The 576,716-nt window shown below is 36.6% G+C and overlaps 8 protein-coding genes and 1 long non-coding RNA gene across 24 annotated transcripts; 6 read left to right on the top strand and 3 right to left on the bottom strand.

Moving 5' to 3' along the window:
* Positions 1–15,494: 15,494 nt before the first annotated feature.
* LOC148215158 (uncharacterized) lies at positions 15,495–19,390 on the bottom strand. Its single transcript, XM_088144461.1, has 4 exons — positions 19,004–19,390; positions 17,771–18,388; positions 16,338–16,946; positions 15,495–16,106 (listed from the first exon to the last, which is right to left on the bottom strand). The coding sequence occupies exons 1-4, from the start codon at positions 19,388–19,390 to the stop codon at positions 15,495–15,497; spliced, it is 2,226 nt and encodes a 741-aa protein (XP_088000587.1).
* A 103,238-nt stretch (positions 19,391–122,628) lies between these two features.
* TBL1X (transducin beta like 1 X-linked) lies at positions 122,629–253,580 on the top strand. Of its 6 annotated transcripts, none has more exons than XM_088144946.1 (17): positions 122,629–122,647; positions 124,134–124,265; positions 193,832–193,939; positions 215,617–215,724; positions 228,522–228,667; positions 237,958–238,237; positions 239,897–240,029; positions 240,319–240,460; positions 242,200–242,263; positions 242,375–242,472; positions 245,211–245,271; positions 246,911–247,032; positions 248,540–248,614; positions 249,347–249,474; positions 250,140–250,305; positions 252,243–252,344; positions 253,358–253,580. In XM_088144946.1, the coding sequence occupies exons 4-17, from the start codon at positions 215,667–215,669 to the stop codon at positions 253,382–253,384; spliced, it is 1,602 nt and encodes a 533-aa protein (XP_088001072.1). In that variant the 5' UTR covers positions 122,629–122,647; positions 124,134–124,265; positions 193,832–193,939; positions 215,617–215,666; the 3' UTR covers positions 253,385–253,580. The 6 variants fall into 6 exon arrangements, with proteins under 6 accessions (XP_088001072.1, XP_088001075.1, XP_088001073.1 ...); XM_088144947.1 differs by lacking the exon at positions 122,629–122,647 and adding an exon at positions 123,610–123,628; XM_088144948.1 differs by lacking the exon at positions 122,629–122,647 and adding an exon at positions 214,268–214,442 and having other exon boundaries at positions 123,798–124,265.
* Positions 253,581–258,052: 4,472 nt separating this feature from the next.
* Positions 258,053–275,164, bottom strand: GPR143 (G protein-coupled receptor 143). 5 transcript variants are annotated; one of them, XM_088144942.1, is made up of 9 exons: positions 274,076–275,079; positions 270,593–270,702; positions 267,796–267,890; positions 267,287–267,379; positions 265,660–265,769; positions 265,367–265,475; positions 264,159–264,276; positions 261,941–262,236; positions 258,054–261,188 (listed from the first exon to the last, which is right to left on the bottom strand). In XM_088144942.1, the coding sequence occupies exons 1-9, from the start codon at positions 274,317–274,319 to the stop codon at positions 261,098–261,100; spliced, it is 1,266 nt and encodes a 421-aa protein (XP_088001068.1). In that variant the 5' UTR covers positions 274,320–275,079; the 3' UTR covers positions 258,054–261,097. The 5 variants fall into 5 exon arrangements, 4 of the variants coding, with proteins under 4 accessions (XP_088001070.1, XP_088001068.1, XP_007433648.1 ...); XR_003085308.2 differs by having other exon boundaries at positions 261,031–261,188; positions 261,883–262,236; positions 274,076–275,072; XM_088144943.1 differs by having other exon boundaries at positions 261,034–261,188; positions 261,909–262,236; positions 274,076–275,074.
* A 4,263-nt stretch (positions 275,165–279,427) lies between these two features.
* Positions 279,428–397,802, top strand: SHROOM2 (shroom family member 2). 4 transcript variants are annotated; one of them, XM_025170100.2, is made up of 11 exons: positions 279,428–280,812; positions 333,823–333,974; positions 355,946–356,077; positions 357,339–359,985; positions 364,813–364,913; positions 382,250–382,327; positions 384,252–384,992; positions 388,546–389,097; positions 391,408–391,525; positions 394,135–394,407; positions 395,300–397,802. In XM_025170100.2, the coding sequence occupies exons 1-11, from the start codon at positions 280,588–280,590 to the stop codon at positions 395,564–395,566; spliced, it is 5,286 nt and encodes a 1,761-aa protein (XP_025025868.2). In that variant the 5' UTR covers positions 279,428–280,587; the 3' UTR covers positions 395,567–397,802. The 4 variants fall into 4 exon arrangements, with proteins under 4 accessions (XP_025025868.2, XP_025025867.2, XP_015744470.3 ...); XM_025170099.2 differs by having other exon boundaries at positions 391,348–391,525; XM_015888984.3 differs by lacking the exon at positions 382,250–382,327 and having other exon boundaries at positions 391,348–391,525.
* Positions 397,803–400,823: 3,021 nt separating this feature from the next.
* LOC112541293 (uncharacterized) lies at positions 400,824–407,274 on the top strand. The gene is made up of 3 exons (XM_025170102.1): positions 400,824–400,948; positions 405,746–405,823; positions 406,350–407,274. Exons 1-3 carry the CDS (start codon positions 400,824–400,826, stop codon positions 407,272–407,274), a joined length of 1,128 nt encoding a protein of 375 aa, XP_025025870.1.
* Positions 407,275–424,568: 17,294 nt separating this feature from the next.
* On the top strand, positions 424,569–427,241 carry LOC148215157 (claudin-34-like). Its single transcript, XM_088144460.1, is given in 2 exon segments — positions 424,569–425,165; positions 427,098–427,241. Coding segments are annotated over 2 exon segments (741 nt in total).
* A 374-nt stretch (positions 427,242–427,615) lies between these two features.
* Positions 427,616–436,079, bottom strand: LOC148215156 (uncharacterized). Of its 2 annotated transcripts, none has more exons than XR_015796840.1 (3): positions 435,613–436,079; positions 432,982–433,403; positions 427,616–430,733 (listed from the first exon to the last, which is right to left on the bottom strand). It is a non-coding gene; the product is annotated as an uncharacterized LOC148215156 (long non-coding RNA). The 2 variants fall into 2 exon arrangements; XR_015796839.1 differs by having other exon boundaries at positions 427,616–430,305; positions 430,409–433,403; positions 435,613–435,828.
* A 42-nt stretch (positions 436,080–436,121) lies between these two features.
* On the top strand, positions 436,122–511,607 carry WWC3 (WWC family member 3). Of its 2 annotated transcripts, none has more exons than XM_088144940.1 (23): positions 436,122–436,702; positions 450,761–450,870; positions 455,444–455,647; positions 466,192–466,268; positions 466,957–467,036; positions 467,503–467,632; positions 470,661–470,792; positions 480,245–480,318; positions 483,789–484,031; positions 487,329–487,418; positions 489,860–490,422; positions 494,925–494,973; positions 495,979–496,053; positions 496,572–496,658; positions 497,653–497,845; positions 498,194–498,361; positions 498,911–499,062; positions 499,926–500,082; positions 500,307–500,471; positions 501,418–501,510; positions 502,347–502,577; positions 506,816–506,943; positions 508,326–511,607. In XM_088144940.1, exons 1-23 carry the CDS (start codon positions 436,425–436,427, stop codon positions 508,390–508,392), a joined length of 3,546 nt encoding a protein of 1,181 aa, XP_088001066.1. In that variant the 5' UTR covers positions 436,122–436,424; the 3' UTR covers positions 508,393–511,607. The 2 variants fall into 2 exon arrangements, with proteins under 2 accessions (XP_088001066.1, XP_007434819.2); XM_007434757.3 differs by having other exon boundaries at positions 494,925–495,045.
* A 6,244-nt stretch (positions 511,608–517,851) lies between these two features.
* On the top strand, positions 517,852–551,504 carry CLCN4 (Cl-/H+ antiporter 4). 2 transcript variants are annotated; one of them, XM_007434756.4, is made up of 12 exons: positions 517,854–518,040; positions 521,641–521,792; positions 524,591–524,690; positions 526,240–526,427; positions 529,088–529,210; positions 529,507–529,713; positions 529,817–529,897; positions 532,084–532,629; positions 536,646–536,832; positions 540,268–540,660; positions 543,342–543,558; positions 546,526–551,504. In XM_007434756.4, exons 2-12 carry the CDS (start codon positions 521,649–521,651, stop codon positions 546,614–546,616), a joined length of 2,277 nt encoding a protein of 758 aa, XP_007434818.1. In that variant the 5' UTR covers positions 517,854–518,040; positions 521,641–521,648; the 3' UTR covers positions 546,617–551,504. The 2 variants fall into 2 exon arrangements, with proteins under 2 accessions (XP_088001065.1, XP_007434818.1); XM_088144939.1 differs by lacking the exons at positions 543,342–543,558; positions 546,526–551,504 and adding an exon at positions 542,309–543,306 and having other exon boundaries at positions 517,852–518,040.
* Positions 551,505–576,716: the final 25,212 nt, after the last annotated feature.

Raw genomic sequence — 576,716 nt, 5'->3', positions numbered from 1 at the left:
TAAAATGCAGTTGGAGTTGACCAAGCTATTCAGACTATTTCAACTACTGTTAGGATAGCAGGATGATATGGGAATGGGCATATTTTCATATGTTTAACAGAAAACCAATAGCTAATCAGAATATGTCCTTTTGGGATAATAGGTGAATACAGAGAACTACCAGACAACGATGCTTGGTTGTCAGATAGTTAACAAATACTGTCTCTTTACTAGCCATGCTGTCGCCTCATCACTTCAACATGGCAGGATCCAATAGAGTTAGAAGGTGGGGTGTTCCATCACATCTGCTCCCATCACAGCATAATTGCCATACACTTGCATATTTTCATTCAGTTCCTAGATCTGTGGCTGATCTAGGTTCAGTTAAATTATGAAAGCAATGCTCATATTATTGTTTTCAGAGAGATTTCATGGAATCGTCCCTCAACTTTTGCAAATATGGAATATGAGCTAATGAATAGTTCATGGATTAGATTCCTATGGAAACATACTTGCTCCATGCCTAATGAATTTCACATATAAGTCTCTCACTAAGCTAATAATCAGGAGTCTGGTAGCACCTTTTCCGACTGACAAATTTTATTAAAAGGCATAAGCTTTTGTGAACTGCAGCTCAGTTCATCAGATACATAGAATGGCTAGTCTGAGGTAGGATTTAAACTCCTCCCATTTCTCCTCCCACCTCACCCCAGTTTAAATCCAACCTCAGAGTAGCCACTCTATGCATTATATATTAGTTGCTATAATTCAAGCTAGATAACTAGAGTGTTTTTGGTGAAAATCAAATGTTTTTGCTTTTGCATCATTTTATTGAGCCTGTTTAAGCTAATTTTAACAAAGAATTGCATTAAAAACCTCAAAAGATGACAGAAACTATCTATCTTCTTTACCACAACTGTTTTACCTATTAAAAAATGTACTAAACTAGTTATGCCTTCCCTGTAATAAGTATATCCAAAGAAGTTCTCTTGAAAGAATCTCATTGCAACTCACTTACTCCATCATCAATATAATAAACCTTATATATTTTCCATTCATCCATTTGCATCAAACAGGATAAAAATGCTGCAGCAGGGAAATACCATCTGTTACAAGCCTTGAAGGGCCCAAAGATCCAATGTATTAGTGGTATCACTGATGTATAAAGTTGATTATGTTGACAATCATGAATTATATTGAAGGGCATTAAATTTATAATTCATATTGATTAATGGAATCCATTGGGAATACCACAACTCTTTCTAAAGTATTAATTTTTAAACTAGTTTCTTCCAAGATTCACAAGATATTCCTGTGAAGTATCTAGCAGTTCTGCTTAGCCTTACTAGTAGAGTAAATACTAGTAGCAATTTATTAGCCAAATTTCCAAAATTGGATGTATTCTTAGGCACTGAGGCTTTATCCAAAGCTTTTTATTTAGAAGCTACAAGTGCTAAGCTAATTAGGAAATAACAGGTATTGAATTCACCATTCTACTTAGAGCCATGCAAAGGAACACAACCACAGAATTTAGATCAACGCTACCAGGATTTCATTTATGCACTTTCCAAAATAAAGCAATATTATCTGCCCACCACTGCAAAATTAAAGTCTTGGAAAAGCTTTGTTGTTACTGCACTTAGTTTTGCTGACTTACTGCTAATCAGTCCAAGTCCATAAATATTACTCAAGTACAGAAAAGTCAGATCTTTTAGGATGAATTTGTAGGATGCAAGCTACATAAGACTTTAAGAAAAAACTCTATTAAAAGCATTGCTGACAATGGTTTTGTTCCACTGATAGACAGATAAACAGATTCACAAAAAAATGGATCCATAGAAACAAAACACAATTAGAATGAATTATATAAATTTACGAATAGATCTGGTCCCTTAATGTTTATTATCATAAACGTGTAGCATACTATTGACAACTTTTTCATATGTGTATTCTGATTATGAAACTTTACCTCTTTTTTTCCAATAGAGTGCTGAGGGCTAAGCAATTTTTTGCCTATTCTTATAAACTGATACATAGGACAAAAAAGTATGCCTAAAATCAGGTCCAGTTTACTACAGTGCAGGAACAGAATTAGATTAGTATGACACATAGCAGAAAAGTACTGAGTTTTAACTTTACATTGAATTATTTGCCTGATTTTGATTTAGCAAGTTGTGTGAACTCAACCATTTTTGTTCATGAACCTTTTGCTTAGCATCTTATTTGAACCCCACCAATTCAATAAGCTATGGTTAACCAAGTGTTTGAAGGGCCTAACAAATCTCTTTTGACTGCCACATTGTGGAATAGTATGAAGCAGCCCTAAAATATATATACTGTATGTTGATACCAATGTGGTTCTTATAAGAAATCTTACCCACATTTTAAAATGTGTAACAAGGGTTAACAATGAAGAGCAATACAAATAACTGTGACTTCATTATATTCTGCAGTGGCTCTGGCTAAAGTAGTTGTGGAAATATTGCATGAAAGCCTACCCTTCCATGTATTGTTCTCACAGAGTTTTTCCAGATGGACAATTCTAATCTTTCCAATTAAAGAAAAAGTTATACAGTATTCTGCCTCTCTCTTCTTAATGGTTTTGTAAGAAAAAAAGTTGAAAGAACCAGTGGCAAAAGATAGAAGGCTTATAAATGGAAGATGGCAGTTTTCTGGATCCACTCCAGAAAAGGGGAAGGAAGGATAAACTGCCTAAATAATAGAGGGAACCTGGGCTGCATAAATCCTGATAATGTTATGCAGCCATATCCGATAAGCTTATACATATAGCAAATAGTTCCTTGCCACACCAGCACATCACAGGAAAGGTGGTATGTGCATGCTGCTAGATATGCATATAGAGGAACTGCACATAAAGAAGAATCTTAACAGAGACATTTTCTTCTCTACAGTCATGTCATGCTATATGTAGAAACATCCCCCAAACTCTAAACAGCATGGATGCCGGAGAAGTGTTCCTGTTGTGATCAGCAGCAGAGGCATGGCCAGGACACCAAAAACTGAAAAAGAGTTTCACTGGCTGGATGATGATGCAGAGTGGAAGGGGGTCTTTGGGGTGTATCATCAGGGCCATTTTCCTCTGTTTTCTCAATGAATTCTGGGATCTGGGGTGATTTAAAACAAAAATACTTAACTTCTCTTGAGGCTCTCACTACAGTTGTCGTGCCTATTCAATCCAGGGAAAGACTGGCAAGCTATGCCGTTGTTTACTGGCAGTTTTTGGTGGATGGGATTCTGAGAGTCCTAAAATCCTTGCCCAATGCTGGTTGAGAAGTGGGCATAAACAATGCTTGACCAAGCAATACCGCTAATATCAGCAAACTCCATAATCTAAAAGGCTCTTGGTGACCAATGTTAGTCGTATATTGGTTTCCCAAAACATGTTGCTTTAATTGCTCTTTAGATGCAAGGGGAAAGATTTTTTTATCACATCAAATATTGCCAGATTTCATGGTTGAATTCATCTTGACTCTAGAGGCAAAACCTTTGCATAAACAGTAAGACATCCAAACTTAGTACAGTATTTGTAATCTAGTTCTGGGCCCTTCAAAAGAGAGAGAGGAAAAAAAGATGTCTTATCCTATAATGATGCTCAAATAATAAATATTAAAAAAAAAGAAGAGTGTCTGCATATGGAAAAGATTTTCACTAAAGCATTTTGTTTACCTCCTGTGCTCAGCATCAGTTACTTCACAGAGCAAAGTTATCCATACCACCTCTGCATGACTGTCATTTCCAGCTGTTAAATTTTATCCAGCTATTAGCAGTATTGTTTCCTTCTTCCAGAAAATGATTTTTAACCTTACTTCTTTAGAGTGGATGAAGTGGAGATCACTAACACCTCCCCTCACCCCAAAAAATTTCATTGAAGATCAATGCCTGTCATATGCTAGTCATATGCTGGTCACAGCAAAATTCTCATTCATCTTCAGCAAAAGAGCATGTACAGGTAGTCCTCACTTACGGACTGCAACTGGGACTAAGCGACCTGTTCATAAATAAAAAAATCACTTGACCACGTCAACTTACTACTGTAAATATGGATACCTCCCCTGTTTTTCATCCACTGCAGATGTGGCATTTTTCTTTAGCCAGTCTGATCCATCAGTACCCAGGACCCAGCGTGACAGCACAGACTTAACCCAGCACTTACAAACATCTCAGCTAGGATTTTCTCGTCAGTTATGCTGCATCCGGTAGTCGCAGAAGCTCTCCACAGCAGCTCTCTGTACGTGCATAGGTAACAAGGTCTCCAGTGACTAAACCAGGAGTCCTGAAGATAGGAAAAATTGAGAAAATAAAGTTGGCCAAATGCAATAGGTAGGACTTAAGTGCAGACATCTGGAGCTCTACTCTGTAGAATGACAGGGAAACGCCATCCACAATCTAACTGTACTAATCAGTAAAGCAACCGTGACTTTTTCCAGGCCCACACTGCAGCTTCAGAAGCTGCTGTCAGCTGCCTCTCCCTGGGTGTACATCCAGCCACTTCACTTCAAAGTACAGTGGACTTCTGCGCGTTCCAAGGCACCATTTCCGAAGGATTTGTACAGTCCTAATGCAAACTACCTGCATTACATGAAATTTCCATTCTAAAACTGTTTTGCCTGAGTGTTTATCTCAAGCTTTATTTTATTTTATTTTATTTTATTTTTTAGCTTTAGGGAATGGCCTTCGTAAACTGGATTTTCATTAATTGGGTCGGGAATTATTTTCCATGAACAAGACCACATCTCTCCCTCTTCACCCCAAGTTTGCTCTGTTTTGAAAGTGGGAATCAAAGAGTCTGGTAGTGTGATGGACTGGAATGGAGGAAGGGGGGTGAAAACGGTGCTCTCGTCTCCAGAGCAAAACTCTGGAGATAAGCGGAGAAAGCTGGCGCATCCCTAAACATTCCAGAAGATAGTAGAGAGTTGTGCCTGGGAACTACTGGTCAGTCTGAAAAGATTCTGTAAATAAGCGCTAGCTAATAAACCTTGCTGATTGAACCTACACAGTCTCCAGGAGTTCCTTGGGCTAGGCCTGACAGGTAGCTACCTCAGTCTTGCCACTCTGTGCCTCTGATGAGCTGAGCTGCAGGTCACAAAAGCTTATGCCTTTTCATAAAATACAGTATGTCAGTCAGAAAAGGTGCTCCCAGATGCCTGAGTTCCATTTTTAGAAGAGAGCATGCAAAATGTGGTCCTTCAGTGATATGTTGGGAGCTGCGTTCCAAGTAGAAGTGTAGGCCAGGGCAAAACAGTGGGGTTTTGCTTGCTTCAGCTTGCTTTAATTGTGTTAATTATCTAAATTAAATATGGTTAAAATGATTGCTTTCTGTATGTGCAATACATTTCCCCTTCACACAGAAAACTCCTCTCAGAAGTGTGTGTGTGTTCTTTGGCACCTTGCCAACGCTCTTTTATGTAATCGAATGTAAGAGATTCGGCTGTTTGGTGAAAAAACAATAACCAACATTCTGTTAATTATCATTGTACTTCTTGTACTTCTGTAGCAGTCTGTCCTGTCACAAATGCACAACAAAAGCCTACCAGATCTCTTCATGGAATTGCCTCTTCTCCCACCCCCTCGACCGGAGCGCCGGGGATTCTCTCGGAGAAAGAATTCCACCCAGCCAACTAGTTCAGCTGCCACCACCTGTTCTTGGGTGGGAAGCTGCCCCCTCTTTCACCTGCAATCTGGGTGTAGCAAAACAGAAGATTCCCCTTCTCCAGGACGAACCTCTTAAATAAATTGTTCCAGTTTTCCCTTTTACCCAGCCCAAGAGTGAGTGATGCTAATACAAACCGAATGCTAGAGTAACAAAGGATAAATGTTTATTTTTTTAAAAAAATGAGTAAAGGCAACAGAGTCAGGACTTGAGAAACAAGATAGCTGCACCAAGTCGTAGGAAGCTTAGATCCAAATCTCAAAGCTAGCAATCACAAAGTTGCAACCAGACAAAGAAAACAAAGAGATGACAGGACAGAGAAGTGAAGCAACAATAAAGCTACACAACTAAACAGAGCAGCATTGAGAAGAAATAAAGTACCCTCAACCCTTCAGCCTATACTTTGCTTTCCTGACTTAATTCTTCCAGGATTTTTGGGTAGAGTACCTGAATTCTAGGTCCAGTCAGGAAATGTGCTGTTATAGATTATTTGGAGATTGCCTAGAAAGTGATAAAGTGATAGAGAGAGCATTGTCTGAATTTCCCAAAGAAAGTCTTTGCCTTTTTTATTCTACTTTATTTGACACTCTGTTTTCAGTGGTGCAGATGATCTTCTTCTTCTTCTTCTTCTTCTTCTTCTTCTTCTTCTTCTTCTTCTTCTTCTTCTTCTTCTTCCTCCTCCTCCGCCGCCACTGCCGCCGCCGCCGCCGCTGCTGCTGCTGCTGCTGCCACCACCACCTTAGTGTTTATCTCATAATCTGACAAAGTTCATAATTTTTTTTGTGCATTGATAAGAAAAAGCCTGTCAGAGAAGGCATAGGTAAATATATGAAGACTGGAGTATATAAACTGCCTGTCAGTCCCTGGAACAAGGGAGTTCCTAAACCCATAGATTTCAGAATTGGAATTATAGCTCAGTTCTGGAAATATAAAGTTCCAGGAAAATGGAAAAATAATGGAAAGAGAAAAAAGAGTTCACCCCTCCAAGGCTGTATGCATATTTATTAAAGTACTCAGTTTGCATTTTTGCATTAATGTATGTACAAGCATGAATGCAGAACGCATGGACATTTTTCTGCAGTCTAATTAATGTTGCAGAATGAATTTTGTAACTGAAGTTAAATATGCAAAACTAAAAGTCAAAATACCTTTTTTTCAATCTGAGAGTTTAAAACAATTTTACCAATACCAGTTGGGACTGAAAAGCTTAAATCTTTACCCTAAGAACGCTAAAGATATCGTTCAGCTTCTCAAGTTGTCAGGCTAAATATTTGCTGAAGAGGATCATAAAGGTATAACTAAATGCATATAAAAATAAGGTTCAGCTAGTTAAGCTCTGCTTTGAAACTCGGTGCTATTACTCAGCCAAATAAGATCGCTTGTCAACTCAGTTGTGTTTTTAACGCAAGAAATGCATGTGGTTGACATTACTCTCTAAGCCAAATTGCCCTTCTTAAACCTCTCCCCATTTTCTTCCCCACACCCATATGATTAGGATCTAGACTCTCCCAAAATTCTACCACCTTTTGCAAATATTAGCTATCAAGTGGCTAAGTTTAAAGACCTGCTGATTTTAGTGATAAATTTTAGTACACTCTCAGATCTCTCCCAAAGAACATGAGGCTCAAAGTGCTTAGACTTGGTAACATCTTGGTAGCTTCCTAATTTATTAGGAAGAGTTTGATTTGCTAATTATTTTGCTGGGTTGTTTTTTCTTGCCATGAGTTTGTTGGGGTTTTTTTGGTATGTTTTATAGGCTTTTTTGTGCAGACTTCACAAAAGTAGATATTTTAGTGGGTAGGTGTTTTGGGGTTATATAGCCTGTGCCTTTATATGATAGGCAAGCTGAGTAGTCAGTACTAGGTAGGGGAAGGCATTGAAACAGGAAAGGCACAGGAGACTACAAGAGATGATTTTACCAGTCCCTCAGTCTGGTCCAATTCCCATGGCTTCTTCTAGAACTGATGGAATTTCAGAATTTGTTAGTGAGTAGGCTTATGATTCATCAAGCACCTCATGGTGAGAGACTGAAATCACCAGATGTCCCAGACCCTTTTTTGGCTCCCAAGCCCACAGATCTTCTAGTTTACTGGAGAAAAGTGGGCAGAGAATTGCACTGGGAGATGTCCAGAATGGCGGTGATAGAAGTCAAAAAGTAAGTACGATTGAGCACATACTGTTCGAAAGTTAATTGGAAAACCTACGTGAAGGACTGAAGGTGGAAGAAAAAAAAATCTCTGCCTCCATTGCATTTGCAGAAAATCATCCAAGGAAGTTGTTTGGAGTGATTTGAGAACTAACAGTAGGTCCTTCAAGGTAGACATGATCAGGAAACAAGAGTTGCTAGAAGTCTTGGAATATACTTTAATGCAGTTGCATATTATAAAGGCTTTTGAAAGCTTGTCAAAGCCCCTCTCTATGTCAATTTACACCTAACACAATCAACACGGAGTTTCTCACACTTTCTACTTTCCTTCAGATATCAAGACTCAAGTATCTTTTTGGTAATGGCTCAGCCATTCTCCTTTTCTGAGTCAAACTGACATTCCATCACATTATCACAGCCCATTAGAGTTGTGAAAGGCCTCCTTGAATCCTCAGCTGCAAATTTTGAACGCATTGTGGAATTTTAAATGTTTTTATCTGCTGCCAGAATGACCATTCATTTGGTGCTGGTCTCAGCTTTGTTTTGTTTTATCAGTTTCAGTTTGTACTCTTGAGGATACAAAATGCTTGGATGAGTTTGAGCCACGATGTGTCCTTTAGATACAGTTCCATTGTGGCTGGTATTGGGTGGAAACAATCAAGCAAAGGAGGCACTGGGTTTGATTATTTATGTCTTCCTCAGCAGGGAGGATGTTCATCTCCTCTTGAACAAACCCACTTCAGATAAATGTAGGAAGATTCAGAACCTACAGAAGGAATTCTTTTAATGAAAGTGCAGAGTTAAACTTTAGAATTCACTGTCAGCAGCTGTGGAAGCAGCAGGCAATTTGTATGGTTTTAAAATATGACAGGACAGGTCCATAAAGGATGCTTGTTTACTCCTCCTGAAGCACAGACAGCATGTTTTATTGCTGGAAAAAGAGCTTTCTCCTTTCAGTGCAGACATACAAGCTTCCCAAATGCATTCAGTTGGCCACTGTGTAACACAGAATGCTGGATATGAGTCTGTAGTAGGATTCATCAAGGCTTAACTTATGTTCTTAAGAAAGGAGGCCTTAAAAAATTGCAAAAAGAAAAAAGTTCTGATAGTTTGTAGGCAAACTGATCTGGGAGCAAAACTGCACCTTCTAGACAGAGTTGTATCCCCCTGAAGAGCAGCTTCACGGTACTTCCAGATCTGGCCTGGCCATGCAAACTGGAAATTACGAACTTTGGGGAGTTTGCAAAGAATCAGATTGGGGGTGGATGCCTTTGGTGAAACTGGCTGGCACTGAACTTTATGCATAGAAAACATGCGCTATGCCTCTATTCCTTGGGTCTTTGTTAATTAAAACAAAGCTTGCCTCCATCATCCTCAGCATAGATTATTTGTCTGCTGCCCTTGAATAAGAACAAGAGAATGTCATGATTAATACCTATCTTGCCGGCAGAAAATATTGCTAACTTTGTTACTAATAAGAGCAGATTCATCTTACAGTTAGTGCTAATGTAATTTATTTAACAACTGTTTTGAAAAAGATTCTGCCTGGCATTCATTCAAGATCAGATTAAAGCAAGCCTGCCGGTCTTGAAAAAGATCCCACAGCACCTATGCTGAGGGTAGCATTGATTATATCTGGCATTCTCAGCTCATCCAGCTGTGATGGATGCCAAGATGACTAAATTCAGCAGTGGCTGTGCTGCCCTCACCAGTTGGTTTCCTCTCTTCCAGAACTATAAACAAACAACTTTAGCAGATTAGTTATGGAAGTCTTGTGAACATTTGATGGATGCATTTTCTGAGGGTTAAGCTAGGCTTCCTGGAAAGATTTCATTTAAGCAGAACACTAAATCAGAGTTATAGCACTGCAATATCATTCCCAGAAATGCCAGCATGCAAGATGGTAATTCTAGGAAGTGAAGCAAGAGAACGTGTCTGTAACTCAGTTGTTGTGTAACAAATTACACCTAGATTTAACTACTGGATAGAAAACATCAGAATTAATTGGCAGTTGTCATTGCTGAAGTTAGGCAGGGGCTATGAATTTAATGTATTCCCTACCAAATGTTCTCCCTAACCCCTAGGCAAATGCCCAAGAACGGTTGCAATTCTGAGATTTTTATCCAGTTCTACAATAGTTGCTTAAAGGCACACGTCACGTGCTATGTTTTTACCTAGCAGAGAGGAATTGTTATCTTTAACACACATATGGCATGTCTGAAATGGAAAGAAATTGTCCTTTCTCTACTAGGAGTATGTGTGGACAAAGAAATTGTCATTTGTTGGAACCCATGAACGATGAAGACCCCAGGAATGGGACGCTATTGCTAGGTTTTCTAATTGGCTGGAACCCAATTAAAATAGAGATGTTTTACAAGCTATTTTTATGGCATCTATCATCCAGCAATGCAGTCTCTCCTGACCAAGCAGTTCCTTCACCATTTATTCACAAGTAATCCCATTTAGCAATGGCTCCCCGTAATGTTCATTAAAGGTTTCCTCCTTTTGGTATAGCCTGTTTTATTCCTTATTGCTGAGTACATCCAATAAATTAGAGATTACAGCCTACTTAAACCTTGAAAAAAATATTAATTACTCTGCCCAGTTTCAATTTTGTAGAAGGGCTTTAATCCATTTGCTGTGGTGGTGGTAGTTGCTAATGCCTTTTTTGTACTGAAATAAATCTATTTATGTGTTTTTTTAAAAAGTGGAAATATTATGAATACTATAAAAGAAAAACCATAATAGCCTCAATACGTTTGCAAGAGTAAAACTGGGCATTGCGGCACCCGAGTGAACTATTCAAGGACAATTAAACTGTTTATTCAACCTTAAACTTACCCTTATCAGGAAGCACTAAACAGGCTAAACATGATAGGAGTGGTAAATTAAAATACATTAATTCTATGAGCGGCAGAGATTTAATCAGTATGCATTGCACGCCAATATGCGTTGCATACCCAAATATTATTATTTAATCTAAACACAGATACCAGACAGTCACATCTGCTTGTTTGCACGGTTTTGTGGATTTATATATCTGTTTGACTGCTTTTGAGAACCAGTTTGGTGTAGTGGTAAAGGCACCAGGCCAGAACTAGTAGACTGTGAATTCTAGTCCCACCTTAGGCAAAAGCTAGCTGGGTGACCTTGGGCAAGTCACTCTCTCTCAGCTCTGGGAAGCAGGCAGTGGCAAACCTTGCCAAGAAAACTGAAGGGACTTCTCCAGGCAGTCACCAGGAGTCGAAAACTGACTCGAAGGTACACACACAAATAAATGATTTACAATGTGTTCAGTACAGTGGATTCTTTTTCCAAGCTGGTTTGATTACAGTAAGGGTGATGGTTACCTACGTAGCTAACTTATGGAAATAACAGCTTATTCACACACACACACACACACACACACACAGAGTCTTGTCCTTTCCAGGGGGACTCTGTGGGGCACAAATAGGACCTAAGACTATAGATTTCCAACCCTTGATAGGGCCCTGCATGTGCTGTCTGTACCACAAGTATACTGATAGCCACATCTTGATGAGAAAAGAAGCAGTAAGTGGGGGGGGGGGGGGGAGTCTGTGAAGTACATCAAGTAGATTATAATTTTAACATTTATAAAGAGCTTTTGCACATATTTAAAAATATTATTTATTTGTTAAATTTAGAAGCCCACCCAATTCTAGAAGACCTGGATGACATACAGCATTAAAAACAATAGAAACCAAAAGAATGAAAAAAGAACAATGTACATCCCAGAAGAAAACATTCAGATAAGATAAGATATGATTGATTGATTGATTGATTGATGCAATTGATATCTTGCCTGATTCAAGGCAGCTCATACTAGAATAAAAAATGTATCTTAAAAACATAAAAACAGTCAGTTAAAAGCATCTTGCACCTTTAAAACCACACCACATAAGGAATCGTAAGCCCCTAATGCCCATAGAAACAGCCCTATCTTTGCTGTTCTCCTACATTTGAAGAGTATGAAGGCCATCTGACTCATAAGGTATCAGAGTGACAGGCCTGCCATGGACAAAGCTTGCCTCTAAGCCTTGCTTCCTGGGTCACAGAATAGGACAGGCAGAATCTATTTGAAGGAGATGGTTCTAGAAGAAACATGGACCCAAGCCATAAAGGTTAAAGTCAGCACTTTGAATTGTACTAGGAAGCCTACTGACAACCAATCCAGCACCCTCAGTGCAGGTGTAGCCTGCTTAAACAGCACCACGCACCAGAATGCAGGCTGCTGTGTTCCATACCAGCAACAGTTTCAGGATAGGCTACCAAGGCACGTGTGGCAGTAATCTAGTCTCAGTTTCAAGAGGGCACTGCTTGCCACTCCAAAACAGGGCACAATTGGTGCATCAGCCAATGCCAGTGGGGGCCTCTGCCTGCTGCTCGAGCAGAAAACACGTGTCCAGGAGAATCCCCAAATTTTGGGCCTGTTCTTTCAAGGGGACTGTAATCCCAACCAAAATCAGAGTAGGGAGTTCAGTTTCAACTTGTTACAACCCCTCTCTGCTTCCAGATAAAAAGATTAACCACATCTTCTGTCTCTGCCAGAGTGGAGGTACTGTTGGAAGAAAAGGTTATCTTACCAAGTCCATTTCTGAGCCGGGAGCAAAGACACTGACGAATTGCATGAAGTTAGGAGATTTATTCTTCACCCAAGTGCAGAAGCAATGACAGCAAGCAGTTAGGTGGGCGGCCGCGCTGGGCCCCCGCCGTACAGCATATTATATACCTTTCGTTACAGTCAGACCTACATTAAGATGTCATGACCCTCTGATCCAATCAAAGCCAGTTACCTTGATCCATACTCCTCCCTTTACCCAGGGCCCCTTTCTCTGGTCCTGATTAAGATTCTCCCTTCTTGTATGTAAACTAATTTCTATCACCTTGATTGTTTACAGCCATATATAAAGTATCCTTTATCACTCTGCTTGTTCACCGAGCGAGCGCTGTCCTGATCTACATCCCTAAGAAACAAGGTCAGGACCGCTTATCTCTCTTTGTGAAGGGTCATCTGAACAGGAAAGAACTATCAAGTCAAGACAGTTTATCTGCTCACATGAAGTGTCTTCTTTCCAGTCAGGAAGAAACAAACCATGAGACCAATTATCACATTCTTGAGATATTGAGAAGTTTTGAAGGTCACACCCTTAAGAATGCAACCTTTTGATAATTTAAATAAGGTCAATTACTGTGAGGTCAACCATACATAGTTGGTATGGGAATATTGGCATATTGCTGGGCCTGCTTTTACTTCATGTTACACAAGCAGGTAAAGGCAAGGGTTTAAAACATCTAAATAGCCAAATATCCAAAATGTCTACAAAATATCTAAAATGTATATATATGTCCCAACCTTCTAACAGTACATAGCCGGATATCATCAGCATGTTGATGACACCTTAACCCAAACTGAGAGATGAGTTCACTTAGCAGGTACATGTAACAACCTGCATTCTGCAAGCCAAGATCAGTCCCTCTGATCCATTTTTATACCCCTTACAGAGGCTTCTTGTGATCATAGCCCTGAACTTATGCATGAAGGATGATTTCATTTTCATGAATTAATATGTGAAATATGTGATACATCTAGTTCGGTACACCCCAATCCTACAACCTCAACAAATGTGCCAACATTTACAGTTCTGCCTGGTCCAATGATAACACTGTGGCACTGTCACTCCCCCACTGTCCTTGGAGGTGAAAAATAATTTTAAAACAAGATGTGGCTCCCTGCCACAAAAAGTTACTTCCCTCTACATTATATCTTAGTTTGCTTAAGCCACGGTTAGTTGAACAAACTATAGTTAGGCTGATTCACACATAACAATAAGCCATAAAATACAATAGCTGGGCTCATGCACTGAACAAAGTCAAAACCAAACATTTATTTGTATTTATTACTAGGATTTATATGCTGGTCCAATCAATATGACAATAAATGGTACATGCTCCCCAATTCATTAAATTAATACAATTAATAATTTAGTGCAGTAAGCGGGCTCATCCCATGATTTAGGTAGTACTATATATGATAATACAGTACATTAAGTAATAAGAATACATTAAGAAACTATATACAGTATGATAATACATTAAGTAATAAGAAATTGACTGTGAGGATGTCATTTGTAGTACCTAAGCAGAAGAATATCTACTCAAATATTAGTGCCTGGAAAAGCTAAAATGAATACAGCCCTCAAACGACAGTAGCATTTTGATCAATACTGCCAATCTTCAGCTATTAAATGACTGAAAATCCTTTGGAACAGGAAGATAACATGATGAGCTATTTAAGCAGTTTCAGCCCATTAGCATTCCCCTTTCACATGCCCACAGAGCTGATGTGTCATCACTTTATTCTCCTATTCTGCAACCGTCCTAAATTATGGAACTGAAAGTCCATGGCCACAAAGAAGCCTGACCACCTCTCCAGGGCTACAAAACAAGCCCTAAGTGGCTTTGCCTTGGGAGATCTAGGCCCATCCTTTGCTATTGTATTTCATAGTCCATCTGCACTGCCTGTTTCAGATATCACAGGGCACCACAAACATATTGTCATTATCAATTATCTTGCAAACGTGGGAGTAAATAATGGGCCATTTGTGGAATTCAGAGAGATCTCCATGGTAACACTTAATCACTGACATTTAAGCTTGGCAGTGTTACTGAGTGCGGGCTGACTGACCTGTTCTAATAGTCTATCAAGGTAAAAAAATAAAAACAGAGGCAGGAGGGAGAAGAAGAAAGCGAGCGAGCGAGCGGCTGCAACCTAGTACTATATCATTTTTTCCTTCTCTCATCACAAATGACCTTGAATTCTTTAATCAATCCCTTTATCCCCTTTTGTTTACTAGCATTACTCCTTACAGTGTTGGGCTCGGAAGAGAACTCTGAAAGATCAGGCTGCTGTTGAACAAAAATTTGCAGAACTGTAACATTACAAAGCAACTTATATCATTCATAAATTATAACACGTGCTTCCTGGCAAACAGTTTCTAGCACTATTCTCTCTATCCACCTACTCATAGGATTTATAATGGTAAAAGGGGAAAAAATTATAGAAGCACTTGATAAACATTCAAGGGTTACAAATGGGCCCCAGTGTGGTCTGCCATTCCTGCTTCCCTTCTGATAAACTTCCATGGTGGTTGCAGAATAAATACTGGCGACTTGAAGGGTTCCAAATGTAGCAGTCGTAAACAAATGCTGTGCTAAAAGTGATCACGGAGTTCTGCATGTGCTCTCTGTTTTCCAACATCATGGAAGACAGAGTTTTAAATAAATAAATTGCTTTATTTGAAACAAATAAAAGAGTTCAACTAACTTTGTTGAATACTTGTTTAGTTGCTATTTAAAAATGAAGGGTTGAAAGAGGGGAAGATGGACAGCTTGGAATCCGGTCAGTCCATATGTAGAACACAAGATATATATCCTTTCTCTCTGTGGGATTATATTTATTTATTTATTTATTTATTTATTTATTTATTTTTCAAATATGTATGCCGCCCATCTCCCCCAATGGGTGACTCTGGGCAGCTCACAATAATAATAAAAAACACAGGACTCTCCAGCCATAGACATAATCTATAAATAGTTAAAAACATATATAAAATGGCCTAAAAACCTCCTATAATTTGGCCCTAAAAAACCTGTAAGATGCTGGGGGGGGACAACCCCTCACCCCACCAGCCATCTCCATAGGTGTGGGCCCCCCTCTGGCCCCCAAGCCTTCTGGCAAAGCCAGGATTTGATCTCCTTCCTGAAGGCCATGAGGGAGGGGGCACACCGCACCTCAGGCAGCAAGATGTTCCATAGGGCAGGCGCTACAGCAGAAAAGGCTCTCTGCCTAGACCCCACCAATCGAAATTCCTTGACGGGTGGGGTCTGCAATCTGCCCCTTCTGCTGGACCGAGTGGGGTGGGCTGAGATGACCGGGGTGAGGCGGTTCCTCCGATAACCTGGTCCCATGCCATGAAGAGCTTTAAAGGTGATGACCAACACCTTGAATTGGACCCGGAAACAAACTGGCAACCAATGCAGCTCACGCAACAGCGGTGTTATATGTGCCCTCCTAGGGGCATTAAGAACTGTCCGCGCCACTGCATTCTGTACCAGCTGTAGCTTCCGGATACTCTTCAAGGGTAGCCCCATGTAGAGCGCATTACAGTAGTCCAACCCAGAGGTGACCAGGGCATGAGTGACTGTGCGGAGGCCCTCCTGATCCAGGAAGGGGCGTAACTGTCGCACAACACGAAGTCGTGCAAAGGCCCTCCTAGCCACGACTGCCACCTGCTCTTCGAGTAGGAGTTATGAGTCCAGAAGAACCCCCAGATTACGCACTGGATGTGTCTGGGGCAGTGCAACCCCGTCAAGAACCAAAGATGACAAACTCCTAGATCCTGAGGCTCCCCATATCCACAGCCACTCCGTCTTACCAGGGTTCAGCTGAAGCCTATTGTCCCCCATCCAGGCCCCCACAGCCTCCAGGCACCACGAGAGGGCAGTCACAGTGTCACTTAAGGCACCTGGGATGGAGATATATATTTGGGTATCATCCGCATACTGATGATACCTCACCCCATGGTGCTGGATGATCTCACCCAGCGGTTTCATGTAGATATTAAATAGGAGCGGTGAAAGTACTGACCCCTGTGGCACCCCACAAAGTAGGGGCCGGGGGCCAGACCTCTCGCTCCCTATCAACACCGATTGGGTTCGGCCTTGGAGAAAGGAGCTGAACCAGCGCAACATTGTGCCACCCAGCCCCAACTCCTGCAGCCGACCCAAAAGGATACCATGGTCGATGGTATCGAAAGCCGCTGAGAGGTCAAGAAGAGCAAGGATGGATGCACTACCCCTATCCCGCTCTCGCCAGAGATCATCTAAAAGTGCGACCAATGCTGTTTCTATCCCATAACCGGGCCTGAATCCTGACTGATAGGGGTCCAGATAATCCGTTTCCTCCAGTATCCTCAGAAGCTGCCGCGCGACCACCTTTTCTACCACCTTTCCTAAAAAGGGAAGGTGGGAGACTGGACAAAAATTGTCCAGGAGGGTGGGGTCTAGCAATGGTTTCTTGAGGAGTGGGCAGACCAAAGCCTCTTTAAAAGGCTTCGGAAACATCCCCTCCTGCAAGGATGAATTAACCACCTCCAGAACCCACCCTAAAGTCACCTCCTTGGTAGCTTTAACTAACCAGGAGGGACAAGGATCTAAGCCACAGGTGGTCGCACTGACAGCCCCGAGGATGCTGTCCACTTCCTCAGGGGCAACAGGATCAAACCTTTCCCAGATAACTGGGCAAGAACGCTCTCCGGGCAACTCCACTGGACCTACTCCACGCTTGGCTTCCAACTGAGAACGGATCTGAGCTATTTTATCCATCAGATGTTCAGCAAATTCCTCTGCACGACCCTGCAAGTGGTCCTCCGCCCCCCCTTTTCCCAGGAAGGCCCGGGTGACCCTAAACAGGGCTGCAGGGTGACACTCTGAGGATGCAATAAGCGCGGAGAAATGCTGACATTTCGCCGCCCTTACCGTCACTAGGTAGGCCTTAACAGCAGCTCTAACCCGTGTTCGGTCTGATTCGTCCTGAGTTTTCCGCCAGCGGCGCTCTAGACGTCTCTTAGCCCTTTCAACTCCCTCAGCTCCTCCGTGAACCACGGGGAGCGCCGGGGGTGATGGGCCAAGAGAGGACGCACAGGCACGATCCTGTCCAAGGCCCCAGCCACCTCCTTATTCCAGGCTGTGGCCAGAGCCTCCGCTGGACCATGCAGCAAGGCCTCAGGAACAACCCCCAGCTCCCTTTGGAACCCATCCGGGTCCATCAGTCGCCGGGGGTGGACCGTTCGATTAGGTCCCACCTCCCTGCGGAGGGGGGCAGCATAGGAGAATCCCACCACCACCAGGGAGTGATCTGACCATGACAGGGGGGATAATATAAAATCCCCCACCAGATCACGCTGCCACTGCTCCGACAAGAAAACCATATCTGGGGTGTGACCACTGTCCCGGGTCGGGCCATCAATGACCTGGGATAGGTCCATGGCTGCCATGGTAGCCATGAACTCCCGAGCCGCCTCTGAGGCCAACCCCAGGGACGGCAGATTAAAGTCCCCCAAGACCATAAGTCTGGGGAACTCCATTGCCAACCCCGAGATGGCCTCCAGCAGCTCAGGCAGGGAGGCTGCTATGCAGCAGGGAAGCTGGTACAATAGTAGCACTCCCAACTGATTCCGTGTGCCCATCCTCAGAAACAGGGTCTCACATCCAGTAACTTGCAGAGCAGGGCCCCTGAAGGCCAATAGGGATTCCCTGATGACTACTCCCCCTCCCCTGCCCTGGGGTCTCGGCTGGTGCCACACCCTAAACCCGGCTGGACATAATTCCGAGAGGGCTACTCCCCCCTCTGGTGCCAGCCAGGTCTCGGTGATGCATGCCAGGTCAGCCTGCTCCTCCCCAATAAGATCGTGAATAAGGGGGGCCTTATTATTGACTGACCTGGCGTTCAGTAGCAGGAGTCGAAAGCCCAGGCCTCTGTAGGCCTGCTGACCAGGGTCTGGGCTTGAGTTCTGAGGGCCGGAACACGCCACCGGTATAACGCATCGGGGGCGTCTTCCCTTGAAACAGCCTGCCCTCTGGCTCCCGCCATACCACCCCATGCCCATCACCACTTGAATGCCTGCCCTAAACCGCCCGAGGTCCTCCTCCCCCCCTCCAGGCCTCTCACTTAAGGGGCCCGCCATACCAGTCACCACCCAAGGGAGAGGAGACAAAAAAGGAGTGGGGGAGTGCGCCCCTGTGGCACTTCAGCCGACTGCTCTCAGCACCAATAGGGGCTCAACACCCCGATTCCCAACCAAGCACTCACCCTCTCTCCACCTACTTCTCCCACTGGTCGGGGAGAGAAGGGCCCCACTCACTCCTACCCTCTGCCCGTCTCCCACCCAGGCAGAGAGCAGCACATTCACCTCTCCCAACCACAACAAACACTCTCACACACCCACTCACTCGAGTCCCCCAGCGTCTTCTCTAGGGGGAGGGGGCACCCCTTGCCACATAGGGGCTCATCCCCCAACCCCCAAGGTCTCAATGCCACTGTGGGCCACTGTGGGCCGCCAGGCTCTGGTCTCCACTCCACTTCAGCCTCACAGCCCCCGTCCCACCATCAGCGCCGGTGCTCTCACCGCTAGCGCTCCCACCGCCGAGGCCAGCTGTGCCGTGCCGGGCCTGGGCCATCGCCCTGCTGGCACTCCCAGCCCCGCAAGGCCCGCTCTTGGCTCCGGCGCCGTTCCCCTCGAGCCCAGGTAATGTTCTTGACTCAGCAAGCTTCGCCACGGCAGCCACCAACGCTCTCCCGACGCCGCCTCCATCGGCCCTCTGGGTCTGAGCGCCACCCGCTGCCACACCTGCCCCTGGCCTCTCCTCTCTGTGCTTACTCCACCTGCCGCCGCCGCCGCAACTCCTCTCCCCACGGCCACGGACCGCCTCGGACGAAGGTAACACCGGGGGTTCTCCTCATTCACCCTCCATTCATGCGAATATCCCACGCTTCCGACTCTCCTCAACCCCATATTGGTTCTGGTAAAGGCCAAAGGAGGTTATGGCTGGGAGCTCCGCACTAGGCGTCCGCCCCCGCCACCATCTTGGAGAGTTTTATGACTCTTTACATCAAATTCTTTTCCCAATGACAAGGATTGAATTTTTATTCCTTGCTTATACATCCTCAACTATACTCACTGACTAAGGGAAGGTAGGATTCACACATTTATCCTTGTAGATTCATGTGTTTAATGACTATCTTATCAAGATAAGAGGCCAGCTTGCAATGCAGGAAATTTGCCTCCAAACTATAGGATGTCTTCTTTCCCGTCAGCTGTTTAATTCTTCTCATTTTTTTCTCTGTTGCCTTCCCCAGTTGCTAATTTTCCTTCCAAAACAACTCTAAAATAATGAGCAGCATCTTTGAATTCAGCTGTTTATTGCTTACCATGGGTACTTCATTTTAGTCCACCTAGAAACTAACGGCAACTCAGCTTTTACTTGTCATCATAGCAACAAAAGATAATAAAAATCTAGGAAATGAAGTGTCCTACAATATATGGATCCCAACCCTTAAAGGATTGATAGGATAAAGTTCTGGCAGGATCTGGCTGGTTAACCAATGCAGTTGTCTCAATGCAATCTATGTAAGTTTACATTTCTCAGTATTTGCCAGGAAGCAAACAGTAACAGTATGCATCAGCTGCAAATTTTGGCGTGTCCTTGAAAGAGGTTTCACATAAAGCACATCATTAGAACCAGTCCTATAGCTGATAAAAGCATGGACTAGCACGACAGGTACAGAGTAAAAAATTCTGTGCAGACATTCATGGAACTAGATGTTCACATTTTGTTCATCAGTGAACTTGCAACAGTAGGGATCTGGAAGTTGATACTGGAATCTGCTCATGGTGATTTCCAATTTTTCACAGTAACTGATTTTTCAAAGTAAGTATCAAGTAATATGAATGTAATTATTGTGAAATTTTATTTTATTTCTTTATTTACTGGATTTTCTACCCACTCTGATCAGAAGACTCTCAACAGTTTACATTGTAGTCATCAAGTACACTAAAATGTCCATGCTATAATAAAAATATACTGTAACTTTAAAACTAAAACTAAAAAAATATATAAAAACATAATAAAATGGAAACTGCTTGAATTTCAAAGGTGGGAGGAGTAGTTCAGAGTGAGGTGCAGCAATAGAGAAGTGAGTCTCCAACACACTTATCTAATTTTTCCCAAAATTGGAAAACAGCAGCAGGCTCTCCCAGAATGTATGTCTTGGGTGGGTCAAAACTAATTGAAGAAGCCAGTCCTGGAGACACCTTTTCACTACTCAATAGATGCAGCACAAAAAGTGAAGAAAAAAAAATCAGGTAAATAATTTCCATAGAGAGCCAGTTTGGTGTTGTGGTGAAGACACCAGGCTAGAAACTGGGAGACCATGAGTTCTAGTCCCGCCGTAGGCACAGAACCAGTTGTGTGACCTTGGGCCAGTTGCTCTCTCTCAGCTCTAGGAAGCAGGCAATGGCAACCATTTCTGAAAATCTTGCAGGGAGTTGTCCAGGCATTGCCAAGAGTCAACATTGACTCAAAGCCTCACCACCACCAAAAAATGCCATTTCTGCCCTGTTGTGAAACAATTTACAGAAACTATATTGCAAGATCTAAAAGCGAACTGAGGACTAGAAATATAATTGCCAATTACACTTCATGAACAAAATAAAAACACAGTAATATTTATGAATCTGGAACATGATAAAGTGAGAAGGGTCTGCCATCCCCTAATGGAGAAGCAACCTGTCTTCAGGAGGTACATTGGCCATATAAAGATGATGCTGATCACAGCTTCTACTTATTTACCTGTAAAACATATATCTGTTGCTCTGGTGTCTGAATATAAAATATTTGTAAGATTTTTATAAAAATTAAGACAGCTAGAAACAAATTTTTACTTTGAAAGCAAATGCATGATTCTTTGAAATAGCAGGTTCTAAATTAGTTAGAAGAAACTTAACCCAGCTTCAAACATTTAAATTTAAATCCCTGTTTCTGAGTTAATTAAGTAGATAATCATTCCAGTATTTGTTTCTTTCTTTCTTTTTTTTCCTGGTGGTAACATCTGCTTTTCTTTAGGTATTACATTTTCACATTTCACCAGTCTGACTCAAGCTGGTGAAAAACATGGGTTGTATGCCTTATTACAGGAGAGTTTTTAATCAGCATAATGTGCTTTTCCTCTTTTACTGGTGTCACAATGAAAAAAAGAAAAAAAACTACAAAAAAACAGGGACAGAAAGATAAATGAAGGATAAACTTTGCATCCTGCCACCTTTCAGTGTTGAGCTGTGCATTACAAACAGAAAGCATATTTGTGCAGACTTCCAGCTATTATTAATTCTAAAGTGGAGAGATTTTGGAACATTCTGTTTTAATCTTCTGTTAATATAAATATACTTTGCATTCTTCCCATCAAGATAAAGTAAAATCTCTGCCTTATAGTTTAGCTATATATTAAATCAGACCTTTCCATATTATTCAAAGTACAAACCCTTTTCCTTTATCTCTTGGATTTGGGGAACATTTGTCTGTACAGAATGTTCCAATACCCAATGTCACAGCACTAATACTATTTAGCCAACAGCTAAAGAATAATGCATGTTACGAAGAACAGTTTATCTTGTTTTGTTATTGACTAATTAAACAGAGACTGCCACTGATTATTTACCTTGTCTCTGCAGACACATCTACATGGTTGATGAGAGAGAAATAAAGCCATAGTAGAATACACATTCATTCTAAAGCTATATGCATGGTTGCTTAGAAATGAAAATTTGTTTAGCTTTTGCCATTTGCTTTGTCTTCATTCAACAATTAATATGAAGTAAAACCTTTCTGGATTCTCAGCTGGAAAATGCAAGTAACCATTTGCCGCCAACATGAGTGCTGAATTTATTTTCCATACTTGTTGCAAGGACTTTATTCTATTTTATTGTAAGAACCGTAATGACCACCCAACTCACAAATAGCAACTTGAAGCAGAAAAGATATATCCTCTGAGTATTCCATCTAGGCATCTACATACCTAACTTCAACTGAAGAGCACAGTTATTTGCCTTGCATTAAGCAATCATTGCTACTATCACTGGAAAAAATGAATGGCTTGTGAAACAACATTACTAAGAAACTCCTAATGAAAAGTTGCAGTTATCTCTCTCAAAAAAAATTCAGCAATAAACAGAAAGAGTTGGATGCAGTCCTACTTGAGTTGTTGCACTGCTAGAGACCTAAGTTCAATGTATTTGTTTTTTTGTTCAATTTATACAGTATAGTTGCTTATTTGCCAAACAACTCTGGAAAGCTAACAATGACTAAAAAAATCAGCTACAAAGGGAAATGATAAAACAATGAAATATAATAAAATAAAACATACTCCGCCAGGGTCCAGACACACACAAACGTATATAGCATTGTGGCCCATTGCCTGGGAGAAGAACAGCCAAATTTAGGGCGGGGGGACATTACCCCATAGGCCAGACACTGTGACAGAAAAGATATGCCTCCTGGGTCCTATAATGTTTAATTAATAGAACCTAGAGAATGCCAACCCGCTTGGTTTTTATAAAATAGGCAGGGATAACTGGAAACCAATGGTCTTGCAAATATCTAGGCCCTATACACTAGATCAGTATTTCTTAAAGTGTGGTCCTAGGACCCCCGGGTGTCCTCAAAGACCCTCTCAGGGGTCCACAAAAATCAAAATTATTTGCCAGCCTATGTTGAAAAATAATACAGTATTAAAATCCCATTGAACAATTGTGAGAAGTTGTAGCTGCAGTGACTGCATCAATTTAAATTTCTTTAATACAGTAAATATCAATAAATATAACTCATACAAACAAAAGCTCTTGTGGGGTCCTCCATAATTTTTAAAAGTGGGAAGGGACTCTTAAAAAAGTTTAAGAAACACTGTTCAAAAGCCATCCCTTACTGAAATTACTACTTCAACAAGAATAAATGTCTTGCTTTTTAAAGATAGGCTAATGTGAAGTTATTTTTAACATCTAGTCACATATTTATTTTTAGGGCCTCTTCCAATGTTCTTACTAACACATGAGTAAATTGCAGTTTTGCCTATGTTAAAAAAATCTTATAAGAATATATCTCTGATAGAAACTGCATCCCATTTGTAGAGCAATAATAGTATTAGTAAGAAAATCTTACTTTTAGAGTAAATGCAGCTGAAATCACAGCAGGAGACATGGAAACCTTAAATTTTTGCTCTTTCCCTGCAGTCCTGCAATTTGTATAGTAAAATAATTTACAAAAATGTAAAGGTAATAGTAATTGCAAGAGAACAGCATTAAATTAACATTATTTGACACATTAAGGCCCTGATCTGAAACATATCCACTGATCTTACATAGGGGATCAGGGGAAAAAATATCATGGCCAATAATTTTGACTTTAAAGCAACATGTAATTTTGTTCCTAATCATCTTTTTTTTTTTCTATCATGTTTACACCTTATTTTTCCTTAATAAGTGTAAGTTTATCTAATTTAATTTTTATAACAGGCCTGCAAATTTGGTGAGGCTTAATAATAATGATTTTCCCAAGACCTTTCAGTAAGCTTTGCCTTGTAGACAATCCTACTCAGGTGCAAGAGAAGATGCCTGTATGAAAAAAACCAATGAAGTTTTTGAATTAAGATTTTTATCCCCTAGATGAAATAATTCCAGAATATAGGCTATGTAACTTATGCTAACAGTTTAGCATTCAGCCTATGAAAAAAGAAAAGATCTTTTAAAAAGTTCTCAAATAAGGAAGATAGCTCCAAGGCTCCAAGAAAAAGCTAATGCCTGATAAGAGAAGGGAAGATGCTAACATAATTTAAAAAGAATATTTATATTTTAAATAATAACCACGATATTTATGTGGATTAAAAGAGAGTCTAGACAGTCTAGCCACATCAGAATGAAATTCTATTGTGGCTTCCGGGTGAGGTGTTATGGCCAGTTAGACATCTCTGTGAGTGGCTTTGCAAGTGGAGACAGCACAGCAGTGGAATCACCAGCCAGGAGACAGTTCTGGCTGACAGAAATTTCTCCTCAGGAAGGAGAAATTGGGGGATTACCCACTTGCGCTCTGGAAGAGCTGCTCCTCACAAGGAGACTGCAGGAATTTAGTTTCTTCTGGTCAATTGTGGATTGAGCAGCTTGGGAGTTGAGGGATTTACAACATACCCTAAACTGCTGTGTAGCCTTTATGGACATTTGACTGGCAAAAGTCTCACCTTCTTAATCGCTTTACAATTTAATTACTTTACAACTTAGGAGCGATATTCCAAACAGCAGTGAAGATTAAAAATTTATGGTGAATGCCTTCTTTTTGAAATTAAGAAAGGGGGGGGGGATGCTATCTTAAAGAATTTTAATTTAAAACCAAAAAGCTTAACAAGATTGTGATCTAAGAAAGTTTTAAACAGAAAAAGGGGGACAGTGATTTTAAAAAGCAGAAGAAACAATTCTTTCTGACAAAAGTACCTTTGAAAATAGTAAAATTAACTAGACTAACAGACTAGACATTCATGGGAATGTTGACTGTTTATTTTTAAGGATAGTAGTAATTGGTGTTTTTTACAAAATAAGAAGATAAGGATAATATGAGCTAAGTTGTAAGACTGTAACTACAGAGAGCTAATTGGAACTAAACTATTTAAGAAAGAGAGAAACAAACCAGAAAAAAAAAAGAAGTCTACCTTTTACTTTCACCGTAGTAACTGACACACTTTCACTTTTTCACCATGACAGCCACAAGGAAAGCTGTCAGACTGGGAGAAGGATTCAGGGGTCCACTAAAACAAATTACAGATAAGGGCATTTCACAAGATTTATTGCAGAAAATCTTTGAAGAATTTGGCAAAAAGATGACTCAACAGTTAAGAAGAAAATGAAAGAAGGATTTGAAAGAAGTTAAGAAAATTGAAGAATCTGTAGAGCAACTGGATGCAGACTTAAAACAAATTACTGAGAAAGTGAAAGTTTTGGAAAGTAAGTCAGAAGTTATAAACAGAGAGATGGAGAAGGATTTGGACAATTTGGCATTATTGGAACTGAGAGAAAAAGAATTCTGGTTAAGATTTAAAGAAATTCCAGAACATGGAGAAGACATCAGAGAAAAGATTATTAAGTCTCTGTCTGATTTCCTGGATTGGGAGGAAGATGACGCTGCTATAGAGATTGATAAGGCCTATAGGATCAATACACATTTTGCAAATTAAGAAATGTTCCAAGGGATGTCCTTGTGCACTTTGTCAGGAAGAAGACAAGAGACCAAGTTCCACAGCAGCATTTTAATACTAGATTGAGGATTGATAATACATATGTAATTGTACTTAAGGAAATTCCAGTTCGAATATTACGCAAGAGAAAAGAGTACAGTGGTACCTCTAGTTACGAACGCCCCTACTTACGAATTTTTCGAGATACGATCAGCTCCGGCCCCAAAAATTTACCTCGACTTGCGAACTTGCCTCGACTTGCGAACAGGATCCGCGGCCATTTTCCGCCCGTTCCATGTGGTCCATGGCCATTTTCCGCCCGTTCCACATGGTCTGCGGCCATTTTTCCGCCCATGCCACGTGGTCCGTGGCCATTTTTCCGCCCGTTCCATGTAGTCTTGGCCATTTTTCCGCCCATGCCACGTGGTCCGCGGCCATTTTCCGCCCATTCCACGTGGTCCATGGCCATTTCCCCTCCCATTCCATGTGGTCCACGGCCATTTTTACGCCCTGCCACGCGGTCCATGGCCATTTTCCACCCGACACGTGGTCCGCGGCCATTTTTCCGCCCCTGACACGTGGTCCACGGCCATTTTTCCACCCTGCTGCGTGGTCTGCGGCCGTTTTTCCGCCCCTGATGCGTGGTCCACGGATGCCGGAACGGATTAACGGTAATTACATTGAACCTTATGGGAAAATTTGCCTCGTGTTGCGACCAATTCGAGTTGCAACCAGAGTCACAGAACGGATTAAATTCGTAACTTGAGGTTCTACTGTATTTTTTTTCTGATAGAAAAACAGAAGAAAATTCCACTTAGATGGGTTAAGTTGGAAGGGGTGATTTTTACTTTTAAACAACAGAGATTTAGTTTGAATTCTGTACAGAAAACAAGAGCTATTTGAAAAAAAAATAAAGAATTGGAGGAAACACAAAGGGAAGAGAGAATGACAGATGAGACTAAACAAATGCTACAACAGACACGAGATATGGAAGAGTATTCCACATTGGGCCCTGCAGGTATTGACATTTCCAAAATCTTGGCCTAAATATGGATTATTAGGCAACCTGTAACTCAATGGGTCATCATTTCAGAGATATTTCCTTATCCAAACAGAGAAACAGAATGACCAAAGGCAAAAAAGCAGTGGACGACTTGCTGTCAGCTTCCCCATTGACTTTGCTTGTGGGAAACTGGCAGGGAGCATCAAAAATCTTCCTTCCTTCCTTTTCCTTTTCCTTTCTTCCTTTTCCTTTCTCCCTCCCTTCCTCCTTTCCTCCTTCCCTCCCTACTCTTTCTTTCTTTCCTTCCTTCTTTCCTCCCTTCCTTTCCACATCCCACGAGTATAATATAGGCTTGTGCCATTTGCCCTCCCCTCACAACTCTCAGGAGAACCCTAGTAAAGCCTCCTCCTCCTCCTCAGCTGACCCACGGAATTTCCTGTCACCTTGTTGAGGGGAGCTGGAATAAAGGGAGGAAAAGGGCTCACCCATTGACTGCCAGCACCCTCCAGCCAGCCCTACCTCACCAGCAGGCATCTAGGTCTCTCCCTCATCCTTCCCTCAACACCCATTGCTATTCAGAGATTTCATATTTCTGCCTCATTTCCAAAGCAGCCATCTGCCACTCACCTGTTGGGCCTTGCCACCAGTCAACTGGGTGCAGAGACCAGAAGGGAGGTGGGAAAGAGATCGGCAATATGCCCATGATGATCACATGAGCTGGGCTGACTACAGCAGTGCATCAGCACAGCAGTGCTGAAGCGGCCACAAATTTCCTAAATTTCAATCCCACCAGAGTAATGGGTCCCGGATTTTGGATGCATTCTGTAAATTAGCCCATTTGAGGTACCTTCGTTCAAAAATGGTTGCCCTATGAGACCATTTCACCCAGCTGAAGGTTATAGACATGAGAGTTTAAGTAATATATAGATTGATTCTTAGTGTGGAATATAAATGGGGCAAATGCCTCTCAAAAGAGGGGGGGAAATTCATTATTTGAAAAAGTTAAAACAAGATGTGATTTGCATACAAGAAACACATATTAGGGAAAAAAGATATAAAATATTTAAGTATGAAAAATCTGGGAGAGGAATTTATTTCAGCAGGATTGAAAAAAGAAAAATGGAGTTGTTTTGTATATAAATTCCCAGCTATATCCAAAACTTATATTGACTGATGATTATGGTAGATATGTTGGAGTGGAAGTTAATCTACAGGGAGCTAAGAGTTTGATACTGGGAATTTATGTCTCAGATAAAGATAAAACAGCATTTTGCAAAGGACTCACGAATAAACTATTGAATTTTACACATGAAAATTGTTGTCTCCTGGGGGATTGGAATGGAGTGGTTTCTCCACAAAAGCTAGAACGTCTGAGAAAAATATGAAAACAACACAGGGTAAATTACCAACATTTTTTTTTTTTAATTTAATGGATAATTTGGAGCTTGTTGATACATGGAGACATAAAAATTGTATTTATTTTTCTGAAAGAGACAGATCTTTTTCAAGAATAGATATGATTTGGATTTCTAGGATTTTGGCTAATAACATCTGTAAAGCGGAGACATTACCAAAGACATTTTCAGATCATAATCCAGTAACTTTAACTTTAAAAGGAAAAATGGATCTATTAGGTAGAGATTGAATGAGATGTTATTACAAAAAGAAATGGTGTTGAGGATTGTAAAAAGAAATTAAAGGAATTTTTTGAGAATAATCTTAATAAAGGCACAGAGATTTTTTTTGTTTAGTGTTCTGGAATATATGAACCTTGGAGATAATTTTATTAAATGGGTAAGATCAATTTATACTTCTCAGAAAGCATAAATAATTGTTAATGGGGACTTAAATCCTTGTGAAATTCAAAAAGGGACAAGACATGGATATCCACTGTCTCCACTTTTGTTCATTTTGGTCTTAAGTTATTGAATAGAGACATAAGACAAGATGAGAGAATTATGAGAGTTAAGATTAAAAAAGAAACTTATAAATTAAGGGCATTTGCAAATGATTTGGTGTTAATTTTAGAAAATCCACAAAAAGGAGTAGAAACAATGGGAAAATTAAAGGACTTTGGTACGTTAGCAGGTTTTCAGGTTAATATTCAGAAGACAAAGATAATAACAATAATATGACATTAGAAGATCAGATAGAACTGATGGAGAAAACTGGTTTTAAGATTGAGGGGAAAAGGGGAAAATACTTGGGTATTACTATGAGAAATATGGATTTTATTTACTTATTTATATTTCAAATTTAGATACTGCCCATCTCATGAAGAAGTGACTCTGGGCGGTTCACAATAAAACAACAATAAATATTAATTAAAATACAATAAAAACAGTATAAAAATACAGTAAAAATAGAATAAAACCAAACTCATACACAAATAATGATATCTTCCAAGATGTTGATGATCAATAAGATGTTAACATATGGAAGCTGTATGTTATTTCAAAATAATTATATAAAGACATGGAATGAAATTAAGAAGGACATGTTAAGATGGGAGAAATTAGAATTGTCATTGTTGGGGAGAATCTCTGTGATTAAAATGAATGTGTTGCCAGGAATGATGTTTTTGTTTCAGACAATACCTGCTTTGGCAACTGATGTATCATGTAACAATGGCAAAAATATATATCTAAATTTATATGGCAAGGGAAAAAAACACAAGTTAAATATAAAGTCTTACAAAATGCAAAGGAAAGAGGAGGACTAGGTTTACTAGATTTGAAACTGTATTTTGCTGTTTGTTGTTTGGTCAGGATAAAAGAATGGATGTTGCTGAGAAACAAGAGACTTTTACAGTTAGAAGGTCACGATTTAAGGTTCAGATAGATTGAATAAATTATAGAAAGAAGGGTAATATGATGTAATTTTAGATATGAGTACGAATATATTTTAACCTAACTGCTGTGAAGAATATCTGAAGCTGCTTTATATATTTTCTTTCTTTTCTATTTTTCTTCAACTTTTTTTTTCTTTTCTTGCACTTTTTGTTTTGATTTCTTTCTTTTTCTTTCTCTTCCCTACTTTTTATTAGTTTGTGTTACTTCTTATCTTCTTGTTTAAAAGTTTTAATAAAAAATATATTAAAAAGTAGCTGGCATTGTGTACAGGAATATCTGTACAGCGTATGGGCAGATGGGAGATTACACAGAAGGTCGTGGAGAATAACAGGGCTAAGGTCCTGTGGGACTTCCAGATCCAGACAGACAGACAGGTACTGGCCAATCAACCAGACATTGTGGTAGTAGACAAAGACCAGAAGACAGCAGTGGTGATAGATGTAGCGGTGCCAAGTGACAACAACATCAGGAAGGAGTATGAGAAGCTGGAGAAGTACCAGGGCCAGAAGGAGGAACTAAAGAAGATGTGGAAAGTAAAGGCCAAAGTGGTCCCAGTGGTGGTAGGAGCACTTGGGGCTGTGACTCTTAAGCTGGGAGAGTGGCTCCAACAGATCCCAGGAGCAACATCAGAGCTCTCTGTCCAGAAGAGTGCAGTGCTAGGAACAGCTAAGACACTGCACAGAACCCTCAAAGTCCCAGGCCTCTGGTAGAGGACCCGAGATTGAGGAAGACACATACCACCCATAGGGGTGAGAAGGGAATTTATTATATATAATGAAATTCTGTTGTTAATATTGTTTTCCTGTGTTCCTGCTGAATTTTGATTTAACTGCCCAGTGGCAAAATGGAGACATTTGGAACACTTTATCTGCAGACCTCCATGAATTTCAGAGCATGGGTGCATAGACAGAAGCCCTCCAGATGTTTTGGACTTTGCTCCAGAGGTTCCTTTTTGAAATCTATTAACTCTTTTGCTTGTGCAACATGCATTACTGTGGATAAACCTTTGACATTTGTAGTGTGGCAGTACACAACAGGCATAAGAATCATACAGCTGTTTCATACTACTGGAGAAATTGAAATCTTCCCCCAGTTAAAACTAAAGTTGTGGGTATAACATTCTGCACAATGGAACAGAAATCCTGCCTTAATGCATACAGTTGAAAATACAACTGGAAGATAGAATTGCTCCATAATGGAGTAAACTACACCAAGATGTAAACACCCCCAAATGTATGGGTATTAAACAATGGTTTCAATCATTTCTTCAACTCATCATTTTCAAATATCTCCTAAGAAATGCATTAGTGCTTGAATCTCTTGGGCATAACTAACTGGCACTTAGGAAGGAAATTAGTATATAATGTATTCCTCCCACACTATATCTTCAAAGGAAAGAAAAAAACAAAACATGTTTTTCTCCCACATACCATTTCAATTCTACAGTCATTCAACATTTTACTGGCTTTTTCAGAGCTTCGGATTAGAAAGTAATGTGCAGAAAATGACTTATAGAGGAGGAAACTAATTACAATTGCTGAACTCTACCAAATGGAGATTTCTCCCAAGATGCTTTGGTAAAGCTTCATCCTTACATGTACACAAACCACAGAGCAAGACAGCGGCTGGAAGATGAAAGCTTGATTAACTTTGCTTCAGAATAAATATATCTCATAATGAGTTTCTGCTGAATACACATCATAAAACTAGACCCACTATACATTGAGACTAATCTAGAATCTCTTTTCAAAGAATACGTAAACAAGAATAATCGCCTTTTCCTACAAGTGCAAAAAGAGAATCTATGACTGGCTTAATATAGAGACTTCTTCCAGGAGAAATGCTTGTAGTATGCAATACTCACTGTCTGTTTTGTTACCACTGATTGTTTGTTTTAATATAAGCTACAATCAGGCCACATTATGTACATTATGTTTTAATATAAGCTACAATCAAGCCACATTATGTACATCTATTATATGCATGCAAGGTGGATGAACTCAATTACAGTGGCACATAACTGATGGGTGCACGTTTGGAAGTCCTGAAGATTGGGTTGGGAACAGATCCTCCTGGAGAAAAATCTAACTATGTGGTCACTAAGAGTCAACACTGATTTGATTGCATATAATTAATCCATTAATTATATGCATGATTTGGGGACTTCATTGGCTGAGAGTTCTGGAAATTGTAGTCCAACTTGTGTGGAAAGCATCAGGTTGGATATGTTTGGGGTATATAATCTCTCTATTCTATCCATACCATTAAAAAAAGATACTATTGAGTAGGCAAAGACAGGATATTCCTTCCTTCTTTTTTCCTTGGTAGGAACTGGCATTCCCAGCCACTTAATTCATTGCTTCTTTTACTAGTTCTTTTACTGAGAAATGAGGTCTTTGACATCAGCACAGAAAGTGGCCACTTTGCAGTTTTCGTATTCAGCTGGGTGCTGTTTCAGTGAATATAAGTTACTACATTTCTGATGAAACAGACCTGTATGGATTAATTGCCTTATTCCTAAATAACAGATCTTATACTACATAAAATAGTTTTGAGACCTGATGGTGGACAATAGGAGAATCAGATTTTATTGATCAATTATAGGAGTTCTCCTTCCCTGCACGGTTGACGGACAGTAAATTTGCTCTGGTCTGAATCTCTTCTTATTGTTAGCAGCATACTTTTCACGCTTTTCAACACAATTCCCCAGCTCTGACATGTAAAGACTGCATTCACAAACACTCTTAACCATATTACTGAATTAACTCTTTTTCTGCACTCCACAATGCATTGAAGCAGACACTAACCAAATAGATGGGTTTAGCCAACATACCAAATCTCTCTTACACACAAACCAAAATTTAAACTGTAAGCAATATTAACAATAGCTGTGCAAATATAGCTAGTTGGTCTTTAGCTGCCCTGGTTGTGCGAACACAGCCAAAGTGAGCCAAGCGGGGGGGGGGGAGGGAAAGCAGGTATGTTTTCCCTTCTTTAAAAATAAATCCTCTGATATTCTTACATTGCTACAAAGGAGCATTCTGCTGATCTCTCCCTTGCCTAATGGCATGGGACCCTCCAGCAATCAACCTAAATTTAACTTGAAGTGCAGTGAGGTAATGCTCAGAACTGAGAAAATTCCCTTTCCCTTCACCAAAGATCTCTCTTCTGAAAAGCTTGGAATCTTGGAATTCCAATAACCACACAGAGATCATGAATATATGTTTGTAATCATCAGATAGATAGATGATAGATAGATAGATAGATAGATAGATAGATAGATAGATAGATAGATAGATAGATACATACATACATACATACATACATACATACATAGATACATAGATACATAGATAGATACATAGATAGATACATAGATAGATACATAGATAGATACATAGATAGATACATAGATACATAGATAGATGATAGATAGAGGTGGTAGCATTATGTTATGTCATGTCTTGCTACTAAAAATAAATGTTAGGCATATTATTTTATTTGACTTTGTAGGAAAGGCAAAAGTAGGAGTTATGAATCTTATGTAATCATTTGCTACTGTCTATATGTGTGTGCGCATGTGAATATCCTGGGTTCAATCCAGATGGGACAGACTTTTTTGGTTCATGGGATACCAAGCACTACCTGAGAGTAATTGGCAGAGACTCTGTATTTCCCCAAATGGTAGCTTTTGAAAACAATCTGTAATGGGAGAAACCACTGGTAGGACATATTACTAAGTTAGTGGCTAACTGGGTGAATACCCCAAAATCTGGGAGTCTTGAATTTGATTACTGGTATTATTAAAACATTAAAACACAATTTTACTTAATTGTGATACATTTGATTACATTATATAACATTTTATCCATTTTCATTAGGTTTGTGCTGGTTCAAGAATAATTGAGAAGAGGTGAAACAGAAGTATGAGTGAACACCTTCATTTAAGCTTGTTATATGGAAGCCTGACAAATGATTTGGCTGCTTTAAAAAGCCACACATGTTCTTCCACATTTTCCATATCACATTTTCTTGATTATTTTCAAAGCAGCAAAGCCCTATTTTTGTAACTGTCTTACAGCAGAAGGATCACTGAAAGGTATGTGAGGCAGCATAATTGAGTAGTTTTTGATGCTCTCATAGCATAACTGATGCGTGGAATTAGTGCATGACTATGCCTGATTGGGGCTAAATTTAACATCCTGTGGCTTACTTGACAGAGCCAATTAGCCCCTTTTATTGTTTGTTTTATTTATTATTTGCCTGCTCTTAGTAGGCATGATCATGTACAGATCTAAGCCAATGAATAAATGTTATAAATACAAGTAGCACAAGGCAGAGTGATGCATATTGATCTCTATAATGTTATCCATGCCTGTTGGCATCTATATTTTATATAATTGGCTTAAACATGTCTTTATATTCATTTAGTCACAGGACCCAGTAAGGCTTATAATTGCATCAGAACCCTGTTGCTCAATTGAAAAAAATATTTTGATAACATTCATAGCTTGCAGTCATTTAGATGTAACCTGAATTAGAAAATATAATTGCCAAATATGTGCAAATCATTAAGATATCTCTTAATTAATTTAAGCTACAAGCCCATGTGAATGTAGATGACCATAGATGTAAGCCATGTGAATGTAAGAGGTTTTACTTTTACCAATGTATTGAAAGGAGAAATGCAAAATCATTTACATTGCTTTTTTTAAATTATACACAAACTCCCAAACACACACATTCCACTTACCAGAAAAACCATTATTACTATTATAGTTTGCAAGTTGCATATACGCTGTTGAAAGATGTGATTGAAGGCTCTTCCTATCTGAAGTACAAATTGAAGATTCCAAAACATTGTCATAGAGAATTTCAAAGAAGCTTCATGCACCAGCAATATTTAGAACTAGAATTCCTCCATGAATGAATGGTAGATCTTTACTTTGAACATATCATTTGGTCATTAAAAAGGGGAAAAAAATCCTGACATTACAATTTAATATATTTTCAGAAATTCATAGTTCAATCCTATACATTTTCAGAAGTAAGCCCGCTTCAGGAATAGGTAAGTGTGCATAGAATTACAGCCTCATATAATGATACCAGTTATTCTCACCAATTTCCAAATTAACTTGGGATGTATTCTCAGAGATTAATGTATTTTATCCATTTGTATCTTTAAATCTCTGAGCTGGATTGATTAGAGAATACCATCTTGTATGTGGATGCCTGCCTCTGAAAGTGTAAGTGTTAGAAATAAAGAATGCAATCTATTCTCTGGCTGATTCAAAGGAAAGAAGTCAGAACCTATTTCCACTTCAACCTTAATGATTATAATACTAGAATTTAGCAGTAGAAGAGCTAACATTACTGGTTCAGAATTCCAATCTAAACTAAGTCACTGTATCTGTTGAGTACATGTTAGCCAAAGTCAAATGTAAAATTGATTGATCATGTGCCATCAAGTCGGTTTTGACTTTTAGCAACCATCTAGATAGATTTTCCTCCATGACAAATGTAAAAGGCTGTCATACAGGATGTTTACCTCTTTATATCCTGGCATATTTCTTTTGTTAGATGAAGTTTAAGGCTTTTTTTTTTAAGGAAAAAAGGGATACTATTTTTATAGTTCTTAATTCCTGAGGTAAAGATATGACCTTGAGAATGTGCCCTCAGGTGAAGACTCAAGCAGTTATTATGGTAATTAGGTGAGATTGAGAGGAAAATGCATTATTGAACAAGGGAAAGCAGCTGGGTTTTGCTTCAGATATAATTTTTTTCCCCATGCTTCCAATGTATGGAACTAATTTGCCAGCATAGAAAGCATAGAAGAGAAAAAGTAAAGCAAAACAAATTAAAAACACACACATAGACTCACACTCACAGACTCACACACACACACACACACACCCCTTAACTGTGAGAGATACCAAACTGGTCATTGCGACACAATATAAATCAGTGACCTAATTCAGGCTGTTTTCAAATAAGTGTTTATTGTGTAATTGCCATGGCTCACATTATTCATGCAGTGTCATCATTCATAATAATTTATTCAGCAATTCCTTCCATTTTTTTTCATAATCCAAGAAAATATATTAATAATGGGGACAGAAGAATAATAGCACAAGTACTTTACCCCCATTCTGTATTTTGTTATTCAATGTGCAAATGGTTTAACTTTGAAGATGCCTCTCCCTACCACATTGTTTGACAGGCATTTCTGTTGTTAGCTATTTTATGTTCTCCAACACAGCTCTTCTATCTGAAGTTGGACTTACAATTCGTATATCCAAAGGTAGATGCACCACCTCAAAGTTCCTGCTGAATTGTAACTTATAATATAATAGAAGAGTAAAAATATTAAATCCATATAAAAAGTAGTGGTCTTTATTCTAATTAAATATTACTGAAATTAAATCACATTTAGATTTTGTCCTGACACCAACAACTTTTTGGAATGAAGCCTCCCATAGACCAGTGATAATAGTCAGCTCAAAAATGCTGAGTGCCCTGATTTTTTAAAAAGAATCTAGGAATTTGACTCTGTGAACCAGCATTACTAGCTTAATTTTTTTCTTTATGGCTTTAATCCCAGAATTAATTAATTAATTAATTAATTCATTCATTCATTCATTCATTCATTTATTTATTAGAGTTATATTCATGCTCAGGAGATGCGGTGGCGCAGCGGTTTAATGACACTGAAAGTTGCCGGCCAGAAATGGTCGACACTTCAGCGGTTCGAGTCCAGCGTTCGCGTTAACAGGGTGAGCTCCTGCTTCCTCCTCCAGTTCCTGTCAACCCAACAGTTCGAAAACTCACGTGAGTAGATAAATGGGTACTCTCACTCCGGTGGGAGGAAAAATGCTGGCGGCGCCTTGCAAAAGGAGTCAGGAGCAGTTGCCAGTAAGCGTGAAAAACCGTGCGTGCCCGAAAAGGGTGCGAAGCAACAGAAAGCCCGCCTCCTGTGCTCGCCAGCTGGGCTCTGCTCTAGGAAGGAGGCCCTGGCAAACCACTTCCGAAACACCTTGCCTTGAAAACTGCAAGGACTCATCTAAGCAGTCACTGCAGAGTCGGTAACGGGTTACGCTTTCGGGTTACGACCAGCTCCGGCCGCAAAAATTTACCTCGATGTGCGAACTCCGCCTCCGGGTATGGTCATTTTTCCGCCCTAACACGTGGTCCACAGCTGTTTTCCTGCTGTGCCGTGCCGCGCAGCGCGCGGCCGTTCTCCCGCCACCCCGCGCCCGGCTGTTCTCCTGCCACGCCACGCCACACCGCGCCCGGCCGTTCTTCCGCCACGCCACGCCACACCGCGCCCGGCCGTTCTCCCGCCACGCCACGCGGCGCGGCACCCGGCCTTTCTCCTGCCGCGCCGCGCCCGGCCTTTCTCCCGCCGCGCCGCGTGGCGCCCAGCCTTTTTCCCACTGCGCCGCATGGCGCCCGGCCGTTCTCCCGCCTCTGACGTGTGGTCTGCGCACGCCAGAACGGATTAACGGTAATTACATTGAACCTTATGGGAAAATTTGCTTCGGGGTGCGACCAAATTTGGAGGGCGGAACGGATTAACCGGATTTACATTGAACCCTATGGGGAAATTTGCGTCGGGTTACGACCAACTCGGGATACGCCCAGAGTCACAGAACGCATTAAGTTCGTATCCTGAGGTACCACTGTACTGTACACTTTAATTCATTCTTATACATTATAAGCATAGCAGACATTACTGTCCCTGCTTCACCTGGTTCTTTTCACAGTCACATTTTATGTGATTTCCACTGAAGTGTAAATAACGTCATTAATGATTTGTTTTAAAAAAGTTTACTTGATACACACATCTGTTTTAAACTGAATGTCATGATTTTTGGGGTCCATTGTACTAGCCTTCTGTTTCCTTTTGCCAGCAAAAACAGTAAAAAAATCCCCGTTTCTTTAGAATGTACATGTATACTTGATAGAATATGTTTGTAACAAGGTAGTACTATGCCAAGTGCATTTTATATTGAAGAATAAATACACCAAAGGAACATGATCAAAATATTTCCCAGCTACTGCTAATGAAGGCCCCTTTGATTCAGCTATCAAGACTTCAAACCATTGATAATGCTGCTGTCCAATTTATTATTTTCCTTTTAAACTATATAAATTGGTTACTATCACAATATATGATGCAAACTCCAGAAATAAACTCTTGTTTACCTAGGTCTTTTTTGCTGTACAGCACCTGTTAAGCTTCACTTCTGTCCACTTCTAAACATGGACTTCTGGTCTGCAACAGAAAACTATTGCAGTAATGCTTGCTCACAGTCTGCTGGTTATATTTATGCAGTTTGGTGATCCACATTTGTTTTGCTAGTAAATTCATGCATGTGTGATTCCATCCTTTTCATATACTCCACACAAAGGATTAAATATAGTTTTTTTAAAAAGACATATAAATAAATAAAAAAACATATAAAACATCAACAATTCCTCCCTCAAAAAATTTGCAGTAAAAAATATGCAAAAGCACATTGACCTTCCCAAATGAATTCCAATTAGTCTAAAATGAAGTGGAAAGTGGAAAGACTCTCTTTAAACATGTAATCAGGATGAGAAAATAAAATTATGCCAAGGAAGGGAGCTTCCTCTTTTGGAAGGCAATTTCATGTTTATATTACGACTTTAATTTTTATTTTTATGTTGTGTTTGAACCTTGGTGTCCTTTATGAATTGACAGTTTTTCTTCCATTGCCTTAATCCTGATAGATACTGAGTTTCAGCAATACCACAACAGAATCAGTCTCCCTACAATAAATACTTTCCTCCTAAAAGATGACAGCACCTCATGTTAAAAGGGGTAAACAAGTTTCCCCCCCTCCCCCAGGCAGCTGTACAAGTGGTGAATTACTTCATTTGGAAAATGAACACATCCAGTTTTATTTCTGCAGAATAAAACATTTAAAAGCCCATCTGCCTCTTGTAACTTTGGTGGGGGGAGAAACCAATGGATACTCTATGCGAATTTTGCAGATTATTTCAGGTTTAAGAGCTACAGCACTAAATAGCTTGCAAAGATATGTCAACATTCTTTGAATGTGCAACGGATTCTCTAATGTAAGAAGGTAAGACATATTTACAACAGTGATTCTGCAACAATTTAAAATTGTATTTCTGGGAAACCACATAATGTTAACCTTTTGCAATACCAGATGTTTTTTGTTGATGGTCTCTGTTTTTCAGAATTCCTGTAGTTGCAAAAAGAACCAGAAGTACAGCAATATTAAATATGTTTTCTGTTAAATATGGGGAAAGTTTACTATATGAGTTACTTTATCTAAGTGTGCTCATGTATGGAGTAAACGAACCCCTGCATACATAAGTCAAGATATGCAGAAGCATAACCTTAAGGCCATATCCACATAGCTACTGTACTGTGTTTTCCTCCCATCTAGAACCAGCAGGAAATCAGGAAATCCTAAATATTGAGGGCCCCAACAACATGCTCCCTGTGCACCGGAGTAAGTCCAAGCTTTTCTGCTCTTTACCATGCACCATTCCAAGGGGCCTCACTGGTAGTTCCCTGGGCTAAATTCAAATCCTATCCAACATCATCCACCATATTCAAAGCCTTCTTCAACTGGCCACAACATTACTGGCATGGAGCATGTTATTTAAGGCCACTACTCCAAAATACATTAATGCATACTCCATTGCCACAATAGCATCTTGAAGCAGGATATTGGGGAAAACACTATTTCCAGAGCATAGCACCTTAAGATGTCCTCAGACTGCTCATCTGCAGGAGGACTCTGAGATATAGGTGGAAACAGGTGGACATGTCCTCAGGAAACAGTTGGTGGCCCTTTTTACAGCGAGTGAGAAGGTTGTGTGGTCCACTCCGTATCACAAATGATAGCAGCCCATATGCAAGGCATTCCCTTTCAGAATCTCACTGACTCTAACACAGGTTCTGTCTGGATGACTGGGAGGAATATTGAAAAGAAACCGTAAGCTAGATAATAGCTTCCTGAATTTACAGACTAGAGCCTTTCTTTTTACCAGCACATAAGTCATGTACTAATGGTAAAGACTCTAGCATAAAATCCTTCAACATTTTGCTTCATCATTTTTGTCCCAGGTAAACTGTGAGAAGATGCAAAGAGTTTGCCACTGCCATACTAAAGCATCCACACATTTAGGAATGCAAGTATTCAAACATCGTTCTGATTAAATTTGTAGTGGCTACTCACTGAAAGGTAAATGCAGTCAAAGGGAACATAGTCACCCCTAGTTACTCCTCTATTCAGCAGATATAGCAATAAGAGATAAGCAAGGCTTAGTATGAACAGATAAAAGAGATAAAAAGATCGAATAGATCACGCAAAGGAAAAACACTCCCCAACTCCCCTGAGCAAGCCACATGGTGACATCAATCGATCTGCTTTACTATTTTTGTGACACTAGTTAAAGTAATCCAACTATATGACAGGAATAACCCCTTTCATTTCTTTGATACTCAGTTTGGCATTGCTTAATGCCATATTATGAACCCTATCCCCAAACCTTAAAGTATTACAAAAAGTAGAAAATAAATGGAAAACCATTGCATTTCATCAAACGTCTGCACTGTTTTGAGCTAGTTGTTTGTTGCATCCTTTGCTGGCCACACACAAGACCCCCCCCCCATCTAAAGTTGCTACTGACTAGATAGTTGTGTTATATCAACATTAATTTCATCATTGTTGGGCTCCACCCAGGGTGGCACATCTGAACTTGGAGAACTAAATGTTCTGAATGGCTAACCCAGATGTCTGAGTAATTGCTTTGTCGAGTCAGACCATTGCCTTATACAATTCCTCACTGTCTATATTGATTGATAACAGATCTCTAAGTTTCATACAGCAATCTTCCCAGCTCTTTTTAATGGAACCTAAGATATCAATGTGTGTGTGTGTGTGTGTGTGTGTGTATAATTAGGGTTATGCATGCTTTGCAAATGTTTCAGAAGAGGTGCTTCAGAAAGCACAAGAGCACATGCAGAGCACCTGTTTAAAGCAGCTGCTTTACTTAGTGAAGTCATATACATAAAGGATCTTCCTATAAAACCTGTAATTATGTTTACTGATTCAAGTTAGTAACTGGATATCAAATATCAAATCATTGTTGTTATATCAGCAATATCAGATTAGCTCTACAAGTTTAAGGAACACCTTTTATATTCAAAAGCCATTTGTTAAATGTATTGTTTAAGATTTTTAAAAAAACCTGTTAAGGTAATTAAAATTAATTGAAGCTGAAGATAAAATATCATGCCTACTCTGTAATTCAGCAACAGCAAATATATGGATCCTTCATGAATCACAGCACAGTAAGTAAGAATTGCAGTAGATGAATTAATAAATGAAAGCTGTGTAATTTAGTGTCCTGCAGATATTTCTCAGTGAAGGCATTAAATGGGCAAATGGAAACTAATAGAAAGTAAGAAAATGAAAGGTCAGTCTTACAAGTAAAAACTACTTCGTTTAGCTGCTAAGTAATATTTTGATAGTTGAAATTTCAAAGCCTCGGGTAAACAAGAAATATGGATGGCAACACTACACGATTTTGTGTGTGTGTGTGTGTGTTTCACAGAATAATACCAATATAATGGCTACCCACAATCATTTTGGGCTACCCAATTCTTCCTCAGTTAATCCAGTTTTGAGTTGCCTGAAGAAGCTAATCCTTGGGAATCCAGAGGAATAGCCTTCAGATCTTTCAGAAGATCGGCTAAATCAGAACCAAGCCACCCTGCATTTTCCTGCCAACTATCAAGACTGACTTCATAGCACAAAATTATTATTTACTCTGCAGGTAGATAAAGCCTATGTCTTTCTAACAACAGCTAGCAGCAATTCTCATGAGTTCCTTGTCTCCTATTTCCATTTGCTGTTTAAATGGTAATAATGGCTATATTATTGTTATTTTAAATTTTTTATCCCACCTTTATTATTTTTATAAATAACTCAAGTCAGCGAATATACCTAATACTCCTTCCTCCTCCTATTTTCCTCATAACAACAACAACCCCGTGATGTGAGTTGGATTGAGAGAGTGACTGGCCCAAGATCACCCAGCCGGCTTTCATGCCTAAGGCAGGACTAGAACTCACAGTCTCCTGGTTTCTAGCCTGGAGCCTTAATCACTAGACCCAACTGGCTATTCTAATTAATTATTAGAACTAGTTATTCTAATACCTGTAAGTTACAGAGAGAAGGAAAGAAGGTAGAAAGGCAGAGAAATTGCAACCTGCCTAAGAAACTTGGTAGGCACTAGACTCAGTCCCTCTTTTCCTCAATCACATGTGTACACAATATAAACACTAATTTCATGGCTTAGCTACACACATTCTATAAGCTGCTACAACTGGCCCAACTAAATTATAATGCCTTACATGAAAACCATTTTAAGGAAGGCATTAAAATACCCTTTAAAATGTCATTAAAGCTTTTAGTGTAAATCAGAGGGGACTGGTTTATATATCTAAAGCCCAGTATGAATATTGGCAGGATTCTCAAAGACATCTTTTATAATCTTTGCAAGATGGGCTTGTAATAAGAGCGAGACTCATGGCCATCCTCTTATGCTGGAGAACAAAAATATTCATATCACATCACCCAGCCTCCCTAAATTTACTTATTACCTTAAGTGCAGAAGATTCCACTGCCCCAGCGAAAGTAAATGGGGTACCATTTACCTTGCCTCAGGCAGCAAAAATTCTTGGAGCTGCAACGTTTTATCTTTTGCTTCTGATAGCAAAAATTTTCCTTGAAACCCAGGTCAGTAAAGTATATCCATTTCAAATCATTTATGATTTTTTAAAGCTCTTTATTTCTGTGTAGGTAACATCCTCGCTTAACTGGAAAGAGAAAATAACTTCACACACTGAAAATGAGAGAGATAATGGATTTCTCTTATTTTGCCAATCCTTAATAAATGAGGTTATTTTTCTTTTTTCCCCTCAGGCTCTTGGAATTAGATGTGACACAACACCCTCATAAAATCAGATTGTTCAGAGACCCTGAAATTAGGGAGCCCATCAGCTTTCAGAGATAAAGAATTCATTATCTACCTGCTAATTACTCAGCACAACAGAAACAGGAGTCCTGTGTGCACAGAGTCTTAGATTTTAAATATGCTGTTAAAGTACCTTGGTGACTGACTGGGAACACAGTGGTTCATGAAAGGTGATAATTAATGACATTTAAAGTATCTCTGCAGGAAAAAAAAATGAATTATGGCTGATTTTCTGCTATGGGGAATTAAGTTTAGCTTGGAAATAAGCTTCTGGATTTCTCCGTGATTGGTACCTTTACAGATCTTTGACAATAGTGTTTAGAGGAGGTCTATGTCAGTAAAAATACAGATGTCACGTTCAGCTGTGGACTCCATTCAACTGTTCTGTCCCCTAGTGAATAGAATGGATGGTTCACAGGCTCCATACAGCTGTGTAGGCCTTCCATATGAGTTCTATGTGTTGGTGTCTGCATCACCTAGCTGCTAATGTCCCACAGAAGGGAGAAGAGGCACACAGTCTTGGGGGGTGGGTGGAGGCAGAAGGGGCACAACAATGCTAACAATATTCCTTCTAGACTAGACTAGTCTTCTATTTGGCACCCTGGGACAAGAGCAATCTTTGTCCTTTTGGTTGAAAAGGGTCTGACACTCTTTTTACTTGGTAACCCTCACTGGAATGGCTCTCGCATTCAGAGCTATCTCAGTCTAAGAAGGGCAGCAGTGTCCACAGGGAGAGGGTCAAAAAAGCCAGGGTGGAGGTCACATCTATATGACTGAAGCTTCATCCCTTTGGATAGGTAAGTGACACCAGCAGTGCTTGAAGCAAAAAGTCACAACTGCCATCTTGACTTTTTTTTTTTACCCTTCTGCAGAAAGGGAAAGAGAGGTACGGATACTAAGAAGAGGAAGGAGACTGTGAAGACATCAATGTGCATATGAAGAAAAGTATATCAATTAGAAAGTGAAGAGATGAAGAAATATGGTGTGTGTGCATGTCTGCATATGTATGTCCAGCATATACATACATATATAGTAATGGCATGAGAATACATATTGCTCTTATAATAGTCAATGAAAATAGGATCAGAGCTATTTTTTCTTCAGTTTGGTTAGAGTGGCATGCTAGACCTATGGCTGATATAATTCTTAGTCATGGGTGCCCTTCTAAAAAACGTATGATTTAATAAAGAGGTGTGCTCTGTTTAGCTTATCGGTGGGACAGATAAGGCATATATAAAGAGTTACTTTCTTTTAAAAGCAGACAAACAGAGATCATTAGAACAGCTCTTCTTTTCCAAATCAGGAATCCCAGCAGCACAATGAAACACTCAGATACTAGTTCCAGCCTTAGGAAGTGGGGCAAAATTATGTGGACTTATGGGGGGTAACAGAGATGGGGGAGATCGTGATTATCTTGCCTGTCAGTTCCTATGAAGAGTTCTGGTAGACAAGTTAGGATTGTCTCTTCACAACCACAATCTCCCTCAAAATGCTGATTGGTCAAACCCTATCAATGATAATGAGTTGATTTGCTTTTGGTTTACTGAGATGTGCAGGGCATAATTAGTTTATAGTTTCATGTTTATTCCTGATTTGGTTTAATGTCTCACCCAAGCTTCTAACCAATTCACAGAGTTGCAAGGCAAGGCAAGGGAAAAGCTTATCAAAAAGAAGATTAAACACACTTTTGCTCACAACATATTTAGCTATAATGCGATATGTTTGGGATTAATGTGTCGGGTGAACCCAGTCATTGTGGTTTGCAAACTATGGCTGATGACTTTGAAAAATATGAATCCGGCCAATTATGGTTTATTCAATTCAATTCAAACCATGCTTAAACAAACCATTATTTGGCACACTCCATCTTACTTATTCAACAAATGAATTATGGCTTATTGTGGTGCATGATGCAGATACCGTATTTTTCCGACTATAAGACGATACTTTTTTCTAAAATCATTACCCTAAAAACTGAAGGGCGTCTTATTCAAGGAAGTCAGACGAGAATTGCGGTTGCAAAACTGCCAAACTTTGTTTCTGCAGAGAGGCTTCTTCCTATTGCTAGCCTCCAATCACGAGTGAAATAGCTTGTCTCCCAAACAGACTTCCTCCAATCACAAGCCTGATGTAACTGACATCAGCTGATGCTGAACAAACTAATTAGAGGAAGGCTGTTTGCAGAGACAAGCTATCAGCAGTTTCACTCGTGCTTGAATGTAATCAGTTATGCAAAAGAGCCTGGAAATAGAGCTGCAGAGAGACGGTTTGAATCTCCTCCCACCAAGTGTATCAGGTAAATGTTAACTAATTACTAAATAAAAATGTGTTCTGCACTATCTTTAAAATACTGATTTTTAAATTTTGGGCTAGAAAAGTGGGGGGCGTCTTGTACATGGGGGCATCTTGTTGTCGGAAAAATATGGTATATACTCATGCAGAGGTTTATTACTGAACAGCAGGTGGGCCAAGTCTGGTTTACATGTCATTTATAGATATGGTAGCTATAGTGGGTTAGGTTTTTCTGTTGCACTAGCAAGTCAAAAGTTTTGTGTGTCTTTAACGGCAATATCAAAGCTCTGCTTGAGTTTTAAAAGGTCTAGATGTAATAGATCATACAAAGCACACCTCAAGGTTAAGAGAAATTCTAAAGAGAGCTACTACTGTCCTACAAACTTAATAGCTCACAGTTCTTCATAGGTCGATACTGACAAAGCCTAAGAATAGTGACATCCATCAAGTCTGATGGGTAAGACTGTTTCTCTCTGAACGAGTGGGCAGAAACAGCTGGTATAAATATTGCTTATGGCAGTAAATAACATGAAGGAAAGTACAAAGCACCTTGACTCATCTACTTGTGTTCTTCGCAGTCCCAGACAGCAGCAACTGAAGACAGTTCAGCACCAACTGTATAAAATCTTCCATTGTCACTAGATAAAATTTCAGTCATCATTTGGTATAAAAAAAAGAAGTCTCTTAATGAAATCTGCAAGTCCCCTCGATTATTAGCTAAATTTGCCCACTAGTAGCTTTGTAAAATAAATAGTTTCGTCAAACAGCATAAAATGTAAGGAGGGTCATGGCCCTCCTCTAATCTCCCACTTTATCTATAATTAGACTGCTGATGTTAGTCATTTTAATTTCCAATATGCATGTCAATATTTGGGGATTCTAGCATTTTAAGCAATTCCAAATGATCATTGGCATCCATGGGAAGTTCAGAATGGCAAGAAAGTGGATGCAGCACTCCAGTCCAAGATCCCCTATTTGGAGAACGCTTGTGTTAATGTTACATGCGTGTACAGGGATCTGTATTTGCCTATAAGGTACTCAGGCCATTTAGGCATCTGAAAAATACATCTGTTCTGATGCCCCCTTTATCATTTAACAGTGAGATGTTATCTGCAGAGAGAGGTGAAAAAATATTTCTGTTTACTTTTTCAGTATCTTAACTTTACACATCTCTATCAAGCCTTTCCTTTGTTTATATTAAAAGGCCTAATCCCCCCCCCCCCCGCTTTATAGGCCAGCTGCTCCAGTTCCTGCACCATTCTGGTTTATTCTTATCTGATTTCTCTAGCTGCTTTCTACAACATCCTTAAGGACTGATTACCATAGCTATTTAAAGTTCAACATCTTCTAAATCATAATTATGAAAGCATTGTCAAATTTATTTTTTCATTACTTTCCTGTGATGCCCAACGTGCAATTCTCACTCCTCCATCGCTTACTGTTAATGTACATTATTAAGAAATCCCATCTGATTATTGTTATATTTTCCCACAATGAATGGATATTAAGTTAGTACTTGATTTTGAACAATGACAACTTTTGTTAAGTTTTAATTGATTGGCAGGCAACACTTTCTTTCTTATTAAATTATCTTTAGTCCCATTTTTTTCCCTAAAATTTGTTTTAAATGCATTTGCAAATGCTTCAGATTTCAACCTGCTTCTACAAGAGGGCATGTGCTGACTGACTTACACAAAGAGATTTTCTCAACAAATGGTCCTCAACAGGAGGGCAGAGAAAATGAGTGAAGAAAGGTATAATCCTCCAAAATCTAATTAAATTGCCCGATTCTAAGGACTGGTTCATGCTTGAGGCAACTGAAGAGCCTGCAGTTATTTTACTTCCGTACAAGCCTAGGGAAAGCAACTTCCGATGCTTATAAAGGCAACAGGCTGTTTTAGAGGTGCCCAGCTCTGGTATCTAACACTTCACCAACCTCCCTCCATAATCATCATCTGTAAAAATAGAGTCCTCAGTTGGCCAATGACAGAAAGAATAGTTATTGCATCATACCTGCTACCATGTTTCAATTGTTTGGTTATTCACCATTAGCTATTTCTCCACTGTTTAGAACTAATGTTTTATTGGCCTCTTCAGTATATTACGAATGGCTTCTATTGACACATTTGTTTAGGTTGGTCTAAGCTGTTCAAGTAAAGCTGTTCATGTAAAGCAGAAAATATACCATCTTTCAGCATGCACACTATTTAGTTGGTGCATCTGTAACTTCCCTGCATGGTTTATTGGATATAAGCATTAAACTGAAAATATTTAAATACCAAGACTTGAAATCTGAACATGTAAGTGAAAGCACTAATTATATAGCTCACATATTTTAGCAGCTACAGCCCTTGGAAAAAATGAATCATTTAGTGAAATCAACTCAACACAAGCAAGGGACAATGTTGTTGCTGTTGTTGTTGTTAATATTTGGTGACTACAATCCAGATCACTAATGTTGAGTATAATAATCCTCAATAGCACATGCTTTTTTATTCTGTGCAGATTGCTGGGGAGAATAGTATCAGTTCCAGTTCTGCAGCTGCAATGAACTGTATATAGAGGCACTTCATTTGTTTTAACTGCAAATGAGATTTGAAGTGAAGAGTAAGAATTTTATGACATAGGAGAATACATCTATTGCTCATGTCAGAGAGAGATGTGTGTGTGTGTGTGTGTGTATCTCTGATATAAACTTCTCTGTAATTAGTTATCTGGAGTCCAACCCATCTGGACTCCAGTTTCTGAAGGGTTCCATCAGGGCCAACCTGAAGAGAGACAGAAAATCAGAGTAAATACAAGGGAAGCACTACTATTTAGGGGAAAGTAAACACTTAAGCACTGGACATGAAGCACAAGGGAACTTTCCCAATGAGCTACGTTCTGATTAATATTATCCCAACCCCACATTTAATTGTTGGATTCATACAGAACACTAACCATAATCTGTGTTGCTTCTGATTTAGTGTGATATGTGAAATCATCAATTGTGGCTTGTAAACTCAATATCTCAAATTTGTTCATGTGCATGTAGGAGGTGAATGGCTATGTTCAATACACATACTCTCTGTCCTGTTAATGTCATTTTCTTTAATTCATATATTTGAATTCACACTATTTAAATAACAAATTATAATGCAGGTCTCCAACAAAATGCCTGGGTCCCAGTATTTCACAAACACTCTCCTTGGTTCCTACCATGTTCCCAGCCCTTCTTCACTGTCATGGGAAACACAACCAATTATAAACACTAATTATCATAATGTTACTTGCCAACCCCTCTACTTTTTACAATTAAAAAAACCCCTTAATTTAGAAAGGGAAGCCAACAAAATAGGGAGGTACTGCACTTGAGTGAAGGAAATGCTGACAGTACACCCATGTTTGCTCCAGAACTCCATGTTTTTCTGTGTGAGTGCCTCCTTAACTTAATTGTGTATTGTCCTGGGGTCTCATGTGAGCCTAGGAGAAGATGTAACTTCTTTAAGGAAGTGTGATGTGCATGTCCACTCCATGACTTTTGACTTCAGTTCCAAGTGCAGCACATCCCTACCACAAAGCAAAGTACTACCTTTAGTATTAATATAATATTAATATTTTTAATATTATTTTCTTTTTTTAATATACTTTGAAAATAAAATTGATGGACAGTTGCAATCAGTTCTTGAGTTGGAGACACATCCAATTACAAAGCACTGATTGTCTTCATGTTATTTGCCATGTCTTCTCATTCTTCTTTCCTTCAGGATGTTCTGTACTATCCCTATTTATCTTTACCTTTTTTAATGAACAATAACTGCATTACCAACAGTTGTTATGTATTATGATTTTTATAAATAATTGTAAACTATGCTTTTCAACAGTAATGTAGAGCTGGTGAAAACAAGAACTAACTTGTCCTTCATCTTCACAATTACTTAAATAAAAAATTACTATTTTTTGTACCTGTTTATGAAGGCTGCCCAGCTGATCACGCTTCTGTTTTCCATTACTAAAAATTTTTAAAAAGCAACACTTTGTATTTTTACAAAAGATCAAAAACAACTGGACTTCCTTTAGCAGTTGGAAGTCCAGTTTAAAAAATGAGAGACTGACAATGATTTGCCTGTTTGTTTGTTTTTAACAAGCTGGGGATAATTCTTGGTACAATTTTTTACAGCTTCTGGATTCAAGAGGACAGTCTGGTGTCTGCCATTCTCCCAACAATCCATATGGATATGGTTTAAATATCAGCCATAATTTTTCTTTACCCTTCATACACATTTTATGAATAATTTTAGCCCAATATGTGAGTTCCTTTTCAAGCCATTACTATTTTGGAATATCTTCACAAAAGTTATGTAATGAAAGGTTAAAAAGGTGTTGATTTTTAAATTGTGCATCCTGAGTGCATTTTCATATATTTTTGACACACACTTTATTCTACCAACAAAACCACAACAATTATATTTGTCCTGATCTGATGAACTCACGTGAGCATCAGCTTGAGTAGTTGAATGCTGTGAAATAGTTTTACAGATGATGCTATAAAAAGTTTAGGATCGTTAATACTTGGTCATATATTTGTGTATATTTAATTCATTATTACTTGTTTAAGTATCTACACATATACCGTAGTTTTCCAACTATAAGACGATACTTTTTTCTAAAATCCTTACGCTAAAAATTAAAGGGGGTCTTATTCAAAGAAGTAAGCCGAGGAGAGAACCACGCAGTTGCAAAACTGCCCATACTTTGTCTCTGCAAACAGGCTTCCTCCAATCACGAGCCTCCAATCACAAGTGAAACTGCCCATACTGTCTCTGCAAACAGACTTCCTCCAGTCATAAGCCTTATGTAACTGATGTCAGCTGATGCTGAACAAACCAATTGGAGGAAGTCTGTTTGCAAAGACAAGCTATTGGCAGTTTCACTTGTGATTGAATGTAAATCAGTTATGCAAAAGAGCATGGAAATAGAGCCGCAGAGAGATGGTTTGGACCTCCCCCCACCGAGTGTATCAGGTAAATGTTAACTAATTACGAAATAAAAATGTGTTCTGCACTATCTTTAAAATATTGATTTCTTAATTTTGGGTTGGAAAAGTGGGGGGCGTCTTGTACATGGGGGCGTCTTATTGATGGAAAAATACGATATGTCAAAAGGCATCCCAAGGGTGCATCTGGTTGAATGTCCCAATACAGGGGAGCATACTCTTAACTAAAATGCAACTGTTGAATGTAAACTGTACTGAATATTGTTGCCAACTGCCTTTTCTTGGATCCAAGTTATGCAGCAAATTTGGTGTATGATCAAATACATTCCTATCTATTTCTATCACATGCTCTGTTGAGTTCAAGAACCCAGCAAACTGCCATTCTTTTCACAAGCAGATGAAAGCGTGAACTTTGAGACTGTTTGGCTCTTAAAATAAAAGCATTGGACATTTCTAGTAGCTGTGTAAAAATAAATGCTTGTTCATAAATTATAAATCAGGAAAAATAACTAGTTGGACACAAACTGAACACACTTGGACAACTGTTTTCTTCAATTCATTCTTTGCTTTTTTTTAATTTTTAGCCCTTCTCAAATTTGTGTTTTCTTTTCTGTCTCCAATAACTAACTTGGATCCTTTTGAAGAATCAGTATGCATTCTGGTTTGTATATTATGCAGTTAAAGAACTTTTTCCATCCATTGGAATGATTTGCAAGCATACTTAAGTGGTAAGTCATCTTGGATTGTTCCCAACCATTTTACATTGTGGACTGATGAATCTGACCTCCCTATGACAGCATTAGGGAGTGAGAGCATCTGGCTTATCTAGCAGTGACATTAAAAACTGACTGCACACATTTGTATAACTTGGTTACTGTTACAAATATATTTCATTCATAGTGAGATGTACAAAAGCTTCCAAATATATTTCATTTCAGTAATGAGATGTCACCACTTAATCTGTTCCTCAAAAGATTCCTCAAAATGCTTTTGAAAGACTGTGTATGTCCCTAAATATAATCTGTACACAACCTATGCTTAATGACATGTTACGTTCTATGTGCACAAAATTTTTGCTTCATTTCCAGGATCAGAACAATTATTTATAACTTCTTGAAATTAGCCAAGCATTTGTTCCTGTTTTTCAATGCATTTCTGCTTTTTCTACCATGACGAGTTTTTGTTGTCGTTGTTGTTGTTTTATTAACTCCATAATAAAATAAAGTAGCAAGGAATCACTATTTTTGGAAAAGTATCAATTAAATAGTTGTAACATTTTAAAATATATGAATGCATATGAATGCATTATAAACACATGGCACAACAGAACAACAATTAAGTACATAATGTGATAATGTATATAATTAGATTGGGAAACACAATAGATTGGGGAAAATGGCATGGTTGTTATTATTATTAAATATTATAATTGCTAACATCTATGAAAAGGGTGGTGTTAACATTGTGTAATGCTATGTTTAGGCTACACATTCAATACATTTTGTAACTATCAATGCTTGAGTGTATTTTGGAAATTAAGTAAGTTGTGCCAGCTTCTGACTCATTAGCTACTGGATTGCACAGGGATGGGATGATCTTATTGAATCCAACTCTTAAGTATCCACATTAAAAAAGAAAAATATAATTAGCCAGCCTAGTAATAGTTTACAGGGCACTTGATAAATTACACCTTCCATTTTGAAGCATCCTAATTTGAGAAAAGCAAGAAATACTTTCCAAAACAAGTCTGACTATAATGAGATAGGGATGGCATATTTAAATAATGTTTAGCTAGAAATGGATCATCTTTTGGTCAAGAGATTTCCTTTATAGTGACTAACATAATAGGCAAGATATTACTTTATTTGTCAAAGAAGATTTAGTTAGTATCTTTACACTGATAATGAAAATGAACAGTAAGTGCAACTTCTATTATATGAAAGAAAATGAAACACACACTGGAGAATTTTAATTCACCCTAAAATATGAGTTAATTCTATATTATTAGCCCATTGCTATCAACAGTAATAAACATTTTTATCAATGAAGGAAAAAACATTCAGATTTATTTAAAAAATTGAAATAGAAACAATACTTTCAAAACTCTTACATGTAAAAAAAAAAAAAAAAACTATATCAAAAGTTTATCTTATTTTTGTTCTTCAGATATTCCTAACTGTAAAATTCTTTTGGTTCATGTAAGTATAATGCATGATCCCTCATCATAATACTATAAACTTCAGTTCACTAATTTCATGGGTGATATAAATACACACTGACATATTCTATATATTGACATATCTTTTACGTTCCCTTTGAAATACAAACTATAAAAGCTTAATCTGTAACACAGCTCACCACTTTAAATATTGTCCCCAAGTTTTTCTTATTACTACTCCATGCTAAGTATAGATGGAAACAGGAGCTGCCACTAGAGGCTACCCCAACCTTAACCCTGTTAAAGAAATTTAAAACTACTTCTCCTAGCAGAGAAGCTGTTGGTCATAGAGAAGACTGTTAAAAGACACGTGTTCTGTTAGGTTTCCAAACCGAAAACAAAGTTCAGGGCAGATTACAATGTAATCATAAGAACCATACAATTATGTAAAAAAGTATATTTTCCCTTTCAGGTTTTCTGAGGTTGTACACATATTTGTCACTGAACATTATCCAAAATGTATGCAGATCCTGCTGATATATAAAGGGTGTCTGAATAAATAGCACCAATATTTGGAGTTTTTCATTTATTTTATCAACAAAGTAGTCTAACATGCAATGTAACAGTAATCATCCAAGAGTTATCTTCAATCAATTCAATTAAAGGGATAGCTAGGGCAGGTTATATTACTACTTCATTAAACTGTCAGAGCCAGTTTGGCTCTCCCTGGCCCTATATAAGTGCCACTAACCTTATCACAGTTTAGTTCTCAGATGCTGGAAACACATGTATCTCCATAAAAAAGTCATTGATCCCTTTCAGGAAGGTCAGAACTAAAGAACAACCTGTTCGCTTTTTGCTTTGATTATCACAGCATCAGAGCAATGATGCTACAATAAGAGGAGAAAAGAAAGAGAAAGGCTGTGCATTAGTGTCAAAGGAGATTGTGGGAAAGGGATGTAAAGACATTCATTTGTGCAAACTTCTGGGGAAGCAAAAGAAAGGCATGGGGACTACTGAAGTGGGAGCAAACCGTAAGAGGCACTGATAGACCAGTTCAGACAGAAGTCAGATGGCAAATCTTGCCCACCCTGCATAGATGGGAAGGGCAAGAAGGAAGAGAATGACCATTCAGGTCTTGCAGTTGCCATAGTCTGAATCCCCAACAGCATGGTCAGGAGGTCAAGCACCCAACCACCACTGTGCACCCTTTTGCTATCCATTCTTTCCAGCCCTTTTTGGAAGTCCCCGTAGTATAATTTTTCCCCTGGTTTCTTTTTTAGCTTTTGCTTAGCATTTTTAAAACATTATTCTAAACTATTTAATTCTATGATTTCAATGTTTCTTTTCTTTTTATTTATGGTTTATCATGATTTTTTAGTGATTCTTTTTAGTGATTCAAAAAGTACTACAATCCTTTTCTTTTTCCTTGACCTATAAAAATACTGATTTTTCTATATGCAACTTATGGAATGTAAAAGGCCTTATATTTCCTTCTAAGGAGATAGATACTTACTAAACTAGGAGTTTAAAACTTGGTTGGTTGGTTGCTTTCATAAGAAACTTATATATTTTCACATGAGAAAGATCTATTATCTAGAATATGTTGGTCAAATATATATCAGTGGGAATTTAAAACTTGCTAGAACATATTAAGTTTAATTAACAAGCCTTTGAAATTTGTAATAAAACAAGAAATAAGTTTTTCAGAAAGATATTTTTTTAATACTGGTGATTAAAGGTTTTAATAATTATATTGCATTTATTAATTATGATGCCTCTACTAAGACATTTTACATAGGTATTTTGAATGTCTTTTTAACTATAACCTGTGGATAAGTATGCCTAAAAATTTTAATCAAGTTTTAGCTAAATTTAATTTTTTTACATGGAAAATGGTACATATTTAAATGATTAGGTTGGATCTGGATATAAAATCTTTGAAATTCTTCAAAGCAAGTAAGTGGAAAGATTGGATAAATTCACTGAAAGAAGCAGCAATAAAGTATAATTTCTCTATTACAGCTGTATATGACCAGGTTCTTTATTAATCCAAAACAGCTAACTAGAATGGGAAGCTGCTCCAGAGACATGTTCATTTCAGCTTCAGTGAAGCCGTGCTTTACACTTAGCCCTAATTCTTGGTTCATTTCTTGAAGCAACTTTTTTATTTCACCTGATTCTATAGGTCGGCCCTATGGAATTGGCTAGCCTACTGGTTGGCCTAGGAGAACCAAATCTTGTTTCCTTGTGACTGCCTCCATGCAGTTTTCCTGGCAGTGTAATAGAAATAGTTTGCATTACTTTCTTCCAGGATGGTGGTCTCCCCCTTGCCCACCCACAATTCTCCAATTTAGCTTACCGTTCTCAAATTCCTAGATTGCCCTGTACTCCCACATTCAAATATCAGTTAGGGCCAATCTTCCATAACTTCCAAGGTCAGCAAAGGCTGGCTAAGTAAATCAGGTAGGTAGATATGGTAGATAAATATTTAGGTTATATAAATATCCAGGGCTAAAAGTGATAGATAAGTGGGGTATAACCAGAATAGACAATCAAAGATGTTTTCACAGTGACACGTTACAAGGTGACCACAGCATCTGTGCACATATCATTTCTAGGTAAACAAAATTATAACTTTTACCCACGTTTGCATAGATCAAGTCATTAGAATAACGTAGGTGGATATGCCCCAAGATAGCTAGCAATCCGTGTACGGAAATGTCAACATTTAATACCTATTCTCACAAAGGGTGTTAACAACATTTGTCATGGCTAAGCATGTGTGCTTTCTCAGCTGGTTATGATGCAGAAAGTAATAAGGTAGAAAATTTAATCCAAGAGGCCAATAAACATTAACCACTGTTGTAGAGTATATAAGTGCAAGAGCAATTTTGACAGGCAGCTCAGTTTCCTAATGCCTATTTACTATTATTTTTAACCCTCTTTTTAAATAGTCGCAGAATTCTTGATACCTTATCCAATTATAGATGGAAGCTAGTCAAAAACATCCAGTCCTTTGAGGCTTCTCAACAAATTCATCATTAAACAGGAATCCAAAAGTGTTGAGTGTGGGATAATAATAAAATCTGTTTGAAATTTCCAGGCAGTTCATATGGCAAGGAAGTGTTGAAACTAAAAAATGTTTGGACTCTATCCTCGATTGCCAAGCTTGACTTAAGGGGACGCTTGGACTTTTGAATTATTTTTTACAACAGAGAGAACACTGGCTTTAATTCTTCTTGGTTTACTTTGCGTGTAAGAGAACAGCTGTATAAAGTAAAAGTAAAATTTCTGCTGCAATTATTTTAGTACAGGAAAATGTTGCCAGATTCATCAACAATGACATTGTAAAGCTGTTTTCTTTCTTTCTTAACAAAAATGTAATGAAACCTGAAAATGACTGCAGTTTTCAAATGATATTACTTTCTTCCCTAATATCCTTAGACAAATTGGTTACCTAAACCTCAAATATGTTGCTACATTCCCTATCCCCACTCCCAGTTGTGATAAAGAAGGTTTATTGTTTATATAACTTTTACTTCTACATGTAGCTTTAGAAGGACACATTCAGAGGTCTTACAAATAGTTTGTTATCCATATGTAATACATAGTCAGTTTCACAGACTCACTGTACTTTTGCAACTGTTGTGTACGGGTAATTCTTTTTGTACTAGAATGTGTACAATTTTTTTTAAAAAAGCAACTCCTTTGCCAAAGAACACTTTCCATTATGGGTTGGCTCCTTTCCCATAAGTGGAGCTGTTCAACCCAGACTCAGAATTTGAACTGCCTGCAGAACTTGAACTGATATTATTTAGCCCTCTAGCTCTGAGTTCCTAATATAATTTCCAATGTAATAAGTAATGGATCAGATCTTCCCCTTGTGAATTATCACAAATACATAAATGGTGTGTAATTGGTAATCCTTTATATCTTCCATTCAAATAGGCTGTTGATATTGTCTGAAAATGAGGTTCTGTGAAAGCTTGTCTCAGGAAGTGGCATGCAAGAGACTGTAAATAAGATGACATTCCTTTTCCATCTTTCAGATATTGGTACCACTTGGCCAACTTAAGCTTGTATACATGTTCTTTATCTTGTCTACAATATTTAAAAATAAATAGTCCCTCAATAATGTATTGTAATTTATGTCATTCAACAGTTCCTGATCTAGTGAAAATTGTGAAAATAGTTGTAGACACAAATTCGCCCATCCACTACTATTAAATTGCTCATGGAGACATTGTTTTACCAAATAAGTACTGAGTATGAGAACTAGTCTCCTATAACAGGGGTGTCCAACTGGTGGCCTTTGGCGTTCCACAAATTTATTATGAAAATGTAAACATTACAGGACCTGGCTAGCATTGTTTTACATCAGACCTGCATGCCTTGTGTCCCTGGTCAGGCTTTGTGGTGGCATGGGACAAGGCCATGTGGGTTGCCCAGTGCTTACCTGTTGCTCCATGTTGCTGGATGGAGGTTTGTCTGCCAAGGGCCGATGGCAGTGGCTGGACAGTGGGACCACTGGGTGTGTGGATCAGCCGCTGCACAGTTTTCGTGCTGAGCAGCATTCGGTGGCATGGCGGCAGGAATGAGGCTGGCAGTGTTGGAGATGTCAAGGGAGGTCCTCTGTTGGTTTGGGCAGAGGAAGACAGCCTTTCTATCTTTTTCTTCCTTTTGGAGAGGTTGTTTTCAGTTTAGGATCAGGTTGCTTTCAGACACCTATGATAAGAATCACATTAAACTTTTCCTCCACTATGCTAATACTTAAGTGTGTGTGTGTGTGTGTGTTAAAAAAAGTCCTCAGCTACAGGCTGGGTTAGCATACCTCTTAGGATTCTGCCACTTCATTGTGCTGCATATGAAGACAAAGCTTTGAAGAAAACCAGCTTGATCTTGGCACCAGAAAGGTGGAAGGAAGTAAAAGAAGGGGACAACTAGAAGCAAGGTGGATGAACCCCATCAGATTGGCAATGAGTTCATCATTACTTCACCATTGTCACCTTTTCTCATTTTTATGTAATTCAGCAAAAACTGGTTGATTTAAATGCAGTCCACCACTTGACCCATCAACACAGTTGTGGCCTTTGGGCCCTTTGGACACCCCTGTCATATAATATAAAATTATTGCCTTCTTTACCCTTATATAAATTGATGGAAGGCCCACTTCTAATCTCACCATCACTGCTGGTGTACAAGGGAGTAAAGATAGAATTGATATCATGAATTTGTTTGGACTACCTCCAATTCTTCTAGTTTACTTAAACCCCAAATTGGGGCCCCATTTGGGGTCAACTGTGAGATTGTTTTTCCCTGGAAGATCTTGAGAGCAGGCTGTGCTAACTGGCTTCCTTTTTAATAAAAAAAGAAGCAAATGGCTCTCATTGATCTCATAGCCGTTGTTCTTGCTGATGTTATATGTGCTTTTTATTATAATGTTTCAGTAAAATGGACACCCAAACACTTGAATAACCTCACTTGTTCTATCTCCTTACCATCTAGGGTCCATCTATGTCTCTTTAACTTTTTGGCAAATACTATTATCTTGGTTTTGGAATAATTTCTCTGTAGGTATTCTTTCCTAGAATAAATTCCAAATTGTGTCAGAGGTCTTCTCATTCCTATTACAGTAATATTGTTGACATAAGTACCATTTCCTTGGCATACAATAATATAGGGATCTTCCTATTTCCAACTGATGGAACATAAAAGGAAGGATTATTAAGCTCATCTACAGTGTTGTTTATATTAAAGCCAAAGTGGAAAGAAAGCAATATGCAACCCTGGTAGACACCTTTTGTTGTTTTAATCTATTTTGTTAGGGTGCCATTCTGATTTTTCACACTTGCATATATAAATTTATATATTAGGTAAAATAATCTATCTATATCAGTGGCTAAAAACTTCTCTCATAATCTTCCTCTATTTATTGTACCAAAGGCAGATGATAATCTGCCTTTCCAATTTGGTCTGGCAGGATGAGCAGGCTCTCGCCCTGTCAACCAATGAATGTTGGCTGTCAGGGACCAGGAGACATGCCTTTTCTGCAGTAGCACTTGCCCCCTGGAACATCCTCCCTCCTGAGATTAAGATGACCCCAACTTTGTTGGCCTTTCAGAAGGCCTTGAAGACCTGGTTATACACCCAGGCCTAGGGTCCCAAGTGTGTGAAGGGCCCCATTTCCTGGTTATGCTAACACCTATGGATTATAATATTTCTCGGCAGCTATATGTATTTAATTTTTTTTGTATTGTGTTTTTAATTGGTTTAATTGATGTTATGATTGTTTGCTGCCTAAAGTCACTTGTTTGAGATGAGCAGCTATACAAACTGTATAAACAAACAAATAAATAAATCTATGAATCAGTTTCATTTATGGCCAAAAGGCCCAAATAAATCTATGAATGCTGCAGACAGGCATTTTCAGGGGCCATTCATTGATTAGAGGATCAGATGTTGTAAAGTGAAACACTGATTTATAGTGCTATGTCCCTTTCTGAAACCTGCCTGTTCTTCTGCTATTATCTGCCTAGTATCTGCCCAATCATTCAATCTATTTAAAAGATACTTTGTATATAACTTACACCCTATGTCAATAAGACTTATGGGGTGAAAGTTAGCAGGTTTGTGGAATTACTATACTATTTTTCCAACCTACAGGGATTTGCCCATTGGCCCAATGGATTATCTTTGGAGATTAACAGAGGGAATGTGACTCTTGATTCTTCTACATTTCTCAGTGACTTTTGATAAACTGATTGTGGCATCCTTCCAGATCACCTAGGAGTGATTTGATTCCTATCTCCCAGGTATATTACAGATTATGTTTCTTGGAGATAGCTGTTTCTCAAAACAAAAATTATGTGGGGCCCTTTGGAGCTCCATTCTGTCTCCAGTGGTTTTCATCAGCTACATGAATCCATTAGGGACATAATTAGGAGATTTGGAGTGGTGTGCTATCAGTAAGTTGATGAAACACATATATATTTATTTGTAACATATTAAGGTTACGGTGTGGGTCTGCTGAATATTGCCTGCAAAACAGTAATGGGATAGATGAAAGATAATAAGTTGTAGCTGAGTCCAGACAAAACAGAGGTGTTCATTGTGAAGGATCAAAGTTCCAGAGGGGTGAGTGAATTGCCTGCTCTAAATGGTTATTCTCTCCCAGAAGGAGTAGGGGCACAGTTATGGGTCCACATCTCTGTTCTTTTAGATGCAATAGCCAGAAGCACCTATTTTTATTAATCATTACAATGAAAAATATAAAAATTAATATCTAAACTAAAAAAAAATAAAATAGTAAAAAAGAGAAATAGAAAGTGCAGGAAAGAAAAAATAGAAAAGAAAAAAATAAGAATACAGTAAAGAAAAAGAAGGGAAATACAGTATATAAAGAAATTATTTCCCCCTTCATCACAAGTATAAACAATTTTGATAACTTATCACCTTCTCTTAAAATAAATGTTCTCTCCCATATCCCATCTCTTATCTATAAACAAATCCTTAAAGATTTTATTTTCGTCCTGATCAGCAAAAGTCCATTAAGGGTTACCAGAGATAACAACGTATCTATTTTAACCTTGATCCAATAAACCAACTTAATAGTCCTTCCTTTTACTTTTAATAATCTTGATTTTTAATCCCTCAAATAATGGCACAGAATTCACCGTCTGGTTACCAGTCTCTGCTGCAGTGCTGTCCCCACTCCTTAAGGGAAGTCTAGTTCACCATGAATCCTCAATGGAAGTCCAGATTTTGTTACCATCTTCAATAACTTTAAAATAGTGTTCATAAGACTTATGAACTTATATGACCAGTTAATCTTGCAGATTGAACCACAACTGACTTCTTCTCTGACTTATTGACCACTCTTCTACATATCTCTTTGACCATAATTAACCCTTTCTGGAATTAAACTGTTGTTGTTCTCAATTCCTATACAGGATAGGATACTTATGTGTATGCAAATGCATACACTAAGGAGAAGACCAATGCTTAAATACAATGTTTAGCTCATCAATATTAATAAGCAGCAACATTTACATAAATCACAAAAAATGGGGTAAATCCATGGACAAGCCATAGTGCAGACAGCAGAATTTAGATTTCTTGAGTTACAATATTCAGTTTTCTCAAATCATAAGATTATTAAGTCAGAAGTCTGACAATCATAGATGTTTTTCCTCACTCATTGCAATGAAGAATGAAAGAGCAGTTCTAAATAAAATAAACTAAGTAAAAGGCAGTTGTCTGGGAGATGGTGTGCATATATTCAAAGCCATTTAAGTTTCACTGTCCCCAGTCTTCTATGAGTATGTTTCAGTTTTACATAGGAAAGATAAGATTGGGGAAAGGACAAAAATTCAGGACACAAGGAAAAAAAAACAGGAGGAAAGAATAAAATTGTTAAAATGGAACCTATGCTATTTCATTACCTTTGTAATACTGAAGATACAAGACAGTTTTGTTTATTTATGGAACATGTTTCTGCCCTCTGAATTCTGTTCCACCTGCTGTTTGTTGGATTGGAACTAATATATTATAGAGAAAATTAAGGTGATTTTGGCCAGCACCCTCTAGTTCATTCATGCATTCTGGATGTATTTAGCAGAACATACTTTGTGTAATTAAAATCAAGAGAAATATGCATCTTAATAAAATTACTAATAAAATTAGGTAATCCAGTAGAAAGGCCTTCACCTGAGCTTTCAGTATGAAAGTGGAGAAAAGGAAAAGGAAGAAATCTTCTTCTAGGAACAGTCTGAAGGAGAGAGCCTAAAAACATCAGAATCAATATTTTAATCAGGGAAGAGTTGAACAAAGACAAAGTGAGTCTTCTTTGTTTAATACCACTATTCATACCTCTAGTGGGTCACAGGATAAAAGATCCTGTGCAGGAGTTTCATTTTCAGTATTCATAACTTCAAGCTCTCTCTTTTCAGACAGTGAGAGAAGGCAATTAAGAGGTGATGATGGCATGGCTCTTGGCATGTGTGTGGTTTTCATGAAATGATCCTCTCCTCTTTTTTCCTTCCTTCCTTCCTTCCTTCCTTCCTTCCTTCCTTCCTTCCTTCCTTCCTTCCTTCCTTCCTTCCTTCCTTCCTTCCTTCCTTCCTTTCTCTTATCAAACTCTACAGACATTGAAGTTCCCTTCAGTCTCTGTCCCATAATTACATGTTTCTGCTTTTTAATCTACAGGTACATTACTATTCAGGGCCCAGGTTTAGAGGGTATAATAAGGATACTCTTGAATCACTCTTGACCCTTGGTGGATATATGAACACAATCGCATCATTTTCTTGGCAACAGAACAGAAGTGGTTCATGATTGCTATCTTCACAGGGTTTTTTTCAACCTCTTGTCTAGCTGAGTACCCCGTACTGCCTTGCAGCCACCCATCCTAACCAGACCTGACTCTGCTTAGCTTACAAGCCAGAATGAGCCAGATACTCTACCTGCTGAGACCTTCAAAGACATAAAGGGATAGACATTAATCCACCAATTATGATACATTAAAAAAAAAACCTGGAGAAAAAGTTATTCCATAGTTCAGTGCAATCATGTCACAAATTTATGTAGTGTGATTTCAAGTCCATATTTTTAACTAAACAGCACAGTTTCAAAGGATTATCACTTTGCTCATCTGTGGGTGTGAGGGAAATTTTGAAAAGGTGTTGGTAGCAAAGCACTAAAGTCCATAGCACTGATTACAGAAGGGATAGTCCGGTCACATGAAAATAATGAGATCAGTCTAAAGTATCACCTTCCCAAGTGTATGTAATCTACAAGGTATTTTGAAAAAAATTATTCTCAAAGTCCATGTGGCATGTGCCACTCATAAACATCTTTGTTAATGTTTCTGAAAAACTAGAACTTTGTCATTTTTGTGGCCAATGGCAAAATTTCCGCTACATAAGCATTTCATTGTCTGCAATATATTTTTCGGTTTCTCAGAAATGCAAAGCAAGATCAAAGAAAAGTATGGCTTCTGTGTATCAGTGTTCATCTGAAGAAAAAAGCAAAACCACTCAATTTCCCAATTTTGACACATGTATGTCACATAATGCCAAGCTTTCCTCTTTTTCAAAGAGAGGGGGAAGTCACCTAATTAATCTTGATGTTTGTATTAAGCATTTAAACCACAGCTTTTTCCCAAGTAAAAAACCCCAAACAGCATGTTTTACAGATGTTCATGCCAAATGACCCACCTTCCCCTTCAGTACAATGCTGCACTGATTCCTGCTTTAATTCCTACTACATAGTGCCAGATGAAATAAACTGCTTTACTCTGTTGTACAGCAGAGCTACAGTACCTCTAACTTTGACAGCAATTTTAACTCATTTTAAGGATGAGTACAATAAGTGTAAATTACTTCATTAGTTGAAGAAAAGCCTTTTCCTCTAAAACTTTTCTCTGACAGGAAATCAAAATTCAGTGGTATTTACCAAAGTAAACTTTTAATGCAGTCAATTAACCAGCTAAATCACACACATCCTTCCCAGATCTGATGCTCTTCATATACAGATGGGGATGATGGGAGTAATAATCAACACATTTGGAGGACAGCCTATTTGGAAGACTGCAGAACAGTTAATGCGGATGTTCAAGGCATCGTGGATGTATCTAGTAATTATTGCATTAGGATAAAATAAGAGACAAAACCAAAGAAGAATGTTGTTTGATGAAGAAAGAGCAAACATACAATTTTAAAAATGCCAACAGAATGCTCATTGACTGAGTTCAGATATCACTGAGCTATGGTTTGTTTTAACAATGGTATATTGAATGCTTTCTTTATAAAGAAAGCCAAAGAATAAATCATAATTTATAAATCATGAATGGTTGAGACAAACCTGAACAAGCTATATGATGGCTTGATTTAAAATATACCATAACTTACTATAACATGAACTTAATTGATTCAGATTAATGTAAGAAGTACCATTGGTATGAACTGTGCCTGTATAATAATTCCCCCAAGACATATTAGTTAATAAAGAACAATGTTATTGAGAGGATTGGGGTAGGTGGCATTGGTTTTGAGAGAGTTAGGAAGTATGTTTGATGGAAAACTGGTAGAAACACTCATTCAGAAACAGACCACTTCCTTTTTCTGAATTTTACAGAAATCATCTCTCCTGTCTCTTCAGTTTATCTTCAAGGCAATCTATTAATCTTAGGCCTTCATTATTTTCATGCTCTGTGACTTCTGTTTCAAGTGTACTTAGTTATTCTTAAATCTACCCCAAAACCTTTACCCTTATTCAGCCTATTTTTAATGACTAAAAATGCAGTCAAACATCATTTCCAAAATTAGAGGTGAAAAGGTAAGGGAAGCCAAACCAACTCCAGGATTTCAAATGAAAGGATTATGCAAGCAAAGGTCCAAAAATGATCCTAGAAATCAAGCCAAAAAAGTTCAGGAAGTCCAGGTATTCAAGTCTACAATAAGACTGAACAACAAAACCACATCTTTGCTTTTTTCAGTCCTGTGGAATGAGAAAGTAAGCATTTACATGCTTACACAGATGATAATAATTTACAAGGCTGAAGTAGTTCCTGGTCTTGCAAAACTTGCAAAAAATCTCTTTAACTGTATGTTCAAATTAACATTCATTTAATTTATCTTCAGCAAGTACATTTTCTGCTTCAGTTGGCATTATCTTTAACTAAATAAGCTAGAGATTCCTCCTTGGCCACTTTGCTTTCCCCTTCAGATAAGATTCCTTGAGAGGTATGACTGGTTACTATATCTGAGCTCCAAAAATCCAATAAATAACTAAGTAGCAGAAAACAGTTATTTATTTCTCAATTGTGTATGTGAATGTAATAACACATCATATTCCTATTGGTTAACATCATGATATATTAAACGTAAGAAAACATGAAAATTAGCAATAAGCATTAAAAAAAATAAAATAAAATAACAACCTAACCAACCAAAATCAAAAATATTTATTCTAATATTCTCTGAAAGCTACCTTGCACAGTTCTGTCTTAAGTAACTTTCAGAATACCACCTGATTCAATGCTAACTTGGTTTCTGGAGGAAGGCTATTTCATAGCTCAGGGGCCATCATTGAAAAACAATGATTCCAGGCCCCTGATTCCATCACCTACCAGAAATATTATTATAAGGAAAATATTGGATGGATTGATTCTACTAGGAAGAGGTGATACTTGAGTTACCTGTGAACCAAGCCATTTAGGAATGTTCATATTTTGAATTGCACCCCACAACCCACTGAGTCATTTGCAAGAGGGCCCCTGCATTTTCACAAATTGCAGTTTCTTAGTCTTCAAGAGGTAGCCTAATGTACTGCAGTAGTTGAGATGTATGAATATGAGACCAGAGTTACCATTGCCAAAACCTCTAACATAGTTGACTTGTATTTCTTTCCTGACATCTTGCAATTGTCCAGATTTTTTCAGCCAAGATCTGGTACCTGTACTAGTGCAAGGAGAAGAGGAGATGAAAAGACCAATGGAGAAGGCAATGCTGGGAAACTAGCAAGAAGCAACCTCAAGAACTGATGAGCATCAGTTGTGAATGGGCAAAAAACATTTGTGGAGAACCGAAGGATTGGTGGTCCAGAAAGGTGGGCTTGAAAGTTGAGTTCTTACAATTAATTATAATGGACATTTTTAGGAAAAGGAATTATATCTGTTGTTGGTTATCTGGATTTTTGCAGCCAAATTATAGCAGCCTTGGGATGACAGCACTGGTCAGACATTTTCTGTTCCTTATTTCAATAATACTTCCCATAGAACCACAGTAATCAGTTCTATTTTCTAATCAGTCAGCTGTCCTTCATTTAGCCAGTTTTCATTATCATCAATATATTTTCCTTCAACCATTTGAATATTAGTTTATAGCTCTGTTCTCTTACTTACATGATTTCTGGTTTATTTCTCATAGTTCTCATTCTACTTCTTCGCATGTCATGGATATGAATGTAAATGAAGATTCTTTCTTCACATTTTTTTCCCATTTCCTCTCTCTCTCTCTCCCTCTCTCTCCAGCATATATATATATTCGTTATTATTAATAATTGATTGATAACTCATTCTTCTAATACAAGTACCTAGAGTCCAATATAAGATAACCATTTACAACTCTTCAGTACTCTGCAGGCTTCCAATAATCTATAAGCACATAAGCCTGCTGGTAGTGCTACCAGAACTGGGATGAAAAAAAAATCACTAAATGGCAGCAAACAGAATTTCCAGTATCCTTTGGTTGCCATCAAACAGTAAACTGTTTTGTTTTGTTTTGGTCAGTCCAGATCTGGTAGTCGTATTATAGGAACTGTTTGGATTGGTGGCCAAGAATTAGTGAATTGGTTATCTAAGCCGTCTGCATTCAATTTTGTAACTGTCAGAAGGAAATGTAAACAATCATTTTATATTAATGGATATAAAGGAACTTGAAATCGTGCTGATAACCATGGCAAATAACTCTCCATTTTCCTAAAGGCTACTTTGGAAACACTATTGCTTCTCTTTCCAGATATTATAAAAGCCATTTTGCAAGAAAACAAAACAAATTTAATGAAAATGGACTTAGAGAAAATTTCTATTATCATGTCTATTTGGCAATGGTATTTTCCACTGCCAATGAGGTCCTCTAATTAAGCATTATCTCCACTGAAACTTAGGCAAGTTTTAATAATAAATAGTAGGTTATGTAGTTATCAGAATATATTTTATACCCTCTCAATGGGAGTGAAATTTCTTGCATCAATTGATTTTATAAAACTGCATAATTAGCAGATGGATGTCCCTAGTCTGGGAGTGAATAGGAAATTCTGAAACTGCCTTCCCTCTTACTATATTTCTACTAATGAATAGGCAGTTCCACCAGATCACTTAATCCTTGAGCATAGAGGATGCACCCTTTATTTATCCACTAAACTGATGGCTGTCAATTCTCACCAGGATCTATAAATTATTAAGGGAATTTGAAATTGTAATTACCATCCTGTGAGAAATTTAGAGGCATTTTAGTATGACTAAAAGTTCTAAACCGCAGTATAATTTTGGCTCTTTTAATCAAGTATATAGCTGTTCTTCCTGGAGATCTGAAAAGTAATATTGCATTTCTGATTTCTATCGAGTAGCTCCATCTTGTTGGCAGATAAAAAGTTTCCATGCCAAACATTTAATACGTTGATTTTTGAACAGCATAAAAGGAGTTTATTTTTATACTTTTGAAATGTTTTTCAGATTCATAGTTGAATCATGCTTTGTTTCCAGAGAGATGGTTCTGTAAGTCTGTTGAAACCAGAACAATGAAGAGTCTTGTAGTATCTGAAAGACCAGATTTCCTATCTGCTATTCATCATGACTTTTCTTAAAGTGGTTCTTTGTAGCTTTCATTTAAATCCTGACTTTTATTTCAGCTGTTATATTCAGAGTCTCATTTTCATTCAGTTATATGGACATCAACAAGCTATAATCTGATCAAAGATTTTAATTTCAAGTTGCTCAGAAAAACACAATAAATATATTTCAGCACAGAGGAAAAGGAGGAAAAGATTCTTTCTCAGTAAACTAAAAAGCCAAACAAAACATTTTTGTTTCATGGAAATGTCTGAACAAATCTAACACATAGTTGCAGAAGCCTAATCTTAATCCTAAAAAAAAAATTGTGAAAAGAGGAATCTAAAGAAAGTAGAATTAAACTTTATTAAATGTATCTAGTGGTTATTATTTGTCTTACATTTCCGTAACTTCATTTTCTCTATCGGTGAGTTGAGGAGTCCCTCTTAACAACTATACAGAGATAATGGATAACCAGATACAACATTTCCAGAGATAATTCTCTCCCTTTGTTATCATTATAGTATCATTGTTTTCTCTCTTGTCTCTCTGTCTCTTAACTAAATCACATTTTCTTATACCAAAAATATTTCTCAATTCTTCATGCATATGTTCTCTGCCAAGTGCAGCGCTATAATTTTTGTCCTCTAAAACCCACAGCACAAACAGTCTTTGTATTTTAACCATAATCTTGCTAAACCCTGATAGCCATGTCTCATTCAAAAATTGATAAAAAGTGTGCCATATAGATCAGTTAATACTTATTATAGTAAATTAATGGGGGGGGGGGGAGAGAGGGTAGATGGGTGGTAAAAAAAAGGTAATAAAGTTAACCAGAGGTGAATTTGTCTTTTTTTAAACATATGTGTTTTATGTCTTTAAAGTTCAGTTTTCTTTTACTGCAAGAAAGCAAATTTATAGAACTTTTATTATAAATTCAATAAATAAATAAATAAATAAATAAATAAATATAAATATTATCAATTCCTATCCTTGGGAAAGAGCTAAATATACATCTCATTGTATGCATACTAATTAGCTTTCTTTTGAAGAGTAGAATTACTTACAAAATAGAATGATAAGATTATCCTTTTTGAACACAATTTTGCTGAAGAGCAAATGCATATATATGACTAAACTCCCAGCTTCTGCCATGGACCCATCACTTTCTATTCCCCTCTCTAACTTCAGTTTCAGAAGGTCTTGTTAACAGGAAACCAAATATTCACAATAGCTGCAGGGCTGTTATGCTGTAAAACAAATTCTCAGTGCTCACTTTCAAGAAGAGTAATAGAAGGTACTAAGCTCAAAGTGTTTTGGAAACACTATTGTATGTTCTAAAAACAGAGAGAAAAATGACTGTGCTCTCAAGATATTTTCTCACTGCTTTAAAAATGTATTCTTCATGACTCTACCTGTGGCTTTTGGACTATATAGGAGAAACACACCTAAGGGACAGGAAAAAGAAAAAAATATTTTTAAAAATTGTCCAAGTTCAAAATAATTCTTGCTTTCTTGTTTGTGTATCTATGGTACTGCGTATCACATTTGATTTCATCTCAAAAGCTCATCTTGGCTTTCTTTTGAAATGATGTTATATTATACATCTCGTTCTCATTCTTTTTCAATTCTTAAGGCTGTTGGAAAGCCAGACCATATGAGATGACATATTCAGTTTAAAGTTTTGATTACATTCATTCATAGCCTTGGTTATTAAACTATCATTGCATGTCACTTTTCTTCAAAATAGGCTAAAACCTGTAAGAAAAGTCAACAGTTCTGAAGGTTTGAAATGTGCCAAATTTCTAAGAAGTCAAAGCAAAAGTTTTCAAGAAACAGCCTTTTAGCTGTAAATTCTACTTGCTCAGGCTACTTCTGCAGTACTCTCAATAATCCTTTGCCAGTGGGGTTTGACCCACCATCATCAGTCCCTTCAGTGTCACATCCTAATATGGTAACATACAGTATAGCCAAAATGGATACTGCTTCTATGAGCCAATAACCAAGAAGATACACAGGAATATATTATTTACAATAATTTCTATACAGTTAAAAAATAGACTCTTTTACAGAGTTCTGGGAGACAACAAACTCATAAAATCTTTCTTCTGGGAAATAAAATATTAGAATATCTCTGAGATATGAGATGGGTAAGTAGAGGAATGAGAAGCTGGATAAACAAGGTAATTGAAGGAGTATCAGCTGAGAATGGGATTGAGGATTAAGGATGATTTTTTAAAAAATTGGTTGTTTCATAGAGAGTGCTTATTATACATGGAACCATATGAAAAGATACCCTAGGTACAGCTTTGATGTAGTGACCGTGAAAATGCATCAAACTTTCTTGCCATCCATCAAAAAGATTCCAATTGGGGAACCAATTTCAAGGGTTACTCTGAGTTGAGGATAAGACTATCAATTGTAGATCCAATAATGCCTTTCCCCACCGAGGATTATGTGAGCAAGAATCAAAAGGTGCTTAAAAAAAATAAAACATGTGGTATTTGCATTTTTAGCAGACTAAGTTTCTGGATGGTACAGAAGAGGCAGAGCTCCTCTTAGAATTCTGAATCAGAGATAGGATAAGACAGACACCTCTGTCCCACCACAAGAGAATTAAAAATAAGTCTGAAGCTCAGCATTCCATGTTCACTGCAGGGTGAAGCACAGCCATTCAACTACAGAGCAGCAGAGAACATAGCAGACCAAATGCTTGCTTAAATGAAGAGATTTTAGCTTGCTAGCAGACAGTAGCAACTAAGAAGCTAGATAAAATTCCCTTGGCAGAAAGTTCCAAAGTCAGGGATTAAACATTTCTTGCTCACATTCCTTCCAAACAAACATCAAATGGTAAGGCAGAAAGAAAAGCATACTTGGAAGATCTCAACACCTTACAGAAGGAGACAATCCTTCAGGTAATCTGATTCCAAGCCACTTAAGGATTTATAGATTTTAAGCAACTCTTTGAATTGTTCCTGAAAACAGACTGGCATATAGGATAAGTGTTGCAATTTAGGAATTACATTCTGCCTATAACAGCTCCATCAACTATCTGCTGAACCTGCTGAAGTTTCTAAAGAGTCTTCAAAACAGTCCTATGTAGAGGGTGAGGCAGTAATCTGAACAAGGATCAAAATAAACATCATGATCAGACAGGAATTTCTAAGAATGAACATACTATTCCCACTGATAGCTTTAGCTTTACTGTGTTTGGGGTGAGGGGATGCTCCTTTTATATTAAGTTTATTGTATACTTGTAAAGGCAAATGGCCTTGAACTATGGAACTTTTGCCTAAATATGGATTTTAAGACTGGTTGCTGAATTTGATAAGAACACTATATGATGGAAGGAAATAGGTATGAGAATAAATGGAGTGCTTAGCAATGATTCAACACGGAAAAGAAACAAAGACAACTGTGTGATGTCCCTTGGTTGTTTAATATGATTATGGATAAATGCATAAATTATGTTTGTGATGATGTAAACAATATGTTGGTTAGGGATATGAACATTGCATGTACTTTTGCATGCAAATGGTGTCATATTGTTGACATCAACATGTGAAAAAAGAGTTAATGGGTTGAGAGGAACAGAAAAAAAATGAAAGTTGTGGTTGGATGGCACACATGAGGTCCTGAAAAAGAAAGTGATGAGGTATCTAAAGAACAAAAGACAATGCATAAATATGTGCATAATAGAAGCAATGATGGTATGCAAGAATAGAAAGGTACGGAGGGGTATAGTGGATGACATTGGTATAGTCTAGATTTAGCTATATTTCCTTTGCTTCTAATAATGACATAATATCTTGATTTCTTACTATATAATGTCACCAGATGAAGTCATCTGTGAGTTTTGGGTTAGGTATCATTAGTACGCTGATGATATCCAGTTATACATTTCAACCCTTGCCTTCTAGGCAATGAAGCTGAAGTTCCATCTTGGTATCTGGAGGTTATAGAGATATGGATGGGGAAAAGGAGCTCAAATTCAACCTTACCAAGACTTAATTGCTGTGAATTTGTGGACATGCAGGGAATTTCTACCTTTGATTCTGGATGGAGTTGTGCTATGCCAGATAGACTCACTATGCAATTTGAGGGTCTTCCTGCACTCATGGCTCCTGCTTAAAGAAACAATGGCAGCCATGGGTCAGAGAGCCTTTGCACAAATCTATTGTCTGTGCCAATTGTAGCCATTCTTGGATCAGGAGGCTTGTTTGTAGTCATTCAGGCATTAGTCATCTCTTATCTGGAATATTGAAATGCACTCTACAGGTATCTAAATTTCTTAAAGACAATTAGGAATCTACAGCTGGTCCAGAATGTAGCAGCCTGAGTAGTTATGGCTTCACATCAATGCATCACTGTAATACCACTACTCCACAAACTGCACTGGCTATCAGTATCCTTACGGGTTCCATTCAAGGTGCTGGTTGTGATCTGTAAAGTTCTTCCTGGTATGGGGCTCAGTTATTTGTAGGACCATCCGTCTCTGATTATTTCTGCTCATCCAATAGACTATGACAGGTTGGGCATGCTCCACGTCTCATCACTTAAACAGTGTGTCATCTCCTGGAACCCAGGAGATGTGCCTTCTCTGATGCCATATCTGCCCTGTGGAACAGCATTCACTTTGAGATTTGAATGGCCCTGTCCCTACCTGCCTTTCAGAAGGCTTTTAAGATCTGGATTTTCCTCCACGCCTTCAGTCAGGAGGGTATTTTGTCCATTGATAATATTGATTGTTTTGGGCTGAATGAGGTTGCTTTGTGTGCAATATGTATTACTGCTTTTTCAATTTTTTGAAGTTGTTGTTGTTTTTATCTTTGTAGCCACCCTGAGTTTCATGTTGATTGGGCAGGTATATAAATAAAGTAAAGTAAAATAAAATAAAATAAAATAAATTCTTTAACATATATGCAATGGATAAATATATTTATTAACAATGTATTTTAATGATTATGAGCCATATCAACCACCTTCACAGAATACTTTTGGAGTAGAAGAAATATATCATAAAGGTATAAACAGCTAAGAAATTAGATATATAATAAACTTTAGCAGACTTCAAAGTTTTCATTCAAATTCCAGTCCCATTATCCATTAAATTGAGATTTTATTGCAAATGATTCCATTTACATCAATGATGTAATAATTCAAATGACATAAATTTATGTGAATGACATAAATTTGGAATTAACACACATTCTGATTCAACAAATCTCCCTCAAATGGTCTGTAACAGTTTTGTGAGGTTTTACTCACACAAACTCTGTGTTTCTGTGTGTTGGAGTTACATCTCACTCTGATAGGACTGGCATTTATTAAAACAGTGAACAGATGGAGACTACCCCTTCTTCATAAAAGAGAAGAGCATCTAGCCTTCTGCACAGTTAGGGCAGGAGGAAATACAGGAATTTTGCCAGCCTGAATTATCTATATAAAGGTGTCTCATTTAAAGTAGAGTGTTTGCTGGAATTCTTGGGTTGCAACTTTCACTTTCCTTCTAATCTACTAAGCATAGATTTTGTATTCCCAAACCCTTGATAAAGCAACAGAGAAAGACTGATAAGACAGTGACAGAGAAAAGAGATATACAAACATATATTTATGTATACATAAACATATCTATTTCTACCTCTGTCTCTAATTCTATGGATTTTATCTTCATAAAAACAAATTAATAGAAATAGAATTTTTCAAAGGTATAATTAAAAGGGCTCAACAACACTTAAAAGTCTGTTGCAAAAAGATGCTTTGGAGGATGCAAAGGACAAAAATATATCCTTAAAGTTGCTGCAGACAGGGACTAAGTTCCTGGCACTATGCTCACCAAAGCTCATTTTTAAAATTAGCATGGCTAGTAATTAATATTTTATTATGTATAATTTCATATATTATGCACTGGCAAATTTTACAGGTTATTCAGTGACGTAGCAGTAAGGTTGGAGGAGTGGGCAAGATGTTGTTAGTGGATCATCTCTCCACGAATTTTCTATTCCTGCTGTCAGCTCACTTCCCATGTGCCTCTTGGCCCAGACACAAGGGCATCCACTTGTCTGCTCAGGGAAGGCAGAGCAACCTGTTGAGACAGCAAGGAGGAGGAAAGTAGTCGTAGGTTACCCCAGAAGAGTGGACCTTCTCACCTTGCAGATCAGCCCTCCCTACACCTCTCATTGCAGCCACTTATAGATCTAGCTTATGTACATCTTCAGAAACACACATTTTAACACATATTTGGCACAGCCTTACCTGACATTTCTATTTTAAAAATTCCATGCAAAGCTAAAAAGAAGACTGTTTCCATTTTAACATTTGCAAAAGTCAATTAGATGTAACATATTGTGACTGTAGGAAAAATATAGTATGAGACTCTTTGGTTCATAATAATCAGAATCTGATCATAAGCAAAGTATGACTGATGCGGTTGTCCACACATTCTTTCCTTTCCTGTTTCATGCTGTCTGGAAGCTTTAGACTGGAGGCTTACAGACACTGCTGGTTCTGTAATACAGATGACCTCATCTGCATACCACACAGCTGCAGGAACAAGCTGTGTGCACTCAGCTTGAAACAACAGATTTCTGGGGGTTTTATTTGTTCACACATGAACAGTAAATCAGCATTCAGGATGCCTCGGTGTGTGTGTGCGTGTGTGCATGTGTGTTAATTTTGTGGGAAATGCCTAAGCATTAAGTTTCTATTTTTCTGTTCAGAGTTGGGTGTGGGGATGTAAAAAGATACAGAATCTGGCTGAGATAAACAGTGGAGGAATAGCCAAAAGTAAGCTATTCTTTCTGTGAACCCAATCTTTTGCATCTTTTCTTGGTGAATCTCACTTAAAATTGCAAACATCAGCAATCCCCAAATGCTAAAACAATCCCATCTGTTAAAAACGCAATAAAATATGTAAACGTCTAAAGTAAAATGCTTCCAAGCACTATGGTATCAGTGGAATCCATGTTATTTGCTACCTAATTTCACATAGAATTTCTGATTCCTAGACTGCAATTTGAGGTCTAGTTACTCAAAGGGCATGCTCAGTTGTACAGAATGTGACTACTTCTTACTAAGAATCCATAGCATAGCATTATTTATATGTCACATTTATATAGCATTTATTTTTATAAATGTATAAATAAATTTTATATGTATGTATGTATGTATCCCCTTCATGGATCACTGCCTTGTCGTGGCGAAGGGGCTTGCGTAACTCAGTGAAGCCATGAGCTATACCGTGCAGGGCCACCCAAGACGGACAGGTCATGACAGAGAGTTCTGACAAAATGTGGTCCACTGGAGAAGGAAATGGCAACCCACTCCAGTATCCTTGCCAAGAAAACCCCATGGACAATGTTAAAAGGCTAAAAGATATGACGCCGGAAGATGAGCCCCTCAGGTCGGAAGGTGTCCAATATGCTACTGGGGAAGAGCGGAGGGCAATTCCAAGTAGCTCCAGAAAGAGTGAAGCGGCTGGGCCAAAGCCGAAAGGACGTTCAGCTGTGGATGTATCTGGAAGCGAAAAGAAGGTCCGATGCTGTAAAGAACAATATTGTATAGGTACCTGGAATGTAAGATCTATGAACCAAGGCAAGCTGGATGTGGTCAAACATGAGGTGACAAGATTGAACGTCGACATCTTGGGAATCAGCGAACTGAAATGGACGGGAATGGGTGAATTTAATTCGGGTGACCATTATATCTACTACTGTGGGCAAGAAACCCTTAGAAGAAATGGAGTTGCACTCATAGTGAATAAGAGAGTGGGAAAGGCAGTAATGGGGTACAACCTCAAAAACGACAGAATGATCTCAGTGCGTATCCAAGGCAAACCATTCAATATCACAATCATCCAAGTCTATGCCCCAACCACTGATGCTGAAGAAGCTGAAGTTGACCGCTTCTATGAAGACCTACAACACCTTCTAGAACTAGCACCAAAAAAAGATGTCCTTTTCATCATAGGGGATTGGAATGCTAAAGTAGGAAGTCAAGGAGTAATCGGAATAACAGGCAAATTTGGCCTTGGAGTACAAAATGAAGCAGGGCAAAGGCTAATAGAGTTCTGTCAAGAGAACAAGCTAGTCATAGCAAACACTCTTTTCCAACAACACAAGAGACGACTCTACACATGGACATCACCAGATGGTCAATACCGAAACCAGATTGATTATATACTTTGCAGCCAAAGATGGAGAAGCTCTATACAGACAGCAAAAACAAGACCAGGAGCTGACTGTGGCTCAGATCATGAGCTTCTTACTGCAAAATTTAGGCTTAAATTGAAGAATGTAGGGAAAACCACTAGACCACTCAGGTATGACTTAGATCATATTCCTTGTGAGTACACAGTGAAGGTGATGAATAGATTTAGAGGATTAGATTTGGTAGACAGAGTGCCTGAAGAACTATGGACGGAGGTCCGTAACATTGTACAGGAGGCAGCAACTAAAACCATCCCAAAGAAAAAGAAATGCAAGAAAGCAAAATGGCTGTCTGATGAGGCTTTACAAATAGCTGTGGAAAGAAGGAATGCAAAAAGCAAGGGTGAAAGGGAAAGATATAAGCAACTGAATGCAGATTTCCAGAGAATAGCCAGGAGAGATAAGAAGGCCTTCTTAAATGAACAATGCAAAGAAATTGAGGAAAACAATAGAATGGGGAAGACTAGAGATCTCTACAAGAAAATTGGAGATATGAAAGGAACGTTTAGTGCAAAGATGGGCATGATAAAGGACAAAAAGGCAGGGACCTAACAGAAGCAGAAGAGATTAAGAAGAGGTGGCAAGAATACACAGAAGAACTATACAAGAAAGATCTTAATGTCCCTGATGTCCACGCTGGTGTGATCACTGACCTTGAGCCAGACATCCTAGAGAGTGAAGTCAAGTGGGCCTTAGGAAGCATTGCTAACAACAAAGCTAGTGGAGATGACAGTATTCCAGCTGAGTTATTTAAAATACTAAAAGATGATGGTGTTAAAGTGCTGCACTCAATATGCCAGCAAGTTTGGAAAACGCAACAGTGGCCACGGGATTGGAAAAGGTCAGTTTACGTTCCAATTCCAAAGAAGGGCAACGCCAAAGAATGCTCAAACTATCACACAATTGCACTCATTTCACATGCTAGCAAGGTTATGCTCAAAATCCTACAAGCTAGGCTTCAGCAATACATGAACCGAGAACTACCGGATGTACAAGCTGGGTTTTGAAGAGGCAGAGGAACTAGAGATCAAATCGCCAACATTCGCTGGATCATGGAAAAAGCACGAGAGTTCCAGAAAAATATCTACTTCTGCTTCATTTACTATGCAAAAGCCTTTGATTGTGTGGATCACAACAAACTGTGGCAAATTCTTAAAGAGATGGGAATACCAGACCACCTTACCTGTCTCCTGAGAAATCTGTATGCGGGCCAAGAAGCAACAGTTAGAACCGGTCATGGAACAACCGATTGGTTCAAAATAGGGAAAGGTGTACGACAAGGCTGTATACTGTCACCCTGCTTATTTAACCTATATGCAGAGTACATCATGAGAAATGCCAGGCTGGAAGAATCACAAGCCGGAATTAAGATTGCAGGGAGAATCATCAACAACCTCAGATATGCGGACGATACCACCCTAATGGCAGAAAGTGAAGAAGAACTAAAGAGCCTCTTGATGAGGGTGAAAGAGGAGAGTGCAAAAGCTGGCTTGAAACTCAACATTAAAAAAACTAAGATCATGGCATCTGGACCCATCAATTCCTGGCAAATAGAAGGGGTAGAAATGGAAGCAGTAATAGACTTCATTTATTTGGGCTCCAAGATCACCGCAGACGGAGACTGCAGCCATGAAATTAAAAGACGCTTGTTCCTTGGGAGGAAAGCTATGGCAAGCCTAGATAGCATATTAAAAAGCAGAAACGTCACCTTGCCGACAAAGATCCGCATAGTCAAAGCTATGGTTTTTCCAGTAGTAATGTATGGCTGTGAGAGCTGGACCATAAAAAAGGCCGAGCGCCGAAGAATTGATGCCTTTGAACTGTGGTGCTGGAGAAGACTCTTGAGAGTCCCCTGGACTGCTAGGAGGTCAAACCAGTCAATCTTAAAGGAAATCAACCCTGATTGCTCATTGGAAGGATCGATAATGAAGCTCAAGCTCAGATATTTTGGTCACCTAATGCGAAGAGAGATCTCTTTGGAGAAGACCCTGATGCTGGGAAAGATTGAAGGCAAAAGGAGAAGAGGACGGCAGAGGATGAGATGGTTAGATAGCATCACTGAAGCAATGAGCATGAAACTGAGCAAACTCAGGGAGGCAGTGAAGGACAGGAAGGCCTGGCGCAATATGGTTCATGGGGTCACGAAGAGTCGGACATGACTTAACGACTAAACAACAACAAATGTATGTATATATGTGTGTGTGTGTGTGTATACACACACACACACACACACACACAATGAAATTATATACTATCAATCTACATACATCCCAACTTGATTAAATTATCAGACTCAGAAAGTAGCAGCATCTGGCTGAACTTCTCTAGGTTTGGAAGCCAAGCAAGGTCAATGGATGTGAGACCAACAAATAATTCCAGACCTATAGACCATACTGAGAAGTGAAAAGAAATGCTCAGAGAAGACAATGACAAACCACTTCAATATTGTTGCCAAGAAAACAGCTTATATATTTCCATGAAGTTATTAAAAAGTCAAGATAAACTTAAAGGAAATTCTACTTTTAAGCTATAAGAATGGATGGTCTACTTCTTCAGCTGAATGTCTTTTCTGAAATCCCTACTCTGCAGAAACATAATATGCCATGATGTTGAGGATGATTTCCATCCTACTTTCCATATAGATTAGTTTTAAGTGGATTCTGATACGAATTGGAGACCAATTATGGATAGCAATAACTGTTATATATTCTACTCAGATATTATGAAAAACAATTACTATTAAATAGTAGTATTTAATATGGGCTTAATATAGATTATTGTAATGTGTATGCAAACCTAAAGCAGAAAATTCTGAAGAATTTCTGTTAATGTCCATGCCCTAGATTATATTTATATATGGTTTATTATATATAGAAATCAGATCTAATTATTGTACAAATGACCTTTTATGCAAATAGACAAAATTATTTTCAGCTTCATTTCATATGAATAATATGTTTTTATAGTAACAAAGAGTAGCATTTAAAAGTGTGAATTTTGAGATTTGGTGAGTTTGTATAAAGCAGTACTCGATCTTAGTATTTTTCCATAAATTTGGTGACATCAGGATAAACAAACAAAATAACTGACTGAAATGTAACCCATAAACCATGACTTGAGTGGAGTTGCAAACCCCTGTTTTCTTTATTTTTTTAGGCATTCAGATCAAAGTGCGCTCAGAGATACTGCTAGTACTTACAAGGAATGCTTCCCCCCCCTCCATCTGTAATGTTGTTTACAATTTCTAGGTTGGTATTTAAATGTAAATGACTTTATTTTTCAAACCCATAATTAGGTAGTACTATTATTAGGACCATCTAAAATATAAAAAACAAAGAAAAAATGAGCAAGCTTTCAAGTTGTCCAAAACTGTTATCATCCTGAATGTTACACATAACAGGAGATGGGAATGGGGGTGGGAGGTGGGAGGGACAACTACTAAAACACTCAAAATAGAATAAATGTTATTGTCAAAAGGGTAGATATCTGATATCTCAGATATCAGGAACTTTCCAGGAGTCTTTTGAAATCCAATATCAAAATAATCCATCACTGACCATTTTCATGATGCAGAAGTTTATTCTGTATCTAACCTCATGTATGTGCATCTCTACCTCATCTTTTTCACAGTGGGAAAAGGTCATTGGGAGGGATTTATTACTAACCCCTCCAGGATCCTATAAATAAATAAATATTTATTCAATAAATCTTCACCTAGCCTCATAAAAGAAGTTTAGCAATTTGTTCATGGAGTGTTAAGGACACTCAGCTATTCACCAACTTGCAGATAGCAAAGGGAAACCTTGATTAGCTGATATAGTAAGGTATCAAAACATAATAGCCATGATTTTACTTTATGGATACTAACAGTTATGAAAAAGGTAAAGAAAGTGCCCAAGCATTCTGGCTTCTTTTAAAAGTGTATTATAAAGGTTTGATAACCCTTACACTGCTTAGGGTAAATGACTTTGAGTGCATTAAAATAATTTAGCTGGCAGAAAAGTATACTGCCCCATAACCAAGCCTCATTCTGCCTTAGTAATGAGGCCACTGAATGGTGCCCTTAGTTTAATGCGAGAAAAGTTAAGAAAAGCAATGGATGGGTTATTGCAGTTTCATTTCCTCTCCTCCCACCTTGCACCCATTCCTGGCAAAAAAGTCAACTACCTCTTTAACATGTTGGGGCAAGGCTGGAAGATTGATCATATCCTTGAGGCTCTGGGTTTAGACACCTGTCAAGTTGTCCAAATAACAGGTCACAGGCCTGTTTAAAAGAGTACTAGACCCATATTCAGAAATAATTCAGCTGACAGGTCGAAGGCAGAGAAGAAGGGTATAGAGTGAGGCAGAAAGCAGTTCTCTCTATGGATCCAGAGAGCCTTTACTCTGTACTATGACCTGTCATTCAGGCTAACAGATATGGAGGAATAGTGCAGGGTGAAGGAGAAGAGAATAATCAATAAGAAACACACTCCATACTCATCTAGTGATGCAAGGAAATACCAGTGCTGACAGCAAATGTGGTATGTGGCCAGAGTGCACAGAAATACATCACAAAGTAGACACAATGGTGTAGGAGTAGGCAATATGGCATCCCTTCCAGAGTAATAAAAACAGTAAAAACTATGGCTACATGAAATGCCTTCTTGGGAAAAGCAGAATTAAAACTGAAGCAATCTGATCAATGACAGAATGAATAACACACATTTGGCAGAACCCATCTTTTTTTCCTGGTGGTCCCAGGAAAAAGCAAACAGTAGTGTGTATTTCTCCAATAGTGTATCTGACAATGAACTATCATAAAAATCATGAGTTTTCATAGTATTATATAACTGATATTTGGCTAGTCACTCAATAAAAAAATACTGTCCTTTATTAATCTGACTTGTGGAAATAGGCTTGAGAGAAATACAGCTACATGTGTATCATTTTGGGGATTTTTTAAAAAAACTGCATATAATCTTGTACTGATTTAAGTACTGCTGCCTAGCTGAATATTAAATATCCAGACATTATGGTCTTTACCAGACCTACTTCCTGAGATCCATTTCATTTACATGGTGCTCTCTTTTGATGATGTAAAGGGATGTTGGTTTGTTGTTAAATTCAGCAGTGCAATTTGATAACAAAATTAGAAGGACCAAGCTGTCCTTTTTCAATGTTTTTAAACATTTAATTTTTTGGAAATGTTAAATTTTGGCATTAAAGATAATGTTTCCTCCCTGCAGACTTTTGTGATCCTTCTATTTTTGTAATCTTCTATTTTTGTGATCCACTCATTTTTCTGATATGATCCTATCTACATTTTTCAGTGCATACTGCCTATGGTGGAGTGTGGTCATTTATCCCTGATTTAAATTGAAATGAGCAAAATAAATAAATAAATAAATAAATAAATAAATAAATAAATATTACTTGGTTCTTGGTTTATTGAATAATTCTTCAGCTGCTGTTTGCAGTGAAACTATATGAAATATTTAATATATTTAAGAGATAATATTTATATTTATATTTATATTTTCTATTGTTGTTGCTATTAACATCATAGCAAACTCCATGAGTAGGAAGCCAGATGTTTGGGAACTGTCATTGACTCAGGTCAGTTGTACTTTGGGCCAGAACTTACTTAAGGAGCCATTTAGCTATGATCAAAATGGAGGAGAAAAGAATTCACTCCTTCTTTTGTGTGTATTTGCATTGTCAAAAATGTCTTCTTTGTGTGCATATGTGTGTGTCACAAATAATTACATATATATAAATAGATTCTATTTAAGCATGATTTACAGATTAAAATATGTAACAGGGAGAAGTGTTATCCAGAATGGTAACATATGATAAATAATAAATAAATAACATTTATTGTATTTATCAAAGAAGTTCTTCATATACAAGTGAAATAATCATCCAGATTCCATTTACTGTAACAGATTACTCATCATTTTATGATGAAACCTCAGGTCTTAACATGCATCTGGTGCATTCACATTTTTATTGGACAATACACAAAACTGAGTTATCTGCAGAAAATCTCTACATTACCCCACTTGCTCCAACAATGCACACACATATTTTTGTTAACCAATAATTATATGAAAATGGATTGGGGGGGTTGTGTTTGTTTGTTTTGAACTGTAAACTTAGATACCTTTTTGTTTTCTACTTAAGAAAAACTCATAACTTAGAAAACATCATGAAACACAACTAAATCATATGAGCAATCAACCAAAACAGAATTATTTGTGCTCAGTGAATTAATTTCAGTGGGTCTCAGTGTACCTAATTCTGTCTTAGTGATAATTCACTGGGATTTGTCTTTATCTCTCTATTATGCAATTATCTATTGCACTTATGCTTAGTATCTGTGCTAAATTTATTTGTGCCCTGCCAGATTTTCTATTAGAAACAGGCAACTAATAACCTCTGTTGCTTTATACTAGAATTCCAATGAATATCTTGATTATTGATCAAGTTACTGGGATCTATGGGAGCTATAGATATCTGGAAATTACCAGGTTGTCTATATCAACTAACTGTTGTATTATATAAACTGTGTGTACCACACTGGAGAAAATAATAGCTTCATTGCTTTTAGGTACATTTTCTCTCTGAATACCCTGATTTACAGTTTTTATCTGTATATTGTAATTCTTAAGCATTTTTGTAAGCAAAAACAGAAGACAAATAAAGAAATGGGTATCTGATTAGATAAATCCGGCTATATTCTGATCCTGTTTATTGCATATAGATGATTAAATTCCACTTTTATTAATCAGGTAAATGAATAATGTTTTACAACATACAATGTACAGCATACAACACCTAATTTACCAAATAAACTTTTGATTCATATCAACATTATCTTTATCCTACAGTTATTTGTTTAGCTATTTGCCAAGCAAGACTATTACTTATAGATAAACTATAGTTCAGCATCACATTCACAGTTAATTCATTGGTACACACACAATATAAAAGGTAATTAAGGTAACCATATATTACTGCAAACATATCAATTTGATTCAATTTCTCAGACTGATACACACATACACATACAGAAGATATTCAGTACTTGTCACCAGCTATTAGTAATTGTGCCCTCCAGTCTGGATTCTTCTGAATAGTGAGATTTAATTCTAAAGCAAAGCATTTTATTTCATTAGAATTTCTTTCTTCTTCATCCTCCCTCCCTCCCTCCCTCCCTCCCTCTCTCTCTCTCTTGGTATTGGGGAATTAACATAAAGAAAGGTCTTTAAAATAAATCTTGTGTTCTTTTGTAGAAACTTAAAAAAATATTGCTGCTAAAATATGGATTAAGTATGGATTTCAATGTAGATTAAAATGTGGATGGTAAAGAACTACAGTCATCCAGAGAAGCTCCAGTCATGTGAAGAGGGAATCCCCTCTTTTGACCATGTACGGTAATAAACCGGCAGTAGAAAGATGAGCCTCCCACAAAATCAGCCTGCCAGAAAGAGCTGTGACAGGAAAGATTTACAATATGTACTGGATAAATTCCAGGGGGATTTCAAGCACAGGTGGGGAATGAGAATTTCTTTGACCTAACCACCAGATGCCTTTTTTTTTTCTTTTTGTAAACAAAAGAAGACATAATCACAGGCAGACATTAAAACTATATTTGTATCTGACAAAACAGAAATATTTGCACAGGAGATTAGGAACACTGGCTATGTTCATTAAAAAGAGCATCAAGAAAATAAGTCTCAGTAGATAAAGCACAATGGTTGGCATGTGTTTCCAGCTAGCTTAATGTTAGTTGAGCTCAGAAATTTGTAATGAGAGATGGCCGAAGGAGAAATAGATAGAATTGCTATTTGTGACTATAGGGCAGCATGCAAGTGCACCCTATTTTGCTTTAGTTAACCCAGAAGCAATAAAGGAAGCTCTCTTGGTTGCTGAGTGACCACAGATATATTCACTTTCCATGTGAAGACGTATTGTATAATTCCAGTATGAATGAAATGGACATAAAAGCTATAACCACAGACTGAAAGTAGTAGCAGAATTACAAACAGCAAGATAGGTTCCCATATAACTCATTGCAGGGGCAATGCAGGGCACAAATGATTTGGAAGAGATGAACCTGTGTTCTTCAATATGCTTGCCATAATTTTCAGTACCTTATCATGCGAACAGGATAGAATGTATGATTGCCTGTGTGTAAGAATGATACTTGTTGGATCCTGGCAGCTGCTAAGTCTCATTGTGATCTTTCCTTTTGCCATTAAAAGAAATGAAAAGAAACTCTCTGTTGGTATTATATTTTTCTATATAGTTGGCTTTCTAGTTTTTATAATATGGAACTGTGTGTGATTCTATAATCCTCCTTTTATGTGTGTCGTCTTTAGACAGCCAAATATGGACAGAAAAAAAAGTGAGAGAAAAATCTAGAGGATGAAAGTTATTAAGACATGTAAGCTGTGTGCCGTATTAAATTACATTGAAAGAAACCTGAGTAAATAATTTTTATGCTCAAGCCCTAAGCATTTTGCAGTCAGTCAGAAACTCAGCTGTAAAAAAGCAAGAAATGACAAACTGTTGTTTTCTGTAAAAGTAAGAAACAGCTTAGAATTTATTTCCCCTGGTACCTACCTTGCCAGATCACCACTTAATTTATTTTCAAAGCTGGCTTGTTTGAACATACCCACAGGTCTCATAGTGGTTTAAAGTTAGTAATACATGTACTCTAGTTTCACAAGAACATGCACATTTTCCAGTTTTGAAGCTCTCTTAGAGGTACATTGCTTTGGAAGAAAAGATAAATAACTTTTCCTGTGGCAGAACATTGCTTTTCCATGAATAACAAATGTTTTACGGTGAGAGCCAGGGTGGAGCAGTGGTTAAGATGCTGGACTGGGAGCGGGGAAACCCAGGTTCTAGTCCTCCCTTAGGCCCAGAAGGCAGCTGGGTGGCCCTCCCACTCAGCCTTAATCAGCCCTGTGACAAGCCAGTTGATAAACAAGCCCCTTCCTTGCATAAGGCATTGATAGCTTCAGTCTAAGAGCCACTTTACTGTCTTGGTACCACCTAAAACAGGTTAACATTACTGCTAGCTATGAAAAGAAGGTCTGATAGATGCAAACCAAAATAAAACAAATGAATGTCAGTCTAATTTTTGCTGCAAAGGAAACGTGCAGGTTTTCCCTCAGAACACATTGGGGCAGAGATTTTTCTAAAGAGTATATAAGTGAATGTTGGTATTCCCAAAATGTTTACACTTTTATGAATGCATAAAAACTCACGGATAATATTAATGAATGTTGACAGATACTATGATGTGACTGTCTCTCTCTCTCTCTGGGTATATAAGTATATGGATCTGTATGTGTGTGTGTGTATATACGTGCGCGCACACACACATAGAGGCAATAAAGAGGATAATCATAAATTTTAGACATGCCATTCTGGATAGTTCTGCACTTATCCCATGGAGGAACAGTATTATTTATTTGGGGGGGGGGGTCTTTGAAAATAAGCTTTTCATATATAAAGAATTATTGAATATATGATGACAGCAATAAGTGATTGCAAAAGCTATCTTGGCTCCTAAGCTAATATGTGTTTTGTTTTGTTTTGTTTTTTTTCTATCCCACCATCCCCTCAAGAATTTATTCCCACAGAAAATGCATAAGTGCCTTCCAATAGTAGATACAGTCAAGTGGTTCTTACCAAATGGCTGAGGGAGTAGCAACCATCCAATAATTAATGTAACCAGATGGACCATCCACTAGCTAAATGTGCTTATTCATGCCACGACTTAAAAAAAAATCCTTTCCAAAGCTTACTCTAAATTATTTTTACAATTTCCCTATATGCTTGCCAGAATTAACCTTACCCATCAATAACAGTGCCTGTTTTCTTGGTTTCCTTCATACTGACATTTCACACTAGAAATCCAGCCAATATTTCTCAACCCAGTTACCTAAAACTTCTGTTCAACTATTAGAAATATGTAATAAAATTTTTAAAAATTATTGTTGTTGTCAGGAGACTTTCAGCAGCAAAGTATGTTCGTTACTAATCTCCCATACAGCACTGAAGATTGCTCTAGACGTCTAGACCATACATATACTTACAGAAACTCTGATATGATGACAGCTTTAATGGGGGGGAGGGTATTCTTTTCCTACTACACTCTTGAAAGAAACTATAGACACAACCCAGTTTTCTTTGTGCAGTTGACATTTACTAAAATTTGTGTTTACATCTTGCCAAATTGGCCAAGGGTTGTTAGTCCTAGCACAAGGACAAATGGGGTATAAAATATCAGAGATAAAGTAGCAACCCCCACACACACACCCCGCTTTGCAAAAATGATTTTTTAGACCATCTGATCACTCTTTTATTTGTGTTTACTCTTTTATGGGTCATAAAATCTTTAGAAGGCTTATCTTGGTCCAGGCCAAAGCCAATTTGTTGTGAATTACATAGCTTTCATTTGCTGTTTCATTATCCTAGTCATCTTATATTTAAAAAATATGTTAGAAGACAAACATGGAAGTGTGATCATTCCAGTCCTGCTCATGTTATGTTTTGCGCACAGAAAATTTGAAATGTACTACTGCAACATCAGTTGTGTAGTATGGGAATATTTTATTTAAATGTGTCAACCAGAAGGTTGTGCTTAAACTTCTATGTGTTTTCAAAACAACACAGCAAATAATGCACTTCACAACTAATGTATAATAATACATATATTTTCTAAACAGGTACCAACCAGTATCCAAATGTTCCTAGTAAGCTGCAACAGGTGTGGTGCAAATAGTACTTCCTTAAAGTAAGAACTAAAATTACATATTGTGAGAAGGATAAATTGCAGTCATTTTGGTTACATAAGGACTTTTAAAATTTACTGCATTTGTACTTTATGGCATCAGTTTTAATTTAGAATATTAATGGTGCTTGAACCATATCCAGGATTTTTAATGGCTTCTCAAGAAACTCTAGCAGTCTTTCCATCTGGATGTATTCCATGATAGGTCTTGCTGTTCCACCCTTTACCTGTTAAATCAAAAATCTGCTTTTATATAACAGGTTTAGTAATATTTTTTTCCCAAAAACTGCAGTGAAAAAGGTGAACTGAAAAAAAAATTGAATGAAGCATATTAATTATTCTAACAGTTGAATAAAATATTACTATGCAGATTAGAGAGTTTCATGTGATTAACTGAAATAAAAAATTTATAGTGTTCATTACAGTTTCTGGAAAAAATTACTGAGACACATATTCCTATGGAAAATTTAAACTGAGCTTGGTCCTTTATCTGGTCCATTTTGTTTCTTTTATTTTGTTTCTCAAGAACATTTTTTAATTCTACAGTGATCTAAATTGGAATGAAATTTATTCCATAATCTATTCCATAATGTATTTCTATCTTCCTGTCACAAACTTTGGCATTCTATGGAAGCCTTAGGCCTCTATTTCAGTCTAATCATCCTGCATGGCTGCTCCATGAGATACCTTTCCTCCTTGGTTTCTTTGTCCAAAATGCAATGAGGCAGACGGGCTTTTGAAATGGGAGGTCATCTGCCCCACAATTTCTGCCCCTCCTTCATGATTTTTATGTAAATCCAAGAGGAAAGTACATCTTAATCTAATCTAGATGCAGAGCCAGGTGCGAGAATACAGGTTGTCTGTTAGTTAGCCCACTAACAGGCCAAATGGCATTTTGAAGTTTAAAATAAATTTTAAAAAGTATTTATCCTCCCAATTTTATGGTTTATATTTCTCTAGCTTGCTTATTATTTCATGTTAAGTAATTTTGTTTAATCATTTAATATTTTGTTTGACAATATAATTATACACACACACATATAAACATAATAGAATTCCACAGTTGATGGACAGGGATATAGATTAAGGCTAGTAGGCTGTCGAAAATTATAGTAGCTAATTGCTGTTTGTATTACATATCTAAAGTAAAAATTCCGCACGTAAGATTCATGGAAAAGTGAATCTTAGTGGGGGAGGGGAGATTTCTTTATTTTGTGTACACACATCTTTCCTCTTCTTTTTTTTTTTTTTTTACATAAGCCCTTAATGAGGCCTCTATAACCACCGCCTACTTTTCATCTGCAGTCCAAAAAAACATAATGTGTGTTAACGTTGTCTGCCTGAGCTGGAAAGGAAACTGTAAATTTTATACAGTCTGGTAAAAATATTTGGCATTTGGATCTTAATAAGTCTGTGGAATGAAGCTAGTCTGAGTTGTTCCTTCCCCCTCTGCTTTCCCAACTGAGGTTTCAGAACAGCACTGTAGCCTCTGTGTGTCTGTGTCTGTGTCTGTGTACGTGTGTGTGTGTGTGTGTGTGAGAGAGAGAGAGAGAGAGAGAGAGAGAGAGAGATGCATGCTTGTCCCTTCCCCCACCAGCAGATTATCATCCAAATTCTGTGCTGTCTAGAAAGGTCATGTGACCCTCATCAGTCTCCTGGGGTGGAGGAGGGGAAGCAGATTGAACCTGTTCTTTGTTAAGAGGTCAACGCCAGCTCCTGGAGTAGGAAGAATTACCAACAGATTTCGAATAGCTGCGCACTTTCCTTCTCCTCCTCCTCCAGCTGTGACTGCTGATGAAGACTTATGTAGCTCTCCACATCCCTCTTAGACACAATGCAATTTGCACCAAGCTCTTTTCTAACCCCAAAGAAATCTACAGTTTAACTGCCAGCAAGGAAATGCAAAATTCTCAGCAGCTCAGTCAATATTGTTTCATGCCTAGGTATGCAATGTAGCCAGTATCAAGCTCAAGCTAATAAAGGGAATATTGAGTTTACACAGGGAAGGAAAAAGGTGGGCAGCTTCTATGTATAATAATAACAACAACAGCAATGACAGCAACAATAACAGTATCACATCAATAGCCACTCTACCTTGCCTCATCTGTTCTTGAACACAGAATTTTGCAATTTATGAGAGATACAAAAGATACAAAATTCATTAGAAATACAGTCGCTGATTGCTTGTTTATATAAAGTACCTTAACTTCTTAACAGTGCTGTAACCAATGTTCTGTTGAGAATAAATCAGAATTCAGTAAAATTCTACAGTTTCAATGTTAAATGCCATAAGGCTTCTAGGGAAAATATGGTATAACAATGTTGTTTGCATCATCGTCATCCCTTCATCACATCTGAGCTGTAAAAAAAAAAAAGGTAAGCAGTAGATGGCAACAGAGAAATGTTTTTCTCTTGGCTGCCATCTAATGATCATCCAGTTTTTTGCAAACCAGATCTGGCAGCTGTAATTGATATTATTTTGGTCTAATACAATACAATACAATACAATACAATACAATACAATACAATACAATACAATACAATACAATACAATACAATACAAATAATTTAATGACCAAGTATAAAATATATATAATAATGATACAAATGCTCCAGTTGCATTGCTGTTATTGTGAAAACTCATGGAATGGGGAAGTTAGGAATATTCAAAATGGATTTCATTCATTCATTCATTCATTCATTCATTCATTCATTCATTCATTCAAATTGAGTTACAGGCCTAGGTATTTTCTTCAATCTATGCTGAAGTAGCCTGGCCACTTGACATTTTCCTTACCTGACATGGTTGGATATAGATCATGCAAATGCCTTATCAGGATCCGTATATATATTCTTCACCTTCTGACAAATGCACAGAGGTCAGAGACCTTCAGAGCATTGTGACTGGTACTCTTCAGGCCCACCCACCCCCTCCACTCTTCAAGCAATGCTTTTGAAGAAGTAAATGCTATTTGGAGTTATACAATGTTTGCAGTGCAATGCTGGGGTAGAATTTCCCTTACCAGGGTAATAAATACTTTTCTAAAATCTACAACCAGGAATAATTGGATCAGGGTGTATTAATGCTAGCAGTATTTTATAAGGGTTATATTCACTAAGGGAATTATAAACTTGTATTATAAACCTATCCAATTTCCTATTGTTTTACAAATGGCAATGCAAGGTTCATTTGGGGGAAAGGATTATTGTTGATTCCACTGTATCCAATAAAATGGTTGGCTTAGCTTGTGGCAGGATGGAAACATAGGGTAAAGAACACAGAAAGCATTTTCCAAGACTGTGATGCTTGGGGCAAAATTCATTCAAGTGAATCCATAATATAAAAGTTCTGCAAAGCATAGGATAAGGGCAATGACTCTGGCTCTCTTGAAATTGTCTTTTCTCAACCAGCATAGATTTAACCAGCATAGATCAGATCCCAGATTTAAAAGCTATGTTCAAAATCCAGATTTCTCCTTGAATGTCATAATGCAAAACATCTCGGGATTCCCACTAGTAATGAGACCTTTATATTTATTTTTCCCTCTTGTGATTTAAAATAACCTTAAGAATGTCCTCCTGTCATCTATGTGTATTTCTCCAACAGAAGGTCCAATGGCAGACCACATTTTAGGGCAGAGACAAGTCCACAGTTAGCATTTTCTCCTTTCTATAATGCTATGCTCTTTCAGATTTCCCATAATGCAATAGCTAATCCATTGCATTCCACTGATATCCTTTTTTTCTAATCCAATGCCTTGCCTATTTTTGGAGCTGCTTCTGTACAAATGTTTCTAGTAAGCATAAGTGGTATGACAGGCTATTGCTACACCTAAATAGCAGGTATAAACTATCCAGCAGAACAAGGCTAACGAGTTTCCTGTACCACATTCACCTTTGGCATATATACCATTTCCTCTCTCCTCGCTTCCCCTCCCCCCCTCCCCCCACATGAACACAGCTACCTCACCTTTGGCAATCTTTTCTTTTTCTTTTCCTTTTCTTTTTCTTCTGAATTTGTATTTTCCAGAATAATTTTTGCTCTGAATTTTGTCAAAGTGAAGAGGTGTTTCAAGGGCACGTATGCAGCAACAGCACATGCTGAATGAATATCTTATTTCTAATTAATTATGTACCCACAGAGCTTTCTAAATAACTACTTTTTTCCCTGTAGTAAATATCTGGTGCAAATAGGCATTATTGTGGGACAAGTTAGGTATGTGTTTTTGACAGATGGTAAAACTAGTGTGCTGATCTAGCCAAAACAATTAATTGCCATCAGATCCAAAAGAAGTATCTATAAACAAGTTTATTTATAATTGTAAATAAAATGTATAGAGATTTCCATGTTCTAAAACTTTGTGATGTCACAAAGAACAGTAAAATATAATAAGCTTTTATCATTCCTACCTGAGTTCTGATGTATCTTACTCAAGATCTTGCCCTAAATATCACAGGATCTCACCAAAATCATACTGGATTTGCGTGACTATCTTGATAGGGGAGACCTGTTTCATGAGGCCCTCCAAAAGTTGATAACCTCTGCTATATGTCATTACTGATATTGCCTCTGCATAGGTGGCCAACCATAAAGAGCTACAATGCCTGAAGTATGTCTGAATATAGCATACATAATATTACAGATAGTACTTCGTTTCTCATGTACTGCCCAGTTCAACATTGCATATTGTTAAACTTTGTTCAGTGCCCACTAGGATAATAGGGTAATATTGATATGAAAAAAGAGAATAGTATTACCTTTGTACCAGATTCCTTTCCCCAGAAATAATTTTACTACATTACATGAGATACAACCTTACACAAGACTGCTGTTTTCTGGGCAAGTACATATTTCTACAAATATCTGTTGCAAGGTAACATAAATAAACTTTTAATTTTTAACTAGGATAACTGCTTATTTCATTAGAAAGACAATAGGAAGCTCTCAAAATAGACCCATTATTTCAATATTTTGGCAATCAGTGGAGTATAGAAATATAGAATCGATCAAAAAGACCTTGTGAGTATTGAAATAAGTTAATAATAATACTATTATCTGGGAAGAAAGAATTCTGGATTCTCATTGTGTTCTGTAGCAAGAATGTTTGCCTAATATTTGGGATATAAAGGAAAGAATTACTGTATGTCACTTGCTTGCTGCAGTCAGAATCATGTTGAAATCCTGAATCTTTCCATTGAGAAGAATCAAAAACTGGGCAAACTATGTGTCTCTGTTAAAACTGTGGTTTACAGCAATCCAGACATGGTATCTTAAGGAGTCAAGGGAGAAGGGGGGAAACGAACATGAGAAGACATCAGCCTGATCAGAACATTACAAACATGGAGCATCCTGAAGGGGGGGGGGGAATTATATTGTGGGGGAGGGATGTGTTCCATACAGTTTTTGTTTTTTTTAATCCATAACTTGTGTTAGATGGAAAAGAAAAAGGATATATTTCCCTAAGCTTGTGTGTTCAGTGTTGTTTGGACACTGTTACATTTGGAACTATTCAAGAGTTGCCAACTTGGTCAAGATGACCAGAACTATTTCCTACTATTATTTAGTAACAAAATGCTTAGATCAAGAATGTTCATTTTAAAATTACTCATTTTCCTCAATCTTCTCCCTGAGAAGCAATACTCCCAAGATTAAGCAATTCTGCTTGCACCCTGGGTCCAGCCAAAAGTAGAACTGAGTAATGCTGTTCCTAAGGAGTAAGAAAGTATTGCAACGTTGCAGATTCCACTTCTTTTTCTGTGACTAGTAGCATTCTGTTATTTTCCCCCAGTTATCAGTTCGTTTATTTATTTACAGGTCAGCCTTGAAGACCAGAAATGCTTAGCAGAAGGAAAAGAATTTTTTAAAAAATGCTTTCTCTCATTATTTTCTGCACACATTATTCTGATTTATTTCTTTTATCTTCATTGTCACTGTATTCTGATTATCCTATTCAGAGCTGAATAAAGATTTTGATTCCTTCACTATTCCTCTTCAGTATCGCTTCCTCATGGCAAACACAGACATTTACTTTTGACTACTTTGGTTAACTTATCTCCCCTTTTCTACCTTTTCTAGTATACTGAAATCTTGAAGCTGTAAGAAGAAGAAGGGAAAGAAGATATGATACAGTAGCTGTTTTGTTAGCTTTGTCCTGAGTTTAGAAAGGTCAAAGAAAAAAAAATGGTGAAATTTCTTTTTTTGCTTGGATTTTATGACAATAAACTCATGTTAGGAATTTAGAATATCACTTTGAATGAGTTTTTAACCTTTTTCAGAACTGCACTTGACACCATAGTTGGTGAAAGGATTTTAATAATATTTTTCTTACAGAGCCAGAAGTTCCTCCAATTGTTCTTTCACAAAATGGTATTCAGTGAAAATGTACTTAAAACCTATAAAAATTGCCAGATGGATCGACCTGTTAGACTACTTCAGTAAGACAACTGAAACCCCTTTCTGTCATCAAGACCAAAAAACTAATGTATGCCTTTATAGGCTCTATCAAATACATGAAGCATTACTTTGAAAGGGGAAGAAGGGATAATATAAAAAGGAGACATCAGAGGAAAATTAAATGTAGGCAATCAAAATTACATTAAGTAATATATAGTAGCCGTTTAATAAAACAGTTAGTGATCATGATGTTGACATTTTTACACTGAAACTTGCTTTCTTTTACCTTATTAGTGTAAAATGTTTATGCCCCATCCAATAACTAGTTTGTAGACCACAGTAATCCATAGATATATTCACCATCTCATATATTTCATTTTTTTCTTACTTTCTTTTAGTATTCTTGTTCATTCTCACTTTTGTCAGTGATGGATATATACAAAATACCCTCTTCAGAAAATCTGATAAAAGAAGTAAACTACACAAAAGCTATACTGTATTACAACTATTAAAGTACTACAGATACCTGGCTTTTTAAAAATCCAGTAATTGATGCAGAGAAGAGAGAATTATCAGCTCTCATATTTTATCTAAGATTTTCTGCCATTACTATAAAGATGTTAGCTTCTTCCTTAAGGAGCCTCTTTTATGATTACTATGGAGAATCTAATAATTAGAAATTTGATACAACACAAGAATTCATTTTAAAATACATCCTGTGTTTCTCCTTTAAGAAAGTTAGCCTGTTGATTTGCAAGTGCATATAGTCCCCAGTTAACTACTGTAAATAGGACCAGAACTCCATCGTTAAGCAATGAGATTGTAAAGCAAAACTTCACATGACCACACTGACTTACAACAGCAGTTCTAGTTGTTAAGCAAATCACATGTGGTCTTTAAGTGTGACATCACGAGGCTGTGACTTCCTGCTAGCTTCCCCATTGACTTTACTTGTTGGAAGCTGGCGGTAAAGGTTGCAAATGGCGATTGTGTGACCACGGGATGCTGAGACCATTGAACTTGCTCACTGGTTGCTTATGCTAATAAGTCCACTCTCTTCTTATGCAGTAAAGCTGGCAATATATAAAGAACTGTTGAGCAATAGAAATAATAAGTAGTATTAAAGAACCAGTAAACATTTTTAGCCAATTACACATTAAACAGAAACAGATTTATTTGCTTCCAAATTGTTGGATGATTTTTTTTTTAATTTGCAGTAATCGTACAAGATAACAATATACAAATACTTGGATTTAGGTGGAATGTGTTGTTATTAAATCTCTCTGGAAAACAATTTATCTGGTCTCTTGCTTGTTCTCATATTAATAACAATAGCAGAAACCATCCAAAGAGTGAAGATGCACATTTTCAAAGTAATTCTTTTTAAAATTAAAAGTAGCAATAAATCATTACAAATAAGAAAAAAAATGTTGCCAGACAGTATGCTGATCCTAGAAGAGTATCATTATTCAGAAGGAGACTACTATACATAAGTCCCCCAGCATCATGTCTTCTAAATCATGCTCCTAGGTCTGTTGATTGGGAGATTAGCGAACATTATGTCTGTATCAGGACATATTTGAAATATCTCAATAATAAACAAAATGACATCAGTTTCAGTAGTGGCAAGAAATTGAGCCGCTTCTTAATCATTTCTTTAAAATGTCTATGTCAGCAATTTTAAACACATTTACTGGAGAGTAAGGCTCATTGGGACTAAGATAAAGTATAAGTTGGCAAAGGAGTGTGACAAGGCTGCATACTCTCCCTTTATTTATTCAACCCATATGCTGAATATATATTAAGGGAAGCTGGATTGGACGAAGATGAGCATGATTCTAAATTGGAGGAAGAAACATCAATAAACTTCACTATGCTGATGACACTACCCTGATAGCTGAAAATGCAAAGGATCTGCAAGCCCTAGTACTAAAAGTCAGAGCATGGTGAAAAAATGGGATTAGAATTAAATATAAAGAAGGGCAAACTAATGACAACAGGTAGAACAACCACCCTTAAAACTGACAGTGAAGATATCAAAATGGTGGATAGCTTCTGCCTTTTAGGATCAACCATCCACAGTAAAGGAACAAGCAGTCCAGAAATATGCCACAGACTAGCACTTGGTAGGGCAGCCATGAAGGCCTTGGAAAAGATATTAAAATGCCATGATGTGTCTATACCTACAAAAATCAAATCATGCAAGCCATGCCCTGTGACACTCCATGGGAGCAAAAGTTGGACTTTAAACAAGCAGGACAGGAAGAGTATTGTTAGCCTTACCAGGTAGACCAGTTAGGAAACACGACCAGATGAGCTAATTCTACTTTACTGTAAAGCTACTTTAACAGAATACTGCAAGTCTGACAGTATATCTCTTCCCCCATCTCCTTTACAACCCATGAAATTAGGGATGATCTCTTCTGAGCCTCTTGCCCTGCCCACATTTCTGCTCTGGGCTCAGCTGTCTTTTATCTGACCATTCCCTTGATTCTGTATCTTTGCCTGTCTCCCAAAGTCATTCCCACATACCATTACAGGTATTGATGCCTTTGAACTTTGGTGTTGGAGAAGATTCCTGAGAATACCATGACAGCCAAGAAAACAAACCGATGGATCATTGAACAAATCAACTCAGAGTTCTCACTCAAGGTACAAATGACCAGGCTCAAGTTATCCTACTTCAGACACATTATGTGAAGACCCAGCTCTCTGGAAAAGGCTCTAATGCTGGGAAAGATGGAAGGAAAGAGAAGAAGAGGACAACCAGCCACAAAGTGGCTGGACTCAGTTACAGTGGAAATGAATGCATCATTGGGAGACTTGAAAGAACAGGTTAGGGATAGATCATCATCTATCTAAGTGGTCGCAAGGAGTTAAAAATGACTTGATGGCACATAATATATCAAACAGTAAATTATTACTAAATAAGGAGATCTGTTAAGCTTGTTCCAATTGCTCCCTTCTGCTCACAAAAGCCATTAGGATATAATGGAAGTTTCAATGAATGTGAATAAAGGAAAAAAATAATATTCACCTATTCAGGCTAGCCCTCTTTGCTCCTGACAACTTCCAATTTTATTCTTGGAATATTATAGCACACAGCATGTTGGCTTCCTTCAGGGAGAGGCAAATGGCAAAGATTTTTCTATTTGTCTTCATGAAAACCTTCATTGCATCAACTTCCTTATCTGAGCTGAAGCACTGTTGATTTTCTGTCATTAGGGCAAATAAGCATAATTACTTAGGAATAAATATTAATGAATTCTGTGCAGTGCTTATGAGCAAACAAGTGTAGAATACAACTACTTATCCTCTTTAATTGGAGGAATGTCAATTGTTTTACTGCCTTTAAAAAAATTTTTTTTTTAAATTTCTTAAGTTTTACAGAAAAAAAAATAGAAAAATTACAAAATATAAACCAAACCAAACAGGAAAGAAATACCTGAAAAACCACAAAACAAAACAAAACAAAAAAATAGGAAAGGAGAAAACTATTGATACATGTCACATATTAATCAAATGCCAAACAGAAGTTTAAGTCTACCTTAGGAAACAATAATAATAATAATTAACAGTTATTTTACTGCCTAATGTTGAAACGTTTTTAGTATCAGTAGATTTCAGATACAAAATGTTAAAGTGTTCAAAGAGGTCAGGGAACAAGTTTCACATTTTATTTGCACAACCACATACTGGGACACAACACTGAAAAACAATTTGCTACTTAAGAAGTTTCTCATATAAATCTTAGCTTACAACAATGTGCTGGAAGCTGGTTTTTCAGTTATAACTAACAGATGTCTTCTGAGACCCAACTAAAAAAATAATTGCAAAATTAGATCTGTCCTCTGTTATGTTCTCATGAGGATAGTTAACAAAAGAGGAAACTATTAATGATGCAATTCTCTAGAAAGACAGAAGTATTCTGAAAATTCTTTACTTTTATCTAAATTATAAGATTTTTTATTATTTTGTATAAAACAATTATATATCTGTAAGGAAGTATTATCTATCTATCCTCATTTTTATCACTATACTCCATTTTTATATCAATGAAGTGAACTATTGTAAATAGTTTTTCAAAGAGCCACAAGGCTTTGGTTTCCTTTATTCATCCATGATAGCATCCATGATCGTTAGGTGACTCAAAGCAACTTTTTTCATTGCTTCTTTATGGTGGTATAGTTCCAAGAATATCATTTATAAATTGGATTTTTTGAAGGTTGAATGATCTCCGGTCAACTCAAGACATAAGGCAAGAAAAATGAGTAAGATAGAAACAAAATTACATATTACATTATATAAGTAGTTTCATTTAATGTGTTTAGCAGGTATATTTAAAAGTGTAGGTGTAGATGAAAGAACAGGACTGCAGTTTATGGGAACATGAACTTTTCTCTTATGATATAGTCTCTCCAATGTCACGCTATTTACCATACAAGAGAAGCTGCCATGGATGTGAACATTAAATAATATTCAAGCCAGTTTATGTATACAAGGCAATTAAACCTACTGTTAAACTGAAATTTCTTCTGAGTATGGCATCATTTGGAACTACATTATGCGAATGGCATAGAACTTCCAACCCAAATCTGGCAGCCCTAAGGATAAATTTATGCATCTCTGATACTGTTTGTCCTGTCTTACTTGCCTTTTCCAGTCTATATAAATTGCTACAACCTCTTATTTAGGGATTACCAGATGCGGGCTACAAAAATCCAGATGACCAGGAGATGGCAGCAAAGAGACAGAGAAAACTTACTTTTCGTTTCCATGGAATTTTGCCTTTTTCACACTGGCTGTATTATGGTGGATTCATATATTAACCTAAATGAAAAAATGATTTGTTTGTTTTTTGTTTAATTATGTAAAACTAGTCAGTAATGGTTTATTCGACTAAACATTGCTAAAGAAAACACACCTTTACATAATGTATGAATCCGGTTTCTTTATTATTGCTTATATTAACCTGTGCCCCAATTATTAGGCAGATTAATATCATAAAAAAGACAAAATATTTATGAAAGCTACAGTATGTCTTGACATGAGGCAAGTCAAGTAAGAATAGTCATACCCTGCTAACAAAGCCAGAGGCTGGATTCATACACATGCTAAGCTAAAAAATGGTTTGTTTGGTTCTGTGAACCAAGTGATTATGGTTAGTAAATTATGGTTTAGGCAAACATGTTGCATGAAGGCATCTATTTGAACAAACTGATTAAAACAATGTGTAAACCTTTCATAGCACCTTTCTCCTCAAATCATTCTTGGTAGATGGTACAAGATGTTTATAATTTCACATCTCAATGTTCTAGTGATGTCAAAAACTGTATCCAGTTAATTATCCTTTATACAGATTTTAACAGGAAACTTTCCACAGCTTTACGTGATTGACACAATCAAAGGCTTTTCTATAATCAATGAAGCATATATGACTTGTTTTTGATATTCTTTGGCTTTCTCAATTATCCAGCAGGCATCAGCAATGACATTTCATGTTCCTCGGCCTTTTCTAAAGCCAGCTTGAATATCTGGCATATCTTTTTCTATGTAGGGCTCTGCATTGGATGATCCTAAGCATTATTTTGCTAACATGTGAAATTAAGGATATTGTACCATAGTTTGCACAACTCTGTTAAGTCTCCTTGTTTTGTTATTGGAATATAGACTGACCTCTTCCAATTGGTTTGCCACTGTGTCATTCTCCAGATTTGCTGGCGTAGCTCAGTTAGAACCCTGATGATTCTTCTTCTGTTGCTTGCCATATTTCAGTGGGTATTACATCAGTTCCTGTAGCCTTCCAACTTCATAATGACTGGAGTACTGATACAATTTCATCTTCTAGTACTAGAAGTTCTTGTAAGTAAGGAATATCTTCTAAGGTATCTTGGATGTTGACCTTTCTAGTGTTTCAGTATACTCCTTCCATCTTCCTTTGATCTCCTTTGAATTGGCTACTATCTGTCCATTGGCATCCTTTAGCATACCAATTTGAGGTTGAGACCTCCTTCTGAGTTCAGAGATCTTTTGAAAGACTTTCCTTGTTTTTCCATGTCTGTTTCCATCTTCAACATTTTTACAGATGTTATTGTAATACTGCTTCTTGTCTCTTCTAACAGCTGTCTGAAACTCTTTGTTAAGTTCCTTTCTGAGACCTTTGCCTTTCTTAGTTTTGGATTCTATTCTCTTCTTGGCAATTTCCACAGTTTGTTATGACATCCAGTTTGCTTTCTTCTCTTTCTTAATTTTTGGCAGTCTCATTTCACATTTATCCTCAATTATTTCTTTAAGTTCATTTCATAATTCTTCGGGTTCCCTATCAATGAAGTCCAGGATTTCAACAAAATTCCTGATGATCTCCTTGAAAATAGTGGGTATATGTTCAAGATCATATTCTGGAAACTGTTTCTTCTTCTTCTTCTTTAGCTTAACTTGGAGCTTGCATGTCTGTTCCACCATCAGCACCTGGCTATGTCTTTGATGTTATTAACTCTTCCACCTCCTTTTAGCAATAATATAGTCAATTTGATTTCTCAATACTCCATCTGGTGATGTCCATATATAGAGGCATCATTCTAGTTGTTTGAAGACAATGTTAGCTATGAATAAATCATTAGAGTGGCAAAAATTTATAAATTGGTCTCCTTCTCATTCGGTTTCCTAAACCATACAATCCAACTACATTTTCTTCTTTCATGCCAACTTTGGCATTCCAATCTCCAGTCACACGCACCACATCTTGCTTGCATGTTCTGTCGAATTCAAATTGGATTTGATCATAAAATTCATCAACCTCCTCTTCTTCTGCATCAGTGGCTGGAGCATAAACTTGAATGATCATCAGATTAAAGGGTTGTCCATGAAATCTAATCAATATTATTCAGTCATTGATTGCATTGTAGCCAAGTACTGTTCTTGCTATAACCTTCCTAACTATAAAAGTAACCCCATTTCTTCTTTGTTCTTCATGTCATGAGTAATAGTGTGATCTTCTGACTGAAATTGTTTTAGCGTATTTATTATATTTACTGTACTACTGTAAATTCCTGTAAATTGAATCATGAGGTACATATCCTCAATAACTTTGAAAGAGAATGTGAGTCTGAAACTCATTCTCAGATTGTATCTTACAATAATTAAGAGTTAAGTCTTCATGTTTTCTGTATACAAAGTTCCTGGTGTGCTACTGAAACACTAAGAGGAAAACAAATTATTTTTAGGGTTATAGGAATATGATTATTATATAGTGGCTTGAAGACATACTGAAAGGAATTAGGTAAGTTTTCCAATCACTGTTTACAGACTTTATAATTTCACATGAATGTATGGTTAATATGTTGACCATATGACCTTTGTCAAAATGTTGAAACAAAAGAAAACTTCACTAGAAAGTATTGAACCTATAAGACCAGCTGATATTTCTTCCACCACAAAAATTTTGCTGGCCCAATAATTAATTTCTGTTTCTTTGCATAAAGCCAAATATTGGCCATGTTAAATATAAATGCATTAATGTGGGAGGCTGGAGATTAACTCTTCTATTGAATATGACTTAAGGAACCTGTAATGGCTGAAGCCCTGGCAACTCAGAAGACAAATTCATCCTCTAGGGGCTCAGGAACACCAGTACCATCAACTCAGTATTAATATTTCATTCATTTCGCACTGGCAGTTCTGACCTTGAAGTCGTTTTCCACCCTAACAGTGACCATTTTCCATTACTTAGGGTGTTTGATATAATTACTCTAACATGTGAGTTCCAAATTCTTTGGTTTGCAGAATGCAGGTATATAATCCCCAAGTAGCCTAATGTGAATGCCCCCACTGAAGTTTCTAAAAGATCAATTTAAGCTTAGGTCTACCTTTTTGCAAGGTAATTTAAACATGAAGTTCTCAAAACCATAAAGAATGCATCCTAGTTAAGACTAACTTAGTAGATGCATTTAAGACTGACAAACACAAACATTATCAGTGTTTATATGAGGTCTTTCACATCCTGAAAGCAGAATGTAGGGCTTTCTTTGGGGAGAAATAACTGCTGTTTCAGAGAGTAGACTGGAAGTGATTGCTGCAAGCAGCCCGAGAGAGCATGGAACAAGCTGGCTTTAGGCCAGGTTTCTTGACTTTTGCTCAAGATATCACCTTTCAATGTTTGGCTACAAAATATTCAAGCTACCCCCATGGAATCCTTTACATCAGTTTTATTGACTGGAAGGTGGGTTTTTATTAGATCTGTCATGAACAGTTATGACAGATACTGGAAAGTTATTCTATCACCCACCCTTTCTTGTGACTGTTTATAAAGCTTCATGAAGATATCTCAACAGTTGAAGGTGACACCAAGGGCACCCTCCCAACTGCAATCCCCATTCAAAAGAGTGTTAAGCAAGAATGTATCCTTCTTCCCCTTTGGTTCAGTTCTTACATTAAAGAAATTGGGCAAGCTCTGTCTAAGCATGAATTTCATCCTGTCTTGCTAAATCAGCTTAACCTTCTTTTTTTTCTAAACTGATGACATTGTTATTTTCTATCAATCCAAGCTAGCTTTCTGCATAGCCTCTGAGCATTAGGTGAATACTTCCATGCTGAGGGACTGGAAATAAGCTACTTGAAAATGAAGATTTGACTTCTTATGAAGAAATGCTGCCCATACAAATAGAAAGTTAATGACTTCTCAATAGAGCAGGTAAAGGTGTTTAAATACTTACACTTTAATGTTCAATTCTTCCTTCAGTTCATAAACCCATGAAGTTACTGTCTGGGTTCAAAAGGCTGCCAATGCAATTATCAGATTTGCCAGATGCAATGGGAACACTTTGGTTTCTGCTGCTATTAAGCTATTTAATGTTAAAGTACTAAGTTTTCTGCCTCTTGGGACTTAGTTTTATGCTTACTCTGAGTCATTGTACTTAAAAACCATTCACTCAAAATTCATTAGAAATTGATTGTGATTTCCTTGCTCTATTTAGACTGCCCTCCTTTGGCTGGGACAGACTGAAAATTTTGGTTAAGACAAATGTTTTGGGGTGAGTTGCTAGCTCACTGGGAAGTTCATCTCCTCTTGGAAAAGAATCATAGTCAATGACTTCTTGTGTGTGTGTGTGTGTGTGTGGCTCCTCTGCCCCATTTTTAATATTGGTTGCCCTGATAGAGCTGTGCAAAACGTTAAAGAAACTGTCCTTTATCTGGACATACAGTACAATAGATTCAATAAGTTCAAAATTGTTTTAAAAATCCCTTTTATAACTCTTTTGAGACTCCTAAAAATCTTTAGCATAACCTCTGCCAAAGAGAAAATAACACCAGGTTAGTGAGGCCAATGACCTACCTTCAGTGTCAATGAAGGGAAGATTTAATAGTACCCTTATGTAAACCATTTCTGTATTTGCTGAAAGGCAGTAGAATACATTTTATTTTACTGCCTACTTTATTATGGATGACATTTAGAGCTTACAGTATATCCCCATGTCTCACCTGCTGCACAGGTTCATCAGAATTGGAAGTTGTTTGCTTCCCACTTGTGCAATTTCCAACAATGATTTCCAGGAATATAGCAAAGTTTTGCTCCATTTCTACTGCCATTACAAGGCTTGGGGCCTGATCTTTATTCTGGTGCTGGGTGTCTGATTATTTTAATGGCTTGACATTATTACTACTATTACTACTATTTACTCAGTTACCTATCCTTCGTTATATATTGTACTGATGTTTTTTTTTTTGTTTTGTTTTCAGTCTCTGTAAATGGATATAACAGAATCTGTTCAACCTGCAAGTTCAGCTGACTGGCATATTTGTTCCCACTAAAAAGATCTTAGCTGGTGAAATAGCTTCTGTGATCTCTGCACAAAGCCACCATTCGCTTCTTTTCATCAGAAGTATCATTGCAACCTGATAAGTTGCAAGGCGGACTCTTGAGACTTTTCCAAATAGCAGGAAAGAAAACAAGATACGCTCGAGTCTCCTGTAAGTAGAAAAACAAAAGATAATTCTGAATTTCCTCTGTTAGGTTAATGAAATTGTCAATGTTAGAGTTCTTTGCATGGGGATGGTTTGAGGTGTCAGATTTTACCCCATCTGGAATCTTACTGTCCCTAAAATATATATATTTTGTAAATACTAGCTACAATCAATAAAATTCTATTACCCTTTATGACTTAATTTACATGAAAGTTCTTCCACATACTTTTATATTAAAAGATATTGAATATATTAACCAAGGCATGGTATTATCCTTTTCTCTCCTCCATTAATGCATTTGAAAAAGTAATAATAAAAAATAAAATGGGATGGGTTATGTATAAAGCACCTTTCCTTTGCCATTGAGCAATCCGAGCCAGACTTCACACAAAGACTAGACAATCAGTATGCTTTCAAGCAAGTCTGAGAATCTGTATTCCTTTTAGAAATAAGCACAGTTCTTACTCCACCTGGATCACACTCATTCCTAATGTCACAGATAAAGAGCCTTTTCATCTAAGATTAATCTCATTCTCAGTGTTCAGCAGCCTAACATCAGAGTATGCTTAATAACAAAACACTTCAGGCTCATCTAGATTCAATGTCCTGTTGTTTAATAAACTCACCCAAGATGTACTTTAAATTCAGCGAAGAGTTTCATCATTAATCTGATATCTCTATCAGGCCTTCCTCAGAACAACACAAATGGAAAATATCTGAGAATACAACTTCCTTCCCTCCCCCTTACTTTTCCAGAACAGAGTGCAATTGTTTCTGGCAGGCTTTAAAGGAATATTATTGATATCTATGATTTGTTAAATGTTGTAAAGAAAAGGCAGCACAAGATTGGTGAAAGTTAACCATTAATAAAGAGCTGTCTAGCTAACATTGATAAAAGTCTACCTCACCTGATATGAAGCCTGATATTCTCCTCCTTTCCCCACACCAGGAATAGCTGTAATATCAGTGTGCTTTCACATCAAATACTGAATGTAAAAGTCAATCATTTATACCAATTAATAGGCTGGCTCATCTTATGAGCCAATCCATGATTAATTTTTGAGATAATAAGACTCTAACATTATATTATTTCACCACTCCAGTTTTACATGCAGTGTGACATAAAGGAGTAAGCTGCTGTCTGTCCCCATCAGGTTTACAGGACCAGAATTAAGAGAAGGCAGAATCAAAATGTTACAAATCATTCCCATTTCCAATAAAATTTTCATTCTTTTATTTTGGAAAAATGAAATCTTCTAATAGTTTTTTTTCTTCTTTGCCTTTACTTGCCTGCACTAAATGTGTATAACTTCCAAGATATCATTTCCAATTCCCAAATCATTCCCCCCACCTTTTAATTATTTTAATACATATAAAATCTCCTTAGAGTCAAGCTCAGCTCTTGGTGGCTTCATGTATAGGCCCATGCAATTTTCTTGGTAACAATACAAAGTGATTCATATTTACATTCTTATGTTTTCTTAATTTTCTAGTCTACTACACAGCTGGGCTATTTCCTGGTGGTTTCCAATCCAAATACTAAATAAACCCAATCCTGATTTCAATTCCAGACACAGATAGTATCTCTAATTTTTTGGTAAGAATTCAAGTAACTGAATTTTATCCAAGTCCAGAAACTGAATTGGATAAAAAAAAAAAAGCCTAGACTCTATTCAGGCATGTCTACACGGAACTTGGTCAAAAAAGTCACATGATACACATAAAAAGGGTGGGGCTTTATTTGCATGGACATAGCTGCCATCTTGACTCAGGCAGTGCCATGCTGATATCATGTCTGGCCTTGATAGTGATTGGCTGCCCTGACTCTCACTGCCGTCCCACTTGGCACACAAAATATATATCCTCATTATTGGTGGGAAACAATATTAGAAGATGGTGATAAGTATTAAAGAGCCAATGAAATGATTTTCCAACCCCATGCCGAAAATACAGATACCTTCCCTCGGAATCTACCACTGAGTAATTGAGGCAACTTTGAACTCCCCCTTAAACTACAGTTGGAATATGAAGTAAAGTTTCCACGCTTAAGACCTGTCCCTAATCCTAACACCACAGTCGTGTCCTGACAAATGGAATCTTTTCCACTGGTTACACAATATTGTCCTAATGTCATCCTCATCCCAGGAGTGAAACAGCCTGAAATGGTCGCTCACACATTCTCCTCAGAGCCACATTCATGTGCTTTTCTCCTATCTGTGACTTGAAAGGAAGGAATGTCAATTAAAAAGTGCTGCCCCACAGCCTTCCTTTACTTTGCTTCCTCCACAAGGCTGAGCAGAATGTTTACCCTCATACAATGTATAATTGAGTAGCTTTGAGCGAGCAATTGGGAGATTGCCTATGATCCTTTTCCCTGCTACCCAGCTTCACTTACCTGGGAAAACCAACAATCAATCATTCTTCTGAATATATGGCAAGGCTTGGTTGGGCATTCCAGTTATCACTTTATCTATTTGGCCTTCTTTTTGCATTATTTACTGCGTAATTCTCATGGTGAAAATGCAGACTACCAGAGTGGTCTGTTTGGGAAGGTTTAGGAGGCATAAGCACCCCCGGCCCCACCCCGTTCTCTGTCATTTCCCATTTCTCTCCCAGCATTTGCTGTCATGGTTAACACTTTTTCTCTCAAGTTCCTTTCATACTCCTCATCTACCCTTCCTTTCTTACACATTCTTACACAAGTTCTTCAAGTTTTCTGAAATAGCAACATGAGGACCTTAATCTTTAGATGCAGCAGCCTACTTTTCCCTTTTGCAGTGTTCAAAAACTAATGAGGGATATTGAATTGGGCTTGTGCTGGTTATTTGCCAGTTTTGCTCTGTTAGTTTTCCTCTGTCAGTCATTTCTCTCCCTCCTACCCTGAAGTAAGAAAGTTGCCTAGCAGTTCATCAGTTTCATTTTGGTCCTTTAGTTAGTTGCCCAGTCATGGCAGAGTCTACTTCCTTCTACTTTGAAACCATTTCAGCACTCGTATTTTCCCATATGTTTCTTTATTTTATGTTTTTTAAACTTGGGAGGTGCCCAAATGGGGCTGAGGGAGGTAGGCAGTCAGACCAGCTTAGAGAGGTCCACACAGGGTCCTTAAGTCAGATCCTCCCCAGTCATGCTATGATACCTTGATTTGTGGAAGTTCCACTACCCTACCCCACCCCCTTCCTTGGAGCTGGTGATATGCTGCAAAGCCATGGAAGAGAACCAGTTAACTGACTGGCACACTCACAGATTAGGACAAGACCCAGTAGAGGCAGGATAGGACTGGTAACAAGGATAAGAAAGTTTATGTTGGTATGCTGCATTAAGGGAGAATGAAGACAGACAGAATTAGAAGAAGAGGGTGGGAAAGGCAGGAAGCAAGGGCCATAGGGTGCAACAGCCCCTAACAATTAGTGTGTAACGAAAAAATACTGATCTAGATGGTCTATTGAATTGGAATGAAGTAAAAAATTGTTATAAGTGGGGAAGTGTGTGTGCGCGTTTGTAGAGATACTTAAAAAAAAGCGAAACAGCCATGCTACTTGTTTATTGTTAATGATTTTCTGATGGCAAAGCTGAGCTACTGAGGTATAGTTTGTTGATAGAGAATATGAAATTGGACTAAAGATGAAAGAAAGAAAGAAAATTATATGACTTAAAAATCCTGACTCAGTCAAGTTTAATTCACTGTCTTTTCTTGCTTTGTCATCTGTCCACCATGTGGCAATCCTCTGTTAGGCAACATATGACACCTAAGCTACTCTTCTTGGGTGTTTTTCTACATATTTAGTTTTCCTCACTTCTCCTAAATATCTTTTAAATGTTCAAGTTCTAATGCACTGGAATACTGACATGAAACTGAAAATTCAAATCTTTCCACATAGCACTTATTTATTGCAAGTCAGATATGTAAAGCACCTTAATGATTAATAAATCTTTCTCCATATGAAAGCCTGAAAAACAGTTCAAAACAATCTGAAAAATTCTTCACCAAATGAAAATTGCACCACAGATTAACTAACTACTACATATGTTTTCTAACTTTTATTTTCTTTAATTACACAGGACTTTTGAAGTCTAGAACTGATGAATAGTTGTGAAATTGTAAACACTATATGAGTCTTTCAGCATGTCTGCTTTCTTGGCCTATTCAGTAATTGCACATTCCACTATAAACTGTAAACAGATTTACAATTATCATGGGCATACATCTCATATATTTCCACTCCAGGAGGTGTGGCTGTACTGAAATGCATTTATTTATTCATCAAATTTCTAAGCTGCCTAACTATAGAAAGATTCTGAGCAGCTTCACAATTAAAACAGGTAAGAAACAAAATCATATAGGAAAAGAACAGTTGCCTGAAGAGAGAAAATCAAAAGACTATTTGCTCCATCCCCCAACTTAAAGGGTCTCACCCCCAAGGCCTGGGGGAATAGCCAGGTTTTGAAATCTTGTTTAAAGGAGGGGAAGGCATATGAATTTCCAGGGCACTCCTGTTCCAAAGGGAGGTGCAGTAACAGAGAAGGCTTGTTTTCTGGTTTCTGGTACATGGCACTACTTATTTGACAGGAGCTGAAGCGAACCAATTCTGTTCAATTTTATGGGATGAGCAGACACTATAGGAGATACAGTAGATGGTCCCTCAGGTCCTATGTCATGTAACCACCAGCACTTCAAATTGCACCTGGAAGCTTATTGGTAACTAGTGCAGCTCATGGAGCAGGGCTTTTACACAGGCACAGCAAGGCTTGCCAATCAATGTGCCACTGCATTTTGAACCAGCTGTAGCTTCCAAGTGCTCTTCAAGGGCAGCCTCATGTAGAGCACAATGCAACAGTCTACCTGCAAGATAACCAAAGCATGAGTATTTGTAAAGAGAACCTCCCAGTCCAGACATGGGCGCAACTGATACACAAGCTGAACCTGGGCAAAGGCCTTTCTGGTCATCGAGCAGGAACTGAGAATCCAGAAAGATCCCCAGATTGTGTACCAGTCCCAAATGGGGTAGTGCAACCTCAGTCATAACCAGAGGTGGAAGATCTTTCAAACTGGATGGTAGAAGAACCCACAATCACTCAATCTTGATAGGGTTGAGCTTGAGCCTGTTCTTCCCCATCTAGACCCCAAAAGCCTTCAGGCACTAGGACAAGACCTTGCCTGCACTGTTTGGCCAGCCAGGGGTCAACAGGTACAAGTATCATGTACTGATGATACCTGAAGTCTGAATCAAAAGATGACTTCCCCTACTGGACCCTTGTACATGCTAAGCAAATGGGTGAGAGTGTTCAGTCCTGTGTCAATCCACACATCAGGAGATTTGGACTCAGCCTCTCATCTCCCACCAACACCAAGAGGAACAGGCGTAACACCAGCTCTCCTCACAGCCACTCCAGGAGTATACTGTGACTGATGATATCAAAAGCTGAGAGGAGAACCAGAACCGTTCATTTTATTAGATTTTATTTGGCCATGAAAGAGTTACATTTCTTGCAGATTGTAATCAAAATGAGAAATTGCATTTCTCAAACAGAATTCCCAACTCTATGAACAGATCAGCTTATATCAGTAGCATGTTTTACCATTAGTCTGTTATGTTATTTTGATGTATATTGGGCCTATATGGGTTCTATATATATTTATGTGTTTATATGTATTTTTCAAATACATAGATTTTGGTACACACTTCTAATAAGTGCTTCGTAAAGAATTTCTGAGCCCCAGAATATTTCAAGGCAGATGTTAATGACTCTGCAATGTACATCTACCTTTGTTCGACAGATTCCATTTTGTTAAATCTCACAATTTTGCTTTAAATATATAATGTATGTTTCCAACTTCCTTTAGATATCTGTGTATAAGGAGAGTCTAATTCTAAAGAATATAGAATCAAAATCTTGCTTGAAATCTTTCTTTCTCTACTATACAAATATGAATGTCACAAATTGTATTTTGCTAGTTTATTTTAAGTCTCCAATTGTGGTGGAATAAAATAACAAAATGAATAGCAGAAATGCTATAATAATATATCAAATTATGTGACATATTCCTAGAGGTCATGAATTTACATTACAGTAAAAGGCAGGCACTAGTTTCAGAACTATTATTCAAAGCTGTTATTATCATCTCAGCCACAGGTATACCTAGTCAGAAAAATACCTTTGTTCACTCTTCAGATCTGAATGAACACTTGCTGGTTTTAGAACCTTTACAGTGGGTGCAATTAATACAAAGGACATGCATATATATATTAAAAGGAGTTTGCGAAAACATGCTTTCAAGAGAGAACTATATGCAGCAATGAAGAGGAATATTGTATTGTTTTGTGCTCTTCAGTTAAACACAAAAACTCACATGGAAAAGCTGAAAATTAATTGGACTATAAAATACAAATTCTATTTAAATAAAATGTTAAAAGAAAATGGCTTATTACTGTGCAAAAGGATAGAACAGAGGTTATTAAGAATTTCACACCATGAATCTTTTAAAACAACTGCTTTTCTGTACAAATACAAACATAGCTATCTGAGGAAAACTGACATTTCTGAACAGATATTTAAGATCAAGTCTTTGGAAAGGATAGTTGAGAATCTCTGCTTTCAGTATTAATAAAATGCAATGACTTCATGAGTTAGTTTAAACAGATGCCATATCATGAATTGACTGTATAGGTGCTAAACTATGATGTACATCAGCTGTTCTCATCCTGCATTTTGGAAGGGATGTTGAAATCTAGTGTTTGGAAACCAGAGTGGACAACCACATCTGAACTGCAAAAATCCAGCACCCACTAGATGGCAACAATGGGCTATTTTTTTGCTATAATCTAGCAGTTGTCTGGATTTTTGCAAACCATATTTCATAGTCCTAATATTTGCAGAGAGCACAGAATATTTGCAGAGAGCACATTTTCTCTAGCAACTAATAAATAACCATGTGCTCTACACATTCTCATACATAATCAATACAATTAAAACAGTTTGGAGGGTTTTCTTCCCCCATCACTGCAGGTATGGCAAACAAATAAGAGTGATTCATACTTATTGCTGATACAGATATTATTCTAATTTACTGATGTTAAGAAATCAAGTACCCCCAATTATCAGCAGCATTGCCAGATCGATCCAGAAAACTGATAAGCAGCATGTGACAGAAACAATCTTTTTTTATTCATCCTATCATGTTTTGTATTAAAGTACACTGCTTCTAAGCAACTAGTAAGTTGTGTTCCAATTTCTGTGTTGAAAACAATATTCTGTAATTGCTACTTTCACAAATAGAAGTCTTTGGGGGAAAAACAGAGCAAAACTCTTCATCCATGATAAATCTATATAATAGGCCATTCCTAAGCAGACAATTGATCTGGTTTAGCATGAAGCATGTGGGAAATCTATTTTTGGTAAATTTAGAATGAAATCATTTTATATCTTCAACTATTTTTGTCTCTTGTTCTCATTTTACTTCCTTATTTGATATGAAAGTGTAGTCTCTTGGTTTATCTCTTGGTTGCCCTTGTTATTAACACTGAATGGAAATTATTCCAGAAGAGACATCAGTGTTGCTTATTCAGAATATAAGCCTCATCAATTTTATTTGTCTTGATCTATCACGAGGGTCCAACCTGCAGCAAATGGAGACCACATGGTAACTTTCTCACACTGAAGAAAAGCTGTAACAGCTACCATTATAGAAGAAAGAATAGAAATTGGAAAAGTTAAATTATCTTCACAGACTATTTACATTTAGACAAAAAAGATTTTTAAAAACTGAAAAGCTTATTGAAAAAAATGTTTGATGCAGTTTGGTGGTAAATTATTAGAGCAAAAATGACATACATGTGGTATCAATAATGTTCTCAGCATGGGGCAATTTTGAAAATGTCACTATATATATATTTTTATAGCTTAATGGTTTTACATCACTTTCATACTCACCCAGAGGCAGGTAGAAATAACATTTGGCTAGGTTGCCTTTCCAGAACAATTATGCATAATTATTGGGTTCTGCTTGTAGCATATTAGCATAATAGGAGGAACTCATGAAAGATAAAGAGCCAATAAAACATAGGGAAACAATGCTGATTATTATTTCCAGAATGTTTTTTTTTTAATTATGGTTAGGTTTGTTTGTTTGTTTTTTGAGCCAGGAATAAAAGAGTAAAAGTGATTTTGTTAGATATTGTTGGTTTTATTCAAATGGTAGAAATTCTGGATGCTGTAGGCTACAGTTTCAGATTCGCAATACAGATAAACTTTACCTTCTTTTTCTCTCTGTCATAGCTGGATTTTTGGTTCAATAAATCTGAAAGCTGGCACTATTTCAGGGTAAATTACAGTTTAATAAGTCCAGTTTAATACTCTATTCCTATGTTCTCATTTTTTTACCATCTTCTCATATATCCAGTCTGATGCTTTGAAGATAAGTACTTTCTTTTCATTGACTGCCTATTTTATACAGGATTTTTGAATAGGACTTCCAGAAGAAGGGAGAATGATTTGTGTTCATTTGTGACATTCTGTCTCTGGCTTGTTTAGAATTTAATACACCTTTGTTGCCTTAATTCCATTTTTTTTTTTTTTTTTTGCTGAAACAGTGGTTATATCAGGACTAATTTAAGAAAGCTTAGCCGGAAAAAAAAAAAAAAGGCACAATTCAAGATATTTTTCAAGAAAGTTAATTCCTACTTTGAAATTAGTGCAACTTTCTGTGATAAAGATGTGCCATAACTTATCCACGCATTTGTTTTCAGCATTTTCAGTGCTTTCTCATGTCCCAAGTCTCTTTTAATCATCATCAAATGGGTCTACAATATCATATTGCGGAGTATGACCTCCACTTAACACTGCAGACCTTGTGTTTACCCTGCAATTGAATAAAGCAGTATCAAATTCTACAAATTGAAACAAGTATAAAAAGTTAACTGTGAAACACATACCTAAAGTAATTTATTGTAACACATTATCTCTTACCAAAGTATTAATTTTGTTTCTCTCTAACAGAGACAAATCTGCAATAAGATATATAAAAATATTTTAGGGATGACATTTTATCTATTTAGATATAAGGCTTTGTTTACAGAAAATTCTATTTCTGTGCAAGACTTTCTGTTCTTATATAATATAACATTTAGCAGGCATTGATTATATAGGACACCTGCTTAAGTAAACACAGTTCTTGTGACTATTAGATATTGAGGACATTACATCTTCTTAGGTGAGGATTGGGGAAAAGCAGTCAATTTAAATGTAGCTAAATTATTCATTCCTAAATAGTGTTCTGAAATACTATCTATTGCTTGTCATTGATTAAATCTATTAGAGTAACACTCTGCATACTTAATAGAAATTCTATTATGTTTGATGAACTTATTTCCAGTTACTTGGGCATATTAATACAACTTCAAAGTGCCATACTATGTTTGTATATTTGTAAAGACCTATAAGAAATAAATCTAGATTGTCAGCTCTTTGCAGTTATTCAGATCAGGAAACAGACTGTACAAGAAGCCTAGAACTATACTTTATTGAGATAGGTATAATAACAGAATCTTGCAAGTCTGATTATGTTTTCCCTTCCTCCCTTAATCTCTTTCTAATATGTTCTCTTTCCCCAAGTCTCAAAGAGTGCTTCTGCATGTTTTGTTTTTGTAACAGTTTGCGAATCATTTCTCCAAGGTAATATCCATAGCGATTGTGCCCATTTTCATGTACTGATTCCACCTGCAAGTAAATATAGCTAACAAACTATTCATGGCTTGGTTATATACAGTAAATTCAATGAATAATGGACTCTGATATAGTCTGTTTAAAAGAAAGTTGCAAATGAAGCCACTGTTGTTATTTGTTATTATGTTATCCTTCCTCTGTCCCTCCTTCTCTCCTTCTTTCCTTGGCCAAAGGCAGAATTCACTAGTCACACAGCAGTTTTGTGAACCAAGCAACTCACAACTTGCTAAATGAACCTACACATGGGTAGGAATAGTGAGCACATGCAGACATTATTGCTTAATGTAATATGCAAACTAAATCAAAATTATATATGAATAATTATATAGTTGCATCTAAATCTACAGTGTTTCTTGATTTTTTTAACGCCTCAGACTAAGAGTTTAACATCACATATATGTGTCTTCTCAGAAATAAGGCCTCTGAGTAGAATGAGACTTTCTTTTGCATGTGTAAGGGACTTAAGCATGAAAGTTCAATCCACAGTATTTGGATTTCATATGCCTTAGGATGAAAGAAAACATATGATTTAGGATTGGTTCATACAACTCACTAAATCAGAAGCAAACCACATAAAGACTTAGCATGTTGTGAGAACCGAGCCCTCGTGCCTTTTAAATAGTGGCATCTGGCTTAGGACAATATATGAACTAAGCCAACTGTAGTTTATTCAATGTGGTATTTATTTTCTAGCGCAGTGTTAAAAAATCCATGGATGATGGCCCTTGGGAACATCAAAATCCACACAGCAGTTGGCCTTGTCAATGCCAGCTCAAAAGAGTATAGTCTCCATGACAATTATCAAGCTGTCTTAGTATGCCATCGATGCAACTCATGAAACAAGGCTTTGATCTGTTTTTTTGCACCAAGATGAAGCAGATGGTCTGAAAGTGAAGAGGTTTGTCATCACTCCATTATCATGGTCTGACCATGTCTTAGTGAGGGTTTGATTGAAACCTATCTTGCCTGACTATGGAGTTGTTCCATTCCTAGAGAGTTACAGAATCCAAAAGATTCCTAAATCTTTTCTATTTGATTTTTCAGATGAGTGGGCTACTGTTCTGTCAACATGATATAAAATGATAAGACAGACCACTGACATAATTGCTCCATTGACAAAATTACAGTTTTGGGCCATTATAAGAATGGAAATCAAACACTTTGTTTAAGGAAGGAATAGCCTTCTTTAAATAGCCTTACCCTAAAGGGTTAAATGAGGATATATAATACTTATTACTGATTTAAGTAGCAATCTTTCCTCATAAGAATGAGAACTCCATCTTTTATACAACAACATATACTTCATTCATACACTGTAACAGCTATTCTCAGTCCTGGCCAAACTGTTTAGCAACACCAGTTGACCAGTTTGTTTGTTTGTTTATTTTACAGCCAAAAGGCCTGAAAAGTTGACCAGTATACAGGCCACACTTCAATACTTTGTCCAGGGCATAGAAGTCTGGGTTCCGGGCTGGTTATGGGTCTGAATCAGCTTTGGTCACCCTGATATCTGATCTCTATTGGAAAAAAGGAGAGAATGCGATCTTCCTTGATGGTTCTTCCTCTCTTGGTAACTGTTGAAACTGTTAGGTATTCTTCTGGATCAGCATTGTGAGATGGGAATTGGAAACACATTTTGATTCTGCTTCTATCTGCAGGGTACTGGGTTCCATTACATCTCCACATTTGTTTAGGGCTATTGGTGGTAGCCATTAGAAATTTTGAAGTGAGGTTTAAATAGTGTGCAAGTAATACCCAACTACACAGAAGCCATGAAAGCCCTGATCAGTGCCTAGAACAATGGTGGCCTGGATAACTACTAATAAGCTGAGACTAAGCATTGACAATGTGGAGGTGAATAGGTCATTTCTTTGTCCAGGAATTAGGAGGTTTCCTGACTTAATTGGAATTGCACTTCTCCTGAAGAATCAGATGCTTATTCTGCACCATCTTTATTAATGAAACCACAAGTGGCTTCCATGGCAAGAAATGACATTTTACAGCTCTGGATGGTTTGGCAGCTATGGCTGTTTCTGGACAGGAATAGTGTGGTCACAGTGATCCATGCTGGGAAACTTTAACAGTGGATTACTACAATGTACTGAATGTGGGATTATATCTGAGATCAGCCTTGAAGCTGTAGCTATTACAAAATGCTGCCTCTAAATTGCTAAGGGAGGTATGTTGCTATGATTTATTACACCTGTTCTGAAGGTATTGCATTGGCTGGAAGTTTGCTCACAAGTTCCATTCAAGGTATCTGTAATAATATATAAAGACCTATAAGGCACATGAGCTGGATATCTAAAAGAATGCCTGCTCCTTATGTACCTGCCAATCAAGTAAACTAAGAGGATAATGCCCTTTTGCCACATGTGCCAACAATTCACTATACAGTGACTGAATTGTCAGCATGACTGAGAATTCCACACCCTGATTGTGAGATTCCTTCTCTGTCCTAGTTTCTTTTCAAACTGTATAAATCTTTTCCTGTTCATATATTGTTGGCACAAAGCCTTTAGCCTTTCTGCATGAGCTTAAAACATATCTATTTACTTGAGCTTTCATTTAAACTGATGTGGCTGTGTCTTCTGATCTAGTTCAGTGGTGTCCAATATCTTAATGTTTAATTTATGATTGTAAGCATATTATTTTTAGAGCTAGGGAATTATTTGCTTTTTTGTTGCTTTTAATTTATGGTAAACTGCTTTTATTTTTTCCAGGGATTTTATTTTTAAGACTGAAAAACAGATTTAAAATATTAAATAATAATAAATAATAAATAGTAATATTCTGTGGTTAAACGAAACATAGCTGCTATTGCAATTTATGTACAGGGTGCAGTGAATAACAGGTAGATTCATAGTTTATTCATAATCATACTCAGTCCTTTTCTCCCTTAAATGTTCCTTCATTTTTTTTTTGTTTCTTTGTTTTCCAATTGATAAGATTCTGTTCCACTACTGCCTACAGTGCATTTCACAACCCTGAGAATGTACATGGATCACTATTTTGGAATGAACTAGAGTGATACCAATACTAATACAGTATTGTTACCTGCACTATCATCATTTTTCCCCTCTTTGAAAGCACACAAAATATTTTTGCCGTTTTGTTAACACCATTGGTGTCAGCTGGTAGAATATATGGATATCAGATGTGGTAGCCCATAATTTTGTTGGTCATTTTGGCTGAGAATTATGAGAATAGAAGTTCAGCATATCTGAACAGCGTAAGTTGGAAAAAGCATGATGGACAATATACAGCTAGGTATATTATTACATCACTGAACATATCCCATATAACCAAGAAAGAATATTTAGAATGAGACAGAATTACCTACAGTTTTAGAAGTAGCAAGTTAAAATAATTAAATGTTAAGAGATACTCCCTTATCAACAAGCAGCCTTAAGAGATTGTGAAATCATTCTTTAAAGAAAGACTAGACAAGAATCTGTCAGGAATGTATCATACATATTATAGAAATGACCTTTAGACTAAATAAGTTTTAAGGCTGGCCCCAACTCTGGTTTTATCAACTTTTCTTCATAATTTAACCATTTAAATGAAAAACAAAAGATCCTTTTTCTTAATGTTGGATTTTTAAATTAAATGTTCTGAACAGTAAAAAGCAAAACTGAGAAACATCATGTCTTAAAACTAAGCTGTGAAAATGCATCTCCCACACAATACATTTATGAGTAATAACAATTATCTTGTTAGTTTTTTCCAGACATGAGCTGGGTGATCTATGTCGAACTATAATCACTTTCTGCCTTTGTAGTTGTTTCACTTTCATAATAATAACACGAACCATTTAGCTTCACAGTTGTCTTTGTATTTTCCTTGGGCCTCTGAGAATGGTTTACCAATCGAATTGCTGCTTCAGTAACAAAATCACAATGAGGAAATGCAGGAATCTTTGAAAGCCAATGTTACATGGAGTATATGAAGAGCTGGATTTGGACTAGAGTTGGGCTCAGATTGCCACCTAGCATTAAGTTTAATACTAAAATCATCCCAACCTATTTCATAGGATTGTTGTAATTTCAGTATTTTGATTCTGAGCTACATGGAAGTAGAATGGAATTACAACATAAGAAAACACATGCAGGATGGAATAACAAGAACAGACATGCCAAATGCATATGGGATGCCTACAAAATTTGAGTGCAATTCAACCCTCTCTTCCTATTTCCCAGAACTGGTAATATTTCTCACAACCTTTGATCATGACTATAATACATAATGTTCATGACTAATAGCCATTGATACAATATAAATCAAGAAATTCTGGTTTTTACTGGGATAGAACTAATATTATCAAGAAACAGTACTCTGGTCCATTTCTGTCTTCTGAATACATATAGCAATGGAATATTACCACACTTCCAATTCCTATCACATATAGTCTCATATAACAGTATTTAAAATAAATGCATTTCCTTTCAGAATATCAGTCCACCCTGAAAATCAGTTGTGTCTCAGCAGATCCTTTGATATTCCTTAGCTTACTTTTATACAGCAAAACAACAAGCACAGCTCTACTTGAATAGTTTGTAGCAAAGTGCAATTATAGATTTCTCTATAGTTTCTCTTTTATCACAGACATGTGTTTTCCATTGTGGCCTTGTACTGTCCAGACACTAGTTGCTTTCACTAGTCAATCCTGTAAGCCACGGGTGGGGGAAGGTAGATCAGGGATAATTCCAATTACCAAATAATACCTGCTAAGAAGTTTTTTTCCCTAAATTAGGGTGCTGAAAAAAATTCTAGGAAAAAAAATAAAAGAGAAGATTTTCTAAGAAAGGAAAATTTGGTTCTGGTACTTCTTGTGAATGGCCCAGTTGATATCCTGTTCCTTAATTCTTGCTAGTTAACTTGCCTACCTCACTATCTTGGTTTGCATATATTAGGCTAAAGTGTAGTCAGCTAGTGCATGGCACAGAGTATTGTGTGAACCCAGCCAATAAAGTGAATTCATTAAATCATGGTTAATTGAACTATGGATTAGGATGTTATAGAAACTCAGACACACATTATACTGGTTTGGTGGACTCAGAGTTTTGATAAAAACTAAACTTGATCCTGCAACATATCTACCCATTTGTGCTTAAAGCCAGGGGTTCCCAACCTGGGGTGCCTGCACCCCAGGAGGTGTGAGATGGAATTTCAGAGGATGCAGCAAAGAGTGGCTTGTGTCCCTTAGTGACCAGTCATTACTCAGCCAGCTGCCAGTATGCCTTCAGCATCTCATCTTCAAATGTGATATTACGTTTGTAGGGGGTGTGAACATTAATCCAACATTTCCAAGGAGTGTGGAGCACAGAACCACTGCCCTATAGGATCCTAAGGGCCTTTCCCCATGGCTGAATTAAAGTGCTGTCCACTTTTTTTTTGAGTTGACAGAAAAGTAGATTGGCATGAAATTTGCTGCCTTCTGCCTGACTGCATGATGCTCCAAGTCATCACCTAATGGTCCTGTCCTTATTACAGATATATAGTATGTGATAAACAAAGCAATTTATTGATTGCTATGACTTTGCTACCCTCCTTCTTTAGTACATCACTAGCCAGCATTTACCAATCATGGCACTTTAGCCAGAATCCGCCAGGCTTGAGTGCAGGACTCTAGCCATAATTTCTAGGCTCCTTGTTGGTCCCTTCCTCCTATAGCCCACTCTGTCATAATCTGAGCAGAATAAGCTATTTTTAAAAACCAACTACCTGTCAAAGTCGCAATCTGGTTACAAGTAGCACTTACTGTATATTTAGGATTTATATGCCCTCCTTTTTCTATGTTAGCAACATGTTTTATATGAGAGACAATTGTGTTTGGAGAGAGATCAGCCCCATCATTCCACTCTTATGCTTTTTCAGCCATATGCTAAATTGCTAGGGTCACAGAGTTTAAAAGGACCATTAAGAAATCTCTCTCCTATTCTATTAAAAGGACAGGAACATTTGAAGCAGCTATCATTGTTTTGGTGCTGTTGTTATCGTTTACTCTTTGCTATGGGGAGATAGATATATTCCTTCTTGAACTTTCATAAAGAATTTTTTTCTTACCACTCAAGCCTTTATCCAGTAAGATAGCTTTGCTACTAAACAATCTATTCTAAAACTCTTCCAGGAGATCTGAAACATTTTTCCTTTTCTTTCTCTCTCTTCCTCTAGGAAATTGAAGAGAAAATATGGATCTTTTTAAAAAAAATCACTAATTACCAATTGGTTTGCCTGATTGCTTTGAACATAGCAAATTAAGGAGTTACTTTAATATAATAATTCTTCAGAACACATCAAGTACCAACATCATATCTTGAATCAGCCTTCTCCTAGTGTCATCTATATTTATTAGTCATAGAGGTTGGGAACTATGGAATTTGCAGTTTTAATGCAGCCAAAGGGCATTAGAACAGGGAAGCCTACTTCAGATCATACTTTGTAGATGAGTTGAGACATCACATAATACTATAATGTAGGCTGTTTTGTTTTGACTTACTGTATTGTACAACCATTACAATTTATAGTTCCTGGCTAAGTACATGAATCAGCCAATTGTGATGTATTCATTAAACCATGGTTAAACTAACCATGCCTTGGTGAAATATAAACATAAACTTAGTGACCTCTAGTGAATGCTACTTTTTATGGCAATCAGTGGTATGTTTACTCCTATAAATCTGTTTTAATTATCTGACCTGCATTGTATATTTCTGCTCCATGGCAACCCCATCAACACCCCAAAAATGCTAGAGAAGAGATGGTAGGGTACTGATGAATGGGACAGATTACAGTTCAAAGGTAAGGGGATTTACCAAAACAGATTCTGTGGGTGAGTGGAAAGGTCAGAGAATTAGACTTCTGCCAGCCCATTTGTGTATACCTAAATGGAACTTTCTATATTTAGTTCATTTGGCTGAGGCTCAAATTTATTTAGTTTCTATTCTTACTCTCTTTATTTTATTCATATATATATATATATGTGTGTGTGTGTGTGTGTGTGTGTGTGTGTTTTTAAAATTTAATTTTGTTTAATTTTCACTGAGAATACACAGACTACTTGATGACAAATAGTAATTATTATTGCCATGTATAGACAGCAGAAAAGTTGATTAAATTTTCCTGTTTTCTGTAGAGCCAATTGAATAAGACATAATTTATACATATAAGAATAATGGAATCATGGGTTCTATTTAATATATCACCACTAAAATTACACTGATTCTGTAATTTTAAGCTACTTCACTTTTTTAAATCAAGGGTTTCCTGTATCTTAATCAGCTACTGTCACTTAATATAGCAAAAACATTAAAAAGGAACTACTTATCGTATATCTAGCACATGTTTCCCTTTTTGTTTTTCTAGATATTTTAATAAAAACTCCTGCATGGAAAAGTTTATTTTGAAAGAAATCTCCAGTGGGAGGTCAGTTGTAGTCTGGCAAAAGGGTACAGGTGTATATTTATTTTAATATATATATTAGAAACATATGGTTAGGCATGATAATAAGAGATTAAGTTATTCCCACAAGTATCCTTGCCACCCTCTTGGTAAAGGGCTTTTTAATGTGCCTGTTAATTTCACCATATAGGTACTGTTTTTTTCAAATAATTCCTGACAAGTTTGGCTTCAGAGCTCAAGACTGCTTCTGTGTTATGTCATGAGATTTGTTACTAGGAGTATGTTCACAAGCTGCCATTTCTCCATATTTCTTGGTGCTCTTTTGTAAATGCAGTTTGCTATCCTGAAGCATGTGATACTCCTTCTTCTCTGCTTATAATTTCCTATAAGCCACAAGGCATATTTTCAATGTTAAGTTGATTCACTTTTAAAAAGCTTGTGTGGACATCATGTAGACATAGCTAAGATCAAGTTTCTACTTAAGCATATAAAGAACCACTTTTAAGGCTTTGAAGGATCTAATTTTAAATAATGAGGGTGTCACAAATTCCACTGTTCACACCATATGTTATAGACTCACATTGCTGCCAACCATATGTCAAAAACTGTCACAGATTTTTGCCCTGGAGGTTCTGAGCAGAAATTAATGCTATGACCAGAAGCATTTCTTTGAAGTAATCATTCTAGAAGCCTAGAGAAACTTTGGGTTGGTTCATACATCAAAAGTGCATCATGGAATCAACTTTATTATAGCTTAATTTCACAATGCTCCAAATTATATGAATGCAGAAATCATATGAGGCAGAAGAATCCCATGAGAATGATCAGTGCTACACCTTTCTGGAACCCTTTCTCAGTGTTGTCATTCCAATAATAGTAGGCTTCTTTCTGCATATAAGAATCAAGTTAAAGCCTATTTGAGCCTATAATTTGCTAATGTGTTCGATGAGGATATATGCAAAGGACAGCCTATATAAAAACTTCACCCATATTCAGGAACTCTACACCACTTAGATTCCAAATATAATCCATGAGTATAGGGTCTTTGTTAAATATATCCAAGTTTTAAGTTTTACCTTTAAGGTAGGTTCAGAGGCATTACCATTCCACAACCACTTTTTAGTTAATACATTATACAAATTAATGGTGCTGTAACCAACATGGACAAGATAGATAATGTGAGAAAGTCCCAAACTGGTATCATGATTCTTTAGAGTGATATGTTGCTAAAAACATAAGATTTGTGGTGGGTTAGACCAAAGGCTGTATAGATCCACATTCTGTCAGAATGAATAAAAATGTATGTGTTTTTAAGACATGAATGCAATATCACACATTAACTGGTATTGAGGGGCATGTCTCAGATATTAAAGGTTACACATAGGCATCTTGATAAGTCGCTATTGACAACCTTAATCTGTCTAATCCTTTTCAAACTTGTCCTCCTCAACAGCCTTTATTACTTCTTATCTCTAATTCTATTGTTCAATTATGGTCTGTGTTAAAATCTATTTACTGAATATAGATTCATGGAAAGTTCCCAGATTCTAGTGTTCAGAGACGGGGGAAAAAAACTTTTCCTTATCCACATGCTTAATTTTATGTCTTCCTGCCATGTCCTTTTTAAAATTTCATTTGTTCTGTTTCCTTTCTCTCTGCTAAAAAGGCCCCAAACTGGCAGCTTTTTCTAACAGGGAAATCGTTACAGCCTCTTGATCAGATTGACTGTGCTTTTATCAACTCTGCAATGTCCTTTTTGATATGGAAACTTGGTTATAGTTCATTCATTGCTGAAATACAGTCTGAACTAGGGACTTCCTCTTTCCATCTTTCTGTCATTTCCTTTCATATAGAAGTGCTATGTTTCTTTGTTTAAAAAGCTGGTTCATGTATCTGCTCACTGGCTCACTGGCCAGCACTTTTGAGATTGTTTAACTGCTATAGAAGGATTATCTAGAAGGATATCAAGACTTAAAAGCCTACCAAGAACTATTCTGCATTAGTAAGGGAACCATTTTCTTATGATAAATGTACAAAATAATGTTTTTCTGGAAGATTGATTGCCCTATTCTACCTCTTACTGCAAGTGCTCTATCACAGAGATGAGGCCTTTCTGCACTTGTGTTTAAGTCACCGTGGACAGATGGTCCATCACACTACTTTCTAGTATGCAAACTCTGTCTAAAATCAAAACAGTACCCCTCATATCTACAATACAAGAGTTCCCAGATTCATTCCCTTGCATCTCAAGGCAGAGCTGGAATCAATGCTGTCTGACTTCTGGAGTAATGTTGTCAATGATTTTATTCACACATTATAAATGCCATATTTTATTAAATCATGGCAAGCTGGATTTGCATATAATGCCAAACTAAAATTCAGCAAGCAAGAATTCTAAGCTAAATGGACCAAATTATCTGACTCAGTAGAAAGTCTACATGTGGCTATGTAACATGTGTAGAATGTTTAAAATAAAAAAGGATATATAGATATAGATATATAGCAAGCCTGCATACCTAATGCTGTTGATCTACCAAAGGTACATAAGTTGCTTTGGTGGATATAATGTACAAGTATATACCTACTTATATCTCTTATCCCACAAGAGTTACAAAGTATGTTTGTATACTACAAAGGAAGCTTCAATGAACTTATTGGGACTTCGGAGTATTCATACTTAGGAATAGTAATGTGTGTGATTTACAGATGTATTCCTGTAAGCATAACATATAGAAGTAGTTTTCACACCATACAGAAATGGTCTGTGCTCATATTGTGCCTCCTTGAATGTTTGCATTCAGGTCAAACTTCACATGGGGAGACTGTGCAAGGATGCAATTGGTTACCTATATCATACTTTAGCAATATTTTCTGAAGGCATGGAAATAAGAAAATAATATACTGTAAGAAATAAAATGGGCTAGAGCAAACAAGAAAAGTTTCTGATTAAGTGTTGCAGAAGTGTCTGAGGTTTTCTGTTTTTATTCACTTGACTGTAACTCTGTTAAGAATTGCAGTAGTATTGTACTGTATTTTTTAATGTCAAAACTTTCTCATGTGAAGTCATGATCTTGGAGCATAGATGAACCAGGAGGATACATCAGTATTCCATTGATTATTTATGAACTAGAATGTAGGCAAATGTTTTGGACTCATCTACCCAAGGCAGCATGACAAGTAGCAATAGAATACAGGAGTTCTTATCCAAAATATATGGGCACCAGGTTGCTTACCAATACATGAGAGCAACTGTGTGATCCCATTAACTAATATGGCTACAACCAGAAGATTGTTTCATATCAGAGGCTTTAGTATGAATTAATCAGGCCAAAGGGACCTGGTAATACTGACATATTTTCCTGACTTGTATGTCAATTAAACCGCTATACGATAATGTTTGCTTATTTGGAACCAAACTTTACTGAGTTCCATGAACTTACTTTCAAGTAAACATATTCAGGGCTTGCTGAATAAAAATAGTAACATTTATGTACGATTGTACATATATATTTCTATGTTTAATTGAATTTCAGTGAAATTTGCTTCCAAGATCTTATATACATGATAGTGTATGTTCTTTTTAATTTTGAATGTAATTACTTGATACATTTTTGTGCCTTTTCGCCCACACAAGTTTATTTAAGCATAAATTCTCTGCTCAAACTGATCAAGTGACTCTTTTCTTTCTTTCTGCGCAGCTAATAGGGAGTGCTTGGTAGCACAGGGATGTGTCACAGTAATGCAGAGAGCTGTAATGATGTCAGCTTGTTATTTACTTTCCAAATCTGAATGACTGAGCAAGGCGAAAGGAGAATCAATCAGCCACAATGTGACCCTGCAGGCGGAAAAAACACAGCACTCTCACCAGTAAGAGGTTGGGGGATGGGAGGCACATGTAACCAGGGTAATGTTGCATCATGTATTTGCGCTGCTTTTTGTACTGCTTCCTTTTTCTTTTTCTGTGGATTGAATGTTGTAATTCAGAATGAAGCTCTGCCAGCCTAGAGAAAAATAAGAAAAGGAGGATTAATTCAAGACAAAAGAACATTGAGATCTATTTCTAAGGCTAAGTGTAATAAAACCTATTCTGCTGAATAACAGTTATAGAGATGGTGTAAATCCATATTTTAATGCATTATAATTATTGCATAGCAGCACTGGTTTTCATAAAGTATACAGGGTATATAAATATTATGGGCTGTGCCCCCTTTTTTACTAGATGAATTTCCAACTATAAAATATCGAATCTGGAAAAGCATTAATTGTCTTCTGATGACCATTATTAGGTTACATTTTATTTGACACAAAATTAATTCTGGACTTTCAGGTTCAGCTCAGAGGAAATAACCTTTTAGAAATGGGATATAATTAAAAACAGAAGATTGTTCATAGGAATTCAGCTGCTTAAAAAAGCAGTCTTAAACAATATGTTATACCTGCACACATACACACCATCAAATAGTGTGTGTATTAGTTACATGTATTCCTATTCATCTAAGAAAAACCTGATAATATTTTAGTAATACAGACATAATATAAATCAGCATTATTACTGCCTCCATCCTATGCTACACCTTCCTATATGAAAAGAGAGAGTGAAAATATGGTTGATAAGTAAAAATAGGTCCAAGAGATTGTGTGATGAAGTAAAAGTAGGTTTTTCTACCCTTAGATCCATTTTTGCTGACTCCACAGGGTTAACAATTCGTTTGAACGCAGAATGGGTGGGTGGGGTGGGCAAGAGTTCCTTTTTACTGGAACAAAACAACATTTCAATTACCCCTGAAAGTGACTAAGGAGTTATTTCAGGACACCACAATTGGAGGAGAAATTAATTTGATGGTCAGGGTAGGTGTTGATGTTTTTATTTGCTGCAAATCATAAAGGCAGAGCTGCTGATCAACCAACCAACCAACCCTGCCCCCCGCCCCCCCCCGGGTTTCTTCCTTTAAGATCAATATGCTGATTTCCACCACCAACCCCGGAGACCACTTAGCCAGCCAGGTTCTGCCAGCCTTTGCCTGCTTCGTTCTCTCGTGGAGTTGCAGCAGGGAGAGGCTGTCCCTTGACTTCCACATGCACTTCGCTCTCGAGCACGCTAACTGCCAATGAAGTAATGAGCGTGAGCAGGAGCAGCGCCTCCTGACCGCCATTCTGCACCCCAAAACTTTCCGTTTTCCTGCCCGCCACTCTCTCGGACTTCCTTTTGATCCCCTCCGCCACCAGAGTGGATGTGGTGGTGGAGGTAGAGAAGGAGAAGGAGAAGGAGGAGGAGGAGGAGGAGGGGGGGAGAGAAGAGCGTGCGAGGGCTGCTCGAGATTTACAATCTGCCTTCACGCTCTTGGGACCTCAGGTTTGAAAAGAAGAGTTCCACCATGGGCTGCAAGTGAAAGGAACTTGGGTTACTCGGTGCTTTGGCAGAAGTTGAGACTTTCTTCGGGGGCTTCCCGGAGGGCGAGCTGTGCCTTTCTACGCGCGGAGGGAGGTGAGTTTTTCCGGCCGGCCGGCCTTTCGGGGACTCCCTGAGAGAAACTGACAAATGCAGGTTGGCGGCGCCGAGAATACCTTGGGAGTGCCATATTTTCCAGCGCGATTTCAACTTCCTCATGTCCCCCCTGCCGCACTTGATGTGCGGCTTACTATTGTTTATACGGGTGGACGTTTGCGCCTCACGTTTCGGTGGCTTTCGAGTTGGGTTGGCCCTAGGATTCCCCCGCTCCCCCTTCTTTCCCAGCTTCATGGGCTACGTTTCCCTGTGGCAACCCCCGAGCCCCTGAAGTGGGTCGGGAAAAGTCTTTGGGCCCTGCTTTGTTTGAAAGGAGAGCCTTGAGGGGGTGGCCACTTGCCCTCTCGGACCCCTATTTCTACTGGAGGGGGGGTCAGGTTGATACTTATTTCGTTACCTCGGATTTAAGCAGTATGGCTGCAGAGTGGGGGAAGGGAAGGGAGCTCTCGCGCTTTTCTGGCCGTTTGCCTTGGCTAATGCTGAGGGAGGGGGGCTGCGGCCAAAGGGGTTGCTGAACTTGGACCCGGGGGACGGGGGGTGTCTTTTAAGTTGAAATGAGGGGTGGGGGAGGGGACGTGAGCGCGGAAAATGTTGTCGCGTTTGTGTAACCCCGGCGTGGGGGGAAGGGAGTCCCCTCCTTCTCTGGGCTGCTTGAATCCGTCTGTCTCTGGAGGCCGTTCCTGAAGTTTTCCAGGGGCGATTTGGCTAAGAAGCTCTTGGGTGCTTCCTACGTGAAGGGCGACGTTTTACAACAGGCGCTCGCAGGCTTTTCAGGCTACAGCCTTAAGACCTGTTGCATGCTAGTTCAGAAAGATGGAGAGCCCTCTTTATTAGGACCTAACTGGGTCACCCCTGCAAATAACTCTTCCGCACATTGGCTTTGTCTTTTTTCTCTTCCATTTCCCCATCCCGTGTTTTGTTTTGTTCCAGTGTCATTATGGTCAGCCTACTTATTTTAATTTGAGTTGGGTATGGGAGAGTGCACATTATTCTTGCCTCTGTGGACCCTTGGCCTACTTATTTACATGCTGGTTACTCATAGAAACAAAAATAATCAGCACCTCTCCCCCACTTTCTGCCAAGCTTTCCTTGAGCTTAGCTTTAAAGCTTTATCAGGTAGCCCTTATATAGTTTAATATGTGTGCACGTGTGTGATCTAAAAGCTACTTTTACAAGGTATATTTGCATAGACATTGATTGTACATAAGCTTTATAAAGAAGGGCTTTTGGTATCAGATACTTAGGAAACTAAATACTAAGTGTGAATGAGCAGGGTTCAGTATGGAAGTTTTAGTTTGATACTTTTCATGATTGTTTTTCCCAAAGGAATAATAGGAGTAAAATGCTTTCAGAGCTGTCTCTGTGCTAGATTCAATATTATAGCTTTTTACTTTGATTACTTATTAGTTGATCTTAAACCAGACCTTTTTGCAGAGCAGAGACAAAGTTAATGCAAAAAACCGTTGTTGCTATATCTCTGCAAGGTAGATGTACTTCTTTTTTAGGCCAGTTGTAAATAATTAATGGGGTGTCACATTTTTAAAAACTGAATTATAATCCCAACTTTTTGCCATCCCACGTGGTATGAGGCCTTGTGCAGGAAGCTTGTTTATGAAGTCCAGGAATATAATTAGAGTTTACTTATTTGGTTACTTTTTCCAAAACAGCAAGTCTACTTCTACTTTGTTTACATGTTTGGTGATTCCCAATGGCCTTCTAGGCTCAGCTGCTTGCTGATTATTTTGGGTCACTGCTACTCCTTGATGTGAATGATTGATCAAACTCCATCCAGTCAAACTATCATCATACTGTTTATATAGGCTCATATCCTGAAGAAGCAATACTTTAATTCATTTTAAAGTACAATGTAATGTGTACAAATGTAAATGTAAAATGTACATTTTACATTTGAATTAGTACAATTAAGAGGCTGACATGTTGCTGTGGGCAGTTTATAGTTGATAAGGAATTTTTGTTCATTTCAAAGTACTATGGTATTAAATAAGTACTTAACATTAAACAGTATCATAAATATGTTACTTAACTTCCAACATAACTCTTACTCAGATAAATACATCCTCCTGTAAAAGTTTGTAACCATAAATCACTTCCAGAGAATCTCCAAAGCAGTACGAGTATTCTAACAAAACAGATTTTTTGTCCCCATTAAGAACCAACTAGTTTATTATGACATAAGATTTAAAAAAAAATAACCTGAAAAAGTGGACTGTTGTCTGTGAAAACTTATGTATAACCTTATGCATTCTTAGTCTTAAAATGACACAAGTTTTATTTTTAAACCAGAGAATAAGTTCCATTCAACCTAATAGAAATTGCTTTCAAGAGAACATCCATTAGATTGTGCTGCATGTGAATTGGATACATTATCTCAAGATAGTGTGTGTGTGTGTGTGTGTGTGTGCACGCTGCTTTTTGATGAGTGGCAATTCTGCTAAGCTACTGATTCTGTAAGAAAATTGAAATAAGTCTTAACTGAATATTTACAGTGCTGAATCTTTTTTGACTATGTGCAATATTGTAATATAGGTTTATATAAAGTATTTGTTTAAATTAAAATAATTTGGAGAGTGAGCTTTACCATAACACTAGATTACTGCTCTATGGTTAATCTTCAAAGCTACTTGTCTGTTTTTGGAAAGTAACTGAAATATATATATATATATATATATATATATATATATATATTGCAAAAATCTGAAATGCCTCTATCAGTATGGAAAAAGACTGTAGTTACTCTTTTTATGTTCTGTATTCCGTCATTCTTTTGATGTATCTTTATAGGAGAAGTGGTAGAACATGGCATTGGCAGTTAGACTGCCACCTGTTCAAGTTTAATACTGATGTTATTAAGGAATGTTATGTTTATTAAGACTTATGGATATCTGCATTTCATTTAGCATTTGGATCCATGTTTATCCGTATGATTCTTGTATTTAGTATCAAATATGGTATATATATATGCAAGAACTTGCCCATTAAAATATATTTGTTTAATAAAATACTAAGTATTGGTTGTACAGTTTCACTTTTGTGGACAGAAATTTTATTTAAATCTGTGGGAGACTTCCAATCCAGCATAGCATCTCTACTAGTGGAACAGAGAAAAGTGGAAACTTTTATTAATGCAAAGGCTCCCCATCTCTAAAAAAGAAATGTGCCCAGAATATTGTGGGACACTGTTAATAACATGAAAATGATACTGGAGCTTCAGAATGAAAACAAGAGCTGTACTAGAAATCATGAGTTCTAGTCCATCCTTAGACATGGAAGTCAGCTGGCTGATATTGGGCCAGTTGCTCTACCTCAGCTCAACCTTACCTCAAATGGTGGTTATCATGGAGAAAATAGGTGGAAGGATGACTGTATATGCCACCTTGAGTTGAACAAAAAGAGGTGGTATATAAATTAAAAATGAATACAACAAAATAAAAATGGTTCCCCCAACTTCTGGATAGAGCATCTTAAATGAACTCTGCTTGACAAATGTCCCTACAGGAAGAAGGGAATTCTGGATCCAAACTATTTTATTTGATGGAACAGAGAAGGGCTGATCTGGGTCCACAAAAGCATAGTTTGTGTATTTCAATTTTTCTTCATATTGCATTATTTATTACTCTTAGGATAGGGTTGAGAAATATTCCCAGTTTTCCTGAACTGCTACTTCCTTTCTGTAAAAAAAATTTATATTGAGTTTTCTTTATATATAAAAACAGCATCTTGTGAAGGAAATACTTGATAAACGAAATAATTCAGATTCTACAACTGCAGTTTGTCTTCTTGTTTCACAACCAAGTGATCAGTACAGTCAAGAACAATGTGAATAGGTCTCTGTATTATGTACTAGAGTTTGTTTTATGTGAACTCTCCTAAGGCTGCCTTCATTCTGATTGAGATAGTGAGATACCTGACATGTTACATGAGAGCTGGCTTAGCTTCCAATTAGCTTCTGAGAAAATTCAGCGCTCTAATTTTTAACGTCTAAAGTGCTTTTCAATAATGATAAAATGTTAAGAGAGATCTCTCTGCATTAAGATCTGATAAAAATATTTTCTGACTGCATTTAATTCTGTGTTTCATCTGTGGACTGATGGAAACTCAAACATTTTTTTTGAGATCCTGATATTAATAGCAGCTTGCTCACAGCTAAGATTTTGGGGCTTTGGCGTAACATTTATTTTGGTTTTGCTGATGATTAAAGGAAAGAGGAGGTGATTGTTTTTTACATCTAGTAATAATGTTACTTTGGTAGTTTTATTCTGTACTTGGATGTTTTCATTGTTTATCTTGTTTTATATGATTAAGTTTGATAATACATTATAGTTGAATAGTGGTATTTGAGCAGGAACTGATCAATTTGGCAATGATACCCTGACCTGAAAAATATTACCAGTCTGTCTTCTAAACATGAAACAGTATATTACCAGCCAATTTCTATTTCCAAAGCAAATTTCTGTGATTCAAGTTAATCTTCAGGGAACAATTCAGGGTAAAAAGGTGGCTGGAGAAACTATGCTTAACCCTTTTTTCACCCTTTACATTGTCATTGGTGAGTCCTCTGGGAGATTTTTTTTTTCTGCTTTCCAGGTTCTGGCCAATCTCTAGAAGATGTTGCTTAATAATGTTTTTTCTCCTTTGGTCTATATATAGGATTCTTTTTTTTTTTTTTAATATGAAAGGGGAAAAAAACCCCAGCATCTTCCATGGCCACTGTAGCAAATCATGTTTGTCCGTTGTCTATAAGACTTTTATTTTGTCATCTATTATATAGATGATATTCCTGAAATTATGTCATCTTTCTTTGGGGATATTCATATATCAAAGGGACTTCTATAAAGGATATAGGTTAAGCTGTTTGGTATATGCTATCTTTTTAGTCCATCATGGCAACTGCTGTCTAATAAATTAAAACTGAGAACAAAACACATGCTTAGTCCACTAATTTATTTATCAGATTTATATTCTGCGTTTAAGAGCTTAAGAACTTAAGGCATATACAACACACCTTCCTCTATATTTTCCCCCATAACAACAGCCCCATGAAATAGATTGAGTAGAGAGAGAGGGACTGGCCCAGAGTCACCCAGTGAGCTTCTGTGATTGAGGATGGACTTAAACCTCTATACTGGCTTTCAAGTCCAGAGCACACAGTATTTCTAGGCAATCTCCTATCCAGAAACTAACCAGATATGATTTTGCTTAGTGTCTGAGATCCAGCACTTTCAGAGTAGTATTCTAAGTAACCTTCATACTGCCTCACTTTATTCCATAGAATCATAAGGTTGGAAGGTCCCTTGAAGATCTTCAACCTTGTACCCAGGGTTGGAATCCTCATATCATCCCAGACAAATGGTATGAGATGAACTTTGTTTGAAAGCCTCCAGTGATAGAGCACCCACAACTCCAGAGTCAGCTTGTTTCACTGCTTAACAGCTCTCATGGTAAGAAATTCCTCCTTATTTCAAGTTTGGATCTCTCTTTGGTTCTTGTCCTGCCCTCTGCAGCTATGGACATTAAAGCTACACTATGTGATAGCTCTTCAAGTATTTGAACACTATTATATCTTCCCTTAGGCTTCTCTGTTTTAGGCTAAATGTACCCATTTTCTTTAAAAATTTCTTCACAGGATTTAGCTTCTGAGCCATTCACCATCTTTTGTTGCTCTTCCCTGCACTCCTTCCAATTCCTCGGTGTCCTTGTGTTAGGGCAACCAGAACTGGACATGGGATTCTAGGTACAGCCTGGTCAGTGCAGCATAGAGCAGAACTATCACTTTCATGATCTTTATTCTATAGCTGTTTAGATGCAGCCCAGGATTGCACAAGCTTTCTTGACAGCTGCAGCACACTGCTGGCTCATGCTTAATCTCTGATCTATTAGGATTCCTAGATCTTTCTCACAAGTACTACTGCCAAGCCAGGTGCTACCTATTTTGTATCTGTGTGTCTGTTATTTCCTAAATGCAGAACCCCACATTTGTTAACTGCATGTTGTTATATAAGATCCAGTGTTCAAGTCTATCAATATTCTTTTGAACTTTATTTGTGGGACTGTTTATAAAAATATCCCCTTAATAATCAGTTGTTGCCAAGATTGTTCTCACTACAAAAGGGATAATTTTGTGGCTGCTTGACTCCAGTATATATTGGCTACTTTGCATTTTCATTACTGCTTTGATATAAGCTCCAGTTATGTTTGTGTGTTGTTCAAGATATGGGGGAGTGGAAATCTCCCTCAAATTCTTGTGAGGTTAATTTTTTTCCATATTTTTTATAATTAGGCAAGATAAAAACTCCTTTTGAGCTGCTAAATTAAGTATCTCCACCCCCCCCTTCACTATTTTTAGTCAAAAGGAAATACTGGCCTCTTTAACTATAAGAACTCAGTTCCCATGGGTGTAATTTATAGGTTTCTATTAAATGGCCTACTTAGACAACTTGATTGAACTAGAACTAAAGCAGCAATAGGACTGGTAATCTCTTGAGACAATAACAATCTAGTCCACAAATTCAAGATATGATATCTTAATTTCTTGTGTGCTGACCAGAATATAGGCTGACTGAGTATTTACATGTTAAAAATGCCCTTGTTCTGAGTACAGTATCTTATAGAAGTAGCTAATATATGTGTTATAAATAAAATGTCCTTAGTATTTTCCTCCAGCCTCTCTACACATGCCTGTAAACTTAAGGTAAGTAAAGGAAATTCACAGAAATAAAATTTCACAGCCTTTCCTCTTCCCCATAACTGCATTGCCACTCAGAGCCTTTCTCCCAGGTAGGAAGATGAAGAAGAGGATAAGGGTTCTCCTAAATGCTCTGGGACAGAGTGCTGGGAATGCTGTGGAAACAATTTCCACCCCCTCTTTCGTTCATTTTACTGTTGTTCATGATGACTCCCAGCTCTCTGATAAGACTTTGAGAGGAATATAGGTAGCTCCAGGAAGAAAGAAAAGATTGGGAACTTTTATTCTGAACTTTTTTGCAATTACTTAAGATGCAAGGGGAGGGTGTTTCGGGGGGGGTCATTCTGTGACAGGTCATATTTCATGGCTTGTATCTGGCCATTTATTTCTCTACTTTTGGTGGATTTGCCAAGTAATACAATTCTCCACTGCCTGATTTTGTTGGAAGGATAGTTTGAAATGTTAATAGGCATCTTTTTTATGAATGTCAGACTCAGTGTCAGCATATGACACCTCTAGACAACAGCTTTGGCCTTGTCTATTTGTCTTAAATCTACAGTACATCTTTTGGCTGATTTGGGAACAGCAGGAGCCTGTTTTTTTTTTTTGGTTCATGGATGCTGGCCATATGAATAGGAGTATATAGTCAGATTATTTTTAATGCAAGAAACAAAGAGAATACCCTACCCAAGCATATTGGTTTTTATTACTTTTATGAAATATAGTTCACTCCTGAATACTGCACAACTAAAGCATGCTCCATGTGGCATTTCAAAGGCCTTCTTCCTCACACACCAGGGTCTGGCAAATGTGCCTTCCATTGGGTGTAATACAGTGAATGCTCTTCCATGCCTCCCCTAGTAATGTCACAAACACCACCATACTATTTATGTGATTTGGTTTGGATTTAAAGTTCCTTCAAGCCTAACTAATACTAGTGATATATTACGAGCATACTGAAGGGCGAACTGCAGAAAAGTCTTCAATTTCAGGAAATGGTAACACATACTCTTGTGAATTTTGCTGAACCACAAGAGGAAAATAACTTCATGATATCTAATGGGAAATGGTTCTTGTGCACAAAAAACTGTATGCATGACAGGTGATAGATAAGTCTGCTGCTAATTTTCATAAATTAAAATACAGTTATCATTATACGTTTCCAAACAGTAGCTTAATTGTTACCTAGATGGGTCATTTTTTACCTCTGCCTCAGTGCCAACATTTCCATAAAGTCAAATTAATGTATGTAATGAAAATCATCTAGTTTAGTATACAAAACATGACAATTCCTACTGGTGCCAAAGAAACTGAATCATGTTGATTGATTAAAAGAACTGATCTTGATAAACAGACCAGTGTATTTTAATCTTCCCATGGAATGGGCATGTTGATTAAAATTAACAGTAATTTTATGGAGAAAAAAATTAAAAGTATGGTTATTTTAAGGCTGTTCTATACCCCAACCAGGCTAGCTGCATTAAATGTCAGTCACATGCATGTTTCTGGGGCTGGAAGCTATGTGAACAGTTTATGAAACAGGAAACAGGAAACAGTTCTAAGCAGAAGATTTCTATTTTTTATTGAAAATAAAAAAAATTGTTCAGGAAGGAAACAAAGCAAACTACAATATATTTTTATCACTGTTTTGTGTTCTGGTTTGCAGTGTGGCCTTATCAGCAATTCGTTGATCCTGCCCACAGAACAGTACTCTGCATACAGTACAGAGAATTGTACCATAGTTCAACATTAAAATCCAAGCTTTTACAGATCAGCGTTTGGGAAATGAGTAATTTTGTGCTTTGATAGTACTGATGAAAGGGAGCTATTGTGATATCTTGATTAGTCCATGTACAACTCTTATGTAAGATTCATGCTTGGAAAAAATGCTGTGATAAATTCATACTGTTTTTCACATTCAAGTAGCCTATAGCACACTGATTCACAAAGTCCTGCCCAAAACAATAAGCTTCAGAGTATAGTTAAATGTAAACAGTGGATTTTGTTTTTGAGCATAGAAACATGGCCTTAATTGTTGATAGTAAATATGTACTATTTTTATTAACAATTTGGCAGCTGTTTTGTTTCTTTTTTTCCAAATATCTTTTACTTGACTTTGTTTAAGGATGATTCCTAGTGATTCCCAGTGTGTAGTCCCTAGTGACTCCTAGCATGTAGCCTTGGGTTGTCTAATACCAAGAGTTGAGTTGCAAACATTAATACACCAAACCATGCCCAAAGTTTGTCTAACTTAATTTCAGTGAGCCCATTCTTGGCAGAGTATGCACAATAGGTTAGCAAAAAAAAAAAAAAAAAAAAACTTGCACAGCATAAATTTACCAATGGGTCATGTATGCATACTCCACCAAATAAGTGGTGTGGATGACACACAGGCCAAGTGCTGAATCACTGTTGTGAGAGAGAGTTTTCTTCGTAAAGCTGTAAGAATTACTTATTGTGGTCAGACCAGTGTGCCGTTTTGTAAGATGCTTGGCAAGGCAACTCCCAGTGAGCTGTCTTAACCTGGAAGAGGCAAGACATGCATACAGTTATTTCATCTTTCACTTTTATGTTATGAAATTACCTGATGAAGCCCCAAGGAAGATATTGGCTCTTAATGTTCCTTGCAGCTTCATCAAATACATTGTTACCCCTTGGACCTGGATCTTTATTTTCTATGCTTTTTTCTCAGTTACTTTGTGATGTTTGTTGGCTAGAAGTGATTGGTAGTACAAGCAATACCAGTAGTGCTAATTTATTCATTTTAATATAATTTGTGTATAAAGAACCACAATTCTGAAGAATAAATCTGGGCGTACTTGAATATATTTGGTTTGTGCAGAAGAGACACAAATCTTTAGTCCTTCCGTTTTGCCTATACACAGAATGTGTTCCATTACATTAAAATTTATTTTGACAGTGGAAACAATTCAGCTGTTCTGATCAATCCAGCCCTAAAGAGTGGGAGGTGTGTAATAGCATGCCAGTACAATTGAGAACTGCATATGTGGATCTGATTGAGGTAAATTGTAGAGGTGACACAGAACTACGATTTGCATTTTCTTTTACATATGTCTTTTATTCTGTTTTCTAATTCTATGGTCTTATTACTGTTCTGTATGTTTGTTTTGTATTCTGGTATGGCCTAATGGCTAATCAATAAAGTATTATCTAATAGCAAGCAAAACTATCCAGTTGGAAAACACAAAATTCCATCCAAAGTTTAAAACAAATGTTGACTTGATATATACCTGTAAAGCAACTGCTGAGAAAAGAAGAGCCTGTTAGATCATACCAAACACTGTTTCCTTTAATGATCAGCTAAATATTATAGTAAACCCACAGACAAAGGCCAAGGTTTGATAGAGTGGGTATGAAGATTAAACAAATCTAATTGGGCAACAAGTCAGGCAGTGCAGTTAAAGCAGTCTAAGACATTTACCTAGAGTAAGAAAGATAATGTGTAGCTTCCTTATGTTTTTAAACTGAAATACTCACAGGCCTGGTCAACATAGCCTGGTCTACCAACATAGTGGTATAGTATCATTGGTGTTACAGTAACATGTCTGTCACAGTGTGTACACCGGGCACAGAACATCTGTTTTCAAAAAGGTGGATAGTATTACTCTCCATCGCCCACTCATATAGCCCATTGGTGGTACTTTTTTTTTTAATTTCCCTTGTTTATTGTTTTTTTTTTTTTGTGGGAAAGTGAATGTATTTATTATAGCCAAAGCATTGGATTTGTGGATAATTTTAAAAAATAATTTAAAAACCATGTGAGATAGCAAGCCTTTTTCATGGAAGTGCCCATGGGCACATTGATGGTTATCTACAATACATAACACTTAAGATGACGTTTAGTATTGATAAATATCTTGATTATAAATGGTCACTTGCACTCTACATTAAAGACAAAGAATTTCAGAGAATAAAGATAACAGATGCAAAGGTAGGACAGAATTCCTTGCCTTTAATAGTTGTATGGGAGATGTTCTGATACTTCTACATTACAAGATATATATGACTTATATATAAAGGCCTTACCTTTCTTTATTATCACAGAAAGTCACTGGTTTCACTGGTTACATCCAGAGGATTACTGGAGCTGTAGTTAATAATATTTAGATAGTGCTGTTGGGTCATCTTGTTTACATAATCTTTAAAATATGGTTATGCATATGGATGGAGATGTGAATGCTACAAAATCAATTCCTCCAATAAAAAAGTAGACTCATGTCTGCAAAGGAAATGTTATTTTATCTTAAATATAAAGTTGTTACTTTATTAATCCATCTAGACTAATATTGTCCATTCTTATTGGCATTAACTCCTGAGATTTTCTTGACTACCGTATTTTTCCGACTATAAGACGATACTTTTTTCTAAAATCCTTACCCTAAAAACTGAAGGGCGTCTTATTCAAGGAAGTCAGCTGAGAATCGCGGTTGCAAAACTGCCAAACTTTGTTTCTGCAGAGAGGCTTCCTCCTATTGCTAGCCTCCAATCACGAGTGAAATAGCTTGTCTCCCAAACAGACTTCCTCCAATCACGAGCCTGATATAACTGACGTCAGCTGATGCTGAATAAACCAATTAGAGGAAGGCTGTTTGCAGAGACAAGCTATCGGCAGTTTCACTCGTGCTTGAATGTAATCAGTTATGCAAAAGAGCCTGGAAATAGAGCTGCAGAGAGACGGTTTGGACCTCCTCCCACCGAGTGTATCAGGTAAATGTTAACTAATTACTAAATAAAAATGTGTTCTGCACTATCTTTAAAATACTGATTTTTTAATTTTGGGCTGGAAAAGTGGGGGGGCGTCTTGTACATGGGGGCGTCTTATTGTCGGAAAAATACAGTATCTTTTTATATGACAACATTATATTTGCATTTGAGATTTTATTCCCAATCTTGGGATTTGCCATTCCACACACACATTTACTAATGCAAGACATTTATAGATAGATAACAGAAAATTGTGTTGTGGAGCTAATAATTTCATACTGTTCCAGAATTTAATCATCTAACTTGGTTGGCTTAAAATAAAACTGAATAGCTCTATATAAAAGAACAGGTACAACACCATATAATCTTTGCAAGACAATTAGTAGGGTTCTAGTTTTGACAACTTGGTAATTATAGAGGCATTTCAATTATTTTCCTATCCACCTTTCTTACAGGAGTACTAAGATCATTAATTAATGTTTGGGAAGTCTTTTAGAAAGTGTTGATTAGTGTTGATGTTATTTAGTAAATGGAAAATATTAATACTAAATAATAGATGTAAACAAACATTCAAGCCTTTTCTCTGCAGATGAGTTTAATTAGTAGCACTAATTTTGGCTCTGATTTTACACTTTGCAATAAGGCTTGAGTATCTTCTTATATAATATCTTTCTAAATTTTCAAAAAGTGAAATATGGGATATCTATTTTATATAAGCTTCAGTTAGTGTGTTCCCTCAGTTTTCTGGAAGGGCCTGAAGACTGAACTGTGTTGTAGAGCTTTTAGTGGTTGATGAGGAAGACACTGTTACTTTGGGATGGGGATGGTTTTATTTATATATTAATCAGATGTACATAGCTGCCCAATTTGCAGAAACATGAAATCAAGGAATTAAAAATACAATACAGTGCAATGCAGTATAAGATAACATTTGGAACAGGAAAAAAAAAACATCAGGCTAACAGGATAACAGAAATAACAGGAGGAAAGGAATTATCTCATTCAAGATCTTTCATTCTATATGGGTCCATCTCATGTTGGCTCAATGCCCAGGAGAAGAATTAGTTTTTCAAGGTTTTATGGAAGGACAGAAGGGTTAGGGCCATCTGAAAGTTAGGAGAACGTTGTTCCACATGACAGACAAGACATACCTCCTGGGTCCCAGTAGGTGACATTGTTTCATAAAAGAACCCAAGGCCATGGATCTCATGAGATAAGCAGAGATAATTGAAGATCCCATAAATAATCCGGCTCTGTCCCATGAAATGTTTTGTAGGTAATACTTAGCACCTTAAATTGTACCCAGAAGCTTGTAAGAATCCAGTGCAGCTTACAAAATAGTGGTGTAACATGGACAACTACTCATGTTGCTGCACTCTGGACAAATTGCAGTTTCCAGGTGGTTTTCAAGATCAGCCCAATGCAGAGTACATTGGAGTAGTCCAAACAGCAGGTGACCAGGACAAGAGTAGACATGAGTAAAGGTTCTCCTCAGTTCAGGGATAAGCACAGATGGTGTACAAGATGGATTTGTGAAAAGGCCTGCTCTTTCAGTAGGAACAAAGAGCCCAAATTATGTTTCTGACTAAGGAACCCCCCATCCAGGACCAAAGATAGAGAGTCCCTAAGATCAGGGACACCCCCCCTCCAAAAAAAGCACTCAGTCACTTGGTCTTGACATGGTTGAACCAAAGCCTGGCTTTCCCCATCCAGACTCCCAGTCTCCAGACACTGGAAAGAACCTTGATGGCATCACTTGGCATAGGATGGCATAACATGGGGATGTACAATTGGGAATCCCCTGACTCTGTACCAATGGATGACCTTGCCTAGCTATTTTTAGATGTTTAAAAAGAGTCAAGAGAAAAAAAATAGCCTTGAGGGACACCAAATCTGAGAGGTCTAGGTCTAGACCTGTCTGTTTCCCCCTGTTGTCTCTGCATCAACTGGAAATGTCCTTAAAGGAAGATGAAAAACCAACATAACACTATACCTCCCACTCCTAAACCTCAAAGCCAGTCCAGAGGAATGCCATCCACTCCTATCCCTGTCCTGCCAGAGATCATCTATAAGGGTGATCAATACTGTTTTTAAGTAATTTAAGTAATTAAGATTTATATGCTAGCGTGCTTTACCTTTATAAATGGGTGCCCCCAAATAAAATGGCTACTCTGTACATATGTCTGATCAGGGTTTGTTGGTTTGTTTTTGTTTTTGTTTTTGTTTTTTTGATCCCTTCAAGTAATTGTTGACTCTAGCAACAGCCTGGATTGGTCCCTGCAGTTTTCTTGGCAAAATTTTTGGAAGTGGTTTGCCCTTGCCTTCTTCCTAGGGCTTCCAAGAGAATCACTGGCCCAAAATCACCCAGCTGGCTTCGTGCCTAAGGCGTAACTAGAACTCACAGTTTGCCAGTTTCTAGCCCGGTGCTTTAACCACTACACCAAGCTGGCTTTCATATGTGGTCAGTAAACCGGCTGATTTCACTGATAAGATCCTTTGTTGTTGGTTTGGATGATACAGCCTACCACATTCAGCACAGAAGGTTGCACACCTTAGAGATATATGATGTTTTGCAATACGTACGGGTTTCATACTGTTAGGAACAGTTCTAGAGCTGGTGCTGTTTTGTGATTGTGGGCCTGAAACACCACACTGAATCAGTTGCTTCATGTATTGATACACTGCTTTCATGTCGTCATTAAGGCTCAAATGATAAAAGGTAACATAGGAAGGCCTTCAGAATGCCTTTGACAGATGATTTGAGCAGCAGGTTCACTGCTAAATCTAGCTTCCCTTGTAGATTTATTGTAACTTCTAGATTTATTGTATCTTCCTTCTCCCCACTTCTCCATGACAAATACTTGATTTAGCAATAAGTGTGCCCAGCCATTGCACATAACAGCATATAAACATCTGAATGGAAGGGCATATAAATTTGGATAAATGGACAATTAAAAGATAAAAAGAAGTATTTCCTTTTTTAATCTCCAAGTTCCCAATTATTTGTATGCACCAATTCAATATATAATGAATATATGTGTGTACGTATATATTCAAAAGTATTTTGAAAATATTGGGAAATGTAGTCAAGTTGTACCTGTAAATCTGCTAACTTTGGTCATAACATTTATAAGCTTTAGTCAGCCTCTTCTACTCAGCTGGCTTTTTAGACAATCAGTAGATTCCTATATTGCAATAAACTTATTTTTATCATTAAAAAAGAAGTAACCGAACCATATTGGCCAAACCATATGACCTAAGAATTATTTTTAACTTCTGTAATCTGTTGCTTTGTTGTTGTTTTAATAATTTTTAAAGTTTTTTTGTCCTGTAATAAACTGACTTTAAAAAATACTTCTTTTGTCCAGTATTCTATATAATAAATAGATAACATTCCTAGTGAATTATGCATACATAAATTATAAGCAAACCCTTCCATTATAACAGTTTATGAAAATATGTAGTTATTACTAGCTTTACATCTCCAGATAGAGAAACCAAGGATGCTTTCTTACATTAAATCAAGTCAAAGAGCATTTTAGATCAGTACTATGTACACCAATTTTTTCCAACCAGGAGCTCTCTAGAAGTAGTTGACTACAACTCCCATGAATCCAGTTTCAAATTTAATTATAGCTTTTCAGGTATGTGTGGGGAGTGTCTTTTTCACCTCTAACTGCAAATGCTAGAGATTAAACCTGGATGCTTTTTGAGTGCTAAGCATGCATTTCTATTTATTATTGAACTATATCCCCTCCAGGTATAAGCATAGAGGGGACTGCATGCATGCATCAATCGTTTTTAATCCTTTGTGGTTTAAATTCTTAGGGTTTTATAGGCACAAAATATATACCCGAGTATACTGAATAAACCTCTATATGCCTACAGTTTATCCTTCTCTGCATTGATTATTTCTTGCTATCTGTCAAATCATCTGCATCTTCACTACTCTTCTTCAAATTTGTTCATGCAGATGTATTAATATAGCCACAAGGTATAAACTTGACCTGTGTAAGTCTCTGTTTTACTGTTTGAAAATGAGATTTGTATACATGGATTATACCTTACCTATATGAGTCACTTGCTTTCTCTGTTAGTTTATCATATGCCTTACATTGCTATTTGAATAAATTCCAAGTTCTATTAGGTTATTTTTGAATGTAATATAATAATGTAGAATGAATGGGCTGAAGAGTAAAAACATAGGCACAAGAATATTAACATTTTTATGCCATTCATTCTTTTTGTATGAAACACTGTAAAACTTAATACAATGTGTGTGTGTGTACGTGTTTTAAAGTTACAAAACAAACTTTAAAGAAAATCTATTTAAGCATAAAACCAGAATGGGCTTTGTGTTTTGGTAGGTTTGCTGAGGTCTCAGTTTTACATGTGAAAGAGATTCACAATATTACAAAACCAGCTGATTCATGACATTACATCTAGAAGAAAGGTATGCTAGTTACAGACTTTCATGTATTGTTCCCTTAACCTTTGATGTCCCAAGGCAACACCTCAGAGGATTACAATAGAGAAAAATACAACGGCAGGTGAAGGGGTCTTGCAACGTACCAACTCTGCAAGCGCATCCTCCAATGACTACAATAGAAGGGGCATCTGGATTACTGTAAATGTGGTGTTGGGATAATTATGCAGAGATGGAGCGGAAGCAACAGCATATCTTGCACCAGGGTCTGTGGAATACTATAAGACTTGGGCACCAGGATGGCTCCATAGGTGTTCAGCTGTCCATTGGGGCTATAAACTGGCAGTGGAGCCTGCAAAAGCATCTTGCTATTTATGGCGTCCTGCACGGAGAGGGCAAAGCAGTGGGGGCTTCTCCGGAGCCTTGCACAGACTGGAAGGGAGAAGAAACTGTGAGGCTGCAACTTTCTCCACTGGCCAGCTGGGGTGCTAAGAGACGGAAGGGTTGCTTTGCCCCAATATGGTTCCATGCAGTCAGCAGCAGTCTTTCCGCATGGGCCATGAAAGGAGCAGCAGGGTGCAGGGAAAACTCTGAGACAGTAGGAGTTCGGTGCAGAGAGCCAGCCACACAGCCCTTTGTGCCTTTGGGCAGTGGCATTTCAGACCAGTCACAAGATTGGCACTCATGTGATTCTGTGGTTGCCTCCAACCTAAATTGATGCTTAAGGTTTAAAAGTATGTACATTTTGATCGAAGTATAGTCTACATTAGTTCCATGCAACCAAACATTTTTTAATTTTATTTAACAACAGTGGAATCCAGAATTGAAATGTATGAATGTCTGCTAATTAAAGGAGGGCAAAACAACAAATCTTGGGTGTATCTTAAGTTATTCTGGTTGTGTTACATATATTTTGGAAATTACATAGTTAAAATTGTACCCAGAAATTAGCTTGACAGCTAGTGACTTTGCATGACATAATGAAAACTTGATACAATATCGTATTAAGTTAAAAAGTATCTATTAGTTAATTCATCTGAAAGCATTTTTTAAAAGGCACACATTGCAGTTTTTTTACTCATATTTTCACAAGTAACTCTAGGTGTTTTACTCACATTTTCACAAGTCCCTCCCAGGTGTTTAGATCCAATTATCATTTCTACAATCTCTATATATAGAAAATAGCCTGCATCCTATAGCAACACCTTCTTTGTTCTTCTGTTAAATAAAAAATCAAGGAGAGGAAATAAGTAATGTGTAAAGCAAAGAAAGGTAACAGAAGCAAAGAAGTGATATAAAATTATTTAATATATGATAATAATAAGTGATACAAATTAACTGAAATGTCCACCATATCTAAAACTATAAAATAAATTACTTCAAGATCACAGTTACAGTAAGCGGGAGGTGGTTTGTAACTACAGTATTAAGAGTCAGCCCACGGTATTGCCTTGATATAATAGAACATTCTGGGGGAATGTTAATATTCATTCAATCTAAATTTACATAATATACATTTCAATTGTGGAGATTTAAACTTTTTTTTTGATGTAAGTTTTTTTTACAGAGTAAGTTGCATCAATTGCCCAGACTGTTTCAAAATCAATAAGACTTACTTGGGATAAAGTCTGAACTAAAATTTTGTTTGTTTTGTCTGAGGTTTTATTGTACACAAAATGTGACAAATTTTACATTTACAATTTTATGATAAACTTTAGACACCACTACCCAAATTATGTTTCACTGAAAGCCTAAAAGAACATAACTGGTACAAAGTTAAATATTTTTAAAAAATGTGTATGTGTATCCATTAGTTACCCAGAGCTGCTTACAGAAAATTCCACATAGGAAAATAGTGAATGTGGCAGTGCAAAAGTATGGACACTCTATTAGTCAGAATACCACCTTTAGCAGAAATATGTGTTTCAGATGTTTCCTGTAGCTAAAACTCTTTCTATTATTTTGGGTTTTTTCCCACTCTTCCCTGCAGAATTCTTCTAGCTCAAAAAGATCACCTTGCATGCCCTGCATGTTTGAGATCTCCCATAGATTTTCAATAATATTCAAGTCTGGTGACAGGAAAACCAATTCTAAAACCTTGCTATTCCATATCTTAAGGTCATTCACAATAGAATTGGAAGTATGTTTTGGATCATAGTTTTGCTGAAATAGCTCATCTTTTTTCAGCTACAATTTCTTTAGATCCTTCCAAAATTTTGGTAGGACCATAGAAGTGGAATTACAAGAGAATCTTGTAAAAGTGCCCTTCAGGATTTTGATCAGATTAGTTTCAAATATCAGTGGTAGAGGTTTGTTTGTTTTTTAATTTAAAGAATAGAAGAAAATTTAGATTTTTTAAAGTTATTTTCTGTTCAGAACATCAAAAATCTTACATGATTTCCTCATTCTTGAATTACTATGCTTTAAGAAACTGTTCAGTTGTGAATGAAGCTATTTTTGTTTTACAAAACATGATATTGAAGTAATGGCTGTTTGCCATTCCAGAGTTTTTATAAATTAGGTTTATTCTGTTACTCTGTGGGAACGAGAGGACAAAGTGCTATCAACAGATGGCAGTTCCTACAGTGAGGACTGTTTTGATTTATTTCTAAATTTAGAAAATTCCAATAACCAACATCACAGCATTCAGTTGTTAAAGGAAAAAGGATAGCTATAGTAATGGTTTTTACTTACACATACACAAACCCAAAATCTAGATTTTTGAATTTGGTTCCCATTGGCCTTGATGTTCTAAACTATTGGCTTATGCTTTTTAGAAAATACACTTCCCAAATGTATTTGTAATAACATTCCTACGCATTATAGATCATTCTTGAAGAGAAATGTCTTAAAATGAAGGCAACATAATATTGTTGCAGAAGTTACAGCATGCTTCATAAATTGCTTGTTTGGTTCTTCCTTAAGAACTTGTCACTGAAAGTAGGAAAAGAATTTTGAATAAGTACATGGTCAGTTTGCTCCTCTATTTTAATCATTAATTCCAGTGAGAAGCACTGTCCCAGTTGGGCATCAGTGTTACTCTATGAATTGATACAGTACTCTGGAATCCATACAGTGCTTTTCTCCCTACAGAAAAGTACTGTCACTGCTTCAAAGGCTTATATGCTCTTAATAATCTTTGTATTGAGGAACGTCTCATAAGCTCCTATGAACTTCAGAGTTTCTTGTAACTGGAATACCTCAGATCTAAATTAGTAATGAGATTTTTTTTAAGGAGGAGCATGTTAAACTATACTGTTAGGTTACATAAAAAAAGTTTTCAGTTTTGAATCCAGTGGTTTAAAGGAATGGTAGGGAACTGTAGTCTCAAAATCCTGCACAATTACAACCCTCATTAGCTTAAGTCAGCAGGCTACGGAATAGCGTGAATTCAACAACTCCAAAGGATCACAAGTCCTCATAACGTGTCTCAGAGACTGGTTATTTATGGAACTGCCTTCTCCAATTGTCTCTGCCCATGCCATAAGGTAGGCATGTTCTGGGCTCATTCAGTAAACAATACCCTCTTGTGGAATCCTAGAGGCGAGCTTTCTCAATTACTGTTCCTCCCCTCTGGAATACTATTCTCCCAAGGTCCGTTTGGCTCCATCTCTACACTTCTTTAGAAAAACATTAAAAACTTGGCTTTCAATGATAATGAATGGTTGAAACTCTGTTTTATGTACATCCCCAAAGCATTTTCTGTATTGATTGTTTCTATGGAGTTTTTAGTTGTAAGTGCTTTGGGTTTCTCCAATTATGTGGTCAAATCAAATAAATAATAAAACTTATTAAAATATTTATTTATTTATTTATTATTAAACTTGTATGCTGCCCGACTCTCAACAACTCTGAGCGGTTTATTATCTGCAAAAGGTTTATTTATCTATTTGTCTTTATTTATATTTCAAATTTGTCACTGCCCATCTCACTGTAGAGTGATGGATTAAGAATGGTTTTATCTGGAACTGGTCATAAAAGTGTAGCACAGTATGTGGGGTTATGAAGTAAAGTCTGTTTACAAAGTCTTATTCACAAAATATTTTTGAATAATTGCATTTAGCTGCCATACCTATTTGTTCTACTGATGGGATGGAATAAATTGGTCAATGTGATGCAGATAAATTATTTTGAGTTCATTTATGAGGGTGGAGATTGACAACAAACCTGTCTCAAAAATTCATCAGTCCATTCACATGTTAGTAAAAGTAGTTTTAGCTTATTAAAACATACCTTCATTTTATTTATTTATTTAAACAACTTACACAGCTGTCCAAGTCACAGCAGGAACTCTGGCAGTGGTTAAAACCAAAAACAACACAAAATACAAAATGTAAACACCAAAATAATATAATAATATAACATAAACCTGAGGTCTAAAAATTATCCCACTTCCAGTCAACAAAGGCTAGAATTAATCAGATCAACCAGCAGGGCTGCCTTACCCTCCGGGTCCAAATTCCTGAAACAGCATCCAGGTCCTCAGTACCTTAAAAAAGGCTGCAGGGCCAGGGCCATCTGGATTTCTAGGAGGTGAGGCTGTTCTATAGGGCAAGCACTGCAACAGAGAAGGCTCAACTCCTCAGTCCCACAAGATGACACTGCCCAATAGAGGGGACCCAGAGCATGCCAGCCCTGCCTACTCTGGTGGGACAAGCAGAGATAGGCAAGCAGAGACAGTGACAGGTGATCCTGCAAATAACCTGGCCCCATGCCATGTGGGGCTTAACCAGCACCTTGAACTGCACCTGTAAGCCCACTAAAAGCCAGTGCAGCTCATAAAGCAGGGTTTTTCTATGAGCAGATCATTAAATATCTGTGCTGCCTGTGTTTCTGCATTCTAAACTAGCTGCAGCTTTCAAATGCTCTTCAAGGGCAGCCCCATGTAGAACACATTACAGTAATCCAATTGACAGGTGACAAAGGTGAGACTTATTGGGAGCAGGGCTGAGCAAGGCACACAAGATATACCTGTGCAAAGGCTCTCCTTAGCCACAGCTGCCATCTGTTCTTCAAGCAGAAGTCATTAGTCTAAAAGGACCTCCAAATTGTGCACCAGCCCACTCTGCTCACCAAGCCAGTACAACCTCATTCAGAGCTAAAGATAGTCACTGAATCGGGGGGAGGGCTCAACACCCATACATTTTCACACTTGTTACGATTGAGCTTAAATCTGCTTTTCCACTACAGCCTTCAGACACTGGGAAAGAACCTTGATGGCGTCAATTGGGTGGCCTAGGGCAGAGATATATGATTGGGTATGATCAGCATACCTATGATACCTGCTCTCTGTTGGTGGATTACTTCCCACAGCAGCTTGTGGTGTTAAATAGGAGTGGGAAGAGTGTAGGGTCCTGAGAAACCCCACAAAGAAGGGTCTTGGGCTTGATCACTCCCTTCTTACTAACACTGACAAACCAGCACCAGAGAAAAGAGAACCATGGAGCCAATCCATGTTTCCATGATTGATGATATAGAAAGTTGCTGGGAGATCAAGGAAGGCCAGGATGGATGTACTACTACCATCCTGCACCTGTCAAAGGTCATCAATAAGATCAGTGCCATCTCAGTGTTATAACCAGGTCTGAATCCTGACTGAAAAAGGTCCAGATAATTTGCTTCCTTTGGGGCCTTCTGGAGCTTCAAGCCAGCCACCTTCTCAAGAAGATGGAGACTGGGCAAGAGCTGTCTAGTTCTGTTGAGTACTGCAAAAGCCTCTTGAGGAGAAGGCAGATCTCAGCAATAGCCTCTTGAGGAGAAGGCACAGACAAACCACCTCTTCCAAAGCAGGTGGCACTATCCGCATCCCCTCCCTCAAAGTGTTAACCACAGCATGGAACCAGCCACATGTCATCTTCAAGGAGTGCTTAACAATCAAGAGGGATGTGGATCAGAAATACAGGTATCCAAGATCATAGCTCCAAGGATTTCACTTCATTTTACTGTTCACTTCATCAGGACCAAGAAGTTCAAACTCTTCCCAGATATCTGGGCATGACTGCATTTCAGTCACCTCTACAGGTATACGACCTGTCCAACTAGAGTCCAATCATGAGCAAATGTGAATGGCTTTATCTGACATATATCTAGAATAATCTTGACTCCTGTAGGTTTTTACCTGAATCCTCTTACTCATGAAGGATTGGGTTACGTTAAGTAGGGCTGCTAGCTGGTGGCTGGCTTTCTGATCAAATAGGTCCTGTTTCCCTGCGGTAGAGTGCAGCCTCATAACACTCTAAAGCCAACAAGGAGTGATCTGTTCATGACAAGAAACTGATGGTAATATCCTCCAACTCCACATCACCACTGGTCCAAGATAAAAATCATATCTAACGTGACGCCTATTGTGGGTCATGCTGTAGATGACCAGAGTCAGGGCCATAGTTGAACTGCTGAATAGTCTGCATCCTGAATAGTCTGCAGTTTAGTTGGGTGGCATACAAGTTTAATCAGCATCAGCATCACTCAGAACCTTATGCCTGGGGAATTCCACTGCCAACCTGGCCACAGACTGAAGCAACTCAGGTAGGGAGGTTGGTGTGCAGCATGAAAGCATGGTATACCAGCATAATCCCTTCTGATTCATATAACCCAACTTCACAAACAGGGCCACACAACCACCTATTTGTGGAGCAACACCTCTGAAAACCACCAGGGTTTCTTGGATAACAATGGCTGTATCTCCATCCAGGCTTGTGGCTGATACCACACAAAAAACCTTGCAGGGCACATCTCCAAGAGGGAAGCAGCAGAGAAGCACAATATTTATCAGTTTTGTTGCCATTGCTGCATGTAACTAAAGTTTTATTCTAGGGACCCTTGCAGTAGAGAGGGTCTATAGATCTATACTATAGATGCTAGCAACAGATATTAAGGAGGCTGCCATCATCTCTCTCTGGAGAAAGTCTAAAGTAAGTCCAGTGAATAAAACTGCATCACTTACAGATGTCAGAATACTCCATTATGAACTTTGCTATTCACAAGCATATGTTATCTCTGGTTCATTGCTATTGTGTAATCCAATTAGTTTTTATTGACTGAAAAAACCTTAATAGGTTTCATTTATGTATTTTGGGTTTATTGCAGTTTAACGTTTTAAAATCCACACAAGCTTTCCAAAATAACAAAGATGTTATTAACGTGATGTTACTCTGGGTACTTTGAGATAGGATTAGCAAGTAACTAAGTTATTATTCAGAACTCATGACAATAATGGATCCAGCTTTGTCCAACAGTTCATTTCTCTTACACTGCAATTTGTATTGAATTATTTGTTCTGTTTTTATGGGAACAATAACGTTACAATTGAGTATGTTTTAATAAATAAACTAAATTATGTACATGTTCTTCATTGAGATAATTTCCTTAAGCAAAAATGATTTTTATTCTTAGAGAGTGAAAAATACATTTTTCACATACTTATTTGGGAGTGCATGTTCACGTTTTATGCAAAACAAATTACTTTAAAGATGGGCACACTCTATAAGATTGGTGTCGTTTAATTGCAGTTTAAAAAAAACACTATTGGATAAATTAATGGAGAAGAAAATAAGTAATATGATCATCCTTTAACACTAATTACATCCTTAACTCTGCATCAAGCTAAAGAATTGCATGGGTAGTCTTGGGAAAGAATAGTGATTATTCTCTGAATGGAGCCTAATGCTTAAATAGGCAAGAATATTAGACTTTAATTTTGAATCTATAGCCGAAAGAGTAAAAAGAGTGAAAATAATAAATTGAGTTAGTGCAGGAATACATTCCAGCATGGAGCAACTTCACTCATAATTGTTGGATTAGGAGTAGAAATTAAGATTTCTAAAAATTTGAAACAATGAAAATTAGGAAATATATGCCATAGCAGGGTTACTGTTCCTTCACATGTTAATTTATCATTTAATTGTGATATTCCAAATATGGAATCATTTATTTCTATACTAAATATTTCTTTATTTATATACTTAACCTATGTATGTATTATTTAAAATGAAAATACTATTTTTCTAGTTTTTCAGGGAAAACAAAACCCCTCCCTCCCATTTTCAATTTTTTTCTTCCAATTTACATTTTTCCCTCATTTTGCTTAGGAGAAATGTATGCGAAGCAGCTTTGAGGACATCAGTTGGCAAAAAGTTCTGGTTTAAGCTTTGGAAATTAACTAATGTTACTTGAACACATGGGAGTCATCTGAAAATCATTACTATTTGTTTTCTGTCCACCCTCTGTTTCCTTTCAGTAAGAGATGTGAAGAGAAAACAGGCATTACCTAGTTTTCTTTCAGTTTTTACCCCGTGAACCTATTTCTTATCAATTACATTTCTTTCTTTTCACTGTACAGTATGCGGAGAGAATAAAGGAGTGTGTGCAGGAAAGATTATGGAGCTTGTTTGGATCACATCCAGATAAATCTGTGACTAAGAGAGGAAAGCAAGGGTCTTTGTATCATTTTTCTGTATCAGGAGAAGAAACGCCACTGAATTATTTGCTGTTCTTAATTACTTAGGTTTCTTGGAAGTTTTCAGTATTCGTGAGATATGTTGATGGTCTTTAACCTGGGGGTATGGGAGCCATTTGGAGGGTTTGGTGACCCTGATCAAGAGTCTTGAGTCTAAACAGGACTTGTCTACACACTCTAGTCTTCATGGAGCTATCCAAGTTGACAAGCAAGTGTTTTAAGGTTCCTCTTTTTCCAAAGGGCAAATAAATGTGTTCAGATATTAGTAATCCATGATGAACCATAGAATTGGCAGGGGCCAGTTAAATTAACAAATACAACTCCCTGCTTAGTATAGGAATCCAGATTAAAACATCTCCAATGGCTACATCTACAGCTTGTGCTTGAATACATTCAAAGAAAGGCATAACCTTTCTGAATAATTGTTCTGCTGTCCACATTAGTATTTTTTTTAATGTTCACTCAATCTGCTCTCTTGTAATTTAAATCCATTATTCGGTGTCCTATAATCTGGAATGGTAGAGAACAAGTAGTCTTCTAACATCTTTTAAGGCATTTGAGGGATGCTTTTGTATCTCTCCTCTCTTTTCAAGGCTAACTTTCCCAATTCTTTCAGTCTCTCATAATAGGACTTAGTTTCTAGTCCTCTGATCATTCATGCTGCTCATATTTCAACCTATTCCTCTTTGTTCAAATCTTTTAAAAGTGATGCACAGAATTGGACACAGTATATGATATGGGGACTGGTCAGGGCCGATGGGTACATTCATTTTGTACCCAATTACTATTCCATTTTTTTTCGCTGTACTTTTGCAGAGGTCCTGCACCTGTGTTTTTCCTATATTTCCTAAATCTCTAACCTTTCAAGATTGTTTCAAACTTTATTTTCATGTTCCGTGGTATTATTTGGCCAGTTTTTTGTAATCGGTAAATTTGGTAAGTATTGCTGCAACCTCTTCATCCCAGTCATTAATAGAAGTGTCGGACTCAGGACCGAACCTTTATTGTTTGTTTATTTATACAGTTTATAGGCTGCCTTACTACCAATGACTCTGGGTGGCTTACAGTTAAAAAATTTTTAAAAATTAAAAAGACTCTTCCCCCTCAAAAAAACCTCAGGAGCAGCCAAATCAACATGTAACACTGCCTCCCCCCTTCAACAGGGTCGCAACCTTCATCCTCCTCCAAAGCCTGGTATAATAGTCAGGTTTTTACTAGCTTCCTGAATGTCATCAAAGTGGGAGCCATCTGGACGTCATCTGATTTGATAACTCATTCCGGTTTGATGAAAGAATCACTAATGAGCACCCTTTGAGAAGTCAGCTATAGATACTGTTAATTTTCATACTATTAAGCTTATGCCAATCAGAATGTCATGAGTACTATATTCTTTGCTGACTCAAGATATATTACATATACTGCATTCTCACAATCTACTAAGTAAGTTACGTGATCAAAAAATGAGATGGAGTTAGTCAGGAAACCTGTTATGCCATGCTAACATTTTGTAATTACTGCATTGTTTAAAGGTATTTGAATCTCTGTATGATTTCTCTAGAATCTTGTACATAATGAATGCTAGACTAACTGGTCTATGGTTCCCTGGTTCTTGTCTCTTCCCTTTTTTGAAGATACAAATAGTGTTTGCTCTTCTCCATATTTTAGGGAGGTGCAAACTACAAAGACCCAAATCAAATTTGAAATTAATTTGAATTTGCAATTCAGCTTAATAAAAGTATTCATCCACAAAAATCCATCAAATATTTGAGTTAATTTAAAGGCATTTGATGTGATGCATCTGTAATGGAAGGTATCTGCGAGGAGGAGACTGGTATGGGAGATCAAGGCTGTCTAGACGGTATAAGCAAATAAAGGAACTGTACTGGACTGAACTGTTTCATCGTCGTTCTTGGGCTGAGCCTGACAGCATCATACCAATTGAATTGATTTGAAAGTGTGATCAAATTGTCATTGAATCTTCAGACTGTAGATTTGTTATATCATTTGCATTTTATTATTGTTTGTAGTTAAACTGTCAAATATATTTTTCAAAACTGCACTATAATATATCATAACCTCAGATAATAGTACTGTATCTTCAAATCTCACTCATTTAGAACTACTTTTTTTGGAAATAAAGATAACTAAAAGTAAGCATTTTGTTGTGTAATGTTTCCTCCCTATTTCCTTTTTTTTTTTAATGTTCTAAAAATATAAGTCAGGTGAAACAGAAAACTTGGAGATGTGCCTGTGGACACCAAATTTATTTATTTAATTTAATTTAATTTAATTTAATTTAATTTAATTTAATTTAATTTAATTTAATTTAATTTAATTTAATTTAATTTAATTTGTATGCCACCCATGTCCCCCCAACAGGTGACTCTGGGCGGCTCACAGTTAAGATCAAAAACCCCATCAACAATTAAAAATACCCCATAAAAATTAAAATAAATTAATCCATTAAAAATCAAGTATAAAAACAAACCCTGTACATAAATACTAAAAACATTCAAGATGACCGGGTGGGGGGCAAGGTCAATCATCCCACAAGCCATCTCCACTGGTGTGAGCCCCCCAGGCCTTCTGGCACAGCCAGGATTTCACCCCTTTCTTGAAGGTCATGAGAGTGGGGGCACACTGGATCTCGGGAGGCAGATTGTTCCATAGAGCGGGGGCCACAGCAGAAAAGGCCCTCTGCCTAGACCCCACCAGTCGAAATTCCTTGACTGGTGGGGTCTGCAACATGCCCCTTCTGCTGGACTAAGTGCTAATTGCTAATTGCTGACCTTTCAGAAGTTTTAAACAATGGAAGTGCAATGAGATAATTGTTCACTGCATTCCCCCAGTGCTATTAGATAAAAATCAAAACTATTATTAATTTAAAATGGGGGGGGGGAAGGAAGTTCCAGTTCTAGATGTTTGTTTTGTATTTTTAGAGGTTCTAAAAAGGATTGACTGCCTCAGTGGCTGGTTCCTCAACTCTAGAAGTAGCCTAGAGTTCTTCAGTCAGTCTGGCAGTAGATGAGGAGACTGAGGCCCAACTGTTAACATTAGCACATAAACACATGCACATTCACACACAGTGTTACCCTTTAGGAGTATGTACAGTATGTGTATGTTTGAATTGGGGGTGGGGGGAGGAGAATTATTTCTTTCTTCTGTTGCCTAACTAAGAAAATTGTCTGGGCTGAGCCAGTACCTGATATCTAGTTCCTGCCAGTCACCCAGCATAAAAAGACATCTGTACAGATAAACACAGCTTAATCTTTTTTTCCCAGCCCCTTCCACTTAAAGAGAAGCAAATAGGTTTGTTGTACAGAAGAATGAAGGGAGGGTGACATTCTCCCTGAATCTCTAGTGTGATTAAGCAGAAGCAAACACCCGTTTTTGTCCATGCCATTCACTTTACAGTTTTAGTGCACATTCAGAAGGCTGAAATGGGTATGTAACAATGAACTGGTTCCAAGGATCTTTCTGATTTGAGGAGACACTTACTGTCATATATCCAATAATCCAACCCACATTTTTCCCCTTCTTGGTGCGCCATACCACCCTTTGCAGAGTAGCAGCGGCCCCATACTAAAGCTTAAAGAAAGATTTTCAATCAGCGACAAAGAGAGTTAAAGATCTTTTTTCTACCTTGGTGAAATTTAAAACTATACACAGTTTTGCATGGGTTCTGCTTCATCTCCAGTCAAAGCCTAGTGCAAGGGATTATGTTTTTTTTTATTTAAGTTTTGCCTGCCACTTATTGATTAAAAGGAGGATGCTTAATTATTAGAACATGTGAATACTGTATAGTAGTATTATAATGATATATGTATATGGTAGTAATCTAGTGATATAGCCCCAAAATATGCATATAGTAGTGATATAACCCCCAAATAAAGTGTTCTGTGTAGTTTAATGTACAATGAGGAAAATCATGCATACAACTGTGATTACTCATAGTTCATAAGGGCTGGAAATTTAGTAAAGCATCTTTTTGTTTGCTTGCTTGTTTTAGATGTGAGATGGTATATTCTGAATTGCTGCTTTTTTATAGCAGAACCAAAGTATCTTGTATTATATCTTATTGATGCCATTGGAAGAGATATGTAAGATTCATTTACAGCTTCTACGTCAGTAGCCATCTGGCAAAGCAAGCAATTCTTGTGTAATTCGTTTTGTTGCTAGATTGGCCTTTGTGGAAACAGGATTTAAGAATGGCCCATCAGATCAGTTTATAGGATCTTATGATGTCATTTGCACCTGTGTAGACTGTACATCCTGTAAATCTTTAGTGGCAGGTATAGCACAAATAATCCCCCCATTAACCTTACTGACATACAGTATGTAAGTCATCATATGTAAATTAATACTGTTACTTACATTCTAGGCAATTTGGAAATGTATTCATGTAGTAAATATTTCTGCATATGTGCATATATATGTTTTAGTTATCAGAGGCAAATTTTCCTAGGAGGGAAAAAAAATCCAAGTTTCTCAAATTTGATAGTTAATTGCAGTTCAGTTACAATGTGGTGGCAGCCATTAATTATATTGCACAGATTCTTGTACAGGAAAATTCGCAGACTCTCAAGTGAATAGCAAAAATTGATATGTGAGTATCAATTGGTGCAATGTATTGTCTTGAGACAGAAGTTGTAATTGGGTGATAGTCCAAATATTAGCACAACTTGTATGAGTCCTGTGATGTTTGGATTTCCTTTCTTTCAGATACTTTGAAACTCCAGGAACCTGAGGATAAATTTCTGATGGTTAGCTTTTCTCCTGAAATACTTCATCAAAATTGTAATGAATAACAACATTAAAGCTATTTTTTCTCCGTTTATTGTTTCTTCAAAATAGATAGGACACTTGTTCACATGGAAAATTGTGTTTTTCTTAAATGAAAAACACAGCATTTATTCCTTCACAGCAAATATTAAACCCTTTTTTTTAAAACTTGGGACTTTATATGTGTTTATTGTATTTTAGGAGTATCAGAACACTATTGCATTTACCCAACAGGAACACACACTAGCACCCCCCCCCCAAGAGTCAAAGCGAAAAGCATAGATATAAAAACCCTGTTAAATGACCACCTTCATACCATTATCAGTCTAGTTGCCAACTTGAACTGAAAACTGTCTTGGAGATTTTCCCAATAAAATTGTACATGCTTGTATATGAATACTCCATATATAAAACTAATTGATCTTCCATTTGTATATACCAGCCATTTTCTTTCTCACATTCAAACAGAAACACTCAAATACCCAACCACATATAACATTCCCCTCCTTCCTTCTAGCACAAAGAGCAAAAAAGGAAGGAAAAGGATGGAGATGCAGTGAATCGAAGGCCTATCTAATCTAGGAAAGGAAAGAACGGTAAAGAAAAGGAGAAATGAAATGTATAGAGGTAAAACATGGGGGAAAGGTAACAGGACAGGAAAAGAAAACAAGAAGTTTTCTTGGCAACATTTTTGGAAGTGGTTTGCTTATGCCTCTTTCCTAGGGCTGAGAGAGAGTGACTGGCCCAAAGTCACCTAGCAGGCTTCATGTCTAAAGTGGGACTAGAATTCAAATCTCCTAGTCTAGTACCTTAATCCCTAGACCAAAATGACTCAAAGTAAACATAGTGTTTCTCAATACATGACTAAAGGCTGTTTCAAAAAAAAAAAAAATCTTCTGCAGTAAATTATTCAGCTAGGCAGATGTGCTTATTGATGTCTATGTTTAAAAAGGACTGGATGTCAGCTTCATTGTACTGGATTAGAAAATGATACAGAGACCCTGTATACATATATGGGCATGCCCCCAGTATTGTCCCTTTTTGGTTTAACATCCATAAATTTGTTAATATGGTTTGAAGAAGAGTAATATGGTTTCAGTCAGAATGTGATTTCAAATTATAGAGTTCATACATATCCATAACTGTTCAATAATCAGAGCTGTCTAGGTCCATCTTAGTTGCCAGCCACTACTTATACTCTTTCTTCTCCTTTCAGTTTCTCTGATAATTTGAGGGTCTGCCAGCCCAGCATTTGCACCCTGCTTCCTGTGTGATACTTCCTGTGAGAAGTTAAATTATGTTCCTGATATCAGTTTCTCTTATCAGCTAGCTAGCACAAAATGGGGTTTCATGAGTATACTTGAGCATCTAGCAGGAAGCCATGGCTGAATGCAGTCTGTCACATTGCCCATTTTAGGAGATCTGATGCTAGAGGGAAAAAACTCTTCCTTGTTCATTTCAGTAAAGGATTTTGGCACCTTGATATAGCTTGCTAAAGCTTTTTCATGTTATCTGACTTTTCCAAAACAACAGATATAAAAAGCCTATATTTTGTCCAGGTGGAAAAATGGGTTTTCAAATACAATCAAACAATAAAATGGTATCAAGCCTTTTGGCTTGAGATACTAACCTCCCAGGAAAAAAAAGAAAAGAAAATGAATATGCATTATTAATTTCTTGCCTAATTTTCATTAATAATGTGTGTTTAAACATGTTTTTCACTGATCAGTATATGATGATGAAATGGAGGGTACTGGCGCATGCGAGAGAGTGAAGGGGGAAGGAGGGTGCAGTGCATGCATGCAAGTGAAGGAGAGGAGGAGGGTGTGGTGCGTGCTAGCAAAGAAAGGCCGGGGTGGGTGGGGGAGACTTACCTGAGTGACTTGCAACCTCCCCTGCCGGCTTCCCCATTGACTTTGCTTGTGGGAAGCGGGCAGGGAAGGTTGCAAATGGCGAACACATAATCACGGGGTGCTTGGCAACAAGTCATAAGCACAAATGGGTTGCCAAGAACCCAGATTGCAATCACATGACTGAGGGGGCCCTGCAATGGCTGTAACTTTGGGGTCATCGTCATCCATTTTTTCAGCACAGTCATAACTTTGAACGCTTGCTGAACGAATGGTTGTAACTTGTGGACTACCTGTATTTTGCATGACTATCTAGACAATATCATGGGCAGTAGTAAAAGAATAGGAAAAATAGCTTGGGGATTGTTCAAGATAAGTTGCTGTAGAAATGATATGATCTATCAGGAAATTTTCTGATTCCACTTATGTATGCAAATGTTATGATTAACATAGATTTTTAGTATTAAATTGAACACTTTTGGACATTATCATTGGAAAGTACATAAATGTAATGTGTGTTTTTGCTATGAACTTGGACATTAGATGATGGATTTACTTGCCAGCTGGGTATAAGTTCATCATAGATGTAGACAGAAAGGAAACCTTACCTGATGAGAATAAAACAAGATCTGTTTTTTAAAAAGCCATTATTTCCATGATATTACAATTATTATCCCATCCTTGCTGACACATGCTCTGAAAAGGAGAATGTGATCTATAAATTTTCTATTAGACTACAGTATTTATTGAGTGTTGAAAATATAGCTTTGATTCTTGGCTGAGGTTAGCATGTCATAATATTCACAGGAATTTATTCCTGCCAAGGTTAAAGTAATAGATTTTTTGGAACACATGAAGGATTTGGTTTCTGTAGTATCCCTGCCCTGATGTTATCCCATCACACACGTTTTCCCATAAAATGAAATTAACCTGAATGGAATGCCATGCTCTTAATAAGGCAAGTGAAAACATCGCCCTGATTTGTAGTTAAAAATATTCTGATTTGCGTATGTGGGCACATGTTCTTTGGCAAGACATGAAAAGTTCCTCTGAAGCCTGTAATTATTATATCATTGCTTAATAAACTGCACTTTTTAAAGAGTTCATTCTAACAAATCTCTGAGAATTAAACTTTTTAAAATTCCTGTAATTTTATAGAACTGTGAACAAGAGAATTAGATGTTTTAGTAATTTAATTTATTTTTATTTAAAAAAAAAACCTGTAGAATGTTTTATAATTATAAAACAGGTGCCAGAATTCAACAAAATAAATAGTGAATGGTAACTACAAAGATCTCTCTTTCTTTCTCCATCTCTTCCTCTCTGTTATTTGGCATGCCTGAATATATGATGATTTTTCTGTTTATTTACACAGTCAATATTTTTCTTGCTTAGAGCAGTCTTTAAAATGTTATATCCCTCTCACTTTTTTTTTTCTGGCATAAGTGCAATAGGCATTAGAAGAAGCCAAGAACATCAGCTCACACAGGAGCATTCCTGTCTCATTTTAATTCTAGATCTGTTTCCTATATTGGAAAAAGAGAAATGTAAGCATGGCTGCTCACACAGTTCAACATGAAATGACTTTTAGTATGCAGATTTGATTGAGCATCCTTGCTAACCCAGAAACCTTGTTCAACAGGGAACCTAGCTTAAGGCTTACTTTCTGATAGAATATAGATACACACATAGAGGTAGTCCTCAGTTAATGACCACTCATTCAGCAACTGTTCGAAGTTATGATGGTGCTGAATGAATGGTATTTATGGCCAGTCTTTGAAGTTCCAGCCATCCCAGCACTCCACTGTTACATGATTGTGATCCAGATGCTTGGCAACCATCTCACACTTATGATAGTTGCAGCATTCTGCGTCATAGGTTCGCCATTTGTGACTTCCCTGCCAGCTTTCCAGCAGCAAAGTCACTGGGGAAGCTAGCAGGAAAGGTCACAATCACTCCTGTAAGTCACTTCTGCTCCTGCGCTTTTTCTCCTGAGGACCCCGGCTATGGGATACAAGATCCTGAGGATCTTGTATTCTGTAGTGTGTACCCACCTGCAGCACTCTCCTGCCGCAGTCTGTAGCGCATGCCCCACTGCGCTCATGCCACAACAGCCACCTGCGTGCCCTTCCACACCCAGCTGCAGCCACCTCTGCCTGGCCATGCTGTGGTAGCCACCTGCGTGCCCTCCTGTGTCCTGCAGAAGCCACCACTGCCCAGCTGCACTTGCGCTGCAGCAGCCGCATGCGTACCTTTCCACCCCTGGCATCAGCCACCTACATGCCCTCTCACACTGAGCAGCAACCAACCCCCACCTGGCTGCACTTGTGACTTACCCATCCGCTGGCCTGCTTGCGAGCCGCCTGAGACTCACAACTTCCTGCCAGCTTCCCCATTGACTTTGCTTGAAGCCACCAGGAAGTCACGAGGAGGTCCTTGCTTAATGACCCGCAATTCTCGCTTAACAACGGCAATGGGGCCTGTTAGGATTGCCATCACTAAGTGATGTGGTCACTTGACATCATGCTTTATGACTGCATCGTTTAGCAATAGAAGTTCCACTCCCATTTACCGTAATTAAGTATCTGTAGTTTCATTGTATCTTTGCATGTGTAATGGCTTTTGTTTGACCATTTTCTTTTATGGCTTAAAAAGTTACAAAGTTCAGTCCTAGGTCTGCTGAGGTACTTCTATATCTGTGCTCTTTTTGTTTTAGGAAGCAAAATATAGATTGTCTCAAGTTGTCCAGCAGAGTACCATAACAAGAATGCTTATCCAGAATGGACTACCATGGACCTGTCCTTTTATGTGAATATCGGAGACAAGATTTATAAACCTAAGTGAACCATTGCTGGGTATATCACTATTTGGATTTTTTTCCTGATGCTACCCTATCTCTACCCATAGCTTCCATATCTCATAAAATGATAAGTATATGAATGGAAGCCAAAATCTTATTCAAATGATAAATGTTTGTTTATTTTTAATGCCCCTTAAACTGGGAATATCTAAGCAGCATACAAATATAATGAAACATAACAAAAAAAGCAATACTTCTATTAAAAACATAATACTCATTTCAATTCATTAAGATATAATAAATAAGTGTCATACGTATGAGTACAATTTGTAGTTAAGGTTCCTTTGTGTATATGGCTAGCTAATACTTCAATTTAGGACCGCCTGAAGGCCACTAATAAGAAAATACAGCTGCCTAATTGAAGCGGTTTTTAGGTAATCTGTGCAAACACACTACAATCACTATAAAATGATACAGAGACAAAAAAGGCCTTGTTATACTTTGGAAAGAATCTCTGCAGAGGTTATTGCCCTGCCCTTACTCCAGAATTCACCAAGGTAATCTTGGAGAATTGCTGGCACTGTTTCCTTGACATTGAAAGCTATAGAGCAAATTCCATATCAGAGCTGCTCAGGCAGGGAACCCAAACAACTACTTAAAGATCAACTACTACAGATAAACAGTCTTCTTCCATTTATGTATGCTTGGAATTCAGATCTGAAAAACAAATCAGGCTCCCCTGTTTTTTGTTTTTGTTTTTTCACATGAGGCCCTTCCTGCCACAATTGTTAGATATATTTTGTCCATAAAAGCTCACATTTTGAAATATTTTCCTGGAATCTTTATCTAAAGGTATATGAAACATGAAGCATACATGGTAGTAATTTAGAATATTCATCTTTGCCAAGTTATACTTTTTACAAAGGGGCTCATATGAATAGAATTAACAAATCCTATGTTACCAGAATTTGGCTAAGAAACAAAGATGTACTACTATTCATGCCAAACCAATTAAACTGCAAGTGTGTACCTGCCAAGAGATATTCCAGGGCACTCTTGTTTCCATCTTCACAACTCAGTGGGTGTGGTGATCCAAACTATGTTAACAAATACTTAAGAATGGGGAACTAACTTTAATTCAGGCTGTCTTTTGATTCTTTAGCTATTAAGTGTTCCATGGTTCAACAGTTATGTTAAATAATGTAATAAATTGTTAATGCATTATGAATGTGCAGTTTGACATTCAGTTCTAATATCTCAGACAGTGTTACACTGCCTTTATGCTAAAATTTGATTCAGGCAACTTTTAAAATATATAAATTTGCACATCATAACTACACAGACATGTCTAAGACCAGGAATCTTAAATCTGTAACTAGAAGTTATCCTTTGACATCATCTCAGGAGATCATGATCCTTTCCTAGCTGTTCTACTGTTCTGTTGTCCTTGAGGGTCATCTTCAGTGCTAGAAGTGCCAGTGTTTTTCAACTTCTAATTCCTGGACCATTCAACTTCAGCAACTATCATTGCTCAGCTGCTACCCCCAGAAGCAGCAGAAGTATGTTATGATCATAGAATGCAGTGGCAGGCTACCAAGTAAGCTAGAGGTGTAACTTTGTTTACAACTTTATTTGAAAACTCTTTAGCTTTAGTGTGATGTGCTGAGAGCAGGAGTGGACATTTGCCCTTTAGAGAATGTTTCCTTATCAATATGCTGCTCTAAGAAAAATGAGTTGCTGACAATAGATATGGTTCATGAAACAGGAAAGGTGAATGGATATGCCATTGAAGTAGATCATGTTATGTATTTTGCTTAAAATGCAGTAGCTGTTGGGGTTAAACGGGAGCAACCTTTCTTACCTTGGCATGTTCAGATATGTTGGGACTGGAACTTCCAAACTTCTCAATCAGCATAGCCAAAGAACATGCTGCCTAAGAATATTGAGAATTGAATCCCAACACACATGGAAGAAACACAAGTCAGTGAAAACCTAAGCTAGAGATTAGAAGAATGTGAGTCTCTTCTTATAAAAATTTCACTAGTGTGTCTTTCATTTTTAGGTGCAGTTAAAAGGAACAGTTGCTAATAAAATAATCTTCCTTAATTTAGAATCTAAAGGACCTTCTCCTGTATGAATCTGCTTATTTATTAGAGCTATGCAAACACTAATTTGGAAATGTGCTTCAGGAAATACCTTCTATGCCTGAACATGCCTGACCAGAAAACATTAGGAGAACTCAAGGTAGAAATCACAAGCCTTGATGTGGTGGATCCTACCTCACTAAATGAGCTGTTCAGGCATACAACTGAACAGTATAACTAAATGAGAAAAATCAATTCACCAGAAAGAAATCTGGTACTGTAAAGTGAAAATTTGCCTTGGTTTTTCAGAATGCAATTTTTATCAAACTGTTTCTTGCAGAGAGGGCTTTGATCAAGAAAATCAAATTTATCACTGTCTTTTACTTTGATTTGGTATATATTAAATAAGCATTATTTAAATTAAACTATTTAATTTAGTGCGATGCAATAAGGACAGAAAGTAGGATATTTTTCTACATATAGTGTGATATGGCTTATTTTCAATTTAAAATACAATTAGAATATCAGAACATTTAAACGTAAGGATCTATATAAATCACATTATTCTATCTACAGTATGTTTCATACTAAACATCTGAACTAATTGGCTAGAGAATTTCTGAATCTGTTAGTGAGTGTAGGTTGGTGACACTAATTCAGAAATTAGTAGATATATGCTCTATTCTTTTTAAAGGCTGAGACAAAATGCAACAGGCATTTTTTAAATATTATTTTTGCAAAAATGCTGATTTGAATTTAATAGGAAAGGTAATTGTTGCTAATTGAATTATATACATCAAATATCATTTGGGGAATTCTGTTTTGGCAATTTTATCCCAAGATCTCATGTAAGAGTTTTGCAATCTTGCAAGAATCTTGTGAGAAGATTGAGCCATTTTTCAATTTGTAATTTAAAAACTAATGTTGGTATTTCACAGGTGCTATCTGGAGTGATGACCTGTGCCATACAGTCCTTCTTGCAGAATTCCTAATGAATGACACTGTCTTTCATAAGTACCTTTGTACATGTGTGTTTGTGTGTGTGTAAGATGTGTATGATTTTTTTTTCCTCCAGCTTGGCTGACTCTGATTGAGCTTAGTGTTTGTAAAAATAGAGTTTTATAGCTGTAGAATTGAGATAAATATTCCAAACCTGATACTTGGGAGTAAAAGAGGTGGAGCAAAAATTTATGAGTGCAGAATTATGTCTAAAATCCTTTTCTTCACCAATCCTGAAGTTATGCCTTTTCCACAGGCTCTGCAACTACAGAAATAGTTAGTTCCAAAGAGCGGAGCAATTAAATGTTATTTCCTATTTTCCTGTACACTGCTATAGTGATACCAAGAGCATGATGGTAGAAACTAAACTTACTGTTTAAAGGGGAATGCGTCCCTGTTTTGCTTATCTGTAACCAACACAAATGTCACTGATGCAGTTCACTTGAAGCCATGAATCTTGCTTTGTTAAAACTGTAGTGTGAGTAGGCTGCATGCTAGTGACCACTGCCGAGTCATACAATCTTGGCTTGTTTAGTCACAGTAGACCCAGTTTTAGGTTTTCATGTAATACTAAGCTATCTGCATCACTTTTGTTCATTCATTCAAATTACTTATGTAGAAAAACCAGAAACAACAGGGCTGCAGGTAGTATTTCACAGATCACAATCTGGGTGCTTGGCAACTGGCTCACACTTACGACAGTTGCAGCATCCAGCAGTCACATGATCACCATTTGCGATCTTCCCTGCTGGCTTCCCACAAAGTCAATGAGGAAGCAACGGGGAGTGCCGGGATTGTTGTCACTAAGCCATGTGGTCACATGAGATCACGCTTTACTTCCTCATTGTTTAACAGTGGAAATTTCAGTCCCAATTATCGTCGTTAACTGATGACTACCTGTATATAAATTGGCAAGAATACATTTTTCTAATATAAATAGTAACAATTGTAATAAGAAGCAGTTATTTCCTGTTCTTGTCAAGAGAAAGCAGCTGTTTATGGTGAATATGTAAAATGGTTCAGTGATGACTTCTGATTTTTTCTTTCCCAAATAATACTGAATCTGCATCCACATGTGTGATTATGTGCAAAGCTACACTTGATATCTATGTCTCTATATCATGATCAGAAAAGTATTAATGTAGAAGCCATTTGCAAGGCACAATCAACTGTGCATAGGACGTGCTATAAAATCTAGTTATAAAAGCACAATATATCCATAGCTTCTGTATCATGTAACACAACCTTTTCTGACCTAGTGCTCTCCACATATTTTGGGATTAGAGTTCTAGAATTCCCAGCCAGTATGACTCTTGACTCAACTGGCCCTCTCTAAATTAGGAGCTAAACTGGAATGATGGCAGAAAAGTGGAGCTCCATAGAGCCTACACAAAGTGTCTCAGGACTCAAAAATTAAGCAGTTGTTTCTTTAGCCTGCAAAGAAGTTTTTTAAAGTCTCACAATGTACCTGCATCCATGTCACATTATAAACACATAAGCTATATCTAAGGCCAATACTTCTTTTATTTTACACTTTTTAAATAATAAAAGGACCCACTGGCTATGTTCAGATGTAACAATTGTTTATGAGAAAAATTTTGGTGTAGCATGCTGCATCTTTCCATTCTCCGTCCTCTCAAATTCATGCATGCAAATGAAACAAGTGTTTGTGGAAACTATGTAGGTTTTATATTTCTATATATGGAGCGGAAAACCAAACATAAAATTCCTTCTCATGTCATGTACATTCTCACATTACCAAAGAGGATTTTTGCATTATATTTGTGCTATGTTCCCTGCTATTGCTGAATATTTCAACAGAAAAAAATAATATGCAGAAATGTGAAACTTTAAACTTAGCAAAGATAATGAGTAGCTGTTCTCCTTCATTATATTCTTGGAGAGTATAAAGTTAATTTTATTCTGTTGATCTTTAAAGTAGCCTGAGTGATTTATATAAAACCATTCCTATTTTTATGTGTTGGCCAGGGGATCTAAAAATAGAAAACAGTCTTGAAGTTAAATTGGGGAAAGCTGGAGAATTGGCACTAGCCCTCCTCTTTTAGAGTAAATGAATTACTGAAATGATATATCTGTTGCATAATTCCACAGGCATTGTGGTTGAAGTCTGTAGAGTTTAAAACAGTTTAATTCTCCAAAAAAAGGCACACAGTTTTCTATGCTTGAGTGTGTGAAAGTAGATTTACTTACACTTTGGGAGATACAGAGTGAATCTGAAGTTTAATGAAATAAAACTTTGCAGCTATTTTATCTCATGAAATGGTGTTTATTGGGTTTTAATTATAAAGCTGAAATATGAATCTTGTATTTGTTTTGTCTCACATATAAAGTGGAAAACTGGTTTGCACAATCTTCTGATCTATAATTGCAAATTATATAGCTTAATAAATATGCTTCCTTTTAATATATGCATGATTTTTAATTGGAATACAAATTGCATTCACTTCAGAGTGAATCAAGACAATATTTCAGTATTATTGTTCTGTTTACCAACTTTACTTGACTGTAATAAAATTGCAGGGTTCCTGTGATGTATATAGTACTCCTAAATTATGGCTCTGCAGATGGATTAGACTATACCTTCCCATTAGCTATGCTTAACACAGCCATTTATGTGGAAGAACTAGGTTGGGGAAATGTTCCCATATGCACTGAAACATATCTCAGGAAAGCTGATTCTGTGTTGTAAAACAAAGCAATAATCCCCCAATTTTTGAATAGTTGTGTTCTTCTAAGAATTAAAGCCTACGTTACTTTGTCATATCTTTTAGTAATTTAAGATTTAAAATACATAGAAAATCTTGTTTCCATTAAGACCTATATTCCTTTAGAGTCTGTTGGGAATAACGTCCAGTGGATTGCAGATCCAAATCTGTGGAACATCCCGCTTTCCTCTTCCTTCCTCCCTGGAAGGATGCAGAAAAAAAAGAACACCATGCTCTTGCTGGAAGTGTGAATAGATTATTTACATATGCCTTCTGAATATAGTCCAGATGGGTTTTCCATCGCTAATTTAAATCAATAGGTTCTATGTGTGGAATAAATATAACATTATTGCATGAATAATCTATTTTGGAAATATTTTTAATTGACTTCAAATAAGGCATTTGACTTATATGTAATCAGTTGACTACACTGACTTCAATGTAGTCAATTGATTATTTACTGTAGTAAGCAAACAAATTAAAATACTAATTCCAGAAAAACCTTGACTTAAAGCATTATATTTCACTGAATCTTTAGAGATGGGATATTTTTTTAAATAAATGAACACTGCTGCTTAACAAACTTATAACTAATTGACAGTGACCACTGCTGAAACATTTGAAATAACCATCTCTTTTAAAAGCTCATTTTGATGTTGATGTTGTTCAAATTCTTTTTGACAATGCTATGCCTGTGAAAAATATTCCTGTATATCTGTGAATCTTGCTTGGCTCCAGTAAAAGCTGTAGATACATAATCTTTGTTTTGAAGAGCAGGTGCATTTTTTTCTCTGTTCCGTGACTAAACACTAGAAAAGAACTTGAGGTGAAGCGTATTGCATAGAGTGCATCCTATCCAGATGAGTGGAAAAGGCTTGTACCTGAATGAGGCCAGGCCAAATGCATACATCTGATATTTAAAAAATGTCTCTACTTGCTTGTTTCTAACAAAATCAGTTTCAGCAGTAGTTGACAAAACAAGAAACAGAACAGTATGTTCAGGAGGAAATCTGGGGTTCCAGTGTTAGTGCAAAGGTTAAAATCTCTGAACTGGAATCCATTGCTCCCCCCCCCGCAAAAAGTACTGTGTGCCAATGTATTTTGTTGCCTCAGTTGACAGCAGCTTGATTTCAGGCACATATTTAGTAATGTTTATACATTTAGGGATGAGAAATATTCAGAACTTCAATATTCAGAGAAGGAGAATCAAAACGTGCAGGTAGAAAGGAACACTGAGTGCGGGAGAAGAGAAATAGTGACAGTACATAAGCATTGCTGTGCATCAATAAAACAAGTGTCCTACAGTGCTGGAATATAAATGGGCTGTTTGTAGCAGGATACAGCAAAGACATTTTGCAAAGAAGGAGAGGAGAGCTTCTGGTGTAACATAATTGAATTGACCATTTCTCTAAAGAGCCAGCAAATTGTTTGTTGTAGCATTTATCATCTTAGGCAGGCCAGTTTGCCAAATATATTTCTAATAAACAGAAAGAAAAGCCCATGATTCTTGCCCTAACGCGCAAATATGTGATTTCTTTTGCTGTGACTGCAGCACTTAACTGATCATTATTTAACCTTTATATTGCATGCCCAATAGTTTTTTGAAATATGCTTTAGTGAAAGACTGTTCAAACAATTATTAGCCCATAATATCATCTGTTACAATTGCATGGAGGCTTATCAAGTAACTTGTATTTTGCCACCCAAAAGATCCCTTGACTGTTCTGTTTCCTTAGTGTAATAGGTGTATTAATGTAACCATAAAGGAGAACAACTAAGAAGCTTTTGAGGTTAATGTTTTATGTACAAAATCAATAAACTCAGAGTTAAATGTCAGCTGGTTGGCTAAATGCACAAATGGCATTTTCATAGTCTGCCCAATTACCAATTTTTCACTGAATGTTTACTGCTGCAGGGGCTCTTGTTCCCACCAAGAAGACAGTTTCAGGATTGTTTTGCAACTTTTGCAAACTTTTAAAAAATTAATTAAATAAAAACTCTGATATCTGATGCCTTTCTATTTTTGTTTAACTTCCACTTAAACCTCTTTTCTTCCAGCACCCAGTTCCTTGTTTTAATTTGTTGTACTTTGACAGATGATGCCAAAACCAGCAGCCTCTCTGAAATACTCCATGAAACGCTTCACTTCAGTATATGGGGAAAACTCTTTCAAGCCAAGCCCATAATATCAAATAGAAATTTTATTCAGATAAATACCCTGGGCTGTGCAGTGATATCTTTAGCAAAGAAAAGTAGTTAGCTTTCAGATTGGCACGTGTAGAAGACAGGCATTTTGATTTCTTGCACTGCTACATTCCTGATGTGGCTGGAAATTTGAATGACTAAATTGGAAATGACTTTACATTGACTAAAGTGATTCACAGAAAAAAAGCCAACTTAATTTAGGAGGGAGGGAATGCCTTTGTATTCAAAATAGAACATACTCTTCCCCCTACACACACACACACACACATTTTAATGACGAAGATGATAATGATTATCATGCTAATTGCAGAGCAAGTTATGGACATACCAGTAATTTCTTCCTTGATTGAAAGATATGTGGAGTAAAAGGTAACAAATACATTTTAAATTTGTCTGTTCAGATACCATTACACATAGATACAAGTCCGCAGGCATGCACAGACCTCTTATAGTTCACACATATACAAACACAGGTATTGTACTCTTATCTCTGTGTCTGTTTTGTATATGTATACACACGTACACAAGGAAATTTCTTCTTTCCCTTTCTGAAATGTCATTGAAAGTCTCACCTTCCCAGCACCAGGAAGCTTTAAAGATGTTTAAATTGGGTCGTTTTTATAACTTTGCTAAGAAACATGAGGGAATCTTGATCTTTCAGTTTTTCACTGCCCTATCACAGGCACATTTCTTACTGTCAGCCCTCTGACCGTGGTCATGACAATGCCATAAGAAAATACAGCTACTAGAGCATTGTTCTCCATTCAAATTGGCAGTGTAAATCAGCTGTGATAACAGAATTGTAAAGGGTCAATATGCCAGAGAATAGTTTCTCTGCAGGGGTCCTGTTCACAAATTATGATTATATTCCTTGCTCAAACAATGCTTTGTAGTCTGGCTTATTAACAAACTATAGTTTACATAGCTTGCCCAGTTCTGATACAGCCATAAACTTAATTGGAAAAGTAAGAATGGACAGAACAGATGTGATAAATGCATAGGACTCAGTTATTTAATGTTAAACTATGGTTTTGTACATCTCTACCACCAACCAATTTACTTAAAACCCACACAATATACATGTAATATGTGTATACATGTATTACATACATTTAAAGTATAGGATTTATATTAGGATTGTAATATATACTGGATCATTTTCAGAAAGTGGAAATATGAACTTCAAGAGATACACATGACCACTACAATTCTGCATTATTAAAAGCTGCAATGTTCCAACAGATTTCAAGGTCACATCTTTAGATTCACAACCCTTTCAGGTGTTGATCTTATGATATTTTAGCAATTTCAACCTATGAACCTATGTGAGAATTCTACAATCTTGTAAGAATTTTCTAAGTTGATTCAAACATTTTTGAACTTGTAATTTGAAGATTAATATTAGCGTTCCATGGTCAGTCAGTCATTTTATTTTGATCATTGACCAGCAAAGTGTTCCACAGATGCCATCTGGAATGTTGTCTTTGGCCATATATAATTCTTTGCACAATCTCCAATGAGGTACACGCCCATGGAATTCAGGAAGTTTTGGGCAAACTACCAAGTGAATGAACCAAATCCGTGTTATGGAAACGATAATATATTAGAATTTTAAACACCATTTAAACAATTTAAAATCATTGCTATTACTTTTACCTTATGAAGGGTGCCCAAAACTGTACATCTTAGTCTTTATGTAAGGTCCAGCCCAAGAATAATGGCGAAACAGTCCAGCTAAATAAAGTTCCTTTATTTACTTACACCTTATAGACAGAATCTTGCCAGACTAAATCTATACTACTACAACAAGTGGATATACCCTGAGAGATTCTAGGGAGTGGCTATCCTGAACTTCTTACATTTCCCACATTCCCCTGTGGACGGTATTGTCTTTTATCTCCTTTCCCCTCCTAGAATGCACCCCCTCTTTCCTAATAGCCTTGATCTCTAACATCACCCCCCTCTTCTTAGATACATTCCCCCATACTTTAATCATACAGCTGCATTTAAAATTACCGCTTACATGATCCATCCTAGCAATTTGAAATCTACAACTGAAACCATGCTGTAAATTTAATCTTTCTGGAGCAAACTGATTTATTTTTACTATACCTGTTCTCAAGGAAGTGGTTTAATTCTGCATGCTGTGTGTATGTTTTTTCAGAGGTATGTAGTATCTTACTTTGTTATGTTATCTTTGAGCTGAACAAGTGGTGAATGGTTTGGCTAACATTTTCTGAACTGGTAATTTTTACTCAATAATTTTTACTTTCTGTATTTTTTTTGTTTTATGTATTTTTTATCTCTTCATATCATTATTACTATTATATAAAGCAATATAGAAAACTGAAATGGATAAATGGAGACCCATTTTGGTGTAGTGGTTAAGATGCTGGCCTAGAAACCAGGAGAGAAGGGGCAAAAAAGAAATGAAATCAAGTTCTATGACATTACTTGAATGGACTAAAGATTAAGGTTGTTAGAAGTAAAAGGAGGAATATAAAGTTAGTTTATTTGATCAAAGTTAAAATAGATATGTTGTTATTTCTGGCAACCCTTAATGGACTTTTGCTGATACCAGGACTGAAATGACGATGCTTTATGGATTTGTTTATAGATTATAGATGGGGCATGGGATGAAGATATCATTGGTTGCAAATTAAGAGGAAGTGAAAAGTACTAAAATTGTTTATACTTGTGATGAAGGTTGGAAGTCACTTCTTTATATATTTCTTTTTCTTTATTGTTTTTCTTTCTTTTTTCTTTTTTTACATTTTTTCTTTTCTTTGCACTTTTTATTCTTTCTTTCTACTCTTCCTTTCTTTTAGTTTGCATTAGTTTTTACTATTGCAATTATAATCTTTAATAAAATTATTATTTTTGAAAAAATAAAAATAAAGATAAGAAAATAATGCAGTTTCCCACATTTCTTTCCAATACTGTCCTGCAGTTTAAATTGTTAATTCCTGAAGAACATTAAATTCTTGTGCATTATATTGATTAAGAATATATCACAACGTCACGCAGAATAGTCTTTCTAAAACTTTTCAAGACCCCACAAATTATCCCACAGTGTATATTTTATCCTTTCAATGTACTCATGATGAAAGAGTGCTAAGATGCTTCTAACTTTTAGAATATTCTGTTGATATTTCCCTTTAGATATGAATGATATTAATGGCTTGCCAGTTTTCCCATGGTATAATTTTATTAAGGTGGATTTGGAGCTTCTAGTAATTCACATATTTTGAAATGGACAATTACCAGTGTAAACATCTCTGCATTCTCATTGTTTATTCACAGATATAGAAATTTGGAAGAACATGAATCTCTAAGTGGAAAAAGGTATATTTGAACTTTGGCCAAACATGGAAACTTAGCCAGAGAGATGAATTGGTCATTCCAGTTTGAAGCATCTTTGCATGAGTAAAAATGTATGCAGACTTTCACTATAGGCCCAACTTCACCTAGGATTACCAGACATCTGAATAAGGCAGAGGAGGACATGGAAAATTGGAAAGGAGGACAAATGGGAGGAAAATGAGGACACACTGTTTAACTTTCTTAGCATCCACAACAAAAACTACAATGAAAAACTGCCCCCCAAAAACTACTTAGGCCTACATGTATGTGAAATTACTTTTTCCAGCATCAGAAAGACTGGTTTTTCAATCAAAGGAATGTGCTAGAGCTGGTTAGAAGGCAAGAGCCTTCAGCATGTAACTGATTAAACTCTTGTCAATTTCAGGCAGCAGCAAAACCAGTAGGAAGGTACTAATCAACTAATTAAGGTCACAGAGCAGAGCTTGTTAAATTATGTTTAACACTTATTAGGGAGTGTTTCCATAGAGGAAAGCTGCTCAGGAAGAGATAGCTAGTACAGGTAGTCCTCAATGACCACAATAGGGACTGGAAAATTGGTGGTTAAGTGGAGCAGTCGTTAAGTAAGACACCATGTGACTGGACCCAATTTTATGACCATTTTTATGACTCCTGTTAAGTGAATCACATGGTTGTTAAGCTTTTTTGCTGGAATTCGCTTAACCATGTGATTCGCATAATGACCATTCTAAAAATCACGATCACATGACTGTGGGGGTGGTGCAACAGTTTGCGATGTGCAAGTTCGTAAAGCACTTTTTCCGAGGTTGTTGTAACTTCAAACCATTATTAAACGGTTGTTAAGTGAAGACTACCTGTAGATACTCAAAAGCTAGACAATATTTGAATTTAAGGCTATGCCTGCTGGACAAAGTACATGAGGACAAAAAGGAGAACATGTCCTTTTGCCAGACATCTGGTAACCCTAACATCATCCAAATTATTCAATACAAAACTAAAGCTACCCTTTAGTTTGTAAAGAGCGTATTTTGGCATAGTTAAAATATGTAGAATTATCTTCATGGAGTATCTAAGTATCTACTGGTATATTTATGTAGTAATGTTGTAAATTTTAATAACAATAACAGCAACAATATAATAATAATAGACTATAAGCTTCCTGGGGCAAGGAACTGTCTTTTTGTGTTTCATAAAACTATTGCACACTATTGGCAATTTAATGATAGGCTTGATAGACAGTTTATAGTCTCCTTTGAAAGAACGCCCACAGGATGATCAAGGAGGAAAACCATGTTTCTAATTAACTGTATGTTTGCAGTAACCTGAAGTCTTTGATAGTGTAATTTATTGTTTTAGAGTGAGTAATTCTGTGAGCAGGCCTAGGATTGTACTAATCCTAACTCTTTCCTGTAATGCAGGGATGCATAACTTGAAGCCCTCAAGGTGCATGTACCGCCAGAGTTTCTCCTCATATTGACTCCAACATGATTTTTTTTAATGTGATAGGAGAGGAAGATTCTTAACTATATGGGAAGTAATCACATTTATCTGTTTTGGATTAAATTTTGAACTGAATTGAATTGAGCTGAATTGAATTAAATTTGCTTTGGCTCTACTCACTTCTTCATCAAGGCCTTACCTACTGTATTTCATCTGGCCTCAGTATGCACATACAGTCCTCAGCTCTGTTGTCACATACATGACATAGCCTTCTGCACGAGGGAAGGTCATTTTTAATTTTTGTATAATTAATCTTTGTAGGGAAAGGGATGGTTATGTCATAGTTCTGGAGGAGGACTATATCATATACACAGTTTCATAGGAAGAGGCTATTCTGCATATTAACAAAAACACTAAAGGAAGACTTATTTTGACATTATTGTCTCCATCTGGAAATTTCAAAAATATATCCTTGGATTTTTTAAAGTAAGTTCCCTGTTACACTGTTGGCATGAAAAGAAATAGCCCTAATCATGTAGTGAGCTTTGCAGTTGTGTGATTACAGCACCTATTTGGGACTTTTAAGTAGCACCTATCCTTTGTGTGAATTTAAATTTTCTAAATTTTCTGTCCTAAGAAATAAGCAGTCCTTGCATATATACCCACACAGAGACACGCAAGCACTGATATACTGTAATCTTGTAATCTTTTTCTTCCCATTTCCGCATCCCTGTCTGTTGCTAACTTGTGTGAGTCACGCCAGGGAAAGTATGAAAATGGATGTGGTTGCTACCTGTTTTCAGTTGCTTAGTTGCTCTCCCGCTCCAAATGCTGCAGGCATGGAACAGAACAGCCACCTTATCAGTCACTTCAATCTGGTTTGCTGAGCATAACAGTGTAAGAGGGAAAAAATGGTTGCCTTGTTGTTTTCAGAGCTGACACAGCAAGAAAAAATGATGATGAGAAATTGTTTCCTGGCCTGTTGAGTCTCTGTAAATACTCCATGAAAGGTCATTTTTTAAAAAAAATCTTGTGCTCTCTGAGTTTCTGCATGACTGAGGTTTGCTCATCAAAACAGTGATTCCAGCCAAGCTTGTAAAAAGTACATCTGATTTAAACAAGGAAGCGACTTGAAATGTTTTCAAAAATAGTATCAGAAGTATTGTTTTGAGATGTGTGTCTTCATATATAATCTGTAATCTGTATATTGTATAGCCAATCCTCTGCACACATTTTTCCCACATTCCAAGAGCCAGCATATTTGTTAACCATGTGAGATTATGGGATTGGAACACTTGGAGGTCACAAGGCTGGGAAAACTCTTTTAGTAAAGTAGCACATGCCTGTATTGGTAATTGTTCACAAAGTCTGTTAAGTGTTATTTTACAGTAAGACAAGAATAAAGCTAGGTGTTATCTCTGTAACTCCTATTTGAATCAATATTTATAAACAACTGAAAAGATAAGATTTCCTTCAGTGATAACTTGCTTTATTCCTAACATTTTCTAGTTCTGTAGCATATTGTATCCACTTACTTAAGTCTAATGCCTTGAGTCTTGTTTCTGAAAGGGAAAGGTATATGCGTAATAATAATAATAATAATAATAATAATAATAATAATAATAATACAACAGCCCAGACTTAACAATTGTTGATAAGAAAGACAAAAAAGTCTGGATAGTGGACTTTGCAATACCTGGAGACAGCAGAATAGAAGAGAAAGAACTGGAGAAAAATCACAAAATATAAAGACTGCAAATAGAAGTAGAACAACTATGGCAAAAGAAAGCAAAGACAGTACCAATAGTTACAGGTGCCTTAGGTGCAATCCCAAAACATCTGGACACCACTTGAACACTGTTGGCATTGACAAAATCACCATCAGTCAGTTGCAAAAGGCAGTTTTACTTGGAGCAGCTGATATCCTGCAACAATACCTTTAACACCACCAAACAACATCTGCCCATCTCAGGTCCTTGGGAAGGACTCAATAGGTGGATAAAAATGCCAAATCCAGTCTAAACATCTGTCTGACTGTGTGACCAATCATTATATAATAATTTATATGCTGCTTAACTCTCAGCAACTTTGGGCAGTTTACCAATTGTTAAAAACATTAAAAATGTTTAAAAACAAATAACAATACAAAAAACAAACAAACAAGATGACAAAGAAAACAAACTCAGATGGGCACAAAGGAAAGGAAGAAAAGGGGCAGTACAAATGTTCTACTGTACTGCCTGAGAGTTCAGAGAAGGCTTCCAAATAATTTCCTTAATCTTCTCATGCTGTTTCCATATTCAATACATTTCGCTCTAGTCAGCATGTTTACAATATTGTGGTGGGTGCAACTTAGGAGAAAACTTTGCATGTTAGAACGAACAACTCTATGGGCTGCATCTGCCTTTCTTCATTCAGATATAAGGAAAGTTTGCACTCTGAGCCGTAGTTTGCATTTAAGAACACCATACTGCTTGAAAAAGTAGTGATGTCTACACAAAATGCTTCTTTCCACTAAAAATCATAGGATTTTAGTTTAAGACTTTTTGCAGAAATGGAATTAAGGCTTTAAAAATCATAAAGACATTCACCCAAGAAAAAAGAAATAGAATTAGTTGCAGTTCTGAAAAAAATAGAGGTGGGGGAATTATCAGATGAATTCTTACTGCTCCAGTTGTTTATTTAGAGAAAAATACTGATATTGAATAGTGTTGGTACAACTGTTCTGGTTCTCCTTAACCTCTCAGTGGTCTTCAATACCATTAATCATGGTATCCTTCTATGGATTTCCTTTTTTTTTTTTTCCAGTGGGGAAGAGGTAGAATCTGAGGCACCAGTTGTTTGGGGCGCCACAGGCCTCAACCCTCTCACCCCTTATTTACTTGAAGCCTCTGTATGAGGTCATCCATTGGCACAAGGACAGGTGTCATCAATATGCTGATGATACATCTTGATCCCAGGTTGACCAAGTGGTTGTTGATGTCTTATCCCAATGACTTTAGGTTGTTGGGCTCTAATAGGTTTAATCCCTACTCTGGCAAGATGAAGTAGGTATATATTTCAGTTCTATCATTAACAAGGACTTTCCATCTTTAGTTCTGAATGGAGTAGTACTCCCATGGGCAGAACTAGTGCCTAATTTAGGTGCCTTCCTAGACTCATGGCTCCTGCTCAAAGAGCAACGGGCAGCTGTGGCCAGGGTATCTTTGTCCACGCTTAAGTCACCTCACACGTGGATTATTGCCTATGTAAGGTTGTTTTTTAAGATCTTTCAGAAGTTGAAGCTGATCCAGAATATGTCCGTCTAAGCAGCTATGGCCGCAACTTGTTATTGTATATGGTGGGAATGTGTTGTTGTGGAAATTTTATTAATGTGCTTGGACATTAATCTCTGAATTATCACTATCTTTTGTCTGCATTGTAGTGAATTGTTTTTATCTTGTACATTGCTGAGAGTCACTATGATTTGTGCAGACTATAAATTAAATAGATAGATCATTCATGGCGATGCCATTATGCTAATTACATAATTTTACACATTTTACATATGATATCATTATGCAAATGATGCAAATTAATGCAAATTACATAATTTGTGTCAATTACACAAATGATACAAAATAGTGTAAATACAATGGGAGTCCTGTCCGTTGCTTTGAGACCTGCTAAATCAGTTTCACTGTACTATTTATATTCTGCTTTCTACTTTCATTGTGTCTCTTTGAATCTTAAGTAGGAGGAATGTGGATTGATTACAAAAGTGAGTGGCCAGCACAAAAGTAGTACATTGAGTTGGTTTTGTCATCAAGAGAGAATAATGGGGATTGAATTGCAAAACGAATATATGGAGCAGAAGTCAATGGGTCAAGAGAAAGATTGTGAGAGAAGAGGCAAGGCAGTGAAACTTCCTGAAACCTTTTCTCATACAGCCATGTATGTGTTCTGCACATATGCCTTTACCTTTCTGGCATTTTACCTTGATAATGCCCTTTATTAAAGGCACTATCTCATGACGGTTTGGTTTTGCTTTGTTCTTGTGCTGCTGCAGTACTTGCAGTTTGTCAGTGGGGAAAAGCTATACCGGTAATCACATAGGATGGTGACTGATGAAAGAAAGGAGAGAATGGCAAGATCATAGCCACATTAGTACAGGAACTGGCAGCAGTGGTGGTAAGCAGTGGCAGACTCTTTGCAGTCTGAAAGGGGTAACCAAGTCTAGGCAGTGTCAGTGTCAGCAACGAGGAGTAATAAGCCAGGTATGTCAGCAAAAGCAGCATTGGGCGAAGAAAGCAACATTTGGCAGTGAGGGGTCAGCAACCAGCGGCAATAACATTAGGAGTGGCTCCAACATTGGATGATTTGGTGCCAAAGGGTACAGTCGAAGCCACCAGGGAGCTCCAGACTGGTCTGGGGTCAGAGATCCCAGCAGCAGTGCCAGGGACTGAGGGACCTTGGTGAAAGCTCAAAACCCCAGTAGTGGCATGGAAACCCCCTACCTCCAACTTAGAAGAAAGGACTGAGTGGAGGGAGGGAAAGAACTTGGATTTCTCATGCTACAGCTGGAAGAATTTATCAGGCTGTTTAAGCTCTGATCCTTGCCATCCGGTACCTGTAAGATCTGACTGGGAGAGAAAAGGGGAAGAATAATAATTGTTTACAGAAAGAAGAAACACCTAGAAATAAAATTAATAAGTAAGAGTAGAATAAAGCAGACTTATTATGTAATTAGATAATATAGAAAAAATCTATACAAATAAGTAATAAGAATTGTAGCATCTTAGGAATTCAATAGAAGATTTTATTTATATATTTATATATTTATATTTATTAGCAGCCCAACTCCAATGGACTTTTAAAAGATAAAAGTGTTTCACTTTTTCCATTTCCACATTTCCATTTCCATAGTTTACCAACAGACTCTTTTAGAAGATTTTTTTAAAAATACTCATTTAAAAGATAAAAGCAAAACAATAAGTTGGAGTATAAAAAAGAAAAACCATATCACTGTAAATAAGAGGTCACATACTCTACAAGGATCAGTCCTGGATCTTGATATGTATATTAACAACATGGAGTGGCTGCTTATCAAATTTGCAAATGACCCAAAATTGGAAGGATAGCTTATACTATAAAAGGCTGGAATAATATTCAAAATGATCTTTCTAGGTTGGATAAATGAGCTGAATGTAACAATCCAATTTATCAGAGACAAGTATAAAGTTGTTCAGTTAGAAAACAAAAATCAAATTCTCAGATGCAGTATAGAATGGTGGATACCTGATTTATGGTACTTGCAAAAAATATGTTATAATAGTAATTCATTGCAAACTTTATAACAGCCAGCAGTGTGAAGTGACTCCAAAAAATAGGAAAATGCAATTTTAAGTTGCTTCAATGGAAATATAAGTTCCAAATGAAATAATCATTCTACATTATTCTGCTTTGGTCAGATTCTCCTTCAAATATTGTGTCCAATTTTGGGTACCACAATTTATGAAGGATTCAGAGAAATCAGAACATGTTCACAGAAGGGCAACAAGGATGATCAGGGGAGTAGAAATAGAGTTCTGTGGAAGAAAGAAACTGAATATGTTTAGCTTTGAGAAAAAACATCTGATATTTATAGCAGCATGTTCCAAATACCTGAAGGAATACCATATGGAAGACCTATTTTTTCACTTTCCAGAGTGTAGGACACAGAATAATGGATTTTAGTTACAGGAGGCAAATGCTGATTGAATAGCAGGAAAAAAAATCTAACAGTAAGAATAGTTTGACAATAGAACAGAAAGATGGTAGGTTGCATAAGTGGAAGCCAGATAGCTGTATTTGTAGGATGCTTCAATCTGGAGTCCTAAAATGAGCAAGTGACTGGACTTGAAGGATTAAATGACCCACTTCCCACTCTATAATTCTATGATTTTATGAAAAACTTGAAATTTAAACAGTATGGTAAAGAATAAAGTGTTCTATTCTACTTTCAGTTATTGTGTTTCAATCCCAAATTAATAAGTATTGCAGATATTTTGTTTTTGCACTGATAGGTTTGCTCCCCTCCCTCCCTCCCTCCCTCCCTCCCTCACACTCACACACACACACACACTTTAATCTTCAAGAACTAGAATGGAGTATCCTTGTTAAAATTTCATGAAGGGTTGTATTTCTCCTTTGTGAATTTGACAGATTGAATGATTTTGGCAGCTCTTTTCAGGGGAATATTAAATCAAAATAATATTTGTGAAATATTATTTACATGAGAGGATCCTTGCAATGTAGTAGTTAAACCTTGGTCTTGGAATTTCCTCCCCCATTGGTAGTGATTACATGTGACAAACACAATGGGTGTAACATTTGAAAATCTCCAAATGATTAAATATTCTAAATTTGGAGGCCCCAGCCCCATCTAATTATTGTACTTAACTCATCTCCTGGTGGAAATCAGTTATTGATGAAATGCTTTGACATAATTAAGGGAACATGTCCATTCTGATAGCTTTCTTGAAAATAAAAACAAGCTACTTTAGCAGAAAAGGCTAATAAATTAAGTGCTTAATGTACTTCAGTGCTCACAAGTAACAAATTTTTCAATCTCTCTAAGGCCAGGACTGGAAAAAAGAAATATAGTTAATGTTTCCCATCTTAGATAGCAACATATGATCCCATTATGTCTTTATCATGTGAAAATGGGGCTTGCTCCCTGGATCGCAGCATGTGTGAAAATGCAGTACTGCCCCAGTTACACAGAATTTGGAAATCCTATTAATGTTCCAAAGATAGGGCAAAAACAGGGTCCCTTCATAATGGGAGCTTTAGCCAAGAAACTTTCCATTGTTTATCACAAGAACAACTCATTTATAAACATTATCTTTCATGGCTAGCATAATTTGTTCGTATTACAGTACATTCCATTCCTGGTTGTCTGTTTGTTTGTTTACTTACAAATGTTAATTGATAGCTGAGCACTCATTCAAAAATACCAAGTGAGCTCAAATGAAATTGGTTCAAAATATGTATATGTATCAGAATTAGCAGAAAATACCATAGTTTTTCTTAGAACACAAGGATCATAATCACCAGTTGCCCTTTTTAATATCAGTTGGGCAACTAGCAAATTCCACTTCATGCAAAACATTTCTTTCTTTAGGACTTGGCATTTTAGAGTTACAAAAGGTAAATTCACTTACCAGGGAAAATAGGATATCTGGAGCCAATTTTGGACTCTATAACTGGTCAATTTCAGCAACTTTTTGATCTTTTCTTAAAAGAATCCCATCCATCAACTTGAAATTGTTGCTACTTTTTTTTTTTCCTTCTTCTTAAAGTTCCATTCTTTGAAGTATAAAATAAATATTTGCACTCATTTATTTCCTAGAAAGTCTTACAACTAAGTGATCTAAGTGCTTGCTTGGAGAGCTTGAAACTTAGATATTTAGAACCAAATAATGCAATGGAAAGTGCTTATTCACCTGATGAATGAAACTAAGAACTCCTTAGAGCCAGAATGTAATGTACTTTCAGCAAATCAGCAGAACAGAGAAGTCAGAACTAATTCAAATATGCATGTACAAATGCATATAGACCTCCGATGCGATGTATTTACCTTTCCATATGGAAGAAGCATTTGATAAGGGTTATTTGGTTAATGGCCATTTAAATGTTGCCTACAAGGAGTACAATAAAGTGAAGCTAAGGCCGTAATCATATGCATAAAAGCAAACAGATCAAGAAATTTTTCTTCATGTGAAGAATGTATTGCCCTTGAAAGAGGAATCCATATGTCTATTCTCTCTGTGAAGACTTCTCCTAAACTTTTTTTTTTAACATCCAGAAGTGAACAGAACAGAAAGAGCAAACAATTGGTGCTCATCTTGAAAGTATAGAGACATGCTGGATGAATAACAGCTATAACTTTATTGATAACATTTCAAAACTCTCCATACATCTAAGATACACAGTTATTAAATTCTTACTGAATTCAGCCAAAGATCCACATGTATATCAGATCAACACTGAGTAAAAAAGGAATTATTTCTCATTTAGATGAATGCTGCCACTTCTGCTGTTCAGGAATCTGTCTTTTTAAGGAGTCTTTTTAACAACCAAGTATGTATGCAGTAAAGTCATGGTAGAATTCGTTCTGGCATGTGTCACTTTTGACTGGAGAGATGTAGACTTGACATAATTTCCCAACCCTTAGGTGTGGCCCTTAGTCTTTCCAAAAGTTGCCAATCAATTGTTATTTTAATTGAGACCAAAATGTGAAATTACCAAATACATGGATAATAATCATGCTAATTGTACTTAGTTTAATTTTAAGTAAATTTAAATCAAATCAAATCTACCTTGTCTTGTCCCAAATTGCCTGTCTTGTTGTAGTGCAGCCTTGGGCCAGAAAATACTTATATTCCTAGTGTAGAGCATTAAGAATACAAATGTTAATAGAAACATGGCAGAGTGATGCAGCGTTTTAGGAAGAAACAATCTTTATTTTATATGGTAGAGTCTACTTAAAATTATGTAAGGCTAGCTCAGAAATCATGCTATTGAAATGAAGGAAGGTGTGATACAGTAATCAGAAATAGAGGTTGGTGTAATGGAACCTTGACCTCTCTTCAGTTTTGATACTCAAATTCTTGATCACCAAATTACTTAATCTGTGTACCTTTTGTCTTGTATTTATATATCTCTTAATGCAAGTTAAGGGAGATAGTTTTTTTACTTGAATATCATTGCATTTCTTATAAACTTCATTCATTATTGCATTAGGAAGCGAAATCACAAGTGTGTGTGTGTGTGAGTCCCTCAAATCTCTTTTTATGATCCTCAGAGCACTTCAAACACTGGTGTTAAGACCGTTGATGTTTCCTGCCATTAAATAAAGGTTCTCCAAAATCCTGGTGTGGGGAACCCAGAAAACTGACTTCTTTTTCTTCATTGGCCTGTCACCATGGCCTTTGTCCTCCATAGAAATGCTGAGTATGGCCAAACTTGCCCACCATGGCAAAACTTTAATAGGCCTACTTGACCAGGTACTTGGGATATTCCTCAGGAAAGATTATCAGATATATACACAACTGCTATGTACATATGGAAGGTTGCAGGAGTTTTGATAAATTATTATCTGCTGACTGTTGCAGTCTTATATTCTTATAGACTGTATTCTTTCTGTAATAAAAATAAAAAGCAAAAATTGGTTGGTTTTGTTTTTAAAGGTGAACTAGGACAGGGAGAACCAGGTCCAAATGTGCTCTCGAACCATGGAAACTCAGTGAGTGCATTTGGACTAGTCACTATCAGTTAGTCCAATCTCATCCACCCAATTACTGTTGTGAGAAAAATTGGATGAGAGAGTGCTTATGTAAGCTGCCTTGAGTCGCTGGAAAAATAGTGATATAATCCAATGAATAAACAATTGAATATTACTGTGGCCAACTCAAAAATCACAACCCATTGGCAAGGAATGGGAAAAGCGAAATAACAATGTTAAAGTAATTAAGTGTATAGGGTCAGAGTACTAGGAATGAGAAATTGCTTCTGATTAACTTCTGATTTTTCTGGTCAGTTTCATAATTAGCAAACAGAATTGTAAAATCTTGTAAAATCTTTTTTTTCCACCCCATCTCAACATTTGAAGGGCTTTGTTTCAAAAGACTGTTTATTGAAAGCTGTGTATTAGTTTCAATGACTCTTTTTAAAATAGTTATATAAATAAATAGGCTGCTCTTCTGCAATTTAAGAGTGCATTTATTCTAACATAATAGTAATAATAATTATTATTATTACTATTATTATTGATGAGCACTCTTAAGAAGATTCAGTTATGTATTATTATGTACTTGTTGACTCAGTATTTACGTTTTCAGCTGAATATCCCTTTACTTTGAAAATTAAGAAAATCTGTGGGAAACAGAAATAACTAGCTTTTTGTGTAAAGGTTTCCCTGCCACTTTGGACACATTATGGACATTATAGGCAGACTCTAAACACATTTGGACACATGCTTTGGACACTTTTTGTGAAGACCTAACTCTCTGAAGAAGTCTATAATTATGGGAAAAGTGGAAAAAAGAGAAGATGATGACAACCAGCAGCAAGGTTGATGGACTCAATTACAGTGGCAACGGGTGCACTATTGGAAGACCTGAGTGGTAGGTTGGGAGGTTTTCCTGGAAAAAAACTCTCTACAGGTAGTCCTCAACTTACAACCACAATTGGGACTGGAACTTCCATCGCTAAGCAGTGCAGTCATTAAGTGAGTTGTGCCTGATTTTATGACCTTTTTTGCTGTGGTCGTTAAGCCAATCATGCAGTTAGTTGTTAAGCATATCCAGCTTCCCCCGCTGACTTTGCTTGTCGGAAGCCCCCTGGGAAGATTGCAAATGGCAACCACAGGACCCTGGGATGCCGCAACCATCATAAATACATGTCAGTTGCCAAGTGCCTGAATTTTGATCATGTGACTGTGGGGACACTGCGATGGTCATAAGTGCAAGGACCGGTTGCAAATCACTTTTTTCAGCACTGTTGTAACTTTGAACAGTTAAACGAATAGTTGTAAGTCAAGCACTACCTGTATGTGGTCCCTAAGAGTTCAAGTTAATCGCACATAATCAATAGATCAGTGTTATGCCACTGGAAATAAATGCATAGCTGTAACTGATAAATTTTTAAATCACCTTTTTTAAAACATAGTTCCACATTTGCTGAAAAAAAATACTGCTATTCTCTTTCCCTCCTTAATAGATTTTATTTATTGGTAGTTGGAAATCAGGTTGAGGCAGTAATGGAGAAAATACAGGCTAATTACAAGTAGATCACAATCCTCTGTAAATTCCATGATTGAAGCTGGGTAACTGCACAATAGAAGCCTACTATGGGAGCATAATGGCTACAATTGCCTTGAAATTTGCTCTGTTAGGTAAACTTATAGTAGGCTACACATTTTAATAATTTCCAACATCTCTCCAATTAGAGATAGATCAATCTATCTTATAGTTTTGAACTATAAGAAATGTACTTTGAATGTTAATTTGGTGCTAAACATCACTTCTGATTGCCTAGACAGTGATGGTGAACCTTTTGGGATCAGTGTATCAAAAATTTGGAAAATGCCTAACTTGACCCTGCTGGCATGCCATCCCCCCCCCGAACAAAAGAGAAACAATTCTTCCCATATTCATTTATTTAAAAAAAAAATACAGTCCAATCGTGTGTGGTGCTATGTACTATTATAACAGAATACTAACTCCGCAGTAATAATTGTTTACCATAAAAGTTTCAAACAATATTCTGAGAAATAGAAGAGGTCAGTACTGATACTGTGTTACAAAATAATTTTGTGGAGTAGCTCATTGTGACCCTGGTTGGGGTGTAAGCCAGCCATTTTGGCTGGGGAGTTAGGGGATTCTGGGAATTGTCTAAATCTCTAGAAGCCACCAGTTTGAGGACATCTGCTCTTGAGAATTACAGATCTTGACATTGGGAGTCTTGTCTGTACTGATTACAAAATCAAAAAAGGTTCCAGATTTAACCATCTATATTACTGCATTTTGTGGATCACTTTGGATACTGTACGTAGCACAGCTGGCCATGTTATTCAAAAGGTATAGTTCACAATAGACAAAGTGTGCTGTGTATTGTGTGTACATCCTATCTTATCTGTTGTGTATGAAGCACTTCTTTCTGAATCAGTAAAGCAGCCATATTTTTCCAGGCTTATGTGCAACTTTTGAAGCTGTACTTGGCTATCTCTACATGCATGTGCTTTGATTCTCTGGAGGAAAAAAGCATACTTTCCCCCCATAGGTGATGACACCTATGAAGTTATTTAGATGTTAACATACATAGCCTGACAATTGCTTCCAGTTGTTTGACCCTAATTTGCACTGGCAATAATTTACTCTGCACAATCTCACCAGCATTGCATGGAATTAACAAAGTACAAAAACGTGCTGCAAAGGCAATGTATGATTCAGGTCTTGTAATTGCATCATGCCGTAGCCGTACATTTAGTGAAAACTGATTATTTGTAATGACTTATTGCATAGTAAAACAGATGTCACTTTTATATGGATTAGTGTGTGGAATAGCCAAGGTACACATTCAAGAAAAATAAGAGGAAGATGAATTATAGCTGGACTGTAGCAAATCCACTCACTGGCTTGCCAGAGATAAATGTTCTGGAAAACAAAAATTTTAGCACTGCACAAATACCTGTTATATTTTCAAAAGCAGGAAAGAAATACCAGTTCTTTTTGAGCAAAAAAAAAGTTTGCTCTTGTTTCTTACCTTTTTCATACCCTGTGCAACTAAGAAAGGACCCTGCTTTTCTTGCAAGCCCTCCAGGTGCCTTGTGTAAAATACATTATGGGTATGGGAGTGGGATGTATGTATGAAAGAGAGAGAGATTTGTAATTATGCATTATGCTGGCTACCTGTGTAAGTCCACAGTTAATGAATCCGTCTCTGGACAAGGCTTGTTGTTCAAACAATGAGGCAGTAATTTGCATAAATTAAATGAATAAATAAGTATTGTAACAGCTATTGTTGTAGTACAGACATTAGGGAGAATTTTTTTCTTTTTTCTTTCTATTTTTGTTTTCCTTCTTTTTTTTACATCCATGTTAGTTTGTCAGTTTGTCTGACTTGTATTTTATATATTCTCGTGTAATTGGTTGACTTGTATTCACAGGCTTTCATAATTGTTTTATTTTCATTTGTAGTTTTCAATAATTATGATTTTAAAAAATGAAGTATGTGCAAAGATGAACTTTCTTCATAAACAGGCACATAATCTGGATAAGTGTAATTGCCCCAAGTGAGTACATTTGTGTAAAATATGCTCTATTGAAACTTTTTGTTTGGAATAAAGTGCTCACATTCTCACATTTCAAGATTTATTATTCATATCGTCAAAGGCTAAGCCGCTCAGCCAGCGTATGAAATGATTTGCAAGCTGAATATAAATTGAATCTAAAGTTAAACTATTAAAATACTTATTTAATCTAAATTTTGGTTAACAAAATGAAATCAAGTAAAATATTTTATTTCTACTCCAGCTTGGCTAAAATATTATTTTGTTTGAGGTTCAATTTCAGTTGTTGTCTTAAATCTGTCTCAGTCTAGGTTTCTAGTTGATTATTATTATTAATTCAGTTAGGCATTCCCCTACTCCCCCCACCCCAGATAAAATATCACACAGAGGAAAAAAATTGCCCAGAAACTATTCCCCCAGTTTTGTAGATGTTCTTTTAAAACACAAAACTGCCAAGTTATTGTCTGTTTACTCAATACTTTTTACATGTGATAAAATACATAAGAACGTGGAAGGATCTCAAGGAGAAAACCATCTTGGAAAAATTAACATATGCAGCTATAACATGGCAGCAAATATCTGCTTAAAATTAAAATATCATAGAACCCATGCTATGGTGCTTTATAATTTTTCTTTAAAAAATAAACTATTTTCCTAAAAGTTTGTGACTATTGAAAAGTTAGTTTCTGGTGTAAGATACTTTGGGTTTTTTTTTCAAAGCTTAAGTACAATAAAAATACAGAAGTTGTCATAAACTCTATGTGGTACAAAATTAAACACAGCAGTTGTTGTTCTTAGCGTTTATCACATATGATTGCAGGATCTGCTTGCTTTTGCATTGCGCTTGCTTAGGTCTTACAATGAAGTTATCAATGCATGATGTGATGAGGGATTTTGTTTATCAGCCAAGTTGTCATAGACCGAAACACTCAAAATCGCCTAGCTGGCTTCTATGCCTAAGAGAAAACAGAACCTCCCCACTCCTGGTCTGGCATCTTAACCACTATATCACACTGGCACTTTAAAGTTAAACAGAACATTTTAATGCAAATCTGAATGCATACTACCATTTGTGTGCTGTTGATTACAAATTCAAAATAAGAAAACATGTTTTCACAATAAAATAGGAATGCAGTAAGTGCAAAAGTTTGGACACTTTTTAGAGAATGTCAGTAAACTTTGTAACATATCCTCTGACAGACGTAAAGCTTCCAGACGTTTCCTGAAGCCAGGTTAGAATTTTTCTGTTTTGATTTATGGCTTTTTATTGTTCCTTGCAGAAATCTGAGAAACATTCTTAGGTCTCTTTGCACTGAATTTTTGAGATCTCTCCACAGTTTTCAATAATATTCAAGTTTAGGGGTTGTGAACACCATTCCAAAATTTTTATCTTTTCTTCTGTAAGTGAAATTGACGTTAATGATAAATAAAAGGTTAGATATTTATACAAAGTTTTGTCCATGCAGTGGTGTTGGCTTCCTTGAAGGAGGGGTTGATTCCTCCAGCCATAAGGGAGGCAGTGGTGCACCCTCTCCTTCGCTGGACCAATGATACTGGACGGGTTTTTGTCCAGTGTCCAAGCTTCCCTTTTTAGGGAGGTTGTTGAGAAGGTGATTGGGCAACAGCTTCAGAAGATTTTCTAGGAATGAATCCTCTGGGGATGAAAGTAGGACCGATTTCAGTCAGGTTTCCATACTGCAATACAGTATTGATTGTGTTTGTTGATGACCTTTGGCAAAACCAGGATGGAATGAAGCAAGCATGCTATGTTACTTGATTTCAGTGATTTTCAGTACCATAAACTATGGTATCCTCCTGGACCAACTGCTGAAATTGGGAGTGAGGGGCACCATGTTATGGTGGTTCTCCTTTTTCTGTGGTTGGTTCTAGTCAGTATTGATGGTGGGGAAGAGGTTGAGCTTTCAGTCCCTTACTTATGGGTACCTCAGAGCAAAACACCCTCAACTGTCCTGTTTAATATTTACATGAAACCACTGAGTAAGGTCATCTGTCAATAAGGGTTACAGTATCATCAGCATATTATCAGCATACTGATAATACACAATTGTACATCTTGACCCCAGGCCATCCAAATGATGGTGTGATGTCCTCTCCCAGGGTCTGGAAGCTGTGTGGTCTGAATGGGAAAGAACAGACTCAGGTTCAACCCTAACAAGACCAAGTGGCTGTGGCTGGGTATTTGCCCCCCATCACCTGGTCCTGGGGACTTTCCATCTATAGTCCTGGATGGAGTAGCACTTCTCCATTTGAGACTGGTACACATTCTGGGAGTCTTCTTGGACTTATAGCTCCTGCTTGAAGAGGAGGTGGCAGCTGTGGCCAAGAAGACCTTTGCTCAGATTCATCTAGTCTGCCTATTCCTGAATCAGGAGACCCTCCAGTTGGTCACTCATGCCTTAAGTCACCTTACAATGGACTGTGCTGTACATGGGCTGTCCTCAAAGATCTCTTGGAAGCTACATCTGGTCCAGAACACAGTACCAGAGACAGTAATGGATATGCCACAGTATACCGATAGGACACCACTGGTCTGCAAACCTCAGTGGTTACCACTTGGTTTACAAGTGTAATTCAAGATACTGGTTGCCACCTTTAAAGCCCATAGGCCCTGGCTATTTGAGGTAAACCCTATCTCTGATAGTTTCTGCCCATCCTCTATGATCAGGCAGAGTGGACACATTCCTTCAATTAAGAGTGTAATCTATTGAGACCTAGGGAGTGTGCCTTTTCTGTCACAGTGATCACCCTCTAGAACAGTATCCCACCAGAGATTAATGGTTCTCACCCTGATGATGCTCAGAAAGTTGCTGAAAACTTGGCTATTTTCCCAGGTCTTGGGGTAGGGTAGGTGTGGGTTAGGTGGGTGTCAAGACCCATGGGACTTTTGTTATCTGTTATTGATTGTTTTCTTCTGGATGTTTATGATCTGTGTTCAATTATTATTATTTCCTGCTTTTAAAGATATACACTTTCCAGAGTCTTGTGGACTAAGGCAGCTTCTAAATGTATAAATAAGTAAATAATTTTTTTAAAAAAGGCATTCATTGAAACATACAGTTTGACTAGGAAGGTTTAAACATTTTACAACTACCATCTTTAAGTGTGTCCAGTAGGACTCCTCCTAGATTCATTTTCCCTGAGTTTTGGGTTTGTTATAAAACCAGTAAGAAAGGTGGTGGCTATAAACTGATTAAATAAAATCAGGACTCTTGGTTTAAAACAAATTTTAATATGTTAACCTGGCAAAATGGGGTTTGTTCTTTTAACAGTTGGTAGAACAGGATCTGTGATTGTGTAGCAATTGAACATGGTTTATAAATGGGTTTTAGGCCAGGATATGGGACAGAAACGACATTGGTCACACTTTTAGATGATCTCTGGTGGGAGCAGGATGGGGGTAGTTCATCTATCCTGGCTCTTCTTGACCTCTCAGTGGCTTTCAATACCATTGACCATGGTATCCTTTTGAGTCAGCTATGGGAGTTGGGGGTGGGGGGCACAATTTTGTGCTGGTTCACCTTCTTATTCCAAGGCTGGTCCCAATCAGTGTTGATAGAAAGCGAGAGGTACAGCCTGTGGCCCCTGCTTTGTGGGGTGCCGCAGGGTTCAGTGCTCTCTCCACTCCTTTTTAACATTTGCATGAAGCCACTGGTTGAGATCATCCATCACCACGGGATGAGGTATCATCAGTATGTGGATGATACTCAATTGTACATCTCTGTCCTGGGTGAACTAAGTGATGCTGTGGATATTCTTTTGCAGTGCTTGCAGGCTGTGGGGGTCTGGATGGGGAACAGGCTTCAACTGAACTCTGGTAAAACGGAGTGGCTGTGGGTACGGGGCTCTTCTGTACATGAGGGCTTACCATCTTTGGTCCTGGATGGAGTTGCAGTGCCCAGACAGACCCAGTGCATAAACTCCTCCTCCTGAACTCATGACTCCTGCTTGAGGATCAGGTGGTGGTTGTGGCTAGGAGGACCTTTGCTCAATTCCATGTTGTGTGCCAGTTGTGTCCTTTCCTGGATCAGGAAGCCCTTCTCTCAGTCACTCATGCCCTGATCATCTCCTGTATGGACTATTGCAATGTGCTTTACATGGCTACCCTTGAAAAGTTTCCGGAAGCTACAGCTGGTACAGGCAATTATGGGTGCCTCTAGTTCTCTGCATGTAACATCTCTGCTGCATGAGCTGCATTGGGTGCCGGTTTGCTTCTGGGTCCAATTCAGGGTGTTGGTTACGACCTTTAAAGCCCTTCATGGCATGGGCCCAGGTTCCTGAGGAACTGTCTTGTCCTGATTACATCAACCCGCCCTACCCAGTCCAGCAGGAAGGACATGTTATGGACCCTGTTGGCTAAAGAATTTCGACTGGAGGGGTTTAGGAGAAGAGCATTTTCTGCTGTTGCCCTGGCCCTGTGGGACATCTTGCCTCCTGAGGTGAGATTGGCCCCCACTCTTCTGGCCCACTGGAAGAACGATAAGACCTGGCTCTGTCAACTAGCATGGGGGTCCAATAGGGGTTCACAGCACCGTGGGTGGTTGGTGGTTTGAGGATACTTTCTCTGTATTTTGACTTTGTATATTTTTGCAAAGATTTTTTATAGCTTTCTTTTTACTTGTAAGCCTCCTAGAGTCACTTATACAGTGAGATGGGCGGTGTATAAATTTTATTAAATAAATAAATAAATATTGAGAATCTCAGAGTCCAGTGTTAAAAAGTGGTGAAATTTGCTACGATTTTCCCTCATAAGTATAGTATAGTACAGTATAAAGTTTGTAATTTTGAATTTGCAGAATTTTTGGCACGTAAACCTAAATATGTTGTGTTTATGTTCATTGCTATGAGAGGACAGACCACTTTAGATAATAGTTTCTACTTCCCCCTTTGCACAGCAATAGGGCCAGAAATGTTTTATCTAATCTTGGACAATAAAATAGGGATAAAATATTAAACTTTGAGAAATTTTACTTTTGGTAAGAAAATTGAGATACATCTCTTAGGCTTATAATGTATTATAAATATAAACTCCATTATCTTCCAGACATTTTTGCTAATGTCTGATGATGATGACAAGAGTTGTAGCTCAAAGACATCTGGAGCAATGGCTGCTATTGATTAACTCTAAGAGCTACTACAGCTTTCCTCAAGCTCATGGCATTTCTAGGAAATTACTAACAGTATCTTGCAATGGTTCCATAAACAGAAGTTTATTCCTCCTGCTGCTTTCTTTCTGTACTGGTGACATTTTCATTTATTAATATTGCCAACTGAAAATCTAAATGACATTTTTATTGCATGAAAAATCTTGTGCTATCAAAATATGTACTAAGGTTATGCATGCTTCAGTTATAATTAGGAAGAATTGCTTTGAATCAGCACCTCTGCTATTCATTAAAGTAGCCGCGCTTTTCCCAGGTTTTTGTGAGCTTGAAAATAAGATGGCACTGCTGTAAGGAAACTATTCATTAAGGTTAATGCTATTCTTCAAGAAGTGTCATTTTTTTTCAGGCTCATGCAAAACTCTCAAAAAAGGGGTCTGGTTACTTCAATGAGCAGAGAGACGCGGTGCCCATATAAAGTCCAAAGCATGTTTTCTGTGAAGCATGCACGAGCCTAATATGTATGCATTTCCCTAGTACTTATACATTTCATGAAATCAAAATCTGAAAAATAAGTCACCTTAGCATTTGCAGGAGTCTGATCCCCACATCCTATTCTGAGGCAAATAGAGGTTATGAATAGGATAGGGAATGTGGATGAAAACAGAATTAGTAATTGAGTAAATGGGCAGTTATTCCTGAAAAAAACCTGTTTTTGAAGATTTCCTTTGATGGAAAATGCATACAACAAAACAGATCATAAAGTGATTTCTTTCACTAAAGAGAATTAGCATGCTGTAAACAAACAATTCTTTCCTAGTCCACATTTCTAAAATGATTATATTGTGGGACAGACATACAGTCAAGAGGAGAAAAAAATGTGTGTGTGTCTTTTTGTTTTGTTTACCAGTTATAAATGATGCAATTGTCAAAAAGCTATTAAAGGATACTTGGGATTTTGACCACAACAGTATTAATGGTATAGACCTCATATTACCGATGATTCAGTCAGCTGTCAGCCAGATAAATGGATTAGTGTAAGAGTGTATTCGAGTGGAGAAATGTAGCCCGTAGAGCTTCCAGCTAATTATATTTAAGTTGTTTAGTACTGCTGGGAAGCAGAATCCAGGCAAATGCTGAAAGCTTTCATGCAACATGTCCCATTAGAGTTTGTGTTCAGAAACTCATTATCCTTTCAGGCTTACATTGGATGGATTCTAGGAAGCTGACGTGAAATGGAAAGAAGCAATAAATAGTCAAGAAGACATTTTAATTTAGCTTCTAATCATTTCCTGAATCAGCAACTATTGGTCTGCATGATTTATCTGCCATTCCTGCAGTTAAAAGATAATTGTGCTTTAATTTGATTTGTTATCGCTACAGATCTGTTTCTGCTATCAGGTATCTAAAGAAGAATATGATTTGATCATTCTAAATTAAAAGTAAGAACAGAAGAGTGGTGTATGATCCCACCATTGCCAAATTGACACTTAGAGAACATTTGCGTAATTGTTTTATTACTGCCTTTCTTACATTATCTGAGTTTGATAACTTTATTGTAATTGTTTGCGAAACATCAGAAAGCGGCTCTGCTTCCTGACTTCAGAACTGGACTAACTGTAGTATTAACTGTAGTATTGTCCTAGCACAATTGCCGCACCCACAACTGATTACAGTCAATTGTGGATGCGGCAACTAGTGGTAGATGTAGGAACATATGTGAATAGTTGACTGATGTCAAAGTTTTCTTTTTGCTATTGTCATTACATTCCATCAGTGCATTTACCTGTACCGGTTTGTTTCCTTTTGCATGGTTCGTACTCATAAGCTATAATATGTTTGTTTGTTTTGGGCTTTGTATGATGTGTAAACCCAGCATTTTGATTTAGCATTGTTTGTGAACTAGTCCACGAGGTTTATTCAACAAACAATTATTAAAAATGGCTGGATAGCATACTGCATCATTGTATGCCACCCAGAATCCTTTAGGGTTGAGGGTTGTAACTATCAGCAAATAAGATAGACAGACAGACAGATGATGAATTTTGTCTAGTGCAGCTTTTGTAACCAGTTGCCTTCAAGATAAATTGAGAATATGGCTCCCAGAATTTCCAATCAACATATTATGTCTTTCATTCTCACATCTTCTTATTGATTCTTTGCTATACTTGGAAGAGGTGTATATGAAGAAAGATTGATATGTTTTGCACAGTTAACATCCTTGAAAACTCTGGACAGGACTGAGAATTCTTTAACTTCCTAGTTTCCTCCATATCCCTTTGCTGCTATTTCTTTCTGTTTATGGTTTGTGTTACCACTGGCTTACTTCTTAACAGAAAGCACTAAACTTGTATTTTCAATTTTAATAAAAGCTTCTGAGGTAGCTCCAGTGATATGAATTTTTTCTCTACTCCCCCTTCTCTGCCATGGTAAAAATTCTGCCAAGCTCTGGCTTGATTCTTCATTTGAAAGTATGGCAAAATAGCTTTTCAAATTTCAACCTTTGGATAAATCATGGGTTATTGTCACAAATTTTAATAGCTTTTATTATTATATCTTATTGAGATATTAAATATTTATTGTAAAAGTATATTTTTACTTCCCCTTTCAAAAAGGAGAAGCTTAGATATATAAATTTGATTCTTATATCTGCATTTGAGGCTACCAAATCAGACTGATTTGTGATTACCTTATAACTCTGCATAAGGTGACCTCAGTAGTAAAAAAATCTAACATACTGCCATGATAATTCCTGAATATTTTAATTCTCATAAAAGTTAATCAATCCACCAAAGCTTTTCTGTTCATTAACATGGTGCCAAGGCTATCTCTGTTCACCAGATCCTTAGAAAAATGGCCCAAGTCATAGAAGATTTAAGAAGCCTCTTTTGTAGATCCAATAAGAAAACATTTTCCAGGTCATTCTCTTGGTTTATCTTTTGTATTTCCCTTTTAATTTGTAAAACTTCAGCCAGTTTCTTCTGTATATCCAGTAAAACATCCTTTTCCAAATAATTCTCTTAGCCTGTCATTTATAGTTCCATTTTCTATACTTTCTCTGTCTCGTCAGATTAAATTTGTTCCACATCTATAATTCCCTCATTAACATCTTTTAGATATAGTCTATCCATAGAAGCAGACATCATTACTGACACTGTTGTTGTAATTACTAATTTCTGGGTCCATTCTTCAAAGATCTCCTTTAATATTTCTGATGTTACAACGTTTTGTGTCATTTTGTAAGCCCCAGTATTAACAAACTTTAAGAACATTAAAATATTTAGTCCCCTCTAGTGTCCAGTTTCTAAAATCATCATTTATCTTTTGTTATGATTTGCAATAGCCAGGATAGCCAAAATAAGTCTGTTTCCCATAAGAAGCTGTTTATTTTTTATCGTCAATTCCAAAACCTTATAGTGAAAGTCAATACTCCAAATTTATCTGCACCCTTAATTGGTTTATAACTTTCTAAGATCAAAATCTTATTTAGCTTTTTGCTGTTTATTTCAAATTCTTTAAGTTCTTACGCTTATGATTAACTTTTATTTTGTTCAGAATTGAAGATAAACTCACCCAATGATGACTTTTCAAACTTGTCATTCCGAAGGTCTCTATTAGCTTTAAGATGGTTAATAGGCAATTTCTGAAAGTGATTAGAAAGTGAGATTTGCTAACTTAGTGTCCTTTAAAGGGTCCACCGCGATTGCAAGCGAGATGACTAATCCTGTTATCTCCTGGTGCTCAGACCCACAGAAAATCACTGTTCTGCAGTCTCCTCATGATGAGCAGCCACATGTGGGGGATTCCTTATCCAGAGAGGTTCCAAGGAACTGTTCTACTCTGTTTTTGCAGAGCTGTCTTCAGTTTTCCATACCTCCCCTGGAAGTCCACTTACTTCATAATTCTTTGTAATAACTGAAGTTTTGGGTCAACACTTTTGCTGTAATTCCTTTCTTCCATTTTTCTCCTACTGACATTTTCTGTTCATCTTGTTTTATTATCTTTTTTCCCACTATATTTTAATCTATTCTTGTGTTCTAGTTTTTTTCCTGGCCCGGTCCTCCTTATTTCCATATTCCTCTCCCATTTGGAATTGGGCAACAGTGGCATGTCTCTCCAGAATCATATTAACCTTATACTGAGAATCTCAGCTTCCAAACAGCCTCACAGAAACACAGTAAGCTGTCTAGCACCAAATCAGATCTTAATCCATGCAGCCAAATATCACCCACCTGATTTTGCATACAGGTGGTCTTCATTTAACAAGCACAATTGGGACTGGCAACTGTGCCGGTAAGTGATGAGATCATTAAGCAAGACATCACATGACTGCGATGGATTTACAACTTCACTTCTGCTGCAGTTGTTAAGTGAGACATTATGTGACTGCAACTTGAGATTTTACCGCTAGCTTCTCCATTGATTTTGCTTGTCAGAAGCTGGCTGTGAAGTGTGCAAATGGTGATCTTGTGACCACAGGACACTGTGACTGTTATAAACATCTGCTGGTTGCAAAGCACCCAAATCTTGATTACATGACCATGGGGATGCTGCGTTGGTTGTAAGTGTGAGGACCAGTTGCAAAGTTACTTTTTCAGCACCATCGTAACTTCAAACAATCACTAAACAGGGCAGTCATTAAGTGAGGACTACCTGTATTGCACTAAGCTATGCCTTGTTTCAACTATGTTTCTGTAAAGCTTAGTAACCTGTTATGCTGAACCTGGTGACCTGTTATGTTGAGTCATAAGCCAAGGTTCAAAACCAAGAAAGTTATATACTTAGTGTGATGTGTGAACCAAATGATTGATTGGTAACAGATCTATGGGCTTTTTACTGCCTTACCAGAGGTATTGGATATTGAGCTTTGGACTGAGTTTAAGTACTTATCCATTTGGATTTTTTTTTTTAAAAAAAGGTGAGCATTTAACTGTCCAAATTTATCTTGATTCCATTTGATTACACAGTAAGTTGTTTGCTGGTACTGGAAAATAAACTGGAGGAACTGGACATATGGTACATTTGTTTTCATTCTAAGGTTCACCTGACAAAATAATTCATTGTATCATTCCAGATTTCTCCACTGTTGAATGTAAAGATCTCCATGGTAACTCAAACCCCCAGCCTCTTCGTAGCAGCCTGCAAGAAGCAGTTTTCAACAGCTCAAAGGTCTTACGGCCAGGTAAGCAGAACAATCTGGGAACAGCCTTCCTTTTGGAATGTGAAGCTTTTACATCTATAACATCAAAAACATAGAATCTTATTTACCTTACACTGCAGAGTAAACTATTCTATTTTTTTAGTTGAGCCACCATTGGATATTGAATGGAAAAATACCCAAAGGAAGAATGTGATTGAAGCTGGATGTTCTTTTTTTTAAATAATCTGTCCAATGGTAGGTCAATATTCATAAGATCCTGGTCAGTGGATTTATGTTTAGTCTTTTTGATGTGTTTCAGCACATTCTTCCAAACAATCCTATAATGTTTACGTATCTATATATTATTTGTGAACTGTCTGATGCCTGGAGCATATTATTAGATAATATTTCTCCATGCCCTTATTTCCTAAATGTGAAATCCTTCCATTGATTGCCATTATTATTCAGAAAAAATCCAAGCCTTTTACAGAGAACCACTATGCTTCTTGTAGTAAACTTATAAAAGGTCAGCAGTGCAAGATCAGTCTGACCCTCAGAACTCTCCTATGTGATAGCTTATAGAACAGGAGACTCAAGGAAAGACTTCTCATCTCACATAATGTCACACAATGCATATTGTCCCTTATGGTGAAACATGTAATTGCAGCCTTGTCATAATTTTTCTGATCCTTTCTGGTTCTTCGTGTTGTGAAGGACTTTCTTTTCCTCATGTGAGCAGTTTGGTTATGCATGATTCTGTTCTGATTCATATTTTTAAAAATATAATTTTGATTATTATTTTGGTACTGGATCTTAGTTTTTGCCTCTGACTCCTTCCAGATTGTTGATCACAGTCCAGTCCTATAATGCAAGTGAGTCAGAAACTGTATTCTGCTTTTATAGAAGCTCTGTGGCATTTCCTGTTCACTGTGAAAATCACATGCTTTGATTTTACTGCATAGGTTAGAAGATTTTGTAGGGTACATTTTCTTCAGTATATCAAAAATGTTACTGAAGATTATAAAGGGCAATCATTTTTCAAAAAGTATGTGTACATGAGTGATTGATATTTTTATATTTCAAGTTATCTACTTTAGAGAATCAATGAATAAGTATTTATTTAAATTTTATATCTTTACTGTTGATGTTGCAGTACACAAAGTGTTTTATACACAAGTTACTAAATGTCTATATTATCTAATACTGAGATCAAGACTTAATTTGTAATAGTCTTGTAGTCTTAAATCTTGTAGTCTTAAATCTGAGATCAAGACTTAATTTGTAATAGGATATAATAGTCAAATTCAAATTGGAGGCATGTCCACAAGTACACATACAAATATCTTCAAAGTATGACATACAAAATCTTCAAAATCTAACTCTAAACAATGAGTATAAACAGAAGTAATTGTGACATTAAAAAACAGCAGCAGTAGACAAAACGCACTAATCCAGCTAACATCATAAAACACACACACGAAATTAAAAGCAGGAGTATTGAAATAACTAAAGTAGTATAAAGTCGTAGAATCATAAAATGTCAAGACAGTTTTAAGCTTCAAGACAGTTTTAAGCTTTGTCAAAATGTTGGTATTAGATGCTTTCCTCAGTTATCCAGAAAATCAAAGATTTATTGCTAAAGACGTTCTTCTCTCGTGACATTTGCCTTAGTTTATTACAGCCTCAGTTCACACAGACTTACTGTAAAGAAAAACAAAATCAAGGATAGTTAGCTTCTCTGAGCTTCCAATCACAAGGAAAGGAGGTTAACATTTAAATAGCAGTAGTTTTAATATATAAAAATAAAAATTTTGAATCATAATTGCATGTTTTTAACCTTCAATAGTTATTTTTGTTTTTTTAAAAAAATATTAAAGTTCTTGTGATTTGTATCTTTTGCTCTTTCATTACTTAAAGTGCTTATTTATCTAGTACACTTGTATTCAGATAGGTACACAAACCATAAATAATGTTTGCGTCCCTGTGTAATTGCTATCTGAATTAAATACATTCAGCATGATTTCAAAAATGATAATAATAAATGCAGATACATTACTGTGCCTAAACGTCTATATTATCTGTAATCAGATCAAGAGTTAATTGAATATAATAGTCAAATTCAAATTGGAGGTATGTCCACAAGTTATTGAGCATTTACAGGTAGTTCTTGAATTATGACCATTCGTTCAGTAACTATTCGAAGTTACCATGGTGCTGAATGAAGGGACTTATGACCAATCTTCAAATTTCCGGCCATTGCAGCACCCCCACAGTCACATGAATAAAATTCAGGCTTGCACTTATCAGTTGCAGTATCCTTCAGTCACATGATTGCAATTTGTGCCCTTCCCTGCTGGCTTCCCCCAAGCAAAGTCAATGGGAAGCCAGCAAGGAAGGTTGCAAATCATTGGGGTAAATCTCCCACCCACCCCTGCTCTTTCTTCGCTTGCATGCACTGTGCCCTCCTTCCCCCTTTGCTTGCACACACTCCACGCCCTCTTTCCCTGGCATCCCTGTGATCGTACATACACATGCATGTACCACATGCTATCTTTCCACAGCCTCCCTGAGATTGCACACTCCCTGCATCCTCTTTCTTCGCCTCCCTGCGATCGCACATGCACACACCCCGTGTCCTTTTTCCACATCCTCCCTGTGATCGCACACATTCACACATGTACTCTGTGCTTTCTTTCCATGGCCTCCCTGAGATCACAAACACACATCCAAGTACCCCACGCCCTCTTTTCTCAGCCTCCCTGTGCTTGCACACACATGTATGCACCCCATGCCCTCTTTCCGTGGTTTCCCTGTAATTGCATGCACCCTGCAGTCTTTTTCAATAACCTCCCTGCAATCACACACACTCTGTGCCCTCTTTCCTTGGCCTCCCTGTGCTTGCACATATGTACCCCATTCTCTCTTTCCCCGGCCTCCCTGTGACTGCATGCATCCTGCGCCCTCATTCCCCAGCCTTTCTGAGCTCACGCTGCACCAAGCACACCCTCCCCTGACTCCTACGTGGCCTGTGCCAAGCCCCCCAGGGCTCCCCCACTCCCTGTAGCACCCCCACACTCCTTACCAGGGACTCCCTCCACTTCCTGCTGAATGACCCATGCATCTTGGGTTAGGGTAATAACTTGGACTGCCTGGATTGCTGTTGCTAAGCAATGTAGTCCTGTGACATCGCGCTTTATGACCGCATCGTTTGCCAGCAATGGCAATCCTGGTCACAATTGCAGTCGTAACTCAAGAACTACTTGTACTCTGGGGCAGATTTGCTTTACTTTGGAATCGGTATCATCTGTTGTTTCCGGTTTAACATTCTGGTATTGAATGTTGACTGTCATGCAGATTCCCTGTGCTAAGTACTTGGGTAAGTTATTTTCAAACATAATTTTGAGGGTGAAACTTTTTAAGAAGGAGCCACTGTTGGTAAAGCTCTGCTTCCTGCCTTGTGTGGAATATGAATCTATATAGATAGTCCTCAACTTCTGAACATTTGTTTGGTGACCAAAGTTACAGCGACGCTGAATGGAGGGACTTACAACCAGTCCCCAAAGTTACAGTAATTGCAGTGCCCCTATAGTCATGTGATCAAAATTCGGGCACTTGGCAGCCTGCCTGCACTTACAATCACAGGGGCGCTTCAACTCCCTTCCATCTATTCCCTCCCCCCATTGGCTCCCTGCACTCCCAGCCCCTGCTGCCCTAGCTGACCTTTGCCATCTTCTTGCTCCTGCTGCTGACCAAGCATGCCCAGCCTGGCCCTTTGCGAGCAGCTTCCTTCCCCAGGTCATGCACAGTGGTTTCCTCATGGGATCTGGGGAAGATGGCCTCATGTGTCCAGCAGCTCCCTCGTGAAGGGCCAGGCTGGGCATGCCTTGTCAGCAGTGGGACCAAGAAGACAGTGAAGGTCAGCTGAAGCACTGGAGTGCAGGGCAGCAGGAGCCTCAGAGTGCAGGGTGGTGAGGATAACTGCGGCTGGGCCTGGGCTGGGTCTTCGCATAGCAAAGGGTTTTGCGCTGCACTGCGGCTCAAGAGCTTTTTGCAGCCACAGAGTCACAGCTGCTGGGCCAGGCTGGGCTTCAGGCTGCGAAGGGCTTTGCACTGCGACTCAGGGCCCTCTTGCAGCCCCAGAGCTGCGGCGTGCCAAGCTCCTTTGTGCTGGGCTGGGACTGGGCTTTGCACTGCGAAGGGCTTCCTGCTGCACTGTGGCTCAGGGGCCTTCTTGCAGCCCCTGTGTGCTGTGCTGCTGGGCTGGGCTGGGCTGGAGCTTGCCTTTGTGCTGCAGGTCAGGAGTTTTTTGCAGCCCCAGAGCCATGGCGTGCCAGGAAGCTCCTTTAAGACATGGGCCATGCTGGGGTGGCTGAGGCTTCCAGGGGAAGCTGCGGCTTTTTGCTGCACTGCGGCCCAGGGGAATATTGCAGTCCCAGAGCCGTGGTGTGCCAAGAAGGCCCTGAGCTGTAGCGTAGCATGCAGCCCCAGAGTCGTGTGGTTCTAGGACTGCTTGCCACCCTGCAAGGCAGGGTACAGGGTGGCCAAAAGGGCAGAGATGGGGGAAGGTAGGCAGGTGGGGGAGTTGGAGGCAGTCTCTTACCTTACCAAGGCTCAGGGCGGGAGGGACCAAGCCCGAAATGGCTTGGATTGGGATGGGTCCTTGGCTAAAGACCGGTAGAATTCAGTTAATGACGCCACTAGGGAGTGTCCAAATTGCCATCACTAAGCAATGCGGTCACGTTATGTCGCATTTTACAATCGCATTGCTTAGTGACAGAAATTCTGGTCCCAATTGTGGTCGTAAATTGAGGACTACCTGTAATGAATATTCCGATAGAATGGCACTGACAAGCTTTGCCTGACAAACTTCAACATCAAATTGCTTAATACTCACTAAAATATTTTCTGGGCCCTAGAATTTACAATGAATTCACTGAAAATATCCCAGGGCTTCAGAGTCCTCTTCACAATGTTTTTTTTTCCTTTAAATATGTCATTAATGGGAAGGGTAGGGGGAGGAGGAAGTAACAGTAATATATTTCATTACTAAATGGCCTCATTTCCATCAGAACAGCTAAAGCAGTATTTTTCAAACCTGGTGTATGTGCAATCATACACCAATTAAAAAACTTACTGTCTGTCTGACCTGCATAATTGCTCCCCAGGGAGTGTAATTATGAACTCTTGAGTTGATGCAGAAATATTGGGTGATACTCAGCAGGTTGTAAATGCATGGCAGTATGCTTGTTTACCAAATTAGCAGGGTGCAATCATGCTCTGTATTAAGAATGAAGTGATTTTTTTCTATTTCATTCTGAACATTCAATTACATTTACTGCTCATAAAATAAAAGCTGAATACTTTGGAAAAGTGAAAGTTGGTACACATGAAATCTTGGTATGCATTTTTAAAAGTGTACCAAATGTACCAAGTTTGATGACGTTTGGATGAAATGTTGCATAATCCATGTTTACAAGCAGGAAAAATTACATTTACAAAAGAAGTTACGACAGCACTGAACCAATGGTGGTTATGAGCAGTCCTCGGAGTTCCAGCTGTCCCAGCACCCCTACAGTCACATGATCGCAATCTGGGCGTTGGTAACTGGTTTGCATTTATGACGGTTGTAGCATCCCACGGTCACGTGATCACCATTTGCAACCTTCCTTGCCATCTTCCCCAGAAAGTCAATGGGGAAGCTGGCAGGGAAGGTCACAAGTCACTGGGGTAAGTCTCCCCCACCCACACATCCTCCCTCAGCCTATCTGTACTCATGCCACACCAGCCACTCACACATCCCCTTGCACCCTCACTCACCCTTCCCAACTATCCCTGACCCTTGCATCCTTGTGTACCCTTCCTGAACCATATTGCACTTCTTGCACACCCCCTTGCACCCTTTCTCACTCTTCCCAATCTGTGCCGCCCCTCTCATGCACCCCCTTGCATCCTTGCATCCCCTTCCTGGATCATGCTGTACCTCTTGCACACACCCTTGCACCCTCACTCACTTTTTCTGACTTGTCCTGTGTCTTTTGGACACCCTCGTGTACCATCCTGACCACCATGCCTCTGGCACATCCAATCATCCCCTCGTTCACCCTCGTGTACCCTCACACACCCTTCCTGGCCCACACTATGCCTCTTGCACACCCCTTGCACCCTTGCGCACCCTCCCTAACCTGTGCCATGCCGCTTGTGTGCCCTCATGCACCCTCCCTGATCTTTACCATGCCTCTGGCTCACACCCTCGCACCCTCACACACCCTTCCTGACCCACATCCCACATCTTGCACACCCCCTTGCACCTTCATGCACCCTCCCTGATGTGCTGCACCTCTTGTGTACCCCTTGCACCCTTGTGCATCCTCCCTGACCTGCGCCATGCCTCTCGTGCACTCCCTCACCTCCTCACATACCCTCCCCTACCCATGTCTTGCCTCTTGCACGCCTCATGCACTCTCCCCAACCCACACCGTGCCTCTCATGCACCGCCTTGCACCCTCGTGCATTCTCCCTGACCCAAGCCACACTTTTTGTGCACCCTGTGCACCCTTGCACACCCTGCACACTCCCTTGCTCCCTCCCCCACCCAGCAACTTCCTTTGGTTGTGGGAAGCTGGCAGCAAGTTGCCTCATCTAATGACCATGGGATTCAACAGTGACCAGGATTTCAGGGATTGCTGTCACTAAGCAATGCAGTCACGCTTTATGACCGCATCACTTAGCAACAGAAATTCCGATCCCAATTGTGGTCATAAGTTGAGGACTACCAGTATAGCATATATAGCTCAGCTGTGTTTACAGATTACATTGCATGAATATCAAATGTTCATTTTCCAGTTTGCTGGGATTTTGAAGTGGCAGTGGAACCTGGAATGCTTTTAAGATTTATGCCTGAAACTAAAGGCTTTTTCATTATGGAATACATACATAATGCTAAGATACCAACATTCCACATTCTTTTCCTCCGATCAGGAATTTTACCTGTTATCTTGCTTTTCAGTTGAAATATTTACAATATGTCTCATTGCAATGGTTTGAGCATTTTGTGGAGGCATATTTTAGCAATAGCAAACCATGGTGACGCTTAGGCTTATGCATTCTAATCGGTCAGAAGTTTGTATGTTGGGACATATTATGAATAGTATTTCCTATGATTTCTATTTCTTTCTCTTCTGGCTTGGCTTCAGGGATTGAGCTGGAAGCTTTTGTTTGCTTGTTTGTTCAATCAAAGCTAGGTCTACTTATTGCCAATTGTGGTTATGTTAATTATGGCTTGTTTAAAAGAGTTTAAAGGAATAGGGTGTCAATCGTCTTTCTTTTGATACTATGAGAGATAGACAAATAGATACTCTAAAGAAAGTATATTTTCTGTGGTAGTGTTTTAGTTCTGAACTGTTTCCCAAATGACATATTTTTTAAACACTGCATAAATTGAAGACACTTTTAGTACAAAGGACTTTTAATTTGTAACACCTAGGACATTTATTCTGTCTGACTTCTGTTTTGTTTTGTTGCTGAGTGTTCATTATATATGTTTTGTTATCACTTTCAAAAATTTATCATATTTGTAGTCTTTTCTTGATGATAAACTATCAGGATGTAGTATACTTAAAAACATTGAAATCCGTGAGACTGAAGTTAGATTCATGGATATTTGAAACAAGCTCAAGAGATAGCTTAGTTGTCTATATAAAGTTTTACATCCTACATTCTCTCATAAATATTAGTTATATTATGGAATATAAAAAGAGAATTATATGACTGTAAGCACAATCATTACCTAGCTAAGAAGAGGCTGCTTTTAAAAAGGAAATACTATTTGGAAGAACCCTGGTGGTCCTGAAGCTGTTGAGGGTATAAATAGATTTTTAATTAATTTAGCTGCTATCTTGTGCCTAAGTGTAAGTCTCACTGAATTTAATGGGATTCCTTTCTAAATAGACATGTATGGAATTCTAGTGTAAGTGACTCTGTGATTTAAACACAAATGGTTGGAATTGAGTGCAGCATATTTTTTCTAATTTTTTAATGTGTGATTGAAAATAATTATTCAGTTCAAAATTGTAAGTGCTGCGTTATTACTCACATTGTGTCTTACTACTACTACTGTACTTAATTAGGTGTTAGGTACAGTTCCTGCCTTTCATTCTGAATCCTGTTAAGACACTTGCATTTTTTTCCTCCTGCCTTTAGCATGTCTGTAGTCCTCCATTTGGTAGAGGGGCTGATTCAGGGATCAATGAGTTTGATTATATAGTTCTTCCTTTTGCCCAACACAGATCTGTCACCTGCAGTAATAATTAACAGATGACAAGGATAAGATTAAAAGGCAGTAGCTGCAGTGGCATCAGTGCCCTTCTTCATTCCACAGCTGTCATGAAAAGACAGACAAGATTCCTCATGGCGCTGTGGCAGTTTGAAAAGATGGAGGATAGTAAGCATAAATTGTGCCAGTGACTAATGCTTCTAATTGCTTCAAATGATATCTGAGTTAGTAGACTATTTTAAAAGCTGTGTTTGCATACTATTATTGGCAAATGATATTACTATATGTTGTGCTTTCTTGACATATGATGAATCCATAAAGATTGGAGCAGTCTTTGGTTTGATGAGACTAAAATGATGTTGCACTTAAACACTAATGATGAAAAGATAATAAGAGCTTTCATCCTATTCAACATATGCTTTATGTTTTAGGTACAGCTGCTTTGCATTTGCTTTTTTTTCAAGGGGAGACAATGCTTTAATTTTTAACTGGCCCATTAACTAATGCATTGAAGTCTAATATGAACCTGACAGTCTCTCATCTCTAAAGAAAATAAATACTGCTGTTAAAACAGTGCTCTGGAGGAGGAGGAAGGTGTGTTTTCTGTGTGTGTGTTTCTCTGTGTGTGAAAAGAAAGATTATTAGAAATGTGATCCTTTCAATGAATCAGTTTTAACTTTCGTTTCCCATAAATGCCCCGCATGTAACAATTATGCAATATTTTATTTTATTTTATTTAAATATCAGCATTTATGTATTATTTTCTTCCATAGAAATTCATATGTGCAAGCAAAAGTACAGGTAGTTCTCAGTTAATTGCCATTTGTTTAGCAACCATTCAAAGTTAATGACAGCGCTTAAAAAGCTACTTACGACCAGTCCTCCACTTACAGCTGTCACAGTGCCCCGGTGGACATGTGATCCTGATTTAGGCACTTGGCAACCAGCTCACACTTACAACAGTTGCAACATCCTGGGGTCACATGATCACCATTTGCGACCTTCCCAGCCGGCTTCCAGCAAGCAAAATCAGTCAGGATTTGCTTAACAACTGTGGGATTCACTTAATGACCGCCACAAAAAATGTAAAATTGGGTGCAGTCATGTGATGCCTCGCTCAATGACCACCCCACTTAACAATGAATTTTCTGGTCCCTGTAGTGGTCATTAAGCGAGGACTATGTGTATTACATTTCAAACATTTCTAAATCTCTGTCTGATCAGGATGTGCGTTTCAACTTATAGTTTAAAGATTATGTAGATCTAACTTCTTGGATGTTACATAACCTGTTTTATTATTATTGAAAAATAAATGTTAGTGTATTGGGTAAACTATATATTTTTTTTATTGCCAATTTGGTTTGCCCCCCTCCCCAAGTCCTAATATGTGCTCCATGGTAATGGTGGTGGGGTGCTCTTGGGAGGGAGGAGTGAAGAATACCAAGAATCTGTGCCAAGAGTATATACTCCCAGCAGGATCTAAGGAATGAAGGTTATCCCTGCTGCCCAGATATAGCAAGCAGGCACCTCTATCAAGCAGCACCAATATAGAAAGATCTGGAGGTGGACAATTTGTTGTTGTTCAGTTATTAAGTTGTGTCCGACTCTTTGTGACCCCATGAACTATATCGCGCCAGGCCTTCCTGTCCTTCACTGCCTCCCAGAGTTTGCTCAGTTTCATGTTCATTGCTTCAGTGATGCTATCTAACCATCTCATCCTCTGCTGTCCCCTTCTCCTTTTACCTTCAATCTTTCCCAGCATTAGGGTCTTTTCCAAAGAGTCCTCTCTTCGCATTAGGTGACCAAAATATCTGAGCTTGAGCTTCATTATCAATCCTTCCAATGAGCAGTCAGGGTTGATTTCCTTTAAGATTGATTGGTTTGACCTCCTAGCAGTCCAGGGGACTCTCAAGAGTCTTCTCCAGCACCACAGTTCAAAGGCATCAATTCTTTGGCGCTCAGCCTTCTTTATGGTCCAGCTCTCACAGCCATACATTACTACTGGAAAAACCATAGCTTTTCTGCGGATCTTTGTCGGCAAGGTGATGTCTCTCCTTTTTAATATGCTGTCTAGGTTTGCCATAGCTTTCCCCCCAAGGAGCAAGCGTCTTTTAATTTCATGGCTGCACTCTCCATTTGCAGTGAGCTTGGAGCCCAAATAAATGAAGTCTATTACTGCTTCCATTTCTACCCCTTCTATTTGCCAGGAATTGATGGGTCCAGATGCCATGATCTTAGTTTTTTTTAATGTTGAGTTTCAAGCCAGCTTTTGCACTCTCCTCTTTCACCCTCATCAAGAGGCTCTTTAGTTCTTCTTCACTTTCTGCCATTAGGGTGGTATCGTCTGCATATCTGAAGTTGTTGATGTTTCCCCTTGCAATCTTAATTTCGGTTTGTGATTCTTCCAGCCTGGCATTTCTCATGATGTACTCTGCATATAAGCAGGATGACAGTATACAGCCTTGTCGTACTCCTTTTCCTATTTTGAACCAATTGGTTGTTCCATGACCGGTTCTAACTGTTGCTTCTTGGCCCACATACGGATTTCTCAGGAGACAGGTAAGTTGGTCTGGTACTCCCATCTCTTTAAGAATTTGCCACAGTTTGTTGTGATTGGCACAATCAAAGGCTTTTGCATAGTCAATGAAGCAGAAGGAGATGTTTTTCTGGAACTCTCGTGCTTTCTCCATGATCCAGCGAATGTTGGCAATCTGATCCCAGCTTGTACATCCGGTAGTTCTCAGTTCACATACTCCTGAAGCCTAGCTTGTAGGATTTTGAGCATAACCTTGCTAGCATGTGAAATGAGTGGAATTGTGCAGTAGTTTGAACATTCTTTGGCATTGCCCTTCTTTGGAATTGGAACGTAAACTGACCTTTTCCAATCCTATGGCCACTGTTGCGTTTTCCAAACTTGTTGGCATATTGAGTGCAGCACTTTAACAGGATCATTTTTTAGTATTTTAATAGCTGGAATACTGTCATCTCCACTAGCTTTGTTGTTAGTAATGCTTCCTAAGGGCCACTTGATTTCGCTCTCTAGGATGTCCGGCTCAAGGTCAGTGACCACACCACCATGGACATCAGGAACATTAAGCTCTTTCTTGTATATTTCTTCTGTGTATTCTTGCCACCTCTTCTTAATCTCTTCTTCTTCTGTTAGGTCCCTGCCTTTTTTGTCCTTTATCATACCCATCTTTGTACTAAACGTTCCTTTGATATCTCCAATTTTCTTGAAGAGTTCTCTAGTCTTTCCCATTCTATTGTTTTCCTCGATTTCTTTCCATTGTTCATTTAAGAAGCCCTTCTTATCTCTCCTTGCTATTCTCTGGAAATCTGCATTCAGTTGGTTATATCTTTCCCTTTCACCCTTGCTTTTCGCATTCCTTCTTTCCACAGCTATTTGTAAAGCCTCATCAGACAGCCATTTTGCTTTCTTGCATTTCTTTTTCTTATGAATGGTTTTAGTTGCTTCCTCCTGTACAGTGTTACGGACCTCTGTCCATAGTTCTTCAGGCACTCTGTCTACCAAATCTAATCCCCTAAACCTATTCATCACCTTCACTGTGTACTCACAAGGAATATGATCTAAGTCACATCTGAGTAGTCTAGTGATTTTCCCTACATTCTTCAATTTAAGCCTAAATTTTGCAGTAAGAAGCTCATGATCTGAGCCACAGTCAGCTCCTGGTCTTGTTTTTGCTGTCTGTATAGAGCTTCTCCATCTTTGGCTGCAAAGTATATAATCAATCTGGTTTTGGTATTGACCATCTGGTGATGTCTATGTGTAGAGTCGTCTCTTGTGTTGTTGGAAAAGAGTGTTTGCTATGACCAGCTTGTTCTCTTGACAGAACTCTATTAGCCTTTACCCTGCTTCATTTTGTACTCCAAGGCCAAACTTGCCTGTTATTGCGATTATTTCTTGACTTCCTATTTAGCATTCCAATCCCCTATGATGAAAAGGACATCTTTTTTTGGTGCTAGTTCTAGAAGATGTTGTAGGTCTTCATAGAAGCAGTCAACTTCAGCTTTTTCAGCATCAGTGGTTGGGGCATAGACTTGGATTACTGTGATGTTGAATGGTTTGCCTTGGATTCGCACTGAGATCATTCTGTCATTTTTGAGGTTGTACCCCATTACTGCTTTTCCCACTCTCTTATTGACTATGAGTGCTACTCCATTTCTTCTCAGGGTTTCTTGCCTACAGGAGTAGATATAATGGTCACCTGAATTAAATTCACCCATTCCCGTCCATTTTAATTTGCTGTTTCCCAAGATGTCGACGTTCAACCTTGTTATTTCATGTTTGACCACATCCAGCTTGCCTTGGTTCATAGATCTTACATTCCAGGTTCCTATACAATATTGTTCTTTACAGCATCGGACCTTCTTTTCACTTCCGGATACATCCACAGCTGAATGTCCTTTCGGCTTTGGCCCAACCGCGTCACTCTTTCTGGAGCTACTTGGAATTGCCCTCCGCTCTTCCCCAGTAGCATATTGGACACCTTCCGACCTGAGGGGCTCATCTTCCAGCATCATATCTTTTAGCCTTTAGCCCCCCCTGTCCATAGGGTTTTCTTGGCAAGGATACTAGAGTGGGTTGCCATTTCCTTCTCCAGTGGTCTATGTTTTGTCAGAACTCTCTGTCATGACCCATCCATCTTGGGTGGCCCTGCATGGCGTAGCTCATGGCTTCACTGAGTATCATTTCATACTGCATGGGAGAAGGCAATGGTAAACCACTCCTGTATTTGACCAAGGAACTATGTGGATAAACAATATAAACTGATAGACAATATAGTACAAAATGATAGGCCCCTCAGGTGGGATGGCACTCAACATGCTACTGTTGATCAGCTGAGGATCTTTTAGAGTACTTATGGTGTTTATGACAACTAGATTAAATATGCGTAGTTTCTACTATTGCCATGTAAAAAAATAAAATAAAATCTGAAGCTGCAAAGACAAAATTACAATGGGAACATGGAACATAGGAATCAAGAACATGGGAAAGTTCAACACAGTGAAAGATTAAATGAATTGACTACAGATTGACATGCTAGGCATCAGCAAATTAAAATGGAGTGGAATTGGACATTTTAGTTAAAAGATCATACTGTTACTACTCAGGACACCTCCCCCCCCCAAAGAATGAACAGCATTGCTTTCATAGTCAGAAAAAATACAGCAAAGACAGTATTTGGTACATTGCAGTCAATAATTAAATAATATCAGTTAGACTCTTCAGACAAGTCTTAATATGATGAATATCCAAGTTTATGCTCCAACTACTGATGCAGAACAAAATGCAGTTGACAAGTTTTATGGTTAAATCAACCATCTGAAATCAACAGAACATGCAAGCAAAAGGTACTGATTATAGTTGTAGAACATTGGAATGCCAAAGTTGGAAATAGTAAGGAGGAAAACATAGACTGTATGGCTTAGGAAAATGAAATGAAGCAGGAGAACAACCTGTCGGTTTCTGACAATCCCTTTATTTTCATTGTTACGATATTCTTCAAAAAACCCAAACAACAAGAGCATCATCAGATGGAGTACACAGAAATCACATTAATCATATTACTGGTTCAAGGAAGTGGAAGACCTTAGTTATTACAGTCAAGTTGTGCCCAAGGGTTGACTGTAGAACAGATCATGGATTGCTCATGTGGTAATTCCAAGTCAAGCTTAAGTGGAAGAAGAAAACTAATCAGATTCCACAATGTGATCTTGAGCATGGATACACCATGTTCAAGGAGAACATCAGGAATATCCTGAATCTCATTGACAGGGAACAAGAGGAATTGTGGAATGAAATCAAAGAAGTTGTTAAGGATAAATGTGAAAAAGATGGCTAAGACCAAGAAGCAGAACAAAGTAAATTGGATGTCAGAAAAAACAATGGGAATTGCCAAGAAGAGAAGACAAAGCTAGGGAAGACAAAGATCTCAGGAAGGAACATGATAAAGAATTTCAGTGAGCGGCTAGAAGAGACAAGGAGCAGAATTACAGTAACATTTGTACAGATGGTCCTTGTTTAATGACCACTCGCTCAGTAACTGTTTGAATTTGTGACAGCTTCGAACGAGTGGTAGTTATGACCAGTCCTCAAAGTTCTGGCCAGTGCAGCGCCCATGTGGTCACGTGATAATGATTCAGGTGCTCGACAACTGGCCTGGATTTTTGACTGTCATAGAGTCCTGTGTGATCATGATTTGCAACCTACCAACTTCCCATAAGCAAAGTCATTGGGGTAGCCGGCAGGAAATAGGAAGTCGCAATCACATGAGATCCTCACTTAATGACCTGCATAGTCCTCGTTTAATGACAGTAACCGGGGACTGCCAGAATTGCCATCACTTAGCAGTGTGGTCACATGACCTCATGCGTCACAATCTCATTGCTTAGTGACAGAAATTCTGATCCCAATTACCATCATTAACCGAAGACTAAGACATCAAAGATGGAAACAGTTATGGAAAAAAGTCTTCTGAACATCTCTGAACTGAGAAGGAGGTTCCGACTTCAAATGGTATTGCTAAGGATGCCAATAAACAATAGTAACTGATTCCAAGCAGATCAAACTAAAATGGAAGGAATATACTGAAATTCTGTACAGTATCAATATCAATATCAATTAGCAATATCCAAGACATCTTAGAAGACATTCCCTATTACAAGAACTTCTAGTACTAGAAGATGAAGTTATATCAGCACTTCAGTCATTATCAAGTCAGAAGGCTACAGGAATTGATAGGATATCTAGAGAAACATGGCAAAAAACAGAAGAAGGATCATTAAAGACTAACCAAACTATGCCAGCAAATCTGGAGAAGGACAAAGCGCCCAACAGATTGGAAGAGTCAGTCAACATACTAAAACCAAAGAAAGAAGACTTAACAGAATGCACAAACTATCATACAATAGCCTTACACAAATAAGCAAAATCAGTTTAGTGGAGTGGTATGTGCTTTATTAACTACCTTAACTACCTAAACATTCTTATAAATAGAGATAATTAATTTGTAAATGTAAATTTTCTGTCAAGCTTCTCTAGTAGCAAACTATGAGATTTTGTGAATCTTTAATAATAAGGAATAATAAATCTTGGCAAAGGATTTTTTTTAATGTTCCTTCAAAATATGGCACATGCTTATTACTCACATATAATTTCTTTCTTTCTTTGAGAATATTGCAGATAATTTGAGAACACTACAGATAATCTGTTTGATTTCACTGAGCTAGATTTTATGACTGAGCCAGTTTAGAGTGATGTATTTCATCTATCTATCTATCTATCTATCTATCTATCTATCTATCTATCTATCTATCTATCTATCTATCTATCTAATTATGCCACTTCATCCTTCCCTAGTTTTTCCATCAATGCCTTATTCAGTGCTTCCGTTGCTCTGTCCTGCCATATTATGCTACAAAGTTTTGAGCAGGCTCAGTAGAAGGAGAAATGCCTAGGGTACATTTTCAAAGAACAAATGAGATTAAGCATTTCCTCTTCCTGCATTTGATACTTCGTTATTAAGTATACACTTGCGCTCCTATCATCTCCACTGAATATTTCTGAATAAATTTACCATATTAACATCAAATTATGTGGACTGGAATTTGTTTTTCTTGCTTTGCTAATCAAGAACTTAATTGACATTATGTCAAATGCTTCCAGTTGGATGTATCTTTAAAAAGAAAAAATCCCATCAACAATATTTGCCTATTTAGATGAATACTACATGAAGATTTCATAGATAGTGTCACATACTCTTATCTCTGCCATTATTTTGCTATGTATTATCATAGGCTGATTCAGGAAGTCATTAATACTAATATCAAGTTTGATGGTTTGACACATAAACTAGATAGTTGGTTCTCCCATAAAGTAGTTTGCATATATTTTTCCCACTGCTAGAACATTATCTAAAACCAAATATGTTACTATATATTCTTACTGTTACTAGCCTTTCTAGCTTCTTTTAACTTCAGTAGTGTGATCCATATTCTTCAGGCCTTCCCTTGATTGCATAGGCTAATAAATTAATAGTTTTTTAAGCTCAAGGTGTTTTATATTTCAGAAAGACTAACCAAAGTTCTTACATTTCAGAAGTAGGTCATGAAGTAGAATATAAAACAATCTCACTAATTAAGAGGTTTGATTTTTTTTTCCAGTGAAGTGCTAAGAACAAAAGATCAATACAGTGAAAGCCCTTTTCACTGTGGAGAAGAGGGAATTGGAAAAGATCCATTTCTACTTTCAGATTTTAAATGCTAGAGGCTGCTGTCATTGAAAAACCCAGCTGCGAACTGAAAAATAAACCAAGCAAACAGGGTTTAAATGCTAAAAAAAAGGTCTCTATCCAGTAATCGCTGAAATGGTTGTGAAGTTTTAGACTTTATGGCAGAGATACATTAGTTTCTGAAATAAATTTAATTTGGAAATAAAACCCATTTAACCCATAGGTATTTTTCACTTTTCTGTTGAAAATACTCATTTCCAGGCTATAGTTTTGTTTTGTTTTTTTTCCTTTTGTCTGAGGAACAGTCATTGTATGAAGCATTGAAGCCCCTACTTTTTCTCTTGGTGTTTTTTCTGTCTATTTTTTTCCCTCTAACTCCTATTGTTTTCAACCATATTTATGAGTCACCTAGTGGTATTTCTTACATGAAACCACACGTCACCACTAGTTGATAGAAAGCAGTGATTTTCAAATTGTCTACTTGAAATAATATTCCTAACTTATATACTTTCGTGTCAGCCTGTCTATGGAATTCAGACAAACATCCCTACATTTTCTAAAGCCCATGAAGTTGGTCACTGTGATATTTTATGACAGAGAAATAAGCTGACATTCAAAGCAGTATTTAGGACTACAGAGTAACACTAGAAACACACATTTGTAATGTACAATATTTGTTTTATTCAGGGTTCTACTTTAATAGAGAATGTTTCATTTCCCATTAGCCTTGGGGTCAGTGGTATGGAAAACAATCTGAGAGTATTTTATACTATCTAGCATGGTTGGTCCTTATTTTAGAATAGTTCCTTTTTCCCTGGTTTTTTTCTTTATGAAATATTTTTAAATATTTCTGAAAACCTAGGCATTCTCTAAAGTCTATTGATACCATTCTCTTATATACAGTGATGCTTAAAAGTTGCTTAATCCTTTTGAATTTTCAATATTTCTACATAAATATGACATAAAACACGAACTGTTCTCTACCCAAGCCTTAAAACTAGATAAAGAGAACCCAATTAAACAAATGAGTCAAAAACTTTTTCATTTATTTATCGAGGGAAGGATCCAAAGCTACATAATTCACAAACTTTTAAGCACCACTGTGAGAATGTATAATAAAATGAAAATGTTTTAAATTGTTTTGTAAATAAAGTTTTTTTGTAAATAAATACTTTTTATGAATAAATTGTAAATATATGTAATAGTGACATGTTAAAATATTTACATATTTATTAGTTAAAGTATAGAAACTAGAAAGTATAGTAGTATGTCACATACATCACTTGTTGTGCCTTCAAGTGATTTTGGACTCCTGACCACTGCGGTCTGAGCTTTTCTTAGCAGCAATTTTCAGAAGTGACTGGGCAGTTTGAGTTCTTCCTAGAGAAAGAAGTCACCGGCCCAAGGTCACCTAGCTGGCTTTCTGTCCAAGGCAGGGCTAGAATTCAAAGTCTCCTGGTTTCTGGTCGGACACTTTAACCATTACAGCAAACTGGCTTCACACATACATGCTTACAGATTATAATATAAACTCACTAGTCACTGATAACTGCAATCAATATTTTGTAAGCATTTAAATTTTTCTTTTTTTTTTTTAGAATTTGAGGTTGTAATGGAAGAAAAACTTAAAAGAAAAAAAGCATCACACAAAAAGCAATTAGATTTTCTATCCTCTTTAATTTTTTCCCCATTCTTTCCTTTTTCTCTGGATGTATTCTGAACTTATTTAAATTTCAATTATTTATTATTATTAAAATTGATAAATTTAAATAATCTATCAATTATTTAAAATTTTATTATTTTAAAATTGAAATTTTTATAAAGTTAACAATGATCATGGACCTTGTGCAGTCTCAAACTCAATATTAATTAAATCTTTTTTGGAGGAAGAAGAGAAATGAATTAAATCTGTTCTGGAGAGAGGAGAGAAATTAAACCTCCCTTGGAGGGAGAAGAGAAATGAAGGCAAACTGTTCTGGAGCGAGGAGGGAAATTCAACCTTTTTGAAGGGAAGAGAGAAATTAATTCAACCTGTTTTGGAGAGAGGTGCTCCTTTGTGCACTGGAGGCATTGGGGTCTGGAGCAGGTCAGCTACCAGTGCAAGGTTGGCTGGCTGCCTGCTGAAAAGGGAAAAGCACAAGCTCATTGCCTCAGCTTAATTGCAGCAGCAAGGTTGCTTGGCATTGCTGCAGCTCAGACTGAGAGGGAACTCCTGCTGCATGGTCCTCCTGCTCCACCTGCGCTGGGGCAGCACCTAGCAATCTTTGCTGCTGCAATTAAGCTCAGGAAGTGAGCTTGTGCAGGACTTCTCATGAGTCACAAGCCTTGAGTTTTGACAACTGGTGACTAAATTTATTATTATTTAGTTTTAGAATGTAATATTGTTTTGTTGTATTTTTATTTTATTTTATTTAACTTTACTCAATTACATTTTCATCTGGTTTGGGCCCCATTCGGGAGTGTTGTGGGCCACATATGGCTTACAGGCCAGGTGTCTGACACCTCTGGCTACAGCAGTGTCTTTGCACAATATTTGGTGCTCAGTTTGTTTACCTGTAAAACACCAGCCTGAAATGCCAACAATTTTACTGGCACAATTGAATCTTATACTTTATTTATAAGTTAGCCAGCTGTTGCTTATTATCTAAATCATTTTTAGAGTTTTTTTTCTAAAAGCATATTTATATATTGGCTTTGCAGAATTTTACATAAAAGAACACTTTGATTTTATAAAGCTTGCTTTAAAGTTTAGTATACAGTATGGTTGACAAAATGTGTGAGGGAAGGGGATGACTGAGAATGAAAGTAGCCTCGAGAGTTTTCAACAATATAGAAAGTTTGTGCTGGGGTGATTATAGACTTTTCAGCAATGCAGATGTTTTATGTTGTTTCAAACAATAAAAGTTATCCATACTTCCTGTAAAGTTTAAAAAAACCTCTATTTCTCAATCCCTGCTTTTTTTGGCATTCTGATAAAAATGGCCTTCTTAAGTAGAAAGAGACCACTCATAGATTTTGGGAACTTGAATGGGGACAGCAAGGAATGGCAGCACATTGTTGACACAGAGATGTAGTGCAGTAGAAGAGTGGAGAAAGATAATGCAGAAAGAGATTCTGTGATGGTGGTGGTTCAGAAAAGCAGGCAGAGAAAGAGAACTCTCACAAAGAAAAAACAAAGATGCCCTAAGAATCCTGAAAATGTTGAGATAAATTAAATTTTAAATAGTAACTTGAATTCTTTTTCAAAAATATCAATGAGTCTGTCACTGCAGAAAGGTGGTTGTATCTAAAATTTTTTTCCAAATGCTGGTATATATTTGTGTCCTATTTGTGCCTCAGTCCCCCACCCACTAATACTGATTATTGATCCAAAGGTGTGAGTAGGCCAAGGTCAATAATTTATTTTGTTGCCTGCAGCTGTATTGGTTGGCACCAATAGCAATAGTATAATAGTATAATAGTAAAACAACAATAGCAGCAGCAGCAGCAGCAAATGGTTATTTCAGACATGGAGATAACGTATATGAAGATACAATTTATATGTTAATTGGTATTATTTATTAGGCTTGCAAATGGTTCATTGTGATGAGAGTTCTTTCCAATGAAATATTTATTTTGGTGTGATGTAATTGTGTGATATTGATACTGTAACAGCTGTAGTGATTATTCCTAATGTCATTGATACATTTGCTATCAGAGCTGAAAAAGGCATTTTTTTATATTGTTCTGCATATTCAAAACAAACAAGCAAACAAACAAAGCTATGGCTGTGGATAATGGATAATGTACCAATTTTTATCAGTCATGCCACTGAATACAAATCATTTATGTCTTTCCATATTATAGATTTCTCTACAGTTGGATATTTTTCATGGGCTTTTTAATCATTTTTTTAAAGATTGTGCCTTTCCAAAGAACCTTTTTACTGAAGATGAGATGAAATATTTTTCTGTTAGGAAATACAATAGAAGGAAATAAAAGGAAATTACTATCTCTATTGTATGAAGTACAAATTACTGCAGTAAGTATAATTAATACCTAGGAAGAAGAGTTCTAATTTACCATGATTGTAAAACTGCAGGGGGAAATCAATCTGTATGGATGATAGATTATATGAGAACACTGGAATAAAGGGACCAAATAGTTCCAAAGAACAGCTCACATAAATAATGCAGAGACATCTGTTAGACTAATGTCTGACCTTCAGCTTCGAGGAAACCTGTAGACTAGTATAGCTGACTTAAAGTAACAGATGCCACTTAAAGCAGAGGGAATTGCTGAACAGTTTGAATGAATAAATGTTTCCTAAGTGCCAGAAAGGAGAGAGATTCCACATATAAGTAAAGAATTTGTAAAGAATCTATTCTGTTGTCTAACATTGTTATGTAATTTGCAGTAGTCAGAGAGTGCAACATAGATATTGGAACAATTAGACTATATATTTTAAAGGCCATCTGATATACTTTTTATTCATAGTCATATATTTAAAAATTGTAATGTAAAATATTTAAAAGATATATAGGCTGCAGAATTGCCAACCTTGTAGTCTCAGATAATCTATTTTATATATTATTATATTAGTAAATTTTTCAAGATTGCTGAAGTTCTTAAACAGGCTTCTATCTTGCAATATTTGGTTCTTTTCTGGTATAGGGATTCATTTTACTGGGTCAACCATGTAAATTTGGGAATAGTTTCAAAATAAAAGATGAAAAAGTCATTCAAAACTGTAAGTTTATTCTTGCTGCTCTTATTTTACCCAACAATTAACGCCAGCTGGGTGACTTTGGGCCAGTCACTCTTTCTCAGCCCAACTCACCTCACAAGGTTGTTGTTGTGGGGAAAATAGAAGGAGGAAGGAGTGTTAGGTATTTTTGCCTCCTTGACTTATTTATAAAAATAATAAGAGTAGGATTAAAAAAAAATCTTTATATATATATGTATAAATTATTCAAGTATTTACTTAATACTTGAGTATATATAAAGTATTCAAGTAATTATATATATATATATATATATATATATATATATATAAAATTTCTTGAATTCTTAAGTTTATTTCATTTAGATGCACTTCAGCTGTAATTCAGAATGTGGCATGGCTATCCTTTAAAGGAATTTAAAATTCTAAATTATATTAAAAATTAAATAATTGCAGTCAAAATATGTTTTTCTCATTATTCCTCTTTGAACAGAGCGTGGATCACACTTCTTGCAAGCCTCATTGTTTTGAGGTGGGGCTAAGATGAGCATAACCAGCGATGAAGTGAATTTCTTGGTATATCGTTACCTCCAGGAATCAGGTAATTTCCGTTCTTTTAACAATATAATGTATTTCTCAAACACAAAATACCTTAGAGGTATCAAAATCATCTAATCATCTAAGATAAGTTAAAATAAATATTATGTTAATTGTTTTGTTGAAAAGTATCATTTATACCCAGTATAGCTTAACCAGTTTTTGTTTTCTAACCTACAAAGGCACTAACTTCCAATTGGGTTAAAGAAATTTGCAGAATTGCTAATAGGATTTAATCCTCACAGTGAAATGTAACAGAAGTATAAAAAACATAGTAAAACTTTTACACAGTAAAAGAATGCAACATCATTCTGAATCATAACTTCAGAAGGTTCTGTGGATGGAAAGGCTCTATTAAATAATATATTTAATTGGTGAAACAATATTGTTCTGTATGGGCTTTAACAAATACTTGTAAAGAGGACAGGGCAACAAATAACTGTTGTCCCTACATTTTGGTTGATGATTAAATGAGAAGCAGCATCTTTCCAAAGAACCAGAGATGGAGTGATCATGCAGGAAATCGTTTCTTGGTAGGTACAGTGATTCTGAACTGTTTAAAGTTTTAAAAATAATTATCATGTTGAATTGGTCTTGGAAGGAATCTAAAAGCCAATTTATTGGAGCAATAGAAGAATCAAATATTCTACCAAGCTCATTTGAAACTCTCAGTGGTGGTTTCTGTTTCAGCCATTCCTGAGCATTTTTTGAAGGCAGCACCACAACAAGCATCGTGTAGTAATTATACATGTCTTCTGTGGTTCTAAATTGCCTATATGTACTTGTGTACATATTAGAACCAAACTGTCATCATCATAATGCAGTAAAATTTTAATTTTCAAGACAAATCATAGTCTATGGAATGGAGTTGAAGGCTGTATGAAAAAATTGTCCATTGTATCTGAGGTCCATTAAACCAAGGTACCACTGAAATAATAAAATAGAGTTACAATGTTAATCCACACTGTGAAAAATAAAGTTCAACTCATACCATTTTATTCTTGTTTTTATAACCTTTTGGTTATTTCATCACATTCTTCCTTGGCATAACTTGTATTAATGTTGAAAAATGTTCTTTTGAGCAAAGAAAGCAGAAATCATGGACTAGCTTTATAAAATATATCCTGTTGGATTATCTCATACTGACCCAACCCATCTCGTCTGCATATAACTGTAGATTGTTTGTTCACATCCAGTGTCTTACTGCTTAGAAATGTTGCTGAAGAACTTTCAATGCTTTTTCTGAGAACAATGAAAATGAGATTTCATCTGCCTATAGATGTCATACAGTTTCAAACTTCCACAAACCATGATCCTCCTCAGCTGTTTCTTTCACGTTTCATTGAACATAGAACTGTATATTGATTGTTTATACACTGAGACAAGCAAAAGCAACAAGTGCAGGTACTAGAAATGGTTATAAAATTAAGATTTTTCCTTGAAAACTCAATAGAAATTACACATTTTAGAAAGCAGTGGTTGGTTTGAATGATACTGTGGATAAATGATATGCTGTAATGTAATTTAGAAATACAAAACAACCTTTCATATTTATTTTTACATTTTGAGAGAAGATCTGTTAAGAAGAGTAAAATATGGAAAACATTATGCTTATTGTCTATGTTGTTTGTTAAGTATACTGAGAGACTGAACTTGGTGGAGAACATCTTCATTGTGTAATTTACATTACACAGGAATTCTGCTTGTACATGTGTTTAAATTGTGGTGCAGTATGCAGGCATGCACACAAATCATAGAATGTAGGTGTCGGAAAGGACCTTGGAGATTACCTATTAAAACTTCTTAGCCAGTGCAGGAATCTACTACTAAATATTCCTGATAGATAGTCATCCATCGTTTGTTTGCACACCTCCAGAGGCAGGGAAGGCATGTCTCTTGAAGCATTGTTGAATGGCTAGTACAGTTAGGATTTGTTCCTGATGTCTGATTAATATCTAATTGTTACGTGGGCTCTCTTATGGAAGAACTTTGAATAATTTTGCCCGTGTTCTTATACCCTGCAAGTCTGTGTTACTGAAGAAAACTATATTTAGCTGAAGATCTTCAAGGAACTAGAAGCATGTCTACCTTTGGTCATGGATCCCTGAAAGTTGGAACTCTGATTATTGATTGGCACTGCAGATCTTTTGCACTAATCACATGAAGATACACTTAGACATTGAATATGCTGTAACAAGGCTTATGTGCATGCTCCTTTTCCCATTATAGACTTTAGCACTATGTATGTGCTATGTAAAGAGTTATAAAGTTCATTTGTATACATAATACGCATTGGATGAATGTGTATAGGATTTAACCATTAAACTTCTGCAAATATGCCACGTTTTATGATGCATAATCATTAAAACTAAAGCCTGTTCTTATACTGTATATATTTGCATTATATAACAGAGTCTGGGCAGACACTATTAAAATGTCAGGGTCCTGATATTCCTAATTGTTCAAATCAACAATTAATCAAATTTGTATTGTCAAAGGCTTTCATGGCCGGAATACGATGGCTGGTGTGGGTCTTCTGGGCTATGTGGCCGTGTTCTGGAAGTTTTGTTTCCTAATGTTTCGCTAGCATCTGTGACCCGCATCTTCAGAGGGCAGGAGCACAGACAGGAGCAGTTCTCTCTGTGCCCAGCATGATGTGACCCTGTTGTGGGTATTTATAGAGATCAGCGAGGGTGCCTGAAGGGGGGGGGGTTGGGTTAATGAGTGGCTGCTTGTTTTGGTGTCAGTATATGTATGTAACTTCCTGGGGGTTAGGCAGGGTTTTTTCTTCTATTGAATAGTTAACGAGGGGCTGCTGAGGGTGATTAGCATGTTCATTGTGTGAATTGTTCACATGTCTTGGTGGTTGAGCTGAGTTCATTGACCTTTTGCAGGCTGTATTTTTCAGGATTGGTAGCCAGGTTTTGTTGATTTTTGTTGCTGGTGTTTGTGAATCTCAAGGCTTCCCGGTATAGCCTGGTATAGTGGCTGTTGGTGTTGTCCAGTATCTCTGTGTTTTCAAATAGGATTTTGTGTCCAGTGTGCTTGAGAGCATGTTCAGCTACTGCAGATTTTTCTGTTTGCTGTAGTCTGCAGTGTCTTTCGTGTTCTTTTATCCTGGTATGGATGCTGCGTTTTGTGGTCCCGATGTATACTTGTCCACAGCTGCATGGTATGAGGTATACTCCTGTGGCGGTGAGGGGATCCCTTTTGTCTTTTGCTGATTTTAGCATTTGTTGCATTTTTCTGGTGGGTCTGAAGATTGTTTGGAAGTTGTGTTTTTCCATCCGTTTTCTCATGCAGTCTGTGACTTCTTTGATGTAGGGCAGAAATACTTGTGTTGGTGGGTGGTTGTTTTTCTTCTTCAGTCGCATGTTGTTTTCTTCGTTTGATGGCTCTTTTTATTTCATTCTTGGAGTAGCCATTCGCTTGTAGGACCCAATTAAGATGGTTAAGTTCAAAGTTTAGAAATTGTGTTTCGCAGATCTGATTGGCACAATCCATCAGGGTTTTGATAATGCCTCTTTTCTGATGTGGGTGGTGGTTGGAGTTTTTGTGTAGGTACCGGTCTGTGTGGGTGGATTTTCTGTAAACTTTGTGTCCTAATTTGAGGTCTGGTTTGCATATGACCAACGTGTCTAGAAATGGAAGTTTGCCGTCCATTTCTTTTTCCATGGTGAATTGTATATTGGGGTGGATGCTGTTTAGGTGGTTCAGAAAGTTTCATTAACCCAACCCCCCCAACCCTCCCCCCCCCCCTTCAGGCACCCTTACTGATCTCTATAAATACTCACAACAGGGTCACATCATCCTGGGCACAGAGAGAACTGCTCCTGTCTGTTCTCCTGCTCTCTGAAGATGCTGGTCACAGATGCTGGAGAAACGTTAGGAAACAAAACTTCCAGAACACGGCCACACAGCCTGGAAGACCCACACCAGTCACCAATTAATCAAATTGTTTGGGGAACTTTGGCAAATTAAGAGAGTACCTTCCTAATTCTCCATTGCTACTTCCTGGAATAGCATGGTAATAGGGAACAAGAATTTTGGAGGGAGGACCAAATCAGACTTTGCTAACCCCTCACTCCTGAAGCTGGCTTGAATGGAATTTGTACAATTCTACATTTAATAGGGATTGTGCGCTTTCCATAGAATTAGATTTGTTTGTTGCTATTTATAATTTTTTCATCAATCTTTTTTTTTCAGTCTATAATCTGAAATAATAGCAGTCAAATGGCAGGTAATTTCCTGAAATTAGCTATTCTGGAAACTTTATAAGGTAACTTTACCTGCACCAGACAAGGACAACTTTAAACAAAAGTCTGCTGTCTTAGCAATGCAAGAAATTCTTGTGGCTGCCTGTGGAAAATGCCAGTTTTTAAAAGCCTTGCTAGCTCATTTATGTCAACATTGATCGTCTATTCATTCTTCATGGTTACAGGTGGTTATTATGATTAAATGTAGAGTACAGCTTAGGCAAAATCTACTAAGAATAATTTCCCTTGTCATGAAATGACCCTGGTTATTGTTTCTATTACTTCCCTTAAGGGGTTTTCTTACAATAATTTTCATCTATTATGTAAAAGGATCTGTTTCGGGCCCTAGCCATATTGGAAAATTTATAGGTCTTATGGATTAGCATATAGTAAGTAGCTCCAGTGAGTGGTATTTTTGCTGCAAATAGTTTTACTTTATGAAGAAAAAGATTTTTTCCCCAGAAAATATAACATAAATAAAAAGGTTTAGAATGGTTTTAAATAATGCTAGTGTAAAACTTACTTTAGTTTATTAATTTTTTATTTTTTTTAACTTAAAAAACATTATAATTAACATTTTTTAAAACTTCAGTACTTTGTTGTAGTATATATAAAGTAAATAGTAATATAAATATGTTACTCTTATATAAATATTATATATTTTACAAAAGAAACCTAAACTGTTATATACTGAAGAGAAAAAAAAAAGTAGATAAAAAAACCATACTAAACTACCTAGGAAATAGGGAAAAATACTATAAGAAACTACATAAAACTAAGAACTAAAAAAAAACCCCAAAATAATATCTAATTCTAAATAAATGTATACAGACAGATACTTAAACAATATCTATTAAAATTATATATTTTTAATATTGTTCAATGTTATTATTCATTTTTAACAATGAATTAATTATAGACCATACTGTACATATTATAGGCATATGCTATACACACTGTAGTTATATTGTATATTCTTACATCTCTTTCAGAACAAAGCTGATTGAAAGGTTGAAAGTTAATAAATTTCATTAATCAACATTTAGAATCTGAAGCACAAGCATTTTTCTGTTATCACTTTTTTTGCAATCTAAGCTCAGTAAATACAAAGTTCTTCATCGGTAGAAAGATTTCTGATTTTGGAAATGTAATTTCTTTCAGATTAACATCTTTAACCCCTAATTGTCTTTGAAGAACATGGTTCACCCTAGTAATAATGTCTAATCAATATGCCCATGCAAGTGGGCATGCTCCTAATGTATGCACCAAAGTTCTTTCAAATTTATTGCATCTGCAGCATAGAAAGGATGAGAGCCAACCTTTTAAAATTCATATTTAGGCAGCAGTCCGATACTTACTTGATTGAGAATGAACTTTGGTGATCTCAATGGAACTTCCTTGGAGTAGATGCATAGTAAATTACTGTATTAGTATGCCGCATAGAGTTTTAAAATTAATATTTTATTATATTACACTTTCAACATTGTTTGCTTATTAATGCTGTTGAATAAGGGTTTTTCAGTTTAAAATGTGTGTGTTCATTCAATTTATATGACTGTCCCTCTTTCATAAAATGACTCTGGGAGATCAATGCAATAAAGCATCAATGCAAAAACAAAATGCCAAAAAGAAAAATGGCCACCAAGAATAAACCAGTCAGCAACAAATTCATTCAATTCATGGGCTCACCCCCATGAATTTGAAAAAATCTGACCCCCATCCCTGAAAAAAAAGCCAGGTCTTAAGGGCTTTACAAAAGTCCAGCACATCTGAGGCTAATCTAATCTTGGAAGCAATGGTGTTCTAGAGGGCAGGTGCTGCTACAGAGAAGGTATCCTTCCTTGGTCCTGACAGGTGACACTCTTTAATCAACGGGACTGGAATGTACCTCTTCTGTCAGATATGGTGGAGCAAGTAGAGACAATTGGAGAGAGCCAGTTGCTCAAATGCAGTGGGCATTGTTCCAGGGGAACAAAATATTGATGAACTGAGTAATGATGTTTCTCTTTTTTTATACCCACTTGACTGGCATTATGAATGCACTCATACATTTCTTTTGTATCTGATTTCAAGTAGCAGCTGCTCAGGCAGACATGCTGAGTGATCTTTTATAGGTATGTCTATGTTTGCTCCTCTATTTAATACATCATATGTTGAAGACAAACAGAATTTCTAAAGATAAATGTATGTGCCTGTCCTAAATAAAGTTGGTTCAAAAAACATTAGCTGGTGAAATGAGGAAGGGCTTATTTTATAAACCTCCAGCTACAGTAGATCTAAGTGAAAAAAAAGTGGCTGAAATACAGGTTTGAAGAAATTATTCAAAGGATTTCATTATTCTGTCTCCCCCCACTTTCCCCAAAGGCAGTCTCAAAATCAAGGTGTTCCCTTGCTGTCAGAACACCAGAGAACTTCAGAGGTATTTCTAACTTTGATGAAATTATTTTAACTGTTAATTGTACAGCAATTTTGTTAATTTGATTTATCATTAAGCTAATTTGCCTCTTGTGGACATCTTTTTACTCCTTGGTTCTCTTATGATTTCCCCCTTTTTTGGTCTGTATGCTTTGGTCTGTAAAATCAGCTAAAAAAATGAAGATGTTTTCTGCTTGACAAGATAGCAGCAAACACGTCAAGCTAATCTGGGCTACAGATAAAGTTACGATACTGATGAGATTTTTACCTTGCTCAAGTTCTACAGAACAAAAGTGTAATTAAAACAATGATTAAATAGGTTTCATCTGTCTCTGTAATTTCTTCATCCAGTTCCATGTGTGAACTTGATTCTAGAATTTATCAGATAGCTTTCTAATATTGCAAATTACTAATTGTACCCACCAAAAATAAATTGAATGTAGGGGCTAAAATTGAATGAATGAGTGAATGAATACATAAATAAATATGTCCCTTAACATTTTTCAGAACACCCACACACACACATTCTTAAAAGTATAAATGATGGTTGTTTATTTTTACCTTGAAACAGGTAATAATGTATGTTCAAAATGCACAGCTACGAAATTAGGTAATTTTAATTTTATTTTCTAAGATAACATTCACTTTGCATAGTTTTTCCTGCCCGATTTTGTTAATTAGAGTTATGCAATCTGTGTTCAAAGCAAGTTGTCCTCAATGTGCCCTAGAGCACTGATTATACCTATCCCCTCTTGTCCGCCTCCAGTAGTACCGTTGCAGTTGCCAGCTCCAAGTTCCAAGTCATTATGATATGCTGGCACTCATTGCAGTTTATTGCAGAGACAGCATTGGATAAACTTACAAAAACTACAAACTGCAAGTGGAATTACTTTATGTAGAGTTGTGGCATAGACTAAAACTCTCAACTAAGCCTACTGATAAGTACCTTCAGGATCACCTCTTCCAACCAGAAACAACCATCTGATTCATTCATCTTTCTATAGAAGCTGTTGTTAGTTTTCTATTAATGCACAGTACAAGGGGCTGAAACCTGGAAATGCTGTTTTTCATTAGGAGCATCCATCATCTCAAACAGCTTCCCCTTGGAGTTCTGACTTCCCTGCATTCTGCTGTCTCTCTTTATATTATTGAAAACAGCTCTTCCAGTGCCTGGAGAGTGAGATTATGCTTTCTGTAATGTGGATTACAATTATATTTTACTTTTTGAATTATTTTTTGTTTTATTTTATCATAGCTATTTTTGTTAAATTATCGTGGACATCTTGATTATGCCCTTAAGAAAACTGCATGGATTTGGCAACAAATTTTGAAGTGGTTTGACATTGCTCACTTCCTAAGGTTGAGAAAGAGCAACTGGCCCAAGATCATGACTTATGCAGGACTACAGCTTAGTTTTTCTGTTCCTAGTCCAGCACCTTACCCACTAGACCAAACTGGCTCTCATGTTATCATAACAGAAGAGAATATATGCAATTACAAAACTTATCACCTATCCTTTTGAAAAGAGAGAAAAAAAATCTTGGGAATTCAAACTGATCTTCTTCAGGATATTTTAAACAGGCATGTATTAATTTTACATCTCTATATTATACTCCAATATATAAAAAGAAATATAGAACAACAGCGTATTTTTAGCCTTCCAAATGTTTTTAAAAACCGAACAGTTTCAAAGAACTTGTGGCAATTAATATGATGCCCTAGTTTTATTGATTATTATTATTGTTTGCTTTTTTGTTTTAGATGTTTTAGACTTTTTTTTTTTAACCAAGGTCATGTTATTTAGATTATTGCTGCTTCTATTTTGTTGTGAACTCCAAAAATTCAGTTCACTGAGGAGATACAAATGGATCAAACCAATCACCAACCAACTATGGTGACTTAATAGGGATCCCTTGCTAAGCATTTTCTTTACATTAGGTGTTGGCAAACGTATTTGCCAAGGATGTACTTCCCAGATAAAAATAAATATAAAGTTGTCAGGATGCAACTATGATGAAGAGCATGCTTGAAGTGACTTCTGCATGGCAGCCATTCCATTCCGTGAACTACTTGAGTATGCCAGATTAAAGGACGGCCAACCAGGATTCATAGCCAGATCCTCAACTGTGGAAGCAGCCCAACCAGCTTTGCTTCAGTCTGGAACTTACTAGCCTGACACAAATAAGAATAAAGTGGTGTACCACCCTACCACTATCTAACACATGGGGAAAATACGTAGCTGTAACATTTGTTTAATGTGAACAGGATGAAATCTGCATGACAGATGGAATATTTTAAGTGAAGAAAGCAAGCCACGTCATAGAAATTGTTGCTGCGTTCTTTCTGCTATTTGTCCTTTTTTTTAAAGCCCATAACATATTTGTTTTTCATCAGGACAGAATAAAATACAAGAAAACTAGATTGCTATTAACAGCTGAAGCATTGCAAATATAATAGAAATCAGCCATTGATTTTAAAATTATGCACCTGATCTGTTTCCAGATCTGTGTTTTAAAATCATCATAAAATAGTTTTAAATCCTGAAGTTGAAAATCAATTTCCATGCAAGTGCCATGAATAGAAATATCACAAAAGTCTAAAAATACTGAAAAGGGAAACATTGTGTTTCAATGGAAAGAGAGAAATATGCTTGTGACATGCTAGCCAAAATGTGTAAAAGCTGCTTGGTACTCTGTTTACTACTAGTGAGAAGTGCTGCATGGGTACAACTAAGCCTGGTAATCTAGTATACAGTTTGTCAGTACTACTAAAACAGTGTTATGCAAAAGCCTTGATTCAGGGGTGGTGGTGGTCAGTATCCATGCACCCACCTGATGATCATGGTTTAGTCTATGTTTTTAATTTCTTTACCTTACTCCTTTTCTGCACTTCACATGACACTGCTTACAATGAAACGGTCTAGCTTCATGAGTATGTGATATACATAGATGAGGTTGTCAGCAATATATAACAGTTATTTCAATATTAAGTAACAGGTATGAGCTCTTTGAAGTTCCATTCATTCTGATAAAACTGACATTTTTCCTTTCATATGAAAAAATATTTTCCTACTTACCATTTCTGAAAAATATAGAACCTTCGTAGATAATATAAGGAAATTATTATATAAGTCTGCTGACTTAATTATAATGAAAACATGCACTTTGATAAAAAAATATATATAGCTGACAGTATAAGAAGCTGCTCTGACTCTTAAAATAAGCATAGTTTGTAAACTAACTAAGCTCTTGGTAAATAGAAGCAGTTTCATTTGATACTTTTTTATCTCTCATTTAGTAGACAGTATGCTATTTGTAGTACAGGTTACAGTGTTACTCCTATGTTTACATAAATTAAAATTTCTCTGGTAATAATATGACAGTGATTGTAGTTCAGTAGATTTGTGACTAGTGGTTAAGGCACCAGGCCAGAAAGCAGGAGACTTTCTAGGAGAAAGTTCTAGTCCTGCCTTAGGCATGAAAGCCGGCTGGGTGACTTTGGGCCAGTCACTCTCTCTCAGCCCAACTCACCTCACAGGGTTCTTGTTGTGAAGATGAAGGAGTATTAGGTATTAGGTACTATACAGTATATATAAATTGAGTTATGTATAAAAATGAAAATAAAGTTGGAATTTAAAAAATCTTTTAAAAAAGTCTAAATCTAAAATTAGCCAACTACACAATGATTTTCAAAAGATTATTCTTAGGATGACTTTTAAAAATGAATGTTTAGAATTTAATCTGTTATATTAAATTACTACTACAAAATTGTCTTGTATTTTATCCAGATTATGATGATGATAATTTCAATTTAGAGGCCGCCCAACACTAAATGACTCTGGGAAGCTGACAATTAAAATAGAGATTGTACTGTACTTTTGTTTTGAAATTTTGATATAGCACATTTTTGCAGTGTTTGCAGTGTTTTCTATAATCACAAAGAATCAAATACTGCTGTGATAAAATACACAAAGAAATGCTGGTTCATATGACAGATACCATATTGCTCATGATTGCATAAAAATTAATTAGTAGATTTTTTAAAAATTAAATTATTAGCAAAATAGGAAATGCCTGTAGAACACTTACCATTAAATTGAGGGGCAATGTTAGTTATTTGGCATGAATAGCTTAATGCAAATATGTCCTGGCAATCTCTTAATCACATCTATAGCATGACATTTTTACTGTAAATTGCTGCTGGCAGTTTTATGATTGATGCATGTAGAAATACAATACATAAATATATTTATCATTGATTGCATTTCTTTGATAACTGTAATACAAGGTTATTTGGTAGCAGCGTATGTCCAGCCCCCTCTAATGTAGCATCTATATAGTATCTTCTAAATTAAAGCCATATGAGTCATCAGTTCTTACACTGGTCTGTTACTCTTATTTGCTTCTGTGTCTTACAAAAACTGTTAGCAATACTGTATTGCCATTCTAGAAATATCGTTATATATTTTATTATCCTCTCTCTATATTTAACTAGGCCAGGGGTGCCTAATTTCCATTATTTAGATGGCTGTACTAGACTTTGCATGCCTGTCCTTGGCAATGAGGTTCCCCTGGAGTCTGTGTGGCCTCCATGCTGTTGGAATTCCAGAAAGCTTAAAACCTTTCCTGTTTTTCCAGGCCTTGAGCTGAGGTAGTTGGGTGGGAAGGATGCTCTGTTGGATATGTTGGGTGTGTGGGTGCTGTTGGCAGATCTCCAACTTGTTCTCTTTTTATCTTGTATTTTTAAAATCTTGTATTGTTTTATTGGAAGCTGCTCAGAGTCAGTTTGGAGTATTTTTGAAAACAAATCTGAAGTGCTACACAATCCTATTAACTAATTATAAACTATCGAATAATATATAGTAGTTAGTCCTTCTCAAAAGTTAAAAAAAGTCAAAACAATAAATTGCAGCAAAATATATTTGCCAGCGTAAAACCACTATAGTAGCAGAGCATAAAAAGTAACACATTACAAACCTGAGATTTTCAGTTTTTAAAATGAAAATTTAAAATGTGTGTGAATTTACCTGGCATTAAGAAAACCAAAACGTGCATCATTCAAGCTTTTAGAGGATAGATGAATGATAGTGACAGAACCTTTGGATTTTAGGTAGATGTATTTGAGTGAAGGCAGGTAATCAGTCTCTTATATGTTTTAAAGTTTAAGACCAGTAAATTAAATTATGTCCAATAATTGACTGGATGCAGCTACAGATTTTTTGTGAAATATGTTAGGAATGCCCAGTTCCTAATTTGGATTAAGAACAGTTTTTATTAGAGTAGTTTGAACAGCAGTCCCATATACATTGAATAACAACTGCCTAGTGGAGCTTACAAAAGCACAGGTAACTTGGCTCAACTGTCTTCAGTTATGGTCTCTGTTGGCACAACAGCCAAATGGGGATACAAGATACTTCACAGAGAAAGACCTCTTGAGACTTTGGTAATAACATGGGATCAGTAATGTCTCAGATTGCATACCAGATCTTTCAGTGAGAGTATAATCTCTTTCAGAATTGGCTGAACAACATTCATTTTATGTTCCCTCAGATACTAAAAACACTCGGCTCATTACTGTCTAATGTGTCACTTAAGCGTTATGCTTTAATCACCAAATATGTAGAGTAGAAATCATCATCAAACTGACAGATGTGTGGAAATGTATGCCCTACTAAAGTATATTATTGATGGTGTTTCATTTTTGTTCTGGTTTATTAATTAAACTTGCATGTCAGATTGGCTGGTAATTACTGTGTTCAAGAGCTAAAAAGGTACATTCCTTTTCTATATGTGGGCAGCGACTCCTGTATGATCCCTGCAATGTGACTTTGTCTTTAGCATTTCATTTCCTATGTAATAAAAATAGCTTATGTCATTTTGTTTGTTTTTTAAGCCCACAATGTCTTGCTTGGCACTAATGATTTTTTTTTCCCCAAATGCTCATTCTTTGAGAGAGAGGTTTGCAAATGAAATGTTAGGAGGGAGACCATCATAGTCTTTTTCTCCTTCAGACGTAATCTGGACATTTCTCTCATTGGTTGGGTTGGCTCAGGATTCAGCTGTGTTGTATTTAGTATATGTGTCACATTGCAGAGAGCTTAGATTTCATATCATGGCTTCCTTTTTCTCAGGTTTCTCCCATTCCGCCTTTACGTTTGGAATAGAGAGTCATATTAGCCAATCCAACATCAATGGAACACTAGTGCCACCTGCTGCCCTTATCTCTATACTTCAGAAAGGCCTACAGTACGTGGAAGCAGAGATAAGCATCAATGAGGCAAGTATCACCCCTTCCTTAGGTGGAAAATGCTTAGATCTTGATCAACCTAAGGAAGCTAGCTTGGGTTGGTGCTAATTTTGAAGGACAGAAGAACAAGAAACAGATCTGAGTTATTTGTTACCATTGGTTTTAATTAAAATGGAAGTGCCTGTTTTTCTCACTGGTGTCTCTTTTATTATTCTGTGCCTCTGAAAAATGGAATAGTTTTCATATTTAATCCGGTAGACTGCTTTTAATTTCCAGTGTAACTTGGAAGTGTGAATAAAATATAAGTTACATAATTTTAATTTTTCTAGAGTGCTTTGATACATTGCAGTTTTGAATTGAGGATCATACTGATTAGATGCCTTCCAATTGCTTTGGAGAAATTCTAAGCTGATTTGGAAATTTGGTGGACTTTCAAACAATCACAAACATTATTGAAACAGTTCTTTCATATATAAACAAAGCTAAAAAGGGATTGAGTGGGGTATTCAGCTCTCTGATACTGATGTGAGTGGCCCGTGAGTTTTACTACCTCCCAAAACACACTTATCAGAGCATGTGGAACAGTGTTGCTCTGTTAGTTGCATCACTCTTTTATTAGAATTTATTTAGTTTGCCCGGGAGTGGGAGAGAGAGGGAGAAAAATAAAATAAAATCAGATTTATTCTGCTACTCTTTTTTCTGTGGTTTATTCTTTATTGTGTTTTCCTCTACTTTTTTCCATGTTTATTTTTTTTTATTGTTTTCCTCCCTCATCTCTTAATCTACTTGTCTGATTAGGTCCCTTTCATGTTCTTCCCAAAATAATCAAACAGAACAAAATCTGTTCTTTACTCATCTGCCTCTGTCTGGTCTTGTACTGAACGAGTATGTTTCTTTATACCCTACTGACATATGTAGTAGCGATAATACACACTGCTAAGCCTTAAAAACACAATTGTTGCCCAAGCAGCTCATAATGTGCCATCCTGGAAATAATCTTGCCAATAAGCCATGCCAACAAGCCTGACAATCCTGAAAAGCAAGTGGTCAGAGCGTGATAGATTGTTCAAGTTTAAATATTTTTTGCAAGGCTTTATTTTTAATCTTATTATTTTTATAATAAACAATTGAAAGATGCTGTGTTAGACTTCCTTCACTCTAGTATCTCTTAAAAGAGATATTTTGAATATTTTGAACATTTACTGAATGAAATCCTTAATACTCCCAAGCAGAAACTTTGTAGAATTAATGTCTTCTAAAGCAGGGTTTTTCAAACTGGCTTCCACAGAACTTGTATGGATTCCATAGGACAAATAGGAAAAAGCCTCTCTATAAGCCTTAAACCTAAGGTTTTTTTCTCCCTTGGACAGAGGTTCTCCCCCACCCCAAGTGACTGAGGTACAGTGGAAAGGGTGGGGTTTGTCAGCTGTCACTCAGAAGCTCTACCCCTCTCGATCAGACGTTCTGGGAATTTTTGTGAAAAAACAGGTTGCCTTTTGAAAAAAAAATTGAAAACCTCTGCTGTAAAGTGTAAAAAATTCTTACTGTTTTCATTCCATTCTTCCAAAAAATGAATAAATGACATGCATTTTGGTGCTTTCCTATTGTAATCTAAATTGAATTTTACTAGATCAAGTTTCAAATTATTTCAAATCTAATGTCTGAATTCTATTTTAATCAATTTGAATAGACTTGCCACCTCACCGACTGAATTCAGATCTGATCTTGGCTGATTCACATGCCCCTACATTTTACATTTAATATGAATGCATTGAAAAGCTTTTGCTTCCTTATATTGTTGCCACATCAAAAACTGTTCAGAATTAACAGAGTTGCTGGTGGTCGGGTGGCATATAAATTTAATAAATTATTAGGTTGGTTGCACAGTCAGCCAGATGTTTAGAGTGGATTTGGCATTTTTGTCTACATATCAAGTCCTTCCCAAGGACCTGGGATAGGCAGATGTTGTTGTTTAATAATATTAAAGGTATCGTCACAAGATATAAGCTGTTCCAAGTAAATCTGTCTTTTGCAATTGACTGATGGTGATTTTGTCATTGCTATTGGTGTTCAAGTGGTGCTCCAGGTGTTTTGGGATTGCACCCAAGGAGCCTATTACTATTGGTACTATCTTTGCTTTCTTTTCCCACAGTCATTCTACTGTTTGCAGTTCTTTATATTTTGTGATTTTCTCTAGTTCTTTCTCTTCTATTCTGTTGCCTGCAGACACTGCAATGTCCACCATCCCAACTTTTTTATCTTTCTTATCAACAGTTGTTAAGTCTGGGGTATTGTGTAGCAGATGCTTGTCTGTTTGAATTCTAAAGTCCCAGAGCACTTTAGCTTCTTCATTTTCTATTGCTTTGGCTATTTTGTGGTCCCACCAGTTCTTGCTTGCAGGCAAGTGGTATTTCTTGCAGATATTCCAGTGCACCATTGTTGTACTTTGTCATGCTGTTGTTTCTAATCAATCTGTGCGATCTTGCAGCAGCTAACTAGGTGATCCACCACTGTTTCTTTAGCTTCTTTGCAAAGATGGCATTTGCTGTCTGTTGCTGTCTTCTCAATTCTGGCTTCATTTGCATTTGTTCTTAAGGCTTGGTCTTCTGAAACCAGAATTAGCCCCTCTGTCTCTTTCTTGAACTTTCCTGTTCTTAACCATTGCCAGGTCTTGTTGTTACCTGCTTTGCCTGCTAGTTTTTTTATGTCTTGACCATGTAATACATTGCCTTGCCATGTCTCTTTTCTATTCTTAATTTGGTCTTTCTTATAGGCCAGTTTGGTTTCTTTGGTATTCAGTAAGCCTTCATGAGGTACTAACTTCAGTGCATCTTCTTCACTGTCCTTCAGATATTCTTCCAATGCCCTTTTTTCTTCTTCAATTCTCTGGTGTATTTGTAACATTCCACACCCACCTATGCTTTTTAAAATTATTATTATTATTATTATTATTATTATTATTATTATTATTATTATTATTCCCCGTTCTAAGAATGTAAATTCTTATTGTTATCACTTTTATAGATAAAAATCTATTCAATCTGTAATATACTGGGTTATACTGAATCAAATATTATAAATAGATTTATCTCTCCCTGAACTCACTTATTTTAGATAGCTATGTTTGTAATACTCACATTCTACATTTAGCATGGCTCTTGGGGGAAGTTTTGATACCAGCTATTTATTTAGATTGCAAACAAAAGTTTGCATGTAATAATCTAACTATTCACAATGGACTTCTGGTATTGTTTGACTTCTGGAGTTAGCTGTGCTAAACAGAAATCATTGTTAAGAAGTATTTCTTGCCAAGGTTCATTTATTTGAAACCATTATTTTGTACTGCACTTAGAAGATAATTCATTTTCTTTCAATGTCATGTATTTGGCTTGGTTTTACTTGCACTATGTTACATAAACTATCATAAGTAAATTACTGTATTGTCAATTGAAAAATATTTAAATAGCAGAAGATTATACCTATTAAAATATCTGAGTGTTTAAGGCATGGGATGTTGCATATGCTGTTTGCTTTACTAATCATAATGAAATGTGATAGGTTAATTAAAAATAATAATTTTGTCAGGTCAAGGTCAGAGCTAGGATGGAACTGGCATTCCAAAGTCTTTGTTGGATAAATTCTGATTGTTCTTAGTTTTCCATGCCTTGAAAAGGGTGACTTAAGATTGTATTGATGTTCTTCATTCATCTCCAGAGTAAATTCAAAGGCAGGAAACCACAGGATGCTATTTTTTGAAGGAATCACTACAGAACCACAACAGTTAAATAAAAAGTATGATATGTTTAAATCATCAAGTTATATTAAACACTGGACAGATTTCATTAACAGTTGAAGGAAAGTATCTGGCACAGATAATTATCTCAGTAATTCTACATTAATTGGCCAGAGAGTAATTTTCCTTATGAAAAATTGGATAAAATTGCCTTATGTCTTCACTATAAATGAACCAAATATGTGAAAACAAATAAATGTGAAGACAAGCTATAGGCTTCTTGAGATCTTCCTGTAAGTGGCCCTGAAACAATGTGATACTCTTTATTAATATTCTGTACTTTCAGAATTAATTGGTACAGGGATTTGGGGCCAGAAGGATATTCTCCCATCACTAAATTTCTTAGATTCCCTAGAAATGAGAAATTGCACGTATTCAGATTAGTTAAATTAGATAAAAGATAAAGATAGTTTAGTTTCAAGCTCAAATCCTGGTGACTGTATTCATGCATTTTTCTTGGATTGCTATTGCTGTCTTCCAAGCATTCTTTTAAATTTCTCAATCTATCTAATAGTTTTGGAATTTCCAAGTGGTTCCCCACTCAAATACTAACAATAATTGTCTCTGCTTAGCTTCTAAAATTAACCAAAATAAACTAGATGCTGCCACCTGCAGAAACCCATTTAGCTAAATTAACCTTCATCCTAAGCAAACATAAGTCATTAAATTGGATTTGCTTTCAATAAACACACTTAGAACATATAATGGATCTGAATTATTCTTATAAAAATAGGCATTTTAATTATATATTTTTACTTCTTTTAATCTTTCAAGCATTTCGTTTATTGTAGATTTAAATGATGCTTTCCCAAATTGTAGTTTTTTACTCCTTTATTTAGCAACTGTCATCTAGTCCAAAGTGCAGTTTTGCTTATTAGAATTAGCATGGTAAGTTCATGAACATGCTAAGTTCAGGGCTGCTTATTTAGCAGTGGTGAAATTGTTTAAGTTTTAGTTATTTTTATCCTAACCTAGATTTTTATATCGGTCTCCTACCAAGAAAACCACCTTGGCTAGAATTATTAGTAATAGATAAAGCCTTTTGCTTTCTGTCATCCAGTCAGCCCTAACCTGTTTAGAGTTTAATAGTTAATGACAATTCCTTAAATTATTAAACAAAAATACAGAAATGAAGACATTGCATAAAATTCAAGACTCCTTCCTAAAATATTCCCACTTATCATACATCTTTACAAGATTCACATCAAACTGAAATCAAGTGTTTTCCAGTGGGTTCTTGATTTTTAATGAACTATATAAAACCAATTTGAAGATCCTATATTTTATGCTCTACGTCCACAAATGTTTCCATTAAGATAATTTCTAATTTAGAATATGAAAGATCCAACATAAGGATACAAGAACGAAATAGAAAGAAAGGAAAAGGAAAAGGCTTTTGGTCATCTAAACGACAGTTACAAGTACATTTATATTTTACCCTCAAACTTTAAGGTTACAACTTAACTTCCTTCTTTCCATAGTTTAACCTTTCTAATCATCAAACCCATAAATCTCAAGTTCATTTTTTTTCTTTTTTCAGCAAAAAGTCCATAAGGAGTTTCCAGTCACCAATAAATGTAGTTATTGTCCTTTCTCTAATTAAACAAGTCAATTTTGCTATCTCTGCTAATTCTGTCATTTTCATCAGCCATTCCCTGTTGTGGATATTTCATAGTCATTCCATTTTTGTGCATATAATAGTCTCGCAGCAGTTATCATATATAAAGACAAACTTCCATAATTATTTTCTAATTGTCTATCCACTAGTCCCAATAAGGAGAGTTCTGATTTCAACTGAATATTAATCTTTAAAATTCTTTGTATCACTGTATGTATTTGAACCCAAAATTTTCTGGCTTTTTTGCAAGTCTACCAGACAAAATTAGGTCCTATTTATTTCTGAAAAGACTGCTCTCCAAACTGTTGGATATTTGAGTAATTCAACCAAATATGTTGGTATGTTCCAACATTGCAACATTTTTTCCAGCATTTCTGAGATGTGTTTTTTGAAAATTTTGCTAGTAAATTGGGGTATAATACCAGTGAAAAATTCATATCAATTAATTTTCTCAATTCTGTTAAGAACATACCTTAATAATTTCTGATTCCACAAAGAATTCAATTTTTTATTTTCAAAAATTAAATCAAGATTCTTTTCTTGATATCTAAGGAATGTTATCCTTAGATTACTGTATATTAAGCCTTGGTATATTGCATATAGCATAAAAAGTAACCCATTACACCATCAAACAGAACAAACATAGTTATAGTCCTTACTGAGACATGGAAAGACTTTATACTTTTCATCAACCAAAAAAACTTTGATAAACTGTCTACTTGTCACTCTCAGATAATGGAAGTTATGTGTACTTTATAAAAAATCCAAAAGTTGGTAGGTAATAGTTTATATTAGAAATATTTATAACTATAAGTAATATTTTAAGCTAGATGTTCTTAATGGATGAACATTTTTGTATTAGGTGCTGTGAAGCTATTTCATTATATACTCTTTTTAAATAAAGAAAATGATCCTGTTCTTGGTTACTCTAAACTCTGAGTTTGCCTAAAAGGGATTTTTTAAATCTCTTCTCGCCTTTTTAAATATATTAAATAACATATTTAATTCCCTGATTAAATAACATATTTAATATTTCTTGAGTAAAATAAAGGCTATTTTTAAAGTTATTCCAAAGTATAATGATGTGAAGATGCCTAATTCGGTTCCAAACAGCTGTCTCTTAATAAATCCATATAAATTCAAATTAATGTAATTATGTTTTATGGAGTTTACTAGTTGATAATATAAATATATGAGTTCCTTGGTTAAATAATAAAATAGGCATATAATTTGAAATAGCCACACAATTTCTCCTTGGTTTTGGGATGACAATTATTCTAGATTCAACCCAAGAATGACAAATTATTCTCCCTTGTAAAATAGAATTATAGAAATTATATAAGTCCAACATTAATTGTATGTTAAATGTCTTATGAAACACACTGGAAAACTCATTGGGAACCAGAGTTTTGTTTGCTTTAAGCCTTTTGCTAATATCCTCAAGTTCCATCAATGATTCATATAATTCCTATGTTGCTCAGAAATAACAAATTATGTTAATAAATCAAATTAATGGTTTTTATTGAGATGCCCTGCACTTAGAAGGGATTTTAATTCTTCCTTCTCTAACTGGGAGCTGTACTGCAAAGCTTAGAAAGGACCCCACAACTGTAAAGGAGGCAGAGGAAAAACTGAAATATTTATATTATAACATAATATGCAATTAACCATGAAATAAACTATCAACAAGCTGCATGTAAGCAGTAAACAGTAAAATGTAGTATTGGTTATACATGTTGGTGGGAGCAACTTATTTATTTATTGCATTTTAATCTACTCAATTATATACAAGAATTTAACAATATAGTTTGCTGTTATAAACTGCAGATGTATGTGAGCTTTTAAAGGATTAGAGGAATTCATGGAGGCTTAAGCTATAAATAACTATTAAGCCTCAACGCAGTGTTTCTTCAAGATTGAGAGTAACATGATTTTTAATACTAATTACTGTTAAAAAGTTACATTGCGTTTTAATAGACCACATAGCTATCTGGGATTTTGTTTCAATTTTAAATTTTATTAAGTTTTCCACAAAAGTTAAAATACAGAAAAAATAAAAAGCGGGGGGAGAAAAGAATAAAAGAGTAGCTTCTGACTTTCCTTGGTACAGGTATAGATAGAGAATGTATTCGCCTCTTACTCTAATATCTAAAAATTTACATAATAAAAAATAGTTTTTAATCTAATATTCAGAAGGATTCCTAAAAATTGCATATAATTGCATATATGAATAATGCATATAATTTGTACAAGATATTTCTATAACATCAATCAGCAAATCCCAAAATCAAGGTTGGATTTTTTTGAGAATCAAGCAAGAAGTCTAAGAATGGTTTCAATTAGAGACAAGTTAGGCAATGCCCTCTCTTTGAGCAAAGCAGTAAGTTTCGCCATCTCAGCCAGTGCCCTTAATTTCAATGTCCATTCTTCAGCAGTAGGTATTTGTATATCTTTCCATTTTTGCACATATAGGAGTCTCGCTGCAGTTATCATATAAAGAAATAAATTTCCATGTTGTCTTTCCATTTGTTTATCCATCATACTTAAAAGAAAAGTCTCTGATTTCAGTTGCAAATCTGTTGTCAAAATCTTTTGAATCAAAGTGCATATCATATTCCAATATTTCTTAGCTTTTTCGCAAGTCCACCATAAGTGATAGAATGTACCTTCACATTGATTACTTTTCCAACAGACATTTGAGATACCTTTATACGTCTTTGACAATTTATCTGGTGTCAAATACCAATGGTACATCATTTTATAAAAAATGTCTTTTAGCCTATAATTAAGAGTAAATGTTAACCCTTTATTCCACATATTTTCCCACTGGTCTAACATTATATTATATCCAAAGTTTTTTGCCCATTTAACCATACAGTCTTTAACATATTCATCTTCCAAATTCATCTTTAACAAAAATTTATACATTTTAGCAATAAGATATTCATCATTAGTACACAAACATGTTCAAATGCAGTTTTCTCAGTGGTAAATTCATAATTTTTGTAGTTTAAATCTTTCCAGCAATTGTGCATACGTAAACCATTGGGGAGCAAAACCTTCTAATTCTAGGTCTTCTCTCCTCTTCAGGTTAGGTTCTCCTTCAGAAAATAATAAGAGAGTTGCATATGTCAACCATGGTTGCTTAACCATCATTTCTCTTCTGTCGAAAGCTTCTTGAGGTGACAACCACAGAGGAATTTTTGGAGACAGTCTTACCTTATATTTATTCCAAATTCTCAATATAGAACATCTAATAACATGATTCTTAAAATCAATATTAGCTTTGACTTTATCATACCAGAAATATCCATGCCATCCAAATCTTAACTCATGTCCTTCTAATTCCAATAGCCTCTTGTTTTGTAAAGTCATCCATTCTTTCATCCATATGAGACAACAAGCATCAAAGTATAACTTTAAATCTGGGAGACTTAACCCACCACATAGCTATCTGGTTGATCTGATGTTGGACTAGAAATACTTTTGCTGATCTAGAAAGGGATTTTCTTATGTTATTGTTTGATCTTCATTAGAATAAAGAAATGGAATGAATTTTCTGAACCTTCCAAAATGCAACCTTTGTAAAATCAAGATTCTGGATCAAAAGGTTTTGAATCAAGTCTTACTTTTGTTAGTATAATTTTATGTGATACTCTGAGCAATATCTTCTGAGGATAACTTAGAATATTTTTCTCTTGTTCCTATGTGTCTGTCAGTTTCTCTTTCATAAATTATTTTCTTGTTAATCATTCAAACCTTTTGTTCGTGGCTGTGTAGTAGTTGAGCAAGTTAGTGATGAAAATTCTATAGATTCAATTATAGAACATGATTGCAGATTACCTGATAACTGTATTCTGTTTATCAGGAAAGGCCTGGCTTAATTCTTTTTCTTTTCCTCTCTCCTAGGATGGTACAGTGTTTGATGGCAGACCTATAGAGTCACTATCGTTGATAGATGCAGTAATGCCTGATGTAGTACAGACCCGGCAGCAGGCTTTCAGGGAGAAATTAGCACAGCAGCAAGCTAGTGCAGCAACAGCTATAGCTACAGCCGCAACAGCAACAGCAACAGCAGTCACAACTACTACAACAGCCACAGCAACTACTACTGCTGTCCCACAGCAAAATACACCAAAGACTGGAGAAGCCACTGTGAATGGAGAGGAGAATGGGGCACATGCAATAAGTAAGTTAAACTATGTTTTCTAATGGGTATGGTTACATCAAATGGAAATTTATGCAACAGACCTGTAATTTGTAATTAACACCATAAAAAAAGAAAAAGAAACGTACAATTTCTGTTCCTGAAGAAAGGCATGAATGACTGTTTCCTGAATTTCTGACGCTCAGGGATAATGGGAAAATAACATTGGATGGTCCCATATTTGCACATTGTTTCCTTGAACAAAATATGGTAATAAATGTGATTTTCCCCAGCCTCATTTCTGTACTATTTCCAAATCTCCACTTTTTTTTTTTGGATTAAGGGTCCTATTGTGAAATATCCCAATATAATAACAAATGTTCCATATGTAAATAGCATTTAACAGTCAAATCATATAATGTCTTTCACTACAGCATCCTTTGCAATTAGCAGCACAATTTTGAATGCATTAATGAGAACAAAAATCAACTAACCTAAAGAGTATAAATGTCATCCTATTAGCAATTATATTGGTACCTACCATGGTGAGAAATGACTTGCTTAAAACTTGTTCTTAAATGCAGCATGTTAAGTTTTACTATTTTACTAATGTGACTAAAGAATATTTATACAGATAGTCTCCTACTTATGAACTTTTGAGTTGTGAACTTTTGCTGATACAAATAAGATGATCCTGGAAGTTGGGAGAAGGAGGGAAAGGGTTAGTTGCCAGTGCACTGCAAACTAACCCTTTCCCACTTTCTCCCACCTTCCAGGAGGTTGGAGGTTTCCGTTGGAATTGGAGTTCCTGAAAAGGGTTAGTTTACACAGCATGTTCTGTCACTGGGTGAGGCAGGAGAGGCAATGGTGGCTCCCTGGGCAAAGGGATGAGCCGGTGGGGCGTGGCTCACTCCTTGCATTGGCAACAGAAGTCCTCTGCCCACACCGCTGCCTTGCCTCTTGCCGCCTCCTCTTTTTTTACTTTTTACTTTTTACTTGGTTGTGAACAAAACAGACTTTTGAACAGCTTCTTGGAATGTAACCTGTTCGTAAGTAGGGGCTGTCTGTATTTATGCAACCACCATCAGCTAATTACACTAGGTGCATAATATCTGAATTCAGTGGTATTTACTCTGCATGCTCAAAAATAATAATTGAGAAAAGGAAAAGTGAGTAATGATAATGTGATGCTGATTTTTTTTTTTTTCGAAATCCTCTTCCTCAAGATGGCATGGTCATCTTTCATGGTCAGAAGTTAAGTTCTGTGGAAGCCTGCCTTCCATGCATAGGTTTCTTTGAACTCTAGACATTCTAAGATTTTTCTCAGCTCCAAGACCGAAAGCACAGACACTTTGCCCTCACCTTAGCCTTAAATGTTACTTGATGCCTTTTCACTATTCTGTTTTCTGTTCAAATTACTACAAGTTTATTACCAAATAAGCATGCTGAAAATGTATTGGCATGTTTAAGCACCGCAGGTTCTTGTGGTCCTCATATACTGAGAATAGAAAGTTGGCTTAAAGTGCTTCAATGTCAGTGGATAAAGGTCTTGTCCTCTTGAGAAAAATTTAACATTTCCAGTTAATATTTTATGATTAATCCAATTTTCCTATTAGTGTTGTTACTTTTGTTTGAATTTCATTGCCGCTGTTATCACTGTGCCTAGTATTATTTTACATAAGATTTATGCATGTTTTGCAGATAATCACTCAAAACCAATGGAAATTGATGGGGATGTTGAAATTCCTTCTAATAAAGCAACAGTTCTTCGGGGTCATGAATCAGAGGTGTTCATCTGTGCCTGGAATCCTGTCAGTGATCTACTAGCATCAGGGTAAATTAAGGATTAGAACATATATTACCGGTTCTGTAATTTGATGGCCAGTGTTCATATACAAAACATTAAAAACTGGTTTATATTAGGTCAGGTATTTTTCATTCTTGCCCAACTCTAACAACAACAGTCAATAGAATTTGGCAGATAGTCTTCCTTCTTGGAAGGAAGGCATGTGCACATAAGGAGGAGTGGATGTTCTACTAATATCTAATAATATTTTTTCAAAACAATATTTTGGGGGGGGGAATCTTTCTCTCTGCATAATGTATGTACTCATTCTTTTTAGATCTGGTGATTCCACTGCCAGAATATGGAATCTTAATGAAAACAGCAATGGTAGTTCCACACAACTAGTTTTGAGGCACTGCATAAGAGAAGGAGGGCATGATGTCCCCAGCAATAAAGATGTAACATCACTGGACTGGAATGTAAGTTGACAGATAAAACTCTTGTAGGTTGTGTATAAAATATAGTTTTATTATATTATTTTATTATATTATATTGGCTTGTATATATAAAGCTCTTCCAATTTTTCCTTACAAGCCTGATAGTATTTTACATTAGCACAAGTATAGGCAATCTGGTGTCTTCTAGGTGTTTTGGAGAATGGTTCAATAGTTCCCACTAGCATCATCAGTGATCTTAAACGTGCATGCTAACAGTCTCCTTATAATCAGAATCAGGCTAGTGTGCTTCTGGAACAAACTCAAACTTCACAATATTTTCTGCAGGAACGGTTTATTTTGGGAATATTGTAGATGGAAACCATTCTTTTATATATTCAAAAATAAATACATATGTAATATTAAAATTCATATAAGTAGTAAATCAAATAATATATTTCTAAAGATCCAGAAGAAATCTGTCCTGTAGTCTTGTATTTTTCAATGTTATAATGTTTGGAATTTGTAGTTTAGAAAAAAGTGAGTAAGAAAATACATAAAAAAGAAATACTTTCATTTGGTCAATGACCAGCAAATAGAAAGATAAAATTAAAATTAAACTACAATAAAGCATCCATGTGAATGTTAATAAAGTAAATAATATTATGAACATTACATCCATAAAATTTGTGAAACAAACCTATAACCTATTATTCTATGAAAATAAAAAGCAAATATTCAGTTATTCTGGAGTATTAACACTTATACTAAGATACAAAAAATACAGCATATCTAGTAGGTATGAAATACAAGAGCACAGATTTTATGCTCTTGCAGACAAGCAGTTATCCCTTTTCAGTATTTGTAGGCAATGTAGCAGTATTTAGAGATTTTCAAGGCAACAGTAAAATTTTATCAGATGGTCAATATCAAAAGAATGAAATTTTTCATGTAAAGAAATGAATTTTTCCAGATGTTGGCTTTCACTTACTACATTATCATATTGCCTATTATAGTTATATGCATTTTGATCCATCAACTCTTGTTGAGGAAAGGGAGTTCATAAAGTTCTTATTAGGAGTATTGGGAAGAAGAGGGAGGGAGAACCTGAGTATGTTGAGATAAAATTTGGAGAGTAAACCCTCTCAGTTCAGCTAAAAGACCTCATTAAAATAATTACCATATTTTTCCAACTATAAGATGATACTCTAGCCTCCAATCACGAGCGAAATAGCTTGAGTCTGCAAACAGACTTCCTCCAATCACGAGCCTTATGTAACTGACGTCAGCTGATGCTGAACAAACCAATTAGAGGAAGTCTGTTTGCAGAGACAAGCTATCGGCAGTTTCACTCGTGATTGAATGTAATCAGTTATGCAAAAGAGCATGGAAATAGAGCTGCAGAGAGACGGTTTGTACCTCCTCCCACCGAGTGTATCAGGTAAATGTTAACTAATTACTAAATAAAAAAGTGTTCTGCACTATCTTTAAAATATTGATTTCTTAATTTTGGGTTGGAAAAGTGGGGGTCGTCTTGTACATGGGGGCATCTTATTGATGGAAAAATACGGTATGTATTAGCTAAGTTATTCTGATAACAGGCTTGTTTCCACGGAGTTGTCAAATGTAGCTTGTTAATTTTTGGCATAACCTGGTAATGAAATTTACTCTTTGTCATGAAAGCATTTGCTTTTGCTTATTGAAAGACAGACTTTAATTACTGGATCATAACTGACTTGTGCCTCATGTAAAAAATCTGCTCATTCCTTTTATGCACATTACAGAGTGATGGAACACTCTTGGCTACAGGATCATATGATGGCTTCGCAAGAATATGGACAGAAGATGGTAAGACCAAACAAATGACATTTTCCAGATTATTAGATTTTTTGTGATCCTAAATTTGTTTCTATTCTCAAATTATTTAAAACATTAACTTTATTTTTTAATTCATCACAGGAAATCTTGCAAGCACCTTAGGGCAACATAAAGGGCCCATCTTTGCTCTGAAGTGGAACAAAAAGGGAAATTACATTTTAAGTGCAGGTGTTGATAAAGTGAGTGTTGAATTCTATAACTTGCAAGTAGCAATTATCTAATTATCTGGTAGTTTTTGCATGCTTCTGTTTCAGTTCTTGAAACAGTTGCTATTAGAAATTAAGTGGTATTTCTGTTTATTCATCTGAGGGATATTTTCAAAATGGTCTGAATTTCCTAAACTAAACGATTACTCTCTTAATGTTTGGTAAACGTTTACCATGTGCAACCTGTCTTGAACCCTCCTTTATTTGCTGAATGGAATAATGAGTTTCTTAGTTGTTTTCGTTTTTTAAATGTGTTATTAATTGTATAAATGTATATGCAAGTAGACATTTATTTTTTAGTGACTGAAAAACAACATTTAGTTTATTGATTAGTCATTTGACCATACAAGTCAAGAAACCATACAAGTGGTAGTAAGAAAAGAGTAGGATAAAGTCATTATATATTGTTGCCCCTGTAATCAATCCTAATTTGTTCTAGGTGGTCAGTTCTCTTCTGGATAGTCTTTGATATAAGAGATGCAGTCCTAGTAATGTCCCCTGTAAAAAGTATAACAATTTATTCTGAGTATCCCTGTATATCTTAGATTTTAAGAAAGGATCAGATTTTGCTACAGAGTATAGTTTATAATCAAGCAGGATATGTCCAATGTGTTCAACAGCTGGAGCACCACATATAAACAGTCTTTCTGCAACTTAGTGAAACCTCCTGTAACTTACCACAGAATTGGGTTGTTCATACTGTGCTTTAGAAAAATCTCTTCCAAAGTGTTCAGGCATGGAAGCTTTTTGGCCTTTTGGCTAAGATAAAGTGTACTAAAAAGTAAATCTCATCAGAAAAATTTACTTCTAGATGATAATCCTATAGTCTCAGGGGCAGTATCCAAGTTAGCTATTGTTTAATCCACCTTGTTACAGTTCATTTCCACCCACCATCAGTTCCCAATTATCTGCTAGCTTCTGCTGCTAGTGCTTTCTGACCTTGGGAAATTCTGATCAAAGGAAAGGCTGCAGGAGGAGTCTCTTCCTAGTATCTGCCCAGTCCCAAACCAAACAGGAAAATGTAAGTTAACAAAAGTACAAAGACAGTAAGATTGGCACAGTGCAAAGCCTCTAAGGAGAAAGTAAAACAAAAACAAAACTGGGGGATCAGCATTATAAAAAGCCTGCTATTGCATAGCTCTCTCCATTTAATGTTGTTTGGGGAAGAAAGTGTTGGGAATGTACATATTCAAACTATGTAAATTAGCTTAAATTATTAGAATTATCTTTCAGTAAAGAAAAAGTAAATCAGTAAGTTATATTTAAAGTAGAATTGGTCACTGGTTATTTCAGAAATGGATATATTTTAGAACCACAGAATAAATTTCTAACACTACCATACTTGACAGTTTAAAACTTGAGTGTACTATAACGATCATTTTGGTGGATCACACATTATGTTAACCCACAATGTGTTTTCTTTTAGCTTAGTGTAATGTGTGAATAGGATCAGCACGTTATTTATTTGGGAATGACACATGGTTTATTTGGGAATAGTATAATTTAATCTGAAACCATGTTTCATTGTTGACTTGCTGATTTAAATGTGGTTTAGTGTGATGTGTCAAGTGCAATCAATACATGCTTATTTGGGTTGGTTTGTTTTTTTAAGCTTGGTCCTAATTCACTTTTCTGCACACCAATCTACCAATCCTAGTCCAAATAGGTACAAGGCAAGAATTATTTAAAAAGGAGAGAAAAACAAATCAGGAGTTTTCCAGATAAACCATGCACACTTTACTCACATGCAAGACTGATTCTGACTTACAGTATTCAACAAAACATCCTTAAAACATACAGTAGCTTTATATGAGATTTCTGCTTTCAAACTGTATTATTCTTTAAAAATTACTGCATATTATTTTATTAACAATATGTTGAGGTTCACAAATGTGAGTAGGACAGCTATTGCCCCCTCTCACTTTGTCTCTCCAGAAATTTAGCATGCTATGTATGATTAGGCAGCAGTTGTCAAGACTAGCAATAGCCACAAAAGAAAATTTTCAGCTTTTGAAACCATTTAAATTGATGGCTATCTCCACATTAAAGGCAACAAATCTGCACTTTAGTTGTCTAAAGAAATATTGTATTTTATTGGTCCTAAAACTCCCTACATTTAATTTTAGTGAATTAACTTGAAGTCTAATAACATAAGGAGAAAACATTTCTCTATATTTTCTGTAACATGCTTGATTTCATGTATCTCTTGTCATGATTCCCCTTATTTCTTTTTGTTTCAAGTTAAAAAGCCCTAAATTACTATGTACTTTCCTAGACCTCATAATCATTTTGGTTGCCCTTTTTTTTTTTAACCTGTTCCAGTTCTGCATTATCATTCCTAAATGCATACCCTTCCTGAATCTTGCACTTTCCAGCCATATTGAAAATGCAGTGTTTGAAATTCTCTATTTGGATGTGACTTATATAAGCTATTGTGTCTGAAGCTTCTAATACATTATCTGGCAGAACTATTATGCTTTTTCTGTTGAAAGTATTAATCAGATGGTGGCGCCATCACAATCTTCTTTTCTGGATATGTACAATACTATTGTGACCAACTTTTGTCCAGTTTACAGATGGCCACGTTTGTTATGTGACGAAGACCCCATATTATCTAGTGTTATAACTATTGTGGATTGTTTTGACTTTAAAACTGATAATGCTGACTGACATCTTTTTTTCTTTCCATTTGTCCTTCCTTCTCTACCTAGACAACAATAATTTGGGATGCTCATACAGGTGAAGCTAAACAACAATTCCCTTTCCACTCAGGTAATTAACCTTCAGCTGTTTTATAAAAAAATGTTTTATTCTTGCTATATTTAACAAATGGCAAAAACAGTTTACCCTGTCATAATAAATTACAAGTCACAGGCGACTATTAAACAGATTTAGATTATTACATCCTAGTTTGCTTAATTATATTTGTCTGATAAGAAGAACAGAAGTTCTAATCTTTGTTAGACAGCTTTGAGATTACAATTTTGGATATTACCATATAATGAAATGTCGATAGACCAGATCACTGGGAATTATGTTATTCCCAATTATCTGTTAAAGAGGAGATTATATTATTGTAGTGATTTATGCCAGTCACATGATTATATCACTATACCAGTGACATAAATATACACAAATGATGCTATTTGTGTAGCAACATCATCATGTAAATTGCATAAATTATTCCATTTGCATCTTACATTATGCAAACTATATAAATTGCCATGGATGTTTGGTACACAGAAATTTAAAATGCAAAGTCCATTGTCAATGTAGATATTTCATCTTGAATGATTTCAGTATAGAGTATAGCACCACAACTTTTAGTACAGACTGATGGTGTTCTAAAACTCTATCCTATGGTTTCCCAAAAGCTTTATTCTGTGAATATATTTCACAGAATGTATTTTTATATATATTAATATTATTATTACTACATTATTATCTAATTTCATAGTGCTTTAAAGCTTACTGTATATTTTCAAGGTTACAGAAAATATGTTTGCGGGAATGTTTTTAGGATTGTTTGTTTGTTTGTTCCGTTCCTTATAATTCTAGTCCTCTAAGGCATAGTTGAGAGGAATCCTCTTAGGATAACTTTCCTGATGGGGTTTAGCTAAAATCTGGAAGCCAGGAAGGTTGCAGAAAAGACTGCACTAGGAAAGACAAAATAATGATACACATTCCTCAGCCACCAAATAGCTGAACAGACAAAAAATATCATATTCTTTCTATGGGAAATTCAGTAAAATTCTCTTTTCTTCGAGGCAAGGGAGAACCAGATGAAAACAGTTTCATTTTTCAAAGCATTGGATGAGTATGGTTGTAAAAAATTCTGAATAAATATTGGCCCTGGCATGCATTGGAATACAATTTTTATAATATATGTCATTTTTATAATCTTAGCAAACCCTAATTTCAGTTTATTCCTGGGCGATTCATCTTTGGCTCCAAGATGCGGCTGTTCCATGAAACATTTCATGCAGGCAATAAGTAATTGAAAAGATGATAGGAAGAACTCTCATTTCTTGGGAACTTTGCTATTAGTGTGTTTTATGAGTGCAAGCACAGTTAAACCTCATTTTCCAGACTAATTTGGGAGAGGTATCCATTATTCGGGAACGTCTGTTGAATCAAAACCCAGAGCATTGCAGGGATTTATGCTTTAATGTATGCCATTTGCATGATAATGTCATTAGAGTGGAAATTAGATCCACCGCATGTCAAGTCAGTGGCATCAGGGTCTGATAAATAAAGGTTTCACTGTGCTGTATAAGAATAATGTTGGTCATGCTATCAGAATAATACAGCGTTGGGATACTATATGTAATAAAATCAAATTAACAATTGCAATGGTAATTTGCTTCTTGGTCAAATTTCCTAATGGTCCCTTTCTGTCCCCCTTTCACAGCCCCAGCCCTGGATGTAGATTGGCAGAACAATACTACCTTTGCTTCTTGCAGCACTGATATGTGCATACACGTATGCAGACTTGGCTGTGATCGTCCAGTCAAAACCTTTCAAGGCCATACGGTAAAATTAAGCAATAATCTTAATACATTGCCGTTAAGTCATAGATTTTATCATTATTTCAGGAATGCTATATGAATGGTATTCTTAAAACAACAGCTTTCTAATTTCTTTGGCTGGTGGGCACATATTGAGTTTTGAGAATATATGTATGTGTTCATGGAAAATAGTAAGCATGTTGCTGGGGAGTGGGAGTTTCCTCATTCACAAATTGGCTGCCAAGGTGGTCATGTCCAGTCACAGGAAGCCAAGAGAGAGTGCTCCATTACTACCCCAGCTTATTTTGCCTTCTTTCGGGGCAGTATCCATACTTCAAAATTAGATAATAGATTGGGGATTTCAGTCTTACATTTAATCCTGTGTACTCCTGGCAGCAAATTTATTGACATTAATAGGAATGTACTGAAATAAATTCTTACTGGTTTTTTATAGCTTTACTTTCCTGCTCAATAGGAGAAAGGCTGTTTTTATTAGAACATTAAATAGAATTCATGATAGTCAGATGAGATCATAGGATATTAATAAAGCACAAGCTTTATCAATAAATGGTATTGATAAACACTCGTATCTTAGATGCCTGGAAAGGCTGACTGGTCAGCCTGGGCAATGTTAAGATAGTGAGCCAATGGCCTGAATTAGTATGCAACAGTTTCCCCTGAGATGATTTAAAACAGGGTACAGAGGTAATTATTTTTTTTTCCTTTGAAGAAAACTGCAAAAAAAGATAGCTAACGTAATATTGGGAGAATGCAAGAGAATTTCCCAGTGAAATAGCAAATCCAATAAATTTAAATGTTATAATTTTATTGTTTTTTTAAAAATAATGTTTATTATTATAATTATTATAATATTATGTTTATTATAATAATTATTATAAAGTCTCTTTACATTACATTACACACAACAGCAGATATAACAGCTTCTGCAATCTTATATTAGGCAATTTCAATTTTGGTTTAAATTTTCTGTGCATCCTGATAGCTATTCATTTATAAAACATATAAAATCCTACTAATCCCCATAAAGTGGTAATGTGCTAATAATAATATGTTAATATTTTGCTTCACTGACATTTAACCTCTATGAGCATCTCACACAAAATTATGAACTCTGGATGGATTGTAATAAAAAAGGAACTTCCCTCCATCTGCAGTGAGAATGTAATAAAGTCTTGACATTTTAAAGGGAGGTCTAACAAAATGATAGCAATAACCAAGCAAAAGATTGAATTTTCTCCAAATTTAGGCTTATTATGTTATTTGACAGCAGCAAAATTAGTCATCTACCAATGGAAATATCTTAATAAACTTTTGCTTGAAAAATGGTTCAATAACATTTGGTCTATTGCCCTGTTTGAGAAACTCTCTGATAAAATTTACAAGTTTAAAAAACAGAATATTTTTACTTGATGCTCCAATAAATTCAATTTAAGTAGGTTGATTGTTTGTTAAAAGTAAAGTCCTGTTTATAGAGAATACACACTAATTTAAAAATAAACCCTTTATTTCAGAATGAGGTCAATGCAATCAAATGGGATCCTTCTGGTATGCTTCTAGCATCCTGCTCAGATGATATGACATTAAAGGTATGATCTGAAATCCTAGCACAGTACAGTGATACCTCGGGTTACGAACGCCTCTGCTAACGAACTTTTCGGGTTGCGACCAGCTCCCGCTGCAAAAATTTACCTCGGGTTACGAACCAGATCCGCGGCCATTTTCTGCTGTGACACGTGGTCCGTGGCCATTTTCCGCCCGTTCCATGTGGTCTGCGGCCATTTTTCTGCCCGTGCCACATGGTCCGTGGCCATTTTCCGCCCGTCCCACGTGGTCCACGGCCATTTTTCCGCCCGTGCCGCATGGTCCGCGGCCGTTTTCCGCCCGTTCCACGTGGTCCGCGGCCATTTTTCCGCCCTGCAGCGTGGTCCGCGGCCGTTTTTCCGCCCTGCCACGTGGTCCGCGGCCGTTTTTCCGCCCCTGATGCGTGGTCCACGGACGCCGGAACGGATTAACGGTAATTACATTGAACCTTATGGGAAAATTTGCTTCGGGTTGCGACCAAATCGGGTTGCGACCAGAGTCCCAGAACGGATTAAGATCGTAACCCGAGGTACCACTGTATTTATAAGAATTCAATTGAAGTGTATAAAATATTAGTTGTAATGTTTTCAAAGTATTTGCAATGTCATTAAAACCATCTGAAAACAGAAATGACTAGTTTTCTTCATGTGTTTTTTCTTAGTGACCTGCATCATAGGTGAGAAAATATTTCTAAATACAGATTTTATTTATCCCCATTCATTTGATCCTTTATACAGATTTGGAGTATGAAGCAAGACACTTGTGTACATGACCTTCAGGCACATAACAAAGAGATTTACACTATCAAATGGAGCCCAACGGGACCAGGTACCAGCAACCCAAACTGCAACATTATGTTGGCAAGGTAAAAACAAAACAATGATATGCCTTCGATTCTTATACCAAGCACACTTTGAAACACAGCTTTTCTTCCCAGTCCCTTGGCATTCTGTATTCTGAGTTATATTTAACTAAGCATAGTTGAGCAACTAAGCAAAACATAGGTATTGATTTCATTATATTCTTCATAGGATATTAGAAGCATAAGCATGTCTTGTAAAAATGTTCTCAGCATTGTCAGCTAAGAACTGGCAGAGGAGGAACAAAGACCTCCATTTTTGTGCTGAGCACAAAATGACTTTCTTCCTCTAGCAGCCTTTGTAATTTCTGCGATGCAGACTCTGCTTGATCCCTCTCCTCCAAGCCTACTTATTTATCTGTTTTGAGTTTCATGGCTCACCTAAATGCTGTTTGTGGTTACTTATAACTACTGAGTACTTATAACTACTGAGCTAATAAGGGGCTGTTACTCTGATAACCATAGGTCACCCAATGAGCTTGTTACATTGGGAAATCTCAATTTCAGCAGTGGAATGGGGAGATAAGACCAAGCATATATTTGCCTAGGAAGCCAGAGAACCTTGCATAAGACATGATCAATGGATTATTTTAACTTTGATAGAAATGTTTTAAACACTCACATGAGCAATATCCTCAATGAAAAAAATTGTTTTTATATCTTTACTTCAGTGCTTCATTTGATTCTACTGTTCGGTTGTGGGATGTAGAAAGAGGTATCTGTACTCACACGTTAACAAAACATCAAGAACCTGTCTACAGTGTAGCTTTTAGTCCTGATGGAAAATATTTAGCCAGTGGGTCCTTTGACAAATGCGTTCATATATGGAATACCCAGGTATGGCACCGCAGCAGTAAGATATGGGTTTAAAAATGCTCTTTAAATTGGAATAAACCTGTTTGTAATTGTATGTCCTACACAATATAAATATTCTTGATATATAAAAAAATGTGGCAGAAGCCTATAAATGTAATAGACTAATAAAATAATATTTCTGGCACTAGTAGTCTTGCAGCACTAGTATACTTCTGTCTAGGAGAGGGAATGTATATAGTATACTGTAGAAAGATACTGAATTATAAAGTATATGTCCAGGATTCCTACTCTCTCATTCCTAATGATTTTCAGCAATAAAACTATAAAATTTCATTAAGGCATACCCTTTAAAACTAGCCACATCAACATTAAAGCAAAGAATATAAGACAGTGGATGCCATAATAAAACTGCTATTAAGATTGCGATCATAGCCCCAAAATAACAATTGAAAAACAGCTTATTCCTTTTCCTAAAATCCAGCAGTGCGATCCATGCTGTAGCACTGGGTAGCGCAGAAAAGAAATAAGTCCTTTCCTTTAGCTTTCATGTTTTCATTAATTGAAAGAGGTTATAAACAATGCTCTTTCAAAGAGCTTAATTAGAAGTAGGCAACCTAGTGCTTTCCAGGTGTTTTAAACTCCAGCTGACACCAAATTCAGAATGTATAATATATATTATATAATGTAACATAGCAACAGAATGTGGGGTTTATGGTCCAAAACATGTAATAGGCTGCTTGTTGGAAAATAAATGAAAAACAATTTCATATGGAGACAGTTAATCTCTTTAATGTGCATGTTTAATGTGCATGCCTTTGGACATGGTAGACTACATGTCAAAGATTTTGAATTTAGTCCAAAAACTAACCAAGTATAACGTTCTTGCCTCTTTTTATCTGCCAGAAGGACTGTTCTTAAGTTGATTCTCAGTCAAATTCTCAAAGGCAACTTTGATGGTAATGAGATTGGCTGCATTCCTTCCTAGTTCACTCAAGATAAGTGAACTTTCAGTTAAGAAATGATATCAGTCCAGAAAAATTGCTCAGAATGCAAAGGTAGTCTGTTACAGGTGTGACTCGCCCAATGTTGCTGAATTCTTGGCAAGCCTCAACATTTTTATACTGGCTGAAACTGCTATCATTTGTAGGTTGGAACTCTTGCGATAGGGTCACATTCTTATAAACTAGAGGCAAAATTACATTTTAAGAGTAGTTCAGTTCTTCTTAGTGATTTTTTTTATTTCAGTTTTTGGTTTTATCTACATTCCATCTTAGTTTCTACTCACCTAGTACTCACCTTTAGGTAAAGGCCAAGGTACTTTGTATAGTAAGTTAATAGTTAATAAATCTCTTTGTTATCAAGATTAATGACATCAACATATAGTTATCCATTTGGAGCATTGATGAGCAACACATGGCTTAAATATCCTCTTGTCATCCCCAAACCTATTTTTACATCAGTTCTTTCAACTGAACTGCTGAATTATGATAGTGGAAGTGCTAAAAATGAGCAGTGCTGTTTATTGCCATTTAGAAGTGGAATGCACAAAAATGGAAGTGGCAGTCCTAAAAAAGCAAATAAGCTTCCCCAAATACAACCTAGCCTGATTTAAGAATAATAATTATTGTTCTCTTCCTTGCTTTCCTTCCCATTGTCTACTGACTTGGGCATAGGAGATTTTGGCTTGTTGTAAGCCAAAATTATTTATTATAACGGTAACAGCAAACAATAGCTTAAAATGAAGCCAGGAGTGAAATATCTGGATGACCAAGATTCTAGGTATAAATAATGACCTTCGGAAATGCAAATGATCAAATTGTTGCTCCATAAGATAGAGGCAAAAGTAATACAAGCATCACTTACACAAATGAATGTGTTATTTAAGATATCTGTATTAAAATTACAAACAAAATAATATAAATTTGCCCCTTGAATGAAGATGTTTTATTAATTTATAGAGTGGAACTCTAGTACATAGCTACAGAGGCACCGGTGGGATATTTGAAGTCTGCTGGAATGCTAGAGGAGACAAAGTGGGAGCCAGTGCTTCAGATGGATCGGTATGGTTTTTTCAGATTGTTTTTAGTTACTCACAAATGAGTGATTTCAACATTGCAAGTATTTCTTCTTGTGATACATTAGTGATCTCACTGTTAGAAGGCATAATTCAGACAAATGGACATTTACTCAAATATGTTGGAAATCTGAAATAAAATCCAGTCTGAAGCTAGTGAGTCTGAAGCCACCATTCTCAGCCTAGATAGAATCATTAAGTAATCATGGAACAGGTGTCTCCAACATTAAGGATGACCAAGAGTTATTTGCCTTGAAAAGGCAGGAGGAAAAGGCCTGAGATTTAAATCTTGGATGGGGGGGGGGGAGGAGGAGAGAGAGCACAAGAGAGAGAGAGCACATGCACACTGTGGTTTATTAGTTTGTTCTGTACTACATAGATTCCATCCATCCATCCTTTTTCTTCTCTGCAATGAAATAATATATCTATGTTAAGATTCTGATATTAGTTGGTTACAGAATACAGAACAGAATTTCAGACAGCTGAGATTTATTATCTCTGACCCCGTGGGATTCTTAAGATTCCAATTTTTAACATCTGATAGTTTTTCTTTACTTGAGAGCTTTTGACAAATCAGTGAAGTTTCCTTTATTGCCTTTGGATAAGTTTAGTGGTATTTCATAAGAGATGGCAAAAGATCTGATGTTAAAAAATATGTTACTCTCATGCATATTTTCTCCAAACACCCAGTAGTCTTTGAATGGCATCTGATGGCCGAGTTCAAATAAAGATATTCCTTGCATGCATTGTAGGCTTTTGCATACATACAAAATCTGAGTAAGGATTTGATTTTGGGCAGCCCTTACACTTCAGTTAGCCTTTCTTTCATCAGAGTGTTTACAATACTCAGAATTTAAAACTGAGTGTGAACATTTTATGAAAATGCAAATGTGATCTTGATCATTATTATGATAGAGTTGAATGCAATACAATTATCAAACATCATTAAGAGTTTAGAATCACATATTTGGTGCCCAGTTCACTTTTTCTGTTTTCCAGGTGTGTGTTCTAGACCTGCGAAAGTAAATGTTTTAGAAGAAACTGCAAATGGACCAGCATTGAATGTGGAGGTAGAAGCACTCTTCAAATGTACTTTTAACATCTCTAGAATGGCAAAGACTGGGGGAAACCAACAGAAGCAGAACTCAAACAAATAGTGCAATTCTCCCAGGCTAAAAGAGCTTGCAATGTTTTGTCCATCAACCTTCACCAACAGAATCACTTAGGGAGGGGGGATTTTTCCACTAGGAACCTACAGCCTTTGGAGGCAAGCAAGGAGGTGGCCATCAACAGCTAAACCTGCTGTTTGCTTGAGGTCAGGTCTCTGAGACCTCATTTTGATGGCTGCTAAAGAGAAGAGGAAAAGCTGTGCCAAAAACAATAACAGTTAAAAGGAAAACAAAACCTATGAAGCAAAATGCTTTGATAAACCAAAATGGGAAAAAAAAATCTCCTCCATGTGGTATTGCATTGTTTTTCTTTCTAGTTCGGACACTACAATTGCTCTCCCAAAGGACATTCAAAACCAGTTTGTATTGATGATACACTCAAATTTGTAATCCCAACACTTTCTATTTTCTAGACTACTGTTATTTGTTCAGTGATTTTTTTTTCTTATCAGCTGGAATGTTACAGCCTTGAGGATAACAGGCATAGGTTCAAACTGAACGTCTGTCTGTCTTTCCGTCTTTCTTTCTTTCCATCTTTCTTTCCATCTTTCTTTTTCTTTCTTTCTTTCTTTCTTTCTTTCTTTCTTTCTTTCTTTCTTTCTTTCTTTCTTTCTTTCTTTCTTTCTTTCTCTCTCTCTCTCTCTCTCTCTTTCTTTTTCTTCTCTTCACCAACTTTTTTTGCTTGTCCTTTCCATTTGTGCCTAGAGTTAATGCAGCAGGCAGATGGGCATCATTAGTAACTGCTTCTATTTTCCTTTTCTTTTTCTTCTCTTCCCCACCCCCCGTCTTTTCTCTTCTCTTTACCCTCTGATTCTGCTACTTCTTTAAATGTTTCCATGCTTCAGATCTTAAAATCTGAAGGGCACTTTCAATAAATTGTGTATTAAGTGCTTTAGGTGCCGGGAAAGCTTTTTACAGGAGAAAGATTACTTTTTAAAAAAAGAAAGAGCCCAGTGTATTTTTGGAATAAGAAATAAAAGTTGTAGTATTTTTATGTTAAACACAATTTTGGAAACTTAAAATATCTACCAGATGTTGATTGGATTGTGTTCCATCTTTAAAAGAACAATTCAGATGAATCCCTATTTAAAGATGCAGTATCCTTTTAATCTTCATGAAAAGCAGTTTGCTAAATAACTGTTTGCAGGTGCTTATTTTAAAAAGATTCTTTAAATTAATCATGTTATGCAAGTGGGGAAATATTCCATGGCATAAACTCATTAGCAGATATTATGACTTGATAGAATACTAAAACATAATTTCAGAATTATAGACTTCAAAACATACATTTCATTAATTTTTTCTTTAAAAATCATGACTTTTTAAAGGAAAAATATTATCATTGGTGTACCATGATTCTGCTTTTAAGTATAGTTTTGACTTCTATTTGAAATTATGAAAGAATTAATCTTAACATTTGTATATAGAAATACTATTGTTTGTTAGCCATATTTATTTACAAATTATGCTAGAGACAGGTTTGACAGGTAGAGCAGATATTTCAGCATTATTTTTTTCAAATAGTATTCCACCACAAGATACTAAGCTTGAGTGCATTAAACTCAATGGAACTCACTTCTAAGTAGACATGCATAACTTCACTGTTTAAGACAATAATTTAAATTTGGCTTCAAATCAACAAGCAGCTATCATAATATTACTACAATAATTATTGCATTATTCCATCTTTTCCATAACCAGTTCTGGGACAGAATTCTGAACATTCTATTTGGATTCAGACTTAATTGAGATACATTTGAACTGACAGGATACTACATCTTTAATATGGTAAACAGGGGTTCCTGTATGGGGAATCACAATGCCTGATATTCCTAGGATTCCACAAAGATTTGTTCTTAATACATAAGAGATTGCATTTTTATTTTTTATTTTAAAACTGTAATTTTGGACCTGAGTGATGTGCACTTTGTTGTTTTCATTTTAACAGCTTTCTTTTCTTTTTTTCTTTTTCTTCCTTCTTTCCTTCCTTTCCAAATTGTACTTTTGGCCATTCTCTGACAGTCTAAATTCTGGCTTCTGAAGTTTTATTGTCTGTGTCAGACTTGAAGCCAGGCTTGGTTCTCATTTCAGCATTTCACAGATTCTGTTCAAGCATCTCCCCTTGCCCATTTTCTCTCTATACCCTGTCCCCTCTTATACACACACACACAAAAAACCACACTCACTTTCTTTCAACAAATCACCCTGTGTGTTGTAATTCATTTGTTCCAAGAAGAAATTAAAGAGATCATATTCAGTGTCTTGAATAAATTGCTATATTTTGATATTAGAACAATTCCGTGTGAGTTATTCATTCTTTCTATGCTATTGGCATTTTCTTTTTGTCTTTGGTTCTTATGATTTTAATATTACTAAGGTCTCATGTTGAAAAAATGTGTAATTCTGTTTGTGCTGGATGTGGAAACATCTTACATCTTAGTTATTAGAAATCCTTTAAGTACAGTAATATATTACATATAAACAGGCATACTTCTGAGATTTCATGAGACACTATCTACCTGCTCATTTTTTCAGAGTAGAAGACTAGAAACTTACAGAGTAGTTTTACTGGGGTTTTTTTTAGGTCTGGATTCTTAAATTCTGGATCAGCTATCAAATCCCATTCTTGCATGTGTGATCAAAGCAGTTGAGAAATAGTTCTCAAGATGTCTTTTTTGTTCCAAAAGGAAAAATATTACTTATTAGAACTGTATAGCTAAAATTACTGTTGAATTATGTGAAAATTTATCAATGGAACTTACAATCTTTAATAGTAGTGTTTATAATGATGAAAGGAAAGCTACTACTGTACTATGGTGTTTCCTCAGAAATAGCCGCCAATGTAAGCAGACCATTTTTTGATTTATTAGTCATCAAGTACTATGTATATTTGTAGTCTCCAGATAATGGGTAATTCTTTTTGAAGGTAAGATATTTTATGAATATCCCATAAGCAAAAGTAAACTTTTTTTACTTAAGAAATCACAAAAAGCATTGGTATGTGGCAGGATTGTGCTTCTGGTCATTTTTTTACTTGTTCTAATTAGATCTTGGCTAGCATTGTGTTTAGAATTTTTTTAAGCACCTTGCCCAGCACAATTAGAGTGTGGAAAAGAAAAAAGAAAAGAATGCACTTTGAACCAAAAACAACTTTGTTCTGTGAATCTGGGGGAGTGGTGGTTTATCCCTCATAATTAGAATAAAGCAAAGAACAGCAAGTTGTGATCAGTGCAGTCAAAAGAGTAAAATAAGGAAGTGTTTACAGGGCTGGATATGCTTTGAAAATTATTTGAAAGAAATATTTCAGTCTATGTGTTACTTCAATATCTCTCTGTTGTTCATTAACACAGCCTGAGTTTTTACAGGCTGAAAAAAAGATGCAGCTACTTGAAGAGTCCATTAACTTTAAAGAGTGGATTTCTTTAAATTGTGGCATCTCTTTTTCAGGTTTGTACAGAAGCCTGAGAAAAGTCAGGATGCTTTAAACCATTGGTTCTCAACGGGGGCGATACCGCCCCCCGGGGGGCGGTGGAAGGATGCTGAGGGGCGGTGAACTTGTTTTGGGCGGTGGGGCGGTGGGCATGTTTTGGGCAGTAGAGGGGCGATGAGCATGTTTTGGCATTTGAACTTAATTTTAAAACTCCCCAAAAAATTTATTAAATCGATTATCTGGTTTACACCATTTGTACCAGCAATAAAACAAACTTACGCGACGGTTGCCCTCACACACTTCTAAGAATGGTGAGACGAATTTGTATTCTAGGTAGGATGACCTTGAAGAACTCGACACTACGATTCTTCTCCGATCCCAACCAGCACAGCGCATGCGTCAGCTGTCTTCCCGCGCGATTAATCGCAGTGCGTGCATTGAGCGTCCTTTCAATATGAATGTTTGATTTGACCCGTGTTTCTTCAGTTGCTTTTCGTTCGCTTCATTTTTTTTGCATTAGTCATTTTAATTTTAATAAAAGGAATGCAATTACCTTCCAGGGCAAAAGTATTGAGTTAAATCGAACAAATTTGGTGTGTAAGTCTACTGAAAAAAATTACTTAAAATTTTTGCCTTTTATAATTCAGTAACTCCCCCCCCCCCCAAAGGGTGGCGTTGAAAAATTTTCCACTCCTTAGGAGGGCGGCAGCTTCAAAAAGGTTGAGAATCATTGCTTTAAACGAATAGCCAAGAAGTGTTGCGCTTGTTTGAGATCCAAAATATTATTTTCAAAGCATGCACAGCCTATATTTTCTGCCCAAAGGTTGCAGGAAGACTCACAGGCAATCAACATTTCAGTAGATGAAGATTAACAAGCCACTTTCCAAAGGTCATTTTAAAGGTTTTGAGCTCATTATTTAGTATAAAACCAATTCATGGATTCTACTTGAAATGCAGAGTTCAACTGTAATAGAATCAGTACCTAGCAAAACTAATAAGAGAGATCTTTAAGTTCAGAGAAATGTAGAATACTCATGTCTCTGTTGGTTTTTTTAAGGGAGAAAACTATATAGCATAGGTGCACATTAAACTTATTATAGGAGGAATTTTATTATACAAATTTACAAAGTCACAATAATAGTTGAGATGTTGAAAACCCAAAACTTTGGTGCCTTGCCTCATTTTCCATCTCCTAGCATAGATGGAAAAACCGCAGTGGAAAAACTCAATTTCATAATACTGATGGGAAAACAGCTGAAAGCAGCTACAATGCTATTTGGAGTTGGAAATATGACTCTCAGTCATCAAAGTTGCATAGTTTGTCTTTCCCTCCCTCTCCAAGTCTCTTTAAAACAACAACAACAACAAATAAAAGAGGCTAAAGCCTTTGAGTTTAAATTATGTGACAATTCAGGCTTCTTTTATTTTTCATTAAAATACTAAATTTACTTGAACTGTCAGGCCTGAAAGTATTCCTTAATTAAAAACAAACAGACAAAACATAGATGTTAATGTACTGTTTTCTTTGCCATGCTAATAAGTTAAATTCTACACATTTTCTCAACCATTTTGAATGTCCCCCCCCCCTGCTGACTGTTGAATTGACCCCATCTTTTATGATAGAAATAGAATAAGATTACAGCAAGTAGCTTTTTAATGATTTTTAAAATACTATCTAAAAAGTCAGTGAAACAAACCTTCAGTTCTTGATCCCAGAGTGAGAACTGTTATCTAAGATTATAAGAACTCTAATTCCTTTCCTCTCTACAGTTACAGTATAACTGTGCATTATTGCATTAATAATTAAATGAATTAATTATATGAATAACCTCCTGTTTGGCATCTTAAGTCCAGGTCTAATAGATCAGATGGAAACTTGCTTTGGTTTAACAAGCAATTATTACCATATCTGTTCAATTGATTTTCTTGGGTGCAGGGAGGGGGAACCTGAACACAATATCCATTTTGACAGCTGATACATAATACTTGTTCTTTTTCCTAATGCAGAGAGCTTTGATAAATCTGAAAACTCCAACTCAACCTGGACATCTGGTAAACATTAAACTGGATGTTTAATTATAGATGTGTGCCTTATACGGTATATCCAAGCCTGTAATGCCCCCCGCCCCCAAAGACTCTGTTACCCAGAATTGTTTCCTAATTCTTTAAAAATCAGCCTTTATAAATTTCAGATTAGCTTTCAATACTAGGAAATATTACTTCAATACTTGTTTTGGTTAGGTTGTTCCACCTGTTAGACCAGATTTCCCAGCCTGATAGTAATTTTCTTAAGTTTTGGACTACAGTATGCCACTTTAAGGTTTATGAGAGTTGAAAGTACCAGAAGGTTGGGAAAGGCTGCTGTAGTAAACTTTAGTGTTTAAATGGTGGTAACTCATAAAGAATTTCTAAAACTCTGCTGTTGCTTTAAGGTTTATCAAATCACTTTATAATATTACACACAGGGTCACAGTAGTAGTGCCAGAATCAGAATCAACGTAAGAAAATTGGAGTCAAAAGGTTACCCCTTTTCCTGTTTCACCATCCCCAGATATTACACTCATGTCAAGTCTAGAAACAAATAGTTTGTGATGTGTGTGTGCACTGTCTTTGCACCTTTTGGTTTCTCTGCTTATTTAAATATTAGGTCTTTCATTGTTCATTTGGTTGTCAAATAGCTGATAGGCCAGGTAGTTCCTTCTCAAGGTTTCCTCCCCACAACCCCACCACCTACAAGTCAGACTCTTGCCTCCATAACTATATTCTAATATATCCCTGATCTAGTTAGAGACTAGAACTTCTTATTTAAAACAGTCGGATGTTGTCCTGGGGAGAATGATCAAAACAGATTTCTAATGCTTTGAACATATACAATGTTATAATCTAAATGTTAATGACAAATATTGAATAAGAGGATTATCAGCAAAGTACTTGATACATATTAAGCAGACCATAACTATTACAGTACAGTTATGTCTCCTGTCAAGATTCTGACATGTCTTTTTGTTGTATTCCTGCTGTATTAGATCAATTTAACTACAAAAGTCAGAGGTGGCATTTTGGGCCTACATGAGATCTATCACTGTTATGGCACCTTGCTTTGCGTTCTGTGTCACAAGCATCAATGCATATGCAGTATCCCTTTAATATGACACACTCCCATCCTTTTCTTCCTGCAATAAAGATGATGAATCATTTGTTCTACCATAGTATTTCCATATGTCGTAACAAAGAGTGCAATTTTAAACTAGCTTATAGGTATTCTAGGCTGATAAATTGTGCTTTTAAGACAAAAGCAGCCACTGGGCTCAGTCATAACAATGCACAGGATTTTATATTTTCTACACAGAAGATAATACATCAACAATATATGAGACTGATTTTTTTTTAAAGGTTTTTTTAATCCTGCCTTTATTATTTTTATAAAAAACTCAAGGCAGTGAACATTCCTAACAGTCCTTCCTCTTGCTATTTTCCTCACAACAACAATCCTGTGAGGTGAGTTGGGCTGAGAGAGAGAGACTGGCCCAACTCAAGTCACCCAGCCAGCTTTCATGCCTAAGGCAGGACTAGAACTCACAGCCTCCTACTGTCTAGATTTAACTAGAAACGAACTGGATTTAAATTGACAGAATGTGTAGGCAAAAGTTAACTAGAGAACTCTTTATAAAAATTGTGTATTATGTAAGCAATAAAATATGAATACAGGTCAAAAATTAATTTGATAGTTTATAAATATGCTAAGCTATAATTTCCTTTAACTATTATTTGTTGAACAAAATCTATGGTTTGGTTTCATAGAACAGGAAATTACGGCTAACAACGATGCATAAATCATTAAGGCGTATGTTAAATCTAGATATTGGAGATTGCTATTCTGGATGCCATAGTTATCTTCCATGAAACTGCGTAATTTGTATCACTACATCTTGCATTAGGGGTTCATGTCTTTTTTATGTAGTACCTTAACAGAAATCACTCCATCACAATAGGATTTGTAGCTAGCAAGATGCAGGAATGATTAACACAATACAAAGCAACCCACCCACCCCCCACTCCAAAAGACAACTTTCACAACTGTTTAATTGGTCAGTGCAGAAACAGAATGCAGAACTCAATCTTAACCAGCACGTGCTTTGGCTATAGCTGCTGGCTTGAAGGTAGGCCGAATAAAGAAGTCAGCATCATCAGAGCAGTGATGGAATTTCCAGCATAAACACATTCCTGCATGCTAGGAAAGAAAGAGAAGAAGAGAGAGAAGCAGCTGTGACAAAGATTGTGGGACAAAAGCAAGCAAACAAGAAAAGGAAACAGTAAAAGTAAGTGATGTAATACTTGGTATATTATATACTATAATACAGTGACATGTTTAATTTTCAATTATCAGTAGTCTCCAGTTTAAGAACGCGTTCCGTTCCCAAGGACTGTCCTTAAGTTGAATTTGTGCATAAGCTGGAACAGTATTAAGTTGTATTGTGTAATGAACTCAAACCATTGTGTACTTAACTCGAATTACTCTACAATAGGCTTCGTTCTTAACTATGGGTCGTCTTTAAACCGCATTCTTAAACCAGGCCTTGAAGAAGGCAAATCATTAGAATTATAAGATTCCATAATATATTTTATTATGTAAAATTGTTTTTTACTGGCAATGTAAGTTACAGAAGACATAAAATGAAGTATGTTAAAGAAGTTACTGATAGGTCATTCTGTCACGCTCAGAATTTATTGGTATTATCTTTGCCTCAACAGCCATTTATATTTTCTTTGATTTTTTTTAACAAATGAACGAAAAGTCCAATTTAAAAAAGGATGTATGGACTGGTATAAATATTAAGTGAAACATTTCTTCAAGGCCTGGATCATGTACTCATGTATCCATTCAATTTTCTGCACTGGCCTGGTAACTGAATAAATAAACTAACAGTATTTAAAGCAGATCAAATCTTGCCAGTGAATGTGTGGATGAATCCTGAAGTTTACCAGCCTTGATAGACAGGAGAGTTCTTAATTAATCCATTGTTGGTGCCTAAATTTCCTTCAGATAGTATACTTAAAGTTTCATCTGTCTGATGGCTGGGCATTGCTGGTGTCTTCTTTGAGTCATGGAAGTTCACAGAGTTTCCACTTGGCAAGGCATAGCCATTTGCAGCAGCAGTTGACGTGGACAGAGAGTCCCATGGAATCTGGCTCTTCTGCCACTGAAAGTCCAGATTCCAGCCAGTCCATCCATAAAAAGCCAAGGTGAAAAGAAAGCCTTGCATGGGGTTCAGCACTCCCTAGGAAGGAAGGAAGGAAGTTATTTGAGGGCCAAGTGCAAACTATTACACTTTTCGCTGAGGACTTTGACAATAAAGCAGCCTAGCTTTTAATTATTTTATTAAATTAATTTTTATTATTTTTATTACATTAATTTAAATAATTTATTAATTTTATTTTTATTATCTCTTATTTCAGAATAAAGAATCAGCCCAATAGCATACAGACCATCCACTATAAAAATGCAAACAACAAAATGCAGGAATAAAATATATTTTAATGAATGCTAGCTTCCTTATGTTCCTGCCTATCACTCAAGATAGAGTAGGGATGCATCCTTCAAGGTGTCACCAGAAATTTGTTGTGTGGTGACTTGAGATAAATCATTTGAACAAATCGATCTGGCTGAGGAAGTACTTTCTCTTTTAGATCTGATTGATGCCATCTTAAGATGTATCCGTCTGCCCACCATGTAGTTAAATAGGTGCTCCAGCCCACTCTGATTTTACTTAGTAATGGCCGTTGTTTATGGTTTTTAAACATAATACTTCAAGTATTTTATTGACTTGTGTTTTGATTTTATGGTAACAGTTCCCTTTTTAGGATCTTTTTAATATTGAAAAATAAATTATAACATTTATGAATACAAGTATGAGCCCCACCCCCCAAAATGATGTAAGTTCCATCAGGCCAGTATGTTAAATTCTAACTGTGGAAGGGAAACAAACTGCCCTTTGAGTCTCTCTTCCCTACCAATCTTGAAATAGGCCATCACTGCATTTGACTACATGTATATCAAGCCATACATGTAAATTACAAATTCTACTCACTCCCTCGTGAGATTCACACAGGCATCTAACAATCTAATACAGGAACAGCATACAGGACTTTTTGGTCATGTCTAACAAGGCAATTCTTAACATTTTTGATAGAGTTGCTGGCAAGTAGGAAGGCAGAAGGAGTAAAGTAACATTGAGGTAGGAATAAGATTTCCAGCAAAGTAAAATCCTTGCTAAGGAAGGGAAGTGAAGAATAGAAAAAAACAGTCATGACTGATTCCAGCTATAAAAGCAAATAAAAAAAGGGAGAGAACCAAGGAATGTGGAAGAGGAATCACCCAGGAGGAAATAAATGGCACAGAAAGCACTTAGAGATAACATACTAGCAAAGTCATAGAAGGTCTATTGTCAGAGAGGAAAGAGTGGGAGTAGGAGGCAGATGACAGGAAGAACAAACTTGGTGCACAGTTGCTACAGTGTAGGAGAAAAAAAAGGGAAACTGGCAAATAAATGATTAGGATCCAGGTTTGCTATGACTCAACTGGTATCAATACATTATTACAGCTACAGTGGTGCTTAAAAGTTTGTGAACCCTTTTGAATTTTCATTATTTCTGCAAAAATATGACCCAAAAGATACGTTTAGATGCTTTTGCCACACACAAATATGTAGCTCTGGATCATTTTATTCAATAAATGAACAAGTATAATGTTTTTGAATCATTTGTTTAGCTGGGTTCTCTTTATCTAGTTTTAGGAAAACAGAGAACTAAAATTCACATTTTAGTTATATTTATGCAGAAATATTGAAAATTCAAAGGGTTCACAAACTTTTAAGCACCACTGTCTATATGTAAAGTTTTTAAAATAGTTTAGAACATGTTTTCCCCTTAGCCTCCTTAATAAACTTTTAATTAAATGAATCTTAATACATTTATTCATGGCTGGACTCATATGACATCCAAAGCCATCATATAGATTGGCTTAATGATGTTATACAAACTCAGCAATCACAGATTGTTCAGTAAGTTACTGTTAATCAAGCCATAGTTATGTATGAAGTGTGAACCCAGTCAATTTACTTAACACTTCCATATGGACAAAAGGAGGCCTGAAATACACTGGCAGCTTTCCCAATGACCAGTGTGCTAGAATAGCCCGTACCATTATCATCCAAGTGATCAGTGCAGCAGTTCTGACATTTTTCAAGGAGTTTCCACTGATATCTGGCTGCATTTCCAGGTAGAACAGAAGGCCCTCATTCATGATATTTGATGACCAGCTTTTATGGGTGTAAAAGGTATGGATAAAAACAAGACAAATGGCTTTATGCTTATTTGATATTTTCAAAGCAGAATCAAAACAACCTTTCTACCAATGTTAATCTTTTCATTTCAGTGAAAATAAAGACTAATGGAAGAGTACAAGTAATTATTTTGTTAGAATTCCTCGAAGAACAAACTTACCTTTAATTCCGAAAAATATCTATCGATGAGTCTAAATCAAAACCTGAGAAGGGTCTATACTAGAGCTAGGTTCGAATTACTGGACTCCATGGTCAAATATGGTCGTTTCCACTGTGTCCCTTATGATGAGAGGCTATGTCTCTGTGGGGACCCAGCTATAGAAGATATTGGCCATGTTTTGTTCGACTGCAAACTTTATGACTCACTCAGGCTTAATCATCTGTCCCCTCTGTTGGAAAGAACAGTCCATTGGGACTCTAAATACAGATTATCCTATTTTCTCTTGGGCACAAATATCTTTATTGTGAGTAGGACTGCCAAGTTTGTGGATAAGGCAGCTCAGTTGAGAGCCCGATATATAGAACAGATTGGAGTATCACGTAGGGGGGACGGTCTCACATGAATCTGGCTTATGATATTAGTGATACATAACTATTTTTAAACTCAGTGCTATCTCATTTTATTATTCTATATTTTAACCTATCATGGATTTTGTGTATTAGATATTTGTTTTGCTTTTGCTGATGTTTCTCCTCCGGGTTGATATGGTTGTAAGACTAATCAATAAAGCTGATTGATTGATTGTTAGAATTCCTTCAAAGAGACAGAAGCAAAGAAAAATGATCAAATAATAACATGTTAACTCTACAGTTATAAAATGAATTGATTTTTTTTTTACTTCTTAGTGTTCATACCAAGCTGTGCTGTTGTATATGAGAAGTAAAATATTGTTGTCAAAGGCAACATTAAAAAATAGTTTTGAGTTACAATACAGACTAAGGAATAATACTACATTAAAATTACATTAAACTTGCCTATCAAGAAAACACGCATACTTCAGCTACAAAACCAACATATGGATTTGCCTGCTTTTGAAGTTTTCCTTAAGATTTTTTTTAATCTTACCAAATAAAGATAATCAGCATAATTTTGAAAAAGCGATTTTTAATCTCTGTCCCCAGCCGTCTTTCATTTTCTGTGTAGATTCCTTGCCTTCCCTTCAGTAAAGATGCAACTGAGAAGCAGAGATGAAGTATGTTCAATATATTATTAAATTAAAAAGTTGATCCTGCCAGGCTGGAGCAAGCCTGCCAAGTTTTGAATTCAATACACCACAGATCTGCCTCCCACTTTCCTAGAATTGCTCTGTTAATCTTCATTTTCCCTATTAAAAATCCAATTGCCATTTGGAATCTTACCAGCAGTCACAGTTCTACTGAAAAGAATTGGGTTTGCCACCAAAACGAGCACCAATGGAACATACGTGGTGACATAATGAGGAATTGCATGCTCCAATCCATTTTCACAACTGAAAAACAGGGAGAACAGATTATAATTCTGATTTATTTGTCCCCAAGCTGAGAAAGCTCCCTGCTTAATCAAGGAAGGTTTCTTGTGGTTTGCTTACAGTGTGACTAGGAATACCTTGAATAGGCTTCTCCAACACAACAGCATCCAGACGCTGGTTAGACAGAGAACCGTATTTGTATGAACATTCAGAGATAGTATAGTGATGGACAGCCTGTTTTTGAAACTAAGATGGTTATGTTGATAGATGCCATGAAGATGGAAGCCTTCAAGAATCCACTTAATTAATTCAATTTATATAAAAATAGGAAAAGGGACTGACATGCATTTGAAAAATGGCCTAATGCAAGAAATCAACACTAACTGAATTGACACAAAAAAGGCTAAGTATGAACATATCCTAATGTTCTATGTGGTTAAGAAAGAAATGGTTCCATAACTTGATTTTGGGGAAGTAAATGAGTTTGTGTCATTCACATAAAATGTCTCTAAATGTGGTCAGTGGCAGGCAAACTGTAGCTAACAATATTTAAAAACTAAAGCTGAAGGTTGCACCTTTTTGCATACATTATGCAGAAGAGACGAGCAAGACAACGTCCAAAACTGGTGAGGTCACTCATTCTCTCTTTCTTATACCCTTCCCTCCTATTTCACCTCCCTCATTTCTCTCTCATGTCCTCCTTTCTCATCACACAGCAAGCTGATGGAAAAAGAATAGATCATTTCTGTTACAGTTATGAACTGAAATTAGACTTAGGGTCAGTCACAATTCTATAGCAATGTGTTTCTTAATGGGTTAATTGGTTATATAAAGACAGCTTAGGTTGTCAGTTACATGGCCCATTTGATGAAATAACTGAGAACTTGAGAACACTGGCAGAAAAAAAACCAAATGAAAAGGACATTACTTACTCCACATACAATAATTCTGTCCTACAAATTTAACTTCTCACTGGTTTAACAACTCCCCATCTCCCACAGACCTCCAAATACTAGAGTACTTTTGTGGAATTAAAATTCTCTGGAAGAATGGTCATTTGCAGTTAAATAAAAAAAAACTAGCAGTGGGAAGGAAGATCCAAACATTAACACACATTCATGTCCTCCTAAACTGGATCTTGTCAATGTCCACATTAGCACTATATTATGAATAGAGCTTTCACTGCAGCGTTTTCCTTAAAACATTTCATTAGACTCTAAGACTTATTCGAGTAAATATTAAGTCAGGTCTTTTAATTACTTTTGACATGTATATATTTTTTTATTTTTTTCTCCACGATGCATGTTCCCATGCTGTCATGAGACACTGACAAGTTCCACACTTCAGAAAAGTATCTCCTTCAGACTGAGCAACATAACATGGTCAGAAATTAATTGTATACCATGGCGGTGAAGCTGCCTTTCAAATAGTTAGATTCCCCTTCTTTTAATAAATATGGGCATAACCAATATCCTTTGGTGTCCTTTGATTTAAACAAATCATTGAAATGCTTAAAATTCAGGCAATGTTAGGCTTACCTAGAAACTGAAGGATAGTAGAGCATAGCAACTCCCTCCACGCACAGCAAAATTGCCAAGCCCCATGTCATCATATGGTATAACACAATAGTGCTGGAATGACATTTCACAGAAAAACAAGATGTGAATATTGCTTCTTGTCTACCTCAAAAATTACATGAGTTCCTCTCATTTAATGACAAGGCAAGTTGAACTGATGGAGAAAAAGAATACAACGATAAGCTTTTGAAAAGAGTTTCAGTTTACCTCTCTCAAAGCAATACAATATAACAACTGGAAAATACCAGCATGAAAATATACATTCTGCAGCAAACCTAAGCAGAATAAAAGCCAACTGAATTTTGATAGAGAATATTAAGTAGAAAGGAGATATATTAGTTATTAGGCAAGCCATTATCCAAAAAGTTATTCATCCATGAAAATAAAGCAAATAAATGTGCACATAACCATGAAAATCTGGGTCATCCTGAAAATATCCCATTTTTCATATGCGATGTTATTTGTGATACCTCACTCCTGCTGATCTTCTAACTACCAAGTACGAATCCACAGCATAGCAAAACAGCCACCAAAAGACAGCACTGTACAAAAGTTGGATCCACATCTGAGAAACAAACAGAAAATCCTGTGTGTCATAGGAACGCAGGACATCAGGATTATTGAAATATTGTTACTTTTAAGTTTGAAATGTTATGTCCAGCTGTATTCAGTATACTACATAGAACAGAACACCAAAGTTAACAGGGTCACATGATCTCTATGTATAGTACTCATGACTACCATGTTGTTCTTAAATGCAGATATACTGTATATCATAGGTTTGTTCAGAGCTTCAGAAGTAATTTGGTAAAAGTGCTTTAGAGCATGCCAGAGCATGAATGTAGCACCATTCTGCAGCTCTTTAAAATATCTGTATTTTTCCCAGAATTATGTCACTGATGTCATCAACAGCCATGTGAGTGTAGGAAAACACACAGCTGCTTTAAAGAGATGCAGGCAGGTTCTTGGAATCTGTGATTTTTTAGAATCAAACCAAAAATCCTACATTATTCAAATATACAGTGTATTTGACTACAGAATTCTCTCTTTTTAGCCCAAAATAAAAAGTATAGCAAGATATTAAAAAGTTATTTAAGCACTGCATACTTGTGAGAACTCCAACTAAAGCAAGCCAAGAGTGGTTCTCATAATCTTGGTTACACAGGACTAGTGACTGTACTCCATGGCAAAATTATTAAATCACATTTTAAACTTGGTTGCACATATTGCTCATGAAAATCTGATGGAAATTTGAATATGCACTTTTCAATCAGACTAAATTCTATGGCATTTATGTGTACATAATTAACATGTTTTGCTTTAGATCATTTCTCAGTTCTCAACGGTATTTATAAGTCTAGCATTCTTGTTCATAGGAGTTGGGTTTTCACTGCACATTTCCCCCCATATACTGGTCTGAAACTTTTATTTCAGTCTGACTTCTGCTTCCTTTAATTCTTTATTTTTACTTAACTTACTTTTGTCTTATATTTTTTAGTCGTTATTGCCAAAGGTGACTATATAGTTTACCTGTGGAAAGCCAACACTGAAAGTCAAACTTTTTTTCTCAAAGAAAAAAATGAAATTAATTTTCATTATTCAGCTTTAAAAAAAAAGTTATTGAAAGCAAAACTGCTGCAAAAATTAACAGAGAATTAAATGAAGAATAAAAGTTAAGTACATTCATGATGATTATTACTTAATAAATGGGCATAGGATTTGATGCTTTTGACTATCACCTTTTTTATTTATATAAAAATCCTATTTTTGCAAAAGTCACAACATTGTTATTATTAGCAAAAAAAAAAAAAAAAAAAATCTGCATGAGAACTAGTATAAAGGGTATTTACCAAATCCTATAACCTATCAGCTGGAATTTAATCTGACTGGATTTGGCCTTCAGGGGCAAAACCATTCTGAAAAGATCTAAAGGCTCATATTGCGAAATACTGTAGAACTTTGGTTCAGAATATTTAGAAGCTGTACTGGGAGAAAGTCCATACCTTCAGGAAATGGTTACTGATCAGTTCTGAATGTGGTTGGAGAAGTAAAGAGCTTTCTATTGAACCAGTCTAACATTACTTCTTTATCTGATTTATTATAAAATAAACATATTCATTAGCCCTTTGCAATAGCCCAGACAAGAAGCACAACCATAAGTACAGTACTAATTCTATCTTTATTGTAAGGATACATTAACAGAACCGAAAGTACTCCTCCCATCCCTTACTTTTACTCTTCCAAAAACTAGGGAGGGTCCCTCCTGAGATACTTTCCCCACCCCCTCCACTTGTGTAACAGACTGTTGTCTAGGCTATGGCTCTTTCTCCTGCCTCCCAAGGTGATTTCCACATGCCATTACAATATCTGAAAAGAATGCTTCTCTATTCCCTGTTCTTTTGTCTATAGGAATTGGCAGTATAATACATCCTTCTGTTACCTTATCCAAGACACGGTGGAATCTACAATATTCATCATCCCCAGATACTGTAGCCGTGGTTATGGGACTCCTGAACAAGTGCTGGATATTAAATAGAGGAAGATTGCACTAACATTTTTATCCATATATAGATGTGCCATATATGGATTCGCCTCATGCACCCTTTTGCACGTAAATTAGCATTAAAAAATATGAATAGTTCATGAGATCTTACATACTCATTCCATTCTGCTATAAAGCTCAAACTCTGAACCATTTTACAAGATGGCCAATATAAAACAGGTAATAAAAGCACGAGGCATGTCTTCTGGAATTCTTTATAATCCTTTTACCAGCAGTGGCCATATGTTTGTATGTGTGTGTGTGCACTTGGAAGTCTAAACGGACCAGGCCACATATGCTCTGTTTGGGATCACATGACCAGACCGGAGGAAGGCTGAGAATGGAGCAGTCACCAACACTGCCCAACAGGGATACAGGAATGTAAGTTGCAACGTTACTGTGGGTAATGTCCATTTTAGTTTGCATACAGCACACACTACAACACTACTTTTTCTCTACAGCCAATGGCCTTATCAGGCCCATTTCTAAGCTTGATATTTCTTTAATCTGCTTCTGCCCCCATACCAAATGTGATCCTGTCCTTTCCCCGTGTAAACAGACAGGCAGAATCCCTGTATCTTTAGATAATTTCTTTCCAATATTCCACTGGGTTAAAAAGAATGAGAGCACATCCATGCATGCTATCCTGACCTTTTCAAAGGAGGAAGATATCCGTACAACCTAGCAGCAATTCAGTTTCATTTATTTATTTCATTTATACCTACCGCACTTCCTATACAGAACGTAGCAGGCCATATATCAGTTTGATTCACTAAAGATATATTTGCCACAAAGTCTGGGAACCCTAACCAGACAATAGATCTGAAGATTATACCTGTAAGGAAGAGAATAAATCCATGTTAATAAGCTATGACTCTGGCCAGTTTTATATTCATTTTTTTTATACTAGTTACTTCCAAGAGTATTAAAAAGAAAAATAAAGATTTCCTTCAGCTTTCTATGATGGTGTAATAACTGTGTTAATCTTCTAGGCAAATGAAAGAGTAATTTACTCCTAAGAGGGAATGGTAGGCCGTTTCATGAATACCACATCCTAAGCAAGAGCCCCCAAACCATCTCCTACCCCACCCTCTGGGTCAACCTCCTTGCTGACTAATTGTATGCAAACACTTATATCCAGCAAATCACACCAGATGTAAATCTCAATGGGATGGGGCTACATAGTACTTTGGATCCGAAGACAAAAAGATGCCTCAGAGGCCCCACGGTTCAAACACAAGAACTGTCTACACCTTGTAAAAGCACCCTCCCCCCCCCCTCTCCTGGGGTTGCACAGTTGCCCCCTCCAGCTACTGCACAGTTCCAGAAAAAGTTGTGTCTGCTTTAAGGAGTCGCAGGCAGCTGCTATATTCATACCCCATGCACATCTTTGCCTTCAGATCCAAAATGCTGCATAGCCCTATAACGGTTTTACAATCATGTTCTGAAAACATTCAAATATATTCCACATGTCTCAAATTCAAACAAAAGAAATATCACATTATAGATACAAGAAAACAGATTATTTATATATATACATATATATAAAATCATGGTATGAGTTTGTTGAACTCAGGTATCAAAAACATGAATGTGACTATAATTAGCCCAGGAAAAGTTATCTCCATGGAACATGAACATTCTTAAAACATAGCATATATGAATGAAAATAAAAGTGAAAACAGACTCCTGCAAAGACAGAATAAGGTACAGACTTGTTTTTACCTTTTATAACTTGAGGCTATTCTATTTTAGACTTTTACTGAATTATTTTGAATCTCTCCAAGGAGAATTCCCCATTTTTAGAAATATTGTTATATTCCATCTATGTTGCAAGTCTTTCTAACATCCTTTTATGTCTGGTTTCTGCTTTCAGGTATCCTTGAGAGGCAAAATCATTTTCTAAAGCATGTATTCCAAACATTTTTGTTGTTGCTGTTTATTTCAGTGCCTGCTCTCCCTCCCTTTTCTTTCTTCAAATACAGATAGCCAATAACATTGCAAGCAGCAGCTGTCTAGAAGAAGGGTAGATGATGGACAAGGATTTGATTCTGCTGCTCTGTTTTCTAAGGCTTGTTTCCCAGGTAAGCTACACTGTGGATGACAGGGATGTGCCCTGAGAGATTGGGATATGTTCTTTTTATCTGCTTTTTCTCCTCCCTAATCTTATATCCCCTATGGGGCTAGAAGGGGTTGAGGACACCCATCCCCTTTGCTATTGCTTTTATCTTTCATTAAAGCTCTGTTTTTTATTACAAGGTGAGTGTGTTTTCCTCCTTAAGTGGTAGTTTGGTAAAGGCCCTGGCCTGACAGTCAAAGGGTCGGTGATCCCTCTGGCAACTTGTTTTCTATGGCTGTGTTGGGAAGAGAAAAGATGCAGGCAGCGCAAACTGGGGAAAAGAGGTTGCTGGACAGAAGAATAACAGCACCAAAAGGCAGTCAGAGCAAGTACAGTAGAAGCTGTACATTTTGGTATGAATCAGGGTTAGAAGTATTACAAGTTTACTGCCTCTCACATACATACACTTCTCCTTTCATCTTTCTGGTCCACAGCTGTCTGCCTGGCCAATAAAGAAAGGATCACCACGTAAGGAGCTCCTGTCAGTCCTCCAAACTCAAAGCCTTGCAGAATCCTAGTCATTTTCTTGAAAGAAGGGTGAATGGTCTGCATTCTCCGTGACTTTTGACACAGTTGGTAACTAAGATTGCATGTCGCAAGAATCACTGGCAAGGAGATGTGACTGGTTAGAGACTGACTGGATTAAGGGCTTGTCTTCTATGGCTGCGTTGTGAGAGAAGGGCCAGTAAACCATATGCTTGCCTGCAGATCCAGCTTGCAAACTGTCACCACCATCATGTGAATGCCTAGAGCTGAAAGGATGGGTTTCATTCATCAACTGAGACATGTAAGGGATTAAAACAGTTTTAGTCAAATCCTTCAGAGCAAATGTGGCAGTGAAAGGAAATACGTCATTGAGCTCTCTTTCTTTCTCTTTTTGGAGCCCATTCTGCTTTGTTTCCTCCCTTTCATGACACATAGGGGAAAAGAGAGTTTGTTCAATGGGAATTTTTAAAAAACTGTATTACAAATACCAATACAGCAAAATCTAAATCTAAACATCATGTTTGAAAACAGATATGAAGCAGCAGATTCAATTTCCTTCATATTCCATCTGAGTCACTTTTAACAGATTAATCAGTCTTTCATTGTAGATTATGGGTTAAATTGGGGAATAACTAACATTCACTGCTTATTTCCTCTAAGTATTAATTTATCTTTAAAAATTTTGAATTTCTGTTAGCACACACCAAGTCTAAACTGCATATGGATTAAAAAGTAATTCCTATCATAAAGATATTTCTATGGTCATTTAGAACAGCAAGTTTAAGAACAATTCTGGTCATTGGAGGCTCTTCTGTTTGGCTTCAGACTTATCAATTTATGGGCCCCGAGTATTAAGTATGTGGGAAGGGGATCAAGAATGCTTACATTCAAGTAGAAAAATCAACTTCCCAACAGAACAGCTGGGTTTTCATATAATGCTAAATTGAACTGACAGCAACAGCAATTGCAATTCAAGTCACAGGTACAAACCACAAACCATCCCTTGTTTTGGACTGACAAATGATGGTTTGCTGCATTTTAGAAAGTCCAGGAGTAAATTTCAACATGCTGTACCAGATCTTGTTGCCCTTATTTGCCTATTATTTTACTTTGTCTATGACAGAGGAGTTAATTTACTGGTATTGTTATCCTAGGATAACATACATTCTGTATTAAAATTTCATATTCTAAGTGTTGTTTGCTGTACTAGTTCCATTAGCCCAACTGCTAGCAGAACAACAACACTTCTTACATTTTTCCCATTCATGTAACTCTGTAGACAACCTGGCTTGCTCAGTCCTTATGAAATGTCATAATAAGCCTTTTCATTCTCTCTAGAAACACTGAAGTTAATGAACAGAAATGGGACTCTTAAACATCTGAAATTCCATGCCTCCTGACCTACCAGTAAATCCACTTGAAATCATTGGGCTTACTTCAAAAAGAAACCAGGCTGCGATGCTAGCGAAGCCCTATTGCTTTCCAGATGTGTATTGTCAAAGTTGCTTATCGTTTCTCCATCACCTCAATCTCACATTAGACTATCCTAGAACGAGGAATCTCTCTCTCTCTCTGCTTTTAGGCGGGGTCCCCCAAACCTTACCCACAGAGCCCAGCATGTCACAGGCGGAGATGAGGAGGAGGATGGTGGCGGAGGAGGAAGCCCTGGAAACCGTCCGGGAGCCTCGGCCCTTCTTCGGGAAGAGCTGCAGGGCGCTCAGGAGGGCGCCGGTGGAGGCGCTGCCAAGGCAGACTCCGCAAAACACCTCCGGCTGGAAAGACACCACAAGCTCCGTGGCGACGTCCCGATTGGGGCAACAGAAGGTTTCCAGCCTCGGAGAGGCCATGGAAAGTTTGGGCGAGACTGGCAGGTCGGGGTGGGACGCAGGGCCGCGCACTTTCTCCCGCTCCGAGCAGCCTTTCCTTTGTACAGAATTCCTCCTTCGGCTTAGAGATGGGGGTCACGCGGCGGCCGGATCATGTGGCGAAGTGGCGGCTAAAGCCCCCGACTGGCGTTCCCGGCTCCGTTTTCTTTTTTCTTCCCGCCAGGCGGAAATCCTACTAGGGCAGCGAGACGCGGGGGGAGAGCGGGGGGGCGAACCGCGTGTCTTTCATTCCCCTTGCTTCGAGGCGTTGGCAGGGCTTCACTCAAACCGAATTGGCTTCTCGCTGGAGCGGGTGGATCGGAGCCCTCTTGGGGCGCGGCGCGCCAGAGAAAAGGAGCAGCTCTTCCGAGTTCTGAAAAGGCGCAGTCTGAAAAGGACTCCCTGCATAGGGTCAACCTCCGCGTTTTGTAAATTGGGGACAGAGGATTACCGTTTCTCATCAATTGTGCCTATGTGTTTTCTTAGCATGACTTGCTGGGGCATAAATCCTCCTCCCTGCACGTGGTTCTGTTACCGCTCTGAGATTTGTTTCCTGAACTCCTGACTGCCCTAAAACAGCTTTTCCCACGCCGGCGGGTAGCTGTGCCGGCACTCCTGAAAAACTTCAGAGGCCTGAGCGGTGAGATCATCGGACCCCCATGCCCACTAATTACTGCTCAAAGATGTTATTGCGTCTCTGAGAAGATGATGAAGTAGAAGGAAGAGAAAGTAAGGCATGGATCCAGTGCATCTTGAATTACCTTTGGACTACCATACCACATCTGGGCTCAGAAATCCAGATGACTGCTAGATGATGGCAGTGATATAGAGTTTTCTGTATTGCTGCAGCTGTCTAGTGGTGTCTGCTGGACTTTTGCAGCCCAGGTTCAGTAACCCTTTTTTACACCTGACCAGTGTTTTTAAAACTTGGCAACTTTAAGAAGTGTGGACTTCAACTCCCAGAATTCTGAGAGTTGAAGTCTACACATTTTAAAGTTGCTAAGTTTTAAAAACACTGCACTAGACTCAGGTTAGTAGACCAGAGAGTTGTCTCTTTTTTTAAAAGAAAGAACTAAAGGGCAGAAGTTTCCCCAGCATTTGGGCATTTCTTTTTAATGTAATTTCTCACTCTGTTCATGTCCATTTTGATTTTCATCTTAACGGTACATTCAGTCATACATACCGAAGTCCAATTCAGCTGATAAGACTTATTTCTAAGTAAATTAGTATTATGATCATTATCAGCCCAAATCAGTCCACTATAGGATTAAGGCCTCTCCAGCTGACTGCAAGTTGCAAGGTGTTTCCAGTTAACACCTTTGAATTGAGTCAAGTTATCTGTCCAGCATTTATTTGGGTGTTTTCTGGGTCTTTTAAGGTCAAGTATCCAATCAAGGATTGTTGTTGTCCAACACTGATCTGTTTGTCAGCCAGCCCATTATCATTTCTGTGAGGCTACTCACTTCATTATGCTATATATCCTTGTCTGTTGATGGATCCATATTTTTCTTGTCACATCTTGTCAAATGTTAAGCATTTATATATTTGTCAACTTCTGTACCACTTTTGCATTTAATATCCAAGTTTTGAAACTATATGGCAGTACAGGTAGTAAGTATACACTGATTAAACTATTAAATTCCTGAAGTAGGTTGCTATGTTCCTTTTGAATACATGAAATGCTCTCCAAGCTACTTTCTTCTATGATATCATTGTCCATGATCATCTTTTTACTGACATAAATGTAACTGTCAATCTTCTCAAGTTCATAATTTTCTATTTTTTTATTGGCAAAGGCTGTGAATAATTATAATCATGATTTCTGTCTTCAAGTTCATTTTCAAGCCATGGATTGGTCACATTTTCATCTTGTTAAATAAGCAATTAGGTCACAAATTCTATTTTACTGCCTTCATTGAGTGGGGTTTTTGTTTTGTATGTATATAGGCATCACAGTGACAGACACACATAAGTAAATTCTTAATTTCTAAATAAGCATGTAGCTGATTGCAAACTTAATTTGATGTCATGATAAAGGAGGAGGGACATTCTTCAGAGTTTCTGAAAGGGCAGGATTTTATTTTAGTGTATGAAATGCATGCCTCTATGTTAGACACACAGAAAAGCCTATTAGCCAACAAAAGCAAGTCTTCTTTTGTTTAACCATGTGGCACCATACTCTTAACTTTAAATGTCTGTTAAGATTTCTTTGAAATCACTCATGTTTTACACATTTAGAACTGTGATTTTTAAAACTATTTTGAAAAAGTTTGCTTTCTCTATTCCTTTGCATCTACATAAGAAAGAAACAGGATGCTTTGAAATGGAGGCAGCATAATAGCAATATGGCATGTGATGTAATGCCCCATTATAAAATTGAAATGAGGTCAAAGAATTTGAAGTGTTATTCTTGCAACAATAAAAAGTGTTTTAAAGGGGGAGGAGAATATAGCCAGAAGTGCCCTTTTCTTTCCTTGCTTTACATTAACTAGCAGCAGCAGCTTTGAAGTTACATTGTTCAGAGGTTTTCAAAGAGTAAAGGTTAACGAATATAAAGTGAAGAATGATTTCTCTAATTGCTTTCCAATGGATCCAGTGTCATGATTTCAAAAACAAGGAAATTAAACATATCCTGGAAAAAAAAGTCCAACTTTATTCATTTACAGGACTCATTTACAGCTCTGTTATCTGCTTTTGGAAAATTTTGATACCTTCAAGAGTAAAAGACAGATGCATGTCTTACTATGCACTTCCTTTACACTGGATGTGTTATTTTTTTATGGCTTATAATTGGATAGTATTAACATTAGACTTTCTGTTAATACAAAGTTAGGCTTTGTCATGCATAACTGACAGAGTTTAAGAAGACTATCTTTCACAACTTCCATTGGCTTCTGGCACAAACAGCAATAGCAAGCAAGCAAGCAAACAAAAATGACACAATATGTGTTGCAACATCATGACATAAACCCCAGCCTTTCATGCTTACATCCCAATGTCTGATTGAAGTCATGTGTTTCTTCATTCCCTTGCCTCCAGCCCCACCCCATGAAACTCAGTCCACCATGTTGTTCACGCAGGATATAACCACCATTGGTGCTTCTGAGTGATTTCTTTGCAAATTCCCATGCATGTGAGCTCACCACAGAACTGTATGTATCTGTTGAACTGCCATCTCCAAGCGCATGGAGATCTTGGTCCTTTGCGCTGGGTGTCACAGCAATTACGAGAACAATCTTCCTCTTCCTCCTCCTCCTCCTCCAGTCAGGCCCAGTCACTCCCTTACTAATAGTGGCATCCAGCACAATGGTGGCTGCAGCAAGTCCACTGGAGATTGGTTCTCTGCTGAGGGTTGGTCAAGGTCCATTTGAACTGTTGTTAGCACTTACCCTATGGGGTAGTAGCTGAAGCAGGTGGCAGTGTGACTCCTTGATTTTTTTTTTTTTTTTAATCTGCGCTCAGTCGTTACCGACTCTGCAGTGACTGCTTGGACGAGTCCTTGCAGTTTTCAAGACAATTGTTTCGGAAGTGGTTTGCCAGAGCCTCCTTCCTAGAGCAGAGCCCAGCTGGCAAGGACAGGAGGCAGGGTTTCCGTTGCTTCGCGCCCTTTTCAGGCGCGTGCGGTTTTTCGTGCTTACCGGCAACTGCTCCCAACTCCTTTTTTGCAAGGCGCCGCCAGCATTTTTCCTCCCACCGGAGTGAGAGTACCCATTTATCTACTCACGTGAGTTTTCGAACTGTTGGGTTTACAGGAACTGGGGAGGAAACAGGAAACTCACATACATTTGTGGTCTTGTATGGTACATGTTTTCTCAGCAATGCTGAACAGTATCAACATGACAATTGCATGACAAGACCAGGCCAACAGATATACTAATAGAATGGCTGGTCTCTAGCAGTGGCCGGGACCCAGATCTTGTTGCCCACAGGCGTGGCAGTTGCCAAGTGGTTGCAGGCAAGATGGGGATGGGCATCTCAGTGCAGTGTTAACATGCATCCCACATACTTAAGTTGTGTAATGGCCCCGCATTTTCTATCTGGAATCTTTACATATATAAAAATCCCCTCTCACCCCTATGAGTGATATGTGTCTTCCTCAATCTTGGGTCCTCTGCCAGAGGCCTGGGAGTTTGAGGGTTCTGCACAGTATCTTAGCTGTTCTTAGCACTGCACTCTTCTGGACAGAGCTGCGATGTTGTTCCTGGGATCTGTTGGAGCCACTCTTCCAGCTTAGCAGTCACAGCCCTGAGTGCTCCTACCACCAGTGGGACCACTTTCATCTTTTCACATCATGTCTAGTTCCTCCTTCCGGGCTTGTTACTTCTCCAACTTCTCATACTCTTTCTTCCTGATGTTGCTATCACTTGGCACTGCTACATCTATTACCACTACTGTCTTCTGGTCCAAATATATATTTGGTGCCCTCAAGTCAGTCGTGACTCCTGATGAGTCTTTGCAGTTTTTCTGGCAAGATTTCAGAAATGGTTTGCCATTGCCTTCTTCCTAGGGCTGAGAAAGAGTGCCAGGCCCAAGGTCCCCCAGCTGGCTTCATGCCCAAGGCAGGACTAGAACTCACGGTCTCCCAGTTTCTAGCCTGATGCCAAGGTTGAGAAACACTGGGTTAAGGCAACTTTAAGATGCGTGGACTTCAACTCCCAGAATTCCCCAGCCAGGATGACTCGCTGGGAAATCCTGGAAGTTGAACTCCACGCATCTTAAAAGTTGCCAAGGTTGAGGACCGCTGCAACTGCTACACCAACCTGGTTCTATCAGTATAATAAATACATGGGTTTTAAAAAAAGATACGAACTTAGCATAAAGCACCAAAGAATTCGAACTCCGTTTAGAGCTTTTCCACATCTGCTCCTTTGCCGTTCGGGAAATTGCCGCCTACGGTTCCTGTCAAACCCGGCTTTCGACCAGGCTGCCTAGGCGGCCGCACCGCTCTGACGGCTTCGAAGTCGACGCGGCTCCCCCCGCTCTTCTCCACAGCCGCCGCTAGAGGGGCTCGGACGATAAACTGCCGCCTCAGGTAGTCTGGAGGCGGGCACCTCAGGCCCGCCCACGCGCGCGCCTGTCTGCCCCTCCGCTCTGGCCCCCCGCAAGGAAAGCGCCGGAACCGCTTCGCGCCGCAAGATCCTTCGGGCGGCGGGTCCTGCCTTCCTCCCGGCCGCCGAAGCGCCCGCCTCGCGGGGCCTCTTGCAAGGCCGCTGAGCTAACTCCTCACCGGGCTCCGTCACAAAAGCCTTCTTTGCCCAGCGGGAGAAGGCGCCTGTTGTGCGTACGTAAACCCTGCGGCCAAGGAGCCGGAAGGAGCTGGCGCTGCCTGCTTTTTAAGAAAACCTGGAAGGGGAAGAGGGAGGGTTTTTTTTTTTCCTGCCGAGGTCCAGCCTCTCCTTTTCTCGACGCCTCGGGACCGTCGAGGTTTCTGTTTGCGGCTCCTTTCCTGGCATGAAGCCCCGCTGGCTCCAGTAGGACCTCTTTCAAATATTCCGGGCACAAAACTGCGCCCAAAGGAGCGGCTTCCTGAAAGGTAGCCATGACCCCCTGTGCAAAGGCGTTACCCCCGCTGCATAGACGAGGTCGCTCGGAGGTTCCCCCTCAGCGTTGGAGAAAACTTTTCGCTACTCTCCTTCACGGCTCATTGGGCGAAGGGCAATTCTCCGGGTCGAATTTCCCCTGGTTTTTTTAACCCCCCACATGGTTCAAACCACCCTCTTTCCTGCTGGGGAGAGTCGAGCTCTCCACCCACCCCCATCCGAAACGGAAACTCGGATCACCTTCTGGAGAAAGTGGAAAATGCCCCCGGTCGCTTCGCTTCCTTCGTTTCTCTTCGGGCTCTGCGTTCGCGTTTCCCTTGGGGAAAACTGCCGCCGTTTGTTTCCGTGAATATATTAACAGGCTCGCGCAGGCAACTAAGCCCACGGCCATGAAAGCGTGAATAAATATCTTATGCTTTGATCGAGCTGTACCTGGTTCAGGTCAGGCGACTCTAATTTCCTAGGGTCGCTTCCTCGCCTTGCTTGCTTTCCCCCCTCTGGCTGATTTAGGCTTCTGTTTCAAAGAAAGAAAGAAAGAGGAAAAGAGAGGCTGAACTCTGGAGGAGGAGCCAGGGTTGGAAGGGGTTTACAACCCCCCTCCCTTCCCATAGGGGAGCAGGCTGAAAACCGCTGTTAGGTATGTGGTTCCTAGGTCAGCGGCGCGTTGGATCAAACTAGGAAGGAGCTCCTGGGGGCAGTTTCGAGAGACCATGGAGAATGTGGACTTCAGAGGCGGACAGGAAAGGGGTCCTGATAAAGATCCGAGATTGAATCCAGGGTTTATGGATCAGGCACACCCCCACCAGCTGGCGATAGGAGACCAGAGAGGAGCTGATCTGTACAAGCTGGTGGAAGTACAATTAAGTGGCGGAGCTCCCTGGGGATTCACGTTAAAAGGAGGAAGAGAACATGGAGAACCTCTCATCATCACTAAGGTAAGGGGCGATGTGTGCGCGCCCGATGTGTACCTTGTCGAAGCGGAAGGGGTGTCCCTGGGTGAGGGGAGTTTCTCAGCTGCTTTTGTTGACGCGGTCCGCCCGGAGAACAAGATTATCGAGACTGAGTGAACAATTGAGCGAGTGTGCAGAGGGTTCCCGTGGGGGCGGCGGGGAGCGGAAGAAAGGTAATGGTGATGGCTGCGATCTACCTCAACAGGACGCTGGTGAGGTTCTTGGCAGTGGCCGGATTTCTTTGCTTTTGGGCTAGAGATCGCCAGTAAGGAAGGGATTGGTAGCAAGCCTTTTAGCGTGGGTCATAAAACTGCTTGGTCACTGCTTCGTGGTGGTGATTTGGGGAGTTACAGAAAGGGCATGAACAGTGCAATCAAGAACCAAACATTTTAGTTGTGAGCATTGGCCATGCCCTAATACAGTAATTATACCTGGAGATGTTTTTATTATACTCAATATACACTGAAGTCCCAGTAATTAAAAGTAATTTAATTTAAAAATATATTAAAGCTTTAGCTTATTGTTTACTTAGGAGCAAGCCCCATTCATCAGTGACTAAACATTTATAGGCTTGCATTGCTGAAGTTAATACCCCCCAAAGCCTCATTAATTAATTCAAAATAACATTTCAAGTTAATTCATCAGCCATCACACAGTCATTGAACTGGACTGCCACTGGGAGGAAAGTTCACCTTTGCACTTGTGTACAATATTTAGGGGGGTAGAAAAAGGTAATTCAAGTGTGTTGGGAGAAAATAATCAACATAACTTGTCTTTTTGAATTTTGTGAATGATGTGCTTTTGTGAAGTAGTGCTTGATTAAAAATGGCCATTTGTTCCTTGTGGAAGCAATACAGTTTCCTCCTTTTTCAACTTACAGAACAGTGTCTTCCTTTTCAGTCATTGTTTGGCACCTGTACTAAATAAACAATAACTCATTGTGAGTTAGACTACAGGCATTGAATAAATCATATATGCCAAACCACATTTCTTAACTTATGACTTTTTTGCAGTATCTTTCTTACTTGAGATAGAAAAATGCCCTGCCAGAAAAGGGGGGCCGGGTCCTTATTTAATGGTTAAAATAGAGTATATAATTTTATTTTTTTCAGAAAGGTTCCTCCTTTTACTACTTTCAAGAATATGTGGGTAAGGTCAGCAGTCCTGATGCTGATGCCCTCCATATGAGTTAGACTACAAAGGAGCTGAGAATTATGACAACTGTAACCTGATATGTTGGTGGGGGACTAGGTTGAGAAGGCTGTAGAAGATCATATGTGATAAGCTATGCGTGCTTCAAAAATGATTTACAAAAAGTACTTTGAATCTCATATGAGCATAGCACCTTTCTAATTTTCATTAAAGCAGCCCCTCTATTTTCAGAGGCTGCTTTAATGTTTACCAGAGAGATACTGTGCTTATGTGGGTTACAGAGCACTACTTCTGAACTGTTTCATGGCATTTATAGCCCTACTGGGTGTAATTTTTGTATAAAATACATACAGACTGCTAAGCCATGATTAACTCAACCTTAATGAATTAACCCAGATGCCAGACCTCTTATAATACATACACTGAGTTTCACATTAGCCAATTAGTTTTAGCCCAGCATTTATGCAAACTCACCTTGTATCTGTTTATATGTTAGTGGGTCACAGATATAACTTGCACAGAAGAACAAGATTAAATTATCCAAAACTTTTATTTTCCCTATTGCTTCCCACAGGACACAAGGTAGATTTTAGCAAAGGTTCTTATTCAAAATAGTTGAACAATAACAAGTAAGCAAAATAAAAAAAATGTCGTCTTTATGCTAGCTTCTTATATGTCAAGGATACAAGGATGCCTTAAATCATTGTGTGTGTGTGTAACAGAAATATTTGCAGCTTCAGGGTTGTGTGGTTCCTCCATGTAGGTATGTTCTTTCCCTGTGCATTGTACTTGGGTCTGTTTAGTGGATCTCAGGTTCTCAAATAAGATCCTGAGAGATTGTTCCCTATGGTTTCCAGCACTTTGCTAAATTTGTCTGTTTCTGGATGAAGTGATTAATGTATTTTTTCCTTCACTTAAAAAAATATTGTTACACATCCTTTTTAAATATTCTAATAGCAATTGGAAGTTTGTTGCTGAAAGAACGAATTAATATATGAACTGAAAAGAAATGTAAGTTTAATTGGTGCTATAAAATTGTTAAAAACCTTTATAGAAAACAATCGTGAAGGGAAGGCTGACAGAAGAAAAAGCTGTGCATGGCTGCCCTATGTTTTCTCAGATATGATATCTATGTACAAGTACATTACTATGATAGCGGCTCTTGTCTGGGCTCCAACAAGGAGATGGGAGACTTCTAGGGAATCCTAGGACTTTAGGCTAGACTGAGAAGCTGAAGAAGGCAATAACAAACCACTTCCGATGCCAAGAAGAACATGCGAGCATATCAAACAATTCACTAGGAAATGAGCTTGAAGGAGATGCTACCTTTTTTAATAAGAGACAAGTATTAAGTCATATGATCCTCCCCTCTTCCAAAGTAGTACCAGCTACAAGCCGCACAATAGACATTGCCAACTGTTACAGCATCTAGCTCAGTATAATCTAATACTGCTGTTCAGTCAAAGCTACTTACTGGACTTACCTACCTATCTTGTTTTCTGGTAGGACGTTTTCTGTAGCTGAGTACTGAGAATCCTTTATTAATAGTAATTTAGTACAGTATATTCAGATATTCTTCATACACCATTTGATTTTATTATTGAAAGGGTTCATATTCAGCCTTGCTTTCCCAGATTACTGATAAAATGGAAATGTTTATGGGAATTTACTACAAGATTTTTCATGGCTTGGTGCAGCTGGACATGGCAAGAGGTTATCACTTAGTAAATGCTAGTTGTTTTCACCTTGTGTCCTAATGATTGGCTGGAGATGGAGATATTTAACAAAAAATATGGTTCTCTGCCTTTAACAGTAGAAAAATGTGATGGTAATCTGTTATATTAAACATTTGCCAACAGAATTTTAAAAAGAAACCAAGTGTTGTGTGACTCTTTCTGTCAATGTACAGTTATTCAAAATAGAAGTAACAATCATTTGTCTGTGTCAGCTTTTCTTCAAAGAAAATTTGGAGGAAAATAACTAAATATTTGCTGCTTGAGGGTTTAAAGAAATCTTGAGTATATCATTCCCTGATTGTCTTTACTGTTTTGTTCTTGGAGTGGATGTTTGGATTTTATTACAGACTTGATACCCAGAAGCAAACACTGCATTCTTATTTTTATATGTAATTAAGCTAGTTTATGCTAGTTAAGGAAATAAAAATTAAGATTTGATTTCAGTATATCCTAACTACAATGTGTATGTTTTGAGGGCAGCCATTTGCATCTTTAAAATGCACCTCCATTTGTTTTTGTTTTTGTTTAAAAAAGACTAATCAGAACTACCCTTTTCCCTGAGGTAACATGGTCTTGCAAAAGTTTATATATTATATATTGTTTTGTACAGTAAAGATCAAATGCTAAAGGAAGAAAGAATATTAATAAAGTATATAATCTTTTGATCATTAATCAGTACCTTCTAGCAAAATCTCTAATTAGGAAATGAAGATATCCCTTTCATACACACACAAGAGTACATCTGTAGAAAGAGATACTAGAAAATGGGCTTCTTCCAGAAATGTGGTACAAACTAGCATATTTAGATACTCTATTTCAAGTAATAGGTAATAGCTGCTTTTAAAGAGGGAATAATTAGCTTGCCTATTGTTACAGACAATTTTTAGCATGAGCAGGTCACAAAACAGAAAACGGGAAACGCTCATGTTAATTCACGATTACCCGATTGAGTTTTTATTAATTAAATACTACAAAAGCCATGCTGTGGAACCAAGTATCAATATGCAAACCATGAAAGTATCACCAGCGATACTTTGTCTAGTGATCTGCACGCATTTGTTGCCTGGATGCTGACAGGCATTTGCATGAACTAGCAGTTCTCTGTGATAAATTACTGCATAATCTTCCAATAAAGGAAACTTATAACATATTAAGTTTCCCTTTTTTAATGGAATTAAATGGATTTTTGAGACAATAAAAGAATAATATTAACAGAAAAATACAGTAGCTGAGCTCCATTTTTTTATTGGCTTGTTTAAAAAGTTTATATAGTAGTTGCACTTAGCATTAAACTGGGCTGAAAAGAATATAAATATATTGCATAACAATGTACAACAAATATATTGTATAAATACATAAATGAAGTTATCTCTTGTCTTTGCCACTTCAGACTTACCTAATTCTTCCCCATTATTCAGAAGACAACTCACATTCCTTATAGCTGAAATTTAAGAATACTTTTAAGGCCATTTGTGAATCTTTTCTTTTTCTTTTTAGAAATAGCTAACAAAGTAATAATGGCTCTGCAGTGCATATAGAAATCGCTGTATTTTCTATTTCACCTTCAAACATATAGGCCATTTTGCTTTTGGAAGAAATGTATGTGACAGGGGAGAAGACTAAGATTTTCTTTACCCTATCTATCTAAATTCCACTGTATGTGTTTCTGATTTTTAACTTGGCAGATGTAAAAATTGCAATCTGCCAATAAATTCAGAATGCAAAAGCAAATTATTCAGTAGTTCAGTTGCTTCCTATTCTTTATGGACTGATGGACCTAATTTCATCAGGATTCTTTGTCAGTAACTGTTTCTGTGAGTTCCTGTAAGCTTATGCAGATGTCATCAATGATAGTTAACTAGTCAACTTATATTCTGTAGATCTATTTCTCAATTTATTTTTTATTTTTCCAAGTATCAGAATATTGTCCAGTCTTACCTACACATTATGTATCCAAAATATCTAAGCTGTAGCTTCTTTATTAGTGCTTCATTGAGCAGTCTGGTTTTACTTTATCTAATATTGAATCGTTTGTTCTTTTTGCAGTCCCAGGTGTTCTCCCAACAATTTTCACCACAATTCAAAGCCATCAGTTTTTCTTTGTTCCACATTTCTAATGATTCAGCTTTCACAACTGGGAAAATCACACACTTTTGTTGTTGGCATGGTATCTCTGCACTTTTGCCTAGATTTATTGTATTTCTCCCAAATAGCATACATCTCTTTATTTCATGGATATTGTCCCCATCCCTGTAAACTTTTGAACCTAGAAAGATGAAGTCTGTTATGTCTCTGATTTCTTCTCCACTTATGTACAATAGGGTGGTATTGCCTGTTGATACAATCTTAGAATTCTGTTTTTCTTTAATATTGAACAGCATACTGTTTTTTGTCTCCTCTTTCAGCTTCAACAAGGAAGCTCTTGTTGAAGCTGAAAGAAGAGAGTGCAAAAACCTGTTTGCTACTTAATATTTCTTAAAAAAAAAAAGCTACACACAAGAGCATACAGCAGTATAATCACTGTATGTACAGTCAAGATTGGAACTTTCCTCTAGAAGAAAAAAAAATCTGTCCTTTTGATATTGGAATGCTGGGTGTAGAAAATGTTGTGTTTTTGTAGACATCCTTGAGTCACATTTTTACTATTCTGTTATTAGGAAAATAACCCAAAGAGTGAGTGGTTAAGTTGGCTCGATTCTGTTGTGAGCAGAGTACCTAAAAACATATATAAACAAGTGAAAAGGATAATACATTTTTAATTGTATACTATAATTACATCATGAGGATTCACTTCTGTCATGAAGAGATAACATTGTCATGCTACTGAATGTGGACGTTCTGTTCTTTGGCATAATAGTGTTTCCTTCCCAGTTATCATTCTTACAATTTTTGTGACTGCAAGGTAGAATGAGATTTCAAAGCAACCAGTTGGACAACAGCTGTGATAAAAGTGACAAATATATTGGAAATTGCCAGCTATTAAAATTGTATATTTAGAAGCTGCAGTTGCAGTCATGTTCACGTATGAAGAATCCCTCTGAAGTCAGTGAGGCTTATTTCAAAGCAGAAGTCTGACCCTTTGAATGTTTTATCATTACAACAGTACAGTAGAGAAGCCACAGTCACCTTTGTTTTTGTAAAATATATTTTATAAAGTTACCTGGTCTTCCTCTTGAATACTAGGGCACATATTGTTTCAGATATATTTTGTGAAGAGATTAACAGAGATATGGTGATACCTTCTCATTTCTTTTGCACTTATACTTTTGCCATAGAATTAGTAATTATAGGGCTGTGGATTCACTTGTTGCCTGAATAAGTTCTGACTATATAATACAAAGAAGTTTTTGGCTGAACTTTCTTACCTAGTTTTAGTAGTTACAAAACAAAATCTTTTCTACTTCTGTTATTGCAATGCATTTCTTTAAGAAGAATAATGCTGTTGCTATGTGAATGATGACAAAATTAAATACATGAGTTATTCATGGAAAACTATGAAATTATTTGTATTTTTATAATGAAATTGCCTCATAGATGGGTAATGAATCTAATGGACATTCCATTTAAATATACCTTAGCAGTTGCAAGATGACTCCTGACTATTTTCAGAAATGGTTGCAGGAGAATTCTTAGAACTTAAGTCTAGACATCTGGAGGCACTCTGAATGCACATTTGCCTATGCGTTACTTCCATTATGCTTGGAAATATTTTGGTAGATGTGTAGAATTTTCTGCAGAGTTCCATTTCACAATTGAGTTTAGTAATATGACACACCAAAATATCCTTTGAAAATTTAAATCTTTGCTATGTAATACATTTTTTTAAGAATGTGTACTCCATTAAGTTATCCAGACCCCTTCTAAAGCCATCAAAATTAGTAGCCATCAACACATCTTATGGTAATGAGTTCAGAGGTTAATTATTGATTTGAGAGGGTGGGTGTACGTATCTACATGAGAGAGGAGGTGGGAAGAGAATTTTTAAAGCATGTTTCAAATACATTTGAATTTGAGAAAGAGGTAATTATCATTGGAAATATATATTGGTACAACTAGCAGAATAGAAACTTTTTATGATACTATAATAAATCATTCCTAGTAGTATGACCTAACGCATATATTTTGATCTTGCTTTTTTCAAGCAAAAGCTACTAAACGTTCAAATTAAGCATGCAAAAGGAAAGTAGTGATGCACAAGACATGACTATATTACTTAATGAACTGTATCGTTAAACTATGGAATACATAATGGAAACCAGTTTACAATGGTTTTGAAATGTATTAAATACATTCATGAAAGATTAACTGCACTTTATCAATAATTACTAGGCATAATAGTTTTACAGTCTTTTGATTGTAAATCATCCTGTGCAAATACCACTGTCTAAGGAGAAAACTGTTAACCTTCAATTGTGACTGTCCTGAGGGAAAGAAGAATTAAAATTTGTTAGGTTGTGGTCTGATCTAGTTGGCTTCCTCTTTTGTTTTCAAATTTGCACTGACTTATTGATATCTCTTCTATTTCTCTGCATCTTTTTTTTTCCCTTTTCTCATTTGCTTTTCTCTTAAAGTTGTAATTATCAAACTTTTTGCAGTTGTGGACTACTAAATATTCAGATAAATGCAGAAAGCATCCAACTGGACACATCTCCATGCAGTTTCTGCCAAAAAAAGTTAATTTTTTGGCAAATAATATAGTAATTACAGCTGTATTTGTGTATACCTTCCCATCAACCCCTTTTTAAAGAAATGTTAAAATTAAAAATTTCCCCCAAAATGTATCCAAAATTTAATATCTATTTACCATTTAATTATTTTATGTACTTTATGTAATAATAAAACTATTTACATGAAGTTTTTGGTCAAGAATGTTCTTAAATACAAATCTCTGATTATGAAAGGATTAAGGTTAAGTGGGTTTTCAGCCCATTAAAATCCTATTCTTAGATATTGTCTTATCTCCTATTCACACTTTCCTTGTGCAAGATCACAATTTGAGTTAAGTATGGCACATATGAACTCATAGTCAATAACTGTCCTTTAGAACTTGTTAGTTATCTGAATTTTATCACTCATGATATTACTTCTATTATCAGTTGTATGCTTAAATTAACTAGTTTTGAGCCCCAATCCATTTTTGGAAACCAGCTGATTGGCAGTGAATATGGTGTGGGGGAGGCTGAGTCAGGGAAGCTGTGGTCTGGCCTGCTGACTATTGACAATGAACGTGGAAGTGTGGAGCTGAGGTGATGTGTAGGTTCTGGCAGGGAATGTAGGGAAGCTGCAGCAGACCACTTGGTAGAACTCTGTGGACCACTGGTGATTTTGAGATCACAGTTTGAGAATCACTCTTTTTTAGGGTTTCTTTTTATTAGAATGTATTTTTTACTTCTATATCATTTACTGTATTTTAAAAGTATTTACCTTGTTTTTCTACTTCAAAAGCACTCAAAGTAGCTTTATTATTATTAGATTTAGTGTATTTGAGTGTTTGTATTACTAGAGTTCAGTCAATTTTTACTGCAAAATACCTGGAAATTCTGTTTCATATTTTTTTCCCTTTTACTTCAGTAAATCTTCTGCACTTGCATAGGACAGAAAGGGGGCATGAATAATTTTCTGATGAATGTATGATATAGCTGTGAACTGTAACTGTTGCTGAAATTAGAATACAAGTGTGGATCAGTTTCAACAATTTGCATTTGCATTTATTCATCCCTATTTCCGTGTGCTTCAGTCTATTCCAACAGGAGCCATAATGTATAAGTTGCATAAGGTAAGAAATATAGACAGCCCAGTCATCTCCTGAAACTTTGAAACCATGTAACACAAGATGACATCATATACTTTTATTTCTACCTAGCTCATTGTTTTTTTGAAATATTCCACACCTGTTTCATTAGAACTGCTGATTAATTCTGAAAATTAATCAGTTCTATTTAAATTGTGGAAAGAGTTTTGCCACACCCCTGGCCCAAGTTCCAGTTCTTATCCAAGAATTTGAATAGATTCCGGTGAGTTGAGGTAAAAATCTAATACAGGTAGTCCCCAGTTTAAGAACAAGTTCCGTTCCCAAGGTCTGTCCTTAAGTCGAATTTGTATGTAAGTTGGAACAGTATTATTGTATAATACTATATATGTAGCGTTGTGTAATGAACTTGAACCATTGTGTATTTAATTCTAATCATTGTGTATTTAACTTGAATTTTGCAACAATAGGCTCCCTTCTTAACTATGGTCGTCCATAAACTGGGCATTCTTAACCCAGAGAGACTATCTGTAATAATAATAATAAGAAGAAGAAGAAGAAGAAGAAGAAGAAGTTTTAATTGAAGTTTTCCAAATGTGAACTTCTTGCTTAGTCTCTGCTCTTCCCTGAAGCTTGTTTGGATCTATATTAGAGTGGGGAACCTGATACGGTACAGTCTAGATGTTTAGGTTTCAACATTGGTAAGTCTTAAGCAGCATAGCCAGTGTTTAGAAATTGTGGGAGTTCTAGCCTAAAATATCAGAAAATCAGATAGATGACATACTACTGGTTCATGCACTTCAGTTGATTGTTAACTGTCTTTAAGACAGATAAGCAAAATACTGCTTTAGGACATTTAAGCTTAAATACTACTATACTAAAGGCTTATCAATGAAAGAAATCCAAAATAAGGATTTATTCCAATTACTTCAGTTTGTTCTTTAAATTATATTAAAAAAATCAGTTTTACCCTTTAAATGGCATTCACTTCCACTTCTGAATGAGGATGAAAGAAGAATTCCTGTTTAGAATTTAGGCCAGCTGATTCTTAAACTACATGTAACCACTTTGCAGTCCAAATTAACCTTATGATAATCGACTTTGGAACATGAAATAAACATTGAGTATACTTGGAACTTTCAGATTTATTGTTAAATGGTTTCTGAAACCCTGTCATAAAATTGCCTGTTCCTATCAGTTGTAAATGAGTTATGTTAGGTTTGATTGATTGTTGGGTGTTGAATTTTCAAATGAGATGTGGTTTTATTAACCACATTAATAAAATCTATTAAAATTGTCTATTTAATAGAGAATTAATGAATATAGATGTAGATCCTTCAAAATATATTGATAATGAAATTCAGTTTCATATCCTTGAAGTCTTTGTCTTCAATTACAATTGCAAAAGGAGAAAAAAAAACTTTTGAAATTCCTAGATGCTCATGTCAAATTACTTCAGTAAAAACAGTTGTCTGTGTTAAGGGCAGCTTTCTATAGCTATTTAAAATTCAACACTTTTGGAATTACCCTCTCTGGTAGTAAAACTATACATGATAATTTAAGGAGGGCATGTTCCTGAGTTCCTTAAGTATCAGTTGACAGTTCTACTGGTCTCTTCAAAACTATGCTATGACATTTATTGTTGAGTTTTGATCACATTTAAGACTAGCTCAACAAATACATATATATGATATACCTTGATTATTTTATACTTTCTATAAATGTTCAATAACATAGTAACAGATTTTATAATTTTATGGAATAATTACATATATTGATGCCCAGTGCAGATGAAGCTGATATCTTGGAAACGGCTGAATGATAAATTTTGTCTTTTGTCTCATTTGAACTAAGCAGTCTTCAGCTGAATCATTTAGGTTAGTTTAAGTAAACTCATCTTGAGAAACTGATTCTGCAGTAGAACATAATGTTTTGTGAGCCACCACATATCTGGTAGGAGTTGATAACATAAAAATTTAAGAATTATATTCATTATCATTAAACCATTATAGTTTAGTTAAGTGACCAAAAGGCTCATGTATGTCTAGCATTAAGGACACAACTATGAACATATGGATTTCATACATCCTGGCATAAATGAATGGTGTGTGATGATTTATCTGGGCAAAGATTGCAAACCTGCGGCCTTCCAAATATTGCTGAATTATAACTCCTAGCAGAATAGCCAGTTGTAAGAGATGCTAGGAATTGTTCAAGAGCTTCTGGTGGGCTACAAGGTATCTCCCATTGATTTAGGATTATTCAAAATAATGTATTTTAATTTTACCTTGCTAATTTACAATTTAATTAAGATAGAGACATAGATCTCACTATATCAATCACTATTTTAAAAAATTCATGTGCAGCATACTTAGTCAATAATTTTGCAAATTAAAGTCATGATAAGATTTAGTTGTATGCTATACTTTAATGTTAATAGCAATGTACTCATAAGTCTTGCATAAAATTAAGTTTTTCAATATTTATTCCCTGCTTTCCCTTGCAATATTTATTTAATATTTATTCCCTGCTTTCTTCTATTCTTATCTAAAGCAATTTTGTATGGAACCAGTATGATCTATACAACACTGATAGAACAATAAGGAATTTTTTTCTGCATCTCTTTTTCCATCATTTCTCAATGACATTTTTTAAAGGCAAATGGCCTTTCAGTTGGCAATGGAAATTATCATACTTTATTCTGTGGATGCCTTCAAGGACAGTCTGGATAGCAGGGTTATTTGACCACAGAATATAAAATTGGATTTTGAAAGCATTTTTTATTTAAAAGTCTGATTCTTCAATCTTAATTTTAGAATGCACTGGTTGTTTGACTTAGCAGTCGTATAGAGTTGTAGTCCAATACGTCTGGAAAATACAGTAGGACCATCTTTTTTTTTTAATAAAATCATAAATTAAATTAACAGTTAGGAAAACAGTCACTTGACATGATTGATTTATTCTTAAGTATGTTGCTCATATTTGTCTTATGTCTCCCCATGCCCTTTTGATAACAAAAAGCTTTTAAATATGAATATTTTAGAAGCTAGAAATTTAATTTATAAAAGTTTTCACTTTTAAATAAATGCATATGTATATTATTTTAAAGCTAGCAGTAGTTTGTGTGCTTTGATTATTTTTTTTTACATAATATTCTGTCCAATCTATCCCATTTATGTGTATTCTCTCCATTCTTTTTGTATTTTCAACTTTGAAACTATGAAAAATTATTAAGAATACTATTATACATGGTATATTTCTTTATATTAATGATTCAGGAAAAGGAGTCATTGTGGCATGCCTTAAAATCTGTGAATGACTTTTTCTGGCAAATTCAGTTACAAATGTCCATATGCTACACTAAACATTGTTCAGATAGTTGTATATCTCTATATAATATTAGACTGTTCATCCCTTAGATCAGTGATTCTCAACCTTTTTGAAGCTGCCTAAGGAGCAGAAAATTTTTCAACGCCCCCCTTTGTGAAAATCCTGCAATTTAGGGTATGGGGGGGGAGTTACTGAATTATAAAAGGCAAAAATTTTAAGTAATTTTTTTCAGTAGACTTACACACCAAATATGTTCGATTTAACTCGATACTTTTGCCCTGGAAGGTAATTACATTCCTTTTATTAAAATTAAAATGACTAATGCAAAAAAAATTGCTTAAATACTCTTTTATGTAAATACGTTTATTTCAAAATGCTGTAAATACGTTTATTTTTTTTATGCTTGTTTTTTTAATTTTTTTAATTTTTAATTTTATTTTTTAAATTTTTTTTGAAAATGCTTTTTTAATGTTTAAAAATCCTTTATTCTTAATTAGATAATTAAAAAAACAGCAAAAAAATATGCTAAAATTTTTTTTGATGATAGTCCACAGTCCTGGGTAGAGGCGATTGATGTTACTTTGAAGCCAAAATTCTGTGAGACGATCACCATTCTGGAAGCTGGCTTTCAAAGTTTCATTAGTTTCTCAAAATTAATAATTCACGACCACAATAAAGAACTAATAAGCGCACTTACCTAGCCGATTGGCCAAATAAACAATGAAAGTAAATCGAAACTGAGGGGAAAAAACAGAAATGAAGCGAACGAAAAGCAACTCAAGAAACAGGGGTCCAATCAAACATTCATATTGAAAGGACGCTCAACGCACGCACTGCGATTAATCGCGCGGGAAGACAGCCGATGCACGTGCTGCGATTAATCGCGCGGGAAGACAGCTGACGCACGCGCTGCGATTAATCGCGCGGGAAGACAGCTGATGCATGCGCTGTGCTGGTTGGGATCGGAGAAGAATCATAGTGTCAAGTTCTTCAAGGTCAGCCTACCTAGAATACAAATTCGTCTCACCATTCTTAGAAGTGCGTGAGGGCGGCCGTCGTGTAAGTTTGTTTTATTGCTGGTATAAATGGTGTAAACCGGATAATCGATTTAATAAATTTTGGGGGGAGTTTTAAAATTAAGTTTGAATGCCAAAACATGCTCATCGCCCCTCTACCGCCCAAAACATGCCCACCCCCCCACCGCCCAAAACAAGTTCACCGCCCCCCGGGGGGCAGTACCGCACCCATTGAGAACCAATGCCTTAGATTAAAGCAGTAAGAGGATATGAACATGGGTTCAGTTCTCATCCCAGGTTCTCACTCAGTTGCTTGAAAAGACTTTCACATGATTAGAATGAAGATCTGCAAGGGAGATATTTGACTGAACATTATTAGAACTCTATCCATAGTTTGGGACCTTAGTAAAAGAAACAAGGACTTAAAGACACTTATTGAACGTATGGTCATGCCAAGGAATCCTGTTGTAGGTTTAACATTACCTTCCTCCAAGTTTCTGTATGCATAGTATGAGCATCTGTAGGAATCCTTTATGCACACAACTACAACTGTATGTGCAAAGACTCCTTCCCCATTGATGTCCGATTTATATGCTCAAACGTTAAAAGATAGATGTCATATAGCAACGTTGGAAACAGTTACCATGTCGGTTCATATTTCATTTACTTACTTGTCTGATTTTTTTCCTACAATAGCAACCAGGTGAGGTAGGTTGAACTGAGAATGAGTGTTACAAAGTCACACAGGAAGCTTCTGTGGCTCCGTAGGACTTGAAACTAAGTTCCTCTGTTACCAGTCCAAGCACTACATCATAATGGCTCTCCTATAGGTCATTGGTAGTTTGATCACATATGAAGACAATGTGTACAAGTCATCAGTCTGCTTATGATGCATATATATTAACATGTTTAATATTATGCACAAATAATTACATGTATTAACTATCTCTGTATGCATGTTCACCCACTATGAGTTGCATATACAGTGCATTCGGAAAGTATTCAGACCCCCTTCACTTTTACATTGCAGCCTGATACTACAATCATTCAAATTCATTTTTTTTTCTCATTAATCTACACTCAGTACTCCACAATGACAAAGTGAAAACAGAGTTTTAGAAATGTCTGTAAATTTATTAAAAAGACAAAACTGAAATATCACATGTACTTAAGTATTCAGACCTTTACTCAGTACTTTTTTGAAGCACCTTTGGCAGCAATTACAGCCTCAAGTCTTTTTCAATATGATGCAACAAGCTTTGCACACCTGGATTGGGGGATTTTCTGCTATTCTTCTTTGCAAATCCTCTCAAGCTCACTCAGGTTGGATGGGGTCCGTCAGTGGACAGCCATTTTCAGGTCTCTCCAGAGACGTTCAGTAGGGTTCAAGTCAGGGCTCTTTCTGGGCCACTCTAGGACATTCACAGAGTTGTCCCTAAGCCATTCCTGTGTGGTCTTGGCTGTGTGCTTAGGATTGTTGTCATATTGGAGGGTGAAACTTCGGCCCAGTCTAAGGTCCTGAGTGCTGTGGAACAGGTTTTCATTGAAGATATCTTTGCTCCATTCAGCTTTCCCTCAACCTTGACCAGTCTCCCAGTCCCTGCTGCTGAAAAACACCCCCACAGCATGATGCTGCCACCACCATGCTTCACTGTTGGGATGGTATTGGGCAGGTGATGAGCGGTGCCTTGTTTCCTCCAGTCATAATGTTTAGAATTGAGGCGGGCGACCGGCTCTTGGAAGAGTCCTGGTTGTGCCAAACTGCTTCCATTTGAGAATTATGGAGGCCACTGTGCTCTTGGGAACCTTCAGTGCAGCAGAACTTTTTTTGTAGCCTTCCCCAGATCTGTGCCTTGCAATAATCCTGTCTCTAAGCTCTGCAGGCAGTTCCTTTGACCTCATGGCTTTTGCTCTGATACAGTATGCATTATCAGCTGTGAGGCCTTCTATAGAGAGGTGTGTGCCTTTCCAAATCATGTGCAATCAATTTACCACAGGTGGACTCCAATCAAGGTGTAGAAACAGCTCAGCAACGATCAAGAGAAATGGGAGGCACCTGAGCTAAATTTCAAGTGCTGTTGCAAAGGATCTGAATACTTATGCTAATGTGATATTTCAGTTTTGTCTTTTTAATAAATTTACAGACATTTCTAAAATTCTGTTTTCACTTTGTCATTATGGGGTACTGAGTGTAGATCAATGAGAAAAAAAATGAATTTGAACGATTGTAGTATCAGGCTGCAACATAACAAAAATGAAAAAAGTGAAGGAGTCTGAATACTTTCCGAATGCACTGTAGCATACAAGCAGCTGTAATATTAAAACATAACATTTCTAAAACTGAAACTCGAAATACTTTCATCTTTTTAATTAGTTGTGATAAGAATATCTGCTACAAGCACAACTCTTGCTATACACACACACACACACATATGCATAAAGAGTTTTGCTTGCAACAGGTATGACTCAGCCTCTACAATGAACATGTCCGCAACTCTTATATATGTATGAAAAGTAATAATCAGTTGTAAGGGAATATTATATGGAAGAAGGAAAAATCAGTGAGAAACTGAATCACTTCCTTTTGTTAATGGTATTAAATTATGCACTGTTTTTCATTTAATTTATAGTAACTGGGCATGTTTTCAAGGTAGTGAATGAAAAATCACATTAGTTTCTTGGAAAGATTAGCAGGCCAAGTAGAAAAGCATTATTCCAATTTCTTAATCTCTGCCTAAGATCTGAAATGTGAGAATGCACAAATAAATGTGTACTATCCCATCTCTGAAATTAGATATCACCAATAAAAAAAGTAGTGATTTTTCTCTAATGATGAATTGTAAAAAGAATGACATTAACAGAATAAGGAGTGGAGATAATTAGAGAACTTGTTACATCCAAAATTTGATGTTTATCTTGTATTGCTCCATCCATTCAAGGGTGGATTAGAAAGAGATATATGAGTGTTTTAGTTGCTCAAGCTTGCTGAACAAATTAAAATGATCAGCAATAAAGAAACCACTGTGGAAGTAAATCTGAAATAATTTTCTGGGAAGAGTGAATATTTGGGACAGAGGTAGTGGAGGTGTTTGAATGCATTGACTTCCCATATGAGCAATTACTTAGGACTACTTTCAGGTTAATAAGCACCCTTTATTTTCTGATAAATTACACTTTTTATGTATTGTTTGTCTGTGAGTGTCTTTACGTTTACACAGAGTTCCAGTAAGTGACCTAGAGAGCTTTTAGTCAGCTTCATTTCCTGGACAGGGATGATCTAGCGGGTCTGATAGTTACCTATTTAAATTACTATAGTTCACTTTAGTAACTTAGAAGCTGCAAGTAATGCAGAATATAGCAGTTAGATGACCATCAGAAGCAGAATACAGAAACCATACAACAGATTGAAAAAGAATGATTATGCTTAAAGCTGTAAAACTTTGGGCATGATAACTTGAAGAAGTGTCCCTTCCTATGTATATCTGCTGAAGCACTGTGATCTTCTTTCTCAGTGAATAACTATTTCTCCACATAATTAAGATTATGCAAGATAAACCTTTCTTAGTAATGGTGCCTCATTTATGGACTGAAATTGGCCAACACTGATAATGCTTTTATTTTGGCATCAAGTTGGCCACAGTTTTTAGTTTAATTAATTGTAAATTAATTGTTTTATTAATACATTAGTACTTGTTCTATATTAATATACATTTAATGAATTTTATATTGCTTGTATGGTTTTATTAGTTTACAATAACACATTTGTTTTTGTTATTTCTCAGCCAGTAGATTCTTGAAGTGATGAAAAATGAAGGTTTTTAGGCACAAGATACCAGATATTTTAAAACATTTCAATAAAGAAATACACATTTAAACTAATACCACACAAAGATAGAGAAGAGAACCATGTAATTGATCATGTAGTATTTTGTAGACTCAATTAACAGGAAAAGCTAAACCAAATAAAAATGTTTGCTGCGTACTGAAAGGTGAACAGGGAAGAAGATAGTGTGAAGGCAGGGATCTTTATCTGCCACAAAACAGGCCCTGTCCTGTGTTTGCATAACTCGAATCAACGTACATTTTGAGGCATAAATGGATATGGACAGGCAGGCTTTAAAATGTCATTGAGATGTTCAGCTTTGGTTTTAGAAATAAGTGAGAAATAACTTTAATCTATTTTATGTAGCCTAAGTTAGAAATAGCATAATAAATAACTATTGTGAAAAATCATTAAGGGGTTCTCCAAAGTTAGGTTAATATGGGCCTACAGCTCACAAATGGCCAACATGGTGGTAAACCTGCTTGGAATTCACTACCTCGTATTGCTTATGACAGCCCCTATAATTGGTGTACTGTTTAAGAAAAGTCCCTGTACAAAAAAATTAAATACTCATGAGAATATTTATACATTCACCTTTTCTTCAACATAACAGTTTTCTTTGTATAAGGAGTTTTATTTCCTGTGTATGGAGGAGCATCAGTATGCACTATACAGCCTTTAATTGCAATGTGAAAGGTAACAACAAATCTTGCTGCTTATAAATTAGACACAAAGTACAAAATGCTCCTTCATGGTGCAACTGACAAGCAAGCTAGATGACACATTAGAAAATCTTATTCTTCTCCCAACTATATTGCTGTTCTTGTAGTTTTGTTGTTGTTTAATTCCAAATAGCAATCTTATTCATACTTACATGAGAATGAATTCCACAGAGAACAATGGAACTTTTAAAAAAGAGATACAGCTTCCCACTAGTTATATATTAAAATATAAATAATCTCATTATAAATATAGTATCTCACTGACTTTATGCCATTACAGTTATAGTAATAAGGGCGGCATTTCAGTTTTGAAACAATCTACAAATGACTAGATATTGACAAATGATAATATACCACATTGTGAGGGCTATAGTTCATAGTTTTTATGCTACAAAACATTCGAACATAGTTTATGAAAGCAGTAAGACTGCATAAACATTAATTGTACTACTAGCTTTGTTTATAACATTTATGAATTTATGAGCGCAGGATGAAGTAATTCCTTTAAAGAACTACCATTAGTTCTGAAGACTTTAGATTTTTCCCATTGCCAAGCCCTCATTCTTCTCTGTGTGTTGAAATTGATTTTGAAACCAAATGTGGTTTCAACAGTCTCTGATATTAGAGGGAGTGACTTAATTCCTAATAATAATAACATGATAATTGTTTTGTAATTTCAACACATTTTAGCTATTTTCAGTACATAGTTGCTGTTAGTGAGCCAAAAGTTTTTTTTTACCTTAGATTTATGAAATATATAATCTCAAATATGTGTTTTGAAATTTTCAGGATAACTGAAGAAATGAGTGTGCTTATATTTTGAAAGTATTTAACATTTTTTCTGACATCCTTCCAGCTTCACTAGATTTTGCCTTTGTGTCTTTTAGAGTTTTAGAAGAATTGTATATCAGTTTGTATTTCTGACTGTTCTTTTTAAATCTGAGAATTACAAACTCTTTGAATACTTACACTATTGAGTTGTTTTTATCTCATTTGAAATCTTTGGACAAACATGAAAGTCTGTGTAGTTGTGTGTGTGTGGTGGATGTGTGTGTGTGTGTGTGGAGTTTAATCTTTTCCCACCTTCATCAAAGTTTTTGTTGCATCCATTTCATTTTTCTCTCACATTCTCTGCATCTCATTTTTGAAAGAAAAAGATTTTGAATTTTATTATTTATGTCATTTATGGAAGGTAATTGATCCTTTCTGATGGTTGCTTTTGACTCACTAATTTGGTTGCTCAGGATGGTTGCTCTTGACTCACTAATCCTTGTCCCTCTTGGTTGGTTAAAGCCAATAGAGGGGTGACATTAGGGTGGGTACTAGCAGTGGTTAATTCATTCTTGCAGGAAGGGAAAGGGGCCCTGGTCCGCTCCCTCCTCAAGAAGCCATTGCTACATCCCACCTTCTGGACAATTTTTATCCGGTTTCCCATCTTTCCTTTTTAGGAAAGGTTGTAGAAAAGGTCACGTGACAGCTTCAGAGGATCCTGGAGGAAACAGATTGTCTGGACTCCTTTCAGCCAGGTTTCAGGCCTGGTTATGGGACAGAAACAGCATCGGTCGCACTTTTGGATGATCTCTGGTGAGAGCGGGATGGGGGTAGTACGTCCATCCTTGCTCTTCTTGACCTCTCGGCAGCTTTCGATACCATCAACCATGGTATTCTTTTGGGTCGGCTGCGAGAGTAGCACAGTTTTGTGCTGGTTCAGCTCCTTCCTCCAAGGCCAATCCCAATCAGTGTCGATAGGGAGAGGTTGAACCCGCAGCCCCTACTTTGTGGGGTGCCTCAGAGTTCAGTGCTCTCACCACTCCTATTTAACATCTACATGAAACTGTTGGGTGAAATCATCCAGCACCATGGAATAAGGTGGTATCAGTATGCTAATGATACTCAACTATATACATTCATCCCAGATGGCCTAAGTGATGCTGTGGCTGTCCTTTTGTGGCGCCTCGAGGCTGTAGGGGCCTGGATGGGGGACAACAGGCTTCAACTGAACCCTGGTACAATGGAGTGGCTATGGGTACAGGGAGCCTCAAGATCTAGGAGCTTATCCTTTGTTCTGGGTGAGGTTGCACTACCCCAGACAGATCCAGTGCATAATCTGGGGGTCCTCCTAGACTCACGATTTATGTTCGAAGAGCAGGTGGCAGTTATGGCTAGGAGGGCCTTTGCACAACTTCATGTTGCACATGAGTTATGCCCCTTTTGGGATCAAGAGGCCCTCCGCGTGGCCATTCATCCCCTGGTCACCTCCCATTTGGATTAGTGCAATGCACTCTACATGGGGGTACCCTTGAAAAGTATTTGGAAGCTACAGCTGGTGCAAAATGCAGTGGCACGGACAGTTTTGAACACTCCTAGGGTGGCACACATAACACCTCTGTTACGTAAGCTGCATTGGTTACCAGTTTGCTTCCAGGTCCAATTCAAACTGTTGGTTATTACCTTCAAAGCCCTTCATGGCACAGGACCAAGTTATCTGAGGAGCCATCTCACCCTTATTATATCCACCTACCCACTCAGTCTGGCAGAAGGGGCATGTTGCGGACCCCACCAGCTGGAACTTCAGCTGGCAGGGTCTAGGAAGAGGGCCTTTTCTGTCATAGCCCCTGCCCTGTGGAACAGTTTATCATCTGAGGTGCCGGCCGACCCCACTTTCTTGGCATTCCAAAAAAAGTGTGAAAACTTGGCTATGCCAGATGGCCTGGGGGCCTGATGGGGGCTCACATTGTTGGAATTGGCTGGTGGGGTGAGCAGTACTGCTCCACACATCATCTTGAATTGTATATAGTGGGTTTTTTTATGTATATAGAATTGTTATTAGTTAATTTTAATATGGATATTTATATTTTTATGTTTTTACTGTTTTGGATTTTAATTGTGAGCTGCCCAGAGTTGCTGCATTCTGTTGTATATTAAGAATAAGGTTCAAAATGAGAATACTAAAGAGATTTACACAGTGAAATGATTTGGAAGTAGTAAAAGAGACAAGAAGGAAATGAGGACTGAAATAATGTACGTCTTAGCATATTGATAAAGCCAGGACTATTGTAAATACATTTAATGTTAAGTATCCATGGAAATGTAATTAAAAGATTTTAATGAACCTTATATATATAAGAGCAGTGCTTTTGCAGAAAAGAAAAGCAAGCTAATATGAATTAACGTCGTTTTGCATCTATGGGATTAACAACACCCCCAATTTATAGTTGTGTGGAAAGCATTCACATAAGATCTGTGTGCCAAGGCACAGCAATCAGTCTCTGTCTAGAAATGCAATCAGCACTCAGAAGCTTACAGGAGTCAAGGACAAGGCTCAGATACATACACTGCTTTTATGGCAGACACAAGAAGTCCTATGCAATTTACTACTGAACCTCATAATTCAGGCTGCAAAGTACAACAACCCCAAGGATTAAATATTATGTCTCTTTCTTCCATTCTTACTTGGTAATGTTCTTGCTGCTCTGTTCTCAGCCTTGGATGTGGCGGGCACCTTGATAATGGTCCTGTCTGCTCTCAGGCTACAGTAATTTCTCACACTGATAAGAAGTCTAGCAGCAGTTACCAAAATAATCAACAAATGCAGATTGCCCCATCTTCACAAAAGAAACACGCCTTCTCCCATTTATACTGAAAAGAAACAAGTACACAAACCAGAGTTTTACTGTGTTAGATTACCCGTATGTAAATTCTCATTCGGATATAGAGTGTTCACTGGGATTCTTGTGTTGCAACCTTATTCTTACTTCTAATCAGAGTTCTATGAAACTTGTTATTTAGAATAACTGTTTCAAGTCCAGATTTGAAGGACAAAAGTTTGACACTTTGCTTCTGAACTCTGCACCTTTGGCCATCACACAATGTCAGAAATAGGAAGTTTTAGAAGTGGAATATAAAATATTCTAGTAGTTCAAGAGGTTTATGGGAATAAAATTTCCTCTACTGTAAAATGAAACAAGACTTCACCACATCAAGCATGTGGGTGGGTGGTTGACTTTATTTTGAAACTAATTTCATTGACCTTAAATATATTGCTATTTTATTTTGAATGTAATACTGTTTTGATGCAGATAATTCACAAATGTTTATCTTGGATGAGGCTGTAAATGTCAGTTGATGCCAGCAACTTAAGTACTGTAACAAAATTCATCAATCTCTCTCCTTGAATTATGAATGGGAGAATATCCAATTTGTCCTTTTAAAAGTATATAAATTAATGAGTTTAACATTAAGGTTGCGGGAAATAAGGAACATAATCATGGAGCCTTATGAGGAAATGGAGGGCTTTGAATCTACAACTATTCCAGCTCTCTGAAAGGGGTTGACCATCACTAGTAATGCCAGCTGTGTTTTCCCACTGATTTTTTTTCCTCCTCCATAAGGATAAGGTGGGGGAGTCCTATGCCTCATCCTAAACTGAGTATTTTAAGATTGCACTGCAATTCATCAATAGTTAAAGATCAGTATAGCTAAAAATCAGAATGAATATTACTGATTTGTAATAATTAATGCATATTATATTAAAAAAACAAATTATTTACAGCTAAATTCATATTTGCATTTCATAGATTCAGATTCCACAAATGCATACTTAAAACACACAACACATCTTAAAACTAATATATTTATCCAAAACAAAACAATCAATTGATATCCCCTTCCTTAAATTGATTTATAACTCCCCTTCCCCCAATTAGTTAGACACTATGACCAATAAGATAATTATGTTTTTTCTCTCTCTTTAGGTTATTATCTTTTATTATTTTCCACTCAATATCCTTCATTAATTTAATTATTGTTACTTTAATGACAGAGTTCCAGAATCTAGTTGTATTTTCACTGAATGTGCCATTTAAAACGATGGAGTAAAAAGTGAAGCTTTGTGGATTTACTACTGTCAAAAGATAAATGTATTTCAGATATTCTGGTCCAAAATTTTGTAAGCTGCTTTATGTTATAACCAGGACTTTGAATTGTGACCATAAATTGACTACATAACTTATACCTTATAAACTGCCCAGATCAGTGGCCTTGCTGCAGCATTCTGGAACACCTAAAGTTTCCAAATACTCTTATATGGTAGCCCCAAGTAAAACACACCACACCAATCCAAGGAAGACACAATGAACACACCTGTTACGGATGTGGCATATCCAGGAATTACCATGAGACATTAACATTCAGGATTTAAACCGTTCAAATGGATGGAATGCTTATTCTCTGATTGACCTGTTGACTGAGAGGTTTCTGTATAAGTTTCAGTGTGTTTTCCCTCAGTTCTAATGACTAGGGTTACACAAAACATTTGAAGGTGCAGTTCACAAACTCCCCTTTTCAACGGGTTGAGGCAGGCACATCCTCCAAAGGGCTGCTTTGAAAGCTTCCCCAGATCATCTCTGCATATCTGTTCATGCAATACCACTTCACTTTCTTGGCAGTGGTAGCAGAAGTGTTGGTTGTACATACATCCAGACAACCTGGGAAATCCTTCAAAGCAGCTGTGCTAAACATTCTGGGAGATGCAGCTACCTCAGTGCTCTGTGGTGAGGCATTTAATTTTCAACAAATTCACAAAGCACTCCTTCAAATGCTTTGCACAGACCTAATAATTACACTGATTTAGAAATTGAATAGCATTAGTGTTTTTAGATAAAAATAAAGGACAAAAAGATGAAATGGCAGCAATCATTTCCCTTTTATATTGACTTGGTTATTAGAGCTGTGCAAAGCATTCAGAAAAGGTGCTTCGCAAGCAGGTTGGCAACAATAAAGCCCTAGGGATGTGTACATTATTGTACTCCAAGAATGAAACGTTCCAGAAAACTCTGGAATTTTCTCCAGATCAGTCTCAGCTAGCTAGAAGTGGTCCAGAAGGGTTTCACATGTAAATCTTTCAGGACTGAAAGTGGTTTGTGGTTTTTCAGATGTGGCCTGAGCCCAAATTGGTCTACTCCACACACTGGAAAGTTATTGTAGGGCCAGCCAGTAGGGCCGGCCGGCCGGCTGGCCTGCCTGCCTGCCTGCCTGCCTTTTATATTTCCAGAACACTAGACTACTCCTAGGACAGCTAAGTAGGTATGATCCTTAGTAAAAATGAGATATATTCTTTGTTCCCTGGAACTTTCAGGCCGTGAAGCAGAACATGTTGCACGTCCCTATGAAACATTGTCTTCAACATGTTCAAGCCATCATGTTCTTCAAAAGGTTCAGCATCGCTGCCCCAAAGACTTATCCCTTCAAAGGGCACAGCTGGTTTACAACTTTAAGGAAATTGTTTCATTTGTGTCATGTTGGTTGCAAAAAACTTCTTTCAAATACTTTGAATTGCCATACAGTTTTTATTAATAATAAAAGCAAATTATTGTTTATTCTAAAATATATATATACTGTCTATTTTGAACTGGATTTCTAAGATGCGGTATGAAATTACTGGAACATTTACTGATAGGTAAGATATGCATGTCTGTTCTCAATTGGTATCGGTTAGAACTAAACAGTAAGAATAAGCAAGGGAGAAATTGAGTAAGAAATAGTTTTGAGAATGAAGTTTCAGTGGGAGTTATAGATTCAAATGAATACAGTTATCTTTTTATCTCTTTTCTCTTTTAGTTTCAAAACGTTCTCTGTGTTAATTTTGCATTTGCTTAATATTAGATTTGGATTTAAGTATTACCTGTGCTGACAAATGCTGTGTGTACATTCCTGATATCCTTTATCATAGTCATGAAATAATGCTTTCTGTGAATTTGAATTACTGTTTTCAGAGTATGAAGCTGGAGTGCTGGCTGGTTGCCATGGTGGTGCTACACGGGGAAGGATTTCTGTTTTTCCTGGCTATTTTGTTGTGTGTATGTGTGTGTGTTTGTGTAATACTGCAGCACTTAGACATGATTGGTCAGTATATTTTCTACCTCAACCCCCACTCTGACACTAGAACAGCAGAAGGTCAAATATCTGGTGGTTAAGGGAAACTGTTTTGTTTTGTAGGACTGTGTTAAGATTAATGGAGCTTAACGGAACCATTATAAAGTTGCTGACTTGTTAAATGAGCATGCGCACAACAATTCACACCTTTCAGCAGATTAATTTGTTTTCAACTTTGCATGCATAGAAACCACTACATAACATATACATACTGGACATAGTTGCAAATGATGTAGGGCCCAGAGAAATCTGATGTTCCTAGATTAGCCAATTTCATTACAGTTTATAAGTGTATTTTAAAAGATTCAAAATATGTTATAATTAGATGTAATATGTATTTAGTACTAGTGTATGTGCATAAGATTATAAGTGAAAATGCATAAAATGGTAACTGGAATAGTCATTGATAATATATATGAAAATGTATTAAATATTTTCAGTTTAGACTGAAAAAGTATATCAATCCTGCCTTCTATCTATATTTACATATAGCCCAATTCTCTCATGGTTTGTTGGTTAGGAAGATAGCCAAGTTTGGGTGACATGGCATGCCAATGGAGTGGATATATACTGTAGGTGGAAACTGAAAATTGTACTTAAATTTTAAATTTAAAGACTACTCATCAATGGTTCCTCATTAGATAGGAGAGAGATCTTAAGTGGGATGCTGCAAGGTTCAGTCCTGGGTCCTGTACATTTCAACATTTTTTATTAATGATTTGATGAACAGGTAGGGGGATGCTGGTCAAATATGCAGATCACACAAAATTGGTGAAATAACTCCAGAACAATTCTCAGCTTGTGAGTTGCAACCCTTAGGGGATTGTGAGAAAATTTGAGGGGCATTGAAAATATTTTTTGGCTTGTCCTTGCAAAGCAGAATTGCTATGAGAAAGTGTCCCACCCTGCTTGGACAAACCAGCAGCCTGCTTGTCCAGGCTGAGTGGGACCAGGTTTTTGCAAGGTTCTGACTTTTCATGCATAAAGCTGTTGGCCTGGAAATGCCGGTAGACATGGACACTACCTTGCCCAGTTTGGCGCATGGATTCTGTGACACTGCACCAGTCTTGCACAGGGAGCAGCCAGCTCACCAGCAGCAAGCAGATCAAGTCACTGAGGCTGGAAAGAGAAGAATTGTTTTGTCTTTTTCCTCTTGGCTGAGTGAAACAGAAAGAAAGGTGAAACACATGAGCAACATTACAGTGGATGGGTATATGCTGGTATATATGGAGAACATGTATGTTGTGGTTTCTTACTGCCAGCTGCAGTTTTGAGGGTATTTTGCTATATTGACTGTCTCGTTATGTGTGGCACAATCTGTAGCTATTCCATATATTGACAAAAAATCTGTCACTTGAAGTTGTTTGCCATACTGATATTAATGTCAGGCTCTTGGCATTTTCCTAAAACTGCAAGTAATTTCTTTTCAAAGCACAATTGTCACAAAGTCTTGTTAGCAATATTTATTCAAAAGAAAGAGATGAGGTTACAAGAATTCTGGCAATTGAACTGTTTCCCATCTATAATCGGTATGCATCCTTAATAGTGAGAAGAATCTTCCTCATTTTTTTTTTCACTGCCTTTGTGTAAAATGAGTGCACAAACTGGTGGGTCTCTTCACTGATAATGAAGGAATTTGCAGGTGGTTGTTTACGAAACTCTTTCTTGAATCCTTATCTGTCTAGGAACTGGTTATTACAGTTAAGCTGTAAACTTGTATGATTGGAAGGTGAGGTACCTATGTGTGGAGTCTTTGGTATCTTTCACCCACTCCAATTGGTAGTCTGTGATTATGGTAAAGTCACAACACCACAGGTACATTTGTAGACTTTCAATAGTCCACTTAAGGATATGTGCTTCTTTCTCAACCATGCTGTTAATCTTCTTGCAGGGCAAGGATTGCTGTTTTGTTTTGAGAAATTCATGCTCACCACCTTCCTACAGTTACATCAAGACCAATCCCAGGCTCACATGACATGTATCAACATATAGCAGGCATGGTAGATGAGTGTTCTTTTAAAACTGGGTTCATGCACAGGACAGTTGTCAACTCGTGAAAAATTTTCTGGCATGTCCAACAAACTTTAGTGAGCTGCTCTTAGTGAGGTCTGTGAGGTTTGTATTTTAGGAGATGTGAGAAATATAATGTCTCTAATAGCCCCCAGCCCCCAGAAATAATTGCATCACCTTCTTGGTGACAGGAGATGCGCCTTCCTGTACGGTATGGACTTTTTGTACTTCTGCCTTGACTTCCTGGTGACCTACTATCTAGGCAAGATATTTGAGCTTGGTAAAGTTGACATTCGGCTGGTTGATAAAGTAGTCAAGCCAGCATTCCAGAAACTGGTTATGACAGTCCTAAGATACTGTAAATATGCCTCGCAAGTGTAGATAATGACACTGTTGAGGTAGGCTTCACAAAACATCCCTCAGCCAGGGATGATTTGATGCATTAGTCTCTGGAAGATCATGTGGGCCTCATGGAATCCAAATGACCTCCATACAAAATGGAAAGTTCTTATCAGATGGTGAAGGAAATCTTCTCCTTGAAATGGCTTTTAAAAGGTTTCACGTTTCATCAGATACCAGACCATTCTTAGCTGGGTAGTTATAATCACCAGATAAGACTGACCCATCATGTTCAGCAGGGACTGTTCAATAATTTTGTAGGGTTGCTTACAATGTGCCTTTCAGAATTTTACTCAGGCTAGTCTGAGCCAAGTACCTGGATTTTCCATACCTGTTCTGCCCTAGCCCTCTGGCTGACCTTTGCTTGATCTGGGTTCTAATTTTTCCTGTCTGGCCCTACTTTACTAAACTGTTTTTTTGGATCTCTGATCTTCCTCCTAGTGGAAATTCTTCCCTTTCAGTCACTCCTTCCTTGGCCAGTTAGACTCAGCAGTAGTTACTAATTCTATGAGTCACTGGATGATGATCTGCTAACTCTCCCATCCTTCCTGTTTCTGGGTGATATTTCAGAGGGATGGTTAGCTGTCCTTTATTAGATGTGTTCAAGCAAAAACTAGACAAGTGTTTGTCTGAGAAGCTTTAGTTGGAATTCCTGCACTCATCCAAGGGCCTGAATGGCACCTATTATACATTAAAATTCATATAATACTGTATCACAAGCGTTAGAAGCTAAATAGATTTTATAGAAAGGAAAGTTTTCTGAGGTTAGAATTTCATTTATGGATTTTTAAATTATTTTTCAAACTGGTGTGATTTTATCAGGTCATGGAATACGTCAGTCTGTACTCTGTATTTTGATGCCCATGATCTATTATGAGCACAGATCAGCAGTTCACATTTTACTTTAATACTACCGTTAGTTCCACTCACTGTTTAATGTGGCTTCATATTCTTCATATTCTGAACTACGGGCTGAGTTCTTTTTAATCATTGCCATTGAATCTTTCAAGGAACAGGGCACTTTACTTTCTACAAAAGCAACATTGCTATGTGTTAAAAGTGTTGAATATTTAGGGTATAGTTACTGGGTATAGTTACCTGGGTTCATGTAACAGTAATAGAAGGTAAACAGTAAAATATAATATGCTTTCTTAAGCTTATTTATAACCAGCTCAGTTTAGGCACCAGGCTAGAAACCAGGCGGCCATGAGTTCTAGTCCCACCTTAGGCACAAAACCAGCTGGGTGACCTTGGGCCAGTCACTCACTCTCAGCGCTAGGAAGAAGGCAGTCACAAATCACTTCTGAAATCTTGCCAAGAAAACTACGGAGACTAGTCCAGGCAGTTGCCAGGAGTCAAGACTGATTCAAAGGCATGCACACACGCACGCACACAGACACACACACACAAAGCTTATTTACTGTCAACTTGTTATATTGCCAATTCGGAAATCTCTTAGAAGTTAATAATAAAAATATTTAAAAAAAAACAAAACTGAAACAGTCAATAATTAAAAGCCTGTTTTAAAAGATATTTATTTTAGAACCCTTTTAACTCCTCCCCACCTAAGTTTATCCTCTCAGTTTGGCAGTCAGTACATTCCAGAGACCCAGAAGAAATTACAGAGAAGGCTCAATCCTAGGAAGTTGCAACATGAGCCTGCAGGAACTGCAGACAAACTTCCTCTGATACGCTTAATAACCTGATTTAATGTACGTTTTTTCATTATATCTTTATCTTGTTTTTCTTCTGATTCTTCTCCAAATGCAGTTCTTAAATGCTGACTAAGTTCAGTATGTTATGGACTTCATTAAGATGTTGCTAGTTATATCTCAGAAGTTAGGAAATGGACAACATACTTGCTGATTTGGACTATTTGCTTCATGAGGATTTTTTGATATTCAGCAAATAGTGGTGAGAAGTGAGCTATGTTGTTATTTCAGACTTACGTGAAAGTGTTTGTATTGACTTGACATGAATTGCAATTTTGCAGTAAATGCAGTATTTAAATATGTAACATGACCTAAAAGTCCAGTAGCTAAGATTTAGAAGGAAGATTAATATTTTGTTCCTAAAATTACAACTAATCCTTGTTCTAGTTTTCATGTCCATTTTCACACACAAAAGCAATGGAAACTAGAAATTTATGCATGGAGGTCTTATTCACACAAATCAAATACTGACTACATTGATCAGCCACATGGTTGTAACTCCCTTTTTCTTTTTAAAAAAAAAACAAACTGCATATTTCAAGCTTTCATTTTCCATACATTGGCAATTAACAAAAATGATTTCTGTGAATGAACAACAATATGTCGGAAGTGGGACACATTTATTATCCTTAGATATCTTTTGCCATTTTTTCCATATGAACCAGTGGTCAAGAGATAGACATTTCATTTGAAATGTATACATTCTATATGAAAACATAAATATTAGGAATAATAATTTCTGGCAGTGATATTAAGATAACTTAACAAATTATTGGAAATTCCCTTGTCTGTTTAAAAAGGATTTCATATCTTTTACTGGAAAAGTTAATGGTATATTTCAAGATTTGGTTACTCTTCCAAGAACTCTGAGAAGAATTCTGCCTTTGTGCCAGAAAGAGGATGCTGTTGTTTCCTTTGCAGAAAACAGTGATGAAGCATGCTAGAGAGGGAATAGGCTCTGAGGCAAAAAACAGTGCAACATTCAAAGTCTTCTCTTCCCCCTCCCCAAAGTTACAGACTACTGCACCAAATTAAATGAAGCCTTTAATACAAGAATGTGCTCCTACATTCCACATGCTGAGATATTTTTATCACAGGGGGTCAGGAATGTATTTTCTTTCTTTTTAACAACTTGGTGTGAGAAAAGGAGTATATTTCTCAGTTTTTGTAAAGATGAGTGCCGGGAATTCCTGTATGATCTTGAAGGAAGGCATCATATTGTGGCCTAGCTCAGTCCTCCAGACACATAGCCTCTGCCATATGGCTTTTTCTTGGTTTATTTAAAGTGCATGTAGCACTTTTTTTAAAGTCCAGAACATTTCCCCAGTCTTATAAAAAAGTTGGATTTTTCTACTGACCTATTAATTGTTTTTGAAGTACTTATTGACTTGTCCTTTGTTAAAAGTTTTGAGATTCATTAAGTTTAGATTATCTAATTGCATGGTCCTGGTGAATTCAGTATGGCATCTTCCCAGGAAAGTAACTCTAGTCTTCTAACAAAAAAAAGAAAGAAAGAAAGGAACACTCTTTGATGGGGGTGGCCAACTTTACTCTGTTTAAGTGATCTCAACATACAAAGATAAGTGAGCAGCTGAGTCACACTGATGTTATTAAAGAGGCACACTGTAGTTCACAAGAACTGAAATCTGATGATACCTATGAATGACCAGCTGTTTACTGATATCAGAACACACCTTAGAGAGAAGCAGATCTACTCACTGTTGTAGTTGGTTATTACAAATGGAATTATTCCTTCATCTATAAAGATATTTCACAAAACTCATCAACTCCTCTCATAATTTATTTAATATTGGAACCATGAGGTTGTCTCATTACACAAATGGGGAATATTTTGAGTTGAACTGTAGCTGGTTTGAACACAACTACTTTTATATACTGATAATACGCTTTACTATTTATTTATTTATTTATTTATTTATTTATTTATTTATTTATTTATGATCTGTCCAAAACTTACTGATATAGGGCAAAGGTTTGAGAAATTTTCAAGTTGTTCAGTTAACTGGAGTAAGTTTCATATGTTTCCTTTAAGCTGTGAAGTTTCTATAGACATTTATAAAAAATGGAGTTTAACATATGTAAACTCCTTTAAATATCTGGAAATAATTATTCCAAGGAAACTTTATCTGTGGATATAATCGCTTATCTGCGATTAACATTGATATGAATAGATTGTTTAAAAACATTCCATGGAGTTTATGGAGCAAAATAAATGTAAAATCAATGTTACTTCATGATTAATATAGTTACTTATAAATGTCTAAGTAAAGGGATTACCAAAAATATTCTAAGCACATTGATAAGATAGGCCAGTAGCCTGGCTTCATTTTTAGCAATATATTGCACTTCATCAAAGGCTGCAATATTGGAATTTGGAAGATTTTGTGACAGAAATATAACTTTGATCCCTGTTCACATGATAAATTTTCATTCTGAGATCATTCTAGTCTGAAAATTGTAGGTAAATCCTCTTCTTGGAAGTCATGGGCAAATAAGGGGATTAAGGGTATCAGCTTTGTGCTAATTAAAGCTTTAAACACTTGATTTCATAATTCTGTCCAGATGTGTTTGAAAATTCCTGATTTATTCTCAATATCAGTATGTGTGTTGGGTGATATTAAATATACAGGTTTTTTTTCCAAATAAAGAATTTAGGTGTTATTTGTAAGAAATATGGACTAAAATGTTGAAATATACCATATTAAGAAATAAATGGAAAAGGATTTTAAGGAATATAAAGCATGTTTCCTTTGAGATGACTTCAACAAATGATTTTTAATGTTTACTGGACATCTCAAAAGAATATATAAAAGAGCCTCACTAAAATGGATAAGCAAAAATCCTTATGTTGCCCACTTTGATTTAATACCATGAATGTGCTGATATGGTGTTACAAATACCAGTTAAGCTTAATGATATGAATATACAGTTGAATTGTATACAGGTACTCCCCAGTTTGTTGTGATCCACACAATCAAAGGCTTTTGCATAGTCAATGAAGCAGAAGTAAATGTTTTTCTGGAACTCTCGTGCTTTCTCCATGATCCAGTGAATGTTGGCAGTTTGATCTCGAGTTCCGCTGCCTCTTTGAAACCTACTTTGTACATCCGGTAATTCTCGGTTCACATACTGCTGAAGCCTAGCTTGTAGGATTTTGAGCATAACCTTGCTAGCATCTGAAATGAGCGCAATTGCATGATAGTTTGAGCATTCTTTGGCATTGCCCTTCTTAACGACTGAACAACAACAAAAGTCCCCAGTTTAAGAATGAGTTGCATTCCCAAGGTCTGTTCTTAAGTCGAATTTGTATGTAAGCTGGAGCTGTATCATTGTGTATTTGACTCAAATTTTGCTACAGTAGGCTCTGTTCTTAACTATGGGTCATCCTTAAAGTGGGTGTTCTTAACCCGAGGACTACCTGTACCCAAAATTTGGAATTTATCTTCGTAAAAATAGTTACAGATTTACTGGACACGGGCTACAGCAGAAATAATTATACTTTGAAGTTGGAAAGACAGTATGGCCCCAGGCTTACAACCACAGAATCAATCATATACAGTCAGGTCCAGAAATATTGGGACATCGACACAATTCTAACATCTTTGGCTCTATACACCACCACAATGGATTTGGAATGAAACAAACACAATGTGCCTTAACTGCAGACTGTCAGCTTTAATTTGAGGGTATGTACATCCAACTCAGGTGAACGGTGTAGGAATTACAACAGTTTGCATATGTGGCCCCCACTTGTTAAGGGACCAAAAGTAATGGGACAGAATAATAATCATAACTCAAACTTTCCCTTTTTAATACTTGGTTGCAAATCCGTTGCAGTCAATCACAGCCTGAAGCCTGGAACGCATAGATATCACCAGACGCTGGGTTTCGTCCCTGGTGATGCTCTGCCAGGCCTCTACTGCAACTGTCTTCAGTTCCTGCTTGTTCTTGGGGCATTTTCCCTTCAGTTTTGTCTTCAACAAGTGAAATGCATGCTCAATGGGATACAGGTCAGGTGATTGACTTGGCCATTGCATAACATTCCACTTCTGTCCCTTCAAAAACTCTTTGGTTGCTTTTGCAGTATGCTTTGGGTCATTGTCCATCTGTACTGTGAAGCGCCGTCCAATGAGTTCTGCAGCATTTGGCTGAATGTGAGCAGATAATATTGCCCCAAACACTGCAGAATTCATCCTGCTGCTTTTGTCAGCAGTCACATCATCAATAAATACAAGAGAACCAGTTCCATTGGCAGCCATACATGCCCATGCAATGACACTACCACCACCATGCTTCACTGATGAGGTGGTATGCTTAGGATCATGAGCAGTTCCTTTCCTTCTCCATACTCTTCTCTTCCCATCACTCTGGTGGTACAAGTTGATCTTGGTCTCATCTGTCCATAGGATGTTGTTCCAGAACTGTGAAGGCTTTTTTAGATGTCGTTTGGCAAACTCTAATCTGGCCTTCCTGTTTTTGAGGCTCACCAATGGTTTACATCTTGTGGTGAACCCTCTGTATTCACTCTGGTGAAGTCTTCTTTTGATTGTTGACTTTGACACACATACACTTATCTCCTGGAGAGTGTTCTTGATCTGGCCAACTGTTGTGAAGGGTATTTTCTTCACCAGGGAAAGGATTCTTCGGTCATCCACCACAGTTGTTTTCCGTTGTCTCCCGGGTCTTTTGGTGTTGCTGAGCTCACCGATGCGTTCCTTCTTTTTGAGAATGTTCCAAACAGTTGTTTTGGCCACGCCTAATGTTCTTGCTATCCCTCTGATGGGTTTGTTTTGTTTCTTCAGCCTAATGATGGCTTGCTTCACTGATAGTGACAGCTCTTTGGATCTTATCTTGAGAGTTGACAGCAACAGATTCCAAATGCAAATAGCACACTTGAAATGAACTCTGGGCCTTTCATCTGCACATTGTAATTGGGGTACTGAGGGAATATCACACAACTGGCCATGGAACAGCTGAGAAGCCAATTGTCCCATTACTTTTGGTCCCTTAACAAGTGGGGGGCACATATGCAAACTGTTGTAATTCCTACACCGTTCACCTGAGTTGGATGTACATACCCTCAAATTAAAGCTGACAGTCTGCAGTTAAGGCACATTGTGTTTGTTTCATTCCAAATCCATTGTGGTGGTGTATAGAGCCAAAGATGTTAGAATTGTGTCGATGTCCCAATATTTCTGGACCTGACTGTATATCCTTTTTCTGCCTACAAATAGGTTCTTTATTGGTAAATAGAAAGACTGCTCAATATTATTCTATGTGGTTAGAGTTTAATGATGTGTTTAAAAATTGAGCGGAATGACTTCATTTGTAATAAAAATGTATTGTCACATGTTTCTTTTTGTTATGTTTGTTTTGTAGTTTTTTGTGGGGAGGATAGTGTGTGTGTGTGTGTAAGAACAAACAGATGTGAAACTAAGTATTTAGCCATATCTCATTGGTATAGTTTGTTCATAAAATTATATGGAAACCATTTACAAGTTCATTGTAGGATTCTAAGAAATTATCTTTCCTCCAATTCCTTATGAAATAATTTATGTGCAGGCCTAGTATGTAAAAAACTATATACAATTTTTTGTAATGTTGAATATGGTGGCATAGCTCCATAAACATTAAATTCAAAGGTAGGCAGTGTGATGCCCATGCTCACAAGCACCTCCTTTGAAACCAGCCAGCCCTGCACTTTATTTGACCAGGAAAAGTCGAAGGTGAGCTGATTTGGTAAAAACATCCTGGAGGCGGTAGAGTCTAACAGAAAGCTCTCTCATAGAATTTGTGATGTTTAGTGTTTGTGGGAGTGTGTGAAAGATACAGAGAAGCGAGAAGGGCTAGCCATGTTCATCAAAGCAAACATTTTGTGAATAATTTAGCATGTGAAACTTATTTTATGGGAATAACTGCTTTTAATTAATCAATTTTAGAATGTGATACCCAACACTCCAAAGGGTGTTCTACCTGAAATTCTGCTAATGAGTGGTCATGCTAGTGAATCTTTGAATGATTGAGTACTTTAATCTCTTCCCTTTTGGAGACATGACAGAAAACTGATTGGGAGGAGGTATGGCTGGAGCACTGTGTCATCCAGAAATGCCATTGTTTGCCCTTTCAGATTATTAAGAACTTTTAATGACATATTTAATTCATTTACAGTACAGTAGTGCTTTATCTGGTATACTTTTTTGAGATAATTATCAGTTTGAGAAAATAAACAGGGCATTTAAGATACATGTTCTTTGGACTCTGTTTCTTTTTTATTAGTTTCTAAAACTTGAATAATTTGTAAAGTTAGCTGAGGGCAGCTTTCTGTTTTGAATATTATTGTATTTAAAATCTCTTGAAGCCCTGGATCTTCACAATAATCTACATGTCCCCAGTGAAGACAAAACAATGACAATTCTTGAGGATAGTATGCATAATATTCACAGGATTGTAATTTAATCAGTAGGAGATTTTCAGTAAAGCAGAACAAAGGTCCAAAGTTTGGATCACAAAGTTTGTAGCCTGTGAGTTCGTTGACTCAGGTCAGAAGATTCTGGATTATCAAGATGAGCCTAAGGCAAAAACATTTCTTTCATTCTTTTCTCTGGGTAAAAGAAAGAGTTTCACTCAAGCAGCTCTTTCATGTGTGACTCATGTAGTGGGCTTGAATAAAGCAGCTAAGCCAGAGGATCAGTGCTGCTGAATTGGAGATCATTTTAATACGGTCATAGTTAACGAAGACAGATCAATATTTTGTCAGCATTAAATCTATTTTAGAGAGTCTGAAATCTCTAGTAGCTCAACAGGAAATGATATTCCTAGACCAGGAGTGGTCAATTTATATTGCTCCAAGGACCACACCAGATTCTGTGGAATGCCAAAGATGCACTCCCAAAATTGGGAGGCCAATTTTGGGAGGGGGCAAGTTCAGGAATATTAAGGATGAAATGGGTGCCTTAAGCATCTGCAAAACGTAAGGTACCCATTTTGACTCTTAACCCCATTGCTGTTCAGGTTACAGACGACCCATACTTAAGAATAGAGCCTATTGCGGCAAAATTTGAGTTAAATACATAATGATTCAAGTTAAATACACAATGGTTCAAGTTCATTACACAATACTACTAATACAATAATATACCGTTCCAGCTTACATACAAATCTGACTTAAGGTCATACCTTGGGAACGGAACTTGCTCTTGAACTGGGGACTACCTGTGTAGAAGAGTGGGATATGATAATGGTGGTAGTATTGTACATTTTCATAAGATAGATATCTATAAAGTACAGATGTGACTGTATTGAAAAAAACAATAGAAACCAAAGCAAAAATAACTGAAGCTTTTGAAATGGATATTCTCATGTGGTGCCTGTGTGGTAAGGAATGAATTTTTAAGATCACATCTTTAAATAAATGTTTACTTCCTAAGTGCTTAATTCCTTATTATCCCTCCCAGGCATTGGTTACACTATCAGACTGTGAGATTCCAGCTTTCTATCTTTCTGTAACTTAAGACAAATTTAATTGTTCTGGAATGACAGAAAACCGGTATTAGGGCTCTCCCCAATACCAAGTTTTAAACCAACCCATCCTTAAGTCTGCAGAAATGAAATGTGTAATGCTTATTGCCATTCCCTATCCAGCCTATATAGCCTCTATTTTTAGTCATTGACAATAACCTGATTTCCCTGCAAAATAATGGGTCCCATATTGAGGCAGCCCTGACAATATCAGAATAAGGAAGAAAATATTATACCAGTTCAGCCAAGGATTTCTTAAGCCTTTCTCAATCAAGGGCTGGGAATGAGGTAAAGGCAGTATCTTGGGGGGGAAAAATCTTGCCACGGCAAGTAGGGACACATCCTTAATCTTTTTCTGTGTGACATGTTTTTAGTATTTAAAAAAATGCTATCATATTAAAATTAACTTATCTATTTCCCTCAGTCTCTCCTCATAAGATTTGCTTCACAATCCATTAATTGTGCTTTTTAAAATCTATTTTGCACTTGTTTTAGTTTATCTGAATCCTTTTTAAAGCCTTTTGCTCAAAACAGTTCACAGTATTTGACTATGACTCTGCTATACCTGTACAGTTTTGTTTTTTCCTAAGTGAAGAATGTTCTTTCTTTCTTATTTCATCATCTTTTAGTCCATTTCTTTAACCTATAAAAAATTACTGTCAGTGATGTTTCTGTCTTCTAGAGCATTAGCTATCACAGCAAGGTTTGTGTAAGCTGTTTCACTTTTTTGCCTAACATACTAGTAAAATATGAAAGTTACAGTCCCATGGGTGAATCTTGTGGGATTCCATCTGATACCCCGATTTGATTTGTAGAATCTTCGCAAGTATCAGTGTTATACCTACTATCTGTAGCTCTCCAAATCCTCCCTTCTACCTTTAAAAAAAAAAAAAAAATCCTTCTCTAGTCATATATTTCACACAGCAGGTATTTCTCAAAGATAATAGTGGTTTGGCCATACCTCCAGAACTTTGGGATGTGCTCCATCTGGCCCTGGAGGCTGAACTAATTCAAAGTCAGTTGGTATTTCATGGACATATTTATATCAGTGAAGCTTCAGTTATGCTTCTTCAACCAAGTATCCATGGTTGCTCACTAGATGCACTGGTCAGGGCCAAAACCAGTTTCTGGAGGAGGATCTGGGTTTTTAAGAGGCGAACAGTGTGACTTAAGTCTCTGTCATGTTTAAGGCATACAGTTTTTCAAAGTTCCAATGAGTACTGAAATGGTCTCCTATATTTTGGCCACTCCCACTTGGTGGGCCACAAAAGGGAGACTGGTGAGCCACAAATTATCATGTTCCTTATTTTCTGCATCCTTAATTTAAGGAGATAGCTAACAGGGCTATGAATATTTTGAATAATAAAGAATCTTGCACAAGGATTCCATTTTTCTGCACTTAGCTTCAGCTTATAAATGAGAATTATCAACATATTAGGGATAGTTAATTGATTATCACTCATTCATGTTTCAATTAGTGATAGTTAATCAAAACATATGAATGATCCTTCCTAAACAGCTTCATGTAGATGTTGCATAATATGGAACAAAAGACAGAATCTTGCACACCACTGCTGAGAACAGTTCCAGGTATCAAACAGAGCTCCCCCAGCTACTACCTTCTAGTAATGTCTAGAAATATAGGAAAGTCTCTTCCAACCACAGATATTTAGTGCTCCAACAAGATCAAGAGTATCTAAAGCTGCCGAGACAGCTAGTAGTATCATTTCCTTGTCCAGATTCCTGGTAAAGATTTTCTGTAGGCAGGTCAAGGCTGTCTCTGTGCCAAGTCCAAATCTGAACCCAGATTGGAAAGCATCCAGTCAAACTTTTGGAGCTTGTTACAGGTTCTTTTTAAACAATACCCAATTGAATTAGCTCAGACTCAGAAGATCCACCAAAAGTACTAGACCCTAGAAACCTGGATTTTTATATCTCTAATAAGGGTTGGGGAGATATTTTACTTTGAAAAAAACTATCCAAGATATAAAAGTGAAATATACAAACATATATATGTACATTCTTTCTATGGCTATTATCTTATCCTACACACTATTGCTATTACTAATGACGCTATATAATTTTTTCTATACTATATTCTACTACTTTTACTATACTACACTCTATACTGTTGTTGTTGTTGTTGTTTAGTCGTTAAGTTGTGTCCGACTCTTCGTGACCCCATGAACCATATTGCGCCAGGCCTTCCTGTCCTTCACTGCCTCCCTGAGTTTGCTCAGTTTCATGCTCATTGCTTCAGTTAGATGCTATCTAACCATCTCATCCTCTGCCGTCCTCTTCTCCTTTTGCCTTCAATCTTTCCCAGCATCAGGGTCTTCTCCAAAGAGATCTCTCTTCGCATTAGGTGACCAAAGTATCTGAGCTTGAGCTTCATTATCAATCCTTCCAATGAGCAATCAGGGTTGATTTCCTTTAAGATTGACTGGTTTGACCTCCTAGCAGTCCAGGGGACTCTCAAGAGTCTTCTCCAGCACCACAGTTCAAAGGCATCAATTCTACGGCGCTCAGCCTTTTTTATGGTCCAGCTCTCACAGCCATACATTACTACTGGAAAAACCATAGCTTTGACTATGCGGATCTTTGTCGGCAAGGTGACGTCTCTGCTTTTTAATATGCTATCTAGGCTTGCCATAGCTTTCCTCCCAAGGAAAATACTATTACTTCTATGCTATATTATACTAGTATATTATTACTATTGCTATTATACTACTACAGTTACTAGTATACAACTAGTATACTGTTCTACTCTTTCAAACCCTGGTCTGTCTTTAAATCCTCTCTCTCTGATTTATTCTTCTTTTTTTCTTTATTAATAGGTAACATGTAAAGCACTTGCACGTTCCCATTGTTGGACTTGGCTTGGCCATGCTTCTTTTTCCTCTGGACCCTTCAGTCTCTGTGAAGAAAAACACCTTTTATTTGGCTGCTTTTTCTGTTTTTGTTGTTTTTCTGTTGTTGTTGCTGCTACAGAGCTTCCAAAACACACACACTTCTCCTCCCATCTTCTCCCCCACCTGTTTCAAGGTTGCAGCTTTTATAAGCAACTCTGCTGTGCTGATGCTGGGGAGAAGGCTCAAATAGGAGGGGCAGGAGATGGCACAGGTGCCTGCAATTGTTCTTCTACAGCCTGCTCTTCCATGGAGCTAGAGTGCCACCACCCTTTTCATCAGGCCAGCTAAATATGGAATATTGGACATAGGCTAACAATAGCTATAATTGCCTGGATTCAAAGATCTTCATGCAAAGCCGTCACAACTGTCTGCTTTAAGGTGGCAAGGAGCTTTACCTGAAAAATGAAGATACTAATTATTCAATAGAATGGAGTCCTTGGAGTTCCTTATAAGCCAACCTATGGAAGGATTTAATATGCCACCAGTGGCATCAATAGTTTGAAGAACCTTATCAACTTCCACAGCAGAGATGCAACAAAATAACACAGATGTTACTAGATGATGTAGTAGATGTCCTAGATATGATGTTAGAGTTATATTAAGTCTGATATAAAATCAAGAAGTCGTCTATGAAGGACTGCTTGAATTTTTCATGATGGCTTCAAGATGCCAGTTGTGTCATCCTTCAACAGGCCTAAAGATATCCTCCCTCACTGCTATAGCTTTATAATTATTTTTTCCATTTTATCAGATCAGATTTATCTCTGGACTTGTGAGATACTGGGTCTGCATTCCTACAGTTATTTTGGTCATTAAGGTGGCAAATAAATCTGCAGAAACCACGTGTCCTCATATGTCATTGCCTACAATTGCTATGTATACCAGGGAGTGCTATGACACAGAAGGAATTAAGAATCATCATATCAAGCATTTAAGAGACTTCACAATTCCACACCTTAGTCAAGTTACCAATAGGTGGTGATAAGGTTCAAGAACATGTCTTCCAGAGTTGCCAAGAATCCAGCAGGTTCTGTCAGCTATTAGAAGAAGAGTAGAACAGGTTAATCTGATCCAGTTGTGGGAGAGATAGTGATCTATTTGTTGCAATGTCATTCCATCTGGTGGGCTGTATGCAGACCATTCAGGCTGCTTTTTCATGGGATATATTTATGAAAGGTTGGTAATCAAGGTATTTGAATAATGTACATTTCACATTCTAGTTTGCTTTTCTGTATCTGCATAGATAAATGTACTTCCAAGAAACTCAGAAAATACTGTTATTGATAGTTGAATAGAAACTTTACATATACACTCACAAAGCATTTCTACCTTTGCTTATGTACCTTTTTTTTTCCTTCAAATTGCATGGTGTAGTGATTAAGTGTTGAACCAAGACTTCCTCAGCCAAGGAAGTTCACTGAGTGTTTTCAGGCTTGGTTAGCCTGATTTCCAGGGTAGTTCCCTAGAAAAAATGGAAGTGAGGCTGCTGTCTGAGCTACCTTGAGCTTGTGGAGATACACATAATAATAAATAGTGTTTTGGTGGAAGTAAGGCTTATTGGAAGTCTATCAGCTTTACATTGGGCAGATCACTCATGTTCTCAGATGAATCCACTTTATAAGGTTGTTTTGAAGCTGCAAATCTGTCCTCAATCCTTACTGGAAGAATAGGGCCTATTTAAGTTGTGTGTGTGTGTACCTCTCTTCTCCAAGGCTTTAAGATGCAGAACATTGCTATTTTTTGGAACTTTATCCTGAATTACAAGAAAGCACTGCATTACCTCCACACTTTTTTTATCAATATTATTAACAACAACAAGACAATTTGAATGGAACTGACTATCTCTATCACAGATATGTTTTCAGTAATGTAAAGATGCTTTTCTGGTTAGGCTGCTCTCTCTAGTGAGCTCAAACTTTCCAAAGCTGCTTTCATTTGTGCAGCTGTTACATTCAAGGTTATTTCTTTCAGATGACAGTGTGACCTGACTACACCTAGATTCTAACAAGTTGTTTATAGAAGGAGATGCCTTAAGTGTAATTAGCTTTCAGCTGTTCATAATGAAAAAAAATCTGCTCTGAAAATAATTTGTTTTCCACATGACTAAAATCCTATAGTATACATTTTCTTCAGGGTAACATCCTGTTGCATCCAGCAGGTTTCTGAGTAGATGTGGATCATATTACACTATTACTATTTAAATAAAGCTTAGCTTGAACTTATGCCAAGTGAAATGTTTGCACTGTATTAACCTTCTCCCACTGTAATACATCTATGCTATTTTGTTAGTCTCTTTGTTTTATGAAAATCTGATAGTATGTTCATGTTTCAAACATTCCTTTGAATTACTGTCATACATACTTTCCTCTCTGTTTAATTATTATAATAGTGCTGAATATCATGAAAAGGACATACATACTTTCTTTTCGTGCTGTTCTCTTTTGGGGTAAGCAGTGTTATATGGAGTGCAGAAAAGGAGTAATGTTAAGTCAAATAGAAAAAGAAAAAGAAGCATAGCTAATTTATACCAGCACTATTCACTGTATCTCTTCATAACTTTCATCCCTACTTCTCACCTCTTGCATTTTGCGAATGTCATCACTCGGTCCACCTAGAACTTTTTTAGCCTTCCCCTTCTCAGTCCATTCACTCTTCCTTCATATATTTGTTTTGTAGTTTGATTCTCATTGATTCTTTCTATGTGACCAAACCATCTCATGGTGTTTCAAAGGCAGTAGCAAAATTTTTATAGCCTTAGCTTATAGAAACCATTAGGTACCTCCAATGAATTGATAATTTTATAGGATTCTTCCTCTTACATATGCATATGTAAGTATTAGTGGTGTGCTGTATTTTAAATTTTGTGACTTGGTCTTGGACCATAAATAAAAAAACAAATCTTTTTTTTAAATTAAACATTATTTTGCTAATTAAATGTGGTGATACCAAGAGTAGACAGCCAGTATTCTTCCATATTTAAAATATATGAGTAGAAAGACATTTTGTTAAAAAAAATTAATTTCATAATCCAAATCTGTTATGCATATTTTATAGATATACTGATGAAATATTGTTAGAGAAGACACTTTTTTTTGCAAAACCAAAGTTGACCTATTTCTTCTATTTCAAAACAATATGTATTTGTTTAGTTAAGTGATTCAGTGTCAGATAAATTTCCCAGCTAAGCAAATTAACTGCTCCTACCTCATATATAATTGAGAAGCTTTGTCCATTAATTTCTAATCTAGTTAATTATCCTAAAAGGCACATGGGGGCGGAGAATATCCTGTTTCCTCAGAGAAAATGCCTGAGTGTAACACTGCCAAGGAGATTAATATTATAAATTAATGACTCAAATTTAGACAGTAGCTTGTGTTCCGACAGAGAAGTATAGCTCGCTATTTGGGCCTACAGCATTAAAAATTTGCAACAATTTCTTCATAGTATCTGTTGTCTAGGCTGTTGTCTAAGTTAACTTTTCAATTAGAACTTTTGTTTAAATGATATTTCTCCTCCAAGGCCATTTATCTTCTGTTTGTCCTGTAAATGGTATATTTACAGAAGCATGGAATTAAAACATTTGGACATATTATAGATATAGTTGGATAAGTTCTCCATTTCCACACACACACACATGCACGCATCCTCTATGCAAAATTCAGTGCAGGATGCAGCTATAACATCAGGATCTGCAAAATGTTCACTGCACAGACATTCTGCAGCTGGAGTAGCCAGTTTCAAGTGGTCCATATTCAAATCAAAATAAGTCTCTGGACATGGACGCAAAACATGTATATTCTGAGGTTTTGGTGTCTTTGTGATTGGGAAGAGTGGGAAAAAAGCAAGTTCATAATCAGACACTAAATGAAAATACAGAACAGAAGATGCTGAGAAGATTAGTTGGGTCAGACAGTTGAATATTGTGAGTTTGTATTCAAGAATTGGGATGATTGAGGGGAAGTCGTGAAAGGAAGGTGCTGGGAAGATGGGTGAGTGGGCTGCTGCACTAGCCATGCAGAGGAGGAGAAAGAGGAGCATTAGCCTTGCCTGACTAGCCTGTAACATTCCTCTGGAATTTATTTAGAAAGTAACCAGAACAACCAAGAAGTTCCATATTTTCATTCAGCTAAACTGCAACACCGTCCCAGATCTGTTCAGCCAAAATTTTGAGTCACAATATGTTTGTTTATGGTCCAAAATAAAACACATTTTTCATTTTCTCCACATGCCTAGCATGCTGATATAATGATCATGACAGATGATTAGCCAGCTTCTGTTTAAACCTTTTAAATCAGTCTGTTTCACTAATGTTTATCAAAATATGTCTCCCTGTTGTTTCCATCCAGAATTTTGTCCACTGGTGATACAGGGAACAGATCTGTTCCACCTTTTATTTGGCAGCCTTTCAGATATCTTGCCATTTAAATGACTTTGTTTAAGCACCTTTTTTTTTTAGTAATCATATCCAGCTCTTTAACCCTTTCTCACAGGACTTGATTTTCATATGCCATGCCACCTGTTTCTACTTCTGCTAAATCCAGCAGAATCATGAGATCCACCAAATGCTGATCTTGCATTCCATAGGAAATAATACAACCCACTCATAGCATTTGGTTTATTTTGGAAAGGTTCGGTTTGGAAGTCATTTCATTAAGGCTATGCAAATCAACCAAGGCCCAATTGAGATTTGCGATTCAGTCAGATTCAGTAAAAGTGAAGTGCAGTAACCAGAACTTTATTGAATGTCTATATACATCTACTGATTAAGCTGAAGGAGTGATTAAACAGGATTGCCTTTGAATCAAAGCTTCAAGCTTAATCTTCCCACAGCCTAATTTGTTATAGTACTTGGTTCCTATTTTGTTTTTAATTTTACTATTAGAATAGAAATAAATAAGTCAGATGGTTCAAGGTATGTAATAATACTCTGTTTTAGAATTGTAACAGTGGTTAGAACTACTATTTTCCTGAAATAGATCATAAGAAATATAAATCTCCATCATGAAGTATGAAGTTAGCACAAGTGAAAAAGTTGTGGTTAAAATGCCTGCTTGTACAAATCAGAAACATTAACCACAATATGAAACTATGTTTTGCTCAGACTTTTTGACATTAAAAGTTAGAAGGAAAACGTGGAAACAAAATTAAATATTGGATTTCATAAATAGTTTTCATAAGGTTTCAGCTTTTACAACCTGGGTGGCAAGCTTGATCTTTAATAAGAAAAAAAAAACATTTTAATGTTTCTTGGAAAGTTCATGAGCATTCTTTAAAACATGAGAGGATAAAAAAGTAGCAGGGATAATTTTTCACATGGTGTTTTGAACTGTAAATTCCTTAAAAATGAATGTTTGAACCGTTGTTTGACATAGATTTAGTATGATTGATTTTATTGATTTTACCTTCAATTTTTGCTTACTAACTTTTCCTTTCTTTTGCCAGTCCTCCAGATTTTATCAAGATTAGAATTTTATATATGTTTCTTTGGCAAGTAGCATTAGAAAAGTTTGTACGCATAGATAGCTCCATAACTCTTCCTCAACCAGAGAGATCTACTGTATTCACTGTTCTCTCAAATATATGCTGTATATCTCCACTACACTTACTTAGTCTAAGAGTAGAATCATACACAATCTCCAAAGAAGCAAGATAGTATAGCTAACATACTTGAAAAAAAACAAGTGGGTGTGTCCATTATATACATTTGAGGGTATTGCCTGTAGTATGGCAGCTAGAATAGCAAGGATGGCTAAATGGCTCTCTTAATATGTTTTTCATTTCATACATATGTTGTCAGAAATTAATTTGGATATAACTTTTTTATTTATTTGCATTCTATTTATGTTGCATGCTAGATCAGTTTGTTCTTTAATAAACAACATAAATTTAATAAACAAATTAAATATATCGTTTTGGCCTATGAACTCCTCAGATCATCTTAGTCTCTATTATGTTGTTATAACATATAACTGTTATAACTCCACTGTATTTGTGTCCCACAATAATAATATTTCTGTTTTAACTGTTTAGCTGCTCTACCGCTGTATAGATGCATAAAATTAAAAAAATAAAATGCTAAAAAAAATGTATGTGCTTCTATATGTACAGATTGTAAGCTTAAAGACAATCTTGCTCTTAAGTTGTAAAACAAAAACTTTGAAACAGAAAGCCATTCAGATATTGTGGTTTGCTATATCAACTTTTGTCTGAAAGAAGAAAAATTGAAATTGCACTGACCTTGCTTGTATTCTCTATTTAAAATGAGCAGGGATTTCCAAAGAAATGGAATGGTGCAGCAAGCCATATTTGCTTTTCTTAGACAAATGTTGGGTTTTTTTTCCTCTTAAGCCAAATTCATAGGCAGATTAGTAAGCATATGTTTTTGAAATGGTATTCCACTCTTGCTCCAGGTACTACAAGTATGAAGCTTTTGTTGTTGTTGTTGTTAAAGACATCAACTGCCTCAACTGCATACACATGAGGCTTTAACAGAAAAGTGTATTTTTTGTTTTGTACAATTTACAATGTGCCTTAATTACAGTATCCGTCTTGTTAGTATGCCACCCAACTATGCCATCAGTTCACACAAGGCGATAATAATGATTTTAAAGTAAGCTCTCCTCTTCCTGATATTTGAATGTGTTAGGATGTATCCTCAAAATTCCCAGCTACATGGTCAAAGCCAATTCTGAAAACTGGTGCCCATCAGAAAAGGAGCAAATGGGAAGAACAATCTAGATTTTGTCCATTGAAACAAATAAATATCAGACACTAAAGTTTAGGCCAGATGTCCTAAATCTATTTTTAGTTGGTAAGAAATATTAGGGAAGGGGAGATGAGGTCATTTATGTCTGATAACAAAAATGCTAAACTAAACAACTAAAGCTATTTTTCCTGTATAAGATATTATTGAAAAGAAATGAAAATGTTAATTCTCCAAGGACAATAACCTGATACAAAGTCATCATTCCACATGACACCAGATAATGTGTGACACAGCCTGCTTGTTTATACAGGTGTCTTTAAAGGAATGTGGACATTTTTGCTAACCAATCAAAGCTGATAAGCTAATGGATCTTTTTCTGTCTTTCGAGACTGCAGCATCTCTATCAGTCTTTCATCTGTTTAATTCTGCAGACATAGTTCCCTTTCCTCCCATTTCTTGTGTGTTATCATCTCTAGAAAATGGATTTGTAACTATTCTTGGAATGTCCTACACTGTTCTTTAATGACGTTTTTTTTTCTGGAGGGGGGATTACCCAAAAAAAAAACAAAAAAACACCAGTATGTTTAAGGGGTTACAGTGCTTTGATACTGTTCTGTTTCATAAATCAGCTTTCCTGGTGCATAGCATGTCATATTTAGCCTGATGAGTGGTTAAAAGCTTTAGGTCAGTGTTAGCCATTTTAATAAATAGCAGTGGAACTCTCATATATGGACTGAAGTGAGTTCATATTAGAATTCTGAGTATGACAAGGTTTTCAATGTACAGTCTTGTATAAAATGGTAAATTCAATAGTGACTTAAGGAAATAGTGTAATGTTGGATAAGACTAAACATGTGAAATACAGATACATAAATCATGACCAAGCTTGTAGACAGCTTTGTGCAAATAAGGCAGCATTCATTTGATCAATAACTAATGGTCACTGGTCATATCTCACAGGGTGTCTATCAGTAAATCTAACTAAGCATGAATGTATGCTGGGAATTTCCATGTTGAAGAATAAGTTTTATATGTGAGATCTATTACAGTTTTTCAAAATGTTTCTTTGAAATATTTGTCTCTCAACTTAAATTTTCTTGATAATAGGTTTGCCTACTCTTTGTTGCATCCATCCTAACATATTATCAGTGTCTTGTCAGTTCATTCATATATTGTATTGTCAGTTTATTAGCCATTGATTTAGAAATCTAATCCTCTTTTTTATCGCTTTGGCTGGGACACAGCATAGTAAAAATTAATATTTATTTGCAACATGATCTTTTAGAACTACCACTAGTGGGTAGTTATGTATTTACAGAAAGCTGACATTTTTATAGTAATTTTATTAAAGTACAACAATAAAAACTAATACAAACTAAAAAAAAGAATAAAAAGAAAAAATACAAGGTGCAGAAAAGAAAAAAAAAATAGAAAGGAAAGAAAAGAAAAGAAAAGAAAAAAATAAGCATATAGTAAAGAAAAAAAGAAATATATAAAAAATGGCTTCCCCCTTCATCACAGCAAGTATGAACAATTTTAATAACTTCTTCTCTTAAAATATAACAAGTAATTGCTTCTTCCCATATCCCATCTCTTATCTATAAACGAATCCTTAAAGCCTCGTCATTTCAGTCCTGATGGCAGTAAAGGTCTATAAGGGTTACCAGAGATAGACATATCTATTTTAACCTTGATCAAATAAACCAACTTTATATTCCTTTCTTTTACTTCTAACAATCTTGATCTTTAGTCCCTTCAAATTATGTCCTAGAACTTGATTTCTTTTCATTTTTTCTTTGTTCCTTCTCACAAAATTCTTCAAAGCTTTAAGAAGCCTCTCTGTAAATCTGATATAGGAAAGTTATCCAAGTCATCCTTTTGGTTTGTTATTTGTATATTCCTTTTAATTATTAAGACATCAGCCAGCTTCATTTGTATATACAGAGTAGCATTTTTTTTCCATATCATTCTTGTAGCCTGTCATTTTTAAATCCACTTTCAAATCAGTCTCTGTCTTCTCAGGTAAACCTTGTTCCATAATATCTTTTAAACACAGCCTATATAGAGAGGTAGACACTCTTAAAATTAACTTCTGGGTCCATTGTTCAAAAGTATCCTTCAGTATGTCCAGTGTTAAAATCTTTTGCTTAATTCTGTATTTATCAGTCAAATTTAAGTGTTCTTCTCCTTTAATTGTAATGTTTAGTTCCTTCTAGTGTCCAATTTTTAAAATCTTATTATTTTTTTAAGAAAAGAATTCAAAACAAAAGCATTTTCCCATGGGAAAGATTCATATAATTAATTCCAAAATCTTATTTCAAATTTATCTGTACCCTTAGTTCATTTGTAACTTTCTAAAATCAAAGTTTTATTCTCTCTTTTGCTGTTTGTTCAAAAAAAAAAATTAAGTCCTTAAACTTGTATTTAAAACTTCTTTCACTAAGGATTGAAAGAAATTCACCCAGTGATGTAAAACTTGTCATTCCAAAGTTTCCTAATAGCTGAAAAGTAGTTATCAAGCAATTTCTGAAAGTGATTAGAAAAGGAAATATGCGAACCAAGTGCCCTTTTGAAAGGCGCTAACTGAAGTTTGAGCAAGATCGCTATTCCCTTGTCTCCCAGAGTTCTAAGCCCACCAGAAACTGCTGTCTTGTGGTCTCCTCACAAGGAGCAACTGTCTGGAGCACTTGTGGGTGATCTCAAGTCCTCTCTTTGCCTAGAGAGGAATTACAAAGAATCGGACTACTTGCCGCCTCTTTATTCCACTGCAGTCATCGGCTCCCCTTTTCTCAGAGCCATCTTCAGTCTGCCATTTCTTCTTTGGAAGTCCAGAAAGCTGACATTTTTCTTTGATTTTAAAACTACATTCTGTAATATTTGGGGGTGGTTATATGGTTTGTGCTTAGTCAAAAAAGGGCAATGGTTTTTGTTGCATGGATTGTTTTTTTTCTCCAAATGAATAATTCAGTTTTGTGCACGTGAAGGTCAGGATGTTGATCAATTAGAAAGGATTTGGAGAAGAACTGTGAAGGACCCTTCACTTTAAGAATATCAAATTTTCAGTCCTAAGTATATGTCAATACGTGTTGAAATTGTTAATCATATTGAGATCTCAAAAGGCCCTTATAAGGCCTACAGCAAATGTCTCAGACTCCAAGATTAAATAGATAATTAATTAATTGAGTTCTTGTTTGTGCTTGCTAATATTTTCAGGTATCATTAGTGTAGGTAGTTGCTTTGAAATCCTAGAAGAAAAATTGAGATATAAGTGTTTTAAAATATAACAACTAAAGTATAGATAGGGCAGAGAGGTAAACTGTATTATAACTTAATTTTCTTAAATGCATTATATAAATATGGATTAATCTTTTAAGCTGATGGATGCCATTATGTCACCTTGAAGATCTCAGACAGTCTCATGTGAGAATGCTGAAATCTTGTGAAATGTGTTAATTTCTCAATAATTTAAAGATATCATGAGCTTCTCACAGATCATGAGGACAGTACCGCTAACAGTTCTAAAGTAAATTTCTATGAATAGTGGAAAGTGATATAAAAATCTTGTTTATTGATTGATTGACTTGTTAAATTTATTAATTACACTTTGCATATATGATAATATTTTGCAATCACAATTAAATATAGTAATTTATTTTGCATCCTGTTTTTAGCAATTGTATTTCAGAATTTTAACTGTGTAGAATGTTGACAAGCATGCAAGTTTTCAGTATTATGAGCAGATTTCTCTTTTAAGAGCCATGTAACTTAGCTCTTGTACTCCTTAACCATTCTCTGAGTTTAGTGAATTTTCTTCCATATTATGTGCATAGATTGGTCATAGAATTTTTTTTTTTTTTACCTAAGTCATTTCTACAGTGGATGATTTAAGAAAATGTTAAACTTAGAGTTTAGGTGAAATGTTTGAAAGTGTAACCAGTCAAATGTACACATTAATTTATAATTGCTGGCTCTGTCTAAAAGGGTATACTATAGTTCTTCATGTTTTCATATAAGCTTACTGAAATTCCACTTTCTGTTCTATTAAATAAAAAGAGGTTCTAGCGGTGACTTTTTTGTTTGTTTTTTGCTTTTGTTTTGATTTCTTTTTTCCTTCAGAAGTTCTTTCTTGGTGTGTTTGGTAAATATTAAGAAGGAACATATTTTATTTCACCTGAAGTTTTATATTTACTGTTAAATTCCAAAAGACAATTGTGTAATAGCCTTTGAGGAGGGTATGTTGTCCATAATGCTGCCATAGGTTCCTACTGTGCTATGTGGAATACGTTGAGTCCCTGCCTGGGGCTGGAGCAGGATGGTCCAAGAGGGTAGCTAACCACTGCTTTATAATCAGTGTATTGCCAATTTAAAAAGCAAAAAATATAGCTAAATATTTCTTGAAGGCCTAGGAAATGGATTCCTTTTAAAGCAAGATTGTATAGTCTCTAAGGTTTGATTCCAAATATACAGGTAGTCCTCACTTAATTAGTGCAGCGACCATTTGAAATTATGATGGTGCTGAAAAAATGAACTTATGACCCATGCCCGAGGATACAGCCGTTGCAACTCCCCTAGGGTCACGTAATCAAAATTTGGGCACTTGGCAGCCTGCCCACACTTATGACTACAGGGGTACTGCAACTACCCCCACCCGCCTATCTCCCCCCCATCTATGCACAGTGGCACTCGGCAGCACCACCAGGACTGGGGCTGAAGTAAAGGCCCGAGGCCTTCAGCAATCTCAGCCAGCTGCCACCACCCCCAGTCCTCCACTTCAGCTCCAGTGCTGCCACTGTCACTGAGAAATGCCACCTCAAGCTCCATGCCTCTGGCCTTCACCACCTCACACCAGTCCCCAAGCCGCACCTCTCATTCCTTCCCTAAAGCCGGTGTCCCGTTGTCCTGTTCCTTCCTGAAGCTGCGTGTCCCATACCTTCTGCAAGCCGGTGTCCCATTCTTTCCCTAAGCCGCGCCTCTTGTTCCTTCCCTAAAGCCGTCCTATTCCTTCCAGAAGCCGTGGATCCCATACCTTCTGCAAGCTGGTGTCCCATTCTCGCGATCCTTCGGAAACCTTCTGGTCTTCCCCAGGTCTCACAAGAATGGAACGCCAGCTTTAGGGAAGGAACGAGAGGCACAGCTTGCAGAAGGAATGGGACTATCCCAGAAATGCCAGTAGTTGTTCTGCCTTTTATAGCATTTTCATTTTGCAATGAAACTTGCAGTTGATCTATATTTGTCAAATACAGATTTTCTAATCACTATGTCCTTGGAAAGTCTGTGTCGCAAAATAATAAACTACTATTCAGTTTTTCTTCCTCTGTAATACATTCCCAGTTCTTGCTTTCTTAGGAGTTCAGAAATCCATTTTATTCCCAGACCCCTTTTATCTCAAAACTCAATTCTGGCACCTCAGAAACTCTTAAGATGTTTTAAAGAAATACATTTAAAGCATTTTCTTTTAAGGAAATAAATGCAGTTTCCTCCACTTCGAACTCTGGGTGTGTGTGTGTGTGTGTGTGTGTGTGTGTGTGTGTCAGGATTCAGCTTCTCCAAGATTTTTACATTTTTTTCAGCCTTGGATGATTAAAGGACTAGGCTGCTGTTTATAGGTACTCATGCTACAATTTTACCATGCCATTTTGCTTCCCTCTATCCATCTTGATATGTAGATAGCCATATTCAAAAGAAATAAAAACTGGGGGGAAGGGTAAGAAATTGCATAATAAAAATATTGCAACAAAGAAAGTAAACCAAACAGAAACATAAAACAACAAAATGCAGTCATATACCCAGGAACTTAACCAGTGTAAAAACAACACAAGGTTCAAGAGAAAATATAAAAGGAATAGCTGCTCCCAACACAGCAACCTCCCATTTCATTTCATTTATTTCATTTATTTCATTTCATTCCCCATCCCCATCCCTATTCCCAGTCCATTATATTGAAATACGTACTATCTGGGAATTCTTGGAATTGCAGTCCTACCAATTTGGTGGGTTCAAAATTAGGGAAGTGTGTCTTACTTCAGGTCATAGGCTTGCTACAGAGCCATGTCTGAGTTTAATGCTAGGATACAGCATATTTCATAGGGATGTCATTCAGCCCATTGATGAAAACAAAACAAAACCTAGGGCTAATTTGATTTCCGATCAATAGGTGTTTTCTTATTGGCCATTTTGTGAGAAGACAAATAGGGAGTGTGCCCACTCATTGCTCTCAAAATCCAAAATATACCCTTATCTGAAAAACTTGCTTGGCATATTGGAAAAAGTATGTAACAGTTGTTACTACTACTACTACTAATAATAATAATAATATAGTTTATTACAATAAACTATAATAAACTGGGTTTCTTTGTCAACACCAGTGCTGTCTCTGGATGTGCAAGCATTCCAGGTAGTCCCTGGGTTAAGAACAGATGACCTATAAAAATGGAGTCTATTGTAGCAAAATTCGAGTGAAATATACAATGATTCAAGTTAATTACACAGTACTACTTACAAAGTATTATACAATAATATTACTCCGGCTTACATACAATTTGATTTAAGAACAGATCTTGGGAATGGAAGTTGTTCTTCGACTGGGGACTATCTGTACCTGTTAAGGAGTAGGTTCCAGTGGGGGGTCCTTCTAGACTCACGGCTCCTGCTTAAAGAGCAGGTGGAAGCCATGGCTAGAGGGGCCTTTGCCCAGATCTGGCTGGTGTAGCAATTGCCGAGTTAACCTAATGAACGAGGACTTGACTTCAGTAATTCATGCTCTTGTTACACAGAACTTCACCATTTTGATACTAATGATGGACAGGGTTACAGTATTGTGATCAGTTAGTGATCAGATTGATGCTTAATTCCAATAAGATGAGTGCAGTGTGGTTTTTGGGAATATTTATTTTGGGATGAATGTCTGTCTTTCTGTGTAGAAGTGGAGATTTGTAGTATTTTAAGTTTAGAATTGCTACCTAATATCAGATGGATATAGTAAGTGGATCTGAGTTTTACCCATCTTAAAATGGTGTTACAAGGGACCATCTCCTGGACAAGAAAATTTAACCACCGTGCCTTGGTAACTTCCAGATGAGCTGTTTGGATGCCTTTTCTTCCTTCTTTATTTTGTTTTTAAATGTTTCTTTTACGCTGCTGTCAAGTCAGCCTATGGATTTCTATAAGATGGACAGGCAGAATATAAGTGCTTTTAAATAAAATATGTAAACAGGGTTGCCAGTTATTTTTTTTTTTCCCTCATTTATATTTTTCAGATTGAAGAAGGTAGCAAAGCTGCAGCTGTTGATAAATTACTGGCTGGAGATGAGATTGTCAGCATCAATGACATTAACCTCTCTGGCTTCAGGCAAGAGGCAATCTGCTTGGTGAAAGGCTCGCACAAGTTTCTGAAGCTTGTGGTAAAAAGGTAAGATCACAATATATAGTAGCAAAATCTGAAATCAAGTTTTGTTTTGATGTAGTTAATTTAGTAACAATAAATTCTTTTCACCCAAATACCTTTTTTTTTCACTACACAAATTTCTGTGTGCATTTTCTAAATTAACTCAGTTAAGTCTAACTCAATTTCAATATGTTTTATTTTTAAATTGCTTCAGAAAGCTACTGTAGTCTATGTTGTCATTCATTCTAGGGAAGAGATTACTATGACAGTAGGTTGGGGGCACTTTTAGGATTTGTTCTGTAGTATTTCTAAACCTAAGAAACTGCAGGGTAAAAATCTGGCTTGTACATATTTTAAGTCTCATCAGTTATGATTGTGACACTTTTTGGGAAAGGCACCACATAAGTAAGAATGATGCTTTATCTTATATTGCGGGTTTAGTCATTGAATGTTTGTGGGAAACATTCCTTCCCAAACATTGTAAGATTATAAAGTGTGATATTCATATCTCCATTGCAGTTCTTAACTGTATAGATTCCTGGTTATAAGTCAGCTTTCTCCAACTTGGAAAAGTCTCCATGTATTCAATCTGCAATTCCTAATATTATTGGTAACTTCAGAAGTCTGGGATTTGCTGCCCCAGTACATATTCAGGGTATTGTATTGGTATAGTTACCATAGGCCAATATGGCTATATGTAAGGAAGTTGGCAAGGGAGGAAGCAGTGGTTCTCACCCTAAAGAGAATCATTATGTCAACATAGATCAGGTATGTTCCAAGACTATAAAGAGAATAGGCAAGTATAACTTAACTGATAAATATGGAAAGAAAAAGACTAGTGTATGATGGCTTTAATTTCTGTTCAGTGCACAGATTTTCTGTACAGTAACTAGACTAATCTATCAATAGCATCTAGTGAAATATCTTCAATTGGTCTTTACCTTCATTATCTAGAGAGCAGTCTTGCGTGATATAGCATGTTAAGAAATTGTTGAAGAATTATAACAGAGAATCATGAGCAGCAGGTTCTCCATGTGTAATGCTTTTCCATAGCCTTTAAAGAAAACAGAATTGGATATTCAACGAATCAGGTTTTTGGCACTGCTTTTGGGAAGCAATCAAATGTTGCAAAGGAGAGGAGGAGGAGGAGGAGGAGGAGGAGGAGGAGGAGGAGGAGGAGGAGGGGAGGAGGAGGGGGTAGGAAAATTAGAAGTCAGCAGGGAATGGAGTATATTCTCTTATATTGTATAGAATGTTAGGTTGCTTATAGCTGGGGTTTATGTTCACAGCAGTGAGTTCCTGCTCTCAAGGAGCAATTCTATTTCCTTGAAACCAAAACTATTGAACTGGAAATGTTCAGTCAGAGAGATATGAAGACAAAATCTTCTAGAAGATGCATCCCACTCCCAGTAGGACTGCTTCTTTGCTGTCAAAGAGATCAAGAGCTTTAAGATGGGAACATTATTTCAAAGATAAGGGAGATGTTCCCAAGTATTTGGAAAATGAACCCATATCCTCTTGTACAAGAATACTTGTAAGGAGTGTGGAGGGATTTTCTTGTGAGTGATTTGATAATTAGAAACACAGACAAATGGACCTGTAATGGATATATAGATTGCTTGGTGACTTGCCTGCCTGGTACAAAGGTTGTGTACATCCCATTGCTTTCAAAAAATCTCCTAAATAGTGCTAGGGAGGTGGCAGCACTATGGTCCATGTTGGCACCAATGAGATTTGGAAATATAGTCAGCCAGACCTTAGCAGAGCAAAATCCATGACTGCCAAAGTAGCATTCTTAGAAATGTTATCTGTTCCATGTGCAGACACAGATTTGATAGGAATTGAGGACAAGCTGAACCTGTACAAGATAACTAGTTTCCACTTAAATCAAAATGGAACCAGATTGCTGGCACATAACATCATAAAGGTGGATGAGCACCTTTTAAACTGATCCCTGAGAGAAACCTGAGAGGTGCTAGGAAGCATCCAATTTGTAGATGCTTCCTGGCATAGGAAGGTGTAGATATTTTAGGAAATATTACATGGGATAGGACTAATGTTGGAAGTTGATTAATTGATGGTTCAAGCCTTAATATTAGTTACCTATTTAGCCATACTTTTTACTCTTTACTATATGCACTTCTTAGAGACTATGAAACAATTTCATGGGTGCTATTTTTAGGAAGTCCATTAAAACATGGCTTTTTCATCAGGCCTTGGGGACTTGAATGGTATAATTTGTTCTCTCCAGCGATAGGAGGTATCTTGAGTTTGATGGTTGTTGAATGGAATCATTTCCAGAGCTATATGTTGCTATATATGTCTCTTTTTAATGAATTGTGATTGCTACTGTTTTAGGGTAATATCTATTGTATATATGTAACCCAGTTTGCAATGGTTGGGATGTATACCATTCAGAATAAGCTTTGATTGAAGTGGCTTATAAACATAGTAATCTAAATAAATACTCAATCTAGACATCAGCTAATTGCAGAGAGAACAGTAGTCCTGTCAGATAAATAGAAGGTCATTTTTCCACTTCTTGTAGTGGAAGAATTGCTCACAGTCATTCATGCCTTAGCTATCTTCCATTTGGATTATTGCAACACACTGTATGTGGGCCTGCCGTTGAAGACCATCCTGAATCTGCAACCAGTCCAGAATGCAGCAGCACACACAGTTTTGGATGCCCCACAGTTCACCTGGGTAACACCACTGCTACATGAGCTATACTGGCTCCCAGTTGCTTTCTGGGTACAATTTAAGGTGCTGGTTATCACTTTTAAAAACTTACATGGCACAGGGCCAGGTTATTTGCAGGACCATCTCTCCCTGAAGGTATCTGCCTGTCCTACTAGATTAGTAGGGTAAGTGTAGTCCAGGTCCCCTCCCTTACACGTTGTCATCTCCCAAGCACTTAGCTAGGATGGGGGTTGAGCTGGGAGGTTGTTTGGTCTGGTGCCTGGGGGAAAGGATACTTCTGTTTTTATCTTTGTTTTTATGGATTGTTGTGAGTTGTATAGAATCATTATATGAGATAGGTGGCCATATAAGTCCTGAAATAAATAAATCAGTCAGTCAGTCAGTCAGTCCATAACTAACTAACTAACTGAAATAAATAAATAAATCAGTCAGTCAGTCAGTCCATAACTAACTAACTAACTAACTAACAAATAAATAAATAAATAAATGTTTTTAAAATTCAAATAACCCTGAACCTGAGATGTTCTTTCTGAATCTCTCTTTTTTGCCTCTATCCTGAAGTTACTTTTCTCTGCAAATCTTTTTGTCATTTTGGTTTGGAGCCTCTCTTCCCTTCCATCCACCTACACTTTTGCATCTGTAGATCTGTATTTATAACATTTGTGTACTTTACCATCTTCCAACGCATAATTAACATATGAATCTTCCAAAGCCTTTAAAGGGGCAGATACTTTTTCGGTTTATTTTAATTTACAAACAGGAATATATCAGTCTCCTAGAAGATCTGCATTAAGTCTTCCAGGAGATCACTATTTCCATGTCCAAACCTCAAATAAAAGAAGAAATAAGCTATGTAAGCAAGGAGTTAGTCTCTCTCACAGGCACAGCTAAAATGGTCATGGGCATTTGATGCCCAGTAACAAGACAGGAAGGTGCAGTCCGACAGCAGACCTGCTAGACCAATTATAACTGAATAGGTCATCAGTCCTGACTGCTTCATTTCCAAGATTCCTCCTCCATGTATACTAGATTGTCTGCTTGGGAAGGTTTGTGGCAGAATAAGAGAGAATACCTTTATCACATTTATGCTAGAAAACCTTTAACCAACTTTATGCTGCCTCACCAGCAGTTAACAATGAGATGATAGCAATGTTGTGAAGAGATATCATCTATAAATGGTTGGTACTTCCAGAGGGAGAATGGCAGGCTGAAGACGGCTCCACAAAAAGTAGAGCCAACAACTGTGGCAAAGAATGAAGACTCAGTGAGTAGACCAGCTTTTCAAACTCTGGACAAAGGAGAGGAGGAGAGATCACTGGCAAGTGCTCCAGACAGTTGCTTCTTGTGAGGAGACTGCAAGACAGTGGTCTCTGGTGGGTTTTGAGTCCTGGAGACAAGGGAACAATCATCTTGCTCAAACCGCAGTTGGCACCTTTGGAAGGACAGTAAGTTCGCATACTTCCTTTTTTAATCACTTTCAGGAAATTGCTTGTTAACTACCTTTCAGCAATTAGAAACCTTTGGATCAGCAAGTTTGAAAGCACTGGATGAGTTTGCCTTCAATCCTTAATGAAAGAAAGTTTTAGCTACAAGTTTAAGAACTTAAAAAACATTTTTTAAAAAAATAAACAGCAAAAGGTTAATAAAAATTTTGATTTTAGAAAGTTACGAACGAACTAAGGGTACAGATAAATTTGAAATAAGGTTTTGGAATTAATTATAAAGAATCCTTCCCATTGGAAAATGCTTTTGTTTTGAATTAAAGGAAAAAATACATAAGGGTAACATTTTAAAAATTGGACACTGGGGAACTAAAGATTTTAATTAAAGGAGAAGAACACTTAAACATGACTAATAGTTACAGAATCATGCAAAATATTCTAACACTGGAAATATTGAAGGACACTTTTGAAAAATTGAGTAAGAAGTTAATATTAACAATATCAACAGCAATATCTGCCTCTATGGATGGACTATGTCTAAAAGATGTTGTGGAAGAAACACAAGTTTTACCTCACAAGATAGGGACTGAGTTGAAAGTGGATTTACAAATGACAGGCTACAAGAATGACATGGAAAAAGATGTTGCACTAGACATACAAAAGAAACTGGCTAATAATTAAATAATTAAAAGGGACATACAGACAATAAACCAAGAGAGTAACCTGAATAATTTTTCTATATTGGACATACAAAAGAGACTTGTTAAAGCTTTGAAGAAACTTGTGAGAAGGGACAAAGAAGAAATGAAATCCAGTTTTACGACATTACTTGACTAAACTAAAGATTAAGATTATTAGAAGTAAAAGGAAGGAATATAAGGTTGGTTTATTTGACCAAGGTTAAAATAGATATGTTGTTATTTCTGGTAACCCTTAATGGACTTTTGACACCAGGAATGAAATGACAATGCTTTATGGATTTGTTTATAGATAAGAAATGGAATATCAGGAGAAGAGATTATTTGTTGTAACTGAAGAGGAAGTGAAAAGTTACTAAAATTGTATATACTTGTGATGAAGGTTGGGAGTCACTTCTTTATATATTTTTTCTTTTTCTTTACTATATTCTTACTTTTCTTTTTTCTTTCTATCCTTACGTTTTTCCTTTTTTTCCTCTTTGCACCTTCTTTCTATTCCTCTATCTTTCTTTTAGTTTGTATTAGTTTTTACTATAATTTGTAATTATAATCTTCAATAAAATTACTTGAAAAAAATATGAATGGTTGGAAGGGCATCCTCATGCCACAGCAAATAGGTCATGTAGGTGGGCCCATAGAGTGTAGGTTTTCATGGTTTGAATTTACTGGTAAAATGACTTCCAAGTAATGCCACACATGAGACAAGAATTTTTTAATTTTTTTTATGTTTATATAAAGGCAAAAAATGCTAAAATTTTGTTTTACCCATGTGTAATAGAGAGGTAGGAGATAATAGGAATGGGAAATCAGGGAAGCACCAAAGAGATGGCACAATAACAGCAAATATGAGTGGTTTCTGGGAGTCCTACCAAAAGTTATATATACAAAGAACCAATAGTTTATAACAAAATCCCATCTGGACTGAATTATAATTATATCTGTTTGATGCTATCTTGGCTTCTAGTTTGGAAAAAAGAGAACAGTTAAAATATCACCTACATTCTAAGCTGCTCAGAATGTTTCATTATATATTTATTTCAGGCCCTTTCAACATTCTACGGGATAACTCATTGCTTTACTCAAACATAATGATACTTCTTCTCCATGTAGTTATGACTGTTTGCCATTTCTGAATGGTTACATGAATCTGCATCTAGGTACTGGCTCTGTTTTTGTTGCTTTGCTAGCAAATATATTATCTAGACATTTTAGCAACCTCTCTTGCTGTGCTACAGGATTCAGTGGTGGAGTTGTTGACAGGCTGAAAATGACTGCCAGTATAATTATGCCCTCATTTATATCTGTTTTGTAGCTTCACTCACCACATTCCAAATGAGATGATTTTAAAGGTGAAAGAGGTGCAGAAATAAACAGTGTACATGATGAAAAGTTAAAACATTTGGGACTTTTTAGCCTACAGAGAAGTCGCTTAGGACATTAGAGGTCATGGAGTAGAAAATGTGAACACTTTTTTTTCCCTCACACACAATGTTAGAAGTTGGGGTCTTCCATTAACACTAAAGACGGAGAGGTTCTGGGCTCATTTTTTTTTAAAAAATCCTTACACAACACATGAACATCAATGGAATTTGCTGCTGTTGGGTGTTGTAATGGCCACCAATTTAGATGATTTTTAAAGGGGACTGGATAAATTCATGGAAGGTCCACACTTTCAGTGGTTAGTGATCTTGAAAACAATAAGTTACAACCAAAATCATAGGGAGCATACCTTAAGTATTTGCTGCTCGGGAGTGCAGTGGAAGAAGCTATCATCCTTTCTGTGCTATTCTGTTCCTTAAACCAGGGTAGATTTGTCACAACATGAACTTCATTTACTTTTAAATAGAACAGCATTAGATTTTCTTAGGCTACTTGGCCAATTAATTTGATGCTGCAGTCAAGCAAATTGTCAAATGACAGCAGAAACAAACCTGATCCAAGTCAGAAGATGCCACAGAGTTCCTTTCTTTTTCCTCATTGTGCTGGTATTGAGAATTCCTTCCAAACGATTGAATGCTTGAAGGAGAGAGGGAACCAAATAAGATATTGGTCTTTATTATCCAGGGTGTTTCCGGGTGGCAAAATGCTTTTTCTTTTGGACGTTCTGAATATTAGTCAGAAGACCTTCTACATAAACTTTTAAAATGTAATTTGTATTCAACCATACAGTTCACCTTGGGTATAGAGAGATACTGTAACAGTGAAGATATTAGTTTTCCTGCTATAGTGCTTTGTTTAAACTAACTCCCAAGAAAAGTGAGTTTTAAGTCTCCTGTGTTAAAAATACTTTCAGTAGAATCCTTAGAATCTTAGATCTGGAATTTATCATCTCTTCCTGCATGCAGCACTTCCCAGATATTGACTCTCAAAGCCCATTGATAGTCTGCATTCAGGCACTTAGGAGGCATGTTGACTTTATATTAAATAAGTGCATCAATGAATAAAATGAAAATTTCAAGTGGTGTTGAACTTCCCTTTAACACTTCGTTTGGATGCTAATGAAATAGTACATTTGAGAAACAAATGCACAGTATAAACACAACTCTTTAATTTATTGTTTCGGCCCTGCTGGAACAAGTATGTTGTTTGTTCTTTTGAAAACATTGTAAGAAATGCAATTCATCTAAAAAGTATGTAACCTTCCTCTCCCTCCACACACACTTTTGGAGACTTTCCACATATTCAGTGTGGGTGTTCCATGTATGTTTTGTGTTTTTAATTGAATTAAAAGAACACCAAAATAAGCTAACAATGTGTGTAATTGCAGGCTGCATTAATTGTCAAAACAGCTAACTTGATGTGTATATTTTGGTGCAGCAGATCCTGATTTAGTGCTTATTAAATGAACTTGACAGCCCTTGCGGGTTTGTTTTTTAAGATAATATACTTTTATCAGTTGAATTTATGTGTTGATCAACATATACTTCCATTATGGAAAAAAAACACACACCAAACCCCCTAGATTTCCTACCTCATCTCTGACAGAAAAGTGGCATACTGTATCAGTCTTTTTAGGGTTGCTGAAGGAACCATATATCTATTCCTTCTTAATGTTTTATGGGTAGTGTTATATCTTTTCTAGTGCTGTTGTACTGACTTCAGCATTTCATTATTGTTGTTTTAAATATGAACCTACATAAAGGATATGTCACATAAAGCAAGCTGCAGTGATGACAGGACCAGTTATGGGGTAGCTCTCAAGGATAGAGGCAATTGCTATGATGGGAGATTTCTTCATTTAAAATCCTAGTACACAAATATGCACAATTGGATTTTTTCTAAATAAAGACATTGCTGCAAGATTCCCATTATAAATAGATAGGTAGGTAGGTAGGTAGGTAAGGAAGGAAGGAAGGAAGGGAAGGAAGGAAGGAAGGAAGGAAGGAAGGAAGGAAGGAAGGAAGGAAGGAAGGAAGGAAGGAAGGAAGGAAGGAAGGAAGGAAGGAAGGAAGGAAGGAAGGTTTGCACTGATTTGAAGACCTGAAGAAGATTTTATCTGGGAATTAATATTCCTTATGCTTGTGGAGGTTTGGGGGAGCAAAACATATTTGTGACTGGGATGATGTGTATGTATTAATGTATTGTTTTATTAAACTGAGAAATGTGACACTGGAATGCACATTTATTTGAGTAACCATCTATTAAATGTGGTTAAGTCATGCTTGCTCAGAGGAAGTTAATGAGAAAGTCAAGATTAGTCAATACAAAAATACGCTTAATTCTGGCTTCTCAGAGGTTGCCTTTTATCTGGCAGTGTTTTTCAGCATGAATGTGTGTTCTGGGGTGTGTATACGCATGCATCTTAGATGAGTAAAATAATGCACTTTTATTATAGAAAACAATCTGCAAGGTCAGGAACCATATTTCCTTTATTTGTTTGATAGCTTTTCCCCCTGTGTTTCAGTCACTATTGTATTCTGAAAGCAGTTCACATCAGTTGAAAGACAGGCTTACGATCTAAAAAGACAAAACATATATACTATTTGTGGATTATTTGCTTGTTAACCGTTTGATCATTTAAATTATGTAAAATAAATAAACATCAGGTAAATATGATTTTCTTGGAAGAGAAAAGTATATTCCTTACGCTAGGGCAGGGGATGCAGGGAAATGGTTCCAGCAGATACAGATTCAGTTGTCTAAGGAGTTGACGTGATATTTTGATTCCAAGAAATTCCCTTTTCAGGCACTTACAATCTCCTGTGTCTTCCATATCTTCAGTAATTAATTGCGATAGTCTAATTGCAGGGAAGTGAAGGTTCATTTTTACTCATAAAACTAGAGATTATTTACCAGGTATTCAGGTAAGCATGGCTTTAGTGTCATATCTTCAGTTAGGGTGACACATTATTAAGGAAGGAAAATAAGGAACAAGACAGTTTGTTTTACCCAATAATTGATATAAGTTCATGTTGCAACAGTAGATCAGTTTTACCATCTAAATTAAATGATGCAATGGACTCAGTGATGTCTCTGTGGTTATATTCAGACCTCACTGAATAGTATAGTGGTTCAAGTGCCAAGGTATGTCTAAGATCCAATCCCATTAAGCTCATTGGTGATCTTACCAGTCACACCCTCAAAATTTTGACAGAACTATTATGAATTAAATTCCCTGGTCAGATACAGGGGATTTCCTTTTGAAATTTCCTGAAATTAGATGAGATATACATTTAATAAATAAACTAGGTAAATAAAAAGTATTCAGAAGTTTGCCAGCAGGAAGATTTCTACAAAGAATATCAAAATACTTAGGGAGATCTCTGCATTATTATCTTTCCATGGATTCATTCACTTTTCTGTTTTCTCTCCATGTGTAGTTCCTATGCAGTGAATAAATGTGATAACTAGATAGCAAAATATTTGCATAGTACTGTCACTTTTCTGAAGGAATAATAAAAGTAGACTGTGTTTGTCCTTCCTTCAAATAGCGATAATGCCTTGCTTAAGATCTTATGAGCCAGATGGACCAAGCTATGGATTTTGCAGTCCTGTTAGGAACCATTTTTTTCCTTATAACAAGCTTTTTCCTAGATGTTAGCTGTACTAGTTGTGCTTAACATCTTTAAAAAGGCATGATAAATGTAAAAATAAATAATAATTACATTAATAAATATTAGAATTTATTTTCACATAAGGAAGGGGAAAGAACTATCTTTTTATGATATTTGACTCATGTGATGCATAAAAATATATAAACATTTCAAACAAGAAAGCCTTATTTCATGGTTAATGACCAGTCTTGAAGGTTTGCAAAATATTGGATTTTGCTATTTTAATTTTTTTTTTTTTGATGTTACAGTTATTCCTCAGTGGTACAATTCTTCAAGTACCTTTTCTTATTTTATATCTATTGTATGTAATTTATATTTACTTTGATTAGTACATAAAAATGCCAAATATTTGGAATTTAAGTTTTGCAAATAGTGCTTCTCTCCATCTTTCATTATTTTTATTTTTTATTGAATATTTTGCAGTCCTTGATATTTTATAGTAGATTGTTTAAATGACAAAATTGCCTACAAATGAGTTGCAGATTTAAAGTAAAATATTTTTCAGGTGTAATGTGTTAAATTGAAAAGTGGATTTTAAGAACTTGGTCCTTTGCTTTAGGGGCCCTCTAGTGGATTTTCTTTTCTTTGTTCTGATTTAAGTGTTGTTCTAGATTAGGGAATTAAATTTGGATTCAACAATGTATCCACTGTTATCTAATGCAATAGTATAGGTAACCAGAATTTTTTTTAAAATTGTAGATGACATTAATGCAATAGAAATGAAGCAATAGGAATGGGGATTTACACATTTATTAGGCTTTATTGCTGTGTACATCCTGACAATGTGTCAACAAATCTTCTTAGCCAGAAATGGGATTGATTTGTTTTCTCCAAAAAATGAAAGAACACACTTACTTGGTATCACAGGGGTGATAGGAGGACTTAAGCTAATTCTTAATTATCGTAATCAGAGTTGTGATTTTACACTATTTATATTGTATGAGTATCATCTCAGTTACCATTGGCATGACTTCAATGTATTTACACTAACCTTCCATAACTTGGAGTGCTACAGATGTGTTGGACTTCAACTCCCATAATACCCAAGTAGTATAACCTTTGGAAATTCCCAAATCCCGATGTAAGAAAAACATGATTTAGATGGGATCATTCAGATGAACTCATTTTTGCAGTTTAGAAAACTATTTTACAGTACAATACAGGATTATACATAAATGCATTATCCCAGAGAAAGGGTGGCCCTATTTGATATTGTACAGTATGGGATAGACTTCAGGTTCACAACCAGAAGTTTCCTTTAGATAGTTGCAGTGCAGGGCATCATGCCCCCGCTCATGACACCCATGTAGGAAAACCTATAAGAAAAGGAAAAATGAGTAAAGCTGGATTTGCTAAGCATTTAAAAGCACTCATCTACAAGTCATTCATTCATTCATTCATTCACACAAACACACCCATGGGATAATAATAATATGCAGTTATATGTAATTTATAGAATAAAAACACAAAAATAGGATCAGTGGGCAAAATTCAGGTTATAAGGATTTAAAAAGAACCCATTAACAATAGTTTTTAAAAATTGCAATTAAAATCAAGGGAAATTAGATTTATGTAGGGAGTAAAGAACAGGTTTACATCACTGATGTAATCTACAAGAGCAATATTTTTTTTCTTTTGATACCTTCTTTTTTTCTACATAATTGTAGTTGAAAATATTAAAATATAGATGCTATAACACTGATAACATTTTCTGCATCAGTACATATAACAAAACCTGTTTCAGGTTTATATGAAACACTAGTTAAGTGAACTAATGCCCTTGTGCAGAGAAGAAAGTATCACTACAAAAACTAATGTCAGAGAGAAAAAGAGAGAGGTTTTCTATATATAAAAAAGGGACTGATAGTGATCTTTATGCAGTTTAGTAATTTGGACAAGTGTGAATAAAAGAATTGGCAGAGAAATCTAGAAGATGGAGAGGGAAAAGTAGTTTGTGATCACCTAGAGCTTACACACCACAGCTGTGAAGCAACCAGCAAGGCTTGCAGCAGGCCATCCATAAAGAATCCCTATTTCCTATCTGGACCACGGAGTATTTTGTCTAGGTCAGTAGGGCCAAATATATATGTATATGTATAAATAAATTCAGGAAATACATACAGCATTTTTAGCATTAGTTATGTAGAATTTTAAAAAAATCTGGAAACAATTTTCCAGACATAACTCTTATTTCCTTGATTGATTCAGCAGCCATGATTTATTGAGATACTGCTCTACAGAATCATGAGTAATCAAAACTGTAGATGCAATAATATTATGCAATAATAAGACTTATTTGTGTCTCTAATTATAGGCATTAAGCTCACTGAAGGGCAGGGAACAGATTAATCAGAAAGGGGACAGGTGTTAATGTTCCAGAGATTTAGTTCTCTTGTGATGCAATGCAACTGGTTTTGGTATTATCAAGTACTTATTATAAGAATCTCTGAGGCTGTTATGATAAAAGATGTAAGTTTCAATGAAAATCTATTTGTAAATTTCTCATGGTTCTAAATGTACTTTTGCACAGTTAAGGATCTTAGTTTGTGTACACATGACCCCCCTCCCAGATTAGTCCTTTTGGAATATTCCATTAACAGCACAGACCCATAGTTGGCAGACCTGATTAGTGCTCATGTTCATGACAGTTCTGTAAAATCTTTAGGCAAAGTGAAGCTGAAAAATGTGTTAAGCAATTTCTGATGTTGCATACATTTTCTCCCAGGCCTAACTCAGATTCTATTAGAAACTGTATATACTCACTCTTCTTATGGGAAAGCACTCATGCTGGGAGAGATTGTGAGTTATGAAAGTAAATGTAAAGACTTCAAATAGGGATGAAGCATACTATGAATTATACATTTATACACTTGGTGTTTTAATGCCCATCTTGAAAAAGTTCCTTTTTTTAAAAAAAAATGAAGTTTTCACAGTTATTTCTTTCTGTTCATGTCTTTTTAATGGATAATAATGTCTTGGTTTAGACTTCTGGATTCCTTCTATATCTTCCTTCTATTGATATTTAATGAATTAGCAAGTTGGGGGGGGGAGAAAAGGAAGTCCCTAAAACTACTTGGGAAAGAAGCTGTTTTTATGTTGAATTGGCTTTGGTGTTCTCATATCGTCTTTCATCTTGACACACAGGATGATTCAAGTCTTGGTAGGAAGGAAGAAGTGGTGTCTTGCCCTACTTGATACCTGTTGAGTTCAAAAGAAATTCCCTGTAGTTTGTTTTGTAATGTTCCTGCTATTCTCTTAACTTTGTCTGTTAGCTGTAATATTTCAGCTGTGTCCGGTGAAAACCAAAATAAAGATTATGTTATGAAAATAGATTCCTAAATTCCCTGAAGTTGGTCTGTCTCCCGCTGGCTTGATATAAAAGAGGGTGAATTTTTATTGTTGTTGTTGTTGGCTTTTTTTGGTGAGCTGCTCAGTGCCCTGAGGGGTTAAAGCCAAACAATAAGCTGGAGCACTATCAGGAGGCTGCTGCTAATTGCTATATAGCTGATGATTTAAACATTTGTTACTTAAAATAATCACATCCTTTAAGTGGATATTAAATATAAAACTAATAAAACCGTTAAAACATTTGTGGAATAGCTATTTATTTTTTTATTTTTATTAACATTGTAAGGATGCCCAATTCTCTAGCAATTCTGGGTGGCGTAAAATAAAATCAATATTAAAGTACAAATAACAATTTATTTATACTGATTTAGTAGCAATTATAATATATAGATCCTCTGGGAAATTATTGTTATTATTTTATAAATAAAACAATCTCCCTCAAATGAGAATGCTAATCTTTCTCTAATTGCTGTCATAGATTCTTAATATTACTGAAGGCATACTCTAAATGCTCCATACTTCTGTTATTTAAAAAGTAGGAAAATTATCTAGGCCTTATATTTAAGAATCAAACATTTCTTTGTTGTGCAAATTGGTACTGGGAAATACAAGTTAGATTAAAGCAATGCAATCTGTATGCATAAAATAATGATATATAGTGTGATTGCCATTTTCTTCCCCAGCACATAATGGACTCAGTGATCATATCTAGGTGTACCTTAGTCTTTCCACTGAGGTTAGAGTTAGGCGATGCTGTCCAGAAAAGTGCACAGGTATATTCCTCAATTCAGTGACGCTCAATTCAGTGATGACTTTACAATTGCTTTTCTGTAATTTTGCTTAATTTTGAATCATAAAACCAGCTGTTCTGTCTTTTTTGCTTCTTGTCTACAGTTAAAGTACATTTATGTTCTAGTTCCTTGACTTATTCATTTTATTGTGTTGGAAAAGTTTCCCTTCCAACTTGATATCACCTTCAGCTTGATATCATAAATCACTTTAGCTTAGCTCAAAGACTAAGATTATACTGTATTTCTAGACTGCAAATGACTAGAGGAGAAAGCACTATCTGTTTATTTTTTTCATAGTAGTGTACTACTACCTTATTGTGAATTCAGTTATATAAATCAATAAATCAATAAATAACACTAAGCGTTCCATTATATTTGTTTGCTACCCCATTTCTAGTCAACTCAAAGAGGCACAAACTTCATAGAAGGATAAAGTTGCACGTGTGTGGGTGTGTATGCAAGAGAAGTTAAGTTCCAATGAATTCCATGGCTTATAGTATTCCTCAGGAAAGATATATATGATTCTTAGTAGAAGTAATTTTATCAGGACAGTGACTTTCTCATGTTGCTTCAAGCTAAAGGAGTTTATTTAAATATTAGAGCTTGCAGTTTCACATTCCAATAGACATTTAAAGAAACTTGTCTTTAAATAATGTAAATGTTAGGTTTAAGTCACAAAATAAAAGTCTCCTTATTCTAAAAACCCCTGCCTTGATGGTGCTGAGTTAAATTAAATTTGATCCTGTGAACATAGCCATGAATATCCTTTCTGCTTCACTGTGAAGTTTTAGAGACCAATAATAGCTTGGTGAATACATTTGCCCTTACAGTGATGGGCAGTTGCAAATTAGTCTAACGATATAGGAATTAAATTTTCACTTTGATTGACTTTCGTTTGTTGAATGCATGCAGTCACAGAATAGCATCTGTTGTGGAAATATGTGATTTTGGGCTTCTGAATGCATTCAGGAACATGTTATAGACTTAAGTGAAAAGATTTTTTTCCCTGGTAAAGTGGTGAAGGGAGCATGATAGATCAGAATGTAGTAGGTTATTTCCTGCCATAATTTTTAATTTTTTTTGAAATTGCTTAATATAAGAAAGAAAGAACCACAAAACCAATAAATTGATTGAAGGTTATAACGGGGGGGGAGGGGTCATATAACTTACCAACATTAAGGAGTAATCTTTTTCAATGGTATGGAATATTCTAACTTTTTATTCCACAGTTCTTGCAAATAACGAATAGCTATCTTAATGTTTTTCAGTTGTTTATTTTTTTTTTAAAAAACTGTAAAATTATGATAATCAAATACTGATACTAGTTCAGGACTTTTATATACCTCTAATGCATCTAGGGAAATTGTGAAATCAAGATTGTTTACTGAAATATACTGTCATTTTGCAATTTTGTGCAATTCAGATTCTTCACGGATTATAGGAATTTGTAGCCCCATGGCAACCATAAATCTAATCAAGTTATTGAGGGCTCAACATGCACATGAGGTCACACACTAGATCTGTTTAAAAAAAAAAAAAAATTTCAGGGCAGTTGTAACATGATCTGAATGTAGAAGACATTACTAGCAGTGCTTTATCATGGTCAGATCACTCTGGTTTCTTTTCAGCTTGCTGGTGTTGCCCAACCCAGTAGAGATGCAAGACCTATTCAGTCAATCTGACCAAGGCAACTGATGGATCTGAATTCGTTTAAGAGGAAACTTGGGGTTTTTCCTTGTGATTTGATAAGCAGTTTGACAGAGGCCTTAGGCTGTGCCTCGAAAGGTTTGCATTTGACAAGCAGCTTAGATTGTGAACCGGGCCAAGCACATGTAGAAGTCCATTTTAAGGATAACATCATAAGCAGTGATAAGAACAGCAAAGCACAGGGACAGGTCACAAGAATATCTTCAGGACCACTGTGAGGAATACTCTAGCCATCTAGTAGACAAAATTGCTTGGATTTGCTCAGAATTAGACTTCAACAGAGCATCTCCTTGCAAATTGGCCAAGGCACAATCTTGTTCTATTACTTGGAATGTGTTTGATCCTGTGACTCCTGAGAAAGTGGACAGGATTCTCACAACTGTTAGTCTGATCCCCTGTTTATTAGATTTAAATCCCTCCTGGTTGGTTAAAGCCTCCGGGGAAATGATACTTAGTTAGATCCATGTGGTGGTAAATTCATCCTTGAGAGAAAGGAGAGATTCCCCCTACTTGAAGGAAGCAGTGGTTCATCCCTTCCACAAGAAGCCATTGCTGGACCCTGCAGTTTGGGACAATTTTTCTCCAGTCTCCAACCTTCTCCTTTTGGGTAAGGTAGGAGCAGATTAGGTAGGAGTAGGAAGCAAATTATTTGTAGCCTTTTCAGGCCAGTGCATAATATGGAAACAGCATTGATCACACTTTGCCAGAGCCACAATGGGAGTGGGGCAACCATCCTGGCTCTTTTTAATCTCTCAGCAATCTTTCCGGACTGGCTATAGAATTTGAGAGTGGGAAAAATCATTTGTCAACTTGGGGTCAGATATCAGTACACTGATATTTCACGGTGTATCTCAACCCCTGGTTTCAGTTAGGTATGCCTGGTCTTATTCTTGTTACAGTTATGTTGTGTTACTTTTTGTTTTGTTTTTAGGTATTTTAGCTGTTTTTAATTTTTAGTTATTTTTAATCCTACTTAGAATCAGTGTTGACTTGGGCAACCCTTTATATCTAAATTATAAATAATTAAATAAATGGCCAGCAGAGGGAGAAGTTTCCCTCTAAACTTGGATACCAAGCATCTCCAATGGTTCCCCCTCCCCCAAACAGGGAAAAATTTGTTGAATAATAGAAACATAAACTTATATTGAAACTTTTGGATTTCATACTTCAGAAGAATTGTTTATTTGTGGAGTCCATGGTGCTCTCTGGGCTTAGCTGTTTCATTACCCAACTAGGTAACATCTTCAGTGCAAGTGAGCGTGGGGTTTGCTCCCTGTTTATATACAGTAGCTTGGCCTGCCAGTGTTGGTGGAGGTGTGATTTTCCCCCTGGTAATTCCTTGATTAGGGCATTGTTTTCTGTTTGATTGTTTCTCTGGTGTTAATCCCTGCTTATCTGGGTGTTGGTTGCTGGAGAGGATCTGTTCTGGTCTTTTTGTTTCCTTCTTAGCTTTTTTATTGTCTCTTTTGAATGATGTGTAAATGTGGTTTATCTCTATGTGTCTTTTGATGGCTGATTTGTCTGAATGCAAAGCTTTCAGGAATTCACTAGCATTTTTGGATTTAGCTTGATCTAGGATGCTCACAATTTCCCAGTTGAAACTATAGTTGAGTCTGTCCATATGTTGTGAGATTAAGGAGTTATCATTGTGTCTTCTGATTGCTAGTTGGTGTTTATGGATGCGCTCTGCTAGTCTTCTGCTGTATGTCGTACATAGTGGCAGTTATAGTCCTTATACTGTATGTTGTACAGTAGATTACTCATTTTTAATTTGGGGGCTACTGGGTGTTTTGGTTTACTTAAGTGGTGTTGAAGGGCTTTAGTTGGTTTGTGTGCTACAGTGATGCCATGTGGTTGTAATAGTCCATTGGATGTTTTTGATCTATGGCAGTGTTATCCTTTTTATAGCTTGTGTTGGTTGTGCGGGCACTTTTTGATGAAGTTGCATGGTATCTATTTTGTTGGAAGATGTTGTATAGGCATCTCTTTCCTTTCTCTGGTGTTCTGGGTTGCTGCAGTGTGTTTGTACTTGTCTGAATAATGTTCTTATACAGCTCCTCTTGAGGGAGGTTGGGTTGTTACTTTGGTGATGGAACACTTGGTTAGTGTCGATTGTTTTTCGATAGACTTGCATTTCTAATTTGCCATTGTTTCCTCTGCTGATGAGGATATCCAAGAAGGGTAGTGTTTTGCTGTTTTCTTCTTAATTTTATTCCTTTGAAGTTTTTGTTGATAGTTTAATGTGTCCTCTCTAGTTGTTCCTTTTTTTATTATGATAAAGGTATTGTCTACATACCAGATCCATACTTTTGGTGGTATGTGTGGGAGTGCCATGGTTTCTAAATGCTGCTTTACAGTCTCTTGGTATAAGTCCTGAGAGTGGTGATCCTATGGGTGATCCTTTGATTTGTTGGTATATTTGTCCATCAAACTGAAAGTAGATAATGAGGCAGAGGTTGATGAGGTCCATGATTCTGGGTGTTTTGATCTAAGTGTATTTGGTTAGGTCAGGTGTGTTGTGTAGTACTGCTGCCATGGATTCTTTTGCTGGTTCTGGATCTATGGACGTAAAGAGTCCTGTGACATCAAATTAAACCATAATTTCATCTTCTTCTGTTTTTAGGTCTTTGATTTTCTGGCAGCACTGTAGTGGGGAGTTGATAGAATATTTGCTCCCCATTGTGTGATGTCCAAGCTTTTTTGTAAGTTTATTTTTCAGTTTATTTCTTTTTCAGAATTGTTTTTCAGTTTATTTGTAAGGGTTTTTTTGGTAAATCTTCAGTTCAGTTTATTTGTTCAGTTTATTTGTAAATGTTTTTCAGTTTATTTGTAAGTTTGTTTTTCAGAATTGTTTATCTGTTGTTCAGTTCTGCCAGTTTTCAGTACTTGCTGAATTTGCTACATAAGCTACACCATTTAGAAGAGAGGAAAATCTTGCCAGATGATACACATACACATATAACACATACTTAATCTATTATATGACAATAGATAACATTTATGTGTGTGTGCGTGTGTGTGTACATTATAAAACATAGTCTACTTAGTATAAAAATAAGCTGTAATGTTTACTCTTGTTCTTTTATCATCTCAAATCTTATTTTTCTTAATTGCAACAAAATGCATATAGTTATCATATGTGTATGCTCCATTACAAACATTAAGAGGAAAGGTTTACTTTCAGATGTGTTATTTCTTTTAATGACAGATTCCTTGTGAGCTCTTCAGTTTTCATTCTCTCATATTTAGTGTAACAGAAAACTATAATCTTACTTGTAGTGGCCTGCAAAATAGTTCCACATTGCTTTACAATATTTTTAATGCCTTGCTATTTCTCTGTTAGTTTTCAGATATTTTCAATTAGTGTTTATTTTGGATAGCTTATATATGATGGTCTTAGGCATCAGAAAATATTGCCCAAAGGATTGACTAATAGAATAATCTTAAAAAAAAAAAAAAAAAGGAATGCTGGGTTTTTTCCTGTTTATACTTACCAGCAGTGTTGAGTAAATTATTTGAATAATACAGTAAAATATAAGCCAGTCCTCTTGCACATAATTATGTTTAGTAAAGATGTTATTTCAGAAACACACACATTTTTGAAATTTTTAAAAGGCATCCACAGAGTCATGTAAGAACCCTAATCATTCTCTCCTTTGTTTCTGATCCTATGGTTTGTTTCTAAGTCTGGGGTTTCACACATGTTCAGGCAAATTCCTTTTAATGTGGGCTTTAAGCTACATTCATGTTTCTATACAAGTTGGCATGTCCATGTTATCAATCTTTCTCTGTTATTTTTGCTCAGGGGACAAAAATACTGTTAGTCAAATCATGTAGCAGTCTTGCCTGACTGTTCAGGAAGATTATTGTAGTGGTGGATATTCTAAAATATAAAACATCATTTCAAAATGATTTTACATGGCCATGAGTTACATTGTGAAGGTTTTAAGTAGCTCCATGAGATATGGTGTTGGCTACAATTATAGTATTCTCCCTTCCTTCTGATGCAGAAGTTCTTAGCTCTTCTCAGTGATCCAGAAATATATTCTAAAATCCCACCTTACTTTCCTTCTTGTGTGATGAATATATGCTATGTAGTTGTTCTGTAATCTCATGTTTCACTTACATTACATATAGTTCACTCTGCTTTTACTAAGGGCTGGGGTACTTGAGATCTCAGGGCTCCATTCAGCTCCTAAACTGCTTTTCTGTATTCATCAGAACCTCTCCTAACTACAAAGTAGTACTATGGTTTCCTGCTATTTTGTAATAGAAAACATGTACTATAGTTTTTGTAAGCCCTACAATAAGTTTAAATTCATTTTAAAAAAATAGAGAAACTACCCCCCCCCGGTGCAAAACCAGGAGAGACAGGGAAAAAAATCCTACCATAGTCTTGACCACTTTGCATCAGTTCTTCCCTCCCCTGGCACCCATTGTTCAAAAAGAACGACTTACAGCCACCAAAAGTTGCCTACTGTACCTTATACTGTACCAATTATAATGCTTCAGTCAAATAAGAAACTGCCACTTGGTGAATCAAGCCTTTCATAGCATCTGACCCCAAATAATTTATAGTCAGTTGCCTCAGTGTTTCAGTTTATGGCCTTACCTGAGATGTAAGTGTTTAACCTGAGTCCATCCAGAAATAAAGTATCTATAACTGGGCTACATCGCATTCATAGAGTTATTGTGATGTAGTGGTTAACTGTAGATCGAGGGCCAGGGAGACACAGGTTCTAGTCTACTCTTAACCATGGAAACTGACTTGTAATGTTGGGCTAATCACTTTCTTTCAGCCTATCCTACTTCACAAGGCTGTTGTTCTGAAAATAAAATGGAGATTCCTATATAAGACACCATGAGCTCTGGGGGAAAAAAAGGTTATAAATTAAACAAATAAAAAATAAGCAAACATAAAAGTTAACCTTTTTAGTAAAAGTCTGCAGTTCTACCTGTGCTCATGAAGAAATAAATCCTATGAATTGTATGTAATCATCTGTAGGGATTGTACTATAAATGTAATAGTTCTCTGTATTATTTATCCTTTACATTAGATAGCCCCATCGTGCATCAGTTGATCATGAAGTGATCAGCACAGTAATTGTTGTTAGGTTGGTGGAATTAGGTTTATTCAAACAGCAGACAGCATCATGCGGGAAGTTAAGTGGGATTTGAGGATCTTTGGGAGATGGGAATATTGTTTTAGATTAACAGCACAGACTATTTCTTCACATGCACTTTCTGCTATAACCTCTATCCATTCCAGGTTATGCAAAATTTTGAAGCAGCCAGGTTTCATTCCTTTTATCTAGAATGGCAAACTCTTGGTATAGTAAATAACATACCAGCTGTTAATGGTGTCAGCTTTGCAATCATTGATTAAGAAAAGCTGTGAATAAAGGCATGATGCAACAGCACTCATACCAAAACTCTCAGTTACCCATGTTAACGTTCACTTCTCTGCTTGCACATTATCCTCTCAATACAGCTGCTGCTGTTTTCTCTTCCAACTTGGGTATTCTAGGACTACTCTTCAGCCAAGTGCCTGTACCTGGTGCACTAGTGGCAGCTTTAGATTTTGGAAAGTCCTTGAGCTGATTAAGAACTAGCCCTTAATAGGATTAATAACCATTTGCTTGCTTCTTCACCCTGGGCCCACTGTGGAGCAAGAAAAGTCAAGAAGGCATAAAAGGCCCCTTCATGCTTGTGGCATTTTTTGTATGCTTGAAGAAGAAAGTTAAATGAGCTATAAAAGCAGAAAGAGAAGCTTCTGGTTTTCAGCTATGGTGCTTTTTTGATGTACAACTGTAGAATGTGGGGTGAATTCTCTTTTTCAAGGTGGTGCTTTCTTCTATAAACAGCAGGCATTTGCATCTGGATCAAAGTTCAGCCTTTCCTATAGCTAACAAACCACACCTATTCTATTCTGAGATTAAAACAAGAGGAATGTCTAAGCCCTGATCAAGCTCAAAGTACATCTTTTCTGTACTTCCTTGCTTGTGTACAAGGCTTAATTGTTTTGAATTTGATTTACCTGCTCTTTAACAAAATGCTCCTGTTTGCTGTCACTGACTCTTCAACTGTTTGGAGTGTCATTTAAAACAAAAGCTGGATTCTTCTCAGAGGTAATTTAAAAAAAGAATGTTCTGTAATGTGATCCTTATTATTGCATCTGTTAATTAGGTTGTTTTCCACACAGTGTGACTTCCATATGCAATAAATGTATTTGCTTTACTCTTCTCATTTCAGAAAAAACGATCTAGCCTGCAGGCCCCATTCCTGGCATGCAACCAAATTCACTGAGAATCAGCCTGAAACAGCCTCGTCACGACTCTCCTCGACCAATGTCTGTGCTTCATGGCCCTCTCAGTATCATTCCAGGTGAGTTCCTGTTGAAACTTAACAAGCAGCAAGCTCAAATGGTAAGAAAATTGTTGCTTGCCTTATTTTGTTCTTATCTTTAAACTGCCAGCAATATACCATTTTATCTTGTTGGGCTTAATGTGGGAAGCCAGTTCTATTATAAAAATATCAATAAATTATATACTCAGTGTTATTAATTCACAATGTTTTGCATTATGAAGGGTGAAAAATAATAACTGCAGGTTTGGGTGGCAAGTGATTTTTTTCTTCCATCCAACTGGTACTGAATGCATTATCTTTTCAAATCCAAGCAGATATTTCTATCAAATAACTTCCTCCAGCAGTATTTGATGGAAGAAATAGAAATTGCTCGCAGCTTCTTAAAATTAACACATGTATATTCTTCTCTGGTGTCTTTTTAAACAATGACTATGCAATTACTTTTCTAACTACTGTGTAACTTCCTTGCTGAGAAATAGGTATGGCATGCCATTGCCTTTTTGATAATTGAAAACTCCACAGTAATAACTATTTCTGTGAAAATTCCTCCAGGACTTCAAAAATAAATATCTTAATTAAGGTATAATTTTTTTTCAGTCATTCATAATACTATGATTTAGTTACAAGTCACATAAAATCCCTTAATGTAAAATCTTCAAATTTATAATGAACTTAGAAATGCATTTACCATTATTGACACTACAATGGTGGTTGGTTGAGTTTATATACTATTAAATAATATATTCTATTTCCTATTTTACATTTTGAAAATTAACTAAGGCTACAATCAAATAGCAGTTTAGCTAGAAATAAACTGCTAGGAATTCTATAGGATTTTATTTTTTTTTAGTATATGGCTACTGCTTTACTGTTGTATTGCATTTTTTTCAGGAATACTATGTAAGTCTTTCTGAATAAAACTAATTCACTTGGATGTTCTGTCTGCGCTGATTCTGTATAAGACAGAAGTGAGAGAAAACTTCTAAAAACAATGTATTATCTGACATACTAAGAACAAATCGAAGCTACCTTGAGACAGTGGTCAATCAAGCAGACAGTTGATGGATATCACCATGGGTTCACTGTAGTCTTGGCCGAAGCCTTTTTCACACTTTGCAATTTTTTAAAAGTAACAATGTGGTTTTTAATATGCAGTTTTTATAGGTAACTTTATCTAAGTGCAGGTAATTGCAATAATAGGTAACTGTAATAATAAATAGTTTTGTGTTTGTATTTAGTATATTAATGGAGGTCTGTTTATTTCTTTTATTTGTTTCAGTTCCTTTGATCTTTCAAATTCATGGGATCAGTCAAATCTACATCGTACCTCAGGCCAGTTCAGCTCTGCTGGAAGCATGGATGTCTGGGATCACACACCCCAAACATATCAGTACGGACAGATTTCCTCTGCGAAGTCCAATAGCAGCATTGATCATCTGGGGAATCCCAGCAAAAGGGATTCTGCATATGGTTCTTTTTCTACTAGTTCCAGTACACCAGACCACACATTGTCAAATGTAGATGCTGCGTCAACTGAGAATGTGATGTGTAAAGTGGGTCACTGGGAAATTCCAAAACAAGGGAATAGCAAGACTGCTTCATTGCTGAGTGATAATGCAAGATTTGAAGAAAAAATCAACTCCTTTCCAAGTCCACCACAATATGAAAACAACCTAAATCCACGACTGGAAGACCAATCTGATTCAATCTATTCTGGGGCTGGAAGATCTAATTTTGTACCTGTATGGTATGTCCCCGAGGGAAAAAAGTCTCCTTCCCCTCCACCTCCACTACCCCCTCTCCGTAGTGATAGCTTTGCTGCTACCAAAGGTCACGACAGAGATCATGCACCTCTTCTGTATTCAGAGGGCATTCATAGCTCCCAACATTCTGAAGTCCTGCATAGAACACCAGTCAGAAATGACTGGAGCGCTGAAACTGCTGAACAGCAAAAGCGAGTGACCAGGGCAACTGAGAAGGCCTCAGAGAGGAGGCGGGGTAGCAGCCCAATACAAAGGCCTGATTTTATTCCAGATTATGGTTTATCTTCTCCAGGTGACAGGATAAACAATAATATGGGAAATGCTAACAGGCTGCATTCTTCTCTGTCTAGTACTGATGTTCGATTGGCACAGTCTGCTTATGAGTCTCAGCATCATCAACATCAGCGTCAGTATAGTGATGAAAATACTTTCTTTCGCAATGCAAAAGCCTCTGCATCATCCAAAGAGCAACAAAGGCTCTCTTCTTATAATGACATTAGGGAAAGGCCTCCTGACAAGCATAACTGTCACCTAAACCAAACCAGGATACTTAGTAATACCACCACTGCAGTTTCTGACATGTTTTCTGAAGAAAACTCTGGACTAAATCGTTATTACTGTGTGAAGGTAAAGCAGCAACCTGCTCAGGGGACCTCAAAACCATTACAGCTCAAAGATGAATGTAGGAATTCTGGAACAGGAGATCTTGCTGCTTCTGGATCAAGTGAAGATCCTGCCATAACCATAATGAGCCAAAATCTTAAATATTCTCTACCTCAGCAATTTATCGAGACTTCTCTGGATATGTGTGAAAAGAGAGCTCATTGTGTAGCTAATAAAGGAGAGGATATTAAAGTTGTTGTAATGGAAGATTCCAGGAAGCTAAGTTACTCTGGAAAATCAGAACAGAACAAGACATTTGAAGAAAATCTCAGTGGTCATCATGAGTACAAATACGGGCAGGAGCATTTCCAGGAATCTGATACTAAAATAGCCCAAAAAGATTTCAAATGGAATCAGGAGAAGAATTATCACATTTCTCCTCAAAAGACCCCAATGTTGCATTCTTTAGCTCAGGAAGAGAAAAAACAGATGAACGTTGCTGCCGAAATTGGGATTAATAAACAGGCAGGATTTGATGTTCACCTAAGCAAAAATGCACGAAGGAGTGATCGTTTTGCTACCACACTGAGAAATGAAATCCAAATGAAGAGAGCAAAGCTTCAAAAAAGCAAAAGCACAGCTGCCTTAGTAGAGCCAACTGAGGAAGAAGACTGTACTGAGAACTGGAAGCCTGATCCTCAAGAAAAGATAGCCTCTTCATCGGAAAGTTGTTATTCTCACATGTACAAGGATAATCTGAAAGAGGCCCAAGCTAGAGTCTTGAAGGCCACTTCTTTTCAGCGCCGAGACTTGGAACCCAATTCTGCAGATTATCTTCCAGACCGAAAGGCAAATATATATAATACTTCTCCATCAGCATTTGTTTCTGAAGATGAATTAGGCTTCCTTGAACTTAGGCAGTCTTCTAAACAGATATCACTGGGTAATGGTGCTCACCATCTTTCACGTATTGGTGCTAGGAAGAGATTCACTGCAGAACAAAAACTAAAGTCTTATTCTGAGCCTGAGAAAATAAATGAAGTGGGTATGTCAGATGATAACTGCCACACACACCATCGTCCAACCACTTCTGAGGAAACTTTGGAAACTTTTGCAGATAAACGGAAGTTTTTTGAAGAAACTAGTAAGCCAGTCTGTCAAAAATCTTCACAGAGAGGTGCACCGTACTTTCGTCCAGAAGCAGAGCCTGCTGCTCCTCGTAGAAACTCTAATGAAATTGAATCTGGAGGATCATGGTACAAAAAGAGAATGCGGTCAGCTTCTTTGGGAGTTGAAAATGTGCTTTGTGCTTCTGATAGACTCAGTGAAAGTGTCCATTACAGTGACCACATCACAAAATCCAGACAACCTCAGAGATTAGAAACATTTGCAGAATACCAGGCTTCTTGGAAAGAACAGAAGAAACCTACAGAAAGCCGTAGTTCTGGAAAGTACCATTCAGCTGATAACATCCTTGATGCAGGCCTTGAACAACTTGAGAAATCTCAGTATAAACATGAACGGTCCAGATCATCTCCTTCTACTGATTTTTACAAGCAGGTACACACATTTTTATTATTTTATTACAAAGCAATGAAAAATCAGTGTGTGTACACATACATATACTGATCAGTGTATATATATATACACACACATACATACATACACACAACTGATAGATACTGATAAAAGCAAGGTTCTTAAGCATATAGTTGTATACAGAATTTTAGGCATCCCTGTTAAATTGTACATTTCAATGAGTCCTTAAGTGAACAAAAAACTAACTCAGTCTCTGCATGGTACACAGTTAAATATACTTTTCTACAAATTTGAATGCATACTTAGTATTCACGTGCAGTTGTTTACAGTTTCCAATTTAAAAATCGTAAATATGACAGATGCTGAATATGGACACCTTTTCAGTCAGTACTTTGCAATGTGTCTTTTGGTAAAAATAATGGGTTCCAAACATTTCTTGTAGTCAGCTAAGAATTTTTCTGTTTTTGTTTTTAGATTTCCCCCTATCTTTCTTATAGAAGCTTAGAAATTTTCTTAGGTTTCCTTGCATGCACTGCATGTTTGAGATCTTCCCATAGATGTTCAGTAATCTTATAGCCTGAGGATATAAGGGCCATTCCAAAATCTTTGACCTTTCTTTCCTATAATTGATTATGGGTATGTTTTGTATACTGTCTTGATGAACTATCCAACCTCTTTTCAGTTTTAATTGCTTTATTAACTGTAGGACATTAGTTTGAAAATCAAGAAAAATCTCCACTAGAATTGTCCCCGAACTGGTCAGGTCTGCAAAACAGAACTCATAGATCACTGCAAATGACCTTCTAAAGAGTTTAGCTGACATTGTTCAAACCCCTGGTAAAGCACTGCTTATTATACAGCAGTGATCTACATCTATAGAGTTATCAGAAGGAAACCTTTTCTATGTCTCATTACAAAAGTCATTGTTTAAACCTTGATAAGTCTGAAAGGTTTGAAGTACAGTATTATGCAAAAGTTTTAGGCAAGTGTGAAAAAATGCTGTAAAGTAAGAATGCTTTCAAAAATATATATTGTAATTGTTTATCAATTTACAAAATCCAAAGTAAGCAAACAGAAGAAAAATCCAAATCAATATTTGGTGTGACTACCCTTTGCTTTCAAACTAGCATCAGTTCTTACACTTGAACACTTTGTACACTTTCACAAAGTCAGGGATCTTGTAGGATTAGAGTCAGGTGCATGATTAACCAGTTATACCAAGCAGGTGCTAATGATCATCAATTTCATATGTAGGTTGAAACACAGTCATTAACTGAAACAGAAACAGCTGTGTAGGAAGCTTAAACCTGCGTGAGGAACAGCCAAACTCTGCTACTAAAGTGAGGTTGTGGAAGACAGTTTCATGTCACAGGTCATACACCATGGGAAGACTGAGCACAGCAACAAGACACAAGGTAGTTTATACTGCATCAGCAAGGTCTCTCTCAGGCAAAAATTTCAAAGCAGACTGGGGTTTCAAGATGTGCTGTTCAAGCTCTTTTGAAGAACCACAAAGAAATGGGCAACATTGAGGACCATAGATGCAGTGGTTGGCCAAGGAAACTTAATGCAGCAGATGGAAGACACATCATGCTTACTGTCCTTTGACATCAGAAGATGTCCAGCAGTGCCATCAGCACAGAACAGGCAGAAATCAGTGGGACCCAGGTACACCCATCTACTGTGCGGAGAAGTCTGGCCAGAAGTGGTCTTCATGGAAGAATTGCGGCCAAAAAGCCATACCTCCGACGTGGAAACAAGGCTAAGCAATTCAACTGTATGAAAACATAGGAACTGGGGTGCAGAAAAATGGCAGCAGGTGTTCTTACGAGTCAAAATTTGAAAGATTTGGCTGTAGCAGGAGGCAGTTTGTTTGCTGAAGGGCTGGAGAGTGGTACAATAATGAGTGTCTGCAGGCAACAGTGAAGTATGGTGGAGGTCCCTTGCAAGTTTGGGGCTGCATTTCTGCAAATGGAGTTGGAGATTTGGTCAGGATCAGTGGTGTCCTCAACACTGAGAAATACAGGCAGATCCTTATCCCTCATGCCATACCATCAGTGCAAGTGTACCTAGAAGAATTGATCTGTTTTGAAGGCAAACGGTGGTCACAGCAAATATTGATTTGATTTGGGTTTTTCTTCTGTTTGCTCACTTGCATTTTGTAAATTGACACATAAACAATTACAATATATATTTTCGAAAGCATTCTTACTTTACAGCATTTTTTTCATACCTGCGTAAAACCTTTGCACAGTACTGTACATTGTACTGATGAAATAAAAATCAAACTTGTCAATCCCAACATTTGGAGAAAAACAGTGATATATTTGAAGAAAAGAATACCTTGCCAGCTGGTAAGCATAGAGAGGGTTCAGTTACACTTTGTGGTTGTGTGACAGACAGTATCACAGAAATATTGTATGGGTGAAAGGAAGAATGGATTTGACTAAATACCAATAAACCCTGCTGTTATTTTAAAAGGCCTTGAAGATCTGGCTTCAAGGTGAAGTGAAGCCCCCTTTGGATTGTGTGGGTTTATCCTAACAGCTAACACCCAGTCAGTGGAGAAACTGAATCTGAAAAGGGAGTGGATATTTCAGCAAGATAATGATCCAAAACATAATTTGTATCTCATATACCTGTTTAAAATGCCAGTTACAGATATCCTGCATCATATGTGGTTTGCCTCACAGTCTCTACTGTTGTTACTTTGTATCATAAACATATATTTAGCCTTTACCATGTCTACATCATTCATTTCTTCCATCACTATTATTTCTTCCGTAACTCAGGCTGCTCCAGTACCAACTCCAGCATAGATGCTGTCTCTTAATTAAGAATGCAATTTCTTATTTAATTGCTGATTTTTTTTAAAAAAATGAACAAACTTTGAAAATACCCTCCAACATTCATTTGGATGTTGGGTTGATTCATGAAATCTGTCTATCTTACAAGGAACTCCAGGGCCTTCATACATGTCCCAGAAAAACAAAAATAGGAACCCATGGAGGAGAATTTTCCCAACTCTAATTGTGAAGAGCTTTATGGATATGATCTGAGAACTTATGTTGGAAGCAAGAACAGGTTAAGCCTAATATGACTATAATGTCCCAGTTAAAAATGCCATCTTTTATAAGGCATGTTAGTATTAGTATTCCCTTTTCTAACATAATTAAAAACCATTTATTTTTTACTGGACATGGTAAGTATATTACCTTGTCATTATTTAAGTTAATGCCTTAAAGGCTTCACATATTTGGGGTAAAAAATTATGGAGAAGTTGGTATGGCAATATGTTGCAGGAAAAGCAACAGACATCTTAAAATCATAAGAATGGAGTAACACTTTATCAGATACATGAACCCTTATCAGGTGACACATTTGAATGTGTTCTTATGGGTGGATGTAGAATGGAGAATAAGAAAAAAAGATCAGGTAACAATGAAATGTAATAATTCTGTGTAAAGTTAAACATAAGCTAAATATCCATTCATAACAACAGTAATGGGGCATCTGGAATGGCAGCATTGTTCTGTAAATGAAATTTTAAAGCAAATTTAGAATATATCAAGAAGTTGATTCTGCCCACTGCAAATTAATCATAACTGATAACTGGGGATATAATAAAAAGTACTCAGTAATCCCACAGTGTTGTGCTGTTGTTTTCACAAGCCTATAGATTCACAATGCAACAATTCCTTTGCAATTTATTTGTAAACAAGCACTGTGCTTGATGTCAGTTTTGTGTGCATTTATTGTTGGGCCATTGAGAAAGCAGAAGGGCATTCTGATGGCGTGCGCTGTCACACTGGAAATGACCCTATGAATTAATCTGTCATGCTGTGAGTGATATAGTGTAAAGGAAATTCTCATAGAACCACAATGTACTGGATGGCGCTTGCATCTCTCTCAAGGTACATTTCCTTATGTTTGGAGGTCAGTTATGTGATCGGTTGTTGTTTATTAGTTGCTGTTTCAAATTGCAATTAGTTATTTTCTATTTATTTAAAGGGAGATAGTGGCTGCCTGTGAGTAGGGACAAGCTTTCCACTTTCAGCACTTGTAAGAAAAAAGCGTAATTGTCTTCATGAGGATGCTATATTAGCTGGAAGTTACAGGTGAAAAGTGATGAATAATCACTTTTTATTCTGGATACGTCCTGTAATAAATAAATGCGTACCATTTCAGTTTATTTTGTCAATACCTTAACTGCATCAGTGATGTAATTTAAGCAATATGTGATACAAATCTTTCAGGTGTCGATCCAGTCAAGGTATTGCAGCTACATCTTAGGTCTTGACTCTAGAGAATATATCAACCATCCTCAGCCTAATGCTTCCAGATGTATTAAGATTTCAACTTCTATAATCCCCAGCTACTCTTTATGCTGCCTGAGAAAGTATGGAACTTGTAAATGAAAACATGTACATACGGATAGTTAGCATTATCTTCACGGTATAAGATGATTCTTTCATTGGTATAAATAATTATATTTTAAAAGCTCCACTTTTTTTTTTTGTAAAAACAATGTTATTTATGTTGCATGCCAAATACATTTGAGCAGAATAATATTCAGTTTTTCAGTATCCTCATTCAAGTTTTGCCCAAACAGAATTGCAAATGATTGTAGCTTCTTCCTCTTAACTGGTCAGATGAATTAGTAACTTGAATGCAAAGTTTGTGAAACTAACTAAGATGTTACATTTGTTTTAAGCTAAATCAGCAGAAGGCAGGATATATTGTGGACTTCAAGCAAATCCACAAATGAAGGGTTGCGTAATAATATGGTTCAGGAAACTGAAACTTGATGATTTGTTGCTTTACCATGTTATAAAACTGTGTTTTCAGGGAGCATCAACAGAAGCAAAGAGACAAACTGAAAAATCTAGGAAAGATGAAGAGCTTATTTCCTCTGTTGCAAAATCAGATGAAAGCAGCTACAATTTGAGGTAAACAAGTGGATTTTTGTTCAAGTTTTAATAGTATATACTGTGGAAAATGCTTAGTCAAATGTTTCCCAGGAAGAAGCTGTTAGTCTGTTTTTAATATTCCTCATTTTTGTAAAATATGTGCTTCCAATAGAAAAGAAATATTCAAAATTAAATATATACATTTTATTCTGATACTATAGAAATATTTGGGTTCTTAGTAATAGAGGAAACATTTAAAGTATTTGATGTTTTAACAAATAAGCAAATTGTTTTTCTTACTAAAATTAAGTTGAATAATTTTTGTCAAAAATAATATTAATCACTCTCAAATCTTTTTTTTTTTTAATGGAGAAGTTAAGCACATGCTGGAAATCAGTGGCATTTAAAAGTATATTTTCTGAGGAGCCCCCTTTTAGGCAGTAATATATTTCAAAGTTGTTATTCCTGCTGCTTGATATGAAAACTATTTTAAATAAACCAGAGAATTATGTTTGTGTTTGGATAGTATGTTAAATTTCTGTTAGCTAAAAACAGAAGTGAAAGCTTTCAATCTTCTCCTTGTGGCCTGCCAGAGAGGGAGAAAGAACTAGGGTTGTGCAGAGTGACACGGCTGAGATTTATCCATCCAAATGAGGCCTCTGTGTCTTTGAATTTCCTACCAAGTATTCTGTGTCTATGTGAACATTGTTAGCATAGGATGAAAAAAGAAGCATGCCATTGTGTATTGCGTTACTTTTGTAAAGCCTAAACATCAAACATGACAAACAAGTTAACATGCAGTGAAAGGTTTTGAGAATGGATTACCAAATTATAAGGAGAAAATTATATAATTGAAGGTTCCACTGCATTAAAATAAACATACAACTGCATGCATGAAAGTAGGATAGGATCTCACTGATACCTCTTTTACATGTATCATGGTAATTGTTTTTTGTGCAATTCATAATCAATAGGCATAAACGTGTATTTTTTTTAAGTTGTGAGCATGAGGCATGTGCTGTATAGCACTGTAGGTGGGAGATAAGCAGGTGATATTTAAAAAGTATTTATTTATTTATTTCAATATCTCACAGTTGAATTGTGGGCTCCACTGATGCTGTGTTGTAGAGGTCATTGCTGTTGAGATAAATCCATTAATTATTAATGATTTTAGAAATTAATTGTTCCTGACCATTCAAGGTTAGCATTTCTTTCTTCTATTTTGATTTTCCCTCTCACCTAGCAGTATCCTTCTCTTCCATAGTACTTCCATAGTGACAGTAATACGTGCAAAATGCAATAAACTCTGTTAGTGTTTTGTATGAAACAATATTCCTAATAGAACTATGGAGAATTGCTGGAGGAGGTACTCATCTTCCTTGTATAACTGTTTTCCCTCGAATAAGAGCCATATTTATATAACTGCAAAACAGATTGCTCTATAGCAAGCTTATGTTTCAACAATAGTTCCTGTTATTGATGAACAGCCTTAAAGTATGCTTTAAAGATTTTTTCCTCTTCCATAATCCATTTGTTACAAAATGTTGCTGTCTTAATTATAGTTACCTTATGACTGATGTAGCTTGTGGCTATAATTTATTTGTAGGAAAAAAGTGGTTTATAGTACTGTTGGGTTATGCTGTTTCTAAAGCTGCAACTAGGAAGAGGCCAATTTGGGATAGGTGTGTTCTATCTGATCTAATAGTTGAAAGGGTTAGTGTTAGGTGTTATGTAATACATGCAATACCAATGACACAAAGTCACAATGTATGTAAAAGCTTATTTTCTATTTTTGATAGATTTAAATTTCACCCTAATATTAGAATGGTACTAATGAACAATCACAATAACTTGTAAGCAAACACAAATCTTTAATCATTGGCCATGCTAACAGGGATTGTAATTGTTGGCAGATGCATTTTATTAGCATTATTTGTTATCTAAGTAATACTAATTCAAGTGTGAACCACTTGCACACTTTGCAAAAGTTAAAAGTTTTCCTTTTCCATGTAATTAAAAAATGTAGCAGTGCCTAATCTGAGCAGAAAAAACATTATAACAAATCAGCCTTATGGAAGTACATTTTAATTGTAATTTATGATTCCACCAATATGAAGAGATATTTTATTTTATGTAGAAATACTGATAATTTTAAATTTTGACAGTAAGGACAGTTAAGAATAGGCAAACACTCTGTACAAATTACTTTTTTAAAAAAAGATAAATATTACAATACAGTAATTCTTTTTCATATGACATATATTCTCTGCCTCCCTGTTCTGATCACAGTATGGTCTCTGGTCAAGCAAGTTTTACCTATGCACAAAATAGCTTCTGTTGTTCTTTTTAACCAAAACTTCATGGCTGACTGTGTATAGGCCCTGAATGTAGTTGTTAAAGATTCCTTATGCTTCTATTAAAACCTGTAGATTGGGCATATATTAATATGTTTAGTTGCTAGTTTAATATTTACAAAATATAATTGTTTATGACATTGGGATAAAAATATTTCATTTAAAATCCAGAATATATTTATGGAACTGGGGTTTTCGAGAGGTTTAAAGAACAACACCAACCTTCAGAATCTAAAACTATATCTCCCCAAGGTCAAGAATTTCTGATGACATAAAAGTAATGCAAGAACTTTTTCCTGTTGAGGTTAAGGTTGGCAATACTTGTATGAACTTCTCAGACACGCAAGAAAGCAAAAGCAAGCCAGTTGTTAGGGGCATGAAAACCAAAACCATCTGTATGTCAGGCAGTGAGACAGAGCCTGGAGCAGATTTCATTTTTCTGCTTGCTGGGTTGCGTTTACAAAGATGGAGTCTTCATGAAACAAAGTGAATAGTGGCTAATGTTTTTATATTCCAGTAACTTAACACAATTTGGTAAATGGAGATTTCTCTGGTGGGAGTCTTGGTTTTATTTGCTGTCAGTGAAAATAGGTCTCCTTTATACAATATTCCTTTAATTCTTATGCTTGCAATACCGATTATGGCTTTGTGCAGATACATCACTCTGAAATTACTGAAACTTGTCTGTATGCAACACAGGTGGTGTTGCAGCTCTTGTAGTGGGTAAAGCACTGAATGATACAATACTTGATTAATCTTTTGATTCTTCATTTGTTTTCTGGATTTTATGGGTAGTGTGATTCATTTCTGTGGCTACAAGCCTGGCTTTAGATTTTGGCATGAGTTTTCCATGCATACAGATTCCTAAGCAGAATTACTGCTGTAATTCAAGTTCAGATGGAGATCGGTATTTGTTTGTTTGTTTGTTTGTTCACTTATTTATTTGACATGTTTGGAGATAAGTGTTTTGGAATATTGAAATAGTGGTTGAGGTTTGTGAAAGACATTGATGAGTAAAAAGCCGAGTCTGAGAAAAAAAAATTACTGAAAGTGTGATTCATTGGTTCTCAACGGGGGCGGTACCACCCCCCGGGGGGCGGTGGGAGGATGCTGAGGGGCGGTGAACTTGTTTTGGGCGGTAGGGGGGCGGTGGGCATGTTTTGGGCGGTAGAGGGGCGATGAGCATGTTTTGGCGTTCGAACTTAATTTTAAAACTCCCAAAAAAATTTATTAAATCGATTATCCGGTTTACACTATTTGTATCAGCAATAAAACAAACTTACGTGATGGCTGCCCTCACGCACTTCTAAGAATGGTGAGACGAATTTGTATTCTAGGTAGGCTGACCTTGAAGAACTCGACACTACGATTCTTCTCCGATCCCAACAGCACAGCGCATGCGTCAGCTGTCTTCCCGCGCGATTAATCGCAGTACGTGCGTTGAGCGTCCTTTCAGTATGAATGTTAGATTTGACCCATGTTTCTTGAGTTGCTTTTCGTTCGCTTCATTTCTGTTTTTTCCCCTCAGTTTCGATTTACTTTCATTGTTTATTTGGCCAGTCGGCTAGGTAAGTGCGCTTATTAGTTCTTTATTGTGGTCGTGAATTATTAATTTTGAGAAATAGTTATCTTTCCCTCATCATATTTTTAATTGCCTTCCCTTCCTCCTACCTTGTCGAGCGAGGATTCAGTGCTGTGACTGATCTAATTACAAAAAAGAGAAGTCGACTCCAAATCGTGGAAAGAGGGGACTTGCGCCTTCATCTCTCTAACAATATTAAACCAAACGTTCAGAAAATGGCTCTGAACCATCAAGCACAACCATCCCACTGACATAATCAAGCATGTTTCATTGATATTACTCTTTTAGCGTATTTTTTGCTGTTTTTTTTAATTATCTAATTAAGAATAAAGAATTTTTAAACATTAAAAAAGCATTTGCAAAAAAAATTAAATTAAAAATGAAAAAAAATTAAAAAATGAGCATCAAAAAAATAAATAAACGTATTTACAGCATTTTGAAATAAACGTATTTACATAAAAGAGCATTTAAGCATATTTTTTTTTGCATTAGTCATTTTAATTTTAATAAAAGGAATGCAATTACCTTCCAGGGGAAAAGTATCGAGTTAAATCGAACAAATTTGGTGTGTAAGTCTACTGAAAAAAATTACTTAAAATTTTTGCCTTTTATAATTCAGTAACTCCCCCACCCCCATACCCTAAATTACAGGATTTTCACAAAGGGTAGCGTTGAAAAATTTTCCGCTCCTTAGGGGGGCGGCAGCTTCAAAAAGGTTGAGAATCACTGGTGTGACTGTTTTGTTAACAGATAAAAATAGGTCAAAGGTAGGGAGATCTGGATGGATTTATTTATGCTTATTTATTACTCTCAAAGAAAATTGATAGTGAAACATTTATTTATTTTCCTTCTACATTATTGTTTACTTGTGCATCAGTGCTATATTTTTTTTAGATTTTCTTTCTTTTTTGTATAACAAACTAGTGGTAAGATATTTTTGTGGTTGCTACAAAAAAGTGGATAATGAGATAAATCTTGTTAATGAAGGTTATACAAACAATTTTTCTTGTAATATTTCAATGCCAGCAATGCTGAGTATTCCTTCTTTTGTTCCTATGGTAGTTACTGTTTATAAAATGTGATTCAATGTCTTTATATGGGCTATCTTTTTGTAGATAGTTTAGAATCTTCTGTAATACTATGGCATGTATTGCCATGGCTTAATTCACTAGGATAAAATCCTGTATAAACCATATTTTGAGTAAGATATCAGTTTCTGAAACACAAAGTGAATACTGAAGAGTAAACATATAATTTGTCATAAATGTAATTAATAAATAGAACAGGGGAACTTTGTGTAATCTGGAAGTATGGTGGCCGGCATCAAAGATCCCATTCCTTCATTGTGCTTGAAATCTTCTTTTACTAACGTTGGCATCTAGAGTATAAACAAAAAAGCTATACATTCTGACACACAAATGAACACAGATGAGAATTTTATAAAGCATATTGGTTCAATGGATATTTATTCAGAAATATTTCTACAGAATTCATTTGGAGTAAATATTATTATAGAACCTGAAAAACAGAAATGTGTAGAATTTGTTTGTAAGGTTGGTAACATATATCATTACTGCAAGGATAAAGTCATTTCTTTATATGTATATGTGATACAGTGATTGTATGTTTTATTGTTGAATTTTACTGTATAATTTTAATTTCATAAATTAATTTAGGAACATATGTCAAAGAACAGCACATATATTCTCTAAAATCAGTTGTCCATATTGAATTTGAGTGATGGCTCTAATGCAATTAAATTTTCTGTGTAGTGGATTTTGATAACATAAATTACATGTGCTCTTGGCTTCATGTTGTTATTCCAGATAATATATATTTTTCATGGCCTTCAAAGGCATAATATGCATGGGTGATACAGTGTTATTCATATAGTCTCATTGGTCAGTATATTAGATGGCTGTCTCTGTTTTCATATGTATACAATGTACTAAAAGATGTTTTGCTTGTTTTTTGAGCATATGTATTTCCCACCATATTGATAAATATGTAACTGCACTGTTCTTTGGCAAGGAAGAAAGCTTTCTTATTTTTGCCGAAATGGACATGCCATTTATGACTTACCTTCTCAAATAATCATCATGAGCCTGTCAACAAGGCTTAGAAATTCAATTCTATTCTTACTTTGTTACACGCGCACGCACACACACACACAAATAAATAAAATTTGGTGCCTGAAATTATTGCAAGGATTGTAGATTTACTGTTTTTAACTGCACATTATTAATTTTATTTTGGGAAAGTTCAACATCCATGCTTCCAGAGCTGAGGATGGGAAATATCAAGAGTTCATGGCTTCCCAGATAATTTCTGGCCCAAAACAAACTGAAAGTCATATGGTAGATCACAGTTTGTTTCAGAGCTTGTTTTGCCAATTGTCAAAGCGCTGGCCAGGTGCAAGACAAGTGGTTCTTTTAGTTATTTTAGATCCAGAGACAACACACCAGCAGGTGAGGAGATTTTAACCTTTATTGTTAACTCTAGCAAACAGATTTAAACAGAAATACAAAAGCATAGTATAAAAGCATAACATACCAAGCAAGATGATAAACTCTTCCTCTACTATCAGGAGCTACCACAAGGTGACAGCGAGAGACCCCAGGATGACAGATAACACTCATATCTAACTGCTAAGATAGCTCCTAGTACCAAAGCCTGTGTCCATGCTCCAAAACTAAAAGGTCAGTGCCAGGGTTTTTATCAAAGTCTGGCACTGCAATCCCATGACTCACTTTCCATGGAGTCAGGGGCTATGAGAATGACCTTGACCAGATAGTTCTCAAGATCTGAGAACTACAGTGGGGCAAAAAAGTATTTAGTCAGCCACCAATTGTGCAAGTTCTCCCACTTAAAAAGATGAGAGAGGCCTGTAATTTTCATCATAGGTATACCTCAACTATGAGAGACAAAATGAGAAAAAAAAATCCAGAAAATCACATTGTCTGATTTTTAAAGAATTTATTTGCAAATCATGGTGGAAAATAAGTATTTGGTCACCTACAAACAAGCAAGATGTCTGGCTCTCACAGACCTGTAACTACTACTTTAAGAGGCTCCTCTGTCCTCCACTCGTTACCTGTAGTAATGGCACCTGTTTGACCTTGTTATCAGTATAAAAGACACCTGTCCACAACCTCAAACAGTCACACTCCAAACTCTACTATGGCTGAGACCAGAGAGCTGTCGAAGGACACCAGAAACAAAATTGTAGACCTGCACCAGGCTGGGAAGACTGAATCTGCAATAGGCAAGCAGCTTGGTGTGAAGAAATCAACTGTGGGAGCAATAATTAGAAAATGGAAGACATACAAGACCACTGATAATCTCCCTTGATCTGGGGCTCCACACAAGATCTCACCCTGTGGGGTCAAAATGATCACAAGAACAGTGAGCAAAAATCCCAGAACCACATGGGGGAACCTAGTGAATGACCTGCAGAGAGCTGGGACCCAAGTAACAAAGGCTACCATCAATAACACACTACGCCACCAGGGACTCAAATCCTGCAATGCCAGATGTGTCCCCCTGCTTAAGCCAGTACATGTCCGGGCCTGTCTGAAGTTTGCTAGAGAGCATTTGGATGATCCAGAAGAGGATTGGGAGAATCTCATATGGTCAGATGAAACCAAAGTAGAACGTTTTGGTCTAAACTCAACTCGTCGTGTTTGGAGGAGAGAGGATGCTGAGTTGCATCCAAAGAACACCATACCTACTGTGAAGCATGGGGGTGGAAACATCATGCTTTGGGGCTGTTTTTCTGCAAAGGGACCAGGACGACTGATCCGTGTAAAGGAAAGAATGAATGGGGCCATGTATCGTGAGATTTTGAGTGAACACCTCCTTCCACCAGCAAGGGCACTGAAGATGAAACGTGGCTGGGTCTTTCAGCATGACAATGATCCCAAACACTGCCCGGGTAATGAAGGAGTGGCTTCGTAAGAAGCATTTCAAGGTCCTGGAGTGGCCTAGCCAGTCTCCAGATCTCAACCCCATGGAAAACCTTTAGAGGGAGTTGAAAGTCCATGTTGCCCAGCGACAGCCCCAAAACATCACTGCTCTAGAGGAGATCTGCATGGAGGAATGGGCCAAAATACCAGCAACAGTGTGTGAAAACCTTGTGAAGACTTACAGAAAACGTTTGACCTCTGTCATTGCCAACAAAGGATATATAACAAAGTATTGAGATGAACTTTTGATATTGACCAAATACTTATTTTCCACCATGATTTACAAATAAATTCTTTAAAAATCAGACAATGTGATTTTCTGGATTTTTTTTCCCATTTTGTCTCATAGTTGAGGTATACCTATGATGAAAATTACAGGCCTCACTCATTTTTTAAGTGGGAGAACTTGCACAATTGGTGGCTGACTAAATACTTTTTTGCTCCACTGTATACGGATAAACTAGTACTTAACCTAAACAATCCTGAGGGTTTCCTCCCCCACCACCTCTAAGTAAAAGTAAAAAACAAGCCAGCTAAACATTATTACAACTCAGAGTGAACTTTTTTTAATGTGCAGGAGAAATCAAAATATGGCACCTAAACTTAAAATAACAGTGGTCTTCCATGTTGCTAATACAGAGCTATTGGTTAATGATCTGGATATTGGAGGGTCCTTTGCAATTGTCAGATCATTTCCTGATCCAGATAACATTGTCACTCATGACCTCCAGGCAAAGAAGCCTATTGAAATTATTTGTCTAAGTGTCTCATAGATTCAGAGAGGTTCCAACAGACACTTCGTGAATTTGCCAGTGATCTGGCAGGTAGTGCCATTCATTGCCTGGTTAGCTGCTGACAACAAGAGACAAACTCAGTTGCTATTGAGCAGCCTTACTCTGTTAATATCAGTTGGTACTTTGGTTTACTGAGGAGTTCCTGGAGATCAAGCAACAGAAGTGATTCCTGGAAGGCCAGTAGATTAAGACAAAAAATAAAGTTAACTGAGCACGGCTGTGAGCTCAAATTTGAGCCTACACCATGGAGGCAAAGAAACAGAAAGGACATGGTTGGCTGGATCTGAAAGGTGGTCAACATCTTGCTTTGGGTGGGTTTCCTTCAGGCATGAAGGAGGCTGGAATAGGCCTCATCCTTAAGAAGCCCTCTTTGTATCCAGCCATAATTGAGAACACCATTCCCAACCTTCTCTTTTTAGGAAAGTTTGTTGAGACTATGGTGGAGAGTAAACTACAGAGTGTCCTGGAGGAAGCAGACCCATTTCAATCCAGGATTAAGGCTCAGGCGTGTGATAGAAAGTCATCGGTCATACTGCTCAGTGATTGATGTTATGAAGTGTGCCCCTTCTGGTACTTTTAGACTGCTTGGCAGCTTTTTATACTATTGATCAAGGTATCCTTCTGAAGTATTTGCAGGGGTTGGGAATTGGGGGCATTGTTCTACAGTGGTTCTACTCCTTCTTCAGCAGTTGGTTCCAGTTGGCATTTGTGGGGGGAATGATTGACCTAGTGGCCTCTCACTTGTAGAGTGGGGTTTGGTTTTATATTGCCTACTTTTCAAAATCTGTATAAAGCCACTGAGAGTTAATGCATCAGTTTGATTTGCAGTATCATCAATACGTGATGATATATTATATATTGCTACCTTAATGGCAATATTATCAAAGTCTTTCCTTGATGTTCAAAGTGTAAAAGGGTGGATAAAAAGAAACATGCATTTTGAACCCAAACAATATGTAGTTGCTGTTTGTTCATCAAGAATGTCTGTCAGCTTCAATATCTAAGGGGTGGTACTGCCCTGAGGGAGCGAGTCCATGACTTAGATGTCCTCCTAGACCTTGGCTGCTATTGGGAAGGGCAGGTGGAGGCTGTTGATGATGATGATCATGATTTCCTACTGTTATATGGACATTTTATATTTTTATTACGGTGGATGTTTTCTTGTATATCACAAGCAACTTATGATTTCAGAGGCATACAAGTTTAATTAAGTATTTAATAAATATTTGTGCATATTGTGATTTAGAAATGAAATGTGCAGAATTCATTTATGATTGTAGGAAAGCATTAATATATTTAATTTGTAAGAATTTATTTGCTACTAGATTTATATCCCACTTTTATTTTGTACAACTCAAGGCAGTCTACATGATGCTTTTTGTCCCTGTGAGGTAGGTTGGGCTGAGAGAGAGAGTAACTGGGCCAAAGTCACCCCATTGACTAAGGAAGGACGAACTCACAGTATTCTGGTTTCTGGTTGAACACACAAAGTATTCTTTGTTATCTGTTTCTACTATTAGGCATGGCATTGTCTGGAACTGTGTATTCTTGATCCTGCAGTTCTGGATCAGTTCATCAAAACTATTTGATTGTCTGAAAAGAAGAGCATAGGCATCATCCATGCTAGTGAACCCATTAAATTCTTGGACACTCAAATTCCTATCCCCGGAACCATGGAGCTCACTGACTGACTTAGCCAAATTGTTTCCCTTGGCCCAACCTGCCTTACGAAGTGGTTGTTGTGAGCCTGATTTCCTGTATGCTTTCTTGAGCTCTTCAGAGATAGGTGAGATGGAAATATAATAAATGCACAAGTATCATTTCCCTGGGTCTATGATGGCAAATTCTTTGAAAAAATTAATTGGTAGGGTTTTAGTTCAGTTTATTTAAGGCCCTTTCCAGCAGACCTGCAACAAAATTATGTTCAGAATGCTGCCCAGCCAATTCACTTTCACTGGTATCCCATGCTGTTCCATTGCATTTGCTCTATTTCACTGTTGTCTGCATGTGAAAAACAATGTAAAGCACAATGCCTGGATTTTTAATACTGTTCTCATACCAGAATGTTGGCTAATCCTGCTGAGTCAGATCATTCATTTGTCTAGTTTTATATTGTTAGCTCTAATTGCCCCATAGTTCTCACAATGCTGTGGCCAGCTGACTCTCCCAGTCCTTATTGTACCCAGTTTCAAATGTATTGCACAGTGCAGATTTACACCCTTGAAGAGACCATACAACATTGTGAATAACCAAGCTATTAGTAGCATTAGTAATATGAAGCAGTATTACATTGGATCCAGCCACTGGATTATCTAGCATATGCCTGCCTGCTCTCCCAGTTCCCAAAGTCTTAGGGTAAGACATTGGCTTTTTTTTTTTTAAGTCAAGGGCTCCACTTAGCTGTTAATACAGTAGTTGATAATGTAGAGAGCAGATCCCAGGGGCTGAACTCCAATGCAGGTAAGATCTCTCCTTTTCTCATTGTAATCTTATTTTTTTCTATAGCAGGAAAAAAGAGATTGTTCTTGGAGGCATCATTGAATGCTTGAAATTTGGTTGACTTGAAATTTGGTTGAAGACTGTAGATTTTCCAGTCCTGCTTTGGTGAACCATATCTGAGGTTCTTTAACTGGAAATGTTGGGATTTGAACTATTAATTTATGCCTTTTCTAAGCTGCTTTTTTCTTATATTTAATCTCTGCTTTTGCTCATAAATGCTATGCTAGTATGGATGGCCTGCTGATCAAAGATGTTCTAATTTTCTGTGCTAATATTAGGGTTAAGGAGAATTTAAACCAAAATCAATATTCACAATAGGTTCTTTCCAGCACAAGACATGACCACCACACTAAATTGAACATTGGCCCAAGACTATTTGTTTCTTTTCTCACTGGCTATTGCTTTAAAAAATGATGCCCACATTAGGATGACCTCCTAATATTTTTGATACAAACCTCTCTATTCATGTGAAACTTGATTTGCTAAGAAAGGCGTATTTTTGGCAGCAAGCAAAGGATCAGACAAGAACACAAAAAAAAGGTAACTTGAACAAATGTAATTCATTGGTGTGGTTGTCTTTTTATATCGTCTTGATGTATTTGGAGGTAATTCAGATGACAGGTTATTGGCTTTGGGACTGCCATGAAGTATGATTGAAACCTGGCATACATATACTGTCAGTTTTTAAATTGGCTTTTCAAGCAACATCAAATATAGGTAACATTTGGTGCATAGTCGTAGTAGTAAACTTTATTACTGTCATAACCACGTTGTTACATTACATATTTTCAGATTACATTAATGCCAAACTTGATTGGTATTAAGCAAATTTCTGCAGAGCAGGAATGAGGAGGGAGAAAAATGTACATGTGTATGTATCTATTGGGAGGATGATGTTCCTGCATGGAACAGAATTGTACAACATTCATAGGATTCCTTAAAAGCATTTCTGAATTATGTTTTAAATCATAATACTATTTAATGAACATAAAAATAAATCCTGCCTTATAAAAATTATAGTGTACTGCAAAAGCAGGAGGGGTAGAAAACTGTTTTTAAATACAATTTTAAAATCCCAGCTTTATTTCATCTAACAGAATTTGACACTCTGTTGCATCTCTTTGATTATTCCACTCTTCACTACATTGGTATTTTATAAATTGATGGTGTTTTTTACATCCATTTGTTCTTTATTCCTTTTTCTTTTCTTGTCTGCATTTTAAATCCATATCTCATTCAGCAGCTTACTATTGATTACATAATTTCTTCTGGACTCTCCAGACCTTTAAACTCCATACCCATAGACTTGCTAACAGCAGAAATTCACAGAAGTCACGTAGCCAGAGAAGTTGTTTAATTGTAAACAGAACTCATATGTACACAGATCTGCCTCCTACAGACCACAGAGTTCAAACCCTATATATAGGTTTTTTCCAGGATTGCAATTCTAGGGCTTTTCTGTCACCTTTTTGAATAAATGGAAATTTGGACAGTGTGTTCCCGGTCTTGAAATTGGGTGCCATCTGCTCAGTGTTTTTTAATTGTAGTTTCCTCTGGCATGCTGGTTCCTGCCTTGTCAGCTTCAACTTTTATACAAGGATGAAGAAAGCCACATTCTACCAGTGATGACTTGCCCTGCAGTCTATACTATTAATTGTTAATGAGGACAAAATAGAAAATTGAGGGACCTGGTTTTGTAATAAGCCAAGTCCCTGCTTTCACATTAATCTATTTTAAAGCGAACATTAGATTGCTTCAATGTATGTTCTGCACTCTGAGAAAATAAGTGAAGCAACTGTTAGAATGTAAGGCAGCAGAACAGCTATCATTTTCTTTTGGTGGAAATGTATAGCTGTACGGCCAATACCATATTTGAGCAAGCATGGAAATATGCCATGATTCAGTTATTATAGAGTGAGATTTTAAAATGCCAGATGATTTCTCAGGCTTTAACTTTGTATAATGAGTTTGGGGGAAAGGGGACGTTTATTTTTTAATTAAAATTTACTTTATTTTTAGGAGCTGGCTTTTTTTTTTTTTTTGGGTGGGTTTTGTTTTCTTTGTGGAAGGAATGTAACCTAAGCCATAAAGCACATTGAGTTGCATTTTTAAGCTATGTTTGTAAAATCCTTCAGAGTGGACTTGTGGAAGTTAATACTGCTGTAACACTTTACAGGTTTTGCCTCTGGGTGCTTCTGATGCTTGAAGCTTTCTTTCTTTTGTCCTTTCTGAACAGTAAGCTCCAGTCTTTTTGGGGTAATATGATCAGCATGTGTTGCATGAAAAATCACCGTCTGTAATGTACATATCCTCCATATTGAATGCAGATTCCATTTTTTGACAACCCTTTCTGTACTAGTATAATAGTGATCAATCAGTTACTTTTACCAAAGATTCCTGTTGCTGTGATATCTCCTGAACAGTATCTCTTTTGAAATGAACCAAAAATCTTAAGATCATCTGAATTTCAGATTGATTTTATGCATTTTGCTAATTTGATAATTGTGATAGAAATCAAAAGATGTTTTAAAAGATTGCATTGGAGATTACTGGCATTCAAGAATGCCATGATGTCTTTTTGGCTGGATGCCCTATTGGTCCTTCTCAGATTTGCATGCCAGGATGCAGAATGTGTTTCTTTTCAGTATTAAAACATCTCTCTAGTGTTCATTTTCTTTGCATGAGCACATACCTGAATATGCATCTGAAATTTTGAGAACGACCTGTCATGGACATTAAGAAATATAATGAAAAATAAAATGTATACTAACAACTTTTGCTTTTTAATAAATTAAGAATGCAGCATACATGTGATCCATTTGAAAAGTCTTTTTGTTAAATGTTCTCCATTTATAATACTGTATTAATGTTACCATGACAAAAAATAAAAACAAAAAGACACTACAGGTTTATTTATTTATGTATTTAATTCATGTTTATATGGCCACCCATCTCACAAAATGTGACTCTGGGCAGCATACAATAAAAAATGTTTGAATTTGGAAGCTAACTGTTCTACAATCTGTGCTGCATAGTTTTATGATTTTAAAGAAGGTCCATTAATAACAAAACTGAATATGTGCCTAATTAACATAACGATTGCCCTGGATTTGCCAAGGTAAGCAGACAAGTAGTACCTTTGTTAATATATTTATATCTCCTATATATATGCCATTCAATTCTAAAAAGGCTTTGATCACCCTACAAATGATACAATGTAAAATAGAATTAAACAAACTAACCAAAGCCAAATCCCAATAACAATCAACTTCCTAGCTATTGACATAATTGCTAAATCTGGAACTGGGAATTACCCAATAATATACAGAGGAAAAATTGAAAAAAAATCCCAAACCATAAGTTTACTGTATTGATCGGTGCACTTCAAGATAATTGATAAACATTTCATTGCAACATTGTGTGATCAGAGTTGAATCCTGTATGGGACTATGCACATAATGTAACTCTCAGGGTAAAGGTAAGCATTCCCCTCCCTCTGCTCATGATTTTCATTAATTGTAAGAACTTGTAAATCATATAGGGTACTCCTGTACTGAGGGTAAAATATTCTCTGCACTTAGGCCAGAGGTGTTTCATTTCCCCCCAAGTTCAATTTGTCCCTGTTCAAATCCACTTTTCTGCTTTCAGGGCCTTGGGATTTCATGATTTAGCCCTTAAGGTTCCTTACCATTATGAATCTAAAGCTTGTCAGGGCAGAATTGCATCTGGACAGAAGACAAAAGGAATAAGGTGACTTAGTGGAAAGTGCTTGCTGAAGAGCACATTTGAATCCAAATTACGCCGTAAGAGTTGAATGAAATTTTCTAAGCTGGCTTTAAGGCAGTTTCATTGGGAAAAAACTAACATAATAAAATCATACCTGTTCAAATAATGACATAATCATATACATGTACATGCATACTCATCACGTTCCCTTCTGACATAAACAGTACTATGCAAAGCCCAGAACAAGAGTAAGAATTAGTGTACAGAACAAAATTAAAGACAGAAGAAGAGAGAGAGAGAGAGAGGAAGGAATTTAACTAAATCATTCACTTACTATAGCTCTCCCATACTTCTTTATCCTTACAACCCATTCTGGCTTATACCAGCCTATGCCCTGATTCATATATTGGTTTTTCTTTTAACTTCTTGTCTCTTTTATATATTGGGCTCTTACAAAGACAAGAATGCACATTGCAAGGAACTGTGGTGTATTTCAAGAAATGGTAGCGAAATCAAATGACCATTTCTGATCGAGTGAGAATAGTAATTCAGAAATTATACCAGGGTTAGATCTCAAATCCTTCATACTCTTTTCCAGGACCACAATGAGAGTTGGATTTCCTATCACCTTCACTGTCACAGTGATCATCGTGGATGCTTCTTTACATTCTTCTCATTCCTACACTCCCATTCAGATAAGTCCTTTAAGCTAGGGGGAATTTTCCACCCTTCCGCATTTTTGAAGCTCTCAGCATCTCCAGCCAACTACGAGTTTCTTCTTCTTCCTCTTACTTCATTTACTCTTGCATCATACATTTGTTTTCGGGTTTGATTCTCACTGATTCTCTCTATATGAGCATATTTTATTTCATACCAGTCATTCACATTTGTATTTGGTCCATTCTCATCCCATATTCATGTTTGGCCTTATCTTTTCTTGTTTTACCACATTCAGTTCTTAAATATTCCATTCCCACTGCATTCAGCTTACAGTTATGTTTCTCTTAACATAGCCAACTCTCAGTTCCTTATAATCTGCATAGCAGCATAGCTTTCTATATAGTCATTAGTCACTTTAAAGAAACATTAATTCCTTGCAATAGACTACCCATTATCTTTCTTCCAACCTTTGAACATTTTACAACTTCATCATTTTCCTGTCTTCAGTAAAGTACCCGGGTACACAATTCATCCACTTACTTTTTCACCATTTATACATAACTTGAAATTATTCTGTCCTTTATCCATGTCAGACACCTTGGTCTTTGATATATTAATTTTCAGATTCATATTCCTTGTTGCATCATAAAATCAATCACTGAAAATCATTTGGGTTCTCACATCACATGGCATTTTCTGTGTATAAAATTACACATACATTTACTTCCCCAACAAGCATACCTCTAATATTATCACAAGCATCATTTCTGCATTTATCCATAAATACATTAAACAACCAAGGGGACATCACCCATCATTGTGTTACTTCTTAATGTTGAACCATTTACTAAATATTCCATTCTCGTGCATTTTTTATTTTCATCATACAGGTAGTCCTTGTTCAGTGACTGTCTTGCTTAGCGACCATTCACAGTTACAACAGTGATGAAAAATAACTGTAACCAATCCTTGCATTTTTCACCTTTGCAGGTCTGTGAAGCAAAGGAAAGCTGAAGTAAGATCATAAGCACAGTTGCAGTTTCACTTAGAGACCGCTTCTCTTAATGACTGAGTTGCCAGTCCCAATTGTGGTAGCTAAACATACACCTTTTATGCATCCAACACTCAAGCTTAAATTCTATATTCACACAAAATGTTCCATAATTCAAATCTATTCAAACAGTCATATGCATTTTTATAACAATTGTACAATTTTTTTTTTTTATTTTAAACCCTTTCCCTGGCAAAAAGCCATACTACACTTCCCAAATTTGGTTCATTATCATCTCTCCTAGCCTTTTTGATCATAATCTGAAGACACCTTCTGAAGCACACTTGACTAACTGATCCCTCAGTAATTCTGCATTCTTTTTGCTACTTTTCCCTTGCAGTAAACAGCGTGATCAACAAAGATGCACTCTGCACAAACATGTTAAGCAAGTCATGCATGTACTCTATAAGCAAACCGCAATCACAGTTTAACATTTATAGCTGTTGTTTTACTTGCTTCTGTTGCTATTAACCAGCCTTATTTCCACATAAATATTCTAATAAAGTTAAAAACAATGTTATTATGTAAATATTTTTCAGTAATTAATTCGTTTTAAATTAAATCATGGCTTTCTGGAATTTTTCAAAAAGATGAATAAGTATATTCCACAGACCTACGTTTTTAACCTCTGTGTTTGCTGTACTGATTATATGTAACTTTACAAAATGTCTAATTTATTGCTCTTGTTCGGTAAGCAGCCCTGCCACCAGTAGAATTCCTAAGTGTCCTGCTTCTCTGTTTCAGCTGCTTTCCTAAACTTACAGTATCTATCCAGCCTCCTCTAATCAAAGAGCAAAGCTGTCTTCTTTCTGAGACTCAGAGGTATTTTTACTTGGATTTAATTCTTGCAACATACTTTGATCATCTAATATCTTCATTCAGATAATCACAATTCAGTTTAATATCCCAAAGTATGCACATGCACTTTTGGCTTCACTTCACGTGTGCAAATAAATCAGGAAGCCAAAGTTAGCCATATGTCCAGAATGGGGATGATGGCTTCAAGTAACCAGAAAATAACTAAGGCAATATTCCTTATTCTGCCTTATTTTGGAACAATTAATCATTTTTATCCCATTTGAATGTAAAGACCAGGCTGGTTCATGAAAAGGGAGGAACAAAGCAGCACAAAAAACCTGTACACAACTATATAAAATTCATGCATATCTCAGTAACTCGTTTGAATCACATCAGTGTGTGCTACTACTGCCGCCCTTATTGTTTTAGTGTTTTTTTATGTTAATTGATCATTTGTTTTTTATATAATTTCAACTTAAGTACTAAATAATAGTTTAAAAAAAAAAGAAGTGAAACTTTTCAGTTAGTCACATGAAATATTTTAGGAATTGTTGATATGAAACCCATTTAAATTCCAAATAAATTATTTAACTTAATTGTTTTTATATTCATGTTCTATTCTTTTTATTGTGTACTTACGGAAATTTTAAAAAGGACCTTCTATCTTTTATAGTTTCTTTAAATTTTTAGTCTGAACCAACTTAGCTTATACATTTGAAAAACTAAGTATGCTTCCAGAAATACCATGTATCCCATTTTGTATTACTTTAAGTAAAGCTTCCAATACCCTGTCATCTATATACTACAGGAGACTTTATATGGAAGAATCCTTGAGATATAACTCTGTATCTTGATTCATCATGTCTGCACATAAGGATTTTTTTTTCCACTATTGAATAATCTTTAATAGTCAAAATTGTATTGTATAACATGATGAGAGTATTAATTCTACATTGAGTTTCCCAAGGATTTCAGCTGTAATTTCTTCTTGGGAAAATAGCTTACCAATTATAGCTGCACTTCTGGCTGCAAATATGTTGGAAAACTGCTAACTGTGCAGACACCAGGAAAATAGCTGAATAAGAACTAGACTGTATAATAATCCATGATATGTAGGTGCTTTTTTATGCTAGTGTAGGAATCTAGATGCTTGTTTCTAATAGAGGCTGCCCCTTGCAAATTGGATACTTACATTTGCTTTTTAAAAATTGTACTACCATTGTGTGAGGGATTTTAAAAGCAAGAAAATCCTTTTGTTGGTGTCAAAATACCTTTGCAAGCATTATTCATTTCTGTGAGTGGGTAGGGATTTGTTTCTACATAACTCCATGATTTGCCCCAGGAGTTACTAGTTTGGACATAATAAATTTTTTCACCCACAATCATATTTGGTCTAAATTAGTGGAACTACAGTCCAGATCCTTCCCATATTTTACAATCTTTTGTAAAATATTTTCATTTCCTCTGTTCTACATGTTCTTCTTTGTATTGTAATTGTATTGGTATTTTTTGTCTCTAATTTAAACTTTTCAATTGATTTTTTTTTTTTTAGTACAGTTTATTGCAGTGTTTTAAAGGAAAAGGAGAAATGAAAATTTCATTTGAATATCTATAGATCTGGAAATTATTTAATGAGATAAAATATTTTGTACATTTTTTTTCAAGTGGCCAGCTCATTTAGTTCACATGAAAATGAAGTATCTTTGCTAATATATATATATAAATTTCTGAAGTAACTGTAAAGTTATGTTACAAAACATTATTCTACATAACCTTAATCTTCTGCTACAGTTTTTTGAGAGCCAGTTTTATTACAAAGAGTACATAAATTACTAGTGCAAGGTTAGAGATAGTTGAAGAATAGAAATATATTTGCTAACTGTGCCATACTTACTGATGTTCAAATAATTCACCATTTAATAATCCCTCTTTTCCTCCCTTTTTCTAGATCATCTGATAAAGGATACCCAGAAGACTGCAAGAAAGAACTAACAGTTCAGGAGGACTACAGCTCAGGAAACCAGTGGAAAGTATCTGCATGGCCTTCCCATGCCGGACAGACCACAGTTACATCACAGCGGAGCCAAGGTAGATCTGGGACATTGCCCAGCGATTACAGATATTCACAGGAAAATCTAAATGAGAAAAGCAAAGATTATGCTGCACTGCCTCTTATGATTTCTGGACTACAAATATCAGATAAAAATCAGTTCTGTTTAACACATATCAAAGCAGAGGAAAATCTACAGGGGAATGCTGTACTGTTGAATAAGAAACATGGCTCTGTGCCTCAGAGGCCTCCCCCACCCAAACGAGATAAGAAACACAGGCGACAGGATAGTTACTCAACTTCACTTGCTACTTCTTCAGAATCTTTACTGACAGTGCCCAACAGACCAGCTCAAGCCTCCCCTGCTGCCGCCAATATAGTTGCAGACAGCTCATCACCTTCTCAGGTTCCTGCAAAGATTTCTGGAAAATTTGTAAGTGCAGAGCTGGCATCCACAGAGAATTTTTGTCAGCATTTAGAAGAAAAAAGACATCTCAAATCTGAACCTCCCCTTCCTTCAGCCTATCATTACCTTCTAAAATCTAGAATGGAAGCCTCAAGATCCCCTTCACCACAGTTTGCTCCACCAAAGCTGACTGATAAGCCACCTGTGGCTGTTCAGGATGAAAATTCCACAAGGTAAGTTACATTACCCAAACAGTTAAACATTTGTTACAATATTTTATTTCTGGATTCTTTCACCAGTTTAATATTAAGGTTTCCAGACAATTTCAATGCATACCTTCAGCAGTCTAATGTTAAGCTTTCTAGAGAGTTTTAGAAGCATGTTATTTTATCTCAAGAGAAATTACATACAATTTATTTATTTCAGCTTTCAAACTGAGTTCAGTGTAACATGCTTAACTTTTATCAGTGACTCTCATTAACAGCTCTTGAATATACTTCAACTAGCCAAAGAATAGGAAGCACAAGATATGAACATATATTGCAGTCATGTGGTGCTGTATTAGCCTAAAACTCTGAATTTCCCATGGAATATTTTGTGTATCACACATATCACCACGTTAATAAAATCCAAAGAAAACAGAATGCATATGTATCCTGTCTCATATATGCTATCACAAACACGTTTGAATGTTTTCAAGCCAGAGGTTGATACCTTTCTTACTATGCAAATCTGAGAATTATTTTTATAAAAGGTTGAAAACTGCTATCATTGTTGCCAGAATAGCGAGCAAAACAATGTTAATCTCTAGAGCTAGCCTCTCTAAGTGGACAAGGACATTTCAAGGGTAGATGATGGTGGCTCCATGGAGCCCTGCATTACTGTGACAGTTCTTTGGACTTAGCTGAATTGCCGGCAGAATAGGACTTCCCAAAGTGAAGCAAAGACAGCCATAGAACTGCCGTTTCCTAAACATTTTTGCTCCCCTGGTAGCCAGATCAGCATAAGATTAATATAACAATTTCTTTCCCATTATAGCCAACAAGAGTGAACATTTAAAAACAAAAACAAACAAAACAGCTACCAAGGAAACTAGCTTTTCACTAGTACAAGCTACCAGGATTTTATATAAAGCTGTAGAGTCCCTGTTTTGCTGCCCTCCAAAACCTTGCATGCTGAAATTGTGATTTGTGAATAATACAAATGGGCTGTATTATTCATACTTTGTAACGCCAATAAAGAAAACAGATATATCTGGGAAGAATTGAAATCCCCAATCACAAAGTTTACAGGGACACTGTGCCATTTAACTTACCTCATAGGATACATTAGAATAAAAATAGGAAACCATATATGCTGCTTTTAAGCCTCTTGGTATATATATTTTACAGTGGCAATAATGTACTTCAAGGCCAAAGTAAATATACATTACAGTGAATATCCAAAAATTGTTTCATATTAACAATCTCATACTTATTTTGTTTAACTTCTACTCTAGATGGTTCTACTCATTCTCATTGTGGAGAGCTATACTCTTAAATTTTAATCATTTCTAGGGAAGTGCAAAGGAGCCAGGCCCATAGGGTAGAAGGCTGGAGCTCTCAAACCTCCTCTTTCAGAAGCCTGTAAACTGTTCAGTCAGAAATAAGCCTACATGCATACATATGTAACTAAGTAAGTAAGTCCTATAGATCTTCACATACCCTGGCTTTACAACTCCTGCTTTAGAGTTTCTGCTTGGCAGCTTCTCTGGCAGGATCTTTAAAGAGATGCTCTAGGGAGTTCAAAGCACAATTCATAAGAAAGTTGTAATACAAATAATATTTTCAACCTGAAGAATGAGTAGAGGCTAAAACTATACAGAAGTCACTAGTTTTATAGAGAAATAATGCTGATAATAACAACAACAACAATAATTAGACTTGACTTAGCATGACGCATAATAAAAAGAAAAAACTGATCAAATCATGTACACATCTTTGTACAGAAATAGCAATTTTATTGAAGGAAAGACTCCTACTTCCTTTTATTTGGACTTTTTTCTGGAACTTTCTGTTTTAATCTGAGATTCTGGGGAATGATGTTAGTCTCCTGTTTTCTCAGCCTCAGTCCACAAGTATCCCTTCAGTTCTCTTCCCCAGCTCTGCATTTGTTCTTAAAATAGGAATCTCTCTAGGTTTACATAACAAAGTCTGTACAAAGGGAGATTTATTGAGAATGTCTAAGTATTTAATTTGCATGTACCACTGTCACTCTAGAAAAGCTGCAATTCATCAAAGGATAGTTGAAACATAGATAGCAAATGTGGCCAATGAACATTGGCACACTGAATGTCCACTGAACAGGATTTCACAGTTTCATATCTGTGTGTACTGCAGGTAGACCTTGGGTAGTGACAACTTGTTCAGTGACCATTTGAAGTTATGACAGTGCTGAACAAGTGGTATTTACAGCCAATCCTTGAACTTCTGGTCCCCCAGCACCCCTCAGTCATGTGATTGCGATCTGGGCACTTGGCAACCAACTTGTACTTACAACAGTTGTAGCATCATGTGGTCACATGATTGCCATTTGCAACCTTCCCTTCCAGCTTCCCACAAGCAAAGTCAACGGGGAAGCTGGCAGGGAAAGTCGCAACTTGCTCCTGAGGTGCCTGGTTACAGAGTATGAGATCATGGAGATCTCATACTCCATAGCATGCATCTGCTCACAGCACTCCCCACCTGCACTCCATAGTGCACACACACACAGCTGCGCTCATACTGGGCTGCAGTAGCCACCCCCCACCCAGCCATGTTCACTACCTGTGTGCCCTCCCACACTCTGCAGCAGCCACCCCCTGGCCATACCCATGCTGTGGCACCCATCTACGCACCCTTCTGCACTCCTCAGTAGCCATCCCACACCCAGCCGCGCTCACACCACATCTTAGCTATGCTCCACCTGACTGCACTTTGTAGCACTTACCTGTCTGTTGGCCTGCTTGTGAGCCACCCAGGACTTCCAACTTCCTGCTGACAGAAAGTCACAAGTCGCAGTCATGTAAGGTCGTCACTTAATAACCCACAATCCCCACTTAACAACAGCAACAGGGACTGCGGGGATTGCTGTTGCTAAGCAATGCAGTCACTACTTTGCACTTAGTGATGGAAATTTCAGTCCCAATTCCAGTCATTAAGTGAGGACTACCTTTAATAAATGCCCTAAATGAAGTAATCTTCATTAGTGTAGTGATAGCAACATTTGAATGTACCAAATGTATGTCTCATATGCTAATTCAAATTTCATATTCATTTATAAATTGCTGTTCAATTATTTCAACTATGTCTAATACACCTATCTTAAATTTTACAAAACATTAGGTGTTATAAACAATAGAAACCTCAATTAGATTACAGGTTTTTTGCACATTATTGGAAAGAATTATCACTGAACAGAGTGGATGTTTCTTCATATAAATACATGTAGGATCAGTTAGCACACTTAAGCTTGATATTATTTTTTTTGTTAATCTTTTTAAAAAGGATAAAACATGTTCAATATCTTTGAAATCTCATAGTTAAGTGTAGTCCTTTGTACATCTTATGCTTTAGTAACAATGGCTAGTGTCCAGTAGAAATAAGGATATTTAAAATATACATGGGAATGTGAAAAACAAAACTGTGATGTTCATTCTTAAATTCATAAGTAGGCTATTATTAATCTATATACATTTGTATCAGTCAACATAGTATTTGTGTACTATATGTAATGCGCTATTTTAGCAGTTAATTTTTTTTTCTAAAGAATTGAAAGAGTGATGGATAACAATACAACAGTAAAAATGGTTCCAATCAAGATTGTACATTCTGAGAGCCATTCAGAGAAGGCAAGTAGACAGAATCTTGTGACCACAATAGAGACTCCTACTTTACCAAGCGGCTTAGAGAAAGACCAGATTAAGACACTTAGCACTTCTGAACAGTCCTATTCACGTTTCTGTGCTTACACAAGACAAAGTGTGGAAATAGAGCCTGAGAACCAATCAAGCCTGTCTTCTTTGCAACCTACTGAAACATTTGGGAGGACCATAAAGGAGAATGACATGTCCACCCATACAGTTAACTATGTGAGAGCCAAAGAAAAGACAGTTGAAGACTGGAAATCAGAAGAATTAGCTAGAGAAATAGTAGGCAAGGATAAATCATTAGCAGACATCTTGGACCCAAATGTGAAAATAAAAACCACTATGGATCTAATGGAGGGAATCTTTCCCAAAGATGAACATCTCTTGGAAGAAGCTCAACATCGTAGAAAGTTTCTTTTAAAAGTTTCATCACCCAAAACTGAAGAGGAGAAGTGAGTAAATATTTTTTTCCCATCGCAAACTAATGCTTTTATCCTTTATTCTTTTCTTTTTTTTTGTCTTATGTGCACACACACTCTGTTTGTTTTCAGTTTTATTCTATTAAAATATAAGTTATGTAATCAATAAAAACATAACTACTGTAACTTTCCCCCAAGTACATACCCAATTCTGGTTGGGATTAAGATTCTAACCCAGCTGGGTAAATGCCAACTTGGAGAAGACTGAAAGATCCACATTCTGTTTTCAGGAGGCAAATGCTTGTGTTAAACTTACAAACTAGGGATGAATGCCCATTTCTCTCAGTTGTTTATCAAAAGCTTTTAAGTACTTAGCAATTGTGGAAATTTTATTTCACTATTATATATGTTTGTTGTTGACAGATTCAGTGTGCCTTGCTGGGTAAAAGAATTGTTTCCATTTCTTCATCTACTTCCTAGTTTTTTATTATAAATGTTATCTTTCATCACAAGTAAAGGGTTTTTGCAGAGAACAGGGAATTCTACAGTCATTTTGTAATTAAAACTCATCAGCAACATTGATTTCTGAGCAATCTGAGAGAGGCAGTAGGTTTTCCGAGATCAAACTAAGAGTGGGTAGTTTAGATTAGCACCAATTATCAACAGTTTGTTGATAAGTGTTAGATATGGAAGATGCTGATTCAGATCGGTGAGTGACTTTGGGGCAGGTACTATCTCAGCCCAACTTACCTTTCAGACTTGTTGTGGGGTAGAATGAGAGAAAACTTCCATGTATGCTGTCTTGAGTTATCAGAGAAAAGGCTGGATATAATTGTAATAAATAAATTCAAAAATAATTTGAATAACAAAATTAAAAAGTATAATAGTAAATATTCTGGTAAATTTTAGTCTGATTCACCATAAGTACAGATCACTTAGCCCTAGAACAACATTATTTTGTCATACAAGAACTGCTTATCAGTAAAACTAATAACTGAGAAAATATATAAAAGATTTTTAAATTGATTTTTAAAATAAACTTTATGTATTATTGGGATTTGCCCAAATAATATTTTCAGTTTGGATATTTCTGTAGATTTTAGTAGTTGGGGGAGAATCATAAGAAATTGCAGACATCTAACTGAAAATTAATATGGGGATGGGAAATAATTTTCTGTTTCAATATTATTTATACACACACACACACATGCACACGTGGAAAAAAGTAAACCTGAACTCTTATTTCCAAGTAAGTAATTGTTTAGTTTGTGTTGCTTCGTGCCAAAGAGAGGGAGAGAGCTATTTATATCTTAGGTATTCAAATGTTCCTCTTAATATTGTGTCTATTAAGTATAGCCAGTTGAGGGATGGAACCAATCACCTTGATTACTTTTTTGGCCATTGTATGTGATAGAAAATATTGAATTTTGTGAAGTCTCTTCTCAGATTGATTCTTTGTATGCTGTCTATTATTCCTCTCAGTGGCATCTACCAGGGGAGTTGGTACAGGCAAGATACTGGTCACAGGATTACAGTCCATGGCTTGTCCCTTTGTATGTGTGTGCATTGATCTCTAAAAGGAGCAGGGCTTGGGTTGTGATACCACAACCACCATCTTGCCTGTTTTGACCCCCTGTAGACACCATTGCTTTCTCTATTATTTATTTGGGGAAAAAAGTAAACCCACTTTAATTGAATATGTTCCAAAAGATTTATTTTATTTTATTTTATTTTATTTTATTTTATTTTATTTTATTTTATTTACTGTCAATGAACTGACTTCAGTCTTAACTTCTCTAGTGTTAAGAGAAGGGTATTTTTAGTAATAGATTCTTTTCAACATTAGAACTGTGGATTATGAAACTCAAGGACCCATGTATTTCACTATACATTTCACCAAATGTGTGCTTATGGGATTAGATAGTCAAGGCTAATGAAAGCCACAGACAGATTTAAATATTACCTTTCTTCCATTGCCCGTATAATCAAGGACAGGACATAGAATTCTAAATATGGTCAGAGAACATCAATTAAAAGTAAAATAGAAATCAACATTTTAGGGTGTAATTTTGAGAGATTTCCTTTAATTTCCTGTCTCTCTAGCTAGGTTCTTAGAGTGATAAAATATGGTTATCTTATGCATTGTCTCTGTGGGGATCTTTCTCTTAACCCTACAATCTACATACTGCAAATAGTATTTCAAAATAATTATTATCTTGCTTTCAGTGTATAACATGTCAAAAAGTTAATTGAAAACTAGTATTTTTTTAAATCTTTGCTTAGGAAAGAGGAGCTGTCTCTGTCTTTGGCCATCCCCTTAACAAGTAATTCCACTTACTATAGCACCTCTGCACCCAAGGCAGAACTTCTGATCAAGATGAAGGATATGCAGCAGCAGCAGCAGCAGCAAAGTGAGGAGGATTCTGAGAATGAGTTAGACCACAATTTGTCTGAGAAGAAGGTAAGCTTGTCACGATTGTTTTCAGTATTACTTATTGTTGGAAACCATGGTGCTTAAACTGTCTAGTGATCTGTCTCATAGCCTGTTCAGCTGAAAATAAAACTTGATCAGACCAGAAGTGTTGAGGAAGCATCAGTACCTAATATCCAGTATTCACAAGGTTAAAGAGAGAAGCTCCTATTGAACTAAACAAGGAAGTAAAGTGTCAGCAGTAATGCCACTTCAGAATACAGAATAATTTACTAGGCATAAAGATGAGAAGAGATTTAAAGTTAAAAAAATGAGTGTGCATTGCTGAATTACAGCTAACTTTTAGAGTTAAATCCTGTATACACATAACTGAGAGAAAATACCATTCAGTTCAACAACATTTACTTCTCAGTGGACCTGTTCAGGATATCAGTTATTTATGAGGTGCTTTCATCCATCTGAATCAGCACAGTTATTTAGATCAAACTCTGATGTCTTTTTTAAGGACCATTCTTAAGTCCAACTGGTTGCTGGACACAAGAAAAAGAACCTTCTGGGTGAATTAACTCTCAGCCCATCATTTCAGAACTTCTTCCAAAAGGAAATTCACATAGCCTTCCGGTTTTAAGAGCCATGTTAATCATTTCAATTTTTACTTAATTAATTTGAAACTAATGAAAATTTCTAAATGGAAATTCTTTAAATTATTGCTGATTCTTTTATCTGTTGCTGGCTCCAGACAGCATTGTTTAATTACAGATATTTACTCTGGGTTATTTATTTTCTCATTATGTTAATATATAGCCCACTTTAAAAGAGGTACTATATATGGGTCTTAAAAGTAGTATAAATACTTGTAACAAAATAAGAAAATTATAAGCCCAAAGTAAAGAAGTGAGAATTTCAGGATATTTGAAGGATGACTTAGCAAGATCAGCACTCTGAGATTTGGCTTTGTAAGGATTTTGATAAATCTAGATCCATTTTCATTAACATTTGATTACTGTAATTAATTAAGCAACACATAAATTGAAGTGGCAAAAGCAAGGGAAACTAGGACTTTCACTGTATATAATCAAGATAAAGTCATTTATAATACATACCCTTCGTGGTATGAGCAAGGTATACTATAATATTTCTGCCTGACAGTAATATTAAATGCAGTTGTAGAGAATATATGCAACTGAGAGTTAGTCTTGGGCTGTAAAAGTTCTCTGAACTTGGTTTTTTATTTGCAGATATTTCCATATCCACCTAGGTAATGACTGCTCTTTATATAACTACTTATAGTTCTTTTCACATGTACATAAATCAGGCAAATATTTGAGTAAGAACAGGAGTTATCTTAAAAATGATTTTTGTAAAGTATATCTTCCTCAGATTAAAAAAAAAAATTAACAACCAGAATTATGATCCTTCTCAAGTTTGATCTGTTAATATATCCTATCCTTTAATAAAGGGGAACAACAATTTTGCACAATTTCAACAGTAAATTATCTGAGGTGCTCTATAAACAGAAGTGCAGTTGCGTGGGAATTACTTTTCATTAGACAGTGTCTCATGGCTGAGATTTAAATCTCCCCACCCAGGCGATTGCATAATTCAAATGGAACACGTAGCCAGGTGGAATCTTATGGAAAAGGAATTCCCTGTTCTGGGTGGCTGCGCCTGTATTAGTCAAGCACAGAACAATAAGTCATCAGCTATTTAAAACCTTGACGTCAACTCTGAAACTAAAAATACTGGTTCAAGTAGTTTTATCCAGTCAAATAAGCCAGTTGCCTTTTACTATTCATGATATAGCTTTGTCCAGGAATAATTAATACAAGAATCAAAGTCTTTAAAAATGTACTTTAAAAAATACATACTGAAAAAAATGTATGTACTATCTGGACCTCAGCCACACTAAAGATTCTTTTATTTTTTCAATTTCTGTGTGCACATGAAAGAAAGAGACAAAAATAAAAATGCATGCGTATATGAGACAAAAAAGATATTTACTAAAAAGAGCCAAAGGCACTGGGATTTTATTATTGTGAAATGTCTTCCTCACAGGACATTCAGTTAACTATCCTTGATTACTTTTAGGCATGCAGTAATAACATACTTGTTCTGTCACTTTTAAAGAGTTTTATTTTGGGTTAGACATCTCAGTTCTCTGTTTCAACTCTGTTATAATTTACATTGATTTGGGGACACTTTCTTTTGTTTTTGTTTTGTGGACCATTTTTATATCAAACTGTGGTATAGAAAAGTTTCTGCGAATACAATGAGATCAATTTTAAGAGAGTTATTCAATAAAAATATTTATTTCTGTTATCTTATTTAGTTGATAGTTATGATTTAATCACTGCCTTTTTTTAATCTCAAATCAGAAGTTTCACACAGCACACACTTTTACAACCATTCTGGTAAGAGAATATTAACAGCTGCTCTAACCCATTTGAAACAAGCATGTTTGTGCTTGCAATGATTTTTCTGAATAACAAAACTATATAGACAACTTTGGCAAGATTCTGTTATCTTGTAGTTGCATCATCTAGCCATTTAGAGTCAAGATATGAGCAGCCAAATAAATCAAATAAATAAATAAACTATATCTCATAAATTGAGCTTGCCCCTCTCTTTTCTTTTTTCAGCAACAGCTTATAGATAGCATTAGTCGAAAACTAAAAGTGCTAAAAGAAGCTCGAGAATCACTCTTGGAAGACATTCAAGCCAATAATCTGCTTGGAGATGAAGTAGAGGTAGTTGTAAAGGAGGTCTGCAAACCCAATGAATTTGACAAGTTTCGAATGTTTATTGGAGATCTAGACAAAGTGGTTAACCTCCTGCTATCGCTCTCTGGTCGCCTAGCCAGGGTAGAAAATGCATTAAACAACTTGGATGAAAATGCTTCTTCTGAAGAAAGGGTAAGGCACTTGTATTATTGTTGTACGAGGAAGAACTGTCTAATTGCACCATGTTATATTGTTTTTGCCAGCCCAAGTATATACATAGACTCCTGTCTTATTGAGAGTAGCCTTCTTGGTTCAAAATAAGAAATCAATTTTACTCAAAAGCTGTTATGCTAGAGAGATGTTACTTCAGCAGTGGTTTTGTTCTACCTGACCTGTTTTATATGCAAAATTGTTGATCCATCCCACTATAGAGAATATTTTTCGTCCTCATTTATCAGGCAAGGAATGCTTTATGTGGACACCTCAGACTCTGGGCCTCCATCTTAATAAGCTGCAATTTTGAAGTGAAGTTGGAGGGCCTAGAGCATTTGGAACCAGTCAGATATACTGTGATTTCCTTAAGTGGGCCATCCCCAAGTGATGTTCTCAAGAGAAATCTGCATTCTCCAACTTCTTTTGAGCCAAACCTACACTAGAGCCAGGAATAGAATCCTCACATAGCCTCTGAGGTTGTACCCATTTCTAGGGTGGTCACTCTAAGATGGTAATGGGGCTGAACAAGTCATCACAAGATGTCCCTGAAGACATAATTTAATTAAAGCTTGTAGAACAGTACTCTAAGAATAAAAAAGCGCACATAGCAGAGAGTAAATCAAATTTTCATCAACATACTAAATTTGAGACATGGGAGCACTGCCATTGATTATACAGTATATGTTTTAAAATGTTCCACCAAATCATGAAATTCAGAAAGCTGCTTTATAATTTTACTATTTGCTTAAGAAGCATCTAGGTCTTCCTAACATTTTTCCTTTAAAACAATGATAGGAGAATGTGCATTATGGAAATGGAATCTAAAGCTAAATGCATTGATCACTGCATTTTTCCTGTTTTGTTCCCTTAGCGGATTCTGGTAGAAAAACAGAAGTTACTTACACAACAGCATGAAGATGCAAAGGAGCTGAAAGAAAACCTGGATCGAAGGGAACGCATTGTCTTTGATATTCTGGCCAACTATCTAAGTGATGAAAGCCTTGCAGATTATGAGCACTTTGTCAAAATGAAGTCAGCCCTCATAATAGAACAGCGAGAGCTGGAGGACAAAATCAAACTTGGGGAAGAGCAACTCAAGTGTCTGACTGATAGTCTCCAGCCTGAAAGACCCAAATGATGATTCCTTCAAGTTTGACTTGGACGTCATATATATATATTTATGTATATCCTCTGATGAATATTAGAAGCAGTTAAACAAAACAAGTCTTAATGGCAATAATCATGGGGCTTTGTTTTATTTAGTTAATTTGCAAACCTTGAAACCTTACAGGTTTTTTTTAAAGATATAAAAGAGAACAATATACACATATGAACTCTGTTCCCAGATTCCCCAAAAGGGAACAGTGAAAACTCTTAATTTTAGAGACTTTGGGAAAAAATAGTTATATTAAACAGACAAAGTAACTTCTCCAGCAGTATATTTAGACTGGTGAGATATATTGACAATATTGTGCATTTAGATACTTTTTTAAAAAAGTATTGCATAAAATTTGCCTTTTCAAACATTATTTCAAAACAGTTTGCCCAAGTAAGACTTTTAATTATATCCAATTAAACTACTTCAAAACGCACCAGGAAATTGTATGTTTCTGTGGCTTTGTGATTTTTAATAGTTGATTCTTTTATCACTTCAGTATTGATGGCTGGAGTGGGGATAAGAAAGAACAGTCCAGAGGCAAAAGTTTAATTCAAAGCAATTTTCTTATGTGAATGGAAAACTGAGGGATTGATTCTTATAAGTCTAAGTCTGTAATGCAAGGCAGAACTAGTACAACTTTTTATTAGGTACTACTTGCCAGGAATTTAGTGAGTCACATATTCATAGATTTTTCTAAATATTCGTCATGTGTTTGTTTTCACCTCATGTCCTGGCCTTTGAAAACCACTGCTTGTCCTGTGACTGCCCTGTAAGAAGCACAACTCCTTGTTTTACTTAAACTCACAGTTGAACACCTCTATGGATATGTATTGCCATGTTTATATTAACAAATATGTAACCGTTTGAGCTTACTTTCCAATCCAATCACAAGCAGGGAGATATTAACACTGTGATCTTAAAAAATATACTACATTTAAAAAGCCCCATTAAAACTTTTTACATGATAAGGTGTAACTCTTGGTGTACTAACCTACATATAAATAATGTTCCCTAATATTAATATATGTTTGTAATGAATAAAGAGAAATCTTATGTCTTCTGCATAGGGTATTTTTAAGATTTACTGAGAAATAATTTACTTAATAACTAAATCCTTGAGCCATTCTGCATAGTACCGTCTTTTAGAAGTTAAATTAATTTTATCATTACAAAAGAGGGTAACTTTCTTGTGATTCATTCCATAAGAGTAGACATAGTTTCAGCTGTTCTGATTATTCTAGCAATAAAATTGTTAGCTATAGAAGGACTAGCCGTAATCTATTCCACATAATCATGTTTTTCATAAGAAGATATCAGGAAATCCTATGCATGTCTACTCAGAAGCAAACATCCTAGAATTCATGCTTCAACACACACACGTATAGGATTGCAACCATACATTCTTGCTTGGTTTCTTCCTATAAATATCAGTGCTAATTCATACATCTCTTGCCATTTCTTTCAGTGGCCATGTTGGTATAATTATTTTAACAATTTTCTCTACGATTTACATCTGGCAAATTGTCATTATCATGAGATGCATTCTCCAAACCATATTAGACAGATGTTCCATTTTGTCTCTGATTTAATCCTTACATATACACAATATAAAGCAACCATTTTTATTCCAATCAAATGTAAACTTTTTTCTTTAACTGTTTAAGGAGATAAAAGTTTGGTGGTTCAAATTGTATATGTGCACTCAGAATATAACTTCAGTATGTACCCAGTAATTTGCATTAAATCATATAAGTCATATGGACTTAGCAGTACAGAAATTGATGTATAATTATATTTTATTTTGCATAATAATATATTTAATCATCACTTTTGGTTAAGCTTGCCACTTTTTTTTTATGTTTTCTTTTTTTGGCAGGCTCTTTGGAAAGGGCCAGTAAAGGGATTCCCTCTTCTGTGTATATACTTTATAATAATCTCTATTGTTTGCTGTATGTGAGAGAGAATCTGGTGCTAATGCCTTGCCTTTGGCATCATATGTGAAGGATTATTTCTTCACCTTATAGGTCATTGCAATATTTAGACTTTTTGTACAGTAAAAATATATTTTGATTTTGTTTTCCTATTGTCCATTTCCCATGTGTTACTCTGATTCAAACAACATATTTCAATTTTTAAATTGTTGCTTAATTATTTACCTACTGACAAGGTCATATCGCTTTATCAAGGAAAATAAAATAAATATTGTGCTTGAGTACTGAGTGATGTGTTAATTTGATCCATTATGTATATTAATACCATTGCATAATCTGAATGTTTTTCCATTGTGAAGAATGTTAATTCCACTTGGATGTTGATTAATTAGCATCAAATCATAAAACTTTAACATTAGTTCCATTTACATTTAAAATCTTTACCTAAGACAGCTTCCACAGTAGAACAAGAGAGAGATACAAAGAGACTTGGAAAGTTCTTGTATGTGCAACATGAGAGCAGTATTATGTACTTTTGTTGCCTAATATGAGATGACAATTGGATTCTTTGAGAAAATATAGCCAGTTAAAGCATTCCTGTCAGTTCTGCCTCCTATCCCTTCTTTCCTTTCCCTTTTTGGAGGAATGTCCCAACAGTGAATTTTTGTATTCACTGAACACATTAAGAGCTTATTTGATTTATTTTATTTTATTCCTTTTATTTAAAAGGTATTCTACATATATGGCTTTGTTTAAATCATGTAATGATACATATATTAATATATAAGAATACTTAACAAAAGTATTCTGGCTTGGTCCATATTTGTGAGTTATTTTATTTATTTTATTTATTTATTTTATTTTTCAAATTTGTATGCCGCCCATCTCTCCCAATGGGTGAGTCTACATAAGCTGTGCTAAGGAGAACTGTAATCTCACACAAGCGACCCAAAGAGAAAAGTGCAAGTAGAAAATATTTATTTTTTGAATTTATACCCCACCATAATCAATCAGCTCTCAGCAACTTACAAGGAATATAACAAAGCATCCATATAAAATACTAACATAAATGGCAATTAAAGAAAACAAAAAATAATTAAAATGATTAAAATGGTACAATAAATAAAATCAAGAAATCCTGAAAGTGCTCTCAGGAATAATTTGGTTTCTGATAACTTCCTAAAGTCCTGAATCAAAGACACGAGTCTGATCTCTGGTTGGAGATCATTCCAGAGCAACAGTGCTTCCAGAGAGAAACAGAACTGCTTAGTCTTTGTTCACCTCACCTCCTAGAAGTGTAGGACCACTAATAGCTGTTCTAATGAAATCTAGTATGTTTGGCTGATTTTTTTTGGGAGAAGACAGCTCTTTAGATACTCAGGTGCCAACCATTAAGGGCTTTATAGGTCAACCAGCATCTTAAAATTGTGAGTTATGAAAAGGAACAGGCAGATATTGTTTCATTATATATCTAGGATATCCAGTAAATATGTGAAATTGAGTCTTTCTAACCATTTCTTAAAGCTGCTGTTGACTAAGAAGGGCTATTATTTTGGAAAGCTTTTATAATAAAAAAAATCCAAGGAAAACAAATAGCACAGAGGTTTATGTATTGTTTATGTATTGATAATTATCTATTTACAAGTTCTCAAATTTCAGGATCATTTAGTATATAGTCACTGTGTAGGTTTGCTTAGTTTTGTCTGGCACTTAAAGCTAGAGATGAGTGCTGGTCTTCATAAACAGCAGTGTGCCATTGTGGTAAAGTGGTTGTATGTTGGACTACCGGGGTGACCAAGGTTGAAGTCCACCCTTAGTCATGGAATCTCAGTGACTGACTTTGGACTAGTCACTCACTTTCAGCCCAACCTACCTCACATGATTTTGTGGGAAAAAAACAAAGGGAGATCCTGGAATAGACTTTTATGGCTGGCATCTGTTTGACAGTGTTGGGCTTCAGGGTTTAGCGACCATGGTCTAGACAACAGATTTCCTGACATTTGCTGGCAACTGTGGCTGGCATCTGCAGCTGTCCACCTTGCCTCTGAAGATGCCAGCCACAGTTGTCAGCAGAATGTCAGGAAATCTGTTGTCTAGACCATGGTCGCTAAACCCTGAAGCCCAATGCTGCTCAGTGAGAGATCCCTTTCAGCACCCAGAGAATAGGAGGAATATAAATCTAACACATTAATGTACCATTTTCCTTTTCCTTTTCCTTTTCCTTTTCTCTCTCTGAAAAGTAAATCACTGGCAGATTGCCTTTTCTCAAATGAATGTTTTGTTCTTCTCTTCCTTTGACATATTGTGCCCCAAAATAGACCAGAGTTGGCTGGAGTCAGGCACCCTACAAATTTAATTACTTAAAATGTGATAAATTAGCCTTTTCACTTGTAAAAGTATATGCCATGTCTAAAACAGAGGACATTGAATCTCTTGGAAATATTAGATCCTTAAAATGATTGGCTAAGAATAAGAAGGTATTTCAAATAGAAAAATACATAATTATGTGTATGACACAGTATCAAAGAACAGCTTTTACTAGAGCAATATTTGAGCTATTAGATTCTATGATGAAATATGGGAGATTTTATCAATCCCCCTACTATGAGATAGTGCATATGTTGAGCTTTAGATATAGAAGATATTGTGCAAGTTATGTTTGACTGCCACCTGTATGCTTCAGTAAGAGGAAAGTAGTTAGAGTCACTATTTGACAGAACAACTTTTTGGGATACTGACATTAGATATCTTATTTCCTCCAGGGTGTAAAGTTGTTTGTTACTAGAAGGATCCCAAGTTCATAGTCAAGGCCATTCAACTAAGAATTCATTTTATAAAACAGATTGGGATAATATGCAAAAGGATAATGAATTTATTTGTACTCCATTTTGTATATTTGCATTTATTTTACAATTTCGTATATAGGTGTTGCCCTGCATTTTGATATGGTCAGTTGATTAATCAATAAAAGTAAATATACCATGTCTATGTACTTTCCATAATTAATATAAATTACTTGTAGTCTAAAATTGAAAAATGAAAACCTTTGAAACTCTAGAACAAATAAATCAATCTTCAGGTTATAGGTTACATTTCAGGTTTTGAAGTTTATAGGATTATAGGAAATGCTTACACAATTCACATATAATAGTTTTCTCACAAATATTAATTTGCCAAGATGCCATTCTTATAAGTTGAATAATTTTGTGAATTAATAATTCGTTATATTTAAAATATAAATAATATATAATGTCATCAATTAGTTCATTAAATCTACCTTAGAACATTCTGATTAAAAGGATACAATGGTTACTAAAGATGAGGAAATGGATGAAGAAATTTCAAGATATGCCAGATCTGGCAGAAACGTGGGTAATAAGTGGTCCATTGCAAAGAATGAATATTTGTCAAAAGAAATGAAAATGGCTGTGTAAAATAGTGTGTTCCTCCCCATTATGTTATAAGGAAGTAATGAAAGTAAGTCAGACGTAGTTGGAGCAGGTTACTTAAAAAGTGCCCACCCTCAAGTCCTGTTATATTGGGGGAGGGGGGGATATTCATAGGATCAGCAAGGAATATACTTCTCAGTAGGATCAGCCAAGGCATGAAGGCCAACTCAAATGCCCAGTTAAAGGTAGCAGACACCTATATCAGACATCAGAGATATAGGAAGATGCTGGAGGTGAGTGATCACTTTAGGAACAATAGCAAAGGTATCATTTTATACTGCAAGGAGAAGGCAATGGTAAACCACTACTTATTTTACTAAGAAAACCAGCTGGATGGATAGTACAAAGTGATTGACAATATAGTGCAAATGATGGATTGGATGCTTCTTAACATGCCACTGAGAAAGAACTGGGATGTTTTAGAGTACTAATCATGTTTATGATCCAATTAGATTGAAGCCTTTGGGATGTCTAGTTTCTGAGGTTGCCATGCAAGAAAAGAAAATCTAAAGCTACCAAGACAGAATTACAGTGGGAACATGGTACATGAGAAGCACGAGCATGGGAAAACACCACACACTGAACTTCTGTTAGAGGCTTGAATGCAATTCTTTTTGTAAAGTAGTTTGACTGATGTCTTGAAAAAACAAAATCTCGTCTCCTCCCTAGTTTATTTCCTCATTTTGGAGGCGTCCTGAACAAATTTACTTCTGGTATGTTCATTAAGAAACTTAATTATAATATATCTTGATTTTTTTCAACTTTGCAAGCCTGGAACTTTGAACTCCTTGTATACTTACTGTGTCCTTTTCAGACAAATGTAGATGGTGATGATGTTTATATCCCACCTTTATTTCATAGAACTCAAGTCAGGGTACATAATATTCCTACCTCCTAGTTTCCCCATAACAACCTTGTGAGATGGGTTGGGCTGAGAGTGAGTAAATGGCCCAAGGTTATCCAGCTAGCATTCATGCCTAAGGAAAGACAAGAATTCCCAGTTTCCTGATTTCTAGTCCAGCACCTTAGCCATTATACCAAACTGACTCTAGATCTGGGAAGAGATCATTAAGAGGTCATTTTGTTACAATATAATCTACCATATTATTTTCAACTTTTTACCATGCCTCTAATATCATCTGACATGATCTTTAGCATCTGCCAAAGAGATTTTAACATCCATAATGTCTTTTTCCACCTTTATCTTTTATCATCATCATCATCATCATCATCATCTCCTATAGGCATTCTTTCTACTTAAATTATAGGATTGACCAGTCATATGAACAATGTCTGATATTTTATTTGATAAGTCTTTAAATGCTTTATTAATGCGTTCAGACATATCTGGTAAAACCTATTTTACTGAAGTAATTTTCAGTAATTACCCAGTATTTTAGGCTTCATTATTATCATTTTAAAAAGGTGACATTAGCAATTTTTAACATGGAAATCTAGGCCTCTTTTCTAACTTTAGGAAAGCATGTTTTATTTCTGGGCCAAGGCCATTTCTTTTGGTATATTTGAGAACTTGCCTTTTCAGCAACTAAACAATAGAGAGCAATACACTTGCAAGTTTTACAGATACAAACCCAGCTGGGAAAGGGAGTGACATAACCCATACATTTACCACTTGGGAATGTTATCTGGAATCAATGTTTCCTATTGTTCAATTCTCACGTGTAATCAATGTCTTTTGTTGTTTGATTACTTGCTTTCTGACGTATCACATATACTGAATGTATGTATCATTTGTTTCTGTACTCTATAAAAAGACTTGACCCCTCCCCCCCAATAAATCCTTTTTGCTTTGCCTGAATTATTGCGTGGTTTGTATTTTCAGGTAGGCTAAGAGGCCACCTTTGCAAAGGTAAAATTGTTTTCTCTCCCAAATTCAGGGAATAGGTCTTCAGCTCCACTCCACTTGGGGTGCCTGAGTTTTAAAGGCAACAAAAGGAGTTATCCCATTCCATCTTCAGATCTTGTTTCAGTTCTTTAAGCTTGATAGTGTTAGAATCCTCTTTGGAGTAGTAACATAACTTAGAGCCCAAAATGTGCACCTCAGCCCCACCTTCTCTACTATTGGTTCTTTGTTTTCAGCTCTTTTGAAACAGGACATTTTGATCCCTTTTGTTTGTTGTAAAGCACCTCTTTTGAACATTTTGCACTTCTAAATTGCTTTAGAAGGGCACTCAATGGAGATAAACAAATGGCAGGCTGAGGGACAAGCAAGACATTCAGCACACCATCTTCAGTTGAGACTACATTACATCCCAGGACTGAACAAGCATTGACACTTTGGCAACTTGGAAGTTTGTTTTTATTGGACTCTTCTATTTTGTTTGTATATGAATGTGTGTGTTAATTTCAAAGAAAGATGGAAACTGTACACTGAAATTTGTCGTTGGAATTCCGTTGTTTGGTAGCTGAGGAGTGACAGTTGGAATGTCCAATGACAGTTAAAAACAGAAGCAATTGTCATGAGACAAATTGTCATGAGACATTAGACAAGGAGAAATTGCTGCAACTATCAGTCTGTGGCCACCAGCTGAGGAATTTTTGTTTTTTACTTCAAATATAATTCTTCTGCTGTTGTGGAAGCTACCTGCTACATCAATACTGGCTCACTCAAGGCCCACTGCATATATAACAGGGTATTCAATTTTCTCTTTACCATACTGTAAGAAATTGTGACTTGTTGATACTTGGAACCAGGTAGAAATCTAGTTTATTTTTCCTACAAGCCCTTCTGTTTGATTTACCAGTTTATAATCTAATATTTAACAATAGATCATTTTTAAAAAGCAATTTTCTGCTTTCCTGTGATTCTAAATGATATTTCCTATCCAGAATGGAAGCCACGGACAAAGTTTTCAAAGAAAAACAGAGCTGTTAGGGAAAGAAAAACTTGCATGTGTAAGAGGGAAAATCCAATACTCTTCTACTGGTCACTAATACAGCTTTAGATCTGAAGGGAAAGACAAGCACCTTCTTGCTTTGTCTCACTGGGGCCACAGCTTTTGCAGCTCTCAGTACTTGAGGGGTTTACAAAGTGCTTGAAGTTTAACTTGAAGGAGGGAGGGTCAGTGGTTGGTTAAAAACCACCTAGAACTGGGACTAGAAATCCAGGGATCTCTAAGAGAAATGGCCTTGTCCTTTCAACTTTGGTAAATTACTCCAATTTGTTAGATGCCAACTCACAAGTGTAATAACCTGTTTTAAATTCTAGATTATCAGAAAGAGAAATAAGTCAAGGATGAAGTTTTGTTCATGATATCCCAAGTACAAATGAAAATGGTTTGGCAGAATATAGAATAACAGCTATAAAATTATTTTTAGGCAAGGTCTTGGGACTGAACATATATACTTGCAACACTGGTCTTGAAAATGCTGTGATTGGAAAAGAAATGAGATGGGTTGAAGTTCTAGTTTCTCATTAAAAAATTGAAATAGAAACAAATTTGGCCAAAGATCCGGTATGCTTCTCTCAACCTTGATTTGATGATTGAATTCAAAATGGGAGAAATGAGTATGAATAGAACTATAATATATCACAAACCAGCTCCCAAGCTGAACTAAGTCTTAACACTTACAAGAAGAGAGGAAACATGGAAGAGTGGCTAAGACACAGAAGACGACCAGAGGGAGATAATGACATAATAGCCATTTAAAAGAAAGCATCAAAAAGTGAATCAGCATCAAACCTACTCAGAAGGTCTCTAGGAAGTTTCTAGAAGATTATTAAAAGTACATGTGTGTATCCTTTTTTAAAGAGAAATTCCTGAAGGTCCATTCCTTGAAGGAACTCCTTGATGACTTAATGTTTCTATGTATATAAAGGTTTATTTATATATACAGTTGTACAGGTTCTGCATAGCTTCATAGAATTAATATTCCAATAGGTATTTGTTCCTCATCTGGCTTCTTGTGAAACTTAACAGACCATAGGTTTCCAGTTCTCTGAGTGTTTTCAGCTCCAGCTGAAATACAGATGGCTTATAAACAGGCTAAGTTAGCCCACCTCCTTAATTTAGGAAGGAATGGAGAAATGATGCCTTCCAAATGCTGCTGAACATGACCTACTGGTGACTTCTCCCAGCAGGCCAAGTGTGAAGGATATTTAGAATTATTATGCAACAACTTCTAGAAAGCCACTGGTTTCCCAACATTAGAAAGCAAGTGAATTTATATTCAGATAAATTATTACAGGTTGTTTGTAATAGGATCTAGCTGAAAATGTGGCTGCTCTTTTAAAGGAACCTCCCTTTAGATTTGCAGGAGCCAAAACTGAGGTTTGTGGTAAAGTCAGTGGGTGACTACTACTATTAGTATTTCTTAATGAACACTATTCTGCTTAGACTATTCTTTCCTGGAATAACAATTAAATGGTTCTTTATGTATTTATATTTAGTGGAAAATCACAATTTAACTTTTTAACTGGTTAAAGAGATATTGCTAGGGTGTTCAGAAAGAGAGTAATCTACAGAAAAGGAAGCAGGCTGCTGGTGGAAGAGTATTTGGATCAGCCCCCAAAGCAGAGAGTAATTTAGAGCAGTGCTTCTGGCTGGGAAAGTCTGGCAGTTGAAGTCCACACAACTTAAAGTTGTTGAGGTTGAGAAACCCTGGTGTAGAAGACTTATTTGTGACATCTATCACAGACATTCCATTTATCCAAGAAATTCTTCCTACTATGCCGTACCCTTGTTTATGGGTCGTTAGGGATTGCAGACACATGCATCTGTATAAATAAAAGCGATTCCATTTTATTTCCATTTCAGCAAACTTGCAACCACCTCCATGGCTCACGCACTAGGTGGATTGCAAGGGAGAAGTGATGAAGACCCTCTAGCTACAAAGTAAGTGGCCCAGATTTCTTGTTTCAGTTATGTGACTTTTTATTAGTATTCTAAGTTGGATTTATGTTTAATACTTAAATAATATATACTGTTCAGTTTATAGTGTGTAGAAAGAATTATTAAACTATGTTAATGTGAGGGGCAGGATTTCTTTTGATACTCATAACATATCTGACATTTGTATGCATGTCATAAGTTCTGTAACGGTTAACATAATACCCTGCTTTTTTCTTGACAGTTGGCTATTTGACTGGTATTTAATGCCAATATTTTGGTTTAAGCCTTTTAAAAAGTACTGCTTTTTGTATGCAACTTAAATCTTTTTAGGGTATTTTATTTTTCAGACTTTTGAATGGGAAAAAGCAGTATTTATATTGCTAAGAAAGCAGATGGGAGGGAAATTTACTCCCAATGGAATCAGTGGTGGAAGTCCTTTACAAACCTAGGTTATTCATGTATTAATGTGCAAGTGCGTGCATAATAGTACAAATATATGCTGTGCTCTTTTGTTTGGATTTGATTTCAGGGATGCTAAGTTTATCTACAAGACCAACAAACCACTTGATGGGAAAGTAGCAGACGAAAAAGAATCTATGATTACAAAATGGGCAGCTTGGATTTCTGGTCCCCAGTTATGTGGTTATTTGCTGAGTATTCTAGGATGGATTATGTGTATTACTTCAACAGCAGCTGAACAGTGGAGAATATGGCATGTGGAAAATCTGATAGGCAATCCTTCTGGTGTGGTATGGGTTGGAATCTGGAGAGTCTGTTACATGTATGGGAGTGATTCAGAAAATATATTTTTACACTGTGAAGATTTCACTGAGGACTACAAGACCCTCCCCAAGGAAATTTTCTTGGCTCAGGATCTCATGTCCTTGGGCTGCATTGTGGGAGCAGTGGCGATATGTTTCATGACCTTCGCTTTATGGAATGTTTTCAAAACCATCACACAAAGAACGTTTTTGCTTACCTTTTTTAGTCTTGGTGGCATTCTGAACGTAATGGCAGGTATTATGATCTTAATTCCAATTTCCTGGAATCTGTATTCTGTCCTGAATAACGCAGGAATTGTGTTTCCTGAATTTTTCCGAGTACCTACTTTTCCAAAGGAGCAGCAGGTTGGAGCTGCTATTTATGTTGGGTATGTTGCTGCGGTTTTATTCCTGCTGAGTGGTTTTCTTATTCTTTGTAATAAATATGCTTTGAAACTTAATCAAGAAAAAAATCCAAAATTAGTAACTCTACCAATGACTGATGAACTTTGTACAGTCTGTCGGTCTTCTGTGGTAATTGACATACAGAATAAAATGCCATCTGAAACCAGTATTGATGACTTACTTTCAGATGGTACAGATATAAATAAACATTCTCCAAAAACAGTTAAAGCTCAGCCGAGTGAACACATCAGTAATCATCCTATTATATTAGTTACTCCATGCAAATAAACACAAACTGCTAATTGTGCTCCATAACAAATATCAGTTGGCACCTATTTTGATAGTACCCTGTAAACTTTGCTACAAATCTAATTGTCAATTATACATTCCAGCTGAAATGATAAAAACCTGCATTAGGTGTTTCTGAGAGAGATTCGTATTGCAAGAGTAATACATATGGATTTGCTTTTAAGGTTTAGCTCCAGCAACAAATGTATGAATACTGCCAATATATCCTAGGTGAATAGCTAAAAAGGAGTCAACAGGAGACCCATTGGAGTCACATAGGTAAAACTGGCTAAAATCATAACATTTCAAAATTTATCTTAAGAGAAATTCCCTGGCTAACTAACTGAAAGGTCCCCAAATATGCAAGCTTTTGAGATTTAAAAATCATCTTATTTCACTTGATATTACAAAATACCAGACTGGTGAGGGAAGGAGGGAAAAAGGGCTGAACAAAATACTGGAATAATGCAGTTTAGTTGGAAGAAAACCTACATTTAAATTACAGCTGAACTGATGCTGAGAAAAGGAAGCACGGGAATGTTGACCCAACAGAAGAGATTCCAAATGAGAAAAAAATTGCATTGAATAATATTGTATAGCATTGTATTGTTTAAACTGATTCTCTATTAAATTTTATATGTTTATACTGATATATATTGCATTGTAGAATATTGCTTTTTATATTATTGACAATTGCTACTGATTTAGGGCATTCCTTATTTTATTATTGTTTATTTTATTTATCGTATTGTGTTATGGTTTCACTTTTCATTGCACAATCACAAAATAATTCATTACTGTAACTTGTAATATAATAAACAAATACTGGAGATGAGTTGGATGGTTGGATACTTTAGCATGAACTAGGTCTTTTTGTTTTCTCCTCCCCCCCCCCCTTCCAAACCTTCTTGCCAGGTGAAAGATCTAAATATCTCCGAAGCTTGCATATTTCTCTGTTGTCTGAATTGTCCTAAATCAGCTGTTACTCTACAGTGGATTTTAATTCTAGCTAATATGACTTAACTTTGCTCTTTTGAAAATAATACTAATAATTCTGCTTAAATGAATTGGATTCAAATTGAATTTTTAAGGATGGGAAACAAATGTCAGGCATCAATTCCTTGTCCTGTTTTAGTGGGTATTAGAAATGTTTGTCAGGAACATCACTCTGTGGTATTTAAACAGGATGGATGATGACAAAATTAACAGTTTGCCAATGTGTTCTGAAAATACTTTTAGTATCGTTTAGGAGATTGTCAGTGTTTCACAGGGCATGAATGGAAAATATCTAATGTAAATAAATGTGGTGTAAACATTGTTTGTATTTATGCTTGTATTTATGGAGTTACTTTGCAGTCTTAAACTATTATTTTAGTGTATATACAGTATGTTATGCTTATATATCACTTTTTTATTAAAAGTATTAAAAGTTTGAAATATAATTCAGGGTTTTGTATGTGCTTGTTTTTTAGAGAGAGTGTTAACAGGGTACTGATATTTTTATAATAGAGACATCTAATGCCACGATCCTATGGCCTTAGTGTTCCATGAATCATAACATTTCTCAAGCTTTGTTTCTGAGTATGAGCCCTGATAGTGCAGGAAGAAATCCAAACATCAGATTTCCCTTATTGTCTTTCCACTGGTCTCTTCAACTGCCCCTTTCTGATGTTGGAAAGCTCCAAAAAGAAATGTGAGTGGGCTCACCAAAGAAAGAAGTTGGGATCCAAAAGATCAAATTTCTCCCAGGCCTCCAATTTATTCCTGATCAGGAATAAAAATTGGACTAACTATTGTGGCGGTCTAAGTACATTTTTTCCTGTCTCTCCAAAGAGAAAAAAACTTTTTTTAAAAAAAGGAGAAATGGCAAGATGTGTCACTTTTCCTTTCCTTCGCCCTGATGTTCTGTCATACTCTAATCTTTGAAAAGACCAATATTTATAATTATGGCATTCATAGAATCACAGAATGATAGAGATGGAAGAGGGGTTATCAGGCCACTGACTCCAATTCACTGTTGGTGTTTGGAATCCAGTTCAAAGTATCATAACTAGTAGCTATCCAGCTTGTTCTTCAGGATACAAATGAGCTAAGTATCTACCTTGAAAATTAGTTCCATTCTTGAATTGCTGTTATTGTTTTGAATAATGTTTTTCCTAACATCCAGCAAGAATCTGCTGTTTTATAACTTAGTACTGATGTAGGCTTTCACAGCTAGCATCTGTTGGGCAGTGTTGAGCTTCAGGGTTTAGACCGCAGATTTCCTGACATTTTGCCAGCAACTGTGGCTGGCATCTTCAGAGGCAAGGTGGTCTTAAGACTATTACTCCATATCTTGTACTATGGTATGCTGGAAAACAGGTCACGATCTGTTTCTGTGTGACACCTCTTTAACAACTTCAAAAGTGGAATCATACCCTTGACAAGGCTACACATACTGAAGTCATCAATCTCTCCTGTTTAGACTTTCCAGTCCCCCAATCATCCTCTTTTCCCTTTCTTGAATCTGTTTTTGTTTTTTCACCTTTTTTGAGGAGTGGTGCTCAGAATTGGACACAATACTGAAGGTGAGGTCTGATTAACATAGAATATAAGGGAACTATTACTTTCAATAATTTGGAAAGTATATTTACATTTAAACATGTATTTGTCTTTTTATCAAGCCATGTCACATTGATAATGCTGATTAATAGTCAACTTCTCATCAACAATATTCTAAAATCCTGTTCACGTTGCTATTACTAATCCAAATATGCCCTATTCTATATTTGTACATTTGATTTTTGTTTTGTAAATAAAGAATGTTGCATTTCTGTTCCATTTAATCTTGTTATTGACATCCTATGTCACTAACCCATCAAGATCGTTTTGGATTTCATGTCTTCAGAGAAGGGGTTGGCAAACTATGGTCTGTGGACCAAACCCAGCCTGCCACCTGTTTTTGTATAGCCTGTGAGCTAAGAATTGATGGGCAGGCAGGTGACACATTACCAGGTGCGAGTGTCAGCCAAGCTCCTGGGTGAGCGCTGGGGTGTTCTGGAAGTGGTGGCCTATCAGCAGCCTCCTTGCTGGCAGATGCCAGTCCCCAATGGCTACCACACTCCTTGGCCTGCAGACTTGCCAGCCACGTCTGCGGAAGCAGAAGGGGGACAGGATCTGGCCTTTACAGAAAAAGTCTGCTGACACCTGCTTTAGAGTATTAGCTATCCCATTCAGTTTTGTGTCCTCTGCGATTTCATAAACCTTCTTCAAGCTCTTCACCCAAGTCATTACTAAAAACATAGAATTATAGAGAATTCAAGATATAAGTTTATTTCACATCCACAACATACTGAGCAAGTTATCAGTTCCAAAAAGGAAGTAGGATTTGTCAAGTAAGATTTGTTCTTGACACATCAAAACTGACGGTAATTATCCCAGTGTTTTCAAGAAACTCTTTTATATATATATAATAATTTTATTAAACATTACAATTAAAAATATAAAAATGAATACAAACTAAATAAAAAGAAAAAATAGAGCAGAAAAGAAAAAATAAACATAGAAAAGAAAGAAAAAATAAGAATATAGTAAAGAAAAAGAATTATATAAAGAAATGATTTTCTCCTTTATCACAAGTACAAACAATTCTAGTAACTTATTACTCTTCTCTTAAAATACAGCCAGTGATCTTTTCTTCCCATATCCCATGTCTTATCTATAAACAAATCCTGTATACACTAATTCAGAGGATCTTAAAGATTAATATACAATTGAAATCGGAAGCTTTTGGGCTTGATGGACAAATAGCTGAAAAAAAGTCCTGGAACTTTGTTTTTATATATGATAACTCCAGCAAGAGTATTATATGCACAGAAGTATTACATGAAAAGATTTGGCATTAACCCAATGGCGGATAGTTGGTGAAGATGATGGAACTTATAGAGTGGCGAAGCTGACTTTTTGATTACAGAAAAGACAGTATCTATGTTTATTGTGGACTGGAAACCCCTTATACACTTTTTGCATGAAACAGAGAAAAATGAACTATGATTTATGGTTTTGGTGATTAGAAAAAATAGATAATAGACAAAAGAGAGGGTTTTTTCTGTAACGATAGAGTAAGAGGTAATTTTGTATTTATATTTATAACTGCTATAAAGAAAATCAGAAGCTACTTCTTTCTATTTCTTTTCATTCCTTCTTTTTGCACTTTTGGCTTTTTCTTTGTTTTCTTTTTTCTTTTCTTTACTTTATACTAGTTCATGTTAAATTTATAATTTTAATAAAAATTATATGAAAAAAATATAAACAAATCCTTTAAGCCTTAGTCCTGATCAGCAAAAGCCCATTTAGCATTGCCAGAGATAACAACGTATCTATTTTAACCTTGTCCAAATAAACCAACTTTATATTCCTTCCTTTTACTTTTAATGAACTTGATCTTTAATCGCTTCAAATAATGTCCTAGAACTTGATTTCTTTTCATTTGTTCTTTGCTCCTTGTCACAAAATTCTTCAAAACTTTAACAAAGCTGCTGGTTTGAAACCTTGCAGCATTTTTTTAATTACTATTTTTCTTTCCCTGAGATAACTGCTTTTCCCTTGGCTTTTTTCAAAAATAAGTCCTTTGGTGGACCATTTCTTAATTTTTCCAATCACTTGAGGTAAAAGGGTGAAATTCAGAGGGGATGAAACCCTTTTACCTCAAATGACTAAGGACCCAAGTGACTGGAGAAATTTTGAGTACTTAGCCAAAAGCCACTGATAGCTTCTCACACTGTTACCCAATTGTTTTTCACCAGTTGTTGGGTTTGTAGGAAGTCTCAGAATAACCAATAGGATTACTTTACCAAAGTACAATAATAAAATAATGGGATAAAGACAAACAATTACTTACTTTTAAACTATACAATTTTCCAGAATACACAAGTTTTTAACATTGGAAATATCTGTGTAAAAAAAAAATATGCATTTTTCATTAGCATTCTCACAATGAAGTGGCCCAGGACTGAGGAAATTTCTACTTTCTAGTTTCAAATTTCCACTTAGGTATAAAGTTCACTGGATGATATTAGCCAAACACACTTCCCTCCTCCTTTTCCCCCCACACTTCTCTGCCTATAACAAGTTAGAGTGGGAGGGTGGAGCTGGCGTCGCAGCGATACGGCGGGCGATCCTGGGCTCCCAGGATCGCAGCCGATATCTCCTTCCCCGGACGGTCCCGATGGACCTAAGCCGTCCCGTAGAGATGGCGATCGTAAAGGGCGCGTCCCGTGGATCTCAGGGATACCGCAAGTCCCAGATTGATCCCGGGAGAAGCTCTTGAAGCCGGCGGAAGAGAGCCAGCCAAAATGGCTGCGAAAGCCGGGACAGCTCCAAAGGAAGAAGGAAGAGAGGGGTGTCAACTGGGTGAGATGGACGTTTACTATTCAACTATTCTTAGAGAACACCTTAAGTAACTTAAAGAGATTTTTAAAAGTGAAGAAAAGTGGATTAAGCGGCGAGATTGAGCCTTATAAAAAAAGGGGGGAAATTTTTTTTTTCTTTTCAACTTTCCCTTTTTAGTGGAATTGGCAAGATGTTTTTCTCTTAAAAAAATATATTTTTAACTGGATTGGCTTTTTCTTTTTAATACTTAATAACTCTTTATCCTAAGCCTTTTTTTTTGACTAAGATTTCTTTATTGTTATAAGAAATTTATACTTTTTGATTTTGAAATGGGGAAAGTGGAGTTAAGAGAAAGTAAATGAAAGAAAGTTGCACTGCCATCTAGAGGCTCGACATAGTGCTTTTTTTCTCCTATTGTGACGCATGCTCAAAGACCCTGTGCTTTCTAAAAAGATAGTGGGATGTGCATGTTTATACAGGTGCCATCCGTAACTATAAACAAGAAAGTGGACTTGAAAGCGATTTTGAAAATATCAAGATGGAAAGTTTGAGCTAGTCACAAGAGCCCTGATTAGTGGCAGTAGCTCTTCTTTCTGCTAGAAGCTCTGCTTTGCTCTCCATTCCCCCCTCAGTTGGATTTTTTTTAAAGAGACTTAGTCTTTTCCCTCCTCTTCTTTTATTATTTCTCCTCTTGCTTTTTTTTTTTTCTTATTTTTGGCAAGAACAAAGATAAAGAATCCTTTGACTCAATGAAGGTTTATCAAGATAATAAACTATACGAGAAACACAATGCAGAAAAAGATCTTTAAACTATTGAGGATGACTATAAAAAACTGGAAGAAGAGCTGCAGAAATTCCCGCAAAAAAAAAAAGAAAAAAGATATTAAAGCTAAAATGGACTTAATTAAACATAAAACGGGATCAATGGAAAAGGAAGAAATAGTACAAGAAATCAGAAACATTAAACAGAATTATTGTGAGGCCTATAAACTGAGAATTAAAAGGGTTAATTAACTGATAAATGAAGAGGGACAGACTTGTTCTTGGCACTGAGGGTGAGAAAAAGATTATACAAGATTATAATGGAAAATCGTACTAAAAGAATGCACAAAAAGAAGAAGTAAAACAATATTGAAAGAAACTACTTCAGATGTTTAAAGAAAAAACGAGGGGAATACAACAATGATGGAACTGACAGAAGCTTCAAAAAGCAGAATGTTTGAAAGGACATTTATTATTTCTTTCTTTTATTCAATAATATAGAAAAAGGAATAAACAGCTAGATATTTTGGGATATTGAATGAAAAGGGTGAACTCAAAATTATGCAAGCGCTGGAATAAAGTATAAATCCGAGATATATAGTTAAAAATTGTATTTGATTGTAAATGTTTCAAGAGATTAGACTAAAATTTATGCATGGTTGAATATAGTAACATATAGATTTTAAACTAGAGACATTTTTGTTGAAACATGTACTGAAGAATCTGGTTAGAACTGTAACCCGGTTAGAACTGTAACTGATATTGTAACTGATACTGGTTAGAACTGTAACTTTTAAGAATTGGAAAAATTAAAAAGTACTTATGCAGGAGGAAGTTATTGAAAATTATGGAATGTGCAGAGATGAGTTAAATTGAGATTTGAAATTAGAGTAAGAAGATAAGTAATTTTATATGACACTGAGAAAATATAGTAATGTAATGGATTAGGAAATTTTATAATAGAAATTTGATATTAATTATTATATATATACACATATAATCGATAGATGAAAATGTATTATTAATCCTATTGAAAGTTAAAATTTCTTGTAGTAAATGATTCTATAGATTAGCTATGAATGATTAATAATTGTTAATTGATAAGTATACAAGTATATTTTGAATAGATGATATGAGAATTTAAGATTATGAAAGGGGCACCAACGAGTTGGTAACTGGTTGACACACGGTATAAAATGGAAGATGCTTTTTTTATGCCTTTTTATGTTTTTGTTTGTTCATGTATGTTTTGTGTTTGTTGTAAAAATAAAAAAATATTAAAAAAAAAAACAAGTTAGAGTGAGCAATGTGTACAAAATGTAGAAGCAAATTTTGAAATCCAAGAATTAAACACAAATGTAGATGATCTCATGGTACAAATTCACTTACATCTATTAAATATTTAAAAACCCCTAACAGAGTGAGAGCCAGTATAATGTTTTAAGAAAGGAATAGTGCAGAACAAATTGATGTATGCCAGGCATGATTCCACTATTCAGACGTTCAAGTTCAAGGAAGGGTTCTGAATCTCATTAAGTCCAGTTGGAGTTGAGAACAGGTCAGGGTGTTTTGACTTCAGAGCACTCTTTTTGGATTATTCTGTTAAAACACTGAAGTAGAAAATTGTGAAAGAGAAACTGTGGTTATCAATATCTGAAAAATATCTGCTGATATGATACTAAAAGGAAAAATACCAGTTTTTCATCAGTGGATTTCCTCACATTTGGGGTAGCATTACTTTCTTTTTTGAGTAGTCTGAAAAAGTGGATCCTTTAACTTAGCTGGTGGCAAGGCCTGATGGGCAAGCAGCAATTGGCTGCTTTGGAAACAAGACAGAAATTTGAAATCTCTTAATGGTGGTGGGCATTGAAGGAAGGCTGAGAGGGTGACTCGGATGCCTGCTGGCGAAGTAGGGCTGGCTGGGGGATGCCAATGGTCAACAGGTGAGCCCTCTGCCTGCCTCGAAATCCCTTTGTTGCACCACCCCCTAGCAAAGTGGCAGGCAGTTCCGCAGGTCAGCTGAGGAAGAAGAGGAGGAGGCTTCACCAGGGTTCTCCCGAGGGGCGTGAGAGGATAGCAAATGGTGCAAGCCTATATTATATGTGGAAAGGAAAGGAGGGAGGAGGGAGGGAGGAAGGAAAAGGAAGGAAGGGAGAGAGGGAGTAAGAAGAAAGGAAGAAGGGAGGGAGGGAGACGGAGGGAGGAAGGAAGGAAGGGGGAGGAAGGAAGGAAAGGAGGGAGGGAGGGAGGGAGGGAGGGAGGAAGGAAGGAAGGAAGGAAGGAAGGAAGGAAGGAAGGAAGGAAGGAAGGAAGGAAGGAAGGAAGGAAGGAAGATTTCTGACACTCCCTGCCAGCTTCCCACAAGCAAAGTCAATGGGGAAGCTGGCAGCAAGTCGTAAGTCACTCCCACTCCCACTGCTTTTTTGCCCTTGGTCATTCTGTTTCTCTATTTAGGTAAGGAAATATTTCTGAAACGATGACCCAGCAGGTCACAGGTTGCCTAGTATGTATATATACTCAATTTAATGTTAAATTTAATTTCAAAGAGTATTCATAACAAAAAACCACCACCATATAATTTTAACTAACATAGAAGTATATCGCTAATATCTATTGGTTGAGCAAAATTTGGAATACTCAAGCAGAATGCCATTGTTGTCCCTTTTTCATAACTGAGTAATATGTAACATGAAAATTGGTGTTCTGATATTTTAAGCTGGCTTGACTGGCCTCCAGATACCCCTTTAAGAATGATAACAGTTTTCTAACTGGCTTAGAACTTTACAAAACAGTTGCTATGTTACTGTGTTCAATTTGTTGGCACAGGAAGACATTTGAAATGTCTAGATGCATGCTTCTGTTGCTATCATTTGGTTGTGGAGATCATTCCATATAAGGGTATTAAGCATAATCTACTTTTCCAAACATCAAGTAATTCAGGATAGTGTTATAAAATGTTTATATTTGTAACACACTATTCACATATCTATATATGAAGCATACTGAAAATTATAGAGTCCTAGAGGAAGCAGTGTTCAGCTAGTTGGTGGGAACTAGCTGTGCTTGGTTGATCTCAAAAGGCCTAGCAAGATCAGACCACATGTCAGCACCTCGCAATCCAACGCTGCTAATCCACTTGCTTGTTTCTGCATCCCATCACAGTGGGAGCGGGGAATGGAATGTGAACCATTAAGCGCAGATGGGCTGTTATCTGGCACCCAGGACTTCCAAGGCCGTACAACCTGGGAACCTGAGGATTTTGTCAACATGCACAGAAGAGATTCAAAGACAGAAGGGGGGGGGTAAAGTGGGAGTGAAGTAAAATTGAGTTTTGGCGCATGCGGGACTCAGTTCCAACTATGCTTTAGAGCTGTACACTACTTTCCAATAAATGAACTTTTCTTTGAACCTGCATTAGTTTCAATGGGAGTTGCTTTTGTTGGGAACTGAGTACTGCAGTTCTTACACCTCATTAGTATTGCAATGGACAGCACCATGAAATCCCAGGGATATAAACTGGGAAGTAAACAAAGAAAGTGTATGGCACTTTTATTTCCCAAGTTTCAATAAAATGCCAATAAGAAGACTTGAGATGAGACTTCTGATGAATAGCAGATGTATTTTGATCAAGACACAGCTGGGTGACCCCAATCAACACATTAACAAGAGATGTTGATGGAACCACACCTCACAAAACAAACATCAGAGGCTTTATAGACATTTAAATCTGTAATCAGATAGTACATCCCCTCATACCCATACAAGGGATTTTTGGGATGGTCTGAGCAAGTGAAAGGTGGTTCTTAGGAAGGTAAACTTAAATGTAACTTTTTCTTCTGGTTACCAAGGGAATGGCATACAAGATTTTTCTTATCTTTCTCTAGAATGCAGGGCCCCACAACTGTTGCAAAAAGCTTGGTACAACAAACAGCTTGTACTCGGCTAATTGCTTATTCGAAGACAATCGGGCATTCAGCAAAGAGATAAGGGGGGAAGAAACCAGTGCTCTTTACAAAACAAAAGCAAGTTAACCCTTTAGAAATAAAATAGAGTGCACTGTTACAGGTATGGTTATACATTATGTGAAGCATATATATATATATATATATATATATATATATATATATATAAAATATAAAATTGTGTATATATAGAATATAAAATTGTGTATCAAAATAATGCCCTTCAAAAGAAAGAAAATCCTGACAACACAGGATTTGCTGCCAAAAAACATTCCACAGATGTAACCACGAGGTCATGATGATTTGAGAGTGATGCAAATGAGATTTGCACCATTAGAAACAGCAGCAAACAGCGCAACATAAATTAGAGCCGTATGAGAATGCTGGATGAGAATATAGCAACGTGGAAATAGCTGTCTTCACTATATTCCCATTTCCACATGAAAAAGGTGAAATGATGTAATGTACAGTACCTAAATTTGTAATGAACCTAAGGAAATATGTAACCTAAAAAACCCTTTCAAACATAACTTCTTAGAATGTACAATCCACTGAAATATCCAATATTATCCATTGTATTTTGTGTTAGAACAGTGCAATTCCCCTAGAAATTGGGATAAGAGCTATAAACTCTCACTCTACCATGAATCCATTCCTTCAGTCTGCTTGTGATATCCCATAGGGTTGTTTTGCAGAGATAACATAATGAGTAATGTAGGGCTATAGATATGGCCTGCATAAATATACATAACCAGCTAATGGAGACAAAGAGATACATAAAACTGGCTATTTGCTGCTATCTAGTGGTCATTTCAAATTCTGCTGCCCAGAAGCCTTGGGAGAAACAACATATGTTTTCTTAATTTTCTTAATTTCAGTAGAAAATAATAAAATAGGCAAGAAGGGGATATATTTACCTGTTAGTAATGGAAAGGCTATCCGTTAGAACAACTGATTAAGGATCCAGCTTTAATTCTAGAAATGCCAACAATTTGAGGGGCTGATGAGAAATAATTGTCACCCTATAGCAAATTAATGACGATATATCAATATTACTGGCATATTATCCCAATGTTTCTGAATAATTATTCAGGAATTATGATTATGAAACATGCCAGTAGACTTACATGTTTTCAAATGGTAAAAAAACTGTTACATTTAAACACGGAATAGAAGAAAACTAGTATTCTGAGTCTATTGTCATTAATTATGCTATTGACTATATATTAGAGGGCTAGAGCGTGCTAAAAATGATGCCTATTCACAAATTAAAATATCCAGAGTTTGCTCAGTGATTCTAACACTGCAGCCACTGATTAGGAACTTGCTGAATGATATTTATCTATTGAAACATTTGTATCTTGCCTTTCCAATTACAGTAATAATTAAATGCAGTTTTCAGTCACTGAAACAATAAAAGCACAACAAAGAGTAAAACAGCATACAATTCAATAAGAAGCAACACAGAAAGAGTGTCATGAACATTCAAGTTCTTCATAGAGTAGCTTCAGAAGAGTCAACTAAAAGCAAGATAAACAGCTCACCCCCTACACATCACTCTCCCATTAAATGAGATTTATTCTGAATAAATAATAGGGTTTTAGCAGCCTTTAAACTTCAGTCTAAAACAATTTCCAGTGTCGACAAAAAACCTTCTTACAACTGAAGGTTTTACACTTTGACTGTCATCCCAACAAGATAGATCAGGTGAGAAACCAACTCCACAGGAAGACTAGAACTATCTGCCTTCTCAGAACATAAGGAATGCTTCTGTCCTTTTGGTTTACGGAATGGTTTCTGATTATCTGCTTCAAGGCCATCTCCTGGCTGTCAACATTGACAGAAGGAGTATAACTCTGATACTCCTTCTCTGATATCTGGGCATTGAGGAGGGGGAAGCTTTGTGTTTAGTTATACTTCAGCATTTTGTTTCCTTTCTATCAAGCACTCATCAGTGTTTTATAGAGTTTCAGTGTGAATTTTCATAAGTTTATTATTAATTAGGATGCTTATTGTACAGTTCTCATTTTACAGATACATATAGATTTTGCAGATATGTGTATGCCACCTACAAATTGGAATACAGGCTAAATTTATCTATTTTAAACACAGTTTAAACAGATTGATTTTAAATTTGCTCTCAAGTCAAAATTTCTGGGCGAATAGGAAAGAAAGGGAATTTCTTAGGAATGCCCATAAATAAGAAACCACTAAATTAACACAGAAATTTGGGGCATGGCACATGGACTCTATTGTATTAAGGCCCACTAAACGGAGGTTTCACTAGTTGTGGACTTCAGAAAGTTGCTAAGCCCTATTTAGGCATGTGAGAAAGTTTGGTAAACTATTTGCCCTGCCAACATTGCTGAATTGTGATGCTTCTGTAGTACACTGAATATTCTGTTTGCCTACTTGGTATTAGGAAAGCCTTCATGCATGTGGTAGTATGTGTGGTTACTGTCATCTAAATCCAGATCTCACATTATCAGGGAACATGTTCACGTGGAAGTTAAAATACATGCCGTGATAAGCAGTAACACTTCTTCTTCTCCAGATATTTGTGTTCCAAGTTCAGACTGTCTGAATGGGGCTATAAAGAAGGGCAAATTTAACTTATTAGCTCAGCTAGGTATCAGGTAAAAAGAAGTAGAATTTTGAGGCTTTTAATAGAAATATTTTTACAACTCATCATAAATGAAAAAAATGTATTCCTTTAATTATTCCACATCTTTTGACACCATATAAACATTCCCCATCTTCATTATTTCTTCAACCATCTACTGTCTTTTACATTTGCCATTAGTCCCTAGTCAGGAGAATCCAACATTTAAAAATATTTGATTATAGAAACAATGCTGTAGCATTTGCTACAAGAAAAGTCCTTATTTCTCCTGTACTAAAATGTTTTTAAAGGATATTATTATTATTGAAAATTACTACAGCTTTAAAAATTATTAGCTTATTTGATGTGTGTTCAGGCCCTCTTGGAAATGGAAAGAGGTCTACGATACACTTGTTGAGGTTCTAGTTATAAGAAAACTAAAAAGTGGTGAGGAATGAAAATGAAGCACATAAACACACACACAAAAAGACATGATTTAAATACTTTTGAGTAAAACAATTAGCTAACTGCATTGGAAGTTGTATTTTAAGTGAGACTCAAGCCAAGTGTCTATTCTGACCTATCTCCTGATAGAAAATTTCTGCACGTATATGATATCCTTTTCTGTTTCACATATTGATTCATCCTTACATTTAAATTCCTCATATTATAAGCAATAAAAAAGATATTGTCCTTCTTTAGTTTTAAAGGATTGGTTGAATAGAAGTGTTATAGAACATTTTTAAAAATTATAGTAGAAAATAATATAGTCTACTATAAAATCTATAGTATAAAAATAGAAACAAAAATGAGGCCTTTCGTGGAGATCTGCAAAAAGGAAGAGTTTGTGAAAAGTACACTGCATCTTAAAAATCTTGTGGTATGAATCCAGTAGTTAATGTAGCTAATGCTATGTTTCTGATTGTGAAAAAGCAAAAGTTTATCTTTATTTTAAATATTTATTTTACTTTAAATGTATTTTAAACATTTAAACTGAATCTTTGGGATATTTTGAAAAGAAACAAAAACAAGACTTTCCCAAGGAATCTGGCAACAAGAATGTTTGGGTCAACATTCTAAGAATCTGAAGTTGTAAAACGACCAATAAAAAGCAACATACATAGTGATGCAGTCATAATAGCTTGAGAATGTTTTCTTTTAGTCTAAAATATGTCAGAAGACTCATTTTGTACCAAATTTTGAACAACGTTCCTGATTTTGGGGACAGCTGGGAGAACAACTGCTCTACTGAGGAGACCACTATCTCAAAATAATTATTTTGTTGAAAGCTTGTCCAGGTTGCAATCACTATTTAATTTTTTTTATTTTATATGTATTTTTTTTTCATATTTTTATAACTCATGACTTAAGCTTACTTGCTTTGAAGAGAGTTGAACCACTGACCAGAGCACTGGAATACAAAACTCAGAATTTAGAAGAGGAGATTGTATAAGCTATTAATCAACAAGGCAGGTACATAGGAATGAAAGTTACAAAGGTGAGAATACAGTTGGTATCATTACTATAATTTGGGGACTTCATCACAATTTCACTTCTGACACCTATACAATGATGTGATTCAAGTTTGCCTCAAAAGGTCAGTGATGTAGTTTGATTATGGCCATCTATTTCTGGAGGTTGTTCTGGTCCACAGGTTCACAGGGAGAGAGGTAAAATCAGGATTACTATGGGAATCTGAAAACATCCATACACAAACTTCTATACCTGTTCATATGAAAGCAATAGATTTTTTTAGTAATGTCAACCTGGTCTAGACTTGTTTACCAGTCTAGTTATATACTATTAACTGTAAGAATAGAACCAATTAGCTGTCTGATTAGAAATGGCTTCCTGCCATCTGACCTACCTAATAAATATCTTGAATATCTTGAAGTAATGAATCCTGCTTCAAGGATTTTTTCCCCCCTTATTTTCCCCCAGCTCTAATTTCTTTCCATAAAACAATCAAATTCCTTTCACTATATAGCAGAAAGCATCATTTTCTGCTCCAGTGAGCAGAGACATTTAAAAAAAAATCCAGAAGTACAATCCTGGAAGATATGCTGAATTCCTAAAAAGAGTTCCAATGATAACCTCCCTCCCTCCACATGCAGAGACAAAGGAATGTTGACCACAGGAAAGAAATTGCATGATACTGTATTTTAACACTGCTCTGTTTTTGCAAATATCATACATTATGCCCTGTTTCACATGGACCACGTTTCATGGAGCTCAAGTTAAAAGTGTTACTTTTATGAAAGATATGTTTTCCTGAAATGAATACCAGCATGTTAACAACCAATTCTCTCTCTCTCTCTCTCTCTCTCTCTCTCTCTCTCTCTCTCTCATATATAAATACACACACATACACACAAAGCTACATATAAACACGCCATATATATAAAATATATATATAATAAGCCAGACATTCCCATTTTAAAAAGTTGGCAATGTATGATTATTATCTCCAATAGCTATTTATCATACATCATAAATATTCTAGATAACATATATGTATTGTATGATCAACTATGCTAACATTCATTCAGAAAAAAATAACAAAATATAATTTTTGCTCAAAATAATAACAAAAAAAATCATTTTGTTCCCTTTGTAGGTAAAGCATAAAGTTCATCTGACAAAGCCAAGTAAGATCTGAAATCCAAGGCCTGGCAAAACATATTGTCAATGCAGAGGAAAGACAAGTGGAATGTCACATGGTATGGTTTCCAGCAAATTATCCCACTTAATGACTTTATCATAGCATTTTAAGTCCTTCATTTTTCATAAAATTATGCTTAGGCACCTTGAATAGAGCACTCTGTGCTATAATATTTTGTTTCAAGTCCCACTTTCTTTCCATACTCCTATAGGGAGCTCTAGCATTTAATAAATGCTAGGAAGCAGTTTTGTCATGATTTTTCATATATATGTATGTGTGTACCTGTGTGTGTGTGTATGCACACTTATGTAGATATGTATGTACATTATAATTTATTTAGTTGGCATTCTGAGCTGTGGTCTCATTGGTTATGTCTAAAAAACATGGACCAATAAAACCGTGTAAAGAAAAGTAGAGTCGTCCAGGCATGTATGTTTTTTGTAAAAATGATCTTATAAAAGTGACTTGCCATCTCAGACTGTACCTATTATATAACATAATGACACAACCTACAGAAGTCTGTAATAATAATAAAAAAAACAGTTTGGTATACGGGTTTGCTGCTGCAGATCTTGGAAGAGTTTACAGAATAATTTACTTTTCTTAGTTCTCCATTTCTGAATTCTTTGAGGGATCCAAAATGAACTTGGTCATCAGTAGAATGCTGGATATGACTTGAAATTCATAGAATTACTTGGGATCAAATAATGTTTTATTGACACTGTAAGTTTGCATGTACACTTCTAGCCATAATGGCAATTCTTTAAAAAGCCATTCCATGTCTATAAAAATAATTCATGACATCCCAGAAATAAATTGTCTTAATCATTCACTTGAACCTAAATATTACAAGATATGACTCCCAGTGAACATGTCAGTCCTCATATAGTCTATATTTTATTTTAAAAAATGGACGTAGTTTCATGGTAGAGAATAAACTTTACAGCCAGATGATCCCATGTTCAACCTCTGGTATCTCAGGTAAAATTTGGAAGGACCTCTCTTGAAACCCTTGCAAACTATGCCACTCCACACAGACCTGCTGAATATATGAACCATTTCTCTGATTCAGTGTAGATAAACATCCTACATCCTAGCCATCTCTAGTAAAGCTTAGCAGGTCCTACTGTTGGAATGTCATGCATTTGAATTATGGACTTGAGTCCCTTAGCAGCTGTAATGAGAAAACTCTTAATGAGCGAGACAGATTAAAACCAGGAAAACTGGGCAGGTCTCAGCCTACTAAAGAAGGCTTTATAATTTTTCCTGATGCTATGGAGTAAATAACCAGTCAGCTGGCTGGAGCTAGTCCAAAACCTGGAATTATTTCAGTGCCAAGGAAATAGTATACATTACAGAGCATTGTTTGTAATTTATACTAATTTACACACATATAACTGAAGATTCACCATTCTAACATCTTTTGAAAGAAATAAACAAAGTTATAAAGTCAGGATATAATAATGAGATGTAATAAATTTTACTGAAGGAAAAGGAGTCAGGTATTAACAATAGCATTTTTCTTTGTGAAGCACAATGTTTAATTCTGTTCTACCTAAGAGGGTTAATAATGTGACTCTATTTAAGATGTTCATAAATTTGACATTTTTATCACCCAATAATAGTTTCTGGGGGTTAGAAAAAAGAAAGGTTAGAATGATTAATATAGTAACGTAACAATATTAATTAGAACGTTTTTTAAAAGACATTCAAAGCATTAAGAGCGATGTTCAGTTAGTGCTAATTCAAGCTACTGAATAGATCTATGATAGTACTATGATGTACATGATATTAGTACTGGTCCTGGTTATAAATGTGGTAAATGGGAATAAAATATCAAAGAATTACAACAATTATTCATCAAATATTTTTCAGCACTCTTCGCTTTTGTGTAATGTTTCATGAACCATATCCACAAATGTCAACTGAGGCACAAATGACAATTGAGGCAGTGTATAGTCTGCAGCTAATTGGATTTTCAACTGGATGTACAGGCTGCTTCTTCTCGCTGATTACACTAAAGCACACAGACTGGAGGTTGTGGATTATTGAAAAAACAAGCCATTATAGGCCTGGCGTCACTCGGGTGGGAATATGGAAAATCTGTTTTCCTCCTAATTTAAAAGAGCCTGATAACTACACTTTAGTCTGTTGTCATGATTTTGCCTTTTATGAAAAATTCTTCCCAGTAGAAATGAAGCTTGGTCAGATCTTGATGTTCACTGGCTCATTCCTTGCATTCTGGGGACTGCTTTTTGCATTCCTCCTTCCATGGAACACTTTTTATCGAAGACATATCCAGATTAGATGGCTGCCTTTTATTGGAGGCATCTTTTATGTGGTTTCCAGCATCTGTGTCTTTGTTCCCATTAGCTGGAATGTCTATTCTGTATTAAGAAACGAAAGCATTCCTTTCCCCTCTTCCTTTCATCTGCCCTCAAGGCCCATTACCCAAAGAAATGGAGGTGCTATTTATTTAGGAATTATGTCAGGTGTTCTGTTATTCATGAGTGGGTTTTGTGTAATATTTCAGGTAATTCTCATGAGAACAATTGGAATTAGAGCTATTAGAATTATACCTGTATAGAAGAGAATCCCCTTCTAAATTACCATGCTTTAAGAATGGAAAAAGGTCTCTCAGGTCATATATAGACCATTTTAACTCATAAATACAATGAATGAGTTAAATAAGTTACCTAGAGCTTTTAAACAGCAATCAAACCATTTAATCAGTTTTGACAAACTTAAAGATTTATATTGCTGTGCAATTAACAGCTCTTATGTATACTGACTGCAACTAATAAAGGTATTTTTAAACAAACATTGATTTGTCTTATCCTTTAAAAATAAATTAAGCTTTGGTCTGAAAACAGAATCAAATATATCAAGTAAAAAATGCATGGGTCATTTATTTCAGTTTTTAAAATGTGCATATCTCCACTACCTTAGATCTAAAAATGAAACTTTAAAAAAAAATTCAGAGACAGTTTCTTTAAATGCTTGTACAATACAGCCAAGAAGATTCCTATATCTGAGTTCCAGTGGTAGAGAAGAATAGAAAATAGGAATGATAATGCTCACATATACTTGCTTGTGTGCGTATGTTTGAGTGTGTGTGTATGCATGTCTATATATCTTGTAATATTGTTATATTTTTATGTGTGTATTCATATACCAAAAATAAACAAACAAAAACCCAATCAAGTTTCTCTCCACATTTATATACATACTTTGGTACAAGAGTACCAAAGTGTGTCTGTATCCATTGCATGTTAACAATATAAATCATAACACAAGAAAGTGAAAGCTTTGAGCTTACTATTTTCTTCTTATCACTAAAACCTTGGCTTTTGTTTACATATGGACGCATACACACTTTGGTACTCTTTGTGTACACCATCTAATATATGCCTACAACAACCAAGTTAACAACAAATAGCAGTGGCTGCACATTTCTCTGGCATACAAAAGGCAGTGCTGTAAAAACCTTGCAAAACCAATTTGAAAATGGACAATCCATGAAAATTAAGGTGGAGGATTAGGACCAAGGATGTACAGGTTCATGGGAAACATCCTTGTAACGTTCTGAACTTTTAAAAGTACTTCTTAAAGAGAGATGCTCAAGGATGTTAGAATCTGGATAGTGAAGTTCTGTTTCTCATCCAAACAGAAAAGTAGCTAACTTCTGCTCAATTGCCATTGCTGTTTATGACAAAAATAACATAGTCTCCCTCATTTTGAATGTTAGGAATGCAGAAAGCAGAATTTTAAACTATCATTTTATGATTTTACCATATTGTCAGTGATAGCAAACAAATTTACATTCATTTATTCATGCTTATCTTTCTAGGGCTATCACTTAAGTAGCTTAAAATTATAATGTATTTTACCACTTCTGCATTTTAGTAATACTCTAAATTAATTTTGGTGTCTTTTACACTTTCAGAATTTTATCATTTTTATTTTTCGCAATGTTTTCTTCTCTTTTAATTGTTTTAAAATTATACTTCACTTTGGTCTTTGACCATAACAGAAGTAACTAAGAACTTTGCCATGTGAAAAACCTAGCATGGCATTAAGTGAGCTTTAACATACTCCCATGTAAATTTTTAATCCAAAAGATATCTTTCTTGAATGAGTTAGTGGGAAATAAAAATCTTAGTGCAGTGTACTGAAAAGAACAATTAAAATAAAAATAATACCTGAAAATAGCCTCAAAAGAAAGTAATTTTAAGTAATTGAGGAGAGATTTATATCAATATCTATGCCAATTCTCTCCAGATTAAAATATTTATATATATTTAGAATTCTGTATTGCTGCTAGGAAGGTCAATGAAGCAGTGAGTAGCAACACTGAAATTTCCATTTTACCCCTGGGAATACTTACAACTGTCAGCAATTCAATAGGCAATTCTACTTTCATCTTCCAAATGTTTTGTAACGCACCCAAAATACTGTAATCTCTATAATGGGACAGGAAACAGCATGAGATAATGAACCATCATGACCACAAGGTGGTAGTGCAAGGCAGCTAATTCAAGAATCCAGCCGCTACCAAAAATTGCCTGTTTTGACTCCTCGCTCAATAGCCATATATGGGGCACTTTAATTTACCAGTCTGAATTCCATTAAGTTTGTGAACATTTAAGATTTATCCAATGCAATAGTAATATACTTCAAAGCTAAAGGAAACATGGAGGAAGAAAGCAACATTCATTTAATGAGAACTTTAAATAAAATTAATAAGCTATTTATGAACGCATTAAAATTTAAGACACATATGTAAAATTTATCAACATGAATATCTATTATGTTTACTATTCACACACACTCACACACGCTGTTATATATAGGTGTGTCCATAAAATATACATTTTTATATCTTTGTTTCCTGTTTTTGGATATCTACTATATAATAAATATTAGATTTCCATAATAATATATATCTAGTTTTATAAATTCTTTTATTTTGTGCATATTTAGATCTTGTATTGCTAGGTGTTCAACAATTAGAATTATTTACAGTAATTTCTTTGGTTCATGATAGTTGTGTATTTCTATGTTATACATAACATATATACTGTACATAACATGTATAAAATGTGACTTCACTTCTGCAAAAGGGAGCTATTTCTAGGACTGTATCTCAAAATTTGCAGCAGTACAGATACAAGAGGCATTAGGGCCATGCAAATGCTTAAAAAAAACATGCTTTGCAATGCACAGGATTGCACACCAAATCCTTTTCTTCAAATAATTTTCCAGCAAAGCTGGAATCTGTATGAAAAGATAACCAGTAGCAGTTCTGAAGCAGCTACAGTAGTAGAAAAAAGAGGGGCTGCCTTAACAGATTGAAGAGAAGTGCTTTATACACATAATTGCATGTTGTGTAACACACCTTTTGAAGCATTTGCTTCAAATACTGCTAAACATGTCAATGAAGACAGAGCTGGCTGCTGGCTGTTTCAGGGAGAGAGAAAAAACAACAGAAAACTAGGAGGGAATGATTTGGGTACACACTTGATTTGGTATGCTGTTTGAGTGAGTCAGTGATCTAAGCATGGGGGAACACTGTGTTAATCCATTGTCACAGACAAGCATCCTTGATTGGTTGTCACTGGATCACAGATGGTGCCTGTGTGAAGAGGCCTATTTGCATAACTGCTATACATCAGCAGCAACTGTTCCAGAGCTGCCTCTTCTGTAACAAACCTGTCTGGATAAGAAGATGTGCAGATGTCCTTTGGAAGGTGCCCTTGATTTCAGAGGCTTGTCTATCAGGTACTCAAGAGGATCGTCTCCTGCCTCACTCCCAAGTGATGGAATGTTCTCCCTTGTGACTTGCCTTTTTCTAAAGGTAAAAAGAGCAGGACCTGTTTCTTCAGCTTGGCTTTAAAGACCAGTTTATTTTTCCTTTGCGTATTTTATACTGTTTTAAATCGTAAGGTGTCTTGAGCGTTCCTTTTAAACAGAAAGACCGCATCTCAAGTAAATAAATTGAAGTATCATCCTATATAAGTTCAATGGTAGGAACAAGCAAGGGATTGTTTATTTCTTCCTATGTTACTTCAGTAATATATGAAATCTATGGCTATCAGAAGAAACTGAGGTTTGAACATCTTGCTAGACATAATGTGGTTGCTTTGGTTTTGCTATCATAATCTATAAAACCAAATACTCAAGTCTATAAATAATGCTTCATTACCAAACAGTAGGGAACTAGACCATGACAGTATGTTCAGTATGTAATATTTTATCACCATACATGAATCCAGCCAATAGAGTTACTTCTCACGCCATAAATTCTAAGTGGTTATATTACAGTTGAGGTTTGGTGATTGAAAAAAATGACAAGAACCTGCCAAGACATTGTTCTTATCACCCATCTGTAAGGTTTTCCCTCTCTTATATTCCATTCTATTTGTTTACATCCTTTGTCATGGAAAGGCCATGTGTTTTAACTTTATAAACAATACCAGCCCTTCAAGATCTAGACAGGTGTTTGAAAGCTGTTCTATGAGGGCTGAGGGGGAGGGAGGAGAAAGGAAGTTCCATCATATGAATACCCCAGCATGTGAATTGTAATCAGAAGTGGATATGTTACAAATAAGAAAAGAGAAAGACTAAACTTTATTCAGCTAAAAGGAGGAATCCCTTTGTAGAACTGATAGATAGATGAAGAAGAAGAGAAGCTTATGAAGGCCATACTTCTATCCTGCCAGTTTCTTGAGGAGTGGAGGCAAAATTTACCAACTAGACTGGTTTGTCCACCTGTGGGATTTATATTGTTGTTTTAGGAAAATGAATAGATATTGCAATGTAGTAATTTGACATGTTATGACAAGTTTTAGACTTGAAAATACCTAATGTTAAACATATATTCTTTAATTTATGGGAAATCCTCTTTTTAGTTCAGCAATCCATGGAGGTATTGGGTGGGGGGGAAGGAATAGAAGAAACACAGGTGTAAAAGTGCTATAATTGTTATATGAACTTTGAGATTGTCTTGTTAATTAGTAATGCTAAATTGGTTTTAAAAGTAAAGTCTAGCTCATCTTGAGAATGATACCTGGCAATTTCATGGACGTTCCCAGATAGTTTTCTTGGCCACAATATGGAAGCAATTTGCCACTGCCTTTTGGGATTTTTTCAACTTTCCAAACCAACCAAATTTTCCTGGTAGTCTTCCATCCAAGTACTAATGAGATCTGATCTTCCTTAGCCTTTGAGATCAAACAAGGCTAGCTAGGTGCTGAAACTTAGCCAGGCAATTTCATCTTAGAAGGATTCATACTAATATTACTCGGATGATAGAAAATAATGACAGCTTAATTTTACAGCAAGGATGATATATTAATTACAGTGTTTTCATTTTGATTTCCACTTCACATAAGCATAGGAAAGCTTTGAAAGACACATCTGATTTTTCATCTATGTTTTGTTACTTCTCTTTGAACAGCGTACATTTAGTCTTTCGTCTACACTGTACATAAAACACACTGTGTGGTCAACCAAAAAGTGATACAATCTTTACGAGTGCAGCCAAATTCACTTTAGACATTTGCTCAATGTGCAAAATTCTGGGGAGGAGCCTGGTATTTATTGTATGGAGCTTCTTCATGGGAGTAACTGAGGATTGGAGGTACCATCTTGTCTTTCTCATTTCACAATCACTGTTTTGAAGAGAAAAGATTAAGTAAACAAAAACAGTATGGAATATACATGAATCGAATGTGAGTGAACTTGTAATATACTGTGTATATAAGAAATCATTACCTGATTTACAGATTTGCCAAATGTTGCAGCTGTAGCTCATGCATAAATCTCTTTATAATCTCAACACATTAGAGATGAGTAATAAAAAGGAAAAGGAGAGGGAGTTGTGTTAAAGGACCATGTGCTAATGTGCTCCAGCTCTGCCTCCATGTTTCATTTATTTAATTGTCCCTTGTATCAGTGAGATGACTGATCTGGGCAAAGGCACTTCTCTAGATATCCAATACAAGCCGTCTCTTCTTTGCAATGAAAGGCCTGCGTTTTGGCTTTGGTCTCAACACTTAGGCAGTCAACTTGAAATGAAGCTTGGCCATCATCTATGGGCCTACAAGTTATAATATAAACAACAATGATCTCACACACATAGACTTTTTTGAAAACATTGGACAAATTGCTCAAAACACGGTATTCTAGACCACAACATACAGCAATACATTCATTCCTTGAATACAATGTGATAATTACCAGAAGTCAACGGATTTTGTCAAGTACACAGGTCAGAATAAATGCATTCTTTAAAAATTAAGAAGCTTCCCTAATAGATTGGGAAACGCTATACACATATAATATTTCATTTTCAGAAACATTTTAAAAATACCTCATGACATTTTGATTAACAAACTAGTTAAGCGTGCACTGGACAATATGACAAGTGGATACAGAGTTGGCTTGAAATCATAGTGTTCATCAACAGTTTCGCATCAAACTGGTGAAGTATTAAATACAATTTTGCAAGATTCAACCCCTTGCCTAATATTCTTCAGTAGGTAGGTAGGTAGGTAGGTAGGTAGATAGGAGCATATTTAATGGAGCTGCAGATCACACAAACATTAGAACAGTAGAATGAAATGTTAACGGGGAAAAAAACAACTTATGATCAGGAGACAAATCAAATACACAGATATTGAAAGAGGAATGCCTACCTTGGCAATAATTGACAAAAAAATCTGAGAAGTTGATTCAACAAAAAGCAAATGCACTTTTAGACTGCTTCAATGGAAATATTGCACTTTAAGATAACTGGAATAGGCTCATGGAAAAGTATGAGAATAATCAGGGAACTATAAATTAATCCCATTGACGTTACTGAACCAGTTTGGGGGGGGGGGAGAATATGATGTCACTTTTCAATTATCTGAAAAGATGTCACACAGAATGCCTTATTCTTTGTCAACCCAAAGTAAATGACATGGAATAGATTTAAACTTTTTTCTATTTGTAAGCTTGACATTAGAACCAACTACCCGGACAAATGCTAGATTTCTCTTTTCTGGATGTTTCATCTGTTAGGAGAACTTTATATTTTTCCAAGGGATTGACTTGATGGGTTACATGGCCCCTTCCAACTCCCTGATTCCGAAAAGAAGCTAACCTTGCCAGTAAGCCATACCAACAAGCCTGTGATTCTACAAAATCAGGTAATCAAAGGGTGATGGAGTCTTCCATCCTTAGATTATACCTTTGTTTCTGGATAGTTTTGACAATTTTTATTTTAAAGTTGGAGCAGAACACTTTCTGCATTGATTCTGCATAATTGTTTTATTTACTTTTGCTGGATAATTTAGGGAGCTCTTTGCTGTCCTTTTAAAATTCTTTCTGCCTTAAAAAAGCTGCAAGAGGAAATCAATTCATTTTCAAAAATGAATTGATTTGAAGCAGTTGATTCTTTTTGGCTGCTCTAATGAAAAAGTACTGTTTTCCTGTTTTCTGCAGATATTGGATGTTTCTTCATTATAGCCTATGGTTAAATTTTTCAAATTAGCTCACAAACAATATTGTTATCTTCGAATCTCAAATTTATCTAATCTAGTCATTACCAAATTTTGAATACAAACCAGATCCTGACTAATTAATATATTCCTAATTTCTTCAATGAACATCTACATTCTTCTGTATGGCTTTAGTGGCATTCTTTGTCCAGAATTATTCAACAGTGTCCCTAAAATTGATCTAAAGATGTAATTCATAGCACATAAATGCTGCTCAATTTATACTGCTATGTGTAGAAGCAAGACACAAATATACACACACACACACTGAATATATATATATATATATATATATATATATATATATTCTTTTTAAAATCAGAATTATATGCAAGTTAATATCAGAAATGCAACAGATTTTACAGTCATGTGAAAAAGTAGGTACACCCGATGTAAAGTTTTTTTCTTTGTTAACATATGCAGACATATCATTATTTTAACTTCCTTCAAACAATATACAGGCAGTCCTCATTTAGTGACAATTGGGGCCAGCAACTCGGTTGTTAAGCAAAGTGGTTGCTAAGTGAAACTGTGACTGTGAGTATGGATCTTACTTCAGCTTTCCTTTGGTTTACAGACCTACAAATGTCATAAATGTGAGGATTGGTCATAAAGTTACTTTTTTATCACCACTGAAACTGTGAAAGGTCACTAAATATGGTGAGGACTACCTGTATAAAATAAAGGTAATGTATTTGAATAAAAAACTATGACAAATTGACTTTGCAATCATTTATTCAACAAAAAATTAACAGATATGCCATTTCCTTCTGTGGAAAAAGTAAATACGCCTGGTAAATATACCTGGTATTGCCTCCTCTGTTAGGTAGCTGTTTTTTATCACTTCTACCAGTCTCTGACATTGAGTGGGAGAAATTTTTCCCATTCCTTTATGCAGAACTTTTTCATCTATGTGATGTCTGAGGGGCTTCTTTCATGCCCAGCCATTTCAAATTCCCCACAGCATCTTGATGGGATTTGGCTCCACGCTCTGGCTTGGCCATTTCAGAACACTCCATTTTTTTTCCAGGCATTTCTTGTTGGATTTACTGGAATGTTTAGGGTCATTGTCATGTTACAAGGTCCATTTTCAGTTGAGCTTCAGTCTTCTGACAGATGTCCACAAAATACACTGAAAGAATCTGAGCTGATAGTGACAAGTCATGGTAGATAGCTCAAAGAAAAAGCGTGAATGAAACATGCAGCCTTTATGGCAAAAAAATATGCTGTATGTTAAATTAAGGAAAGGGTGGAAAATAAATTGCCAATATAAAACACTATGATAACTTACTTCACTGAGATTTTAAAAATTCAAGATAAAAATTTAGAAAAGGCCAGCTAAGATAATCAGGGCTGCTTAGAAAAAAAGTGAAAAAGAGAAAAAACATCAGATCAAGTTTTATGAAGTTATATATTGGTTTTGTTTTGGTTTTTTGCTGCCTTAAAGTCAGCATTGACTCCAGGCAACTCCACAAACAAGTCTGTGCAATTCTCATGTTCAGAAGTGGTTTGCCATTACCTTCTTCCCAGGGGCTGAGAGTGAGTGTCTGGTCCAAAATCACCCAGCTGGCTTTCCCGTCTAAAGAAGGAATAGAACTCAGATTTCCCTATCCCTATTCCAACACCTCAACCATTAGCCCAGACTGGTTCTCATATGTATGATATGAATAGAGGACACTAAATATTATGTTTGTTTCTGTCAGTACTAAAACCCAAGTCATCTAATGAGGGAGAATGATGTGAGATTCAAAACAGACATGATACAAATTATGAAATTCACTATCTCAAGATACAATTATGGCTATTGACTTAACTGTTGCTATTTTTAAAGAGAACTAAGCAAACAGAGAATACAGCTAAACAAATGTTAAAAATCACCTGAGCAATACTGGGAGTAGGTGAATGGCAAGGCATAGGGAAAGTAAACTGCCCCTTGAATTCCCAACAGTTAACAGCATTTTAGGAAAGTTTGTCGAGATATGTACATCTCTGTATCTCAGTATTCATCCTGAGAACTCTCATTTCTCCAATTGTTAATTACTTTTCCAAAGACCTTTGAAGCTATGAAGAAAGTAGTTTTTCTGAGGGCCAAACTAGACAGGAACATTGGCTGCAATGAACAATAGCAATGTACAAACACACAACTGTTGTGATGTAAACTGTAGCTACAGCAGAAGTGTTCAACTTGCAGCTGCCCAAGTTCAGAAGCAAAATGGCTGAATTTTGCAAATGTGATTTTTAGCTTTGAGAATCTCACTGGCAATAAGGGTAGAAAAGACTGGACGGCTCTCATTCTCACCCTCCTGAAAAACTGGGGAGACTTGCCTACCCCATAATTATAGGGTATCCCAAGGATCATAGAGGTCAAGGAGGGAAAATTTAACTCTTTCTCCCCCTCCACACGCCTGATAAAGCATTACTGCTCCAAAGTTGCTGTTTGCATTTCACAGGACCTTCCCACTGTTATCAATAGAGGCTTCCTGTGAAATTCATGTAGCCTTAGAGAGAAAGGAAAAAATAAGCCAAACTTCCTCTCCATAATTTTCTTGGCATTAAGGCTGTTTGGGGTTTCCTGCAGTATTACTTATATGGGAAAAAGTGTGCGAAAGTATGAGAAAATGAATTGTGACCTTAAAATGTCACAGGAAAGGGAAGAGAGGGAAATAATTGTTAGGAGATCTGTTCTGATTTAAACTCTGCTCCCCTGTGTGTGTGTCAGGTTTGAAATCATATTAAAAAATATCTGGCTACCCTAATACTTTACCACTAAAACAAGTACTTGTGTACTACAGAATTAGGAGCAATTATCCAGCTGTTTCCTCTTTGGTGATCGTATACATGTACCCAACCTTATAAACTCTGTATTTAATTATCATGAAGAATGATAAAAATATGTAGACTCCTTTAGAGATAGTTACACAGGAGTATACTTTATTTTTCATCTTCAGACAATTCAGCTCAATTTCTTTCAAAAAGGATAGAGTGGTTAAAGAACCAGCTTGACTCCCAAATCAGTTATTATTACAAGAGAAAGGGATTAAATCCATCATGCATTTAACTAAATTGCTTTCCCAAAAAGGAACAACCAATGAGCCTTTAAGAAATAAAAGTGGGATGAGCTGTAGTAATTTCATTATTAAGCATATAATCCCGGGTGCACTGAGTTAAAATAAATTCCACTGAACTGATTGCTAACTAAGTATGCTAAAGATGCGATATAAAGGAGTTTCTGCCTCAGGAATGAACGATATAAAGGAGTTTATACTAACTGAAGTCATGACTCTTGCATGTCCCACAGCTTCATTTACAGATCCTTGGCAACTTTCTTTTACCTTCAGTATATTTAAAGCGTACCGCACCTTAAACCAGTCGGACTCGTTAGCGGCACTCTTTCCACGTGACTTATACAGGGTACACCTTCGATGAAGAGGATACGCGTATCTTGCCTGGTTCAGAAATGTACCTCTGCTTGCAGGCGCAGCTAGGAAAGCGGGTTATTTAGCAAGCGCTCCGCTTTCCCTTCGTCCCGAAAGAAAAGCAGGGTTCCCTTTCTCTCTCTGAGTTCCGTCCTTTCTTTTCCATCATCGCTGCGGCCTCAAGGCCGGAGCTGGGAGCCGACTTGGGCAAACTTTTGATTCCCCTCCCAGCCCCACGTCCCACTCTTTCCTTCCGAGGGAGCCTCCCCAGCCCGCCGGCTTGACCGGGAAACCGAGAAGGATTCCAGGCGGTCCTCCCGAAGCAGCAGGAGAAGGGGCGGAGTGGAGGCGCGCAGACGGGGCGGGGGCGCTGAGTTCTCGGGCCGAGGGAGGGAGCGGAGGAAGATGGCGGGGCGGGCGCCGGCGGGATGGGAGCCGACGGGACTACGAGGCTGAGCCGCTAGGGGAGGCCGCGCTCGGAGGCAGGAAGGAAGGGCGGGAAGCTTGCGGCGGCGGCCGCTTCCTCGGACGAACCAGGGCCGACTTGAAGGGGCAGGCGAAGAGGCAGAGGCGGCGGCGGCTGGGCTGGTCCCGGGGCCCGGCCGGGGGTGGAGGCGGGAGGGCGAGAGAATGGTGAATCCGGAGCGGGGGCGCTGCTGCAGCCGGAGCTGCCTGGTTGTGGCTTCACGCGGCTGGGCCGCGCGCTAGTCAGGACTGGAGGCGGCGGCGGCGCGGGGCACTCGGAGCCCCGCGGCCGAAGAGCGGCTGCTGGAGGGAGAGCGCTTGCCGCCGAGGCTGCGGCCCGGGGGGGGCGGCGGCGGCGGCGGAGCCATGCCGTGGCTCAGCGGAGGACGGAGGCGGCGGCGGCAGCAGCAGCAGCAGCAACAACAGCAGGCGGTGGCGGCGGCGGCTCCGGGAGGACAAGGGACGGGGCCGCCGCCTGTCGTGCCCGCTGCGGCGGTCGGAGGTGGCGGCAGCGGCCCGCGGGGCCGGGAGAGCTCGGAATTGCCTTTGCCCGCTGGTTGGGAGGAGGCGAGGGATTACGACGGGCGCGTCTTCTACATCGACCACAACACCCGGCAGACTTCGTGGATCGACCCCAGGGACAGGTCAGAAAGGCCGGGGAGAAGCCTCCCCCTCGAAGCGGCAGCGTTTGGCGTCCTTGGCGCCCATTCTTCTTCCCCTCCCTTCCTTTCCTTCCTTCCTGGAGCTCCGCGTCCTGACTCTGCCCTGCTTTCTCACAACGGGGCCTATGATCTTTGTAAGAAGGAAGGGTTCCAGCATCCCGGGCCTGGAGTCTGACACCCCCGGTTTGCCTCTTGAAAGGGCCCGAGTTCCCATTTTAGTTTGAGAAAGGAGAGGTTGTGCCGGCTCTGAGGGAAGTTAGCTTTAAAAGTAGCCTTTTTTTTTTTAAACCCTAGGTTCGTGTAGGATCATTTCCGCAAGCTTTGCAGTACTGCACAGGATGAACATCCCCAATTCCTGGATAACAAAACTCCATTTTGTTCTCCATCATTCTCTTTAACCTGAATGAGGTGGCCAGTTCTTTATTCAAAGCTAGAACAATAGGATTTGCCTTTTAGCTGCAGTTCTTAACAGATCTGAAATAGGAGCAGTTTGCTTTCTAGGACAGCATCTCTTGATTCTGCTGACTAGAAAGCAGTCCTGCCTTTGTTATCAGTGTCCCGGTGACACTGACAATATATTGCTTTATATAGTAGACTGATTTCTCTCCGGTGTACTTAATGGAAAATATTTTTTACAGAGCCACATCAAGTATTGTAGGCTTGACATGAAATCTGAAATGTTGCTAAATAATTCTAAGGTAATAATTCTTAAAACTCTAGGTATGCATTAAAATTGGTATCAGCCATATAGGCACATCTTTATGAGCATAAGTCTTTGTGTGCTTTATCACTGCAAAATTATGATAATAAAAATGAGGATGATGTATATGATATATCAGATTGTTTTATGGGGAATTTTGCTTTTCAAACTTTGAACAGTTTAAACAAACAAATGAACCTCCTGTTAAGGCAGTAATTCTGTCCATACACAGAAAAGGAGTTGGGTCAGTTAAATGTATTGTCCAAACTTAGGTATCATCTGTAGCAAGAACTTACCTGTATGAATGACAAAGGAACCCAAACCACATTTTCTTTGCATTTGTCAGTTTTTTATTTATTGGTGCTGGATGTCAGAAAGCTGTGTATTTGTCCCTGCTAAGAGCCACTGACTAAATATTGAATATGAATCTAGGTATTCAAGCTGCACATCAGCTTTTTTTTAATGAACTGTAATTGCTTGGTTTTCCATGCCTAAAAATTGAAACTAATTACACACCAGACCATTTTAGTATTAATAGGACAGTGTTACATTAATATATTCCTATAATTTCCAGATTATAGAAATACTATTTAAATGATTTTACTATGTAAGTGGTGAAATTATCCATTGTTCATTTTTACAGTTTTTCATACTAATCTTGAAAATACATACGTGATTCATAAGAATGGTTAGAAAACTTGCTGGTAAGTCATAGGTGCATTTTTATAGGTTCAGGAGTTTGTCTTTTGTGTTAAAATTTTGTTTCTCACTAGTGATTTTGGGGAACAATATCCCTAGCTGTCACTAGGATTTCCAAGCGGTTAGTGTGTAGGGATGAAATTACGGTTCCTGTAGAGTATGCAGATGAATTTTTAATATGCTTTCAGGGACCATGTGAAATTGAATATAAGTTGAGGTTGCCCAGGGACATCTAATAGTGTACACAAATCTTTTTTGGAAAGGCTTTGTAAGGATTTATCTAGTAGGGTTGCATTCTTCTCCAGTCTGGTGTTCTTTATGTGTATGATGGTGTTGCTGGTTGGAAATGCTGGGAATTGTAGTCCCAGTATATCTGAATGACACTAGACTGAGAACAGCTGTGTCTTGTGATCAAAATGAGAATGGTAACAAGTCATCTGTATGCTCTTATCTTTTTGATATGCTTATTGAGCATTAATACTATTAAGTTTGCTTGACCATAGTTAACTTGGGGGAGTGGTCTTTACAAAGGACCCCCACCCCCACATTACCACTGGGTTAATATTATGGCTGGTTAGATATTCCTGGCTTCATTCTCCTTTTTCCAATCAATGGGACAGCCTTGTGTCTGATCCACATCAGGACTGGAAGACAGTTGGTGCTTAGAGCTTAACAGCAGTCCAAGGTCTATAGTTATTACAATGGTCTTTGGCAGATTCTAAGTCCGAAACATGTGGTGCATGCCAAGAATGTGATTAGGATAAGAAGGGTGTTTTCAAAGGAAATTGTGTATGCCATTTCTATGTCTAATTTACATTCTGGACAGTCTGCAAAGTATCAGTATGTTTGGCTGCCAAGACAATAATATAGAGTATACAAAATTTGGTTTCTGGGATGAGAGTGGGCATGGGATTTGACCTGTAGCAGCTTGGATTCATGTGCTATATTGTAAAAAAAATTGTATTGAGGAATTATTAATTCCTCTTTAAAAAATTGGCAAATAGATATCAGGACTACTATGTTAAGATTATATATGTCCTTTGATTTTGTGCAAGTGACTGATGTTCTTAAAAGATGTGTGACTATATAAACACTTAATGTATTAAAAAAACAAACATTTGTCAGTATTCTGTGGTTTTGTAAGAGAAGAAATATTTGTTCTCATATACTGAACTGTGCCTTCAAGACTACAGAGCTTGGATATTAGCCACTAGTACCTTGCCAGAAATAATTATGAAATGTTAAATAATTGCCAGAAGTATTTGTTATGAGTTTGTTAGAGGAAGTAACAAAATATGTAAAATTCTTTTTTTATACTTTAATGAAAGAATAAGGCTAGCTAACCTCCAATAATTTTAACATTTCAAAACAGTCCTTTCATAATATTTTTGTGTCTATTACATAATTAAGTTTCATAAATTTTTGCTGCAGCCAAAAGTATAACATTAGTTTAAGTATGCTTAAGAATTGGAATAAGAAATGTACTTTGACTAGCAGAGTTTGCTGTGTGTATAGTATCAAAAGCATTTTGCAGCATGACATACGGGACAGATATTTGAGAAGATATGCATAAGTAGTTTCATAATTCTTTAATTTTTGGCAAATATGACATATTTGCAAAGAATTGTAAGTATTCTATTTTTAAAAGATATAAATATATATCAGAAACTATTTATAGATCCGGAATACTGTGTGCCTTAAAAAGTATGAAGACCAATTACACCAATCAACTAGAAAACCTAAAAATTGCAGATGGCGATACTAATTTTTAAAAAATTGCACCTTTTGTTCTGATACAAGAAATTACTTTAAAAACTTATTAAACATAATGGCATACTACATGCAAAATAAAAGCAAAAATGAACACATTTAATAGGTAAGCAATAGCAAACACTTCTTTACCTTCATTTTCTGGTAGAACATCAGTGAAGAGAAAAAAGCTTAATTTTTTGCAGAAGAGCCTTCCATATGCAGAGCATTTCTGCAGAGAAACCTCTTACATGTTGCTGCTGATTATACACAGAAGATTAATAAGGGAAGCAGCAGTTGATCTGATGTGGGAGCATGTATTTGGGTAACACCTGATTTTCCCTGTTGGGTTTTACTCTATTTCTTATTATGAGTCAGTTCCAGGAACCTATGTTACAGACACATACCTTGACTAGTTGGAAATCATCAACTTTCTTTGAAGCATTTGTGTGTATATTTTGAAATGTATCTTTGCTACCACAAGGTACAGAAAAGAGTAATTTATCAGAATGCTTACTTGTACAACCAAAATAATTTTCCTTCTTTTGGCATAGATGTGTACAATCTCTAAGCTTAGAATTACAATTTCAGTATGATTGGAGTATTATTAAGGAAGTAGAAAAGAATAATTAACTGTATTTAATTAAATATGAACTAACTTAAAATGACATTTTACTTTTTCTCCTGGCTTTATGATGTTTCAGATTTCAGGCCACTGCATTCCTCTCAAAGGCTACCTGCAGCCCACAGCATGAAATATATTGCATACCTCTCTTTTAGTTGAAGCGTATCATGCTGATAGGTATAAATATGAGTTCATACTGAGATGCTTTGGGATAGTATGAATGTTTCCATCCATATTTTAATATGAGGCAGTGGTCTGTAAAAGTATATTATTATATCTGTTCACTTAAAAGCTACACAATGTAGTAGTCAAGAAATGTTTACAGATTCATCATCCTGTATCAGTCATTTGTGGCCAAGTACTTCTGTACTTGATCACAGTGAGGTAGTTGGCGTGCTTCAGCCTGCTCTTTGTAGTAGGTGTTAGTGTAGCCCATAATTAAAACAGTGCTAATTTGGGGATTGTATATTGATAAATTAACCCTGATTTATCTCTTGTCATACAGTATAACAGTCCTGTGGCAGGCTCTAGTATACTATAGGTATCTGTTGGGTGGGAGATTTTTTAAAGTTATTACATATACTAAACATGTAGAGAAACATTAAATGGGTGCAGATTTCATCATAACTGTGAAATCAGCAGTTAATTCAAATAACTTAACCATTATAATTTTGAATAGCAAATTCTATCTGGTACAGAAAAATTATTGAAGAAATTGAATATTTACTGAGATACTTTGAACTTTCTGGTCTTTATGGGAAACTGTTTTACATGCACAAATTGCTTTATAGTTTTCAATGGATAAGTAACAAAATAGGAAGCACTTTGTATACTTCTTATTAAAGCTACAGTATAATACCATTTTATACAGTCCATATGAAGTTACCTTTTCTTAATATTTGATACTTTTATTAGTATGCTAAGACATGGCAGGTAAGATTACCTGATGTTATTTCTGTGAGCTTTGGCATCTTGGTAGCTACTGTATTAAATAGAAAAGTGAAATACATATATTAATTATACATAATTAAATTTCTTTGGGGGAGTATTTTTGTAGCTGAGGCTTGTGTTTACTGGTTGTTTTGACAAATCTGTCTTTGCTTCTGCAGTAAGACGTTAATGCACTACCTGAATGGGGTGTAATTTGATTTAACTACTTAAGTTACCTGCTTTAGAATTTGTTCTTCTGTTTTCTTAAGATCCATTGTAAACTATTCTTTTAATTATTTTATATACCTTACATGAGCATTTGGCAGGCTTTGCAAAAGTCAGAAGAAATTTTCAAAATAATTCTGAATAAATTTTATATTTAATATTTATTTAGGTGACAGTGACTTGAGTTTAAGTCTAGATGACTGTTACGAACAAATGCATCATTGTAACCTAGTAATATACATGCAGCTCTCCCAAAGACTTTCCCGTGATCTTTTTGATCCCATCAATTTACCTTATCTGCTGCCTAGTTCTTCTACTATCCTCAAGCTTACCAAATATATATATATATATATGTATGTATGTATGTATGTATGTATGTATAAGTGTGTGTGTGTCTATTCATTCACATCACACGCTCTAAGTATGAGAGTTTCCTCTTCTATTTATTTCTCAGGAGTTAAGGTTTTCTTTGGTTCAGGAGTTTTTGATGCTCATAGTATTATTAATAACTGTCCAAGTCCTTAATACTAAGGTATCCCCTCTTTTTCTTCTGTGCCTTGGCGTCCAGCTTTCATAGTTACATGGAAAAGTTTAGGTACCACTCGTCAAACTGTATATTTCACTGAATCTGTTAGTGAAGAGAAGCTGACACAAACTGTATGGTACACAATTAAACCCAATGTATTTCTGCACATTTGTATCCATGCTTACTATTCTTTACAGATTCCAAATAAGAAAACAGTGACTGTGGCAGGTATAGAAGTTTGGATGCCTTTCAAGCAGTATCTTGGATGATCTCTTGTAGGATGCAACAAGTCTTAATGGTGACTTTCCTTTTCTGCCAGTTATCTTCCTATTAAATATTATTAAATGTTATATATCTACAAAACACACCTAGTTAGCCATGTTCAATAACTGCTGCCAGGATATTTACGTTTATTACTGGAAATCACATCTAATTCATTCATTAGCAGAATTAAATTAAATAATTAAACTATGGGGGTGCATTAAAGTCCAAAATAACTTCATACATGAAAAACATTCATGTGGAAAACATTACCAATTCCTTCTATCTCACTCCACAGGAATTAATTTCTAGTGAAATTACAGGAATCCTTTGAAAAAGATACAGTGTGTGGATGAAGTAAACCTATTCAAACTATTAAAGTAGCCATATCTTTTTCAGGCCTGTGTGCACAGAGACAGATAGAAAGGAGCAACTTCTGAAGCAGCCCCAACATGGAAAAAAGATGTACCTATTTAAACGATACAAAAAAAGGAACATTATAAACAGTTCCACACGTTGTGAAGAATGTCTTTTGAAGGATGCATACAGAAGTTTTCTGACTTCTAGAGTATTAATATTCTACCCAATTTTGACTCTTTAAAAATCTGACAGATCTTTCCCATTCATCCTTAGTCATTAATAACTGTATTAGGTGGCAATGCCCAATTTGTCCTTTTAGGCAAAGTTTTTGAAGAAGTTGAGAAAATAATCCAGCAATCATTGATAATCATGCTATTAGTTTACTGTACATTTTTTCTTGCAATATCTACATTTAAAAAATCAAATTGATTCAGTTCCTTCTGTTAGCTGATAAGTTTACTATAGAATAACACTTGGAAACTGAACTGCATCAGGGTATTTAAAGAGTAGAAAATTGCCTTGCCTGAAAATGTAGCACAACAAAAAGCTTCAGTATTAAAATCTGATGACAATATATTTGCTATATTTACAGTGCTTTTCTAATAGATTACATTCAGTTGTACAGTGTTTTTGCTGTAATACTGAATATGGATGTATAAAACATTTGTTTATCTTTTTTCATGTCCATATTAAAATTATATTTGTAACATGGATGTTAAATAAGCAACTTTTATCAAGTCAACATGGGACACTTAAAATATTGGCATATTTATTTTTTATTCATTTATTTAATACAACTTCATGGCTGGCCAATTCCAAATGACACTGGGCAGCTTATATATAAAAAAGCAAGAACACTACAGAAAAAAAACAGTTCATAAGTGTCCAGACGGCATATTCTATAAAACATTCTGTAGGGGCTCAACCGCCTCTCTGTCCCATGGCCTGGGGGAACAGCCAAGGTTTTAATGACTTTCTGAATGTCATCAGGGAGGGACTGTACAGATTTCTGGGGGAATGCTTTTTCAGAGGGCAGGCATGTTTCATGGGTCCTGATAGTTGGCACTGTTTTATCAAAGGAATCTGAAGTGCGCCTGCCCTGCCTGATATTAGTAGAAGAGCAGAAACAATTACAGATATGTGGTCCCTCAGAAAGCCAGGCCCTATGCCATGAAGGACTTTATAGGTGATAACCAGTACAATGAATTATACCTGGGAGCCAACTGATAACCAGTTCAGCTTGCCGTACTGTAATGTCACATGGGCATGCCCATCTCTGCCTGTGCTGCTGCTGCCTTGACCAACTGAAGCCTCAAAGTGGTTTACAAGGGCAGCTTGAAACAGTGCATTGCAGTAATCCATTTGTGAGGTTGAGTAACTAACTGAAGAGCCTCCAGATTGGATGGCCAGGTTGGTGTAGTGGTGAAGGTGCTTGGCTAGAATCCAGAAAACTGAGTTCTAGTTGTCCCTTAGGCTTGAAAGCTGGCTGATTGACTTTGAGCAACTTGCTCTCTCTTAGTCCAACCCACAGGATTGTTGTTGAAGGGAAAATAGAAGGCAGGAATATTAAGTATATATGAGTTGACCCAAAAAATAAAGGTGGGAGATGTGTGTGTGTATGTACAGCTGCCATTTGTTCTTTGAGCTGGAGCTGTAAATGGAAGACAACTCACCAGCTAGAATGATAGTCCCCAGAACTGCCTGAGTGTATTCTCCCCCCCCGCCAGACCTGGGAAGTCCCCCCCCAGACCTGGAACAGGAACTTGACAGCATCCCTTGGTCAGCCCAGAGTCAAGATGTACAGTTGGATATCATCAGCATACAGATGATACCTGACTTTGAACCAACAAATAATTTCCCCTGTTGCTTTCATGTAGATGTTAAATAAAGGCGCAAGACAATTGAGACTTGAGGGACCTCAAAAATAAGGGTCTGCAGGCTTGATCTTTCCTGCCTGTTAATATCAGTTGGGATCAACCACAAAGAAAGGAGGTGCCCCCGATCCCCATCCCCACAGGCAGTCCAGAAAGATAATTGATTGATGGTATCAAAAGCCCCTGAGTGATTAAGGAGCATTAGGATGGACACACCATTCCCAACCTGGCTCTGCAAAAGGTCCTTAATGTTTGACTATTCTGTCTCTGTACTGTACTTCACCACCACCTTCTCTAAGGAACTGTTGTGGCTATGTTGATCCAGAAAAATTTAAAAAAAAAAAATTCTAAAATTCAGTTTGCAATACTTTTAGGATCAACTAAAATGATATAAAAGACCATGTAAGTTTTAGAATTTTTTAGAATCCTTCAGCAGGCAACCCTCCAAATATGAGCTCATCAGTAAATCAGTCTCCAAACATTTAACCCTTAAATCAGCTGTCAGCTATACTCAGAAACTCAACTAGATTAAAATCCTTACTGCAGAGAAAAATGAAGACTTAAACATAATAGTTGATTGGCCACTGCAATGCAGAGTATTCACATACTATATCTGTGCTTCAGAGTTTAAACTTTATGCTTCCAAGGTAAGAGCACTTGGTGGGTTTCACAGGGTGCAGTGCAATGAGATATGCTTACAATGACTCTCTCTAGCATGGCAGCCATTGGTTCCCAGTTCATCAGCTTCATCCCTTACAGGTAAATTAACAATTTAGGGAATGAGGAAGTAAAAAAGTTAGACTTGATGTTAACAGTACTGTGTTTGGCTGCATTGTGTGTATGTTGTGCTTATTACTCCCTTATATTAGTATGTGACTAGATTGTAATAACGGGATTTCAAGTGTTTACCACAAAAACCCAGATATATTTATTTGTATATTATAAAGAGACATATACAGAATTATTTACTGAATAGTATTGAATGCAGGCATTTAGCTATAGTGCTGCCAATTATTGTAACCTTTTCCAGGTACAAAAAATGCATTCTTTACCATTCAAGCTGTAACACATAATTCAGAAGAAGGAGCTGATTTCAAAGCCTAATTGTTTCTAAGTCTGTTTTTCATTCTGATCCTTTAAAAATACAAACATAGGAAGTTGATATATTAAATAAACACTCCTAGAGCTTGGAAACTACAAAGGAAATAATAAGGGGAAATGGAAATGTCTATTTTTAACTTAATGATGCTTGGATTGTGGGGAAAATGGAACTGCTAGTTGTGGGAAAAGGGCCTTAATACTGAATTCTGTGAAATTGTCTTAAATTTTCTACCTGTGGAAATTAAGATGTTGGTTATAAATGACTACTTAATGATCTCTACATTAATAGTTAAAAGCGATAACTATCATTTCTTTGAAGAATGTAATTCATATAGAAATGGCAGAGAATTTAGAATTTTGTCATATTGGAAGAAATTAGGATATTTTTTTAATGATGGAGACTCATATACAGCAATGTTAGCATTACATACGAGTCAGAAGACTGTTATACTTGTTCTGAAAATCTTTCAGTTCTTACTGTTTCTAATTGTTGTGAACATATGCTTAAAAGTAATGGAATACAAAACACTTTGAATTTATTTCTAATTGGAAACACCCTGTTTTGAGTTAGAAAGTTATTTCAGTTTCAAAGCAGCTGTTTCATATATGAACTGAGTTGTTTCAATTATTTTGTAATTGTGTTTTGAGCTTGAAACACTTGCAAACAATAGAATCAGCCCATTTTGAATTAAACAGAACTTGGTTTGAGTATGAAACAACTGTTTCAAATTTGAAGTGGGGTTTTTCAATTTTAAATATTTTGCCACCCATACTTGTAATAATATCTCCATTTTAGAAGGCACAAATAAGTGGACTAGTATGGGTGAAGTATTGCAACTCAGTACCACTAAGTCAGCACCATTTTTTTCCCATGCTTTTTAAAATAACAAGAATGCTTCCATGTATTGAAATAAGTAATCTGTGACACTTAGGACACCTGGGCTTAATAAAAAAACACATCATTGTTTCATCTATCCATAATTTCTTTAACAATGTTTCCAGAGATTATTGCTAAATGGTGTTATATCCAGCTGTGTATTTTCATCAGTAGAATGGGGTTCAGTTGGTGTTCTTTGTAGTGCAACTCAATTTCAGAGAATTGGGTGAATGTCCAGAGCACATTTCTTAGAGTTGGAGGGTTGCAGTAGGAAGACATAAAAGATCTGTAGTGCAGTGTTTTGTAAAGTTAGGTAAATGAGAGATTATTTACTCCTCTTCTGATTAGCAGAAATTGAACTTTTTAAAAATGTTGATATTCAAAGTTTATGCAGACTGCAGAACTCTGATTTAATGTACAAATTTTAGTTTACTTAAGTACAGGTAGTTATTTGCAGAGAACAGAATATACAAGTTTGGTTGTTGTAGGTAATGGGTTTGATCCTGGTCATTCATATTTAGAGTGAATCCCATTATCTCTGTGATCCTTAAGAACACCCAGATCTATCTTAGAACTTAAGAAACTTGATTTCTGAAATTAGTTCTTAATGTAGCACATCTAAAACTTGTCACTGGTAAATAGTTATTACAAATAATATTGTAAATTGCTAAATTAAACATTTAATTGTTTGGAATAATTAAATATTTTATCAACATAGAATACCCTGTTTAAGTGATTTTTTTAATGATTCCATTCCTGTAGCTTGATAGTTAAAACAATATGTTTGATGTTAATAATTTGTACTATGATAATGCTAATATAAAATAGAATAAAATAGCAAGAAACATAAGAATCAGGGCAAATCAAGATATGTAAGTCACATCAGTTTGTAGCACCAGGTCTAACTAATTATATGATATGCCAACTAACATAATTTCATTCCTATTTAAGTTGTCTGTTTTGCTGTGACACTTTAGAACTTCTTAGTCAAATCTTTCCTTAAAAGTGATTTTCAAAATAATCCTAGCAAACAGTTTATTCTTCCTATATCAAGAAAGATATAAATGATGTTCTGTTAGCTTCCATCAATATTTTTCCTAGTGCAGTTGCCCTCTTTGAAAGAAATATGCTAAGTTTGTAAAAGTCTTCTAAGTTTAAAATAGTGGAGTTGCTTCCTTTTTCAGAAACATGACATAAATTCCATATATAATGCTTTACTAAGGAGGGTGCTGAAAAAAATAGATATTAACTAAGTTTGCACATACCAATAAGCTGAAATTATTATGAATTTCTGTGTTTGCTGCTGATCATGTGTAGGGTACATGGATTCTTAGACATGTGTAGTCACACTTTCTCTCTGTATATATGTAGATCAGTTGTCAGTAAGAGAGGGGGGGATTTCATTTTTTCTGCAGGTTATATGAGTGCCTGGAAACATTGCTTTCTGAGTTCACTTTATGTGTATCTTGTGTCTAAAGGGTCCACTAGATTTTGCAGGGAGTACTTGCAAGATGCAGTTTACCCTATAGATGTAATATATAGGTTCCAGCAGATTGTTCAGGATATAGAGATGAAGCTAGAAGAATATGCATTTTAATATGCCAGATATTGGAGGAGATACAGAAGATAGAACTGGTGAGAAAATTATCCAGTTCCTACTGAACTGGAGTGAAAACAGAACAAGCAAAGTAGATAGGAGAAACAAAGTAGACCATGATGAGAACAAGGCAAAATTTAAATACTGTGGAAAAAAGCAAAATCAGGAAAGACTGAAAAATAGGTTTGTGGAAGGAGCATTGGATATAGAACCAGAGGTATATGGAGAGTAGGAGCCAGGAATCAGATGAGGCCACAGATTTAGATTCAAAGGGACAGATGTGATTTGGATCATGCACAGTCATGAATGTAGCATGTGTCAGAAACACCTTAAAGCAACTGTGTCTTTTCCTGTAGTTAAGCAGCAGCTAAGGATGCGAATGACACATTTCTTTAAGGTGTTTCCAACAGGTGTTACTTGTGTGCTTGCATGTGTTCTGAGTCACCTTGCTCCCTTTGGATCTGAAACTTAAGCTTCCAGATAAAGTTTGAACTGCTAGTAGGCAAATATTATGAAAGACTGCCTTTGCTTCCTTTCCCCTTGTTCCAAAACAAAGTTAATGGGGTAATTTTTGTGACAACAAATATATACTAAGTCTTTTATTGTTTCTTTTTTGTGCTTATGAGAGCTAACGATAGGGGTGTGTTAATAAGGCGCTGCCTGCCATCTAAATCTGTGGCAGTAGATGTGAGTATGCTTGCATGTTTGATGCAATCACATTTCTGTTACTTTAGTAGTGAAGTTTTAGTTTCTAGTTTAAATGTACCATATTTTTCCGACTATAAGATGCCCCCATGTACAAGACTCCCCCCATTTTTCCAACCCAAAATTAAGAAATCAATATTTTAAAGATAAAGCAGAGCACATTTTTATTTAGTAATTAGGTAACATTTACCTGATACACTCAGTGGGAGGAGGTCCAAACTGTCTCTCTGCAGCTCTGTTTCCATGCTGTTTTGCAAAACTGATTACATTCAGTTTAAATTTTGCACAGTAAGACATTCTCTTATTTATATTTTTATTTTCTGACATCTTTATGGGCTCTCCACCTCCAATAGGATGCGTTCCAATTGGTTTGTTCAGCATCAGCTGACATCAGTTACATAAGGCTCCTGATTGGAGGAAGCCCGTTCGCAGAGACAAAGTATGGGGAGTTTCACTCGTGGTTGGAGGCTTGTGATTGGAGGAAGCCCGTTCGCAGAGGCAAGGTATGGGCACTTTCACTTGTGGTTGGAGGCTTGTGATTGGAGGAAGCCCGTTCACAGAGACAAAGTATGGGCAGTTTCACTCGTGGTTGGAGGCTTGTGATTGGAGGAAGCCCGTTCGCAGAGGCAAGGTATGGGCAGTTTCACTCATGGTTAGAGGCTATCAATAGGAGGAAGCCTGTTCGCAGAAACAAGGTATGGGCAGTTTTGCCACCGCGCGGTTCTCTTTTCGGCTGACTTCCTTGAATAAGACGCCCTTCAATTTTGAGCATAAGGATTTTAGAAAAAAGTATCGTCTTATAGTCGGAAAAATACGGTAATATTAAACTTTTAAAATTAAACCACATGTATTTCCTGCACTAATATACCTGTAACAGCTCTGTTAATCATGTATGTCAAGTCTATTGTCATAATGGTACTGTTATATTTTAGGTTTGAAGTTGTTTGGTGTTTTTAATCTGTGAAATTTGGAAGCCTTCTAAAACCTCCAATTTTAAAAGTTTTTAAGCATACAATCCAAAATGTTTTTTTTGGAAGGAATTAAGAGATCAAAGTATTTTTCCTTTCTGGAAACCAGTTATGCAAGCAAAGGAGCCAAAAAAGGATAATGTTATGTTATACCATGTCAGTGTCTCAGCCAATCTAGAGAAATACCCTGATGCCATACAACATTTGACCAGCCTGAGTAATTTCAGACATATTGGACCCAGTGGTAGGACTAAAAATGCATCCTGTACCTCTTTTGGGGAGGAGGGATTGGATTTAATCGGCTAATATTGGCTCAGTCATGTTTCGACCAGTGTCTTTGATTGGGCTGCCTGGCTGTGGGTCTATGAAATAAGCATCATTGAACATATCTGGAATTAGATTATTACTGTAGATAGAAAGATGCGTGTCTTCTTTTCTAGACTTCTGTGTGAAACACATCCAACTTCTTGAATGCAGAATATTTTTTCTAAAATACATTTTTAGTAGTAATTATTTTCAGTCCAGCTGTTTTTGTTTAGGAAAAACTGGCAGGACTTCCAGCACAACCTTTTTGTTAAGGGATACAGATAAGAACTACATGCCATAATAAGTAAATTGTTAAAATCAATATCTAAAAGGAAAACTTGTTATTCTTGTCCTTCAGTACATTTTCAAATTTCTTCCTATTTGAAATTTATTTGCTTTATAATATGTAAAAAGATTTAGTGTTAAAAATGCAGTCAAGTCTTTAATCATAATTATCAGAACTATGATATAGGCAACCATGGTGATAATTTTAAGGCTGCATGTTTGAACTCTTTTTTTTTTTTATAATATTTATAGAATTACCAAGCCATTAACTTTTGCTGACTGTGTTGGTGATGAACTACCTTTAGGATGGGAAACTGTTTACGATCAACAGATTGGTGTTTATTACATGGACCATATAAATCGTGAGTAGCAGGTTTTGTTTTTAAGTTATGCAGTTATAAATTCAGACTCGGATCCTAAATATTCATTCACATATAGTGAAATCAGAGTTGGGTGTGGGTACAAGATATAATAAAGTTATAAAATTGTTCCTATTGTGCATGCTGTTCCTACAATATGAAAAATATGCATAATTCCCATGGGTTCAGGATTGTCTTTGCATAACTTGTTATAAAGATTCCTGTCATATCTTCTTTTCTTGGAGATGGAACAACTGAATAAAACTGGCAAGCTTGATAAGTGCAAGTGCACATGCTTGAATATTTGGGATTTTATGTAATTTTTTTTTTTTCCAAATTTTGGACTTAACATTGCTTTTTACAAATTTTCAGAGTCTTTCTGTTGAAGGTAGGCTATTTTACATTTTGCACAGTAGAAAAGCCCAAGATACTGTCTTGGAATTAGATTAAATGGCAGAAGTATAATGGTAGTGAAGACAGGCAAGAATGGAAGATAATTGAAAGTGATGACAGTGTGAATAAAATGAAGGATTAAAACAACTGTAGGGATAAGACCGTAGTAGATATGAATAACTTTTTTTTGAGAGAGAGAGAATTGGAATTGCTTCCCTTTTTTTCTCTTAAAAATATCAGCATCCAAAGCAAAAACTTACATTAAAATCACTGTTTGTTGGATTGAAAAATGATAGCAAATTATACATCTTAATCTTTGTGATGTAGTCTTAACAAATAATTTGTTAAGGTTCTGGAATCTCAAGATCTGCCTGGCACTCAGCCTTTTGATTCCCTCTTAGCAGATGCTGATGAAACGAAGTTAAAACAATTCTAGATGAAAAGGATGGAAGTGGCTATCTTAAATTAAGACTCTAGTTTGTTATAGCACATTAGTTATACTTCAATTTCTTGTTTAAATGTTGCTAATTAAAAAGCCTACTTTACTGTGTCAAGAGAGAGCTATAAATGCGCTGATTTAAAAGAAGTGTTATTTGAAGCATGTGCCTTCTTAATCCATCATATGTTTCGTAGACTCATTTAAATCTATTTTGAGGCTGGATTTTAGAGACTAGTTAGTCACCTTGATGCCATAATGTCTGACATGGAGAGGACATAAGAATGCATTAATTTTTCTGAAGTTCCCAATAGCTTTTATTACAATTAACTACTATTTTAGTTATTTGGAGATATGGTATTAAAATAGTTACCCTACTTAGGGTGCTTCTTCCAGAAGATAGTGCTTGGGGTCTACTGTTGTCTTCTTAATATTGTCTCCTTAATATTTATGCTATTCGTCTCTTCAGGATTGTGTCTGTTTAGCATTTATATGAAACCACTGGGAATGGTTTTTCAGAGATTCAAATAAATTGTTATCAGTATGTTTTGATGATATCCAGTTTTAACTCATGTGAGCAGTGGGACTATTAAGCTGATACCTTTAATCAGTAGTGGAATAAATGAGGGCTAGTAAACTCAAAACATTCCTGATAAAATATAGATTTATCTTAGGAAAGATTGTAATAATTTCATGGAATTGCATATCTACTGAGGCAGAGATGACAATCTGCAGCCTTCATATGTTGGTGAATTTATACCACCAGCATTAAATGCCAATAAATGTAGGTGACTAGGTCTAGCAACATCTAGATGGCTCTTCCTTTACCAATCCTGAGAAATCAATTTTTGGATCCTGCTCATTCATCCAAGTAGTTTTGGTAGCGTAGAATTTCTTTGATCAGGATAGACTAGTATGTTAGAACAGTAACTAGGTTATAGTTACCATAGTTGTGTAACATTTCATATTGTCTCTAGTAATAGGTGTACCTATGAATAATGCCACTCAAGACAGTTTGAAAACTTAAATTGAAAAGCATCAGGCAGGCTTTGTTTGGAGCTTCTATGTAAAAATATTTGGCTGGTGTTGAAAAAACGTAAGAGGCATTTCTTTATTCTAAGCACAGCTAAAGTATTAGTACTTACCTTTAAATTATCATGTGGCAGGAGTGGGCATCCTGGAATCCTCCAGATACTTTGAACTAGAACACTCCAATTCTTTGCTATACAACAAAATGGCTGGTGCTGAAAAGAGATAAAGTTCAAAGTTATCTAGAGGTTACCAGGCTACCTACCCGCTCTCTGGCTTTGGTTAGTGAAGCATATCGCATGCCAGTCTGTTCATCCATTGAGGTCATCTTTGGACATTTTTTTGTAGGTGCCCAGTCATCTCATATGATGTAACAACCAGCAGGAAACTTTTTGGAAACAGTGTTCTGATTGTGAATTTTCCTGAAGTCCTGCCTTACATCTATATAATTAGCCTTTAAACCCAAAGATACTATTTATGTGGCTTAGCATAAAAGTGTGTGTAGGTAAATGGAGTTTTAAAGATGTAAGAGGAATTAAAGTGCACCCTTTCTCCTCTGTTCAGTGAGGACTGGTGTCAGGATTAGTCTGGATGAAATGCACTCCAGGTCTGACTGGTGAGAGTGTGTTCAGTTGGCAGTTTTCTTTCCTTTTTTTATGAATACTTTTGTCAGGTTCAGCCCAAGAATCACACGAATCAGTCCAGAAATCAGCTCAGCTTCTTTATTAGCTTGCACCTAAGAGACGGAATCTCACCAGACTAACTCTAATCCCCCAACGACAGCAACTATAACCATTATGCCCTTAGGGAGGGGCCAGTCTTTTTCTCTTGACCCTCACACAGTCCAGCTGGGGGCTGAGGAGATGCTTTCCTTGGAATGTCTCTCCCCCCTCTCTGTAACTTTGAAGCTCCATTCCAGAATCCTCCTTGCTCATGCCTTCCATCACAACTTTATGTGTAAAAAGGTTAGTTCCAAAGCTGTCTCCTTCTGTATTACGATTCACAGAGTACAGTTGTTACATCCTGTTAAGAGTGGGCCAGCAGTCTGGGCCAAAAAAGCAAGAAGTTGCAGGGGATATCATTAGTATTCCTTGCTGTTTGCCACTTAAATACAGTGATACCTCGGGATACGAACGCCTCTGCTTGCGAATTTTTCGGGTTACGACCAGCTCCAGCCCCAAAAATTTACCTCGGTTTGCGAACTCCGCCTCGGGGTACGAACCGGATCGGCGGCCATTTTCCACTGTGACACGTGGTCCGTGGCCATTTTCCGCCTGTGCCACGTGGTCCGCGGCCATTTTCTGCCCGTGCCACGTGGTCTGCGGCCATTTTCCCGCCCGTGCCACGTGGTCCGCGGCTGTTTTTCCGGCCCTGCCGCGTGGTCCGCGGCCGTTTTCGCACCGCGCCGGGCTGTTTTCGCGCCGCACCACGCTGGGCCGTTTTCGCGCCGCGCCGCGCCAGGCCGTTTTCGCACTGGGCCGTTTTCGCGCCACGCCGGGCCATTTTCGCGCCGTGCTGCGCTGCATCCGGCCGTTTTCGCGCCGCACCACGCCGCGCCCGGCCGCTTTCCCGCCCGACGCATGGTCCGTGGACGCCAGAACGGATTAACGGTAATTACATTGAACCTTATGGGAAATTGCCTCGGGTTGCGACCAAATTCGGGCGGAGGGCGGAACGGATTAACCGGATTTACATTGAACCCTATGGGGAAATTTCCTTTGGGTTACGACCAACTCGGGATATGCCCAGAGTCACGGAACGGATTAAGTTCGTATCCCGAGGTACCACTGTACTTGGAAAATTATGGGCCTCTTTCACATTTCATGCATTAATGAAATGAGTATGGAAAGTTCTATTTCAGCTTTGAAGGTTAGTGAAGCCCCTTGAGCAAATCAGTGACTGAATTTGTATATGATAATAACTTTTCCCTCCTAACTTTGGACTTGACCATGAGATAATGTGAAGCATCCAATTCAGTTTTCAAATAGTTGCAGTTTGTTGTTGCATCTAAACTACAGGTAGTCCTTGGGTTAAAAATGCCTGGCTTAAGGATGACCCATAGTTAAGAACAGAGCCTGTTGTAGCAAAATCCAAGTTAAACACACAATTATTCGAGTTAAATACCCAACGGTTTGAGTTAATTACACAATACTACTTATACAGCATTATACAATAATACTGTCCCGGCTTACGTTCAAAGCTGACTTAAGGACAGAGCTTGGGAATGGAACCTGTTCTTAAACTGGAGACTACCTGTACTTTGTAAGAAAAATGCAGTTTTAAATTGAGAATTATGGTCTTGGCTTGCTCAGATACAATATATTTAAAATTAACTATGTTTTCCAATTTGTACAAGATAAGAAGCTATAGTTAGTTACAAAAGAAGGCAAATATTCCAGTCTCTTCAAGGTTGAGCCAAAGGGAAAGAAATGGAGCAGGTTTATGGAAACTGCTAAATTATGAATAATTGTTAGGCTTGATCCAGAGCATTATCTGTTCAGCATTACGCATTGTGTAGCTTGAAGTACATTACTTTGAAGTCCTAGTAGAGTGGATAGAATACAGTTCTTTAAAGTTTAAATCAAAAGTCAGTATAGTTTTAGAGATTAGTTTTATTTTTTTTATAGGAATTTGATTCAATTGCTGTGATATGTGAATTTTATTAGTCTTTCTGTTTTTTCATTTAACATGTTGGAACACTTTTTTCCCTCTAATCAGAACTCACACAAATAGAGGACCCAAGAGAGCAGTGGAGAAGAGAGCAGGAGCGCATGCTAAAGGAGTATTTAATTGTTGCCCAGAAAGCACTTAATGCCAAAAAGGAAATTTATCAAATTAAGCAGCAGCGATTTGAGCTAGCACAAGAAGAGTATCAGCAATTGAATAAAATGTGTGAGGATGACAGTCACTCTTATGCAAGCAGTAAGTTGCATTTCCTCTTCAAATAATATGAATTTGCATGTTACAATTTTATATATTTTAGCTAGATTAAAAATTCCGACCTTCCAAAAATGGTTCTTGAAATACGGATACCTTAAAAAAACCAAAGGTGAAACTATTATTCTTCTGTTGCTCGAGAAAAAATGGTTTGATTTTTAAAAAGAGGAGATTGTACCAATCTCTGCATTCTTTATGGAATAAGAAGCTGGTTCTTTACTTGTATTGCTTTGCTTTCAAGGGATATAAAATAATTTAAGACATAACTTTTATTTTTTTATTTAATTTTTCCTTTATTTTATAATGAAAAACAAAAACAAAAAGGAATAAAACAGATACATACATTATAAAAAATGTTACATAACAAGTGCTTAAAAATAAGTGGGAAAAATAATAAAAAAGAAAATATAAAGTATATGTTGTTACAATAAAGTTACAATTCTGTATATATTTATCTAATGCAAATAGTATGCATATATATATTTATTTGTAATACAATTATATAATGTGCTTTTTCCTACCCTACTCTATTTTGTATAAATGAGTCTGATATTTCATTTTACTTCTCCATGTATACTTGTAGTATACCTGTCTACATCTATAGGCATAGGTGGCAAGTGTAATCGGGTTTTCAATCCATTGAATAAATGGGACCATACATTTATCTTTCCAGTGCTGCAATATTAGTCATTTAGCCATAGTAAGGGCATGGAGAATCCATTTACATTGTCCGGTTGTCAGATTCCATGTACTAGGTATATAATTCAAGAGAATATGATCCTCTGAAAATTTTAGCTTTTCATGCAGAGTCACATTTATTATGGTCCACTACTTTTTCCCAAAACTTAGTAAGTATAGGATATTGTAAAAACATATGTTTTAAAGAAGCATTATCCTTGTTACATCCCCAACAAAATACTATCTTAGTCCTTTTCTATACAAACGTAATGGAGTCCAATAAATTCTAAGTATTTTTTGTTGTATAAGTTGTAGTTTAAGGTCCATTGACACTTCTGCTATACAGGTGAAACTCGAAAAATTAGAATATCATGCAAATGTTCATTTATGTCAGTACGGCAACTCAAAAGGTGAAACCAATATATGAGATAGACGCATTACATGCAAGGCGAGATATGTCAAGCCTTACTTTGGTATAATTGTGATGATTATGGCGTACAGTTTATGAAAACCCCAAATTCACAATCTCAGAAAATTAGAATAGTGTGAAAAGGTTCAATATTCTAGGCTCAAAGTGTCCCACACTAATCAGCTAATGAATCCATAACACCTGCAAAGGGTTCCTGAGCCTTTAAATGGTCTCTCAGGCTGGTTCAGTAGGAATCACAAGCATGGGAAAGACTGCTGACCTGACAGTTGTGCAGAAAACCATCATTGACACTCTCCATAAGGAGGGAAAGCCCCAAAAGATAATTGCAAAAATTGGATGTTCCCAAAGTGCTGTATCAAAGCACATCAATAGAAGGTTATGTGGAAGGGAAAAGTGTGGACGAAAAAGGTGCACAAGCAGCAGGGATGACCGCAGCCTGGAGAGGATTGTCAGGAAAAGGCCATTCAAAAGTGTTGGGGACTTTCACAAGGAATGGACTGAGGCTGGAGTTAGTGCATCAAGAGCCACCACACACAAATGGATCCTGGACATGGGCTTCAAATGTCGTATTCCTCTTGTCAAGCCGCTCCTGAACAACAAACAACATCAGAAGCGTCTTACCTGGGCTACAGAAAAAAAGAACTGGTCTGTTGCCCAGTGGTCCAAAGTCCTCTTTTCTGATGAGAGCAACTTTTGCATCTCATTTGGGAACCAAGGACCCAGAGTCTGGAGGAAGAATGGAGAGGCACACAATGCACGATGCTTGAAGTCCAGTGTGAAGGTCCCACAGTTTGTGTTGATTTGGGGAGCCATGTCATCTGCTGGTGTTGGCCCACTGTGCTTCATTAAGTCCAGGGTCAACGCAGCCCTCTACCAGGAGATAATGGAGCATTTCATTCTTCCTTCCGCAGACGAGCTTTATGGGAATTCTGACTTCATTTTCCAGCAGGACTTGGCACCTGTCCACACTGCCAAAAGTACCAAAACCTGGTTCAGTGACCATGGGATTACTGTGCTTGATTGGCCAGCAAACTCCCCTGACCTGAACCCCATAGAGAATCTATGGGGCATTGCCAAGAGAAAGATGAGGGACATGAGACCGAACAATGCAGCGGAGCTGAAGGCCGTTATTGAAGCATCCTGGTCTTCCATAACACCTCAGCAGTGCCACAGGCTGATACCATCCATGCCACGCCCCATTGCGGCAGTCATTGCTGCAAAACGAGCCCAAACCAAGTACTGAGTACATATGCATGCTTATACTTTGCAGAGGTCCGATATTGTTCTATTTCCAATCCTTGTGTTATTGATGTCATGTACTATTCTAATTTTCTGAGATTGTGAATTTGGGGTTTTCATAAACTCTACGCCATAATTATCACAATTATACCAAAGTAAGGCTTGACATATCTCGCTTTGCATGTAATACGTCTATCTCATATCTTGGTTTCACCTTTTGAGTTGCCGTACTGACATAAATGAACATTTGCACGATATTCTAATTTTTCGAGTTTCACCTGTAGAAGTTAAGACACTCTCCCATTGTCTAGGTAACATAGAAACCTCTAATTCTTTATTCCACTCATCTCTTAACATATGCATGTCAAATTTATTTATTGGTAAACAATATCTATAAAAGCTGATAGTAGTTTTTTTAGTTTTAAAAGATATTTAAGGCGTTATAACTTAAGGGTTTTGCACCAGCTGAAGAATATTACTTCGTTTGATAGCTATCTGCAATTTATTTATTTATTTTTTATTTAAGGGCAGTTTTGTTTTAATTATCTTTACTTTAAAAATCCCAAAATGTTAACCCTTACTTGAAGAAACTTGCAAAATAAAAGACCAATCTAAATGTTATGTGAAGATTGGGATGGTGTCTTACCATATTTTTATTTAATGGAAAGCTAATATAAGGATATACTGTTGGTTACATTGGTCTACTGGTATTAATTTTAATACCAATAAAGGGATTATCTTTATACAGTATAGTAACTGAAAATCATGCTTCATTTATACCATACCTTTTGTCCAGGAACTCATGGTGGCTAGCATGGGGAGTCAACCATTGAGTTTGCATAGCTGAGGGTAAACTTGAACATGGATCCTTCCAGTTATAGTCCAGCACCTTAAATACTAGAGCTCTCTGGCTTGCTATAGTTGCTGGTATACACTGCTCTGATTGTGCCTCTTGGTGTTTCCTGAAAACAAACACAGTTAACAAAGTAGGAATGACTGTAGTTTCTTTTAGAAATCCTTCAGAATCCTGGCTTCTTTATTAGCTTATTCTAAATGAAACAATAGAGGAAGGCAGCCATTTGCTTTAGCAAGTGTCCTTGACCAAACTGATCTCAAGCTTTCAAAACCATTTGAAATGAACACTGTTTCTTTATGGACATCATGCCAACAAGAACATGTGATAAATATAACATTTTAATATTCACTTCCTGAAATTCAGAATGTGATATTGTATAGTTTTTATTTAGTTTAAAAATGGTTTTTATCCAGACAAGGTGAGTTAAAATTAAGTTAAACTACTGAAATATTTTGAAAAGTTAGTAATTGGTCCTCTAAGTCTCAATTATTCAGTGCATCTAGAGCAACACATTTGCTCTTAATCCAGCCCAGTTGTGCAACTTCAGAGGTTTGGTTTATATGTCATTTAAGCAGGGGATACTTATGTAGAAAATATTGTGCACATTCTCTTTTTTAATTTTGGTAAATGTTAATAATACTTCCAAAACTTTATCACTGTTGAATTTTTGTGTAGCAGATAGTGTGTTCCGCTTATGTATGAATACTTAAGGCCATTGTTCATCCAATAATGAGCTTGAAATACACATTCGAAGTTCACGTCTATGTGCTATCAAAATAAATAATAAAGATTTTAGGTAGAATCTAAAAGTAAAGAATTTAAAAAGTTGTTCTATTACTAGGTTCTTGGGAATTCTCTTATATTTGTAAATACAAATCAGTGTGTTCTGTGTAGATGAAAGTGAAAGAGAAATGCCACATATTTTAAGTGGATGGGTTGTTTAAATAATTCAAGAATATAATTTTCATCTAAAAATAAATCCATACTGATTCGAGACAAAACTGCAGAGATTTAATTGTGAGCCGCCCAGAGTCACTCTCTGGGGGGAGATGGCGGCATATAAATTTAATAAATAAATAAATAGAATATCTGAATCTTAGAGAATCTAAAAAAGTAATACATTAATGGCATTTCTACTGTATTTTATTTCTTTCATGGTAGTGTATTTCAAATTTTTCTGTGCTCATGCTGCAGCTTTTCAGATAACTTAAATTTATATTTTAAAAGCAAAATACTTAATGGTATGATTCATTCAGTTTTAAAGCATATTTTTCCACAATACTCTCACTTCCTCCCCAAACCTATTTTGTTAGCAATTACAGTTGTCTTTTGCAAGGGCACTTCTTTACGTATTTAGCAGAAATACTGGAGTACCAAGGTTTAACTTTCCTTGATTGGATTGGATTGCTCCAAACTCTTTCTGAGTCTATAAAAATAGCTTGTTTACAACAGCATTAACTTAAACAAAATAAGTTTCACTGCACAGCTGCAAATACTCATTTACTTTTAACTGTTCTGAAAATGCCAATATAAAATATAAATATTTTATTAACATTATATTTTATATTTCATTTTTAATAAATTAGACTTGATTTATGTCTGTTTACCCAGAAGAGCATCATACTGAACTCAATAGGTTTTACTCCACTGTCGGTATACCTAAGATTGGACTTTTCACTAGATCTTTTTTTCCTTAAAGGTTAACTTCTACTACTTGCAATGAAATTTGCAGCTATGAAAAACTTTTCTGAATATATGTTGTTACAGATATTCACACATATTATAGTTATCATGCATTTACTCTGTTCAAGGACACAATTTCTCTGATCAAGGATATAGTTGGCATTTGCAGAAGTTTTCCAGTGAGGGTGGGAGATGGGGAGGAGATAAAACTGCAAAGTAGGATATGATTGCATTTTGTAAAGGGAGAATGTACTGCTACACTTCTCTTTTTCTTATACGTGTGCTTTATACATGTGCTTTGCTTAGTGTCATATCCTATGACAAAACACAATATTGCACTTTTAAGAATGCATTAGATGTCTTTTGGCAGACCACGTGGTTGAAAAATTTGACAGTATAATCTGATTTGTCATGAAAAAGGCTCCCTTATGTTCTATAATAATAATATGGGGTGCTGCTTTGTTCCCATTTGTCCATTTAGCTTGGTATTATCTGAATTGATTGGAAGCAGACCCTGGGATTCCTAACCCTAATTCAGGAGACAAGGGATTAAGCCTGGGACCTTTTAAATGCAAAGTAGAAGCTCTGTCCTTGAGCTACAGATAGATAGGAATCCAGATACTGTGGTTAAACTGGTCAAGATTTCATAGGCATGGTTCATATCCCATGAAAGTAGAATCAAATGCAGATTGAAGATTTACACAAGCTGCAGAAAGAGAGCCTTTAGATCTATAAGTATATTTCTCTACCTAGTGTTGTTGTATCACTTCTTGGTTTAGAGTAGATCTTTCTGGCCTAAATCTTGCCAGTTCTTCAGCTAGGATAGTGTTATCTACAATCCAGTCATAGAACTTCTCGAATAAATGTTTAGCATAGATTTTGCTGATCGTACTCAAAAGACTGATTGAATGATAGTTGGATGGATTTTTCTTTTGTCCTTGGCTGTGTCTTAATCTCTTGAGAAGTGAGTGGTATTGTCAATAAATGTGAAAACAGTTCTGTGAGAACTGTCTAATATTCTAGACTGGGTGAAGAAAAATAAATTGTTGCTTAATTCTTGTTAGACAGTGCTCTTGTTTAGTCAAAAGGTGCTTCAGGTAATTGCTATTTTGATGGGAGAGTCGGGATAAAAATTAATAAATACATTTCCTAGCTTCCTTTAACTACACAATGGCATTTAGTCTTTGTACTTCATTCTGCTCTCTAGATAACATGTAAAAAGCCTGGAGGTCACATCTTTCCAGACTAACCAATTTTATTAAAAAGCATATGCTTTTGTGAACTCCAGTTCGCTTCATCAGATGTAACTAGTCCATAATAGCAAACTCCCTCTGATTTTTGATTATCTTGATGGCTTTCCTCCTACAATGTTTCCAGTACACGAGAAAGCCATTTCTGAAAGGGTGCCTCCATCCAATTCTGTTTCAGCCCTAAGACTTGCATTAAGAATAGGATATCTCACCCAGGGACCTGTTGGACACAAAAGAAACATGAGACATAACAATACTGGATTACCTTGTGAAGCAAGTATAAGTCACAGTTTCTCAGACACTGTGCTGCTACTTCAGTGTTGTATAGCAATACTCTATGTTGTTTGTATGAACAGGCAAGATAGCACTTTTAAAAGTAGAAAAGAAAAAGTTAAAAAATAAGAACTGGGTTAGAAATGTGACAGACTCACATCTTTAGAAAACTGCTGCCTAACCCACAAAACTGCTGGATTTCTAAAGTGGTTTTTTGTATGAAACATTTCTGCCCATGGCAGAGTCATTAGTACAAATGGGGCAGCTGCAGCAACCATTGCAATGGCTCTCTGGCACCAAGCGCCTTCTTCACTGCCAGATATCATCTTGCTGCTGCCTTAGCTCAGACTAAACCTTGTATCTCAACGAAAGCATTCCCTTCTGACTGAACTGGGATGTTTTGTTTTGTTTTGTTTTAAAAATAAACCTCAATACTGTGGAGGGCTGCAAAGTGGATAACACGTTATTGATCCAGGCCAGGCCAGACATAGACAACTATGTTAATGTTGAGAGATAAATTTCAGAATTCTTTCAGGCAAGTAAGAGCTGGTCATGAGATTTGCTGTCTCCAATAGGATAAGCATTTAATGTGAGAATATATTACAGAACTCCAGTTGCTGGTGCAGGATGTGGCTGAAATGAAGTTAGCATGTCACTGAACTGATCTGTTAAGCTATCTGATGAGATATAGTATGAATTGGCGTGACAAGGTATCTCTTGACACATAGCGATTAAACTAATCCAGATCTGTTTACACATTGATGCAATGCCTAAGGAATTATGGGTGAGCACAGATGGAATGGGAAGACACCACTGCTCTCTTATTCCCTTCTTTGTCCCCCTCTTTTTGCTCACTGGAGACTTTAGAGAATGAATCATTTCAGAGCCAGTAGAATTCTACTCTGTCCAGAAATAGTACCATCACACATAGGACCTATACTTACACGGTGGAGAGTCCAACCACTTCAGGCAGGGTAACCAGCTAAGCTGACTTAAATATTGAAGTTGTGGGGGTGGAATATGCCAGCGAATGCCCTACACAGTTTGATAAGGATCTATGCCAGGATATGACATGGACCCGGTCACCAAGGTCTCTAAGCCTAAGACAACCAGAAAATAAGTAGTGCCCAGACCTGTGGAGCTGATAATTTTATATAGTAATAGCATCCACCGCATGCAAATGTACTCTTTATATTCAGTTTGCTCACCATCCTATCTTATTTGAAGCAATTGGTGGTCAGCTTATATGCTTGGGCCCAATTACTGAGCTCAACAAACTATTGCAACTTGATATCAACAACCAAACCAAATACGTTCTCAAGGTTTAGCCTTTCAAACTTTTCAGGAGTCCTGGGAATGACCTGGCTTCAGGCTCACAATCCATATATTCATTGGGGCCATAATGACATTACCTTTGCATGCAAGATTTGTAGTGTACAAGGAGTCAGGCATCATCAATCAGGGTTTCATAGGAGGAGGGTCTCCAACCTTGTCATCCAAATATTTGAAGTATGTAGATGTGGGGTTGAAAGAATCGGACCTTACCCTCTCCACTGAAATAATGATTGCACAAACTTATCCCTGGATAAGTGTGGATAACAGTCAGCTCCATTATATCAAGTGTTTGAGACAGAGTTGGGCAGCCTGAAAGAATTGTGTGTGTGTATGTGTGCGTGCGTATGAGAATCTGCAGAAGTGATTTATCTACTCATTTTCTTTTGTCAGCACATCTACCTTTTGGTCAAAAAGAAGGACGACTCCCTTCATGTTTGATTTTTTTAATCCCTCCAAACATTATAGAGCAACTGTTGTTTTTTCTTGATTTCAGAGCTCTTAGAATGGCTGTGGAAAAAACAAGTTCTCACTCAGGCCTCAGGGGACTTGATCACTGTTATGGGAAATTTGAATATACAAATTGTATTCAATTATCTTTCATTGTCAAACTGACCTTGTTCAGAAATTTACTAATCCTATTTTCTATGAAATCCTCAATAAGTTTTTTGATTATCTGTTTGACTGACCTACTCATGAATTCTGAAGACCCTTTTTCATTCAGATCAGTTCTTCAGAATCTCCACAAATTTAATCTTTATTTTGAGTTAGAGGAATTTACTTTTAATCTGCCTACATTGACTTACTTGGAATATTGCTTCTCATTTGAGAGTACACAGTTATACATTATACATCCAAATAACAATTTATTATAACTTGTGAGTATCTCCCCACACTACCAAGTATATACAGCAGTTTTGGCCAACTTTTTTCATAAATTTATTCCAATACTGTCTTCACCCATTTGTTCAATTTATTAAGAACAGCATCCTCTTTCAATGGAATTTCAAAGCCTAACAAACCTTTGATTGACTTACACAAGCCTCCAGTTCCTATCCCATTCCGAGTCATCCTGCTCCTTCATTATGCAGGCTGATGCTTCTGATTTCACCAAGGAAAGTATGCTATTTCAGTCTGCTCTGGTTTCCAGAAATCATCTTCCCTGTACATTTCATTCTTGCCTGTCTCTCACCCACCAAATAAAACTGACATTTTTGAGAAGGAGTTTTGAGCTATTAAGGATGTGTTTCAGACATGGCATTGTTACTGTATTGCACATAACATCCAGTAGACGTTTGGACAGATCACAAGAACATAAAATGTCTACAGAAGTTTATTCTACATCCAATTAGGTGGGCACATTTTTTTTCTTGTTTTGACTTTTGGATTTCTTACATCCCAACTAGGCTGATGAGTTATCATACAATCCAAAATAATTTGTGCCTTATGACCCTTCCTGGGCTTCCATTCTGTGCCCTTGAAATTTTAGAGAACTGTTTTTCCCTGAGATAGTCTTGGGGTCAGGAGAAAAGTTTTGCTTTAATGAAGTAGCAGGGCCTGCAGTTAATGGGTTGCTTCTGGCATCCTCTGTTTTGAGTATTGCATAGCTTTGACTATCACCCACAGTTTGATGAGCTGACAGGACTAATACCACCTTGGAGCGCCTTGAGTTTCTGGAAAGATTCTTTTATGTTTGAACCTTTTCAGGGGAGCCTGACAATGACCATGCTTTCATTCTTTTATATGTTACTTACTTTAATTTCTGCTGTGAAGATAGATGTGTATGCTAGTTTGATTTTTCCAGATATAAAAGTGAGCCATCAATTGTGACAGATATAGAAGCAGTTTGTCCATGAATTACATAGGAACTGTTGTGCTTGAGCAGTTTATTTATCCTTGTCCAATTTGAATGAATAATAATACTTATTTAAATCAAATTCTTTCAGTAAAGATTTCCTAGATTGTTTGATAAGTAAAATACAGAAATGAGTTATTGGATTTGGATATATTTAGTTTGAATAAAGCTAGGTTTAGTAACATTCAGGGCAGTTTATTTGATAAATATCACTAAGATGATTTTCCTCCTTTATATTAATTTAACGAAAGTACTTTGTGGAAATCCTGTCACATGATAGTATATATAAAATGACCAGTAAATAAAAGCAAACATTTTCTACTTCTGAACCTGTTTATTGAAAAGTGGAATATTGGAAAATAATGGATTTTTCTTTTTCTTTTTGTGCTATCCATATTATTTAAGTATATTGTTATGTAACTTTATTTTCCAGTATAGTTTAATTTTTTTCATTAAACTATTTTTATTATTTTTCATTAAGTTTATATCTTAAACTTAAATGCACTATTTTGAATTGATTTTTCTACTTTTTTCTATTTTTTATGTTGACAAAATTAACATTATATACTATAAAATTTGTTTGATGTAAGTCTTCATTGGTGGACATTATTACAAGTACTACTCTTCATGTTTTTGCGTAACTCATATTAATTAAAGTTATTTTCCCCTTTCCTTACTGTTTATGTTATAAAATGCTAGTTTCTAATTCTTGATTGTAAAATAAATAACAACATTGTGTGTCTTGATTAACAGTGAACTTAGCTTTTAGTTGAAATCCTATTTTTAGATGAACAGATTGATTATGTGCTGCCACCTTAGCAGTAGCAAAATAAAAGGTTCCTGTGAAACATGGAATGAAAGATCCATTCCTTGTGCTTGTTAGGAACTTTTTCTAGAGTTTATCTTAAACACTGATCTTTTCTGTTTCTTTAGCATTTTCTGGATTTTCAACCAACACTAAATACAACCCATCTCTGATTAAAGCAGAAATAGCAAGTCGACGTGATAGAGTGAGTAACATTTTTTTTAAAATACTGTATATTAAAAGTAATTATTTAAATTCATATTTTGCATTACTAGGAGGGCTGCTCACTCTGGTGTAATATTCACATCAATATTTAGAGTCCTACTTTTTCTCAGAAAGTATATAATAAATACAGGAAATAATTAAGCCATTATATTGCCTATGTGATTTTTATTTATGGTGGCATTTTAAGAAGCAATTATAATTTAATATGAAGTGAGTAATTTAGGAAAGTGTAGCCTTTATGATAGTAATGCTAATATTTTAGTTATTTTATACTCTAAATTGCTGTAGTTACTGGTTGTAAATTTTATAGTTTTAGGTTATATTATGCTGATGTTTGACTGAAATAAAGAATTTATTATTTATTAACATAGTATGACATAAAAATATAACACGGACTGAATATCATAATGCAACATTGGTTTTCATGGCAGTGCCCATATATACACTGAAACCCAATTGCAAATTTCATTGTACATTTGAAGAAGTATAATACTCTTAGGTTTTTCTGTCTAGCTAGCTAATTGCAGTCAAGGGCAGAAAGCTCATACCATAATGTCAGACTCGACAGCCCTATTTCATGAAACTGAAATATCATCATCACCTGAAATTTCAATTGCAATAATTTGTTTGGTTGCCGTGCAATTATTTCTTTATGGTTTTATCTCAAGCTTTCTAGATTAAAGAGAGAATTAACACAGATGAAGCAAGAACTACAGTACAAAGAGAAAGGAGTAGAAACACTACAAGAGTAAGTTGAAATGTAAAAGGACAGGGCTGTTTGTTTTAATGTTTATAATGTAATAAAATAATTACCTTATTGTCAATTTTAGTGATATTAGGGTTTTTTTGAAACCATAGTTTAATTTTTACTTGAGACATAACCCTCCTAGTACTACTGAAGTAGTATTTGTATAGAACCATCTCTTCCTTCCCAGGGCATCTGTGCGTTGTATTCTCTGGCCATTGTACAGAATAGTAGTTAGCATTGATCCTTTTGTTTCTCACCTGTTCTTTCCCTCTGTATTGGGAAATACAGAAGGATTGGAGGGCAGTACTTCACCAAATTTAATGTAAATGGCAAGGTGGCAAAAGCTTTTAACACTGACCACCCAGCAGGAAAAGGAAAAAAGCTCTTAATATCAAACTGCAAGGTTTATTTGAGGTTCAGTATTACCAAAAGTGAGCAAACTTTCTTGTGTATGTTTGTATATTAGGATTGATCGGAAGATGTCAAATGCTCATATGAATTATAAGCTGGATGAAGCCCAAGCAATAATGAATGAACTTCGAAGCATCAGGAAAGCCATATGTGTGGGTGAGAGAGAAAGGCAAGACTTAATGCAAGTAAGTAAACAATACTATTTATGGTTTTATAGTGCCTGCTAACTCTTATGAGTAAAGGGGATGTCCTTTTTCTTAACCAGCAAGAGAAAAGAAACATGAATCACTATATCTTGTTACTCAGTGATTCACAGGGTGTTGAAGCATAAAAATATGTAGTCTATTTCATATTCTTGTAATTCTTAATAAAGTTTTATGTTTGTTTTTAAACTGACTCTTATTCAGGCTTTATCTTGGTATAATAGTAAAGTTCCCAAATTCTGTCCTTATACCTAGAATAGCTAACAACTCTTAGACTATCCTGACTATAGCAAAAGCAAAAATATTTTGCAATCCAGATTCTTCTTTAACTCATCTAGAAGGGCGGTAAAAGTAATCCATCACATATCTAATGCTAGAAGTGGATTGAAATGAAGGAATTATTATGAGCTTATGGCCTTGATTTACAGATCAACTATAATTTCATAGTGGTGCTGAAAGAGGCACATTTTTCTTACTCCTGTGTCTCATTCCTTGAAGGTAATACTGACCTCATGATAATTGTAAGGTTTGGTAAGGTAAATGCTGAAAACAACTTAACTTTAAAAATGACCAATTATTATTTAAGTTAAAAAGTCTCATATATGTATCTGTATGTGTAGACAATTAGCTAAATTGGTTGCACCTAGTTATGTGCCTGGGCCTGGGGACCCAGATTTGTTAAGGGTCCTGTTTCTTGGCTATATTAACATCTATGGTAATAGTTTTACTTGGCGACCATATATATTTATTTGTATTGTTTTAATTGTTCTTTGTTTTTATGATTGTATGCCGCCCAGAGTCACTTGTTGAGATGGGTGGCTATAGAAATCGAATTCATCATCATCATCATCATCATCATCATCATCAATTCTTAAGCCATCATCCATTACTGTGCTGTTTGTCATACGGTCTTGCAGCTTATGAACATGATTAATCATTATTTAGAAGTGGGCAGTGTATTAAATCATATTAATTATTTGCCATGACCACAAAATTTTTATTGATGTTTTAAAGTATAAAAGCAAAAAACTCATAGTTATGTAAGGCTTAGAATGATGAATATATTAAAATGTCCTTTTTTCCAAAAAGAAAAATTAGTTATCTTGTGATTTAAGAAATACTTTAATAATGGTCTTGGAATAGATGGACAATGTTCATTCTAATTAAAAACCTACCTATTATAAAATTTAATGAAAGTTATTTCAGGCTACTTGGCTGAAAAGTATAAACTAGGACAGAAGGGTTACTCAGATCTTAAATTATGTAAAATGATGTAATTGATGCAAAAATACTGTTGTTTTTGTAGTTAAATTCAAAGAAGCAATTCAGATTTTTTGTTTAAAATTATCTCCAAACTTAGTAATTGTCTATAGTTGCATCGTTAACATACAGTAATATTATTTTGGAAATAATATATCACTATGCTGTACACAAAGGACTAACAACAGAGGTACAATAGATGGATATCCTAAACTGAAGTATAAAAACTTATATTTTATAGAGGCAGTATACCACTTAACTTTATACAGTATTGGGAATCTAGTAAGCATATTAGTAAAATGAGTAATTTATTTGTTATTTTTTGCTTGCTTGGTGTAAAAAAGCAAAAGGAAGGCAAAAATCCTGTATAAAAATATTTGTATGTAAATAACATATATAAATCATATATTTTGTATATTCTTGTTGATTAAGATGAGCAAAGGAAATATAAGACAGTAATTTTATTTTAAAAAATAAAAATAACATTTACATTAAGCTGTTTCTTGGAGCTGTAATAGAAAAGGAATGTTAACAAGCTTTCAGGAGAGAAGGTGGAGAGAAACAGAACTTTTTTGTTTCCTCTGCTGGTTCAAGTAATTTCCTTGCTATGCTAAGAAATTCAAGTTCTTTGCAATATGAATGACCTGTCTCAGACCTGGAGAATCCTGGCTAAATGGACAAATAAACTGGCAGTCGGTGTTCCTGTAACATTAGAATGCTCAAGTTTAGGAAAGTGCAAGACCTATAAGGAGTAATTAAAAAAAATGTTTCTTTTTTCTTTCTAATTTCTATAAACCACGGAGTTGTAAACCTTGTAGCACAAGTCTCCACAGTCTAAGTCTTCCTCATTTTAAACACTTACACATTTGAGAAGACTTGTTCCTCTTCCATCTACAAGTTTGTTCCCCCTCCACCCCTCTCCATTGGTACTGTTGCATTCTGTGCAGCATGGAAGTTCATTTGTTTTGTTCAAGTTTTGTTATGGGTATTAATATAATTTTTAATTTTCGTTAGTGAGTGGTGCTCTAGACATTTAGTAATAGCAAAAATATAGTTAACATTTAAAACATTTAAAAATGCAGTTAAAATGTAATGTTAAAAAATCCAAAGGGGAATAGAATCCATCCAAATCAACATGAATTCAATTACACACCAAGGGTTTCCTAAAAAAAAATTCTTTAGTGATAGAAATCAGGAAGCTAGGTTTTTAAAAAGTTATAAATTAATCTTTTTTCAGTTTGGTTTTGGAGGAATAATCTGATTAAAACCAAAGATCTGTAAATATATATAGATGGAAGCATTGAAGTTGGTGCAATAAGAAAAGGTTTTTTTTTTTCTTAAAATATATCTTTTGCTTTTACAACAGTTAAATCTGCTATAGAATTATTTAAGTGATCTGTAGAAAACTTCTGTCTACTAATCTGTCTATTCCTATTGGATGGGAGTTGCCTCAGATTAAGAAATAGAAGCAATCTGCATAGATAGTTTAGCATATTATTTTTACTGCTTCATTTTAATTTTGTCAATTGCTATTCTTATGTTTATAGTCTTAGGAGCTATTTTAAAACGTCTGTATTCTATTTAACATTTCTTTAAGCTTTCTTCTGTGTAAGGATTGTGTTTTCTATTATTTCCATACTTAAGGAAAAATTTGTGAATGATATTATTTTGCTATTTTAAAAATAATTATTAAACCACAAGAGGGTTCTTTTTATACAATTGTTTTTCTTAATGTTCCTTTTCTTTTAAGAGTCTGGCCAAGCTGACAGATGGATTCAGAAATAGTTGTTACATTACAGAATCTTTGCATGATCTTCAGCATAATTCTGGCCTATCTCAACCATATTGTGATGCTTGTTCTCAAACTGACATCATTGGCGAGGTATACTGTATAAATTTACTGTACTATGTTTTCAGTGAAAAAGATGTAATTATTATTGTATTAAAAGATGTAGCTACTGTTATATAGCATTAAAATACACTTTAATACCAAAATAGCATTTAATGCATATTAATGCAAAGAAGAAAAAAACTTGTTTTATTCTCTTGAGGCAGAAGGTAATTTAGAGATCTTAGAGATCCCATTCATGTCTAGCTTATACACTCTGTCAGAATGTTTGTCAGTTTCAATCATGCTGATCTACTTTTTAAAAAATCTATAAAGTTATAATATAGACAGGTTGATCAGATTCAGATTTTTAAACACAATAATCAAATGATCAGCAATTTATTTTGAAGCTGCAACATGCTGGAATTGATATGGATTCCTTATTTCCTCTAATGATTTTTCATAAATGAATCGCAATCCTTTTTTACAATATTGTGCACTCTAATCCACATAGTTCTTCTTCAGTACTTTCTCAGTTCTTCTATGCATTCCTTGCAAAATAGTGATAATCCAGAAAGATTGCTTTACAGTATATGTGGTAAGGTTAGTGCTGGATACATCTATGACTTTACTCATTGGGAATAGTTACTCCTGTATGTCCAGTGTTTGCTCCTCTTAAAACTAGTTATCTAAAGGATACAAAGGAATTTATAGGTACACAGATATTTGTTTATTCATTCATTTATTTATTTTTCAAATTTAGGTACCTCCCATCTCACAAAAAGTGACTCTGGGCGGTTCACGATAAAACAGCAATAAATATTAAAATGCAATAAAAGAATATAAAATACAATAAAAATGGAATAAAAACCAAACACATACACAATATCTTCCAAGATGTTGATGGTCAGTAAGATGTTAACATATGGTAGCATCTTCAGCGTGCTAGCCACCCCCAGGGTTGGTTGCCCTTTTTTATTGTTCAATCTGCAATATTTCCCCAATATAAAGTATTACAATATTCTCATAAATAATAGGCACAAAAGCATTATCTAAAAAGGAAGTACAGAAATCAAAATAAAATGTTTATTCAGGTTTCCTTAATAGTAGCATTGGGGAGGTCAGTTTGGCAAACAACTGCCACATTTTGAGATACAAAACTACAGAAGTGAGGAAGAAACCTTTTCTCTGCAGGATTTTCTCCTTAATATATACATTTGCTTGTTTGTTTGATTGATTTAGGTGCCCCCTGAATATTCCCTTATGTTGAAATCACTGAGAAATTTGTTTTCTTCTTCTGATTTCAAAACAGATTTGATATAGTTCCAATGGGCTCCAAGATAGTCCACAACATTTTCCCCCTATTGCTTGTGCTGGAGTTCTGAGGGACAAAGCAGTCTTGAAGGCTTCAGAGAGGCTGATGAGGGTTCTGTAGTGGAATCCCTCCTCCTAGGTAGATCTCTGGAGATCCAGAATATTCAGTGGCCTTTAGAAATCCACCCCAGTGACATAATATAAATCATTCAGGGCCTTGGAACTGAATTAGTGCTTGACCTGCCAGTGGGGTTTGAATTTATCTTAATTATTAAATGCCCACTTGGTGGGGGAAAAATTATCTAAAAATAGAGATATCCCTTTGATATGGTAGTAGTAGTAGTAGTTATAGTAACTATCCTGAGGATACAATTTGTATTGAGAAAGTGAGTATAAGACAATCAACTGTGGCATGTTGACTGAGGCCTCAGATAATGTTTTTCTCTGTTCCCATGTAAATCTTGGGGTCAGTTTTAAACTATAAGTAGTACAGGTATCAATATGTAGTAATAGGGAGGCAACACATATGGAATATACATCAAGATGGGCAGGGCTTCAGTTGCACTCTCACACTTCCACCTTGACTTTTTTGATCCTCCTCCATGCAGATGTCCCTATATAGTAATCAGGAGTTGTTCTTTCATAGTGTCTTAGACCCACAACCATTTATGAATCAAGAATCATAAAAGGCCATTGAGCCAAACCCCTCCCCAGTGCAGGATTTCAAATAAAAACATCCAAGGCAGGTAGTTATCTGGCATCCACTTGAATATATTGAATGAATAGAACCTTTTTTCCCCCCTTAACATTCAGTAAGAATCTAAAGACCATCTTTATTATGGTCACAGACCAGAATTACAAATACATTAAAATGCGTTGAAATACATTAAAATACATTAAATGAAGTGAACAGAACATGATAATATATTTACAGATTGGTGGGATCATCAATGGGCAGTCAAAATCTGCCTAATTTTGCAGACAGTATAACAAAATTTAGCTACATTCGGGGAAACTAAATCATTCTGATCAGATAGCAACAACTGGACATAAAAAAGATCAGAATTTCCTGGATATTTTATCAGATGAGTTTTTAAATGGGTTCGTGACTCCTTACAGAAAACACAGTATAACAGGACATATGCTATAGTTTCAATAGCTCCTTGTCCACAGGGACACAATCTCAGCTTATATGGGACTTTTTTGTACCAGCCCTCCAAAACTGCTGTAGGAAGAACATTACAGCGTGCTAGAATTAGTGCCCTCCAAAATTTGGGGACAGTGATGTAATTTAGGTATCTTGCTGGCTTGTAAGAAAAGGCTTGACTGCTCAAAAAAACATTCTTAGGCAAAGCGGACTGGTCCTCCTGGATTTCCAGGTCTTTGATACACCGTTTGAATTCACTGAGTGCACGCTCATAGCCCATCATTCGGAATGCCTCACTAGAGAAGCCGAGATGTTGAAGTTTTTGTATGATACTCCTGAACCATACTGATTTATAATTATCCTTGATAAGGAAAGAACCCAAACCTGTAGGGAAAAACAGTAGTTTCAGCCAATGTGCTATAATCCAAGACCATGCACCTGTTTCGACTTTGGATAACCTGCTTCCCTCCTTAGTGCTACATTTGGGATACAAGGGGCTACCTGAAATATGGCCCTTAAGAATTTGGATTGAACCCTTTCCAAAGGTGTAAAAGAAGGATACGGTCCTAGCTGGGCACCAAAGAGTAATTGTAAGCGAGCCTTAGCTGAGTATAGCTTCAGTGCTGCTGGGATATGCTCTGCCCCCCTGGTAAAGTAAAAGGATTGGAGTGCAGCTACTGTTTTTTGAGCGTTTTGTGTAACGTAGCTTTGGTGCGCACTGCGTTTAGTGGAGCTGTGAAAAACCATGCCCAAATATTTAAAGGTTTTAATGGATTTAAAAGAATCCTTTAAATATTTAAATGCTTTAAATCCTAAAAGAATCTGTCTTTCTGTAATTTTCTGTAACAAAAATTATCTGTTTTGCATTCCGGAATGAAAGAGAACAGGGTTTGACCTTTTCTGTGGCATATTTTCATGTATCTGAAGAGTGCTATCAGTCATCTTTTCTCAAGGCTAAGCATACCCAGCGATTTCAATTTCTCTTTATAGGATTTAATTTCTAGTCTCCTGATCATTCTCATTGTGCTTATCAGAGCTAATTTTCCTGAATCCTTTCTAAAGGTTTATAACTAATCACAGTACTTAAGTTGGGATTGCTTCCCATGATTTGGACATTATATTTTTGTGGATACAGTGTAAAATTGGATTTGCTTTTTTTTTTTTTTTTTACTGCCATATCACTTTGCTAGTTCATATTCAACTATTATTTCCAAGTTCGTTTCACAGGTTTCATTACCATCCTATGCTCATGCAGTTGATTCTTGTTCTGATAGTGAAGTACTTCACACTTGCCTTTGGGAAATACTTTCAGCCTATTTCTAGAACCTATCACTGTTTTGAATTTTATTTTATTTTTATCTTTTTGAAGTTAGCTGTCCTAACCAGTTTTGTGTCATCTGCAAATTGGATAGGTTTTCCCTACACTTTCTAACTTTAGAAATTTAAACTCATTAAAAATATGTTTCAGTAAGTGTAAACCTTAAATTCTGCCTCTTCATTCTTGCCTTCATGATTTCCCAGTGGAACATGATACTTTTTTGTTAGAGAACGGGAACCAAAACAGAAAATGAGGAGCTCTTCTTTGTTATATAGCATCTTCATTGCCCAGTTGGTATACTAATAAAATTATTTTGATTTTATTTTGAACATTTCAAAAGATTTTTTGTTTTTGGTTATTCTTAACATCTTTTGCTGGTATCAGTTCATTCTGAGCTTTCACTGTCATGACACCAGCCAAACAGTTCAAGACTATTTGTCTGTACTCTTCCTTTATGAACCTGTCTTTCTGTTTCCTCTATGTCCCTTTGTTTTATTTTGTCCGTTTAAACCTTCATTGAACTTGTTAGATATCCTGATTGGTTGAATTTTTTTTCTCATTGGAATTGTTTGCAATTGTACTTTTAGTTTCTCCTTTTTTATAGACTTCTACCCAAATTGAACTCCTTTCCTTATTAACTTCTCCTGTCCTGAGATCTTGCTTATCATTGCTCTGATTAGGTTAAAAATTTTCTTTTGGGGGAAATTTGTACTAAATGTTTGTGCTCAAATTTAGTGTCTCTTAAAATCAAGAACTCCAGCATCACACACGGTCCCTTTCCCCCAATGTACCTGCTAGTATTCCTCAACTAAATCTTTCCTGCTGATTAGGATCAAGTAAGAATAGATAATTTTCTTGTATCTTTCTCTATACCCTGAAAAAGGAAGTTGCCAATAAGAGCCAGTTTAGTCTAGTGGTTAAGGGTCCAGGCTAGAAAGCAGGACACTGTTAGTTCCAGTCCCACCTTAGGCATGAAAGCTGGCTGGGTGACTTTGGGCCAGTCATTCTCTCTCAGCCCAACTCACCTCACAGGGTTGCTGTTGTGGGGAAAATAGGAGGAGGAAGGAATATTATGTATGTTCGCTGCCTTGAGTTATTTATAAAAATAATAAAGGCAGGATAAAAAATCTAAAAAAAAAGACAAGTCTCTTATTTCCAGGAAGGAGCAGGATTTGTCACTCAAAAGATTTCAGAGAAATTAAAATCTCCCATTATATGGGGTCATCCACACACCATCCTTGTGCAACACTGAAATGGCTTGCTTATCATTTTTTGAGCACATTTCCTCGCAATGGAGTCTCCTTCTCAGTTGCAGTTGCCCACTGGGGCTGGTAGCCTGAGCTCATTTTGGTTGGTGTGCCATAAGCGCAATTAAGTGCCAGTTTTATCTCAGCATGTTAACTTGTTCTATGCAAGCTAGGCCCTCTCTTCAAAAATATATATTAAAAAGTTTATGTCATTTACTTGTTGGAATGAGGTACATTCTGCAACTTGTATGTACAAAGACTGAAATGTAAATTTTAATTTTATCACTTTATTTAAGAACCAATTTGTTTTCATAAGACAAATATTCTTCTATGAAGTCTGTATCTAGTGTGCCCAAGAGTAGGTTTTTACTCTAAGACCTTTATGTTTTAAAGGAAGCATTATACCTCAGTTTGCTTTAGCAAACTTTACAGTATTTACTGTTCATTCTGGTTTCATTAGCAGAATGGATTTAGAATTCTAATTATAATGATTTGCTGTAAGAGGAATTAGGAGTATAGGTTTATTGTTTTTTCATTTTAAGCCACAATCATTAGTTGTCACAGAATAGTACTAATCAAGATGAGATGCATGATATTTCTTTTCTTTCTTTATTATGATTTTTAGTAAAGAGTTTTACAGAAATAGAAGGTAAACATGAAAATATATAAAGGAAAGTAAAAAAGAGAAAATGTGTGGAAAGCAATATACTGTAAATAGGAAAGAAAAAAACCCAGAAAGCTAATTAAAGAAGTGACTTCTGATCTTTTTTACAACAGTTACAACTTAGCGTCCTTTCTCCCTCTCTAAAATTAATTACATAATTACATTACCTTCTATTCTATATTCAACCCTTTTTAGTCAACAAATCCAGAAATCACCATTTCATTTCTTTAGCAAAAAGTCCATAAAAGGTTTCCAGTCTTTTAAGAAAGTACTTATTGTTTTATCCCTGATCAAACAGATCAATTTTGCCATTTCTGTGAATTCTGCCATCTTCACAATCCAAACCTCCATTGTGGTGTTTCAGTACATGCAGTCCTTGGGTTAAGAATGCCCAACTTACGGACAACTCATACTTAAGAATGGGGTGCCTATTACTAAAAATGGCAGACAACATTCTCCTTCCTCTAGCTGACGAACCGCTGAAGCCATGCAATGTTTTCTGAACCACTGAAGCTGCATGTTTTTAATATACAGCCTGTTTTCAGCGTTTCATGAAAACATTGCGCAGCTTCAGTTCTTCAGCTCGAGGAAGGAGAATGCTGTCTGCCATTTTTAGTAATAGGCAGCCATTCATAAGTACGAGTTCCAACTTACATACAAATTCAAGTTAAAGACAGACTTAGGAACGGATCTTGTTCTTAACCCGGGACTGCCTATATGGCTTCATTGTTGTGCATATAATAGTCTTGCTGCAGTTACTATATGCAAGACCAATCTTCTGTGAGTCTTTGATAATTGGCTATCCATAAGTCCCAGTAAAAAAGGTTCTGGTTTCATCTGAATATTGAACTTTAAAATTCTTTGTATTATCATATGTATTTTGTATCCAGTATTTTTTTGCTTTTTCACAAGTCCACCATGCATGGTAAAATGTCCATTTTTTCACATTTCCAGTATTGACTGGAAATACCTTTATACATCTTAGATAATTTCTCTGGTTTCATATACCAATGGCACATCATTTTATAAAAATTATCTTAAATTATAACACAGTTCAAAGGATTGAATCTTCAGTCCTTTTAACAACATTCTCTCCCATTGATCCATCTGTATATTATAGCCAAAATTCTTTGCCCATTTTATCACGAACTCTTTAACTTGTTCTTTTTCCGTTTCAAATCCCAACAAAAGTTTATACATTTTAGTAATTGTATGTTCATCATTTGTACATAATTCAATTTCAAATTCCATTTTATGTCATTCAATTCTTGTTATCTTTTTATCTATATTAAATCTTTCTCTTAATTGTTCATATGAAAACAATTGAAAACTAAATTCCTCTGTAGTCAGTTGCTCTCTTGACTTCTATTCCTGTACTAACAAATCTTGATATGTTAACCATTTTTCTTTGCCCGCTGTTTCTTTCCTATAAAATGCTTCTTGTGCTGAACCCAATAAAGGTGTTTGTATCCATTCCATATTCTTAGTATGGGACTTCTAACATAATTTTTTTTTAAATCTACATTAACTTTAATTCAAAAAATATTTTCAGTTATTTACCTTGTGTTGATTTAATTCATTTCACAGAGGTTCTATCTTTTTGTGTGCAAACCACTCCATTCCAGTCTCCCAAGAAGCACTGATTCTCATGTGGCAAGTCTATTAATTTTTCCATAAGTCCTTTAAAAATATAGCTTTATTATCATTTGGGGCATATATTCCCAATATCATAATCTTGATGTCATTCAAATTTCAACTCCTGCATACTGGCCATGATCATCAATCATTATCAGTTTTGATTGTAATTGTGGATTTATGTACAAAATAACTCAATTTTTCTTGCTTGACCCTGCTGGAATAAATTTTTATAAATCAATTTTTTTTTCTTATATGTGTTTCCTGTAGACAAATTACATCTTGTTTTAATGTTTTCAAATAATGAAATAGCTCTCTTATTTTTTGTGGGGTGTTTGTCCCATTTATATTCCATATTAGACATTTAAAATATTTATATTGTAGGTTTATAAAAGTCTATACTTGTAATGCCCAACATAGTAGTCTCTTCCTCAGTTTCTTGGTGTATTTGTTCCATAATTCCTTCCCTTGCATCTCCTCCAATTCTTCAAAGAATCTCTTGCCTTTTGGATTGAATTAAGTTGAAATCTCTGCTGTTTAAAAGTTAAAATCACTCTTCCCAGTTTTTCCCAACAGAATGGTATCTTCTTCTGTTTAAGTTTGTCAGCCAGGAAAGTAGATTCTTTTCTCTTATGCAATATTTTAATGGGCATTTCTTTTAGAAAAGTTACTTCTGAATTACTTATTCTTAGCTTAGTATTAAAATGTTGTAGAACCTGATCTCTTGTCTTCTTCGTGACAAAGTGCACAAGTATATCTTTTGGTCTTTTCTTAATTTTGCATATATTGTATTGATTCTGTACACCTTGTTTACTTCTGCCTCTATATCTTCTTCATCCTATTCCAAACATTTGGTTAAAGATTCCACACCCCTCTCTCTGGTATCTTCACCAGGTTCCTCTGGAACAGCTCTCAGTCTTAAACAAAATTATTTCTCTCTTAATTCCAGTAGTACCACATTATTTAAATCTTTTCCCCTCTCTCAGTTCATTATTTCTGTCTTATTTTCCAAAATTTATATTTTCTCTTTAATTTGATTAACCTATCGACTCATCTGTATTCATATTCTTCAAATTTTTTCTTTATCTTTTCTTCCATATTTGCAAATCTTTTCTCCATTCTCCCTTCAAGTGTAGCCAGATCTCTTTTAACAGATGCAGTCACAGATTCAGTCACTGATGCTGTTATTGATGCTGTAACATTCTTCCCCAGTTCTTCAAACATCCTCTGTAAAATCTCTGGCGTAATCCCTTTTTCTGTTACTTGTTCTGTAAATGATCCTCTCTTCCTCTCTGTAATTTTTGCTGCTTTTCTGGTAGTGGCCATTTTCTTTTTCTTTTTTCTTTTAATTGTAATCCAGAAAGGAAAAGTGAAATATAAAAGAGAACCCCTCTCTCCCTCCCTCTTCCCCTCTCCCCTTAACTCTTTAATCCCTTTCAGCACTTCTTAGTTCTATAGTCATGTGATCTTTCACAACTTCCAGTCTCCTTATCTCTTTGTTTAACAAAATCAGCCAATCATCCTTCTTAGCAAGTTTAAACAACCTTCTTTTCCATGGAGGCATGTATTATTTATTTAATTAATTCCAAAGTACTTTAAAATAAACAATAGTCCAAATTCAATTCTCCTCTTAATCCATTTTAAACTTTCATAGTTCAAACTCTTGGCGGGCTTTTTGTTTTTGATTCTTTTTAAGTCCATATAGTTATTTCTTTACCTTTTACTTTAATCCTGCTTACAGAACAAAGGAACACTCACCAGGTCTTCTGCTGCTTAGAAGATCTCTGTAACTTTTAGAATTTTTTTGTTCCAAACATACACTAGAAAATGGAGTTTTGGGCAAACCAGTGGCCTTTAGCAGGCTCTGCTTGAGGCTGTGAGCTTGGTTTTTTCTCCCGTAGCTCCCCAGAGCTCTACTTGCAAGTGATCTGCAGGGTCCTTCCAGATCCTGCCGGTTTCTCGCAAGGATCTCCCTTCCAAAGCACAAGTGGGTGATCTCATGGCTTCTCCTTATTCAGAGAGCTGGTCTGGGCTCACCGTCTGGATGCAGTGTCCACCTTGGTGTGGTCCCTGCTGTTTGGGGACTTATTAGTCTGCCATTTTCTCCACCCAGAAGTCTATCCCATAATTATATTTATTGTCATGCTGCAATTCTTTCTTGTTTTTCTTTCTTCACAAAAGCTTGGATTGGAAGATATAACAAGATATCCGGACAAAATGAAATTGATTTGGCAGTATGAGGAGACCAAAAAAAGGTAAATATTTTAAGCTGTTATTTTTAACATTACAAATAGTCTGTCAGTAGGTCTTACCTTGGTAGGGGTTTTGCATAAATGTGACTAGATATATACTATAGTTTACTAATCTGAAGAGCCACTGAGTAACTATTCAACTTTGCATATTTAAGATTAGGCAAACTAAATGCTATAAAGAAAAGAAATTATATGCTAATTCCTTGGTTTGCCAAAACTTTTATGTTATAAAGAAAACAATATTAAAGTGATATTATAGATTGCTTTACATTTTGACTACAGCTTTTGAGGTAACAGATCTTGATAGATGAAATAAAGAGCTAACCAAGTTGTACTGAGGAAGTGTAGGAATCACATATTACAAATTGAAAAGCTATATGTAATTGTAATGAATCCTGGACCCACTGTTGCCTGGAGTAGACATCAGTTATGTTTTGTGAGAAGGTTATTCAGTTGGGAATCAGTCCTGTTAATCTCTTATGCATAGTGTATTATGTGAAAAACATGGAGTATCCACAGTGCATATACTATACAGGTAATCTGCACCAAATTGGAAAAAATAATATTCTGAACTTGAAATGAAAGCCTCATTTGTAACAATCCATTTAAATGTTTCAGGAGTTCCCTGGGAAGGAGCAAAAAGGAGTAAATATGTTTTGATTGTTCCAACATAGCAAATTTTCATTCTAGGACTAAAAAAAATAGGTGGATGCTAGATAGCACTTAGCATGGATTACCAGCCAATCTAGTATTGCAACTGTAAGAAGAATAATGAGAAGTCATGTCCTAGGTATCTGCAAATTCATTTTGGAAAACTTCTTGATCACCCCCGGAATAGACAGATGAATGCTGTTGTTGGAAGAATGGAAGGTTCTTGAGTTGCTTGGAATGTTTTGTCTCTGGAAATAGAGAGGTTTTTCACTGTTAAAACTTTTAATAGTTACTTATAGCAGCATACTCCCTGAAATGCCCCATTTTCTTTTGAGCTTGCAACAAACCTTGAAATGTAGTGTGTTTTAGTCCAGGCTTGGAACATTCAAAAGGGCTATTTCAAGCTCAAAATGTTTTCATACCTCTAACCTATGGCAGGTATTACCATGTTCATTCCTTTATAATTACACTGGTAATTTAATACCCATTGAATATTTATACGTGTAATTTGCATCACACGTTTCAGAAGTGCATGTCTAAGCAAAATAATATGTATCACTTAAAATTTCAGTTAATGTTGAAGTGTCAGTTGGACAGGAAATTATACTTTCTGTTAGTTTCCAAAGTCCTTAAGCTAGAAAAATGCTGAACTTTTCATGTGAAATGAACAAAATAGGACCCATCTGAGATATAAGTATGAAAAGTAGACCAAGATTTATCCTAGACAGATTACTACATTTTCCACTAATTTGAAGTAGTAAATATGTGTATATTTTGTAAGCCTGGTGGTGTTTTTCTGTCATGACAGAATCAGTTTATACTTATATTTATACTTATATTTATATTTATATATGTAGAGAGAGAGAGAGTTTTTTCTGTCTGGAAAAAATTATTCATAATTGTAATTTTATATTTATCTCTTTCATCTGTTCACAAATTTTATTCCCACAAATGTGTAGCAAGGTCTTTAAACTTTAAATCAAAGAGCTAAGACACATTTGTTTCTCCTAGGTTATCTCAGTGGCCACATTCTTCATTTATCATGCATTCCTTTCCTTTGGCTTGTTGGCATTCTATACAGCTTTTGTTTCCACAAAGTATTTCTATGTTCAGCCTAACTTTACTCATGAAACCCTACTAAAACAGTGTGGGTGTAGGAATGTGCTGTGTTTGGTCTAAAGCTGAAGTTGACAAAATTAAAGTGTTACAGTACATTAAAAATATTTTAACCAGGCTCCTCATATAGCCAAAGTGGCGAGAGAACCAAGTACATATGTTACCATTTCAGCTGGCATATTCTTACACAAAATATATTTTTGTCTGTGACTACTTTTCACTGGAGAACCTACTTCATTTGGTAGGTTCAAAATATAAGGATGCTTTGTTATCCATTTTAGAGTATAAATGGAATCTAAAAATTATACTTTATCTTAACTCAAAAAATGGAAATAAATCATGAGGGCTCTCTTTCTTATGTCGTAATAATGCAAATGCAAAAATAATATCTAATACATAAAAGGATATACAAAGAAGTAGGCTTAGCAACACTTTTATGGCATGCTCAGATATACAGAAAAGGCTTGAAAACAATAATGCCATAATAATATACACTCAGTGTAGAGAATACTATATTATACCATATAATTCTGCTTGCAAACTTGTGCTTCAAAACTGTTCTAATCCAAGGGAAGAAATAATAACTAGCAATATAGATGGCTTAAATTGTACAAATAAATAGGAAAATATTCACATTTGGCTAGAAAAAATCCACAATATCTATACATTACAGAAAATAATGCTAGAATATTTTATAGAAAATATTAGTAATGTTTCAATTATTTTTTTCTTTTCTAAAACAATGGGCACTCATTTTTACCTAGGTGATACTGTGAAATAAACTTCAAGGTTTGTTGATGTCAACAGAAACTTTCCTTGCTTTACATTAAAAGGTTTTTGGTTGGAAACTGGATAAATATTACAAATAACTCTTGTGATGTGGTGCTTCCTTGACAGAAAATTAAATAAACACAAACATATACATATATGAAAAACGCTCATTTTTATAGCTGTGCATGTTCATTTTTAGCCTTTCATCACTCTAATATCTCCCTCCTTGCTCTCTCCTTCCTTCTGTCTCTTTCTCACTAAAATTAACTTGATAAATGTGCTACTATTTACGATTTTTAATGCCATTTTCAGTTTAATTTTTAATCTATTTGGCCATTTAGATTAAGTTTAATCTTTAATCTATTTGGCCATTTTAAAAATAGAATTTTGTTTTTAAACTATAGAAGAACTGGTGCTTATTTAATGCTTAGCAAAAAACATTGCGCAGCAGATCTCTTTCCCATAGCCATGCTTGCAGATTATTACCATCATGTTTAGGAACTCTCCTTCCTGTCTTTTCTACTGCTGCTTTGGTGCAGCCATAATATCAAAAATTTATGTTCCATTTTGATACAGTTAAGTTTGTACTCTGGCAAACTCTTTGGAGTTAAAAAACAAACAAAAAACACAGAAGTGGAGATTGAGAATAAGGAAATTTCCAGAGGTAATGATATTGATGTGTTCAAGAAGATAACATGGGTGACTCCAATCAAATTCTGAAGATACTCTGTACTTAAACTTGAATCACATGAACTTTCAGTATAGTTAATCATAGGTTTTCAAGCCGTTTATTATGTTATATACGTATTTTATTTTCATCTCAAGGTACTTCAGGTACTGTAACTCCTTCCATATCAAAGGTATATATCTCTGTAGAGATTTTTTGGGCTTTTTTTTGTTGGTACATTAACCTTTCATGTCCCTTTTTAATTAAGGGTTTTCAGAATACAGCAACAGTTGGCTTTACATGATCATGAATCTTGGCCAGGAATGGTAGAGGCTGACAGAGATCATCTTCAGCTTATTAAAGAGAAAGAGGCTCTCTTACAAGAACTGCAGCTTATAAGTCAACAGCAGCGTTCACCAGAAGATCTGGAACACATAGAGGAGGAAAAAAGGCGCTTAGAGAAGGATATCCAGCAGGCTCGGGCTACTTCTTCTCATGGTGCTGCTGAAAGGTTTGATAATGTATTGCTTTTGTTATATGATTGTTAATGCTAGTACAGCTGCTTAATGAAGGCAAGAACATTTAGCAGACTTCAACCCATTCAGAAATTTATGGGCCCCTTCTAGTTGGGTTTCAGGCCCGGGTATGGGATCATTGGTCCCACTTGTGAATGACCTCTGGAGAGAGTAGGATGTGGTAGTACATCTATCCTTCCTCTCGTTCTCTCAGAGGACTTCAATACTATCAACCATGGTATCCTTTTGAACCTGCTCTGAGGATTAAGGGTTGGGGGTACAGTATTATGTGATTCTCCTCTTTCTTCCTAGATCAGAATCAGTTCCAGTCAGTATTAATGGGGGGCAGAGGTTTGCCTTATGGCCTATGGGGTGCCTCAGGACTCGACTTTCTACCTATTCCTGTTTAATCTCTACATGAAACTACTGGTTGAGGTCATTCGATAGTACAGGGTAAAGTATTATCAATACCCTGATGATACTTTGCTAGATACTTTGCTACCACAGATGGCCAGGTGAGGCTGTAGGGGTTCTCTCTCAGGGCCTGGAGGCAGTGGAATCTGGATACGGAATAACAGGCTTAAGCTCAACCCTAGCAAGACAGAGTGGCTTTGAGTGTTAGGGCCTCCTGGATCTGGTGATTTTCCATCCTTAGTTGCATTACCCCAAGGTGGTGGAATAGCAGGTGGCAGTGGTGGCCCACGGGTCTTTGCACAGCTTTGTATTGTGCACCAATTGTTCTGTAATTTTCAATAAAAAGCTAAAGAAAAAAGGTATATTAAGCATTTAGGTAGATTTACTCTACCTTAATCTATCAAAACAAACCAAAAAGTTAAATTCCCCAGAAAATAAAAATGAAAAAAAATGACCCATTTGCTTGATGTCATGATTTCATTCCCTTGGTTGCCAAAACTTATAGTAAAAAAAAAAAAAAAAGGTAGATCCCAGTGCAATCACCGCTCCACTCACTTGTACTTTCCTATAATCTAGTATACTTTATCTGTACATATAATCATTCTATAGTCTAAATGTGTTTCAATGTAATGAACTCACAAAATACAGAGACCTGCAAATAGAAATAAAGCAACTGTGACAAAAGAAAACAAAGATAGTACCAGTAGTAATAGGTGCCTTGGGCCCAATCCCAAAATATCTGGAGTACTACTTGAAAACCATCAGCATTGACAAAATTATCACTCAATTGCAAAAGGCAGATTTACTTGGAACAGCTTACATCCTGCGATGATACCTTTAATATTATTAAACAAAACAAAGTAATATTAAACAATAACATCTGTGTATCCCAGGTCCTTGGGTAGGACTTGATAGGTGGACAGAAATGCCAAATCCAGTCTAAACGTCTGCTGACTCTGCAACCAACCATAATAATTTTGAAGAAAACAAATTTTGGCTACCAAACAGCAAAACCTGCTAATATATATAAAGCATTTGCTTTATATGGATGATCTGAAGCTTTATGGAAAATCAGAAATTGAAATCCAATCATTGACAAATACAGTAAGAATTTAGCACAGATAGAGCAATTGAATTTGGCCTATTGGGGTAAAATCACGAACAGTAATAGAATTGGCCAAACCATCAGGAGCCATCAGGATGAAGCCTACAAGTATCTGAGCATTTTACAGTTGGATAACATCAAGCATGGGCAAGTTAAAAATGTGATCAGTAATGAATACATCCGAAGAGTGAGACAGTTGTTAAAGACAAATTTTAATAATGGAAGCACCATAAAGCCATCAATAGCTGGGCCATACCTGTTACATGACACACTGCTGGAATGATTAACTGCACAAGCTGAACTGGACAGTTTGGACTGAAAAACAAGAAAACTCATGACTATTCATTATGCATTACATCTCGGTAGTGATATTGATAGATTATACCTGCCATGCAGAAATGGAGACAGAAGTTTACTTCAAGTCAAACAAACTGTCAAAGAAGAAAAGCATGCATTGGCTGATTATGTAAAAGACAGTCAAGAACAAGCACTGATGTAAGTTAAAAATTGGAAATTAGTGAATGTACAGGAAACAAAACGTGATTATTGAAATAATGTAATAAAAACACGAACAGAATACTGGCAAGGAAAAGCATTACATGGTCAATTTCTACAAAAGATCGAGGGGAAAGTGGATAAAAATAAAACCTGGCAACGGCTTACAACTGGAACATTTAAAAAAAGAAACTGAAGGCTTTATTTTGGCTGCTCAAGAGCTATTTGAATTACAGGTAGTCCGCAGGTTAAGCACACCCAGGTTACAGATGACCCATAGTTAAGAACGGAGCCTATTGTAGCAAGATTCAAGTTAAATACACAATGACTCAAGATAAATAACAATGGTTCGAGTTCATTACACAATACTACTTATACAGTATTATACAATAATACTGTTCTGGCTTACATACAAATCAAATTTAAGGACAGACTCTGTGAATGGAACTTGTTCTTAAACTGGGGACTACCTGTAATGCAATCAAGGCCAGAATTGAAAAATCATCAAATGATTCAAAATGTAGATTTTGCAAAGGAGCAGAGGAAACAATAGATCATATACTCAGCTCATGCACGAAGATTGCACAGACTGACTATAAACAACATAATACAGTCATCAGAATGATTTACTGGAACATCTGTAAAAATTATCATTTGCCAGTAATGAAAAATTGGTGGGAATATACAGCTGAAAAAGTAGTTGAAAACAAGCAGGTTAAAATATTGTGAGATTTCCAAATACAAACTAATAAAGATTTGGCACATAACACACCAGACTTGACTGTGGTTGAAAAGAAAGTATGGATAATTGATATGGCAATACCAAGGGATAGTAGAATAGAAGACAAAGAATTGGAGAAGATCACAAAGTATCAAGATCTGAAAACCGAAGCTGAAAAATTATGGCATAAAATGGCAGTGGTGATCCTAATGGTTATCTTGGACAGCACTTGAAAATTTTGTCAATGCACAGATTTTCTATCTGTCAATTACAAAAGTTCACACTGCTTGGATCTACATATACTACACTGATACATTATGACATTCTGAGTTTTTGGCAAAACAACTCAGTATGAATAAATAAATAAATAAATAAATAAAGGCTAACACTGGAAGCTGTGATTTCACATTGTTGTGTATAATAACAACAACATGCCTGCATGTATAGTATGTGAAAGTTAAGAAATTAGGAAGCCATTTACAAAAGCCTAAATGAGTTCTTTGCTACATAGTCTAAGTAAGAGGTGTTTTATACAGTAACTGAATTACTTTATTTTAGGATACTGTTACAGGAGAAGAAGAATTGTTTGCTCATGCAGTTGGAAGAAGCAACTCGTTTAAGTTCCTATTTATGCTCACAATTGAAAAGGTTAGTATATTAGAGAAATTGACTGGTATATTAGAAGGAAATCACAATGAGGATGGACCAATGTAATTAATTTTTCATTGTTTCTAAAAATATTCTGGTTTACCTAGGCAGGATGGCGCTTAGGGTTAGACATCTCAGATTGTCCTTTTCTCTCCCTAATCTAACCCTTTTTCCCTCTGAGCTTCAGTGAAAATAGAATATTTTTGTTAGCTTAATATGTATACATTAAAAGGACAGATCATAAAAATGAGGAAAGATATCACTCTTACAGTAGATTTTTACTTATGGAGCATTTGTAGGATCCGAGTACTATGAGTGTTCAAGTATTGTTCAAGTATTTAGTTGAACGATCATAGTACTAACATTGTTCATCTAAAACAAAATAGAACTAAATGTGGATTTTTTGTTGTATTAAGCAAAATAGGATTGGTTCCTTTTTTTCTCCCAATTTATTGCTATAGCAAATAAATTAAACTCTATTTAATTGACCATTTCTTCCAGTTATTTCATCTCTGCTTTTTTTGATAGCTGTTCCTTTATTATTAGATAATTATTTTTAATGTATGTAGACTTTAAATTGTGTTGCATAATAGGACTGTACAAAACGTTAAAAAAAAAGTTTTACCTAGTGTAGTAGCATAAGGAACTGCTCTCCCCCCCCAAGCCCCCCAAAATTGTAAAAGCAGCTGTGGTCTTTAGAATCTGGAAACAGTTTTCAAAGCAGCCCTGGGAGCTTTCCATGGATGAAGCTCCTTTAGCGCTTCAAGGAGGTAGGCTTGGCTAACATTCTTTGCAGAACACATTTCTGAATGCTTTGCCTGAGCTTTCTCCTTTTTAAAATATCTATTTTTGAAAAAACTTCATTCATACATTTCCAGGTTTGTGATGATTTTTCCATGCCAAGGTTTATTGCCTCAGAGCCATACTTTCAGAAATATATTGGCTGTTGAAGTGTGATACTTTCCAGGCTCTGTTCAAAGTTTCTGACATAGTTTACAAATCAGTAGGTGCCTTGTCTTCTGCATTGATCATACCAAAGTCTTTCTCTTGTCTCAGTAACTAATTACTTGCTATAATGAAAAAAAAAAAACTGGTCTCCCTTTTTTTCTTAACGTTTTCCCACTGGGCTGTTTAACTATATTAACTTCTTGCCTGTTACAAACTTACCTCTACCACCTAATGTTTGGAGTCATTCCACAAGAACTATGGTGATTTCAATGGTGTTTGTTGAAAGTAGAGTTTTGTCCACCTCTTCTACATTTATTAGACATTATGGTGGGTAAAGCATTAGAAGGATTTTGTGACATGTGCAGGCATAAGGAAAACATCTCTCCTTGAAATTTTGAAGCAGCCACTTCATTTGGATGGCTCAGTGCATTTATTCCACTGTGACAGATAGTGAAGCTATTGTGACTGCACATACATGTCAAAAAAACATAGGAAGACCTCATAGAAAGAACTATGCTAACCCTTTTGGAGGACATGAATACTTCACTGCTTCAAAGAGGGACATGTGGATCTAGACTTTTTAAACAGTACCATCTAATTATGTAGATTAGAGTAGATGCCAACTTTGTTTTACTCCTTTCATGAAGTGTTTGCTTTAATCCCTTCAGGATAGCACAGCCTCTTGACACAGTCCTGTCAGATGGCTTTTCTCCAATAGCATGAAGAATAAGCTGCTTACCTATCTGTACCTATGGTTTCTTCGAGTGGGCATGTGTGCTTTTGCAAGCCACCCTTGTCCTTCACTACATGTTCTGAGGCACGATTGCCCAGGTTCTGAATGAGTGTAGCCCAACTGAATACCTTAACTACATTTATAAAGTAAAAATCTCAGCCAGAGGGTGTGTGCCATAAATTTGATCTTTGCAGACACAAAGGCATATGTATGAATACATAGACCACCTCAGGTAAGCAACCTATTTCTCTTACAGTAACATTAAGGGAATTTATGAGAAGCTGTTGCTATATGTGTGTGTGACTTGGGAAAAGTATACTTTGCAATTACATGCAGATCCCCTCAATCCAGAATTACAAACCTTGCTTTGATTGTAAGTTGGAACTCTGTTTTGAAGGACAAAGGTCAAATCACAACTACAGGAGATATGAAAGACAAAAGTATGCATGAATTCAAGGCTGTCTAATATAATGCATAAATCAACTGATTTTGAACAGTATTTGGTTCTGTTATTTATAAATGTAACAAGCATTAATCCTTCGTTGTAATTAATTTCTGCTTGTCTGGTTTTATTTTTTCCTGATGTGTTCATTTGATAATAGATATAATAATGAAGGAAACCCATGGAGATTTTTTTTTGCAGAGCCATCATATAGGAGTATATGTTCAGTATTGATTCAGCTAATCATGAGGCAAAAAGTCCATATTTTGAACTTAGTTTCTGAATGCACACTTAATACATATATCTGTTGTATTCCAGCTTATCTGCCAGTTCTTTGACAATATCTTCTGGTAGCAGTCGAGGATCATTGGCATCCAGCCGTGGGTCATTAGCATCCAGCAGAGGCTCTCTTAGTTCTGTTAGTTTCACAGACATCTATGGTCTTCCTCAATATGAGAAATCTGATACTGCTGTTGAATATGGGCATCATATGCGATATGATCCAGTTTCAATTGATTCTCATAACAAAGATGTACAGTATCATGAATCTATTGGATCTCCTGCTAGCAGTAAACAACGAAGATCTTTAGATACTCCCCTGTCCTTGGCATCATTGTCATCAAGGTCATCACTTTCTTCACTATCACCTCCAAGTTCACCCCTGGACACTCCCTTCCTGCCTGCTTCTCGGGATTCTCCATTAGTCCACAGGTCAGAAGGGTATGAAGAAGTATCATACGCAGGTGCCTCAGAAGTACTTCGAGCTCAGGGCTCTGTTTTGGGGGAAGAGAAAGGACAAGAAATGGTGGCATCTAAGGCTACTGAATATTCCACAAGAAATGAAGCAGGGCTGCAAGTTATCAATATTCCAAATTCTGGTGGTAAGTTAATTTTTAGCCGTTTATATTTTGTTTTGCTGAACCTTACAGACACAGTGAATGTATGATTGATAACTCAAAAAAACACTAAAGAATTTCAATTCCAGATATCAGCAGAACTAAATGTATATAGGACAGCTGTCACAAGGCAGACACCAGCTTGTCTAAAAAAATACAGCTAAGTTGTTGCACACTTTTTGCTTTAGAGGAAAAAAGCTGAATGAAAATGTGATCAGTTAGCATTTAGTTTCAGTTGTAAGTAAACATAAATTATTATAGTGAGTTTTAAGGGAAACAAATACAATGTTTTTCTGGCTTGTTACACATTTTTGCCTTTTAATTTGTGGGATTCATATGCTAAAATTCTTCCTCTATTATCTTTGAAACCAAATGGAGAAAAATAGTTCAAGTCCTACTGAAATTATAGGAGAAGTTAGTTGTAATTTGAAATGTGTAAAACATTTTTGCTTTGAACCTTTCATTTGCAATGTTCTGAGCCTGAAAAAAAGACATTTATTCATTCTTTTATTCAGTTTTTATCCCATCACAGTCACTTAACTCTCAGTGTTTACAATGTCACAGTAAAAACAATGGCAGTGTTAAAACAGTGTACAGTTCAAATTGCAAAAACAAAACCAAATAGGAAAGAAAAATAATAAAGATTCAGGAAACGAGGCACGTGAGATGTTACTGAAAGGTTCTTTGAAAAAGCTCCATTTTAAATAACTCCCGAAAAGCTACCATGGGTGGGGCCTATCCCATAGCGTTACACCACTGCGGAGAAACAATACCTTCCAGTTTCAACTTCCTTGATCCACTAAAAAAGGGAGACAAGGTTTTTATGCTCTTAACTGACAGGGATGAATCTGGTTGGAAGAGGCAATTTTGTAGGTATCCAGATGTCAAACTACCTGGCTGGGTGGGGAATTCTGGGAGTTGAAGTCCACACATCTTAAAGTTGCTAAAGTTGAGAAACACTGTTCTGGGCTAACTGAATTTCTGGGTAGTTTTTAAAGGCAGCCCATATAAAACACTTTGCATAATCTGTGTGGGTGGTGATGAGAGCATGAGTTCCTGTTGCTAGGTCTTCTTGCACCAGTTAAGGACATAATTGGGCTTCCCAGTCACCACCTTCATGAGTTGAAAAGGTTCCCCAAATCACCAACCTGCTTCTGGACAGGTAATGTCTGTCAGTCCAAGAATAACATTGGCACTGAAGGAGAACCATCAAGTACTAGCTACTGTGCATGTTTTCTTATTACTATTAACCAACTGGGTTCTGAAACTTCAGCTGCCAAGGTTCACTAGTGATAGTACGGGCTCTAAAGGAATCCTAGTGGATAGAACAACATAGTGTATTTATTCCAACTCCAGTGAAAGCCTTTACCATTTCAAGTGTTCTGACTGTTTCTTGCTCTTATTGTGCCTTGTAAGAATATTGCTTATTTTCAATTTTTTTCCGTCCTAGAGGGGACTATAGTTTGAGAGGAAGGCAGTAGTTGAGCTCATTTCCAAAGGAACCTGCTTTATAGAGTCACTTTAGCTATAAACTGGCCAATTATTTCCATAACTGTAGCATTTCTTTTAGTACAGTTTTTACCAGCTTTGCTGCATTATAATACAGGATTTTATTTTTCAGTGTTATTTGCTAGTGATTTTTATTTATTTATTTTTTTAAAAAATACTGTTTTTTCTTGCGACAGTGCAGGATCATTTTTTAAAAATGAAATATATATACTTGACTGCCTCATGCCCATGTGGTTGGGCTGCTTAGGCATTTCACATTTTCCATTTCCCACATTGCTGGTTTTAATATTTAAAGGTTAGGGAAATAAATGAACAGCACTGTTGTTGCTTTTAAATTTAGTGCACAGACTTTAAAATGGCCGCCATCTAGTGGTGGAATACCAGAAGATATCATTTTCTGAAATAATTCACTTGATTGCCACTTGATCTTTTTTCACAAATAATTATTAAATATTAAGTAATTATGTAAATAAAAGAGAAGTGGGTATCCAAACTTTCACTAAAGTTACTTGTTTGTATTTTTCTGCTCCAGTGTAAAAAGAAAGAATAATTATTAGTAGAAAATTGTTTTCCTTTTTATTTTTAACAATTTTTTTCTATTTTCATATATTTTAAACATGACAAAAATATTGCTATGTATAGAAAGTAAAGTACCATAAATCTGTGTTCTTTTGTTAACAAAAATGGTTGCATTAAAATAATTGGTGCTTATGTTCCAGCAAATAAAGATGTAACTGTACAGTTTGATTAAATCAGTGAGGTTTAGGTGCTTTATTTATTATTTGTATATTATTTGTTTGAGATTTTGTTCCAGAAAGAATGTTTCTCTTGTACTGTAGACTGTTAGCTCTGATTAATAAAGTTTGGAAAATACTGTTGAATCTAATCTTCAACATTCATTTTTTTCCTCTGAGTTGCAGAATTTCAGGTGATTGTTGTTGTTTCTTTAATGAAAATGTCAGATTTGACAAACTGGTTTCACTTTTACTTAAATTATTTTTTTATTTTGTTTCTCATGTGGCACAACAGAAAAAATTGCTGTAAGTGACTCTAGATTTTCTCTTTTCTTCCTGCCTGTAAAGCTCATGTGTATTTGTAGAGTTTTGGTTTTGTTCTGCATGTTTAAAGGTCAGAATACTTTTCATGATTTCATTTAAAAAATTTCTGTGAGTCAATGTTGGTTCCTAGCCACCTTAGAGTTAATAGTGATGTAGGGATAAATTTTGAAATAGAGAGCTGATAGCAATCATTACTGTTTTGTGTTTAAGGATCATCCAAAATTTAGAAACACAGTACAAATACCTAATGACAGCAGTTGTAATATCTAACACAATAGGATTAACTGAAAGGAGTTCTATTTCTTTGCATTTGCAATGTCACAAAATTGAAACAAGATAGCAATATTTCATATTATTTTCTTTAATACTTTAGGTAAACACCAGAATATCACAATAGTAGAAATTGATTTTAAGTATTAAAGCATGCCTCTTATTAAAAGTGTGCAGGAAACACTTTGAAAATAGAGATACAAGAAATCTCATATGGCAAGCAAACAAAATAAGTAAAATTGCATTATAAAAAAATCTCAAGTTGATTATATTTTCTTTCTTACTGTAAGATAAACACAATCTTATATTTAAAAGCCCAGTAATCTGAAGTAATCATATATAATTTATTTATAGAAATAAACCATTTTAATGTATTCCTGATAACATTTAACTGTCCTTGTTAAAATGGGAAGCTAAACAGGGTTCGGTTTGGCTAGTACTTGGATGAGGGACTGCCCAAGAATACTAGTGCTATAGGCTAGACTAGGAAGTCATACATCCTGAAAGAATAACATGAAAAAAATACTTCCTTTGTGTTGTGCAGTTTATCAAAAGTTTGCTTACTGTTTTGATTTGTTACTGATCTTAAAAATACTTTGCAGTTTTTTATGGCATAATTATTTATTTTCATGCAACTTTGAACAACATCATGCACCATGGAAATATTTAAAATTATAACTGGCATATGATGATCTGGTTACAGTAAAAGGGTATAGGTAAAGATGGCTTTAAGAATACATCTGACATAACCATAATTGAATTGAAACAAATGCACATTATATAATTGCTTTCAAATTATATGAGAGTCATGCTTTCGGTGTTTGATTTCACTAGCTGGTCCCTCTTAATGAGCTGCACATGGATAATTGGCATTACTAGCTTGCTTAAAGGTTCTTGTGTCCTTTGTTCTTGGCTGAATGGTTATTGTGCTTTCTGCTCTTATTTCCATTCATTGCCAAACTGAATATAAATCTAAGACAAGCCATGATCTATTTTAGATTTGTTTCTCTAGTTAGTGAGGGGAGAAGTCATAGGCCGATAACACAAGCATAAGCATTAATCTGTCATCAGACACACATAAAGGATTGTTAGTAGGTGTTAGATTGTTAGTAGATTTATATCATCTGAATGTACCCAATTATCCTCTATATACTAGTGGACTATACCCATGTTAAATGGTTAATGGTACACTTTATGAATATATTCTTTATATTTAGCAACATACATTATCTTTTCAGCTTGGAGTTAATTGTATGAACAGTCATGCAAGCATGTGGTCAACTCAGTTAAAATTATTCATATGTAAAATTTAAGTTGGTTTGGATGAGGCTAGTGTGTGCTAAAAGATTTCAATACAAGTATGACACACTTAATATATTTGTATCAGTAAATTGGATGGAATGTTGTTTTTTTGTTCACAGATGTGAAAACAGTTCTAGTCCTCCCTTACGCATGGAAGCTGGCTGGGTGACTTTGGGCTGGTCACTCTCTCTCAGCCCAACTCACCTCACAGGGTTGTTGTTGTGGGAAAATAGGAGGAGGGAGCATTATGTATGCTGCCTTTATGTTGTACAATAAAAATGAGATATAAATCCAATAAATAAGTAAACCTTCAGTGTAACTTGTCTTTGCTGTTTTCCATGTCAATAGCTGTGACCCTACGTGAAGACAGCACTAGAAGATTGGAAAGGAGATCCAGGCGAGTCTCAGCATGTCTGTCCAATTATTCACTGGCTAGTGACAGTGGCGTGTTTGAAGCTTTAAGCAAAAGGTCAGGTTGTACAAATGTGTGTAAATTGGAGTTATACTTAGTTCCCCTTTAAAAGCTTCAAAAATATTTTATGAAGTTCTTTTTATTTTCTACTGGGTAGGATTAATGGCTAATAAAATATTTTAGCAGAGTAGTTTTTTTTTTACCTAGTTCTTAATATTACGTTTGTTGTTAACTGAGCTTAGTAACTGCATACAAATACAAACTCTTCTCTTTTATGCTATTTAAGGGACATTTTGAAATTCATTTTTTGAATAAGTTTAAGTTTTAAAAATGAGCAGAAGTTAAAGAGGGAGAAAAGGAAATAAAGGGAGAAGAGAAAAATAGCAGCTGAAAATTAAAAGCTGCCACTTTATGAGAGAATAAGGAAGCATATTTGGATCCAGAAAGATTTTAGTAATGTTGGTTCTTTTACTTTTAGTCCTGCTATGCTCATGTACTAGCATAAAAACTTTATAGCAAAATACAGTATGATAGACCAGAATGCAACATATTAGTACATAGAATATAAGCAACTTTGCTTTGAATAGAAAATGTAATTTTTTGAAGAGAACCTTGAGGATATTATAAGTAGCTTCAGCTTTTTTACCTGTTTTATCACTGGGAATAGCACATGACCAAATTTTTGAGATTGCTTTTGATGGTTGTCCAGTCTTGCATACCTGGGCATAAACATACTGATTTTGTTTTGTTTTTTGCAGAATAACCATATATTGTTAATCTAGTAAATAAAGTTTAGACATCAGTTTATCATATGCAGGTTTACTGTATATCATAGAATTCAAGAGTTTCTTTGAAATTTAAATTTGATGAACACTTGACACACAATATAGAAAGCAAAGGGTGTGGTATTTTCATACTTATTAGCTAGTATTATTGATGATAGAGTACTAATGTAATACTAAGTTATTAATTTTTAAAATTCTTATATAGAAATGAAGATGTTGAAGAGTCGTTTTATAATGATGGTGTCATTAATGAAGAGCCCAAAATGCAAGTTGGATTTCTGTGAGTATTTTTATGTGCCTTGGTCAGTACTTATTATATGCCAAAATAGCAGCATTCAAGAGCACTTGTAAGTAGTGAATGTACATCTTCTTGGTTATCTTGTCATTAATATTTTAATTTTGTTCAAAAAAAGAGAGTATTAAACTCTAAGAAAATCCGCAGCTAGCACAGAATAGTACATTCAGAATTTATGGCTCATCACATAAATACTACTTTTAAATGGCCAAATTAATCAGTTCCCCAGATTGTGTGAATGGACTACAGTTCCTCCTAAGATCTGCCAGATGTATCGGACGCTTCTGCTAAAATGAAGAGGGGTTTTAAATTAAATCAGTAGTTCTAGGTTGTTATTGTTTTTATTTTAAAGCTATATGTTTCTATCATTTTTACAATAGTATTGCTTATAAATGTACTATATATATCAGTTAAATAAAAACAAAAATATGCCTTATGTACATATTTATAGCTTGTATGTTTGAGAATAGAGTGGCAGTTAATTGGTTATCTTTTTTTTCCAGGCATGACAGCGGAAGTGAATGTCTTCTTGTCCATGTGTTGCAGCTAAAGAATTTTACTGGCTTTGCCATGAAAGAAGGCTGTAAAATGTATGTTGAGATCTGTACATTATTCTAGTACTGTCTTTTTAATCTTATCAAATGTCAAGATACTGTGATTAATTATGTGCCATCAAGTGACTGTATAGATAGATATCCTTCAGGATGATCTGTCTCCAACCTGGCCTTTCAGATCTTCCAACAGTGCCCCCAGAACCATTGTAACAGTCTATCCACCTTGCTGCTTCTCTTCCACTTCTCTTTCTTTCCATTTTCTAACACGATAGACTTCTCCAAAAAGGTGGGTCTTCACATAATGTGTCCAGAGTGGGATAATTGGAGACTGGTCATTTGAGCCTCAGAACTCTGGACTGATTTCTTTGACGATCTATGTGTGTTTTCTTGGCTGCCAATAGTATTCTCAGAAGTCTTCTCCACCTCCAAAGTTCAAAAGCATCAATATTCTTTCTTTCCTGCTTCTTAAAATCCCACAAGTTACAATACATCTGACTTATTTGAATTTGCATATTGGTATTAATAATGTTGATTTAATTTTTGATTGACATTAGTATCTTAGGGGGGAAAGTGATTGAATAAGGCATTTATGTCCAATTTTATGCCTAAACATGAATAAGCAGCTGACAGTCTGATTTAACAACACACCTCTAATTCTAAAGAATTAAATTCAGTAAAATATATAAATCCAAAAATGAAACCATCAAATGATATACAGAAAAAAGCTAAAACATTTTGTACATATCTGAAACTTGAATATAAGACAAAATCTCCAAAATTGCAAAGGCTGTTTATATGTGTTAGCATTCAGTTATACTTCCCTAAAAAGAACTACTTTAAACACTCATAATAGTAATCTGGAATTATCAGCATTCGCATCATATTGACTATCCCAAAAATTGTTGCTTTAGTACATGCAAGAAACAGTGCTGTAATGTGGGGCGTTTAGAAAAATTAAAAGAAAATATATTTACCAATTTCACATATTTTATTGATACTTTTACTACTTGTGAGTTATTCTTTCTTTCAGACACGTGAGAATATACTTACCATCTGTTGAGTCAGGCACAACAACTACATATTGCTCTAAGGCTTTGGAGTTCCAGGCTCCATTAATATTTAATGAAGTATTTCGGATTCCTGTACAGTCTAGTATCTTAAAACTCAAAGCGCTGCAACTTTACATTTGTTCACTTGGTCAGCACCAGCAAGAGGAATTATTGGTAAGAGATTCCTTTTCATGAAATGCTCCAGAATGGTCACAACAACCCATTTCAGACTTGAAACAAAGGTTTCAAACTTAAGATTTTGAGTTATTTTGAGCTGGAAACATTTTGAATTGAAAATGTTTTACATACCCCTCCCAAACTAGTGAAAAATCAAAGCTAATTTATTAGAAGTGGATATAAGATATCATCTGCAGAAATTTGTAGGAAAATGGGACTACTCACAAGGAATGTAACAAGTACTCCTTGAATACTGAAACTAATGTTTTCTATTATAACAAGTAGCTTTGAAATAGAACTGTTTTTTATGATACATTGACACATTTTGCATTGATATGTTCACAGGGCATTGCTCAGATCAGCCTAGCTAACTATGAGAGTTCTAGTGAGATGCAGCTTTGCTGGTATCCTGTTCAGACCTTCATTGGTTCAGATTGTGAACAAAAAAAAGACCAACCTAAGCGTGAAGAAAGTACTTCTCACTCTATTGAAAATAAAAATATAATGAAAATGGTATAGTCATATATAATTTTTCTTGTGTTTCTATGTTTATGTGATACTTGATACTAAAGGAAGATATGTCTGAAATGCTAGATAAATGAGGCAATTGATAAAAAGCTGCATTGGTGAAACTTCTTTATTATCAGTGGAACTGTTTAACTGGCATTGATCTGCTGGTCATGCTAAAAGTGTGAGTATGTTCTGTCTATGCATCCATTTTGAATTGTCTGGTCATGTTTAGGTTATTTTGAAGTGTATGAATCATTCCACACGCTATATATGATATGAATTTAAGAAAATACAGACTGTTCTGGAAACAATGTAGAACAATAAACAGATACAGCAGAAAAGGGTACCTTTGGGAATTCAGTATGAAATGGTACCCTTTAGTTAACAGAATTTCCCAACCAAAGTGTAGAATATATAGTATATTGGCTAATTCTAAGACCCTTTTGTCATTATGAACTCAGTCATTGTTATTGTGCTTTGAAAGTATTAATTCCAGCTCATCTGTTAAATAAAATGAGAATAATTTGATCTGAACTTTCCTTTCTTCTCTAGGATGCTGTGACTGTCCTTTTAGCTAGGACCACAGCTCAGTTGGAAGCTGTGGAGAGAGAGCTTGCAGAGGAGAGAGTAAAATTGGAGTACACAGAAGAGGAAATACTACAGATGGAACAAAAGGAAGATCAAGGGGAAGCAGTGTCAGAGAGGTACCTTTTATAGTCAAAGATGCATACAATAAGAACGTGCAGAGGTTGGAGAGAGGTACCTTTTATAGTCAAAGATGCATACAATAAGAACGTGCAGAGGTTGGAGGGCCATGTATGTCCACCTCTGGTTCCTAATGCTGATTCCGTTTCTGATGCTTTATATTCTAAGCATGAAGAATACTAAGTTGAATCCTAAGTATATTCAGCTAATCACACTATTAATTTTCCCTCATTATTATAGAAGGATTTTAAGCATTTTTAGCTGAAACAGATTTAAAATGTTTTAGCCTTTGTGCTAAAACGTAAGGAATACCCAAACCATGCTCCTTTCTAAACCAAAATGCATTCATGCACATGTTTGAATAAGACTTTAAACACACAATAAATAGTATTCTTTCCCCTCTTCCTCCTCATCTTATTCTTTGTTTACGATTATATTTCTCTGTAGCTGTCTATTTTTTTGTCCTCTTTCAAGTGCTGGGTTTAATTTTAAAACTGTAAATCATCTTTGTTACCCAAAGAAGTCTACTTACCTGACTCTCTCTCCCCAGGTATATTAAGGCTGTGGTTACAAAAGATAAGGCTTTTTCAGTTATGGTGGCCATCAGTTAAACACCTTCCTAAGAAAGACTTATTTATTTTCTGCCTCCAATTGATTAATTGATTTTATTATTTTATATATACATCTTATTTTTTCTTATATATAAATACATGGAGTTTTTTACCCCTTGCTTGCTGATTTTAAATGGTTTGGCTATTCTGTTTTTCTTTAAGTTACTGTATACCATCCAGAACACCAGTTGCTGGATTTTGTAAAATAAATCACATAATCAGTAAAACAATTTAAAATATTTCCTCTGCAGAAGTTGGCAAGCAGAATCCGTTGATAGTGGATGTAGTAATTGCATGCAGTCCAGTCATCACCTGGAGTCCTATTGTGGTGAATCATTGCAGATTCCTGCGTTTGCATCTCAAACAGATCAGTATATTTCTGGAAAAATTCAGGGTCCACCTTTAAAGGCAAGTAAATATAACTACTAGTTTTTCCTAAACCTTTATGGGGCTTGGCCTGGTATTTTTTATTTAAATCATGAATGCTTACTTTCTTCTTTTTAGGAAAGAAAGCATTATGAGTTTGGTTTTTACTATAAGCCATTAATAAACTAATACTTAAAATTGGTCCCCAAAGTAATTGTGCTTTCTTTGCGAAGAAAAGTATTGAGATTTTGATTCTTACTATATAGGTGGATAAGGAGACCAATACAGAAGATCTTTTCCCTGAAGAAATGGTTTTGCCTCATAAAAACAGGCTTGGCCGTCGGTCCCGTGGTTCTGCGTTTGTTCGTAATAATACTATTGTTCGCTCACAGACGTTTTCACCTGGTGCACGAAGTCAGTATGTTTGCCGAGTGAGTAGAAATTTCGTCACAAAAGTCATCTGGAATGCTAAATAATTCTGTCTAAAATTTGTGTCAGTGACTTATCAGTAGAATACATATTTTCAGGACCTTTTTCCCATTAATGAACACAAACCTGGGCTACCTAGGTTTGGCTGGAGAATTCTGGGAGTTGAAGTCTACACATCTTGAAGTTGCCAAGGTTGAGAAACACTGTATTTATGGGGGGCTTTTTTTTTACACTAAGTACATTCTTCTGAAGAGAAGCACAGAACATAATTTAGTTAACAAGTATGTATGTATTTATTAGATTAATATTCATATATTCAGTTGATCAGATATTATTATCATTTGTTTTTGAAAATGTTGTATTTGTATATTCTGTGTATAGAGTGATGAGAATATTTAATTAGGGCGCCCATAGCACAGGCTACATTACAGGTACATTTTGTCTGTTTTTTGCCCATTATGGTCAACTGCCTATACTTACTGCTGCCTTCTGAGGATTTTCACTGATGTCACAAGCATTGCTTATATCTTCCAATATCATTGCCTTGATGATGCAGTTTTTCATGGGAAAGTAATGGCAGGCTGCTTCTGAAAATGCCATTCCTTAATTGTGCTATATATATAGGGCAGAAGTCAGTTTTCCTCAGCTGATCAAGGAAAGGGGTTTCTGCAGATAAGGGAAGATTTAGATATGGGCAAAGTTGCATCTATTTCCAGTTCAATTACTTCATTAATTTTAATTCGTTTTTGGAAAAAATATTGAATTTTTGTTGGTATTAATGAGTCATTAGTAGAAGATGCAAGAATGATAAAACTGAGGTTTACATCAGATTATCTTGAAAGGGAATTGTTTCAAATTAATGTGGGTAACTATAATAAAAGTGTTATCTTTACTACTTTGAATTGTATTAATATTGAATATAATCAGTGTTTCATTTCTTTCTGTCAGCTATATCGTAGTGATAGTGACAGTTCCACTCTGCAAAGAAAGTCACCTTTTATACGGAATACTTTGGAAAGGCGTACACTGCGTTATAAGCAGGTATGGTCAAAATAAATTTATGAACATCACATAAATGCTGAATTTTCACTTTTTCACCACTAAAAATTCTGTTTAATAGGCTGTTGTAATATTATAGATTGTGTTCATGTAGTTAAACAATCCTGTTGCAAGCCATTTTTATGATTATCTAGATGTTGATGTGTTGTATTTGTCTCATGTAACTCCTTTTATTGTTGGTACTGTTCTAACATTTTTCTTATATACTTGACTAGATTTTTCATTACATTTTGTAAATTACCCTGGCACTTAAAAGAAGGCCAGTGTCAATAATAAAAACCACATCTTTTGGTTGAATTGATTATTTTAATATAGATTTGGTAGCTGGATAATGTCTTGATCAGTATTGGCATCAAAAAGATGCGAAGAGTCTATTACCTGCGTAAAGAAGCTAGCCTGGACATCAGGCTGGGGAAGGCAAGCCATATACAAAGCCACAATTGAAGAACCATACTGCAGCTCTTTAATACTTCTGGTAATGTCAGTGTTTCTTACAGAATTCATTTGGCAATTTAACTGGGATTGTGTCAGTGCAACTGTAAGTACAGAAGCAAACTAAGGAGGAAAGGGAAGAATTAAATTCTGGTGGAAAGAATATGTGCCAGCCCCTAATTGTGCAAACATGGTTTGAAAGTAGTCCTATTTCACTTGCAGTGGACCAATTTCTGCTTCAGTGCAACTGAACCAATTTTTTACTGCAATTTTTGCTCACCTGTCACCATTTTGTAAGAGTTATATACCTGTGAAATTGGTTAGAGCCTTGTAGTTCTTTCTAAGAACATTAGAGACTTACTGCCATAATTTTTATGTTATTACAGCATTCATGTAGATCATCTTTGGCTGATCTTATGGAAAGGACTTCACTAGACCTGGAGCTGGATCTTCAGGCATCAAGAACAAGGCAGAGACAATTAAATGAGGAGTTAACTATTTTAAGAGAGTTGCGGCAGCGCCTGGAGGATGCCCAGCTTAGTGGTCAAACTGATCTGCCTCCCTGGGTCATTCGTGATGAACGATTCCGAAACTTGCTGAAGGAGGCAGAAAGGCAGGTATGGAATCATGGAATCTTCTAAACATTTAGTACAGCTTGTTACATGGTTCGTACAGCAATGAGATACAGAACTGAGATTGTAATGTTTATTTTTTTAAATATTTAGGAATTATTGCAGAGCAAATATAAATAATAATTTAACAGCTTGAAACAATGCTCTTGTATTAAACTAGGGAAAGACAGGACTTAAGTTGGTTAGGCAAACTTTTACTTCTAAAGGAATTTTATTTAGACCCCCCCCCCCCAATATGAAGTAGGACATTCTCTTTAAGAAGCTGAAATCCTATTTCAGTTTGGCTCTAAACTCAATCATTCATGCCTGTTAGCTAGGTCTACTGGTGTGGCAGACACTAGAAATAGGATTAAAGAACAAACTGTCCTTGGAATATGTGGAAAACTGCTCCTGCATTACAAAGAAAGAGAAAATAAAGTCAGTGTCAAACTGCATAAGCACTTACATTGAAGTGGTCACATAAAAATCTGTTTATGCTAGTCTGCGCATCTTGAAAGCCAGTATTTTTGTAAATCCTGTATGTGTAGTCAACTGAGAACTGTTTTCTCCATTTTCACTGATAGAGTTTCTCAAAAAGCAGAATGCTTATATTGGTATATTGCAAGAGCCTACAGATTACAGTTACAATCTCCCTACCTTTTAGAATAGTCACATTTCTTCTGCCCTGTGCTCAGATGCTTAAAAAATCATGTGGAGTATTTAGAAGTCCATTTGGATGAATAATTCTTTTCTGGTAATATAAGATATTCTTTCTGTTTGAGAGGCTAGATTTACACCTAACAATGTATACATTTCAGATCCCTACTAAAAGCCTAAATAGAGATTTGTATCAAAATGATTACAGGATAGCTAAATTTATGTTACATTATTTTGGCTTCAGAAGTCTTGTAGTAGCAGTTTCATGCAGCGAAGTATCCTTACTATTATGTAGTAACCATGCTTGTCTTAAATATAGCTTTTGACAGTGAGTATAATTTAATCATAACAGAGATCTACTAGCAAAAAAAGAGAGACAGATATTGAGTTTTCCATTGATATATGGGCTGATAGGAGTTTAGGCCCATAGGATCCAAATTAGAAAAAGTTGATATTAGGAAAGGTGCTATTAGAGAAATTGCTGATTTTTGTCCAGTACTGCCCACTCTTACTGTGCTTTCACACTGCTGTCTTCTTTCTATTTATGTTAAGCTGAGTTAGTGCTCATTTATTTATTTATTAAATTTAGAAGGCCACCCGGCCACATAAGACCCTATGTGGTATATACAACATTAAAAATAATAACAGCAATAAAAACAAAGTAACAATGTATGTCCAAAAAACCCCATTTCCTGCTCATCAGTAAAATCCTATTGACATCTATTCTAACACAAGGCCTGGGTAAAAAGCTAGGCTTTCAAAGATTAATTAAACATTGTCTGAGTGGGAGCCATATGGATCTTGGGGGGTGGAAGGATGCTGTTCTGGAGAGTAGGCACTGCAGCAGAAAAGTTGCAGTAGATAACATTGTCCAGTAGGTAGGACCCAAAGCATGCCCCATTCTACCCAATCACGCAGGATGGGCAGAAACAATCAATGACAGAGGCTAACCAGACATACGCCTTGAAGGGCTTTATAGGTGATAACCATCACTTTGAGTGGCATGCGTTCTTATGTGCAAAGAACAACTGTCTCATCCAGCTGTTACTCACCTGAAGATACAGGCTCAGAAGGGAAGGATATTTTACTCCATTTTTTAAATAAATGGGAAAAGTAACTACTGAATGTCATAAACCCACTGAAAAAAGTAAGTCCACTAATCTTGACTTGTTTCAAGTTGACATTGAATCTAGAAAATTTGGAGGTACTGTTGGTGTGAAAAGTGTAACTTGGGGTTTGAATTGAAGCTGGCTTTGGTTGAGGTTGCACTCCCCCAGAAAGAGCAGTTTACAGTTTGGGAATGTTCCAGGAACCCCCAGCTATCACTGAATTTGCATGTGGCAGCTGTGTTTCAAATTGCATTTGCGTGACTATAGCTAGTGCACCAAACATGATCCTTCCTCAACCAGTCTGACCTAGCCATGGTTATAGTCATCTTGTTTTGCAACATACTTTACCTGATACTGTACTTTCAAAATGTCTGAAATAGTACAAGGTAACAATGGGCATGGTACAGGGATCACATGATGCTTGTACTGAAAGATATGCATTTGTCATCAGTAGCTTACTGAGAAAAATGTAAGGTGCTGGTGTTGACCTACAAACCCCATAGCAACTTAGATCTTTATTATTTGAGGGACTGCTGCTCCTGCTATGAACCAGCCTGGTTATTTAGACCAGCAGGAGAAGCTGATATCACTACTGTCGGAAGCCATCTTGAAAGCTTCTCTGTGTAAATCCCAGGCTACAGACTGCACTCTGTAAGGAAAATGACAAAAAATAGCCCTCTTTTGCCAATGCTTGTACAGTGGGGCAAAAAAGTATTTAGTCAGCCACCAATTGTGCAAGTTCTCCCACTTAAAAAGATGAGAGAGGCCTGTAATTTTCATCATAGGTATACCTCAACTATGAGAGACAAAATGGGGGAAAAAATCCAGAAAATCACATTGTCTGATTTTTAAAGAATCTATTTGCAAATCATGGTGGAAAATAAGTATTTGGTCAATATCAAAAGTTCATCTCAATACTTTGTTATATATCCTTTGTTGGCAATGACAGAGGTCAAACATTTTCTGTAAGTCTTCACAAGGTTTTCACACACTGTTGCTGGTATTTTGGCCCATTCCTCCATGCAGATCTCCTCTAGAGCAGTGATGTTTTGGGGCTGTCGCTGGGCAACATGGACTTTCAACTCCCTCCAAAGGTTTTCCATGGAGTTGAGATCTGGAGACTGGCTAGGCCACTCCAGGACCTTGAAATGCTTCTTACGAAGCCACTCCTTCGTTGCCCAGGCGGTGTGTTTGGGATCATTGTCATGCTGAAAGACCCAGCCACGTTTCATCTTCAGTGCCCTTGCTGGTGGAAGGAGGTGTTCACTCAAAATCTCACGATACATGGCACCATTCATTCTTTCCTTTACATGGATCAGTCGTCCTGGTCCCTTTGCAGAAAAACAGCCCCAAAGCATGATGTTTCCACCCCCATGCTTTACAGTAGGTATGGTGTTCTTTGGATGCAACTCAGCATTCTCTCTCCTCCAAACACAACAAGTTAAGTTTAGACCAAAACGTTCTACTTTGGTTTCATCTGACCATATGAGATTCTCCCAGTCCTCTTCTGGATCATCCAAATGCTCTCTAGCAAACTTCAGACAGGCCCAGACATGTACTGGCTTAAGCAGGGGGACATGTCTGGCACTGCAGGATTTGAGTCCCTGGCAGCATAGTGTGTTACTGATGGTAGCCTTTGTTACTTTGGTCCCAGCTCTCTGCAGGTCATTCACTAGGTCCCCCCATGTGGTTCTGGGATTTTTGCTCACCGTTCTTGTGATCATTTTGACCCCACAGGGTGAGATCTTATGTGGAGCCCCAGATCAAGGGAGATTATCAGTGGTCTTGTCAAAATGTCTTCCATTTTCTAATTATTGCTCCCACAGTTGATTTCTTCACACCAAGCTGCTTGCCTATTGCAGATTCAGTCTTCCCAGCCTGGTGCAGGTCTACAATTTTGTTTCTGGTGTCCTTCAACAGCTCTCTGGTCTCAGCCATAGTACAGTTTGGAGTGTGACTGTTTGAGGTTGTGGACAGGTGTCTTTTATACTGATAACAAGGTCAAACAGGTGCCATTACTACAGGTAACGAGTGGAGGACAGAGGAGCTTCTTAAAGAAGTAGGTACAGGTCTGTGCGAGCCAGACATCTTGGTTGTTTGTAGGTGACCAAATACTTATTTTCCACCATGATTTGCAAATAAATTCTTTAAAAATCAGACAATGTGATTTTCTGGATTTTTTTTCTCATTTTGTCTCTCATAGTTGAGGTATACCTATGATGAAAATTACAGGCCTCTCTCATCTTTTTAAGTGGGAGAACTTGCACAATTGGTGGCTGACTAAATACTTTTTTGCCCCACTGTAATTATACTGATTTTTCAAAAAAATGGATTGCATTGATTATGTGGGGTAATGTTTTATATTTTATATATTTGTTTAAATGACTGTAAGCTACCTTTAGTGTTTATTATACAAGGAGAAATTTGGGGTATAAATTCAATAAATAAACTATTTATTTATTTAAATTGCTTTCTTAGACAAGGCAAACAAAATTTGAGCATCGTCAACAACAAGCAGCTGAAAAATTGCTTAAAAAAGCTTCCAAAGAAGTATATCAGCTGCGTGGTCAAAATCAAAAGGAACCGCTCCAGGTGCAGACTTTTCGGTAAGATATTAAGAATGGTTTAATTATTTCAAAACTATTTAAATAAGCTGATAGTTATGTTCATCAAATTCATTGAAAAGAGGAAACATTTGTTTCATTTCTTGTGCACATACTATTTCTTTCTGTACATAGACTTTATGACAAGGATTGTAATAATAGTGAGTGATAAACAGTTAAAAGGCTTTTCTTTTGTAGTCTGAAGTGATAAAGCCCAAATACGAGTTGCCACCTTAGTGATCACCAGGCATAAGAAAAACTGCAGTCCCTCCCTTAATCGCAGGGATAATAAAAATAGATGTAAAACTTTTAGACTACTGCTCTTGTCAGACATGGTGCATTTTCACATTTGACCATGCTGTATTTCTACTTTAAAATATAAGCAATAAAGTATATAAAATCAAATTTATACTGTATATAAAGACATACTGTAGCTACAAGAACTAATGAATTTGAAATGTTTGAAATAAATATTTGGCTAATGATATTTTTATACAGTATAAACAATATATACATGTGCGCACACACACACTCTCCATATTTATATCTTACATTTCATGCAGGATTCAAAGTGGTGTATATAAAATTTCCTCTGCTTATTTTTCTCCACAAGAATCCACTCAGGCACTTTAGGCGCAGAGAGAATGACTGGCCCAAAGTCACCCAGTCGGGGTAAACTTAATCCTGGGCCGCCCCTGGTCCTTGTGCAATACTTAATCTACTGGCTGTCATACATGTGCACAGCGCATGCACACCCAGATAGAGATAAACCATGAAAAAATTAACTGTAGGGAGGGCGTTTGGGAATTTGAAACGTATTTTTTTTCTCATTTTGCATTCATGAACCCTGAATTCTTAAAAGCCTCATGGATTACATATACTCAATTATGTAAATGTGATGGGTACAGTTTCTGACATAATTAAGATGGCACCCAGTGGGGCTATGTAAATATTTCACAGGGAATAATTCGGGACATGTGGGTCCACATACAAAGCACCTTTTTTTAAATTGTTACCTTTTTCTAGGTTTATGTGGCTACTTTAGGAGATGGTCTCAGGTGTTTTCCCCCGCCTTTGTATGCTCAGCCCCTTTGGGTTTTTTTCCCAGTGAAGCACCATCCTAATATCCAGTTTATCAGAGATAAGTTAAACATCTCTGCCTAAAGTCTCCGTTATCCGGTACCCTTGGTAGATTTTCAGATCTGCTGTAGAGAGCTAGGGGATCCATTAAGAGAGGTTTGAAAGTATAGAAGAGTTATAAGGAAAAATACAAGGTTTGCACAGCCAGAAGCCACCTGAATGATACTGTATTCTGCCCATAGTTTGTTAAATGAGTTAAAATAAGTACTGAAATAGTTGTACAATATTTTTCCCACATATGACAGGGAGAAGATGGCATTCTTTACAAGGCCAAGGATCAACGTACCACCTCTGCCGGCTGATGATGTATAACATGTTGCTCTGTAAACATGAAGTATTTATCTGCCTTTTCTTATTTTAAAATGAAGTTATTAAACTACTTAAGTTTATTTTTTAAAAAAATGTGCAAAGATTATTAATATACACATTTTGTAAAAAATATAGAAAAATATACATATATATACACACAAACACACACACACCTCACAGACACAGATAGACTTATACACATATATTTTTTAATAGTGACTGCAGCAAGGCTTGGGTTTTCCTTGTTGTGAAACTGACTTTTCTGAAAACAACTTATTTTTTATTAAAAAAAAAAAGACTATCATGTCAGAGTGTGTAAGTTTTTTGTTTTTGTTTTTGTTTTCTGCTGTTTTATTTGATTTTTAAAGGCTGGAAGGCAGAAACAAAGTGAGTTCAGGCAAATTCACTGTATTGTAATTTATTTATAGTAATGTGTTTTCCTTGAAGGAAAATATTTACTTTAAGATGTATTTTAAATGACATAAATTTTGTTACTTGGTATTTGTCATACAGCAGAATGGAAACATTGAGCTGGTTTTGTTTCTGATAGCTGAACTGAAAATACTCTAAATTTGTTACCTTTTAAATCAGCTTTACTGTCTGTATCTTACAACCTAACATGTATTTTTGGCACTGTCTCTAGCTACATATCATTTGCAATTTTTTTTTAAGTGAAAATGTTACTGAAACATTGCAGAGTGTGACTGCATGTTCTTATTGTGCACTAGTAGATTGTTCTTATTTTATTTGTGTCAGATGTATCTGTTACTTTAACTAGTTTTTTGGTTTAACGAAGGAAGGAAGAAGGTGACAGATCTCTCTCTAGCTGTTTTAGGAAAACATTTCTGAGTGTGTTATATGAATAATATAATATGTGGACAGTTTCACTGTTTGTTCTGGAAACCAGTCTGGACCTCATTTAGGAAAAACTTCAAATATCATAGGACTGTGATTTCCATACATTTCCTTTTAAGTCTTGCATTCCAAACTTCACCATTTCACAAAAAGCTTAAATTCATGCTGAATCCAAGTATTCCAAGAAATTCAAGAATCCAAGAAAAGGAAGACATCTATGTGTCTGTCTTTAAACTCAATGCCCTCCGGATGTATTAGATTTGATCTCCCATAATCTTTAACCATTACAACCAAGAGTTATATCAAGAGATAGAACCAGTCTGGAGGAGCTTGTGACACATAGACATTGAATTAATGCATCTCAGGAAAATAATGTGAATTTTGGCAGTAATTTAATCATATCTTTATTATATGCAATAAAAAATACAAATCCAAAATAAAAAATCCAAATTGTCTAAAATTTTCAGTTCAGAACCATTAATAGACATCACTTTTATGCATTCAGACTTTCTCATCTTTTTAATGAAAACATAAAAGCTTATTTGTTTATTTTAATTAAAGACAAGGCTTTTCAGAATTCCATATCTGCTGCTATACAAAATTTAAGTACGATGTGGACTATTCCTAGAATTAAGACTAATATTCTGCAAAAATCCCACTATCCTGATAATACATTTGTTACATGTTTTTATATTCAAATTCTTAAATGGCCTTTTCTTTTTCTTGGTTCATTGCTTTACATTTTCTTTAATATTGTTTATTTTTCTCAAGATACAGAAATTATAATCCCAATTTTTATAACAGTGGCAGCCTCTTCTGCCCTTATGTTTCATGTGAAATTTTAAATACTGTTCCTTCCCAGTGCTAATAGTGATTTTAGCTGTTCAGTGGTGTAAACTCTCAAAAAGAACTGAGAAAATTTCACTCAAGGTAGAGATGTTAAAAATATGAGCTACAACGGTTCGTCATCTTAGAAAGCAATACACTCTTCAGTTATATGCAATTGCTTTGGGAGAAAACAAATCCTTTTAGGGTTTTTGGACATAGGTTTTTTATAGTTAAGGATCTGTCACCTTAAATTCCTGAGAAAGCCACTTTTTATGTCTTGCAATGTATGAAATGTTGTTTATTATGTTATTATATTCAGCTTCAGTTACCCAAATAATTATGCTCTTATATAATATAAAAATCTACTTTTGGGGGATGTTAATAAGAAATGCAATTTTAATATAGGACACTATAAAGTCAAAAATTTTGTTTTGGTTAAAAATCAAACAATGATGTAAGGAAGCTAGATAACAAAGTTGTTAACCCCAAAATAAACCAACAATGTCTGTCGAGTCTGGAATTTGTGCTTTATGTTAAAATCATGAAACAATAACCATTAAATTGTATTCTATAGAGCTGGACTTTGAGAGGCTTACAGTATTATAAACCCTATATTGGGCAAATTTTAAAGTCTAGATTAAAGAGTTCAGCAGTGCTGAAATATAAGAGCCACTGAATTCACTGGCCTAATATGATATCTGTAAGCAGAGTATAGCAACATAAGCCTGTTAAATTAACATGAACTGTGTGAAATCAAATAATCCCTGATGTATGTTGTAAGCTTTTCCATTGGTGGGCATAATTAAAATGATAAAATTTAGCACTGTCATCTAATGAATCTCTTTGGATGTGATAGCAGATTGAAAAATTGTTTGAAAAAAGTTATCTCAGAAACATACAAGAATAAATGGGTGGAACTGGATTAGGAGGGTAATAAAAAAATGGTGATCAAGTGCTTAAAAAGTTAAAATTCTTTAAAATTGTTTTATCCATTAGTTGCTATAAAACTCAGTATTTTCTGCAAACTGTCATGAGTTAATTTTACATTGCTACATAATATATTTGGCCTCTAATGCATTTGAAAAACATAGGTGAGAAAGGGCTTTCTTGTTTTTTTTCAATCTCCAGGGGAGTTATCATTTCTGATGCAAAGCACTGCCTGTCACCTGGGTCATACTAATTGTTTGTGATGAAGAGCAGTCAGTATAAATAAATAAATTTTGTCATCTGTTGTGACAAATTATGACCAGCTTTTGTGTGTATTATGGATGGAATACATGGTATAGCACTGTATTTGGACAGAAAATGTGTTGGGGGATCCCAGATGTTAGTGGGTTATAGTTGTAGTCATTATGCAGTATACATTCAGTATTTGTTTGGGGGGAATAAGAATATGACTGCCCACATGAATACTATTACAGTATGTTATGCTCTACAGTATTCATTCCTTAACACTGTCATTGTTTCTGAATGATTGTGTCATTTGTATTTTAAAAGTATTCTGCAATATTAATAAAAAAAACTGATATAAAGTCTTCATGTTGTGCATTTATTTTATAATTAACTAGCATTAGAATTAATTTTAGGTTATATTTATATAGTTATTAAAAATTAGAAAAATGCAAAACAAGTGATCATATAAAGAATTTTACTTGTTTTAAATTAGCTACGTTAAACTTTTGTTGTGTATACTCCAAAGTGCACATTAGGTTGTGACAATGACTAATTTCCACATACATACATACACATGGTTGTCACATTGCTTATAAAAACACTTTCTGCATAATGCCCTCATATCCTTCATTTTTATAATGTCAGCCATTCTGCCTTGTGAAAGCCACTTCTGGGTTCCTTTAGTTGATTGGTAAGTATAGGTAAGAATGAAGGGATGCTAAGTTGCCTGAGATCAGCAACTACTTTGGTGGTTTTACTCCTATATAGTAGCTCTTTGTCAAGATTATGTTTATACAGTGCTGATATTACTGTTCAGTAACATACCTCTTTTTGAGTTGCTGAATGACCACATATTTTTTTTCCAGGCACAAATGGCTGCTTTAGAAGCTATCTTCAGCTATTTCACATGTGAATACAGCCAGGACAAGTTTCCAAAGCAACCATGTCAGGCAAGCAAAAGACATGGCTGCTTTAATTATTCAGAGCAAAGATCTGTGTTCATATTTCTGTGGATTATGGAGTGAATGCACAATGTTTTATACAGTGCTGGTATTTTGTCCAATATATTGCATAGCAATATATTGATTTCACAGATAAACAAAATTCAACTTTGTTTATCTGTGAAATCAATATATTGCTATGCATCATGATCAGGACTTTCTGTTATTAGAATTAATAGTAATCTTCTATGGAAAGGATGTCCAAAGATCCCGGTCCAAAGTTAGGATTTCTTTCCAAAGAATACTTATACCATGTGGTCTGTAAATGGTTCTGCTAACATGCTTCCAGATTCAGTTTCTCCTAAACCTGGTATATGTGGTTGATGATATTACTGCAATTTGTAGGGTTTTCCTCCCAAGATGGCATCAGAGATAAGGATAGGGATATAGAGAGGTGAGAGGCAAGATATGTTTGGTGGCTTAGTTTGAATGTGGGGGGAGAGATAGTTTGGAGGGTTAGGTGGTTTTGGAAAGGCACTAGTATGGCAAGGCTTGCCAAGCCAGTAAAAGAAGTTGTGTAGTCTGTGTAGAGACCAGGAAGATGTGGGAAAGAATGCAGATTGGAAGTAAAGCTGAACAACGGTGGTGGTGATAATGTTGTAGAGGTGAGGTGTGTCAATCCCACTATCAGAGAGTAACCAGTCGGAACCAGACAACAGTGGTGGCAACAGCCAAGTAAAAAGATAGGGTGGCTGTTATTGTGGCCATTTTTGGATTTACTTGCTGAACACCAGTGGGAAGTAAAGCCCTGATGGACTGGGTATGATAGTGGTACTGGGGTGGCAACAGAACCAGCTAAGCAGTTGTAGAGAGCCATGGATGTGGCTTTGGAGGAAATATTCTTTGAAGGAAATATTCAGAAGTTCTTACAGAAACAAGGACAGTAGCATTCCTTCAGCCCTGGGAAAGGAGATGGTGTTAGGAAGAGACTTAGGCTAGTTCCTCCCTGACTCAGCGACTGTAGACGGTAAGGAAAATGACTTTGAAGGAAATATGCAAGAATTGTTACCTAGGTGAAAGGGGCTGAAATATTAAGTCAGGCAGACACCTCCCTAATTCACTGGAGTATAAGGGGAAGGGGTATAGTATAATGAGACTTGCAAGATTCTGTTATAGCCAATCTCAATAAAAGTAGTTCCTTCCTTCCTGTGGAGTTGATTTCCTGATCTGGTCTACTTTGTAGGACTGGCATCAGCAGAGTAAGGCACCCACTGCATCTAAGACCATGGACTGGACCTGAAGTGGCAGCGGTGACCATGGTGGAATGGAAGTGAGGGGTGCAATATTTTCCATTTCCCAGGCCTACAACAAAGGGGAAAGGTGCAGAGTCAGACTAGAATCAGGGAAGTGATGTTTTGTAGACTGGATTGAGACCTTCCAGGAAAAAGATGCCTTCCCTAATGAAGTGATCAATTTGACAGTCTTAAATGGATTGGTGGAAGGTGGGCAGTTCAGGATTTTAAGTTCCTGACCACCTGCGTGGATAGATCAGCCACAGAGCTGCCTGAAAAGTTGCCAGTCAGCAGAGAGTGGAGTGTGGGGCATTCAGATTGTTGGAAGTGGGGATAGGGTAGGATCACTGGTGGCATGTAAGTGTGGGACTTGAGTAGTGGGATGTGGTTTCCTGAAACTTCCTGTGATGCCAGTGCCTTAAATGTGTCTGCTATATGATACTGAGATATCCTGCTGCTGCCTGGTGGGAAGGCATATTCTCCTCAATCAAGAGTGGGGCAGCCCTTGGGTGAGAGTCGAGTGGAGTGAGGATGGCCTGGTTCACAGTGCAAGTGAGTCATGTGAGTAGTTAGTGTCCAGGACCAGCAAGAGATGTTCTATGTACTATGCTACATACACATTATAGGATTAGAATGTATTGGAGGTTGTTAGGAATTGGGATGTGTTGTATGGGATATGGGAAATGTTTGGTTAGGGGGTGGGCTGGAAAGTTTGCCTGATTGCTGACTCAGAGTAAAGGTTAGCTGTACAACTAACTGCTGTAGAGTGTGAACAGAGACAAAACCAGCAGAGGCCATGTTAGATGAGCAAGAAGATTGTAACGAGAGTGGAGAATGCAGCTGTTATATTCTGATAGTGTCAGGCTGGGTTGGCTCTTTCAGGGAAAGGGTGATGTCAAACTTGATGTTCCTTTCTCCCAAGCTAGTAGCCCTGCTCTGGGCACCTGATATTGAATTGGCCTCAAGGTGTTGCTGGTAAACACCATATCTGTAACAAAGCTATGCCGATTTATAATCTGGTGATAGATAAACGGGCAGACCTGGTGTGCATTACCAAAACCTGACTGAGTGAAGGTGGGGGTGTTGGCCTTTTGGAAGTCTACCAGCTGGATTTCAGATTCTACGTCAGCCTCATTCAATGCCAGTGCCAGGGTGGTGGTATGGCATTGATCTATCATGAAACGTATTCAGGGTCACTTTTTCTTAGATGGTAGGCTGTGACTGCCTTTTGTGTTGGGCTGTACGGGCAAGCTAGAAGTTATCTTGGTGTACCAGCCTCCTGCTCCCCAACCAAATCTTTTTCTGGGCTTCTAGATATGGTAATTGGGCTGATAGTGGAGACTCTCCACCAGTTGCTGTTGGAGAACTTCAACCTCTATGCAATGGGGACTGGAGCTGGGAAGCCCCAGGAATTCATGGCAACCATGGACTTATCTCAAGTAATCTTCAAGCTGATGCACATAGGTGGCTATGTATTAGATTTCATTTTCTCTTTGGAATAGTGTTCTGGATTTGGAGTGTATTACCATCACCTCTTTGTCAGAGTAAAATCATTTCCTGGTCCAGCTGCAATTACTGACTACCTGTTACTTCTGCATGGTTGGGGCCATTTAAATGGTCCATTCCAGGTCCCTTATGATCCACATGGTTCCCTGTGGATTCTTGGGATTTTTCTGACAACCTGCCAGGCAGGTCTATCAAGTGCCTGGTTCATGGCTGGCACAAAAGGTGACTGGACCTTGCAAAATCACTTTTAAGTAACCTTTCTGTGTTGGCCAATCCCAGCCAGCCTCTTGATTTTTAGAGGACCTCCAAGAGATGAAGCAGCAGAAGTGAGGAGCATTGGTGAAGGAGGACAGAGTGAAACTGACCAAGCATAGGTATGTGGCCAGGTTCAGGCTTCCTCTGTGACTATAAGAGACAAAATGTTCCTATTGATTCTCTCATTGCATTGTCAGTCTGTCATCTCAGAGCACTTTTTAGGATAACTTTCCTGTTGGAAAGAAGGCAGCTCCAAGAGCTTCCCCGGGCTGCTATCACCAGTTAGCACTGCATATCACTAGTAAAGTCCTTCCGATTTGCTTGTGTCTTGACTCCTTTTGGGCAGGATCTACAGTGGTGATTGGGACAACAACTTGCCAAGTTGTCTGGATGTTTTTTTCCCCCCGTAACTTCTGAGAAAGTGGATAAGGTACTCTCCAGGATGACCTCTGCCACCGGTGGTCTAGACCCTTGTCCTTCATGGTTTCTTTGTACTCTGTGGATCTGGATCATTGTCAATGCTTCCTTGTAAGAGGAGTTATTGCTGGAAACCTTGAAGGAAGTTGTGGTATTCTCCTCAAGAGGGCTTTGGATCCAGAGGTGTTCTCCAACCATCCTTTGTTAATGAAAGTTGTTGATGGTGAGGGATCAACTACAGAGTGCCCTAGATGAACCAGATTATCTGGACTCTTGTCAGAGTTCAGGCATGAATCCTTGTAAATAGGTCACAAGACACACGCTTTTATTTACATTGGATTCTGTTCTAAGAACTCTTTGTTTCTATTGTGTGAGTTTAGATTTAGAGCTGTGCATATATATAAACTTGCAAATGGCTACATATTAATAAATATTTACTGATAATATTAAACCACTCACAACCTAAAATTTGGTCAATGCAAACCATCTAGAAATTATTTTAAATTTATATAAATTATTCAATATGTTTAAAAAATGCTATTGAAAAGGACTGGCAGTCCACAAATCACATATAACCTCTAAAGCTCTCTGAAGACCACATCACTGAAATTCAATGGTAATACATTAATTTTTCATTTTTGCATCAGACTTTGTATGCATTTTAAGCTGAATCCATTTCAGAATATTCTGTAAAAGCTCCCAGAATGAAAATGTCCCCATGCACCTTCGACATGTCACAATATGAGTACATCTCTTGTGGGTTCAGTCTGATTTCTGCAACATACATGGACAGGAAGTATGAGGTGCTTATCTATGACAGAAACTAAATGTATACATAGTCAGCTGTGCAGAACTATAGGACTAGATTTGCAAATGTGTACTTAGGTATGCATCATTGCTTGTTCATTCAGAGAGAAGTACCTTCAGGTATTCAGTGTGTGGTGCCCCCCACCCCCACCCCAAGTGTTGAAAAAGTTTATTGGCCATTAGGAAGGCACAAAGGACTAGTTTTGATGACCATCTAACAAATTCCATATAGGAAAAAAAAAGATAGTGATTAGCAACTTTTGGACATCTACATGTGCTTTCTATGCAGTGACAGTTCAATCTGGTTTCTCCAGAAGTTTTGTACTACAATGGCCATGAACCTAACTGGAATGGTTAGGATATTAGGATGCCAGTTCCTGAATGAGAAGTTGCAAATATAAAGAAAACAAAGGGACAGTTCTAACTGATACACGAAAGTTGTTCCTATACATTGCAGAGCTACACTTCATCAGGGTAATCTGACACATGAGGGGTGCATCCAGTGTTATCCTTTTATACCTGAACCATGCTTTTCCTTCCCTAAGTTTACATATTTCAGCTTAGTTATGGTAAAAATAATCCTTCAAAATATTTGCAGACTTGTAGTCTGAATCCCTGATAGTGACTGTAGGAGTAAGTAAATCAGTTGCCCATGACCTGTACTTGAGAGCCCTTCCAAACTTACATGAAGGGAAGATGAAGTCTTTATCATAAAGTTATATGATGAAGAACATCATTTAACTTTTTGCTGTTTGCTTTCATTTATGAATTATGATGAGTATTTTCATGGCTACATCACAAGTTGAGATATCTGAGAAAAAAATTAAATATATCAGCTTAATCACATCAATATTCCGTGGGACCTGTGACTAAGACACCATAAACTCTAAGGCTGCTCTTGCAAATGTTCTGCACACTTTGCATTCCATTTCTCTCTGGCCCCACTGGTGACAATTTCCTCACTTCCAATACATAATGGCCCAAGTATGAGGGTAGTCCAGGAAAACTTTTTTACGGTGCAAGACACTTGTTAGTGTTAGGGTATCACAAGCTGCTTCTTGAATATAACATCTCAGGAAATACAAATAGGCCCTATTTCTCTTTTTCTTTTTTTCCTGGAGAATTATGAAACAATCCTAAATAAAAATAGGCTTGGATGTGAGCTTGTCACATTTTAGCAAATACCGTTTAGTTTCATAGCTGTCTTTCTATTATTTTAAGCAATGAAAATTGAATTGTTCTGGGCAGGAATACTTTTTAATTCAAAGTATTTCCTTCCTTCCTTCCTTCCTTCCTTCCTTCCTTCCTTCCTTCCTTCCTTCCTTCCTTCCTTCCTTCCTTCCTTCCTTCCTTCCATTCACTGCAGCAAGCTCTGAAATGAATGAACAATTGGTAACCTGCTTAATCCTGAAGGAGCTGAAGCCAGCTTCTGCCCATCTGCCTGCCTCTCTAGCAGTTCTCCAATGTGGCATGCAGTCATGTGACTAGCTGCTTCCTCTACATGACATCATTGCCTTTGCAGACATACCAGCGAAGAAAGGATCTTTAGAGCAGAACTAAATGATGTTGCATTGCGGGTAAGAGAAGACCACGCTCGGTTCCATTATTTTTTAGGCTTTGCATGACTATTATTCTGAAATCAACCATTGTCAAGGAGGGCTTTAAAAAAAATTCCTAGAGCTAATTATTATAGGCTTCTACAAATAAGGCAGCAGGTGCAAAGGCTGTTTGCTGGGTCTCCAAATGTTCTGATGGGAGGTTCAAAAGCAATACTGTCAAATGGGGCCTTAAAGCTGACAAAGACAAACAGCTGTCAGTGCACATTCTCTGACCTTTTTATCATGCAGGAAGCTATATTCTCATTCCATCCATTATTATGTGAGGATGCATGAATTGGCTCTTTGCAACATACCAGGGTATCAGAGAATATTGTTTTTAAGGGAAATACAGCTCCAAATTTCTGGCATAATTCATGTGGAAATTCAGTTTCATTTGCTTCTGAGGAGCTGATTGTGTGCCCGTAACTGCAAAAAATCTTCCTCACCTGAATGGCTTGCTGCTCCTTTTGCCTAAGGAAATGCTAAATTGCCTTTTTTTATGGTTTCTTCCTTGTAGTAATTAAGGAAATCAAGAATCGTATTTCAGGATAGTTTATGTGAAAGGATATAAGTCTTAAGGTATTTGGGGGATATTTTTATAATGTGTTGAAGAATGAGATAATACACAACCTGGACTGAATAAAAACAACTGTAAGAAAGTAATGAGAGTTCTCAATTTCTGTACCATTTAAAAGGTCATGGTGTGTCTGCATAAAAAAAAAAATTACTTGCTGTGGTTCAGTCAAAAAGGCAGGCAGTCCTCTAATAATTTTGCCTATTTTGTAGAAAAAAAATGTTCAGATGTAGGGGTCTGAGCACTGAATTTTTTTTTACTACAAGCAAAAATGACTGTGCTTTATTCCCTTTCCAAAAAACCTACGGTTTAAGGTTTCAAGCAGAGTGAAACTTAAACAAGTCATTTAAAAACCTTAAATCACAGGCTTAAAAAATAATTTTCATTTTTTGTTACTGAAAAAAGTTTTATTATGTGTCTAATGTTGGACAGCTGAAGCAGACCCTTCTGCCCCTCCTGCCAAATTCCCTTCTATTACAAAGATAGTGAGTACAATCCTGAGTAAGCCTAGGCTTGGTCCCAATCATGATACTGCATTGTATAGATACCACTTTCATTCAGTTCTGCCCAAGGAAGGATTACTGTTTTGCATATGCTGTGGTGGCATGGCAAAGAAGATAATTTGGGTCAACTGACAAACAAAAATTGTGTTTATTTTTAAGCACACATCTAAAACATATTTAATATGTCATTTAATAATTTTTTTCTTCAAGGAATACCACAATAACTCAATCTGTAAAATTACACAATTAGTACACAATCATTAATCTATTATATCCACTCAAGAGCAAATATGCTTTAATAAGTCCACAGAGACATTAAATGAACATTAAAACAGCAGGACTAATAAAAATGGCATTCTCTCTATATTGAAAAAAACACTTTGATTTGTTGTGCTTCATACAGTTTAATGAGTTTTCTGAGCTTTCTTTTGGACTGATTTTCTATTTAGTAATTTGCTATTGTAATTTGAGCAAAAATTCAAGAAGAATGGAAAATTTCCATAACTGCAAGGCAGGTGCATTCTTCCATGAGGTAAGTCTCAGGTTTGACTATTAGCTAGATAGATAGGGTATTAGTTAAGGCTGGCAAAAAACACCCTGTTGTCATATAAAATTTTGATAAGCCACTGCCAGTGTGAGTAAGATGTACCACACCATCTGACTTGAGATAGACCAATTTCCTATCTTTCCAAAAAAAACATTGTTTGTAAACTCAGAGGTGCTCGTTAGAGTAGCTGTATAAAACAGGTTCATAATATATCCCCTACGTGATTAACCCTTGTCAGTCACAGTTTTCAAATGAACCTGCCAAGAGGCTATACCTATCATCCCAGTGTGTAGGTGTGTATTCTGCAACTAAATAATTTTCTGGTCCTTATTTACTATCACTGGGGTTAATGAGATTCAATTTCTGGCGTAACTCAGAAGATACTTAGAGTGTTGTATGGGCTCTTCAGTGGATTATGCTAGAAAGTCTGGGTAGGCAGGCTACAAGTGTGTTTAGATCCAAATTTAAGAGTTGGGCTCGACTTTTAAAAGTTTAAAATCCTGAATAGTGATGCAAGTGAGTGCATCAGACACATGTTTTAATCTAATCTTCAGAGATCCTGTAACATTCCAGTTGGCAGGTATTAGAAATAAGGCATTTTCAGTGGTGCCCTATCCCATGGAATTAACTTTCAATATGATGTTTGATACATTATTTATTAGAATGTTTAAAGTGTATGTTACAATTGCTATGGAAAAAGGAACTGGCTATGTTCCAACTTGCATTTTTCCAGCAGGTTTGTTTTAAATCAAGTAATTTGTGAGTTTATGTAATTTATTATGTTGTATGAAAAGCAAGCAAGAAATAGCTAAAACAATTGTTTTTTACAATTAAGAACTATTGTCCCAAAACATCCTAACACTGCCTAAAATAATTTGATAGACAGCCTATGTATTATAAAACTATAGATAATTTGATATGAATTTTCCTAATCTCTTTTAATTGAAGCAGGATTTTCACTAAGCTTTATTAAGAAAAACATTATAAACTATTTCACTCCTACTGTTTGTGAATTATGGGACTGCAAAAATACCAGCTGGAAACATAGAAGAAATTGGATTTTTTTTCAACCTTTGTATTGACATAGAAAGATATGTACTGACTGCATTCAAAGAGTAGAAGAAACCTCCAACAATGTCGAAACAAGAATTATGTACAGTTCAAACTGTGCTGCTTTGATTTAAGAAGGATTTTGAATTAAACAGAGAAAGAGAGAGAAAAAACCTTTAACACCATTAATATTAGGCTGAGTTGCCCATATATTATCTAGCAAAAATACAGAACCCTTGCAAAGGACTTCGGGCTTCATCATGTACTGTCTTTGTGAATCGTGTTTAGTTCTCAGGCTGCCCTAAAATGATTCTTAGGATCCTGTCATGTAAAATTAGCATCCACATAATCTTGCTTTAAAAATGGCAGATGTTGCAAAATGTGAAGTGCCATTTGTGCGCCCATGCTGATCAGTAAGGCCACTGAAATACACATCTTCTCAATGATTCTAGCATGACTTAAAAACAACTTTGGCCTTTTCTTATGTGTCTTTCCTATTGGAAATTCTGAGCCATCACGTAGAATCTTAGAAAATATGAAGCTGCTATATCAGTAAATTCTCTTTCTGATTACATTAGTAAGGGTATATGGTTGTCCCTTCAATTTCTTGTTAAATATGTTAGTAATTCTTAGTAGTTTACCAAGGATTACTCTGGACATTGGTTCTTAAAATAAATTGGCTATTGGGGAAATCTTAGTCTCATTTGTCAAGTTCTTATGGAGCCAATAAACCTGTGTGTGAGGCAGACTTTATGATATTTCAAGCAATTTCTTCTGCTTATGTTTCCTTCTTCTTTCCTGCACTTTGCAGGCGAGTGCTTGATGAGTATGTAAGTATGGTGCAGAAGAAATGCTAATGTCTTAATTCTGAACACATAACCTGCTCTTTGTTTTTCATTTTATAGTTTCTAATATGGTTAATGCAGGAAATATGAATGGTTCTGGAAATCTGATGGATTTTTTGGATGAACCTTTCCCTGATGTTGGCACTTACGAAGACTTTCATACCATTGATTGGTTAAGGGAGAAATCTCGGGATACAGACAGACATAGAAAGGTAAGTGAAAAAGACAAACTCTCCATATAGCCATTTAAAGTGATCAATTTTCAGTTTTATCCCATTAATAGTTATAATTCTGAAATGATTATAGCAATATGGTGGGAAACTGATTTAAGGAACTGGCCACCTCGTAGAACACATATTTCCAGCTTCACTTCTAGATGAGTATGATTGCTCATAATGGTCATTCTCAGAAATGATGGCATTTAGATTTCTTGCTTATAGATTCTTTGTCCTCTAAGTCAAGCAACTGAGCAGTGCAATCTAAAATAAAGCCTTATCAAACATTAGTATAAGAAATGTTTGAGGTGATATTAGAGATGTATTGGTTAAGGACATTAACGTGCATGTTCTTTTCTATGCAGATGATGCTGTTAATAGTTAAGAACATAATCATTTGTAATGATCATTAAATATCTGCATGATGAAACAAGGACTAATGATCTAAAATTAATGTATCAGAACCCAAGGTAGTTGTGTTTGACAGGGAAAATGGAGTGAATAAATGCAAGATATACATACACGTTGAAAGTAGAGGAAATAGGTACATTTGCTCACCTTGACAGAATATTTACCAAAGAGGAGAAAGTGGATGGAAAAACCTTAAGAAATTCTGATAGAAAGATAGGTAGTATGTGGTTTGTTTCAAGGAATTATTATTTGTTGAAAAGCAAAAAAGGCTTTGTATAAGACAGTGTTGTCCAAACTTGGCCACTTTAAGATGAGTGGACTTCAACTCCCAGAATTCCCCAGCCAGCCAATACATCTCTAATATCACCTCAAACATTTCTTATACTAATGTTTGATAAGGCTTTATTTTAGATTGCACTGCTCAGTTGCTTGACTTAGAGGACAAAGAATCTATAAGCAAGAAATCTAAATGCCGTCATTTCTGAGAATGACCATTATGAGCAATCATACTCATCTAGAATTCTGGGAGTTGAAGTCCACTCATCTTAAAGTGGCCAAGTTTGGACAACACTGGTATAAGAGAATGCTTTTGCCTACTTTGTTATATGGAAGTGATAGTTGGGTGTCAACAACAATAGTGTCAGTTGAATGTTGTGGGAATAAGGTTACTTCAGCATGTGTGGTAAACAAGAGATAATAATTTAATAATTTATTAAATTTGTGTGCTACCTGACTCTCAACAACTCTGGGTGGCTCACAACAATCAAACAAAGAAATTACAATAAAACATGAACATTAAGGAAAAAAGATGGCAAGCATGATGAAGTAAGGGGTCTCGCTCTCCCTTGGTGAGTGAATGAAGATCAAGTCATAATATAATTATATGAAAAAGAATACATGGATCCAATGAAAGGAAATACAGAGAAAGTTGTGATTGGATGAAATGATGATATTCTCAAAATCAGAGAGGAGAAAAGTTTAAAGAATAAAAGGCATAGGGACATGGTGGGAACAAGGATAGTTTGCAAGGCTAGAAAAGTATAAACACATGGTATTATTGTAAACTAGTTTTAGCAAAGAAAGCAGTTCCTTTCCTTTTTCTTATCCTATGCCTTTAATTTCTTTAGCTTACTACTTCTCATTCCTTTTATGCACTCTGCAGAACATTGCTTAGGAAAAAAGCATTATAGACTGTATGAATATTTGATATGGGGTATTGCCAGAACATTCATTTGAGGTCAAATGATCACATACACTTTGTATAAAAAGAACCAACAACTGGCTACAGTTCCATTTTTGGAGGAGAAAGTTAAAGAATTACTGTTTGTATATCCCATCTATCTCCTGATTGATCTTTGATGTCTTTTAAATATGAATTTAATAAGTTTCATGCTTACAGAACAGAATTTTTATTACATCACAGTAGACAAAGATTTTGGGGATGCGGTGGCGCAGTGGCTTAATGACGCTGAAGTGGCCGGCCAGAAATGGTCAACACTTCAGCGGTTCGAGCCCAGCTCCGCGCAGCAGAGTGAGCTCCTGCTTCCTCCCCAGCTCCTGCCAACCCAGCAGATCAAAAACTTACGTGAGTAGATAAATGGGGACTCTCACCCCGGTGGGAGGAAAAATGCTGGCGACGCTTGCATGGGAGATGGGAGCAGTTGCCAGTAATGCGGAAGCCGTGCACGGCTGAAAACGGCGCGAAGCAACGGAAACCCTGCCTCCTGCGCTCGCCAGCTGGGCTCTGCTCTAGGAAGGAGGCTCTGGCAAACCACTTCCAAAACACCTTGCCTTAAAACTGCAGGGACTCGTCCAGGCAGTCGCCACAGAATTGGTAACGATTGAGTGCGGATTAAAAAAAAAAAAAAAAGACAAAGATATTGAGAAAAGGGAAAGAACTCCAGTAAATCATTAGCCTTGCGACTTTAAAAATAAATGTAATATTGTCTCCTCTGTGTTTTAAATAGGATTCCAGATTGATTACTCAACAGATTTTTAATTTTATTCTAAACTGTATAGTTATATTTATTAGAAATATAGATTTTATATGGATAATTTTTTCCCCAAAAAGTCAGTCTGCCACACTTACTGCAGGAAAGGATTAATCTTAATTTAACTTTTTCTTTTCAATAAATTGTTACTACAATTAAATCTGGAGAATTGGGAAAGATTCCTTGCCCTGATAGGTTGCTTTAACACTTTGATGGAATATGCTTTGGACATGCTCATATCCTTTGCAAATCGCATCTTCCAGCTCTATTTTATATCTTGCATATTTATGTTAGGTGATTAGGTTATGTTATAGATTTGGATATGTGGTACTATCCTTCATGAAATATAAACATTGCAGATTTTTCAATTGAATGTCAACTTTTTTTTTCCAGATTACAAATAAAAGCAAGGAATCTCTATGGGAATTCATCAAAAGTTTATTGGATGCCTGGTCGGGGTGGGTTGTGATGCTTCTTATAGGACTGCTGGCAGGTAATTTCAAACAAATGTGAACTCATGTTTGCTTATTAAAAGTTGTGCTCTGTGGAGACAGCTGTTTATGCTGGCTATAGAAATGTGATAGCTTCTGTTTCAGCATTTCTATACATAATATTTTTGTTTGGGGATATGTGAAATGGTAGATATATCCGTAGAACCTTGACAGTAGCAGCAAAGGAAATAATAATGTTTTAATTTGAAATAGGGAATAACAATTGTGATATGGAATTTCAAACATTATTTTAGTCCCAAATAGAACTAGTGCTACTCCTACTATTAACAGCAACGATTTCCTGGTTAATTGATAATTTTTTGCAAATCCTTATAAAGGTAAGAGATATTGTAGTAACTAAAAAAATTAACTAAGCAGCTAGTTTAGATTGTGTTGTGGCTTATTATATCCAAACACATTGGCTTCACCATTAAAAGCAGTGGTTAAAGTTCTAAGAAATGATTAGAATTGTGGAACTAAAAAGCAATCACTGCAATTATAAATCGAACACAGCTAATAACTCTGTACATTTTTGGCTTGTTACGAATAAACAACAAATGTTCTTCTAGCGTTAGACTGATTGAAATATGTAACTGGAGTCATGTTCATGAAGCAATATGACTTCTATTCAGGAAGAGCTCTTATAAAGGGATCACTAAAAATGCTGTTTCGGTATTTCTTGCCATCAAATACCGCTTGGTGTCACTGTTGCACTGTTATTTTTTTAAAAAAACCTGCCAACTATGTGGAATGAAAAGAGAAAATATGACGATGATAAACAAAATGGGAGACATAAAAAAGTATATGTATTTATATTACAATATAAACCAATTATAAATATTTCATACTGTCTGTTGATAGTATTTTTTATTGAACCATTGTCTGTTTTTAGGTCTGTGTATTGAAACTAGCAGGCATGCACATTGCTTACTTGTTCATCTGGTGGCCTTATCCTACTGTGAAATCTGGTCAATAATCCCAAATCCAAGTTTGACCTCATCAATTTCACTTGCTCATGGAATGGTCTAGACAAGAATATATTTGCTTGTTTTTTAAACTTATTCTTGTCTAGACTAATAATTGTGTGTGGGTGATGAGGGCACCTGTTATTTAGAAGTTCTTAGAAGTGAGCCAAGAAAAGCAGTTGGTATTTTAAGAGAAACACTACATTGCATAGTAAAGGTTATAGAAAGAGACAAGGGAATAATAATCACCTTTTGTTTGGCCAGATTTCCTTCACCCACTGTTGTGGTTGCTAATATGTGTGATAAATGCTCTTGAAAACTTCCTGAGACAGTCCTCCTAATCTCTTACTTTGGTGACTGTGGGGTGACTCAATATGGAGCTAAGTATGGATCCAACTCATATTCACACCACCCAGAGCCACTTTTATGTGAGATGGGCGGCTATATAAATAGAATCAATCAATCAATCAATCAATCAATCTCAATACTCAAGAGATACTTCTGCAAGACCACATGGAAAATCTGACTTATTTCTCAGGATCTATAGTTTGGGTCCTTCTTTAACATCGGTTTCTCTCCCTGTTAGGCACACTAGCTGGAGTTATAGATTTAGCAGTGGACTGGATGACTGATTTGAAAGAAGGAGTCTGTTTAGCAGCCTTTTGGTATAGTCATGAGCAATGTTGCTGGACATCCAATGAAACTACTTTTGAGGACAGGGACAAATGTCTTCAGTGGCAAAAATGGTCTGAACTTCTAGTTAACCAGTCTGAGGTATGGTTATAATTTTCCTGTAATTTTCTCAGTATTTGTTTAATGTTTTAACATGGCACTGTCATAAAAATGTGTTACACTAACTGAAAAGAGCTGTGTGTGTAATTTCAGAAATGTTTACAGAAGAATGCACAAAAAGCTCTCGTTTGACTACATGTTCAAAAGAAAACAGGGTTTGCAACATTTCTGAAATATGTAGGAAAGATTAGAGAAAATGAGTTGAGAAATATACCAACTTTCGCTTGAAATCCAAATAACTGTATTACATACATATTTATTTTTGTATATGACAGCTTGTTCTTCCTCCAAGAGGTATGGATGTTATTTTCCCTTCCTGTTTATCCTTAAAACCTCCCCAGTGGATTTTAAGAGAAGAAATATAAGCATTAAGCTTCACAGAGGACTAATGCACCCATATTGCTTGGGGCCATCATATCTGGGCTGCAGAAATCTAGACCAGGTTTCCTCAACCTTGGCAACTTTAAGACGGGTGGAGTTCAACTCCCAGAATTCCCCAGTCCATCCGTTTTAAAGTTGCCAAGATTGAGGAACCCTGATCTAGACCATTCCTAGATGGCAGCAAAGAAATACAGTAATTCTCTAGTAATCTTCTGGAGGTTTGCAGCCCAGATGTGGTGGCTTTAATATTGCTTCTTATTTAGGCATTAAACAAGAATTATACCACTGATTTTAATGGTTTTATCATCCATCCATTCATCCATCCATCCATCCATCCATCCATCCATCCATCCATCTATCTATCATCTATCTATCATTAATTTTAAGTCTATTTTTAATTTTATAGTAGTTTGTTTAGATAGTTGCCTCAGTGTTAACTAATGGTGTTTTGTAAGAGGAATACATGTATACCTACATAAATTTACAGGTAATCTTCAACTTATGACCATTTGTTCAGCATCCATTTGAAGTTACAATGGTGCTGAAAAAATTGACTTACAACTCGTCCCCAAAGTTACGGCCAGTACAGCACCCCCGCGGTCACATGATCATGATCTGGGCACTTTACAACCTGTTCACACTTACGACTGGTTGCCAAGCACCCCACGATCACGTGATTCCCTTTGCAACTTTCCCTGCTGGCTTCCACAAGCAAAGTCATTGGGGAAGCTAGCAGGGGAGGTCGCAAATTGCTCAGATAAGTCTCCTCCACCCACCCCAGCCTTTCTTCACTTGCATGTGCCATATCCTCCTTTCTCTTTTGCTCGCTTAAATGCACCAACGCCCTTATTCCCCCTTCGCTCGATTGCACACATCAGTGCCCTCGTTCTTCCTTCTCTCTCATGCACTAGCACCCCCCCTTCCCCCTTTGCTCACTCACTGCTCACCAAGAAGGCCCTTTGCACATGCCTTAATGTCTTGGCCATGCCATTCTGCTAGCTCTCCTTCTTTTTCTAACAGTTTGAATACAAGAACACAATTATGTCATCACTGTCTCAAGATAGCCGTAAGTCCAAAATGTTGCTTATATGCTCTTTTGGATGAAATCTTAATTTATATGTGGTAAAATTGAGAGAAATGTTCATTGGCTGCATCCCCGTGCATTTATTTACAGAGAAAAGAATGTGTGTTGAAGCTATTCTCAGATCACATTGTTATGGACACTAATTTTCAAACAAAGTCCATCCTGTGATGGAATAAAGATTATTGTCATAGCTGTCTCTTATTTAAAACTAGGCAAAGACAGCTGTAGCAATAAGAATTACTCAGGGAATCAAACTATCAAAATAGATGCCATTCATCTATCTTTTGGGCTTGAATAAGCAAAGCCAGATGTCAAAATTAATAGAAGAGTCTCCAGACATTCATCATTCTGTGCAATAGGTGAGAGAATAAGTGGGAAATCTAAATTTGTTACAGTAACATTTTTTTTTATTATTTGTCCAGACTTTCTGTCATAAAATTCAAAATTTCTTGTGCCCATGTGAAATGTCATTCCTTTCAATGCCCCAAAAGTATCTTATTAAATGTTCAAAAAGCATTATATATGTTGAGCAATGGACTATACTTATTTAAAACAGCTCACCAGTCTATGAATTTACAGCCTTAATTTTTTTCCTCCCTTCTTTTTGTCTAGACCTTAACTTTTGCTCTCTAACTTCACCAGGGCACACAACTTAAAAGAACAAGCGAAAGTGGTTTTAAATGAAGGAGCCTAAATGGGATATTTCAGCTTTTACTCCCAGCTCATTTAAAACTGCTTTAACTTGCCCTGTCCTCCTAGCTTATAGCTATATTATTTCTGCAGTGCTCCAGGCCCCAGTGATCAATATTCTTTGCAATGCATTTGGAAATGTGTGTTAGCCTTTGAAATCATTTTAGCATTTCCCATATAAATTGCCTTATTGATGTCCCACGTTGAAGACATGCAGCCCAAAACTGTAGCTGTTTACTTGGGAGTAAGTTCTCTGACTTCAAAGGGACTTATTTTCAAGTAAATATGCATCAGGTTGCAAACTTAGAAGAAGATATTTCTGTGGTTTAATAAGCAGAATATATAAAAGATGCTGTACAAATGTTACAACTCAGTTGATGGAGAGATCCTGCCTCATACCCTCCCTTGCTTATATATGGCCACCAGAAACATGCCCCTTTTTGGACTGACAACAGTGATTTGTTCCTGTTTCTTTCCCCTTTCTTAGGGTGCGAGTGCTTACATTCTAAATTACTTCCTATACATTTTGTGGGCGTTGTTGTTTGCGTTCCTGGCTGTCTCCCTGGTCAGGGTTTTTGCTCCCTATGCCTGTGGATCTGGAATTCCAGAGGTAATGTCCCCTTGCTGGATTGGTATGTACTTTCACACTGGAAGCGGGCGGGGGGTAATTTTCTACATTGCAATGCTTCAGGCAGATTCAGTCTGAAGTCCTTGTTAAAGGAGATTGGGCTAGAAAAAGGAAAGGGAAATGTTGACGTTAAAGGTGGCCACCTGATTTGTGTTTTTCAGCATGGAATATTCAGATATCTTGAAAAGGCAAAATAATTGCTGACCTGTCTAGACTTCTTAGTGGTTTCACAAAAATCTGGCCAGTCAACTTTTGTTCTTCTTTCTCTTTTCTTCCAGATAAAGACCATCTTGAGTGGATTCATTATTCGGGGATATCTAGGCAAGTGGACGCTCTTAATCAAAACTGTAACTTTAGTTCTGGTGGTATCCTCAGGACTCAGCCTTGGCAAAGAAGGGCCGCTCGTGCATGTAGCCTGCTGCTGTGGCAACTGTTTTAGCAGCCTCTTCTCCAAGTACAGCAAGAATGAAGGAAAAAGGAGAGAGGTAGTGCTAGTTTCCCAATTTCCTCCATTCACCTCACTTCGCCTAAGATTCCATGAATATTTTCCACAGACTCCTAACTTGTGGATCAATGTTTCCATGCCAGGTGCTGTCAGCTGCGGCTGCTGCTGGTGTCTCTGTGGCCTTTGGTGCACCCATTGGGGGTGTCCTTTTTAGTTTAGAAGAGGTAAGAAGTATTTTTAATGTGGTCATAAGTTGAAAGCAAATACGCATGGCGTATTTTATTGGTATTGCTGTTCCTGCATTGTTTCACTTTATACAGTAGGTGGCAGTCGGTGCTCAGGGGAGAGAAGTCATTACAGAAAGAAGGGAAATAGGTAGACATCTCTGAGCTGAGCTCTTTCCTGGTGACTAGAGGCTAAATAAAATATTTTGGTACTGCTGCTCTTATGCTTGCAAGGCCTTACAACAGTTGAAAACATCCCTAAAAGTAGACTATATCTCCTTCCTTTGAATCTAGTTTTAGATACTGAGGAAGCTTTTGATAGGAATTATTATGAAGTAAGGCTTTCCAGAAGCAGTTTTTCTCTTTTATCTGCAGTCTGAATAGACAGGTAGTCCTTGTTTAGTGACCACAATGGGGACCAGCAATTTGGTTGTTAAGTGAAGCAGTCCCTAAATGAAACTGTGACAGTGCTTATGATCTTACTTCAGCCTTCATTTGTTTTACAGACCTGCAAAGGTCGTAAATGGATTGGTTGTAAAGTTACTTTTTCATCACCATCGTAACCGTGAATGGTTGCTAAACACGGCAGTCGCTAAATGAGGACTACCTGTATTCCTCAGTTGTAATATTTCTGATTTCCTTGAGCCCTTCTTTGCAGGAAGGTATACTATTAATACAGTTGCTTGCTTATTTATTTAAAACAAGTCTTTGTCTGTCCTGGAGGATCAAGTCATTTACAAGGGTATATAAAGAACAAAATGAAATACCTTAAGATGTATGCAAAACATCCAGTCTTGGTACCGTAGAAACCAGTAGCATAGCAACAGTGTTGTTAAGGAAGGATAACCTGCTACAGATAGAATATTAAATCCCTTTTGGAATATAGCACCATAAGATAGTACTATAAATTGGTGGGGGTGGAGGGAGCCAGCTGTACTGCTAGGCAGAAGTGGCTGCACAGTAGGTACATGGTATCTTGGAAAGGCAACAATTTGTCACATATTTCATTTAATATTCAGTTATTTTATTAAATGTGCATGCAGATGCACTTTCCCTTCATCTGATCTTTAAAACAAACTAGCAAGAGGGGTTGGGCCCAGACATTGTGGATGAGCAAAGTGACCGAGGAAACTGTGTTACTGACTGGAGGGTTGATATTGGAACATGCTGGTTTCACTTCAGTACTTCAGCAACTTCCTCACAGTGCTAGCTCTGAATGTTGCAGATACATCCAGATAACTATTTTCCACATACCAGTCTTTTTTGTGACACTAAATAATGAATAACTAGGACTGTACAATTTTACTAGGATGACATTTTGGCTAAGAGGATAAGCTATAAACCAGAAATTTTAGTTTTGTATCACTGTAGCCACCGCTTATTAGTTGCCTTTAGGCAAACCATTATTCTGAGCCTCAAGCTGTTATCTTCAGCATGAGGAGACAGTTTTCACCGATGTTTCACCTACTTTTTTAAAGAGATTACTAAAACAAAAAGAGTGCTCTGAGAACTCAAATTTGAACTTGTGCAGAGGAACAAATTTGTTCCTGTTTTACTTCTTGTTTTACTAGGAACATTATCCAAACCTAGTAGTTTACAAGAAGTCAGCAAGCTAGATGGAAAATGATGATGATGATAAGGAATAGAGCTAATTGTAATTTGCAGTCCATGAACCATATGCTAAGATGACCTTCCTATGAAAGTGCACATCAATTTCAAGTGGTATCAGGCCAACCTTTATGTGGCTACTAATAAAAACTGCGAGACATAAACAATTATATAAAATTATATGATGAAATATAAGCATATAATTTTCTGTAAGCCTTTCCCCACATCCTCTAATTCACAAAATGGATACTGTGTTTCTGTAGAATTTTACAAAGCTGACTGAGTATTGTGGTGCATTTATGCATTAGGGATCTTCGATAACAATGGTTGTGGGATCCTAGTATCACCTGAAAATATGGAAGTGGCTACATTATCTCTGCAACATGCTTGTGTAACTCTACATAATATAGGCAAAGTTAAGATAGTATAATCTTTCATTCCTTTTAATATTTTGCAATCCTCTCCTTGGATTGCATCTTTATAAATGCATGATAATATATCATTTCCATGAATATCTGAAAAGGAAAAACCTTTGAAAAAATTGGAGATAATTATTGATTGCTTCCATTTTCTCCTAGGTGAGTTATTATTTTCCCTTGAAGACTCTCTGGAGATCCTTCTTTGCTGCACTCGTGGCAGCCTTTACCCTGAGATCCATCAATCCATTTGGAAACAGCCGCCTCGTCCTCTTTTATGTGGAGTATCACACACCTTGGTACATGGCTGAACTTTTCCCCTTCATCTTGCTTGGAGTTTTTGGGGGATTGTGGGGGACACTTTTCATTCGATGCAACATTGCATGGTGCAGAAGGCGTAAAACTACTAGGCTTGGAAAGTATCCAGTCTTAGAGGTCATTGCAGTAACCGCAATAACCGCCATTATTGCCTACCCCAATCCGTATACACGAAGGAGCACCAGTGAGCTCATCTCCGAACTGTTCAATGACTGTGGAGCGTTGGAGTCATCACAGCTCTGTGACTACATAAATGATCCCAACATGACTAGACCTGTGGATGATATTCCCGACAGACCAGCTGGTACAGGAGTATATATGGCTATGTGGCAGCTAGCCCTGGCTCTTGTTTTTAAAATCATAATTACCATATTCACTTTTGGCATGAAGGTAAGTTGAAAAATCAAATATAGTTCAAGAAGTGTTGTGGCCACCTAGAATCTGATTCACTGAAACAAATATGCCATTATCCAAGTAAAACTAAGAGGATGATTGCACTAAAAATGATATGTGTGTCTGATACAGTGGATAGAGCATGCTCCACAAAAGCAAAATCTCCCAGAAGACATTGTCTCCTAGCCAGTATCTATAATACTGAGCTAGAGGGTGTTCAGGGGCAACAGGGGACCAAATGATGCTATGGGCATCATGACATCATCATGCAAATGATGCGACTGACTGACTTGCATCAGATATGATTGCATCATTTGCACGATGATGTCATGAAACACATATTGTCAATCTGGCCTCAAAGTGGCCTGTTATGGTCACCGCTGTTTGTGTTCTAATTCAGTTTGAGAACAGTTCCTTTTTCAGAGCATCGCTTAAGTGAATAGAAACAGCCGAAATATGTTCTTGTTTTATTTTTAGGATAGCCTAAAATCAAGACTTTAACTTGATTTTTTAAAGCTACACATTTAATGTTTGTAACTGTTCTGTTATTTTCCCTGAATGTATTCATTTATCATTATTCCTTCTATTGCACCTTGCACTCTAGTCTATTTTATCATATCCTAGACCACTCTATCGTATGCAGACAAATTAATCCGGTATGGTTATACTGCTCTCAAAGGAGTAAATATGTAATAACATGGGAAGCTGCTATGAACCTTACCAAGCATATGAGTCAATCTTGGCTAAAGCTGGTTCTCCAGGTCATTACCAGCCATACCTTGAGTTCCTAGAGAATGATCCTAAGATTTTTTTAAATGTAATTACACTTATTCTCCTTGGGAGCTATGACCATTCCTCACTTAGAGACTAAGGGAAGAATATGTTTTCCTTCTAATCTTTTTGTAGATTTCTTGCTTGAGGTGAGGTGGTAGTTTACAGATAACCAGGGCCATCAGCTAAATAATGTAACATTTATCTGCATTTATACTGAGATTTTTGAGGAGACAGAAGGTTTGCTAGCTGCTTACAGTTTCCTAAAATCTCTGGATTAAAATGAGAATTTTAGGGCTGCTGACAGAAAGTGGAATTGTTGCATTAACGATTTTTAAAAGATCTTGTTTATTGTTAGAAAAATGAAATGCAAAGGAAAGAAGTCTACATTAGATAGTAACAATTGAATAACGCAGAAAAACAGCTACTAAGCATAAATAAAAACATTATGGCAAATTTTTCTAGTAACACATTCTCCTCTTTTCTTCCATTTGTTTCCCAACCACTGTTCATAATCTAGATATGTATACTTTACATTGAACATTAAAGATTACTGCTAGTATCTGTTTAAATTCTTTCATCTATTGTTTTATAATCGCTCTCCCAGTCAGATACCTCCAGCAAGACTTCTGTTTTCCAGTGCTGTGCCAGATTTGTTCTTGCAGCTGTCAGCATATATCTGAGTGATATTTTTCATTTATGTTTTCTGGGATTATACCTCATGAAATGTTTGTGGTTTTAGTTCAGATTTTATTTTTAGGATTTTCTGATTATTTTGATGTATTTCTTTCCAGTACTTCTGAATTTTTTTACACATCACCATATATAATAAAATATTCCTTCTTTGTTATGGCATTTCCATCATTCATTGTTGTATAGTTTGTCTATCTTGGTAATTACTGACAGAGTTATATGCCACCTGTAAAACATCTTGTAGCAATTTCCCTTTAATTATAACTTGAAGTATTTATCATTTTTCCAATAATTTTTCCATTGTTATACTGTGGTTATTTCTTTGAAGTTTTGCATCCATTATCATATTTTTTTATTTATTCAATCTCCATGTCATATTTATTATATATATATATATATATATATATGTGTGTGTGTGTGTGTATGTGTGTATGTATGTGTGTGTGTGTGTGTGTGTATCTATCTATCTATCTATCTATCTATCTATCTATCTATATCTGTCTGTCATAATAGGTGAACTTGGTTGTTGAATAAAAGTTTCAAATTCTGTATCTTTCTCAAAATCTCTCCTTCCTTCATGAGATCACTTTTTATTCTACCAGCAATTTGTAACTATATCAACCATGATAAATTCTTACTTTCACTTATCAGTTCTTGCTGTGTCTTTGGTCAGCTGAGCAATGTTAAATGACAGCCTAATCAGTTGTCACTGGCAGCATTTTATTTTTATACTAATGATGTCTGGAGAGTCCATGTTTTAGATAAATTGTTGACAGTACATTAAATCTCTAATAGTTGCTTTTTAATATGATTGATTATTTTTTTAGAGCTTTTTATTTCTGCCATTATTTTGTTTTCAAGCAGAGTTGTCACCCACAAGTTTCATAAATGTGTAGGGCAAGTATTAGAAATGTTTGAAGTGCAGGGTAGATATTATCAAATTATTTAAAGTGCTAGACCTGATTACTAAAAATATGCTATGATCTATCATTTTCTAGTTCTATATAGTTTAAATACGTTGGTACTGGATTCAGTGTTTGATATTAAACAAATTCATCTGCAGATCACCACTGGCATCCACAATCACCACAGTCATTCATCAAAATGTCAAAGCGTGCATTGTGATGTAACGAAGCAAGCACCACCTTGATGATGTCACAGTACAAGTACAAAAGGGACAGAAATGGCATTGCAAATTGTGATGGATATTTTGTCATATGCCCCCCATGCTCCTCCCATGGACATCTATGTGCAGTACACTTTTTTTTTTTTTTTGGCCTATTACTAAGAAATAGATTTCAAAATATGAAATTTTAACAAATTGAAATTAGGGAATGAGTGATGTTTCAATTGTACATTTTTCTGGCTCCTGCTTTAAGAGATGATATGTTGAATACACTTCAGGCAAGGAAAGCAGTAATTTGATTAATTTACACAATTCTTAAGCTGGGATACAAGAATGAACCTCCTGATTTCATCAGGCTTTTGTTAATATTTTCATTTTGCATTTGACATGTAATTTTTATCCTCTCTAAATTATACAGAGGGTTGTAACTGAGATAAAGTAGCTCAAGTAACAGCAGCTTATTTTTAGATACTTTAAATAGATAATATTGCAGTCTTTCTACACATAAGGCGCAAATTGTAATCAGATTCTACCAAGGGAGAATAAAAATGCCCACCTACTTTGAGATATAAACTTGGGATAGATTCATTAATTACTGCCAATTGAATTAGATTCAACATTTTAAATTAGTCTTAAATGTATTAAATATTTTGGAATTTGGATAAATCCTGTCTTCAGAGCAAGAAAATATTGAACCATGAAATTACATATAATTAGAAGTATGCTCAACAATTTCTGCAATTTGCATTTTTAAACACGTGCATAATAAAAATAGAAATATTGAACTACAAGATTGGTAATACGAATTACGGAATACGGTTAAAATAATAAATATGAGAATTATCTCTGATTTCAGACAATTTGGACTAATGGCTTCCCACATCTATGGCAATATGATGGTTCCCCTGCTTGCCATTTGACTGAGAGAGGTTTTTAATAGCAAGTGAGAAAGAAAAATAAGTCCTATAGTGCTGTTAGAACTTGCTTGTCACCAAGTCTAAGAGAAAATGGTGCAAAAATAGTTTGGTATTTATTCCTTTCCCAATACCACTGATGCAGAGGGGCATCAAGGAAATTAAAACTCTTTTTCATGCTATAGTTTCTTCACAGGTTGACTGTTCTACTCTTTTTTGATTAAAAAGAGCACATTTCCCATGGCAAAAGTGATATCAACCCTGGAAAATAGCGAAGGAGTTAAGAAATTAAGGTCTCTGCAGTGAACAAAAATGATGCAGTTCTCTGAAGTAGTAAGGAACAAGGACATTTAGTAGGAAGACATTGGTAGCCATGCCAAATAATTCATTAAATCTAAAAAATCTAATAGACTTATATTTAAAGTAAAATTTGAAATCACCATTATAGTATGTACAATTAAGCTGTGCTTGTGAGAAGCTGGTTTTAACGTCACTTTATGTTATTTGAGATCCCTTCAGGTCTCTTTATACCCAGTATGGCTGTAGGAGCAATAGCGGGTAGAATAGTTGGAATAGGTGTGGAACAGTTGGCCTACCATCATCATGACTGGATCATCTTCAGAAACTGGTGTAGACCAGGAGCTGACTGTGTTACTCCAGGACTTTATGCAATGGTGGGAGCTGCTGCTTGTTTAGGTACAATGTGCTATTCTTTTGTTTTAATTGTCGTTGTGCATGATATGGTGTAGTATCTGTTGACATCCCTAAATTTTGCAGTTTTAAAAATGCATGGCTATTGTACCGAAAAATTAGATTATGGCGTCATTTCACAAGTGGTAGTATTATTAAGCAAGCTGTTTTAAAAATAGAATGTATTAATGTTATAAAACCAAACATAAACATAAAATAGTTTAGTATAAATATAATGGTTATTTTAGTATACCTCTAAAGAAATCCACCTCTAGAACAAATATTTTACCATAAGCAACAGACAGAAATTATTGTTTGGCTTCATAGCCAACTGTCTAATTTAATAAAATTGATAAGACTCTCTATATATTGATAAATACATGATGCCACTTCTTAATGAAGCGTTAACTCAGATTTTGTCAGCTTTTTATTTTCAAATGATAAAAATGTCTTTGTATATGCAAATTAATAGATCTATGTGTATAAACATTAACATGTTTTCTTTCTAGTACAGTACCCAAAATACAGTATAAGGTGATTTATTTAAGATCCTTAAAATAGTGTAATATAGTACAATAATTTTTATTTCAGCCTACATGGCAAATAATATAGTATATAGGAATGCCTTGTTGAGCAGATACCACTTGTTCCTTAGTGCCAAAGGAGAAAGTTCATTACTTCTAGGATGATGCAATGAAGAACTACAACTGTAACAAGCATACATTAACTTTCAGAAGGTTTGTTTTTAACAGATTAAATATATCTGTTCAAATGAGAACAAAAAATGGCTTTATTCCAGTTATAACACTTTCTACCCTCCCAGTGTTTCTTTGGAATTTTCATATGTTCTTCAAAAGTTATAAATTTTTCAGAAAGATCTTGATGTTGACAGCAAAAGAATACAATTCCTGCCATTCCCTTAACAATTGCTAGGTAATGTGACCCTCTACTCCCCATGATAATTACCCAATCCTTTCCCCCATTTCTCCTCCTGCCCCCTACCCAAATGTCTGCTGTTATATTCGGGGCTGGTATGAAATAAATGGCTGATAATAAATATTGAACAAAAGTTGTCAGATCTCATTTTAAAAATTTGAGTAGCTCTAACAGGACATTCTTGAAGAATGTTTTGAATGCTATAATTTGTAGAGTGAAACCTACTGGTATGTGTAATACTAGGGAATTTGGTAACCATTTATTCCTAAAGGGACTTAAGGAAATAAGTTTATTAAATAAGAAGTACTAGAAACTTCCTGCCTGCCTGCCTGCCTGCCTGCCTGCCTGCCTGCCTGCCTGCCTGCCTTCTTCTCACAGCTGAAAACTTGTAGATAGGTTGAGCCCAGAATCATCCATTGAGCTATATGTTGAGTAGTAAGAAAGTTGCCCCTTCTAAATCCAACACCTTAACTGTTACACTATACAGGTAGTCCTTGCTTAACGACCATTCATTCAGCGACTGTTCAAAGTCTCAGTGGTGCAGAATGAATGATACTTACACCCGGTGCCTGAAGTTACAGCCGTTGCAGTGCTCCTGCAGTCATGTGATCAAAACTTGGGTGTTTGGCAGCCCGCCTGCACTTACAACCGCAGGGGCTTTTCAACTCCCCCTACCCACCTATCTCCCTCCATCTCTGCACTTTTGGCTGCCCTGCACAACAGCACTCTTTGGCAGTGGCAGCAATGCTGAGACTGAAGTTGAGGCCCGGAGCCTTCAGCAGTCTCAGCCAGCCACCACCACCCTGGACCTCGACTTCAGCCCCAGAGCTGTTGTCATGGAGTGCCGCTTCAAGTCCCACATCGTGGCCAGCCACCTCAGTGCCACCATGCAAAGTCCCAGTCAGCATACAACCCTGTGCTCCGCAGGCCCTGCTGCAGCCAGCTGACTTTCACCATCTTCCTCCCACTGCTGACGAGGCATGCCCAGCCTGGCCCTATGCATGGCAGCTGCTGGCTGCGTCATGCCTTTTTCCCAAGACCACTCACGCTGTTCTCCAAATAGTAAGCACCATTCTTGTAATGCTTCAGAAGCTCCTGAGGCCTTCTGAAACCTTGCGAGAGGCCTGTGCCCCCATTCTACAAATCGTGCCCATCATTATCCAAATTGGGCATGCTGTTCTTGTGATGCTTCAGAAGGCCTCAGAAGCTTTCTGAAGGCTTTCCAAAACATTGCAAGAATAGCGTGAGCAATTTGGAGAATGGTGGGCACGGCCTTCTTGCAAGGCTTCAGATGGCCTCAGAAGCTTTCTGAAGCATTATGAGAATGGCATACCCTATTTGGAGAATGGCATGTGCTATTTGGAGAACAGTGCAAGTGGTCTTGGGAAGAAGGCCTGGTGCGGCCAGCAGCTGCCTGACATAGGCCCAGAAAGGGCACACCTTGTCAGCAGTGGGAGTAAGATGGTGAAGGTCAGTTGGGCGCAGCAGGGCCTGTGGAGCACAGGGTGGCGGGGGTGCCTGGGGATTTGTACTGGGTGGCTGGCCATGGCACAGGGCTTGAGGTGACACTTTTTGTCAGCAGCAGCAGCGCTGGGGCTGAAGTTGAGGCCTGGGGGTGATGGTGGTCAGCTGAGACTACTAAAGACCCTGCACCTCTACTTTGGTCCCAGCGCTGCCACCGCTAAGGAGTACCACTGTGCAGGGCAGCCAAAAGGACAGAGATGGGGGGATATAGGCAGGTGTGGGGAGTTGAAGAGGAGGCAGTCCCTTACCTTCTTGAGGCTCAGGCTGGGGCAGACCAAACCAGGAATGGCTTGGATCGGGATGGGTGCTTGCCTAATGACCAGTGGGATTCAGTTAACAATGGCAATGGGGACTGCCAGGATTGCCATATTAAGTGGTGCAATCATATGATGTTGCGCTTTATGACCGCATTGCTTAGCGATGGAAATTCCAGTCTCAATTACTGTTGTAACTCGAGGACTACCTGTACTGGTAACAAAAACATTTCTGCTTTTTTTACTTTAGCAGAATCTGGGCCTAATTTTTTCTTTTGGAATGTGCTATTCTTGCACATTTAAAAATGGTCTTTTCTTTATCTGGGGTACTTTAAAATAGTCTGATTATTGTTTAATTTTCATTTATTCATGTCTAAGTTGATTCATCTAGAAAGACAATGCCTTAAAAGGCGAATAAGAAGTATTTGAACTAACTAAATAAAATTGCTTTTGCCCAACCTTAATTCATAAACTCTTGGAATGAAGGAACCACATCCATATGGGGATGAGGAGAGCCAAGGCTATCTACTAATTCAATGAATGATGTGCCTGGTACCATGCAGTACAACTGCAGGGCTGCCTTTGATCCCATGGTGATTTGGTTAATGGAAAAATGTTGTTAACATTTTGTAATTGATTCCACTTGTGAAACCACATGTCAGGTTGTAAAAAATCAAAGTGATATCTTCTGTGACACCCTTGCCCAACAATTTCTTTCTCTTGACAGGTGGAGTTACCAGAATGACAGTCTCACTTGTCGTGATCATGTTTGAATTAACAGGAGGGCTAGAGTATATTGTGCCTCTTATGGCTGCAGCTGTTACTAGCAAGTGGGTCGCCGATGCCTTCGGCAAAGAAGGGATCTACGAGGCACATATACATTTGAATGGCTATCCATTCCTGGATGTAAAGGATGAATTTACCCACAGAACACTGGCTACTGATGTTATGAGGCCCAGGCGCGGAGAGCCTCCTCTTTCTGTCTTGACCCAAGACAGCATGACTGTGGAAGATGTGGAGACATTAATCAAGGAAACAGACTACAATGGCTTTCCAGTGGTGGTTTCTAAAGAGCGTCTTATTGGCTTTGCACAGAGACGAGACTTGATTCTTGCAATAAGTGAGTTGCATCTGTTTCATATCGATGTGATTAATTCTATGTGCGGCCTAGAAGAAAGTTAGATAAGAAATGAATTGTGTGCCACAGGATTCTAAGCTTAAAAGAAAAGATCCCAGTAACATGTCCTCTCAAGTCTATGCATTTATTTTTCCCTTTGAAAATTAGTCTTTAGAAAAGGATTGATTCTATTAGGAATAACAGAATGTGTTTTTTCTGGTTACTTTTTGTAATGAGAAAAGTGTTGCTATATATATTAATAATTGTACTAAGACAGAAATAGATTACATTTCTATATGACTCTATCTTTTTTCTCTTATTCTAGTAGACATCTTTTCAAAGTTAAAGCTGGACTGTAGCAAATTGACACACAGAGGCATAGATGAAAGCAAACATGCTTTGCAAAACTGGGGATATTTATCATAAGAAGACAGGACAAACGTTAATAATTTATATAAAATGTAATAAATTACATGCAGGCTTGAAGGCTGGTTGGAGGATGATAGCAGCTTGGGATCTGGCAGTTTTAATTTCATGGCTGTTACAAAAGATGAGTTTAAGGGAAACATAATACAGCACAGCTCGAATGTGTTAGAAATTGACAAGGTTCTGTTGTTAGAAGTTAAGAGTTGGTTTCAGCTCCATGATTGATGGAAATTAGTTCAAAGTGAGAGAGAGAGAGAGAGAGAGAGTCAGACTTGCACTGAAAGCCTCTTCTGAAGATTAGAATCAAGCAAGAGGAAATATTATTAGCATTAGTTAGCCTTTGTTTTTGAGCAGAGGATATTTTTAGAAAGCCTATTAGTGTTCTGGAGGTTTCAGCACATGTACACACTGGAAATCAAAGAAAAAGGAAGGAAAGGGAAATGGTTGCATTCTTCAGCAGTAATTGTTTAAAAGATTGTTGTGCACACATTAGAGAGGAAAGGTAATCATAATAACGATAATATATGCTTCAATTAGCTGAAAGATATATGTCAATACTGAGCTTAATGAAGAGTATAATTGAAAAGTCAAATAGGCACTTTCCTAAAATAAGGTTTAAATTGATTAAGTTCACCCGTTGGCAACCACTTTGGGAATTTGACATTTAACTCTATTCAATAATCACAGTGCTAAGCCAACAACAAACCACAGTATGGTTTCAGGTTATATATGCTACAATTAGACTTTGTAATCCTTTGCCACTATCCCTTTTTCATTCCTTCTTGAGCTCAGATTCCCTTCCATGTTCAGACTAGTTAATTTGTTGTTTTATCCAAAAGGTGTCAACAATAGTTTGCTCTTCAATCAGATTTTATCCCTTCATTCAATTTACATGGCTACCCAACTAGCAAATGTGACTTTTGAAAGGCTTTTCCGTGTCTGGTTTGGCTATTATGAAAAATGGTAGTTTGCTGAAATAGCAGTTGAATTGTTTGTAAGAAGGGTTGTGCCCCTACAAGATGTTGCTTTTGTATGCCTTTCACAGCAAATAAGGTCCCTTCAAAGGGTTAAGGGTAAACTTTGGTATCCATGGCCTCTACATTTTTCAGTTAAAAAGATTAGGGGGTATGCTCCAAATTCCCTCTATTGAACAATGTCATCTGGTGGGACCTAGGAGGTGGGCCTCTCCTCATGATCTGGAAGACCCCTACTCTCTTTGTTTCAGGAAGGCTGTGAAGACCTGGCTCTTCCCCCAGGCATTGAGCCACAATGGGAGCTGAGCCCAGCACAGGCTGTGAAGACCTCGCTCTTCCCCCCGGCAGTGAGCCACGATGGGAGTTGAGCCCAGCACATGTGTATTTGGGATAGGAGTGTTCTAGCGCCTTGATTGGGTGTCCTGATTTTAATTTTGTCGAGCGTTGTTATTTTTGTATGTTGTGAGCATTCAGGATTGTACTGTGGTGGCCATATAAATCTTTTAAATAAAGACATTTTTATTTATTCCTGTGAAGTTGTGGCCACATAACACTTCAAAAAGCTTTTGAGGAGCCCCTTGCTATCTGCTGCCATAGTGAGTGCAGAAGAAAAGTGCTATTAAATGATACTGTCGCCATGGAAGCTGTGTAGTGATCCAGCTTCAAAGGGTAAAAAGTGATTCAGAATGTCATTCGACAGCTTAAACAAAATGCATTGTTCCTGGGGTTGTGCAACAGCTATAGAGGCAGCTGTACAAGCCCACGAGAAGTTAGATTCTTGAAGGAGTTACCAACACCTTCTAGGTGAGTATCATGCTTGTTCTGAAACACCTCCCCTGTGTAGCCTTAAGGTAAAGAGCTGGGTTTGTGGCCACTGGAAGCAGAAATGCAGCAATCTACCTCATGTTTTCTCTTTTCTTCCCATTAAAGGGATTCAGATCAGTAAATGTCTGCAACAGGAATAAAGCAATCTTTGCCTTTTTCTGGATCTGCATAGTTGTGCAAATGCATGCAGGTGGATCTCTGTAGGCCTGAACCTTATGCCCTCGGACATGAAAGAGTGCTGATCGTATAATTCAATGCTCATTCTGAAAAAAGGGCAAGTAAAAAAGGGAGCTGGGATAATTCTGGCATCAGTATTAGTGTGCCGGGACTGCTATACAGATGTGTTTAATAACAACGTGATCTTGCATGAACTGTTAAAGGGTCATCAGGAAAAGATAACTATTTATCTCCCAAGATGGGTGTACAATAGTCCTAACTTGTCTGACCTTTCTCATACAGAAAATGCAAGGCAGCGCCAGGATGGTGTAGTAAGCAATTCTATTGTATATTTTACTGAAGAGCCTCCAGAGGTGCCTCCCAATAGCCCTCATATGCTGAAGCTCAGGCGCATTTTGAATCTGAGCCCCTTCACCGTCACGGACCACACACCAATGGAAACAGTGGTAGACATTTTCCGAAAACTTGGACTCAGGCAGTGTCTTGTCACACGCAGTGGGTAAGTGTGTAAATTATTTTTGTTTTAAAAAGTATGTCTCTTGAAGGGGAGGGGCTTATTCTCTGGAAGAGATCATTCCAGTTCTCCACAGATATGTGTAATGTTAGACCTGGAAGAAGAGCTGGGTTTGATTACAAGGGATTCCAGTTTGAGTTTAAAAAAAATAGCAGTGCAATTTTTGAAAAATAAGTTAAAATTAGACTGAAATAAAAAAGATACAGGTGGCATTTGAAGCCTTCTTCATAATTTTTCAGCAACAGCAGCTGGTGTAATACAGATATAGGTAGGTGATTTTTTTCCCTATACCACATATATTAGAACAAGAACTTAAGGAAGAGATGCCATTAAAGTATGAACTTGCGAATAATGAATTTCCAAAGTGGTTAGCTATTAATGCTTTTTAAAATGTACCCTACCCTCTGGCTCATAGCAATATATCTTATTTTTGCTCTATTGACTTAAGAGCAGAATTGATAATACATGTATGTAATTAAACTTCATATGTAGGTCAAACTACTGCCAAATATGTATTATTTTTAATCTATTGAAAAAACCAATATATTGCTGCTGGGGAGAAATGCCAGCAGCATTTCAGCTTTTAGCCAGACTTACAGTAAATGTGCCTCAAACACTTATGGAAATCCCTGCATGAATGACACATTAAGAAAATTAACCAGTGGAGATTTATTTTTCCACAAACTGAAAATCCATGGGATTTACAAGCCTGTAAGAAGGTAAGGAATGAAAAAAAGAGACAGAAGCTAACTTCTGTGAAACAGTGGCCTTGTAAAGAATGTGGAACATGTCCCTCAAAAGCTCAAACAATCTGGAGCCATGATGGAAGCCAAGTTGCAGTGCTGGAAATGGTGAAGTACCTACTGTAGCTGTAAAGAACATTTCCAAAGTTAGGGTAATATTTAGTGCTTTTCCCAACTTCCTCATTGGCTGAAGAGCATACAGATTCTGGTTTTTGATAAGTAAAGCTCACACACTGATACTTATGTGTATGAGCGCGGCCTGTTGTGCATCAGCGTATCGATGCGCCTTATTCTCGTGATCCTTCGGAAAGCTTCTGAGCCCTCTGAAGCATCATGAGAATGGCGCAAGTAGCCTTGGGAAGAAGGCGTGGTGAGGCCAGCAGCTGCCTCACATAGGGCCAGGCTGGGTGCACCTCATCAGGAGGAAGATGGCTAAGTTCAGCTGGTCACAGCAAGACTTGCGGAGTGCAGGGCAGCATGAACTTTGTACTGTGGCACTGTGGCGGCTGGCTGCAGCACAAGGCTTGAGGTGGCACTCCTCGGTGGTGACGACACTGGGGCCAAAGTTGTGGCCCAGGTGTGGTGGCGGCTAGTTCAGACTGATAAAGGCCCTGGGCCTCTACTTCAATTCCAGTGCCACCAGTGCCATCGCTGCCACTGAGGAGTGCCATTGCACAGGGCAGCCAAAGGGGCAGAGATGGAGATAGGGGGTGGGGGGAGTTCAAGAGGAGGCAGAGGAGTCAGTCCCTTACCTTACAGAGCCTCGGGTTGGGATGGACCAAGCTGAGTAAGGCTTGGATTGGGGTGGGGGGTCCTCACCTCTCAACCGGTGGGATTCAGTAACAACAACAAAAGGGGTCCTGGGATTGCTATCGCTAGGCAATGCAGTCACATGATGTTTCACCTAATGCTGCATTGCTTAGAGTCAATTCTGGTCCCAGTTACCATCATAACTCAAGGACTACCTGTACCTAGTTAAACTAAAACACATTGTCTGGTGTCTGTACTGAAGCTCACCAGGTTTTCTTAAGGAGATCATTCAATGGCTAAGTGCTGTTACCGAAAAACTCTTCACTAAAACACATTTTTAGAAGAACCCCAATGTTTCATAACTGCACTAAAAATACTTGCAAATAAAAATATTTGTTTGAAATGATTCCCAGTAACGTGTAGTATTTAGTACTACTCATAGGACATACTGTGATATTTTTTAAAAAGAAAACAATTCTCCAAGCATTGCACTATTTATCTTTGGAGCTTTGATAATAGAATACCTATCAATCGTTTTCTGTTCTTCCAGTCCTTTGAGAAATAAAAAGGAATGATTACCTTTTATACTGAAGGACTTAGGTGTTTATGGTGTTAAAAAATAGAATTTTTGGAACTATATGGTCAATTATTTGAGGCACTGGACTGTAATAACTACCACTTGACATTATCTCTCGGAAACCATTTGCAGAAACTGTTGGGACCCTCCAGGCCAAAGCAGAAGAAGCTCAGTCCGGGGCATAAAGAGACCAGTAGATCAAAGTATTGCGAATGACGTGAAGGCAAAGGCTTCTGAACTGTGACCTGGATGCCAATGCATCACACTGAAAAAAACCTTCCTGCAAAACCACTGAATGATACGCCCTCCCCCTTCTCTCCCAAACATGCTAGAATGCAAAAGGGTGCAAGTTCTCAAATATCCGTTAATTCCATCAGTCACAATTCATGAGTGTATTAATTATTGTAGAGGGAGGTTGGCGTGGCTACTGAGAAAACAGAAAAACAGTTGGTATAAAAATATAAGTAAAGAAAAATAGCAGAGCTAATCTTAGCTGTATGTAACATAGTCTTACTTGTCAAGTGGGACAAGTTCTCGCCTGCCCAAGAAACAGCTTTAACTAAGCGCATTGAGGAATGCAGCTGGACGGAATATGGCGTCTTTATCCTTTTGCCAAAGGCAGAGAAAAATATAATGAAAGCTCTGCTCTCATAAAAGAAATGCATTGTGGTGAATTTTCTTTAGTTCATTAATGAAAATCATTCTTTTTTTAAAAAAAATTCCCATTTCTTGGTTTTTAAAGAAGGGAGGAGCGGGGTGTCTTTCTAAAACTATTTGATTCTTTTCTGTGGTAAGTTTTGCCTGCAGCAAAATTTGAAAAATGAACAAGACAGGCTAATGATTAATCACAATTCTTGTTTCTTTCCTCCCCTTCTTCTCTAGGAGGCTTCTGGGCATTATAACCAAAAAAGACGTGTTAAGGCATATGGCTCAAATGGCAAATCAAGATCCTGAATCCATCATGTTTAACTAGTCTGTTCCCAGCAGAGAGACCAGAAATCTTAAGGCAAAAAATTCTTATTGAACTGATATAAAGGAGTTTGAATAGCTCTTCATTTTTTGTTAAAATAAAATTTGAATAAATAGAACTATGTTAAGGGCAGAACCAAAGGAACGGATAACAGATTGAACATTTGAGTTATGTTTGGTAAAGGAGTTTGAAAATTCCATTCAGCTGTGGGCTTTCAACTATTTTCCTGGGCACACGTTTCTGTTGTAATAAACACAGTCATTATCATAGCAAGTTTTCTCTCCAATTGCCCTGCCTATTCTATCCCATAATATATATGATACTTTCCTCATGATTTGGGATGTCCTCATACCTTTAAATTTTTGTTTCCACTATGGTTGCTGAAAAACTGATGAGGGCAGAAAATTACATGAAAACTATATGACGTGTACTATATATGTATGTGTGTGTGCGTGTATACACATATACATACATACATACATACATAAGGTAGTCCCCAGGTTAAGAACGCCCGGGTAACAGACAACCCATGGTTAAGAACAGAGCCCACTGTACAAAATTTGAGTTGATTACACAAAGATTCAAGTTAAATACACAGTGGTTCGGGTTAATTACACAATACTGCTTATATAGTATTAAACAATAATACTGTTCTGGCTTACATACAAATTCGACTTAAGGACAGACCTTGGGAACAGAACTCATTCTTAAAAACTGGAAACTACCTATATATATGAAAAAGAGCAAACTGGGATAATGGAATTATAGTTCAAAATGTTTGGCAAACATCAGGTTTATGGTTTAGTAATTGGATTTAAAAATGAATTGAATTAAATAAATAAATACTAAGCTTAGACTTATCATGAGGATTGGTTAGAGAGAGATTATATAAATCATGCTTACAAAACTTCAGGAGCAGGGAGAAGCAATGTCAACTTGATAAAATATATTAAAAATAGCAAGCATATTTATGCCTACAATATCATCAAAAATGCAAAATGTTGTATTCATTGCACATGCTCTATTTCATATTTCTTAAATTTCTATTTGCATTCTCAAGTTAGGTTGTTTTCTAAAACTCTATACTTTTGTGAAGAATTGTCTTGTTTTTACTATTTTTGCAGAAGTTCATAGATACGGTAGAAGTAAAGGTGCACTTCAGTTAACTTTCAGTGCTATTGTTCAATCTGAGTTCTCCTATTCATTTTTAATATGATGAAATAATCAGCAAATCCTTTTTTTTTTTTTAATGGTGAAATTTTCTTCTTACTGTGTTCCCACGCATGAGCAAGATGTGAGGTAGAGCACATAATGTTATATATTTTCTAGGATAGCTGACATGTGAAATTGGATCTCTGGCCACACATTTTTCTCAAAAAGTATTTTGAACAATAAGCTTCAGTATTCCTAGACAAAAAAATTGTTTTAGTGTTTTTCCTTAAAGAAAAAATGCTTATCAACACATAGTTTTGTTTTTTTTAAGTATTCATTCTTTGTGCAAATGTTGCATATTTATTTTAGGTCACAAAGATTTTACAGTACGAAATATTTTATAACCCATCTCAGAATCAATTCAGTTAATTTCTATGAGTTAAAAACTGTGCAAATGAGTTTGAAGTTTGGACATGAATAAGATAAATATGATATTTGCTATAGATAATCTTCAGATTACACGTCGCAGCATACGAGTTAAATGACAGGATGTCGAAAGGATCTTGGGGATGCTCAGTTATTACCAGTTCCTGGAAGAAATATGCTGAAATGGAGCTCCAGGAAGGATCAAGATGGTTTCCAAGCTTGTAACCCCACTAATGTTAATATATACTCAGTTTTACGTGGTTTGTTGATAAATTTATTGCCTGGTGTATACATGACATCTACTTCCTGTGTGAGTATGTTTAATATTTTGCCAAAAGTTTATCCAACTTGGATACATGGTTCTAAATGCCTGGAAAACCAGATTGAGTATTAAGCTGCTTATGATAACATGGCTTTGGTTTTAAGATTCATCAATATATGACAGTCTGGACACATGGAGCAAAGTGTATTTAGCCTCTTGTTAGCCAATTTTGCAGAATGGAATAAAAATAATTCTAATAATTGCCAGGATTTTTCCAGGATTAATAATGGAGACTTAGCTTTATAGAAGAATACCAGAGTATGTCTCCTATATTTCATTAAAAATAACTTTTCTACTACTTCAAATGTCAGAAAATAATAGAACAATAAAATTTGGAAAATAATAAAATTTAGTCAACTTCCCAAAAGTTATTAAACCACCCCTACCCTTTAATATAAAGAAGTTGCTATTCTGTGAGAAAGTGTGTGAATTTAAATGTGTGCTTGGAGGTGAAATGTAACATTATGTGGGACTGCATCACCAAGCTGCAATGCAACCATTTTAAAACTTTATTTTAATTTGTTTTTAAACTCTTATTCCCTTGACATCCAAATATAGCTTTTATAATTAATCTGTACAATTAAATTAATCTGTACAATGATGCAACAGAGTGGAAATGCTAAGATAGCTCTGATAAATATTACATTTTAAAATGTATCCAGTGAAAAGGAAGTTCAGTGCAATAATCAACATGGTGCTGATGTACAATAAAGTTTTCCTTAAACATTCTTAATTTCCTAGCTTATAACTGTAGGGCAAAAAAGCACAATAGTTTTCAACACACAAAGAATAGCTTTGAAACATACGATAGATATTTTGGTATTTATACTTTCTTATGTTTAAGTTATGAGCAATCTATGGCTTCTTTTCATTGGCATATGCTGGGAAATTATCAGAAAGAGTTATCTTTCTGTTTCATGTTATTTCTTGAGGAGAAAAGCACAACTTGATGAAACATACTCTGAATTCCGAACATGAGTAATAGATTTGCTGAAATTTCTGGTTGCTCATATATATGTGTAGGTTAAACTTGCATATATTCATTAAATGAACAAAAAGGCTTTGGTAGATGCACATTTTTTTTTTAGATTTTTTTATCCCACTTTTCTTCTTTTTGTAAATAACTCAAGGTGGCAAACATACCTAATATTCCTTCCTCCTCCTGTTTTCCCCACAACCACCACCCTGTGAGGTGAGTTGAGCTGAGAGAGATTGGCCCAAAGTCACCCAGCCGGCTTTCATGCCCAAGGCAGGACTGGAACTCAGAGTCTCCTGGTTTCTAGCCTGGTGCCTTAACCACTAGGCCGAACCGTTTCTTCATGTACTTCATGTAACTCTTTCCTGATTTAATATACATTAACTATTGAAACTGCTCTATGTTTTATTAAAATGTAAGAATCTTAAAGCAGGTTGAACATTACAGTAAAATTGCAACTCCCGCTGTTTATATGTTTTATGGATCAAGAAACTAACGCAAACAAAATCAACCAGAAGAAACAAAAATACAAACATCTTTGAGGTCCTTGTATTTGACAATTCAGTTATAATATCTAAATTTCATAGCTGTTACCCTCCAGAATGTATCTTAATGCAGAATTTGTGTTCTAGCTATTGAAAAATACACATCCCCCATGTCATATTAACCTTGTCCAATGGTGTGCTCCAGATGTGCCGGTGGGAGATGAAAGTTCAATCCACCTGGCTGCTGTCAGATTGGTGATGTCTATTCTGTAATAGATGCACTGTTGTTAAATATGTGGGGTGAGGGGAGGAAAAACACATTTGGAATATGTGTTTAAACAGGAAGAAATGCATTGTTTTAAAATTGTATTAGGAAGCAGATTTCATTTTCTGTCTTTACATCCGTATCACTTTCTGAGCAACTTCAGTCTGGATATTTCAGCATAAATGAGTGTTTGAAATGTGCAAACGTCTTCAGTTTTGTCATTCAGATTCAGAATAAGCAATAGCCAATAAATTCAAAATTTAAATATAAGTTATATTTTTGGCATTTCCTGCTGCTTTTGCATTGGAAGAATTCAGTGCGAATAAGTTAGTGATTCTTAATTGTCACTGCATACTATTTCTCAATTCCCCTTGTCAGATTAAAACTGCCAGAACTGGCATAGAACTTTCTGCAAAATGTAGGGATTAAGATAAGTGTAAAAAAATCCCCTAACTTGTGCAAATCATTCTACACAAAATAACTTCACACTGCATGCTGGATAATAGCATAGCCAGATATTTTTGGTGTCCATCAATTCTCACATGTTCACATCTCAATGCTAGTATCAAACATTAAAGTCATATTTCCCCACTTGGTGTATAATATTTGACAGAAGTCAGACAGAAGAATTTTGGAGACAATTTTTTCCATTCTAATAGAAGCAAAGTATAGTAACATATGGATAAATAATGTGAGCCTAATTTATTTACCTAAAGGCAGGTTTATTTTTAGTTTTTTTTCTTAATGTCTAATTTCATGGATTGATTTTTAAAACAAAATAATACTTCAATAACTCACAAACTGATACAATTCAGATATTTGCATATACAAATATTTCTGAATTAGATAATTCTTCATCTCTAAAGGAAAAATAAAGTTGTAACAATTCAGAAATATGGCTTGAGTTCTTGGTATCTTTATTGTTGCAAGGTGGTGTAAGATTGAATGCTAAGTGACTTTAAATATTGCATTTTATAGCGAATGTTGACAATGAAATATTAGGTTAAGAAACTACTAGCTTTAGGGGTTTGTGTCTGTTTTGAGTCTGATTTCTCCCAATTCAAGAGATACTGGAAGGACTCCAGATAATAAAGATTTAAATACCATTTTTTAATTGAGGTATTTTTAGTGAAATTGGTTGACTTAAGAATCAGGTTGGCCAAATAAAAGTTTAGAATTTATTATGGCAATGAAATATATTCAATGATTTTTATTATATGAAAATGAAATGTCATACCAAATGGTAAATAAACCTTTGATACTGATTGATGAAAAAAAAAACCCTGCAGTTTTGTGCTCTTTGGGGTTTGGATAGAATTAAGTGAGAAAGAAGATATTGCTTGAGTGAATTCTGCTCAAACAGCAGTTTCATCGGTCCACTTTTCTTATTAGTTAGCGGGTTTTCTACTGCCATTGATAGCGGGCACCAAGCCATCTGCCCCATAACAGCCAGTTGATGGTCTAATCAAGTGTTGTCCAAACTTGGCCACTGTAAGATGAGTGGACTTCACCTCCCAGAATTCCCCAGCCAGCCATGGTGGCTGGGGAATTCTGGGAGTTGAAGTCCACTCATCATAAAGTGGCCAAGTTTGGACAACACTGGTCTAATCAGTAGATTGCTAGTTTCCCTACAGTAGGTTATTGCTGGCAAACAGAAAGATGTGGCTTTACATATGTATGTGAGAGAGAATGTGAATGTCAAGGTTCATACCTTGTGCTCGTTGACCCTGATCTGGTACCACATGCAGCCTTGAACTGTTTGAAGGAAGCCTCAGTCACAGTTGTCTACCTTTCCACAAAAACAGAAAAACTAGTTTGCGCAGAGTGATTTTTGCAAACAGAGACCACATTCACACAACAATCCAAATCATAATTCTGATTTAAGAAACAGATAGTATGTTCTGATAAGAAGCATATATGTTGCTCTGATCATTCCTGCTGACCCTTCCTATGGATGACTTCGTTTTCAGTTTTAGTATATTGTGCAAAGCAGGTGCATTGGCTTGTTTATGGATAAATCTTGGAATATCCAGTTCTTGTCTTCTCTCTCTGTCTTGTTCTGTGAGGTACAAAAAAAATCAGGGACTGTCTGATTGAAACGGACGGCTAAAAGAAATCTCGATAGATCCATCCGTGCTCTGTTAGCTACACCAACTATACCATATACAGTGGTACCTCTACTTACAAACGCCCCTACTTACGAAATTTTCGAGATACGATCAGCTCCGGCCCCAAAAATTTACCTCTACCTACAAACTCGCCTCGACTTAGGAGCCATTTTCCGCCCGTTCCACGTGATCCACGGCCATTTTTCCGCCCACGCCACGTGGTCCGTGGCCATTTTCCGCCCGTGCCACGTGGTCCGTGGCCATTTTCCGCCCGTTCCACGTGGTCCGCGGCCGTTTTTCCACCCCTAACGCATGGTCCGCGGACACCAGAATGGATTAATGGTAATTACATTGAACCTTATGGGAAAATTTACTTCGACTTGTGACCAACTCGACTTGCGATCAGAGTCACGGAACGGATTAAGTTCGTAAGTAGAGGTACCACTGTAATCTCTTCAAGAACCTCTGGATATTAATATTTTCTTTTGATTTTCCTTTACTGAAGATGTTTAAAATGCAAACATAAAGAAAATAGCACAGTTCAAAACGCATGGCTTTTGGAATGTCAGTATTCTAGAAGACACTGCTATTTCTTGAATAGATATTTCAGTCAACAGATCAATCATTTTTCATTTGGAATGAAACATTCACTCTGAATGTACTAATACATGCAACAAATACCATTTAAGTGACCTAATAATTAGGCAAACAAGAAGTTGGGGATTGACTGCATTTGCAACATTTCAAAAGAGCTAAACCTGTTTATATTTCCAGGAAACTGTCTAATGACTATTTTAATTTAAAGTTGCAAAACTTTTAATTAATGTGCTTTATTATTCTTTTTTCTCTCTGAGGTTCTATCCATTTTGGTGCTATAATAGTTTCACCAATTTGATAACATTTCTATATAATTAAGGCATGAGCAAACAAGAAAAAATCTTCTTAATTTTACTGCCTAGCTGAAAAGTCAAAAAGACTTTTCAGCTAGGCAGTAAAATTAAGAAGATTACTAAAAAAGTAATGACAAAAAATTAAACTTTCTGAAATGAAGTATTACTCAGTAATAGAATTTTCCTCATGACCACCCAGTTTTGTATTAGTTCTCAGTCATATGGCAGTACTTAACAGAATCTGACAAGTTTCCTTAGATTACCACTATTAGAACTTGCTTGTCAACTACTAAGATAGTTGACATACAGACTTCCAGGGAAGATGGCTCTGCTAAAAGCAGAGCTGATGACTTCAGTGGAAAGAAGAGCCAGCAAGTAGACTGGCTCTTCGTAATTCCTCTCTGGACAAGGAGAGGATTTGAGATAGCCCACAAGTGCTCTAGACAGTTGCTTCTCACAAGGAGTCTATAAAACAGTGATCTCTGGCAGGTTTAGGGCTCCAGGAGATAAGGGGATAGCCATCTTGCTCAAACCAGGTTGGCACCTTTAAGGACAGTGGGTTCACATACTCTCTTTTCTAATCACTTTCAGAAATTGCTCGTTAACTGCTTTTCAGCTATTAGGAACCTTTAGATCAACAAGTCTGAAAACATCGGGTGAGTTTTCTTCAATCCTTAGTGAAAGAAGTTTTAAATACAAGTTTAAGGACTTTAAAAAAAATCTTTTAATAAGTAGCAAAAAGGTCATTAGAACTTTGTTTTTGGAAAGTTACAAATGGACTAAGCATCCAGATGGACTTGAAATAAAATTTTGGAATTAATTATAAAAATCCTTCCCATGGGAAGATGCTTTTTTAAAAAATTCTTTTAAAAAGAAACATGATTGGATGGGACAGTCAATCCCTGTAAGAGAAAAGGGGATCTATTTTAATCTATTTCTAGCACTGACATGCACATACACCTCAACCAAAGCTTTCCATCTTTGTGTTATTTTCTGATAACATTTACTGCAATTGATGGAAACTAAAATTCTGGAGAGGATGAGAGTGTCTAGGAATAATAAAATATCATCAGAACAATCATTCTTGTTACCAAAATGTTCAATGCTTCATAGTAGTGCCATTAAGAATATACTAATTTTGTTCATAATTATTAAAATATGTAATGTAATTAAACAGGCTGTGATGAAGGTTTCTCAACCAAAGTGTGCATTCAAGAAAATGGCAGTGGAATCAGTGATTAAAGATTGTGGCTGCCTCTTTTTAGTTTATTTTCTTAAAAAATCATCTGTTAGGTGTGCAACAATTGCAGTACAGTGATTTCTATACCAGAAAATGTAACCACCCCAATCTTTGAGGAGAATATTTTATTTGAACATACCAGAAGTTTATATTTCTGATATCATATCCCAAGATATGCCTATGTACAAATGCTTGTCAGTTGCCAAAAATAATTAAATTAATGAAAGTGTTTATAAAACTTTTTATTTATGTTGTTCAGTAAGCCTGTTGAGAATTGAAGCAAAGCTTTACCAGCCCAGATAATGAAATGGTTGCTATTCTTGCAATGTAAAGTAAATCCCACTGAATTCAATTTTGTCAGACAACTGTGCAAAGGATTACAACATTAGTCATTCATTTACTGTATTAATCCTACAAGCTATGACTCTGTCAGTTGCATCTTATGTCATGGGATCCATTGTATTCAGTGTGGCTGTTTACTCCCAGGCAAGGGTGGATACCAAACTGTGAATGGAAATATGGCTAAAAGAGAAATCTTAGCCTTCTTATCAATCTACAGTTTAGTGCAACTATGTTGGAATGGGAGTGGAGTCCCTTGATGGTAATATGTAAATCTAATATAAGTTAGCAATAGATTTTTGAATAATTGAATAACACTAAAAAAAAGAAGTATCTTCTCTGAGAATGTAATTTCTAATTTTTTCAGCTGAGATTATTTTGTCTACGTCTCTGCACCTTGCAAACTTGATACTGTCCAAGTGCTAATGAGGTGACTTTTTCTGTTCTTCATTTTTTATAGTTTTCACTTTTTCAAAATTTGTCTATACGTTTGTTGAAAAAGGATAAGAGATACCAGTATTGTTATGTAAGTAAGCAAATTTCCATACCTCCATAGACAGGAGTTTGCTGTCTACTCAGGTACAACAAAGTTGATGAAGCTGCCCACTAATATGGCTGGTGTGGGTCTTCCGGGCTGTGTGGCCGTGTTCTTGAAGTTTTGTTTCCTAACGTTTCGCCAGCACCTGTGACCGGCATCTTCAGAGTGCAGGAGCACAGACAGGAGCAGTTCTCTCTGTGCCCAGGGTGATGTGACCCTTTTGTGGGTATTTATAGAGATCTGAGGGGAGGGGAAGGGGGGATTGGGGGGGGTGGGCAGTTGGGTCACTGAGTGGCTGCTTGTTTTGGTGTCAGCATCTGTGTGTATCTTCCTGGGGATTAGGCAGGGTTTTTTCTTCTATTGAATTGTTAAAGGGGGGCTGCTGGGGGTGATTAGCAAGTTCATTGTGTGAACTGTTCACATGTCCTGGTGGTTGAGCTGAGTTCGTTGACCTGGTATACCTTTTGTCTTTTGCTGATTTTAGCACTTCTTGTACTTTTCTTACTTGTACTTACTTGTACTTACTTGTACAAAAAGGGATCCCCTCACCGCCGCGGGAGTATACCGCATACCATGTAGTCGCGGGCAAGTATACATCGGGACCACAAAACGCAGCATCCATACCAGGATAAAAGAACACGAAAGACACTGCAGACTACAGCAACCAGAAAAATCTGCGGTAGCTGAACATGCTCTCAAGCACACTGGACACAAAATCCTATTTGAAAACACAGAGATACTGGACAACACCAACAGCCACTATACCAGGCTATACCGGGAAGACATTGAGATTCACAAACACCAGCACAGTTTCAATAAAAAAGAGGAGAGTCTAAAAATTAACAAAACCTGGCTACCAATCCTGAAAAATACAGCCTGCAAAAGGTCAATGAACTCAGCTCAACCACCAGGACATGTGAACAGTTCACACAATGAACTTGCTAATCACCCCCAGCAGCCCCCCTTTAACAATTCAATAGAAGAAAAAACCCTGCCTAATCCCCAGGAAGATACACACAGATGCTGACACCAAAACAAGCAGCCACTCAGTGACCCAACCCCCCCACACACACCCCAATCCCCCCTTCCCCCCCCTCAGATCTCTATAAATACCCACAACAGGGTCACATCATGCTGGGCACAGAGAGAACTGCTCCTGTCGGTGCTCCTCCACTCTGAAGATGCCGGTCACAGGTGCTGGCGAAACGTTAGGAAACAAAACTTCCAGAACACGGCCACACAGCCCGGAAGACCCACACCAGCCATCGTATACCGGCCGTGAAAGCCTTCGACAATACACTGCCCACTAATAGTTGCTTTTTCTGCCTTATTATAACCTATGCCTCAAAAATACAAATCATGTTTTGCAGAATAGATTAAAATATGAATTAATAAGCCTTTGTGATAGCTTGCTGGCTATAATCCTGTTTGTTCATTTAGTAAATGCATTCATTAAGGGCAAAGCCACATCCAGATGTTAAACTCATCATTTTGGCATTTTGTTTGTTCAATAAGGAAAGCAGAATGAAATTTGTGTAAATACTTCATATTTCAGTGAACAGCCTGGTAATATCACCCACTTTCAAATGGATGGAGAAAATTAAAGGCCAATACAATACACTCATCCTGCTGAGATGAATATGGGTCACAGATTCAAGACAGTCTTATTTTAAAACGGAACCCTCATTGCCCTCATATGTTCAAGGAGCCATATAAATGGTAAATAATAAAACTTTATTTTTTTTATTTATTATTAAATTTCTCCCCCGCCCATCTCCCCCCAATGGAGGACTCTGGGCAACTCACACAAAACATTAAAACCATAAATACATATAAATACATAAAACATCAACATTAAAAAAAAAGTTACTAAAAAAGAGGAAAAGGAGATCATAAAATAACTCCTTAAAATAAAATAAAATAAAAATAATAAATCTGCACATCTGCAATGTGAAATAGCTCAAACACTGAAAAATGAAATTAAAATGAGTGGCTTTTTGGGCTTGGTGTTCTCTCACTTCATTTCCTTCCCCACCTATTTTCAAGACAGCATGAAAAGAAATACATGCAGTACAGAATTCAGTACAATTTTCTCAATTGTAGACGTGAAAACTCAAGGGGACTTTCAAGATGTAATTCTATCATTCAAATGCAGAAGCCAACAGAAGGTCCAAAACCAGAAAGGATATGCATTTATCCCCTTGCATGTTCAAAAACATTTGTCTGTTATTGCTATCCTTTCCCTCATAAGTTTAATATACTGTACAACCATGGATTCAAACATGTCAGAGCAGATTGGAAGTTACTGTTGGCCTTGAGCACAAACAATTATATACCTTTGTCAACACCAGCTGTAATAACTCTATTGTTTGTCTTGTACATGAATACAAAGGAAAAGTTTTTAAAAATACAAATGTATTAGTACAAAATAAAATCCATAGCCTTATAAGGGAGCCCAGAGCTTTTCAAAATTCTTCCATAAAGTGTATGGAAGGTAAAACAAGGGAGGAAAAAGAGAAAGAAGTATTACAGTCCTGATTGCATTGCATCACTAGGCTGTAGGATCTGCAGTGGGACAATATTATCAATGAATGTTCCTTCAACCACTCCAAACCCTTCAAAATGGCGACTAGCTTGATTCTATCATGCTAAGGCTCTGTTACAGAAGTCCATTGAAGAAATGCAATGTTGGGGAATGGAAGGAATATGAGGTATCAATTTTTCCCATTAAAAACAAGCTGTCCCACAAGCCAGAGGAACAGAGCTTAAGTTCCCAATGTAATAACATTACAGGGAATGTTGCAGATGTGAAAAGGAAAAGTAGCCTTTCTTCATTCGGGAAATCCCAAGGTAAGGAAGAAGTATACAGAGTTTGATATAGCAGGGTCTCTCTGTGATGAAAATCAGGAGCCAGATAGCACCTTTTCTAACACGTTTCAGCATAAATCATATGCTTTTCATAAATTTTAATTGTAATGAGTGTTAATAAAATATGGTGATCAGAAAAGACTCCTGATTTTTGGCTACCATAGACTAACACAGTTCCAACCGTGTATCATGAAAACTCTTGCAGAAGTAGATAAAGCATCCTGTTAGTGGGCTGAAAATGTCGCCTAGAAAGCTTCATAATCCTTCTCTACAGCACTTAATTTATAAAAGAAAATTTCATATTGGATGCTACAAAATTATCATATTGCAGGTTTCCATGAATGAGAATCGACTATCTTATGGAGAGAGGGGCTGAAGCGCTAGTCCTTATCACAGCATCTGGAGTCCACTAGGTGGCGTGCAAATACTCAAGAAAAAAAGTGCCTGTGCCTCCCTCACACACACTATTCATTTTGTAGATAACTTCGTAGGCAATGACATTATTTACATATTGTAAAATGAAGGTATAATGATCATGAGGTGTAATAACTTTATTTTACTGGGTAAAATCTTTATTTTACATAGTAAAATAAATTATTTATTAGGTGTAATATCTTTATTTTTCTGTGATTATGACAAAGGAAAGAGAATGTTGATTCTTTGGAAAAGTTAGCAATGGTAAAGTTTTGCTTGCCGTTTTAAAATATGCATGCTGCTTATGACGAGATGAAGAAAGAGAAGCATAAAACTTTAGAACTATACAGAAATTTCACCCCATTCTTTTCAGCAAGTTTTTTTTTGTACAAGATATACCTTATTATATTTATATATGTATGTCTGTGTGCATGTATGTGTATGTCCTATCATCCATCCATCCATCCATCCATCCATCCATCCATCCATCCATCCATCCATCTTTATCTATCTATCTATCTATCTATCTATCTATCTATCTATCTATCTATCTATCTATCCTATCTCTGCTTGCCATTAACTGTGTAACAATTCTTGTATTTATTCATGCACATGAGTTTGCTGCTGCATGTGCAAATCTCAATGGCTCTATGAAGTAGGTCCTTTTCCAACTCTGGAAGTCCAAAATGGATTACAGTAAGATAGATCTGCTATTGTATACAATCAGGAGCACCATATAGAGTAGGAACTGACAATCTTCCCCACTGGGAAGACTAGAAACTGAAGTTCCACTGAAGTTCGGCAATATCTGGAGAGGAGTTTGCCTACTCCTCATCTGTGCAAAGTGGCCATTCTTCTAAAATCAGTTAGGATGATAGGACAAGAGGGAGGAAGTCACAACCATATATCCAAGTTGAATCAATGAGAGCTGCCGCAACACCAGGATTGCAAGATACTACCATTTTGGTTCTTGAAAGGAGGGAGAATTTATCTGCCTCAGATTCTATTTCTGCCTGAAGTGGGTGTTTTATGCCACAGATTGATAGCTCCTATAGTAGAAAATACTTCTCCTGTTCAGCATTAGCTTGTTGGAGCAAGGTCACTTTAGATAGGAAAGCAGAGATTGAATGAAACCCACCTATCCCCAGCTGCCACCACATATCAAGTGGAATCAAGTGAATTCCATGGAGATATGTGCATCACTTTAAATTGTTCTATGCCGTACCATGCACACTCTTTTTTAAAAAGGCACATCTGCAATTGTCATAGTGGTTTTAGAATGATTGTTTAATAGACTTCAATATGCCTTGGTATATTTTTGTACACAGATATTACTACTACACATTGCACAGTGGTTCTGTCTGTTCTACAACTTTCCTTTGCAGTTTATTAAGTGTTTATCCATGTTTGATGTTTTTAGTAACCTCATAAATAATACTTCAAAACTACAAGCTTTTTTCAAGTAACAACTAATTTTTATGCAACAATTCAAACTGCTTTTCCAGCAAATGAAAAATGGACAGCAATGGACTTTGCTTGCTACTGGCATCTGTGTTTATGTGGCAGAGCCTGCTTAGAGAGATCAGGATATCTCATGTAAAAAAATTAAAATCCATGGTATGTTTATTTTATATTATATTTTGGCATATTGGAGATATGGGAGAGTTAAGTAAAATAGGGTTGTTCTGCCTTTTAGAAGCTTAACATCTCTCATTTCTCCTCAGTTAAAAAACATGTAAATCTGCATTTTCCATCAAATATTGATGGTGCATTCCGTGGAGACTGGAAACACAAAAATGGGCTCGAAGTTGGCTCTCATGGCCTCGGGGTTGCTTGTTTCAACTCTCTGGATCACAAATGCTTGGAAAACTCTTACATGTACCACAGTTAAAATGGTACAAGAGAGGAAAGACATACTTTATTCAATTGCAGCAGTAGTACTGATTTTATCTTCTGATTTTGAGAGTTGCCATAAAACCTGAAATGTGGCAAAGATAACTATATGCCAATTTTTATACAGAATGCAATGTTCTGGCACTCTGAGAGGAAAAAAATAATGGAAGCCATCAGAATGGGCCATCAAAATGAGCATTTAGTTTAACATTTAAAAAGGCAAGTGATTCCAGCTTTTTAAACTGAGTTAGTGTCAAGGAAAGCAAGACAGAATCCGTTAAAAATGTGCATCAAATTGATCTGTGATTCCTATTACACATTAAGCAAATGTCCCTAACCATACAAACATGTTGAGAGTTTAAGTTTTAAAAATGGCTCTCTGCTTTAGATACTGCATTGGTACATGAATGCTTATTCTTTTGCTGTAACCTCTCTCTCCCTGTCGTTACATAAAACCTCAAACTTTGTCCATCAATGCCTTGAAAAGCTCTTGCAGCACAGATTACTTTAAATTTTTCACTGACAATGAATTTCTTTCAAACAGGCTTGCTCTGCTTCAAGTCTGGAATCATCTTCCAGATCTAGAGCGACAGTCAGTGAACAAAGATTAAACTGTCAGCAGATGCCCTATGTCTGAGAGTGAATGAATTCTCTTTGGATCAATCCAATTCGATAATACATATCCTGAAGAGTTAATCATCTTCCATGGATAAAGAAAATTGGGCATGCAGGGTAGAAGGAAAATAAATATTCTTCATTCTGGAAATGCACAGATGCTAGTCTTTTCAAAATCTTCTTGTGTAGCTGTAGAGAATTTGTTTGTAACATGATACTATTAATCAGAACAGAATTTAGAGGAAACACATGACTGAAAATCTGAAAAGACAAGATTGTTTTGGTTAAAACAGCCAGTTGTCCATTATAGGGACAAATGCCTCTGTCCATTCTGTTGGGCAGTTCAAAATGAAACAAAAGGCCCATGCAGAGTGACTGAAGGGGAGGGATATTCCCATAGCAGCCTAAAGTGGCTAATTCAGTGTATTTCAACTCGTGAATGAATCAGCAACCAAATATTCAGGGAAGCATGCCAGATTATATCCGTGGCAAAGGTTGTGGTGGGAGGAAATTCTTCTTTAAAATATGAACAGCTAAGAATAACTTTAAGCTGCCTGAGCTATGGGCTGGGAATGAGACAATGGGTTCATCCTCATCTCCCTTAGTCGTGGCATGAACATGGCCACTAACTGTTTTTACTGCCTTCATCTCATCCACAGCCCAGAGCTGAGGCAGTTTAGATAGACCTGCTCTCTCAATGTGCCAGAACATCTCTCTCCCTCTTACGCGCCCCCCATCCCTGTTCTTCATGCCTGCAACTGCTCAGCTAGGCTATTCTTGGACTGATGGATAACTCTCCCAGTGGTTTCATGTAGATATTAAAAGGAGGGGAAACAGCATAGAGCCCTGAGGCACCCCACAAATAAGGAGCTGAAGGTATGTCTTTCTCCCTCTGGAACTGGCCTGGAACCAGCTTCAGAGAAAGGAGGAGAATCACTGTAGTATGGCGCCTCCAATTCCCAAATCCCACAGCAGGTCCATAGGAATGCTGCAACTGATGATATCGAAAGCCACTGAGAGATCAAGGAGCACAAGGATGGACACCCCACCCCCACCCCAGCTCTGTAAGAGGTCACCAGCAAGTGTGATCAATGCTGACTAATGTAAAACGCAAGTTCAACAGAAAAATAAAAATATTAAGGTGTGATAACAGGGAACAATATTGCAATAGAGAATTTGCAAAACATTTGAACAATAAAGACATAAAACTTTAAGTTATAATCCTGAACAAAATGGGGTTCAGAAAAAATGAATCAAAGCTTACTAAGCAGAGTAAAGTGTCTTCCAGTTGAAGCAAGGTGACGAGATAATTTTTGTGGAGAAGTAATTTTTGTGGAGATTAGTACTGCTACTTATCTGCAAAACTGTTTAGCAACAAAGGGTGTAGATAAAACCTCATCTAAGTTATGGAAAGGGAGCAAACCCAATCATCACACCTAAAGCTATTTGGATGCAAGGCTTATGCATATATCCCTAAAGAAAAAAAGGAAGAAAAAAATACAGAACTCAATTAAGAATCACTCTGGGCTATCAAATAAGAACAGAAGGCTACAGGGTTTGGACTTAAAAACTAGAAAAGTAAAGAAAACTTTAATGAAGAAGAAAGGATAACCCCAGACAAGCTGTAATATTTAGGTATTAGTGCAAACCAGACTAGTTTTACCAGTAGCACTTGGATACCCACCCACGAAAACCACAAAGATGATGATGATGATGATGACGACTTGCACAGTCACAACTGAGTCACAATCTTGGACAGTCAGAAGGGATTACTGAAAGTGTCTGAGGAATCTGAAATAGCATCACATCCAGAATGAGCCACTGACACAGTCAGACCCAGACCCAGAATTAGAATTAAGAAGATCCCAAAGCTATCAAGGCAGGAAATGTTATGCCAGCATATGTTCTGGTGGCTCAAGGGCCAGGAGACTGACTTTAATGTAACAGTCTGGCTGTGCTCAAAGGCAAATTCATGAGGACCCAGCAGGAAAAAGAGGTTACCAAAGTATGGCTGTGATTTAGGGAGGCCCAAGTAAGGAATCGCCCTGTGAAGATATAGCTTTAACAGGGCTATTGTCTTGGTAAGATGTAACTTTGAGGACTTGGAAACCAAAGGAATGGAGAAGAAATGCTTTTGCTTACATTTTCAAGTGACTTGACTCACATGCACAGTTTGCAAATCTATCAGGAGCCAAATGAAATGATATGCCAGTATCAACATTAGAAGAGAATGTATGTATCAACATTTTTATGAATGGTGATGCAATTTGTATCTAAACATGCATATAAATATGTACATATAATAGAAGCAAGTATGAACAAATTATAATAGGTAGGCATACATATATATATATATACATACATACATTTATTCACACACACATGTACACACTGAGCAAAACTGACTGATTTGCTCCACGTTTAATATTTCAGTCTTTGTTACTTATGAAAACCATTTTGGTACTTGCTTTTTTTCTTTTAATTTATTTATCCCTATATTGATTTTTCAAAAAATCTAGCTGCCAATTTCCTATAGAATTTATCTTTTTCCATGGCTCCAATGCCCTAATTCTTAAGTTAATTTTGCTACTATGGTTGTAACTGAAAAATGGATCCTTTCCTTTCCATATCCAAGGCTATGTATGTGAACTGGCCCATGATATAATTGCAGGGCTTGTAATCTCTCCAACAAACCTCCCTTAAACAAGAATCGTTGTGCTGATGTAGCTAAATTAGTGCTACCACATGTGAAGCTACTTTAAATAAACAGCTTATCCTGCAGAATGGCATTAGTACAAGTCTGTTTGCAACAAAGGTATATGCCAGTTTTCTTAAAGGTAAACAGGGATTTTCATGTACAAATTAAAGGAACATAGTTTATTTCTCACAGAATAGTATTTTTATGGGATTGTATTCACAGCTGTTAAATTACAGATGTCAGCACTGGGAATTCTCCAATGGAACTTAATATATCTTTATATTCTGATTAGATGTTTTCCCCATCTAACCTGACAGAAGAATTTTATCCTGAAGTGTCTTCAGATTCACCTTACTTTATTTTTAATGTACATGAAGTACAGAACAATCTTTTGCTAAGGGACTCTGCATTAAGTGGAGTGAGATATAGCCTTCACATGGTATATACTGGCAGACCAGAAGTAATGGAGATGTCTTGAAGAACAAAGACGAACTTGCTGTGTGGCCTGTGCTGTATCTCCTAAGTTAGCCTTCGATGCTCAGTTGTACTAGAAGATGCTAGTCCATCTCCACACTGAAGTATAATTCAGCTGCAGGTTCAGGAGATTTCTGAGATGGGGTGCTACCTAGTCCATTTTTTCAGGAAAACAAAGGTCTTGAAAATGTCTGATTGTAATTTTTTATTTCCCTCCCTTAACATTGTTTCAATAGACAGCTGCTTCCACATCAGATTTCTTAAACAGTCACAATCAGACACAAGTGAAAGAGATCAATTTTCTTCCTGAATTTGCTAACATATATTATAAGAGTAAGAACTTATCTCAATAAGAGTTTCATTACAACTTAAATATTCCCTGACGTGGATCACATTTGTTTTCATTATAACCAATGTTTCATGTTTATAAAAAGCTGTTTATCAACTATGAATTTAAAAATTCACTGGCAGAGCTTTACTGGTTCCCCATTAAAATACAACTGTAACAGGCTACTAGGCAGGCTGCATCTCTTGACCCACTCTACTCTGTCTCTCTGAAAAGTTGTTAGCCCTTTTATAAGGATTTCTCCATCCAGCTGAGCATGACAAAAATAGGAAGAAGATTTGCTTTCAATCTTTATGCCAATATCAAGTAAAATTTATGCTATACAAGTAAAATTAGTACTGGGGCCTGTTATATTTTACATTGGTAATTTATTTTACAAATAAATATTATAAAAATATGGATTAAATTATTGCTTCATATATGTGTAATCTATTTACTCATTTTATCCATCTACACTATAGATAGATTGATTGACTAATTATGTGTCATCAAGTCAATGGACTTGATCCAGCAAAATGTTCCACCTCTTTGGGCATAAAGATTAAGTTCAAGATTGAAATCATGAACTTAAGAAATCTTATGCTGATCCTAAAAATGCATGTAACTGAGCTGTCCTGCATGAGGAGAAAGGAAAAAAAACAATCACACATGAATAAATCTAAACAAAATCAACACAGCTGACCTAACTGAAGTAATAGCATACTACCTGATTGAATGAGATCGTGGCTTTTGGCACACATTCAGATTTCGGTGCAGAGAGAATAACTGCAGAGAGAAAACCTGAGTATCTTGCTTGGATGGGGTTAAGCAAACAGGCAAGGAGACAGCCTTTCCTTGGTGCTGCTGTTGCCTACATGCTTGCTTTTCTTGAGCACAGTTTTACAGACTATGGAGGATAAATGAAACCTTCTTCCATGGCATGGCTGGCTGCTGCTTTGCCCAATCCAGCAAAATGTTCCACCTCTGATATCCTGGGTCTAACCAGCAAATCAGGTAATTATGTAGCAGCCAGACTCCCTCTCTAATGACCCTGTAGTTGAATAAAAAAGGTGCAGACCTAGCTTTCACCAGGAATGCCATTGTATATGAAGGATTATATGGGAATGGTTTTTAGGGGAGGCAAAATATGGATTTTGTCCATTTAGGTTTCTTACCATGGAGTCCATTTATCCATTGTTCTAGGTAGCACTATTATGCCATACCAAAAGTTGGAAGGTTGTCATATTAGCTAAGCAGTCCCCTGATTGTACTCTGGAATTGTATTGTGCTTGTAAATGCTATACAAGTAAAATTAGTACTGGGGCCTGTTATATTTTACATTGGTAATTTATTTTACAAATAAATATTATAAAAATATGGATTAAATTATTGCTTCATATATGTGTAATCTATTTACTCATTTTATCCATCTACACTATAGATAGATTGATTGACTAATTATGTGTCATCAAGTCATTTTTGACTCCTAGTGACCACATAGATTTTCTCCATTATGATCTATCCCTAACCTGTTCTTTCTAGTCTCCCAATGATGAATCCATCCACCTTCCTGCTGGTCGTCCTGTTCTTCTCTTTCCTTCCACCTTTACCAGCTTTAATGCCTTTTCCAGAGAGCTGGGCCTTCACATAATGTGTCCAAAGGAGGATAATTTGAGCCTGATCATTTGTGCCTCGAGTGACAACTCTGGGTTGATTTGTTCAATGACCATCGGTTTGTTTTCTTGGCTGTCCACGGTATTCTCAGGAGTCTTCTCCAACACCAGAGTTCAAAGGTATCAGTACTCTTCCTATCCTGCTTCTTTAAAGTCCAACTTTCACTTCCATAGAATGTCACTTTTACAGGTACTCTACATTAGTATCAGTTTTTGATAGAAAGTCCTATATGAATTCTTAGCTACCCTTAGGGGCACATATGCATTGGAAAGGACATTTTTTTTTCCTAGCAGCATAATATACTTCTGAATATATCATTATGTATTAACCAAAAATTAGAGCTCACATTTCCTCTAAAATTAGGTTGGGAAATATGGCTCGAGTTTTCATATTTTATTCATATAACATGTTCTGGATTAGACTGCACTGAGAAAAAGAGGGGATTGGGGAACTAGTTTAAGGTTACCCACTTGGTTTCATGGACCAGTTAGAATCCATATCCTATGAATCCAAGTCAAGCATCGCACCACAACTGAACTTTGCACTACTTCAGATAAAAGACTATTAGTTCTATAATGGAAAAATCAATGTGAAAATGTTTATATATCTACACATATATTCTGTATATGCTATTTAATGAATAAAGTGAGCTGTATTTTGAAACACCTTTGAATTTCACTGTAGGGGGTTTGAATCTCCTGAGAGAAACCTCTAAACTTCAGAAAGTGAAAGGTCAGTATATTAAAATAAATATCTTCAAGGGCTACCATCTCTCTTGATAAAAGGGGGATCTGTTTTGTAGATGAATGGCAGATAAATACTCTATGTTTATGTGAAAAGGCATGACACTAGGGCATTTGTAATGAGCTCAAGATGAGGTTTTGAAGCAATTGCCCCAATTCTCATCTGCTATAGAGAAGGGAAGATGTGAATGTTTCTTCCTGGGCAACACAATTAAGCTGCCAGCAGTCCCTGGAGACAAGAGCTCATCTTTCGATACAAACTAATTTAGGGATATTTAATTCAATATGCTTGACATGAAATAAACTGACGGATGGCACATGGTGCTTAGGACACACTTCCCACGTGGTGGCACCATTAAAAGGAGATAAATTCCATATTATGACCAGAGATTATACGAAAATTTTGAAAAATATATAGAGCTATAGGAAATAATTAGTTGCTTAGTGATTGCCTTCAGCATTGTTCAAGAGAAGACTGAAGTTCCCTCAAAAGGTTTTTATTAGAAGTGCAATATTTTGAGAAGCATAGGAGGTAGGAATCACCAAGAAAAATTAGAAACAAATGTGTTTAAAATAAACTTCTGTTTTTTCAGATTAGAAGATTGATTAACAGTTGTGTGGAAGGTAGGTGTATATGAACTGGATGGTCTAATTCATCTGTAATGCTCCTCACTGCCTTCCCACACATGCCTTGCTTAAAGTATGATTTATTCAAGCCAGTTTTCTATACATCTGAAAAAATTCTGGTTTACTTTCTAGTATCATTATGGTTATTAAATGATTATTTCATGTACATTATCAAATCCTTTCAGACTCCAGTGGATTACAACAACCAACTGTAAAATATAAAATCTCAACCACATTACCTTCCTAATCTCAAAACATAATTAAAAAATATTCATAACAGTACAATAAAAGCAATATAATACAAATTACACATCACAAAATTCCTTAGTGCAAGTTACCAGTCATGAACAATCAGTCCTCATAGGCCCTACTGAAGAATTAGATTCTCAGAAGCTTCCACAAGGCTGTTACTGAGGTGCCAATGTAGCTTTGTGGGAGGTTGGTGCACAGAATTGGTACCACGTTGGAGAAATAGAGCTTCACACCCTCACCTCATGAAATCAGATTATTGGGACTGGATGCCAGGTTGAGTTAGTAACTTGTTTTACTGGTGTTCTGAATTTTAATATTTATGTTTTAAACCACTGGATGTCACTTGCAGCATGGTGATATATAAAAACAATAAGCAAACAAATAAAACCTATTTTCCTGGTTTCTCAGAGAGCTATGTTCAGGCAATCCATCATCAAATGGCGCATCTATGTACAAGAAGCAATGTGGGATAAGCAAGAAGGACAGTATTCTTTTCCATGCCAATACACCATGTGGTATATGAGAGCAGATACATCTGGAGAAAAATGGTTGAAGTACCTGAAGAAAATACACATCTTGCTGACCATTAAGCACAGGGAAAGTTCTAGTCTACTTAGGCATTACGTAGCGGATCATCATATCCAAGAAGTTAAAGTTCCATCATTAGTGAAGAAACCAAAGCAAAAAAGAGGTTGAATATTTCACAAAGACAACGATCCAAGACATATCTCAAGTACTTAAAGGACAGAAAGGTAAAGATTTTGTAATGTCCTTCATAATTCCCAGACATGAATACAATTGAAAATCCATGGAGCAATCTCAAGCTTGCAGTGCATGCAAGGTGATTAAGTATATTTCTCAGCTAGAAGCATTCCACAAAGAAAAGTGGGAAGAAATTCCCAAAGGAAGAACAGAGAATTAACCAAGAAATGTTTGCAAATGATTACTTCAGCCAAAGGAGTTGTTGCAAAGAACTGATTGAAAAGGGTGGTAAAACTTCTGGACCAGACCAGTTGTACTGTCTTGGGAAAATTGATGTAAAAGAAAAACAGAAAAAGAATGAGTCCAGGGGAATTTTAATAAAAAAGTATAAATAGGGAACTTTATGTTAAAACTATATACATTAGTCAATTGTACGTAGAAAAACTGCATATTCTAGGAAAATTTCCCCCCTCCCAAATAAAATGGATTCACTTTTATTTTTTTAATTAAAAGTGCTCTCAGACTGAGAGCGAACAGTACAACCAACCAATTTATGCATTACTGAGGAATATTACTTTATTTCTGTACTTGTAAAGTATGACCTAACATTTGAAGGCTAGGTAACATTTTAATGTTTTAAAAAAGAACATTATGAAGCTACTATAATACTGATCATCATGGAGAAAATCTATCTATCTGTGTGGTTGCTAAGAGTCAACAACAACTTGATGGCACATAATTAATCAATCAAATAACCCCCATCACCAGATAGATATTGCAAATTGGATCACTTTACTGCAGTGTTATCCAAACTTGGCCACTTTAAGATGAGTGGACTTCAACTCCCAGAATTCCCCAGCCAGCCATGCTGGCTGGGGAATTCTGGGAGTTGAAGTCCACTCATCTTAAAGTGGCCAAGTTTGGACAACACTGCTTTACTGTAATAAAATGCTGATAATGAAAGATCAGTCCAGTAGGAATACTGTTTCCTTAAAAGATTACTGGAACATCCTTTGATTGGACAAGCTGAATAGCAAAAGGACACCTAAATACTACTCATGACAATAGTTAGTTTTTTATGCCTTGTCTCTCATAACTACTACATTCTCATGGTTGCCTTTTACATTAGAAGCTAATTATTCTCCTAAATAATTTTTCAATGTTTTTTCCAAAGAAAGGAAGAAGAAAGTTTAGGAGAAAGTTTAAATTCAGTTTTTTTTAAAGCTCCCATGTGTCATCTGGGGATTGTTAGTTTATAAACACTCAACTTTTGACCTGCTTTTCCCCCCTTTTGCTGAAATCTGGATGACAGAGAAACTTTCTTTGAAGTTTTCAACACCGCATGCTGTGGAATGCAGCATTTTCCAGCATTTTGACTTTTTAAAGCCAGGATGAGTTATTGTGGCAATTCAACAGGCTTTTTTCTGATTACACATTTCTGGTCTTCTAGGATGAAATTACCAATGAATCCAGGTCAACATCTTTTAGGAAACAAAACATATTTTATTCCAAAGGTATATTATCCCTCCACATTTTTCTTACAACTTTGGAGATAGCTTTCTTGAAAAGAGCCAAATAGAACATTCATTCATTCATTCATTCATTCATTCATTCATTCATTTAGCAAATTTAGATACCACCCATCTCACAAAGAAGTGACTCTGGGCAGTTCACAATAAAACAGCAATAAATATTAATTAAAATATAATAAAAACAGTATAAAAATACAGTAAAATATAATAAAACCAAACACATGCACTAATAATTAATAATTAAATGCTCACAAATCTTTATTAACTATTGTATTTTAAACTCTTGCAAGCTGAACCTTGGGAACATAAACATAATAATTGCCTATATGTGGAACAAACTTAAAAAACAGTAAAAGGAAATTAGAATTACTTAAGAAAAATACATCTTACAGGTAATTTTAAAAATAAAAATGAATGTAAATGCAATGATTTCCAACTCCATTTTATATTTGACCCTTGGCCCCAGAAACCCATGGCTGTGTAGTAATTTCTGTCTACTTTGTAAAGCATCTCCCATACAAATACCTCAGTAAAAGACAGGATTTATTTATTCATTTATTCATTTATCTTTAAATCAAATTTATATGCCACCCATCTCACCATAAAAGTGACTCTAGGCGACTCCTAAATAAAACCATAAAACCAGTAAAAATCTTACAAAAATATACAAAGTTAAAAGACAGAGAGAACATCCTCAAGCCACCAGCCACCCCCAATATTTAAAGTTCTAGAAGTTGACCGGTTTTAGCTAAGCCCAGTAACATCTGGAAAGCCTGGGAAAGAAAAAGAAGAAGAGAAAATTATCTGAGGAGGACATGGTTACTTTGATCCAAAATATTGGATTAGCTCATCAGATATACAATAAGAGAAATGCACCCAAGAAACAGAATTTTCCTGTGCTCTGTGGTATCTAATTGAGTGAGATCATCTTGGCTACTAATACTTAGAACCTTTTTGAAATCACATAATCCATGGAAGTCTTTATATTTTCTGTTGGCATGAAATGAATTTCTGCTTTTCATTCCTTCTCCATCCATTATTTATAAAACATGAGAAGAGCATCTTCAGAACACTTGTCTTGTATATAATCTCTCAGCTGATCATATATTATAAGGTTATCTGAAATCTAGAAAGTCTATGAAATGTAAGCCAGAGTTCAAAGAAAATGGTGGGAAGAACTGGAAAGTGCTATGTGTCATGCACAAAGAATGTATTTATTACCATAGTTTCAGATCAAAGTCTGGGTAGAAGAAACTGGAATCCATAAACCAGATTAATCTTCAGAAAATATTTAGGTACCTGTCTGTAAAGAACAGGAAAGTCTCAGCTTGTAAGATCAAAATACCTTCTTTTTCATCCAAATAACAGAAAGCATTTCCAAATTGTGCATGCTCTCTAGCTATGGATTTATGAGCATGTGCATTCAACATGCCATAAATATTAACATTTTGGACCATATTGTTTTGCCAAAGATTTTTTTCTTTTTATGCCACTGCTAGATTAATTTACCTGCTCACAATTTCTGCTTGTTCCATTGTTCCAGTCACTAGTTTACTGCCTGCTGATATCATAGGCACAGGATTTGTTCCTTGGAATGCCATTTCAACTGACTCGCAAGATAGCCTTGCAATGCAAACTACTTTATGCTGCCTGTGGCATAATTGCCCACCACTTCCTCATCATTATTATGAAGCAGGGCATTCAGTGATGTTAGCATAACATCAACGAGCTTCACATAAATAGTAAATCACTAAAGAGCTGGCTCCATTAAAGAAAGAAACTACTTCTCGGGAACAGAAAGAATTTGTTCTTAAACTGTAATCCTACATAACTATTTCTAGGTACCGATGCCTGTACTTGTTGCATGCCTGAGAAGAGAAATCCAGGGCCTAACAGCAAGCAGTTCCAGCAATTTTTAGCTGAGAAGTTGCTGTGTAAAACAGTACCAGCAAACTGTTTTAAGCTGTATTGAAAATCAATGGGGCATCCTGAGTGAGACATTATAGTGCAGGTACTCATACTTGATGGGAGGGGAAAGTATGTTGGCTTGTAATATAGTCTCTAGATTAGAGAATCATAGAATCATAGAATCATAGAGTTGGAAGGAACCTTGGTGGTCTTCCAGTCCAAGCCCCTAGGATGGAGAATTTGCACCCCTCTTTCCTTCCCTCCTTGTCAAAGACTAAAGATGAAGAAGTAAAAGGAATCAAATCCATATGAAAGTGATACCGTTACACATATTCATGCTATGCAGGTGCAAAGAAAACAGCACTTCAGATGTCAAAGAGTAGATTCAAGAGATGCCCAAACAAGCTTCTAAAGGCACCACAAAAGAACTCCGCACTTTTTCTGTTCAACTAGGTTCTGACAGTCCTTTCTACCTCTTTATGTGAATCAGACAGATGCCCACAAATGTATTCTTTCAATGTTGGGAAAAGGTGGATGACATACGATGCCCAGTCTGGGTTGTATAATGGATGGGATAAGATGGTAAGATCCATCTTCATCCATCTTCGGTGGCTTGTCATAATGCAGCAAAATTTCCTTCTTGTGCTTCTGAATTCTGCTTAATTGTTTCAACATATTCAGTGTTGCAATGTAGCACCTTGAGCTGATAGTGGTGCCAGGTTCAAGAAAATCCATGTGAATGACAATAATACCATCTGTATCCCAAAAACTATAACCATGAATTTTCTTCCTGAAACCTAAGTTTTGAATTTATTTATTTATTTATGCAGGTGAACACTTGTTCCTGGGTCATAATGGCCCATGTTTTATCAACTATCACAATACTGTGAAGAAATTTCTCACTTTATTCTTATAACATGGCAACAATTGTTGGCAAATTTCAACTCTTGAAGCTTTGATCTATGCTCTCATCATACTAGGAACCTATTTTGCACAAACCTTCTAATATTGAAGAATAAAGTGACTCACACATTCCTGTGAAATTCCAAACTTAACAGCACTTTGTTATTTGATGACACTCGTCAGCTCTTCGCAGTTCACCATCTTTTAAATTTTTTGGCCTAATGGTATGCAGTACTTACATCAACCCAGTCATCACCATAAATAATCTGCATTTGGCAGTGAATTTCAGTTGAAGGGACTCCTTCACCAGCTAAAAATTCTGTCATAGTTCATTGCTTAGTACACTGACAAGTGCTTACTGCAGGCTTCTGTTTCACATTCAATAGCAGCAATGCAAGTACAAGAAGAGAAAATATAAATTCTGTATGAAAAGGTAGTAGAAGATAGATTGAACTCCCAGCAGTATGTATGGAAAGTGAATATAAATAAAGATGATGTAGAAAGTGCTTTGAACAGAGTGACTTTACAAAGTGACGTGTGTTGACTCATGCTAATGTGAAATATGAATACTTAGTAGACTGATGAAGTGAAAGAGGCTATGGATATGGAAAAAATGCAAATAAGGTTGGCTGGTGTGAGTCTTCTGGGCTGTGTGGCCGTGTTCTGGAAGTTTTGTTTCCTAACGTTTCGCCAGCATCTGTGACTGGCATCTTCAGAGGGCAGGAGCACAGACAGGAGCAGTTCTCTCTGTGCCCAGGATGATGTGACTCTGTTGTGGGTATTTATAGAGATCAGCGAGGGTGCCTGAAGGGTGTGTGTGGCGGGGGGTAGGGGGGGAGTTGACCTTTTGCAGGCTGTATTTTTCAGGATTTGTAGCCAGGTTTTGTTGAAAATCTAAAAATCAACTCAGCTCAACCACCAGGACGCGTGAACAATTCACACAATGAACATGCTAATCACTAGCAGCCACTCGTTAACAACTCAATAGAAAAAACCCTGCCTAACCCCCAGGAAGATACACACACATTCTGACACCAAAACAGCAGCCAATCGTTAACCCAACCCCCCCCCACACACACACACACACCCTTCAGGCACCCACAACAGGGTCATATCATCCTGGGCACAGAGAGAACTGCTCCTGCTGTGCTCCTGCCCTCTGAAGATGCCGGTCACAGATGCTGGCGAAACGTTAGGAAACAAAACTTCCAGAACACGGCCACACAGCCCGGAAGACCCACACCAGCCATCGTATTCTGGCCGTGAAAGCCTTCGACAATGCAAATAAGGTTGTTACATAAAGTAGAACAAGAGTAAGATTGTATAATGTGTATAGAAAGAAAAAAAGCCAGGAAAGTTTATGATTGAAACAGGCAGAGGAAATGCAGAGCAATGCTGACGGGAATAAAACATGTTTTGGACATGAAGCCTTGTTTAATTCCATTCAGCAGAGTAAATGGAATTAAGAATAACAGTGACAAAATAATTTTCAGTGAAACTGAATTGAAGGAATGCCCAGAGTACATTAGAGATTTGTATGGGAGTAATAATGATATTTCAAAGAATAAAATTGAAATAAATGCTATAAATGTTATTGTCCAAGAAAACTTGATGAAAAAGAAATTATAACTATTGTGACAACGTTAAAAATAATAAGGTTTCAAGTATAGATGGTGTAACTATAGTTAAAATATGGATGTGGTTTGCTTATGGAAAGACAATATCCCTTGTTTATTGTGTGTATGAAAAAACATTTGTGCCTGACACTGAAATAATGTAATTAATGTTTCCTTATTCAAAGGAAAATAGAACAAAAATTAGTGCAGTTTTTACAGATACAGTATTGTAAAAATTGAGTCTGGTGAAATAGGATCCAGTAGCTCCCAAGTTAGATATTCCTTTATGTAAATATACATAGTCATTCTATTTCAAGGCCAGAATGCACTGCACAATGCTTTTGACATCGTTGCACTGCAACAGACAACTGTTGCATGTCTATCTTCATTCATTCTTGTCCATAATAAATGTTCCAGTCAAGCAAAGCTGTGTCAATCAAGACAAGAATTGTGCTAAGGGTGACACTTCAAGAGATCTATGACTTAATCTGATAATTGGATGGCCCACATCTAGGGATCGGGGATTAACTATGGTCACACACCCTCTAGCTGTAAGGTTTACCCCGTTCATCTCAGAGGAACTCTCATGACACACGTGTTCAGCAAAGAAGTTTACTCAGGCGTAACGTAAGTAAGTACAAACAAAGCCAGGGTTGGCTTGGCATAGCTTACATGGTATTTTACAGCTTCCCCGTTCCAGCGCTTTACCTGTTGCTTAGTTACAGATTACCCGCAGTAATCCCCCCTCACCCAAATGGCAGATTCAGTCAGGTGCTTTTGTCTTTTTGATTGCAGTCCATGGGTTGTGCTGCTGTTGCCTTTGTTGGGTTTGCCTGTTTGCGCGCAAAGCAGGGAGATCATTGATTGCTTCGCTTCTGAGCCTCTACGCTTTCCTTTGTTTGCAGCGCCCGAGGGGAAACCGTGCTGATACAAAGTATCCGCTTGCGGTTTTGAGTTAAGTGTCGCCACCTGGCCGTAATCAGTTCACGGTTTTCACTGCCCATTTCCTGGAAATGGGCAGTGAAATTGACTAGGCGCGGCTGAGCAGCGCTTTGCCGGGCCGTGCCATGCCGGCTGAATCTGACACTAGCAACTTCACTAACCATCAACCAAGTTGCCAATACCTAGCTTCATTCTCAGAACCAAGTGACAACCAAGATGGACCAGTTATTCAAGAACAGCTAGCCCAGCTGGTGGGACAGAATTTACCACAATCAGTGGTCCCATATCAGAAGCATAGGATCCTTCAGACTGCAGCAATCATAGATCTCCAATATTGTATACTTCCAGCACTGCCTTGTAGTTATGATCTGGACTGTAAGCCAATCTACTGCCTTCCTCTTTCAATATGAACTGCACATTTCCCTGAGACCATGACCTCATTACGGACTGAATTCATGGAGAGTTTATCATTATCCTCATCCCTGAGGGAGCTGTTAAGTATACAAACCTCTTCTGATTCTGAACAGTCCATACTAGGACAGCTCTGCTAATTTTATGATACTCTTGAAAGCTCACACTGAAGATCCAGTCAAGGACTAAGACAGGGTAAATATTTAGTTTGCAAGTCTGCTGCTGAGTTTCTGTTGTTAGCACAGAATCTGAATCGAATGAAAAAGGTTAATTGAACATTTCAGAGAAAGATTATCAGATAAAATTGAGGATGAGGTTTTTTATCAAGACACCCCAGATATTATGACAATATTAAGTTAGGTCTGCTTGAGCATCCGTGGATGATTCAAGGAACTGCAGCACAGTACAGGTGGAAAGAGAAAATGCCAGTGTTCTCTTTCCTTCCCTTTCAGCACCTCTCCACCAGCTCTACAGAGACTTGAAATTAAACATGCCACATACCTGAAGATTTCACTCATGAATGCCCTGCTAAAAGTTCCCCACCTTTCTGAAGCATCAGAAAAGTGTTATATTGTAAGGAAGGGAAAAACATTTTGCAAGAAAAAGACCTAAACATTCCAATTGGCTTGTTGAGAAATGAGATGATCCCAGTCCCTAGGACTCTAAGGCAGGGCAATCAGAAATTAAGTGGAGCTACTCATCAGATCTACTCATTCCTGTTACCTTATAGATCCAGACTGACATAGGAATACAACTGCAGGTCTT

This window comes from Python bivittatus, unplaced genomic scaffold (genome assembly GCF_059951505.1).
Source record: "Python bivittatus isolate LINGU-HERP-01145 unplaced genomic scaffold, Pbiv_v1 ctg000350_np1212, whole genome shotgun sequence".
NCBI classification, from domain to species: domain Eukaryota; kingdom Metazoa; phylum Chordata; class Lepidosauria; order Squamata; family Pythonidae; genus Python; species Python bivittatus.
The sequence above is the reverse complement of the archived record's forward strand: the minus strand, read 5'-3'. Positions and strand labels throughout refer to the sequence as shown.

Excerpts from the sequence above, each read along its gene's own strand:
- LOC148215158 (XM_088144461.1), bottom strand. The coding sequence starts at position 19,390 with ATGGGGTTGAGGAGAGTCGGAAGCGTGGGATATTCGCATGAATGGAGG. Across the intron at positions 18,389-19,003 it reads CGGCGGTGGGAGCGCTAGCG|AACTCAAGCCCAGACCCTGG; the intron begins GTGAGAGCACCG and ends TCCGGCCCTCAG. Across the intron at positions 16,947-17,770 it reads AGCAGTGGCAGCGTGATCTG|GAGGGGATGTTTCCGAAGCC; the intron begins GTGGGGGATTTT and ends TCATCCTTGCAG.
- TBL1X (XM_088144949.1), top strand. The coding sequence starts at position 215,667 with ATGAGCATAACCAGCGATGAAGTGAATTTCTTGGTATATCGTTACCTC. Across the intron at positions 240,461-242,199 it reads TAACATCACTGGACTGGAAT|AGTGATGGAACACTCTTGGC; the intron begins GTAAGTTGACAG and ends TGCACATTACAG. Across the intron at positions 242,473-245,210 it reads TAAGTGCAGGTGTTGATAAA|ACAACAATAATTTGGGATGC; the intron begins GTGAGTGTTGAA and ends TTCTCTACCTAG.
- GPR143 (XM_088144942.1), bottom strand. The coding sequence starts at position 274,319 with ATGGCCTCTCCGAGGCTGGAAACCTTCTGTTGCCCCAATCGGGACGTC. Across the intron at positions 267,380-267,795 it reads AGAAGATCAGCAGGAGTGAG|CACTATTGTGTTATACCATA; the intron begins GTATCACAAATA and ends ATGTCATTCCAG. Across the intron at positions 262,237-264,158 it reads TGATCACTTGGATGATAATG|GGAGTGCTGAACCCCATGCA; the intron begins GTACGGGCTATT and ends CTTCCTTCCTAG.
- SHROOM2 (XM_025170099.2), top strand. The coding sequence starts at position 280,588 with ATGGAGAATGTGGACTTCAGAGGCGGACAGGAAAGGGGTCCTGATAAA. Across the intron at positions 359,986-364,812 it reads CTACTGATTTTTACAAGCAG|GGAGCATCAACAGAAGCAAA; the intron begins GTACACACATTT and ends CTGTGTTTTCAG. Across the intron at positions 384,993-388,545 it reads CAGGATGAAAATTCCACAAG|AATTGAAAGAGTGATGGATA; the intron begins GTAAGTTACATT and ends TTTTTTCTAAAG.
- LOC112541293 (XM_025170102.1), top strand. The coding sequence starts at position 400,824 with ATGGTTACTAAAGATGAGGAAATGGATGAAGAAATTTCAAGATATGCC. Across the intron at positions 400,949-405,745 it reads AAAGAAATGAAAATGGCTGT|CAAACTTGCAACCACCTCCA; the intron begins GTAAAATAGTGT and ends TTTCCATTTCAG. Across the intron at positions 405,824-406,349 it reads GAAGACCCTCTAGCTACAAA|GGATGCTAAGTTTATCTACA; the intron begins GTAAGTGGCCCA and ends ATTTGATTTCAG.
- WWC3 (XM_007434757.3), top strand. The coding sequence starts at position 436,425 with ATGCCGTGGCTCAGCGGAGGACGGAGGCGGCGGCGGCAGCAGCAGCAG. Across the intron at positions 436,703-450,760 it reads TGGATCGACCCCAGGGACAG|AATTACCAAGCCATTAACTT; the intron begins GTCAGAAAGGCC and ends TAATATTTATAG. Across the intron at positions 467,037-467,502 it reads GGAGTAGAAACACTACAAGA|GATTGATCGGAAGATGTCAA; the intron begins GTAAGTTGAAAT and ends TTTGTATATTAG.
- CLCN4 (XM_007434756.4), top strand. The coding sequence starts at position 521,649 with ATGGTTAATGCAGGAAATATGAATGGTTCTGGAAATCTGATGGATTTT. Across the intron at positions 521,793-524,590 it reads ATACAGACAGACATAGAAAG|ATTACAAATAAAAGCAAGGA; the intron begins GTAAGTGAAAAA and ends TTTTTTTTCCAG. Across the intron at positions 543,559-546,525 it reads TGTCTTGTCACACGCAGTGG|GAGGCTTCTGGGCATTATAA; the intron begins GTAAGTGTGTAA and ends CTTCTTCTCTAG.